The 576,716-nt window shown below is 42.9% G+C and overlaps 22 protein-coding genes, 7 long non-coding RNA genes and 1 other non-coding gene across 80 annotated transcripts; 19 read left to right on the top strand and 11 right to left on the bottom strand.

Moving 5' to 3' along the window:
- The first annotated feature begins 23,425 nt into the window (after positions 1 to 23,425).
- PCDHB1 (protocadherin beta 1) lies at positions 23,426 to 28,716 on the top strand. The gene has a single exon (XM_001502250.3). It carries the CDS (start codon positions 23,671 to 23,673, stop codon positions 26,125 to 26,127), a length of 2,457 nt encoding a protein of 818 aa, XP_001502300.3. The 5' UTR covers positions 23,426 to 23,670; the 3' UTR covers positions 26,128 to 28,716.
- Positions 28,717 to 53,965: 25,249 nt separating this feature from the next.
- On the top strand, positions 53,966 to 58,651 carry PCDHB2 (protocadherin beta 2). Its single transcript, XM_001502242.6, has one exon. The coding sequence runs from the start codon at positions 56,069 to 56,071 to the stop codon at positions 58,463 to 58,465; it is 2,397 nt and encodes a 798-aa protein (XP_001502292.4). The 5' UTR covers positions 53,966 to 56,068; the 3' UTR covers positions 58,466 to 58,651.
- A 6,203-nt stretch (positions 58,652 to 64,854) lies between these two features.
- On the top strand, positions 64,855 to 68,617 carry PCDHB3 (protocadherin beta 3). 2 transcript variants are annotated; one of them, XM_023617532.2, is made up of 2 exons: positions 64,892 to 67,305; positions 68,362 to 68,617. In XM_023617532.2, exons 1-2 carry the CDS (start codon positions 65,035 to 65,037, stop codon positions 68,389 to 68,391), a joined length of 2,301 nt encoding a protein of 766 aa, XP_023473300.1. In that variant the 5' UTR covers positions 64,892 to 65,034; the 3' UTR covers positions 68,392 to 68,617. The 2 variants fall into 2 exon arrangements, with proteins under 2 accessions (XP_014586101.2, XP_023473300.1); XM_014730615.3 differs by lacking the exon at positions 68,362 to 68,617 and having other exon boundaries at positions 64,855 to 68,350.
- A 6,384-nt stretch (positions 68,618 to 75,001) lies between these two features.
- PCDHB4 (protocadherin beta 4) lies at positions 75,002 to 81,734 on the top strand. Its single transcript, XM_014730614.3, has one exon. It carries the CDS (start codon positions 77,524 to 77,526, stop codon positions 79,909 to 79,911), a length of 2,388 nt encoding a protein of 795 aa, XP_014586100.1. The 5' UTR covers positions 75,002 to 77,523; the 3' UTR covers positions 79,912 to 81,734.
- Positions 81,735 to 88,854: 7,120 nt separating this feature from the next.
- Positions 88,855 to 97,365, top strand: PCDHB5 (protocadherin beta 5). The gene has a single exon (XM_070234076.1). The coding sequence runs from the start codon at positions 89,093 to 89,095 to the stop codon at positions 91,478 to 91,480; it is 2,388 nt and encodes a 795-aa protein (XP_070090177.1). The 5' UTR covers positions 88,855 to 89,092; the 3' UTR covers positions 91,481 to 97,365.
- Positions 97,366 to 102,509: 5,144 nt separating this feature from the next.
- On the top strand, positions 102,510 to 110,003 carry LOC100147438 (protocadherin beta-17). Its single transcript, XM_023617531.2, has 2 exons — positions 102,510 to 103,013; positions 107,848 to 110,003. The coding sequence occupies exons 1-2, from the start codon at positions 102,651 to 102,653 to the stop codon at positions 109,870 to 109,872; spliced, it is 2,388 nt and encodes a 795-aa protein (XP_023473299.2). The 5' UTR covers positions 102,510 to 102,650; the 3' UTR covers positions 109,873 to 110,003.
- A 16,157-nt stretch (positions 110,004 to 126,160) lies between these two features.
- Positions 126,161 to 128,871, top strand: PCDHB7 (protocadherin beta 7). Its single transcript, XM_001504078.5, has one exon. The coding sequence runs from the start codon at positions 126,445 to 126,447 to the stop codon at positions 128,830 to 128,832; it is 2,388 nt and encodes a 795-aa protein (XP_001504128.2). The 5' UTR covers positions 126,161 to 126,444; the 3' UTR covers positions 128,833 to 128,871.
- A 153-nt stretch (positions 128,872 to 129,024) lies between these two features.
- LOC100072307 (protocadherin beta-8) lies at positions 129,025 to 139,680 on the top strand. Its single transcript, XM_023617530.2, has one exon. The coding sequence runs from the start codon at positions 131,866 to 131,868 to the stop codon at positions 134,260 to 134,262; it is 2,397 nt and encodes a 798-aa protein (XP_023473298.2). The 5' UTR covers positions 129,025 to 131,865; the 3' UTR covers positions 134,263 to 139,680.
- LOC106780905 (protocadherin beta-16) lies at positions 137,250 to 144,312 on the top strand. The gene has a single exon (XM_014730612.3). It carries the CDS (start codon positions 137,250 to 137,252, stop codon positions 139,635 to 139,637), a length of 2,388 nt encoding a protein of 795 aa, XP_014586098.3. The 3' UTR covers positions 139,638 to 144,312.
- LOC138915009 (protocadherin beta-10) lies at positions 141,817 to 144,312 on the top strand. Its single transcript, XM_070234074.1, has one exon. The coding sequence runs from the start codon at positions 141,817 to 141,819 to the stop codon at positions 144,211 to 144,213; it is 2,397 nt and encodes a 798-aa protein (XP_070090175.1). The 3' UTR covers positions 144,214 to 144,312.
- Positions 144,313 to 144,463: 151 nt separating this feature from the next.
- LOC100061584 (protocadherin beta-11) lies at positions 144,464 to 152,770 on the top strand. Its single transcript, XM_001918039.5, has one exon. It carries the CDS (start codon positions 149,220 to 149,222, stop codon positions 151,500 to 151,502), a length of 2,283 nt encoding a protein of 760 aa, XP_001918074.3. The 5' UTR covers positions 144,464 to 149,219; the 3' UTR covers positions 151,503 to 152,770.
- Positions 152,771 to 155,063: 2,293 nt separating this feature from the next.
- On the top strand, positions 155,064 to 161,818 carry LOC100061546 (protocadherin beta-14). Its single transcript, XM_014730610.3, has one exon. It carries the CDS (start codon positions 158,875 to 158,877, stop codon positions 161,269 to 161,271), a length of 2,397 nt encoding a protein of 798 aa, XP_014586096.2. The 5' UTR covers positions 155,064 to 158,874; the 3' UTR covers positions 161,272 to 161,818.
- Positions 161,819 to 168,527: 6,709 nt separating this feature from the next.
- LOC100072297 (protocadherin beta-18) lies at positions 168,528 to 171,433 on the top strand. Its single transcript, XM_001918033.5, has one exon. The coding sequence runs from the start codon at positions 168,528 to 168,530 to the stop codon at positions 170,913 to 170,915; it is 2,388 nt and encodes a 795-aa protein (XP_001918068.2). The 3' UTR covers positions 170,916 to 171,433.
- A 152-nt stretch (positions 171,434 to 171,585) lies between these two features.
- Positions 171,586 to 198,691, top strand: LOC100072292 (protocadherin beta-15). 6 transcript variants are annotated; one of them, XR_011425539.1, is made up of 3 exons: positions 171,586 to 175,829; positions 180,482 to 180,659; positions 181,893 to 185,770. XR_011425539.1 is itself a non-coding variant. In XM_070234071.1 (2 exons), the coding sequence occupies exons 1-2, from the start codon at positions 173,574 to 173,576 to the stop codon at positions 198,465 to 198,467; spliced, it is 2,457 nt and encodes an 818-aa protein (XP_070090172.1). In that variant the 5' UTR covers positions 171,661 to 173,573; the 3' UTR covers positions 198,468 to 198,691. The 6 variants fall into 6 exon arrangements, 4 of the variants coding, with proteins under 4 accessions (XP_014586097.3, XP_070090172.1, XP_070090173.1 ...); XR_011425538.1 differs by having other exon boundaries at positions 173,412 to 175,829; positions 180,568 to 180,659; positions 181,893 to 183,303; XM_070234071.1 differs by lacking the exons at positions 180,482 to 180,659; positions 181,893 to 185,770 and adding an exon at positions 198,267 to 198,691 and having other exon boundaries at positions 171,661 to 175,829.
- A 10,893-nt stretch (positions 198,692 to 209,584) lies between these two features.
- LOC138917467 (mitochondrial ornithine transporter 2) lies at positions 209,585 to 213,022 on the bottom strand. The gene has a single exon (XM_070234084.1). It carries the CDS (start codon positions 212,791 to 212,793, stop codon positions 211,888 to 211,890), a length of 906 nt encoding a protein of 301 aa, XP_070090185.1. The 5' UTR covers positions 212,794 to 213,022; the 3' UTR covers positions 209,585 to 211,887.
- Positions 213,023 to 223,186: 10,164 nt separating this feature from the next.
- TAF7 (TATA-box binding protein associated factor 7) lies at positions 223,187 to 225,539 on the bottom strand. Its single transcript, XM_070234083.1, has 2 exons — positions 225,228 to 225,539; positions 223,187 to 224,855 (listed from the first exon to the last, which is right to left on the bottom strand). Exon 2 carries the CDS (start codon positions 224,766 to 224,768, stop codon positions 223,719 to 223,721), a length of 1,050 nt encoding a protein of 349 aa, XP_070090184.1. The 5' UTR covers positions 224,769 to 224,855; positions 225,228 to 225,539; the 3' UTR covers positions 223,187 to 223,718.
- Positions 225,540 to 225,549: 10 nt separating this feature from the next.
- On the top strand, positions 225,550 to 397,831 carry LOC100072198 (protocadherin gamma-C4). Of its 25 annotated transcripts, none has more exons than XM_070234070.1 (5): positions 225,550 to 225,872; positions 229,524 to 229,612; positions 382,150 to 382,208; positions 390,764 to 390,852; positions 395,812 to 397,831. In XM_070234070.1, the coding sequence occupies exons 2-5, from the start codon at positions 229,610 to 229,612 to the stop codon at positions 396,036 to 396,038; spliced, it is 378 nt and encodes a 125-aa protein (XP_070090171.1). In that variant the 5' UTR covers positions 225,550 to 225,872; positions 229,524 to 229,609; the 3' UTR covers positions 396,039 to 397,831. The 25 variants fall into 25 exon arrangements, with proteins under 25 accessions (XP_070090171.1, XP_070090169.1, XP_070090168.1 ...); XM_070234068.1 differs by having other exon boundaries at positions 225,631 to 226,066; XM_070234067.1 differs by having other exon boundaries at positions 225,760 to 225,975.
- On the bottom strand, positions 234,737 to 237,973 carry LOC138917473 (uncharacterized). Its single transcript, XR_011425546.1, has 2 exons — positions 237,860 to 237,973; positions 234,737 to 236,229 (listed from the first exon to the last, which is right to left on the bottom strand). It is a non-coding gene; the product is annotated as an uncharacterized lncRNA (long non-coding RNA).
- Positions 273,275 to 275,213, bottom strand: LOC111767781 (uncharacterized). Its single transcript, XR_002799622.2, has 2 exons — positions 274,933 to 275,213; positions 273,275 to 273,624 (listed from the first exon to the last, which is right to left on the bottom strand). It is a non-coding gene; the product is annotated as an uncharacterized lncRNA (long non-coding RNA).
- Positions 308,616 to 314,436, bottom strand: LOC138917470 (uncharacterized). The gene is made up of 5 exons (XR_011425543.1): positions 314,300 to 314,436; positions 313,923 to 314,194; positions 313,308 to 313,395; positions 312,857 to 313,196; positions 308,616 to 312,346 (listed from the first exon to the last, which is right to left on the bottom strand). It is a non-coding gene; the product is annotated as an uncharacterized lncRNA (long non-coding RNA).
- On the bottom strand, positions 328,205 to 332,618 carry LOC138917472 (uncharacterized). The gene is made up of 2 exons (XR_011425545.1): positions 332,480 to 332,618; positions 328,205 to 332,272 (listed from the first exon to the last, which is right to left on the bottom strand). It is a non-coding gene; the product is annotated as an uncharacterized lncRNA (long non-coding RNA).
- LOC138917469 (uncharacterized) lies at positions 385,078 to 387,013 on the bottom strand. The gene is made up of 3 exons (XR_011425542.1): positions 386,876 to 387,013; positions 385,804 to 385,910; positions 385,078 to 385,213 (listed from the first exon to the last, which is right to left on the bottom strand). It is a non-coding gene; the product is annotated as an uncharacterized lncRNA (long non-coding RNA).
- Positions 397,832 to 399,964: 2,133 nt separating the features above from the next.
- DIAPH1 (diaphanous related formin 1) lies at positions 399,965 to 502,208 on the bottom strand. 2 transcript variants are annotated; one of them, XM_070234045.1, is made up of 27 exons: positions 501,978 to 502,207; positions 478,017 to 478,043; positions 476,834 to 476,989; positions 474,438 to 474,539; positions 473,955 to 474,085; positions 473,671 to 473,757; positions 472,750 to 472,813; positions 471,490 to 471,629; positions 469,877 to 469,985; positions 469,303 to 469,413; positions 468,756 to 468,874; positions 467,475 to 467,591; positions 466,651 to 466,766; positions 465,820 to 465,884; positions 464,940 to 465,119; positions 463,371 to 464,162; positions 462,373 to 462,487; positions 418,334 to 418,432; positions 413,920 to 414,014; positions 413,489 to 413,590; positions 413,022 to 413,261; positions 412,759 to 412,888; positions 411,820 to 411,944; positions 411,051 to 411,215; positions 410,781 to 410,916; positions 408,784 to 408,870; positions 399,965 to 401,935 (listed from the first exon to the last, which is right to left on the bottom strand). In XM_070234045.1, the coding sequence occupies exons 1-27, from the start codon at positions 502,092 to 502,094 to the stop codon at positions 401,778 to 401,780; spliced, it is 3,885 nt and encodes a 1,294-aa protein (XP_070090146.1). In that variant the 5' UTR covers positions 502,095 to 502,207; the 3' UTR covers positions 399,965 to 401,777. The 2 variants fall into 2 exon arrangements, with proteins under 2 accessions (XP_070090146.1, XP_070090147.1); XM_070234046.1 differs by lacking the exon at positions 478,017 to 478,043 and having other exon boundaries at positions 501,978 to 502,208.
- LOC138917471 (uncharacterized) lies at positions 500,617 to 509,199 on the top strand. Its single transcript, XR_011425544.1, has 4 exons — positions 500,617 to 501,058; positions 501,219 to 501,419; positions 505,568 to 505,643; positions 508,293 to 509,199. It is a non-coding gene; the product is annotated as an uncharacterized lncRNA (long non-coding RNA).
- HDAC3 (histone deacetylase 3) lies at positions 504,046 to 518,630 on the bottom strand. Of its 2 annotated transcripts, XM_001503978.6 has the most exons (15): positions 518,342 to 518,630; positions 518,153 to 518,235; positions 516,707 to 516,849; positions 512,372 to 512,453; positions 512,185 to 512,241; positions 512,008 to 512,063; positions 511,478 to 511,611; positions 510,862 to 510,942; positions 510,419 to 510,492; positions 510,193 to 510,257; positions 508,901 to 508,990; positions 508,714 to 508,772; positions 508,360 to 508,439; positions 507,890 to 508,047; positions 504,046 to 504,700 (listed from the first exon to the last, which is right to left on the bottom strand). In XM_001503978.6, exons 1-15 carry the CDS (start codon positions 518,628 to 518,630, stop codon positions 504,631 to 504,633), a joined length of 1,521 nt encoding a protein of 506 aa, XP_001504028.2. In that variant the 3' UTR covers positions 504,046 to 504,630. The 2 variants fall into 2 exon arrangements, 1 of the variants encoding a protein (XP_001504028.2); XR_011425540.1 differs by lacking the exon at positions 508,360 to 508,439.
- Positions 518,631 to 519,084: 454 nt separating this feature from the next.
- Positions 519,085 to 522,765, top strand: RELL2 (RELT like 2). 2 transcript variants are annotated; one of them, XM_023617527.2, is made up of 8 exons: positions 519,085 to 519,391; positions 519,811 to 520,050; positions 520,449 to 520,514; positions 520,609 to 520,675; positions 521,124 to 521,309; positions 521,582 to 521,954; positions 522,082 to 522,115; positions 522,363 to 522,765. In XM_023617527.2, exons 2-7 carry the CDS (start codon positions 519,867 to 519,869, stop codon positions 522,112 to 522,114), a joined length of 909 nt encoding a protein of 302 aa, XP_023473295.1. In that variant the 5' UTR covers positions 519,085 to 519,391; positions 519,811 to 519,866; the 3' UTR covers position 522,115; positions 522,363 to 522,765. The 2 variants fall into 2 exon arrangements, with proteins under 2 accessions (XP_023473295.1, XP_023473294.1); XM_023617526.2 differs by having other exon boundaries at positions 519,246 to 519,384.
- FCHSD1 (FCH and double SH3 domains 1) lies at positions 520,955 to 532,452 on the bottom strand. 10 transcript variants are annotated; one of them, XM_070234082.1, is made up of 21 exons: positions 532,328 to 532,434; positions 531,974 to 532,071; positions 531,542 to 531,656; positions 531,309 to 531,354; positions 530,849 to 530,916; positions 530,367 to 530,502; positions 530,144 to 530,280; positions 529,982 to 530,045; positions 529,014 to 529,142; positions 528,449 to 528,571; positions 528,183 to 528,278; positions 527,624 to 527,749; positions 527,116 to 527,220; positions 526,762 to 526,923; positions 526,022 to 526,150; positions 525,860 to 525,943; positions 525,571 to 525,688; positions 525,215 to 525,435; positions 524,347 to 524,434; positions 523,407 to 523,462; positions 520,955 to 523,271 (listed from the first exon to the last, which is right to left on the bottom strand). In XM_070234082.1, the coding sequence occupies exons 3-21, from the start codon at positions 531,544 to 531,546 to the stop codon at positions 523,206 to 523,208; spliced, it is 1,959 nt and encodes a 652-aa protein (XP_070090183.1). In that variant the 5' UTR covers positions 531,547 to 531,656; positions 531,974 to 532,071; positions 532,328 to 532,434; the 3' UTR covers positions 520,955 to 523,205. The 10 variants fall into 10 exon arrangements, with proteins under 10 accessions (XP_070090183.1, XP_023473291.1, XP_070090181.1 ...); XM_023617523.2 differs by having other exon boundaries at positions 523,407 to 523,534; positions 530,367 to 530,523; positions 532,328 to 532,398; XM_070234080.1 differs by having other exon boundaries at positions 530,367 to 530,523; positions 532,328 to 532,398.
- A 10-nt stretch (positions 532,453 to 532,462) lies between these two features.
- On the top strand, positions 532,463 to 534,652 carry LOC138917468 (uncharacterized). Its single transcript, XR_011425541.1, has 3 exons — positions 532,463 to 532,599; positions 532,689 to 532,890; positions 534,007 to 534,652. It is a non-coding gene; the product is annotated as an uncharacterized lncRNA (long non-coding RNA).
- ARAP3 (ArfGAP with RhoGAP domain, ankyrin repeat and PH domain 3) lies at positions 534,653 to 569,350 on the bottom strand. 9 transcript variants are annotated; one of them, XM_023617513.2, is made up of 34 exons: positions 568,108 to 569,350; positions 558,154 to 558,243; positions 555,731 to 556,239; positions 555,555 to 555,616; positions 555,338 to 555,449; positions 551,280 to 551,483; positions 551,068 to 551,137; positions 550,721 to 550,841; positions 550,447 to 550,631; positions 550,261 to 550,367; positions 549,805 to 550,004; positions 549,624 to 549,709; positions 549,299 to 549,481; positions 549,028 to 549,154; positions 548,294 to 548,410; positions 547,472 to 547,619; positions 547,262 to 547,364; positions 545,221 to 545,440; positions 544,448 to 544,511; positions 544,064 to 544,227; positions 541,991 to 542,203; positions 541,610 to 541,715; positions 540,491 to 540,638; positions 540,145 to 540,213; positions 539,366 to 539,440; positions 539,156 to 539,270; positions 537,539 to 537,667; positions 537,322 to 537,455; positions 537,018 to 537,100; positions 536,886 to 536,921; positions 536,689 to 536,752; positions 536,452 to 536,589; positions 536,213 to 536,251; positions 534,653 to 535,661 (listed from the first exon to the last, which is right to left on the bottom strand). In XM_023617513.2, the coding sequence occupies exons 1-34, from the start codon at positions 568,225 to 568,227 to the stop codon at positions 535,176 to 535,178; spliced, it is 4,827 nt and encodes a 1,608-aa protein (XP_023473281.2). In that variant the 5' UTR covers positions 568,228 to 569,350; the 3' UTR covers positions 534,653 to 535,175. The 9 variants fall into 9 exon arrangements, with proteins under 9 accessions (XP_023473281.2, XP_070090145.1, XP_070090141.1 ...); XM_070234044.1 differs by lacking the exon at positions 568,108 to 569,350 and adding an exon at positions 558,826 to 558,920; XM_070234040.1 differs by lacking the exon at positions 568,108 to 569,350 and adding an exon at positions 558,826 to 558,893 and having other exon boundaries at positions 555,731 to 556,271.
- Positions 537,395 to 537,539, top strand: MIR9157 (microRNA mir-9157). The gene has a single exon (NR_128231.1). It is a non-coding gene; the product is annotated as a microRNA mir-9157 (primary transcript).
- Positions 569,351 to 576,716: the final 7,366 nt, after the last annotated feature.

Genomic DNA, 576,716 nt, shown 5'->3' with positions numbered 1-576,716 from the left:
ACTTGTTTGGATCTTGGTGCAACATGAATGAAGTTTGGCATATGGATAGAAAGTATATTTTGCTAATGCTTATGTACAGATAGAATGCTACAGAAACAGGTGTGCAACACAACACTAACAAAATACAATTTATCTGTAAGATTAATCCTGAAACTGTGAACCAAATCATGCTTTCTGAAAGTGTTGATCTATCCTCTTAAGACACCTTACTCTTGTCCTCCCCACAACCAACCTGGAGTATCATACTCTCTCATGAATTGAATTTATTAATAAAATGGTGTCCTTTAAACACAACCTTTAGAGAAATTTAATGATTGGAGAAAAAATGCAATGTTGCATAAAACTTAATTTAATGGCCTCCAGAAAAAATTAAATTTACTAGTTTGAAACCGAGTTAGATGAAGTCTAAACATAAAAACATGGAGGAGAAAGGGCATGCCCAATTAATGGGATTTCTGGCTGCCTGCCCAAGGAGATTCTGCAAAATCTTACAATACAAGGTAAAACCCTCCTCTGGAGCAAATGGTAAGCCTGTGGAGAATGCGGAGGGCTCCACCCAACGATAAATTAACTTTGTACAGCAGGTTTTATTGCTCTCCCCTGCATTCTGGAAGGCTTTGTCTCATTGTCTCTCCCTCTGAGTTGCTTGCTTTGCTTGTTCTGTTTTAAAGATAACTCAGCCAGACTCTTAGTCTTTCCTCTCATCTTCTCCTTTCCCTACCCTACGCTCCCATTTTTGTTCCTGGAGTAGCAGAACCAGAGCAGAGCCTTTTTTGTTGATGTTCCAGCATACTGAGCTATTGGTCCTGAGAAGTAAACTGCTTCTTTTCTCCTTTGAACCTTCAGAAGTTAAATTCGTCGTTTAACTACACTACCTCTGGCCCTCTCAATTCTCTGGAGCGAGTGATCCCAAATATCCATGGTTCCTTGGGGGTGGGGCTGCTTTTCATCCCTCCCTACTCCCGCCCGCCCCCCACCCCGAACAACCACTGCAATCCCCTCCGCAGCCCCAAGCAAGGAGACACAGAGCAGCTACAGATGTAAAGCTGACAGAGCGGGCATTCTGTCAAGTTCTGCGTGCTGCTTTCCTTCCGCCACACCTTCCTCGGCTGGTCTATATTTGAAAAGCCTAATAAATTAGTTTCCCCAGGGCAAGGGACGGGGTGGGGGGGGGGGGGGGTGGGGGGGTGGGGGGGAGTGGGGAGGAGAAGGGAGTGTCTTAGGGGCGAAAAATGCAGTTGACTCGCCCTCTGCTGGTTAAAGATCTGAATTATCGCCGCCAAAACAAAGCAGGAGAGAGAAAGCAATCCGTGTAACACGGATAAATTACAGCTTAAACTCGGTTTATTTAGCTTAATTGTCCATCATAAATAGGCACTTGTTCCCTTTTAGTCCTACCTGCTGCCCCAGCACTGAGATTTGATTAGACTCCGATTCTAAGCCCCAGCTGTTCTGAGCCCATTTTCATTTGCCCTTGGGATTTTGCCTTTCTAAAAGGCGAATTAAAACTCACAAACGTGTTCTTTTTGTCTAATTTGTTGCTAGGTAACTGGAAAAATAACACCTAAACCATCATTTCTAGAGAACACTTTAGCTTCAGTCCAATCAGTCTCTTAGCCTAAAATAGTAATTTCATGTTAACAAAGATAGCTGCTGTTTATGTTTTTGAGACTAATTAATTGGAAAACAATGCAGAAAAAGCATGTCTCCATGCTGGTTTCTTGGGAAAGCTGACAGGCAGCTTTGTGCAAGACGAGATATTGGCCGCCATAACTCACGCAGACTTTTGTACCGCCTTTACTGTCTTACGCACTTGGTCGGAATAAACCAATATACCAAAGTTGGATAATCTAACGTCTCTCGCACGGCAAGACAGCGTTTACCAGAATGCACTTAGAACCCAGCGGATAGCGAGAGAGAAAAAAATCGGAATTTTGGAATATGGGACATTATTTAATATCAGTTGGTTCCCCTGCCGGTATAAATGTCCCAAATCAAGGGATCTTACCCCCCTCCATATCTGGTATTGTAAATTAGTCAGTCACGCGGCCCTTGGAACCAGCTGGGATTGGCGGGTTCCTTTGTCAGGTGAAAATCTCTGCAGCGAGTCATGGGACTAAACTGGGCGGTGTCGCTGTCCGCGTCCAGGGTGCTGAACTCTAGGCGTGGCCAGAGAGGTTTCCATTACATGACAACTTCCGGTAGGGCGGGGTCGGGGTAGTGTTCCAAAAAGTAGATCCATCTGCCACCTGGTGGTAGAGAAGGAAAATACTTTTGATAAAGTTCAAAAGGGACTGTGAATTGAGACCCTAAACGCTAAAGAAACAAATTGCAGGGGTTTGGGATCTTGGACCTCAGGAAGTGGTTTTTGAGAGATCTGCCTATTTTTAAAAGCCATAGAGAGGTATAGGAGAATTGAGAATTTCCAGAGTGATCTTTCACTTCTACCTAAGAAAAAATTTACAAATATGTTTGAATTTCCCAAACATTTCTCCCAACACATCTTGTTATCAGATAGGTATTTTAAAAGTATTTGTATATATAGGCATTTAGAAATATTTAGTAAAATATTCACAGGGTACATTTTACTAAAGGAAATGCTCTGTTGAAGCTCTATCTTGTTAGCCAAATACCTTAAGGAAGCTTAGCTGAGAGTACTGCTCTGATTTCAGCTTCTGGAAGGAAACAAATGTAATTATATTTAGATGTGGTAAGAGGTAATAGGAATTCTAGGAGGAAAACTGTGGTTTCTTTTCATTTTCTTCCAGGCCTAGTATATAAGCTATCAGAGAGCTGAAAATATAGGAAGTTTATGGTATGCTTATTATTTTTACTTTGTGTATTTTTACAGTGTTTTACACTGCATACTTTTACACAATGACGATTCAGCTACTAAGAAATGTTTACATTCAACTTCATATGGGGAGCCCCTTAGGTCACTGAGTGTGTAGCGATTCTTTGATAGATAATGAGAAAAAATAAGAGAAAGAGATAATGAAATGCCTCATTCAAATGTTATTTTTATAAAAATACTATGAAAAGGTGGGTACATTTTTTTTAGAAGCTATGAAGTCAAAATTCCAACTGATCATCAAATTTCTGTGTCCAACTGACCATGTAACCCCTTCTTCCTAATTAGTTTAATATCACTCTTCCCATCTTTTGAAGCAAACGACTGCTATATAGCTAGTCTTATTTGCCATACAGATATATGGTTACAGTGTAAAATCAATTCTAACAAATTTAGAGTAAAATAAATTTCTTTCACAAACAAATAAGCTAGTAAATCTCAAAAAAATAGACCTATCCAGGAAGCACACTTGGTTTTGTCAGCCAACCCAGCTAATATTGAGTACTTTCATAGACATTTCTCATCTACCCTTCTATGAATCTTAACTCCAAAAATATGGTTTTCATTTCTGTTTTAAGGTATAAAACATTGTTTTCAAAATGTTAATGTCAATAAAAATTTGGGTAGTGAATTTGGGGTTGTTACTTGAATTGTCTTCAATAACAAAAGGGAGGAATAAGTCAGAATTTAATGAGGAGAAGAATGACCTCTCTAACCTATGCTCCATTTGATTAAATTAGAAAGTTTCCCAAACACTTGCCAGATTTTATGGAAAGACACCTATAACCTATGCTACTAAGATCAATGTAGAAAACAAATAATCATGAATAAGAGCACGCATGCCATCTGTCTAAAATAAGAGTGTAATATAAATCTCACCTATTAATGGTATGGGTTTATACTATGGCTCCTTATGTTACTGTGGAAGACAGAAACATTATATGCATGAGCACATGGTGAACAATAGGCGGCATTGTCATTTAAAGCAACAGATGGTGGATCAAAAGCAGCTGCCATAAATTCAGCTAAGAAAGACTTCTAGACCCCAAAGCCTCCTGTTGCTGCCAAAACAAATAAGAAACCTCAAATGCATAAAAAGACTCAATGGAAGAATAGAATTCTAAAATAGTAGTAAAGTCTAAAACTGCAGATGTGACCTCAATGTTTTAAAAGACATCTGCTCCTAAAAAGACAGCTTTTATCAGAATTAAGGAGTATATATGAAAGAAAATTAGAGGGAAGTCTAGATATTAATCTGCTTATAAATATGACTATAACAATAAATATCACAAACATTAAACTGTAAGACTACTTGAAGTTTGGATATAATAATAAAAACAGCAAATGGGGAGATTCTTCAATATTCTAGTTAGGGTATTTTTTCTGAAAAAAGTTGAAAATAGTGAAAAAATTCTCAGCAGAACAATTTTAGAAACGTTTAAACTTTTGATGTAAAGGTAAATAAACATAAATGACACGTTTTACATAAACATTAGAATATATTCTAATCTAAACTAATTTTTTAAACAGGAAATATAGAGTTTTATAGGACAGAACATGGGGTAAAAAATTTTATTATCCAATATGAAATTAATTATATTTCTTTGGATGGCCTGAGTAGGTTTTCAAACAAACAAAAAAACTGGTACTCAGGTAATAGTGTAATAATTACAAAATTATTTTGTTCATATATTTTTAAATATACTTCATTTTTTAGAGGAGTTTATATTTACAGCAAAATTGAGCCAAAAGTACAGAGAGTTCCCATATTTTCCCTGCCCCTACACATGCACAGCCTCCCTCACCATGAGCGTCTTGAACCAGAGTAGTGCACTTGTTACAAGAGATGAACCAACAGAGACACATCATTATCTCCCAAACTCCATAGTTTATATTAGGATTAACTCTTGGTGTTGTACGTTCTATGGATTTTGACAAATGTATGATGACGTGTATCCACTATTATAGTGTCATACAGAATAGTTTCCTACCCTAAATATCCTCTGTGGCTTTCCCAATAAGATTGAGAACAAAGCAAAGATGTTCCTTCTCACCACTGCTTCTAAACATTGTACTGGAAGTCCTAATTATGCAATAAGATGAGAAAAGGAAATAAGAGGTATACTGATTGAGAAGGAAGAAATAAAACTGTCGTTTGCAGGTGACATGATCATCTATGTAGAAAATTCAAAAGAATTGACAAAAAACTCCTGAATAAGTGATTATAGCAAGGTTGCAGGATACAAGATTGAAATACAAATTCCAATCACTTTCTTATGTACCAGCAGTGAATACGTGGAATTTAAAATTAAAAACACAAAGCCACTTACACTAGCACCCTCCAAAAATAAAATACTTAAGTATAAGTCAAAGAAAAATATGCACAAAATCTATATAAGGAAAAGTATAAAACTCTAATGAAAGAAATTAAAAAACTAAATAAATGGAAAGATATTCCATGTTCATAGATAAGAAGACTCAGTACTGTCAGGATGTCAGTTCTTCCCAACTTGATCTATGGATTCAATGCAATCCCAGACAAAATTCAGGAGGTTGTTTTGTGGATGTTTCTAAGTTTATGCGGAGAGGCATACAACCCAGAATAGTTAACACAACATTGAAGGAGAAGAACAAAGTCGGAGGACTGACACTGCCTGACTTCAATATTTAACATAAAGCTACAGTAATCAAGACAGTGTGGTATTGACAAAAGACTAGACAAATAGATCAGTGGAACAGAATAGAGAACCCAAAAATAGACCCACATAAATATAATCAACTGACGTTTGACAAAGGAGCAAAGGCATCACAATAGGAAAAACAGTCTTTTCAACAAATGGAACAACTGGACATTCACATGAAAAAAATATTAATCTAGATATAAACCTTACACCTTTCACAAAAACTAACTCAAAATGGATCACAGACCTAAACGTAAGTACAAAATTATAAAACTCCTAGAAGATAACATAGAATAAAATGTAGATGACCATGAGTGTGGAGATGATTTTTTAGATACAACACCAAAGGCACACTCCATGAAAGAAGTAATTGATAAGCTGGAATTCGTTAAATTAAATTAAATTAAAATGAATTAAACAAATAAATTAAAAATTTCTCTTTCACAAAAGACACTGTCAAGAGAATAAAAACACAAGCCACAGACTGGGAGAAAATATTTGTAAAAGACATATCCTATAAAGGACCATTATCCAAAATGTACAAAGAACTCTTAAAACTCAACAACAGAAAAACAAATAACTCAATTAAAAAATGAGCCAAAGACTTTAACAAACACTTCACCAAAGAATATATACAGATGGCAAGCAAGCATATGAAAAAATGCTCCACATCATATGCTATCAGGGAAGTGCAAATTAAAACAATGACATACACACCTATTAGAACGGCCAAAATCCAGAACACTGACAACACCAAAAGCTGGTGAGGAGGTAGAAAAACAGGAACTCTCATTCATTGCTGGTGGAATGTAAAATGGTACAGCCACTTCGGAAAGTGGTTTGGCAGTTTCTCACAAAACTAAACATACTCTTACCACATGATCCAGCAATCATGTTCCTTAGTATTTACCCAAAGGAGCTGAAAATATGTCCACACAAAAACCTGCATATGGATGTTTCTAGCAGCTTTATTCATTATTGCCAAAACTTGGAATACAACCAAGATGTCCTTTAGTATGTAGATGGATAAAATAAACTGTGGTATATCCAGATAATGGAATATTATCTAGCACTAAAAAGAAATGAGCTGGGGCCGGCCCAGTGGCACAGCAGTTAAGAGTGCACGTTCCGCTTCAGGGGACCAGGGTTCGCTGGTTCGGATCCCGGGTCCAGACATGGCACTGCTTGGCAAGCCATGCTGTGGTAGGCATCCCACATACAAAACAGAGGAAGATGGGCATGGATATTAGCTCAGGGCCAGTCTTCCTCAGCAAAAAGAGGAGTATTGGCAGCAGATGTTAGCTCAGGGCTAATCTTCCTCAAAAAAAAAAAAAAAAAAACAAGAATCAAATAGAACTTACAGTAATAAAAAATACAAACCAACATCAAAGAAAAACTTAAAAAAAAAAAAAGAAATGAGCTGTCGAGCCATAAAAAGACATGGAGGAAACTTAAATGCATATTACTAAGTGAAAGAAGCCAATCTAAAAAAGCTACATACTGTGTGATTCCAACTATATAACATTCTAGAAAAGGCAAAACTATGGAAACAGTAGAAAGATCAGCAGCTGCGGGAGGTTGGGAGTAGGGTGGAGGGATGACGAGGTGGAGCGCAGAGGATTTTTGGGGAAGTGAAACTATTCTATATGATGCTATAATGGTGAATACATGTCATTACAAATTTGCCAAACCCATTGAACCCTAATGTAAACCGTGGACTTTGGGTGACAATGATATGTCAACGTGGGTTAATCAATTGTAACAAAAGTACCACTCTAGTGGGGAATATTGATAATGGGGGAGGCTATGCATGTGTAGGGGCAGAGGATATATGGGAAATCTTTGTACTTTCTGCTCAATATTGCTGTGAATCTAAAACTGCTCTAAAAAATCAAATCTATTTTAAAAAATCCTCTGTGGTCTACTTATTCATCTTCTCTCCCCTAAGACCCTGGAAACCACTGGTCTTTTCACTGTCTCCATAGTTTTGCCGTTTCTAAAATCTCATATGGTTGGAATCATACAGTATATAGCCTTTCAGACTGGCTTCTTTCACTTAGCAGTATTCTCTTAAGTTTCCTCCATGTCTTTTTATGGCTTGATAGCTCATTTCTTTTTCATGGTGAATAATAAATAAAATAATGAATAATAATGAATAATCCATTGTCTGGATGTACCACAGTTTATTTATCCATTCACCTACTGAAGGACGTCTTGTTGCCTACAAGTTTTGGCAGTTATGAATAAAGCTGCTATAAACATCAGAATAAAGGGTTTTGTGTGGATATAAGCTTTAAATTTCTTTGGGTAAATACCAATAAACATGGTTACTGGGTCTTATAGTAAAAGTATCATATATATTTAAGATTTAGATAATCAGTAAGTATATTGATGGTGTTGGGAGCTAAAGATTATCACTTTGGTACAGGCTAGTACAAATGTAAATTGGGGGAGGCAAAGGAAGAAACCTATGTAAATAAATTCAAAGTATAAGTTCCGTGATTACATGTATATATACACACACAACGCATACTCATAAGATATAAGTACAAGTATGCATTAATTCAGGCAAGCGTTATTCATGGATGTTGGAAAATACTGAGTAATAAAACTGTTTTGGAAACAGCATATTCAATACTTTTGAAGCATCTCCCCACAGGTAACTAATTAATTATGAAATCCAATTGAGCAATTTGATGCACATTATTTTATAACCAAATAATCAAACTTAATATCACCAATAATGGGATAAAATTACATTATATGCCTCCTGATGTAATGCATTCAAAAGGATACAACATCAGCTCTGTGGTATTGGTGTCAAAATATTTCATCTGAATCTAATCAGGACACAATGAAAATTCCAAGAGAATACTATGAAAAACTGTATGCCAACAAAATGGACAATCTAGAGGAAATGGATAAATTCTTAGACTCTTACAACCTCCCAAAACTGAGTCAAGAAGAAAGAGACAATCTGAATAGACCAATCACAAGTAAAGAGATTGAAACAGTAATCAAAAGCATCCCAAAGAATAAAACTCCAGGACCAGACAGCTTACCTAGGGAATTTAACCAAACTTTCAGAGAGGGTTTACTACCTATCCTTCTCAAGCTATTCCAAAAAATTAGGGAAGATGGAACACTTCCTAACACATTCTATGAGGCCAAAATCACTCTGATACCAAAGCCTGAGAGGACAACACAAAAAAAGGAAAATTACAAGCCAATATCGCTAATGAACACAGATGCAAAGATCCTCAACAAAATGTTGGCAACCTGAATTCAGCAATACATCAAAAGGATCATACATCATGATCAAGTGGAATTTATACCAGGGACACAGGCAGGGTTCAACATCCGCAAATCAATCAACATGATACACCACATCAACAAATTGAGAAATAAAAACCACATGATCATTTCAATAGATGCAGAGAAAGCATTTGACAAGATCCAACAGCCATTTATGATAAAACCTCTTAACAAAATGGGGGTAGAAGGAAATTACCTCAATGTAATAAAGGCCATATATGACAAACCCACAGCCAACATCATACTCAATGAGCAAAAACTGAACACCAACCCCTGAGAACAGGAACAAGACAAGGATGCCCACTATTATGACTCTTACTCAACATAGTACTAGAGGTTTTGGCCAGAGCAATTATGCAAGAGATAGGAATAAAAGGAATCCAAATAGGGATTGAAGAAGTGAAACTCTTGCTGTTTGCAGACGATATGATCTTATATAAAGAAAACCCCCAAAAATCCATCAGAAAACTAACAGAAATAATTAACAACTACAGTAAAGTTACAGGGTACAGAATCAACTTACAAAAATCAGTTGCCTTTCTACACTCCAATAACGAACTTACAGAAAGAGAACTCAAGAATACCATCCCATTTGCAATACAACTAAAAGAATAAAGTATCTAGGAAAAAATTTAACCAAGAAAGTGAAGGACTTATACAATGAAAACTATAAGACATTACTGAAAGAAATAGATGATGACATAAAGAGATGGAAAGAGATTCCTTGCTCGTGGATTGTAAGAATCAACATAGTTAAAATGTCCATACTACCCAAAGCAATCTACAGATTCAATGCAATCCCAATCAGAATCCCAAAGACATTCTTCACGGAAACAGAGTAAAGAATCCTAAAATTCATATGGGACAACCAAAGACCCTGAATTGCTAAGGCAATCCTGAGAAAAGAGAACAAAGCTGGAGGTATCACAATCCCTGACTCCAAAATGTCCTAAAAGCCATAGTGATCAAAACAGCATGGTACTGGTAGAAAAAGAGACACACAGATCAATGGAACAAAACTGAAATCCAAGAAATAAAACCACACATTTATGGACAGCTAATCTTCAACAAAGGTGCCAAGAACATACAATGGAGAAAAGATAGTCTCTTCAATAAACGGTGTTGGAAAAACTGGATAACCACTTGCAAAAGAATGAAAGTAGACCATTCTCTCATGCCATACACAAAAAGAAACTCAAAATGGATCAGACTTGAAGATAAGTCTTGAAACCATAAAACTCATGGAAAATAATATTGGTGGTATACTCTTTGACATCAAAATTAAAAGGATCTTTTTGAATACCGTGTCTTCTCAGACAAGAGAAACAAAAGAAAAAATAAACAAATGGGACTTCATCAGATTAAAGAGCTTCTGCAAGGCAAAAGAAACTAGAATCAAAACAAAGACACAGCCCACCAACTGGGAGAAAATATTTGCAAATCATATATTTGACAAGGGGTTAATCTCCATAATATATAAAGAACTCACACAATTGAACAATAAAAAAATTAACAACCTGATCAAAAAATGGACAGAGGATATGAACAGACATTTTTCCAAAGAAGCTATACAGATGGCCAATAAACACATGAAAAGATGTTCAACATCACTAATCATCAGGGAAATGCAAATCAAAACTACACTAAGATACCACTTTACGCCTGTTAAAATAGCTATAATCACTAAGACTAAAAATAACAAATGTTGGAGAGGGTGTAGAGAGAAGAGAACCCTCATACACTGCTGGTGGGAATGCAAACTGGCACAGCCACTATGGAAAACAGTGTGGAGATTCCTCAAAAAACTAAAAATAGAACTACCATACAATCCAGCTATCCCACTACTGGGTATCTACCTAAACAATTTGAAATCAACAGTCCAAAGTAGCATATGCACCCCTATGTTCATTGCAGCACTATTCACAATAGCTAAGACATGGAAACAATCCAAGTGCCCATCGACTGATAATTGGATAAAGATGTGGTATATATATACAATGGAATACTACTCAGCCATAAAAAAAGACAAATTCATCCCTTTTGCAATAACATGGAAGGACCTGGAGGGAATTATGCTAAGTGAAATAAGCCAGTCTGAGAGAGACAAACACCAGATTATTTCACTCATATGTGGAATATAAACAAACACATGGACAAAGAAAACAATTCAGCTGTTACCAGGGCAAGGAAGTTGTGGGGTGGGCACAGGGGGTGAAGGGGTGCACTTATGTGGTGACAGTCAAGAAATAATGTACAACTGAAATCTCACATTGATGTAAATTATTATGAACTCAATTAAAAAAAAATTCCAAATTGAGGGATATGCTGTAAAATGACTCGTTAAAAATGTCAGTGTTATGAAAAAAATCAGTCATTAATAAATGTTTTCTTTAAACTGTTCTAATTTAAATGAAACCAGAAAAACATGACAATTAAAGGCAATTTACAATCTTTGATTGTATCCTGGATTTTAAAAAATACCCACAAAGGACATTATTGGAACAACTGGGGAAATTAAAATATGGAATACATATTAGGTAATAGTATTGTATTCATGTTAAATTTTCTGAGTGTAATAACTGTATTTGAAGTTATGTGGGAGAATACTCCTGTTCATAAGAGGTACATATTGAGATATTTAGGGATGATATCTCATAATGTCTGCAACTAACTCAAAACAAAGTAAAATGTTTACATATTGTATCTTCCAGCTATTGTCACATAATGCAGTGCAACAAAACACCTCAAAACTTAGTAGCTCAAAACAACATTAATTCTCACTGACATATCTGGGAGTCAGCAGATTTAGGCTGAGATCAGGTATTCTTGGTTTCAGTACACAGGTTGTATCCAGTGCTGTTCCATCTTCATCCTTGGATGAGTGGGCTATCCAGAAAATATTCTTATGAAGGTGGCAGAAGAGCGAGAGGGGAAGCCCATTTATTGAAGCACATTTCAAGCCACAACTTGCTTTACTCTGTGTTTTAGTTTCCCAGGGCTGCTGTAACAAATTACCATAACTGGGTGGCTTTAGAAAACAGAAATTTATTCTCTCACAGTTCTAAAGGCTAGAAGTCCAAAATCAAGGTGTCAGCAGGGCCCTGTTCCCTCTGAAGGCTCTAGAGGGGATCCTTCTTTGTCTCTTCCTAGCTTCTGGTGGTTGCCAGCAGTCCTTGGCATTCTTTGGCTTGTAGCAGCATCATTTCAGTCTCTACCTCTGTTGTAATATGGCCTTCTTCCCTGTGTGTGTTTGTGTGTCTCCAAATCCCTCTCTCCTTATAAGGACACCAGTCATTGGATTTAGTGTTCACTTTAATTTAGTATGACCTCATTTTAACTTGATTACATCTAAAAGATCTTATTTTCAAATAATGTCATATTCACAGGTACTAGAGGTTAGGACTCCAAGATATCTTTCCAGGGGACACAATTCAAACCACTCTGCTAATATACCACTGGCCAAAGCAACTCACATGGCCAAGCCCAAAGTCAAGGGGTGGGGAAGTATACTAAATCCAATGTGAAGTCAAAGTATATCACATGGCCAAACTCAACATTGAGAGGACAGAGTGGTATACTCCTCCCATAGAAGTTGAGGAGGAGAGTGGCTATTTTTGAATAGTAAATGTGTATGTATATGTATAATATAATGTGTTACATATTTTATAGTAACATAATAATTATATATATAAGAGAAAGAGAAAGTACACAATGTAGCAAAATTGGTGGATCTAGGTGAAGAGTATATGGTCATTTATTATTGTTTATTATGTCAAATACAAACAAATCCAGACTTGGGTAAGGAGCTCTATTCAAAAAGACTATTACATAGAAGAAATGGATGAATTCTTAGAATCATAAAACCTCCCAAAACTGAATCGAGCCAAAATAGAGAATCTGAATAGATCAATCACAAGTAAAGAGATTGAAACAGTAATCAAAAACCTCCCAAAATACAGAAGTCCAGAACCAGACAGCTTCTCTGATAAATTATACTAAACATTCAAAGAAGATTTAATACCCATCCTTTTCAAACTCTTCCCAAAAATGAAAGAGTATGGGACACTTCCTTACTCATTTTCTCACCCCGCCGTTTTGCTCTGCCTCCCTTCCTTACTCATTTTCTGAGGCCAACATTACCTTGATACCAAAACCAGATAAGGACAGCACAATAAAGGAAAATTACAGGCCATATTGCTGATTAACATAGATGCAAAAATCCTTAACAAAATACTCACAAATCTAATACAATAATACATTAAAAAGATCATACACCAAGATCAAGTGGGATTTATTCCAGGGGTGCAGGGATGGTTCAATATCTGCAAATCAATCAATGTGATACACCACATTAACAAAATGAAGAATAAAAATCACATGATCATCTCAATGGATGCAGAGAAAGCATTTCACAAGATTCAATATCTATTTATGATAAAAACTCTCAGTATAATGAGTATAGAAGGAAAGTACCTCAACATAATAAAAGCTATATATGACAGACCAACAGCCAACATCATACTCAATGGTGAAAAACTGAAAGCCATTCCTCTAAGAGTGGGAACAAGACCAGAATGCCCACTCTCACTGCTCTTATTCAGCATAGTATTGGAAGCCCTAGCCAGAGCAATTAGGCAAAAAAAGAAGTAAAAGGGATCCAAATTGGAAAGGAAGGAGTAAACTATTACTATTTGTGGATGATGTGATTTTATATATTGAAAACCCTAAAGAATCCACCAGAAAGCTATTAGAAATAATTAACGAGTAAAGTTGAAGATTACAAAATCAGCATAGAAGAATCAATTGCATTTCTATACACTAAAAATGAACTAGCAGAAAGATAAATCAAGAATACAATCCCATTTGTGATTGCAACAAAAAGAATAAAATACTTAGGAATAAATTTAACCAAGGAAGTGAAAGACCTATACTATGTCTATGAGACATTATTGAAAGAAATCAAAGAAAACATAAAGAAATGGAAAGATATTCTGTGCTCACAGATTGGAAGAATAAGCATAGTTAAAATGTCCATATTACCTAAAGCAATCTACAGATTCAATGCAATCCCAATCAGAATACCAAGGACATTTTTCATGGAAATAAAACAAAGAATCCTAAACTTATATGAAACAACAAAAGACCTTGAATAGCCAAAGCAATCCTGAGAAAAAACGACAAAGTTGGAGGTATCACACTCCCTGATTTCAAAACATACCACAAAGCTGTAGTAATCAAAACAGCATGGTACAAAAACAGACACACAGATCAATGGAACAAAACTGAAAGCCCAGAAACAAAACCACACATCTATGGACAGCTAATCTTTAACAAAGGAGCCAAACACATACAATGGAGAAAGGAAAGTCTCTTCCATAAATGGTGTTCGTTGAAGAAATTAAAGGAGAAATCAAAAAATATCTGGAGACAAATGAAAATGAAAACATACCATGCCAACTCATATGGGATGCAGCAAAAGTAGTACTAAGAGGGAAATTCATTGCAATACACGCTCACCCTAACAAACAAGAAAAACCCCAAATAAGCAGTCTCATACTACACCTAACTGAATTAGAAAAAGACGAACAAACAAAGCTCAAAGTCAGCAGAAGGAGAGAAATATTAAAAATCAGAGCAGAAATAAATGCTATTGAAACAAAAAAGGTAGTAGAAAGGATCAATGAAACAAAGAGCTGTTTCTTTGAGAAGATAAACAAAACCGACAAACCCCTAGCCAGACTTACAAAGAAAAAAGAGAGAAAGCTCAGACAAATAAAATTTGAAACAAAAGAGGAGAAATAACAACAGATACCACAGAAATACAAAAGATTATAAGAGAATACTACAAAAAGCTGTATGCCAACAAAACGGACAATCTAGAGGAAATGGATAAATTCTTAGACTCTTACAACCTCCCAAAGCTGAATCAATAAGAAATAGATAATCTGAATAGACCAATCACAAGTAAAGAGATTGAAACAGTAAACAAAAGAATCCCAAAAAATAAAACTCCAGGACCAGACAGCTTCCCTGGAGAACTCTACCAAATTTTCAGAAGGATTTAATACCTATCCTTCTAAAGCTATTCCAAAAAATTAGGGAAGATGGAACACTTCCTAACACATTCTATGAGGCCAACATCACTCTGATACCAAAGCCTGAGAGGACAACACAAAAAAAGGAAAATTACAAGCCAATATCGCTGATGAATATAGATGAAAAAATCCTCAACAAAATATTGGCAACTTGAATTCAGCAATACATCAAAAAGATCATACATCATGATCAAGTGGGATTTATATTAGGGACACAGGGATGGTTCAACATCTGCAAATCAATCAATGTGACATACCACATTAACAAAATGAGGAATAAAAACCACATGATCATTTCAATAGATGCAGAGAAAGCATTTGACAAGATCCAACAGCCATTTATGACAAAAACTCTTAATAAAACATAGATAGAAGGAAATTACCTCAACATAATAAAGGCCATATATGACAAACCCACAGCCAACATCATACTCAATGGGGAAAAACTGAGCACCATCCCTCTAAGAACAGGAACAAGACAAGGATGCCCACTATCACCACTCTTAATTGACATAGTACTGCATGTTTTGATCAGAGCAATTAGGCAAGAGAAAGGAATAAAAGGAATCCAAACAGAGAGTGAAGAAGTGAAACTCTTGCTGTTTGCAGATGACATGATCTTATATATAGAAAACCCTAAAGAATCCATCAGAAAACTATTGGAATAATTAACAACTGCAGTAAAGTTGCAGGGTACAAAATCAGCATAGAAAAATCAGTTGCATTTCTATACTCTAATAATGAACAATCGCAAACAAAAAAAATATCTAGGAATAAATTTAACCAAGGAGGTGAAGGACTTATACAATGAAAACTATAAGACATTACTGAAAGAAACTGATAATGACATAAAGAGATGGAAAGAGATTCCATGCACATGGATTGGAAGAATAAACATAGTTAAATGTCCATACTACCCAAAGCAATCTACAGATTCAGTGCATCCCAATGACATTCTTTACGGAAATAGAACAAAGAGTCCTAAAATTCATATGGGGCAACTGAAGACCCTGAATTGCTAAAGCAATCCTGAGAAAAGAGCACAGAGCTGGAGGCCTCACAGTCCCTGCCTTCAAAATGCACTACAGAGCTACACTAATCAAAACAGCGTGATACTGGTACAGAAGCAGGCACACAGATCAATGGGACAAAACTGAAAGCCCAGAAATAAAACCACACATCTATGGACAACTAATCTTCGACAAAGGTGCCAAGAACATACAATGGAGAAAAGATAGTCTCTTCAATAAATAGTGTTGGGAAAACTGGTAACCACCTGCAAAAGAATGAAAGTAGACCACTATCTCATGCCATACACAAAAAGAAATTCAAAATGGATCAAAGACTTGAAGATAAGTCCTGAAACCATAAAACTCCTGGAAGATAATATAGGTAGTACACTCTTTGACATCAAACTTAAAAGGATCTTTTTGAATACCATGTCTTCTCAGACAAGGGAAACAAAAGAAAAAATAAACAAGTGGGAGTTCATTAGACTAAAGAGCTTCTGCAAGGCAAAAGAAACTAGAATCAAAACAAAGAGCCCACCAATTGGGAGAAAATATTTGCAAATCATATATCTGACAAGAGGTTAATCTCCATAATATATAAAGAACTCACAGAACTTAACAACAAAAAACAAACATTCCAATAAAAAATGGGCAGAGGATATGAACAGACATTTTTCCAAAGAAGCTATACAGATGGCCAATAAACACATGAAAAGATGTTCAACATCACTAGTCATCAGGGAAATGCAAATCAAAACTACACCAAGATAACACCTTACACCTATTAAAATGGCTATAATCACTAAGACTAAAAATAACAAATGTTGGAGAGGGTGTAGAGAAAAGGGAACTCTCATACACTGCTGGTGGGAATGCAAACTGGCACAGCCACTATGGAAAACAGTGTGGAGAATCCTCAAAAAACTAAAAATAGAAATACCATATGACCCAGCTATCCCACTGCTGGGTATCAACCCAAACAACGTGAAATCAACAATCCAAAGTAAGATATGTACCCCATGATCATTGCAGCACTATCCACAGCAGTCAAGACCTGGAAATAATCCAAGTGCCTATTGACTGATGAATGGATAAAGAAGATGCGGTATACATATACAATGAAATACTACTCAGCCACAAAAAAAGACAAAATCATTCCATTCGCAACAAAGTGGGTGGACCTGGAGGGTATTATGCTAAGCGAAATAAGCCAGATCAAGAAAGACAAACACCATATGGTTTCATTCATATGTGGAATATAAACAAACACATGGACTAAGAAAACAGTTCAGTGTTTAGCAGGGGAAGGGGAGTGGAGGATGGGCACAGCGGGTGAAGGAGAACCCTTATGTGGTGATGGACAAGAAATCATGTACAACTGAAATCTCACAATGATGTAAACTATTATGAACTCAAAAATAAATAAATAAATAAATAAATAAATGGTGTTGGGAAAACTGGATAGCCACATGCAAAAGAACGAAAGCAGACCATTGTTACACCATACACAAAATGGATTAAAAACTTGAATGTAAGACCTGAAACAATAAAACTCCTACAAGAAAACATAGGCAGTACACTCTTTGACATCAGTCTTAACAGCATCTTTTTGAATACCATGTCTCCTCAGGCAAGGGAAACAAAAGAAAAAATAAACAAATGGTACTACATCAAACTAAAAAGCTTCTGCACAGCAAGGAAACCACCAACAAAACAGACAACCCACTAATAGGGAGAAAATATTTGAAAATCATATATCTGATAAGGCGTTAATTTCCAAAATACATAAAGAACTAATGCAACTCAACAACAACAAAAAGAACATCTGATCAAAAAATGGGCGGAGGATCTAAGCAAACGTTTTTCCAAAAAAGATATACAGATGGCCAACAGGCACATGAAAAGATGTTCAACATCACTAATTACTAGGGAAATGCAAATCAAAACTACAATGAGATATCACCTCACACCCATCAGAATGGCTATTATTAAAAAGACAAGAAATAACAAGTGTTGGAGAAGATGTGGAGAAAAGGGAACCCTCATATAGTGCTGGAGGGAGTGCAAACTGGCGCAGCCACTATGGAAAACAGCATGGAGTATCCTCAGAAAATTAAGAATAGAACTACCATATGATCCAGCTATTCCGCTTCTGGATATTTATCCAAAGAACATGAAAACACTAATTTTGAAAGATATATGCACCCTTATGTTCATTGCAGCATTATTCACAATAGCCAAGACCTGGAAGCAATGCAAGTGTCCATCAACAGACGAATGGATAAAGAAGATGTGGTGTATATATATATATACACACAATATATACAACGTATATATATATATATATATATATATATATATATATATACACAAATATATATACAATGAATACTACTCAGCCATAAAAAAGAAGAAATTGTGCCATTTGCGACAACATGGATGGACCTTGAGGGTATTATGCTAAGCAAAATAAGTCAGACGGAGAAAGACACCATATTATTTCACTCATACGTGGAAGATAAATAAACACATAAATAAGGAAAATAGACTGATGGTTACCAGAGGGGAAGGAGGTGGGGGGATGGCAAAAGGGGTAAAGGGGCACATATGTATGGTGATGGATGGAAACTAGACTTTTGGTGGTGAACATGATGCATTCTCTACAGAGGCCAAAATATAATGATATACACTGAAATTTACACAATGTTATAAAGCAATGTGTCCTCAATTTAAAAAAATACTATTGCAATAGCATAACTCTCCGACCACAAACTCTGCAAATGTCTCAAAATCAAACAGGAAAAAAAGTTGTTTGGGTTTTTTTTAATAGAGAGGGGTAAGCAGGTTTAGCAGGACTTTGCGTGAGAGTAGAGAAGGGGATGGGCTGAGCAGATGGCATTATCAGGGTGCTTTAACAGGAAATGTTTTTTCTCTGTGGTTGGCCAAGTCTCAGAATGAGCCATTAGGTGGGCATGGTCTGCATTTTAGGGCTTAAGTTTTGGGGCAAATTAAAGTTCAGGAGCCTATGGGGAGAAGAGAAGCCTGACGAACGTTTGGTCAAGCTAAATCAATGGGTAAATAATGGGCAATTGTAAGCACTCTTGTAACTTCTGAAGGTTTAAATTATTTCAAAATAAGATTGTTTTCTTTTTCTTTATTTTTTTTTTCTGGTGATGGAGATTAGCCCTGAGCTAACATCTGTTGCCAGTCTTCCTCTTTTTGCTGAGGAAGATGGGCCCTGAGCTAACGTCTGTGCCCATCTTCCTCTATTTTGTATGTGGGATGCAGCCCACAGCATGGCCTGATGAGTGGTGTGTAGGTCTGCGCCCAGGATCCAAACCTGTGAATTCCAGGCCACCGAAGCGAAGTGTGTGAACTCAACCACTACACCACTGGGCTGGCCCCCAAAATAAGATTTTTAAGAACTTAAAAGTTAGTACTTAGATCTAGTTTTAAAGTGGATTTCTCATTCTCCCAAAACTTCACGATATTCTTCTAGCTGTGGTTGGCCCCTCTTCCCAATATCTAGATTTTGGGTAAGGACCCTGACACTACAACCTAAAGGCATATGTATTCTGTGGGCCCCTATTATCTTCATCTTCACTGGAAAGAATGAAGACTTTTTAAAATTACCACCTCATTTAAAGGTTTCAACGTTTTAGAGGAAAAAGAAAATATTTTGGAATTTAATCCCATCAAGCAGATACTAATACATACCCTGGGGACTAACCAAACAGATTATGATTGAAAGGAATCCAATTGAAGAGGAGCATTTCTTCTATTTCAACTCACAAGAATGTATTTTTTTTTTAAATTATGAGTTTTGGATGAATTATTTGGAAATTGTATTAAGACTTCCTAGGTGGTGACTATAGTTAATAATACTGTATTGTATATTTGAAAATTGCTAAGAGAGTAGATCTTGAAAGTTCTCATCACAAGAAAAAAAAATTAGGGGCCGACCCCATGGCCAAGTGGTTAAGTTTGCGCATTCTGCTTTGGCGGCCCAGGGTTTCGCGAGTTCGAATCCTGGGCGCGGACATGGCACCACTCATCAAGCCATGCTGAGGCGGTGTCCCACATGCCACAACTAGAAGGACCCACAACTAAAAATACACAACTATGTACTGGGGGGCTTTGGGGAGAAAAAGGGAAAAAATAATAATAATAAAAGAAAAGAAAAGAAATTGTAATTACGTGTGGTGAGGTATGTGAACTAGACTTACCATGGTGATAACTTTGCAAAATATACAAATATTGAATCATTATGCTGTACCCCAGAAACTAATGTAATGTTATATGTCAATTATATCTCAATTTAAAAAAAGACTTCCTAGGATGCCATAAGCTTCTGCATAACGTATGAATCGCTGGGAGAAATACCTCCTTTCTTTAACAAAACACTGTAGATATATGTTGACTAAGGATAAATATGTCTCTTTTTCTTACATATAAAGAGATACTCAGAACTCGTATTACGAATATATGAAGAACTACTACAAATCAATAGGACAAAGACAATCCAATGCGAAAAATGGACAAGAGAACTGAACAGCCCTTCCCCCATGCAAAGGATATCAACATGGCTAAAGATATATTAAATAGTGCCCTTCCTTATCAATAATTAATAACCAGAGAAATGCAAATTACACCCACAATGAGATGGCAAGAATGGTTGAAATTTTAAAATGTTAGTAATGCTAGGTGTTGGTAAGAATTTGAACAAGTGGAAGTTACACTGCTAATGACAGTGTAAATTGGTACAACCTCTTAGAAAGCAGTTTGGCAATATCAGATAAAGCTGAAAAGAACATACCCTATAACAACAATGCCACTTCTAGGAATATGCCCCCTCCCCCAAAATGTTACACGTGCACAAAGTGACAAATACAATGACGTACTGCTGTGAACAGTAGAATGAGTAAATGAATTTTGCTGTATTCACACTGAAAAAGACAAAAGCTGTACCTGACAACTAGGAGCTGGCCAGATACTTAGAACTAGGCTATGGTGTTCTCCTGTTAAACAAAACCGATCTTACAGCACAACAGCATTAGACAGGTCCACTCTGTGAGTGTGATGGATCAAGAGAAAAACAAGAGCATGCTATCATTATGTCTGAACTCAGACAAAAAAGAACATTGTCCAATCCGCAAAGTGATCGATTATCTCTCTATCCTGGCTAATATGAATTACCAATCTCAGCTTGGTTACCAATCACAGCTTTACCCTCTTTCCATTCTTCTCACCTTCTACATAAGAACTATTAATATACCCAATCACAGAATTAACTCTGTTTCTGACAGCATTCCATCCAAAGTCCTGTTTCAAACTACCCCCAAACGACCTTGACTATATGCCATAAGTCCTTTCTAACATCCTCTTACTGAGATGCCCCATGAGTCTCTGTTCTGTGCAGTCTCCCTTGCTGCAATGTCAGAAAATATAACTTTGTTCAACTACAAGTGTGTTCCTGATGGTCTGTGGCTGAAGGGCATTGACAATACACTGGGATTCTATATAGCAATGGAAATGAATGAACCAGAGCTAAATACAACAACATCAATCTCACATTGAACTAAATAATGAAGGAAAGAAACTAGACTCAAAGATTACCTACCATAAATGTTGTGTGTTTTTTGACCATAACAACAAAAAAAGATTACCTTTTGTGTACTTTATACACAGTTTTTTAAAAGAGGCAAATGTAAACTGTTTAGGGGTGCAAACTTAATGCAGATTTAAAATATCTAATGGAGACTGAGGGACCAGTTAACTTCTTCATGTGAGGATGTCATCATTATGTATGCTATTTTCATTCACTTTTTTCTCACTTGGAAAATATGGTGTAGACTCCTCTTAAGAGGCAATAACTTTCTATAGCATCTAGTATACAAAATACTGAGCACAAATGGGAAATCAACATTTCTTTTGATAAGGAGCCTTTTTTATTTTTGGTGAGGAAGATTGGCCCTGAGCTAACATCTGTTGTCAATATCCTCTTTTTTTGCTTGAGGAAGATGGTCCCTGTGCCAATCTTCCTCTATTTTGTATGTGAGACACTGCCATAGCATGGCTTGATGAGTGGCATGTAGGTCTGCACCTGGATCCAAATCCCAGAACCCCAGACCTCTGAAGTAGAGCTCGAGAACTTAACCACTACGCCACTGGGCTTGATAATGCTTTTGATAACAAGCATGAGACAGGGTGTCAGCACACAGGTTCTAGTTCTTATACTGCCACGAGTATCTGTATGAACTGGGTAAGCAATTTCATCATTCGGACCTTAGTTTCTTCATCTATAAAAAAAGCGAGGGGGAAATTGGACCTCATCTTTCTGAGGTGCCTTATCATTCTCAAACATTCTATGATCTTACGATTGTAAAAAAAACTCTTGACAAATAGCTCCCACATTTCTATCAGGCCATTTTCAATATATGTAAGTAGTCTATTATTTTATTTCCTTTAAAATCCAAAGCCAAACATTTTCTCCATTTCATTTATCTACTATGTCATCTGGGAAGCAGAGTAATGTACTGATAAGAGCATAGACTTGGGAGTCAGACAAAATTAAATTGAGTTCGACAGAGAAAGGCAAACACCATATGATTTTACTCATATGTGGAATATAAACAAACTTACGGACAAAAAGAATAAATAAGTGGTTACTGGGGGAAGGGAGGTGGAGGGTGGGCACAAGGGGTGAAGGGGTGCACTTATAAGGTGTATGACAAGCAATAATGTACAACTGCAATCTCACTATGTTATAAACTATTATGACCACAATAAAAAACTAAATTGAGTTCCTTCTCTAACGTTTACCAGGGATGGGACCTTGGGGGAGCGACATAAGCTCTCCAGTCTCAGCTTCTTTGCCTATAAAAAAGAAATAATAATAGTACTGTGCAATTCACAGAGTTGTTGCAAGGATTAAATTAGATAATACATGTAAATAACTTCACACGGTACCAGTATACAGAAATCATACCCCATAAGTATTACTGCCATCCTAATCATAAGTGACAAGCCAGCTGCTGCTTAGGCGTTCGGGGGTTCTGGGGGAAAAGAATGGATTTGTGCAAATCAAGAGGCTGGTTGGCCAGTTCTCCCTATCAGTGTACCTACTGGACCCCAGCTTCCTAAAAGATGTCTACCTGTCCCCTTTACTTTTCTTACTGAGCACTTCCTCCAAGGCCCCCTCATTAACCCCCCGTCCCTTTGGTTCGGACTCCAGAAGACACGGCAGGATCTTTTTTCCTCTCCCTTGGTCTCTGAGCGGACTAGTGCGGAGCGCGCGGAGTAGCTTACTCCTCTCTGTTTGCGAGCTGCTGCAGCGGCCCCAGCCGGCTCACATACACGGTGACTTCAGCTTGAGCGAGTATTCTCATTGGTTTCTCAATTCCCAAGGACTTTTTTTCTAAACGGGAATTACAAGGCGAGTCTGCCGTTGCTTTGGCAACAAACTTTCAACCTCTCCCCAACTCGCCCGAATGAGAACATATCTATTAATACATTCGATAGACTGGGGAGTTGAGTTGCTCAATGCAAATTTTCTTCCAAGTGCAAAACAGCTTACCCGGCTTGGCTCGCCATTGGCGGCGCTACCATTAGAGGCCAGCAAAGCCGAGAGCGGAGGTCTCCTGAATCTGCTGTCGGAAAAGTGAAAGTATTTCCGCAACAGGTGGCGGCTGCTGCAGAACCTGCGCTTGTGAGAAGGGATGGCAGTTGTGCGCAGAAAACTCTTGCAAAGCAGGCAAGTGAGGTGTCTTCTCCTTCTTCTGTGTGTGTCGGTGGGGGGTGCGGCAACCATCCGCTATTCGGTGGCGGAGGAGATGGAGAGCGGTTCGTTTGTGGCTAATGTGGCTAAAGACCTGGGGCTGGAGGTAGGGAAGCTGGCTGCCCGCGGGGCGCGGCTTGTCTCCGAGGGCAGCAAACTGCATTTCCGGCTCCACCGCAAGACGGGGGATCTGTTCGTGAAGGAGAAACTGGATCGGGAGTCACTTTGTGGCAAAGCCGACCCGTGTGTTCTGCACTTTGAAATAGTCCTGGTGGAGCCCCTGCAGTCCTTTCGCGCCGAGGTCAGGGTATTTGATATCAATGACAATGCCCCGATTTTCCTAAACAAGGAGCCTCTTTTAAAGATTCCAGAGAGCACTCCCCTGGGTTCACGTTTTCCTCTACAGAGCGCCCAGGATCTGGACGTGGGCCTCAACGGTCTCCAAAACTACACCTTGAGCGCCAATGCGTATTTCCACCTGCACACCCGCTTCCGAAGCCACGGGCCCAAATACGCCGAGCTGGTGCTGGATAAACCCCTGGACAGAGAGGAACAGGCTGAGGTCAACTTGACAATCACTGCTGTGGACGGCGGGTCCCCGCCCAAGTCTGGCACCGCCCACATCCGGGTGGAGGTTCTAGACGTCAATGACCACGTGCCTCAGTTCTCGCGACTGGTGTACCGCGCTCAGGTACCAGAGAATAGCGCCAATGGTTCTTTGGTGGCCGTGGTGACTGCCACGGACCTAGACGAGGGCTCCAACAAAGAGATAACTTACTCTTTAGCTCAGAACACAGAAGCAATTCTCCAGACGTTCCAGATTGACCCTCAAACTGGAGAGGTTCGACTACGAGGGCCCCTAGATTTTGAAGCTATTGAAACATACGACATTGACATTCAAGCCACAGACGGAGGAGGCCTCTCTGCCCACAGCAAAGTCCTGGTGGAAGTAGTGGATGTGAATGACAATCCTCCTGAAGTGACGGTTTCCTCTGTGTCCAGCCCTCTCCCTGAGGACTCCCCACTACAGACTGTAGTGGCCCTTTTCTCTATCCGAGACCGGGACATTCGAGTGGGAGGAAAACTCACTTGCTTCCTAAGAGAAGACCTTCCTTTTGCAGTCAAACCTACATTCCGGAATTCTTACTCGCTGGTTACTGACAGAGGCTTGGATCGAGAGGAGGTCTCAGGCTATAATATCACCCTTGTTGCCGTGGATACTGGACCACCCAGTCTGTCCACGGAGACTGTGATAGAGGTGCTAATATCTGACATTAATGATAATCCCCCAGTATTTCAGGAAGACTCCTACATCTTGACTGTTCGAGAAAACAACAGCCCTGCGGTTTTTATTGGCAAAGTTCATGCTGAGGATTTAGATTTGGGGGAGAATGCCCAAGTAACATATTCTTTGCTGCCTCCAAAGAGTGGAGATCTATCAGTCTTCGCTTACATCTCCATAAATTCAGACAATGGGAAGCTCTATGCGCTGAGAACCATGGATTATGAGGCCATTCAAGATTTTCAGTTTGTGGTAAAGGCAACTGATGGGGGCTTCCTGTCACTGAGTAGCCAGGTGACTGTCAGAGTGATTGTCCTGGATGACAATGACAACTGCCCAATGATCTTGTACCCTCTGCAGAATGGCTCCTTGCCTTGCAATGACCTGGTGCCCAGGTCTGCAGAGGCAGGCTACCTGGTGACCAAGGTGGTGGCTGTGGATGGTGACTCGGGTCAGAATTCTTGGCTTTCATATCATCTACTTAAGGCCACTGACCCTGGGTTATTCTCTGTTCAACAACAAAATGGGGAAATCCGTACATTGCGGCAGGTATCTGAGAGAGACCCCATGATGCAGAAACTGGTCATTCTTGTTCAGGATCACGGCCAACCAGCTCTTTCCACTACTGCCTCACTCAACATCTTGCTGGTAGATGGCTTTTCTGAGCCCTATCTGCAGTTCTGGGATTCATCCAAGCAGTCTGCAAGGGTAAATCCATCCACTAAATATTTGGTCATTTCTCTGGCTGTGCTTTCCTTTCTCTTTCTGCTCTCTGTCACAGTGATCTTTGTTATACACATCTACCAGAAGATTAAATGCAGGGAAAAGTTCACAATTCAAGAGCATTTCTATGATGACTGTAATTTCCCTAACAACCTGATGCAAGGAGGAGCCAATGGATCCTTATCCCGGCCTTGTCCCTATGAAATGTGCTCGGCCACTGGCACTGGCAATAGTGAGTTCCGGTTTCTTAAGCGCCTTATGCCCAACTTCCCCTTCCCTCATGGGACTGGTGAGGTAAAAACAGAGGCTGGCTCCAGTTTACCACCAGATTCTGATAGCAATAGGTCTCGCGGGTCAGAAGGCCATGGTCGAGTATCTGGTGACTATATGTAGCTCATATTTATGTTTCCCCTGGAAGTTCATTAGTCCTGGCCCTGAAAATGCTTAGTTCCATAGAGATATCCTGTTATTTTGCTTTTAAATTATTTTCTAGTAGAAAGTTATGCATGCACGAGGAAGAGAACTAGCTTCTAGTTTTGTTATATCAGGAAGCAATTAGGTTTGAGAAGCAGAAATATAGTTTATCATTACTCAGAAATTTCTAGTTTTTTGTCCCTTGATGAGTGGCAATTGTCTTTTAATCAACATCTTGCGTGCCATCATTCATAATCACACAAATGCCTGGTAAATGGTGGTCTTCATCGATAATTAGGTAGGAGGAAAGGAAAAGAAAGGTTTTGACCTGTTTGCAAATGAGTAAGAACAGATATAAGGCTAAAGAGATTTACTTCAAGAATGTTCTCTAAAATTAAGTTAGATGTAGATTTCTTAAAGGTTCTTTGGGGCCTTATGGAAGTTTCAAATATCTCTTTATACACAGAAGTCTATCCCATTCCTTATCAGAGAGCAGTTATTTGAATGTGGGGAATAAAAGGTGGATGAGGAAAACATAAATTAAGCCTGTTGTAGTTGACAAGTGCTATTGAACAACAACAAAATAATAAATATATTAAAGGAAAAAGAGTTCATTAATACCAATTAAGTGGCCTTAGGAAAAAATACATTTTTGAATATTACCAGATTTGATTTAAGCCATTTTCCCCTCTGAGCATTCTGAAGTGATGACATGGAAACTGAGAAAAAAGAGGTATTTCCTAGAAAATCATTCATAAAATGCAGTGGAGTAGGAAATCAAGTTGGGCTTCTTTTTGATCATCCTTGTTTTACCTTCATAAGCTATTTTAAGTTCTCTCATTCTAAAATTAAAGAAGTCAATATTAAAACAATGACATATTTCAGTAATATATCAATAATACTAACTGTGCCTTAAAAGTTAAAAAATGTTTGCTTCAATCAGGCTTTATGTGCTTTAAGGTTATAAAAATGTGTGTAAATTCAGACCCACAAGGATATGTCCCACACAGAAGGGCACAGTATTGGTCCTGGAGTTCCAAGGGTAGAGCAGTACCTGTTGAAATACTTCTCAAATATAACAAATCATATTTACTGATCTGAGCCTCATTCTTGGAATTATGGCTGATACCTAGTGGTACCATCTGACTGTCTATGTGGTGGCCAGGATATACTAAAATTTAGTGCTAAGTTACTTATTAAATGTGGGAGATGCGCTTAGGATAGAATTGGTGTAACCTATTGCCGACTTCAATATTCTCCTTAATATTTTGAGAATAGATGAAGCAAATGCAGAATATCAATTAATTGTCTTTCTGATTAATATTAAATATTTTCCATAAATTGAGTTATAATCTTGCTCATTTGGAATAAAGATCTTTCTTGCACAAAACATAGAATAATGTTCTAATGTATTTGGGTTAGGATTGGTTGTCATGCTGAAATCAGAGGTTTTAAGAGAAAAAGGACATAGAATTAACTTTTATGGGTAAATATTAGTTAACATGTTATTAACTAAAAGTCACTTAGGATTAACTGCATTTGATTATATAGTTGTCATTGATTAACTATATTTGATTATATTTAGTGATGTGAGCATAATCAGTGGAGTCTGGCTTGGAAATAAAATGTTGTAGATTAGTGATTTTAAGACTGAATTTCAAACAGCAATAAAGTTCACATGACACATACACAAAATGGACAGGAGATGTAGATTTGTCAACTTTTTATTTTTCCCATGTATATATATCAAATTTAAATGAAACAAAACCTGTCATTTCATGCCATTATTTCATAAAGCAAATGACATTTTAATATAAAAAAGATAATCTCATAGAGGAAACTATGCTTTAAATTTAAAATACATATAGTTTTATGAAAAATGTATTTTGCCATCATCTTTATCATTTTTGCCTTAGACCAGTGAAAATTTTGCCACTGACTTCAGATTGAGAACTGCTGAATTAATCAATGATCAAACCTCGTTTTTATACAGACTTCAAGTTCCCAAGAAAATTCTCATTGTACCTGATGATTAAAAACAAAGAACATCTTTGTATCAACTTGCTGAATACAATGTGACTTATTTGTATTTGGAGTGAACTCTATATACCAGCTGAAATTAAGTCCAGGTTTCCATCAGCAAATTAACATAAAGAATGGAAATAATTAGGACAATTATTCAAGTTCAATGTCAAATGACATTAGAACTATTTGCATTTATTTAAAGCTATAACCCAAGTGCCTTGATGTGTTCTTGAATAAAAAGACCCTGATAGGGCCAGCCCCGTGGCCAAGTGGTTAAGTTTGCGCGCTCTGCTACAGCGGCCCAGGGTTCGGATCCTGGGTGCGGACATGGCACCACTCATCAGGCCACATTGAGGCGGCATCTCACGTACTACATCTAGAAGGACCCACAACTAAAATATACAACTATATACTGGGGGGATTTGGGGAGAAAAAGCAGAAAGAAAAAAAAAAGATTGGCAACAGTTGTTAGCTCAGGTGCCAATCTTAAAAAAAACCCAACCTGATAAATATTTAATTTACAATATCTAACTAGTTTGGGCAAATTCCTTCAATTACCTATTTAACTTTGAAATGAATATAGATCTACATTTCTAATGAAAGTTTTAAATTATAAGGAATTTAAATCCTTTAAAAAACTTTTTATGTGATAATTTTAGACTTATAAAACTGCAAGAATAGTATAGAGTTCCCATATACCCTTCACCTAGCTTCCCTTAATATTAACATCTTACATAACCATAGCACAGCTATAAAAATTAAGGAATTAATCTTGGTACAATTCTATTAACTAAACTACAGACTTTATTCAGATTTTACCGTTTTTTCCCTAATGCCCTTTTTCTTTTCAAGGATCCAATCCAGGATTCCACAATGCATTTCGTTATGTCTCCCTAGTTCCTACCACCCATGATAGTTCCTTAACTTTTCCTTGTCTTTCATGACCTTAAGACTTTTGAAGAGTACTGGTCAGTTATTTGTAAAATATCCCTCAATTTTTTTTTCAGTTTTATTGAGAGAGAATTGACATATAGCACCGTATGAGTTTAAGGCATACGACATAATGACTTGATTTGCATGTATGGTGAAATGATTACCACAATAAGTTTAGTTATCAAAATTGTCCCTCAAACTGAGATTGTTTTCGTTTTCTCATGATTAGATTAATTTCATGCATTATTGGGAAGAATACCACAGAAATGATATTGTGTCCTTCTCAGTGCATCATATCAAGTGGCACATGTTGTCAATATGTTGTATTAACTGGTGATATTAATCTTTTTTTATTATGGTAAAAAACATAACAAAATTTACCATGGTAACCATTTTTAAGCATACAATTCAGTAGTATTAAGGTGATGTTAATTTTGAGCACTTGGTTAAGATAATATCTGCCAAGTTTCTCCACTGTAAAGTTACTGTTTTTCTATTTGTAATTAATACAGACTTCAGGAGAGACTCTTTGAAACTACGCAGGTATCATGTTTCTGCTTAAACATTTGCCCACTAATTTTAGTATCCCTTGCTGGACATTTCCTGAGGCAATTAATACTATGGAGATTCAAATGGTGATTTTCTATTTCCCTAATTCCTTTTACACTAATTAGTTGAAATTCTTCTGTAAGGAACACTTGCCACTTCTCTTCCATTTATTATTTATTTAGTTATTTCTTTATATCTGGACTTGTGGCTATTTACTTTATTATTTAGGTTATCATCCAAAGCTATCATTATTTATTTTGTTGCTCAGCAAACCTGTTTAGCTGGGATGAAGAGCAGATCTTTAAGACTGGAATTATCCACATAGATCACCTTTTGATTAAAATTAGTATTTCTTTTATGTTAGTATTAGTATTTAGTTAGTTAGTATTAGTAAATTAGTATTTCTATATGTTAGCTTTTCTTAAACAAGCATAAGTTTCTTTAATCTTAAGGTTTATTCATAATGCTGTCTTAACTTTAAATGAAAATTAATTTAACTTGATTTTAAATTTCCATTAGTTATAAAACTATTAGATAAGATATTAAACCATGGAAATTTTAAATTTTATTAGTAGACATGTTTATATTTATAAGCGGTGTATAATAGAGATGTCTTTTGAAAATAGACTTATATGCTGAAATTAGACATACAGATATATAAGAAATTGAATTAGCCTGTCTGGTTTCATTTAATTCTCCTGAAAATAAATAAATATATTGGTTTTTCTGTCATGTCTGTGTATTTTGTTATGCTTGTTTTCTATTTAATGATGAATTTGTCTCATTTCTGGAAGCAGAATTTATATAACTCCCTCATATAAAAGTCTATTTTCCATAGAGTTGAGCATCATAAAAATTTGTGACTAATCAGACACTCGTTCTTCAACCAAAAATTTGACTTCATTTCCAAATCTATGTAACATTTTTTATAATATTATTAAAGTATTAGTTGTGTTTATATAACACTTATATGTGATATTAAAAAGTAAAAATAACAAGAGTTTTCTGGTTAAAACCCTTTTTTCTGGTGAAGCAAGCTTATGCTTCTGTGCACCATGCTCTGCTCTAAACAAAGCACAAAAATTAAAAACACAAAAATAGAAATGGAGCAATCATAAAACTGAGCAGAGATGAAATTCTTGCATTTCCAAGCTACAGGATGGGAAGCTGGCATTGGTTGCCATTAGTTTGGCTCTTCTGGGCTATCAGGAACAAAATGTGCTCTGTGAAAGATGGAGAATAAAAGCCAGGGTCACTGACTACAGCCAGGAGCTAGGATGGTTCTATCTTGTTCACGAAAAAAAGTTTGAAAAGCCACTGCCAAAAGATTCCTGAAGTTGTACATTATAGTATGTTTCAGATCTATGGAGGCTGGAGGATACAGACTAAGTACTGAACCTTGTAGCCAAAAGGCTCAGTGAAGTCAATTGTACTATTTTGAGTATCATGTTGGGACATAAGCCTAAATCATTATCATAAGATCTGGTTCTAGACCACGTCTTGGTGGTTTAGGAGATGCACATATGTAGGGAGAGGAAAGAAAGAGAAGACAAAATTTTTTTAAATGTACTATTCAAAATAAAACTTTTCAAGATGTCAGTAGAGATTAATTCAGCAGTTACACCCAGAAAATGGACAATAAATTCTGAAAGAAACAAAAAAAAAAACCCAAAGAGACTGAAATAAAACAAAAATAGATGATATAAATATAACTTATTAGAAATTTTAGAAATGAAACATAATCATGTAATAAAACCTCAGTAAGTGGGATAAAATTTAGTCTGGGAGCTATTGAAAAACAAATTAGTAAATTGGTATATAACTAAGAAGTTCATCAATAGCACAGAACAAAAAGATAAAAATTATGAAAGAGTAGTAAAAGATGTTACAGTTATGCACTGTTATGTGACAAACCACCCCAAAACCTAGTAGCATGAAACAGACATTTTATTATGCTTATGGACTTTGTGGGTCAAGGATTCAGTGGGAGCATAGTGGGGATGAATTGTCTCTGTTTTGGGGTGCCCAAGGCCTCAGGTTTAAAGGTTCAAAGACTGGGGGTGACATAGTGGCTATGGGCTAGTATCATCTGGAGATGACTTCCCTTACATGATTGATGCTGGCAGACAACTGGAATACTTGTATGTGGCCTCTCTATATTGCCTGGGATTCTTTACAACATGGTGGCTGGGGTCCAAGAGCAAATATAACTTTCACCATACTTTCTTGACTTTGGTCAAGCAGTCAGAGACCAGATTCAAGGCAAGGGGACAGGTCCTACTTCTTGAATAGAGATGTGTCAAAAACTCTTTGGACCAGGTTTTAAAACAGCCACATAAGACATGGAAGATAGATTGAAAAACCCTAATGCAGGACCAATAGAAGTTCCAAAAGAAGAGCATGGAGGAAAAGAGAGTAGAGAGAATATTAATTCTGGTTCCTGCCAAAATGGCAAGTTAGCATGGGCTGCAGATACCCTTTTCCAAGATCAGTCCTGGAAGAATCATAGATCAAAACATTATGGACCTTCCAACAAAGAAAAGCCCAGGACCAGATGGTTTCATGTGTGAATTCTACCAAGCACTTAAAGAAGAACTAATACCATTCCTTTTTAACCTCTTCTAAAAAATGAAAGAAGAGAGAAAACTTCCAAACTCGTTTTATGAGTCCAGCATCACCCTGATACCAAATCAGACAAAGACACCACAAGAAAAGAAAACTACAAGCCAATATCCCTGATGGACTTAGATGCAAAAATCCTCAAAAAAAGACCAGCAAACTGAATTCAATAGTACATTAAAAGAATCATACACCATGACCAAATGGGATTCATCTCTGGGATGCAAGGACAGTTCAACATATGAAAATATATGTGATATACTACATTAACAGAATGAAGAATAAAAATCAAATGATCATCCTAACAGATGCAGAAAAAGCATTTGACAATTCAACACCATTTCATGACAAAAATTCTCAACAAATTAAGTATATAAGGAACTCACCTCAACACAATAAAGGCCACATATGAAAAGCCCATAACTAACACCATAGAAAATGATGAAAAACTGAAAGCTTTTACTCTAAGATCTGGAACAAGGCAAGGATGCCCACTCTTGTCACTTCTATTCAACATAGTACTAAAAGTCTTAGCTAGGGCAGTTAGGCAAGAAAAAGAAATAAAAGGCATCCAAATTGGAGATAAAGGAGAAAAATTTTCTCTGTTTGCAGATGACAGAATTTCATATGTAGAAAGCCCCAAATACTCCACAAAAAAACCCTGCCAGAACTAATAAATGAAATCAGTAAAGTTGCAGGATACAAAATCAATGCATAAAAATCAGTTGCATTTCTATGCACTAGCAACAAACTATTCAAAAAGGAAATCAAGAAAACAATACCATTTACCTTAGCATCAAAAATAATAAAATACTTAGGAGTATTCTTAACCAAGGAGGTGAAAGACTTCTACATGGAAAACTATAGATCATTGCTGAAAGAAATTTAAAATGACACAAGTAAATGGAAAGACACATTGTGTTCATGTATGGGAAGAATTAGTATTGTTAAAATGTTCATACTACCCAAAACAGTTTGGTCTCCAAAACATTGAATCTACAGATTCAATGTATGTCTATCAAAATCCTAATGGCATTTTTTACAGAAATAAACAATCCTAATATTCATGTGGAATCACAAAAGACCCCAAATAGCCAAAACAACTCTGAGCAAGAACAACAAAGCTAGAGGCATCACACTTGCTAATTTCAAAATATATTTCAAAGTTGCAGTAATAAAAATAGTATGGTACAGGGGCTGGCCCCATGGCCGAGTGGTTAAGTTCACGCGCTCCGCTGCAGGCGGCCCAGTGTTTCGTTGGTTCGAATCCTGGGCGTGGACATGGCACTGCTCATCAAACCACGCTGAGGCAGCATCCCACATGCCACAACTAGAAGGACCCACAACGAAGAATATACAACTATGTACTGGGGGGCTTTGGGGATAAAAAGGAAAAAAATAAAATCTTTAAAAAAAAATAGTATGGTACAGGCATAAAAACAGACATGTTAGCCAATGGAACAGAATAGAGAGCCCAGAAATAAATATACACATATATGGTCAATTGATCTTCAACGAGAGTGGTAAGAATACACAATGGGGAAAAGATAGATTCTTCAATAAATGGTCTTGGGAACACTGGGTATCAACATGAAAAAGAATGAAATTGGACCCTTATGTTACACTATAAATGAAAATCAACTCAAAATGGATTAAAGACTTATATGTAAGACCTGAAACCATAAAACTCCTGGAAGAAAACATAGGGAGAGTCTTCTAGACGTTGGCTTTAGCAATGATTTCTTAGATATAACACCAAAAGCACAGGCAATGTGGGAACCTGAATCATAAACTTTCATCATACTGATGTAAAACTTTCCCTAAATGATAAGAGTGGCTCACTGTGGTTTATGCTGAACACCTTTTCTTTTTGGAGTCTGGAATTTTGGTACACGCAAGGCAGAGGGTAGCTAAATGAGCAGCCTCCAATAAAAACCTTGGGCTCTGAGCCTCTAACGAGCTTCTTTGGTAGACAGCATTTCCCACATGTTGTCATAATTCATTGGTGGAAGAATTAAGTGTGTCCTCTGTAACTCCACAGGAAGAGGACTTTGGGAAGCTTGAGCTTTAGTTTCCTCCAGATTTCATCCATGACCCTTTACTCTTTGCTGATTTAGCTTTGTACCTTTTTGTTCTAATATCTCTTAGTTGTGAGTAAAACTATATGCTGAATATTATGTGTGCTTCTAGCAAATCATCAAAACTGGAAGTGGTCTTGGGGATACCTGATGCACCTCTCAAGTCATTTTATGATACTAAAACTGGTCAAGAGAAATAAAAGAAAGAAAATTTATTGCTCAATATTAGTATCAACAGTTGCAAAAGCTCTAAATAAAATATTGGCAAAACGATCCCAATTTATTGGTCACTTTACCTCCTCCTGTTGACTCTTACCCTCCACCATTCCCAACCATCTCTCTATATAGATTGATGTAATGACAAAATTGAGAAAATAGTAATGATTAAACATTACAATATAAGACTTCCACTTCCAGGAAGATGGAATAAACATACTTTCCCCTATACTTCTTGCTAAGCATAGCTAAAACCCTGGAAATTATATATAAAACAAACAGAAGATAAATTTGAAAGGTAGAGAGAAAAAGACAGACTAGCTAGGGACCTAGGGACTGAAACAACACCACAATGGTGTATTTCCTGCATTTTCTTTTTTCTTTGTACTCACACTTGGAGCTGAAGAAGATAGCAATCCAGAAATGCTGATGGTCATAGACCAAAAAAGCCCCAAATAAACCTGGTCTCTCTAGTCAAAGGATCAGGAAAAGGGAAGCCTAGAAGACAGAAAAGTTTTAGATAAAAATTTCTTTATTTTGGTTAAACATCACCAGAAAAAATAGCCCCCTCCCCCTCCTCCCAAGCCAGAAAGGCTGAGTAGGAAGCCTTGACTTTCACACTGTGAGACAGTAACAAGCCTTCCCACTCCCATCTCCTGCCTGTCATGGTCTCAGTGGAGAACACATGGGGAGCTGGAATGCCCACCTACCCAGCAGTAATGAGTAGCCCACCTCTTCAGGTGTCAACAGAGGCCAAGTGGGGAACCAAGACTTCTACCCTTACCTGGCAGTAATGAGGCAGCTTCCTCCCTTCCTCTGTCAGAGCAGTGTTAGAGAAGACCAGCTAATGTGGAAGGTTTAAATAAGATCCAGAGTCTCAGACATAATATGAAAATGTCCAGGTTTCAAAAAAATAATCACTTGCAATACTAATAATCAGGAAGATCTCAAATTGAATGAAAAAAGACAATCAAAGACTGCTAACACCAAGATGAAAGAGATGTTAGAGTCATCTGACAAACATGTTAAAGTGGCCATCATAAAAATGTTTCACTAAGCAATTATGAACATGCTTGAAGCAAATGAAAAAATAGAAAGAATATGAAGTCTCAGCAAAGAAGTAAAATATATAGAGAAGAACCAAATGGAAATTTTAGAACTAAAATATATAATAACAAAAATAAAAAGCTTAGTGGATGGGCTCAACAGTAGAATGGAGGGAAGAGAGGAAAGAATCAGTTACCTGGAAGATAGAACAATAGAAATTACCCAATCTAAACAAGAAAGAGAATAGACTAAAAAAATAAATGAACATAGCTTCAGAGATCTGTGGGAAAATAACAAAAAAATAATCTAATATTTGTGTCATTGGAGTCTTAGAAGGAAAGGATAAAAAAGGTAGGACTGAAAAAATACTCAAAGAAATGATGACTGAAAACTGCTCAAGTTTGGCATAAGACATAAACCTGGATATTCAAGAAGCCTAGTAAAATCCAAAATAGGATAAATCCAAAGAAATCCACACCAAGACACATCATAGGCAAATTTCTGAAAAATCTCAAAAGCACCCAGAGAAAAATGTTAACTTACCTGTAGGGGAAAAACAATTCAAATGACAGGGGATTTCTCATAAGAAACTATGGAGGCCAAAAGGAAGTGGCACAATACTTTCAGTGACTGAAGGAAAATAATTGTCAACCCTGAATCCCATACGCAGTGAAAATATCCTTCAGGAATGAAGGGGACATCAAGACATTCTCATGTGAAGGAAAATGAATGGACTTTGTCATAAGGAGACCTACCCTAAAAGAATAGGTAAAGGAAGTTCTCTAAACAGAAAAGAAATATTTAAAAAGGAACCATGGATCATCAGGAAGGAAGAAATAACATAGTAAGCCAAAAAAAAAAAAAAAACCCAAAATAATGAATACAATAGGCTTTCTTCTCCTCTTGAGTTTTATAAATTATCTTGAAACAAAAATCATAACACTGCTTGACATCATTCTGAATGTATGTAGAGGGAATAATTAAGGCAATGATATCATAAATGAGAGAGAGTAAAGAGACATAAAGGGAGGCATAAAGGGAGGTACGGTTTCTATACTTCATTCAAGTGGGTGAAATGATAACACCAGTAGACTGTGAAAAGTTATCTATATATAATATGATACCTAGAGCAACCCCTAAATAAGCTATACAAAGAAATATACTAAAATACATTATAGACAGCCAAAAATAGAATTTTAAAAAAATGTTCAAGTAACCTAAAGGGAGGTAGAGAAATAGAAAACAGAAACAAAAACAGAACAGACAGAAAACCATAAGTAAAATGGTAGATTTAAGCTCTAACATATGAATAATTACATTATATGTAAATGGTCAAAATACACCAGTTAAAAGACAGAAATTCGTAGGATGGATTAAAAAAAATGACTCAAAAATATACTGTCTATAATAAACTCACTTCACACATAATAATACAGGCAAGTTGAAAGTAAAAGGATGGGAAAAGATATATTATGCAAACGTTAATGAAAAGAAAGCAGGAGTGGCCATCTTAACATCAGATAATATAAACTTCAGAGAAAGAAAATTACCAGAGACAGAGAGAAACATTATATAATGATAAAAGAGTCAATTCACCAAGAAGCCATAGAAATCCTAAATGTATATGCACAAAACAACAAGGCTGAAAAATATGTGAAGCAAAAACTGATAGAACTGAAAGGAGAAATTGACAAATCCACAACTACAGTTTGGAGATTCACATTCCTCTCTCAACAATTGACAGAACAACTAGACAGAAACTCAGCCAGAACTCAACAATATCATCAACCAACAGGATCTGACCTTTATAGAACACTCCACCCAATAAGAGCAGAATTATACTCTTTTCAAGTGCTCACAGAACATAGAACAGATGGGTTATATCCTGGGCCATAAAACAAACCTTGACAAATTTAAAAGAATTAAAGTGATACAGAAGGTGCTCTGCAACCACAATGGAAGCAAACTAGAAATCAATAATAGAAAGATAAGATGAAAATCTCCAAAACACTTGAAAACTAAATAACATACATCTAAATAATCTATAGGTCACGGAGGAAGTCTCAAGGGAAATTTAAAAATGCATTGACTTCAATGAAAATGAAAATACAACATATCAAAATTTGTGGGACACGGCTAAAAGAGTGCCAGGAGGCAAATTTGTAGTACTAAAAGCATACATTATGATAGAGGAAAAATCTCAAATCAATAATCTAAGCTTACACTCAAGAACCTAAACAAAGAACAAAATGAACCCAAAGCAAGAAGAAGATAATAAAGATAAAAGCAGAAATCAATGGAATTCAAAACAGAAAAATAATAGAGATAATCAACAAAACAAAGAGCTTGTTCTTAGAGAAGCTCAAAGAAAAGGAGAAAACAAAGTATTAATATCAGGAATGAAAAGGATGTTACTATAGACCCTGCAGATATCAAAAGGATTTTAGGGGAATACTATAAACAATTCTGCACACATGAATTTGACAACTTAGTTAAAATGGACTAATTTCTCAAAAAACACAAACTACCACAGCTCAACCAATATTCAAATAGGTAATTTGAATAGCCCTATAACTATTAAGGAAATTGAAAATTTTTAAATGCCAAAAAAAGTAATCTACAAGCACAGATGCTTTCACTGAAGAATTTTATCAAATACTTAAATTTACACCAATTCTTAAACATGTTTTTTTAACGTTGGCACCTGAGCTAATAACTGTTGCCAATGGTTTTTTTTCCTGCTTTTTCTCCCCAAATCCCCCCAGTAAATAGTTATATGTTTTTAGTTGTGGGTCCTTCTAGTTGTGGCATGTAGGACTCCGCCTCAACATGGCCCAATGAGCGGTGCCATGTTGGCGCCCAGGATCCTAACTGGCGAACCCCTGGGCCGCCGAAGCAGAGCGTGGGAACTTAACCATGTGGCCACAGGGCCAGCCTCCTACACCAATTCCATACAATCTTTCCCAGAAAATAGAAAAGGAAGTAACACTTCCCAATTGATTTTATAACGCTAGTTTTGTTCTGATACCAAAACCAGACAAAGAGATCACAGAAAAAGAAAACAACAGACCAATATCTCTCATGAATACAGACACAAAATTCTTTAACAAAATATTAGTATACAGAATTCAGCAATATATAAAAAGAAGTATACATTAAGTGGGGCCTATTCCTAGTATGCAATTCTGCTTCAGTAATTAGAAAATTAATCAGTGTAAACTACCATATTAACAGGTTAAAGAAAAAAATCATATGATCACATAAGTTGATACAGAAAAAGCATTTGACAAAATTCAACACCTATTCATGATAAAAACTCTCATAAAAATAGGAATAAAGGGGAAATTCCTCATCTTGATAAAGAACGCATAAATATCCTAAAGCCACATTATACTTAATCATGTAAGACTGAATGCTTTCCTCAATATTGGAAACAAGGCAAGAATGTCTGCTCTGACCACTGGAAGTGTTCTAGAAGTTATAGGCAGTGCAATAAGGCAAGAAAAAGAAATAAAAGGCATACAGATCAGAAAGGGGGTGGTAAAACTGTCCCTCTTTATAGATGACATGATTATGTACATAGGAAATCCCAATAAATCTAAAATAATACTCCTAGAACTAAAAAATGAGTTCAGCAAAGTTGCAGGATACAAGATAAATACACAAAAATCAATTGTATTTCCATATAGTAGTAATGAACACATGGGCATTGAAATAAAAAAGATAATTTCATTTACAATCACCCAAAAGAAAACAAAATACTTTGGTGTAAACTAACAAAACATGTACAAGACTTGTATGATGAAAAATATACAACACTGTTGGAAGAAATCAAAGAAGATCTAAATAAATGGAGAGACAGGCTGCATTCACAAACTGGAAAACTCAACATGTCACTTCTCCCCAAATTGATATAAAGGTTATTTCTATTAAAATCCTAGCAAAATTTTTGTAGATTTAGACAAGATTAATCTAAAATGTATACACAAATACAAAGGAACTAGATAGGTTAAATTGTTTTGAAAAAGAATAAAATGGGAGTAACCAGTCTGCCCATTTCAAGACTTATCATATAGCTATAGTGGTCAAGAATGTGTGGTATTAGTAGAGGGATAGACACATAGATCATTGGAACAGAATAAAGAACCCAGAAATAGACCCACACAAACAATAGCCAACTGATTTTTTGACAAAGGTACGAAAGCAATTCAAAGGAGGAAAGATGCCCTTTTAACAACTGGTACTAGAGCAACTGGATATCCACAGGCAAAAAACTGACCCTCAACCAATGCCTCATATCTTACACAAAAATAAAATGGATCATAGACTTAAACGTAAATGTAAAACTATCATCATGCTTTTAGAAAAATTATTAAAGAGTTCTTAGCCATGACAGCAAAGCAGCATCCAAAAAAGGGAAAACTGATAAATCAGACCATTAAAATTCTTTGCTGTGCAGAAGACTCTGTTAAGAGGATGAAAAGACAAGTTATAGAGTAAGGGAAAGTATTTGTAAACCACATATCTGACAAAGAACTAGTATCTAGAATATATACTTTATTATACATATATATGCACACATATATAACATTGAGTATACGTAGTCATATAACATATAATATATAGTAATATATACATACAATCTAAAAATATCAAACTCACAGAAACGGAGAGTAGAATGGTGTTGGCCAAGGTCTGGGTATGGGGGAAATGGGAAGATGTTGGTCAAAGGGTACAAACTTGCAGTTATCAGATAATAAGTTCCAAGGATCTGATGTACAGCATGGCAACTAGAGTTAACAATATCATATTGTATACTTGAAAGCTGCTATGAGAGTAGAGCTTTAATGTTGTCACCAAACAACAGCAGCAACGACAAAACGGTGATTATGTCAGGTAAAGGATGTTAGCTAACCTTATTGTGGTAAACATTTTGCAATATATACATGTATCAAACCATCACACTGTGTAGCTTAAATTTACACAATATTATACATCAATTATATCAATAAAGCTGGGGGGGGAGTGAAAGTAGTCGTAATGCTCTTAGAATGCTGCTGAATTTGAATGTACACAAGGGAGAATTATACTCTAATGAAAGGCAAGAAGTCATTTTTAAAAATTGAACCTAGAAAAGTAGACAGGAGCTAGGTCATGCCAAATCTTTAAGTCAATACAGAAGATTTTGAATTTTATTATTAAAGCAATGAAAAGTCACTGCAAGGATTTCAGCAGGGGAGTAAATGAATTTTACTCTAATTTTTACAAGATCACCCTTACTGCTTTGTGGAGGAGGGAGGAGGATGTGAAAAAGAGTCACTGAGGAGGAAGCAGATGTGAAAAAGACAAGAGACTATTATAATAATCCAGTGAGCAAATGAATATGTCCCGGATGAAGGTGTTGTGAACAGAAATGGAATAATTTTACATAATAGTTTGGAGATAGAATAGACCAAACTTGATGATGGATTGGATAGGATAGTGAGAGCAATGGAGATGTCAAAGATAATTCTGCTTCTGGTCTTCAGAAGTTTAAAGATCTTCCTTTTTAGGCTTTGGAGATTGAATCCTCCCTCCTCAGACCCCTCCCCCGAAAGTGGTAAATCACATGAAGTTCATTGTGATAGCACAGCATGGATGGTGCATACTGGACCTTGAAAGAATCTACCACAGCATTGCTTTGAGAAACCATTCTACTGTCAGCAGTGGAAAAGTGGACAAGTTTTGAAATTTCCCAGTGTATCTACAACATGAATATGACATTCAAGATAAGCTTCTTGCTGTAAAAGAATTAGGTAGACTCATGGCAGTACTACCAAACTAGGCGGACAGGATAAAAAAGTTTATCTTTTGAGCCAGCCCTGACGGCCTAGCAGTTAAAGTTCAGCGTGCTCCACTTTGGTGGCCCCAGTTCAGTTCCCAGGCACAGAACCACATTGCTCGTCTGTCAGTAGCCATGCTGTGGAGGCAGTTCAGATAGAAGAACCCAGCCTGCCAAAGTGGAGCACGCTGAACTTAACCACTAGGCACAAGGCGGTGCCTGAAAAGATTTTTTTTGCACCTTACATAATTACCATTTGTGTGTGATGAGAACATTTAAGATATACCCTGGGGCCTGGCCCCTGGACGAGTAAAGTTCTGCACATTCTGCTTCAGCAGCCCAGGTTCGCCCATTTGGATCCTGGGTGCAGACCTACTCCATTCACTGGGTGTGCTGTGGAGGTGTCCCACATACAAAAAAAAACAGAGGAAGATTGGCACCAATGTTAACTCAGGGCTAATCTTCCTCAAGCAAAAAAAGAGGAGGATTGGCAGTGGATGTTAACTGAGGGTGAATCTTTCTCAGGAAAAAAAAAAAAGATCTACTCTCATGGCAACTTTCAAGTATACAATACAGTATTGTTAACTATGGTGACCATGCCATACGTTAGCTCCCCAGGACTTACTGATTTTATAACTGGAAGTTTATACCCCTTGACCAATATCTCCCTATTCCCCCATCCCTATACCCTGACAACCATCAGTCTACTCTCTGTTTCTATGAGTTTGATGTTTTCAGATTCCACAAATAGGAGAGAACATACACTATTTGTCTTTCTCTGTCTGACTTATTTCACTTACCATAATGCCCTCCATCCATTTTGTCACAAATGGCAGGACTCCTTTCTTTTTTATGGCTGAGTAATATTCCATTGTATATGTATACCACATTTTCTTTATTCATTCATTTGTCGATGGACACAGTTTTTTTCCATGTCTTGGCTACTATGAATAATGCTGCAATGAACACAGAGGTGTAGAGCTCTCTTTGAGATAGTGATCTCATTTCCTTCAGATAAATACCCAGAAGTGGGATTGCTGGATCATATGGTAGTTCTATTTTTAATTTTTAAAGAAACTTCCATACTATTTTCCATGGAGGCTGTAATAATTTACATTCCCACCAATAGTGCACAAGGGTGCCCTATTAGAAATCATTTAGACTTACATTTGTTACATTTGTAGGCGTAAACAAGACTATAGATAAGTTCCTGTTCTCATAGCATAACCACTAAGAGTAATTAGTACTTACGAAACACTAGGATGTTCCAGGCACCAGGCTGAACATTTCATAAGCACTGTATCACTTAATTATCACAACTTCACGAAGAAGATAACATCATTATATCCATTTTTTTTCAGATGAAACTCAAGTTTGGAGAGCTCAAGTAATTTTCTTAATATAACATATATTAAGTAGCAGAGCCAGAACTTGAAGATGAGTCCTCCTGACATAAAAGCCTATGCTCTTAATTACCACTTTAAAATATCTCCTAAAGTTATCGTTAACAGAACAAACCACTCACACATGCACGTACTCCAGCTGCAGGGCTCTCTTTTAAACTGAGTATTAGATATACGTGCCAAATTCAAACTGGATAAAAGGGCCCAGCCCAAGCCTTTTAGTTGTCACCCCACAACACCTCGTAGGGGGCTGTGTGCTGTTGACTGACTGCAAGACTGCATCTCACATAGACCATGATAGTCCCATCTTTCGAGAAAATCTTATTTTCTGAAAACTCAGAAACACTTCATCTGCAGTAGAAAATCTGTTCAATGGGTTTGTGTTTAAGTTGGTACTATACAATTCAATGTAGCTCAAATCTCACCTCCTCTGGAAATCTTTCCTGATACTCTATTTCTGTTCTTACTGAAAGATCCCTTTTGAGTACCTCGTAGTGCCTGTGTAAATCTCTTTTTAGCACTTACCACTCACTACAGAACTTGTCGCTTTTCTTGTGTCACCTTTCAGCACTGTAGGCACCAGGCTTTGTTCAATTTTACATCCCCAATGCCTTTCACAGTGCCTGAGTGTAATCTCAAATAAACACCTGCCAATGAATTAGTAAATTCAATGAATGAGTGGCCAAATGACTGGCCTGTCTGAAATGGAAGAGAGCCAATTCAAATTACCCTCAAAAGAAATTGTACAGTTTGACTGATAATAAAACTGTTTACTAATTAACAATTGTAATTAGCTAAACCAAAAATCGGAGAGATAATTTAAACTATCAGGAGGTAAGAATTGTGCCACTAGACGACATGACACAAACAGATTTTGACAGTTTCTGAGAGAAAGCGCTGTATCCGCCAGGTTTTCAGTTCGGACGCCTGGTGGTGCTACAGGCTAAAAAGTAGGAGGAGTCGCCCTGCATCTGCCGCAGACTCCATTTTAGAAAAGACAAAATCTGAAAGATGGTAGGGGTGGACGCGACTTGGAAAACGTCGGCGGTGAGCTAAGATTTTAGACTTGCTTCAAGTGAATGGCGACTAGACCTAAGTTGATGTTCTCTCTCTTACAGGACCTCCGAAGGCTTCTTTTATTAAAGACAAAGCACTCAGAAGATATGCAGGAAATTGTGCAAGAGAAAATCTGGCAGAAAAGGCAAGTGAAGAGTTTTCCTTTTCTTCCTGGGCGTAGAGCAGGCGGCCCAAGAAAAGGACTGCTGTATTTATGTCCACAGTTTCCGGAGATGTGGCGCTGGCGGTAGAAAGGGGAGCGTCTGTGTAGCGGCGGGAGGACAGAAGAGAGCAGGGTGGTTTCCAAAGAGACCAAAGAATATTTTAGATTACCCACCCAGAAGAGCCTTTGCTCCCATTAGGAAACCAGATCTCTAGGAGCTCTACATTTGCAAGTATTACCTGTAAACTTTTTTGTTTTCTGGGAAAAATCTATGAGTCTGAGATGTTCCCCCTTTGAAAAATTCTTCTAAACCTTCCAGAATGTGCACTGGGGACATGCATGAGATTTGGGTGAATTTTCCACCATTGGAAGCTACGCAATCAGTTCAATTTCCATTTTCACAATAATATGTGATGCAATAGTGGGGTAAGTAATTTGCCCATTATTGGGGAAAAATCGCTGGATGAAGAATAACCCAAGGTAAGTTTACCTCTCAGGAAAGAATGGTAGGTATCAACACTATTCTGGAACTTCCGAAGGTTCAAATCGTGACAATCAGTGACAGCCCTTGAGATGCATGCCCCTCAGCAACCTGGTTGTGGAAGTCTCTGTTGAAGTTAGTCTCAGGAAACAATTAAGAAACGGCTCGCTGAATTCTCCAGGCTCGCTGAATTCTCCAGCCTCTGGAGAGAAGTCACCAAACATTTTACATACCACTGGGATCTGTGCATTCTGAACATTCACTGCAAGAAAATTGCCAGGCAATTTCATGGGTATGTGGCAAATACTCAGACAATTCACAGTGGAAATAGTTTCAGAAATTTCTTTCTTCATGTAAAGAATGTTGGATGACAAACCCTTTGGATGACAGTTCCATAGAATTGGTCATGTTGACACATATCTGCTCATCCTAGAGTACTTTCAGAAACAGACTTTACCTCTTTAAGGATCATAATCTCAGCACTCTGGAATAAAAAGAAAATGCCTCGATCCTTCCTTCCAGAATTTACTTTCTATTATACTAAAAATGTTCCACATTCTGCCAGCCTAATGCAGAACAGAGAGAAGAGAGAAACATGAACATCACTTTATCTCCAGTGAAATTAGTTCTTAGAAGCTGAAAACAATATGTAGAGACAGCTATCATCCTTGGCATTCTTGCTTTTTGGGTTCTGGATGAAAAGTAGAGGAAACATCCTGTTTCTGAATAACATTACATATGTTGTTTTATGGCTATCCTTTAGTAGTGTTTTCTTTTCTTCTGAAGTGAAGTTGTTAATTTACAGACAGTAAGTACTGATGGCTTAGCTATTTTTTCTTTTTATTTACCTCACAGAGGTCTTTGTTTAGAAGCCGGTAGCCTTTTTATTGTTAAGTACAGAGAAGAAATGCATTTTTTTCTGCTCATGCCTAATTTCCTTTGATCTTCCTCAAAGGTAAGTTACCCCTAAAACTTTGTGTAGACCATCCTAGCAGATATCCTGAAGTTTGACAAGGAAATTCATCCCAGGTCTATCCATGAAATGATGGTCTTCATAAATTCCCAGGGAAGTTCAGGCTATTTATTTTAAAGTCATCTTTTGCTTTTCTTGATATTTCTTAAATGATGACTGATAAATTATGATAATCTACTTTTCAGCAGGATTTGACTCCGCCTACTCAATTCAAGTAACTATCCAATTAATATTAAGTAGTTTTTACTTTTTATGTGAAATAGTCATTTGATGATTTTTGATAACACTGGTGATGCAAAATCAAATACAGATACAAAATTACAGGGGAAAAAATCGATAGAAATGTGTGTCTTTATTTAAGGCATAATCCACTAATTGCTGTGTAGTTTATTTATTGCAATGCAAAATTTGGATTTGTTAATTTTTACTGTTTTCTTATTTATTAAACATAAAAAATAATTCATTCTTTAGAAATTAATATCCCAGCATCTCCTATACATAGAAAAGAAATGTCATATAATATGGACGAGCAAAACAATCTCATCATTCTTCTCTTTGCATCAATGTTTAATACTCTCCAATATGGTTTAGAATAATCAAAGGAAGAGTATACAAAAGTGTAATATGCCTCAAATGTGACATATTTGTTGATTTTTAATGTATTTATAACAATTGCTGAGGAAATGAAAGTACACATTTAATACACTTGGATAATACATATATTACATAAATATGAAATATTTGATATTTCCAATTTGCCTTTCTAAAATATTTTTCTTCTCTCTGGAGAAATGGAAAAACTAAGAGAAGACTTATGATGGCACTGGAGGCTCATGGTAGTTAAACCAGATTGCAAATACAGTACTGTATGCCCCATATTACTCTTCCCTGACCGTGAGAGTTGTGTTGGAGCCTGAGAGTCTGATGGCAAAAGTAACAGAAAGAAAGATTAGTGTGATCAGACTTTGATTGTGTAGGGCCGTATTTGCTGGAAGGTGTCTGAAGAAGGAATAATGGAATACCAAAATCCCAGTCTAAGGCAAAGTCTGATTCTTTCTATTTTACTTAGCATATACCATCGAGGGTACTGAACTCCTGCAGAATTCTGTTCCAGAGGCACTGGAGAGTAGTTCCTTAATTGCTAATTTAGCAGATATTTTGGGTCTAAGGATGGGGAAGCTATGGGTGGTGGAGGAGGGAATGAGCGGGTAATTAATACTTCTAAAGATAAAAGACAGCATTTTCAAATTAACAGACAGTATTTGCTAATAAATAGAAATTGGATCCAGAGTTGGTATGCAGAACAAGTAAGATATAGATACTTAATTTTCAGTTGCTAAAGGAAAATTCTTTGCGTTTTTCCAGGTTGAGTTGAGAGTCACAGATATAAATGACCCATTCACCAGTGCGTTCTTTGACTTGGGAATGCTGCAAAAAATCCAGTAGAAAATTCCTATAGGAACTAAAGTTCATATAGACGGCAGGACTTGGATATAGACAGAGCAGTATTCATAAGGGTACCTTGAATTCTGATTCCTGTGTCTAGTCTTGACAACTGACAGGACAATGGTAACAGGAAATATCTTGAACCGTAATGGGCAAATTTCTCAATGGAAAGAAATAGATTGAGGTTAATTTAACCGTAACGATATTGGATGGCAGGGTACCACACAGATCCAGATCTGCACTGATCTTTACCAAAGTTGTGGGTTGTCAGTGATTTTGCTCAGCTGTATTATAAAGTGCTAATCCCAGAAAAAGTCATTCTTCCATCGCTATCACTTTTTCTGTCAGAAATTTGGATATAAGATATAACAGAGAAATATCTTTAAAGTTTTTCTAGGCTACTGAAGACAATGAAAACTTTTGCTAAAACATATATGTTGGCTAAAAAAACCCACTACTAAAACGCATAGATTCCAGGGCTATACTAATGTACATTGTGAATTCTGAGATCATCAAGGATAAAAGACTTTCTGGAAAACATACCGTCCTGATGTAAAAGACAGTCCACCCCTATTAATCATGTTGTCAGGTCTGACTACATCCCAGGGAATTAGTTTGAGACCATAGTTGCTGTTTTCTGCTTCAGATTCATGCCAGAGAAAAAACAGAAAGATGTTTCATCTTCATAATACCACCTTCCCTACACCTTAAAACTTCCAATAGAGGTAGACAGAGAAAAGATAAGTACAATTCTAATATCACTGCCGGAGATCTGGGGTTTCCCTAAGCTGAAAATGAAACATAATATAACCATGTCTTCATTTTCACCAGACTGCCTCTACACTTACCAAGCATGAGAACACAGCCTCAGAAAGCATGCACTCTAGCAGTACAGTGCTGTAGAAAAATGCCCAAGTAACTACTGCCTGCTGGTGCCCCAGTATATGCACCGCTCCCTCCAAATGAACATAAAGAACCTGTTTGATCTGACATCCTTGAATTGGATGGCCCTAAGTGTCAAGTTCTGCATAAGAGAAACAGCAGCTCCCTGGAGCTGAGAAGCACAGTGTTGGTGTGAGTGATAGTGTTTAATGAAAATGGCAATTTACACTTCATGTTACACCTGAGGCAGAAAAGAATATGTGATGTTCAAGATGGTGGCAGTTAACAGAGACTAGGTCTGGAAGGCCTTCATGGAGTATCAGTTACTCAAGCACTTGAGTCTTAGTCTGTTTATCATGGAAGCCCAAAACAGGGAAATGTGTACCACAAGGTTGCTGAGTGATAGTCATCTAGTCAATCATAGACTTAAGTTTATGGTCAAGGACACTGAAATGCCACCCATGTCCTCCATGTTCAGACTACACCTGTTGCTGGTCAGTTGTTTCTTTCACCTCTAGTGGCCACATCCTGACAGGCCCAGGAAAAGGTTTAGACTCCTCGCTTAGCATCTACTTGGTCATTACTATGGTCTCAGTATTCTTTTGCTGTCCTGTCTGCCTGCACCCTTTCATAGTATGTGTTCAAATAAGTACCCCAATGTGACAATATATATTAATCATTTTATTTCCTCATTTTTCAAACTTTATTTCCTTATGTATATTTAGCACATCTAAACTGATTATGTTTTGTATTTTGTATTCAGGTTGTCAGGCTTTTCCCTCGGACATATTCTTTGTCCTCCCTACGTCTTTGGATTTCTTCATTATTTATCAATTTTCTATGTTGTATTTAGTAGTTGACAAACACTTAGGTGTATTTTCTTTTTAAAATGAAATTTCAATTGTGGTCTTAGTAAAAATGCAGTCATCTAGCAGATTATCTAAACCTGATAGAAGTTTTAACCTATTTTAATGATGGGAGAGATGTCTGAGATTCTTGGGGAAAATCATATATATTATGAAAACATATACATGTATGTATATCTACATATCTCTAGGAGAGAGAGTCCACTATAACCCATGGCAATGCCTGGTCAACATCTTTATTTTCAAGGCAACAGGTTGTACTAATAGACTATGATGATTCTCCGTAAGCAAAAAATGCCAAGATTCTTATGCAAGTGTCTTTCAAAACCAGTTGTACTGGGGAAAGAGAACAAACAACACCTTCATTTTCTCTGCTTGAATCACCTTTATTTTGAAATCCTGCTTACGTGAGTTTTGTGAAATGTGTATCTTGATAGATTACAGGAAAACTTACTTGTTTGTATCTTTAATAAGCAAAAGCAAATTGTTTGTTACCACAGGCTCACAATTCCCACCCTAAGATAATGAAAGGTGCCAGAACACTCCCTTCCCATGCTAGAATATTCTTTTTTTTTTTATTGAGTTAATGATAGGTTACAATCTTGTGAAATTTCAGTTGTACCTTAATGTTTGTCATTCGTGTTGTAGGTGTACCACTTCACCCTTTGTGCCCACCCCCCACCCCACCTGTCCCCTGGTATCCACTAAACTGTTCTTAGTCCATATTTTTAAATTCCTTATATGAGTGGAGTCATACACAGATTATCCTTCTCTAGCTGGCTTATTTCACTTAACATAATTCCCTCAAGGTCCATCCATGTTATTGCAAATGGAATGATTTTGTTCTGTTTTGCAGCTGAGTAGTATTCCATTGTATATATGTACCACATCTTCTTTATCCATTCGTCTGTTGATGGGCACTTAGGTTGCTTCCATGTCTTGGCTATTGTAAATAATGCTGCAATGAACATTGGGGTGCATAGGACTTTTGGGATTGCTGACTTCAAGCTCTTTGGATAAATACCCAGTAGTGGGATGGCTGGATCGTATGGTAGTTCTATTTTTAATTTTTTGAGGAATCTCCATACTGTTTTCCATAATGGCTGCACCAGTTTGCATTTCCACCAGCAGTGTATGAGGGTTCCTTTTTCTCCACAACCTCTCCAACATTTGTTACTATTAGTTTTAGATATTTTTGTCATTCTAATGGGTGTAAGGTGATATCTTAGTGTAGTTTTGATTTGCATTTCCCTGATGATCAGCGATGATGAGCATCTTTTCATGTGCCTATTGGCCATCCGTGTATCTTCTTTGGAGAAATGTCTGTTCATGTCTCCAGCCCATTTTTTGATTGGGTTGTTTGATGTTTTGTTGTTGAGTTGTGAGAGTTCTTTGTATATTATGGATATTAAGCCTTTGTCAGATATATGACTTGCAAATATTTTTTCCCAGTTAGTGGGTTGCTTTTTTGTTTCAATCCTGTTTTCATTTGCCTTGAAGAAGCTCTTTAGTCTGATGAAGTCCCATTTGTTTATTCTTTCTATTGTTTCCCTTCTCTGAGAAGGCATGGTGTCCGAAAAGATCCTTTTAATACTGATGTCAAAGAGTGTACTGCCTACGTTTTCTTCCAGAAGCCTTATGGTTTCAGGTCTCACCTTTAGGTCTTTGATCCATTTTGAGTTTATTTTGGTGAATGGTGAAAAAGAATGGTCAATTTTCATTATTTTCCATGTGGCTTTCCAGTTTTCCCAGCACCATTTGTTGAAAAGACTTTCTTTTCTCCATTGTATACCCTCAGCTCCTTTGTCAAAGATAAGCTGTCCATAGATGTGTGGTTTTATTTCTGGGCTTTCAATTCTGTTCCATTGATCTGTGTGCCTGTTTTTGTACCAGTACCATGCTGTTTTGATTACTGTAGCTTTGTAGTATGTTTTGAAGTCAGGGATTGTGATGCCTCCCGTTTTGTTCTTTTTTCTCAGGATTGCTTTAGAAATTCGGAGTCTTTTGTTGCCCCATATGAATTTTAGGATTCTTTGTTCTAATTCTGTAAAGAATGTCATTGGGATTCTGATTGGGATGCATTGAATCTGTAGATTGCTTTAGGTAGAACGGACATTTTAACTATGTTTATTCTTCCAATCCATGTACATGGAATGTCTTTCCATCTTCTTATGTCGTCATCCAATTCTCTCAGAAAGGCCTTGTAATTTTCATTATATAGGTCCTTCACTTCCTTAGTTAAATTTACCCCAAGGTATTTTATTCTTTTTGTTGTGATTGTGAATGGTATTGTGTTCTTGAGTTCTTTTTCTGTTAGTTCGTTACTGGAGTATAGTATAGAAATGCTACTGATTTATGCAAATTGATTTTGTACCCTGCAACTTTGCTGTAGTTGTTGATTACTTCTAAGAGTTTTCCAATGGATTCTTTGGGGCTTTCTATATATAAGATCATGTCGTCTGCAAACAGCGAGAGTTTCACTTCTTCCCTCCCTATTTGGATTCCTTTTATTCCTTTTTCTTGCCTGATTGCTCTGGCCAGGACCTCCAGTACTATGATAAATAAGAGTGGTGATAGAGGGCATCCTTGTCTCGTTCCTCTTTTCAGGGGGATGGCGTTCAGTTTTTGCCCATTGAGTATGATGTTGGCTGTGGGTTTGTCATATATGGCCTTTATTATGTTGAGGTAGTTTCCTTCTATGCCCATTTTGTTCAGAGTTTTTATCATAAATGGCTGTTGGATCTTGTTAAATGCCTTCTCTGCATCTATTGAGATGATCACGTGGTTTTTATTCCTCAGTTTGTTGATGTGGTGTATCACGTTGATTGATTTGCGGATGTTGAACCATCCCTGTGTCCCTGGTATGAATCCCACCTGATCCTGATGTATGATCCTTTTGATGAATTGCTGAATTCTGGTTGCCAAAATTTTGTTCAGAATTTTTGTATCTATGTTCATCAGTGATATTGGCCTGTAGTTCTCTTTTTTCGTGGTGTCCTTGTCAGGTTTTGGTATCAGCGTGATGTTGGCCTCATAGAATGTGTTAGGAAGTGTTCCATCTTCCCTAATTCTTTGGAATAGCTTGAAAAGTATAAGTATTAAGTCCTCTCTGAAAGTTTAGTAGAATTCCCCAGGAAAGCCATCTGGTCCTGGGGTTTTATTCTTTGGGATGTTTTTGATTCATGCTAGAATATTCTCATGTATTTCCTGCAGCGTCTCAGTGGTAGGTCACTGAAAAAACTCTCTTTCTTCCGCCATCTTATTGCTGAGTGTGTAAAGCCAGTTTGTGGGCTGAAGGCCATTGAAGGTCTGAAGATTACTCTCTCTCTCTCTTTTTTTAAATGTGTGCTTTTTTGTTTTGGTGGGGAAGATTGGCCCTGAGTTAACATCTGTTGCTAATCTTCCTCTGTTTTTTTCCTCCTCAAAGCCCCAGTACATAGCAGTATATCCTAGTTGTAAGTCATTCTAGTTCTTCTATGTGGGATGCCACTACCTCATGGCTTGAGGAGTAATGTGTAGGTCTGCGCCCATGATCCTAACTGGCAAACCCCAGGCCACCGAAGCTGAGCCCGCAAACTTAACCACTTGGCCATGGGGCTAGCCCCTGAAGATTTCTCTTTTGAAAAAGGGCTAGTAGTATGGATAATATCTCTATATTGTTTGGCACTATCTTTCATAGGGAAAAATGGTCCTGTAAATCTCTTTGACTACTTTTTCTCAAAGTACTGGTAATGTATAATTATAGATTGTGTAATTTTCTTCATATTTCCTACTTTCCTCTCCTTTATATTATCCCCAAATTCACCATAACTGCTTTAGTTCACAGAACCTATCAAATAGTCAAAATAGAGAGGCAAGCCGAATTATGATAGATCCTCGAGCAATGTGTTATTTTCTTTTTAAATGGCTGATTCTTTTGTCTTCTAGTAAGATTATGATGACTTGCTTTCATTTTCTTTTATATATTTTGAAAATATTTTTCTGTTCCAATATATAAAATCCTTCATTTGTATGATATTTTACTATGTTGGATTTTATTGAAAATAATCTTCAAAATTATACAAGTGACTCCTAGAATAACATCTCTGACTGGGCAGTATTTAAAAAGGGAAGTCAAACATAAAAAATTAAACCTAATGTAATGACATAATTCTTCCTTATATAATAGATTCCTTCCTTATAATATAGTTATTTATAAATTTATAATATATTTTCTTTAGATTTTTTTAATACAGTATATTCTAATTCTAACTTACATTACTTATGGATTACCTAATGGAGATTTAGAAAATAAAAGCATTTGTAAAGAGTACTTGAGGGGGAATGTGAACTCTCCTCAAGTTTTAAGAATTTAAATTTAAATGATTTAAAATAACAGTGGATATAATGCATTGAAATCTGGAAACCATCTACAAATATCGTCTCTGAAATAGAGAAACTTCTGTTTACTTTTAGATGTATGAATAGCATTAAAGCTGAAAGAAGGGTGAAACCTCATGAATTGTGAGAACACATATGACTCATCATGGGAGGTTTTAAAATTTTTTTGCACAACAAAACCGAATGTGTTCTGGGGCGTTTTTTCCTCTGAGATATCTCAGATATGAAGTTTTTAATTCTTCAACTTTTAAGAGATGCTAGATTCTTGTAATTTTCTTCATATTTCTTACTTTCCTCTCCTTTATGTTATCCCAAAATTCACTGTAGCTGCTTTAGTTATGCTTTAGAGAATCAAAACTAAATAATCATATGCTTGGTTTAAATGTAAAATTTCAGGTGATCCACCTGACATCATTTACTTTTATGATGTAAGTGATCTTCACTACATCTATTTCTGACCTTCATCAAATTTTACAGCCTGTACAAAGAACTGTTTTTAAAGATTTGAGTCTTGGGTTGTATTCACCTGGATGAATTGTGTTAAATGCTCGATGTCAATGAATTAAAATATTTTGAATTATTATAATATTAATATAAAAGCAATAATCATGAAAAGCAAAAACTAATCTCAACAGAATACAAGTAGGCATTCATTTTCTAAACGTTAAAAAAGAATACCTGTAATTGCCCTTTTTTTTTTACCCAATTACAGAAAATAAAAGAGAGCTTTAAAAAATGTTATGCTATTTTTACATTTAATAAGTTATCCATTCCAGTTTTCTGGAAATACAGGAGAACAAAGGAACAGGTTAAATGACACCATGAGGAAACAATCAGACAAATTCAGAATGTAGGACATCCTACAGGACAACTGGTCTGGACACTTCAAAAAATTCAGTATCATAAGGAGGTCTTCTCTAGAGGAAATAGATGTAACGCCTGATACAATCATAAAACTTGGCTAAAAAACAAATTTTATAAGCCATTCCTTATAACAAGTGGTTAAGAAAGTAAGTGCATTTGTAAAAGGAACTCAAGAGTGAATATTAACCCTTATTAAAGTTGAAGGAAATTGAGGAAGGATAATGGAAGGATAATTAATGAGATTTAATAGGAACTGGACTTTAGATAATATTATGGAATTATTAATTTTGTTAAGTGTGATAGTAGCATTATAATTATGTGAGATAATGTCCTTACTCAGGAGATATTTAGAGGCAAAGTGTCATGATGTCTTCAAGTTACTTTCAAATGTGTCAGCCAATAAAAGGGATATGTGTGTGTAGAATAAAACATATAGATAGATAGAAGAAATATGGCAAAATACAAACAATTTTTAAATTTGGATGGAGAGTAGAATTATATTTGTACAGTTCCTTTTAATTTTTCTATATATTTGAAACATTTAATACAAATATTTGAGACTTTATTTTTTAGAGCTGTTGTAGGTTTAACAGAAAATTGAGCAGATAGTACAGAGAGTTCTCATATGCCCACTTTCTCCCATTCACAGTTTCCCCTCGTATTAACATCTTGCATTAGTGTGATATATTTGTTATAATTGATGAACCAATATTGATCCATTATTATTAACTAAAGTCCGTAGTTTACATTAGAGCTCACTCTTTATGTTGTACAGTTCTATGGGCTTTTACAAATGCATAGTGTCATGTATCCACCATTAGAGTATCATAAAGAAAAGGTTCAGTGCCCTCAAATCCACTGCATTTTACCTCTCGATTCCTCTTCCCCTGCCCCCAGGAACCACTGACCTTCTTAATGTGTCTATCCTTTTGCCTTTTCCAGAATGTCATGTAGTTGCAATAATAGAGTATGTAGGTAGCCTTTTCAGACTGGCTTCTTTCACTAAGCAATATGCATTTAAGTTTCCTCCATGTCTTTTTTGGCTTGATAACTCATTTCTTTTTATCAAATATTATTTTAAAACACAAAAAGACAGAAACTTTAAAAACCTAACAACAAACATCCAGCATATATATACCTTATTTGACACCTGATTTAACAAATTATCTCTATAAAGACATTTTTAAAAGATAGGAAAATTTTCAGTGTTTACTGGGTACTTTATATTATGAAATTATTAATGTTGCTAGATGTGATAATTGAATTGAAGTTATGTTTAAAAATGCTCTTATCTATTAGAAAGGAAAATAAAAATATTGACATTCACAAGAAGAAATTATCCAGCTATTTTCGGAGATTTTCATGTGACTCAAACACATCAAATTTCATGGAATTGTGAAATGGGACTAGTGCAAGAGAGAAATATGTGTCAGGAGAATATTTCAGTGTCCAGGAGAATGTTCTCATTTGAATTCTGTGCTTTCCCTGGGTCTCTATACTTTTTGGTTGGGCCTGAGCATGAGGATGGTAGCCTAACCACCATCCAGATGCTCACATGCCTGAGCTCTGGAAAAAAACTGGGAACTTCCTAGTCAAAGCCTTCTTTCATCCTAGGACTGAAGTTACTCTCTTCCAGTTTCTAAAATTGATTTTTGTCCAGTTTAAAAAGAGCTGATTGGATGGTGAGAAAACTGGAATGGAAATTCGTCTTTGATTGCCATGTTGTAATGAATGCAACGGAAAAAGCCGGTCCAAACACAGATAAGACTTCGGTACATTGAGAGAGACTACTTGGAAATATTCCATTTAGATTGCCATCGGACTGAAAGAAACCTGTGGGGTTTTCTTAATGTTTTGGATAAAATAAACACTTGGAAAGGACGCAGGGTGGCGCTGCAGCATTAGAAGTAGAAGGAGGAAAGCTACCAGCCGGCGCTCCTTTAGCCAGATGCGCTGCTAAAGAAGCAAGCAGGAAGGGGAGGCTTTCTAAGGCGGTCGCTCCGGGAAATCAGGGCCCTAGGCGTCTCCACTTACCCCCAGTATCTTCGAGATACTGGGAGATAGAGACGGCGACAACGCAAGCCCGAGCTGGGTCAGATTTGCTGAGACCAGAAGGCGATGGAGGCCAAAGAGGGAAAGGAACGCTCTCTGAAACAAAGGCAAGTCTTGATGTTCTTTGTTTTGCTGGGCGTAGCTCAGGCTGGTTCCGAGCCTAGGCACTATTCAGTGGCTGAGGAAACGGAGAGTGGCTCTTTTGTGGCCAATTTGGTCAAAGACCTGGGACTAGAGGTAGACGAACTAGCTGCGCGGGGGCCTCGGGTCATTTCCAAAGGGAGAAAAATGCGTTTGCAGTTGGATAGACAGACCGGGGATTTGTTGTTAAATGAAAAACTGGACCGGGAGGAGCTGTGCGGCCCTACCGAGCCCTGTGTACTGCCTTTCCAGGTGTTATTGGAAAATCCCTTGCAGTTTTTTCAGGCCGAGCTACGAATTAGGGACATAAATGATCACTCCCCGGTTTTCCTAGACAAAGAAATAATTTTGAAAATTTCAGAAAGTATCACTCCCGGAACTACTTTTCTAATAGAAAGTGCCCAGGACTTAGATGTAGGAAGCAACGGTCTCCAAAGTTACACAGTCAGCCCCAATTCACACTTCCATCTTAAATTACAAGACAGTGCCGATGGCATGATATTACCACAGCTGGTGCTGGACAAAGCGTTGGATCGCGAGGAACAGCCTGAGTTCAGGTTAACCCTCACCGCAGTAGATGGCGGGACTCCACCCAGGTCTGGCACCGCCCTGGTCCGCATTGAAGTCTTGGACATCAATGATAACGCCCCAGAGTTTGCAAATCTGCTCTATGAGGTGCAGGTCCCGGAAAACAGCCCGATTGGATCCCAGGTTGCCGTCGTCTCTGCTAGCGATTTAGACATCGGAGCCTATGGAGAAATATCTTACGTATTTTCCCAAGCCTCTGAAGATATTCGCAAAACTTTTCGAATAAATGCAAAATCGGGAGAACTCCTTTTAACACAGAAACTGGATTTCGAATCCATTCAGACTTATACCTTAAATGTTCAGGCGACAGATGGTGGAGGCCTTTCTGGAAGTTGTGTGGTGTTCGTCCAGGTGATGGATTTGAATGACAACCCTCCTGAACTGACCATGTCAACACTCATCAGTGAGATCGCAGAAAACTTGCAGGAGACCATAATTGCTGTATTCAGTGTTTCAGATCCTGACTCGGGAGACAATGGAAGAATGGTATGTTCCATCCAAGATGATCTTCCTTTCTTCCTTAAACCCTCTGTTGACAATTTTTACACTCTAGTGACAAACACAGCCCTAGACCGAGAAAGCAGAGCCGAGTACAACATCACCATCACGGTCACTGATTTGGGGACACCCAGGCTGAAAACCCAGCACAACATAACCGTGCTGGTCTCCGACGTCAACGACAACGCCCCGGCCTTCACCCAAACCTCCTACACCCTCTGGGTCCGCGAGAACAACAGTCCCGCCCTGCACATCGGCAGCGTCAGCGCCACAGACACAGACGCAGGCGCCAACGCCCAGCTCACCTACTCGCTGCTGCCGCCCCAAGACCCGCACCTGCCCCTGGCCTCCCTCGTGTCCATCAACGCCGACAACGGCCACCTGTTCGCCCTCAGGTCCCTGGACTACGAGGCCCTGCAGGCCTTCGAGTTCGGCGTGGGCGCCACGGACCGCGGCTCGCCGGCGCTGAGCAGCCAGGCGCGGGTGCGCGTGCTGGTGCTGGACGCCAACGACAACTCGCCCTTCGTGCTGTACCCGCTGCAGAACGGCTCTGCGCCCTGCACCGAGCTGGTGCCCCGGGCGGCCGAGGCGGGCTACCTGGTGACCAAGGTGGTGGCGGTGGACGGCGACTCGGGCCAGAACGCCTGGCTGTCGTACCAGCTGCTCAAGGCCACGGAGCCCGGGCTGTTCGGCGTGTGGCCGCACAACGGCGAGGTGCGCACGGCCAGGCTGCTGAGCGAGCGCGACGCGCCCAAGCACAGGCTGCTGGTGCAGGTCAGGGACAATGGCGAGCCGCCGCGCTCGGCCAGCGTCACGCTGCACGTGCTGCTGGTGGACGGCTTCTCCCAGCCCTACCTGCCGCTGCCCGAGGCGGCGGCCGAGCAGGCGCGGGCCGACCCGCTCACCGTCTACCTGGTCGTCGCGCTGGCGTCGGTGTCGTCGCTCTTCCTCCTGTCGGTGCTGCTGTTCGTCGCGGTGCGGCTGTGCAGGAGAAGCAGGGCCGCGTCGCTGGGTGGCTGCTCGGTGCCCGAGGGCCCCTTTCCGGGCCACCTGGTGGACGTGAGTGGCACCGGGACCCTGTCCCAGAGCTACCAGTATGAGGTGTGTCTGAGGGGAGGCTCGGGTACCAGCGAGTTCAAGTTCCTCAAGCCGATTCTCCCCAACTTCCTTGCTCAGGGTGAGGAGAGGGTTAATGAGGCAAACCCCAGTTTCAGGGATACCTTTGAATCCAGTTAACTATTAATTACAAGGATTACTGAGCCAACTCTCAGTTAATTTGTGGAAAGTCCTTTTTTACTGCCTTGCACATTGGGGTTGTTTCTTTTCATTTGAAATGTAACTGTCTTATTCCTTTTCAGTGCATGTTCCTGGTGTTTCTAAATGTGTTGCTTTGTGGTATAATGAATGCAAATTTTCTTCATATTCTTATTGTTGATAAGGCTCACTAACTTAATTCGATTTAAAGTGTGAAAGTAAATTTTGCATTTTCAGAAGTCTTTAACTTTTGGTTTAGAGCTTCTTTTTCCGAACTCACGTCCAGAGTTCCTAGGTAATTTTGCAGTCCTGCGTTTTTAAAGATTTGCTATGGCTGCATGGGGTTATTCTTTTTCCGACCCAGAATATTTGTGTTTGTACATTGTCTTTGGCTAGTTTAACTTTTAACTATGAACTCACTTTGGCTAAAACCATTAGCATAGGTATAGTCATGAATAACAGAGCACTCTCTCACATTTTTCTAAATGTATATTTCCTTAAAGTGTCTATAATGAAAATTATGATTCTTTAGAGAGCATGAGAACCTTGACTGTTGGATTCCCCAACCATTCACATTAGAAGTGCTCAATAAATCAACCACTAATATTCTAAACTGTAGTTAAATAAATAGCATATGGCCAGTCATTTTCAAAGACATGCTAATTCTTCATGCTTTCTGTTTCCAAAAAAAAATTTGAACCTGTTTATTACAATCCCTTCTTTTAAAAAATATATTTTAATTATTAGAAACTATTAACTTTGAACACTTGATTAAAATCCAAAAGATTTGAGGGCATATTTGTTTTTGTCCTTGAACAAATTTTAGAAACTTTAAATGTAGTTTAGCATTACATTTCTCAAAATTTTCTGGAGCATTTATGATTCGATTGGAAATAAACCCAATATTTTTGGGGAAAATATTTATCCAGCTCTGCCCATTCTTTTTTCTTTTTTGCACTGACTACTACTTTTCCCATTTCAGTTTCCTAGACTTTTCAATGCTTTTTCGGTGCTTGAGTTATGTTTCTCAATAGCTCCCCATTTATTGCATGATTACCACTATGACTGAAAGATTGTAGGTTCTTAATAAAATTTTTGAATGACCATTGAAAGAAGAAGGGTCTTTATTTCACCTGTGATAGATTGCTATTTAAATATACTAAAATACAGGACAAAATTTTGCTGGAACTAAATGTTCTCTGATGTATAAAGAATTATATATATAATTTTTGGTTACTAATTGAATTGATCACTGTTATTCAACCATTATCCAGTCACAGTCGCTGGGGTCTCTTTCCTTCAATATGTTTTTCCTTTTCTCTCCTTGCTTAATTTGAGTCTCCTCTCCTGCCCATTAGCTTAAGGAATACATATGGGGAAATTGTGTTTTCAATTTTATAATTTAAATTTCCTTCTAGAATTCTCTAAATGATTCATCCAGCTATATTCCTTGCAGTTCAATGATTAATATGTACATTAAAACACAATTATAATTCATAATGTTTTTCAGTCTATCTTTAGATTTTTCCATAATTTTATGTTTATTTGAATGAGCTATGCTATTAAAATTGTGAATTGAATTTTATGAATTGTAAATGTCTCATTTTGAGAGTGGCATTGGCATAGCGCACTATCTTGGTATCAAAAGTCCTTCCTCTGGGGCTGGCCCCATGGCCGAGTGGTTAAGTTTGCATGCTCTGCTTTAGTGGCCCAGGGTTTCACCAGTTCAGATCCTGGGCACAGACTTAGCACTGCTTATGAAGGCATGCTGAGGTGGTGTCCCACATAGCAGAGCCAGAAGGACCTACAACTAGAATATACAACTAGGTACTTGGGGACTTTGGGGAGAAGAAGGAAAAGAAAAGGCAAAGAAGATTGGCAGCAGATGTTAGCTCAGGTGCCAATCTTTGGAAGAAAGAAACAAAAAGTCTTTGATCAACCAACTTATTACCTGTAAGGATCTTGGATGTGTCACATAATTTCTCTCCCTCCAAAATGATAACAACAGCTATTTGAATAGCTTGCAGTTATGATCAAATAAGATAATATAAATATAGTTTCAGGTCTTACATTCAAGTCTTTAATCCATTTTGAGTTGATTTTTGTGCATGGTATAAGATAATAGTCTACTTTCATTCTTTTGCAGGTGTCTGTCCAGTTTTCCTAACACCATTTATTGTAGAGACTCTCCTTTTTCCAGTGTATGTTCTTGGCTCCCTTGTTGAAAATTAGCTGTCCGTAGGTGTGTGGGTTTATTTCTGGGCTCTCAATTCTGTTCCATTGATCTGTGTGTCTGTTTTTGTGCCAGTACAATGCTGTTTCTGTTACTATAGCTTTGTAGTATATTTTGAAATCAGGGAGTGTGATGCTTCCAGTTTTGATCTTTTTCCTCAGGATTCCTTTGGCTATTTGGTGTCTTTTCTTGTTTCATGTAAATTTTAGGATTCTTTGTTCTATTTCTGTGAAAAATGTCATTGGAACTTTGATAGGGATTGCATTGAATCTATAGATTGCTTTAGGAAGTATGGACATTTTCACTATTTTAATTCTTCCAATCCAAGAGCATGGAATATCTTTCCATTTCTTTGTGTCGTCTTCAATTTCTTTCAACAAGGTTTTATAGTTTTTGGCATACAGATAGATCTTTCACCTCTTTGGTTAAGTTTATTCTTAGGTATTTTATTCTTTTTGTTGCAATTGTAAATGGGGTGTATTATTAATTTCTCTTTCTGCTATTTCATTGTTAGTGTATAGAAATGCAACTGATTTTTGTATGTTGCTTTTGTGTCCTGCAACTTGACTGTATTCATTTATTATTTCTAAAAGTTTTTTAGTGGAGTCTTTAGGATTTTCTATATATAAAATCATGTCTTCTGCAAATAGTGACAATTTCACTTCTTCTTTTCCAATTTGGATCCCTTTTCTTTCTTTTTCTTGCCTAAGTCCTCTGGCTAGGACTTCCAATACTATGTTAAATAAGAGTGGTGACAGTGGGCTTCCTTGTCTGGTTCCTGTTCTTAGAGGGATAGATTTCAGTGTTTCTCTATTGAAAATGATATTAGCTGTGGGTTTGTCATATATGGCCTTTATTATGTTGAGGTAGTTTCCTTCTATACCCATTTTATTTACAGTTTTTATCATAAACTGATGCTGTTTCTTGTCAAATGCTTTCTCTGCATCTATTGAGACGATCATTGATTTTCCTTCTTCATTTTGTTAATGTAGTGTATCACATTGATTTGTGGATGTTGAACCATCCCTGCATCCCTGGAATAAATCCCACTTGATCTTTTTAATGTATTCTTGTATTTGATTTGCTAGTATTTTGTTGAGGATTTTTGCATCGATGTTCATCAGTGATATTGGTCTGTAATTTTCTTTTTTTGTGTTGTCCTTGTGTGGTTTTGGAATCAGGATAATGTTGGCTTCGTAGAATGAGTTAGGAAGCTTCCCCAGCTCTTAAATTTTTTGGAAGAGTTTGAGAAGGATAGGTATTAAGTCTTGTTTGAATGTTTGGTAGAATTCACCAGGGAAGCTGTCTGCTCCTGGACTTTAATTTTTGGGGAGATTTTTTATTACTGTTTTGATCTCCTTACTGGTGATTGGTCTATTCAGATTCTCTACTTCTTCTTGATTCGGTTTTGGAAGTTTGTATGATTCTAATAATTTATCTTGAAGGTAAGATCTGAAACCTTGAAACTTCTAGAAGAAAATATAGGCAGTACGTTCTTTGACATCAGTCTTAGCAGCATTTCTTCACTCTTTTTTTTTTTTTTTTGAGGAAGCTTAGCCCTGAGCTAACATCCACCAATCCTCCTCTTTTTGCTGAGGAAGACTGCCCCCGAGCTAACATCGTGCCCATCTTCCTCCACTTTATATTGGGATACGTACCACAGCATGGCTTGATGAGTGGTGCCATGTCCCCACCCGGGATCCAAACCAGCGAACTGTGGGCCGCCAAAGCAGAACATGCACACTTAACCACTGCACCACCAGGCTGGCCCCAGCAGCAGTTTTTTAAATATGGTGTCTGACCAGGCAAGGGAAACAATAGAAAAAGTAAACAAATGGGACTACATCAAACTAAAAAGCTTCTGCACAGCAAAGGAAACCATAAACAAAACAAAAAGACAACCTAACAATTGGGAGAAGATATTTGCAAACCATCTATCAGTTAAGGGGTTAATATTCAAAATATACAAAGAACTCATATGTCTCAACAACAAAAAAACCAACAACCCAATTGAATAATGGTCAAAAGATCTGAACAGAGATTTCTCCAAAGAAAATATACAGATGACCAACAGGCACATGAAAAGATGTTCAACATCATTAACTATCAGGGAATTGCAAATCAAAACTACAATGAGATATCACCTCACTCTGGTCAGAATGGCAATAATTAACAAGACAGGAAACCATAAGCGTTGGAGAGGATGTGGAGAGAAGGGAACCCGCAGACACTGCTGGTGGGAGTGCAAACTGGTGCAGCCACTATGGAAAACAGTACGGAGTTTCTTCAGAAAATTAAGGATAGATCTACCATATGATCCAGCTATTCCACTGCTGGGTATTTACTCAAAGAACTTGAAAACCCAAATGCATTAAGATACACGCAGCCCTACGTTCATTGCAGCATTATACACAATAGCAAAGACTTGGAAGCAACCTAGGTGCCCATCAAGGTACGAATGGAGAAAGAAGATGTGTATATATACACAATGGAATACTACTCAGCCATAAGAAATGATGAAATCCAGCCATTTGTGACAACGTGGATGGAACTTGAGGGTATTATGCTAAGTGAAATAAGTCAGAGAAAGAAAGACAAATACCGTATGATCTCACTCATAAGTAGAAGATAAAAACAATGACAAACAAACACATAACAATGGAGGTTGGATTAGTGGTTACCAGAGGGGAAGGGGGAGGGAGGAGGGCAGAAGGGGTGATTAGGCACATGTGTGTGGTGATGGATTGTAATTAGCCTTTGGGAGGTGAACATGATGTACCTACACAGAATTCGAAATATATTATGATGTACACCTGAAAAGAAAATCTTGAAGATAACATAAAGATATAGAGGTGTAATTGTTGTTATTTTTAGTATCACTGATGTTAAGAGTAAACTTAATAGATGACCCTTCGGGTAACACTACTGCTAATTGTGAAGAAGCTGTATTGAATGCCTGCTATTTGTGTTGTTTCATTTCTCTGCCTAAAACCTTGCAATAGCCTCCTTCTTCTTAGAATAAAATCCAACCACCCATTATTTGGCCCCGGTTTTCCTCTTTAGCCTTCTCTTCCCACTTACTCTTGAGACACTAAGTTTGGGGTACACCGCCCTTCCTTCACTATCTAGAATAGCCATGCTCTACTGCCCCATGGCCTTGCTTATCAGTTTCTGATATATGGAATCTTCCCATCTTAGTCTCAGTCTGGCAAGCTTCGCATTCTTCATGTTCCAGATTAAATGGGGCATCTCTGAGGGAACTGCTCAAGCCCCTCCCATTAAGTTGGTCCCCCGTCTTGTATCCTTTCAGTGCACTCAGCACACATTTCCTGTATAGCACTTTTCACAGTTTGTTTGAATACCTGTTTAAAGTCTGTTCACCCCATTGGAGGGAAAATTGTATAAGATATATAGACGTGGTCTATCTTGTTACTACTACACCTAACGTCTACAAACTCGATAGTCTGTTTCCACAGATGAAGTGCAGTTATGCAGGTGAAACAGTTAATACTGGTTGCGTGAATGATCGGAAAATTACTGTGAACTAAGAAGAGGGGAAAGCTCTGTGTCCCTTGAGTGAGTGTAAAAATATGGCAGCAGTTAGGCATTTGTGCTCCTCTGGATCTCCCCTCCAACTCCATCTATTATAATTCATCACCTTGAGAGAAATGTTGCAAGATGATAAAATGAAAAGATGTTTTCATAGCGTTTTTCTGACTAGAAATGTAACTCGTGCACACTTTACAAAATCTGGAAAATAAAGAAAATCACCAATAGGATAGTGAAGCATGTCATCATTTAGAGAAAAATCTTTTTAAAACTATGAGTAATAACCATAGGTTGAGGGAAAGCCCTAGCAAGTGTCCCCTTCCACAAAATCACATAAATAAGGACTCTGCCAGGGACAGTCACTTCTTTTCGATAATAATTACACATTTCATTTTCCAGCCTGTGCTTATTTAACTTATACAACTTATAGTAGCATTATCTGAGCCGGGTAAGCGATTAAAAAATCAAACCAACAACAACAAAACCCCAAGATTCAAAACCCCTTCTGCAAGATTTTGAAACTACGATCGAACGCATGGTGGCGCTGTTGACTAAGAAGGCGAATTAAAGCACAGCACCCTGCGTGCTCTGTACCGCCCGGATCCAGTGAGGTCAACTAGGCGTTGTGAGCCTGAGCAGATTTTTCAGCAAGCCGATCTGAGCTTCTGGAAAAGATTGTTCGCTAGGCCTTCTGCAAAGATTGGGAGGCAAAAGACTGCGTTTTCCAGCGCCGTCACAGGCTCAGCTTGGCGGTATTTCCTTGAAGAACATGGCAGGCAGTGCACAGGAGGCCGGAGGGGAGCGCTTTCTTAGACAAAGGCAAGTTCTGTTTCTCTTTGCTTTTCTGGGTGGGTCTCTGGCTGGGTCTGAGTCGAGACGCTACTCTGTGGCTGAGGAAAAAGAGAGGGGCTTTCTGATAACCAACCTAGCAAAGGATCTGGGGCTGAGTGTAGGGGAACTGGCTGCGAGGGGAGCCCAAGTTATGTCTAAAGGGAACAGACAGCATTTTCAGCTCAGCCATCAGACCGGTGATTTGCTCCTGCTGGAGAAATTGGACCGGGAGGAGCTATGCGGCTCCACAGAGCCATGTATACTGCATTTTCAGATATTACTGCAAAACCCTTTGCAATTTATTACAAATGAGCTCCAGGTCATAGACGAGAATGACCATTCTCCGGTGTTCTTTGAAAATGAGATACAGCTGAAAATCCTAGAAAGCACTCCACCAGGAACAGTAATTCCTTTGGGAAATGCCGAAGACTTGGATGTGGGAAGAAACAGTCTCCAAAACTACACGATCAGTCCCAATTTTCATTTCCACGTTCTCACACGCGGTGGTAGGGATGGAAGGAAGTACGCAGAACTAGTGCTGGACAAAGCGCTGGACCGTGAGGAGCAGCCTGAGCTCAGTTTAACGCTCACGGCGCTGGATGGCGGGACTCCACCCAGGTATGGGACAGTCCGGGTTCACATCCAGGTCTTAGACATAAACGACAATGCCCCAGAATTTACGCAGTCCCTCTATGAGGTTCAAATTCTAGAGAACAGCCCCGTTAACTCTCTTATTGTCACTGTCTCAGCGTCTGATTTAGATACAGGAAATTTTGGGACAATATCATATGCATTTTTTCATGCTTCGGAAGAAATTCGCAAAACTTTTCGACTGGATCCAATTACTGGTGATATCCAACTAGTCAAATATTTGAATTTTGAGGCGATTAATACTTATGAAGTCAACGTAGAAGCCAAGGATGGTGGAGGCCTTTCGGGAAAATCAACAGTGATCATTCAGGTAGTTGATGTGAACGACAACGCACCAGAACTGACCGTGTCATCAATTACTAGTCCTATCCCAGAGAACTCGCCGGAGACTGTGGTGGCTGTTTTCAGTGTTTCGGATCTAGACTCTGGAGACAATGGGAAAATGGTGTGTTCCATCGAGAACGATCTCCCGTTCGTCCTGAAACCATCTGCAGAGAATTTTTACACCCTTCTGTCAGAAGGAGCTCTGGACAGAGAGAAAAGAGCCGAGTACAACATCACCATCACGGTCACTGATTTGGGGACACCCAGGCTGAAAACCCAGCACAACATAACCGTGCTGGTCTCCGACGTCAACGACAACGCCCCGGCCTTCACCCAAACCTCCTACACCCTCTGGGTCCGCGAGAACAACAGCCCCGCCCTGCACATCGGCAGCGTCAGCGCCACAGACACAGACGCAGGCGCCAACGCCCAGCTCACCTACTCGCTGCTGCCGCCCCAAGACCCGCACCTGCCCCTGGCCTCCCTCGTGTCCATCAACGCCGACAACGGCCACCTGTTCGCCCTCAGGTCGCTGGACTACGAGGCCCTGCAGGCCTTCGAGTTCGGCGTGGGCGCCACGGACCGCGGCTCGCCCGCGCTGAGCAGCCAGGCGCGGGTGCGCGTGCTGGTGCTGGACGCCAACGACAACTCGCCCTTCGTGCTGTACCCGCTGCAGAACGGCTCTGCGCCCTGCACCGAGCTGGTGCCCCGGGCGGCCGAGGCGGGCTACCTGGTGACCAAGGTGGTGGCGGTGGACGGCGACTCGGGCCAGAACGCCTGGCTGTCGTACCAGCTGCTCAAGGCCACGGAGCCCGGGCTGTTCGGCGTGTGGCCGCACAACGGCGAGGTGCGCACGGCCAGGCTGCTGAGCGAGCGCGACGCGCCCAAGCACAGGCTGCTGGTGCAGGTCAGGGACAATGGCGAGCCGCCGCGCTCGGCCAGCGTCACGCTGCACGTGCTGCTGGTGGACGGCTTCTCCCAGCCCTACCTGCCGCTGCCCGAGGCGGCGGCCGAGCAGGCGCGGGCCGACCCGCTCACCGTCTACCTGGTCGTCGCGCTGGCGTCGGTGTCGTCGCTCTTCCTCCTGTCGGTGCTGCTGTTCGTCGCGGTGCGGCTGTGCAGGAGGAGCAGGGCCGCGTCGCTGGGTCGCTGCACGGTGCCCGAGGGCCCCTTTCCAGGCCACCTGGTGGACGTGAGCGGCACCGGGACCCTGTCCCAGAGCTACCAGTATGAGGTGTGTCTGAGGGCCGGTTCGGGTACCAGCGAGTTTAGTTTCCTCAAGCCGTCTGTTCCCAGTGCTCTGGTTCACGACACTGAGCAATATTAGCGCAAAACTCCAAATCTGAGAATAGCTTAGGTTTCATTAACAGAAGCATTTAAAAGTAACTGTTTGGTTATGAATATTTTCTTTTTAATTCGAGAATCTTTAGTTAGTATAACAGTTTGTTTATATATTGATTTTACTTTCTTTCTGGCTAATTAATCCTTGCATATTGTCCTTTTTTCATCTGCTTCCTGTCTTACCAATGCAGTCTTAATGCCTCCTTTTCTTTTTCTTATAGGTGAATAAAAGTAAATTTATCTTTTAATGATAATATCAAATAAGTTCATTTTGAGGAATTCACTTCAAAGTTTATATCCAAAGCAATGTCTAGAAAGTTCCAAACCACCAACCTGATAATTTACCCGGTTGAATGTAGTCAGATAATGTTGTTTATAATACTCCTAACACAGCTTTGTCTGTGGTTAATGAAATTTGTGGCTAGTTAAGAATGTGTTTTCTTTAAGATGAACCATTTTTAAGGTGTACTGTCTTTTTTAGGGGTATAGTACTGACATGAAAGTAATACATTTAATTCCTTTCCGTTTTGACATTTGCAACAAATATTTCAATATTGTATTGTTTATATGGGCGAAAAATGAATAAAAAATATAGGTTAACAGGGCAAATTACTCTTATATTTGCCTAAAGTGTGTTAATGGTGGTGAAGAAAAAAATTAAACCTAAGGTATTTTGAAGAACTGATTGTGTTTTTCCATTTGGCATGAAAACAGAGTTTAGTAAAGGCATCTGGTGTGATGACAATTTGGTTTGTAAATTCTGACATGTAAATGTTATCAACATGAGGGCCATTTAAAAAAAAGAAAATTCAAGAAAGTACATGTATATAGGACCTCAAAATGCTTTATGGTAAAAGTAGTGTTTATCCAATCCTATTTTTTAATTAATATCTACTTGGTATTTATATGGTGATATATGAGTAAATATTTTCTTTGTTTCCTGTCTTAGTTCCCTCCTTCAGATTTCAACCTGACATGACTTAGGATTATGTATTGTCCTTCTGGGATAAACACTGTCCATCCACTGTCCCTATAGTTTAGTTAAAAGAAAATATACAAGATGAGGAAGTTCTGAAGAGCAGGAGAGAGCAATATCACTGTGAAAGTCTAAAGCAGCTACAACTAGGAACAAAACCTGGAAGCAAGAAAAACATCAAATTTTATGGCTATTTTGAGTGAAATAAAGAAACATTTTTTTTTTAAGATTTTATTTTTTCCTTTTTCTCCCCAAAGCCCCCCGGTACATAGTTGTGTATTCTTCGTTGTGGGTTCTTCTAGTTGTGGCATGTGGGACGCTGCCTCAGCGTGGTCTGATGAGCAGTGCCATGTCCGCGCCCAGGATTCGAACCAACGAAACACTGGGCCGCCTGCAGCGGAGCGCGCGAACTTAACCACTCGGCCACAGGGTCACCCCCAAGAAACATTTTTAAGTAACAAAATATTTAGTCCCAAGTTAGGGAGTTGATTAGGAAGAAATAAATTTTCTTCTCGTAGGTATTTTCTCATCCAGAGGGATATAACTTTCCAGAAATTGAATACTCATGACTAGAAGAAAGAGAGCTGAAGTTTCTCAAAGATTTTGAAAATTCCCCAAAGAGGAAAGGAACGTTAACTAGATGTTAACTAGACTTATTGTGATCACTTTGCAATATATACATTTTGTGGAAGTTATTGGGATCATGTTTACTACTAAATTCTAACAATTGAATTTCAAAATGTTGATCTATTCTACACCAAAGTCTGGTGGTGATCCCTAAGCGGGTAAGGAATGATCCATGCTTTATGAATACACACAGTATATCATAAAGTAATACATGAAGTCATGTGGAAAATGTAGGGGCCAGTTCTTTTTGGAACAATATGGTATCTGATCTGTTTCAAAAAGTAAGAGAAATTAAAGAAAACTTGAACCTCCCACACCAGAATACACTAAATAACCTTGCTAGACTCTAAGGAACTTGAAGGTAGAGTCTTCTTCTGTTTTATTCAGAATTGCATCTTCAGCACATAGCCCAATGCCTCACACCTAGTAGATACTTGAGTAATATTTGTCGAATAAATAATTTTTAAAATATTTGGGAAATCAGTGAATTTTTCAAGGACTTGTTTACGTTGAACTTATCTTCACATTGAAATTCAAAAGAACTATCTATGTTCAGAAAGGAATGGGCTGTAAGAGAATAACTCCAATTTCCATAGAGCCAGTGTATTAATTAATTGTCCCCCTTCACTTTTTGAGATTTCTGGAAACTCAGAGAACTGTAAAATAATGTATCAATATCCAATTATGTTCCACATTGAGCTTGCTCACATCTTTGATTTCAAGGACAACGAAGAAGTGCAGTATAAGTAATTTATAGAAACAATGTCAACTTCCAAGACTTTCTGCTCATCAAATTAACTTCCTGAAATCTGTATGTAAATTCCCTGGCCTCTAATTGGTTATTCTATTGAACTTTGATTAGTCTTCATGGTATCAAAATTAAGTGAAATTTTTAAGATCCCAAAATCTTTGAATAAACTTCAATATAGCCAATTGTTCATTTATTTCCAAAACATAATTGTAGATAGTGTGCACTCTCCCTTTTTCCTCTCTGAAAACACATCAGTTCATAAATAATTTAAATACTTCCTTGATATTCATAATCTAATTTTTTTTAAAAGATTTTACTTTTTCCTTTTTCTCCCCAAAGCCCCCTGGTACATAGTTGTATATTCTTCGTTGTGGGTCCTTCTAGTTGTGGTATGTGGGACGCTGCCTCAGCGTGGTTTGATGAGCGGTGCCATGTCTGCGCCCAGGATTTGAACCAACGAAACACTGGGCCGCCTGCAGCGGAGCGTGTGAACTTAACCACTCAGCCACGGGGCCAGCCCACATAATCTAATTTTTAATATTAAAAAGCAAAGAGGTGAAAATGAATTTTAAACTTTTATGTAGCATTTTTAAAAGGCTAAACTATATTCAAACATCACTCATTAAAACTAGTAAAGTAACTTACCATACTGTTTATAAATCTTCCTTAATCCTTAAATATGGCTTCCTTACAAATGAGGTCTTTATTTTTAAATGTGAGTTTTTCTACATATCCCACTACCTTATTCTGGGAGTCTTTTCCTTCTTAGATTAGATTGTTACATGTTTTAAAGCTGGAAATCTATTAATCATAATTCAGAGTTACTTTTTATGTCTAATGCTAGTGTTCTTGGCCGATAGTTTGGTCAAGCATAGATTTTTAAATTTTCCTTCTGTTATTTTGGTATTCAACACTGCTGATGAAAAATATGCTATCAGCCTAGTTATCGTTCTTTTGTCTGTAAACTTCTTTACTGTCTTTTAGGATTCTTCTTTATTCTTGATGTTCTGATATTTGCTAGGTCCCAACCAGAGATTCACCCAATATACTGATTTTTTTGTTTGTTTGAGTGACTACAGTTTTCTTCTTCAGAATTTCCATTTGGCAGGTTTTCACAACTTATTCTTTTTTCACAATTGCTATTTTCCTCTTTTTTTTGAGAAAATTAAATATCTTTTACTTTTAAGTTCTTTGCACATTGTTCTGAATCTCTATTTCTTATATATACATTATTTGTTGAGTCCATTTTTCATGCTGTTGGTCTTCCTCATATGCCTGGTGATATTTTGTTGAGAACTCGTCTCCTATTAGAGGTTTCTCTTCCTCCAGCACTGGTTTTGGTGGTCTTGCGGAAGGGCGGCAGGAGGAGTCTCAAGGTAGTTCCAGCACTAGGCGCTACAAATCCAACCCTTATTAAGAAGCTTTGTTCAACTTTGTGACAAACAAGTAGAAGTTCTGGACCAACACCTAACGATGTATCTGAGCTGGGCCCCAGTCAGGGAATGTCACCTTCTGTTTCTTGGTTGTCGTGGTGTCTGTTAAGACTGTAGGCATAGGAGCTAATGGAGACATTTTTACTTTTCAATCTTCAGAGTAGACAAGCAGATTTTGAGGAAAATTAGGTTGTAACTGAAGTAATTGATACATGGGGATTACCTATGGAGAAAAGTCATGGTCTTAATTAATATGCATGATAGTGCTGCACATGGTGGTCCTGGATGACACAAACAACTCGCTGGATGACAAAGAAAAGCCATTGCAAAGCAGTTCTATATTGTGCACTGAGCTGGTCCTGGGTAGAACAAGGTGATAACCTGGACGATGACTTGAGCTAGAACTCATGACTATTTCATCAATGGTTCAAGGCCTCAGAGTACTTGATGTTTAGCATGTGGGCCTATAGCCTGGAAGTGTGGAGCACTGAAGCATATCTAGGCTCCTAAGTGATAGCCACTGCCAGGCACGAGCTAGTGCTGTTATTAAGGACAACTAGAAGCCACCTCTATTTGGCATGGTCATGCTACACCTGGTCTAGACCTATCCCCGCCTTACTTTCCATTTCTTGGACCACCAGCAGAAGTTTACTCAAGCCGACAGGTTCTCTATCCTCTTGATCACTGGTTTGACTTAGCCATCTTCCTTTTTCAATTCTCTCTGCTCCTGTTCATTGATGCTCAGATATGGAGGATGAACAGGAAACCTTCAGTGGACTGCTGCTCAATACGGCCATTTTCTGAGCATTTTGGGGACATCTACATTACTGGGACTTAGTTCCCGAACTATTAATGTGAGAGGTTTCTGACTAGAATATCAGAGACAAATGGGTTCAGATTTCTGAAGATTCTGAATTGTCTCTAACTAATATGGGCTGTCCATAAGGAAAGTCTTTGGTAAGAAACTCAACTTCTAGAACAATTTGGGATTTATAAAAAATTAAAATTGTATTCTCTAAATATTGTCATTTTGAAGGGTTTTTTTTTTTTTTTTTTTTGCTTAAATTTCTGTCTTGCTGGGGAAATGGATTTCTTTCTTTTATTTTTTTTTTCTTCTTGAGGAAGATCCTGAGCTAACATCCATTGCCAATCCTCCTCTTTTTTCTGAGGAAGATGGGTCCTGAGCTAACAGCTGTGCCCATCTTGCTCTATTTTATAAGTGGGATGCCTGCCACAGCATGGCTTGGTAAGCGCTGCATAGGTCCACCCCTGGGATCCAGGCCAGGGAACCTGGGTCTGCCAAAGCGAGCATGTGAACTTAACCACTATGCCACTGAGCCAACCCCAGGAAATAGATTTCTTCATCCTGAATGTCTCATCCTATTCAACAAGATTTAATCAGTAATCAAAAAACCTTCCACAAAGAAAAGCCCAGGACCAGATGGTTTCACTGGTGAATTCTACTGAATGTTTAAAGAATTAACACCAATCCTTCAAAAACTCATTTTAAAAAAAAGAGCAGTATCACTTCCCAATTCCTTATGAGGCCAGTATTACCCTGGTGCCAAAACCAGACAAATATAACACAAGAAAAGAAAACTAAATACCAATATCCCTAATGAATATAGATACAAAAATCCTCAACAAAATATTAGCAAACTGACTCCAGCAACATATGAAAAGAATTATACACCATCCCTAAGTGGCATTTGTCCCAGAAATGAAAAGTTGACTTAACATGAAAATCGATCTATGCAATATGCCATATTAACAGGAAAGGACAAGACCATACATCCATCCCAATAATATGGAAAAAGCATTCTACAAAATGCAACACCTTTTCATGATAAAAACACTCAACAAACTAGGAATAATAGGGAGTGTCCTCAACCTGATAAAGGGCAACTATAAAAACCCACAGCTTACTTCAGATTTAATAATGAAAGACTGAACCCTTTCCCCCTAAGATTAGGAACAAAACAAGGATGTCCCCCCTCCCTACTTCTATATGACATCATACTAGAAATTCTAGCCAGGGCAATTAGGCAAGAAAAAGAAATAAAATAATCCAGAATGAAAATGAAGAAATAAAAGTATATTTGCAGATGACATGATCATGCATAAAGAAAATCCTAAGGAATCCACACAAAAAAGAACTACTAAAATTAATAAAGGAGTTCAGCAAGGTTGGAGTATGCAAGATCAGTATTACAAAAATCAACTGTATGTCTACACACTAGCTTTGGACAATCTAAAAATAAGGTGAAGAAAGCAATTCCACTTATGATAGCATCAGAAAGAATAAAATGTGAATAAATTTAACAAGATAAGTGCAGGACTTCTCCACTGAACACTGCAAAACATCACCAAAAGAAATTAAAGAAGACCTAAGTAAATGGAAAGTGTCCATGTACTGGAAGACTTATCATCGTGAGGTGGTGATACACCCCACATCGGTCTACAATTTCAATAGAATCCCTATCGAAAGCCCAACTGTCTTTTTTTTGCAGAAATTGCCAAATTGACCCTAAAATTCACATGGGAATGCAAGGGACGAAGAATAGCCAAAACAATCTTGAAAAAGAACAACAAAGTTGGAGGAGTCGCACCTCCTGATTTTAAGGATGTATTATAAGTTAGACATTAGATATTTGAATATTTTGATACATGAAACATATAAATACTATCTTTTTATTTAACATGCACTACAAGAAATTATTAGAAATTGTCTTAGATTCCATCACAAATTTCTCAAGCCACACTCTGTAATTATTCAAATATCTCCTTTCTAAATTTGCATTTCAAAGAGTATGTTTTTAAAAAACATCTTGTAAGTTTAGTTTGGAAGGTTACCTGATACTAAATCTTAGTTTGCTTTCACCAGTGAGCAGTATTATTTGCTTTACAGTTATTTTATTCAAATGGTCAGCTCATGTATCTAATTTATCTAGTAGAAAAATTCCAAAAGATAATTCCATTTATAAGAATTTCTAATAAAATCTGCAAACCATTGATATTAACCAATTATTAATGTTAGCTTAATACTTTGAAATAATACTATTTTGATTCTGAACTAAAAATACTAGTTAAAATCTAATTACCTATTTCACCAATTTATCTCTTTCTCTCAATAATTAATGTTTAATCTCCTTCTACTTTCTCCCTTCAAGTTAGGAACAAAACTGCCCTTGAGTCACCATGAAGTTTAAAAAACATTCTCTCACTTCTGTTAAAGCAAGTGAGACTATTCAAAACTTGAAAGTATCGATTTAGCATTTTGAACCTTAGGACTACTCGTATTCAAATTCCTTTAAAATGATTTTTTTTTCTTTCCTTCAATGGTATTTAAAGTTCTCACCTATATTTTACCAGGGGGGAATTAAAGCTGTTATTTAATTTCCAGACTACTCCTCTAATTAATCTGTCTCTCTTTGTATATTCAAAATGGAAAGAAAATATTAAATATCATGCTTCAGGTCTGGCAACCAATGGTGTTACCTTGCATGAATCCTTCAGAATGGATACTGCACCTTTCCTGACTGGAATGGAATGGTTTTTCAAGTGATCAGTCTTTATATCATTAACTCCTCTTCCATGCAGGTATAATATAGTAGATTTTTTTTTTCTGATAAGTTTGGCAGTTTGGGGGAATAATCCATGACATAATATATTAGGCTATCCTTTTGGCCACTCTTCCTGATTTTAACATTATATCCTGATAACATTTTAAAAAATCTACACATAGGTTTTTTTCTCTAACATTTGAGGAAATTCATTATGTCACTCAAATTTTTTTATTTACCTAATTAATGATCTCAACAAAACACTATTAGTTTTCCTTCCAATTTCTAAGTTTTGTAAGCACCTCTCTCTGCTGGTACCTATCTCTACAGGCAGGCAAACCATTTTAAGCGTTCTTATATTAATTGAAAATTTGAATACAAATATAATTCACCTATGATATCTATGTACTCAAGGCAAGGCTGAAGTTTGGATCTAAATAAACTAAAAAGTTTTTCACCTCTCCAGTTCCACTCAGAAAGAGAAGAGAATGGATTCTGGAGCCACTGTAACAGTTTGAATCCTAGCTCTGCCATTTCACATGCTGTGTGACTATGGGCAGGTTATTTAAATTCTCCACGCCTCAATTTCTTCATCTATAAAATGTGGCTAATAAGACTGCCCACCTCATAGGGTTGTTTGGAGGATAAAATAAGTTAATAAATGTAAAATGCTTAGAATAGTATCTGACATATAATAAGACATATATGTTAATACCATCTAGATTTCATTTGCTTTGGATTGACAAAAGGGACTGAAAGAGCTGGTTTGCAACACTATTGCTCTGTCAACATATAGAAATAAGTAAACAAAATATAGTTTGAATTTTGTTCTGAACTCTAAGTTGAATCTAACTAGAACTTACTTATATTATGAACAATTTGCTCTTTGTTTTGCTCAGGAGATTTGTTTTCCATTTATATCTAAAATGATATTCTTTCTTTTTATTCTTTTCAGTATATGTTATTTCTTATTTTTTATTGTACCTAATGTTGATACATATTGTATCTCCTCTTATTTGCCTTAAATGTGAAAGAAATTCTAAAGTGTATTAATATCATTATTGTTGTCATCGCTAAATCTATTGCAGGAATTAACAGAACTAGAATCAAAGTAAATTTAATTGAGTAGTGCTTAGCGTGCATTGTGCTCGCATCTCTCAGAATCTATATTCAAATTCAGACATGTTAATGGCTGAAGATATAACCTGACAATAATCTTCTTACATATGTAGAAATAGAATCATTACAGTGGATTAATTAACTTATTTATTCAACTGATATTTATTGAATGACCACTATATCCAGGCTTCTTTTAAAATAATTTTCCTAACACTTTCTATCACTATCAGAATCTAAGATTATTGACATGCTTTTAAAATAATTCATTCAACATGAATTATAAATGCTAAATTATTAGTTTAATTAAGTAATTAAATTAAATTACAAGATTTTTAAGGGGAGGAAATATCATATGTGTCAAGATATGTGGTACTCCATTAATAAACTAATTGTACCCCCCAAAATGGCTGTGTCTCAGTTGACTTTCTATATCAGGGCAATCTCAATAGCTGCACAGTGTGCTGGAAGCCATTTTATAAACAAGTCTCTCGTCTCCACCGAATATGAGTAAACAAGGTCTGAGGCACTGTTTGCTCGCAGATTAAAATGTTTTAAATCAGGGCTTCTTATTTTTCCCCAAATCAGCTAGTGGAGGAATATGCTATCTGGGATAGAAAGGATCAATGTGGTAAGCAGCAAACTCATTATAAAATATAGATATCTATCTAGCTAAGTAAGATTAAGCTTAAAGTCTTTTATCTTAGCAAAATTCTATGATTTTTACTCACTTGAATTTGCCTTGACATTATCCTGATAATAGTCAAGTAGAATAATCAAGTGCTATCACCCTCTGAGCTTCATTTTCTGATCTAGAAAAGCCCTTTCATTTCTTCTCCAGGTCTAAGAATCTGAATCTAATACTATTTGACTTCCTTCTAAATTTAATGTAGGCTCATGCTGTAAAAGAACTTATAACCAAGCAAGATGCCTCTTTATTCAACTGTATTACAATTTGCACACCAGCGTAGGGAAATAGAACCTTTCCTTTGAAAACTAGTCTCCCTGAGACCATGTGGTACAGAACTCCTTGACAAACTTTCACATCATCATAAATTCCTCGTGTAGTTGAAAATAAACAGCTATCACTATTTTGAATTGTAATTTTATAAGAGTTTACCTCCCCTAGTTAGATTATGCAAAGGGGAGATAGAAGTTCTTTGCAGTCCCACTGATAAGGGTGTGGGGAGACGGAGATATCCTCTTACTTTGTGCTCACAATTATTCTAGCTTATGCAATGTAATAGAATAAGCTTATAAATTATGCAATTTAATGGGATACCAAAGTTTTTTAAAGTTCTATACACCTTAAAAAGTGGCTTGCATTTGGACGCTTTCAAAATTCGCTGCAACTTCAGAAGATTAATTTCTCAATCAAGACGCAGGGTGGCGCTGCAGGCTAAGATTGTGAATAAGGAGCCCTAAAAAGCTCGCGTATTCCTTTGTTGCAAGACGGAATCAAAAACACTCGAAAGAAGCTTTGCCAGCAGCACTGGTTTACCAGAGTTTGAGCAGAGATATACTCAACAAATTTAGAATTAAAAGCAGCTCTGTGATAATTCCACGAGGCAAGAAATCAGAATTGACTATCTCTAGTCTTTTTGTGGTTGCTGAAGGGATTGAACGTAACAACCCGAGTTCCAACATGGAGACGCTAGAGAGAATTCAACCAAACAGGCAAGTGATGGCCTTTATTTTGATGGTGTTTTTGTCTCAGTCTCGCTCCGAGCCTATTCGTTATTCTGTGCTGGAAGAAACAGAGAGCGGCTCCTTTGTAGCCCATCTGACCAGGGATCTGGGCCTGGGAATAGGGGAACTGGCCGCCCGGTCGGCCCGGGTGGTGTGTGACGATGACAAGCAGCGCTTGCAGCTGGATCGTCAGACTGGAGATTTGCTTTTGAGGGAGAAACTAGACCGGGAAGAGCTATGTGGCCCCATTGAACCCTGTGTACTGCATTTCCAAGTGTTCCTGGAAACGCCAATGCAATTTTTTGAGGGAGAATTATCAATCCAGGACATTAATGACCACTCTCCAGTATTCCCGAATGGGGAGATTCTCTTGAAAATACTGGAAAATAGCCAGCCAGGGACCATATTTCCGTTAAAATTAGCTCAGGATTTGGATGTGGGCAGTAACGGTCTTCAAAAATACACTATCAGCTCCAATTCTCACTTTCACGTTCTCACTCGAAATCATAGTGAGGGCAAGAAATACCCAGATTTGGTGCAGGACAAAGCGCTGGATCGAGAGGAGCAGCCTGAGTTCAGCTTGACCCTCATGGCGCTGGACGGTGGGACTCCACCCAGGTCTGGCACCGCCATGGTGCGAATCCTGATCATGGACGTCAATGACAATGCTCCTGAGTTTGTGCACACCACATATGAGGTGCAGGTCCTGGAAAACAGCCCCGTGGACTCCCCAATACTTACAGTTTTAGCTAGGGATGTCGATGCTGGAAATTTCGGGAGCGTTTCCTATGGCTTGTTCCAAGCATCAGATGAAATTAAACAAACTTTCTCAATAGATGAAGTCACAGGAGAAATCCGACTGACAAAGATATTGGATTTTGAACAAATTAAATCTTACCACGTGGAAATTGAGGCTACAGATGGAGGAGGCCTTTCTGGAAAAGGCACTGTAGTCATAGAGGTGGTGGATGTGAATGACAACGCCCCTGAACTGACCATGTCTTCACTTACCAGCTCCATCCCAGAAAATGCTCCTGAGACCGTAGTTTCTATCTTTAGAATTCGAGATAGAGACTCCGGAGACAATGGAAAGATGATTTGCTCTATTCCAGATAATCTGCCGTTCATTCTAAAACCGACTTTCAAGAATTTCTACACCCTGGTAACAGAGAGCCCGCTGGACAGAGAAAGCCAGGCCGAGTACAACATCACCATCACGGTCACTGACATGGGATCCCCCAGGCTGAAAACCCAGCACAACATAACCGTGCTGGTCTCCGACGTCAACGACAACGCCCCGGCCTTCACCCAAACCTCCTACACCCTCTGGGTCCGCGAGAACAACAGCCCCGCCCTGCACATCGGCAGCGTCAGCGCCACAGACACAGACGCAGGCGCCAACGCCCAGCTCACCTACTCGCTGCTGCCGCCCCAAGACCCGCACCTGCCCCTGGCCTCCCTCGTGTCCATCAACGCCGACAACGGCCACCTGTTCGCCCTCAGGTCGCTGGACTACGAGGCCCTGCAGGCCTTCGAGTTCGGGGTGGGCGCCACGGACCGCGGCTCGCCCGCGCTGAGCAGCCAGGCGCGGGTGCGCGTGCTGGTGCTGGACGCCAACGACAACTCGCCCTTCGTGCTGTACCCGCTGCAGAACGGCTCTGCGCCCTGCACCGAGCTGGTGCCCCGGGCGGCCGAGGCGGGCTACCTGGTGACCAAGGTGGTGGCGGTGGACGGCGACTCGGGCCAGAACGCCTGGCTGTCGTACCAGCTGCTCAAGGCCACGGAGCCCGGGCTGTTCGGCGTGTGGCCGCACAACGGCGAGGTGCGCACGGCCAGGCTGCTGAGCGAGCGCGACGCGCCCAAGCACAGGCTGCTGGTGCAGGTCAGGGACAATGGCGAGCCGCCGCGCTCGGCCAGCGTCACGCTGCACGTGCTGCTGGTGGACGGCTTCTCCCAGCCCTACCTGCCGCTGCCCGAGGCGGCGGCCGAGCAGGCGCGGGCCGACCCGCTCACCGTCTACCTGGTCGTCGCGCTGGCGTCGGTGTCATCGCTCTTCCTCCTGTCGGTGCTGCTGTTCGTCGCGGTGCGGCTGTGCAGGAGGAGCAGGGCCGCGTCGCTGGGTCGCTGTTCGGTGCCCGAGGGCCCCTTTCCGGGCCACCTGGTGGACGTGAGTGGCACCGGGACTCTGTCCCAGAACTACCAGTATGAGGTGTGTCTGACAGGAGACCCTGGGACTGGTGAGTTCAAATTCCTGAAGCCAATATTCCCCAACCTCTTGGTTCAGGACGCTGAGAGAGAGATTAAAGAAAACTCCAACTGCAGGAATAGCTTTGTATTCAGTTAAGTATTGTATTTGGTTAAGTGAACCTCCCCTTAGTTTTGGCAAACCTAACCCCCACTTGAATGCCTTTCTTTTAAGAAATTGTATTGTCGTCTAAATATGGATACCTCTATTCCAAAGCTATGCATGTCCCTGACCATGCTAAATCTCTTCCTTTTATTAATATTCATTGCACTTAGCAGTTTTAGTTATGCTGGATATTGAATATGTATTTTCTTTGTATTTTACCTTCTCTTGGCGATTAATCTTTCCATAACTATACATTATTCAAGTGGCATAAGAAGAAATTTTACTTAAATCAACTTCTTAATTAGTGAATGTCTTTTTAATGAAAAATTTTAAAGCTTTTTGTAATCGTGTATTTCCATATATTTATGGTACTTGTCTTTACCATGTAACTTTATCTTTACAAGGCCAGATTATTTGAAATTCTTTATAGCTATCTAGGCCTTTTTTGTAGACTATTCTACTGGAGTATCCCCCTAAATAGCCGTGAGCACGTAACTTGTTTCTCCCAACTTGTACGTAAACATACACTTCATTAAAATATTAATACACTAAAATCACGACTTTCTCCTATTGTGAGCACAACATATGCTAGAGAGTATCTTATTTATTTGGTTGCTACTTACCTAGCATGTTGTAAGTGCTCCATACTAATACCAAAATTAAAAAATTATTCTCATTTATAAATAATAATGAATGAAAAATCTTAATATAATTCAACTTCTCTTTCACTAAATAAAACTAAGTCACTGCTTGGTAAAATCTTTTTAAATTAATCTCAGAATCTTAAATAAACCCTAAGTCCTTTCAAAGGATTTAAGAGTCTGGAGGGCATTATACACTTCCTTGTCCTTCCTTTTGCCCTATAAGTAGAAGTTCTAGTGTAGTTTAATGTATGTTTCTCTTGGTTTTCCTATAGCTTCTCCGCACCTTTCAAAAGAGCCAGAGAATTTCTTCTGAGTTTTGGTTATTCTGTTCAAGTCTGATTATCAGGTGATATCAGATTTTTACTTTAAGTTACTTTGCAGACATGGACAGCTTTTATCAACAAAATAATGATTTATTTTTGATGTCCAAGTTATCTTCTGTTTTGTTCTTCAATGTAGCTTTCAGACATTTTGTGTAAATTTACTTTTTAATTATACGGAACTTTCATTTGTAAGAAATAAGCATTATTTTGTCCTTTAGGACAATAAGAATAGAAACAGAAATTAAATAAGATAAAAAATGAACTTATCTGAATTATAATTGTTTTATGTTGTGTTCAATAAGCCATGTAAGCCGATTACATGGTTTCCAACTAAATTTGTATGGATATAAGACCACTTAGTTAAACTTTAGGCACAATGTGAGCAGTTTAAGAGCTTGCTTTATAATCTAATATTTATTTTTAAATCTCAAATGTCATCCTACTGGAATTTAATTACTTGCACTTTTTCCTGAATTACCTTTTTTCCTAAGGATATAGTAAAATAAAAAGGGAAAATTACTGACTGTTTAAGTTATTCTTGAAACATAGGTTTTAGCCTTCATCTAATCTAAAAATTGAAATTAGAGGGTGATAAAAAATGAGAACAAAATTAAATACAAACAGATATATAAGACATAAATATGGTAGTCACCTTTAATGATTTCTCTACTTATTATTAGCTATTTAAATAAAATAGATTTTCTATATAATGGCAAGAAATCTGATGGAAGTTTTTACCAATATATTTCAACATTATGAAAATCTAAGTTCACTTTTTTTGTTTATGCCAGGAAAGTCCAGTTAGTATAATCACCCAAATGAGATTGGCCAAATAAACAGCCAAAACCCACCTTTATTTATTTATGTGAGTAAATTTGTGAATTACTTCATGTATTACTTTATGAATTACTGTGTGTATTCATAAAGCATGGACCATTCCTTACCCGCTTAGGGATCACCACCAGACTTTGGTGTAGAATAGATCCACATTTTGAAATTCAATTGTTAGAAGTTAGTAGTAAACATGATTCAAATAACTTCCACAAAATGTACACCTTCTGAAAAATAGGCTAATTCCATTGTTGCAAAACAAAAATAGAGAATGGAGGTCAAATACCTGGATAATAACACAGTTTTCAATCATATAGTTTCTCAAATGCTTCTATAATACATGCAATTTTTACAATTCCTTTGTTATTATTTTAGGCACAGCATATAGTGAGTTTGACACAGGCCGTTTGGGGGACAGAAATTCTACTGATGGCAATGGAGCCTCCATCACTTTAAGACTCCCTCTTTCTTTACTACGAAAAGTTGTAAAAATATAGATTTTAAATAGTCTGAAGTTAAAAATTATGCACATATTTAGTGGAATTACGCTTCCGGGTTAGATGGATTATCTAAGAGCAAAAAATGACCACTAAAAGTAGTTAAAATTCAGACATTATCCACTTGAAGCAACAGACAGCAGATGATATAATAAGAACTGAAGAGGCTCAGATTCCTGAAAGGGAAAATCCTTGGAGCTGTGAACTGACTCCTACAATCAGTTTGCCCTGAGGAAATTTGCTAAGCCTGAGAACAGACAAAAGGCTCCTGCCAGGGATAGAGTAACTTCAATAGCCTTTGGTAAACTGGAGGATTCAAGCTCAAGGCCAGTTTTCCCCCTCAGGATACTTGTAAACTCAGGGACATCCCAGGGATGAAGACTGAAAACTTAAGTGGAAATTTTCTGAAAAGCAGAGTGAAGTTTTAATAGTCCTTCTGCACAAAGATTTCAGTTTGGGAGCTGCCATGGTAAGGGACTATGGAGAATACACTAAGGTCTTGAGTGAAATTCCTGGAGGGCCAGGTGCTTATCAGGACCGAAAAGAGCCTGACTAAACACTGTGCCTGTTTGGATTCAGACAATCTGAACAGACATGACTCTATCGAACTACCCAAGGAAAAGTTGAACTCTTTCTGGAGGAAGATACTATCATCTGGATCCTGGACAGCTTTTTACATAAACATTCAGCATTCAATAAAATAACTAGGCATGCACATAAAAAAAGTGGTTGACATGAATAAAACCTAGAAATAAAACAGACAATACAAATGACCCACAGATGAAACAGACACTACAATTCACTGACAATGATGTTAAAATAAGTATGACTAATATGTTAAAAATAAGAAATAGAGAAAATAGATAGAGGAGAATTTCTCCAGAGAAGTGAAATTTTAAAATGTAAATTAATTCTGGAACTGAGAAATATAATATTTGAAATTAAAAATTATTTAGGTGGTTTAATGTCCTGGTAAATGTAAAGGACTACAGAATTAGTGAATGCGAGACAGGCCAATACAAAATATCCAAATAGAAGCAGAGAGGAATAAAATGATTAAAAATACAGACAAGAACATTACTGACATGTGGGGCATAATGAAAAACTCTAACATACATACGATTGTAATCCTAGAAGGAGAACAGAGACAAGGAATGGGGAATAAGCAGTTTGAAGAGATAATAATCAAGAATTTTCCAGAATTGGTGAAAAGCCTTCACCCCTCAAGATGCTCAATGAAACCCAATTAGGAGAATAAAGAACAAAGCACACGTAGGCGTATCATAGGAGAGCTGCTGAAGACCAAAGTCAAAGAGAAAATCTTAAGAGCAACCACATAAAAATGATACATTACTATTCCAGGAGCAGCAATAACATGGAGAACTGACTTTTCAACATAAATCATGAAACCAAAAGACAAAAGAATGATGTCTTTAAATTTCTGAAAAAAAAAAAAAAAAAACCTACCAGACTAGAATTCTATTACCAGAAAATATATCCTTCAGAAATGAAGTTTTCAAACAAAGAAAAACTGAGAGAATTAATTACAGGCACATCTGCACTAAAAGAAATCCTTTTAGTGGAATTTATTATGCAGAAGGAAAACAGTCCTGCAGGAATCACAGATTGGCAGGAAGAACTAGAGCAAGAGTCGGGGTAAAGATAAAGTGATATTGATCATACGAGGCAAAAGTTGCAGTTTATTAGAGGATTTAAAAAATATATAAAATTTAAATTCATGACACTAATAATGTAAAAGGCAGATGGTATAAATAGTTAAGTTCTAAGGTTCTAAGCATTATCATGGAAGCAGTAACATTAAATAATTTGTATTAGACTTGTGGATCAAAGATGCATGCTATAATCTCTAGGATAATTGCTAAAAGAACAACTAAAAGGGCCAACCCTATGGCCGAGTGGTTATTTTTGTGCATTCCACTTCACCGGCCTGGGGTTTCACCAGTTTGGATCCTGGGTGGGGAAGTGGCACCACTCATCAGGCCATGCTGAGGCAGCATCCCACATAGAACAACCAGAGGGACCTACAACTAGAATATACAACTATGTACTGGGGGGCTTTGGGGAGAAGAAGCAGCAGAAAAAAAAAGAATAACTAAAAAACTAATTGAAGAAAAAATGAAAAATAACAATTATCTGGATAATCCAAAAGAAGAAAGAAATTTTACTGACACATAGAAAAAAATTAGATGGTAAATATAAACAGAAATATATCAAATATTACATTGATTGCAATTAGATTAAATAATCCAATTAAAAAACCAAAATGGTCAGACTAGGTTTAAGAAAAATTCAATAATATGCTATCATCTAAAGGTATGTGTGTGTGCTATCACAGAAAGGTTGAAAGTTAAAAAATATGAAAAGATATATAATAAAAACACTAACCAAAATAAACCGAGTGTAGCTATACTCACATAAGACAAAGGAGACTTTAAGGAAAGATGCATTACTAGAGATAAAGACAGATGTTTCATAATGATAAAGAAGTAAATCTACCAGAAATATGTTGGTTCTAAGACTGAATATATCCCCATCAGATAATTACAAAATATATAAAGCTAAACTGAGAGAACTAAATGAGAAATAGATAAATCCAAATCATAGTAGGAGACAATACTCTCTCAATTCCTGATAGAATAAGAAGACACACACATACACACAAACAGATTAAGAATATTAAAGGGGCCAGCTGGTGGCCCAGCAGTTAAGTTCGCAGGTTCTGCTTTGGCGGCCTGGGGTTCGCCTGCCCGGATCACAGGTGTGGACATGGCACCACTTGGCGAGCCATGCTGTGGTAGGCGTCCCACATATAAAGTAGAGGAAGATGGGGCACAGATGTTAGCTCAGGGCCAGTCTTCCTCAGCAAAAAGAGGAGGATTGGCAGCAGATGTTAGCTCAGGTCTAATCGTCCTCAAAAAGAAAAAGAATATTAAAGATCTGAACAGCAGAATAATTATATTTGAATAAACTGACATACATGGTACAGTGGAGAATACATATTCTTTTATGTGCATATGGAATATACAAAAATTATCCATATTGTGGGTCATAAAGCAAAATTCAAAAGATTTTTTTAAAGAATTGAAGTAACTCAGAGTATGCTCTTTGACTGTGGACTTAAAACAGAAATAAAAATATAACAAGAAATACCAAAATATTTCAAAATTAAATAATGTAATCCAAGGGTCAAAGTAGAAATCACAGTAGAAATTTCCTTATATTTTGAACTGGTTAAAAATTAAGGTCTGATATATCAAAACAGTACTTAGAGGGAAATTTAAAAACTTTAAATACCTATGTTAGAAAAGAAAAATTAAAAATCAATAATCTAAGCTTTAATTTGAACAGCTTGAAGAAACAAATCAAACAAAAATAAAGAAGGATGAAAGTAACATATATATTATACACATAAACATAAGTAAATGCAATTGATGACAAATATACAACAGAGAAAAATCAATAAAACTGAAAGTTGATTCTTCATAATGATTATTAAAATTAAAAACTCTTAGTAAAACTAATCAAGAAAAAAAGGAAACATCAACTCCTAATATCAAGAAGGAAAAAGGAACATCACTACCAATCCTACAGACATGAAAAAATTAAAATGGATATTGTGAACAACTTTATGCCAATAAATTTGACAACTTATATAAAATGGAAAACATCTTTTAAAAACGCAATTTACCAAAACTGAAACAAGAATAGGAAATCTCATTAGTCATATCTATTAAATAAATTAAACTTGTTATTAAAAACCATGCCACTTGAATTCACACTAGTGAATTCTTCCAAATACTTATGGAAGAAATAACACCAATTTATACAAACTCTTTCAGAGAACAGAAAAATAGAATATTTCCCAAATCATTTGGGTGCCATCATAACTTCAATGGGTTATGACATCTAAACCTGAATAGGCCATTATGAGAAAGGAAAATTACAGACCAATCTCTTTTATAAACATAGATAGAAAAATTCTAAAAAATATATCAGCAAATAAAATTCAGAAACATATAAAAGGGAAATAATAAATTATGAGAAAATTGTGTTATTTTAGGAATACAAATGCAATTGAATATTTGAAAACTGATCACTATAATTTATCACATTAACAGATAAAGGAGAAAAATCATATGATTATCTCAATGGATTCAGAAGAAGTCATTTGATAAAATTCAGCATATGTTCATGGTAAAATTGTTAGCAAACTAAAAATGGAAGGGAACTTTCAGAGTGTATTTTAAAACCTACAGTAAACATTATCCTTAATGGTAAATTATTGGAAATTTTCCCTCAGTGATCAAGAATGAGACAATAATGCCTGCCTTTACTATTTCACTTCAGTGTTTTACCAGAGGTCCTAACCAGTGGAATAAGCAAAGGAAAAAAAAAGACACAATGATTGGAAGGGAAGAAATAAGAATGTCTTTTTAAAAAATGACATGATTGTATACACAAAAAGTCATAAAGAATCCACAGACTATTAGAATTAATAAATGAAGTTAGCAATGCCTCTGGATATAAGGTCAGTATACAAATATAAATTGTATTTCTATATAGCCACAAAACCAGGAAATTTAAAATTTCAGGTATCATTTACAGTAGTTTCAAAAATACCAATATCTAGAAAAAAATCTAACAATATGCCTAAGACTTCTACACTGAAAAATATAAAATATTACTGAGACAAGTTAAAGAGAAAGATATATAATGTTAAATAGTTGGGAGACTCAATGTTGGGAATATGTCAATTCTCTCCAATTGCATCTATAAATGCAGTAAAATCTTAAAATTTCAGCAGATTTCTGTATGAAAATTGACAAGCTGAATCTAAAGCTTACATAGAAATACAAAGGAACAATAATAACCAAAGCAATTTTGAAGAAAAAGAATAAAACTGGAGGACTTATCTATCGGATAATAAAACCCATCATAAAGCTATAGAAATTAAGACACTATGGTATTGCAGGATAAATGAAGAGAAAAATTGAAAATAAGAGTCTTGAGCAGACCTATGGTCATCTGATTTATGACAAAATGACATTTCAGAAACAAAGGCAAATGGATCTTTTCAATAGATGGTGCAAAGTCATTTGGATGTTTACATGAAAAAAATAATTTTGACCCTAACCTCATTCATATAAAAAATTAATTTCAGGAAGATTATAGTTCTAAATGTGTCAAGTAATTTTTCAAAAATACCATACAAGAATATTTTCGTTACCTTGGAGTATGCAAAGATTTAAAGAGAACACAAAAATCCTAACCACAAATTAAAAGTATTGACAAATTAGGCTAAATCAATGTTAAGAAGTTTGTTCATCAACGATACCATGAGAGAGTTAAAATCCAAACCACAGAGTGGAAGAAGATATTTGCAATACATACTTCTAAAAAAGTACTTATACCCAGAACATATAAGGGACTTCTAAAGGTTGTTAAAAAAAAAGGCAAATGCCCTAAATAGAAAAATAGACAAAAGACTTGAAAAGCACTTCACAAGAATGCACCCTAATGAGCAATAAACATGCAAAAAGTATGCTCAATTTAATTAATCTTCAGAGAAGTGTCAATCAAAGTCACAATATGATATCACCACAGTGGTTAAAATTAAAAGACAATATCAAATGTTGACAAGAATATGGAGAAACTGGAACTCTCATTCTTTGCTGGTTTGGATAAAACTTCATTTGATAACTGTTTTGCAATATCTGCTAAAGCTAAATATAGGTGCACATCTTAACATACAGCAATCTAACTCCTAGGAATATATTCAACATAAATGCACAGATACACATCGAAAGACATGTCCAAGAATGTTCATAGCAGCACTACTAAAATATCCCCCAACTGGAAAACCCAATGTCCATCAACTGGAGAATGGATAAACAAGTCGTAGTATAGTCATACAATAGAATTCAAAGCCAGGAGAATAAAATAAATTAGGACAATGTGCAACAGATGAATTTTACAAACGTAATCTTGAGTGAAAGAAGCCAGTCATGAAGGAGTAATATTCTATAACTCCATTTGTACAAAAGTTCAGAAAAAAGACCAAAAAACCCTTTATGATAGAATTCAGAAGGGTGCTTACCTTTAGCGGGGAAGCTAGCGACCAGACAATGACGGGAAAAGGCTTCTAGGGTTTTGGTAACATTTTAGTTTTAATTTGTGTTCTGCTCATAGGAACGTGTTCACTTGGTGAAAATTCATTGAATTTTACACCTTTGATTTGTGCCTTTTTCTGATATATATTTCAAAATAAAAATCATTTTCATAAAATTGTAAACTTTTTAAAACATCCATTATCATTTATTTCTTGAATATAATCAAGTAAGAGACCCACAAGAGAAAGTTTCTTTGCGTACTCAAAGATACTTTTATGAGGAATACTAATATATCATTTTAGTTTGTTCTGAAAAGTATTTTTTCACTGAAATCTAACTCAGCAAATGTTTATTTAGAACTTCCAGTAACTAAGAATTGGAGTTAAGATGGGGAACACTTCTGTGACTTAAAAGGATATTGATATACATCAGAGTTCAAGTTTGGAAGGAAACGGCAAATACTGTATGCAATAGTAAATACGGACGCCTGGTGGCGCTGCAGGCTAGGATTCTGAATGAAGGGCGCTGTGGATGCCCGGGACGCCATTAAGCTGGGAGTCAGAACTCTGAATGCTTCCTAGAAGAAGGAAGCATTTTAGGTGAGATCTAGGGGCAGAGATCTTCAGAGAGGGCATCATTCTAGTGCAAGTGTTTCAGAAAGATCTAATTTGAGGTTATTTAACAAATCATCTGGGTTGATTGTATACCGGAGTTGAAGAAACTGCACCTCCTTGGGTCGGATCTGAACAATGGGGACTGCGCTAACAAAAACGCCATGGAAAAGGCAAGTTCTCTTTCTTGCTATATTGTTGCTTTTGTGGGAGGCTGGCTCTGAAGTAATTAGGTATTCCATGCCAGAAGAAACAGAAAGTGGCTCCTTTGTGGCCAACCTGGCAAAAGACCTGGGGCTCAGGGTGGGGGAACTGGCCACTCGGGGCGCGCGAATCCATTACAAAGGAAACAAACAGCTCTTGCAGCTGGATATAAGGACCGGGAATTTGCTTCTCTATAAAAAACTAGACCGGGAGGTGCTGTGCGGGGCGACAGATCCTTGTATACTGCATTTCCAACTATTACTGGAAAAGCCAGTGCAGTTTTTTGAAGCTGATCTGCAGCTCACAGATATAAATGACCATTCTCCAGAGTTCCTAGAAAGGGAAATGCTCCTAAAAATTCCAGAAATCGTCCGGCCAGGGACTGTGTTTCCTTTGAAAATAGCTCAGGACTTTGACATAGGTAGCAACACTGTTCAGAACTACACAATCAGCCCCAACTCCCATTTTCACGTCGTCACTCATAATCGCGGAGATGGCAGAAAATACCCAGAGCTGGTGCTGAACAAAGCGCTGGATCGTGAGGAGCTGCCCCAGCTCAGTTTAATCCTCACAGCTCTGGATGGTGGGGCTCCGCCCAGGTCCGGCACCACTGCAGTCCGCATTGAAGTCGTGGACATCAATGATAACGCCCCTGAGTTTTTACAGTCGCTGTATGAGGTACAGGTCCCGGAGAACAGCCCCCTAAACTCCTTAGTTGTCGCTGTCTCCGCCAGAGATTTAGATGCAGGAACGAATGGGAAGGTAGCCTACTCTCTATTCCAAGGCAAAGAAATTACTCAACCATTTGTAATAGACGAAATAACAGGAGAAATTCGTCTGAAAAGGGCATTGGATTTTGAGGCAATTCAATCTTACAACGTGGAGATTGCAGCCACAGACGGCGGGGGCCTCTCCGGGAAATGCACCGTAGCGATAGAGGTGGTGGATGTGAACGACAACGCCCCTGAACTGACCATGTCGACGCTGGCCAGCTCTACCCCAGAAAACTCCCCAGAGACTGTAGTTGCTGTTTTCAGTGTTTCTGATCCAGACTCCGGGGACAACGGAAGGATGCTTTGCTCCATCCAGAACGACCTCCCCTTTCTCTTGAAACCCACATTCAAGAACTTTTACACCCTAGTGACAGAGAGGCCACTGGACAGAGAGAGCCGGGCGGAGTACAACATCACTATCACGGTCACCGACTTGGGGACACCCAGGCTAAAAACCGAGCACAACATAACCGTGCTGGTCTCCGACGTCAACGACAACGCCCCGGCCTTCACCCAAACCTCCTACACCCTCTGGGTCCGCGAGAACAACAGCCCCGCCCTGCACATCGGCAGCGTCAGCGCCACGGACACAGACGCAGGCGCCAACGCCCAGCTCACCTACTCGCTGCTGCCGCCCCAGGACCCGCACCTGCCCCTGGCCTCCCTCGTGTCCATCAACGCCGACAACGGCCACCTGTTCGCCCTCAGGTCGCTGGACTACGAGGCCCTGCAGGCCTTCGAGTTCGGGGTGGGCGCCACGGACCGCGGCTCGCCCGCGCTGAGCAGCCAGGCGCGGGTGCGCGTGCTGGTGCTGGACGCCAACGACAACTCGCCCTTCGTGCTGTACCCGCTGCAGAACGGCTCTGCGCCCTGCACCGAGCTGGTGCCCCGGGCGGCCGAGGCGGGCTACCTGGTGACCAAGGTGGTGGCGGTGGACGGCGACTCGGGCCAGAACGCCTGGCTGTCGTACCAGCTGCTCAAGGCCACGGAGCCCGGGCTGTTCGGCGTGTGGCCGCACAACGGCGAGGTGCGCACGGCCAGGCTGCTGAGCGAGCGCGACGCGCCCAAGCACAGGCTGCTGGTGCAGGTCAGGGACAATGGCGAGCCGCCGCGCTCGGCCAGCGTCACGCTGCACGTGCTGCTGGTGGACGGCTTCTCCCAGCCCTACCTGCCGCTGCCCGAGGCGGCGGCCGAGCAGGCGCGGGCCGACCCGCTCACCGTCTACCTGGTCGTCGCGCTGGCGTCGGTGTCGTCGCTCTTCCTCCTGTCGGTGCTGCTGTTCGTCGCGGTGCGGCTGTGCAGGAGGAGCAGGGCCGCGTCGCTGGGTGGCTGCTCGGTGCCCGAGGGCCCCTTTCCGGGCCACCTGGTGGACGTTACCGGTACTGGGACCTTGTCCCACAGTTACCAGTATGAGATATGTCTGACAGGAGGCTCTGAGTCAAATGAGTTCAAATTCTTGAAGCCCATTCTCCCCAACCTCCCACCCCAGAGCGCTGGCCAAGAAATAGAGGAAAACTCCACGTTTCGGAATAGCTTTGGATTCACCTAAGGATTTGATTATGATGCACCATGTTATGTCATTTATCTCTAATTTCCCCAGATACAGAATTTGAGAGCATAATGGAGAAAAATCTCACCTTAAGGTATAGCCTTGATTTCCCTTTCATGATGAACATGTCCATTGAACTTTATCCTGTCGAATTTTAGAAAACTCAATTCTACATCGTGTTTATTTGCAGAGTGCCATTCCAAATCCATGCATGCTGCTCATTTTCCTGAAATTTTTGCTCCTCTTGTGCATTTTCGTTGCCAGGAACTCTCTTAGTAAAATCAAAGGTTAATTGTTTTTCTCTGTATTCTATCCCTTCTGTTTTATCGCACTCTAAGTATATTTGATGCTAAATAGCAAAAATAAAAAGTTTTTACATAGTTTTCTTTAATTTTGTTTTCAAAGCATTACATGCATATGATAAATGTAATATGTGAGAAAATATGATGAAAAGCAATACTCTATCTACTCTTCTTTCTTAGCTCTCATCTGCACTAGCAAACATTTTTTTCTCTTTAAGAGTTTTTAATTTTTTTCCTTTTTCTCCCCAAAGCCCCCCGGTACGTAATTGTGTATTCTTAGTTGTGGGTCCTTCTAGTTGTGGCATGTGGGATGCTGCCTCAGCATGGCCTGACAAGCAGTGCCATGTCTGTGCCCAGGATTCGAACTGGTGAAACCCCTGGCTGCAGAAGCAGAGCTCGCGAACTTAACTGCTCCACCACGGGGCGGGCCCCAAACTTTTTTTTTTTAAAACCAGTTTTATTGAATTATAACATATATACAGAAAAGTGAACAAATCTTTAATGTTCAGTCAATGTATTTTCAGAAAGTGAACATACCAGCATCTTAATAAAGAAATGAAACATTACCATCATTCTAGGGGCCATAAAAATTACCCCTTAAAAATCACTACCAGCCCAAGTGTAACAAATGCCCTGACTTCCAATACTACAGTTTTGCCCGTTTTGAATTTATATAGGTGTAATGGTAGAGTATGAATTGTTTTGTGTCTGACTTCTTTCACTCAACATTATGTTTATGACATTTATCCATGACACTGCTTTTAATTTTAGTTTTTCATTCTCATTGCTGTGTGGTGTTCCACTATATGAATATTTCACAATTTCTTACCCTTGTAGATGGATATTTGGGTTGGTGCAAGGTTTGGCTGTTTGAATACTACTACTATGAACATTCTTGTACGCGTCTTTGGCAAACATTTCTGTTGAGTATATACCTAGGGGTGGAATTGTTGCTCATTTAGTAAGTACATGTTCACTTTTAGTAGATATTTCCAAGTATTTTCCAAAGTGGTTGTATCCACATACACTGCTATCAGTAGTGTCTGGAGGTACCAGTTCCTCCATATTCTTGCCAACATCTGTACGTCTGTTTTTCATTGTATCTCATTGGAAAGCACTTTTAAACCTTTTATTTTCTAGCTCTTTTTGTATTTACTTTCTTATAACTAAAGAATATGTTTGTAACTTTTTTCATAAACTTTAAGCAATTAATCTCCTGCTATTATTGTTTAGTAACTACTACACTTAAAACCTCTCTTATCCATCCTTCACATATAGCAAGCTCACTGTTTTCTGGTACTTCTCTCCTCAAACTGAAACCTCCATTTATTGTTCCACTAACAACAGTTTCTTTTGATCTTTTTTGTATGAAAGAAAAGAATAGAATTCTTATTTTTCCTACTACTTGTTTCTTCCTTACACTTTCAAACCTCTCTCAAATGAACTTTTACTTCTATATAGTCAAGGTTGATCACATTTTTGGCTCTACAACTATAGCTAAGAATTCCTTGTTTTGTCTATAGATCTGTTTTAGAACTTGAAAATCAATATTAAAAATTCACTTTTAATGACCACATGTATTATCTTTGGCCTTGCAGCCAAAGATCACCAGGAACACACTATGTCAGAACAAAGTTGGGTTTAGACTTGTACTGAGGGAAACTGCACACCATGGGGAACCTTAGGTCACCTTAGTAACAGAGTCTTACATAGGAGTTGTAGGATTTGGGCTTGTGTTAAGTGATTTGGGGTAGGGTTCAAGGAAGTGGGGGTAGCTCTGGATTGAATGCTTTCAGAGAGTGGGGGTAATTCTATGGTTGGATATCTTAATGAATTTTATTTAGGAGGTGAGAAGAACAAAGTGAAGTTAAAGCTGTAATTGGCTTTTTACAAACCAGCACTTACTCATAATAGCCAGGAAAGGGGACTCTGGTGTTTTGGTTATTGTTTGTACAATGTCCTTGTTTTTGTCTCTGCTCAAGCATGATCATGAAATCATCTTATTTTGGTTTTGTTCCTTCAGGGTCACAATGGCCTTTAATGATGTTGTTGTTCTGTGAAGTTGTTTATGTTCAACAGGAGAAGATCATGGCCTACTTGTGAGGGTCAGGTCAGTTCCGAGCTGTAAGGGGCTGCATTTCTCTTTCTCAAAATATTGTTCATTGAACAATAAATTTCTAGAAGAAAACATAAGGGGAAACCTTCATGACATTGAATTTTGCAATGATTTCTTGGATGTGACACCAAAAGCATAGGCAACAAAACCAAACATAGACAAATGAGACTACCTCAAACTTAAAAACTTTTGTGCATCAAAGAACACAATCAACAGAGTGAAAAGGCAACTTCTGGAATGGGAGAAAATATTTCAGAATCCTATATCTGATACGAGGCTAATATCCAGAATATATATGAACTCCTACAACTTAATAACAAAAAATGAAGTAATCCAGGGGCCATCCTGGTGGCGCAGTGGTTAAGTTCGCACATTCCACTTTTGCCGCCCGGGGTTTGCTGGTTCGGATCTGGGTGCGGACCTATGCACCACTTGTCAAGCCATGCTGTGGGAGGCGTCCCACATATAAAGTAGAGGAAGATGGGCACAGATGTTAGCTCAGAGTCAGTCTTCCTTAGCAAAAAGAAAAGAGGAGGATTGGCGGCAGATGTTAGCTCAGGGCTAATCTTCCTCAAAAAAAAAAAAAATCAAGTAATCTGATTAAAAAATGGACAGATATTTTTGAATAGACATTTCTCCAAAGATGAAATAACAAAAATATGAGAAGATGCTCAGTATCATTAATCATCAGAGAAATGCAAATCAAAACCATAATGAGATATCACTTGACAAACATTAGGATTATTACTATCAAAAAACAGAAAATAACAAGTGTTGGTCAGGATGTGGAGAAATTGACACCTTTGTGCACTGTTGGCGAGATTGTAAAATGGTGTGACTGCTACGGAAAACAGTATGGAGGTTCCTCAAAATTTTTTAAATACAACCTCTGTATGATCCAGCAAAATCCCACTTCTGGGCATAGATCCAAAGGAATTGAAGGCAGGGTCTCAAAGAGATATTTTCCACTCATGTTCATAGCAGCTCTGTTCACAATAGGCAAGAGGTAGAAGCAACTCAAATGTCCATCTATGGATGAATGAATAAACAGAAGGAGGCATATACAGAGACTGGAATATTATTCCGCCTGAAAAGGAGTGAAAGCTTATCACATGCTACAGCATGGATGAACCTTGAGGACCTCATGCTAAGTGAAATAAGCCAGTAGAGAAAAGGCAAACACTGCATGATTCCGCTTACATAAAGTATCTAACGTGGTCAAATTCAGAGAAACAGAAAGCAGAATGGTGGTTACCAGGAACTACTAGGAGGAGGAAAATGGAAGTTTTTGCTTAATGAGTATAGAATTTCCAATTTGCAAGATGAAAATGTTTTGGAGATCTGTTTCACAATTATGTGAATATACTTAATACTACTGAACTGTACCCCTAAAAATGGTTAAGGAGGCATATTTTTTCTTTTTTATCACAATAAAATATATTGTTCATTGCAGAGCCATATTACTTAGTGATAAGGACTATATTTCCTGCTCTTTTGATTTACAGTTTTTCTCTCATGCCATTGAAAATAGAATGTTCCTAGAATCAAGATCAAATAGATTCACCATTTTAGACTCCATCAATTCGCTTTACCATATCTTCAAATATTTTTAAATCAAGAATTCACATATTTCCTACCTGAAGTGCTTTACTTTTCTGCTTCCGTCTGGACTAAATGATCTCTAATCGTGCATAAAACTGTCACCTTGTCATCATTCTTCTCTTAGTTGAGTCCATTGTTTGATAGATCCCTTATCTCCTCCTTTCTTTTATTTTATTCCCTCTCCCTGCTATAGAATGTTTACTAAGAGAGTATGTATGTGTAGGAGAGTAAGTATGGCTTCCTAAGAGAGGGTGCCCAAAAAATAAACTTTCTGAATCTCTGCACATGAGAAAATGCATTTAGTTTTCTCTTTCACTTCACTGATGTTTTATGTATTATATATGCCATTCGATGTCTTATATATTCTAACAACTCATGCTTTTTTATATCTGGGATTATTTCATCTCTACTATTATTTCCTTGATAATTGTGTTCCTAACTTTATCTTGCTATTTTTTTCTGAGACATGTGCTTGTTGGATATTGAGCATTGTCAATTGTTTCTTATATTTCTCTTTTATTTTATATCTTTGGTTTTCCTTCTACAGCCTCACTTAAAGTGAGTCCCTCACTTTATTTTGAGTATTTCTATTGAATTTTTAATTTTACTATCATATTTAAATCCCTAAGAGTTTTTTTTTATTATCTGATTGTGTCTTTTCCACAGGATCACTTGAGATTCTCAAAGTTCACTTTATTTCCTGAAGGATCTGTTTCCTGCAGGTTCCATTTCTCTTTTTGTTTTTCTTTGTTGTGGTGGTTTCCCTGTCTCTGGTGAGCCATTATTATCTGTTCATCTGTAAGAAAGAAGAACTGAGTAGCTGTTGTGAAAGAGTTGCTGTTTTATAAGTCTTCTCTGCTTTTGTACAATAGGGTGGTCTGCACCCAAGTTCCTGTCCTGAGTGGAAATTCTGACAGAGTCCTCTGTGTGAGACAGTGCAGGGCCAGGTCTGTAAAACACCAGACCTTACTTTAGGATGTATTGTGATGAATGGGCAGAGAACTCTTTTTAGGATGTGGCTCTTCAAATGCCAGGATACAAAAGCTTTTATTCTGGGATTCCAAAATCTCCACCAAAAGTCCTAGTGTTCTCCAGAAAAATTCCTTTTATTTCTTTAGAAATGAGCCTTAATGTTTTTGAAGGGAGATCTTGGGGGAAATAATAATTATTAAACTTATTATATGTTATATATAATGTATTATTATTATTACACACTTTCTATGCACTTAGCCATTTTCTAAATTCTTTACACATATCTCATTTAATCCTCAAAAAATAGTACAATTGGTGTCCTCATTTTAGAGATCAACAAATTGGGGCATACAGAATTGAAGTAACTTGCCAAGGCCACTTAGCTACTAAGTGGTGGGATCAGGATTTGAATCCAGGGAGCCTGATCCCAGAGACATTGCTTTTTTGGTTTTACTTTTTTCTATTTTGAAGTCTATTAAACATCAAAGAAAGTGTATACAATATATATGTGCAATTTAAAATAAAAATAATGAAGAGTTCACCCATGTACCTATTATCCAGCCTAAGAATTAGAACAATGCCAAGACTTTGGAATCCCTGTGTGCTTCCACCATAACATCTCCCATCCTCATGAAAATCAACCACTATCCTGAATTTTTTATTATTTTTCTTCTTTATAGTTGCAACAGATATGCATATAGCTCTAAATAATATATTGTTCAGTGTTGTCTGCTTTTGAAATTTATATAAATGGATTCATGTAGTATGGATCATCTATGGGCTTGCTTTTTTCAATCATTGTGGTATTGAATTCACCCATGTTAATGCAGTTCCTTCCTTTATACTGCTCTGTAATATTCCTTTGTAGAAATACACCTTTACCTTTAAATTCACTTTACTGTTCATTGGTTTTTGCTCTAAGAGTTTTGTTACTATGAACAATGCTACTATAAGCATTCTTGAATATATCTCCTCATGCTCTTGGGCAAGAGTTCCTTTTGGTCACATGCACATCTAGGAAGGTAATATCTGGGTCATACCAAGAACCACAAAGATATCAAAGTGAATGAAATAGACAATTAAATGATGCCAACACCCACATGGCAGAGATGTTAGCATTATCTGACAAAGATTTTTAAAAGGACTTCAAAAAATGTTCCCATGAGAAATTACAAAAATGCTTGAAACAAATGAAAAAGTAGAGTCTCAGCAAAGAAATGTAAAGTTGAGCCAAAAATAAAAAGATATAAAGAAATATCAATGGGAATTTTATAAATTACAAATACAATCATTGAAATGAAAAACACAATGGAGGAGCTTAACAGAACAGAGGGGACAAAGAAAGAATCATTGAATTAGAAGACAGAACAATAGATATTACCCAATCTGAATGACAGGGAGAAAATAGACTGTAAAAAAAAGTAATAGAGCCTCAGGGATCTCTGAGACAATACAAAAAGATTTAACATTTGTCTCACTGGAATCCTAGAAAGAGAAGAGAAAACTTCCCAAATTTGGCAAAAGACACATACCCAGAGATTCAAGACACCAAACAAATCCAAAACAAGATAAATCAAAAAAATCCAAACCAAAAGATATCATAGTCCAATTTCTGAAAACTAAATAAAAGGAAAAAATGTTGAAAGCAGTGAGAGAAATGACACATTATCCATAGGTCAATAACAATGAATGAGAGTAGATTTCTCATCAGAAACCACAGAGGTCAGAAGGAAGTGGCACAATAGTTTCCAAATGCTAAAACAAAAGAACTGCCAACCCAGGGTCCTATATCCAGATACAATATCCTTCAGGAAGAGAATTTGTTGCTAGTAGATCTGCCCTAAAAGAAAGGCTAAAGGAAGTTCTCCAAACATAAAAGAATCAATTTAAAAAAAAAGAATCTTGGAACATCAAGAAAGAAGAAAGTAAATAAAAATATGGTGAATAAAATTTCATTCTCCTTTGTGTTTTTTAAATTATGTTTGATGGACAAAGAAACAACAGAGTGAGACATTATATAATGATGATGGAAGAAGACATAGCAATCCTAAATATGTATACACCAAACAACAGAGTTAAAAAATATGTGAAGCAGAAACTGATAGAACTGAAGGGAGAAATAGATTCACAATTAAAGTTGGAGACTTCAACACTCTCTTTCAACAACTGATAGAACAACTAGACAGAAAATCAGCAAGGATACAGAAGAATTCACCACCATCAACCAACAGGATCTAATCAATATTTCTAGAACACCCACTCAAGAATACCAGAATACGTATTCTTTTCAAATGCTCACAGAACATATACCACACAAACAAGGCCATAACATAAACTTAAACCAATGTAAAGGAATTGAAATCACGCAACATGGGTTCTCCAACCACAATGGAATCAAATTAAAAGTCAATAACAGGAAAATCTTCAAACACTTGGAAACAAAACAACATACTTCTATCCATGAGTGAAGACAAAGTCCCAAGGGAAATTAAAAAAATACATCCAGGGGCCAGCCCTGTGGTGTAGTGGTTAAGTTCAATACACTCCACTTCAGCAGCCTGGGTTCACAGGCCCAGATCCCTGGCATGGACCTACACCTCTCCTCAGCCATGCTGTGGTGGTGACCCACAGCTAAAGTGGAGGGAGACTGGCACAGATGTTAGCTCAGGGCTAATCTTACTCAGAAAAAAAAAACAGAAAAAAATACATCAAGCTGAACTGGAAATTAAAAGACAACATATCAATATTTATAAGACACAGCTAAAGCAGTGCAGAGAGGGAAATTTATGTTACTAAATGCATACATTAGAAAAGAGGGATCCCACAACTGGAAGGACCTGCAACTAAGATATACAACTGTGTACAGGGGGCTTTGGGGAGATAAAGCAGGAGAAAAAAAAGTGAGTTTGGATATTTAAAAAAAAGAAAAGAGGGAAAGTCTCAAATCAATCATTTGAGCTCCCACCTCAAGAATCTAGCAAAAGAAGAGGAAAATAACCCACAGCAAGAAGGAGAAGCAGGAGGAAGTAAATAATAAAAATAATAGAAGAAATCAATGAAATTCAAAATAAAAATAATAGAGAAAAAGCAATGAAATAAAAAACTAGTTCTTTGGAAAATATCGGTAACATTGACAAGCATCTAGCAAGACTGGCAGTCTTCTTCCTCAACCATTTGAGGTTTCAAATGTATTTAGCATCTAATCCTTTATTTTTCAAACTTCGCTGCAGCATCTCTCTCATCAATTGAGAGTTTGCTTTAAGGATTGCTCACATATCATGCTATCTTTTCCCTGAATTGTGTTTTTCCTTGCATTTAACTAAATTAAAAAAAAGATTTGTAAGAGGTTCAATTCATCCTTGAAGGTTAGTCTTTATCTTTCATTTTTAATAAACTTGAAGAATTTTTAAATATAATGGAGTGAAAGGAAAATAAACATGCGTAGCATAAAAATGGAAATCAGTTTGATCAGCTACGCAGTAATTATAAACTAAATAAATAAAATTAAGTTTAATATGCTTTACAATGTTTCATCATTTAAAGTACTATTTCAGCTCACCGGCAATAATCTAGCTAAATTAATCTTAAAACTATCTGTCATTCACATTAGCATACATGAGCATAAAGAGCGTTGGGTATAGTGCTTTTTTATATTGTTTACCCTGCATATTGTATCAAGAGGAGACCAAGATTTTACCACCTAATTATTAAAATTAAGCTGGAAAATACAATTAAGAAGATTCCCAGTGAAAGATGGAAATGTCCTATATCTTGAAAGAGGGGTGGGTTACATGGATGGATCCATTTGTTAAAATGGTACAGTTAAGATTGATGCATTTCAATTTATGTAAACATTATCTTAAGAATTATACAAAAGCAAACCTTGAGTGGGAAGCCAAGAGTGGAGGGAAAGGTATAGATGAAAGGAGACAGAATAATGATGTGAACATGGAAGTTCATGCTGTTTACTTTGTATATGTTAAACTCTACCCATAATAAAATTTTTAATGAATTATTCATTGTGAGATGTTTATAAAAGCAAAATCAATTCAAATATACTTTAGCAAATCAAATCAAAGCAAAAGAGAATAAAACAGAGAAGCATTCTTCTGAAGGAATCTAATGTAAATCACTTTCCATAAAAAGGCAGTTTCTTCACATACCCAACTGCTATCTTTTTGGGATACATTGAGATATTATCTTCTTTCTCTCTGTTGCAACCATCAGCCTTCTGAAAGTCATTTCAATGATCTAAATTGAGCTGTACACATACCGTACTGCACAACGATCTAAATTGAGTTGTACACATACTATAGTGGTAATAAAACTTGCTTTAAAATGAAGACTAATTCAGTAAGCTGTATTTGAGGATGGCTGGTGGTGCTGCAGGCAAAGAGGGTGAATAAAGGACTCTGCAGATGCCAGGATGCCATTTAGCTGGAATCAGGATGCCCTCTGAAAGAAGGAAGGATTTAAGACTGAGATGAAAATAATCTTCTATTGGAGAAGAAATTAAACCCATCTAAGGTGGTTGTGATTGTTGGTTTTGCTTCTTCAGTTTATTTTGTTATTCGTATCCTCAAGGAAGTCTATTCTTAGTAACATTTATCAAGTGAACCATGGAGACTGGTCACAGGGATCTGATTTTTATTCTTCTGAGTAGATAGGGGTGCTTTGCAATTACAAAATAATTTAATCTGTTCAGAGTTTAGATTTTACTTAGCTTATTTATCTTACCTAGAATTGAAGTATTTTTTTAAAATCCTCATTTTTAATCTTCCATCATTTTGGCTCTTACCTGAAGTGAATTTTGCTTGAACTTGATTTCACCTCTCAATAAAAATCAATCTGAAATGACTCGTTTGGTGGTTTTTTTGTGTGTGTTCTTATATGTGCACCGACCCATTTCAAGTATTTTCAGGATATTTAGAGATATATTTTCCTATTTGAGCAGAAACTGGTGAGACAAGAATGGATATAGCCATTTTGAACCATCACTGAATTTTATGGTATCCACTCACATGCAATTCCCCTTTCACACTACCTCATTTGGTCTATATTTACAGGACCTAGTGTCATCCTTGTTGTGAGAAGATGGTAGAGGTGCTTCTTGAATGGTTGTTTTCTGCATTGCATTATGTTCTTACAACAGGGTAATATATTTGGACCTTGATTAATTAATATAGGAGGGGAATTTGATTAAAAAATTACAATAAAATGAACAAGCCTAATAAAATCATGACCAATTCTATCCATACAAAAATGAAGTGGAATCCTAAAGTGCCTACTTATGACACATACTTGATTATTCCTAGTTCCTCTTTTAAGTAATTTAATTTGATTAGATACTTTGCTAATAAGTATTTCTTGGCCTCAATTTTCCTTTAATAGCCTAATTGTTGCCTTTACTGTAGAGGTGTAACCACAAAACAAAGTTAGTTTATTGTTTATGCCATCTATGAGTGACATAATTTAGAGAAATGATTGTTTACTTTACCATCAGTGTTGCTAACCAAATTTTATATTATATATAGTTTGTTGATGTATTTTTTGGGATAATTAATTCGTGTACTTCTTGGATTCACAAATTACACTGCTCATCAGAGATAAATTGCGCTGCTAGAGGACAAAAGTTGATTATAGGAAGTCTACCCGAGGTAGAGATTCTTCAACATTAGTATGCATGAGAATCATTTAAGGAGAAAGATTGAAGTGCAGATTTCCTTAGCAGCACCGGAAAATTTGATTCAAGATGTGGAGAGGAGCCCAGGAACTGGCTTTGAAAAAACCGCAAGACTCCCAGGTAATTATTTATGCATGCGGTTCACACATTACAGTTTGAGAAACACTGACTCGACCTAAAACACTCAGATTTTTGGAAACGGTATTGACCTGCATGCACCTCATGAAGTTACTGATTTGAACGCGTGGTGGCAGTGCAGGCTAAGAGAGTGAAGAAAAGCGCTGCAGATTCGGTGGACTCCATCTGACGGAGAAAAAGTACAGAACACATTTACAGCTAAAGCGAAGGTAGAAGTGTTCAGGAAGGCAGTCGTCTCCAGACAAGGTATAAGAACGAATTCGAAATTCTATAGCAAAGACATTTCGGAGGGTCGACGGTGGACCTGGTGATTGGGTGTGGAAAAGGATTCTTCTTCTGGAATCAGACATAACAGAGATGGCGCAAACAAAAGTACATCGCAAAAAAAGGCAAGTGGCCATCTTCATTATGTTGATGCTTTTGTGGGAGGCGGGTTCAGAATCGATTCAGTATTCTGTACTGGAGGAGTCAGAAACTGGCACGTTTGTGGCAAACTTGACAAAGGACCTAGGACTCAGGATGGGAGAGCTGGCTGCACGGGGCGCCCGAGTTGTTTTCAAGGGGAACAGACAGCATTTGCAGCTTGATCCACAGACCTATGATTTGCTGCTAAATGAGAAACTGGACCGGGAGGAGCTGTGCGGCTTCACTGAGCCATGTGTGTTACCTTTCCAAGTGTTACTGGAAAATCCCTTGCAGTTTTTTCAGGCTGCCTTGCAGGTCAGAGATATAAACGACCACGCCCCAGAGTTCCCGGCCAGAGAAATGCTATTAAAAATATCAGAAATTACTATGCCAGGAAAGATATTTCCTTTGAAAATGGCACAAGATTTAGACGCTGGTAGCAACAGCCTTCAGAGCTACATAATCAGCTCTAATCCTCACTTCCACGTTCTCACCCGCAATCGCAGCGATGGCAGGAAGTTCCCCGAGCTGGTGTTGGACAAAGCCTTGGACCGCGAGGAGCAGCCTGAGCTCAGGCTAACGCTCACAGCGCTGGATGGCGGGTCTCCACCCCGGTCAGGGACCACAAAGATTCAGATCCTGGTCTTGGATATCAATGACAACACTCCTGAGTTTGCTCAGGAGCTCTATGAGGCGCAAATCCCTGAAAACAACCCGCTGGGCTCACTGGTTATCACCGTCTCTGCGAGAGATTTAGATGCAGGAGCCTTTGGGGAGGTATCTTATGCCCTATTTCAAGTCGATGACATTAACCAACCCTTTGAAATAAACGCAATTACAGGAGAAATTAGACTGCGAGAAACATTGGATTTTGAGGAATTTCAATCTTATCACGTGGATGTTGAGGCGACAGATGGGGGGGGACTGTCAGGAAAATGCTCTTTAGTCATCAAGGTCCTGGATGTGAATGACAATGCCCCTGAATTGACCATGTCGTCACTCATCAGCCCCATCCCTGAAAACCTGCCAGACATCATAGTGGCAGTTTTCAGTGTTTCAGATGCAGATTCTGGACAGAACCAGGAGGTTATTTGTTCTATAGATGACAATCTCCCCTTTCTCCTAAGACCATCGGTCGAGAATTTTTACACCCTGATAACAGAAGGAGCGCTTGACAGAGAGAGCAGAGCCGAGTACAACATCACCATCACCGTCACAGACATGGGAACACCCAGGCTGAAAACCCAGCACAACATAACCGTGCTGGTCTCCGACGTCAACGACAACGCCCCGGCCTTCACCCAAACCTCCTACACCCTCTGGGTCCGCGAGAACAACAGCCCCGCCCTGCACATCGGCAGCGTCAGCGCCACAGACACAGACGCAGGCGCCAACGCCCAGCTCACCTACTCGCTGCTGCCGCCCCAAGACCCGCACCTGCCCCTGGCCTCCCTCGTGTCCATCAACGCCGACAACGGCCACCTGTTCGCCCTCAGGTCGCTGGACTACGAGGCCCTGCAGGCCTTCGAGTTCGGCGTGGGCGCCACGGACCGCGGCTCGCCCGCGCTGAGCAGCCAGGCGCGGGTGCGCGTGCTGGTGCTGGACGCCAACGACAACTCGCCCTTCGTGCTGTACCCGCTGCAGAACGGCTCTGCGCCCTGCACCGAGCTGGTGCCCCGGGCGGCCGAGGCGGGCTACCTGGTGACCAAGGTGGTGGCGGTGGACGGCGACTCGGGCCAGAACGCCTGGCTGTCGTACCAGCTGCTCAAGGCCACGGAGCCCGGGCTGTTCGGCGTGTGGCCGCACAACGGCGAGGTGCGCACGGCCAGGCTGCTGAGCGAGCGCGACGCGCCCAAGCACAGGCTGCTGGTGCAGGTCAGGGACAATGGCGAGCCGCCGCGCTCGGCCAGCGTCACGCTGCACGTGCTGCTGGTGGACGGCTTCTCCCAGCCCTACCTGCCGCTGCCCGAGGCGGCGGCCGAGCAGGCGCGGGCCGACCCGCTCACCGTCTACCTGGTCGTCGCGCTGGCGTCGGTGTCGTCGCTCTTCCTCCTGTCGGTGCTGCTGTTCGTCGCGGTGCGGCTGTGCAGGAGGAGCAGGGCCGCGTCGCTGGGTCGCTGCTCGGTGCCCGAGGGCCCCTTTCCGGGCCACCTGGTGGACGTGAGTGGCACCGGGACCCTGTCCCAGAGCTACCAGTATGAGGTGTGTCTGAGGGCAGGTTCAGGGACCAGTGAGTTCAAGTTCCTCAAGCCGATTCTCCCCAACTTCCCTCCCCAGGACACTGGGAGGGAAATGGAGGAAAACTCGACAGTTCGGAATAGTTTCCCATTCAGTTAAGTATTGAATTATTCTATTAAACCCTACTTAATAAGTTTGGAAGTCTCTTTTAACTTAAAGTTACATGTTATTGATGCATATTATCTATGGTCTGTTTCTTATTTTATTACTGTTCCTTAGGGTGAAATTTTTTTTAAAAAATCAGATACTGGCTATACACAGTATTTTCCCTATATTACACTTAATAGTTTTTTTTATTACTCTCACTCAACTACATTCGACAATCTGAATAAAAAGTAAATTTTTATTTTCATAGTTTTAAATTTTTCAGTCATCTATCCTTTTCACAAAAATGACATTCCAAACTCCTTAAGTAAAATTGTATTTCTAACTAGTGGTGACAATTGTCATCACTATTGCTACGTAGGAAAATTTTTAAATGCGAGTGTTTGATATTATTTAATATGCCAACATAACTCTCATTTGAGGGTAACTCCTAGAGTGTGAAAAACTAAAGATAAACACTAAAGATGGCTAAATGCTAAGATACCCATTCATATTTACATGCATTTCAGTATACCATAATAGTCAATACATATTTTCTATGAATATAGACTTAATGAAAGTGTCAACACATTAAATTACAGTTTGTGAGCTTCATGTAAGAATATGATGGTCTTTTTAATAATACCAAGACAATTATAAATGCTTAATAAATATTTGCTGAATGTTATTAACATTCTAGTAGTGAATTTTTTTAAACTTTTCAAGGAATACAGAAATACTGATAGTCTCTCTACAATACAGTACTCTGGCCCATATGTGGAATTACTAATATCACTTTTACTTTCCTTCTAAACAGAAAACACCCTTTACTCACCCTAACCTCTATTTCAAATATAAAATGCTTGAGAGTATATTTTATCTCCTTGTCTTTGTCTTAACAATATGAAAGTTCAGTGGTATTGTTTAGTAATCTCCAAATTATATTTTCAAACTCTTCCTCCTGGTTTCTCAAGCTTCTATATGGGTGATACCTGCCAAGACCCAAGGAAGTTATTAGAGGCAGATTATAAGGTAATGTCAGATTTTCCCTTCTAGTGCTGTGTATGCATCATTTGTCTCTATTAACCATAAAATCATTTACTTTCACAATTTAACCCATATTTGGTCTTATTTCTGTTGGTTACATTTATAGTAGTTTCTGAAAAATCTCTCTCTTCAACTGACCATCAAAGTCAGGCAATTTATAGTAAAGTGACAATTAAGTGAATATTTTATTTTTATCCTTAATTAAAATGGAACTGGGCTTAACTAAACTATATTTGGCTGTGTTTTGTGTCCAAATAAGTGAAGTGTCATGACTCTTCTGTCATGGATGATTACCAATTGGTTCAATGAGTACGGGGAATACTTACTGTTTTGCATTCTCAGATATTTACCCTCTCCTCCCTAGAATAGCATTCTTCTTTGGGGAAACTGCTGCTTCTGCTCCAGCCACATGGCTTTGGTTGGTGCACTGGTGTTTTGCAATAAGCATAGTTCCAGAGGATGTACACTGGGATGGGCCTCTGTCCAAGGCTGACAGATGAAAACCATTCCCTTGGAAGTACATCTTTGACTTCACTGGCTTCATTGCATTCTTCATGCCTGTGAAAAACATTTTCTGATTTCTGACTTATATTGATTCCTAATAAAACAAACAGCTGTTTTGTCTCTACTGGGCATTGCACATAGTGAATTTACGAAGGAAAAAAAATTACCAAAGGCTATGTAGCCCAGAGACTGACAAGAAACCACATTTTAATTTTTTTCAGAAGTTACAGGCACATTGCAATTTGGGAGTAGAAACTGGATTTAAAAATTCATAACTTCTTCCAACACAATAGGCAAATTAGTATTTTTGTAATTGAATATAAGCTCCCAAGAGCAAGAACTTTTGTGTTTAATTTACTGTTTTATCTCCAGAAGATAGAAAAATGCCCTGCACAGAGAAATACTGGCTAAGCGAATAAATGAATTTGTCTTGAGCAGAGTTTTGTGTGCTAAACTTGTACCTTTATAAGGAAGATGACTACAGATATAGATATACAGATAATACTTCTGCTCCCGCAACTGTTGTTAGCTACCTGAACAAGACTGCATAACAAGAGAGGAAAAGTTTATAACACTCTTAGGACCCAGAAGGCTTCCAATGCATTTTAGCTATTACATTACGCTTTGAAATGAAAAATATCTGATGTTATAAAGCAGGACGCTTGGTGGCGCTGCAGGCTAAGAGAGTGAAAATCTGTCTCTGCAGCCTCCATAAAAGCTGAGCGGTTTCTGGCAACTCGAAAAGGAAACGTTTTACACTACTGGGGATAAAGGGTTTCAGATAGGCAGCTATCCCCATGTCAGTCAATGTTAAGAAGAATTAACAAGATTATTGAAGCAAGATAGCAGAGTTGGCTGCAAAGCAATTATTTTGGGATTAAATACTGCATCTTTTGGACCCTGAGGAATGATGGAGACGCCGCTGCCCAAAGCGCCGCAGAAAAGGCAAGTGACCGCCATTATTATCCTATTGCTATTGTGGGAGGCGGGCGGCGCGACCATTAAGTATTCTGTTCTAGAAGAGAGGGACAGCGGTTCTTTTGTGGCTGACCTAGCAAAAGATCTGGGGTTGGGCATAGGGGAGCTGGCCTCGCGGGGCGCCCGGATTCTTTCCAAAGGGAATAAACAGCATTTGCGGCTCGAGCAGAAGAGTGGAAGTTTGCTCCTAAAAGAAAAATTGGACAGGGAAGAGTTGTGCGGTGACACAGATCCATGTATACTGCATTTCCAGGTGTTACTGAAAAACCCGGTGCAGTTTATTCAAGGTGAACTGCAGCTCCTAGACGTAAATGACCATGCCCCAAAATTCTTGGAAAATGAAATCCTCCTGAAAATCCCGGAAAGCAGTCATCCGGGGACTGCATTTCCTTTGAAAATAGCGGAAGATTTAGACGTGGGCAGCAACACAGTTCAGAACTACACAATTAGCACAAACTCCCATTTCCACCTTTTCACTCGCAATCACAGCGACGGCAGGAAATACCCGGAGCTGGTATTGGACAAAGCGCTGGACCGTGAGGATCAGCCGGAGCTCAGGTTAACCCTCACGGCGCGGGATGGCGGGTCACCGCCCAGGACTGGGACTTCCCAGGTTCTCATCTTGGTCCTGGACATAAACGACAACGCCCCGGAATTTGCTCAGCCACTCTACGAGGTGCAGGTCTCAGAGAACAGCCCCATAGGCTCCCTTGTCATCACTGTCTCCGCTAGAGATTTAGATGCTGGGACCCACGGAGAACTTTCCTACTCATTTTTCCAATCCTCAAATCAAGTCGTTCAGGCCTTTGAAATAAACACAGTCACGGGAGAAATTCGATTAAGAAAAATGTTGGATTTTGAGGAAATTCAATCTTACCGTATGGAAATTGAGGCCTCAGACGGCGGAGGTCTCACAGGAAAATGCACAGTAGCAATAGAAGTGATGGATGTAAACGACAACGCCCCCGAACTGACCATGTCGTTACTCATCAGTGACGTCCCAGAAAACACCCCTGACACTGTGGTCGCTATTTTCGGAATTTCAGATGCAGACTCCGGAGACAACGGCAAAATGATGTGCTCCATCCAAGCTGATCTCCCCTTCCTTCTGAAACTTACTGTAGAAAATTTCTACACTCTGGTAACAGAAGGAGCGCTTGACAGAGAGAGCAGAGCCGAGTACAACATCACCATCACCGTCACAGACATGGGAACACCCAGGCTGAAAACCCAGCACAACATAACCGTGCTGGTCTCCGACGTCAACGACAACGCCCCGGCCTTCACCCAAACCTCCTACACCCTCTGGGTCCGCGAGAACAACAGCCCCGCCCTGCACATCGGCAGCGTCAGCGCCACGGACACAGACGCAGGCGCCAACGCCCAGCTCACCTACTCGCTGCTGCCGCCCCAGGACCCGCACCTGCCCCTGGCCTCCCTCGTGTCCATCAACGCCGACAACGGCCACCTGTTCGCCCTCAGGTCCCTGGACTACGAGGCCCTGCAGGCCTTCGAGTTCGGCGTGGGCGCCACGGACCGCGGCTCGCCGGCGCTGAGCAGCCAGGCGCGGGTGCGCGTGCTGGTGCTGGACGCCAACGACAACTCGCCCTTCGTGCTGTACCCGCTGCAGAACGGCTCTGCGCCCTGCACCGAGCTGGTGCCCCGGGCGGCCGAGGCGGGCTACCTGGTGACCAAGGTGGTGGCGGTGGACGGCGACTCGGGCCAGAACGCCTGGCTGTCGTACCAGCTGCTCAAGGCCACGGAGCCCGGGCTGTTCGGCGTGTGGCCGCACAACGGCGAGGTGCGCACGGCCAGGCTGCTGAGCGAGCGCGACGCGCCCAAGCACAGGCTGCTGGTGCAGGTCAGGGACAATGGCGAGCCGCCGCGCTCGGCCAGCGTCACGCTGCACGTGCTGCTGGTGGACGGCTTCTCCCAGCCCTACCTGCCGCTGCCCGAGGCGGCGGCCGAGCAGGCGCGGGCCGACCCGCTCACCGTCTACCTGGTCGTCGCGCTGGCGTCGGTGTCGTCGCTCTTCCTCCTGTCGGTGCTGCTGTTCGTCGCGGTGCGGCTGTGCAGGAGGAGCAGGGCCACGTCGCTGGGTGGCTGCTCGGTGCCCGAGGGCCCCTTTCCGGGCCACCTGGTGGACGTGAGTGGCACCGGGACCCTGTCCCAGAGCTACCAGTATGAGGTGTGTCTCAGGGGAGGTTCAGGGACCAGGGAGTTCAAATTTCTCAAACCGATAGTCCCCATCTTCGCGGGTGAAGGAGCTGATGGAGACACTGAGGAAAACTCTAACTTCAGAAATCATTTTGAGTTCAATTAGGAATCTCACCTTGACAAGAGTTATAAATGATAATAGTCATTTTAGTACTAGTTCCCAATCCTTTCATTCACATAAAGAGCTTACATATTCACAGTTATTGTCATATTTATAGTTATTTCTACCTGTTGAAGCATTTTACATTCTGAATCTCTGGGTGTTTTGTTGTTATTTTTGTTCTTTTTAGCCATCTCACATTTTGCATGTCCATACAATAGCTGAGAAATCGTGTTCCTCAGGTTTTTGGGTGTTAGGTTTGTGGAAGTCAGAAATGTTTTCAGGTTTCTGATCTTTGAGCTTGTTCATTAATATCTTGTTATGATTAAGAGAATTGTGTTTTATGATTATTATCAGCATGAGTCTAACTATTGTAAATGACAGCTTTCAGTTTTAAAAATAATTTTCATTAATGCAAAAACTTTTGTGAACTCAAATTGTTGGATTTCTGTAGTGTTGTTTTGAAAATACTATTGTCTTTCCTCAAATGAACTAATATTTTATCTGTTTTCTAACTTGCGTACTTTCTTTCAAAATTGATATCATTTAATTCGATCATCTGCTATAATTTTAAACGATTCTAGTCCTTTTAAATAGAAAAAATATTGGTAGTCTTAAGATTACTTTTTCATAATAAATGGATTTGGGTACGTAAATAATGATTCTCACTCTTTTAAAATAATATATAGTCACATGCTTAAACATATTTAATAAGAAAAAAGAAAGCAAATTAACATCATTATTCCACCATTCAGAAATAATTATCATTAACATTAAGTCTCTATCAGTCTAAAATATTTCTACAAATGCATTTAAGAATAAGTTAATAGATGGAAATAATTTTATAAAATGCATCTATAATAAATTGCTAACTTTATGATTAAAACTATCAGATTTTACTTGAATATGATAAAACAAAATAATATGAAGCTACAGAACTTGCTTAAGCTTACATAAATAATCCCTACAACGTTAAAAAACAAGGGTATGATGCATATTAAGATATTAGCATCACAACTGTCTGCTTGAAAATGAGCAAATAAACATTTTCCTCCCTCCTCTCCTCATCTTATTTTATACTTTTTGTTATAGTTACTTTATTAATGTTTATAACATTTACAATGTATTTCAAAAGGATAATCCCCACAATTGTTCAGACATTTTACGTTTTAAAAATTTGTCATATAATGCTACACTTTTTTTCAGTTTTATTCAAGATTGACTGTCTGGAGTTAACTTCTGAAGCTCTTGTTTGTTTCATGATATTTTCATATTTCTAAACAATATGCTTCTAAAATACTTTTTATCAAATTTCAGGTTTAGATACTATTTGCTTTTTTTTTTTTTTTTAGATTTAAAATTTTTTTCCTTCTTCTCCCCAAAGCCCCCCAGTACATAGTTGTATATTCTTCATTGTGGGTCCTTCTAGTTGTGGCATGTGGAACACTGCCTCAGCATGGCTTGATGAGCAGTGCCATGTCCGCACCCAGGATTCAAACCAACGAAACACTGGGCCGCCTGCAGCAGAGCGCGAGAACTTAACCACTGGGCCACCGGGCCAGCCCCTGTTTACTTCTTTTTTTTAAGGGGCACACACAAATTTCCCCTGCCCCATCCCCTCTCATACCAGTATCATAATTCTGTTTAAATAGTGTTTATATAATTATAAATATCACTTACACCTGAACCTCATGGTGCACTGAAATTTTCTTTTCTTTACACTTGTTAATAATTTTTCACTTTACTTACTTTTCTACGCACATATTTCTAAGTTATCCTTATGCTTTCTAAAGTCTAAAGGTCCTCATTGTATTATTAAACCCATCGAGAAATCTCTCAGCTCCATTATTTTTCTTGGAGCCATTCTGGAGCTATCCAGACTCCTGCTCAATTGTATACTGGCTGCTTTCTAGACGTACTTCACAGCTGGCTGTTTGGGACTTGCTTTATCCATCATCCTGGGAATTTCTTTTCTCTCTCTTCTGTATTTGATTTCATTTTCTGGGCTTTATGTCTTCCTCTTTTTTGGTTTACTCACTTGATTTCCTGAAGAATATTTGTTGATAAATTTATTGAGAATTTGAACATCTGAAATTTTCAGATGTCATAAAGTTAAATGTTGATTTGATGATTGTGCTGGGTGTAGAATTATAGTTTAGGAATGACATGTTGCTCATATTTTGAAGGCATTCCTTCATTGTCTTCTAATCTTCAATGTTGAGATGTTCAACATTCTAATTACCCATTCTTTTCTGAGACCACTTTTTTCCTCTAGATCCCTGGGTCTCAACCAGAGGCAATTTTGCCACCCAGCAACATTTAGCAATGTCTGGAAACATTTTTGATCATCAGAACTGGAGGACATGGTGCTACTGGCATCTCATGGGCAGAAGTCAGGGATGCTGCTAAACATTCTACAATGCACAAGATAGCCTCCCACAAACAATCAGGTGGCCCCAAATGCCAATAGTGTTGAGGCTGAAAAACCTTCCTCTAGATTAAATTAGGTTGTTATATATTATCTCCAGTGTGCTAGAATGTCTTGATAATGTGTCATGGTGTAAGAATTTTGTCATTCATTGTGCTAGGTACTCAATGAGATTTGTTAACTCTGTGGCATATATTTCTCAGATTAGGACAGGATTTGGAGGTTTTTGTGTGTGTGTAATTTAGAAAATTATTTCCTTTACTCAAGGTTCTTTGTTTTCTTATTCTGTAACTCCTGTTAGTAGTATAGTGACTCCTGGGCTGATTTTTTTTCTTAACCTCTCCTTATTTACCATCTCTTGTCTTTATTTTCCTGGATTCTATAGATTTTCTCAACTTAATTTTTTTAACCTTCCGATTGAGTTTTAAACTTTTGTGATCATAGTTTTCCTTTCAAAAAGCTCTTTCTTGTTCTCTGAAAGTTTCTAGCCTCTTAGTTTTTAATTTTTTATTGAGATGTAATTCACATACCCTAACATTAACCTTTTAAAGCATACAGTTTAGTGGTTTTTTTGTATAGCCAAAAGGTTGTACAATTATTACCACTATCTAATTCCAGAACATTTTCACATTTTCATCACCCTAAGGAGAAACCTAGTACCCATTAGCAGTCACTTTCCATTCCTTCCTCCCTCCAGCCCTTGCCAACCACTAATTAACTTTCTGTTTCTATGGATTTGCCTGTTCTAGATATCTCATATAAATGGAATCACACAATATGTAGCCTTTTGTGTCTGTCTTCTTTTATGTACTATGTTTTCAAGGTTCATCCATGGTGTGGCATATATCAGTACTTCATTCCTTTGATATACTTCATTCCTATTGATATACCACATCTGTTTATTAATTGGGCAATTGGGTTTATTTCCACTTTTTGGCTATTATGAACAATGCTGCTATGAACATTCACATACAGCTTTTTATGTGGATATATGTTTTCAATTCTCTTGGGTATATACCTAGAATTACAATTGCTGAGTCATACAGTGACCCTGTGTAACTTTTTGAGGAATTGTCAAGCTGTTTTCCAAAGTAACTGTACCATTTCACATTCCCATCGACAGTGTATAAGGGTTTCAATTTCTCCACATCTTCACCAACACTTATTATTTTCTCTTTAATTATAGCCATCCTGGAAGGTGTGAAGTAGTATCTTTTTGTGGTTTGATTTGCATGTCCCAAATGACTAATGATATGGAGCATCTTTTCATTTGCTTATTGATCATCTGAATGTCTTCTTTGGAGAAATATCTACTCAAATTCTTTACACATTTTTAAATTGGATTTTTATCTTTTTATTGTTGAGTTCTAGTAGTTCTTTATTTATTCAGGATACAAGACCCTTATCAGATACATGACTTACAAATATTTTATCCCATTCTTTGGGTTGTCTTTTCACTTTATTGATGGTATCCTTTGCAGCACAAAGGTTGTTTGGTTTTTTTATGAAAACAAATTTATCTATTTTTTCTTTGGTTGCTCGTGCTTTAGGTGTCATACCTAAGAAATCATTGACTAATCTAAAGTCATGAAGATTTACACTTATGTTTTCTTCTAAGAGTTTTATAGTTTCAGCCCTTACAGTTAAGTCTTTGATCCATATATAGTAGCCTTTTATTATATCACAGAGGCAATATCACAGAATCTTTTCTTAAATATCTGAAGATATTAATTTTAGGTTTTTAACATTCTTCTTCTGATCTTAGCATTTCATTTTTCTTCTGAATTACTTTTATGTTCTGGGTTTTCCTTTGGTCTCTGCCTTCATGTTAGAGACTTTCCCTATATGTATCATGCAGCTTGGCTGTCTATTTTTATTTTTCATGAGGCTGATTAGACACTGTATGTTTGGTGATGGATCTCACCTTAGGATAATGAAACAGGAAACAACATTTTGTCTGGGAACCAAAAGTCAATAACTATAAGACTTTTCTCTTGGGCCTATGTTGTTTTCCAGAGAGGAATTCAAGAAGAATGGGGGTGGCAGTGGGAGGTGTTGTAAAGCTGGCACCCAGCATTCTGAGAGCTCCTTGGTTGGAGGGGGGATCCTAATCAGTAGGTAGGATTTCTTTAATCCTGTTCTCACTAAGGTCTCAGTCCTGCCCTCAGTGGTTCTGGTGTCCCTCAGGCCCGAGCCCTGTCCATGCAACCTCTATAGATAATATGCTTCCCATTTTCTGCTGCTATGAGAAAAGGGAAGGCACGTTTCTCCACTGACTGGGCAAGGAATTCTCAGATATAAGTGTTCCTCATATAGATTTTCAGCCTCTCCCTGGACCCTCAGTATCAATCATTGCTTTGACTGGATTTGACTTTTCTTTCTCTTCCTTCCTTCTCTTCCTTTTCTTCCTTCCTTCCTTCCTGAGCTAACATCTGTGCCAATCTTCCCCCACTTTATATGTGGGTTTCTACCACAGCATGGCTGATGAGTGGTGTAGGTCCACACCCACGATCTGAACTGACAAACCCTGGCCACCAACACAGAGAGTGCTGAACTTAACCACTACACCACAGGGCTGGCGGATTTTCTTCCTATCAACTTCTCCCCTGACCCTTCTACTCTCATTTGACAACAGAAAAAAAAATGAAATCTTTCCATAACCAATTGTTACAATTGGAAATGTACACTTTGCATCTTCCAAAAATTTTAGTGACTTTTCTCCCCTGCTGTTTACTCTTCTCCCATTCTTTTTCTCTTTATAGGTCCATTTATTTTAAACCTGTGCTCTCTATTCTTTAAATGAGGTTTCAGGAGGGAATTGAGATAAACTGGTTTGCTCAAACTGGAATGAAATGCAGTCTTTACTGTCAGTCATTTTATCCTAGCTTCTCCATACATGAATCTTTTGTATTGTTTCATCTCTTGGTTTGCTGGATTTTATCAGATGTAGTTCTTTAAATAAGAGTTTATAAGTGCTATACTTCTTGAATTATCACATGCTTGAGAAGTATAATTTAGCTGGGTATAAAATTCTTCAGTCAACTTTCTTTTTTCAGAGATTTGTTGACATCAAACATTACCTCAGTTTCTTCTTCATAGTTTCTCAGTTCATCTATAAGTTGGCTGAATTTCATCAAGTAGTTTTTTTCAAAAAGCACTCATGAGTGCTAATGCAATGTTCCATGAATTCTTTCCTGTTTGCTACATTGTTATCTTTGTACTTGAACAACATCTTGGCTAGGTATAAAATTATTGAGCCATAATTTATTCCTCTCAGAACCTTGTAGACACTTCCTTTGTGTTTTGGTATTAAACGTTGATGAAGAGAAGTCTGAAGACTGTTTGCTTGAGCTGTAGGTGACTTGCTTTCTATCCTTGAAATTCATTATCTTTATCAGGTTATGTCTTGATTTTGATAATTTTTGTATCATTTTTTCCTGGAACTCAGTGTACCCTTCAATCCATTCCATGCAGATATTTTCACGTATGCCATTTATTTACTTAGATATGGTAAAGTATAATTGGTTTTTAAATCTGTCTGATACTTCCAATATGGACCTATTGCTGCTATATTCTTTCTGATTCTTCTAATTCTTGTTGTCTTTATTTCTTTGTGTGACTCATGGTTGATTGCCCTTGAAAATTTATTTGTAGGTTGTCCTAAAAGCCTTGGTTTCATGTTATATCTTCAAAATGTATCTTCATTTGTTTCAGCCAGGATCCTGGAAACATTATCAGTAGGGGACCACCACAAACCAAATTTACACTTGAGGTTTCTTGAAACTCAACCTATGCATCTTCAAAATACAAAACACATGAGGACCAATCTGTAGCTAGAATTTCCCACCCATGTTTTCTTTTCTTTTCTTTTTCTTCTGCTCTACTTAATATCAGGGAGCTTTCTATATAATTTCCTGGAGTTGGGGGGAGGGAGGAGGTTTAGATTTGTTGGGGTTTACACTGTTGTTATATTGCAGATGTAGCCTTGTGGGGTCCCTCAAAACAAGGAGGACCTCTGTATAATATGCAGCACAGTCAGTTGGCTGTGAGCCTTGATTTATACTTCTTTAATCTCACATAGCTTCAAATCAAAGCCCAAGGGCAAATATTTTCAAATGCTTTGAGGGAATAATAAGTTTTCTTGTTCCAGTATACTGTTTACCCTTCTATTACAGGCTTCCATCAAAAATTGGGCTTTTTTCACTATATTTACTACTTTGATTTTAGCTCTTTGATATTTTTAAGTGATTTTTTTTTAAAAGTCTTGTCTATTATTTTGTATTGTTTTCCACAGGAGGGTCATCTGAATTATCTATACCATCAGTTTCAAAAATGAGAAGCTCTGCCTAATGTCTTTTCAATTTGAAGATTCAATTTTGCCATCAGTTCAGTGATATATTAGGCTTTTTCTTCTTCGAATCCGTTGAATCTAATGTTCCATTCACTGGGTTCTCTGCCAAGCCAAATCAATGATCTCCCTTCCCCACTAAACTATAAGCTCCTGATGGAAAGGGCTCTTTTCTACTCTGCTTAGAAAAATACATATTGAAGTAAATATAGATGAATAGTGTTGAATAAATTAATGAATTTCAGTCTCTTATTTTATCATCTGGCTTTATAAACAAACACTATAACAAAATATTTTATTTCTTTATTTTTATAAAATGCTCATGTATTCTTTACATTTGATACTTACTTCATTTACCTAACAATGTATCATTTAGAATATGTGAGCCAGCTAGCATCTTTAAAATGTATGATGTGATGTTGAGTGCTTTCCTTATTTATTCACAGATAATAAAATTTTTAAACTAATTTTTATTTATTGTGTTACATATGAGGAAAGAAAGTGTCTATGATTCAGTTTCAATATCCTGTTTCTTTAAAAAATATACATTAAATTTACTAAACATTTTCATCCTTAGTCTCTCAGGACTGCACCTGTAATTTTTATTCTTCCCTATTCTTAAACTAAGATGTGTTAGCTTAAGGGAACAGTGCCTTAACTGCTTGATGGTTCCATATTTTACATCTTTTCCTTTACACACTCTAATTGAGAAGCTCCTATTCCTTATAATCTGAGTGAACATATAAAACTTTGAGTTTGGGTGAATTATTCAGAGTTCAGAACAACAACAAGAAAAGAAACCACTGTATGTATATCTAGCAAAAAGAAAACACATTCGATAGAGGGAATTAGATGCTTACAATATTGGAAGAACTGGACAAGCAGAAGTGAGAGAGTCAGCACTGACCTCCTGGTTTCAAAGGCATACTACCATTGCTGCAGTGCAGAAACCAGGAAGCTGCTGCTACTGCTACTGCCAAAACTACTGCTCCCACAATGTCCTCTCCCACCTCCAAAACTGGTAACTACACACTGGAACACAGTGTCTGGCTTCCACAATAAAACTGATGGCCAGACACAGAAATGCTGACTTGGCTGCAAGTACTCACATCTTTTTTACCTTCTTTGGTCAACAGTAACAATGGTGGGAAGATGACCTTTCCCTGTCTTCTAAGGCTCATGAGACAGCATCTTGCCGGCAAAACCTAATTTACATCCAGAATAATAATTCAACGAAGTCTGTAAAATGGAGTTTTAAGCTTTCCACAACCTGAATTTTTTTAAAGTTCATAAAAGGAAGAAGGAATGCATGACAGGTGCCACTAGCACACTGGGTAAGTCATTATTGGTTCAAAGGATCTTGACCAGCTACTGAATTTATTACGTTATTGCTTTGGGGGCTAAGCTTTCACTGCAACAAAAATTCTTTTGGCTACAAACAAAACTGATAAACCTTTAGCTAGACTGACCAAGAAAAAAAGAGAGAAGGCTCAAATAAACAAAATCAGAAATGAAAGAAGAGAAATTACAACAGACACTACAGAAATACAAAGGATTATAAGAGAATACTATGAAAAAATACACACCAACAAATTGGAAAATCTAAAGGAAATGGACAAATTCTTAGAATTAGAAAAACCTTCCAAAACTGAATTAAGAAGAAACAGAGAATCTGAATGGACCAATCACTAGTAAGAAGATTGAAAGAGCAATCAAAAAGCTCCCAAAAATCAAAAGTCCAAGACCAGAGAGCTTCCCCACTGAATTCTACCAAACATTCAAAGACTTAATACCTGTCCTCCTCAAACCCTCCCCAAAAACTGAAGAGGAGGGGGTGCTTCTTAACTTATTCTATGAAGCCAACATTTCCAGGATACCCAAACCAGACAAGGACAACAGAAAAATAGAAAATTACAAGCCAATATCACTGATGAACATAGATGCAAAAATTCTCAACAAGCTACTAGCAAATCAAATACAATACATTAAAAAGATCATACACCATGATCAAGTGAGATTTATTCCAGAGACCCAAGAATGGTTCAACATCTGAAAATCTATCAATGTGATACACCACATTAACAAAATGAAGAATAAAAATCACACGATCATATCAATAGACACAGAGAAAGCATTTGACAAGATTCAACATCCATTTTATGATTAAAAATCCTGAGTAAAACGGGTATAGAAGGAAAGTCATCAACATAATAAAGGCCATACATGACAAACCCACAGCCAACATTATACTCAACAGTGAAAAACTGAAAGCTATTCCCCTAAGAACAGGAACAAGACACCGATACCCACTGTTACCACTCTTATTCAACACAGTATTGGAAGTCCTAGCCAGAACAATCCAGCAAGAAAAAGAAAGAAAAGGGATCCAAATTGGAAAGGAAGAAGTGAAACAGTCACTATTTGCAGATGACATGATTCTATATAAAGAAAAGCCTAAAGAATCCACAGAAAAAATATTGGAAATAATAAATGAATACAGTAAACTTGCAGGGTAGAAAATCAACATACAAAAGCTAGTTGCATTTCTATACACTAACAATGAAATAGCAGAAAGAGAAATTAAGAATACAATCCCAACAAAAAGAATAAAATACCTAGGCATAAATTTAACCAAAGAGGTGAAAGACCTGTACACTGAAAACTATTGTTGAGAGAAATCGAAGAAGACACAAAGAAATGGAAAGATATTCCGTACTCATGGGTTGGAAGAATCAACATAGTTAAAATGTCCATACTTCCTAAAGCAATCTACAGATTCAATGAAATCTCTATCAAAGTCCCAGTGACATTTTTCATGGAAATAGAACAAAGAATCCTAAAATTTATATTAAACAAAAGACCCTGAGGAGCCAAAGGAATCCTGAGAAAAGAGAGCAAAGCTAGAGGCATCACACTCCCTGATCTCAAAATATGCTACGATCTATAGTAACCAAAACAGCATGGTACTGGAATGAAACAGACACACAGATGAATGGAACAGAATTGAGAACCCAGAAATAAACTCACACATCTACAGACAGCTAATTTTTGACAAGGGGGCTGAGAACATACAATGGAGAAAGGAAAGTCTCTTCAATAAATGGTGCTGGGAAAACTGGACAGCCACATGCAAAACAAGAAAAGTAGACCATTATCTTACACCATACACAAAGATTAACTTGAAAGGGATTAAAGACTTGAATGGAAGACCTGAAACCACAAAACTTCTAGAAGAAAACACAGGCAGTATGCTCTTCAAATTCGGGCTTAGCATTATCTTTTTGAATTCAGGTCTTACCAGGGAAGGGAAACAAAAGAAAAAATTTAAAAGTGGGACTACATCAAACTAAAAAGCTTCTCCAAGGAAAAACAAAAAGACAACCTAACATTTGGGAGAAGATATTTGCAAATCATATTTCCAATAAGGGGTTAATTTCCAAAATATTTAAAGAACTCATACAACTCAACAACACAAAAACAAACAGCCCAATTAAAAAATGGGCAAAAGATCTGAACAAACATTTTTCCAAAGAAAGATATACAGATGGCTAACAGGCACATGAAAAGATGCTCAACATCACTAATTATTAGGGAAATGCAAATCAAAACTACAATGAGATGTCACCTCATGCCTGTCAGAATGGCTATAATTAACAAGATAACAAATAAGTGCTGGAGAGGTTATGGAGAAAAGGAAATTCTTATATACTACTGGTGGGAATGTAAACTGGTGCAGCCACTATGGAAAACAGTAAGGAGATTCTTCAAAAAATAAGACTAAATTACCATATGCTCCAGCAATTCCACTTCCGTGTATCTATCCAAGGAACACAAAAACACTAATTTGAATAGATATATGTACCCTATGTTCACTGCAGCATTATGCACAATAGCTAAGACTTGGGAACAATGGATAAAGGAGGTGTGGTGTATATATGTACAAAGGAATACTACTCAGCCATAAGAAAGATGAAATCTTGCCATTTGCAACAACATGGACGGACCTTGAGGGTATTATGCTAAGTGAAGTAAGTCAGATGGAGAAAGTCAAATACCATATGATTTCACTCATAAGTGGAAGATAAAAACAACAAGAACAACAAACAAAAACATAGACATAGAGATTAGATTGGTGGTTACCAGGGGGGAATACGGGAGGAAAGAGGACATAAGGAGTAATAGGCACTGTGGTGACGCACAGTAATTAGTCTTTGGGTGGTGAGCATGATGTAATCTACATAGAAATTGAAATATAATTATGTAAACCTGAAATTTATATAATGTTATAAACCAATGTTATCTCAATAAAAAAAATTTTTAATCAATAAGAATTCCTTTGGCTACAAAACACACCACCAATATGGAGAAATACTATCATATGCTCCTCTAATAACCAATCAAGTCAGGCAGTTTATTTGACCCTATCTGCTTCTAGTGGGCAGTGGGAGCTATAGGTGTGCTCTGAGTGAGTATGACATAGACTACTAATGTTACCCAAATATATGTTTTCCCCTTATTTATTACTAATAGAGCTCCAATTTTTTTAGTTGCCCATGTGGATATGTTGATTAGAGATTTTATTTTCCAACCTCTGTTGTGACTGGGAGTGGTCTTATAACTAAATTATGGCCAGTGAGATATGAGCACAGTGCAATGGAATACTTCACAGAAGTAGTCTTTAACAAAAGAAGGCACAGCCTTCCCTTTCTCCTTTTTGCTGGTCTGAATGGAGATGTAATGGCTGGATATTAGGCATCTATCTTGGACTATGAGGTAAAGGCCATGTCCTGAAGATAGTAAAGCAAGAAGATGGAACAAAGACTGGGTCCCAGATATCATGGAGCACATTTCAGCTACTGGCCTTCGTTTATGAGAGAAAAATAAAATTCAATTTTGTGTAAGCCATTGTTGTTATGGGTTTTTCTACAATTTCAGGCTGAAATTATATAGAATATACTTATATACAGAAATTATGTATAGAACATAACTCTAGCTGATATAGTAAGCTTCTTTAATAAACTGATATTTAAGGTAAGAACCAAAGAATGAACAGAGAAAATTGTAGGCTTACATGCATATCTTAGAAATCAAAGTTTTTTGAGGAAAAAAGCAAACAACTCAATATCCAAGAAAAATAATTTAAAAAAATAAGTAAAATAAAAGGAATGGATTATAAATATAAAAATATAAATTAATTAAATAGAATAAAAACCACAGAAGATTTGAACAATTAAACATAAATCTATGTCTTTGAAAATATCAGGGTATTTTGAGTTAAATTGGTGGACTGGACACACAACTTTAATTTGGCTCGCTCTAAAAATGCACTAACACAGAAGTGAAAAGATTATTTTCAAAAACATAACCTACAAGGATGGAGAGAATAAAGTAGAAGACAACCAAGAAAAATCCTAATCGCTGGAAAGCAGATGGATGTCTTAGTAGACCTGACAAACCAACTACCAATCCTCAAGTGGGAAAAGCTGAGAACCAATCCTGCTTAGACAGCAGGATTTTCAGAAGCATCAGGAATGTCAGCCCTAGATACTCTAAAATGATGATAGGGTGCCAACTAAGGAGGATTGTGTTAAAATTTCCGGAGAAGCAGTTAAATCTCTAGTAGTCAGATCACTTTTCCCCCTCTAGTCACTGAGTAACCCACTTCGCTGACCCTAGCAGAAGTGTGGAGTTTTGTTTTCTGATGACTGAAAAAGGAAGAGTCATTCTAGGAGAGGTTCTACTGGCAAAATTGAGGGCGGGGTAATATGAGTAGTGGAAATAAGTGATCATCTAAATATTGAATGCTGATTGTTAAAATACTATGATAGTCACTGGGAGCAATTACAAATATTTCAGTTCTCTTCATCTCAGACATATGGCAGAATTTCAATTCTATTTCCTCTCTAAATTATGTGCGGCTATGTAATTTCCTTTGGCCAATAAAATGTGAGAAGAAGTGATATATATTACCTCTCAGCTGAAGCTTTGGGAGACAGAGCATAGTTTAACACATTAATTTCCCTACTGTGGTGATCATGAAAGCATATGTGGAGATGGAATCTCCAGAAGCCTGGGTCCCTGACTGACAACTGAGGAAGGGATCATGCTGAACTGTACAGGATATGTAGTGCAGAAAGAAATCAGCCTTCATTGTGTTAAGCCATTGAGATCTGGAGTTGTCTGGTAGTGAAGCCTAACCTAGCCTATCCTGAATGACGCAGACCTCCACTCCTCTTCCACCATTCAGTCCTTTACCTTTTCAATCCACACCTTTTCTTCTGGGTAGGAGATTTTAAAGAGTTGGGGAATCTGACCAGCCCAAGTGGAAAAAGACCTAATCACACTGATGCTGATATTTCCCCAACCAAAACTGCTCCCAGTTCACCTTAGGGTAAGGACCAAACTGGACAAGCCCTGTCAACATGCTCAGAGCTATCACTCAGCTCGTTAGTCTCCCAAACTAAGAACAGACACCTGACTGAGACATCTGGAGAAAGTTTCTAAAAAGAAATACAGAAATAAAAACAAGGCAAAGGGAAAAAAAGTAAACTGGAGACAATCAAAAGTTTGCAGAAAGAAGAAAACTTGAATAAACAACCTATTATTAATATCATCAGATGAGAAAAGAAGTTATTGCATCTAAGAAATAAGCACAAAAAGAGGGCTCTTGGAAAGCATGAACATAATAAAGAAACAAAAATCTCAATAGAAGGGCTTGATGATAAAGTTAAGAAAATATCCCAGGAAATACTGCAAAAATATTTTTAAATGGGAAACAGGAGAGAAAAAAATAAGGAAATTAGAGACCATACCAGAGGTCTAACATCTGAATTGCAGGAATTCAAAAAAAAACAAAAAACAAAAAACAAAGAGAGAGCAGGAAAAAAATTTATCAATGAATTGAAGAAAATTTCTAAGAGCTGGAGGAAATTAGTTTCCTAATTGAAAGGGCTTACCAACTGTCCTATACAATGGATGAAAATAAGCTCAAATCAAGACACATCACTGTTTAATTTTAAAAGTCTTGGGACAATGACAAAATACTACAACAAGAAATAAAAATATAGATCACATACAGAAGATGTAAAATAAGATTAGCTTTATACTTCTTAACAAGCACACTGGTTTAGGGAGCTCATTGACAAAATATTCCAACATTCTGAAGAAAAATTATTTCCAACCTAAAACTCTATAATCAGTCAAATTTCCAATCAAGTCTGAGGGCAGAATAAAGATAATTTAATACACTCAAGGTCACGACAAAATTTAACTCTCATACACTCTTCTCTGGAAACTACTGGAAGATATCTATCAAAATGAGAGAGTAATCTAAGAAAGAGGAAGTCAGAAGAAACAGAAAAGAGAAAATCCAAAACAGAACAGAAGTGAAATGAATCTCCAGATGATGTTGAAGGATGATCTGAGGGTGACAACTGGGATCTGAGTGTCTGAGTATAGTGAACAACTAGTCCAGGTTGGAGCTGGATGACTCAAGAGACAAGCATTTTGAAGGATATCATCAGCAAGTCCCCTGACATCTTTTCAATCAGATGAAAACTATTGGAGGATGTGATCTATTATAGCCACAGCATAAACCAAAAAGAGGAAGAAATAAAATCCTAGAAATAGGAAATCCAACCAGAATAAAGGCAAAGAGAATTCCAAGAAGGATAGGAAATCAAAGTAGCAGGATGAAAGCTGTGCAGCAGATGTAGAGAGCAACCACCCAATTTAAAGGAAAATTGATAGCTCAGGAGATATGGGAATGACCATGGGGAAAACCGTACCGAGAAGAAATTGGAAGTGTGGGAAGAACAAATGACAGATATAAAGAAAACCAAGTAAATGAAAAAGCAAGGCAATTATTAACTGCAAGGAAAAAAGAAAGAAAATATAATTAGTACACAACAATGCTCCTAATGACACAGCAAGTGAAAGAAGGCATGAAGGGACCTTGGAAGAGTACAAGAGCTAAAACCTAATCCAACATAATAGGAGTCAACTGATAATGTCTAAAATTAATTAATCAGAATACAGATTAATGTCAAAAGAGATAACTAAAAGAGTTTAAAATGGCTGCTTCTTGAGAAGGGAGCTAGAAAAGTGAGGAGGGAAAGGGCAGAAAACTTGTATTTTATTTTGTGTTTGATTTTGAACCAAGGTCATATATTATTTTGAAAAAAATGCATTTTAAAAGATCAGTGAGATAGAAACCTTGTAAGTCTCCCTAAGAATAAAAAGGTGATAAAATACTAAACATTACTCATAAGACTAGGGATGTAATTAAAGATAAATACAAAGAACACATAATACCAAGAAATTTACAAATCCAGATAATGAATGGTTTTTAAAATAAAGTACAAATTACTTTAAAAGGAAACAAAATCTGGACAGATTAATAACCAAAAGTAAAGTGGAAAAGACAGCTATAGATTTACCACCAGCAAAGTCACCAAACCCGACCCATTTAAATGGCAAGTTGTAATTAAGCATGTAGAAACATGATGATATAATTATAAAAACTATTCTGTTGCATAAAAATGGATGGAACGCTTCCTAACCCATTTTATGAGGCCAGAATAGTTTAATACTAAAACCATAGAAATTAAATACACACACGCACACACACACACACAGAGCAACATGGGCCAGAAAAATCCTAAGACAACGTTGGCACATCAAATCCATCTGTGCATTAAAACAATAATACATCATGGTTAAATGTCCTTTATATCAAGAACTTGAGAATTAAGAAGCTAAAGAATAAAACTACAATTTTAACAGATATCAAAAATTACTCTTAAAATACGAAATAAAGAAGAAAACCTTCTTGATCCAAAAAAGGAGCATTTACCCCAAATTGAGATCAACCTTCATAGTTAAAGACGAATGCACTTCCACAAAGGCAAGAATGACCTACTTGCTACTATTAATTTTAAGAGTATTCATTGCATATTCTTGGAGATACTAGCCATTGAAATTATATGTGAATACTAATTTATATATAATACTTCAGGTGACGGGTGGAGTTTGGGAGGGCAGAAAGTGTTCCAGAAAATATCACGGGTAAAGAGTGAAAACTGTGAAACTGGAAGAATTACTAATTAATTCACAAGACACTGAAAAAAAGTCCAGTTACTCTGCAGTATGAACAGCATTATCGTTAAGCGGTTTACAAATCAATAAAAGGTCACCAACCAATATTTGTTGATTGTTTGACGGAGATTCCATTTTCTTATATATTCTTTACTATCAATTTTAAAAGCAGGAGAAGGGTGTCTGAGAATTTACTCCTGGTGGGGAGCCAGAGCTTAATCTCATGCCCCTAGATTAAGGAAAACAGATATATTTTCCTACGAATTTAGACTAACAGAGGGGAAAACGATGTAAGCACTTACTTACTAGTATTACCGTGACCATTTGAGGAAAAAGATGAAATAAAACAGCAAATACCTTTGGGGGAAAAAAATCTCTCCTGTCGCAGTTGCTTTAATCCGCCATCTTTTTATTCTATTCTTGAAAACGGGAATAACATCCACAAAACGCAAGGTGGCGCTGCTGGCTAAAAAGAAAAAAATATTCGCACAAAGGAGGTTGCAGATTCCAGTATTAAGAGGAAAGCTGGCCAGACAAGAAAAGTAAAAGAAAGGAAACGGTGGGAAAAGGAGTTTGGGAAAAGTGGGGACCTCTCCCCACAAGCATTGCTATTATCCAGCTCATTTCTAAGGATTAGGTCGCTGTCATTTCTGAGAGCTGCTTGAGGCCAAGCGAAAGTGTTTTTGAAAGACCGATTAAACGAAGAATGGAGGCCAGAATGGAGCCTGCGGTGCAGAAAAGGCAAGTTCTCTTTCTCTGTATATTTCTGGGAGTGTCTTGGGCTGGCGCGGAACCGCTTCGGTATTTTGTGACGGAGGAAACCGAGAGAGGCACCTTTCTGGCCAACCTAGCAAATGACCTGGGGTTGGGGGTGGGGGAGCTCTCAGCCCGGGGATCTAGAATCGTTTCAGATGAGAACATACGATTTTTACTACTCAATCCGCTTACGGGTGATTTACTTCTAAATGAGAAGTTAGACCGAGAGGAACTGTGCGGCCCCACAGAGCCCTGTGTGCTGCCTTTCCAGTTGTTACTGGAAAAGCCTTTTCAGATTTTCCGTGCTGAACTGTGGGTCAGAGACATCAACGATCATTCTCCAGGATTTCTAGATAGAGAGATTCTCTTGGAAATACTAGAAAGTACCACTCCAGGGGCGGCCTTTCTCCTAGAAAGTGCACAGGATTCAGATGTTGGGATCAACAACCTGAGAAACTACACCATCAGCCCCAATGCCTATTTCCATATTAACGTCCATGATGGTGGGGAGGGGAATATCTATCCCGAATTGGTACTGGATCGAGTGCTGGATCGCGAAGAGGTGCCTGAGCTCAGCTTAACCCTCACGGCCTTGGATGGCGGCTCTCCGCCCAGATCCGGGACCGCCCTCGTACGAATCCTGGTTTTGGACATAAACGACAACGTCCCTGAATTTGTACAGTCGCTCTACAAGGTGCAGGTGCCCGAGAACAGCCCTGTTGGCTCCCTGGTTGTCGCCGTGTCAGCTAGAGATTTAGATACCGGAAGTAATGGGGAAATAAATTATGCATTTTTTTATGCCACTGAAAGAATTCTCAAAACATTTGAAATCAATTCAACATCTGGCGGTCTTCATCTTAAAGCCGAACTGAACTATGAGGCGATGCAAACTTATACATTAACTATTCAGGCCAAAGATGGCGGAGGGCTTTCGGGAAAGTGTACTGTGGTGGTTCACGTAACAGATATAAATGATAATCCACCGGAACTGATCATGTCATCGCTTACTAGCCCAATTGCAGAAAATTCACCCGAGACAGTCGTAGCTGTTTTTAGGATTAGAGACAGAGATTCAGGGAACAATGCAAAGATGGTGTGCTCCATCCAAGATGATCTCCCCTTTGTCCTGAAGCCATCTGTAGAGAATTTCTACACCCTGGTAACAGAGGGCCCGCTGGACAGAGAAAGCCAGGCCGAGTACAACATCACCATCACGGTCACTGACATGGGATCCCCCAGGCTGAAAACCCAGCACAACATAACCGTGCTGGTCTCCGACGTCAACGACAACGCCCCGGCCTTCACCCAAACCTCCTACACCCTCTGGGTCCGCGAGAACAACAGCCCCGCCCTGCACATCGGCAGCGTCAGCGCCACGGACACAGACGCAGGCGCCAACGCCCAGCTCACCTACTCGCTGCTGCCGCCCCAAGACCCGCACCTGCCCCTGGCCTCCCTCGTGTCCATCAACGCCGACAACGGCCACCTGTTCGCCCTCAGGTCGCTGGACTACGAGGCCCTGCAGGCCTTCGAGTTCGGCGTGGGCGCCACGGACCGCGGCTCGCCGGCGCTGAGCAGCCAGGCGCGGGTGCGCGTGCTGGTGCTGGACGCCAACGACAACTCGCCCTTCGTGCTGTACCCGCTGCAGAACGGCTCTGCGCCCTGCACCGAGCTGGTGCCCAGGGCGGCCGAGGCGGGCTACCTGGTGACCAAGGTGGTGGCGGTGGACGGCGACTCGGGCCAGAACGCCTGGCTGTCGTACCGGCTGCTCAAGGCCACGGAGCCCGGGCTGTTCGGCGTGTGGCCGCACAACGGCGAGGTGCGCACGGCCAGGCTGCTGAGCGAGCGCGACGCGCCCAAGCACAGGCTGCTGGTGCAGGTCAGGGACAATGGCGAGCCGCCGCGCTCGGCCAGCGTCACGCTGCACGTGCTGCTGGTGGACGGCTTCTCCCAGCCCTACCTGCCGCTGCCCGAGGCGGCGGCCGAGCAGGCGCGGGCCGACCCGCTCACCGTCTACCTGGTCGTCGCGCTGGCGTCGGTGTCATCGCTCTTCCTCCTGTCGGTGCTGCTGTTCGTCGCGGTGCGGCTGTGCAGGAGGAGCAGGGCCGCGTCGCTGGGTCGCTGCTCGGTGCCCGAGGGCCCCTTTCCGGGCCACCTGGTGGACGTGAGCGGCACCGGGACCCTGTCCCAGAGCTACCAGTATGAGGTGTGTCTGAGGGCAGGTTCAGGGACCAGCGAGTTCAAGTTCCTGAAGCCCATCATCCCTAGTCTGCAGTCACAGAACACAGGGAGGGAAGTGGAAGAAAATCCTTCATTTGGGAATGATTTGGGTTTCTGATAAAGAATGAAAAATAAATGCCTATATTGTGTCTGAATATATTCCTAGTAAGAAATTTATCCTGAGTTAACCTGTAGAGGAGTGCTTCCACATTATTTCAAGTATTCTTAAAGTCACAGAATAAATTTCTTTACACCGAAAAGGATCCAGCTTTAGCCCTAATAACCCTCCACAAAGCATGGAATGTATATATGTCATATTTTAATCTCAGTTATACATTTTGTGCAGTCTATTACATGGTAAATCTTGTTTAAGATATTTTAAATTGGTTTTCATTGTCTTAAAATTTTATTGCTACTTTTCTGAGTTGATTAGAGTGCTGTACAAGTATACCGACCCTAAGTTTTAGGGGCACAGATTGTGGAGTATCTTTTAAAGCCTTTTAAAAAGCACTTACTATGCATCATACATTATTCTGACTTTTAATCTTGGAAGTAAACCTATAGGGGAGGTATTTTAGAAATGAGGAAGTAGATGTTTATAGAGGTTCAGTGACCTCACTAAGGTCACCAACGAATAAATGGCAGAGCTGAGCATCTCTCTTAGAGCTGTCTGATTCTGGGACCTTGCTATGATGCTATACTGTTTCTTTTTGTTTGTCATTGGATATCTCCTGACAAGTTTCTCCCTAATTAGGGAGAAGAAATCTTTTTTCATATTCATATTCTTGTTCAGTCTTTTCTGTATTTGAAAATAATGTATGTATTGGTCTGTGCTTTTACTTTCTTACAAACCAATAATCTAGCTTTTCTGGATCAGTTAACTTTTTTTTTAAAGATCGTCACTTGAGCGATCATCTGTTGCCAACCTTTTTTTCTTCTTCTTCTCCCCAAAGCCCGCCCCCACCCCCCATATAGTTGTATATTCTAGTTTGTGAGTGCCTCTGGTTGTGCTATGTGGAACGCTGCCTCAGCGTGGCCTGATGAGCAATGCCGTGTCGGCGCCTGGGATCCCAACCAGGGAAACCCTGGGCCCCGGAAACAGAGCGCGCGAAATTAACCACTCGGCCAGGGCCGGCCCCTCAGCTATTATTATTAAAGCTCTGATCTAACCAAATCTCAAGTAAAAAAAAATTGAAAGATCAATCTGTGCTTTCTCCTTGTTATCTAAATATATGACCTTTATTTCACAGAAAAGATTAATGGCCCTGAGTAGAAATATTACATAATTTTGATTGCTTCGTTAGTTTATTATTTTTTCACACTACAGTTTTTCTGCAGTAGTCCCTACCTACTTTTTAACACGTTTTTCTCCTTTAATTTGAAGCTTTTTAAAAGTGTCTATCAATATACTGCAGTGCTGAATTGAGAAAGTATAAGAAAAAGAATCGTTTTAAACATGTAATATAAAGAGAAACAAATTATAGTTAAATTACTTAGAGATTCTGGGGAGTTAAGGAGAAGCTTTGTTTCTTAAAATAATCTGGAACTGCTTTTTCTTTAACAATTACCCAGATAATTTTTATAGCTGTATTCTGAATATAAGCTAGTGACGGTAACTCTTAAAATAGTATTATTACTGTGCATTACTAATGGAATATAGTCTAAAGACAAAAAAAAATTCACAGCAGTAAAATCTTGTTGTTCTCATAGTGTCAAGGTAAAATCATCCAGTTTTTCCAACAAATCAATGAGATGGAAAAGCAGAGGAAGGAATTTTATACAATGAAAGAAATGAAGAGACATACCAACCAAATATAATGTGTGGTGGATCTTGATTCAAACAACCATAACAACTTTGAGAGAATTGGAGAAATCTGAATGTAGATGGACATTAAATAATATTAACCTAATTTCTTAGATGTGGTAATGGCATTGTAGGGGTTTTTTTTTAAGTCATTAAAGTTAGAGATGTATAATGAAGTATTTATGGGTGAAATTTGGGAAGTGAAAATGTTGGGGAGATAAACAGTTATGGCAAAATATTGATAATTGTTGAAGCTAGTTATGAGTAGCGAGGTGTTCTTTATACTATTCTCTTTCTTTGTGGGGTTTGACATTTTTAAGAATAAAAGGTTTTTTAAAATTTGTGCTGTAAGAAGAGAAGTGGAATTAACAAAAATAGGACATCCTTCTGAGATACTGAATCACCACTCCTGTCACAGGTTATACCTCTATCAGACAAACTCTCCAGCCTGTCCTGTTTCATCACCTGACAGGATAACTTCTATCTGAGATAATCCTGCTCATGCATTCTTCTACCACCTGAATCTTGGGTGTTTTTCTAGTCATGGCAATGGACTCATGGAAACTCAGCTACCTGATGACATCAAATTACATGCCTGGTTTGTGTGTGTGTGTTTATAAGGTTAATCTCTTTTTGCCTCAATTTCCTCATCTGTAAGCTGGGAAACTTACAGCAGTCCTATGTGGCGCATACTATCATTATCTCCACTTTACAGATGAGGAAACTGAGGCAAAGTTTAAATAATTTGTCCAAGGTTCATAGCTACTAATTATTCCCGTAGTTCATGGCAATAAAAGTATATAATTCTGAAAGTTTTCTATGTTAGTCCAATCATATATTTTTAAAATTTCCTGCATATATTCTTTCTTCTCAGCCAGGCTTTTACATATTTTCTTTTTGCTCCAAACTCAGCATTATTGAAAGTAGAAAGTCCCTATTAATGTCATTTCTCTTGTGTGACCCTCAGACAATTGTCTGCGTCATAAGGTCCGGCGATAGTAAAAGTCTTGTAACGTTGCATAGCTTGGTGGTACATATAGAAAAGGGGGATATTGCATCCATTTTCATCCCAGAAAATGTAATATCCTGTGAGGACGCGTGGTGGCGCTGCAGGATAAGAAGGTATACCCGGAACCGCAGCTGCGGCTCCGTTGACACGCAAAATTTACCAGCAGAGCCTGGAAGCCCACGGGGAGGGTGGATGCTACAGAAGAACTGAGTCCTCTGAAAAGGGCTATTCATCGGAATACTTCTGAGGTATCTTGCGGATTGACCACAGTCTCCGATACTGAGGTCTTTACAGCTCTGCGGAACCACCCTCGCCGGAGGCTGTACCAAGCAAGAACAATGGAGGCCAGCAGGAAGCTCATTTGCAGACAAAGGCAAGTCCTTTTCTTCTTTCTCTTCTTGGGCTTATCTCTGGCGGGCACTGAACCTAGGCGCTATTCTGTGGTGGAGGAAACGGAAGGGAATTCTTTTGTAACCAATTTAGCAAAGGACCTGGATCTGGGGCAAAGGGAACTCTCCAGGCGGGGACCTAGGGTGATTTCCAAAAGGAACAAACTGCATTTGCAGCTCGATCAGGAGACCGGGGATTTGTTGCTAAATGACAAACTGGACCGCGAGGAACTGTGCGGTCACACGGAGCCCTGTGTGCTGCGTTTCCAGGTGTTGCTAGAGAATCCCTTAGAATTTTTTCAAGCTGAGCTACAAGTAATAGACATAAATGACCATGCTCCGGTGTTCGTGGACAGAGATATGTTGCTAAAGATATCAGAGAGCAGTCCTCCTGGGACTACGTTTCCTCTGAAGAATGCTCAGGATGTGGACGTAGGCCGAAATAATATTGAGAACTATATAATCAGTCCCAACTCCTATTTTCGGGTCCTCACCCGCAAACGCAGCGATGGTAGGAAATATCCTGAGCTGGTGCTGGACAAAGCGCTGGATCGCGAGGAGGAACCTGAGCTCAGGTTAACCCTCACCGCTCAGGATGGTGGCTCTCCACCCCGGTCTGGCACCGCTCAGGTGTACATCGAAGTCGTGGACATAAACGATAACGCCCCTGAATTTGAGCAGCCTTTCTATAGGGTGCAGATCCCTGAGGATAGTCCCATAGGTTTCCTGATTGTCACAGTCTCTGCTACGGATGCAGACATAGGAGCCAACGGAGAGATTTCTTATTCACTTTTCCAGGCTCCAGAAGAGATTAGCAAAACCTTTGAGATCAACCCCAAGACAGGGGAAATTCGACTGAAAAAACAACTTGATTTCGAAACTGTTCAGTCCTATGAGGTCAATATCGAGGCCAGAGATGCTGGAAGCTTTTCTGGAAAATGCACCGTTCTTACTCAGGTCATGGATGTGAACGACAATGCCCCAGAAGTCACTATGTCTGCATTTACCGCACAGATCCCCGAGAACTCCCCTGAGAGTGTAGTTGCAGTTTTTAGTGTTTCAGATCTTGATTCGGAAGAAAACGGGAAAATAAGTTGCTCCATTAAGGACGATCTACCCTTTTTCCTGAAATCGTCCCTGGAAAACTTTTACACCCTAGTAACAGAGAAACCGCTGGACAGAGAGGACAAAGACGAATACAATGTCACCATCACAGTCACTGATTTGGGGACACCCAGGCTGAAAACAGAGCTCAACATAACCGTGCTGGTCTCCGACGTCAACGACAACGCCCCGGCCTTCACCCAAACCTCCTACACCCTCTGGGTCCGCGAGAACAACAGCCCCGCCCTGCACATCGGCAGCGTCAGCGCCACAGACACAGACGCAGGCGCCAACGCCCAGCTCACCTACTCGCTGCTGCCGCCCCAAGACCCTCACCTGCCCCTGGCCTCCCTCGTGTCCATCAACGCCGACAACGGCCACCTGTTCGCCCTCAGGTCCCTAGACTACGAGGCCCTGCAAGCCTTCGAGTTCGGCGTGGGCGCCACGGACCGCGGCTCGCCGGCGCTGAGCAGCCAGGCGCGGGTGCGCGTGCTGGTGCTGGACGCCAACGACAACTCGCCCTTCGTGCTGTACCCGCTGCAGAACGGCTCTGCGCCCTGCACCGAGCTGGTGCCCCGGGCGGCCGAGGCGGGCTACCTGGTGACGAAGGTGGTGGCGGTAGACGGCGACTCGGGCCAGAACGCCTGGCTGTCGTACCAGCTGCTCAAGGCCACGGAGCCCGGGCTGTTCGGCGTGTGGCCGCACAACGGCGAGGTGCGCACGGCCAGGCTGCTGAGCGAGCGCGACGCGCCCAAGCACAGGCTGCTGGTGCAGGTCAGGGACAATGGCGAGCCGCCGCGCTCGGCCAGCGTCACGCTGCACGTGCTGCTGGTGGACGGCTTCTCCCAGCCCTACCTGCCGCTGCCCGAGGCGGCGGCCGAGCAGGCGCGGGCCGACCCGCTCACCGTCTACCTGGTCGTCGCGCTGGCGTCGGTGTCGTCGCTCTTCCTCCTGTCGGTGCTGCTGTTCGTCGCGGTGCGGCTGTGCAGGAGGAGCAGGGCCGCGTCGCTGGGTCGCTGCTCGGTGCCTGAGCGCCACTTTCCGGGCCACCTGGTGGACGTGAGCGGCACCGGGACCCTGTCCCAGAGCTACCAGTATGAGGTGTGTCTGAGGGCAGGTTCAGGGACCAGCGAGTTCAAGTTTCTGAAGCCAGTTGTGCCCAATTTCCAGGGCCATTCCCCTAGACCGGAAATAGAAGAAACCTCCAACTTTAAGAATGACTTTGGTTTCAGTATTCAGTGACAATAATTGTTTTTTCAAATATTTAGAATTGGTAAGTTTAAGGTGATAGTTTTTCTGGCAACCTATTATAAATTTTTTAATTACACTAAACTTGCTTGCAAAATATCTTATATTATCTCTTTGTTTTAAAGAATAGGATCTTTTTTCTTCATTACCATTTCAAGGTGAATGGTCCTAAATCTTGTCTCTCAAAACATGATGAAGTCAATAGTTGTATGAATCCTTGTTCTGGAATAACTTAAGAATGTATTAGGGGGAAAAAAAACCAGTGGGAAATTCGTTCTATATAATCGATGGCATTTTCTTGAATTTTTCTTATTCGTTTTTAAACTATTAGGTGTATAAGGCAGTCATGCACTAACAGACTTACACTGAAGTGTCCCTGGTGGGGAAGGAAAGAGAACTGGTACAGTGAGAATTTGGCTCTAGCTTTATTCTGCCCTCGTAGAATCTTTAATATTGTTTTCTCTTAATGTTGTACTAATTGTGCTTCCTTTCATTAATATACCAGTGTTAGTTTTAATATAATTATTTTAACTGCTTCCCACTTAGTTTCATTGATGTTAAAAGGGGGAAAATGTATTGCCTTGTAGTTCTGTAGGTCAGATTTCCCATACGGGTCTTACTGGGCTAAAATCAAGGTGTCCGCAGGAGTGCATTCCTTTCTGGTGGCTCTAGAGGAGAATCCATTTCTTCATTTTTTCCAGCTTCTGGATGTTGCATACATGACTTGTCTCATGGCCTCCTTCATCCATCTTCAAAGCCAGCAGCATTGCAGTGTATTTCTTTGACCATTCTCCTGTAGTCACATCTTCCTCTGACCATAGTCAGGAAAGGTTCTGTCCCACCCAGGTAACCCAGGATAATCTTCCTTTCGTGAGGTCCTCAATTTAATTATATTTATGAATTCTCTTTTGCCACATATTTACAGATTTGGGGAATTAGGGCCTGTACGTCTTTGGGTGGGTGGCCATTATTCTGCCTGCCACTTGGAATAATGGCTGCTTGGAAGAAAATTATCTGGTCTAGTAGTACCACTTGTGGCCAACGGAAGGCACATAAAGGTCTTTATACCAGGAATTTAGGCCTCATTGATTAGATGCTTTGACCTCAGACAAGGTAATTAACAAACTTCTTAAAATCTTTAACAAAAATACTGAACTGATAAAGATATCATGAATCTTTACTGCAATTCACTTCAAATTACAGAAATGGAAAACCTGAACAAAAGAATACAAATCTGATAAGGGACTTATCAGAATATATAAAGAACTCTTACAACTCAACTACAAAAAGATAAATAACCCAATTTAAAAATGAGTGAAGATCTAAATAGACATTTCTCCAAGGAAGATATACAAATGGACAATAAGCACATCAGAAGATGTTCAGCATCGTTAGTCATCAGAGAAATGCAAGTTAAAATTAATGAGATACCACTTCACACCCACTAGAATGGCTAGAATCAAAAAATCAGAAAAGTATTGGGAAGATGTGGAAAACTCGGAATGCTGATAAACTGCTAGTGGGAATGTAAAATGGTGCAGCTGCTTTGGAAAACAGTCTCGCAGTTCCTCAGTTAAACAGAGAGATACCGTATGACTCAGCAGTTCCACTCCCAGAGAAATGAAAACATACATCCACACAAACACTTGTACATGAGTATTTATGCAGCATTATTCATAATAGCCAAAAGGTGGAAACAACCCAAACGTCCATCAACAGAAGAACGGATAATCAAAATGTAATATATCTATACAGTGGAATATTATTTGGCCATAAAAAGGAATGAAATATTGATATGTTACAACTTGGATGAACCTTGAAAACATGCTAAGTGAAAGAAGCCAGTCCCAAAAGTCCACATATTGTACTATTCCCTCCGTACAAGAGTCCAGAATAGGAAAGTCTATAGAGACAGAAAATAAATTAGTGGTTGATTAGGACTTGGGGGCACAAGGGATGAGGGAATAGGAGGGTGATGGCTCAAGGGTACAAGGTTTATGAAGTGATGAAAATGTCCTAAAATTGACTGTGGTGGTGGGTGAACTGCTCTGTGAATATGCTGAAAGCCGCTGAACTATACACTTTAAATGGATGAATTGCATGGTATGTGAGTTATATCTCATTAAAGCTGTTTTTAAAAAAGAATAAAACAGAAATTGTGTCATGATAATAATAATTATAAAAGGAATCCAAAAGTATGGCAGGCCTACCCTTGAGATCTGCCTGTTTGGGAAATAATTTTCAAATAATTGAAAACTCCAAAACCTAAGTTGTCAGCCTTAGGTATTGGAAAGAAAAGGAAATGATCCACTCGTTAACAAGGCATTGGTTATACACTCTTTAGAACCACCACTGATTGTAATTTTGCAGTGTCCTCTCATTTGTAATTCTGTAATATCTACCATGAAAAGATGTACTTGTGAAACGGTTCCCATGTTACTTGGAAAACATTTTGCTTCTAAATGTATATTCTTTTTGGCTTACATGTTAATTAAATTATCTTATTTAATCACTAGTCCTCAACAGCTTTAAACAGTCAATAATATAAATGACAGTGTGCTATTTATACTCTTCATGTGCAACAACACAGAGCTTTATCCGAACACACAAATACCACACAAAAATAGAGCTCAGTATTTTATATTACAGAACACAATTTATACAACCTATTTGGTACATTTAGGAGGATTTTGTATTCAACGTTAAGCCAGAAAATATAAGATGCAGTGAGGACACGTGGTGGCGCTGCAGGTTAAATGATGGAAAACAGAATTGCCTACGCAGCTCCAGTATCCAGCCAAACAGTTTCACACTGCCTGGAAGCTAAAGAATAGCTTTCACAGCCGGAGAAAAAGTGAGTGTGAAACTTCTTTAAAATTCTATTTAGCGGCATAGTTCTGACATTCTGGGTTGCAGGACTGGGCTACTGGGATCCTGGACATACGTGAAGCTCCTGTGAACCCAGTTTTCAGGAAAGAGCAATGGAGATTGGATGGACCTGCAATCGGAGACAAAGGCAAGTCCTAGTTTTCTTTGTTTTGCTGAGCATGTCTAGGGCGCGCGCCGAGTTGGGGCCCTATTCAGTAGTGGAAGAAACGGAGAGAGGCTCCTTTGTGGCAAATCTAGGAAAAGACCTGGGGTTGGGGTTGACAGAGATGTCCACTCGGGGGGCCCGGATCATTTCCCAGGGAAACAAAGAGCATTTGCAGCTCAAGGTACAGACTGGGGATTTGCTCATAAATGAGAAACTAGATCGAGAGGAGCTATGTGGTCCCACTGAGCCTTGCGTACTACATTTCCAAGTGTTAATGGAAAAACCCTTAGAGATATTTCAGGCTGAACTGAGGGTGAAAGACATAAATGACCATTCTCCCATGTTCACTGAGAGAGAAATGATTCTAAAAATACCGGAAAACAGTCCTCTAGGAATTGCATTCCCTCTGAGTAATGCTCTGGACTTGGACGTAGGAAGCAACAATGTTGAGAACTATAAAATCAGCCCCAACTCCCATTTCCAAGTCCTAACCCGCAATCGCAGTGACGGCAGAAAATACCCTGAACTGGTGTTGGACAAAGAACTGGATCGGGAGGAGGAGCCTGAAATCTTATTAACCCTGACAGCGATGGATGGCGGCTCTCCGCCTCGATATGGGACCGCCCAGGTGCGCATTGAAGTGGTGGACAGCAATGATAATGCCCCAGAGTTTGGGCAGCCCTTCTACAGGGTGCATATTCCTGAGAACAGCCCTGTAGGCTCCCTGGTTGTCACCGTCTCTGCCAGCGATTTAGACAGTGGAGTCTACGGAAAAATATCATACACACTCTTTCAGCCTTCAGAAGATATTAGCAAAACTTTGGAGGTAAATTCTGTGACAGGAGAAATTCGACTGAGAAAACAAGTAGATTTTGAAACAGTTCAGTCTTATGAAGTGGATATCAAGGCCACTGATGGGGGAGGTCTTTCGGGAAAATGCACTCTTCTCCTGCAGGTGGTGGACATGAATGATAATCCCCCAGAAGTGACCATATCCGCACTCACCAGCCCCATCCCAGAGAACACGCCTGAGATTGTAGTTGCCGTTTTCAGTGTTTCAGATCCTGACTCCGGGGACAACGGGAAGACTATTTCCTCCATCCAGGATGACCTTCCTTTTCTTCTAAAACCTTCAGTCAAGAACTTTTACACCCTGGTAACAGAAGGATCGCTTGACAGAGAAAGCAGAGCTGAGTACAACATCACCATCACCGTCACGGACATGGGATCCCCCAGGCTGAAAACCCAGCACAGCATAACCGTCCTGGTCTCCGACGTCAACGACAACGCCCCGGCCTTCACCCAAACCTCCTACACCCTCTGGGTCCGCGAGAACAACAGCCCCGCCCTGCACATCGGCAGCGTCAGCGCCACAGACACAGACGCAGGCGCCAACGCCCAGCTCACCTACTCGCTGCTGCCGCCCCAAGACCCGCACCTGCCCCTGGCCTCCCTCGTGTCCATCAACGCCGACAACGGCCACCTGTTCGCCCTCAGGTCGCTGGACTACGAGGCCCTGCAGGCCTTCGAGTTCGGCGTGGGCGCCACGGACCGCGGCTCGCCCGCGCTGAGCAGCCAGGCGCGGGTGCGCGTGCTGGTGCTGGACGCCAACGACAACTCGCCCTTCGTGCTGTACCCGCTGCAGAACGGCTCTGCGCCCTGCACCGAGCTGGTGCCCCGGGCGGCCGAGGCGGGCTACCTGGTGACCAAGGTGGTGGCGGTGGACGGCGACTCGGGCCAGAACGCCTGGCTGTCGTACCGGCTGCTCAAGGCCACGGAGCCGGGGCTGTTCGGCGTGTGGCCGCACAACGGCGAGGTGCGCACGGCCAGGCTGCTGAGCGAGCGCGACGCGCCCAAGCACAGGCTGCTGGTGCAGGTCAGGGACAATGGCGAGCCGCCGCGCTCGGCCAGCGTCACGCTGCACGTGCTGCTGGTGGACGGCTTCTCCCAGCCCTACCTGCCGCTGCCCGAGGCGGCGGCCGAGCAGGCGCGGGCCGACCCGCTCACCGTCTACCTGGTCGTCGCGCTGGCGTCGGTGTCGTCGCTCTTCCTCCTGTCGGTGCTGCTGTTCGTCGCGGTGCGGCTGTGCAGGAGGAGCAGGGCCGCGTCGCTGGGTGGCTGCTCGGTGCCCGAGGGCCCCTTTCCGGGCCACCTGGTGGACGTGAGTGGCACCGGGACCCTGTCCCAGAGCTACCAGTATGAGGTGTGTCTGAGGGCAGGTTCAGGGACCAGCGAGTTCAAGTTTCTAAAACCAATTATCCCCAATCTCTCATCCCAGAGCAGAGGAAAGGAAGTGGAAGAAAATCCCTCGTTTAGGAATAGCTTTGGGATTTAATTATTGACAGGAACCTATATAATAAAGACATTTCCTTCTAATATTTTTTTGTTGACTAATTAATTTTTGGTCCACCACCACCCATAAGGTAATATTTAATTTTCTCTATTTGATTCATCCTCAGTTTCCAATTTTATGCTTAACTTCACAAGTTTCCTTTTCTTCCTATTTTAGCCCAAGAAAGTATTACTCACTGGAATCCCAATGAGTTAAATAGGCTTTATCTTCAAAGTTGATATACTTTAAGGTTTTTTTTCCTATTTATTAATGTCTTTATTGGCTTTGTATTTACATTTTTAATTTTAGTTCTTTGTTGTAGAACTTCAATTATTAAGATAATCTGCATGTTATCTGTATATTCACTATTTGATATTTCTTCCATTTTCCTTTAAAAACTGGTATTTTTGTTGTTTTATCAACCTTCATTTTTGTTATGGCAGTTTTCTTTATGCTATTTTTTTAAAAGTTCTCTTTCCCTGTAATGGTATCTGCTTGTTTAAAATATAATATCTCTGTTGTATGATATGATAAATAAACCTCTAATCAGCCTTATCTGAAAATAAGAAGAAACATTATTGTAAGATATGAGCGTATGTATATGAGTTAAAGTTTGGAGACAAGAAAAGCAAAGTTTAGACATTCTATAGTATCATGTAGAAATATTTAATAATTTGTTGCTTTTAATTCCATATGAAAAATCAGAAGTCTCTATTAAGTTTTTACTGGCTAACAACATAATCCCATTCAGTTGAAAAAGTGATAGAAGCCATCAAGCAGAGGTTTATATGGTATGGCTTTTATATTCAACAATTGAGTGTTTTGGCAGTATCTAGGCCTTTCCCTGTATAATATCTCTCAATTTAATCTGTATCCTTTCCTTATTATGGGGAAAATAGAGCTTCTTTCTAGATATTAGGACTTTGAAGAAAATTCTGGATGAGGCACATGTTACAATGCTGTTCTTACTCTCAGCAGTGTTAGGATAGGCGTTAGTGTGGTCTATTCTTTCTCTCCCTTTATTTGGTGCACAGAAATTAGATCCCATTAGAATTAATTAAGAGGGACCCTAAATAAAGGTCAGTCCCTTCTTTAATTCTGCAAGCAATTTTAAAGCTAATATAAGGAAAACAAAGACATGTGAAAGAAAGGGAACAAATTGCAAAGAACGAGTAAGTGAAAGAATACAATTTTCAAACGTTAAGGACTTAAGGGCACTGAACAGTTTTCATACTCTATTCACTAGAGTTTATTTATGCATACCTTAATAAGCAAGCGTTTAGTGAGTGAGTGATTTGCCAACCAAAGATAACTAAGACATAGTTTCAATCCTCAAGTAAGTCACATTGAAGAGGGGACAGATTGTCATGAAACATGGAACAATAATGTTTACAGGGCAATTATACAAGTTTTTAAGGGAACCCAGAGGAAGGACAGGCTAAATGCTTCTTTCTGGATTATACAGTGGTGATTCTATTTAGGCAAAGTAATTAGGTTTTGAAGAAATTTGTTGAAGGAGGTGTGAAACAAGTTTCTTTTGTCAGTTTTTGGTGTTCCTATGCCCAACGTTTCTGGAAAAGTAAAATCTATTATTTTGGTGGTCCCAGAGGCCACCACGTTTTACCTTGGGTTCCTGACATTGTGTGGGAGTAGTCTCAGGTGTGAAAGGCCTAGTACAGAACTAAATCTAGCACAATGATGTGGACAGAGTTAACTGCTGGAAACATTCTTTTCCCAACTGTTGATTTTTAACCTTCTCCATGAAATTGAAAAATTTCAACAACGTGAACAGTTCTCTATCTCAACATTGTTTTTTACAAAACAAACAAAAGAAAAGAAAAGTTAAATACTTAAATGGGCCACTAAAGAACAAATTTATAAATATATCCATGTGCACAAATGGGATACAGCCATTTGAGTCTGTCGGAGGCCACGCGGTGGCGCTGCAGGCTAAAGAGACTGGGGGAAAAATTGAACTGAGAATGCTTTGGATGTCACTAACGAAAAAGATCCTGCAGGCAGCTAGGCTGGGAGAAAAGCTGTAGCTGCCCAAGATTGGGAAGGAAAAAAATCCAGACGCCTGCTACTACGTGTCGTAGGTCTGGGGTTTTCTTCTGTTGTTTCTTTACACTGGGATCTGTGATTGTGACCAGTATTGAGGAAAGATCGTTCAGAGGACGCTATGGAGGCTGACGGGTGGCGCTGCTCAAGACAAAGGCAAGTCCTCTTTCTCTTTATGTTTTGGGGAGTATCCTTGGCAGGTACTGAGTTTGGATGGTATTCCGTGATGGAGGAAACAGAGAGAGGATCATTTGTGGTCAATCTGGCAAAGGATCTGGGGCTGGGGGATGGGGAACTGGTTGCAAGGAGAGCCCGGGTGCTCTTTGACGATAACAAACAACACTTGCTCCTGGATTCTCAAACTGGGGATTTGCTCACAAATGAGAAATTGGACCGAGAGAAGCTGTGTGGCCCTACAGAGCCCTGTATGCTGTATTTCCAAATTTTAATGGATAATCCCTTTCAGATGTACCGGGCTGAGCTGAGGGTGAGGGACATGAATGATCATTCCCCAGTGTTTCAGGACAAAGAGATGGTCTTAAAAATACTAGAAAATACAGCTGAAGGGACAGCATTTCAACTAGAAAGAGCACAGGATTCAGATGGAGGACTTAATGGAATCCAAAACTACACCATCAACCCCAACTCTTTTTTCCATATTAAAATTACTGGCAATGATGAAGGCATGATATATCCAGAGCTAGTGTTGGACAAGGTGCTGGATCGGGAGGAGCAACAAGAGCTAAGTTTAACACTCACGGCACTGGATGGTGGGTCGCCACCCAGGTCTGGGATTGCCACTATACGCATTATGATCCTAGACATCAATGACAATGCCCCGCAGTTTTCTCAGGCAACCTATGTGACCCAGGCCCTGGAGAACAGCCCAGTGGGGTCTCTTATTGCTAAAGTCTCTGCAAGAGATGAAGATTTTGGAGTCAATGCAGATATATCCTATTCATTTTTTGATGCTTCTGCAGATATTCGAGCCACCTTTCAAATAAATCCATTTTCTGGGGAAATCATTCTCAGAGTGTTGCTTGATTATGAGCTAGTAAAGTCTTACAAAATAAACATACAGGCAACTGATGGTGGGGGCCTTTCTGCAAGATGTAAGGTTTTGGTGGAGGTATTGGACACCAATGACAACCCCCCTGAACTGATCATGTCATCACTTTCCAACTCTGTTGCTGAGAACTCTCCTGAGACCACAGTGGCTGTTTTTAGGATTAAAGATAGAGACTCCGGAGAAAATGGAAAGATGGTTTGCTACATTCAAGATAATCTGCCGTTTCTTCTGAGACCCTCTATGGAGAATTTTTACATCCTAATGACAGAAGGAGCCCTAGACAGGGAAAGCCAAGCCGAGTACAACATCACCATCACCGTCACTGACTTGGGGACACCCAGGCTGAAAACCCAGCACAACATAACCGTGCTGGTCTCCGACGTCAACGACAACGCCCCGGCCTTCACCCAAACCTCCTACACCCTCTGGGTCCGCGAGAACAACAGCCCCGCCCTGCACATCGGCAGCGTCAGCGCCACAGACACAGACGCAGGCGCCAACGCCCAGCTCACCTACTCGCTGCTGCCGCCCCAAGACCCGCACCTGCCCCTGGCCTCCCTCGTGTCCATCAACGCCGACAACGGCCACCTGTTCGCCCTCAGGTCGCTGGACTACGAGGCCCTGCAGGCCTTCGAGTTCGGCGTGGGCGCCACGGACCGCGGCTCGCCGGCGCTGAGCAGCCAGGCGCGGGTGCGCGTGCTGGTGCTGGACGCCAACGACAACTCGCCCTTCGTGCTGTACCCGCTGCAGAACGGCTCTGCGCCCTGCACCGAGCTGGTGCCCAGGGCGGCCGAGGCGGGCTACCTGGTGACCAAGGTGGTGGCGGTGGACGGCGACTCGGGCCAGAACGCCTGGCTGTCGTACCAGCTGCTCAAGGCCACGGAGCCCGGGCTGTTCGGCGTGTGGCCGCACAACGGCGAGGTGCGCACGGCCAGGCTGCTGAGCGAGCGCGACGCGCCCAAGCACAGGCTGCTGGTGCAGGTCAGGGACAATGGCGAGCCGCCGCGCTCGGCCAGCGTCACGCTGCACGTGCTGCTGGTGGACGGCTTCTCCCAGCCCTACCTGCCGCTGCCCGAGGCGGCGGCCGAGCAGGCGCGGGCCGACCCGCTCACCGTCTACCTGGTCGTCGCGCTGGCGTCGGTGTCGTCGCTCTTCCTCCTGTCGGTGCTGCTGTTCGTCGCGGTGCGGCTGTGCAGGAGGAGCAGGGCCGCGTCGCTGGGTGGCTGCTCGGTGCCTGAGCGCCCCTTTCCGGGCCACCTGGTGGACGTGAGCGGCACCGGGACCCTGTCCCAGAGCTACCAGTATGAGGTGTGTCTGATGGGAGACCCTGGGACCAGCGATTTCAAGTTCCTGAAGCCGATTCTCCCTAATATCCAGGCAGAGGGCCCTGGGAGTAATAGTGAAGAAAATCCCGCCTTTCGGAATAGCTTTGGACTTAATCTTCAGTAAAAATTCCCTTTGTATTTTCATGTACTTTTGAAGTGTTGTACAACCATATCAATATTAGTTTGGCTTTGAAACTCCAAATTAAATTATTTGCAACTTCAAGCCTAATCTTAAAGTTTCATATATCTATGTTTTTACAATGTTATTTCATCCTTTTTCACAATAATCAACAGTTAGGTTTAATTAGTACCCATTTCTAAATAATAGTTTTAAGGTATAACTTTCAGTATATACAAGGAGTTAATTATTATTTCTCATTCTAGAAAACTAAGGTTTTTATTTTTCTCCTAGTGTATTTCATAGACTACCTCTCACGATCGTATCCACCTGTCTGTTGCACTTCCTTCATGTGAGAACACATACCTGCACTTCTGACCTGATTCTAACATTCTGTTTAATCATGTTATAAAACGATATCATCTAGTTCTAAATCATAGCATTTAAAAAGAAATATTTCTCTGATACTCTGCTCTTGATAAAATGAGACATCATTTTGTGAGTGACATTGGACTCCAATAATATCCTTGTTTTCATACTATTTCATTTCCTTTAAAGACACTCCTCTTACTCAGTTATTTTCTAATGTCCACTTTTGCTGACATATAAAACAGATCATGTCTTATAATTCAAACAAAATGTAATAACCTGCATGAAAATGAATATAAATAAAAATGCTTTGAAAATTTTTGAGAATATTGGTGGACCATTGGAAAGATATTCACTTTTCATTTTATTTTGTAAATTTATTTTAATCCCTACCAATTAAAATTAAGAAGAACTAAAAGTTATAAAGAAAAACAAAGATTCTTCAATCTCCAACCTCCTGCTAGTGCTTTCTCTAGAATTGCTCTCAATATTTCTAAGTAACATGTTTATACTGCTATACCTTGACATTTGGTTTTATATTTTAATCACTTCTTCCTATGGTAAAAAAGGATTCAACATTTTTACTTTCCAACTAACAAACACATATACAAACGTTGCACATTTCTTGTCTCCTATTTTCCAAATAGAGTTGTTGCAGGTTTGCTTTTTTGTTGTTGTTGTTAAACTAGTAGTTTTGTCCATATTGCTAAGGTTACTTCACAATATACATTAGTGTTGTATGATTACATTTCATTCTTGAAAAAAATATTTCCTAAAGCTGATAATTGTTGTTTTTACTTGCCTCATTGTCTATTTATTTTCTATAATATTCCTATTGATTTTTCACATTATCTCTTATTTGAATATTAATCTTTCTCCTTAAATATTAAAAAATGTCAGATACCTGTCAATTATATTTATTTCCTGGAGCTCTTTCAACCACATCCCTCCATATCTCTGCTTCATTTTTACTGGTTGTTCTGTAGGCCGTCACTCTAGGACTTTTATTCCTTTAATACTTTCCTGTGTTGGTCCTCTTTTACAAGATCTAGTATGTTTCTTGGTTTACTCCCTTATTTAACTGACACACATATCTCAATACCTTCATAAAAATGGATGCACAGGAGGTAACATCTTTTGAGACCTTGCCTTGTGAAGGTATCTTCATTTTCTTTGCGTTTAATTGACAGTTTGACTGGGTATAAAAGTCTAGGTTGAATTTTTTTCAAGCTAGATTTCCCTCCGATTTTGGAAGGAGTGTTCCTTTTACTGATTGCATACACAGCTGCTATTCAGAAGACTGATTCCGTTCTGATTCCTACGTCTGTTAATGTCAACACCTTTTTTCATCATGGAAACACTGGAAACTTTTCCTAGTATTCTGAAAATACTTTCATGTCAGCTATTTATTTATTTATTAATCTGGCCATATGGGTGTACCCTGTTAGTGTTTAGACTCTTACTTTCAGTTCTGAGAAATTTTCTTGTTATGTTTTCATCATAATTTCTCCCTTGAATTTTCTACATTTTCACTTGAACCAGAATCTCATTAGGGAAATGATGACTCTCCTGGACTGATTCTCAAAGACTCTAATTTTTTTCCTTTCTTATTTTCTCTTTGTTTCTTGTTCTAATTTTTTGGACAATTTAGTTTATCATCCAATCTTTATATTTAAGTTATTCTTTTTGGCTGACAAATACTTATTTTTAAGAGCCCTTTTGGTTGTCTGAGTGTTTTTCACAGCATCCTGTTATAGATTTGTAAATGTAGTATCTTCTCTCATCTATAATTCATCTCTTTATTTTTTTGAAATGCATTATGCAAAAAATGCATTATGCAGTAAAAACTACTATTATACCTATTTTAAAAGTGAGAGTGAATCACAGAGAAGTTAAGAACTTGTCCAAGGTTATACAGCTAGTAAGGGGCACATAAGCCTTAATCCATTCTTTATCTTACAATAAGAATACATACTTCAAACAGTTACTGTTAAGATTAAATGGGTAAACACTTAAATGTGGCGCTTAGAACAGTGGGTAGCACAGAGTAAATACTCAATAAGTATTAGCTCTTATCAGATTTTACTACTCTAAGGATATTAATCAGACATTTTTGAAGACTTTCTTCAGTTTTCTCTATTATATGTGTTTCATCCTGTTCCTTTTGTTTTGTTTTCTGGTGATAGTGGTTTTGGCCTTTCTATGTCGTGTTGTAGGCATTTCTTCAAACGTCTTGTGATCCTCAGCTGTCTTCTCATATTTAAGAATGGTGAGATATCATAATGTCTATAGTCAGCTTTTTGTGAGTACACGAGGCCTGTTGATGGCAGGGCTTCACTTTAATGTAACCATGCTAGGATAGGACTGTTTCCTTGGGAGACCCCCGAAAACAAGTATGTGTAAGTCTTTATCTGATCCTTTCATATTTTCTAGGTTAGAATTCTACAATATCTTCTGTGTGGGGGCGAGTGAGAGAGGAAGTCAGGCATATACCTTGTGCCCTTCAATCGGAGAGTATTGCATGGGAAGGGGCTAGATTCCTCACCGTTCAGGATGCAAATTTTTTGCTTAATCTCAATATTTTTAGTTTCACACCTCACACTTGCTTTCAGCTGTGCATAGGGTCTCCAAAACTAGAGATAGTCCCATTTAATTTCTACATAGAATAAACTTTTCATTCTGTGGAACTGAGTTACTGTTCTATCTATGTAGGATGATGAGAGGATCAGAGAATTCAACTCTCCTATATCCATATTGTCAACTAATTATTTCTTTTTCAGTCCTTAACTGACTTCAATCTTGTTATGCACTTGGTTCCTCCAAATCTTGACCTAAATGGGATTATGTGGGATAAACCCACCAGTTTCTTGTGAATATCTGCAATGCAGGAAATTTACTTTAGACACTTCTTGGAACTGATAACTTAATTGCTCTTCCATCTGCTTTCTGTTATCAAAAGCATGTGTGTTCATTTGAGAATTCTTAGTCTTTATTACTTCATACCATTTTTATCATTTTTCTGTCATTTTAGTGGGTATGTTAATGGGAGGGAAGATAAGTGTGTAGTCAATCCATCTACTTTTCATTTTCTACCATTTTGTAGTGATTTATTTTTCAACCATGTACCTAGCTTACATTTTTACAAATGTAATTTGAACTTACTTTAAAAATGCAAACTTGTTAGATTCCTCCTCCATCCATTCTTGAGAGCACTTTTGAGATCTCACATCATTGTGAGCTCCTAGCATCTATTCCAAACAATCTCCCCCATTATGTAGTAACCATGCACTTTGGTTAGAGCTGAAACCACTCAAAGCTTAAGAGGTGGTTCCAGACAGGATTAAAACTAAGCAAAAGGCCAAAAATGAGTCTTTAGATTCTGGGACTAAAATCTCTACCTACAATTCTATACCTTTTGAAACAATGCTTGCTTCAGTAGCAGGCATATGATCTTAGTTGCTCTAATCAGAGTAAACTAAGTTTTTCTCCTGTGATTGGAAAAGAGACTCTCTCTCACTCTCTCCTTCTGGGCTGAAAGAGAAAGTAGATAGTGAAAGCTATAGCTGGAATAAATCTTGGGACCCTGCGGGAAGCCGGCTTTAGGAGTAAGCCTGCTTTAAATGAAACTAACATGTTTGGGTACTTATTAAATATTTTTTGGTAAATTATGAGAAACTAGAACTAAATTTTGGATTTAGATAGTATGTTCCACCCAGCATTTTACTTCATTTTTTTTCCCAAGTCATAGTTCATTGTTGTCAAGACAATCTACAGAAATGCCTTCTTGTGCTATAACAACTATCTATATATGTTCCATCTCATGGTTAATCCAGTTTCATATCCTCTGAGAGGACTCTGAAATGACTCGTGCACACTTCCTCTTTCCCTTACCACCTAAAGAAGGTCAAGTAGTGATAGAATTTTGTTCAGTTTAACAGTCATTTCTACTCTCCTTGTTTCAGGCTTTCAATCTTCTCAGAAAGATTCCAAGCTACTGAGGGCCAGGAATCACTTCTTGTGTTTCTGTATTCGCCACAACCGGGCACTTTGGATTGTGGAGAGAGTGGGGAGGGATATTTAAATGCTTTAAAACAAATACTAACAGCATCAGAAACTATAAAGAGTATAAAACAATTCTTATGGAAGATAGGATGTATTTGTAACTACGTAAACACAATGAATAAAACAGTATTTGTTTCTGAAGGACATTTATGTGAATGGAATTTAGGCAGCTTTAATCAAACTCTGAAAATCTGTGGAGACGCATGGTGGCGCTGCAGGATAATATCGTGGGGAAAAAGAGAAAAAAAACACATTACGCTGGATGATGGTCCGGAAACTGTTATCCAGTGAACACAGGGCGTTGGGAAGACAGAAAGAACAAGCCTTCAAGGGGCAAACTAGAAGCTATTCAACGGGGTCAAAATCCTTAGGCTTCCGAAGATTTGGTGGACATAACCGAGGCACATTTGCCAGAACTGCGAAGTGGAGCTCAAACGATTCTACAGGAAGCCTTTGGGAAAGGAGCTGTGGAGAACGGAGGGACAAGCACTCTGCGGATAAGGCAAGTCCTGCTTCTCTTTGTTTTGCTGGGAATTTCTCAGGCGCGCTCCCAGTCTGGGCGCTTTTCAGTGGCAGAGGAGATGCAGAGCGGGAGCTTTGTAGGCAATTTGGCAAAGGAGCTGGGACTGGAAATGGGTGAGCTGTTTTCTAGGGGGGCTCGGGTGGTCGCTAATGATGACAAACAGCGTTTGCAGCTGGACGTAAACACGGGGGATTTGCTCTTAAGCGAAGTGCTAGACCGGGAGGAGCTCTGTGGCTCCACGGAGCCCTGTGTGCTGCATTTCCAGGTATTAATGAAAAACCCCGTGCAGTTTTTACAGATTGAGCTCCAGGTCAGGGATATAAATGACCACTCTCCTGTCTTCTTAGAAAAAGAAATGCTGCTAGAAATCCCAGAGAATAGTCCTGTCGGTGCCGTATTCTTACTAGAAAGTGCGAAGGATTTAGATGTAGGAATCAATGCTCTAAAAAACTACACAATAAGCCCCAACTCTCATTTCCACGTTAAAATGAGAGTCAATCCAGACGATAGGAAATACCCAGAGTTAGTTCTGGACAAGGCACTGGATTATGAAGAGCAATCTGAGCTCAGCTTCATCCTCACTGCTCTGGATGGCGGATCTCCGCCCAGGTCTGGGACTGCCTCTGTTCGGGTGGTGGTCGTGGACATTAATGACAACTCCCCTGAGTTTCAGCAGCCCTTTTATGAGGTGAAGATTCCAGAGAATAGTATGCTAGGCTCAGTGGTTGTCACTGTCTCAGCTTGGGATTTAGACTCGGAAAAAAATGGGGAAATATCCTATACTTTTTCCCATGCCTCAGAAGAGATTCGCAAGACATTTGAAATTAATCAAAAGTCTGGAGAAATTAGTTTAATGGCACCCTTGGATTTTGAAACAATTGACTCATACTCAGTAATCATTCAAGCCACAGATGGTGGAGGCCTTTTTGGAAAATCAACAGTCAGAATTCAGGTGATAGATGTGAATGACAACGCTCCTGAAATTGCTGTGTCATCAATTACCAGTCCAATCCCAGAAAATTTGCCTGAGACCGTGGTTATGGTTTTTAGCATCCGAGACAGAGACTCTGGGGACAATGGGAGGATGATTTGCTCCATTCCAGAAGACCTCCCGTTCACCCTAAAATCTTCAGTGGAGAATTATTACACATTGGAAACAGAGAGTCCTCTGGACAGAGAAAGCAAGGCCGAGTATGACATCACCATCACTGTCACAGACATGGGATCCCCCAGACTGAAAACCCAGCACACCATAACCGTGCTGGTCTCCGACGTCAACGACAACGCCCCGGCCTTCACCCAAACCTCCTACACCCTCTGGGTCCGCGAGAACAACAGCCCCGCCCTGCACATCGGCAGCGTCAGCGCCAAGGACAGAGACGCAGGCGCCAACGCCCAGCTCACCTACTCGCTGCTGCCGCCCCAAGACCCGCACCTGCCCCTGGCCTCCCTCGTGTCCATCAACGCCGACAACGGCCACCTGTTCGCCCTCAGGTCGCTGGACTACGAGGCCCTGCAGGCCTTCGAGTTCGGCGTGGGCGCCACGGACCGCGGCTCGCCGGCGCTGAGCAGCCAGGCGCGGGTGCGCGTGCTGGTGCTGGACGCCAACGACAACTCGCCCTTCGTGCTGTACCCGCTGCAGAACGGCTCTGCGCCCTGCACCGAGCTGGTGCCCCGGGCGGCCGAGGCGGGCTACCTGGTGACCAAGGTGGTGGCGGTGGACGGCGACTCGGGCCAGAACGCCTGGCTGTCGTACCAGCTGCTCAAGGCCACGGAGCCCGGGCTGTTCGGCGTGTGGCCGCACAACGGCGAGGTGCGCACGGCCAGGCTGCTGAGCGAGCGCGACGCGCCCAAGCACAGGCTGCTGGTGCAGGTCAGGGACAATGGCGAGCCGCCGCGCTCGGCCAGCGTCACGCTGCACGTGCTGCTGGTGGACGGCTTCTCCCAGCCCTACCTGCCGCTGCCCGAGGCGGCGGCCGAGCAGGCGCGGGCCGACCCGCTCACCGTCTACCTGGTCGTCGCGCTGGCGTCGGTGTCGTCGCTCTTCCTCCTGTCGGTGCTGCTGTTCGTCGCGGTGCGGCTGTGCAGGAGGAGCAGGGCCGCGTCGCTGGGTGGCTGCTCGGTGCCCGAGGGCCCCTTTCCGGGCCACCTGGTGGACGTGAGTGGCACCGGGACCCTGTCCCAGAGCTACCAGTATGAGGTGTGTCTCAGGGGAGATACCAGGACGAATGAGTTCAAATTTTTGAAGCCCGTTATCCCCAACCTCCCACCCCAGTGCCCTGGGAAAGAAATAGAGGAAAATCCTACCTTCCACAATACCTTTGGTTTCAATATTCAGTGACCATAGTTAACTTCTATATCCCGTATGTGTTTTGTTTTGTGCTGCTTCCAAACCCATGTTATTTCCCCCAGATTATGTGTACTTTAAGTTGTACTGTTACTTTAATATTTTTGCATGTTCTACCCACTTTTACTTTTAAGTGAATGTTTATTTGTAGTTGTAATGAAATGGTGATTTATTCTCCAACCTAGGAGGTCTTAATTTGTAATGAATTTGCCTCCTTAAATAACACCACCAAGTCACTTTTTTCCATGGCCCTCTCTCCAATTGAACTTTCACCCACAGTTATGTTTATGGTAAGATAAAACAGACCACTTTCAAAGTATTTCAAGCGTTCAAGTATTTCTTCATTTCATTCTATTTTGCTTTTTTTCTTGTGGTTTATTAATGGTTGCTATTCAGAAATGTCATTTTTATTTCTTTAAATTCACTGCATTTTTAAGTTAACATTTAAAAGTATTTATTACTGTTGAAAATACACCTGAAGAATCATGTCCTATGATACAACCATAAGTGTAATCACCTTGTTAGAAAGAACCAGAAGGCAATTTTCTTAGCATCTCTTCCTGTTCATCCCAGAGAGGGGTTGTGAAGGCACATTAGTGTTGCGGCCACCCACAGAATCCTGGAATATGAAATTATAATTCTCCAGATGTCTCATTAGTGTTACAAAGCTGTAATGCAATCCATTTGAATGCAGGCACCTGAATAATAATTCATATAGAATAAATTAGTGGATTTGTGTGCTAATGTGTATAATTTTTTGCCTCCTGTGTTATCTTAGAATTTACTATATACACACAGGGCACTAGTTTTCAAACTTTTAAAAGAATTCATAGCCAATAGAAAAATTATGTTGTATATATTACATAACATATGAACATCATAGAAAGAAATGTTTTGTGAGCAATGCTTAGCTTTCTTTGTGATGCAATCTAAAATTTCTTATGTTACTGCATTCCATTTAATTTTCAAATGTGGTCATGGTCCACTAAATTCACTTCATGACCTACTAATGGGTAGCAATCCAAAGTTTGAAAATCACTTTTCTCGGAGATATATGTAGAGCATTGAGAAGTATTAAAAGATAGACTTTTAAGGTTCTAATTTTTAAAAAATTTTCAAACCATTGTACAAGGAAGTTTTGTTTCATGTTGCACAGGCACCAGCCAAACACATCCCGCTCTAGTAATTTGACTATGTTACAGAAGAGAGAGCCTTCATTGTTGGGGGAGGAGTTTTCCAATAAACTTCATCAAAAAGTCTAACCTCTGTATGTTATGGAAGGAAAGCGTAGATTAACAAAGTGAGTAAGGGTATAGAGGGAAGGGAAGTGTGTGTGAAAGAGAGCAGACATGGGAAAGAGGAAACGTGTCAGGATGAGTAAAATAATTCCTTCTATTGTTTCTAGTGCCCAGACTAGAGTCAGTGCAGAGACTGCCTCTTGAAGATATTTTAAAGTTTTGTCTTAATATTGTAGAGGCTGGCTATTAGTCAGTTAACAACACCAGGAAGTACAATCTCTTGCCCTATCATATCCAAAACAATGTAATGTTCACACTTCTTGAAAACTAAGCTCTCACTACCAGTTCTTTTGAACTGTGTGGACTAATGAATTATTCTTTGAATTTAAGAAAAATGGAGAGACTAGAAGTCTCTCTATGCAAGCTAATTAAATTTGAATCTATTATCAGAAGTGGAACTAGGAGCATATCTTTCCTCCCTAAATGAAAGCTTCTTTACACAGAGAACAAAAATTCATAAGATATTAATAAATCAAAGTTAAGTATTAAGATTACCTCCTGTCTTTCCTGCACTTAGTGGGGAAAAGATGGGGGACCACTAGCTTAAAGAGATATAAAGCATTCCAGCTTTTTAGCACGTGGTACCAGGTACACAGACTACTGAAGGTGAAAAACGAAAGTGGCCGCTTCAGGGGCCAGCCTGGTGGTGTAGTGGTTAAATTTATGTGCTCCACTTTGGTGGCCCGGGTTCAGGGGTTTGGATCTGGAGTACAGACTTACCCACCGCTCATCAAGTCATGCTGTGGAGGCTTGATGTCACATATACAAAGTAGAGGAAGACTGGCACAGATGTTAGTTCAGGGACAATCTTCCTCAAGCAAAAAGAGGAAGATTGGCAATGGATGTTAGCTCAGGGCTGATCTTCCTTACCAAAAAAAAAAGAAGACGAAGGAGAACTGGACACTTTACACACACTAGAGTGGCTACAGTAAAAAAGACAGACAATGACAAATGTTGGCAAGGATGTGGAGAAATTGGAACCCTCATGCATTGCCAGAAGGAATGTAAAGTGGTACAGCCACTTTCGAAAACAAATTTGACAGTTCCTCAAAATGTTAAACATATAGTTACCTTATGACCCAGAAATTCAACTCTTAAGTATCTATTCAAAAGAAATAAAAGCATATATTCACACACAAAAAAACTTACACATAGATCTTCATAGTAACATTATTCATAACAACTGCAAGTGGAAACAGCCCAAATGTCCATCGACTGATAAATGGAAAAACAAAACATGATATCTCCATACAATGGAATTGTTATTATTCAGCAATAAAGTGGAATGAAGTACTGGCACATGCTACAACATGGATGAACCTTAAAAAACATTGTGCTAAGTGCAAGAAGCTAGTCACAAAATGTTACAGATTGTATGGTCCCATTTTATGAAATTTTCAGAATAGGCAAATTTATAGAGACAGAAAGCTGATTAGTGGTTGCCTAGGGCTGGAGGGAGGGTAAGGGGTGGGGAGTGACTGCTCATGGATACAAGGTTTCTTTTTGGTGTAATGAAAGTGTTCTAAAATTAGACTATAGTGATAATTGTCCAACTCTGTAAATATACTAAAAACCATTGAACTGTACAATGGGCAAACTCTATGGTATGTAAGTGATATCTCAATAACGCTGTTAAAAATGAAACTGGAAGTGGTTCTGGCAGCCTGTGGTCCCAGGTAAGCTGGGCCTTTTCTCATCTATTATAGAAGGGGAAGAGCAGTTCAAACAACTCAGGCAGAAAGTCTAACAGGCATACAGCAGCAGAGACAAGGACCAAGTACTTATCCTATTGCTTCAAGTTTTTCCAGATACCTGAACAGGAGGACTTGTCTATTTATGGAGAGAACTATGTGCTTCCTGACTCTAATGGAGAGTGGCCAGGCCCAGGAACGTAGATGCCCAAATACAAGTAACCAACCCATAGTCCTAAAACGTATTGCTAAAAACAAATTTTGCTCTTATGTTCAAATGCCTCATTCATGGCTAAATTTAAATTAGTGTGTAGGAGTCAAAGTGCATCAGTCAATTTTATATTCAGGGATCATAGGTTGTCCAGTGGGAAAAGGTCACTTACAAAATGGAGATGGAAGAGATAGCCCAGCCTCCCAGAGTGCTTTTTCTTGAAAACCCTTACCAATAAAAATTAAATAGCAGTTTAGGTTAGATTAGCCAAGAGTAAGGGGAATAAAGGACATAAGGACATTTTAGCTTACAAACACATTGTTCTCCTCATCTCCTTTCTAGCTCAAGTCTTGCTCTCACTCCTGGCCCCTGATTAATCTAACAACATGGCCTCTCGGTCCTCAGGGTTCTCCTCTCCTCTGGTTCAGTCATTAGTGTCTTGGCTACATGCTGCACCTTTCACCACCCAGAACTGTTCTTTCTATGAAATAATAATTTCAGATCTCTCCCTCTGAGAACACAATCTTTTGTGCCTTTACCCTCCCATTCTGCTATTACTATCACATCTTGTCTTTGACCTTATCAGAACCTCCATTCCACGATGCTGCTACCACCTACCACCCCTTCCTGCTTTAATTTCCTTCCTATGCAGATGATTCCCTGGTTTAGCACTCCCAATCACTCTCAAACCCATATCTTCAATCCCCTTGTTCAATTTTCCTTCACTAAAACCACCTGATAAAACTCCACATGAGATGAATATAATCGTCTCCCTCCTCTTCTGTTACGCCTGGGATGTTACACTCTATAAGACAAAACTTAGAAATTACCAATCCTATTGCTACTAAGTTTACCATGTTCAAACTTAATTGGGTTTTCAAAGCCAAGAAATCCTTGTAGATTTTCCTAATCAGCTTTCTCTTCTATTCTCCATAACAACTACTTCAAACCTATTTATCTTACTTTAAACTTCTCACCTTACTAAGTACATACCCCCTTACAGTGGACAAACTTGCCTAATTTCTTACATAGAATCCATCAGATAGGAATTCTCTCAATTTCCTGTCCCCAAACGTATACCCTTGATAGCATCTGTACTTACAGTTTCCTCTGCTGAGGTCCCTTGCACCTAAGTCCAATCCTGGACCCTATATTTAACCACCTTCTAGGGGCTTCACATTGCTTATATCCTCTCTTGGGTATCTTAATTTTCTCTCTCTACTGAATACTACAAATTAGCCTTTTAAATGAGTTCAACTTTCTCTAGACTTAAAAAACAACCCTCTTGAGTCTAAATTCTCCTCCAGATACCAATCTATTTCTTTCTTTTGCAGCCAACTTTCTTGAAAGGATTGTCGTTTTTACTTCCTCACCCTCCTTATTTTTAAACCAAGAGTAATCTAATTTTCATCATAACCACTCTACTGAAACTGCTATTGTAAAGGTGATCATAGATTTTTGTATATGTTAGCTAAGGTTATATGACTGAAACAAAGCGGTGCAACTACCCAGTGGCTTGTAAGTCTGTATCTCTTTCCTGTGACGGTTCTGATGTAAATGATTGGGTAGAATGGGGCAGGTTTGCTCTTTTCAGTCCTTCTGGAACCAAATTTTGTTCCAAGTAATTGCTCCTACATTCCCTGTTGCAATGTCATAATCTGCATGACTGTAGCTGTCACTGCCTCAGCTGGGTTCTAGCTGGCTTGTGGGGGGTGGAGGGAGACACATCCAGATGTCTTCCATTCCAGACCCGGGAGTGGCAAACAAAAATTCTGTGCAACATCCATCTGTGAGAACTTAATTCAATCAGTCACACTAAACTACGGGGGAGGCTGGGACAAGCTATCTGTCTGAGGAGCCATGTGCCTGGCTACAGTTCTATTATGTAAAGGAAGGGAACAGATTTTGGCAGACATCTATCAGAATCCTCCCCAATGATCATCTTCTTGAATCCCATGGATCACTTTAATATTTCTTTTTCTTGAGTTTTCTGAAGCATTTGTTACATTTGATCTTCATCCTGTCCTTGAAATGCTTTTTGCCTTTGGTTTCATGATTCTGCCCTCTGGGACTTCCTCGTCTTTTAAAAGATACTTCTTTTCCCCTCACCTCTAACGACAGTGTTTCTCAGAGTTCTGTGCTAAGCCTCTTCTATTCTTACTTGACACACTTTAGCTTGGTTATCTTAGAGCTCTCATGGTGTCAATCACCATATACATGCTGATGAATCCCAAAGTCCGTATCTCCAGCCCAGATTTATGTCCTGTGCTTTGGTTTTATTTGGACACACTCACAAATATACATAGGCATGTGTGCACGCATCACACATACACACATACATAGCCCACAGGTACTTACCTCAGTATCAGCATGTCCAAAACTGACTTCATCTTTTTCCACTTCAGTTCAGTTTTGTTTCTTTTCTGTGTTCCCTGTCTTAACGAATGACACCACTAGCCATCCAATTACCCATCCAGAGGCATGTTAATCATCCATGAGTCTTTCCTCTTTTTATCCCATGCAACCTATCGAACACTGGGTCTTAAACACTATCTCCTAAATGTCTTTCTAATCATCTCTCTTCTCCCCATCTACACTAGCATTACCCTCATCCAGGCTACCATCATCTCCTAACTGGCCTCTCTAATTCTAGTCAGTCCCCCTGAAATCGATTCTCCATACATCAGCCAAACTGATTTTCCGAAAATGCAAATATGATCATGTTAATTGATTGTTTAAAATCCTACATTGTATTTTAATTGCCCTTAGGATAAATTTTGAAATGCATGATGTAACATATATAATCATTTATGTTCTTACCCTGATTTTTCCCCCAATCTTATTTTTAAATTCTCCTCTTCCCTGGTTTAAAGTTCAAGGCATACTGAACTTCTCTCTGTTCCTCAAAATATCTGTCTGAAACACTCCTCCTTCTCCTGGTTAGCTCCTTCAGATCACAACTTATAGTTTACTACCTCAGGAAAGCTTTCACTGATGTCCAAAAATTCGGATTAGATTTTATTTATTTTTAACAGGCATTTAACTAGCACTTACTAGCCACTCTGTTGATACTAACTCATTAGATTCCTATGATTGTAATCCTAGGAGGTAAATACTGTTATTACGCCTATTTTACAGGTAAGGAAACAAAGGTACATAATTTGGCTAAGACTGAAGATGGTCAGTGGCAGAACTAGGATTCAAATGTAGATCTTTTGGTTCCACAATCCATGTCCATAATCACTACAGTATGCTACCTTCTAGGTACAAGATGTCCCTTCTAGATATTTCTATATTACTCTTTACCTATACATACATTGTGGCATATTTTAATTAGTTGTTTGCCAAATTTTCTAGCCTGTGAGCCTCAGAAACACAAGGATTATCTCTATCTATTTATGCCATGTCCTTACATGTGTATTTAAAAAATACATTAGTGAAAAAAGTAAAGACGTTACTAACTATAATTGACTGAATTCAACAAGTATTTACAAGAGCGGAGGAGAGAATATATTTGCAATTACTCAAGAAATGGCCTACATAAAATATTATTTCTTTGGTTCAGGACATTTTAATGGAGTCTTCTTGTCAGGCATTCAAAACAACAGTAATTAAATGCATTATATGGACCTTGTTTGGATCCTGATTCACACAAACCAACAGTAAAAACATTTTGGAGAAAACTGGGGAAACCCAAGCACAGACTGTGTATAAATTATATGAAGGAATTATTGCTAAATTTGTTGATTATGATAGTGGTATCATAGTTATATTTGAAAAGTCTTTATCTATGAGAGATATTTAGTGAAATATTTAGAGGTAAAAATATATGATGTCTTGGATTTGCTTTAAAATACTACAGATGTATTCACAAGTTACTTGTTCAAAGAGAAAAAAATTTTACTGAAAAAGAATTCATGGAAACACATGGTGGCGCTGCAGGATAAGATGAGAACGATGCATGGACAACACTGTGGGCTCCATTATTCAGGGGAACAGAGAACATCCAACCCAACGAAAAGAGAGCTATTCAAGAGGCTTCACCTACAGAGCTGCTGGAGGGCTATTTACCCTCCAGCGCTTTCCTGTTAAAAAATCAGGGCTTCAGCTTCCAAAATTAGGGCTGGACTTAACATTTTTCACAGAAGACGTTGCCTGAAGGAACCATGGCGATCAGAGGGGCGCTGGCTCTGCGGAAGAGGCAAGTCCTGATTCTCTTTGTTTTGCTGGGATTGTCTCAGGCGGGTCCTGAATCTGTGCGCTATTCTGTGGCAGAGGAAACAGAAATTGGCTCTTTTGTGGGCAATCTGGCAAGGGATCTGGGGCTTGGGGTGGAGGAGCTGTCCTCACGGGAGGCCCGGGTAGTGTCTGATGACAATAAAAAGCATTTGCACCTCGATTTGCCCACCGGGGATTTGCTCTTAAATGAGAAACTAGACCGAGAAGAGCTGTGCAGCTCCACCGAGCCCTGTGTGCTGCATTTTCAGGTGGTACTGGAAAACCCTTTACAGTTTTTTCGGGCTGAGCTACATGTCAAAGATATAAATGATCACTCCCCTACATTCCTGGATAAGGAAATACTTATTCAAATATCAGAAAGTACCACTATTGGAACCACATTCCTAATGGAGAGTGCCCAAGATTTGGACATAGGAAGGAACAGTCTCCAAAACTACACAGTTAGCCCCAATTCTCACTTCTACATTAAAATTCGAGACAGCAGTGATGGAAAGATATACCCAGAACTGGTTCTGGACAGAGAGTTAGATCACGAGCATGAGCCTGAGCTCAGACTAACACTCACAGCACTGGATGGTGGCTCCCCACCCAGGTCTGGGAAAACTTTGGTTCTCATCAAGGTCTTGGACGTCAATGACAATGCCCCTGAGTTTCCTCAGAGGCTCTATGAGGTGCAGGTCCTGGAGGACACGCCCATTGGCTCCTGGATTATCACCATCTCTGCTAAGGATTTGGATGCAGGAAATTATGGGAAAATATCGTACACATTTTTGCACGCATCAGAAGATATTCGTAAAACATTTGAAATCAATCCAGCATCGGGTGACGTACATTTGAGATCAAGCCTGGATTTTGAAGTAACACAGTCATACACTATAAATATTCAGGCAACAGATGGTGGCGGTCTTTCAGAAGAATGCACTCTTCTGATTAAAGTAATAGATATAAATGACAATCCACCAGAAGTGACCATGTCGTCAATTACAAAGATAATTCCAGAGAACGCCTCAGAGACCCTGGTTGCTCTTTTTAGTGTCCGAGACAAAGACTCTGGGGACAACGGGAGGATGGTTTGCTCTATTCAAGATGACCTCCCCTTTTCTCTGAAACCGACCTTCAAGAATTTTTTTACTCTAGTTTCGGAAAAAGCACTGGACAGAGAGATGAGAGCTGAGTACAACATCACCATCACCGTCGCAGACATGGGATCCCCCAGGCTGAAAACCCAGCACACCATAACCGTGCTGGTCTCCGACGTCAACGACAACGCCCCGGCCTTCACCCAAACCTCCTACACCCTCTGGGTCCGCGAGAACAACAGCCCCGCCCTGCACATCGGCAGCGTCAGCGCCACGGACAGAGACGCAGGCGCCAACGCCCAGCTCACCTACTCGCTGCTGCCGCCCCAAGACCCGCACCTGCCCCTGGCCTCCCTCGTGTCCATCAACGCCGACAACGGCCACCTGTTCGCCCTCAGGTCGCTGGACTACGAGGCCCTGCAGGCCTTCGAGTTCGGCGTGGGCGCCACGGACCGCGGCTCGCCGGCGCTGAGCAGCCAGGCGCGGGTGCGCGTGCTGGTGCTGGACGCCAACGACAACTCGCCCTTCGTGCTGTACCCGCTGCAGAACGGCTCTGCGCCCTGCACCGAGCTGGTGCCCCGGGCGGCCGAGGCGGGCTACCTGGTGACCAAGGTGGTGGCGGTGGACGGCGACTCGGGCCAGAACGCCTGGCTGTCGTACCAGCTGCTCAAGGCCACGGAGGCCGGGCTGTTCGGCGTGTGGCCGCACAACGGCGAGGTGCGCACGGCCAGGCTGCTGAGCGAGCGCGACGCGCCCAAGCACAGGCTGCTGGTGCAGGTCAGGGACAATGGCGAGCCGCCGCGCTCGGCCAGCGTCACGCTGCACGTGCTGCTGGTGGACGGCTTCTCCCAGCCCTACCTGCCGCTGCCCGAGGCGGCGGCCGAGCAGGCGCGGGCCGACCCGCTCACCGTCTACCTGGTCGTCGCGCTGGCGTCGGTGTCGTCGCTCTTCCTCCTGTCGGTGCTGCTGTTCGTCGCGGTGCGGCTGTGCAGGAGGAGCAGGGCCGCGTCGCTGGGTGGCTGCTCGGTGCCCGAGGGCCCCTTTCCGGGCCACCTGGTGGACGTGAGTGGCACCGGGACCCTGTCCCAGAGCTACCAGTATGAGGTGTGTCTCAGGGGAGGTACCGGGACAAATGAGTTTAAATTTCTGAAGCCGATTATCCCCAATCTTCCAGTCCATGACACTGGTGGGAATACGGGGGAAAATGAGAACTTTAGGAATAGCTTTGGATTCAACATTCAATAAAATAATTTATTTTAAACTTCTAACCTTTTATTATTCTTTGGAGAAAGTATCTACTTTTTGCCTATGTGTACTGGATTTTAGGTTGCACTGTAGTTGCATGCAGTATCATTTCTTACACTCTCCTCACAGTTGCTTTAAAAATCTTTTTTAGTGGCCATAATGACGTGGAAATACAATCTATGTGCTTTTTTCCCATTTATTTGGTCAAAAATATTATATTAGCAGTTATTGCTAATTTTTTTGTGACAAGTGAGTTGCTATGCAGACAATGTTATTATTTGGAGGTGCAAACTGAAGTATTAAGAGTGAGTGCCACAATATATGTAATTTACTTCCAGACATTTCATTAAAGCATAAAGGAAAAATAAAAAATGCTGTTGGATCTGGGTGGAAAGCATAATGGCTTTTATTGAAAATGTTCATCATAATGGGTAAAAAATGCGATCTCTCCATATTCAGTACTAGGGTACCTTATTTCTTTGCTTTTTGTTGTGTAGTGTTTTTCAAGAATTCACTTTATGACAAAATAAAAGTGATCATATTCGAATTATCGATTTCTTAAGTGATTTTCCTTTGTTGTTGATGCTGTTGTCTTACAATGTTCTGGGCTTTGATAATGCTATTTTGTTTTCTTTAAATATGCCGTGTCCGCTAGTTTAAATTTGTATTATTTTATATTTATCATTACTTAGCGAAAATGTAATTCATGGTATCATCTTGAGCAAAATAACCCTCCCTCAGAATATTACAGATAAAAACTTCTTAAATTAAAATGAAAATTTAAACTGTTAAAGAAATGTATTAGGTTCACTTTCTTATTGATTTTTAAGAGCAAATATAAAAAGTCCTTAATATTTGTGGCCTCTCTCGGTTATCCACAAAGAAGGAATGGGCCTGTATTTATGGTTTTAAATGCCTAATGGTATTATGAATTATAAAGTCTCCAATCTATAGGTGGACAGTTCAATGGATGATTATGGGTAGAGATTTTGATAGCTAGAATGTGGTGTGGATTTAAAGCTAATGTGCATATACATTTCTGTAATTTCATAAAATTAAATATTATAGACTAAATGATGTAGTAAAATGGAATTTTACTTCACATTGTGAAATAAGTGAAGCAAATTCCAATTTCATTAGGAATCTTTTTTTCTTTGCTTCATGCAATTTTTATTGGTTTTATTTTGTGTTGCAACAGATATTTAATAGTTGTGAGAATTTCATTTAAATAGGCATTTAAGCAATAAAATCCTGAAAAAGAATCTTTGGGCCCTCTTTGTCCCTCAGAGTCATAAGAAGCAAATCGTATGTTTCTTATGCATGAGAATAAGAATAGATAAGAACAGGGGCCAGCCAGGTGGTGCATAGTGGTTAAGTTTGGGTGCTCCACTTTGGCGGCTTGGGGTTCACAGGTTCTTATCCAGGCACGGACCTAGCACTGCTCCTCAAGCCATGCTGTGGTGGCATCCCACATACAAAATAGAGGAAGATTGATTAGCTCAGCGACAATCTTCCTCAAGCAAAAAGAGGAAGACTGGCAACAGATGTTAGCTCAGGGCCAGTCTTCCTCACACACACACACACACACACACACACACACAGAAAAAAACCCAAGAATAGATAAGAACAGAATATCCTATTTGAATGATTCAGGAACAAACTTGCAGACTACCAGATAGAATAGAATCCACGGTCAGATCCTTTTACAGAACAGAACTTGGTCACAATAGAGGAGGTGTCAAAAATCACTGAGGGTAGGGGCAATACTGATTACTTAGCAAAAGTTATTGGGAAAATTGGCTCATTCCAGAAAGAAACAAAATTCTTATCTCATGCCATCTAAAAATAAACTTCATATGGATCTAAGAGCTGAATTTGAAATACTTTAATTGGAAAAAATGTAATAAATCTAGGTAAAAATATCTTTATGACCTTACTATCAGTTTGAATTTCTTAAACAAGTCTTTAAAAGTCCAAAAAATAAAGAGAAAAATTGACAAATTTTACTACCTGAAAACTAGAGGCTAGCACAGATAAGCTAGCAGATGACAGACAGGGAGAAGCTGCTTGCAGCATTTTAACTGAGAAGGATTAATATTTAGATTATTCATATCACTCTTGCAGATCAGCAAAAGTCAAAAAGTCAAGACAGCCAATAAGATTTTTTAAAAGGATAAAACGGAAAGGAAATTCAAAATAGAATACAGAAAGTCTGAAAAGAACATGAAGTGATGCTCAACCTCATTAGTTGGTGAAATGCATAAAATAAGACACCAGTTTACACCCATAACACTAGTAAAGATGAGAAATTTTGGTAATATTAAGTGAAACAATAGGAAATCACATGTACAGCCATTTTGAGAGATTTTCAATATTATTTAGTAAAATGTAGTATGTACATAACCTATGATCCAGCAATTCTATTTTGGAGTATATAAACTGGAAAACTCTTCACAGCTTCACAAATGATGTGCATAGGCATGTCCATCTTGAGAGAGCAAAGAATAGGAGCCTAACTACATATCCATCAGTAAACCAATTGATAAACAAAATGTGGAACATGTTTATGAAGAAGTATTACGCAGCAATCAAAAGGAGTGAACTAGGTGTACATAAAACCACATGGATAAATCCCAAATGTTTTAAAAGGAAAGAGACTGAGGCTTATAGTACAGTGCCATATAATACATAATATCCTATATTTGTTGAAACATACAAATATGTAAGTAAACATATCAGAAGGAGAGAAGAAGGAACAGCTGTACGAAACAGATATGTGTTTACATATAGAAGAAGGAGGGGTGCAGAGAGAAGTGGGAGCTACACCAATGTCGATGATAGCAATCATCTTTTCCAAGAGATTGTTTAAATTGATTGCAGCATTATAGAGCTCATTTAGTATTGATCAGTTGAAGTTGGTAAAAAATATATATTATTTCTTTATCCCTTCAGGTAGATCAATTGCCTATACCCTATGAAAGCTAAGAGTTTACTTGTAATTTTGAGACATAACAATATCCTTGAGACTTTACATTTTTAATGAGGATGGTATAGATTATGTAGACCAACTCTTCCACTGAAAGCAATTAGCTAATAAGACACTAATATATTGTCAGGCCACAGTTAATGTTTAAAGATAACCCAGAATATAAATGAGCTCCAAATCCACTTTTTCCCTGGGAACACTTGGAATCTTGGGAAATGTGAGCGTCTATTTTGATGGTTTTTATAATGAGGGAAGAAATCAAAGCCTAACAAAGTGAGAAGTTTATAAAAGACCCTCGCACTAATAAATATGGATCCTTAAGAACTACACCTTTATGGTGAAAGCAAACTGGAAACGGATGAGCCCTTGTGTGGACTTTCAGCTTTGAACTTGATTGTTAGCACTGAACTTGCTTTAAGGTGGTCTTTGACAGATAGTGCGCCCAGATCCTCATAGAACCAAATGCAGACCTTCGGTCAAAACGGGTTTATTCATGCTAAGCCTAGGATTATTCATATAAATAATTTTTATGTTAACTTGAATACAAAGATAACTTCATACACAAGGAAACATGACACCATGAGTGAAAGCCAGCAGAAAAAAACCAGAACATAGAAATAATCTTGCAAACGCTTCAAATATTTTAATTATCAGACACAGTCTATAAGATGCTAACCATTTGAGTTGGAATAAAAGTTATACTTGAAGATGTACAGGGAATGAGAAACTATAAAATGTGATAGATTAGAAAAGAACCAAATAGAACTTCTACAACTGAAAAATATGATAAACAAAATTTAAAACTAAATAAAAGGTTTAACAGAAAATTAGATACAACCAAATAAAGAACTTGTGGAGTGAAAGGTCAGAAAATAATTTATCCAGCATGCACCTCAGAGAGTTCATAAGATGAAAAATACAGAGGAGATGGTTGGAAACATAAGACAAAATAAAAAGATTTAACATATATTTAACCAGAATTCCAGAAAAACAGATGAGAAAGATTGGATCAGAAGCAATATTTGAAAAAATAATGGCTGAGATTTTTCTAGAATTGATGAAAATATCAATGTACAGATCCAAGAGACCCAAGTAAACCTACCAGCATAAATAAAAGATAAGCATGCCTAGAAACATCATTGTGAAATTTCAGAAAGACAAAGACGAAGAGACATCTTTTGAAAAAAGAAAAGGCACAGGAAAAAGATATTTAGTCTTTAAACACATGACAGTTAGATGGACAGCTATGGTCCATGTTGACAATTTCTCAACAGTAGCAATGAACACTACAAAAAGAAAGTAAAATATCTTTGAGGTGCTGAAAGGAATTAGCAAGCCCTCCTGCCTAAATAGTCATTGCACATGAGAGTCATCAAATGAGAGAATCAGGGGCCAGCCCAGTGGCACAGCGGTTAAGTTTGCACGTTCTGCTTCGGCGGCCCGGGGTTTGCCTATTGGGATCCCGGGTGCAGACCTATGCACCACTTGTCAAGCCATGCAGCAGGCATCTCACATATAATGTTGAGGAAGACAGGCATGGATGTTAGCTCGGGGCCAGTCTTCCTCAGAAAAAGAGGAGGATTGGTGGCAGATGTTAGCTCAGGGCTAATCTTCCTCAAAAAAAAATTTTTTTAATAAGAGAATCAAATCACCTGGATATCAGTTTTGTTTTAAAATTAATCAAGATCATGGGAGTGAAGTGGTGCAGAGACATTTAATCAAATGTAGAGACATTTGAATCAAATTCAAATGTAACTTATTACAGTTTTCCTCTGTCCATCCCTTGTCACAATTCTGAGTCCAGGAGTTTGACCTATCTCTGTTTCTTCTTATTCATCTTTCTTCACCTCTAGTGACATTCACTTCTACTCTACTCTAGTCACCTATGGCCGTGGCCATTTTCTGGTGGTAACATCCTAGAGCTGCATCATCTCTGAAATCACAAATTCAAACATACTTCTCTTAATCTACAACACACATTCTTTCTTGAAGGGCTTCAATCACCATTTATACCAATAAATACCAAATTTGTCTCTACAGCCCAAACCTCTTTTGTCAACTTTATTTATGTAATGGAAGATCATTTATATAACTGTTTACATACATGTTTTATGGCCATCTCAAACCCAGCATATTTTAAATTAAAATTTTCTCTTCCTCAAAACTAAACATCTTCTCCAGCCTTGTACCTGTTCCTCTCTTCTCTCTTCTTGTGTTTTCTCTATCAATTAATAGCACCAACACTCACTTAGTTCCCTAAGCCAGGAAAAAAGCACATTTACTTTCACTCCTTATCCCACTTGCTCTATGTCCAATCTATCACCACATCCTGTATATTTTATCTTTATCATTCTAATACAGCTCTATTACTGCATTTCTAGCTGAGGCCAATATCGTCTCTTACCTGTTACTGAAACTTCTAATCAGTCTCTTGTCTCTAGTCCTATTCCTCTCTAATTTATTCTCAACTCTGAAACGGGATGATGTTTTGAAAGATAAAAACATGGTCATGTCACTTGTCTGTTTAAAACCTTTTTTTTTTTTTAAAGATTTTATTATTTCCTTTTTCTCCCCAAAGCCCCCCGGTACATAGTTGTATATTCTTTGTTGTGGATTCTTCTAGTTGTGGCATGTGGGACGCTGCCTCAGTGTGGTTTGATGAGCAGTGCCATGTCCGTGCCCAGGATTCAAACCAACGAAACACTGGGCCGCCTGCAGCACAGCGCTCGAACTTAACCACTTGGCCACAGGGCCAGCCCCTGTTTAAAACCTTTTAATAATCTTGCATTTCCATGGATGCAGAGTCCAAATGCCTTGGCATGGCTTACAAAATATTTGCTTATCTTTCCAATCTCAACTCTCACCATTTCTATCCTCTTGCAGCTCAGCTATATTGATCCTATTGCAGTTCTTTCAAAACATTTCTCTTACTTTGGATTTCCACTATCATGTCTTTAGTTTGCCTGGAAATTTTACCCGACACCCAGTTTTTGTGTGGATTACTCATACTCATTTTTTTTGTATCCATTTGGAACACACTTTTTCCAGAAAAGTCTTTCCTATACTTCCAAATTCCGATTAGATGACCCTCACCTATGCTCTTATAGTGGCATGAACTTTTGCTATCATGGCATTCATTATGCTCTACTCTAAATGTGTGATCACTTTTCTGCCTCCATCTTTCAGGACAGAAACTGTGTTTGTCTGTTTACCAATCTATTCCTAACACTTATTACCATTCCTAGCATGAACAATATGCTCAAAAAATATTTTATGAATAAATGAATGAATGAATGAATAAAATATTTAGAATTGTACCTCTGGAAGACCTGAGTCTGCAAAATGGAATTCAGTTCCACAACTAAACTGGGGTCTAGTTGGTTCAACCTTTTTTAATGTTGTCAGAGACTGGACGTATCTGACTTTATTCACTACTTTTGAGCATTTACTTTCTATTGCTGCCAGGCAAGTCTCCTACGGAGTATCCCTGAATAAATGGTACCATTTACCCAGTCTTAGATGTCCAGCCTCCTCAAAACAACTATTTGCACTTACCAGGTTCAGTTTCAAGTTCATGACTTTATTCTGATTGTCTTTTCTAAGAGTATTTGCTGACAGCTAGAGAAGACTAAGACCTCCGGTTCCCGTTTCCAGCTTTCCTAGGAACCTTTTGCTCACTTAGTCAATCACATAAGAGAGTCCTTTTAGCTATTTTTAGTTGTTTTACATATTGTCTGCACAGAGAGATCATAACTCATTTGAGGCTAGGGCTATATCTTAAATATGCTTTTTATATCCACCACAGCTCTAGCAGATTGTGGTTTATTGTGTTAAAGACTGAACAATAATAGCATCACATATGACAAAGAATGCAACTCAGAAAAGAAAATACGAATATCAGAGAAAATACAATTTAAATTTTTCAACAAACACAGAAGATAGATTAATATTTTGTCTCAAACTTATTTGACTTTGCTTAAAAGCTGAGACTCTGCAGAGTCGCATGGTGGCGCTGCAGGATAAGATGGGGAAATTTTTGCAACCTCAGATGCTCTGGTTTCCATTAACCAGTGGAACTGAAAGCGCTGGAAAAGCAGGGGGCGGAAAGAGGCTTTCAAGAGAAAGCTAGGGAGACAACAACACCTTTGAGACGGGATTACAAGTCTATAGATTCTCAAAGTTCCAGGCTGATAGATGAGAAGAGCAACTCGCAGGGCTGTTTGAGACCGAGTTGAAACATTTCTGCAGAAAGACGTTTGGCTAAGGAGCAATGGAGCCTGGAGGGGGGAGCCGTCAGCAGATAAGGCAAGTGCTGCTTTTCTTTGTTTTCTTGGGAGAGTATTTGGTGTGTTCAGAAACCTGGCGCTATTCTGTGGCAGAGGAAACAGAGATTGGCTCCTTTATAGCCAACCTAGTGAAAGACACAGGTTTGCGTGTGGATGATCTTGCTGTGCGGGGAGCCAGAGTCATCTTTGACGACTATAAACCATATTTGTGGTTGGATCAGCAGACTGGCAACTTACTCTTAAATGAGCAACTGGACCGGGAGGCACTTTGCGATCTCACTGAGCCATGTATATTGCATTTCCAGGTCTTATTTGAAAATCCCTTGCAATTTTTTCAGGCTGAGCTTTGGGTCAAAGACATAAATGATCACACTCCTACGTTCCTAGAAAAACATATACTTCTGAAAATCTCAGAAGGTACTGCTCCAGGAGCCTCATTCCATATAGATAGTGCTCAGGACTTGGATGTAGGAAAGAATGGTGTTCAAAACTACACATTAAGCCCTAATCCTCATTTCCACCTTAAATTACAAGACAATGATGGGGGCAGAAAATACCCAGAGCTGTTACTGGACCAATCTCTGGATCGAGAAAAGGAGTCTGAGTTTAGATTAACGCTAACAGCCTTGGATGGTGGGTCTCCGCCCAGGTCCGGAACTGCACTGGTTCGCGTTTTGGTCTTAGATATCAATGACAATGCTCCAGAGTTTGAGAGACCCATCTATGAGGTTCAGGTACCAGAGAACAGCCCTCTGGACTCCTTGGTCGTCCAGGTGTCTGCTACAGATTTAGATGCAGGAATAAATGGAGAAATATCTTATTCATTTTCTCACAATTCCAGAGACATATGGAAAACATTTGAAATCCATCCAATTTCTGGCGAAGTCCATTTAAAAGCGCTTCTGGATTTTGAGTTAACTCAGTCTTATACAATTAATATTCAGGCCATTGATGGTGGGAGCCTTTTAGGAAAATCAACAATTTTAGTTCGAGTTGTAGATGTGAATGACAACCCACCAGAAATAGTCATGACATCTCTTACCAGCCCCATACCAGAAAATTCGTCGCCTGAGATGGTCGTCGCTGTTTTTAGCGTTCGAGACCAAGACTCTGGGGACAACGGGAGGATGATTTGTTCAATTCAGGACAATCTCCCCTTTGTCTTGAAGCCTACCTTCAAGAATTTCTACACCCTGGTAACAGAGCGCCCATTGGACAGAGAAAGCCGAGCCGAGTACAACATCACCATCACCATCACAGACATGGGAACACCCAGACTGAAAACCGAGCACAACATAACCGTGCTGGTCTCCGACGTCAACGACAACGCCCCGGCCTTCACCCAAACCTCCTACACCCTCTGGGTCCGCGAGAACAACAGCCCCGCCCTGCACATCGGCAGCGTCAGCGCCACGGACAGAGACGCAGGCGCCAACGCCCAGCTCACCTACTCGCTGCTGCCGCCCCAAGACCCGCACCTGCCCCTGGCCTCCCTCGTGTCCATCAACGCCGACAACGGCCACCTGTTCGCCCTCAGGTCGCTGGACTACGAGGCCCTGCAGGCCTTCGAGTTCGGCGTGGGCGCCACGGACCGCGGCTCGCCGGCGCTGAGCAGCCAGGCGCGGGTGCGCGTGCTGGTGCTGGACGCCAACGACAACTCGCCCTTCGTGCTGTACCCGCTGCAGAACGGCTCTGCGCCCTGCACCGAGCTGGTGCCCCGGGCGGCCGAGGCGGGCTACCTGGTGACCAAGGTGGTGGCGGTGGACGGCGACTCGGGCCAGAACGCCTGGCTGTCGTACCAGCTGCTCAAGGCCACGGAGCCCGGGCTGTTCGGCGTGTGGCCGCACAACGGCGAGGTGCGCACGGCCAGGCTGCTGAGCGAGCGCGACGCGCCCAAGCACAGGCTGCTGGTGCAGGTCAGGGACAATGGCGAGCCGCCGCGCTCGGCCAGCGTCACGCTGCACGTGCTGCTGGTGGACGGCTTCTCCCAGCCCTACCTGCCGCTGCCCGAGGCGGCGGCCGAGCAGGCGCGGGCCGACCCGCTCACCGTCTACCTGGTCGTCGCGCTGGCGTCGGTGTCGTCGCTCTTCCTCCTGTCGGTGCTGCTGTTCGTCGCGGTGCGGCTGTGCAGGAGGAGCAGGGCCGCGTCGCTGGGTGGCTGCTCGGTGCCCGAGGGCCCCTTTCCGGGCCACCTGGTGGACGTGAGTGGCACCGGGACTCTGTCCCAGAGCTACCAGTATGAGGTGTGTCTGAGGGCAGGTTCAGGGACCAGCGAGTTCAAGTTTCTGAAATCTCTTGCCTGCGACCATCAGGGGTCTGTGAATGATGTGGAGGAAAACTCAAACTTTGTAAATGGTTTTGGATTCAATTAGGAATTCGTTGATTTTTCAGAGTGTTCAGGATGAAGGTTAGTTCTTTCTAAATGTACTAGGTCTCCATTACCCTTTTTGGCCCATAGAGAATTTCTTGGTCTTTTGTTGATTTCGTTTTCCTAATTAAGGAGATTACTAATTTTCTTTGAGTATATACTCATATATCCTCTCTTTTTGTCATTTCTATTTTGATGGAGACAAAGAACTTTCAACTCTACTTCATTACTGAAAAGTTATATTTGTTCAATTTATCAATTTTTCATCATCAAAGGCCATTGATTAGAAGATGACCTCAGTACTATTTTCTGTTTAATTGTTGTCTAGAAACTTTCTAAATTTTTGATGTGGTTACTCAGGAGACAAGTATGATACAAATATAATGAATTATTAGTATATATTCTGTTCACTCTGATATTTTGCGTACCTGTCAAATTGTTAAATGGAGAAATGTCTGCAAAAATTGCATGTTTTTGTTTCACAGTAGTATTAAATGGAAAAGACTACAATTTCTCCCATAATTAGGGGCTTTTCTTCTCTTTATATCACCCTTCAGTATATAATATATATGAGTATTATTGAAAGGTTATTAGAATATTTCTAGATATTTAAATAATAGATCCCTTTGTGGTGTCTGTCTAGCCCATCCACTCTTCTTCTGGAAACTTCTCTCGTCAGAAGTGTACTCTTCCAGCCACGTCTATTTTATATGACTCACCTCTCTCTGTGATTTCAGACAACCAGACAAGGTGGTAGACATTGCTGATCCAAGCTGGGACAATTTGATTCTCTCTGTTTAAAAAAATGGCTTTAGAAACAAGACATAAAATAGTCTCTCTATTAGGAACTTAACAAGAAAGCAATATCATGTTGGCTAAATACATGGAAAGAAGCACAGAAAGGCCACACAGAGACAAAAAGGCAGGAGATGCCTAAAGAGTAACTTCCTGTAGATTTTCCAGTCCCTCCCAAGTCTGCTTTCTCCCTCGGGTTTTTGGAAACAAATATGTGCTCTTTTAATAAATTTCCCCCTCATTAAGATAGCTAAGTGGGTTTTTTCCCTTGTTGAAAGCATGTTTAGATATTCTTGCGTGGATTGAACCTCAGTATTAACCTGTGATTTTAAAAATTGTGGTTTTCATGTTAATATAATAATATTTGTGATCAAAAGGTTGTGGACTATTGGTAGTCAGTAAGGAACACGCACAAGCTTTTGTTAGAATATGTGATTTTGAGAAGAACTGATGGATATTTCTAAGTTGTACAGTTTTGGGAGTGTTTAACAGAAATTCTTAGAAAACTCTACTGCTTAAAAAAGAGTTTTAATATCATTACTGTCATAATAGCACTAGCAAGAAATAACACTGACAATGTAAATGCGTTCTAAAAGGGACGCACAGCTTATCTGTAGAATCATTATAGCCTGATGTCATGTTCTTCCCTTTTTATAGTGTATCTCTCTGCTTAAGGGGAGCCAGAGTATTTTGCCATTTAATGAAAAAACACTTTAGATCATTCTGAATCATTTCAAATTTCTATTCAAAGGAGCATAGAAAGTAGCTACTTGGGAACATGTGTTTTGTTTATCCGGCTCATATAATGAACTAGGGTCCAAGCAAAAAAGGGGACTTCTACATTAGGAGGAGAATCTGCTGGTCAGAATTTTTAAATTAATTGTTATTTATTCATTGATCTCTTCCACAAATATTTGTTGAATATCTACCATGTGCCGGGAACTATTCTCGATGTTGGGGGATGTAAAAGTGAACAAAACAAAGTTCTAAAACTCAATGGTGACATAATTAAATATGTAAATATATGCTGTATCAGATGGTGATCAATGCTAAGGTGAAAAAGCAGGGTAAGAGATATAGGAAGTGCCCTCATATGCATTTTCCCATAGTTTGAAAGTTTCATAAAATCGTAACTCTCTGACCTTACGTCGAAAGGGGATTAGAAACTGGAATTAACTGGTAGCTTTTTCCTTGATGTGATTCAACCAATGAGAACCACAATTCTGGCACACAGACTACCTGAAATTTGAAAAAAAAAATCGAATGAAATTCATCCTTTTTGCTGAGAAAATTTAACGAAATCACTCAGATAGATATATGTTATTACTTTTACAAGATGGCTGATCACTATTGTCTTCTTTCACTTCTCAGTTCTCCTTAGGGCAGCTCACCCAGACGACAGGTTCTAGAAGGTAGGAACCGTGTCTGAGTGTTCACTGATGTATTTCAGAACCTAGTACATAGATATCAATAATATTTATTTGAATGAAGGAATGAATAATTATAATTGCGTGATTTTCTGATTACATGGTCTACCCCAAACTATTTCCAAACTTCTAATAACCCACCAGATTATTACATGGAGAGAATACAATTGTAGCAATTCTTTTCGAAGACAACGCATGGTGGCGCTGCAGGCTAAGGCGTCAAAAATAAAGCCCAGGAAACGCTACGAACTGTACCTCAGATCTCCGGCGGAAGAGAAAAGCCAGTAAGCAGAGCTCAGAACTTGTACTGTCTCCAGAGAATGCTACCCACTGACATTGCCGGACAGGTTACCAACTGAGAGATCCATCACATCTCAGTCCCATCGCTCCCTAAGGTAGAGCTGGGCCCTGTTCCTGGAAAGGCGTTTGTGGAAGTAAAGATGGAGGCTGGAGGGGATCGCTTTCCTAAACAAAGGCAAGTCCTGATTCTCTTTCTCTTGCTGGGAGTGGCTCTGGCAGGCTGGGAATCCCGTCGCTATTCCGTGACGGAGGAAACAGAGAGGGGTTACTTTGTGGCCAACCTGGCCAAGGACATGGGGCTAGGAGTGAGGGAGCTAGCTGCGCGGGGAGCCCGCGTGGTCTCTGAGGATAACGAACCCCGCTTGCAGCTTGATCTGCAGACAGGGGAGTTGATATTAAATGAGAAACTGGATCGGGAGGAGATGTGCGGCCCCACCGATCCATGTGTGATGCATTTCCAAGTGTTACTCAAAAACCCGTTGGGAGTATTTCGAGCTGAGTTACTGGTGAAAGACATAAATGATCATTCTCCTGAGTTTCCTGAAAGAGAAATGACGCTGAAAATCCCAGAAAGTAGCCCTCCTGGGACTGTGTTTCCCCTGAAAAAAGCCCAAGACTTGGACGTGGGCAACAACAACATTCAAAACTACGATATCAATCCCAACTCTCATTTTCATGTTTCCACCCGAGACCGGGGGGACGGCAGGAAATACCCGGAGCTGGTGCTGGACAAAGAGCTAGATCGCGAGGAGCAGGCGGAGCTCAGATTAACCCTCACGGCGCTGGACGGCGGCTCTCCACCCCGGTCCGGCACCGCCCAGGTCCGCATCCTGGTCCTGGACGTCAATGACAACGCCCCTGAGTTTGCGCAGACGCTCTATCAGGTGCAGGTCCCAGAGAACAGCCCGGTAGGCGCCCTAGTCGTCAAGGTCTCTGCTAGAGATTCAGACAGTGGGACAAATGGAGAGATATCATACTTCCTTTTTTATACTTCTCAGGAGATAAGCACAACTTTTGAGCTAAACACACTTTCAGGAGAAGTTCGACTAATTAAAAAACTAGATTTTGAGACAATATCTTCATATGAGCTGGATATAGAAGCGTCAGATGGTGGGGGACTTTCTGGAAAATGCTCTGTCGCCATTGAGGTAGTGGATGTTAACGATAACTCTCCAGAACTAACTATTTCCTCACTTACCAGCCCCATTCCTGAAAATTCCCCCGAGACAGAGGTGGCCCTGTTTAGGATTCGAGACCGAGACTCAGGAGACAACGGAAGGATGACTTGCTCCATCCAAGATGATCTGCCCTTCCTCCTGAAACCATCTGAAGAGAATTTCTATACTCTGGTTACAAGTGGGGCGCTGGACAGAGAGAGCAGAGCCGAGTACAACATCACCATCACCGTCACAGACATGGGTACCCCCAGACTGAAAACCGAGCACAGCATAACCGTGCTGGTCTCCGACGTCAACGACAACGCCCCGGCCTTCACCCAAACCTCCTACACCCTCTGGGTCCGCGAGAACAACAGCCCCGCCCTGCACATCGGCAGCGTCAGCGCCACAGACACAGACGCAGGCGCCAACGCCCAGCTCACCTACTCGCTGCTGCCGCCCCAGGACCCGCACCTGCCCCTGGCCTCCCTCGTGTCCATCAACGCCGACAACGGCCACCTGTTCGCCCTCAGGTCGCTGGACTACGAGGCCCTGCAGGCCTTCGAGTTCGGCGTGGGCGCCACGGACCGCGGCTCGCCGGCGCTGAGCAGCCAGGCGCGGGTGCGCGTGCTGGTGCTGGACGCCAACGACAACTCGCCCTTCGTGCTGTACCCGCTGCAGAACGGCTCTGCGCCCTGCACCGAGCTGGTGCCCAGGGCGGCCGAGGCGGGCTACCTGGTGACCAAGGTGGTGGCGGTGGACGGCGACTCGGGCCAGAACGCCTGGCTGTCGTACCAGCTGCTCAAGGCCACGGAGCCCGGGCTGTTCGGCGTGTGGCCGCACAACGGCGAGGTGCGCACGGCCAGGCTGCTGAGCGAGCGCGACGCGCCCAAGCACAGGCTGCTGGTGCAGGTCAGGGACAATGGCGAGCCGCCGCGCTCGGCCAGCGTCACGCTGCACGTGCTGCTGGTGGACGGCTTCTCCCAGCCCTACCTGCCGCTGCCCGAGGCGGCGGCCGAGCAGGCGCGGGCCGACCCGCTCACCGTCTACCTGGTCGTCGCGCTGGCGTCGGTGTCGTCGCTCTTCCTCCTGTCGGTGCTGCTGTTCGTCGCGGTGCGGCTGTGCAGGAGGAGCAGGGCCGCGTCGCTGGGTGGCTGCTCGGTGCCCGAGGGCCCCTTTCCGGGCCACCTGGTGGACGTGAGTGGCACCGGGACCCTGTCCCAGAGCTACCAGTATGAGGTGTGTTTGATGGGAGACGCTGGGAGTAACGAGTTCAAGTTCTTGAAGCCAATGTTCCCCAATAATCTAAGCCAGGACCTTGGGAGGAAGTCAGAGGGAAGTTCAGTCTTCCAGAACAGTTTAGGGATCTGAAACTTCCCCGCTGCCGTCTGTTCGTTTTGTCTCCTCTACCTTTCCTTTTTTCTTTTTAATCCGGTAGTAATCTCTAGTTCTCCTTGTTCTTGTTCTTTCTTCTACTGTTTTCCTTAGTAAGGTTACTGTTTATTTTGTTGGCCTGGTTGACCTATAATTATTTTTTCAATTATTGTGTTAGTAAAAATTTTATGTGAGGAAATTTCACATTTCTGATTAAATTTTTAGTACTCATTCCTAACGGATAATATGAAAATTAACCTCTCAGACTAAACATAATTCTAATTTTAAAATACTTTCTCACTGTATGACACTACATAAAAATGTCTGGTTCCTTTTTATCATACTTCATTTTTAAATTATTGGAAATCATTTAGTTTTTATTATTACACAGCTATGACCTTTCTATAACTTCTTTTCTGTTTGAAATGGAATCAATTTGTATTTACCCATGTCCAGTTTCTTTCAAGCTCTGTGTGGATTTTTGTTTTACCAATAGGCAGCAACACACATAATTTCATGCTATTTATTTCAAAATCACACTTGTAATCATTAGACTCTCACTCTAATACATGTCATCTCATGAAACTTACTAACCTAAATAAAGAGGTAAACTGAGGCAAGTTCAAAAAAATGAGTTTATTCAGAAATGGCTGAGGGAATTGCAATTCAGGACAAGCAAACTATAGCAAACTACAGGCTAGTCTGTTGAGGATTTGGGGTAGGTTGTATTTATGGGCAGGGAATGTAAAAAGCAGAGAGTTCAGTTAGTCAGTTAAAATAAAAAACAAATGGAAACCAGTCTTGAAAATTTCCTGAGCTGACAAAATCAGTCCAGTCACAAAAACAAAGCTCAATTCAACCCACTTGGTGAGATCAACTGGATCTGGGTCATCTCGCATTCATGCTCCTGGCAAAAGTGCCCAAGGTTGATATGAGACAACCTCTAATCAACCCCATCATCCAAGAAAATTTCAATACTATCAGTTTTCTGTAAGTCAGGCATTTACAGGAAATCAGTCGTTAGTCCTTAAATTTTGTCTTCTTGATGGTACATGCATGAGATTCCCCATTTTATATCCTCGGGTTCTATTTTAGATTGAAATTCTTTCACAAACTGTATCTTTATCACCTATTCTTTTTCATCTAAATTAATATTGAAAAGACTTATGGATTTTTCCTTATATCTAATTGCAGTTAGGATCCTGATTAGAGTCCTGAACAGATTTATGATACCCAAATTAACTGTGTTTATGGTATTCCTATATACTCTAAAGGTCAATAGGCTCTAGGACCAAGTAATGCAATGCTTGCAATTGTCCCTTGCCAAGAAATTCTCAAGTGAGCTCCAAATTCTGAGCCTAGAGGAGCCTTTGATGGCACAGCATGCCAATATCTACTTGCCTTTGGATGATGACATTGTTCTGGTTGATAAGGAATTTGAAAGAAAATACATTGTAAAATTAATGTTAGTTAACCAAAGAAAACTCATTAAAGGATATGTTGGTGAAGGGGTTGAATGATTTGATGCAATAATCAGCTCTGTTGTCAGGACTCTTCTATCTCCAGGAGCCTCCTAACTTTGCAGATACTATAGAATGGTGTGGGAGGCAGAATAATGGCCCCCTAAAGACATCCACATCCTCATCCCTGGAACCTCTGAATACATTATGTTATATTGAAAGCAGGAGTTAAGTTTCAAATGGAATTAGGGTTGCTAATCAACTAACCTTAAAATAGGAAGACTATCCTAGGTCATCTGGGTGGGCCTGATTCAATCCGTTGAAAAACCTTAAAAGCAGAGCTGAATCTTCCCTGAGATGAAGATGCCTGTGGGCAGCAGCTTCAGCTTATGCCCCAGAGTTCCAGCCGGCCCTTTCCTATGGTCTGCTGTACAGATTTTGGACTTGCTTAGCCAGCCCCCACAACTGAGTAAATCACTTCCTTGCAATAAATCTCTTAATATATATCTCCTGCTGGTTCTGTTTCTCTGGTTGAACCCTGACTGATAGAGATTTTGGTACCTGGAAGTGGAGTGCTGCTGTAACAAATAACTAAAAATGTAGAAGTTGCTTTGGAATTGGGCAGTAGGCAGAGGCTGGAAGAATTTTGAAGAGCATGATGGGAAAAGCCTAGATTGTTTTGGACAGACTGTTAGTTGAAATATGGATATTAACAACTCTGCTAGTGAAGAATCAGAAGGAAATAAGGAGCATGGTGGAGAAAACATATATTGCCTTATAGAATACCTAAATCATTGTAAAGAGACTGCTGGTAGAAATATGGATGTTAAAGTCGCTACTGGTGAGGGATCAGAGAGAAATGAGGAAAATATTATTGGAAACTGGAGGAAAGAGAATCCTTGTTATATAGTGGCAGAAAACTTAGCTGAATTGTGTCCTGCAGTGGAAATGTGGAAAGAAGGACCTCTAAGCAATGAACTTGGATATTTAGCTGAGATTTCCAGGCAAAAGGCTGAAGTTGCAGTTTCTTCTTGCCGTTTATAGTAAAATGTGAGAGGAATGAGCTAGATTGAGGGAAGGACTGTTAAGCAAAAAGAGACCAGAATTTGATGACTTGGGAAATTCTCAGCCTATTCAGATTGTAAAAGACACTAAAATTAGGAGATTCACTATCAGGAAAGCATGTTCTGGAGACAAAGCCAAGGGTATCATATGCAGGACAACCTTCTGCTAGTGTCTTGAAAGGATTAAAAGGTCAGAGTAGTCACAAAGTCACAAAGAAGGTTCTTTGAAGAGATTAGGCATGTGATTCATGGATGTCCTCAGCCATCTCAGCAGAAGTCAGAAATAGAGATGATACTATCCAGGAAAGAACTGTGAAGGAGTCTATTGTGTAAGGGAGGAATCCCTGTGACACACACAAGGGACTCGTAAGGTTCTTGAGAAAGGTATACCAGCAGAAATATTACCAGCTTCAACTGAAAGGGACAGAGAGTATGCAATAAAAGAAGGTCATTGTAACCAAAATTCTATAAGCAAGAAACAGAGTGACAAAACTACTTAGCTATAAAAATGTACTACCTCTCATGATAAAGGAAGGATGGCTCAGAGGACAGAGCCTGGAGCCCAGAGAGTGGAGCTTCAAATCTGGGCCTTGAACGCAAATAATTTTTCTGGATGGATTTCTACATTTCTTGAGACAAATGACTCCTTTTTACTTGCCATTTTCTCTCTTTTTGAACTGGAATGTTGGTAACTGTTAACCTGTGCCTGTTCTACCATTGTATGGTATGGAGGGCAGATAATTTGTTTAGTTTTTACTACAGATGGAGATGAATTATGCCCAGGATGGATAATACTTGAAGTCATACCTGTACCCAGTTTAGATGATTTAGGTGATGAAGTTTGGGATTTTTGAGTTGATGAGATTTAGATGAAATTATGGACTGAGTTGATACTGTAATGAAATGAGATCTTTGGGGACCTTGAATATATTTCTGATGTGGGATACATGTGAATCTTTGGAGGCCAGAGGGTGGGCTGCAGTAGGGAAAATAATGGCCCCACAGCGTATCCGTGTCCTAATGTCTGGAACCTGTGAATATCTTATGTTATATGTCAGAAGGGAATTACAGTTGCAAATAGAATGAAGGTTGATAATCAGCTGAGCTGAAAATAAGGATATTACCCTAGATTATCCGGGGGAGGGGGTGGTCCAGTGTAATCACAAGAGCCCTTAATAAGTGGAAGTGGGAAGTAGAAGAAAAGTCAATATCAGAGTGATGTTACATGAAAAAGACTGAACCAGTCATTAATGACTTTGAAGATGGAAGAAAGCCACAAGTGAAGGAATGCGGGCAGCCTCTGGAAGCTAGAAAAGGCAGGAAAATGTGTTCTTCCTTAGAGCCTCCAGAAAGGAGTGCAGCCCTGCCTTAACTTTAGCCCAGTTTAACTTTTGACCTCCAGAACTGTAAGATAATGTTTGTGTTTTTAAGCCGCTAAATTTGTGGTAATTTGCCACAGCAGCAGTAGAAAATAAATACAAATGGCTACTAAAAAAGCCGTTTCCCAGCCCACTTTTCTTTGCCTTCCCCTACTCTAGGCCAAAATATTCATATTCTCATAATCCCTTGCAGATAGGGGTGTCATATGACTGTTATTGCTAATGATTTAGAAGTGCATTTGGGAGATTGGGCTTAAGGGAAATATTTTTGAAAGGGCTAATCTGAGGGGGCATGTTCCTTAGGTCTTTAGCCAATTTCCCTTTTTCTTAACCAGCATGGGTATTGGGGAAGAAGCCTTGAGTTGAAGCAGCCAACTTGCTATCATGAGATGAATAGCATAAAACAAAGGTCTATATACTAAGTATGGTAAGACGGAAAGCCCTTGATTTTTTTATAGCATTGTTAAGCTGCTGCAACAGCTCTATACTACCTTCTCCCAGACTTTATGCTGCATTTGTAAATAAACCCCTGTGTGATTAAGCAACTGTAGTTGAGTTTTCTGTTGATTGCAGACAAAATGCATTCCAAATTAACATATCTCTCCTTCTCACAGGTAAGGTTGATTTACACGGTCTTCTGACTAGATCCCAGGTTGTCAATTTAAGATGCTTGTTGGAGAAGTGGTTTGCTTTCCCTTAGGTGTTATCAAGGGACAGTCCTCTGAGCTACTATGGCTGACTTTTCATCGTCATTCAATCATCTCTCAGTTTGGCTAATGCAAACATATGCAGGTAACTGAACTTTCAAAGAAATATTCCAACCCCAAAAGTTGAGTTTTGGAGAATAGAATGAGAAGGTAAGCTGATAAATGCCAGCTATATTTTTAAACCTGCATTAGTGGTATCCTGACAAGATGACTAGGATGTTTATGCAGCAATCCAGAACGCTGGTTTCCATCTCAGCCAGGGAAGTAGCAGGGCCAAAATTTTTACTTAGTAAAACAAATTGACTAAATATAAGTCCTGAAAAATCTTCATAAGCAGATCAGCAATCTACATATTTTGGTAGAATATGCCTGGTGGAAGTATCAGAAATTTCTAACAACCTTTTCGATATATGGAGATGCATGTTTTGAAACAGGCCTGGAGACCCTAATGTGTCAGTATCCACTATTCCATTCCTATCTTACTTTACAAATACTTTATTGGTAAAGTGTAGAATTTAAAGGGCTCTCCAAGGGATTAATACTTACGTCTTTCTTGGATTTATCTGGAACACCTTGAAAAGAGCATTACTTTCAGATTATCAGCGCAGTCGTGAAAAAATCAATAAAAATCTATCACACCACATGAATGGTAATGCCTCAAACAATTTCAGAACTCCACAGCTGCACTCAGAGTGTTTCTGTATTTGTGTGTTTGTATATGTGCATTTGAACATGTGTGTGTGTGTCTGGGAGAATAGCTTTAGTTGATGATGGAGATGCACTGCATTCACAGATATATAGTACAGTAATATTGCTTTTCCATAGCTTTTCCACATTGTAAAGATATCTTTTCCTTTAATGCATAATTATATATTAAAAAATTGGCACTAGGAACATATTCTAGAAGAAATCGTATTTGCAAACTAAAAGAGTTTTCTCTTTGTTAATTCAGCCATGCCAGCATTATTGGGTGTAGAAGTTTGGTGGCCCTGTTGGCCTTGAAGGAGTAGCCCAGGAGAGGGAACTGTAAAGTAGATATGGTCATTTTTCCCCCCAGTGAGATCAGGAAACAATAAAGTTGACATCAGGATGTGACAGGGGGCTGGGATTAGGGTGACGCCAAGTTGTGCAAGTGTAAGGTTGGATCCTGTCTTTATTTAAAATTTTGATATTTTGTTCATCATGGATTTTTTCATTAAGTTTGACTTTTTAGAATACTGCATTAAATAGTATCTATCTTTATTAATAAGTTTTTGAGTGACCCACCAATTTTGCTTCTGAGACACTTGCCTTACTCTTGTCCTGGTCCTGTTGATAGTTTCCAACTTGCAAGTTCCAAAGGCCATCACAGCAGTAGTGATGGTGGTCACAGCTGGAATCTGAGCAGTGAAATCTGAATCAAGTCCCTCTCCATTTGGAATATGGGATAGTGGCAGCAACAGTAGAAGAATACAAAGATATCCAAGGAGATCTGACGAACTGGAGTCCTGCAGACTGGGAACAGAAGAGCACCTTTATGGCTGTGATGGACCAGGCAAACTGTTTATATGTTTTTCTTCCAGGTGGCATGCAGCAGTGTGAAAAATATTGTCTGTTAGGTAGATTCAATTTGCTATTACATTGTTGAGAACTTTTGCATCTACGTTCAGGGGAATATTGTTTTATATATTTTTTTTTCATGTTATGCCTTTGTCAGGTTTTAGTTCCAGGGTTATACTGGTCTCATAAAATGAGTTGGCAATTGTTTTTTCCTCCTCTCTTTTATGAAAGAGTTCCTGTAACATATTTATTATTTTTTCTTTATGTTTCTGATAGAATTTACCACAGAAGCAATCTGTAGCTGACATTTTATTTGTGGAAAGATTTTGAAATGCAAACTCAGTTTTTAAAATAGATATATTTCAATTCCAATTTTCTATTTCCTCTTGTGTCAGTTGGTAACATGTATTTTAAACAATTTGTCTATATTTTATCTAAGATGTTAAATTTATTGGCACACAGTTATTGATAATACTCCTTTACCATCTTTTCAGTATATTTAGGATCTGTCATGATGCCCTTTTCACTCCAGATATTGATGAAATATGTTTTCTCTCTTTTTTGTCTTTATCAGTATTGTTGTGAATGTATCAATTTTATTAATCTTTTTTTAAACCAACTTTTATCTTTGTTATTTTCCTATTACTTTGCTTTCTGTTTTATTGATTTCCATCCTTAGGTTTTTATTTCTTTCATATACCTACTTTGGGTTTAGTTTTATCTTCTTTTTCCAGTTTCTCTGAAAGTTTTGATCATTGACTGTAAGCATTTCTGTTCTAATGTAGATTGAAATATGTAAAAATATAAATTAAAGCTATAAATTTCTTTCTATGCATTACTTAAGCTCCATTACCTTAATTTTGATACATTGTGGTTTTACTACCATCAGTTTGAATTTGTCTATAATTTCCCTGTTGATTTCTTCTTTGACCCATTGGTTAACTGGAAGTATGTTGCTTAATTTCCAAATATCCAGGGATATCATTTTTGATATCCAAAATAATTCTGTTTTAGTCTGAGAACATACTCTGTATGATTTCAATCCTTTGAAATTCATTGACTTTTCTTGTTGTTATGCAACATAAGGGTTATCTTGGTGAGTTTCCCATGTATAGTTGAAATAAATGTGTGTTCCACAGTTCTTGTGTGTAGTGTTCTATACATACCAATTAAACCAAGTTGCTTGATAATATTGTTTATCTTCTTTATTCTTATCACTTTTTCTCACATGTCTATCAATCACTGAGAGAAAAATGTTGAATTTGTTAATTATGATTGTGAATTTGTCTATTTCTCCTTTCAGTTCTAGCATTTTTTTAAACCTCTTACATTTTGAAGCTCTGTTATTCAATGTGCAGGTAGGTAGAATTATTTCATCTTCTCAATGAATTGACACTAATCATTATGAAACATCCCTTTTAGTCTCTGGTAATACTTTTAATCCAGTATTAATAGAGTCATACCATATTTCTTATGCTTAGGATTTGTATGATATATTTTTTCATTCTTTTACTTTCATCTTGTCTTTATATTTTAAGTCCATCTTTTGTAAACTACATAGAATTGAATCTTTTTTATTCCATCTTATCATTTCTGCCTTTTAATTGGAGAGGTCATTCATTTATATTTAATATAATTTTTATATGTTTGTGTGTATTGCATTTTGTATTCATACCCTCTGTTTCATTTCTTTGTTTCTCATTTTCTGTTTTCTTTTGGCTTAATTGTATATTTTTTGGTGTTCCATTTTATATCTGAAATTGACTTTTTACCTATAACATTTTTGGGAGTATATCCTCTAGGGATAATAAAACACAGCCTTTACTTATTACAGTATACCTTGAATTAGCATTATACAACTTCATCTGTAGTGTGAAAAACTTCCTATTATGTAATCCTTATCCTTTTCACCATGGCACAGGTGATCAGCACAAGACAAAAGAGAGATATTTAAGAATTCATATGGTAGAGAATCTCTATGAATATAATTCAAATTGTAAAATATTTCAAAAGACCTTAATAACTGCTGTGTGGAAGATACTCCATATTGGAGAGAAATATAATGAAGGTAATCAGTGTGGCAAAGACTTCAACCAGAGTCAAAATTTAAATGTGCATGTGAGAACTCATACTGAAGAGAAATCCTATTAATTCAATGGATGTGAGAAAACTGTCACTAATCATTCACTTGTTAAGACACACATGAGATCACACACTGGACACAAACCCCATCAATGAGAGGAAGGTAGAGAAGGCTTTAACTGTTCTTTGTATCTTAGGACTCGTGAAAATTCACATTGGAAAAGACTGCTCTGAATATATAAAATGTAGGAAAGCCTTTATTAATTCTTCATCAGTTGCTGTACATATAAGAACTCATAGTGGAGGTAAGCCTTATATTCATATAATGTGAAAAAACCTTCCATTTCCTTTCATCTTTTAGAAAATGTGGAAACTCTCACTAGAGAGAAATGCTATGAATGAAAAAAATATGGAAAAGTCTTCCAATTATCACTCATCCTATAGGGTACCTGTGAGAAGTCATACTGAAAATATACCCCAGGAATGTAACAGAGTGTGAGAAAGCTTTTATTTCTTCCACATCCCTTACTGTACGTGTAAGAATTCAGATTGGAGAGAAGCCTTATATAAGGCATGTGGGGAAACCTTCTCTTATTCTTCAAAGCTTGCTCTACAAGTGATAAAACATATCAGAAGGGAGCTCTATACATGTAATCAGTGTAGGAAAGTCTACAGTTTCTCCTCTTCCTTTAATAACCACATGACTGCAAAAGCTGGAGAGAGGCCCTATGATTGTAAACAATGTGACAAATCCTTATTTTATTCTTCCACATTTGACTGTACATATGATATTACACATTGGAGAGAAATACTGTGAATATATGAAATGCAAGTATGCCTTCAGCTGTTCATCATCCCTTAGGAAACATGAGAACTCACACTGGAGAGAAGTCCTATTAATTTTTGGAGTGTAAGAAAGTCTTAACTTGTATCTGATTCTTTCAAAGCCATGTGACAATTCACAATAGAGAAAATCCACGTAAGTGTACAAAATAGGAGAAAGTATAATTCCCAACCCTTTAGTGCATATGTGAGAACACACACTGAAGAGAAACCATATAAATATAAAGAATGTGGGAAAGTCTTCTTCAAGTCATTCTTATTCCTTAGTCAGCAAGTGAGAACTCATACTGGAAGATAGGAATGTAAAGAATGTGGAAAATCCTTTAGTTTTCCCTCATACTTTGAAGACATGTGAAAACTTACATTGGAGAAAATCCCAATGAAGGTAATCAATGTGGGAAAGCCTTCAGGTGCATCTCCTCTTTTATTATGAATAAGGAATTTTATACCAGAGGATAAATCTTTAAAATGTTGTAACTATGGAATTGCTTTATCAGTGTCTCATGTTTGAAGAGATCCTTACCTCATAATTTATAGTTTTCATTTTCTAATATAAACCTCTGTGGTGATAATTATTGCTCCCAGTACCCTTTCAGCTGTATCATACAACTTTCAATATGTATTATTTCCGTTATGGTTTACTTATATATTTTGTCTCATTTCCATTGTGAAGTCTCCTTGGACTGAAGTAAAGTGTATTTCTTAATGTGCAAGTAAATGTATTTGAAATTAGTTTTATTATTGTTTCTAATTAATTTCCACTGTACACAATGCATGTGGTCATTGTGATAGTGACTTTGGTAATTGTTGGGATTTTCTTTCTGGTTTCTGTGGCAGACCTTGGGATTTGCCTACCTGGTGTCTATTCTTCCCTTCTTCCTCACTAAGAGAACTTAGAAATTTTCAGATTATTGATTTTTTTTAGGAAGATTAGCCCTGAGCTAACATCTGCCACCAATCCTCCCAATCCTCCTCTTTTTGCTGAGGAAGACTGGCTCTGAGCTAACATCTGTGCCCATCTTCCTCTACTTTATATGTGGGATGCCTGCCACAGCACGGCTTAACAAGCGGTGTGTAGGTCTGCACCTGGGATCCAAACTGGCGAATCCCATGCCACCAAAGCAGAACATGTGAACTTAACCACCACACCACCAGGCCAGCCCCAGGATTATTGATCTTTACTGTTGAGAGATATATCTTCAAGCATTTTTGTAGCTAGTGTAGTATACAACTAATTGTCTTGGTCAATAAGTAGTTGACATAAATTTTTAAATGTGCAAAGTTATCAAAAAAGGACGGTTTCATCTGAATTGATCATTTTAGCTTTTTTACTTTGCTGCTCCTTCAAGTTGGACACAACACTTCAAGTTGAAAAGAGAGACTTTACAAACATGAGGATGAAAGCTAGGGGTAATAATGGTTATGTAGGATTGTGTTATATTAGCCTTAGGACTACATTTTCCAGAATCCTCTTTACTCTATGCTTATAAGTTAGAATTGGATAAAAGAGGAACCTGAATGAGATTTGGAAGGCATAAATGAAGAAGAAGCCATTAATCTCAAGAGGATGTGAAAGTAGCAGATTAACAAAAAGATCCAGAAATGTTCAGAAGTTCCAAACTTCAAGCTTGTCTTGACTACTGGCTTTATTGAACAACATCAGCACTGAGCCAATCACCAAGCACTTAACTTCAGTTGCCTCAGAGGTAGCAGCTTCCACAAACATCTCCATGAGCTCACCCTTCACGATCCCACTTTGGTGGCTAGACATGCACAACTGTTGCATTTCCTTGCAAACTCAAACCTGCCCATCCATACTGCTATTTCAAGATCTAGTGATTAGAGACTTTCTCCAATTCTCTGCCTCCCTTTTCTCTATATTTGTGCTCTATAGTGAGCACAAAGTTCTCATAATACTTATAGTGGCTCTGATTTCCCAAGTCATAAAATTTTGCAGCCAAAATAAACAAACAAATGGGTAATTTTGTTTCCCTATTGCACCGTTGAGTGGCTATACTATCCTTGTACTGCCTATATACCATGTTCATGGATTGAACTCTCCCAGGAGAGAAATAAGCACCTTGCTAATTTGTGAGGCATATTGTGGGAATTTTATGTTACTCAGAACTGAATAAAATCCCTAAATGATATACATAGCGTGTGTTAAATTAAAACTATCAATCAATGTATTTAACCATATTAACAAAATAGAGGAGAAATTTTATATGATCATCTCAATAAGTGCATAGAAAGTCTTTGAAAAATTCAAAATGCATTTTGTAAAAATTTTCAACATGATAGAGGATGGGAATGTTTTTATTGTGGTAAAGGACATCTACAAAAATCCTACAACTAACATCATACTTAATGGTAAAATATTGAATGCTTCCCCATAATATCAGGGACAAGCCCAGAAAGTTCTCATTGCTCTGTTCAACAATATAATGGAGGATCTGGTCAATGTAAAACAGCAGGAAAAATAAATAAAAGACACAGATATTTAAAATATTTGTCTTTATTTACAGATGACATAATTTTATATGTTGAAAATCCTAAAGAACTTACAAGAAAACTGCTGAGACTAATGAGTAGATTTAGCAACATTGCAGAGCATAAGGTCAATATATAAAAATCAATTATAATTCTATATAATTGTAACAAACAAATGGAAAATAAAGGTTAAAAACTAACATTTACAATAGCATCAAAGAGATAAATAATTAGGAATAGATTTAACCAAAGATTTACAAAACTTCTACACTGAAAATCATAAAACATTACAAAGAGAAGTTGAGAAGATTTAAATAATGGGGAAATATACCATATTCATGGATCAGAAGACTCAAAATTGTTAAGGTGTCCATTAATACCACATTGATCTCTGTAGAGATGCAATCCAAATCAAAATCCAAGCAGGCTGTTTTGTAGAAATTGGCAAGACATCTTGTACAGTTGCAGTAATCAAGACAGTGAAGTTTGGCAAAAAGATCAATAAATAAAAATAAAACTGTGTAATAGTATTTGAAGAGAAAATACATTTTTTTCTTTTTAGTTTTAATATATAATCTTGGCACTTACGGACTTAAGTTATTTTAATCAAGTATAAATTTTTGGTCCATATTACTAATTAAATTATCACAACTTGGCCAGCAGGAGACTCCTTAAACTGGCTCCTGTGGGCTTTTGACCCAACCTATAACTTTGATAGCATCCTTGCTTTCTGGCAATAGCAAGAGGTCACAAAATTACTCTATTTTTTCCTGATCCAGACATGTATTAAACAATCCTTACAAAGATCCCTGGTTCCTTTTCATTGAATAAAGGTGTTGGAGAGCAAAATGTTGGGGTCCTGAAAAGTTGGAAGATTAGGTATAAAGAGATTTGGGTAAGGAGGATGTTGATGGACATATGGGAGTAAACACAGTGTGAAAACCTATATGTGATAAGTTAATGGCCACCAGAGGGAATCCTACCAAGGAAGAATCACTAAACATTGAAATAGACAAAATAATCTACCAATTTGACATAAGACAGCCTCCTTCATTAGCCTGGCTTGATGAGCACATGAACAAAAAGGCCAGAGTGGCAAAGATGATATCTATGCACGTGCTTCACTTACCAAAGCTGCTCTGGCTGCTTCCACAGCCAAATGGCCAAACTGCCTGCAATAGAGACTAACACTAAACCATTTGTATGGTAAGAATAGTTACCATTACTCCCAATAACCCACCTGGGGGAATTTGTGCTTTGCATTTCTGAAACTCTGGGCTCTTCAGAGTCAGAAGCCCTTGTCCCCAAAGGGAAATATTTCCACCAAGAAACACAACAAGATTCCCAATATACTGTAAGCTAAAGAGGTAGCCTCAATCCTTTGGGTTCCATCTGACCTGGATCGAGCAGACAAAAAAAGGAGCAACCAACTTGACAAGGTAAACTAACCCTGATCATCAAGAGGAATTAGGGCTGCCATTACACACTAGGGGCAAGGAAAAATATGTTTGGCACCTAGTTGACCCACTTGGGTGCCTACACACTTTCCCAATTACTTTGGTAATTGGATATATACAACAATCCGGGATTGAGAAGGGCATGATAACCAAGGCTCGGATCTCTCAGGGATGAAGGTCTGGATTACACCACCAGATAAACCACTAAGACCAGCAGACATACTAGTGGAGGGAAAGAAGAAACCTAGAATGGATAGTAGAGAAGGGAGATAATGATCATCGTTGTAACCCTGAAACCAGTTTCAGTGGCAAGGACTATAGGTCATCCCATTATACTTTCTCTTCTAAGTCTCCCCCATGAAGAGAGGCCCACTAAAACTGTGAAGGAGCTGCTCCCTGAATGTATATGAAGAAGAGGATCTGAGCATCATGAAGTGTAGACTGTAAGGACATGGAGATGCACCACTCAGATTCTGCTTCAATGAAGGACTTGTTTGTGGGAGTGCTGCTGGGAGTGCTAGGAGTACTATCAGTGGGCACTTTTCAGCTGTCACACCTTTCCCAGGGCAGGCTACATCCAATGACTGATCAAGTAAAAATATAAAGACTTGGCCATTTCAGCCTTAACAGAGCACAATGCTAAAGGGGCATTTTAGCTCCAGAGCTCCCCACTTCTCTCTCTACTGAATCCCACTTCCATCACCTCCATTGCGCAGATGTTATTCCCAAGGAACTCACTAGAAAACACCTACACTCTATCTCAGAATCTGCTTCCTAGAGAGCCCAACTTGGTAACATACCTCTCGGCTTGCTATGGGACCATGGTAGAGCGTGAACCACTGCCTATGGGACATTAAGTGAACATGTGATCTGAGATGTCTATAATTTACTAAATGTTACCTGATTGACCAAACCATAAAATTGGTTTCACTTGTAGCAGCACTCCATCCTCAAGTGGAAGTGATAATACAAGATCATACATGAGCAGGTCTGGAGATCATAAATATGCTTCATGAGTGGTTAGTTTACACTGGCACCTACTGCTCCTGCTTTACCACCTCTCTTTTCACCTACATCCATGGCCTCACTGGGAGTTCCCTGTGATCAGATGACTAAAGAGGGAAAATCTGAACCTAATTTGGAAATCTGGCACAAACCATTAGGGATCACTAGAGTATTACATCCCACAGGACTGACTCAAAAGTGCAGAAGGGAACTTCTTCCTAATGGAAGAGAACTTTGAGTGGTACATCTGGTTGTTCACTTTTCCTGGAAAGAAAGATGACCAGAGGTGTGGATTTGCATTTGTATTAGTTTTCTAGGACTGTAATACCAAAATACCACAAACTGGGTGAAACAAATAATAGAAATTTATTTTCGCATAGTTTTGGAGGCTAGAAGTCTGAAATCAAGTTATCCACAGGTTCCTTGTGAAGTCTAGGAGGAAGAATCTGTTCCTGGCCTCTTTCCTTGGCTTGTAGGTAGCCATCTTTTTCTTTTTCTTTTTTTCTTTTTAGGAAGATTAGCCCTGAGCTAACATCTGCTGCCAATCCTCCTCTTTTTGCTGAGTAAGATTGGCCCTGAGCTAACATCCATGCCCATCTTCCTCTACTTTATATGTGGGATGCCTACCACAGCATGGCTTGCCAAGCGGTGCCGTGTCTGCGCTGGGGATCTGAACCAGTGAACTCCGGGCCACTGAAGCAGAATGTGTGCACTTAACTGCTGCAGCCACCGGGACGGCCCCTTAGGTGGCCATCTTCTATCTGTCTCTTCACATAATCTTCCCTCTATGAGTCTCTACCTGTGTCCAAATTTCTCCTTTTTCTAAGGATGGCAGCCATATTGGATTAGAGCTCATACTAATGACTTCATTTTAACTTAATTACCTCTAAGACTCTATCTCCAAATAAAGTTATGTGCTGAAGTAGGGGGTTAGGACACCAAAATATCTTTTTCTGGGAGGACACAATTCAACCCATAACAGCATCTATTCATGAGCAGTGACTAATGGTTTGGCTTATATGTCTCGGAATAAAATGGAGTAAGATTAGAGGGTTGGTAACAGGAAAGTCTGGATATCATCTCTTGTTCTGAGCCTCTTTCAAGGTGTTAATGTAATATGGGATTTCCCTCATTACATAACCCATTTATTCATTTCTTTACCCATAGCAACTATTTTTCCTTCTCTCTGTTTAATCTCAAACTTTTCCACCTTTAGAAGGTGATACCAACCCTGATATCAGTTTCCCTACATTAAACCCAGCATATATGGCGTTAAAACCAAAATACTCATTCTCTGCTTACTCCCTGGCTTCCTGGCTCCAGAATCCATTATCATCCTTGGAGACAGACACCGCCAAGGACAAGCACCTGGATTCATTATCCCCTCCCAGCAAAGAGATACAGGCTGGTGGGAAAGCTGCTGACCAGCAGGGTCACAGGCTCCCTCCTCTCTGCAAGTAGTCTCAAGGCCAAAGATAGGCTGGTGGGAGAGCTCTGACTAGCAAAGCCATATGCTCCCCCTCCCCTACCTAAAACTCCAAATAAAAACCCTTCTTTTTAGCTTTTCGAGGAGTTTGGGATTTCAGCTTTAGCTGCCCTCTCTCCTTGCTCAGCACTGTGCAATAATAAAATTCCTACTTTCTTCCACTACCCCCAGTGTCAGAGATTGACTTGCTGTGCAACAGGTGAGCAAACTCACTTCAGGTTCAGGATCAAAGGGAAATTAGGTTTGGCCACCCTGCGGGTCTAGATTGTTGTCAGCAATACTAGTCTAGCAAGTACTTCCTCCTCAGTCCACTCTTGTTCACAAAGAGTAAGGTTACATAGGTGCAGAACTAGTAGGTTATCTTTACCACCAGGCAATATAGCTGCATTCACTGTTAACCCCAATTTTGCTAGATGGAGTGAAGGCGCATCTGCACCATCAGGCCCTTGGGTATTCTGACATAAAGATTAAAAACATAGTTACAGGGGGCCAGCCCAGTGGTGTAGTAATTAAGCTCATGTGCTCTGCTTCAGCATCCCAGGATTCTCAGGCTCAGATCCCGGGCATGGACCTACATACTACTCATCAACCCATGCTGTGGCAGCAGCGTCCCACATACAAAATAGAGGAAGATTGGCACAGATGTTAGCTCAGGGCCAATCTTCCTCACCAAAACAAAACATAGTTACAGTTTCTTGCTTAGGAATCATCCCTGCTTCCAACCCTTGTAGTTGCAGCCCTGGTCCTATGACCACTGCGTCAAGTAGGAAATAAAAAAAGTTGAGGTGATGTGGGGAAGAAAGTATACCAGCACCTTCCCCACGCCCTCTTCCCCAGACCCATCAGAAAAATAAGAGAAATCTGTCCAGTGGGAACATTCCTTTAGCCCACTCCTCATGTTGAGTGTTAGCACACACTTATGAAGACATGTAAGCCAGCCCTTCATGCTTTTATCTCCCCCTGTCTTAGACAACCAATGTTTTAACTGCCTGTTCCAATTCTCTGTCAAACTATTACTCTGAGGAGGATATCTCTGTGCCCATTGTTGGACATTATAGGCTATAAAGTGAGTTCCTTGGTCCGAAGAAATGATGGTCAGCCATCCAAATCAGGACAATATCTTCTGTTGCGGTACTTCATAATACTCTGAGTGCTTGCATCTACCACCAGGTAAGCCAAGCCCAGTCCAGAGTCAGTGTCTATTCCTGTCAGGACCCATTTGTAGCCCCCCATGGTTACCAGCATCAGCTGACTTGCCAACTATGTTCAGGGCCTTCCCACCAGGAAATCTGCCACATAGCCATTTGCAGTCTCTATCTCTTTTGTTGGCAGACAGAATAGTTCTTACCAGTATCTTGTGCCTCAGAGGATGCAAGAAGAATATGTCTAGATTTAGTCCATCTCTACGTTGCTAAAGGCCCCCAATGTCCACTTATTTCAGGGCCCAAGGTAGCCACCTTAAGTGAGCACACAGGGATACCTGCTTGTTGATTCCAATCACCTCCCTAACCTAGAAGGAGTTCTGATGGGCATTGATATGTCCTACTTTAATGCACCTCTCAAATGTCCATAGGGCTGTGCCCCATATGGGCATCCCTTTAAGAGGCCAAGTTTCCATTGCCCTCTTGCCTCACCGTATGGCCAGGCCATTGGCCATTGGCCATTGCTTATGAGTCATAAAAAGCCAAACATAGAGGCTTTTTCCACTGTTCAATTTCGTAATCCTATTGACCATTACATTTTTTAGGTAATCTCAATCTAATTGTAGCCCTAGTCACGGCTTCACCAGTGGGTTTTGGTACCACAGTTTGTGGGACTCCCATATCAAGGAGTCCTGGAAACCTCTCTTCTCCTCCTCCTGACCATTTTACCCACTCTTGTGCAAAAGGTTTTGGGTCCTCAGCAAGGGGTCCAGCCAAGGAACCCTGGCCCTTTGGTCAATCTTTATCTTGATGAATCTGCCTATCCACTGCCCCAAGCAATTGCTGGTTAGGTTTCTCACTGTAATCTCTACCTTCTGACTTTTAAAATTTCTCCAAACCGGGGTAAATAGAGCGAACTTCTTTGGGGCCCTTTAATGTTGGCAGACCAATGGGGGGTCCCTTTTGCCCACCCAACTTTAGGTAGTGCTATATTAAAACAGCATTACCTAAAGTTTTAGGTAATAATTTGTTTTAACCCCATCAATGTCTGTTTTATTCATCCCATTTTTAAATAACCATCTAAAGATTTCCACCCTGCCGGAACAAGTCCTATGACTCCCTGCTTTCTGTTTCCTCTTTGTTTTGCTCCTATCAATATTCACTTTATTCACCTTATTCCTTAATAATCACTTAAAAATTTCTACCTTTTTGGGTGGGAAGAGACACTTATCTCTCCCGGGCCTCTCCCCATTCTTCTGTTAATTAATCTATCATTTTTATTAGCATCTGTAAGACCCATAAGAGGAAGGTGAGATGGCAAATTCGATAAGGTTTCCCAAACTGATTTTTGGTTTTGCAACATTAAGTTATATGGGATGCCCATGTGGAAGGGGCCCCCTTTATCACAGAATTTACCTTGACCTGGATAACAGGCATATTCAGTGGGTGAATATGCTGGTCACCATAAAGCCAGTCTTACATGGCTTGCAGACAAAGCATATCCAGCTGCTTCATCTGAGGTGTTCCACTTGGCATTCATAGGGAGAGATGGACAGTCCCCCTTCTCAGGGTAAATAGACCTTACAGTGGCTTTTATCCAGTCCACCAGGCTGGCTGTTCCCTCAGGACTACCCTCCTGTATGTGTGGATCACATATTGCAGTCTGTGAATTTTCCACAGTGAGCTGTAGAGCCTATATCAACCTGACAAGAGATTTTCACATACTGAGGTATATGAGGTAACTATTCAGGTTCAAAACTGATTTGGCTTGAACTAAAAAGCCTGACTTATGGCCTATTGAACATACATTGTACATCTGCTTTAACCATTAAAGCAAAGAATGGAGTCTCTTAAGATAAGAATGCATACTTTCCCTCCTACACCCTATTGGTAACGCCCTATTGGTAATGACCATATTAGTCTCCTCCCTGACATCGAGGTCATGTTGACATGCTAATTTGCAACTAAATACTTCTTTAAAACTTTAATGAAAATTTATCCTGGCCGTGTTTAATGTATGTTCTTTGCTCTAAGATGATATAAGACTGTACTGAAAACCATGCTTCTCTGGAACACTTTCTAAAGCCTTCCCAAGTTATAATCCTCACTCTGGCTCAAGTAAAATTCACCTTATTTCTCTCTCTCTTTCTCTTGCACGGGAAGATTCACCCTATGCTAACATCTGTTGCCAATCTTCCTCCTTTTTTCTTCCTCCCCTCCCCCCACCCCAAAGCTCCAGTACATAATTGTTTATAGTTGTAAGTTCTTCTGGTTCTTCTATGTGAGCTGCCATCACAGCATGGCTACTGACAGAAAAGTAGTGTGGTTCCATGCCCAGAAACTGGGCCCAGGCAGCCTAAACAGAGCATGACAAACTTTAACCTCTAGGCCATCAGAGATGGCTCCTTGTTTCTCTTATCTATAGAACGATTATTGGTTATTTTGCGTCAACCCAAACATGCTCTTCCACTCTGCAGCATTCAAAACCCAAAGACACAGCCCCCAAATTATTTACTCTCACAACCAATTTCACTAAAGGTTCTTCAGGAAGTTGATGATCCTGATCTAAAATGAAATAATCCCTTCATGCTGTAGCCCCTGGTTTCAGTATTTTCTTGGTTTTGTCCTTCCACCATGTTGACTACATTTTTGGTGACCAGAGGTCTTAGAGGTACTTTCTGTTGTCTCTGCATAAGTTTTACTTTGAGGCTAGTGGCCCAAGCTCAGATTCACTGAAATCTGAGATTGGTCTAGCATCAAGGTCTGACCCAGTACTCTCTTTTACTTTCAGTTTAGCTATTACAGATAACATAACCAGGGATTGAATATTTTGCCTTTTTCTTATTAGTTTGCATTTCCTTATGCATCCAGTGAACCAATGCCCTGGGAGTTGGATCCATCTCTAAATTCCAACGGTAACTTTCACCTTTAGTAACTGATTGCAGCACAGCTGATACTCCATATCATGGGTAACCATCAGGCCACCCAGAAATCAAAGTTCTTCATCCCTGCCTTTTCATCTTTTCTCTTCCCAAATCATATGTTTCCATGAGCCAGGGTTGATCTAGCAAATCCCACTTCAATGATACCAGCTCTTTTGCATTCTGAGCACCCAGTTTCAATGTGGGGAGGGAGGATTCTCCACATCTCTGATACCAGTTTAACACAAGGTTGACATAACGGAAGACATACTGTAGAAAAGAAACCATATAGTAACTTTGAATGACCTTGATTAACTAACCTCGATGTTCTCTGTAGGTTTTATGGCCCCTCCCAGCTGCTATAAGTTGATAACTTTATTCTTTTGAGTTCCTTAGGAATGTGATGACTCCCAGGCAGAGAGTCTATGTTGATAGCCATCATCAATGACAAGTGAAAGATCAGGGTATAGGGCGTTGTTCCAGTCTCTGATGCATATCTAGTAAAACAAAAGACTATCAGGAACTAAGACCAGATGTCTGCCCCCACCTGGAGATCAGATGGAGGCCCCACTGGGATTAGGTCTATTTTTCAGGGACTGTTAATCTTGGGTTGTCTATACTTCTTATCCTTCTAGTCAGATACTTGATTTAAAAAGGTACCTTTAGATGTTCCAAAACTGTTGAAAATTAGATCCAGGGTCTAATAAAAAGAGAGCACCAAATCCTAACCACTAGACCACCAGGAAGCACCATCAGGGTCTAATAGAAAATGTGGCAGAACAGCAAAGGAGACTAAATGCACAGCCTCTACAGGTGTCCTATGTCAATGTCAAGGTCCAACTGGGAATACTTAAATAAGTGAACATGGGAATCTTAAACCCTTTGATTCTCCTGAATCTTCCAGGCCAACATAAGCAGACTCTTACTACTTGCCAGAGGAAAGCAGTGTCCCTTTTCCTGGAAATCATACAACAACCTCATGAGGCAGGTGCTTCACAAAATGATACTTGTTCTCCTCAACATCTGCCCTTCCGATCCTCATTCCTTCCAGGATATAACCTGTGGAAAAGCACACTTTCCGTTCTGGGGGAGATAACTTACACAGAAAGGACTGCAAGACCTGACTAACATGTACTTGCAGGAACCAGCAAAACATGAGTGAGAGTGGATTTTGACAGTATTGGACGAGGGTATAGAATAACAGGCTGGATATGGTAGAATTAAATGACAGAAAACTTGCCCGTGACTTGGGATTTAAGCTTCTAGAAAGGATACCAGGACCAGATCCTAAAACTTTGTCCAGTAAGGTCAATGACTCTTCAAAGATTAGACAGAATTAATGGCTAATAAATGTGGCAAAGATAATGAACTATCCTTGGGCATATTATGGCGGAGAATATCAGAAGGCTCAGAGAGGTGGGAATGTTAGAATGGGTTTACTGTATAAAACCTGAGAACCCAACAATTATGTTCCCTGAGAGGGCCCAAAAGACACTCTCCTCACTAGTGAGGAATGCACTAGTGAAGGGAATATTGACATCTTTGTGAAGCTCAGTGGGAAGCTATCCCTACAGGCAAAGGTTTTTGGTATGTGATGCTGGCAAAGAACTAGCCTCTCTGATATGAATGAGGATAAAGAGATTTTAGAATAGAAGAGACCAAGTGGCTTTACAAAACTATTAGTGGCAAAGTAGATTTAACTACTGTAGTAGCAAAAAGACCACCACGGCAATCAAGATATTTTGACTCATAGGAATTTGTGGCTATGCCTAATAAATCATAGTGTTCTTAGGTGTGAGAAGGATAGACAGACAAATAAAATGTTGCTTGACTTGTTTAATAAAAATATTTGGGAGCTGTTATATAGCTATTACAATGGACCATTGAATCCCTCACCCTCTTTTTAGATATAAATCAGGTCACAGCACCAAAGCCCACTGTTAGAAGGGGAAGATGACTCTCTTTAAGGAAGAGCAATGCCACTGCAACTAAAGACTCTAAGTGCTCCTTCTACACATTCCCAAAGAAATCTGCAGCCATTTGCCTGGGTAACTGCACTCGGGCAAGTGAATTATCCAGAATTCTCGAAGAAGGGGCCATCTGAAATTGAGATACTGCTTGGCTCTATATTTCTGATATAGAGAGATATACAGAGACTGGTTGCATTGCTAACTTGTGATTACTGTGGAAAGCTGCAAGTTGGGGGAAGGTACATCACAGTGACTGTGGCCCTCCACCCAATCCTCAGAGATCAGACTCTGGACCCCCAATGCTGCTGTTGACTTGTTGCGTTCAGATTTCTAGATTGGTTGCAATTTGCATCAATGGACTGATAGCCTGACTCTATTTCCCTCACTTTTTTCCTGGTACACACATCTTGTTAAGGCAATTTGATTGTTAAATGCAACCATCCCCAGAAAGAGATTGATCTGTATAAATACATTTGGAAATCTTTGAAAATTCAGATATCATCATGACCATCCCTTAATACGCAATGACTTTCTGGTTAAATTGTATAAAAATGTTTCTCTGTGAAAATGCTTTTGTCCCTCTTGCGTTCAACCCTTCCAGACAAAGGATCTGAGTAAGAGAAGGGGAATAATTGGAAAAATATAAAGTTATAATTTCTGAATGAGACACAATGATTTTATAATGATGGAGAAAACACATCGGGTACCCAGGAAGGCACAGGAATTTGGGAGGACATTAATGATCTTTGTTTTTCAGAACTGTTTCTGGAAACTTCCCTCTCTTCTTGAAGGAAAACTCCCCATGCTGTCTTCCCAAGCTGCTGTGAGCACTCTGAATTCAAGTGGACTGCTGAGTGTACAATCACACCTGACAGTGCTGACTATGAGACAGCAGAGGATGGCCCAAACTCCCGCAATTTCCATGCAGAACACTTCCAGATGTCATCCACACACCTGAAGTGTATGAACTGATATCAGGGACAAGAAAAACTGCTTGGAACTGACTGCCTCAGGCAGCCCCTCGGGAACTAAGGACTGAACTAAATTATTTGAACTGAACTGAGAATCCTGGAGCAGGAGGCCCATAGTTGGAGGGTGTCTTAGAATCCTAGTTAACCTGTACTGCCTGCTAATGTATAACCTGTTTGGGGTGCCCTTGTAAACTCTTTGTTTCCAGACGTACTGCATTTTTTCTGTGTGTTCCCTGCCTATCATGACACTGCCTCAGCCCTACAAGGCATTTGTGTCACCTTCACCTTATTGGCCAGAGTTGTGCTGTTGCCTGAGTTGGTGCCTAGGACCAGGTAAGAGGGTTAATAGAAAAACTTAAGCAAGAAGTCACCTAGCTTTCTATGATAGATCTTTATGGTAAGATGTTTTAGTTGGCCAGATCTAGGACCTATGAAGGGCATAACCAAAGCCAGTATTGCAAGTTGGTCACCCTGCTATGTGGTGTCCTACTGATAATAATCTTGTTGTAAAGACACTTTGGCCAAAGGCCAAGTGGATGGACTGTGTAGAAAAGAATTACCAGAGCGGGCCTGAGACTGCTATCCTTAGAAAGGCCTTCTTGCAAGGTTGGCCCTTCGTTGGCATCTGGGACTTGGATTTGTGGAGTGTTCCCATCATTTCATAACTGATAAGGGTGGTGTACTGTGCCTAAACTGTATATACAAACAATGTGGTTCATGCTGAATACCTGCTTTCCTTCTGGGAGTCTGGAAGTTTGCTAAATGCTAGGCAGAAGATGCCCAAGTGACCAGCACCCAACAAGAACCCTAGATTCTCAGGTTTGGGCAAGCTTCCCTGTAGACAACACTTCACACATGTTGTTACAACTTGATGCTGGAGGAATTAAGCACAGTCTGTGTGACTCCAGTGGGAGAGGACTTTTGGAAACTTATATCTAGTTTCCTCCAGACTTCGTCCAATGCACCTTTTCCCCTTGCTGATTTTGCTTTGTATCATTTTATTGCAAGAAATCATAGCCATGAGTATGACTATATGCTGAGTGCTGTGAGTCTTTCTAGTGAATCACCAAACCTGAGGATGGTCTTAGGGACCTCCGATGTCAAACCCTTTCATTTGTTCCTTGACTGGTAGAGTAAGAGACAATATAGTGGAAACCCTGAAATTTCCCTTTCCCTTGCTGAGATAGTGAATCATAAATAATACAGCATCCTGAGAGGAATTTTAGTGCTTAACACTACCTCCTAAAACTTAAAGTATGCAGAAGTGATAGTCCCCATCATATCCTCATTTATCTGTTCATTCCCTGCAAAAACTAGATGGATCATAGCGATGTCAATGGACTGCAATATACTTAACCACGTGGTAACCCTAATAGCAGCTGCCATGCCAGATGTGGTATCTTTATGGGAGTAGATCAATATAACTTTTGGCTCTTGGTAGGTGGCTATTTTTCTGGTGAATGCATTTGTCTTAAACTCCATCAGTGAACAAAATCAAAAGGAGCTCATCTTCTCATAACAAGGCAGCAGAACACATTCACTGTCTTGCCCCAGAGCTATGTTAAATCTTTTGCTTTCTTTCATAACATATTCCACAAAGAACTCAACATTGAACATTCTGCAGAACATAATGCTAGACCACTACATTGATGACATCATGTTAATTGGACCTAGTGAGCAGATGTTGGCCGCAGCCGCAAAGGTCAAGGAATGACAGGTACCGCCAAGGCTACTTGTTGTTTAAGCAATCAGAGTTTATTGATACAGGGGAACAGAAGGAGGAGCAGGGATAAAGGAGTTCAGAATGAGGAGCGGGGTAGCAAACAACAAATCGGCACTTACAACACCCACACCACAATCAGCCGTGGAAGTCCTAATAGTTTGTACGGCAGGCGGAAGTGCCGATTGTCTGGGTCTGAGGCAAAGCGTCCTCTCCTCAGTGAGACTCCCAATTGTTCTATGCTTGTGACTCCCTTTTACTCTAAGGTTATTTGGGTTCTGACTCAGGGTTTCAGACACTTGGATACTTTGAGTTATTTCTTCTTGTTCCCATGGATGGGATGTTTCTATCTTTTTGTTCCCACGGAAGGGATGCTTCTATAGTCCAGTCAGGTGCCCGTCGGGGTGGCCAGCCCAGACAGGGAACATGATGCAGGACATTTTCTTATTAACTTGTGCCTTGGGGTCAGGGCCAGAGTGGCCATCTCCGGCTCCGAGCCCAGACACATTCTTTCACGTAGGCTCCAGATCCCAGTGTCCCCGGAAAGTGGGGAGGTCAGTGAACTCTGTACAGCAGTAAATGGCAAGAATTCTCAATGGCCTATTAGGACACATACATGTCAAAGTGCAAAAGATTATCCCCATAAAAATTCAGGGGCCTGCCTAGTAATGATTCTAGGGATCTGAAGCATGCCAGGAAATCCCCTCTGAGGTAAAATACAAGTTATCTCTTGCATCTCTTGACTCTAAGACAGAGACACTGTCTTTGGGGACCTCTTTGGATTTTAGAGGCAGCATATACCATATTTGGAACTCCAAATCATGCCAGGTTTGAGCAGGGCCTGGAGTAAGAGAAAGGTATGCAGCAGGTCCAAGCTATGATACTAGCCAATCTAATGTGATCCAACCAATGTGATGTTGCTAGAAACACCCATTGTGGATAAGGATGCCGTGTGGAATTTCTGGCAAGCTGCAATAGGAGAATTACAGTGCAAATCTTACAGTGCAGACCCATGCCTTCTACAGCAGATAACTTCTCTGTGTTTATAAATAAATCCTATCATGCTCTCAAGCCCTAGTAAAGACTGAGTGGCTGACTATGGGACACCAAATGATTATACCATCATCCTACAGCTAGGTAGGTATAGGAGCAACCCTTCATACAATAGAAATAGTAAATTCAGAACTGGCTCCTAGCAGGTCCAGAAAGAATTTCATGAATAGGTGACCTGGAGTCCCATTTCACTTACCTGTATTACACAAAATTCTCTCTCAATTCACGGGAAGATTCTCTATGACCAACTGCAGAGAAGAAAAGATCTTGGCCCAAGTTCACAGGTGGTTGGTACAAGCCAAAAATGTTTAACTGCTGAATTACAGGCCTAATCAAGGGTGGCCCTAAAGGACAGTGGTGAAGGGAAATCTTCCAAGTAAGCAGAGCTGTAAGCAGTACACTTGCCATCCATTTTTAATGGAAAGAGAAGTGACCTGAAGGATGGATGTGCATAGATAGCTGAGCAGTGGCAAATGAATTGGCTTGTTGGACCAGTATCTGGAAGGAACACAATTACTATATTATAGACACGAAAACTAACTTACCAGACATATATAAAACATCAAATTCAGCAAGTATAGAATTCATATTATTTTCTTCATAATTTATAAAAACTGACCATATTGTGCGTGTAAAAAAACACTTTCAACAAATAGCTAAAGACGGAAATTATATGAGCATATTATCTGACTACAATGAAATTAAGCTAGAAATCAGTAACAAAAAGATGACTAGAATATCCCATGTGTTTGGAAACATAAAAATTCAGTTCTAAATAACCAGTGGATCCAACAAACCATCACACTAAAATTAAAAGCTATTTTAAACTGAACTATTTTGGTATATCATCACAAATCATGTAGGATGCAATTAAGCAGTATTTAGAGAAAAGTTAATATCCTTGAATAAATATATTAGAAAAAGAGAAAGGCTAAAGATTAATGAGTTAACTATCCTTCTCAAGAATGAGAAAAACATGAGATAATAAACCGAAAACAGGACAAGGAAGAAAATAACTAAGAGAAGAAATTAGTGAAATAGTCAACAAGTATCCGAGAGAGAATCAAAATACCCAAAAGTTGATTCTTGGAAGTGTTAATAAAATTGACAAATCTCTAGCAATGTACAAGAAAACTAGAGGGAAAGCACAAATAACCATCAGAAGTTAAAAGGAGAATGGCGACTCAAATATTGTAGACAGAGACAATAAAAAGTTAATAATAAAATATTATGTACAAGTCTATGCCAAGAAGCTAAAAATTTAATTGGAATAAACAATTTCCTAGAAATATAAATTAATCAAACTGATTCATCAAGATCAGAAAAAAATGAAGAGTATGATAACTGTTAAATAAGGTGATGTTCAGGACCTGTTATCCATGAGTACTACCAAGAATTCAAGGAAGAAATAATTCCAATCTTATACAAACACTTCTATAGAACAGGGAGGAAAAAAAGGGAGAACACTCGGTGCTGGCCCAGTGGTGTAGTGGTTAAATTCATACACTTGGCTTCGGTGACCTGGGTTCTCAGGTTCGGATCCCAGGCACAGACATAGTGCCATTCATCAAGCCATGCTGTTGCGGCATCCCACATAAAATAGAGGAAGACTGGCACAGATATTAGCTCAGGGCTAATTGTCCCCCCACACACAAAAAAGAATGTTCTTAGAACTCCCCAAAAATGTTAGTTGTTTAGCATAACCCTGATGTCAAGAAAGGAAAATTAAAAGCCAATATCATTCACTGACACAAATTAAAGGGGAAAAATCAGGTAATTATCTTTACAGACACACAAAAAGCACTTGTTAAAATTCTGTTTATGATAGGGGAAAAAGGTCTCCAACTAGGAATAGAAGAAAACTTCCTTAATCTTTAAATGATATGAAAACATTTACAGCAAAACATGTTAACTGTGAAATGCTAAAAGTAGTCCTTTGAGATCAGAAACAAGACACAAATGCCCACAATTACATCTATTTGATATTGTACTGGAGGTTTTGGCCATCATGATAAGGCAAAGAAATACAAGTTCTATAGACTGCAGAGGAAGAAACAAAGTTGTTATTATTTGCAGGTGATATTAAGGACTACACAGAAAATCCAAACTACCTACAGATAAAATATTATAATTAAAAAGAGAGTTAATGTTTGCAGAATTTGAAAAAATCAATATAAAATCAATTTATTTTGTAAACGAGCAATAAACAGATATTGACGTTTGACATAAAGATATAGTTCACAGTCATAAAAACATCAAATAGCTAAGAATAAGTCCAACTAATAAAATGTAAGGCCTCTATGGGGAAATTATATGACTTTATAAAGAGACATTAAGATGACTTATAAATGGAGAAATATATGATTCACATGAATTGGAAGATTCAATATTTTAAAGTTATAAATTCTGTTCTGCTCCAAGACAACATTACTTTAAAATTCATATGAAAGAATAAATCATCAATGATAGCTAGTGAACTTCTTAGGAAAAAAGAGCAGGAAGCAAAACTTGCCCTACTAATTATTAAGACTTGTTACAAAGCTATATTAATCAAGATAATCTGGTATTGGTGCACAGACAGAAAATTTGACAGATGTAGATTAGAGAGCTCAAAACCAGACTTAAATATATATGGAATGTTTGAATATTAGAGAGATGGCAAGTCAAACTGTCTTATTCTGCTCAGGCTACTCTAACAAAATACCATAGACTGCTGGCTTAAACAACACACATTTACTTCTCACAATTCTAGAGGCCAAGTCCAAGGTCAAGGTGCCAGCAGAGCGGGTTCTTGGTGAGGGCCTTCTTCCTGGCTTGCAGATTTCAGGGTTCTTGCTGTCTCCTCTTCCTCTTTTTATAAAGGCACTAATCTCATCATGGGAGCTCCACCCTCAAGACTTCATCTAAATCTAATTACCTTCCAAAGGCCCCACCTCTTAACACCATCACACTGAGGGTTAGGGCTTCAATATACGAATATGGTGGGAGGCACAAACATTCAGTCCATAACACAGATCAATGGACAAAAGATGAAATACTCAATTAAAAATGGTTATCCATACAGAAAAAGATTACGTTGGGTCTTAATTTAAAAATCAATTCCAACTGGATCTAAGACTTAAATGTTCAAAAAAAACACCTTTAAAACTCTTGGTGGGAAATAAAGATAAATATACTTTAGACCTTGGAGATAGCAATAATTTCTTCAAAAAGACACTAATAAATTTGACTGTATTAAAGTCAAGGACTTTGATTCATCAATAGACATCTTAAAGGCTTGAAAAGGATAAGTCCTGGGGATGTAATGTACTGCATAGTGACTATAGTTAATAATAGATCTTTTATTACACAACATATTATATATATTTATTATATAATAATAGAGTAGATCTTTTTGTGTGTGTGGTGAAGACTTTTAAGATTTACTCTCTTAGCAACTTTCAAATATGCAATACAATATTATTTTTTTCAGATTTACAAGATTTATTTCCACAAGAAAAAGCAGATCTCCTTTTAACATGAAATTCACTGAAAGAAGGTGTTTCAAAGCAATTTTACTTCTAGAGAATAAGTTACTGCACACATTTTCAGGATACTTCTTAGATACAGTTGGGCCTACTTTAGTGCCTTACGGGGTCTAACTTTCTTTCTGTTATCTTAGCCCGGCAATTGTGACTCAGACAATTAATGTCATATTCACTGTCTTAGTCAACAAAAACCATATAGATCCTAAAACAGTTTATGATTGGCATTGCATATATAATCCAAATGATTTCTGAACAATGATCTCTCATAGCCGCTGGATAACAAAGATCAACGATTTCATAGCATAGAAATTTCAGGCTCAATGAGGTAAATTGATACATGTGAGGGCTGATACACTATTCTTGGTGCCTGCAATACAGTATTATTAACTATAGTCATCACACTGTACTTTACATTCCCATGACTTATTTATTTTACAACTGGAAATTTGTACCTTTTGACCCCCTTCACGCATTTCACCCAAACTCAATACCCCCTGCCCCCACCAGCAACCACCAATCTGTTTTCTATATCTATGAGCTTGGTTTTGTTTGTTTATACTTTTTTTTAGATTCCACATATAATAAGATCATATGATATTTGTTTGACTTATTTCACTTAGCATAACGCCCTCTACGTCCATCTATATTGCCACAAATGGCAAGATTCCATTCTTTTTTATGACTGAACAGTATTCCACTGTATATATATACCACATCTTCTTTATCCATTCATCCATCGATGGACACTTAGGTTGTTTCCATGTCTTGGCTGTTGTAAATAAGACTGCAATGAACACAGGGGTGCAGATATGTTTTCGAATTAGTGTTTTTGTTATCTTCAGATAAATATCCAGAAGTGGAATTGCTGGATTACATGGTAGTTCTATTTTTCACTTTTTGAGGAACCTCCAAACTGTTTTCCACAGTGGCTGCACCAATTTACGTTCCCACCAACAGTGCACAAGGGTTGCCCTTTCTCCACATCCTCCCTAATACTTGTTTCTTCTTGTCTTTTCGATAATAGCCATTTTAACAGATGAGAGGTGATATCTTATTGTGCTTTTGATTTGCATTTCCCTGATGACTAGGGATGTTGAGCATCTTTTCTAAGAGAGTAGATCTTAAAAAGTTCTCATCATAAGAAAAAAATCATAACTATGTGTGGTGATGGATGTGAACTAGATTTATTGTGGTTATCATTTCACAACATATACAAATATCAAATCACTATGTTGTACATCTGAAACTAACATATTATATGTCAATTATATCTCAATTAAAAAAATGTGAAAAGGTACAAACCAGGAGAAGATACTCACAATATACACACTGACAAAGAATTAATATAGAATATACAAATAACTCCTAAAAACCAATGTAAACAAAAATAACAATAGAAAAATGGTAAAAGACATGAACGCACATTTCACAGAAGAAACACACATAACCAGCAGACACATGAAGAGATGTTCTTTTGCTGTAGTCACAGAAATACAGATTAAAACCAGGATAAGGTGGTTTTTCTACAAAGTTTTTTGACAAAAATTTAAAAGCCTGACAATACCAAATGTTGGGAAGGATGGGGATACAAGAGCTCCAAGTCTTATATACTGCAAGTAAGTGTGTAACTACTTTGGAAAATAGTTGGGCATACTGTATTAAATTTAACAATTACTCCTGAATAAATACTTGAGAGTTTCAGAATTTCTATTCCTAGTTATATACTCAAGAGAAATTCTAGCACATTTTCATCAGGAAGTATATATAAGAACATTTACAGACTGTGCACAAGAGCAAAAATCAGGAAACAATCATATGCCCACCAACTGAATGAATAAACTGTGGTATACTCACAAAATGGAATATTTTACAAAAGTCAAAAACAAATGAACTCAGTAACACAAGATTATTGGACTATAACAATAAATATTAAGTGGAAAAATAAGTACCAAAGTATTACATACAATATTTTACCCTTATGATAAAATTTAAAACAACTCAATGAAAAATACATGGGGGGAAGTAATATATAATATAATAAAAGCATATTCAAAAAAGCAAAGAATGATGCACATAGGATTCAGGATGATGATTATCTTCACCTGGTGGAGGTGGGGAGGATTATGAGGGACCATATATACGGTTTGACAGAGACTATTACCAAGGCCCTAGCATTTGGGGGAGATGCTGTATTCATGGATTCTTACTACTATTGAGATAGATAAATACACATACAGATATACAGGCAGATGATATCGGATAGGGAAATAAAGTAGGTCAAGTATGGTTTATCATAATTCAATTCTGTGAACCTGAGGTCCAACGGGATTTTTTTAAAAAAACAAAACAAACTGGTCGTCCCCCCCCCCCCCAGCTATGTGATAGAATAAAAACCCACAGAATCACCAATGCGATATTCTTGCCAAAAATGTTTAACCTCGACCAAGCCTTTAGACCTTCTCTCCAAGAGCCAAAGCCCTGAAACCCAGGAGACTTACCGCCTAGTTCGGCTGCAGCCGTAGAACAGAATCAACGCGCAGGAACAACGCTTGGAGGTAGAGCAAGGCTCTCATCGACACGCATCAGCCATGACTCCAGACGGCAAAGCAAAGTGGAGAGGCAGAGAACGGAAACATAAACAACAGTGTGCTAGAATCTCGTGATCCTTTACGGAAGACCGTAATGGCGCCGCGGCAGCCTCCAGACTCGGAACCGAAGACCACCCTTGCTCTGCTGCCTCTTCGTGACCCAACGGGCGCTGGAGTCCGAGAAGATTCTCCTGTCTAGTGCCGAGGGGACGGGAAAGGCTTTTTGAGAACAATATCTCCAGGGACCTAGATCTGGAACCCTGAGCGCTGGCCAGAGGAGTCCGTCCGCCACTTCTCCAAAGGCAGAACAGAGCCTTTCCTCCGAAAGCACAAAAGAGCCGTTTGTATGTAAATAAACGAGCAAAGAACCTAAGTGGAAAGATGCCCTAATGTCTGCTAAGCGTCCAGGTTGCTGAGGAAGACCCAGTGAAACTTCTTTAGGCTAGAGTAGAAATACTCACTATATAGACAATTATCTGCAGGAAATAATACCCTTTCTAGGGAATTTTTTTTCACCCACAGAATGTGCAGGATTGTTGAGACGTAAATTTTCTGCAAAACTACTTACCTACCAGGGAAATTTTTCGTCTCAAGGTGCAGACTAAAGCCAGTAGTACCGAATGTTCTGAACTGGGTTTTTTTTTGTTTTTGTTTTTAGGGTTTTTTTTTTGAGGAAGATTAGCCCTGAGCTAACTACTGCCAGTCCTCCTCTTTTTTGCTGAGGAAGGCTGGCCCTGAGCTAACATCCGTGCCCATCTTCCTCTACTTTATATGTGGGATGCCTGCCACAGCATGGCGGGCAAAGCGGTGCCATGTCCGCAGCCCGGATGCAGGTCACAAACCGCGGGGCCGCTGAGAAGCAGAACATGGGAATTTAACCGCTGGGCCACAGGGCCGGCCCCTGAACTGATTTTGAAAAAGCCATTAAGCCCGGTGCAGTGAACAAAGCATCAGTACTGATGGCCACCACCAATCCTGATGAGGTCAGCAAATCGGAAGATCCTAGTCTGCCTTTTAAACATTATTGACAAGGAACCAGTATTTAAGCGCTGGCATTAGAAAGGAGCTGAGAACACTGTGGAGGTGCAGTTCACAAGGCTGGTCAGACTTGGACGATAGTTCCAAAACTGAAATAATTTACCTTCCAAAAAGGCTCTCAGAGAAGACTTCTGGGCCATTCCACGTGAATCCGGAGAGATCAGAGAACTAGAGAATTCAAGACTTTGAAAACAGGGAACTCAAAGCTCAGATTGTGCTCAAATTGGAAATGTAGGCTCTAGACAGAGGGGCATTTTCTGACCTTGAGCAAAAATCTCCTGTGACTCTTTTATGTACATAACAACTTCCTGGAAATAATTATCACCTCTCCTTAGAGCTCTGGGCCAGAAGAAAAAGAACCTACTTTTCTTCCACCTTCAGCAACATGGGGACATTTTCTTTGTTCAATTCAAGAAAATGGGCAGGTTTGATACTCCAGTGCCGGATATGATCCTTCTGAGATGTCACGTGTACCCAGCAACTGCAACAGCTTGGTATCCCCGTGAAAGCTAGGACTAAGAATGAATTTCTAGCTACAGTATCACTGTAGCATGCAGAACATCTGGCCCTGACCATAGGCCAAAGGAGGTAATAAATATTAGAAAAGATTTTTCAAAGTTGAGGGATAAATTATGTTATGTGGAAGTGAAGTTTAAAATAAGACTAAGAATCAGAAAAATGGACTTGACCAATTTAAATCATAGATATAAATACTATCTCACAAGCAAAATAAATAAATGGTAACTCTGTGAGGGGATGGATATGTTAACTCACCTTATTGTGGTAATCATTTCACAATATATACGTACATCAAATTATCACACTGTACACCTTACATTTACACAATGTTATTTGTCAATTATATCTCAGTAAACTGGGGGGAGAAAAAATAAAAATACCATGGCATTAATTTAAAGAATACAAAGAAACCACAATACAAAGACAAAAACATAATTAAGGGAGAGAGCTTCTTAAATTCAAAGATCCCATCACTGATTTTATATACACACACACGCACATACATAATTTGGATTCTACTTTTTTGTTCTAAATTTTATTCTAGAATACCACCCTTCCAACTGTAAAACAAACATCTAGACCATCAGATCCTTGAGAACAGAAATCAAGTATCATTAATGTGTGAATACCCAGAGCTCAATACAGCACATTGTAAATGGTGTGAGTTAAATCAATATTTTTATTTAGGTAAATAATTTAATGATACAACACTCAAATTTCTTTAAACACAATATTTCAAGTTATTGTATTTTTGTCTAGAGTACAGATCTGAAATGGTACAAATTGTACCCAAATATTGAACCATGAAGTAAGCAAACAGAGTGGAAAAAATTCTCCTGAGTTAGGTTGCCATTTCTCATGTCTGCTCACTCTTACCTGCCTCAAACTATTTCTATTACAGATATTTAGTTAAACCTTTAATGGACAACTTGTGAAAATGTCTGCTGACAACAGGACTATATGAGATGAGCTCATAGGGGCTGGGCAGGGGGCCCATGGACTCTGAAGTGGTCCTCTTCCTGCTGGAAGCCAGTCCTCATCTCTCTTCTGCTGTAATCCAGGCCTGCTGGGATGAAGCCCCACTAAGTAGCTACAGACCATTTAAGTATGGGATATATAACTTAAATGTATAAATAACTGAAAAGTAGGAAAATGGTTTTCTTTTAAAGAAAAAGCAAATGGAAGACCAGCCATTGCTCTGGAACACACTGGTCAGGGGACACTGAACATCCCCTGCCCAAATGTCTGCTGCCCCCACTTGTCAACATCTTGTTTCCCTGACCTATGTTTCTGGTGCGATGGCTAGAGTTACCACAGAGGCTTCACAGATAGCAGAAAACTAGAGATTCCACGCTAGATTTACGTTCTGCGGACAGCAATAGACACATGCGGTGTGGACTGTTCTTAAGCCTGGTACCCTGCTTGCTTTCAGCTTTACAGGCTGCTTAAGAACACTTCTTATTGAGAGAGACTCTGCTGGTCTTGGAGCAGCAAGAAATAGTGAGGCTTACTTTAGTAGTGACAAGAATGACCCTCTTATACCATAGGCCATATGGTGCTCATCACCAAGTCTGTGGGGATCAGATGTACTTTGGTTTTGGGGTTTGTTTTTTTTTTTGGCAGTTCATATATACATACATATGGTATAATTTAATAAAATTGCTTTTCTTATGTTTCATTGCTTTATAAAGTCACACCCCATATACAGTCATCATTGAAATTCACTGATGGCCAGTACAAAATTTAGAAAGTTCCAATACTGTAAAAGCATGGCAAGGGGTTATGGACCCCAAGGTAAACTTCAAGATGGGTCGGCCCTAACATTACTCACTGTGGAGTGCAAGCACTAAGTTCTGTCTAGTTCTGCCTGAGAGGAAAGGACTTCATCCATGAGTACTGTCACAGTTTGATCACCAAACAGGAAACAAAAGCTTTCTTGGCTTTGGCACTTTCTGTTCCCTGGAAAGGTTTCTGACTGGTGGAGGCAGAGAGGACAGTGAATGATCCAAAGTGGATCAACAACCCCTAATTGGGCCAACAGAACACCTTGGAAGACTGGAAGCTAAGAACTGTTGTCAGTGACATGGGTCTGCATCAAAGCATAGCAGCACAGCTCCCTCCCCTCAGCCGCTTCCTCCACCCAAAGCCCGGCGGAGGGAAGCTCTTTGGGAGAGGAGAAGAAGGGAAGTTGGTACAGATGAAGGCCCTGCTGCTTCCCAAAGGTCTGATGCTCTAGGCCATACCTAATGAAGACTGCGGAATATGATCCCATTTTGAAAATGAATGGCACCATTTTAACAGCAGAGCATGCTGGGAAAATCCAGGATGCCTACTTTGAAACTTAGACTCAAGAATGTGAAAGCCACAACCAGTATGCAGGTAAATTCTCCTCTTAAAAATCTAGATGAGTATTTTGGTTTTCAAGCACCATACAAAAACTTTTAAAAAACTTTAATTGCCTAGTGCATTGCACACGTTAGGCAGAGTTTTAGAGACCCTACATCTTGAATGGGTTAAGCAATCATTTGTAAGCCTCTTCATGAAACATGGTTAACTCAGTTTTTCTGGTGATCTGAGATTAAACATGGAACCAAACTGTGTTTCACTCACAACACATAACCAACCAAACTGCATGTATAAGTACAGGTTTATGCAAAAGCCATGATATAACTATATTTAGCCTTTCAGATTAGGTACATTGAGCTACCTGCTCACTCTGTATGTCCCACCAAACACAAGAGCAGCAACTTGTCTATGTCACTACAATTATGGGCAGAAATTCTAGAATATGAAACAGAGGTTCTTCTATAAAGTTTAAGATTTAGGGTAGAAGAAGGGAAGACAAAAACAAAATTCCCATGAAGTAAAAGATAATTCCACTTTGGTCCAGTACTCCATGAAACCCTGAGATAAACTATAGTCCTCAAAGACACATACTTGAATCTAGCTTCATGAAGACACTTCAGTATGCTTCAAACTGGCCCATCATCATCTTCCTGCTGTATTCATAAGCCAAAAATAGTGCCCCATTGGCAGGGAACGCTCGAATCATAGTAGCTTGCAGTCCAGAATATAAGGCTGCTATTCCTTCATTTTTCACAACACTTAGAAGAGTTCCGATAAATCCTGCCTGTTTTCCAGATATGGAAAGAACCTGAATTCTGGATTTGATACAATCCACTGGGTATATGACACCCCAAAGGCAAATTCCAGCAATTCCACCACTTAACATCAAAGGGACAGGGCCTAGTTCATCTTTCGATCTCCCTGAGGCAAAAAACGATCGGCTCAGTTCATAGCCACCGAAGAAGAAGAAATAGCCCGGTATTTCTTGAATTAGAGTGCTCGAGAGTCCGTGGTAGAAGCCCAAGGGGCCATCCTTTCTAAGGATGCTCTTCACGACGGACCAAACTGTATTATGGCTTTTTGCTATCTTCCCTGACATCTCCATTTCGTGCATGGTCTGTAGCCGGCACTTCACAAGCTCAGTGGGGCACAGGGCGAGCGCAGCAAACGCAGAGGCGAAGGAACCGGCGGTTGCAGTCTGCAGATCACTCAGTTTTGCCTGCTTGTCCAGTCCAACCACTTTCCTCACAAACTGTTGGCAGAAGCCGTAGCACATGAAGAGGACCGAGTTCTGGGCGACATAGGCAATGAGCGCTGGACCAGTCCCCTTGTAGAAGCCCCGCAAGCCCACTTGGGAGTAGGTCTTGAGGCAGCAGTCGGTGAGGCCCTTGTACAGGGCGGGAAACGTCTGCATCTTCACTTTCAGGGTGTCGAAGGGCTGCCCGGTCAGGACACACGCTGTGCCCCCTATGGCCCCCGCTGTGAGGTCGATGGCGGCTTGGATGGCAGGACTGGACTTCATGTTCGGCCGCTCGTCGGCTCGTCTCGGTGGAAGGCAACTTTCTGGAGCTGAGGGCGGGCGTCTCACGTCCCGCCGCCTGCTCTCGGCTCTCTCTCCCCGGAGGGAGAAGCCGCTTAACCCCACGCCGGGCCGCGGGCGGCCCTCCTCGCACGCTGAAATAACCCCCGGCCCCGGCCTCGCGCCTGCTCCGCAGCGCCCCGCGGCCGCCGCCCGCCCGGCCCGGCCCGGCCCCGCGATCCTAGCGCCCGCGGACTATGTAAACACTTTTAATGAATTATAATACAGCCATTGAAAGCTATTCGATAAATTCTTGCAATTATGGCCAGAGACTCTAGGCGCCGCTATTCACCCGGCGGGGAAAGAAATACTTTCTTACTCGGCCCGACCCCCGACCTGCGCCGTTTCTTACTAGGCAAAAACAAAACGGGAGATGCTCCCACTTGAAAGACCCTGGAGTCAAAGGTCAATCTACAGAAACAGAGGTTTAAAATAGGGAAGACAAACAAACTACTTGGGGGCTTTTGCATGACAATGGTGGCTGCTTTTGATCCAAAAACTCTTAACCGACTCTGGGACAGGAATGGCGGCTCTGCAAAGGTGCGGGCCCCGCAGCGCCGCCCTTGGTCCTGCTCTCCTCTCGCCTGGGGACTCGCGGGAGGCCCGAGCGAGGCGGGCAGATCCACTGCTCCGGGCCTGAGGAGCTGGAGAAAGGCTATTACGTGACAACATGAGCAAGAAGCCGAGGCTGGAGCCCTGGGAGGTGGTGGGACACAGAGTCATCATTTCTAGAAGTAGGTACACGGCATTTTACAACAGGCTCGGAAAACGGATATTTATATATCGCTAAGAAACGATAGCAAAAGCCGTGTGGCTCCCGCGCTGTACACATGCTCAGTTTGGAAGTTCTTGTTGAGGAGCCATAGAGCTTTATGCAGGAGCAGCAGTTGGGGAAAGAATTGACAACAAACCTAGCTTTCAAGGCAAGATGCGGTCTTGGACATTAGTGACGGAACTGCTGTCAGGGCACGTTTCCCTCCAGATGCTCATAATCCCAGCCTCGGAACGAATTCTCTTAAGGGGTACATACATTCTAAGGCCTACTTGGTATTTCACTTTGGGGGTAAAAAAACAAAATGCGGGAGGGGCAGAAAGTATGCTGAAATGATTCTCTCCTTCGTTTAGAAAGCTTTCCTTGTCTGATTATCTTTGGCTGTCAATTAATATTTAAAAGTGAGGCTCTGAAAAGCAGATGGTGAATAGGTGGAGCCTGTCAACAGGTAGACGTCACTGTAGTAGAGTGACCTAGCCATTTCTGTGGAGAATGCCCAGGTGTCAGTTTTTGGATTTCTTTTCTCTGGAACCACATGGTTTCTCAGAGAATAATCTTCCAATTTTGGCTGTGTGTGTGGATGTCTGTGAGGGGAGATGTATGCCTTCGATACTGATGATGGGGGAAGGGGGTGACATTCCTGCAGTAAAGGATACAGACTGTCACATAATTCCCTTGTTTGATGCTGTACAACCCAACCTTCATCTGCGTCTGCTTTCTCTGAGTTTGAGCCTTCTTTGGTTCACTTTACCCAGAAAATAAACTTTCCGTCTGTGGGATAAGGAAGAAGAGTCATCTGGCTTCCCATGGTAGGATAGGGATCCTGGACATCCAACAGCTCGGAACACAGACTTTAATGAATCCCATGTTTCCAGCCCCACACCTTCCCCCCTTCCTTGGAAACTTCTGCAAACATTGAGCCTCTCACAGGTTCTTTATCAAGTGAGTTCATCTCTCTTTGGTGTACTCCATTGCAGACAGTTAGCATGTAACTTTCTCTGATCTGTGAAGTATCATTTCTTCATCTGCTTTGGCCTTCTCAAAGTGGGTTGACATCTCTCATTCACTGTTATCTTATCTCCTATTTGCTTTATCCTTGGGAGTTACTGTTATCTTGGCAGGATTTTTGATAGAGAAAAGAGATATGTGAGCACAATCTGCCATTTTAAACTAGAAAGGGATTTTTAAATCCTTCATGTCATATTTTAGGGATTTTTTTTTAATGTTTTGATATAACTCTCAGTAAAGTCAGAGAAAAAAAGCATATTTTAATACTTATGGTGGAGGCCCTATCAAAGTTATCTAGAGTGCATTCAGTATTTTAATAACCACTGATTGTCAATTGATGTATATCTGGTTCATTGTTTACTTTTTAAAAACACAAACTGAGTTTTTACAAACACACCAAGATGCAGGATAGTGTAATATATTATCAACTGCTTTTTCATTAAGTTCACTTCTATGTTTTGGAGAAACCAAATTAGTAATCATCTCAGGAATTGGACTTGGAGATTTTAGTTTTCCTATCAAAATATTTCAAAAATTTGTACGGTGTAGTAGTAACTACACTTGTATTAGCCACTTTAAAGAGTGATAGAGATAATCTTATTTTTGGTTGAACATGCATTTAAACCATGAAAAACATACATAGAACAAATAGTTATTGAGTGCTGGCTATGTTCACGGGATTGGGTTAGCACTGTATTGCTGCACTAAGTACTAAATGGTAGCAGAAATTATTTAAATAATATATTAAGTAGACTTTACACAGACATCTAACACAAATTAGAAATCCACCTTTGTAGCCTCCTAAAGAATCAAAGTAAGTCTACAAATAAACATTGAATACCAAATGAAATGGACAACTATACATTCATCCCAGTGACTTAGAAGTGGTTTTGGCCATTAGGTGTACTCCTTAAGGGAGCCCATTATCATAGCTGTAATAAATAGAAGAAAGTCCAAGACATTCCAAGTCCAGTGACATACCATGTACTCTGTTTGCACTACCATCTCACTATGGAGAGCTAAAACTGTAACTAAAGTTAGTTACTGTAAAGGTGTTAGTTGCCTCAGTAGCATTTAAAAAGTATTTTACATCTTTTCTGCAAAACAGAACAAAATCATTCCACTTGCAATAACATGGATGGAACTTGAGGGAATTATGTTAAGTGAAATAAGCCAGTTAGAGAAGGATAATCTCTGTATGACTCCACTCATATGAGGAATTTAAAAATATGGACTAAGAACAGTTTAGTGGATACCAGGGGAAAGGTGGGGTGGGGGGTGGGCACAAAGGGTGAAGTGGTGCACCTACAACACGACTGACAGACATTAACGTACAAGTGAAATTTCACAAGATTGTAACCTATCATTAACTCACTTAAAAAAAAAAAGTATTTTACATCTTTTATCTTCCATGTAAATAAATGAGTAAGCGCTACATTGCTGTTTTTTCTACTTTGGCTGTATGAACAGCCATATTAGGCTATCTCTACACTGGATCTCTTTGGGGTACAGTTCCTGATACACACATATTGCCAGTCTTTAAGCACGGTTTTCTCTACTTTGTCTCTCTGATCAAGAACACATAGCACCCCCACGTTCATTGCAGCAACCTAAGTGTCCACTGATGTTATGTCAATTATATCTCAATTTTTAAAAAGACACATAGATGCTTCCAATGGATACCAACATCAAATATCAGACCTTGAACTTAAGAGTTGAAGGCTCTCCATCTATCTACTCTTCCACTTTAACTCTGCTTATTTTTATCATACGGTTTCTGTGGGTCCAGAATTCCAAAGTAGTTTCTCTCAATCTGAAGACCTGATTTCTAAGCCAGATTTTAGATTTTTATAGCAGTACCCCACTTCTAGGTACCAAAAATCTGTATTGGTTACCTATTGCTGCACAAAAAATTACCCCAAAATGAAGTGATGTAAAATAACAACAAGCATTTATATGTCACACAGTTTCTGTGGGTCAGGAATTCAGGGGTGGCTTAGGTAGATATTTCTGGCTTGGAGGTCTCTTGTGAGGTTGCAGTCAAGATGTCAGTTGGGCTTGAGCAGGGCTGGAGGATGAATTCCAAGATGGCTCACATACAAGACTGGCAAGTTCTACTGGCTGTAGGCAGGAGGCCTCAATTCGTCACCACTTGGACCTCTCCGTACGGCTGCCGGAGTGTCCCCATGATATTGTGATTGATTTCCCCCAGAGTGAGTGATCCAAGATATAGCAAGGCAGAAGCCACATGCCTTTTATGACCTAGCCTTGAAAGTCACTCATTATTATTTCTGCAACATCTTATTGGTTACTCAGGAGATTCCTATTCAGTGCAGGAGGGGTCTACACAAGGACATTGACACCAGGAGGCAAGAATCAATGGGAGCCATCTTGGAGGCTAGCTACCACAGTACCTGTGAGAATTAAAGGGAAACAAAGATCTTAGAGAAGACTGGAGAGAATGTGGGAGAGAAGAATTTCCATGGGAATGTCACTCTCAGGCTTCAGGTGAATAGGAAGGATGGACATTGAGGACATGCAGGAAACTGAAGTAAATCCAGGAAATGTAGCAAAAAAAGTATCCCAGTTGTATGGACACCCATGAAAAGTTATTTTTTCTGGTTAGAAATATGTTTTCCTAGATGCATTTTAAAAAGTACAGTAAAATAGTATGAAAAGGTAGTGTAAATACAGATAGGAAGGGGATATGAGTTTCCTCAATGGATGAAAAAAGGATGGGGCCAGGTGAATAAATTTTGTGAGAACAGAGAATAGGAAGTATGCAAGGAGCATTTACCCAGTAAAACAATAATATATTGTAGAAGTCCACATCTTCCAAATCAATACTGAACTGCATTGTTTTCAGTTTTCTCTCAAATTAGTGCCATAATTTACTTTGTACTCTGAATTTAGCTGTTCATCCAGCAAGGAGATAAAAGAGAGACATCTAACCTTTCCCCTTTGGCTGTTCCAAAAGGAGATGCACAATATAGATACTGCTAACATCCTGGGCAAGGGAAGAACAGAATTTTTTGAAATATGCTACATTGACCATACACCTGCTAGTAATAGAAGTCAAGATACAGGCTGTTATAGGAAAAAGAACTTGAAGCAGAGATAGTAGAGAAATTTGAGGAAGCTTCAAAAAGATCTGAAAATGGCTGAGTTGTGACACTACCCTTGCAAGGGGTTGCTTGTTCTGCTGAGCATTCTTTCTGGGACCTTGTGTGCACCTGAAATGAGACAAGTCATTCTCATGAGAAACAGCGAAGAACTTCAGAATAGAGCTGTCTCAGGACAGAGTCTGCATTGTCTCTGAAGGTAGAATGCATTTCATGTAAAGGTTAGACAATGGGATCATACACTTCAGTGGTATCACAAATTATGAAAAGATATATGGTGAAATAACCCAAGGCCTTTTAAATTTCGAATAATTGTTCAAAATCCACTGCAATTTTACCAAGCAGATACTGAAATTCTAGATATCAGTGACAGTTCACAGGTTTTCTCAGACATCCCTTAAAATCAGCAAAAGACTATTACCTGGCATGAGTTCCTAATTCAAGAAAACTTCAGTATGGAAATACATCTTCTGCAAACTATAATCTGGAAAGCAATGCTTATTTCTATGAAAATTAGAATAAAAAGAGAGAACATCATAGAACTGATCTTACAGAACAATTAAGAAAAGGAAGAACAATCCTTTCATCATCTGTGACCACCAGAGATCAAACAATGAAACTTTCAGATCTGGAGGAGCCCACGTATCCAAACTAAAGATAATGTAAACAACAATGGCCCAGTATGTCCCAGTTCCATTAAATAAAAGTATTTTGAAAGAAAATATCACATTGGAAACCATGCTCCTTAACACCAGGGCCAGGGACCAAGAAGGCATTAATAGGGAAATGGTGTATACCTTCATTGAATTGTCAGGCATAGTGGCACAAATAGTAGAGATAGAGATCAAGTTCCATGAAATATATTTAACTAAACAGCTGGACTCGGAGAGAAGAGATCTCAGCATATAGTATAACACTGCCCAAGACAATAGGCAGTCTTAAGCAACTGAAACCACTTTTTCTCGATTCTAACTAACCAAAATGATGCTTCTGTTTTAAATTTAAGCACATGTCCTCCCAAGCATACATACCAGAAAATAACAGCAAAAGAACTTCCAACTTCTCAATGAAGACCATAACTCTTGACAAGACGAGAACACCCAAATCACATGCTCCCTTAGCAATTAGACTGAGTGGCCAGACAGGATTACCAGAGGAAGTGAGGTGGGAGCTAAGGCCTGAATGGAAAAAGCTAGCCATGAGAATATCTGGAGACCGTTTCAGGAAAAAGGAACCCTAAGTGCTAAATAAAGGTCTGTGGTGGGAAAGAGCTTGGCATTTGAAGCACAGAAAGACCACCAGTGTGGCTGCTGTGTGGTGAGCAGCCTTCTTAGTCTGTTTTCACAAAGGATTCTTACTGGGAAATAAACAGATAAAAACCAGAGCTCAAAACAGTCTTTCAGAGACATGTATTGTCATGGTTTGCCCAAATTTTCCATCTCAAATAAACATTTCATCTCCAAATTCAAAATGTCAGGCTTTATGACATCTAAAACTGAATATAAAGATCCCATTGGCCTCATCTATAGATATAATGCAAAATGGAGGCCATAGGACATGAATGTTTATTGCAGCATCCTGTGTAATAGCAAATTTAAAATGGAGTGACCTAAGGGACTGGCAATAGGGGAATGGATAAAATTAAGAAGGAATCTGTATCATAAAAAAAGCAATAAATCTACATATGCTGATAAGGAAGGATACTCATAATACATTTTCCAGTGATAAAGGTTTAGAATAGTGTCTATAACAAAATCATATTTTTTGCTTTACAAAACTACATATATGTATACAATTAATGGTACCCCAAATAAAGGTCTGGAATGATACATGTCAAAATGTTAACAGTTGTTTACCCTAGAAAGTTGGTGTGAAACTAACTTTTTTTTTGGTAAAATCTCTGCATTATTTGAATTTTTTCAGTGAGTCTTTTTTTATTTCTATAACATTTTAAAACACTAATTAAAAAAGATTCTTGGGCCGGCTCCGTGGCCTAGTGGTTAAGTTCGCGCACTCTGCTGCAGCGGCCCAGGGTTCGGATCCTGGGCGCAGACATGGCACCGCTCGTCAGGACACACTGAGGCGGCGTCCCACAACCCACAACTAGAAGAATCTGCAGCTAAGATATACAACTATGTACAGGGGGCTTTGGGGAGATAAAGCAGGAAAAAAAAATTCTTGGGGCTGGCCCCATGGCCAAGTGGTTAAGTTTGCAAGCTCTGCTTCAGTGGCCCAGGGTTTCACTGGTTCAGATCCTGGGTGTGGACATGGTGCCGCTTGGCAGGCCACAATGAGGTGGCATCCTACATGCCACAACTAGAAGAACCCACAACTAAAATACACAACTATGTACTGGGGGGACTTGGGGAGAAAAAAAAAAAAGAATAGCAACAGTTGTTAGCTGAGGAGTCAATCTTGAAAAAAAAAATTCTTCAAAACTTCTGTTTATGAACTCAGAAATACTGAAAACTGTAGCCTAACTACACACCACACTCATTAGGCCAGGGAGCTGTGAGAAGTGACTTTTTTGGTAATTGGATTTACTTGAAGGGAAATGGATCCAAATCTTCTTCAGTTAAGTCTTTCTCTTTTGAAGTTTATATAACAGATAATTACTCTTCATTCTGAAGTTTTTAATATTAATGCAAGGCTAAGTAATAAATAAATCAAGCAAAAAACAGTAAAGCTACAGTAGTAAGCTGTCAATTTGTTCATGCTGAAGATATATTGGAAGCAAACTTTGTTTCTGCTGTAACTTATAACTTTGATTTAGAAAGATTCTTTAATTTGAAATCAGTCAACACTTAAAACAGCTGTTTCTTTACATACTTTTCTATCATTTCCATCACTCTTTAATTCAAATGATTATTTAATCCCTGTTCAGACCCTACTAAATAGGCAATAATAGTTTGCTTTTATTGTTAATTTACTATATTCCAGGCATTGTTCTAAGTCCTTTATATGTATCAACTCAACAGCCCTATGAGGTAGGTAATACTATCACCTCCATTTTAGAAATGAGGAAATTGATGCAAACAGATTAAATTACTTGCCTAAGATCACATAACTAATGGGTCACTGAACTAGGATACAAACTCAGGCACTACATCTCAATCTTGGTATTTTAATCTCTTTACAATTCTTTAGTAAGTTTACAGTGACTAACAAACCAAAGTGCTTACTCTCAGCGAATTTACAGCCTAGGGAATATATGAGCAACGGGTAATTTACAATAAATGCGTAACAGTATCCCAGTAGACTATTAGAGAATGCATAAGATTATAGACACTCACCGTTTAGTTCAGTATTTCAGGTCCAGTGTCTGCTGTTTGGCAGAATAAGTATTTGTTGAATGCGAGGGAAACAGAGTACAAGCAAAGTCATGACAGAGTTGCTTAACCTAGATGGAGATCAAGGAAGCATTGCTGGAGTTAGTGCTATTTAGGTTGAGAACTAGAGGTTAAGGAGCACTTGGCCAAATAAAGGAGAGTAGGTGGAGTGAACAGCTTGTTAAAAGGTTCCAAGGCCCAGGAGAGGAAGAGGAGTAATTAAATTCCTTGAAAAATGGAAATAAGTGCAGCGTGGATTGAAAATAGCGAGAGGACATGGTGAGATGAGGCCGAAAAGGTAACTGGAGCACTTACAATATGCGCGTCTTTTTAAGGAATATAAACTTAATCCTGAAAGCAATGATGTACCACTGAAGGGTTTTAAGCATGGGAGTGACATGGTCAAATCTATCTTAGATCACTTTGGTGACTAGATCAAAAAACTCATCTGGATGGTAAAGAAAATGTTTGTACACACACCCCCCCCCCGCCAATTACAAAGCTATTGCCATTTGCTAGGCAAGAGATAATGGCTTGAACTAGGACAGTGCAGATGAAGTAGTGCGATTGAAAAGCTTTTTAGGAAGCAGAATCAGTAGTAAGGGGGTGCATTCCAAGGTTATGGGTTAAGTTTCTAGTTTCAACAACTGGGATGGGTGGTAGTACCACTTATTTTCACTGAGTCATGAAACACAGGATGAAGAGCAGGTTTCCAAGGAAAGGAAGAAATAATGAGTCCCACTTTGAACATTCAGAGTTGAGTTGCCTGAAGGATGCTTACCACTGAGTACACTACACAGCTGAACATACTAAATCTGAAGCTCAGAAGAGATCGGGCTTACAAATACGGATTTCAGAATCAGCATAGAGCTAAAAACAGAAATGGGAGTAATGCTAGCACTAGACCATTTTGTGACTGTAGGCAGCACCTCTCCTTCCCGTTATTGATGGAACCCAGCCATCACTAGTGTTGAGATCTTCATAAGAATAATTATTTTCATAAATGACCCACTGTAAACCTAAATATGGTGGGCGTTTTTCAGGTGTCAATCTGGTAAGTGCAGCAAAATACCAAATGTATTGAAACAGGAGAATTTGTTATCTAACACTCTAATGTACTAAGAAAATTTGCCTCTTACTTGCAAACCTCAAGAAATAATCCAAAGCCTAGATATTGAGATAAACCTTGCTGAAGCCTCCACATTCTGTGTCAAAATCTTAAAATTATGAAAACGTTTTGTGAAAAGAAAAATGATGATCAGATAATGTGAGAGTAATTCATTTTGTGAGGTCTCCAAACATCGGCATGTATAGTTGTAAACTTGAGAGGTGTAGAAAATCGATTTTAACATTTCACCACTGATGTTTCTTGTCAAATACATTAAAATGGGCTTTAAATATTTGCTTCACGAGGCTAATATTTTCAAACCAAAGCTTTTCTTTATAAACCAATCTGTCAGAAATGAAGTGAATGCAACTCTGCATTTTGTAAATTTTAATACTAGTTTTTCAAAAACAGCTGAAGTGTGAGGCATCAGAATAGAATCTTTAGAAAACGCTAAGTTTAAGAACATAAAAATTGTGTTTAAGAAATTTTGAAATATCAGACTATAGTACTGACTTCCTTTATGAGCAATTTTGATGAACTGATATGGACAAATCACTTCAGTTCTCAGAATATTATTAAATAATTGCCAAAATCAAGTTAAAAATATTTAGAAATACCACCTTAATCCAAACCAATAGAATGACTAAACAGTACTGGGTAGGCTTGTTTCTATTAAGATGAGTGTAGTGCTTTAAAAAAAAAAAAAAAAAGATAAAAATAGACCTTCAGGTACAAAAATTAGGGTAGTTTAGAAAGATTCTGTACCTAGAGTTCCCTAACTTCCAAATAGAGCAGGTGGATTGAAAACTCCATATAATGCAAAGATGACATTTCCCAATTTCTTTGTCCCTGCTGTTTGGTTTTTCTTAAAACCCAACATAATTGCTTCTTTCCCTACAAAGTAGGATCAAATTGCTCAGTCATTTAACCCCAACATGAAACCACCTGACAAGAGGATCTGATACCCACTACCCCTAAAATAGAGGAAGACACATTATGAGGTGAAAATTAGTTGCTTTTATTTATTGTGTTAAAACAACTTTAAGAAACAGTTTGTAACTCTACACGTAGAAAATTGCTTTGTATAACTGGGAAAATAGCTACTGCACGGGAAAACATATGCAAACTAGCTTCACTGCTTCCAGACTAGACTCTCCTTATTGATCTCATACAGCATCACAAAGCAGCAACAGTAGCTCCTGGCAAATGCAGAAACAGCAGCAAAGTCCTGCAGTGAAGCTGTGATCACCAAGGTTGAACTGTTCACTCCACTAATCCTACAGCTTTCCTACAATCACTTATCTGTCTATACATTCCCACTTCCTACAGGATAAACACTTAACAAAGCAGTTCTGAGAAACAAATGAAACAGCAATTCACATTTATATTTGTTAGTAAGACAAACTCAACAGAAGGCAGTAGAGGAAACTGGAACTGCTGCAAAATTGTAACATCTAGTCCAGGTGATAAAGCCAAGATTTCTCTTCTAATATTGACCAAAGGAATGAAACTCAATACCAAAGCTCTTCTCACTTCTCTAGCAGTGATTCTAGCTCTTCTTGCAAAGAGCTAAGCTGCTCCTTTTCTCGGTCTTCCTTTTGTTTGAGTTCATCCAGCACAGCCTGAAATCTGTTCTTGAGAGCCAGGTTTTCTACTTTCATGATGAGATCCTCCTGTCGCTTTGCCCTGTCCTGTGTCTCTTGGAGCTTGCCTTTCATGTTATCGATCTGTTTCTGAATTCCCATAACCAGCTGATTGGTTCCTTCATTTTCTTGGTGCTGTTCATCTGATTCATTTAGCTTGTCCTGTAGCTGTCTTTCCAGATCTTCCTCAGTGTCAATGATGTTTATATCTTCTTCATCCTGATGCTGTGTCTCATCTTCATCTTCACTGCTGCTGCTGAGGTCATTGAATATCTCCCGAAGCTCGTCATGTTCTAGTGAGTCATGGCCCTGCCTGTGGCCAGACATTCCTGGAGAAGCGATATCAAGGCCTTGATTTTCTGTTTCTTTTGTTTCATCTTCAGCAATTATTTCCCAACGAGTACTGACAGCTTCAGCATCTGTACTCAGCAACCGCTTCACTTCTTTCTCCACATCTGGAGATTCAATATACTTCTTCTTTGCTGTCTTCCGGAACCTCCTCTTTCTGACATTTTTTAGAGGCAGAGTAATTCCATGGTTCCATATAAACTTTTTCTCTTTGTCCTTATCCTTTTTCTTGCTTGCTTTGGGATCAGCAGCAGCAACTGGTTCCTCCACAGGAGGACAGAGATCACCATCAACTGTGGAGACAAGCATCTGGCAGATATCAGCTGTCTTGTAAAAGGTTTTTTTATCAATGGTTTTCAGACTTTCCATAACACATGGAAGATCTACCAATTTTGAGGCCAGTGGGACCCGGTCCACTCTGACGATTCCATGACGTCCATCAGGGTGTAATTCAATTGTCAGTCTGTCCTTCAGGTTGACATGACCAGACTGTACGGCTCGCCTCACAGTTGAGGCATATTCCGGAGGTAGCCGTAAGATAAACTGGCTCTCCAGTTCGTGAGGAGCATCATCTTTGCTCTTACTCATCTTTATATCTTTGAGACTCACTTCTCCAACAACCACTTTTTGCACTAGAAAGTTCCAGCTATTGCAGCAGTTACAAAGACCTGTTTGCTATGAAGTGAAATCTTTAATCACAAAGAGTTCTAAGTAGAACAGCAGCTAAGCATCTATTTTGTCTTAATTTTTAGTTAAGCCCCAAGTCTTTCTAAATATGCGGTGCCCGAATACCAGGTGCTACCAACAACGGCTCATTCAGTTAAGTCCATTTAGATCTATTAGCTGCAATGCCAAGTTCCAACCTCTAGATGCCGCTGCCGGACAATGCAGAGAGCAAGCTAGCAGGAAAGCAAATGGCGGCTCCTACGGAATGACTTTCGGCACAGAAACTAAGGCCCAGGAGACACTCCCAATCCACAAAATGTCCCGGAACAAAGATATTCAAAAAGCAGGGCGCAGCGAGCTCTCTTCGCCTCGGGTACTTACAATCCAGTGACGAGTATAAACGCAGCTTCTCCGGACACGAGCGAGCGGATGAGGAAGCCACCCGGAGCAAAGCGGCCGGGGCCGAGCGTCTCCTTCCTGATTCTTTTGTTCTTCTCGGCTCTTGGCAAAGCGATCCGCTACTGCTTATCAATGAAATGGCCCAGGACGGGCAGCAAGAAAGCTCACCGAGATCCCGAGCTCCGAGCGCCAAACTCAGCAGTCCCGCAGCTCCGCACGCCTCCGTCCGCAGTTGCAAACGTAGCAGACAAAGACTCTCTACGTCACGGCGCGAGGCGGGAGACGGCTGTGAGTGACAGCCCGACTCTGGCGGAAGTACGGGCTGTCCTAGCGCGCGCAGGCGCAGTGGCGCAATTACGCTATCCGGCGTGATTTGTCTTCTCGCGAGAACTGGGTTCTACACGTTAAAAGTGACAGTGTTTCATAAACAGCTGTTGGTTTGAGAATGTTTAGAGAAACCGGTTGTAAGAAAGACCTAGGTCCTGCCGCTACCCCCGTGGCTAAGCCAGAACTTTTACCGATCGCCGTGGGGCGGGATAGCTCCTAGGCTTCCGGGTGATTTCCGGAAATAAGGCGTCCGTGCGGAAAGCGTCTTTGCTTCTGGAAACAGCTCGGATGCTTCCCAGGGTATATCCAATATGGAGCCGATACATAACTAAGCATACAGTGGATTTTAAAGTACCCAGATCAGCGGAGTGGGGAGGACATGCTGCCTACTATTTAATTCTAAGTCTGTGTTTTTTTGTTGATTATGAAAATACCCGGAGGGGACCCATGCCTCAGGGTCTGTTTCCGTTTTGAAGGACCCCGAGGGAACAAGGGTGATTTCTCTTTTTAATATGTTTAACTTAGATAGAAATGTAAACAGAGAAGTAAGTGTTCTTCCGGAGGCACATGTTCGCTTAGGACAGAGTTGTCTGATAGACAAAAGGTCTGATTGAACTAGAATTTAACTGAAGTATTACTACCTGCCACTCGCTTGCCAGTAATTTTTAAATTGGGAATTGTTTTCATTCCACTCCTGCTGTTTTAATAACTGTTTTCTGCTTGTCTCTTCTATGGGTAATCAGATATTCTTCGACACGTATTTATAGTAGTTTGGCCTAACTATGTAACAGTTTCCACTTATTCCTGTTTATATCCATTTATTTTCAGTACATCAGTTTGGTAGAGCATCATAGTCATTAAAAATTTAATTCCTGGGGCCAGCCCAGTGTTGCAGCAGCTAAGTTTGCACGTTCCCCTTCGGCTGCCCAGGGTTGGCTGGTTCGGATCCCAGGGTGCACACCTATGCAGCCCTTGGCAAGCCACGTTGTGGCAGGCATCTCACATATAAAGTAGAGGAAGCTGGGCACAGATGTTAGCTCAGGGCCAAGCTTCCTCAGCAAAAAAGAGGAGGACTGACAGTAGTTAGCTCAGGACTAATCTTCCTAAAAAAAAAAAATTTAATTTCTCTCCTCTAAAATATTAACAACTGCCATCTAAATTAGAGAGAACCCTCTTAAAACGTGACTAACATTTTCAAAATTTGCTGTATTTCTTAGTATACTTATTGTCTCCCTCACCCCAGATTGGATGCTCCATGATAATCAGGAGTTTTCTGTCTTGTTCATCATGGCCCAGTGCCTAGTACTAAAACATGAGAGATACACACAAAATATTTTCTAATCGAATGAAACAATTGACCCATCTAGAAAGATCGTATAGTCTAACTTCTACAGTAATTTGCAAGAGAAAATACATTCTGTGTCACCTTAAAACAAGATAGAGCCACTTTATAAACACTCTCTAGTCAAAGACAGGGCCAATTGTTATGAGCAGAGAGGTTTGCCAATAGTGTGTGTGAATGTGTGCTCTCTGATTTAGGCAAACTGTGATACTGTGTATCATTGGAGGAAATTAAAATGGCTTGACAGCAGTTTGGTTTTTTTATATTAAGTTTGAGGGAGAAATTATGCTCTTCAGATAACCGTATATTAGTTCTCTCTGTTCTATAATGTGTTGAAAAATGTTCACCAATTTATCTCTAATTTCCAGGATGATCTATTTCCTCTTTTTGAAGATGAAATTTTTTCAATGTGCTTGTCCCTTAGTTATACCTGATTTACTTATTTTATAGATGTGAGTTTAACATGCTAGCCTCTGCATAATGCTTTATTTGACTATATAAAATGTGAGACCATGCTTATTCATGAAAATAATCCAAATATTGCTTTGCATTTTAATTGCCTGTGAGTTTTATGATGCTCAAATAATCCTTGTCACAGAAGTAACTGGAGATAAATTTTATGCAATTCTGATTTGCCAAAATTATGATGTATTTTAGTTAGTAAGCCTTTAAATAGAAAATTGTCAGAGGTAATTAAAAGGATTAACTGAAGTTTCCCTTAAAGTATCTACCTCTTTCAATCCTGAAACATATTTTCTGCTTTTGAGATTAACACATTTTCTACATGCTGTGTTTTGTTTTTGCAGGGGAAGATTCACCCTAAGCTAACATCTGTTGCCAGTCTTCCTCCTTTTTTCTTCTTTCCCTGCCAAAAGCCCCAGTACAAAGTTGTGTACAGTTGTAAGTTCTTCTGGTTCTTCTAAGTGAGCCACCACCATAGCACAGCTACTGACAGATGCGTGGTGTGGTTCTGCACCCAGAAAACAAACCTAGGCCACTGAAGTGGAGCACACTGAACTTTAACCACTAGGCCATCAGGGCTGGCTCTAAATGCTCTTTTTTGAGGGGAAATTGCATGGAACCAAGACCTAAGGGCTCTACCACATCACCATTACCTGAATGTCTATTAATAAATCCAGTTGTTTTTATTTATCAAAATCATTAGACATAAACACTCTGAATTGAGGAAAGAACTACACTCCTGTAGTTGCTCCATGGAATATCTGTGATACAAGTGAACCAAAGATTTGGGGAGATCAGTAAATTCCCCAGTGTGGTAATAAGTCCTCCAAAGACTTCCTACCTATGATAAAGGAGTGTCACATTAAGCTGATGTTGTATGTTTTAAAATTCTCTCTAATAAACTTTTGATAAACTTTTAAGTTCATTATACTATGGAAGTTAAAAAAATTATAGGTGATGAGAGAAGCCCTGCTTATATATATATTTTTTTCTTTGAGGAAGATTAGCCCTGAGCTAACTACTTCCAATCCTCCTCTTTTTGCTGAGGAAGACTGGCCCTGAGCTAACATCCGTGCCCATCTTCCTCTGCTTTATACGTGGGACGCCTACTACAGCATGGCTTTTGCCAAGCAGTGCCATGTCCGCACCCGGGATCCGAACTGGCAAACCCAGGGCCACTGAGAAGCGGAATGTGCGAACTTAACTCCTGCACCACAGCCGGCCCCAATATATTTTTGAGATGGAAAATTATGTGGGTGAGGAAATAGCAAAAACCCCAAAAAAGTACATTTACATACTGTTGTATTAGTATATAAACAGTAAAAAGTAGGTTAACTAAAATGTAGCAGTCTCCTGTATCAAATAGGATGCTTTCCATAGAAAAGAAGGCCAACTTAATTTGCACTGGTTTAAACAATACGAAAATCTATTATCTGAAAAACCAGGTAGCCTAGGTCAGCTCTGTACAATAGAAATATAAGAGCCACAGATGAGGGGCCGGCTCCACGGCTGAGTGGTTAAGTTTACGTGCTCTGCTGCAGTGGCCCAGGGTTCGGATCCTGGGCACGGACATGGCACCGCTCGTCAGGCCACATTGAGGCGGCGTCCCACATCCCACAACTAGAAGAACCTGCAACTAAGATATACAACTGTGTACGGGGGGTTTGGGAAGATAAAGCAGAAAAAAAATAAATGATTGGCAACAGTTGTTAGCTCAGGTGCCAATCTTTAAAAAAAAAAAAAAAGCCAAATATGTGATATTAAGTTGTCTAGTAGCCACATTAAAATGGCAAAAAGAAACAAGTGTAATTAATTTCAGTAACATTTTAACATAATAATCCAAAATATTATCATTTTAACATATAATCAATGTAGAAATTATTAATGATGTATTTTATGTTCTTATTTTGTACTATATCTTCAAAATCTTGTGTGTGTTTTACACTTACAGTACATCTCAGTTTGGACTAGCCACATTTCAAGTGCTCAGTGGCCACATGTGGCTGGTGGTTACTGTGTTGGACAGTGTAGTTCTAGAAGTATGGCTGCCTCTAGGCATGATAGAATCATAGGCTTCATAAATTGTTTTTCTCTTCCAAATTTTAGAGAAGGAGCATTTATTTTTACTTTTTCTATTATTATTTCAGCTTTGCCCTCATCTCCTTGTAAACTTCCAAAGTCTGTGGTCACAAGAAACCTGCCAACAGTAACTGGAGAACTTCCTTACTTGTCTATGGTAAGTTCACAGTGTGGCTCCTCCTAATCAAAGTCTGTCTTTCAATCCAATTGGACCAACTTAAGCCATGTACCTATCCCTGGCTCAATAATAGTCACTGAGCCTGTGATTTTTCAAAATGGTGGGGAGGGGACTGGCTCAGTGGTGTGGTGGTTAAGTTCACCTGCTCCACTTCAGCGGCCCAGGGTTCGCAGGTTCAGATCCCAGGCCCAGACCTAGCACTGCTGGTCAATCCATGCTGTGGTGGTGTCCCACCTAAAATAGAGGAAGATTGGCACAGACATTAGCTCAGGGCCAAGCTTCCTCACATACGCATGCACACAAAAGGTGGGGAAGAGGTGACATTTGGTAATGTGTGGAGACATTTTTGATTATCACAACTGTAGAGGTAGGGCCTACTGGCATCTAGTAGGTAGAGGCCAGGGATGCTGCTGAATAGCCTACAATACCCAGAACAGCTCCCCCACAGCAAAGAGTCATCTGGCTCAAAAGAGTACCAAGGTTGAGAAACCCTGCTGTAAGCTTATTATTTTAAGCCTATATTCCTAATGAAACACTGACAAGAGGACTCAGATTCCAATTATTGATTTAGATCTATCAGAACCTACTACAGCTCTGAATATGTTCAACTTCCCCTCAGGTACAGGGAGGGTGGACACCTAAACTAAAATGGAAGTGTTAGAAGCGAGGAAAGGGCCTGGGCAACTGTCTCAGTCCCTTCAGGCTGCTATAACAAAATACCATAAAGTGAGTGGCTTGTAAACAACAGAAATTTATTTCTCAGTCCTGGAGGCTGAGAAGTCTGAGATAGAGATGCTGGCAGGTTTGGTGTCTGGTGAGGGCAGGCTTCCTGGTTCATAGATGGCAGTCTTTTCACTGTAACCTCACAAGGTGGAAGGGATGAGGGCACTCTCCACAACCTTTTTTACAAGGGCACTAATGCCATTCATAAGGATTCCACCCTCATGAGCTAATCACCTCCCAAAAGCTCTCCCTCCAAATATCATCACATTGGAGATTAGGTTTCAACATATTAATTTTGAGGGGTACACAAATATTCAGTCTATAGAGGCAACCAGTAGTATCCATGAAAGAGCTGATTATTTGGGGGGTTATAATAATATATATGTAATTCCAAGAAAGATACAAATGGCTAATAAGCACATGAAAAGATGCTCAACATCACTAATTGTTAAGGAAATGCACATAAAAACAAAAATGAAATAGCATGTTACACCCGTTAGGATGGCTACTATCAAAAGAACAAGAAAATAACAGGTGTTGGCAAGGATGTGGAGTAACCCTTGTGCTCTGTTGTTGGGAATGAAAAATTGTACAACCACTGTGGAATACAGTGCAGTGGTTCCTCAAAATATTAAAAATAGAATTACTCTATGATCCAGCAATTCCGTTTCTGGGTATATACCCAAAAGAATTGAAAGCCAGGTCTGGAAGAGATATTCGTACACCCATGTTCATAGCATATTGACAATAGCTAAAAGTTAGAAGTAACCCAAGTGTCCACTAGCAGATGAATGGATAAGCAAAATGTGGTGTATATATATACAATGGAATATTATTCAGCCTTAAAAAGGAAGGAAATTCTGACATATGCTACAGCATGGATGAACCTTAAGGGTGTTATGCATGTAAAATAAGCCCGTTACAAAAAGACAAATACTGTATGATTCCACTTATATGAGGTATTTAGGGTAGTCAAAATCATAGAGACAGAAAGTAGAATGGTGTTTGCCAGGGGCTAGAGAGAGGAGAGAATGAAAAGTTATCACTTAATGAGTAAAGGTTTCAGTTTTACAAGATGGAAAGAGTTCTGAGGATGGATGGTAGTGATGGTTGCACAACATCATGAATGTATTTAATACCTCTGAACTGTACACTTAAAAATGGTTAAGATGGTAAATTTTATGTGTATTTTACCACAATAAAAAAAGAAAAACACATCTCTGTACTTCAAAAGTATGGATAAGCATCAAATATAAATTCTCTGAATCAGTAATTATATAATGCCATTACTGGTGACTTTAAATTTTTATCATTATTTTCTACCTTTTCATAGTGAACATTTTTTGTGTAGAATTTACAGTGAGAATTTAATTTCTTTTTGTAATGTAAAATTCTTTTTACAATGGATAATTTCTTGAGTAAAAAATTTTCAAGAAAAAGAAGCTTCAATAGTATGTCATCTCCAAAAGGAAATGTCAAGAGGGAAAATTCTGTAAGAATTCTTAAGTCAATGTGCATTTTAATAAGTTAAGACGTTTGATTTAAATTTTGTGGAAAGATCATTTTATTAACATTTTGTCAAAATGAAATAATGACTTGCAGCCTTTGTACTAAACTAGCTGGTATTCTAAGATGAGTCCCGGAAATAAAGCAAATACATACATAGAGTCTCCTGTGAAGACCTTCAGAAATAACATGCGGTAGATACATACTAGGCCTCTGGGTGCCGCTGTCGGCCAATCCGTGGCTAGAGTGAAGCAAGGCAATCCTCTGACGATTGTGACGCAGCGATCTCCGCAGACTTTGGAGAAACACATCAGGAGCCGACTCTGCACTCTCTCTCTCCCGGAATCTGGTCCAAATATCTGGGTCAGGAACGTCAGGATGTTTAATGACTGCAAATGAGGCGCTGCCTTCCCAGCTCACCTTTGTAGTCTCGGAGCCACCGTAGTGAGGTGTATTCGGATCTGAGGAGCAGCATCGAGAAGAAATAGGGAGAAGTCTTCCACAGGGAAGGTGCGCAGAGCGCAGGGATTACTGTTTCCCCTCTTGCTGTCTTTGTTCAACCTAGTGAACTACGTAGCAGATGCGATACTTCCGGAAGAGACAGTCAGGAATTTAAAAGTGGGGAATCTCGCCAAAGATCTGCATCTCCGTGGCAAGAACCGTGAGTGAGTGCTGAGAAGCCTCTCTTTATCGCCAGCGAAGAGAGCAGGGACGAACTGAGAATGACAGGATAGATCTAGCGGATATGCCAAAGGAAGACCCTGGGCCCCTTGACTCTGAAATCTTCACTGGAAATCCTATAAATGCTTTTCGTATAAAGGTATTCATCCTGGATATAAATAACATATGGCTTTTAGTACAGACATTTTGTTTTGAAAATTCTGGAAAACATCTTAATAGGAGCAAAGTTTACTTCTAAACCACAACAGATTTGGACCGTACAAGTAATTCTGTACAAATTTATCAGAGTAGTTTCAGTAACCATCTCCCTTGCGCCCAGAAGTAAAAGAGAGCACTAGGCCAGTAAATACTCTGGTTGCAATTGGAGAAATCTGGACCAGAGGAGCGGTGCTGCTCCATGGTGGGGAAGGGACAGAACGGCTCAGGGCAAGATTCTGGTCTTGGATGCCAAAGCCAGTCCTCCCAAACTGAGCCACAGGAGTACAGCAGAGTCTGCCTGCAGGAGAACCTGCCCTCTACCTCCTCATCTGCTTTCTTCAGGTGATCCCCACTGACCTAGATGACACCCTTTAAGGGAGAGTTCTGCACTTTCCACACAATCTCACAGGGCATGCAGAATATATCTACCATTCAATAATGACAGCACCATCTTTGATTTTGAAGAGTGAGGTACATCATGGGGTAGAAGAGAAGACTGGAGACAGTTTAACAGCCCATTTCAGAATCCTGGTTGAAATGGAGGTTGAGAACTATAATGCAGTGTGGGTGACTTTCAGCTGGGTGTCTAGTCTGACCCCAACTTGGGGCCCTGTGTGCCTCCTGTTTCTTCCTGACCAGTGACCCAGCACTGTGGGCACTGTTGTCGCATGTATCAGTGAGCGCAGAGCACAGTTGTGTTCACTGCAGCCTACCTTTGAGCTGACTTTATGGGCCTGTGACCAGGGTTTGACTGGGCTCAGTGTCATCCTGAACCTGCCTGTAACAGTGGACTACCACCATGAAAATGCACAGAGGATGCTATGCCAGGAACTGCAGCGGGAAGTGGCATCCCTCTTTGATGCAGCACCACGCATTGCACAGCCCTGCTTACCTGGTCACCAAAGTGGATGCCGACTAGAATGCAATGCCTGCCTGTCCTATCACATGCTTCAGACCACCTAATCCAACTCTTCAACCTGGGGATGAACAAGAGTGAGATGCGTGCTGCGGTGCTGCAAGTAACAGAGACACTGCTCTCCAGGGCTTGCTGGTCACTGTGCGCAGTGGTGACAGTCATGATGATGTACCTGGTCTTTGCCTACAGTTTGCAGGAGTTGCTGTTGGACCTCAACGACTGCCTGGTACCTGCCACCAGGCAGGCAGAGCTAGTTTTAGCTGGTCGTGGCCTTGGCCTTGATCTCCGTGCTCTTCCTCCTCACAGTGACTCCGCCCATCACCCTGCACCTTTGATGTTTCCCCAGCCCAGCTTTCAGCCTAGTCTCTGGTCCAAGCCTGGATTTGTAGTTGCTCCCACTTCAGGGAGAGAGATTTGCCCTATTCCTGCAACCCTTGTTTGACTTCAGATATTGCAAAATCTTAATTTCTTCAAGTTAACTCAGGAAACATCTTTCAACTGGATATTCTCTATAGTGCCAGCAATGAAGCCTTAAATATTACATTGGATTCAAATGTATACGTGTGAGTTTTAACACTTTTATTTCATAAATATCATCCTGTTGTAAATCAATCCTGCTTGGTTTTTGTTGTTGGCGGTGGGGGTTGGGGGTACGAACTCTACAAGTTTACTTGCTGGTTTCTGTGTATATTTTCATTTGTCTCGTTAACCTGGACAATTCCTTTGGGGAGAGTTTTGTGCCTATTAATTTATGTTATGTTTCCTGCTAAAGAGTTCTTTCCTTGCAATATTGAACTTTCTAAGTTTCTGCCCTTGGTTTCTATATACTTGTCTTTGAGAAGCTGAGAAACTATAGATTTGATTATACAGGAACAGAAATTCTCTTTCCAAGAACTATTCTTGTGGTCTTTGATTGTTTCCTTTCTTTCCTCATTTTCCAGACCCTTCTCATGTTGTCCATAGGGTGGCTGCCAATATTTGGCCCAGTTTGTCCTGAAAAATGTCAACCTCTGGAATGCAGAGAACATTTTCCCCTAACTTTTTGGTAAAGATAAATAAATCACTCTAAGCCTGAGACATTTTAGTTAGGAATCTTTTACTAGTTTTGCAATGAGTAAAAGAAGGAAGGCAATCTAGTTTTAAAATCCTGCTTTTTAAGAAAAGCAACTTCTTTTAGAGAAAATATTGTGTGATTGTAGGAGAATACATATTATCCTAATAAGCCTGTCTAAAAATAAAGATGTGGCCTTTTTCTTTTCAATTTTGAAAAATAATGTCACTACCTCGTTTGTCTCTTAAATTTGAAGTCTGTAAGATGTTCGTGTGACATTTTTCCAGTAAAATTCCAAGAGTTTGGTATAATTTTTTTCAAAATATATTACCTTTGGGTGAATTAAAGTTCTTTAAAAAACTCGTATTAAAGGTCTTTTAAAATCCACATAATACATAGACACTTCAGAAAAAGAGGAAAAGTAAGGATAGGGATAAAACATGTCCTTCAAAATCCCAAGGTTTCTGATAAATGTTCAAAGCACAATGGAAAGGAAAGGAGCAGTTCAATTTTTTAAAGTCTAGCGTACATTCTAAAAGTATATTTTTCCCTCCGATTTTTATCTTCCAGTCAAAGGGAAGTTGCTCTCCTCTGTGGCTTGGGAAATTATCAGGTGGTCAAGATATACTACAGAAGACGTAGAAGGATGATTTTGTCCTTTTTGTGATATTCCCTGAATAGCAAACAGGGAAAGCAGATAGCTTGGGAATACTGGAATTCTACTGTATATTGAAATTTAGCAACATTTAGATATGGTTAATTAAATGAACATAGTAGCTTCTCCTTTTCATACATATATAGTAGAATGCTTAACTATTTCCTTGTCAATAAACTAAAACTTAAGGAAAGATAAATCACGTTCATGAGTATTATCTAGGAGTGCAGTAACTGGTGAGGACTCTGGGTGCCGCTGTTCACCAGTCTGGGAGATACAGGCAGCACAGACGCATGCAGACAAGCCCTGAAAAGAAAAAAGAAAAAATATGAGCTGCTTAGAACCTCCGTCACCGCCAGTTTGAAAACGGTCTCCCTGAGGCTGCCCAGACCCTCCTTCTGGACCACTTTCTGCTCTGAATTCTCCTGGAAATTGGGTTAATTTAGGTTCAGAAGAGCAGAGAAACAGTACTGTTGGTACCGGAACTAGGAGAAAACTACGAAGCCAGAGAGAAATGGCGATTCCCGTGAAGCTGCTTGGCTGCGGCAGGCTGGTCCTGCTGTTCATTTTTCTGGGGCTGTTGCTGGAAGCCAAGGCCGGGAAGATCCGCTACTCGGTGCCAGAAGAGACAGATGAAGGTTTCTTCGTGGGCAACATCACCAAAGACCTGGGGCTACAACCCCAGGAGCTGGATGAGCCGAGAGTCCGCATCGTCTCCAGAGGTAGGACGCAGCTTTTTGCTCTGAATGCACGAAGTGGCAGCTTGACCACCGCGGGCAGGCTAGATCGGGAGGAGCTCTGTGCTCAGAGCGCACGGTGTCTGGTGAGTTTCAGCATCTTAGTAGAGGATAAAATGAAGCTTTTCCCTGTTGAAGTGGAAATAATTGATATTAATGACAACACTCCCCAATTCCAGTTAGAGGAAGTGGAATTTAAAATGAATGAAATAACCACTCCAGGCACCAGGATCCCTCTTCCTTTTGGGCAAGACCTTGATGTGGGTATGAATTCGCTCCAGAGCTACCAGCTCAGCTCCAACCCTCATTTCTTTCTGGATGTGCAACAGGGAGCTGATGGGTCCCAACACCCAGAGATGGTGCTACAGAGTCCCCTGGATAGGGAAGAAGAAGCTGTCCACTACCTCCTTCTCACCGCCTCTGATGGGGGCAACCCAGTCCGTTCAGGAACTCTCCGCATTCGTGTTCAGGTGGTGGATGCCAATGACAACCCTCCGGCGTTTACTCAAGAACAGTACCACGTGAGTGTACCAGAGAATGTGCCACTGGGCACTTGTCTGCTCATAGTAAAAGCCACCGACCCAGATGAAGGAACCAATGGGGAAGTAACATACTCCTTTCATAACATAGACCACAAAGTGGCCCAGATATTTCAGTTGGATTCTTACACAGGAGAAATATCAAATAAAGAACCCCTGGATTTTGAAGAATACAAAATATATCCAATGGAAATTCAAGCTCAGGATGGTGCAGGCCTCATGGCCAGAGCTAAGGTGTTGGTCAAAGTTCTGGACATAAATGACAATGCCCCAGAGGTGACCATCACCTCTGTCACCACTGCAGTCCCAGAAAACTTTCCTCCTGGGGCTGTAATTGCTCTTATCAGTGTGCAAGACCAGGACTCTGGAGACAATGGTCACACTATATGTTCCATTCCTAAAAATCTACCCTTTAAATTAGAAAAGTTATTTGATAATTATTACCGTTTAGTGACAGAAAGAACACTGGACAGAGAACTTACTGCCAGGTACAACATCACAATAACAGCAACAGATCAGGGAACTCCGACTCTATCTACTGAAATGCACATTTCATTGCAAGTGATGGATATCAACGACAACCCCCCTACCTTCCCCCAAGACTCCTACTCTGCATACATTCTGGAAAACAACCCCAGAGGAGCCTCCATCTTCTCTATGACAGCCCACGACGCCGACAGCAATGACAATGCACGAGTCACTTACTCCCTGGCACAAGACACCATCCAGGCGGCGCCTCTATCCTCCTATGTCTCCATCAACTCAGACACAGGCGTTGTGTATGCGCTGCGATCCTTTGACTACGAGCAGTTCCGGGAACTGCAACTGAGGGTGATGGCACATGACAGCGGGGACCTGCCACTTAGCAGCAACGTCTCGCTGAGCGTATTTGTGCTGGACCAGAATGACAATGCCCCTGAGATCCTGTACCCCACCCTCCCCACTGATGGCTCCACAGGCGTGGAACTGGCGCCCCGCTCTGCAGAGCCTGGCTACCTGGTGACCAAGGTGGTGGCAGTGGACCGAGACTCAGGCCAGAACGCCTGGCTGTCCTACCGCCTGCTCAAGGCCAGTGAGCCAGGGCTCTTCACAGTGGGGTTGCACACCGGCGAGGTGCGCACTTCGCGGGCCCTGCTGGACAGAGACACGCTCAAGCAGAGCCTGGTGGTGGCCGTCCAGGACCATGGCCAGCCCCCACTCTCAGCCACTGTCACGCTCACCGTGGCCGTGGCTGATAGCATCCCAGACGTCCTTGCCGACCTGGGCAGCCTCGAACCCTCTGCCAGACCTAACGACTCCAGCCTCACTCTATACTTAGTGGTAGCGGTGACCGCGGTCTCCTGCGTCTTTCTCGCCTTTGTGATGGTGCTGCTGGTGCTCAGACTGCGGCGCTGGCGTACATCGCGCCTGCTCCAGGCTTCCGGAGGTGTATTGGCGGGCGTGTCAGCCTCACACTTTGTGGGCGTGGACGGAGTGCGCGCTTTCCTGCAGACCTATTCCCACGAGGTCTCCCTCACCGCGGACTCGCGGAAGAGTCACCTGATCTTCCCCCAGCCCAACTACGCCGACACGCTTCTCAGCCAGGAGAGCGGTGAGAAAAAGGATTTTGTATCGGCACCTCAGTCTTTACTTGAAGACAAAAAGGAAACATTTTCTCAGGTAAACTTTTTGTAGTAAATTTATCTAGATAAAAATAATTTCTGAGTTTGCTTACTTGCTTTCACTCTTTATTACTCACGGTTCTTCTATTTCCCATGTATCTTTGTAGATTTCTATTTACAAATCCTGAGAAATCATTCTTAAGTGTTTATATCCAGGTATATTTATAATCGTTCTTTCATTGAAAAGGAGACTGTAACTAATCATAATGCAGGTGGCTGGGATGAAGAGTGTGTGTGAGGTGCCATCCCGGTTGTGGAAAGAGCACTGCATCAGAAACAAGGAGGTCTGGCTTCTAATATCGTCTTGCTTGCCTCTGACTGAATAATTTTATTTTTCTGGGCTTACAGTTTCTTATCTGGCAAGGATAGGGTTTGATTAGAAAAAGTCCAGCAATATTTACATGACTAATTCTGTTCTCAAATTTCCTTAAGTTATAAATACTTCCTAATTTATCCCTAAGTTTAATGTAGATGCCATCTGTCAAGGTGTTATTTGGGGACATTTGAAAAGGTAAAGATTGTCTAAAGTAGTATTTTTAGTTGTGATAATATAAAATTATGGAAATCCATGTAAGCTGCAAATTTCAATTATTGTTAAATATCTTAGCCCTTTATTTTGAGATATTTTGTGCATGCTGAAGAACATCAAATGTTTAAGTAACATATGAAATGGAGAAATAAAATGAATGACAGAAAATTTACTATGCAACTTGAGAAATAGTTTTGAAGCCTCCTGACTTGTATATTATGCCATAATGGATGACTAACAAAAATCAAGAAATGCATCGTAGGGGAGTAAGTCCATGCTTTGACATAGTTACTCTGCTCCAATAATTAAAGAGATAAATAAAATATAAAAAGAGGAAAGCAAAAGCATAGTAAGGCACAAATAAAAGATAAATATATAAATGGACCAAAGGTGGAGCAGAAAGTGGTGAGCCAGGCTAAAGCTGGGGAGTTCTAGTCTTGGCTAGATGCAGGCATTGAAAGTCATGAGAGTGTTCCAGTAGTGTAATCGGAACAAAAGTGCTTCAGGCTAAACAAGGGACCTGAGCCAGGTTTACTGCTTGAATCTGAAACAAGCAGCTAGGCCTCTCAGCTAGTTAAAAGGGGAAATTGCATAAAAGTGCTGCCTACCAGTTCCTATGGTCATAACTTGTTGCAAGCTGCAGACTAAAGGAGAGAAGTGGGTACAGATGCTGGCTTCAGAAAATGAGGACCAGGTCTCAGATGTGAGCTGTGATATTCAGAATTCCACTGCTGCACACCATGAAAGAACCATTAAAAGACCTAGTTATGGCCTGGGACCTGGGCTCAGATAGAAACTATTTCAAAGCCATTAGAGACAGAGTGCTGAATCCAGGCGGGAGGAAGAGAGGGAGAGAAAGTAGAAGAGACAGAGAAAAAAGCTCTTCCACTTAAAATAAATGTACAAACCAAAATGTTGAAATACATTGTCTTTGGGATTTATTGTTGCTAATGGGAAATTTTCAGTCAACAAATCATCGTTATTTTTTAGATAATGTCTGTTATCTCTGATGGCTTTTTAAAAATTTCTCTCATTCTTGCTGTATGTCTACATGTAGACTTTTATTTTTATTTCCTGTTTGGTACCAAGAGTATACTCTCAATTAATAACATGTTATTTTAATTCTCAATTTTCTTAGCTCTTATAATTTAAAATTTTGCTTCTGTGTATATATAAATGAGCTAAGTTTGCCTATTAAAACACATAGATTACCAAGTTGGATGATTTTTAAAGTCCGTCTATATTCTACTGACAAGACACAAGTTTAAAACAAAATTACACTGAAATAGTGAAAATAAAGATATATATCTATATACACACACACACAAAAGAAAGCAGTCATGTGAATATTATACCAGTAAAGTAGTGTTTAAGGGAACAAACATTAATAGTGATTTTTAAAAATGAACTGATCATAATCATAAAAAGATAATCAAAAGATATAAAAATTATGAGCTCCCATCACCAAACATTGGACCTTTGAGAATAATAGCAGGATATTTTAACACAATTCCATAAGAAATAATATACCATACAGGCAGAAAATAACTAAGCATACAGAAGATTTGAACAACAATCTATAAGCTTGATCTAATAGATCTGTATAGAATCCTGTACACAACAAATATAGAATAACCATTCTTTACATGAGCATATGGAAAATCTGCAACAATTTACCACATAGTCATCAGAAAAAGGCAGAGCAAATTTCAAAGTACCAAAATTTCAATAATATACATGCCTTGTAGGATGTACTTAAATCACAAAGCTGGGGGGTGGGGAAATGGGTACAAGGGTACAAACTTTCAGTTCTAAGATGAATAAAGTCTGAGGATCTGATGTATAACATGGAGACTAAAATTGATAACACTGTATTGTATAATTGAAATTTTCTAAGAAAGTAAAATTAAATGTTCTCACAAACAAAAAAGGTAAATATGTGAGGTGATGCATCTTTTAATTAACTCGGGGTAATCCTTTCACAATGTATACATATATTCGATCATCATATTATACCCTTTAAATACCTTACAATTTTATTTGTCAATTACCACTTCATTAAAGCTGGAAAAAAAATCACAAAACAAACATTTAAAAATAGTAAAAGGAAAAAAAATGTTTGGATGTTTAACTCTACACCCCTAAGTTACTCTTGGATTTAAAAAATCACAATGGAAATAAAAACTATTTACAAATTAACAAAAATTAAAATATTTTTTATTAAAAATTGTGGAATGCAGCTAAAAGAGTAGGGGTAAATTTATAAACAAATACAATAAATAAGTGATTTAAAATAAGTGAATTTATCTCACCACTCAAACAAGGCAAAAAACATATCAGCATAAACTTAAAGAAAATAATAGGAAAAATAACAGAGTATAAATTACTGAAATTCAAACAGGGAGGAATTCTGATGATAAAGCAATAGAAGCAGATGGTAAAAGTCATACTGAAACCAGTGGGGAGAAAATGAAAATTTTATCAAATACAGTGCTGGCACTTGGCATGACTAAAATTCTTTGTGTAAAGATCCTAAAAGAAAACCCAAAATTCTGATCAAAAACAACCTGGAAAAGGAGAAAGAGAAGGAAAAGCAAGAGAGACTGAGAAAAAATAGAACAACTTGATACGAAGCAAGAAACATAAGAGGGAAATAATATACAGCGTGAAACCAGATATTGTCAGACAAAGAAGTGGAGATAAATCTTTAGAGGACCGCAGTAAGGGATGTTGAACAGTTATTTAATGAGACTTGAAAGCATCAAAACAGAGCCAGCCCTGATGGCCTGGCGGTTAAAGTTCAGCGTGCTCTGCTTTGGTGGCCTGGGTCCAGTTCCTGGGCACGGAACCACACGACTCCTCTGTCAGTTGCCATGCTATTGCAGCGGCTCACAAAGAAGAACCAGAAGAACTTACAGCTATACACAACTATGTACTGGGGCTTTAGGGGGAAAGAAAAGGAAGAAAAAGGAGGAAGATTGGCCACAGATGTTAGCTTAGGGTGAATCTTCCCCTGCAAAAAAAGAAAAGAGAGAGAGACAGCAAAAGCATCAAAACACTGTTGATGAAAAAGTTTTAAAAAACAAACTAGAAGCTCTACTAGAAAATATGAGTTTCTATCAATTGTTTCCAGTAAGTATTTCATCAGTATTCTTCTAGAAGAATAGATAAGAGTAAAAATGAAAAAAGTTCGACAGGGAAGAAGCCAAAAGGCAAACAGACTGAAGTGAGACCAGAAGTGGGCAATTTCACTTAAGAATATTGATTCAAAGTCTTAATTAAGATATCACCAAATCCTATTTGCTATATATTTTAAAATAATATTTATAGCTTATGACTAAGTAGGGCTTATTTCAGGGATGCAAGAATATTTCAATATAAGAAAATCTAATAATGTAAAACTCCATATTAAGAGATTAAAAATAAAAGCCATATGTTCATTTCAAAAGAGGCATAATAGAGCCTTGAGAATATTCAACACGTGATTAAAATTTCTTAGCAAACTGAGAATTGAAGGAAACTTCCTTAACTTGATAAAGAGTATCCATCAGACATTTATAGAACTACCCAAAGCAATCTACAGGTTCAATGCAATCCCTATTGAAATCCCAATGACATTTTATTTTTGCAAAAATAGAAAAAGTCCATCCTAAAATTCATGTGGTATATCAAAGGACCTCTGATAGCCAAAACAAAAGAGGACAAAGAAGAAACCACCTTTAGTCTCTTTAGTGTTCCATCCTGCCTCCCCCCTCCAAGCACAGGTATTGAGGTTCTAGAACACTACTCTAGCCTCTTTCCTGATCCAATCCCATCCTTTAGGATTCGAGTTCAATCATGTCCTGGAAAAGTCTTTCCTGACCCCCACATCTAGGCTGGAGACCCTTCCTGTGCATTCCTCAATTGCCCAATGGTTCCCACCAGCATAGCAGTTTTCATATTGTATTAAAATACTCTGTTTACTTTCCTCTGTCCTCCCCTATCCTGTAAGCTTCCTGAGAGCTGGGACTGTGATCATCGGATCCACCATTTCTATCTCCAGCATGGGTTAGGCAAAGTGTCAGGCACATGATAGTCACCTAGTTAAGTGTCTGATAATTCAATAATTTACATAGAGGTTTTGAAGTTAAATATGAAGCCATCAAGCACAGAAATTCAAAATATATAACCTTAGAAAATAATGTAGCTAATGCTTTTAAATTGACCTTACTCTCTGTGAATATAAAATAGATTAAATATGTTTGGAGCAAGGATAAATGGCAGCCTTGATTAATGCCTTGAGCATTCAATAATACTTTCCTAGCAACTATTATCAGTCACATTCGTGTGTACCATTCTTATTAATTCTGAGAAAAAGGCTCTGGACTTGAAGGTTACTTCTGAGGTATCTTAGAACTGTAAGATTCTTCAAAGCAAACTTGAAAGTCGCAAGGCTAACAAACAAGAAACAACTTGGTTTAACCTGAGTGGGTGCAGAAATTGCTTAGGCCTCTGAGCGTCGCTGTTGACCACCTAAGAAGTAAAAGCCTGCGAGACACTGTCAACGTTACGGCTCCCACAACACAAAGGACGGGGCATTTGGCCCGCAAGCTTCAGGGCGGCAAAGAAATTCAGTCCAGCAGCCCACTAGTTCTCTCCACAGTGACCTGGGTCCTGTGAATGCTGATCGCCTCAGACCCTGAGGAATAAAGATTGGGAATCCTGCACTGGATGCTGGAAAGTGCCTCGGGAGAAAAGACTGCAGGAGAAGAAATGGCGGCTCTGCAAAAGTTGCCACACCGCGGAAAACTGGTCCTGCTGTTCATTCTTTTGGCGGCTCTGTGGGAGGCCGGAGCTGGACAAATGCGCTATTCTGTGCCAGAAGAGATGGAAAAAGGCTCCTTCGTGGGCAACATCGCCAAGGATTTGGGTTTGGAGCCCGTAGCGCTGGCAGGGCGTGGGGTCCGCATCGTCTCCAGAGGTAGGACGCAACTCTTTGCTCTGAACTCTCGAAGTGGGAGCTTGATCACCGCGGGCAGAGTAGACCGGGAGGAGCTCTGCGCTCAGAGCATGCGGTGCCTGGTGAATTTTAACATACTCCTGGAAGATAAATTGAATATTTATTCAGTAGAGGTAGAAATAAGAGATATTAATGATAATGCCCCTCGCTTTGGAGTAGAGGAACTGGAGCTAAAAATCAGTGAAATGACTACGCCAGGGTTCCGGATTCCTCTTAAGAGTGCGCATGATGCAGACATAGGAGAAAACACCCTCCAGAAGTACGAACTCAACCCAAATGACCACTTCTCCCTGGATGTGCGAAGCGGAGTGGATGGTAACAAGTACCCGGAGCTGGTGCTGGAGCGCGCCCTGGACCGCGAGGAAGAGGCAGTTCACCACCTCGTTCTCCTGGCTTTCGATGGGGGCGACCCGATCCGATCTGGCACCTCCCGCATCCGCGTGGTGGTCCAGGATGTAAACGACAATGCGCCTGTTTTTACACAGTCCGAGTACCGTGTAAGTGTTCTGGAAAATATCCCCCTAGACACGCGGATACTCACAGTGACCGCCACTGACGCAGATGAGGGATACAACGCTCAAGTGGCATATTTTCAAGAGAAAACCCCTGGAGAATCCTCAGAGGTATTTGAGCTTAAGTCGACATCTGGAGACATAACAATCATAAAAAGTCTAGATTATGAGGAAGCCAAATTCCATGAAATTGATATTGAAGCTCAGGATGGTCCGGGCCTTCTGACCAGAACGAAGGTTATTGTCACAGTTCTAGATGTGAATGACAATGCCCCAGAATTTTACATGACCTCTGCTACTAGCTCAGTTCCTGAAGATTCTCCTCCAGGAACCGTAATTGCACTTTTCAATGTACATGACAGAGACTCTGGACAGAATGCATTTATCACATGTTCACTCTCGGAGAATCTTCCTTTCAAGTTAGAAAGGTCAGTGGACAATTACCACCGACTGGTTACAACCAGCGCCCTTGATAGGGAACAGTTTTCCTCTTACAACATCACTGTGACCGCTAAAGATGGAGGGAACCCGTCTCTGTCCACGGATGCTCACGTTTTGGTGCAGGTGGCAGACATCAATGACAACCCACCCACCTTCCCCCACATGTCCTACTCGGCCTACATTCCCGAAAACAACCCCAGAGGGACCTCCATCATTTCCATGAAGGCCCATGACCCCGACAGTGATGACAGTGCCCATGTAACTTATTCCTTGACTCAGGACACCCTTCAGGGGGCACCTCTATCCTCTTACATCTCCATTAACTCCGACACTGGTGTCCTCTATGCGCTGCACTCCTTTGACTACGAGCAGTTCCGTCACCTGCAGCTGTGGGTTACAGCTCGGGACAGTGGGAAGCCACCGCTCAGCAGCAACGTGTCGCTGAGCCTGTTTGTACTGGACCAGAACGATAACACACCCGAGATCCTGTACCCCACCCTCCCCACCGACGGTTCCACTGGCGTGGAGCTGGCACCCCGCTCCGCAGAGCCAGGCTACCTAGTGACCAAGGTGGTGGCAGTGGACCAAGACTCAGGCCAGAACGCCTGGCTGTCCTACCGCCTGCTCAAGGCCAGTGAGCCAGGGCTCTTCACGGTGGGGCTGCACACGGGTGAGCTGCGCACGGCACGGGCCCTTCTGGACAGAGATGCACTCAAGCAGAGCCTGGTGGTGTCCGTCCAGGACCATGGCCAGCCCCCTCTCTCAGCCACTGTGACTCTCACCGTGGCCGTGGCTGACAGCATCCCAGACGTCTTGGCTGACCTGGGCAGCCTCAATCCTTCTGCCAACCCGGGCGATTCAGACCTCACACTGTACCTGGTGGTGGCAGTGGCCGCAGTCTCCTGCGTCTTCCTCGCCTTTGTCATCGTGCTGCTGGCGCTCAGACTGCGGCGCTGGCACATGTCGCGCCTGCTCCAGGCTTCAGGAGGCCGGTTGGCGGGTGTGCCTACCTCTCACTTCGTGGGCGTGGACGGGGTGCGCGCTTTCCTGCAGACCTATTCCCACGAGGTCTCCCTCACCGCGGACTCGCGGAAGAGTCACCTGATCTTCCCCCAGCCCAACTACGCCGACACGCTTCTCAGCCAGGAGAGCTGCGAGAAAAAGGATTTTCTATCAGCACCTCAGTCTTTACTTGAAGATAAAGGAGAAGAAACATTTTCTCAGGTAAACTCTCTTCACAATATATTTATCAGCTATTGCTAAAATAAGTAAAATTACCTCTTAGCTGCCTCCACTGTTTACCATCTCTCTTCTATTTCACATATTTCCTTGTGAATATATTAAATTTTTAGGAAGTGAGTCATGGTGACTTATTTTTCGGTACTTCTAAGTGTTCACACTCTGTAAGGGAGAAGAGGAGCTAGAATCCTTGTGTCATGAGTCTAAATCAGGAGTTACTAGGTGAAGATGATGTTGAGGTTATCAAAAGAGCACTGCATTAGGACCTGAGGTATCTGGTTTCTCATGCCTGCTTTCCCATCCCTGGGCGAATCATCTCATCTGCGTGGGTCAACAATCCCTTCTTCAAAATATGAAGGTTGAATTTTATGTTTATTCAAGTGCTTTAAAATTTAAAGGTATTATGTTTTATATTTGAGTTGTTTATGAATATTGAAACACTTTAGGTGCTTGATTCCTTCTCACTCAATCTTAGTATTTTCTCTTCAGTTTGGCAGTGACGTTCTTTTTACTTGATTTGCATGACCTTCCCTATTCAAAAGATGGAAATTTAGAAATATATATGCCTTACCATGTTTTTGGAAGGTATGTCACAGTGTCTCTGCTTAGTTAAAAATCTCATTTGCCTCTAAAGTAGCTGTGTTCCTTGAAGAAATGATTGAGTTATAATTTGCTCTATAATAAATGGGCAGTATTATAATAAACACATTTCTCTTTGATGTTTTGTTTTTCTCATATCTGGAAACAATATTGTCTTTTTATCCTTAAAACAATATATATCCTCAAGGGCTTCAGAGACCATATCAAATAATTGCCCCTAAAGATCCTCCTTATGCATCTCTCTTCTCAAAGTTTTTTCTCAGCAGCTGTTAAAAACATTTCCAACACCTCACCCAACCTCAGTGCCCCCCACAACCGGTTTTCCTTCCCCATTCCTCTTCCCATGTTGGCTTTTGGTATGTTAGTTATATATTTAATAACAGAGAACAAAGAATACGCTAATGTTCTGTGCAACTGGGATCATTTTTTAATTTTGATTTGGAAGTAATCGTGTACTTAGTGAATCTTGTATTTAATGGTATCATCTTTCAAGCTGCTGTGATTCTTTATTATATTCAAGGGCATCTGAGGGGAAATTTACCTGAGACAATGTGTTCCATTGTGTTTATTACTAACACATAATTCGCTGTGAGATAAATTGGAACTCACTGTAGAATAATACTTTATAACATCTTTACAAGTAAGTAAACAAAAGTATGAACTGAGGAAAATTAAACACAGAGTTCCTTTTAGTGTGCACAGTAACTCTTCACAAGAATAAATGCCTTATGCATAGGTATACAATGCAGCATGATTGAAATGACAAATATATTTCTCTTTCTGTGCTTAAAGAAGAAAACAAATACAGGAAAAGGGTTTCTGGAACCTAAAAGTTTATCTCTACTAGTTTCACTTTTGGTCTTTAAAAAACATCCTCACGCTCTAGGGGCTGGCCCCATGGCTGAGCGGTTAGGTTCGCGCGCTCCGCTGCAGGCGGCCCAGTGTTTCGTTGGTTCGAATCCTGGGCGCGGACATGGCACTGCTCATCGGACCACGCTGAGGCAGCATCCCACATGCCACAACTAGAAGGACCCACAACAAAGAATATACAACTATGTACCGGGGGGCTTTGGGGAGAAAAAATAAAATCTTTAAAAACAAAAAAACATCCTCACGCTCTAGATTTAAGCAAAGTGAACTACTTGTAGTACCCTGAAGTTCCGTGATTTTCTCTCACATCTAGGCATTGCCATGCTGTTCTGTCTCACATCCAGGCTTTTTCCCTGATCCACTCCTGTCGTGTTTCCTGGGAAAGCCTTTGCTAACCTCTGAGGCCAGGTTGGAGGCCCTCCCGTTGCTCTTGGCTTCTCTCATTATCATAGTTATCTCAGTGCACTGTAACTCCTTGTTTGCTTTTATATCTTCATCAGCTCAGTGAAGGAAGTGGCTATGTCTGTATTGTACACTTAAATCCCCAGATATTGTCTTAATACCCAATTATATCTTTGTTTAATGAATGAGTTAAATAACAAATATTGAAATTAAGATGTCAGGTTATCAAGAGCAAACTTCAAGAGGTATAACCTGTAAATATGACTGATATTTCTGTGTGGTTCTTAAACTTTTGTCTGAACGTTTCAAAACAGCAACTCCAGTGTGTTTAAAGCAATATCGGTGGCATTAAGGTTAGTGCATGGCTTCCCGAGGAAGGTAACTTGACGTCATAACTTTAACATACAGCAATTCAATTATGTGAACTAAACACCAGTCCCATTACCTCTGATAAAAAGGATTTCAGGTGTTTGTAAACTTTTAAAATGGTAATTTGGGTTTGTCTGAGAGGGTGCAGTAAACGGTTAGGCCTCTGGGCGTCGCTGTTGACCACTCAAGGAGGAAAACGCAGCAGGAGAGCTAGTCGATTTCGTTGTTCCCAAAAAGCGAAGAACCAGCAAATCAGACTCAGAAGATCCGGGGCTGCTACAAAGCTCAGCCTCTCAGTCAACCTGCTCTGTGACCTATAAATTAGGCCCATGAAATGTTAGTTCCTTGAGAAAAGAAGATTGGAGTCCGTCGTGGTAAATTGGAACCGAATGCAGAGAAAATAATTCACCAAAAAGGATATGACCAATTACCTGAGATTCAGAACCGGCGGTGGACTGGCCCTGCTGTGCGCGCTTCTGGGGACGTTGTGCAAGACCGGGTCTGGGCAGATCCGCTACTCGGTCCCGGAGGAGCTGGACAAAGGCTCCTTCGTAGGCAACATCGCCAAGGACCTGGGGCTGGAGCCCTGGGAGCTGGCGGAGCGCGGAGTCCGCATCGTCTCCAGAGGTAGGACGCAACTCTTTGCTCTGAACCAGAGAAGCGGCAGCTTGATCACCGCCGGCAGGGTAGACCGAGAGGAGCTCTGCGCTCAGAGCACACAGTGTCTAGTAAAATTTAACATCCTGGTTGAAGACAAATTGAAAATTTTTGATGTAGAAATAGAAATTAAAGATATTAATGATAATGCCCCTGATTTTGTAACAGAGGAATTGGAAATAAAAATTGGTGAATTAACAGCTCCTGGAACTCGGTTTCCACTTAAGACTGCATTTGACCCAGATGTGGGCGTCAACTCTCTGCAGAACTACGAGCTCAGCACCAATGACTACTTCTCCCTGGCTGTGAATAGCCTCTCTGATGGTGCCAAGTACCCAGAGCTGGTGCTGGAGCGTGCTTTGGACCGTGAGGAAAAGAAAGTTCACCAGCTTATCCTCATTGCTTCTGATGGTGGCGACCCTGCCCACTCTGGCAGCTTGTGCATCCAAGTGGTAGTTCTGGATGCAAATGACAACCCACCAGTATTTACTCAGCCCGAGTATCGAGTAAGCGTTCAAGAGAACTTGCCGGTGGGCACCTGGCTGCTCACGGTGAATGCCACTGACCCTGATGAGGGATTCAATTCTCAAGTGTCCTATATACTAGATAAAATGCCTGGGAAAATTGCTCAGATTTTTCATCTCAACTCAGTCACTGGAGATATATCAATATTAAAAAGTCTAGATTATGAGGATGCTATGTTCTATGAAATTAAAATTGAAGCACAAGATGGACCAGGTCTCCTTTCAAGAGCTAAGATTCTAGTCACAGTTCTGGATATGAATGACAACGCCCCAGAAGTTACAATCACTTCTCTCATAAGATCAGTCCCTGAAGAGGCTACTGCTGGAAGAGAAATTGCCCTTATCAATGTGCATGACCGGGATTCTGGGCAAAATGGGCAAGTCACAGTTTTCATCCTTGGAAATATGCCCTTTAATTTAGAAAAATCAATAGACCAATATTACCGCTTAGTGACAGCCAGATCCCTGGACCGTGAAAAAGTGTCTGAGTATAACATCACTCTGAGGGCAACAGATGGAGGAAGTCCACCGCTGTCCACCGACACTCACATCACCCTGTATGTGGCAGATATCAATGACAACCCACCTACTTTCACTCATGACTCCTATTTGGCCTACATTCCTGAAAACAACCCCAGGGGAGCTGTCATCTTCTCTGTTACAGCCCAGGACCCTGACAGCATCGAGAATGCCCACATCACTTATGCACTGATTGAGGACACCATCCAGGGGGCACCTCTCTCCACCTACGTCTCCATCAACTCCGACACTGGCGTCCTGTATGCGCTGTGCTCCTTTGACTTTGAGCAGGTTAGAGACCTGCGGCTACTAGTGACAGCCAGTGATAGCGGGAACCCTCAGCTCAGCAGCAACGTGTCCATGAGCCTGTTTGTACTGGACCAGAATGATAACATGCCTGAAATCCTGTACCCTGCTCTCCCTACTGATGGTTCCACTGGTGTGGAACTGGCGCCCCGCTCCGCAGAGCCTGGCTACCTGGTGACCAAGGTGGTGGCAGTGGACAGAGACTCAGGCCAGAACGCCTGGCTGTCCTACCACCTGCTCAAGGCCAGTGAGCCAGGGCTCTTCACCGTGGGGCTGCACACGGGCGAAGTGCGCACGGCGCGGGCCCTTCTGGACAGAGACGCACTCAAGCAGAACCTGGTGGTGGCAGTCCAGGACCATGGCCAGCCCCCTCTCTCAGCCACTATCACGCTCACCGTGGCCGTGGCTGACAGCATCCCAGATGTTCTGGCCGACCTGGACAGTTTTAGCCCCTCTGCCAACCCAGAGGATTCAGACCTCACACTGTACCTGGTGGTAGCTGTGGCAGTGGTCTCCTGTGTCTTCCTCGCCTTTGTCATCATACTGTTGGCACTGAGACTTCGGCACTGGCATAGGTCCCGCCTGCTCCAGGCTTCGAGAGGTGTGTTGCCGGGCATGCCGGTCTCTCACTTTGTGGGCATGGACGGGGTGCAGGCTTTCCTGCAGACCTATTCCCACAAGGTCTCCCTCACCTCGGACTCGAGGGAGACTCATCTGATCTTCCCCCAGCCCAACTACGCGGACACGCTCATCAGCCAGGAGAGCTGTGAGAAAAGCGAGTCTCTCCTGGTATCTGAAGATTTACTTGAAACAACAGGAGACCCCAAGCTACTTCAGGTGAGTTTACTTCTTTCTTTGAATATTATAAAGAAAAATTATTCCAGTATGGTTATTATAAAGCTTTAATATACCGTATTTATTTGAAAATAAAGCAATACGGCAGTCATTAGTCCTGTTGTTTAAGTATTTGTCCCCCTCTTCTCTGGGCCTATGGTAGAGCTGCACTTCCTGGCCTAGTATGGCTGAGTGGGCTTAGGTAACTAGTTCTGGCCAACGCATTGTAAATGGAAGTAGGTGTGTCTCTTCCTGGAGGAAACTCTAGTTGCCATTGTGAGAATGTCCAGATCTCTAAGTTACTCTTTGGAATCATGACTGCTTTTTATACCTGAGTCCTTGAATAACTATGATGAGAGAAGAGCCCTGTGGTTGACTCAACACTGATCTGTATACCTGTGATAAATAGACCTTTTTCATTTTAAATCCCCGTGATTTGAAGTTTGTTTCTCCAGCCTACCTAGTCTATCCTGACTGATACAAATAAAAAATACATATAAATACTAGGTATATTAGGCTCCCGTAAAATGATGCTTAACTCCTTCCAAGCCAGGCTACGCTCTTTTCATGTCAATGACATAAAAATTGTAGGGTAAAAAATAGAGAGATTGGTCAAATTTACCTGGCCTGTAGTCCCTATTATGGATACCTAAAGTGTGTGTGTGTGTGTCTGTGTATGTGTGTTCATATTGATTTCAGGCTTTTGACTGAAGGTAAGTAGTTCAATTGCCTAAACTGTTATGAGCCTTGGAGTGCCATTTCTTGTGTTTTGAGAAGGATAAAAAATAAATGTAAGGAGATATGTCTCAGCCTCTGTGGGAGATTTCTAGATCATCCATTCCAACAATGGAATAGGAGTCCTACAACTTTCTTGGGCTAGAAATTGTTGGGCCATTTTGAAATTTATGAAATTGTTTTCACCCATGAAAACACATCAGAGAGTCATCCAAAATTAAACCAAATGTTTTTCATTATATCTTAAGCAAAGGAACAGATCTCTCCCTCAATATCTTAGGAAAGGGTACTTTCAAAAGTGTGAGACAACAGAGCCTGAACAAAATAACTGAAAGCAGAAAGGGTGTAGTCTCACTCAAAAATGCAAATACATCACAGAAAAAAAGAGCACATAAACTTTGGAATATCATTGTTAGGAAAAATATTTATAATATTAGTATCACTTTCCTTGTAAGGAGAAAAAAATACTAATTGACTAGTGCCAGGGGAATTTTAGATTCTCAAAGAGAATTTTCTAAGAATCCCATATAAAACAGCCCACATATATGTTGTGAAAATGCACAGAGAGCACAAATGTACTACAATTTACATCTACTTGTATAGATAATGAAAGGTCTCAGACATCCCATTTTCACAAAAAGTATTTTCTTTAAGGATGAACGAGAGTTCATTACAATAGAAAGGGAGGAAGGTTTATAATAAAAGGAACAGAAACTTTAAAGGCATGAAGTAGAGAAAAAAAGAGAAAGGATGTCTTAGGAAGACAGATAATAGTCTGTTTTGACTGGAGTGTAAGATGAGTATGGGTTACCACTGTAAAATAGTAGAATAAATTGTTGAGTTGGCATCTAATTGGGTAATGCATTTGACATAAAGGTGTTTGTTTCAGTTATGAAGACCAGTTCAAGGATTACAGAGTAAGTTCCAAAATGTGGTGTCTAAGAACTCTCAGTGCCTCTCCAAGATTTACCAGTGATCAAGTCAAATTCATTTTACTTATTAGTGGTATAAATTGACTGGAGCTGAGAACTGGCATTATGGAGTAGTGTATATATATTCATATAGTAAAGAAGTGCTCATTTCACAAAATAAATATGGTGTAGACTTGGTTCAGCTTTATAAAGGCATATAGTGTGCTCAAATACTAAACTGATCCCTTTAACAAAATATCAGGGTCTGCTGTACTTAATGGGGTTATCTATGTTTTAATAAGATGAGCAATACATTAAAATAAGTCTAGGACCTTGACTCTTTTTTGCAGAGACTATATCTTTGAAAAGTATTACTGAATTGATAAAATGGGGAGAGTTGAAATACTAAATAAGGGAAGTTATGGATTTACAGAAATGTAAGGATCATAGTCCACTAAAATGTGGATAAAAAGCCAGTAACCTATTTGGTTACAACCATACTAGTCATGCCAGTGTTTATAAATACAGTGATATCGTTGAAGATATTTTTGACCCCAAAATGGAAAAAATGGCTGTATGCCTTGTGAAAAAATTTTAATGAAACAAGAAGAATGTAAAATTAGGACAACGCTGATGAGATGATGAAAAACTAGAAAACATCAAATTTAAAGGGAAAATTTGAATACTTGGTTCTTTTCAACCAATAAAAAGACAAGGTACATAGACTCAAGAGCTTACATTTTGAAGATAAACAGCTGGGCAATATGCAGTTTTCCCAGACAACCTCCGGGCGCCGCTGTTGACCAAAGGGAAGAAAAGCACTCTCGGTTCTGCAGGAGCCTGGAGCAGGGTGCTCGCCTGCTTTGTCCTGCGCACCTCCGAACGCCAGCACCGCTCCTGTGCACCCTCAGGTGCCGAACAAACAAGTCTTACCTCCAAATCACAAAAGTCCAGGGTGCTGTCACCCTGGATTTTTTAAATATCCCAGAGACATCTTGAAAAGAAATTTCTCAGAGGGCTCAAGAAATGCAAAGGAGCTCCAGAAAAGCTGAAACGATGAAAAATCAGGTACTGTTTCTCTTCCTGTTGTCTTTGTTGGGCAGAGCCATCTCCCAGCAGATCCAGTACGCGGTTCCCGAGGAGCTGGCCAAGGGCTCGCGGGTGGGGAACCTCGCCAAGGATCTGAGGCTCAGTGTTCAGGAATTGCCAGCTCGAAAATTGCGGATTAGTGCAGAGGATTTTTTCAGCGTGAGTGCGGAGAGTGGGGATTTGTTAGTGAGCGGTAGAATAGATCGAGAGAAGATTTGCGGGAGGAAATCTGAGTGTGCGCTTGAATTTGAAATGGTCGCTGAAAACCCAATGAATGTTTTCCACCTGATTGTTGCAATCCAAGATATTAACGACAATGCACCACATTTCATTGCAAAAGCCATTGACTTGGAAATCTGTGAGTCAGCCTTACCAGGGGTAAAATTCCCCCTGGATTCTGCGCAAGATGCAGACGTAGAAAGTAACTCACTGAAGATATACACTATCAACCCCAATGAACACTTCTCTCTGTCAACGAAGGAAAGTCCTGATGGAACTAAATACCCCGAATTACTGCTGGAAAAACCTCTGGACAGAGAACAGCAGAGCTCCCACCGCTTAATCCTGACTGCCATGGACGGCGGGGACCCTCCTCTAAGTGGCACCACGCAGATCCGGATCCAGGTCACTGATGCCAATGATAATGCTCCGTTGTTCAGCCAGGAGTCTTACAGAGTTAGCCTCCAAGAAAACGTGCCTCCGGGAACCTCCGTGCTGCGGGTGATGGCTACTGACCAGGACGAGGGCGTTAATGCAGAGGTCACCTATGCCTTCCTCAATGCCCCAACAAGTACCAGCCTCCTGTTCAATCTCAATCCAAATACTGGCGACATCACAACCAATGGTACATTGGACTTTGAAGAGACAAGCAGATATATATTGGGTGTAGAAGCCAAGGATGGAGGAGTGCACACGGCGCACTGTAATGTTCAGATTGATATTGTTGATCAGAATGACAATGCCCCGGAGGTGACGTTCATGTCCTATTCTAACCATATTCCCGAGGACTCAGACCTTGGAAGTGTAATAGCCCTCATTAAAGTGCAAGACCAGGATTCTGGGCAAAATGGTCTGGTGATGTGCTATATTCAGGAAGAAGTTCCCTTCAAATTAGAATCCACCTCCAAGAATTATTACAAACTGGTGATTGACAGTGCCCTAGACCGGGAGCAGATGGCAGAGTACAATGTCACCATCACAGCCACAGACAAAGGTAAGCCGCCCCTCTCCTCCAGTACAAGCGTCACCCTACACATCGGCGACGTCAACGACAATGCTCCGGTTTTCCACCAGGCCTCCTACGTGGTCTACGTGGCCGAGAACAACCCGCCCGGCGCCTCCATCGCCCAAGTCAGCGCCTCAGATCCCGACCTGGGACCCAACGGCCGCGTCTCCTACTCCATCGTGGCCAGCGACCTGGAGCCGCGGGCGCTGTCGTCCTACGTGTCGGTGAGCGCGCAGAGCGGGGTGGTGTTCGCGCAGCGCGCCTTCGACCACGAGCAGCTGCGCGCCTTCGAGCTGACGCTGCAGGCCCGCGACCAGGGCTCGCCCGCGCTCAGCGCCAACGCGAGCCTGCGCGTGCTGGTGGGCGACCGCAACGACAACGCGCCAAGGGTGCTGTACCCGGCGCTGGGGCCCGACGGCTCGGCGCTCTTCGACACGGTGCCGCGCGCCGCGCAGCCCGGCTACCTGGTCACCAAGGTGGTGGCGGTGGACGCCGACTCGGGACACAACGCCTGGCTGTCCTACCACGTGCTGCAGGCCAGCGAGCCCGGACTCTTCAGCCTGGGGCTGCGCACGGGCGAGGTGCGCACGGCGCGTGCTTTGGGCGACAGGGACGCGGCCCGCCAGCGCCTGCTGGTCGCCGTGCGGGACGGGGGACAGCCGCCCCTCTCGGCCACCGCCACGCTGCTCCTGGTCTTCGCAGACAGCCTACAAGAGGCACTGCCGGACCTCGGCGACCATCCTGCACCCTCTGAGCCCCAGGCTGAGCTGCAGTTTTACCTGGTGGTGGCCTTGGCCTTGATCTCCGTGCTCTTCCTGCTCGCGGTGATTCTGGCCATTGCCCTGCGCCTGCGACGCTCCTCCAGCCCCGCCGCCTGGGGCTGCTTTCAGCCTGGTCTCTGTTCTAAGTCTGGACCAATGGTTCCCACAAACTACAATGAGGGAACACTGCCGTATTCCTACAGTCTCTGTGTTGCCTCGCATTCAGCAAAGACCAAATTTAATTTTCCTAACCTGACCCCGGAAATGGCTCCCCCTCGGGATCTCCTGTGTGAAGATCCTTCTATGGATGTATGTGCCAGCGGTGAAGATCCCCAAATCGCTAATGACTTCTCCTTTTCCTCTCACGTGAGTTTCTGGAAAGCTCCTTAAATTTTATATATTGTATTTTATTCTCAGTTGTGCTTTGTTTTTGGTCGTTGTTCGTTGTTTATAGTTCTAATGATGGTAGTGGGAGAGGAGGTCTATTGGAAGGGTGGAGATTGGTTGCGTGATTGCTCGGTAGTCTTGGCAGTTACCTAATTACCACTTCTCAATCTGTACTGTTGGCATTTCTGTATAGTCAACAAATCTTGCTAAAGAGAGCTTTTTCTTGAACGTCATCACCTTTAGTAATAGGACTGCCTTTTCTCAGCTGATGTGTGATACTATTTTTTTCCAGCTTTGCTCTTTATAAATATATTGACTGTTCTTTCTGCCTAAGTCGAAGTTAATGTTCCTCTTCATCAAATGCATTCTAGTTATCTTATGTATCTTTCTGTTTATCTTATCTGTTTATCTTATTGCTGCAACATGTATTTTTAATATAGCCTTCCGATAATTAGGTCTCAGTACTTCTTTGCCTTATCACATGTAGCAGACTGTCAGATTTTACATTTGAATCACTAGTTAGTTTGGGGTCAATTTTATTCCCACTTCATAATCTCATTCAAGAATAGTTTTCTTGGGGCTGGCCCAGTGGCCAAGTGATGAAGTTTGCATGCTCGACTTCGCCAGCCCAGGGTTTCACCAGTTGGGATCCTGGGCACGGACCTAGCATGGCTTATCAAACCATGCTGAGCAGTGTCCCACGCAGTAGTACTAGAAGGACCTACAGCTAGAATATACAACTATGTACTGGGGGGCCTTTTGGGAGGAGGAGGAGGAGGAAGAGAAGGAGGAGGAGAAGAAAGAAGAAGAAGAAGAAAGATTGACAATAGATGTTAGCTCAGGGCCAATCTTTTAAAAAAATTTTCTTAACTGTTTTTTAATAATTTATTTTTATGCCATTTATACCTTTTTACTATTATAATAAGGAATGTAATGAACATTTTTGTATATAAAGCCTTTTCCATATTTCTTTTTCTTAAGGTTTCTGAGAAATGAGTTAAATTTTCTGAAAACATTTCATTTTACTTCCCAATCCCCAGAAACTTGTGAGTCCTTTGAGGATTGTGAAAAACACCTTTAGGGCTGGACCCATGGCTGAGTGGTTAAGTTGGAGCACTCCCCTTCTGTGGCCCAGGTTTTCACCAGTTCAGATCCTGGGTGCAGACATGGCACCGCTCATCAGCCCACGCTGAGGTGGGGTCCCACATGCCACAACTAGAAGGACCCACAACTAAAATATGCAACTATGTACTGGGGGGATTTGGGAAGAAAAAGCAGAGAAAAAAAAGAAGATTGGCAACAGTTGTTCACTCAGGTGCCAATCTTTAAAAAAAAAAAAAAAAAAAAAGCACTAATCTACTCTCCAAAGTCTGAAGATTTAAGAACTCTAAATAGTTAATGGACTTTTGTGTCTAGTTAAAATTTATGAGTAATTTCTAGAAGCTAATTATTATGTGAGGAATAATATAAAGAATTGGCTATGTCCTGCTTTATCTTAAGTTTTCTCAGATTAGTAAATTACTCTATTGGTGAATAAGAAAACTAAGAAACATGTAATGCTATACACACCCAACTACTAAAATATTCCCTCTTACTGATCATTTCTAAAATCAAAGCTAAAGTAAACTTATAAATAATAGTAAAATAATGCCTTCTATATGTGTCCTTATGTGAAAAAAGATCACTGAAATATTGCCTTCTCTTTAGAGTGCCTCAGTTTAACTTTTCTGTCTTCTTATCTTTATTACTTATTTTAAGATTAGAGTGAGTTACCCATTGTTTTAGGCTTTGCAATTGCATTAGTGACTCATTCATTAAACATTGCAAAACGATTAGACTGTATACTCTATGAAAGATGCTGTTCTAAAGTTGGAGGACTCGCTGTGAACATGACAGTCACAGACATAGCTTGTGGCCTAGAATCTTCTATATGCAAAAATAATGAACAAATTCTCTTCCCAAACCTATTAACATTTCGCCAAGCCCATTTGCACAGGATGGGAGGTTAAAACTAGCTCTTGAACAGTAGATATTGTCTTACAAGGGAATTGAAAAGTTGTCCCAGATTCTCAAGGGTCAGCTCATGTAAGGAAGCTTGTTTCTGCACAGGTTGGGACTGGAGCCCAGACCTCCAACTCCCGGGACACTGTCTTCTCACCTACCTATTCTTCCATTTTTCAAGTCCATCCTTGTTCCTGGAAGGGATAAATGTGTCCCTCACACAATACACTACTGGAAATGGGCTTTGAGAATAAATATGCAAAAAGTTAAAAGAGAAAAAATTCTTAGAAAAAATCAGATTTTCTCCGAAAAAAATATATTACTTTATAAGCCTTATTGTACAGAAAGCTTTGGGTCGCTCCTAGATTTTCATTGCAAGTCAAACAACAGGAGTTTGACTTGCATTCTTTTGGGAGAAATAGGACGCGGAAAAGAAATGGTGCACACAAGAGATACTTTATTTACCAAGACTAGATTGCAGTAACAGGTTAGGACTCTGAGTGTCGCTGTTCACCAATCGGGGGGAAAAAAAAGACAACCAGGAATTCAATCCGAACCACAAGATTTCTGCATCATAAAGCACTGGCCCTGGTGCTTTACCAAAGCTTCAAACTGGACCCGCGAGAGCTTCAACATCCAACGGTGAAAGCCTATTATCTTGGACCTGGAAGATCCTGGGGCTCCTCAAGCCCCCACCGAGGGAACACCCCCGGCGCAAGCTATTCCGCAGCGGGGCTGTAATGGCGGCTCCTCCTTACCGCCCCGACTGCAGCTGGCTGGTCCGGATCTGCTTTCTCCTGGGGGCTCTGTGGGAAATGGGGGCCGAACAGATCCGCTACTCGGTGCCTGAGGAGCTGGAGAAAGGCTCTTTCGTGGGCAACATCGCCAAGGACCTGGGGCTGGAGCCCCGGGAGCTGGCGGAGCGCGGAGTCCGCATCGTCTCCAGAGGTAGGACGCAGCTATTCGCTCTGAACTCGCGAAGCGGCAGCTTGGTCACCGCGGGCAGGATAGACCGGGAAGAGCTCTGTGACAGATCTCCAAAATGTGTAGTAAGCCTGGAGATTCTCCTAGAGGACAAAGTGAAGATTTTTGGAGTAGAAGTGGAAATAATCGATGTTAATGATAATGCGCCCAACTTTGGGATAGAGCAAAGGGAAATAAAAGTCGCTGAAAATGAAAATCCTGGGACCAGATTTCCTCTTCCGGAAGCTTTTGATCCGGATGTAGGGGTAAACTCCCTGCAGGGTTACCAGCTCAGCTCGAATGTTCACTTCTCCCTAGACGTGCAAAGCGGAGCCGATGGAATTAAGTCCCCTGAGCTGGTGCTGGAGCGCGCCTTGGACCGCGAGGAAGAGGCGGTTCACCACCTCGTTCTCACCGCCTTCGACGGAGGCGACCGAGTTCACTCTGGCTCTGCTAGAATTCACATAACACTTGTGGATACCAATGACAATGCCCCTGTATTCACTCAGCCCGAGTACCACGTGAGTGTTCGGGAGAACGTGCCAGTCGGTTCCCGGGTACTCACCATAAAAGCCACTGATCCAGATGAAGGAGCCAATGGAGAAGTGACATATTCTTTCCGGAAAGTAAGAGATAAGATATCCCAGCTATTCCAATTGAATTCTCTGACTGGAGACATAACAATACTGGGAGAACTAGATTATGAGGACTCTGGATTCTATGATATAGACGTAGAAGCCCATGACGGACCTGGTCTCCGAGCCAGAAGTAAGGTACTGGTGACAGTTCTGGATGTAAATGACAATGCTCCAGAAGTCACAGTTACATCTCTCACCAGCTCTATTCAAGAAACTTCTTCCCCAGGCGCAGTAATTGCACTTTTCAATGTGCATGACAGTGATTCAGGAGAGAATGGCCTTGTCACATGTTCTATTCCGGGTAATCTGCCATTCACACTTGAAAAGACCTACGGAAATTATCATCAGTTGTTAACACACAGAACTCTAGATAGGGAAGAAGTCTCAGAGTATAACATCACGGTAACTGCCACTGACCACGGAACTCCACCACTGTCTACAGAAACTCACATCTCATTGCAGGTGGCAGACATCAATGACAACCCACCTGCCTTCCCTCATGACTCCTACTCTGCTTACATTCCTGAAAACAACCCCAGAGGTGCCTCCATTTTATCCATGACTGCTCAGGACCCTGACAGCATTGAGAATTCCAGAGTCACTTATTCCCTGGCTGAGGACACACTCCAGGGGGCGCCGCTGTCCACCTTCGTCTCCATCAACTCTGATACCGGGGTCCTGTATGCCCTGCGCTCCTTTGACTATGAGCAAATTAGAGACCTGCAGCTACTGGTGACAGCCAGTGACAGTGGAGACCCTCCACTCAGCAGCAACGTGTCTCTGAGTTTGTTCATTTTGGACCAGAACGACAACACACCCGAAATCCTGTACCCTGGCCTCCCCAACGACGGTTCCACTGGCGTCGAGTTGGCACCACGCTCTGCAGAGCCTGGCTACCTGGTGACCAAGGTGGTGGCAGTGGACAGAGACTCAGGCCAGAATGCCTGGCTGTCCTACCGCCTGCTCAAGGCCAGTGAACCAGGGCTCTTCACGGTGGGGCTGCACACCGGTGAGGTACGCACAGCGCGGGCCCTTCTGGACAGAGATGCACTCAAGCAGAGCCTGGTTGTCTCAGTCCAGGACCACGGCCAGCCCCCTCTCTCGGCCACCGTCACGCTCACCGTGGCCGTGGCTGACAGCATCCCAGACATCCTGACCGATCTGGGCAGCCTCAAGCCCTCAGCTGATCCTGACGACTCGGGCCTCACGCTGTCCCTGGTGGTGGCAGTGGCTGCAGTCTCCTGCGTCTTCCTCGCCTTTGTCATCGTGCTGCTGGCGCTCAGACTGCGGCGCTGGCACATGTCGCGCCTGCTCCAGGCTACTGGAGGCGAGTTGGCTGGCGTGCCAGCCTCGCACTTCGTGGGTGTGGACGACGTGCGCGCTTTCCTGCAGACCTATTCCCATGAGGTCTCCTATACCGCGGACTCGCGGAAGAGTCACCTGATCTTCCCCCAGCCCAACTACGCGGACACGCTCATCAGCCAAGAGAGCTGCGAGAAAAGCGAGCCTCTTCTGATAGCTCAGGATTTACTTGAAACAAAAGGAGACCCCAATCTTCATCAGGTGAGTCAACCTTGCCACACTGAAACGTAGGGAGAAAGCTGTATAAATGTCTTTAATTGTATAAGATAGTAATATATCAAATAAACGCACTTCGTTTTTAGTGTTCTTATTGTGTTAAAGGGGAGGGGCTGATGATCCTTTAATAATGATCAATAACAGTTACTGCACCTGAAAGTTATTTATTATTTATCCTTTGTACTCTTTATTTGGTTTTAGTTTCAGCAGCAATTTCTTAATTTTTATACCTCTAATCACCTTTCTTCTTTAAATGCAATTTTCTTTCAGGTATTACTGAAAAGATAGATTAAAACTGTGAAATAGAAGGGAATTGTATAAATTCGTCTTAAAGCATTCTGTCTTATGAAGCTATTCTTGAATCTGGACTGAGTGTTTTTCAATTTCTTCTTTTTACACCATAACATACTTTGCTTGAAGTTTACTTTTCTTTCATCGAAAGCGTATTTTCCATTATAATTAAACAATAGCAATTTATAAATACTGGGGAAAATCTTCTGTTAGATATAACTTTAACAGGGATAACTTCTCAACTGGACTGGTATGTTTCAAATATTTTGTTGTCACAGTTTGTGAGATGTACCAGTGGTGACTTTGTGTGATTTCTTTGGTGCACTTCTGTGATTGCCAAAAGTATTTCCCATTTTATTTCACTCATATTTAAGTAGTTGGATTAGTAATTTTAATAATTTTTAAAATAACCTACTGTAGCCTTGTTATGAGAACCTTCTCAACTGCTCAGGAAAATAAACTTAAAGTCTTTCTTTTTTCATCATGGGAGCCGCTTATAAAGGTTGGGTAACTTGGATTCTGAACTGATAGGATTTATGCTGCTTAGTAAGCAGGCCTCATCCTTGTTCCTGCAAATTACTCTCAGGTTGCTCTGTCACGATGTGGCTCTGAGGTGATCTGATAAGGGGGAAATATTCTGTGTGCCAGGGATATGCAACACTTTTGTTCCTTGTGCTTTCATTCTGCTCTGTGAGTTAATTCAGAATTCATGAATGTCTAGGGCTATACAAATTAGTGACCTTTAGACACCTGAAAATTGTAGCAAGAGATTGTGGACTATGCCTCAATTCAACTTAAGAAGGAGAGTTTTCGTTTTTAAATGTTTTTGTCATTGTGGGAAACTGTGGTGCAATACACAGAGTAAACAAGAATGTGATCTGACACACTTAGTGGGCACGGAGAGAGCAAAGAGGAAATAACAAATGAATACTGAGAGAAAAATCATATCTGAAGAGAGATTATTTAAAATACTGAAGCATTAAAATATAATTTGAAAATATCAGTTGGCCTGAAACTGTCAAATATATTTGGATGCTGGCATTTGGAATACATTCCAGGATCAGAGTGATACATATTTTAAATGCGTAGGAGAGCAGTAGATAATTTATAAGCTAATATTACATGGAAAATATATTTTTGTTTGAGCACTGGGTTTCTTTTAGAAAGTATTATTTCTGGTTAAATAAGTTATTATATAACCATATGATGGACTACTACATGGCTATGAGAAATAAATGGGAAACCTCTTTATGTACTGATATGAAATGATTTTCTAAATATAATAAGTAAAACAAGCAAGATGCAGAACATGGCATATTGTATACTTCCATCTGTGTCTAAAAAGGGGGAGAACATTTATAAAAACCTGTTGCACCATACAAAACATATCTCCAGAATGATACACAAAAAATGTAACACTCACTTCTCCTGGGAGAAATATGTTGTTGAAAGCAGAGAGGAAGACTCTATAGAATATGCCGTATCTACCTTTTGATTTTGGAACTGAATGAATGTATACCTATTTAAAAACAAATAAATACCCTTTACAAACGCAAAAAAGAAAAGATAAAAAATAGTTCTTTACAAAACATTTACAAGCCGTTGGTGCAGTTTCACGGGAAAACCTCTGGGCGTCGCTGTAGGTCAAAAGAAGAAAGAGATCAGCGACGCATTTGGGAGCCTCTTGGAGTAACTTCCTGCTCAAACCGACCACACAGAGGAGGCCAGTACAGATTCGGATACAGAAAACAAAAGCAAGAAAAGGGACCCTACCCCGGACTTAGCCATACACGGAGAACTTATTCCTCCTCCCGGCCCAGGAACAGAGCATCAGTGGAGGGAGGCAGAGGATGAGGCTGAGCGTAGAGAGGAGCGGCCCGGCGCGGTGGCGGCAGGTATTGTTGCCCTTCCTACTGTCTTTGTTCCGCGGGGTTCTCCCAGACCAAATTCGCTATTCAATTCCTGAGGAACTGGCCAAGAACTCGGTGGTAGGAAACCTCGCTAAGGATCTGGGGCTCAATGTCCGGGACTTGCCAGCCCGGAAGCTGCGGGTTAGCGCGGAGAAGGAATATTTCACTGTAAACCCTGAGAGCGGGGACTTACTTGTGAGTGACAGAATAGACCGAGAGCAGATTTGCGGGAAGAAGCCTCTGTGTATTCTGGATTTCGATACTGTCGCTGAAAACCCACTAAATATTTTCCATATAGCAGTAATAGTGCAGGATATAAATGACAACACCCCGATATTCAAACAGAGGAAGATTGATTTAAAAATTGGAGAATCCACTAAGCCAGGTAAAACGTTTCCATTAGACCCAGCCCTGGATTCGGATGCTGGTCCTAATTCACTACAAAGTTACTACCTTAATGACAATGAGCACTTTGATCTCACAGAGAAACAGACTCCAGATGGATATAAATATCCTGAGTTGATTCTGAAACATTCTCTGGACAGAGAAGAGCAGAATTTCCATCAACTGGTCCTAACAGCTGTGGACGGTGGGGACCCACCCCAAAGCGGCAGCACCGAGATCCAAATCCAAGTCACCGATGCCAACGATAATCCCCCGGTGTTCAGCCAGGACATGTACAGGGTCAGCCTGCAGGAGGGCGTGCCCCCAGGCTTCTCGGTGCTTCGAGTGACAGCCACTGACCAGGATGAGGGCATCAATGCAGAGATCACCTACTCCTTTCATAATGTGGACGAACAAGTGAAACAACTTTTTAACTTAGATAAAAGAACAGGCAAAATCACGACAAAGAATGATTTTGATTTCGAAATTGCTAGTAGTTACACTCTCAGTATAGAAGCAAAAGATCCTGGAGATCTAGCAGCCCACTGCAGTATCCAAGTCGAAATTCTCGATGAGAACGATTGTGCACCTGAAGTGATTGTGACTTCAGTGTTTACTCCGTTACCAGAGGATTCACCACCAGGAACAGTGATCGCCTTGATAAAAACAAGAGACAGAGACTCTGGAGAAAATGGAGAAGTTTACTGCCGCATCTTAGGAAAGGCTGAGTTTTTACTGAAATCTTACTCGAAGAACTATTACAAGCTAGTGACAGAGGGGGCCCTGGACCGGGAGGAGATCCCAGAATACAACGTCACTATAATGGCCACTGACAGAGGTAAGCCGCCCCTCTCCTCTAGTGTAAGCATCACTCTGCACATCGCAGATGTCAACGACAATGCTCCAGTTTTCCACCAGGCCTCCTACGTGGTCCACGTGGCCGAGAACAACCCGCCCGGCGCCTCCATCGCCCAAGTCAGCGCCTCAGATCCCGACCTGGGACCCAACGGCCGCGTCTCCTACTCCATCGTGGCCAGCGACCTGGAGCCGCGGGCGCTGTCGTCCTACGTGTCGGTGAGCGCGCAGAGCGGGGTGGTGTTCGCGCAGCGCGCCTTCGACCACGAGCAGCTGCGCGCCTTCGAGCTGACGCTGCAGGCCCGCGACCAGGGCTCGCCCGCGCTCAGCGCCAACGCGAGCCTGCGCGTGCTGGTGGGCGACCGCAACGACAACGCGCCAAGGGTGCTGTACCCGGCGCTGGGGCCCGACGGCTCGGCGCTCTTCGACACGGTGCCGCGCGCCGCGCAGCCCGGCTACCTGGTCACCAAGGTGGTGGCGGTGGACGCCGACTCGGGACACAACGCCTGGCTGTCCTACCACGTGCTGCAGGCCAGCGAGCCCGGACTCTTCAGCCTGGGGCTGCGCACGGGCGAGGTGCGCACGGCGCGTGCTTTGGGCGACAGGGACGCGGCCCGCCAGCGCCTGCTGGTCGTCGTGCGGGACGGGGGACAGCCGCCCCTCTCGGCCACCGCCACGCTGCTCCTGGTCTTCGCAGACAGCCTACAAGAGGCACTGCCGGACCTCGGCGACCATCCTGCACCCTCTGAGCCCCAGGCTGAGCTGCAGTTTTACCTGGTGGTGGCCTTGGCCTTGATCTCCGTGCTCTTCCTGCTCGCGGTGATTCTGGCCATTGCCCTGCGCCTGCGACGCTCCTCCAGCCCCGACGCCTGGGGCTGCTTTCAGCCTGGTCTCAGTTCCAAGTCTGGACCTGGGGTTCTCTCCAATTACAGTGAGGGAACACTGCCCTACTCCTACAATCTGTGTGTTGCCTCACAGTCAGCTAAGACAGAGTTTAATTTTCTCCATGTGACCCCGGAAATGGCTCCCCCTCGGGATCTCCTCTGCGAAGATGCCCTTGGGGTACCAAGTACAAATCATGGAGATGCTGCGGTCCCACTTGCTTCAGATACTATTTTAAAGGTGAGCTTTAATTTAATTCACTTATTTTCACTTTGGGTTTTAATGTTTCTTAAGAAATCATCTGACTGGGGTAGGAGTCCCCGTTTCTTTTTTATTGTCTTGTGGTTTGAACTAGGAAGTTTTCTGCTGTAATTACCTTAATCTTATCTAACTGAATTTTTTATGTAGATTTCCTATCTGATGTGTGAGATTTATTTGTTCATAATTACAAGCCTTTCTTACATAAGATACTTCTCTTCCTTCCTCATCTTTACATTCCTTCCCTGTGAAAGTTTATTACTGTTGGGACCTTAAGCTATTCCTTTCACCTTCAGGGTCTTTATTACTCAAATTTTAGTTTACTTCCTCTTAGAATTATAGTACTTCGGAGTAAAGAGAGCTCTTCTATTATCAATTTGGGGAAATGAGGAACCAAAGAAAGGAAGAATTTTACTCAATGTCGTGGCTTGTCAACAGCAGAGCATGGGTAGGATTCACTTGAACACCAGCACTCTAGATGTCTGTACAAGTTAAGTCTCTTGGGATCCCAGATCTATTTTTAAAAGATGGCAAGGGGCTGGCCTCAGTGCGCTGCACTTTGGTGGCCCAGGTTCACGAGCCCGGATCCTGGGCTTGGGCCTACACCACTTGCCAGCCATGCTGTGGAAGTGACCCACATACAAAGTAGAGGAAGATTAGCACAGATGTTAGCTCAGGGCAAATCTTCCTCATCAAAAAAAAAAAAAAAAAAGATAGGCAAAGTTTGAGATCTGCGGTGTCTGCTCTTAAGAATGCGTTTAATAAGTGTGTGAAGTCTTTCTCTCATGATACATAGTAACAAATTGCTCTTGTGCGAAACTGTACATGGAGAAAAATTTTGCAACCTATATTCACATCGTTTACTTAAAATTTTATTTTTTGAATTTCCTAGTTATTGATCTAGCAAGTCTTCATTTTTTTCATTTTTCTATGAAGGTGTCATTAAGTAAAAATTGTTTCCCTCATTTAATGGACTATCTGAAATGTCCTTTTTTTTCAGTCATAAGGTTTTTCTTTCTCTGCTTCCATATAAAGGGGATGACAGTAAATATCTGTCTCAATGTCGAAAGCACTCTCTGCCTGCTTGCTGACAAGTATCTGGATGTGTTTTCTGCATGAGTGATGAACCTAAGCCCTTCCCTGCACAGTCACTATACTTATTTTACCCCAAGAATCTGTCACTGTAAAACGTTTAACTCCAACTTAGATATGGTAATAGGAGAATATAAATAATACATAGTTAACCCCACTTCAACTCTGTCTGATATAATTTAGCCGCCATATTCTTAGTGTGAAAATCTGGAAACTTTCTCAAAGACCTCACAAGTAACAAAATGGCCCCCTTGTCTTTTATGCATGTGACAGCTAATATAATTTGCATGAATCACTAGGCCTTATTGAAAAGATGTATTGAGAGCTGTTTGTTTCCTTGGCATTCTTATGTACAAATAAGCATGTTTTCATAAATATCCTATTAAAAAGATGAAATCTCAAAACCTAGAAAAGTAAGAACTCCAATGTTCTAAATTAAAGGACTCAATATAGCTAAGAGGCAAATAAAGGACATAGGCTCAATGGCACACTGAATAAAACTTTTCTAAAGAAGTAAAAAGGAATCTAATATATTGATCTCAGGGGTTTGTGGAAGCCCTTTGCTATTTCAGAATTAAATCTTAATTAAATATAAACAATGTCGCACGGTAATACATTAAGGATACAGAAAAATTATTAGAAATAAAATATAATTAAACATTTAGGAATAAAAACAGAATTGGTGTAGTAACTGGTTAGGACTCTGAGCGTCGCTGTTCACCAAAGTGGGAAAGAAGCTGCTGCTGATGCGACCGGACTCTGCTCCTCCCGCGCTAAACACACACAGATCAGACAAGCTGCTGAGAAAATTAGCCCATCCGCGCCCCTCTTCCATTTCAACCAGGAAATGTGTGCCCCTTCGCTTTAAAGAAATAAGGAAACAGCAGGCTGGAACCAGAACTAAGAGAATACTGGTCGGAGAGAAGGCAATGGCGGAACCACTGAGGGGTTGGGTCTGCAGAGAGCTGCTCCCGCTCTTCGTGCTCCTGGGGACACTGTGGGGAGCTGGGGCCGGGCAGATCCGCTATTCAGTGCCAGAGGAGCTGGACAAAGGCTCTTTCGTGGGCAACATCGCCAAGGATCTGGGGCTGGAGCCCCGGCAGTTGGCGGAGCACGGAGTCCGCATCGTCTCCAGAGGAAGGACAAAGCTTTTCGCTCTAAACCCCGGAAGCGGCAGCTTGGTCACCGCGGACAGGATAGACCGGGAGGAGCTCTGCGCTCAGAGCGCGCGGTGCCTGGTGAGTTTTAACATCTTGGTTGAGAATAAAATGAAAATTTATGAAGTGCAAGTAGAAATAATCGATATTAATGATAACTTCCCGCGTTTCCGGGATGAGGAAGTAAAAGTAAAAGTTAATGAAAATGCGGCTAGGGGAACTCGGTTAGTGCTTCCCTTCGCTCGAGATGCGGATGTGGGTGTGAATTCCCTCCAGAGTTACCAGCTCAGCTCCAATATGCACTTCTCTCTGGATGAGAAAAACGGAACCGATGGACAAAAATACCCGGAGCTGGTACTGGAACGGCCCTTAGACCGCGAGAAAGTTGCTGTTCACGACCTCCTCCTCACAGCTTTAGACGGCGGAGACCCCATACTCTCTGGTACTACACACATCCGCATCATGGTCCTTGACGCAAACGATAACGCGCCCCTGTTCACGCAATCGGAGTACAGAGTGAGTGTTCCAGAGAACATACCTGTGGGCACTCGGCTGCTCACACTAACCGCCACGGATCCAGATGAGGGAATAAACGGGAAACTGACCTACTCTTTTCGCAATGAAGAAGACAAAATTTCAGAGACTTTCCAACTTGATTCCAACCTGGGTGAAATCTCAACTGTGCAATCACTGGATTATGAAGAATTCAGATTCTATGTCATGGAAGTGGTAGCTCAGGATGGAGGTGCTCTTCTTGCCAGCGCTAAGGTGCTGGTCACAGTACAGGACGTGAATGACAATGTCCCGGAAGTGATCCTCACTTCTCTCACCAGTTCCGTCCCTGAAGACTGTCTTCCTGGAACCGTAATTGCGCTGTTTAGTGTACATGATGGCGATTCCGGAGAGAATGGAGAGATTGCATGTTCTATTCCCAGGAACTTACCCTTTAAATTGGAAAAGTCAGTTGGTAATTACTATCATTTATTGACAACGAGAGCCCTGGACAGAGAAGGGATCTCAGATTATAACATCACAGTAACTGTCATTGACCGTGGAAACCCACCACTGTCTACAGAAAACCACATCTCCCTGAAAGTGGCAGACATCAATGACAACCCTCCTATCTTCCCTCAAACCCGCTACTCCACCTACATCCCAGAAAACAACCCCAGAGGCATCTCCATCTTCTCTGTAACTGCCCATGATCCCGACAGTGGCAGCAATGCCCAGGTCACCTACTCTCTGGCCAAGGACACATTTCAGGAAATGCCTTTGTCCTCCTATGTTTCCATCAACTCTGACACTGGTGTCCTCTATGCACTGGGCTCTTTCGACTATGAGCAGGTTGGAGACCTCCAGCTGTGGGTGATTGCCAGTGACAGCGGAGACCCTCCACTTAGCAGCAATGTGTCACTGAGCATATTTGTGCTAGACCAGAATGACAACGTGCCGGAGATCCTGTACCCCTCGCTCCCCACTGATGGTTCCACAGGCGTGGAGCTGGCACCTCGCTCTGCAGAGCCTGGCTACCTAGTGACCAAGGTGGTAGCAGTGGACAGAGACTCAGGCCAGAATGCCTGGCTGTCCTACCGCCTGCTCAAGGCCAGTGAGCCAGGGCTCTTCACGGTGGGGCTGCACACCGGTGAGGTACGCACAGCGCGGGCCCTTCTGGACAGAGATGCACTCAAGCAGAGCCTGGTGGTAGCAGTCCAGGACCATGGCCAGCCCCCTCTCTCAGCCACCGTCACGCTTACTGTCGCCATTGCTGACAACATCCCAGATGTCCTCGCGGACCTGGGAAGCCTGGAGCCCTCAGCCAATCCTGACAACTCCAGCCTCACCCTGTACTTGGTGGTGGCGGTGGCTGCTGTCTCCTGCGTCTTCCTCGCCTTTGTCATCGTGCTGCTGGCGCTCAGACTGCGGCGCTGGCACAGGTCCCGCTTGCTCCAGGCTTCAGGAGGCGGGTTGGTGGGCGTGCCCGCCTCGCACTTTTTGGGCGTGGACGGGGTGCGCGCTTTCCTGCAGACCTATTCCCACGAGGTCTCCCTCACTGCGGACTCGCGGAAGAGTCACCTGATCTTCCCCCAGCCCAACTACGCGGACATGCTCATTAGCGAAGAGAGTTGTGAGAAAAGTGAGCCTCTTCTGATACCTGAGAAGATAAATGCAAATGAAGAAGAACTAGGCATTGTTCAGGTGAGTTTTCTTTTTCAATAAGGATGCTTGAAGCATTTTCTTCCTTTGTTTCCTCAATCATTTTTCTGCCACATTCAAAATCTGTTAATTATATAAATAGTGAATCATTGTTTGCTTCATTTAGAGATTAACTTGCTTTAATATGATAATTGATGGTTTCTCCGTCTGCTTTCAAATTATATTTTGGGTTTAATGTCTTCTTTTTTAACACGTGGATATTTTAGAAAATCTAGCTGATATCCATAGACTTAAGTGAAACAACTACTTTAAAAGAAAATGGTTAGGGGCCAGTCCCGTGGCCGAGTGGTTAAGTTCATGTGCTCCGCTTTGGCGGCCCAGGGTTTCACCGGTTTGGGTCTTGGGTGCTGACATGGCACCGCTCATCAGGCCATGCTGAGGTGGCATCCCACATGCCACAACCAGATGACCTACAACTGGAACATACAACTATGTACTGGGGGGCTTTGGGGAGAAGAAGAAGGGAAAAAAAAGTGGTTAAACATAATCACCTTACCCAAAGACTTTCTTATGCTCGAAATGTTGCTATGTTAATAGGAGAGTTGTTTGATTAGTCCAAATTGTTAGATGTAATGTTCTCTTTTGAATATTTGCCTAAACACTAATACTGAATATGTTTTGGAGAGAATATTGTGCAGCATTGATATTTTAGTATACCTACTGTTTGCATAAGGAAATAATTTATTGTATTTGCATAAATCAGTGGAAGAATACGAAAAACTTCTACATGATAACTATCAGAAAAGTCAATTAAACTTATAGTGATGATATCTGTGACATTCTGAAATCTGGAAAGTTTGGATTGAACCATGTCATTATTGGACGTGTGTATTTGTTGAGAGAAGAATCAGTGAGGAGCCTTAGAATTGTGGTTTATTCTGTGATGCAGTTAAAAATCTCCAAAGAATAAAATACTGCTACATTCATTAAATACAAATATGCCATACACCTGGCATCTTCTTGTTACAGGTAGCCCCTTCACTTTTCAGAATCAATATCTACCTGAATGCTTGCATTTTTGCAGGTGTAGGTACAATTCTGCTTTATTACAAGAGTCTAAGATTTGTAATTTGAAAATCAACTCCACTTAAAAATGACTTGAAATTTAAAAATTCATTTCTCAGGGATGTGCTCATCTTAAATTTTTCTTAATGAAGTTCTGGTCTATGGGTCTCAAATTTCATGAGTATGTGTTGTGTAATGGAAGAACTACCCTATTCATCTTTCGCATCTGGTTTAAATGAAGATAATTTTGAGATGCTTCTTTTTAAAAGATTTTCCAATTTTTCAAATTTTGTACTTTCAACAACTTGCACATCAGCTGCAAAGTATGAATAAGTCGGGGAAATGGCAATAAAGTATTATTAATGAGATAGTAGGCTACATTGTTCAACCACATGAAAGGCTTATTCATACATTTGAAAACCTAGAACCTTGATTTTAATTTTTTAAACATTTATTTAAAGGGGATCCAATTATATTTACATATGGACAATTCTGATTTCAGTGTAAAATGTGCAAACTCACTGAATAGTGAATGCATCCAAAGAGTAACAAGAGAATCTGTATATAGATACTGACATCATTCACTCCTACATGAAAACTCATTTTTCCTTTTTTTTTTTTAAAGAAAAGGTTATAGATTTGGGTATGCATCCAGAGTTAGTTTTTCATACAATGGAAAAATATCTTTTAAACTTCTATAAACTTCTATAGAAGTTTGAACTTTACAAGATAAAGTGCTTGGTCTACACACTCTGACAGTATATACTATATGCTACTGTATATGCTTTTAAATATTTGAATCTTTTGTTCCATATGTGCTCTGAAAAGATAAATTTCCTGTACTGACTGAACTGTTCACACAGTGGTGGAAAAGCACTTGCTCAGTCCTGTTTTGGAGCAAAGACTTGAGTCAGTAGTGTTTTTAACATTTGCATAAAGTAGAGATGCCACTGAGTTTCTGTCTAGAATCTGGATACAATGAGCAGTTTAAGATGCTCTAATTCTATTGCACTATGAGTTCAGCATTGCTACACACCTGCCAAGTTTTAGCATGGCAATGTATTATGTAGGTTAAAAAACAATTTCTTTATGGAGATTTCTAGTTTGGAAATAGATTAAAACTGTAAGACATCTATCAGAAACATGGAAATTGACATGCTTATTGACAGGGGAAGAGTGTCAGTGACAGAGTTGAGATGATCAGAAAATAACTTGGAGACCAAGGAAAAGTGGATACAGAGATTGCTTTCTTTGGAATATATAATTATAAGGACTCATACTGCACCCCCCCAAATCCAAATAACTCACCACTGTTAAGCTACTTGAGAAAAAAACAGTACAATTAAAGACAATGGTAATGTAGTGTGTAAAATAAAACTAGTGGAATGATTTTCTAATCATAGTCATTTAATCAAAAGTAGACATTTGGAAACTAAGGAGAAGAGTGTCTTGCTTCTTACCATACCTTTATTTTATGAGGACAACCAATCTCCTTGCTACCTATCAATTATTTTGGGGAGAAGATAATAAAAATAAGAGAAGAAAGTGAAACAGATGGTAAAACTAAAAGCTATGAGATTTATAACTTTTATAAGTTTGAAGAAAAGGAAATAGAGTGGAATAACAATATATATCAAGCTGATATTTGAAGAATTTTCATATCACACTTTCTGCCACGACGAACACTGTCATTCATTTGTATCATTTTCTACGTATTATTTTATTTGGTCCTCAGTTCTACGAAGATATGCAGGAAAGATGTCATTATGACCATTTTATGAAAATGGAAACTAAAAGGACAACGATGTCAATAAAGATCTTCAGTGAGGTACTTCTGCTCTTTGATGAGTAAAAATCACTTTATTTGGATGAATAAAGTTCAAGTTCAAAGAAATGAAAGCCAGAGCGAAGATATAGTATTTAAAATGTTAAAATCCTTGTAAAATGAGAAGAATGAGTCTATCAGGACACAGTAGAGTTGTCTTCTAGCCACCTGTGTGTTTAAAGCTATTTAGTACCGGCTACTGCAGTTCTGCAGCCGAGGCGCGGGGTGCCGCTGTTGGCTAGTACTGAGCGAAGCATCGGCTCCTCCCGACGCAAAGGAATTCCCAGCGGACCACGGAATCCGGAGAACTGTGCACTCTCTCTCCGGCTCCCTGCCGCGGAGATGTCTATCGGAGAATCTGCCTGCAAGACAAATCAAGGAGTCGCTCCTGCTCAGAGAATTCTTAGGATCATTTAGCGATCGCACCTCTTCGGAATCATAAGGGCAAAGGCGCAGACGGGGGGATGGGAAACCGCTTGGGACTGAAAGGCCCGGCTGGGTGGAGGCGAATGCCATTTCTCCTTCTCCTGTCTTTGTTCAGCCGGGCGCTGTCGGAGCAAATCCGCTACACTATACTCGAGGAGCTGGCTAGGGGCTCGCTGGTGGGGAACCTCGCCAAGGATCTGGGGCTTGGTGTGCGAGATTTGCCTGCTTGGAACTTGCCGGTTAGTGCAGAGAAGAAATTCTTTACAATGAGCACGGAGAATGGGGACTTACTTGTGAGCGATCGTATAGACCGAGAACAGATTTGTGGCAAGAAGTCGACGTGTGTTCTGGAATTGGAAATGGTCTCTGAAAAGCCTTTGAACTTTTTTCATATAAATGTGGAGATTCAGGATGTAAACGACAACCCACCGACCTTTAGCCAAAATATCACCGAGCTGGAAATCAGTGAACTGGCCCCAACTGGAGCCACGTTTGCCCTGGAATCCGCGCAAGATTCAGATGTAGGTGTCAATTCCCTGCAGCAGTACTACCTCAGCCCTGACCCACACTTCTCTTTGATCCAGAAGGAGAACCCAGATGGCAGTAGGTACCCAGAACTGGTAGTGAAGGCTCTCCTGGACAGGGAAGAGCAGTCCTGCCACGACCTGGTCCTCACCGCTGTGGATGGGGGCCAGCCGGCCAGAAGCTGTACTACCCAGATCAGGGTAATTGTGGCAGATGCAAATGATAACCCCCCAGTGTTCACCCAGGATATGTACAGGGTCAGTGTGCCAGAGAACCTGCCAGTGGGCTCCTCTGTGCTAAGAGTGATCGCCACTGACTCTGATGAGGGCGTCAATGCTGAGATCACCTATGCTTTCATCAACATCGGTAAGGCAGTGAGACAACTGTTCAAGCTGGACAGTAAGACTGGTGAACTCACCACTGGCAAACGACTGGACTTTGAGGAGAGCGAGAGCTACACAATTGGGGTGGAAGCAAAGGACGGTGGACGTCACACTGCCCATTGTAAAGTACAAATAGATATTTTGGATGAAAATGACAATGCTCCTGAAATAACCCTGGATTCTGAATCTAAACATATACAAGAAGATGCTGAGCCAGGGACTGTTGTTGCTCTGATCAAAACACGTGATCTAGATTCTGGATTTAATGGGGAAATCCAATGCCGACTAAATGGAAAGTTCCCATTTAAAATAGTTCAAGACACAAAAAATACATACAAGTTGGTGACAGATGGAGCCCTAGATCGAGAGCAGACTCCAGAGTACAATGTCACCATCACAGCCACCGACAGGGGCAAGCCGCCCCTCTCCTCCAACAGAAGTGTCATCTTGAACATCGCTGACGTCAACGACAACGCTCCAGTTTTCCAACAGGCCTCTTACGTGGTCCACGTGGCTGAGAACAACCCTCCCGGCGCCTCCATCGCCCAAGTCAGGGCCTCGGATCCCGACCTGGGACCCAACGGCCGCGTCTCCTACTCCATCGTGGCCAGCGACCTAGAGCCGCGGGCGCTGTCGTCCTACGTGTCGGTGAGCGCGCAGAGCGGGGTGGTGTTCGCGCAGCGCGCCTTCGACCACGAGCAGCTGCGCGCCTTCGAGCTGACGCTGCAGGCCCGCGACCAGGGCTCGCCGGCGCTCAGCGCCAACGCGAGCCTGCGCGTGCTGGTGGGCGACCGCAACGACAACGCGCCAAGGGTGCTGTACCCGGCGCTGGGGCCCGACGGCTCGGCGCTCTTCGACACGGTGCCGCGCGCCGCGCAGCCCGGCTACCTGGTCACCAAGGTGGTGGCGGTGGACGCCGACTCGGGACACAACGCCTGGCTGTCCTACCACGTGCTGCAGGCCAGCGAGCCCGGACTCTTCAGCCTGGGGCTGCGCACGGGCGAGGTGCGCACGGCGCGTGCTTTGGGCGACAGGGACGCGGCCCGCCAGCGCCTGCTGGTCGCCGTGCGGGACGGGGGACAGCCGCCCCTCTCGGCCACCGCCACGCTGCTCCTGGTCTTCGCAGACAGCCTACAAGAGGCACTGCCGGACCTCGGCGACCATCCTGCACCCTCTGAGCCCCAGGCTGAGCTGCAGTTTTACCTGGTGGTGGCCTTGGCCTTGATCTCCGTGCTCTTCCTGCTCGCGGTGATTCTGGCCATTGCCCTGCGCCTGCGACGCTCCTCCAGCCCCGCCGCCTGGGGCTGCTTTCAGCCTGGTGTCTGCTCCAAGACGGAACCTGAAGTTCTCCCCAACTTTAGCCAAGGGACTTTGCCCTATTCCTACAATCTATGTGCTGCCTCTCATTCCTCAAAGACTGAGTTTAAATTTCGCAATATAAAGCCTGAAAATGCTCCAGCACAAGATCTTCTGTGTAATGAAACCTCCTGGTTTGAAAGTACCATTAATGACAATCCCCAAATGACTTCTAATTCAGTCAATTTGCAACAGGTGAGTTACTTCAAAACTCTTTCCTCCCTTGAGTATGAATAGGTTTCAATTCATTATCTTAGAGGGAAAAAGTATACAGGCCAAAAATGCCCTGATTTTATTGGTTTTTATTGACTTTTTCTGGGTATAGAATGGAGGGGTGTTAAAAATTCTTTGATCGCTTACCTATGTTGCAGTTGTTCTTTTATAGAAAGTCATGTTGTGATGGTCTTGAAATTTTTTAATCCTAAAGGAAATATACCCTGAAACGTTTTTAATACATTAGTATGTCACACTCTCATTGTGAGACATATTATCTATATATAATTAAGCGCAAATCTAGACAATTAAGTGATTTACTTGCTTTCAATGCAGTCAATCCTAAACTATTACATATAATATAAATATAAAAATGTTTTCATTGTAGCCTATATATTTTCACTTCTTTTGCATGTTTTTAAAAGTATACACAAATACTTACCAAATTAGGGCAGTTCTTTATATGTTAATAAAAATAATCACATCTAACTATGGTGACACTTGTAACTGGCACTAGTGGATTGGTTCCAAATATATGGGTGATTGGTGCCCTTGTTGAAAATAGGACAAATATAAATGATGATGAAGTGTGATAATTCAAGATTCACAGAAAAGTGTAATATTATTTCTGTTATCCAAGGCCCTAAAAGATATTGTCACAAAAATGAATGGTAAATCCCAGGGGACATATAAAATTATTCAAAACACCTCTTTTATTCTTCCAAATGCTTCTCATTCTTGGGGAGAGAAATATTATGTGTGTTATCTATGCAGATTTAGCAGAAATAAGATCCTACGTATGATGGTTTCACAAAACAGTGCAATATTAAGTTAGGACTCTAAGCGTCGCTGTTCACTAACCCGGGTAAGGAAAGCAATGAGAACTCGAGTTTGATCCTCCAAGCACAAAGCAGACTAGACACGAAAGCTCTCCAGCTGCGCAGAAATTCTGACCTAAAATGCTTCGCATCTTATCTCTGCTTGTTTATGGACCTTGACTTCTAATTCTGAGAAGCCCCAAAGTGATGCGAACTTGTTCCCCCTATTCACAATCCAGGTAAGTCCATAACAAGCGAATAATGGCGGCGCTGCAAAGGCGCCAGCACCGCCGCGGGTTAGTCGTGCTCTTCATGCTCCTGGAGACGTTGTCGGGGGCCGGGGCTGGACCGATCCGTTACTCCATTCCTGAGGAGCTGAACAAAGGCTCCTTCGTAGGCAACATTGCCAAGGATCTCGGGCTGGAGCCCCGGGAGCTGGCGGAGCGCGGACTCCGCATTGTCTCCAGAGATAGGACGCAGCTTTTCGCTCTGAATCCGCGAAGCGGCAGCTTGATCACCGCTGACAGGATAGACCGGGAGGAGCTTTGCTCTCAGAGCGCGCGGTGCCTGGTGAGTTTTAACATCCTCCTTGAGGATAAACTGAATCTTTATCCCATAGAAGTGGAAATAATGGACATTAATGACAATACACCCCGATTCTTAAGGGAAGAATTGGAAGTGAAAATTTCCGAAAACGCAGCCCCATCCTCTCGTTTTCCACTAATGGAGGTCTATGACCCAGATGTGGGAATGAACTCTCTTCAGGGCTTCGAGCTCAGCGGGAATAGTCACTTCTCAGTGAATGTGCTGAGCAAAGCCGATGGGCCCAAATATCCGGAGCTGGTGCTGGAACATGCCCTGGACCGGGAAAGAGAGGCCATTCACCACCTGGTCCTTACTGCCATGGATGGCGGTGACCCTGTCCGCTCAAGCATGGCACGAATTCTGGTGACTGTCCTAGATGCGAATGACAATCCTCCAGTGTTTACTCAGCCTATTTACCGTGTGAGTGTTCCTGAAAATCTGCCAGTAGGTACGCCAGTGTTGTCGGTAAATGCCACCGACCAGGATGAAGGAATCTACGCAGAAATAACATATTCCTTCGTGAGGATAACAGAAAAGATCTCCAAGATTTTCTGCTTGAATGCTTTGACTGGAGAAATATCAACTTCCGCAAATCTAGACTATGAGGACTCGAGCTTTTATGAGCTGGATGTTGAAGCCCGGGATGGGCCAGGTCTACAAGACAGAGCAAAAGTCTTAGTAACTATCTTGGATGTGAACGATAATGTACCAGAAGTGGTAGTAACATCTGGAAGCAGATCAGTTGCTGAAAGTGTGCCTCCAGGAACAGTAATCGCTCTTTTTCAAGTATATGATCGAGATTCAGGGCTGAATGGCCTGGTAACATGTTCCATCTCGGGAAATCTGCCATTTGAATTGGAAAAATCAGTAGACAATTATTATCGACTAGTGACCAATATAGAACTAGATCGAGAACAAGTATCCTTGTACAACATCACTGTGACAGCCACAGACAAAGGAATGCCACCTCTGTCTACAGAAATGCTCATCTCCCTAGATGTGGCAGATACCAACGACAACCCACCGGCCTTTCCCCACTCCTCCTACTCTGTCTATGTCCCTGAGAACAACCCCAGAGGTGCCTCCATCTTCTCTCTGACTGCACACGACCCCGACAGTGATGAGAATGCACGGGTCACCTACTCACTGCCTGAAGACACCATCCAGGGTGTACCTCTATCCTCCTATGTTTCCATCAACTCTGACACAGGCATCCTGTATGCACTGCACTCCTTCGACTATGAACAGTTCCGTGATCTGCAACTGAGAGTGATTGCACATGACGGTGGGGACCCACCACTCAGCAGCAACGTGTCACTGAGCATATTCGTGCTTGACCAGAATGACAACCCACCAGAGATCCTGTACCCCTCACTCCCCACTGACGGTTCCACAGGCGTGGAGCTGGCACCTCGCTCTGCAGAGCCTGGCTACCTGGTGACGAAAGTGGTGGCAGTGGACAGAGACTCAGGCCAGAACGCCTGGCTGTCCTACCGCCTGCTCAAGGCCAGTGAGCCAGGGCTTTTCACCGTGGGGCTGCACACGGGTGAGGTGCGCACGGCACGGGCCCTTCTGGACAGAGACGCACTCAAGCAGAGCCTGGTGGTGGCCGTCCAGGACCATGGCCAGCCCCCCCTCTCAGCCACTGTGACTCTCACCGTGGCTGTGGCTGACAGCATCCCAGATGTCCTGGCTGATCTGGGCAGCCTAGAGGTCCAGAACAACTCTGATGCCTCAGGCCTCACGCTGTACTTGGTGGTGGCAGTGGCTGTGGTCTCCTGCGTCTTCCTTGCCTTTGTCATTGTGTTGCTGGCCCTCAGACTGCGGCGCTGGCACACGTTACGCCTGCTCCAGGCTTCAGGAGGCGCGTTGGTGGGCGTGCCCGCCTCGCACTTCGTGGGCGTGGACGGGGTGCGCGCTTTCCTGCAGACCTATTCCCACGAGGTCTCCCTCACCGCGGACTCGCGGAAGAGTCACCTGATCTTCCCCCAGCCCAACTACGCGGACACGCTTCTCAGCCAGGAGAGCTGTGAGAAAAGCGAGCCTCTTCTGACTCAGGAAGATTCAGGTTTTTGTAAAGAGGGAGACTCCCTTGTTCAGGTGAGGTTTGATTCTTTTATTGGTTTTAAAGTTCTCTTTGATCAGTGCTTAGTTTTCTCAGTCTTTTCAGTGAATAGTAATTTTAAGAAGGTTTTTCTTTTATATCAATAGAATTCTATTAAAGCTTAGTTTTCTTGAATTTTACAAAATGAATCTTGATCACATATGCCCTAGATTTTCTTTACTTTTCTCCTCTTGGCAAGCTCTTTGTCCCTTAGGTTGCGTACATCTCATTTCTTAGGTTTCTTATTTTTTCTATTATGTGACATTTCTGAAACTCTTTTTCTAATGTGAAAAAAACTGAATTGCAGCCTCTGTTAGAAAATATCAAGATCTTATTTTTTTCCCCAATGTTAATTACTAGCAAGTGTTTTCTAAAATGGTGGAGATCTGCGAGAGAGATTTCCCCCCTTTCTTACTTAGGAATCAAAAATTACTTTTATAAAAGACGAGAGTAATTGTTGATGTCTGTACCAGGGAAGACATGATATTTGGTATTACAAGACCTGAATAATATTCCTGGAATTATCTGGTATTCGTCTCGAACCAGTCACAATATCTATAGTCTTCAAATTTAAATTGAAGGCTGGCCCTGGTGGTCTAGTGGTTAAGTTCAATGCACTCCACTTCAGTGGCCTGGGTTTGGTTCCCTGATACAGACCTACACCACTTGTCTGTCAGTGGCCTTCTGTGGTGCCAGCTCACATACAAAAAGAGGAAGATGATCAGTGGATGTTAGCTCAGGGTGAATCTTCCTCAGCAAAAGAAAAAAACAGACTTGTCTTATCTATCTCACACAAATTCTGGAAAACAAAAATAATTTTATAAAAATTTTTTCAGGGGCCCGCCCAATGGCCAAGTAGTTAAGTTCACATGCTCCGCTTTGGTGGCCCAGGGTTTCACTGGTTTGGATCCTGGGCACAGACATGGCGCCTCTCATCAGGCCACACTGAGGTGGCATCCCACATAGCACAGCCAGAAGGAGCTACAGCTAGAATATACATCTATGTACCAGGGGACTTTGGGGAGAAGAAGGAGAAGGAGAAAAAGAAGACTGGCAACAGATGTTAGCTCAGGTGCCAATCTTCAAAAAAAAAATGTTTTTTCAAACTATAAAGCACTATAGTGAAGAAATATTTGTTGACATAACCATTATTATAATTATTGGATTGTTAACAAATAAATATAAGCACCTGATGCTGTATCCCTACTACGATGTCTTCTGCAATGTTTGCCTAATAGTATTTAAAAATGAAAATGAATTTTAAAGTATGCTCCTTAGTGTCTGTGCCTACAGGATATGTCTCTAAAGATAGACGACTGCCTAGTGAATGGGAAAATGAAGGTTAATAGTGTTCAAATAAGAATTTTTGAAATTTAGCATATTTAACCCAGATTAAATAAGGTTTCTGTGATGTAGGAACTCTATTCAAATATTTATGAAAAGAGGGTTGTAATTTAGAAGAATGATTAGCCGAATTCATCCTGGCCCAAAGGTGTGAATGAAACTATGGTTTGTTAGTTGAAAAAAAGCAAAGTTTTGATTTGCCAAAGTTGTTCCAACAGAAAATGGATTCCTAAGGAGGTAGGAGATTCTATTATTGGCACTCTTCAAAAGTAACTTGATGGCCCTGGAATTAATGGAATACAGAGAATAATATAATTTGATGAGTTGTTGAACTACATGATACCCAAGATCTTTCCCAGTCCTGAGCTGGAGGATTCTATGACCTCATAAGACAGTGGATTGACTACTTTTGCATCTAAATTTAGTATGCATGTGTAAAATAAATAATTGAGAAGGTATCTTGAAAATGAATGAGAACCTCCTCTGTAACCTCAAATGGTCAGTCTTCATTAAGATAATATTGAGTCGACATCTTTAGCTACTAAGGGTAATACGTGTTTTTCTAAATCAATATTGTGGTATTTACATTTCAGCAATTATTACAGAATTATTTCTTTTAAGATTCCAAGTGTAAATGACTAAGAGATTCTAATCATACACATTTTCAAATCTTATTTGTTTTGACATTTTCATATAATTCTTTCATGGTTTTAATCAGAATTTAATAGTAAATAACAATTCTAAAGAACTTGAATCTTTGGTATTGGTCCTGGGAGTCAGATGGCCTCTTATACAAATATTATTTGTTTCCTACACTCTGAGAGTCTGAGTGCTATTTTATTATATCACCAATTCTGGATGATTTAAACTACATCTTGAACTTCCATTGTTATAAGCAAACCTCATGGATAGTAGACTGGTTTATTTTATTCTCTTATCTGGTTACCTGTGACCATTTCATTTAGACAAATAAAATATTTCACTGGCAGAAAATCTATCAGATACTACTCCCACAATAGTCATTCATTTATGTGGGCTGACCAAGTGTTCAATCCTGGCAATCATGGACATTGGCTAAATTCTGACTAAATGAGGCTCTTTACATAACATACAGATCATCATTAATAAGATAGGCAGTTAATAAGATTGTTAATAAGTTAATAAGATAGGAGATTTTGAGCATATAGTGAATTTTGGAGCATTAGGGAAAAATCTACCAAATTATTAGGCTATTTTATCATCTGTGAAAAACCGCCCATTTCTGATCAAACGTCTGTTAAGGTGGTAGTTGTCAAAGGGGAAGGAGTAAAATCCCAGGGAGAATCATTGTTAAATACCTACATCTTTGCCTGGGAAGGAAAACCTAAACAGAACTCCAAACAAATGTTCTTCAATAGAAAAAAGTTCCATAAAGAAAGGTGAGAGGATAATAACTTAATGCCTGGGAAGTCAATTGGACTTTACGTAGAATTTTTTTTATGCAAGTAAACGAAAGAAGGTCAAGATTCTTCCCAATAACTCAATCAATAATGACATACTCCCTTTAAAGCTATAAAATTATTCCAATTTTCTATAGTACTCTTATGTTATATTTAAACATATCTTGGTGGCCTAGTAGAGTTCTTTAATATTTAATTTTGTGTTGTAGAATAACTTAGAAAACTTGATTACTAGAGATAATGCAGCCATTTACTCCTGAAAGTATGCTTTATGTTCAGAGTATGTCTATAATCTCATTTATCTAGATCTTATTTATTTAGCTCCAAAGAAGATACTCAGAAGTAATAAGTTAATTCACACATTTTAATAGTAGAATAAGAAACAAACATGAGGGCCGGCCCTTGGCCAAGAGGTTAAAGTTTTGCACCTTCTGATTTGATGGCCCAGGTTCATGGGTTCGGATCCAGGTGTGGACCTACTCCACTCATCAGCCATGCTGTGGAGCATCCCACATACAAAATGGAGGAAGACTGGCACAGATATAGCTCAGAACTAATCTTCCTCAAGCAAAAAAATAAATAGAGGAAGACTGGCAATGGATGTTAGCTCAAGGCAAATCTTCCTCACCAAAAAAAAAAAAGAGAAACAAATGTGAGATGACTCTATGAATTTTGAAGTATCAGACAGGAAAAGATCACAACATTGGGAGCCGTAATACCAAGACATGAAAATTTTGTTTGAAATGTCTCCAAGTACTCATGATCTTTAATGACCATACATTTTGCTTACATCAACAAGAAGTTCAAAATTACTGGTAAACAAATAGTATTTAACTCATGTTTATGGAATTAACCTGTGATACACGTATTGGTTCATTTGAACAAAAAATTCTTTTATCTATTTGGTGAAAGCAAACATGGCTATGAATTATTTTGATAGATTGAAATAGCATTTCGTTCAAAGTATTCCTTATATTTTGGAGCAAGACCATCAGAAAGCAGAAATAGATTAGTTAGGAACTTCTAACCAACTAAGCTGTTTTTCAGTGTTCCTTCTGGTTCCTTTTCTGCTAGCTACTCCCTCAGGACTTAAAATAATTTATGAAGCAAGGCTATTTCTTGCCAAGTCTTCATTTCCGAATAGGTCACTCTCTTTTCTCCTGCAACTATGTGGAAGGAACTTTTTGTTTTATTTCTGCTGGCTGAGGGTAACCCCAGATCCATCAACAATTGAGTTTTACTTCATTAACGTCAACAGAGAAATGAGTACCTCTGAGAACCCTTTCAGGACAGTCCTGCTCAAAGGCAGTCTAGAGACTCACCTTTTCTCCATTATTCTGGAATAGGGTAGGATGATTATTTTAATTGCATAATGAAAAGAAGCAGTCAAGCCAACATCCATTTTCTTATGAATCCACAGCCAGTAGAATCTCAGCAAATTTCTGCCTTCTGTACAAAATGAGTTGCTTCTGTAGCTGATTGTTGCTGTGTGGCTTGTCACCTCATCTCTACTGGCACGTAAAACATCAACAAAGGCCAATAATGATTCCCTTTTGTCTTCTCAGAAGACTGGGAGTGAGGATATTTGTATTCCGGCATTGGTTCTACTGCAATTTGGTCAAGGACAAGGCAATTCCTTCTCATTTTTTAAATCATTAAAATGAAGTTATTGGACAAATCATCTCTAAGGTTTCATCCAATCAAAAACTTTATTGAATTACCTCTACACATTTTAAAGAAAATTTTGACTCTCTAAGTCTTACATGGTGGTGTCTAGAACATAGTACGTGTTCATTATTATTGAATTAATTTAAATTTATTATACTTTGATGTAAACAATTTCTATATAACATCTTTCTCATGTATACACACATCTTTTTAAAACAAATCATACTTTTTAACCTGCAACGGCTGATTTTTCTCTATGTGCGATAAAATGTGAGGCAATGCCCAAGAGTCATTTCAAAGTTGCGATGCAAAGCAGAGAATTTAAAAACAATTATCTGGGATTAATAAACACCCATCCATGAACATTGTTGCATTAATTCATAGTTTTCTAAAATGGGTTTTTAAATTATATCAGAGGTATATGGATTGAAGAAATATAAACGGAAGAATTTTGAAAAATAAAACTTTCTGAAAAATCAGTTATTTTGCTTCAGTATGGTGCAGTAACTTAGTAAGGACTCTGAGCGCCGCTGTTCACCAACCAGGGAAGAAATTGTGCAAAAGATCCGCCAGAACCACCGAGCTTTTACAGCACAAAGAAACGCCAAACTCTCTCCCAAGCTGCATCAAACTCAGGCCTCTATTCTGCTGGATTTGGGACTCCTTTTCCGAATACAGAGGGCTTGACGTGGACACGCTGGCCTCCAGAAGCACAGCGGGAGATAGCCCAGCGTCTAAACAAGATCGGCAGGACAACAATGGCGGCTCGGCAGAGGGACGGGGACTACAGAGGATTCTTTCTGCTCTCCATCCTCCTGGGGACCTGGAAAGAAGCTTGGACGGGACATATTCTCTACTCCGTGCTGGAGGAGACAGACAAAGGGTCTTTTGTGGGTAATATCGCCACGGATCTGGGGCTGCAGCCCCAGGAACTGGCGGGGCGTGGAGTCCGCATCGTCTCCAGAGGTAGGACGCAGCTCTTTGCTCTGAACCCCCGAAGCGGCAGCTTGGTCACCACGGGCAGAATAGACCGGGAGGAGCTCTGCGCTCAGAGCGCGCGGTGTTTGGTGAACTTGAACATTCTGATGGAAGATAAAATGAATCTTTACCCTATACAGGTGGAAATAATGGATGTTAATGACAACGCTCCTAGATTCTTGACAGAAGAAATGAATGTAAAAATAGTGGAGAATACAGCTCCTGGCGTGCGGTTTCCGTTAAATGAAGCTAGGGATCCGGATGTGGGCACGAACTCCCTCCAGAGCTACCAGCTCAACCCCAATCGCCACTTCTCCCTGGTTGTGCAAACTGGAGACGATGGAACTAAATATCCCGAATTAGTGCTGGACCGGGTGCTGGACCGGGAGGAAGAGGCGGTTCACCACCTCCTCCTCACAGCCTCTGACGGCGGCAGCCCTCCCCGATCAGGCACCGCCCGCATCCGAGTGACAGTGGTGGACGTTAATGATCATGCACCAGTCTTCTTTTTGCCTCAGTACCAAGTAACTGTCCCTGAAAATGTGCCGGTGGGCACAAGACTGCTAGCTGTAAACGCCACCGACCTGGACGAGGGAGTGAATGGGGAAGTGACATATTCTTTTCGGAAAATAACTCAGAAAATTCTACAGATATTCCAACTGAATTCCCATACAGGAGAATTATCAACTTTAGAAGGTCTAGATTATGAAGACTCCGGCTACTATGAAATGGAAGTTCAGGCTCAGGACGGTCCTGGTAGTATGACAAGGGCTAAAGTACTGATCACAATTTTAGATGTGAATGACAATGCTCCAGAAGTAACTGTCACATCTGTAAGCAGCTCAATCCCTGAAGACACTCCTCCTGGAACTGTAATTGCTCTTTTCTACCTTCAAGACCGAGATTCCGGAAAGAATGGTGAGGTGACCTGCACTATTTCAGAAAATCTGCCTTTTAAATTAGAAAGATCAATAGACAATTATTATAGATTGGTGACAGCTGAAAACCTAGACCGGGAAAAACTCTCTGTGTATAACATCACGCTGAAAGCCACAGATGGAGGGACCCCACCCTTGTCCACGGAAACTCACATCTTGGTGAATGTGGCAGACACCAATGACAACCCACCTGCCTTCCCCCACTCTTCCTACTCTGTCTTCATCCCTGAGAACAACCCCAGAGGTGCCTCCATCTTCTCCGTGACTGCGCACGACCCCGATAGCGATGAGAATGCCCATGTCACTTACTCCCTGTCAGAAGACACTCTCCAGGATGTGTCCATTTCCTCCTACGTCTCCATCAATTCTGACACTGGCGTCCTGTATGCGTTGCATTCCTTTGACTATGAGCAGTTCCGTGACCTGCAATTGAGAGTGACTGCCCATGACAGTGGGGACCCACCACTCAGCAGCAATATGTCACTGAGCATATTCGTGCTTGACCAGAATGACAACCCACCAGAGATCCTGTACCCCTCACTTCCCACAGACGGTTCCACTGGTGTCGAGCTGGCACCCCGCTCTGCAGAGCCTGGCTACCTGGTGACAAAAGTGGTGGCAGTGGACAGAGACTCAGGCCAGAACGCTTGGCTGTCCTACCGCGTGCTCAAGGCCAGCGAGCCAGGGCTCTTCACGGTGGGGTTGCACACGGGAGAGGTGCGCACAGCGCGGGCCCTTCTGGACAGAGATGCACTCAAGCAGAGCCTGGTGGTAGTGGTCCAGGACCACGGTCAGCCCCCACTCTCAGCCACTGTCACTCTCACCGTGGCCGTGGCTGACAGCATCCCTGATGTGCTGGCTGACCTGGGCAGCATCAGGACCCCTGCCAACTCTGATGATTCAGATCTCACACTGTACCTGGTGGTGGCAGTGGCAGCAGTCTCCTGCATCTTCCTCGCCTTTGTCATAGTCCTGCTGGTGCTCAGAGTGCGGCGCTGGCACAAGTCTCGCCTGCTTCAGGCTTCAGGAAGCGGGTTGGGGGGAGTGCCCGCCTCACACTTTGTGGGTGTGGATGGGGTGCGCGCTTTCCTGCAGACCTATTCCCATGAGGTCTCCCTCACCGCGGACTCGCGGAAGAGTCACCTGATCTTCCCCCAGCCCAACTACGCGGACACGCTCCTCAGCCAGGAGAGCTGTGAGAAAAAGGATCCCTTGTTAACATCCATAGATTTTCAGCAATGTACGGATGAAGCCCAAAGTATTCAGGTGCGTTCAGTCTTTCATTTATCTTTATATTGTTGAGGATTTATATTTTGTGTAAATTTCTTTATCGTTTTGTGAAACAGGTGTTTTGAAGATAGGGTGAAAAAACTTTAAAGAGGTAAAGCAAGTTTAATGTTTCTTTCAGTGGCAATACTTTAACATGGAACACTTATTGACATAGGTTCTGGTATCACTTCCATAGTGAAAGCCTAGGGACAGGATTGTGAATAAGTGGACTATCACATTTAATACCTCTCACCTATTTTCCACTTGGTGTTCTTAATTTGTGTATTTTATAAATGAGAATGAATTGTTATGTCTTTCTCATTGCACTAGGCTAAAAAGAAGAAAATATACCTCACCCTACTTCTCAGGATTCTCTTTAGATCAGATTTATAAAAGGTGCTTCAAGATTTTGTTTGTGTGAAGACTTTTTCCGTGTCCTGCTTCTGCCTCTATGTACCTCAGCTTGGTAGCCTTGAAAATCTCAGTGGCTTCCCAACCTACTTAAAGCATAATAATATATTAAAGTCAGATCCTAGTGGAAGGTCATGCTGATGCCTAAAGAATGAAATGGGTGACTCAAGCCTTACTAAGATCTATGTCAATGACAGTCATGGAGTCTAAAGCCACACTATAGGTCATTGTCCAAAACCAATAAAATATGACATCTAATAAAATGTCATTTCAAGTGTTATAAGTGGCATTTTTGAAATAGGCAATTAAATGTTTTGACACAAAATTCCTATCTGCTGTTTTAGTGGTACAGCCATGTGAAGTGTGTCTGTGGGCTCTTCAAGTGGGATACTGAGGATGCTGGCTTTATGAAACAATCATTTCATATACTCAAGTCCTAGACCAGTAGTCTACTTAACTCATTGGATCTGCTGAAAAATTCGGTTAGAAATAACCAAACTATTATTAACTACTTCTCTACCCTTTGTGTGACATTTCAGTAAAGCCCAACACCTCAATTGATTAGCATCTGGAAGAAGTTGATGACAAGGTAATCTTGTTTACTGGGACCATTGACAGTTAATTAAAACAGCGTTTTTCCTAGCATAGTGTTGTGTTTGGTGGTATTTTGGATATAAAGGGCTGTGCAACAGTGCGGGAGTATATTTCATATATTCTGCAGTGTTCAGATGTGCAATCACTGGGGGAGGAGACAATGTTACTGACACTTTGTGAGACAGAAATGTGGTTGTCAGGTATTTCAAAAAAGAAAATCTCCTGACCAAATTTATTAGATGCTTTAAAATATTTTTAAACAAAGGGGAGAAATCATTACTAAACTCAATGAGATGTTGCAGGTAAGCTTTGTAGGGACTGTTTCCTTCAGTTGAGGTTGTTATGGGATATTACATAAGTGCAGAAGAGCCAGTGCCTCAGCGCAGTGGGTGGCAGTGAGTGACTCTGTAGTGCAAAGCAAAATATTATCCCCCTGGTAACTTTGAAGACTGGTGCTACATTTTGTAACGAAAATAATTGTGCAATGAGAAGGAGAGGGATAGGCTTACTTTTTTCTGGCTACGTCATTTCATTAACTGAGCTATTGGAAGTGAAAATCAGGTAACGTTACCATAAAGAAATCACTGAAACTATTTTGGAAGAAAGACTAAAGTTTGGAAGTATTAATTGTACCCTTTTAAAGACATAATTTCAGCATTACTGGTGCTTTCTGAAAAAATAGAAATGAATCAGCATAAAGTTATCCAAAAAATAAAAACAAGAAAAAAAGGAACAAAGAAAGAGGGATAAACTTTATCCAATATGTTGCTAATTAATAAGTATTCAAAATTACTATACTCTGAGATAGTTTAGGCCACGTTTGTGTTATAGTCATCTTTCTATTACAAGTGCAGATTTGAAGATTGGGAAATGATTATGTCAACAGAGAGATGTGTATGTATTAAATATACGTGATTTCTCTAAAAACATGGGAAGTTGGGATAAGGACGCTTCTAATAGTACAAATTAAATGTTACTAAGTATATAGACGTATAAAAATGGCTCGTTCAGTTAGGCACGCTATTGTGACTATCCTAGCTGGTAAAACTGAAGCAGCAGAGGCTGCAGTTTCCCAGTGCGGACTCTGGGCGCCGCTGTTGGCCAAAGTGGAGAGCTTGGAGCCAGTGATCTCGCGCAGCCGCAGCGCATTTTCCCCATCTCAGACTCCTTAGCGCCAGCCTTTACACCGCTTCCTCTTCTGGAAAAGGAGAAACCCTGACCACCACGCAGGAAATAAAGCCTATTCGGAGCTCCGGACATCTGCAGCACTGAGCTTATTTGTAATCCTGCGTCTCCAGGTCTGGTGAGCCAGCTGAGGGGAGCAAGAGGGATGGGGAGCGGCGCTGGGGAGAACAGCTGGGCTGAGAGGCGGCCAGTGCTCTTTCCCTTCCTGCTGTCTTTGTTCTGGCCCGCGCTGTCGGAGCAGATCCGCTACAGGATTCGCGAGGAAATGCCCGGGGGCTCGGTGGTGGGGAACCTCGCCAAGGACCTGGGACTGAGCGTCCTGGAGTTACCAACTCGAAAACTGCGCGTCAGTTCCGAGAAGCCTTACTTCACTGTGAGCGCAGAGAGCGGGGAGTTACTTGTGAGCAGCAGGCTAGACCGGGAGCAGATATGTGGGAAGAACCCAGCCTGTGCTCTTGAATTTGAGGCTGTTGCTGAAAACCCATTGAACTTTTATCACGTGAATGTGGAGATCGAGGATATTAATGACCACATGCCAAAATTCACACAAAATTCCTTTGAGCTACAAATAAGTGAGTCCACAAAGCCTGGGGCACGATTTATCTTAGGATCTGCCTATGATGCAGATATTGGTACCAACTCACTACAGAATTATCAGCTCAGTCCCAGTGATCATTTCTTACTCGTGAATAAAGAGAAATTAGATGGTAGTAAATACCCCGAGCTGGTACTGAAGATGCCCTTAGACCGGGAAGAGCAGAAGTCCTACCACTTAATCTTGACTGCCTTGGACTGCGGGGATCCACCACTCAGCAGCACTGCGCAGATACAGGTCCTAGTGACTGATGCCAATGATAACCCTCCAGTGTTCAGCCAGGAACTATACAGGGTGGACCTTCCAGAAAATGTGTTCCCAGGCACCACTGTGCTTCGAGTGATGGCCACGGACCAGGATGAGGGTGTCAATGCCGAGATCACCTTCTCTTTCACTGACGCAGGCCATATCACCCAGTTCGACCTGAATTCTAATACTGGGGAAATTACTATTCTAAATAAGTTAGATTTTGAGGAAGTCAAAGAATATTCCATAGTTCTGGAAGCAAGGGATGGTGGAGGAATGATTGCCCAATGTACGGTAGAGATAGAAGTCCTAGACGTAAATGATAACGTCCCAGAAGTGATATTCCAATCTCTGCCGGATCTTATTATGGAAGACGCCAACCTGGGAACACACATTGCTTTGCTCAAAATCCGTGACAAGGATTCCGGAGACAACAGAGAAGTTATTTGTAAATTAGAAGGTGAAGTTCCGTTTAAATTACTCACTTCTTCAAGAAACACGTATAAATTAGTGACAGATGGAGTTCTAGATCGGGAGCTGACTCCGGAGTACAATGTGACCATCACAGCCACTGACAGGGGCAAGCCGCCCCTCTCCGCCAGCACTACCATCACCGTGCGCATCGGAGATGTAAACGACAACGCTCCGGTTTTCCACCAGGCCTCCTACGTGGTCCACGTGGCCGAGAACAACCCGCCCGGCGCCTCCATCGCCCAAGTCAGCGCCTCAGATCCCGACCTGGGACCCAACGGCCGCGTCTCCTACTCCATCGTGGCCAGCGACCTGGAGCCGCGGGCGCTGTCGTCCTACGTGTCGGTGAGCGCGCAGAGCGGGGTGGTGTTCGCGCAGCGCGCCTTCGACCACGAGCAGCTGCGCGCCTTCGAGCTGACGCTGCAGGCCCGCGACCAGGGCTCGCCCGCGCTCAGCGCCAACGCGAGCCTGCGCGTGCTGGTGGGCGACCGCAACGACAACGCGCCAAGGGTGCTGTACCCGGCGCTGGGGCCCGACGGCTCGGCGCTCTTCGACACGGTGCCGCGCGCCGCGCAGCCCGGCTACCTGGTCACCAAGGTGGTGGCGGTGGACGCCGACTCGGGACACAACGCCTGGCTGTCCTACCACGTGCTGCAGGCCAGCGAGCCCGGACTCTTCAGCCTGGGGCTGCGCACGGGCGAGGTGCGCACGGCGCGTGCTTTGGGCGACAGGGACGCGGCCCGCCAGCGCCTGCTGGTCGCCGTGCGGGACGGGGGACAGCCGCCCCTCTCGGCCACCGCCACGCTGCTCCTGGTCTTCGCAGACAGCCTACAAGAGGCGCTGCCGGACCTCGGCGACCATCCTGCACCCTCTGAGCCCCAGGCTGAGCTGCAGTTTTACCTGGTGGTGGCCTTGGCCTTGATCTCCGTGCTCTTCCTGCTCGCAGTGATTCTGGCCATTGCCCTGCGCCTGCGACGCTCCTCCAGCCCCGCCGCCTGGGGCTGCTTTCGGCCTGATCTCTGCGTCAAGTCTGGACCTGGGGTTCCCCCCAACTACAGCGAAGGGACTTTACCTTATGCCTACAATTTGTGCGTTGCCCGTACTGGAAAGACAGAGTTTAATTTTCTAAAATGTACTGAGCAGTTGGGTTCAGGACAAGACATGCTTTGTGGTGATTCGTCTGGGCCGTTATTTCCGATTTGTAATTCCAGTGAGTCAGCCTTCCAGCCGGTGAGTTTCCTTTAAGCATAACCTGCTTCTTATGGTCTACCCAGTTCTCCATATTCACAGGAAAACAAACAATTTTCAGATCTAAAATTGTCTTTAAGAAAGTTGTAGCCAGTCAAAAATCTGTTACCCATTCTTCAAGGGAGGTTGAAGTAGGAGCAATTATGTGTCTTTTAGGGTTGTCTTACCAGACTCAGATTTTCAAAGCAGTGAGGGTATGGTTTTATCTACAAAGGCAAACATTGGACAATGTTCGAGGCTTTCTCATAAAAACCAATGAATTTTTCCCTGAGATTTTCTTCCTGTCGCTTAATGTACAATGATTTCTTCTTCTGGTTTGGACATACTGTAAATGTAAAAGTAGGCAGTAATTTAGATAAACCTTTAAAGCAAAACATTTTAAGCTAAAATTAGTTATTTTTCTTAACTGATTTAACTGTTATGGTTTCCATACTAATTTGATGTTTTATTTCTTATATTTACCTCCCTTTTGTTTCCAAAGCTCCTAGAATAAGGTATTTTAACCTGTATTTGTAGGTAGATGGACTCACTGTAATCGTATGCAATGTACCGTGTGTGCACGCGTGTGTGAGTGTAAAATCGCTTGAGTGAACAGTAGATCCATTATGCTCATCAGAAGGCAAAAGTCTGTTCTCCTTACTTGCTGCATAGGATTTCAGGATTAATCTGTGTCGAAGCTCATTCCATAGGCTCCTCCATCAAAGAAAAGATGTTTTCACCTCTGTTGCTTCTCTCACACACACTCCTATATAATTTTTGAACTGTCGTTTTTGGAGCCCTAAACTAATGTAGCTAGAGGTCTTCTGGTCATTCTACTATCTCAAGGAGGAAAACAGAGTCTTGAATTCTTCAAATTTTAGACAAAATTATCAGTCTGATGTGCATACAAATATATACACAAGATGATAATATGTTGTGTTAGCCTTTGCTAGATTTCCCCTTAGTAACTGCTTCCTTACATGTTCCTTACTGTGTTTGTAATTCTTTTGATCAAAGTACTAATTAAGGTAAAAATAACTTTAGAATATGTCTACTTAAGAAGTTGAGTAAGTCTACTCTAAAATGTAAATCATCTGTCATTGGGGGAAGAAGAGTATGGAGATTTGCTTTTCAATGTATATTCATTTGTACCTTTCAAGTATTTTCTATTCAAATAGAAAAAATATAAATAATTTAAATAAAACTAGCAAAATAGTATAATCTCTGATAAACCTTGAAAAGACCTTAACCTGTTAAAATTTCACCATATTAGTTTGAAAATATTGTCAATGTGTAATTATGACATTTTATAAAGAAAATGAAAAAGCAACAACTCTACAGAAAGCTTACTATAATGATTAATTGCTCTAAACCAAATAAAACAACGTTTTGAGTCAAACATCTCCAATAGGTCTATTTTAGTCTAAAAATGAATTAATTTCCAGTGACCACTGGTGTTCTTACTTATTTGACAATAGATATTGAAGACATTTATAATAAAGCTCAGAGCATAATAAATAAAATTTTAATAATTTATTTTTTAAAAGAGTAAATGTATTCCAGAAATTTTAGTAGTAATGCTAAACCATAAATCTGATTATTTAATAATACTTTGTAAGACTTTAACCCTACTTCATCCCACATTTCTTGGTAATTACTTTTAAAATATTAATTTAGGGACAAATTAAATTCAAAACAAACTATAAAAAGCAAGTAGTACTTTTTCCTCAGTAACCTAGCATACAATGTTACATATCTAAATGGGTGCAGTAACTGCTTGGGACTCTAAGCGCCGCTGTTCACCTACTTGGAGATAAATGTAAGCAAACTCCGCGGTCCGGATATTCAGGGCTGCACCTCGCAAAGACCTACAGATCCCACAAAACAACTGCAGGGGCTGCAGCGAAACTCCGTCTCTAAATTTGGGACGCTCCAGCTTTCGATAAGATCATCTCCATAGCTGCAGCAAAAAGGTAAACAAGACACAAATGCCCAATGAAGATTCTGAGTGGATTCCTTAGCGAAAGAACAATGGCTGCCCCAAGGGATTACCGAGGACGCGGAGAGCTGGTCCTGCTGTGCGCGCTCCTGGGCACGCTGTGGGAGATTGGGGGAGGACAGATCCACTATTCGGTGCCAGAAGAGAGCGACAAAGGATCTTTCGTGGGTAACGTCTCCAAGGACCTGGGGCTGGAACCCCGGGAGCTGGCGGAGCGCGGAGTCCGCATCGTCTCCAGAGGTAGGATACAGCTCTTTGCTCTGAACCGGAGAACCGGCAGCTTAATCACTGCAGGCAGGGTAGACCGGGAGGAGCTCTGTGCTCAGAGCGCGCGGTGTCTTGTAAATATCAACATCCTGGTAGAGGATGGAGGGAAACTTTTTGGGATAGAAATAGAAATCACTGATATCAATGATAACAACCCGAAATTCCAAGTCGAAAATCTGGAAGTAAAAATTAACGAAATCGCTGCACCTGGAACACGTTATCCACTCCCAAAGGCTGTTGACCCGGATGTGGGCTTGAATTCCCTGCAGAGCTACCAGCTCAGCCCCAGTCACCACTTCTCCCTGGACGTGCAAACTGGAGACGACGGAACTATAAACCCAGAGCTGGTGCTGGAGCGGGCCCTGGACCGTGAGGAAGAGGCTGCTCACCACCTGGTCCTCACCGCCTCCGACAGCGGCGATCCGCGTCGTTCCAGCACAGTGCACATCCAGGTGACAGTGTTGGATACAAACGACAATGCCCCTGTTTTTGCTCAACCGATTTACCGAGTGAAAGTCCCAGAGGACGTGCCCCAGGGCACCCGTCTGCTTACTGTAAGAGCTAGCGACCCGGATGAGGGAGCCAACGGAAGAGTGGCGTATAAATTCTGGAAAATGAGTGAAACACAATCTCCATTATTCGAGCTTAATGAAAATACTGGGGAAATATCAACAGCAAAGAATCTAGATTATGAAGAATGTGCATTTTATGAAATAGAAATACAAGCTGAAGATGTGGGGGCACTTCTGGGGAGGACCAAAGTGCTCATTTCAGTGGAAGATGTAAATGACAATAGACCCGAAGTGGTCGTTACATCTCTGTTTAGCCCGGTCTTGGAAAATACTCTTCCTGGGACGGTAATTGCCTTCTTGAATGTGCATGACCGAGACTCTGGGAAGAATGGTCAAGTTGTCTGTTACACACGTGATAATTTGCCTTTTCAATTAGAAAAATCAATAGATAATTATTATAGATTGGTGACATGGAAATATTTGGACAGAGAAAATATCTCTATGTACAATATCACAGTGATAGCCTCAGATCGAGGAACCCCGCCTCTGTCTACTGAAACTCACATTGCCTTGCATGTGGCAGACACAAATGACAATGCTCCCACTTTCTCTCATGCCTCCTACTCAACCTATATCCCAGAGAACAACCCCAGAGGAGCCTCCATCTTCTCTGTGACCGCCCATGATCCCGACAATGATGAAAACGCCCGAGTCACTTACTTTCTGATGGAGGACACCATCATGGGGGCACCTCTCTCCTCCTATGTCTCCATCAACTCTGACAGCGGTGTCTTGTATGCACTGCGCTCCTTTGATTATGAGCAAATCCGAGACTTGCAGCTACTGGTGATTGCCAGTGATGGTGGGGACCCTCCACTCAGTAGCAACGTGTCACTGAGTCTGAGTGTGTTGGACCAGAACGACAACGTGCCAGAGATCTTGTACCCTGTGCTCCCCAACGATGGTTCCACTGGCGTAGAGCTGGCACCCCGCTCTGCAGAACCTGGCTACCTAGTGACGAAAGTGGTGGCAGTGGACAGAGACTCAGGCCAGAACGCCTGGCTGTCCTACCGCCTGCTCAAGGCCAGTGAGCCAGGGCTCTTCGCAGTGGGGTTGCACACGGGAGAGGTGCGGACGGCACGGGCCCTTCTGGACAGAGACGTTCTCAAGCAGAGCCTGGTGGTGGCCGTCCAGGACCACGGCCAGCCCCCACTCTCAGCCACTGTCACTCTCACCGTGGCCATGGCTGACAGCATCCCAGACGTCCTGGCTGACCTGGGCAGCATCAGGACCCCTGTCAACTCTGATGATTCAGATCTCACATTGTACCTGGTGGTGGCCGTGGCGGCAGTCTCCTGCATCTTCCTCGCCTTTGTCATAGTGCTGCTGGCACTCAGACTGCGGCGCTGGCACAGGTCTCGTCTGCTCCAGGCTTCAGGAAGCGGGTTGGGGGGCGTGGCCACCTCGCACTTTGTGGGTGTGGACGGGGTGCGCGCTTTCCTGCAGACCTATTCCCACGAGGTCTCCCTCACCGCGGACTCGCGGAAGAGTCACCTGATCTTCCCCCAGCCCAACTACGCGGACACGCTCCTCAGCCAGGAGAGCTGTGAGAAAAAGGATCCCTTGTTAACATCCATAGATTTTCAGCAATGTACGGATGAAGCTGCGTCTGTTCAGGTGAGTTCAGTTCTCTGTTTACGTTTCTCAGAGGAATTATATTGGGTATAAATTTAATTTACGTCATCTGAAACACGTATTGTGAAGAAGTTTGAAATATTGTTTAAGGTGTACTACAAAGTTTTGGGTTATTTTAATTGTGATACTAAAAAGTTGAGCTCTAATTATAGTTTGTGGTGTCATTTGCTTTTCAAAGGCTTGGACAAGATTGTTTAAATGTGAACTCTCAATGTTTTAAACCTTCCGTATTTTACTATAATTGTCACTTATCACTTATTCACTTAAGAAGTAGTTACCCCACCACACATAGTAAGTTATATATTATAACTTACCATATATATACATATGGTGGAGTACAGAGAATGCCATTATGTGTATATATTTATATTTACTCCTATATATTACAGCTGAGGAAAAATTATTTTTTTAAAAGATTGGCACCTGAGCTAACATTTGTTGCCAATCTTCTTTTTTTTCTTCTTCTTCTTCTTCCCAAAGCCTCCCAGTACATAGTTATATATTCTAGTTGTGAGTGCCTCTGGTTGTACTATGTGGGATGCAGCCTGAGCATGGCCTGATGAGCGATGCCCTGTCTATGCCCAGGATCTGAACCAGGGAAACTCTGGGCCCCCTAAGGGAAGCACGGGGGAACTTAACCACTTGGCTATGGGCCGGCCCCAGGAAAAATTATTGAGACTTTTAATTCCTGTATTAGCTTAATAAAAGTAAAATACATCTCAGGATTTTTAGGATTTATGTTTAGGGTTTGGATCTAAAACTAGGCTCTTGAAGATTTCTTCACTTTAAACCTCTTTTCTTAGCCCTATGTCTTCTGCTTCAGTATCCTTCAAAGCTTTAATATGTCTTGTCATATTTCAAAGCATAAACACATTTTAGAGGGTGGATCCTGGTAGGTGAGATTGTCCCTAAATGTTCAGTTTCTGTATCAGTGGTGACCAAGGGTTTTGTACCAATGGAGACGTGGAACCTAAAGTCTAAAATGGCCATTGCCCCCCCCCAAAAAACCAAAAGCAATAAAGTCAGATTTGAAATGAAATGTTATTTTAAACTGTTGAAAGTGACTTTTGTAAAATACAGAAGAACATGTTTCAATACAGTTCCACTGAGCTGTTTTGATTGTGCAGTCATGTGAAACGTGCTGTGTTCTTATGGTGAGAGGGTTTGCACATGTTGACTTTAAGAACAGAAGTTTCATGCACTCATATTCTAAACAAGCTGATTAATTCAAATTAAAATGATTCTATCTGGACCATATGTCTTTGATATTCCTTCTTATAGCATTTTAATAAAAGTAATCCCTGATTTGTCATCAGATAAGAGTTGAAAACACAAGAAATCATTAGTTAGTAATAAAAAGGACACTTCTGAAAGATCTTGAAGTGTTCCCTCCTCTTTTGCATATACAGTGGGTGGGAGTTAACGTCATATTTTCTGTAGTGTTTTGGCACACAGTCATTTGAGGGGATAACTATATTATTGACACTTTGCAATTTTTTTTTTAGTTTTTTTTAATTAAGGTTATGAAAGTTAACATCCTTGTGAAATTACGGTTGTACATCATTATTAGTCATGTTGTAGGTATACCACTTCACCCCTAGTGCCCTCCCCCCACCCCCCTTTCCCCTGGCAACCACCGATCAGTTCTCTTTGTCCATATGTTAACTACCACCTATGAGTGGAGTCATACAGAGTTCGTCTTTCTCTGTCTGGCTTATTTCACTCAACATAATACTCTCAAGGTCTATCCATGTTGTTGTGACTGGGACGACTTTGTCCTTTTTATGAGTAGTATTCCATTGTATATATATACGACATCTCCTTTATCCAATCATCAGTTGCTGGGCACTTAGGTTGGTTCCATGACTTGGCTATTGTGAATAATGCTGCGATGAACATAGGGGTGTGTGGAACTTTTGGAATTGCTGATTGCAGGTTCTTGGGATAGATACCCAGTAGTGGGATGGCTGGGTCATAAGGTATTTCTATTCTTAACTTTTTGAGGAATCTCCATACTGTTTTTCATAGTGGCTGCACCAGTTTGCATTCCCACCAACAGTGTATGAGGGTTCCCTTTTCTTCACAGCCTCTCCAACATTTGTCACTCTTGGTTTTGGATATTTTTGCCATTCTAACAGGTGTAACATGATATCTTAGTGTAGATTTGATTTGCATTTCCCTGATGATTAGTGATGATGAGCATCTTTTCATGTGTCTATTGGCCATCTGTATATCTTCTTTGGAGAAATGTCTGTTCATGTCCCCTGCCCATTTTGTAACTGGGTTGTTTGATTTTTTATTGTTGAGTTGTGTGAGTTCTTTGTATATTATGGAGATTAACCCTTTGTCAGATAAATAACTTGTGAATATTTTTTCCCAATTAGTGGGCTGGTTTTTTTTGTTTCAATCCTGTTTTCCCTTGCCTTTAAGAAGCTCTTTAGTCTGATGAAGTCCCATTTGTTTATTCTTTCTATTGTTTCCCTCATGTGAGGGGTTATGGTGTCTGAAAAGATTCTTTTGAAGCTGATGTCAAAGAGTGTACTACCGATATTCTCTTCTAGAAGACTTATTGTTTCAGGCCTAATGTTTAGGTCTTTGATCCATTTTGAGTTTATTTTAGTAAATGGTGAAAAAGAATGGTTGATTTTCATTCTTTTACATGTGGCTGTCCAGTTTTCCCAGCACCATTTGTTGAAGAGACTTTCTTTCCTCCATTGTAGGCCCTCAGCTCCTTTGTCAAAGATTAGCTGTCCATAGATGTGTGGTTTTATTGCTGGGCTTTCAATTCTGTTCCAGACACTTTGCAATTTTTAAAAGTGTGTGGAATGCTCCCCCCAAAAGAAAATCCTTACTCTTGCTCAAACTATTCATTAATTGTCAAAAAAATTGTAATAAATGGAGTAAAATAATTAGAATAATGTCACTGTAGTCAGTAGATTTGTGTAAATACTTACCATGAGCTTAATTCCTCCAATTCCAAAGTCATTGCTTCAGTATAACCTAGGGACATAGATGAGGAATATCCCTTTGTGACTTTGTATTGAAGAATAGATAAGCATTTCCCCCAGTGACTTTTAAGAATGAATTTATGTACTATATTGCGTGTTACGTAACCCAAGTAATGTGGAGATGTGGAGAAGAGGGTAGAGCAAATCATCTCTTGGCTACATGACAGGAGCAGTTTTTTTGAATGAATACTTCTTGAGGTAGTCAGAAGAATAAAATTAAGGTATTTTTATAAAGAGACTGTTGATATTATCAGTAGGAGGAGATGTTTGAGGATTAGTACAAAACTGCACAACTTTACAAAATAGCTTTCAACAGTACTGATGTTCTCTAATACGTGTGCTATGAAACAGCATTACTTAGAAATGGGGGAAACAGGGATCAATCAAAGCAGGTTAAAAATTATTTCACATGTCATAGCTAATAAAGAGAAATGAATTTGTGAAATCAGTAGAGGACAAACTCTCCGATGGCAAGACCTGTGTCTTGTTCATTGTTATATCGCCACTGACGAGGGCAGTACTTAGCACAAGACAAGAGTTCAACGTAGGTTTGTGGATTGGTGAAATGAATGAACCAATATACATGTAGGTTTGTATAAAAATCCAACGTGATATTTCTAATTATTTTGGGAAAAAAGAAAAGATACCTTAGAGAATGCTTTATAGTTTAAGATATTAAATATATTAACATAAAAACATAGCTCGTTCAGTTAGGCGCACTGTCATGATTATCCTAGCTGGTAAAACTGAAGCAGCAGAGGCTGCAGTTTCCCAGTGCGGACTCTGGGCGCCGCTGTTGGCCAAAGTGGAGAGCTTGGAGCCAGTGATCTCGCGCAGCCGCAGCGCACTTTCCCCATCTCAGACTCCCTAGCGCCAGCCTTTACACCGCTTCCTCTTCTGGAAAAGGAGAAACCCTGACCACCACGCAGGAAATAAAGCCTATTCGGAGCTCCGGACATCTGCAGCACTGAGCTTATTTGTAATCCTGCGTCTCCAGGTCTGGTGAGCCAGCTGAGGGGAGCAAGAGGGATGGGGAGCGGCGCTGGGGAGAACGGCTGGGCTGAGAGGCGGCCAGTGCTCTTTCCCTTCCTGCTGTCTTTGTTCTGGCCCGCGCTGTCGGAGCAGATCCGCTACAGGATTCGCGAGGAAATGCCCGGGGGCTCGGTGGTGGGGAACCTCGCCAAGGACCTGGGACTGAGCGTCCTGGAGTTACCAACTCGAAAACTGCGCGTCAGTTCCGAGAAGCCTTACTTCACTGTGAGCGCAGAGAGCGGGGAGTTACTTGTGAGCAGCAGGCTAGACCGGGAGCAGATATGTGGGAAGAACCCAGCCTGTGCTCTTGAATTTGAGGCTGTTGCTGAAAACCCATTGAACTTTTATCACGTGAATGTGGAGATCGAGGATATTAATGACCACATGCCAAAATTCACACAAAATTCCTTTGACCTGCAAATAAGTGAGTCTACACTGCCAGGCACCCGATTTATATTAGAAGTAGCGGAAGATGCAGATATTGGCTTAAACTCTCTGCGAAATTATAAACTCTCTCTTAGTCCTAGTTTCTCATTGATAAATAAGGAGAAACAAGATGGTAGTAAATACCCGGAACTGACATTGGAGAAACCCTTAGACAGGGAACAACAGGGTTATCATCGTTTAGTCCTCACTGCGTTGGACGGCGGAGACCCACCCCTAAGCGGCACAACTGAGCTGCGCATCCAGGTCACTGATGCCAATGATAACCCCCCAGTATTCCACCAGGACGTGTACAGGGTCAGCCTTCGAGAAAACGTGCCCCCAGGCACTGCTGTGCTGCAGGTGTCAGCCACTGACCAGGATGAGGGTGTTAACTCCCAAATCACTTATTCCTTCTACAGGACCGGGCAAGTCTTTCATCTGAATTCAAAGAGTGGGGAAATTACAACTCTAAGGACACTGGATTTTGAAGAAATCAAGAAATATTCCATAGTGGTGGAAGGGAGGGATGGCGGAGGACTGGTTGCACAATGTACGGTTGAAATTAACATTCAAGATGAAAATGACAACAGCCCAGAAGTTACATTCCATACTCTAGTCGAAAACATTCTGGAAAACGCAGTGCCTGGAACGCTAATTGCTTTGATCAAAATACATGACCAAGATTCTGGGGAGAATGGGGAGGTTAATTGTCGATTAGAGGGTGAAGTCCCTTTTCAGATAATCTCTTCCTCCAAAAATTCTTATAAATTGGTAACAGACGGGACCCTGGACCGAGAGCAGACTCCAGAGTACAATGTCACCATCACAGCCACTGACAGGGGCAAGCCGCCCCTCTCCGCCAGCATAAGTGTCACCTTGCACATCACTGACGTCAACGACAATGCTCCGGTTTTCCACCAGGCCTCCTACGTGGTCCACGTGGCCGAGAACAACCCGCCCGGCGCCTCCATCGCCCAAGTCAGCGCCTCAGATCCCGACCTGGGACCCAACGGCCGCGTCTCCTACTCCATCGTGGCCAGCGACCTGGAGCCGCGGGCGCTGTCGTCCTACGTGTCGGTGAGCGCGCAGAGCGGGGTGGTGTTCGCGCAGCGCGCCTTCGACCACGAGCAGCTGCGCGCCTTCGAGCTGACGCTGCAGGCCCGCGACCAGGGCTCGCCCGCGCTCAGCGCCAACGCGAGCCTGCGCGTGCTGGTGGGCGACCGCAACGACAACGCGCCAAGGGTGCTGTACCCGGCGCTGGGGCCCGACGGCTCGGCGCTCTTCGACACGGTGCCGCGCGCCGCGCAGCCCGGCTACCTGGTCACCAAGGTGGTGGCGGTGGACGCCGACTCGGGACACAACGCCTGGCTGTCCTACCACGTGCTGCAGGCCAGCGAGCCCGGACTCTTCAGCCTGGGGCTGCGCACGGGCGAGGTGCGCACGGCGCGTGCTTTGGGCGACAGGGACGCGGCCCGCCAGCGCCTGCTGGTCGCCGTGCGGGACGGGGGACAGCCGCCCCTCTCGGCCACCGCCACGCTGCTCCTGGTCTTCGCAGACAGCCTACAAGAGGCGCTGCCGGACCTCGGCGACCATCCTGCACCCTCTGAGCCCCAGGCTGAGCTGCAGTTTTACCTGGTGGTGGCCTTGGCCTTGATCTCCGTGCTCTTCCTGCTCGCAGTGATTCTGGCCATTGCCCTGCGCCTGCGACGCTCCTCCAGCCCCGCCGCCTGGGGCTGCTTTCAGCCTGGTCTCTGTGTCAAGTCTGGACCTGGGGTTCCCCCCAACTACAGCGAAGGGACTTTACCTTATTCCTACAATTTGTGCGTTGCCCGTACTGGAAAGAAAGAGTTTAATTTTCTAAAATGTAATGAACAATTGAGTTCAGGACAGGACATGCTTTGTGGTGATTCGTCTGGGCCGTTATTTCCGGTTTGTAATTCCAGTGAGTTGACTTCCCATCCCGAAACTCTAACAGCGGTGAGTTCCATTTAAGTGTCTATTCCTTTTCATCATCTACCTAATTTTCACATTTATATCAAAATTATTACATTTCCAAGTCTACTAAGTTCTCTTAGAGACATTATAGTCCGACAGAAAGCTACATTTCCATTCTTTGAGAGGAGCGGTGAATGGGAGTAGTTATGTGACATAAAATAGAGTTATCTTACCAAGTTCAGATCTGGAAATTAGTGAGAGTACTCTTTGCTTCTGAGCACAAGTATTGTACCAATTTCTTATCTCTTTTTTCAAAGCTAATGAAATTTACCCATTGATTATCTCGTTCTTTATTAACATTTTTAAAATTTTGTGTGTAAGTAGACATTAAATTTAAAGCAGGCAATCACTTAATTCATCCTTTAAAACAAAGAAACTACTACTAGGTATCTTCCTGCACTGGTTTCCTGGTACAGTCTCCATCCCTTCCTCATGTTTATTTATCATGTCTAGTTCTTTACATCCACCTATTTGTGATTTTGTGAATCCATTAAAATTATAAGAAAAATACTGTGTGTGTAGGAGCGAGACTCAGTGAACTTATCAGAAGGTCCAAATCATTAAGTTCTTCAAGTTTTTGTGAATGCCAAATCCTCCTCTTCCTCTTTACACTCACCTCTTCATAGTTACTTGAGAAAAGAAAAGGCAGTGCTATGGCGTCTCTCACCTGCTCTCATTCCTGACCTATATTTTTTGAAGAGGGAAGGGGGGAAAAAAGTCACGGGATTTGTCTTATTTGGAGCCCTAAACATTAGTGACTAGAGATTTTCTCATCATCCTTTTATCTGTAGGATGGAATGGAGAATCCTAAGTTTTAAATTTTTAAGGCAAAAACTAATTTCATGCACATACAAAATTTCCATTACATAACTATCAGTCTTTTGCCCAGTTTCCTTAGAAACTTCTTCAGTAAATTGCTTCTTTACAAACTGCTGAAAGAAATTTCTCATAATGACATGTCCTTTTTACTTTTGTGGTAATAATTGGTTCTACTCTTGTGTTCTTTTCCCCAAATTACTACATAAGTTTAAGTGACCCTTAGAATAAGAAGTTTAAGACTTTGAAGTTGTGTAATTTCCTAAGGGGAGGATTGACATGGAAACTTGTTTTTCACTGTATATTGATTTGAATCTTCCAAATGCCATAGACTGAGCATGCATTATGTACTCACATAGAAAATTAAAAAGAAAAGTTTTAAATAGCATAAAAGTTTAAGAATCACAAATGTGTAAATTTTAAAAACCAATCCTTTGAAAATTCAGTAATATTTTTGAGATAAATCTATTATGATTGCCTAATTAAAATCATTTTTGTAAACAAAATCTTGAGGAAACCTCACTCCAGGAATTTTACTATCAAACTAAATTAACCTTATAAAACAACTTCAAAGGGAATAATCTATCCATATATATTCATTCAATATAGTTATGTAATATGCACATGTAAGTATAAATGTATAAAATTAACAAAATATGAATGTATTTCCAAAGAGGATTGAACTTTGTAATTACTCCAAAAAACAGATAACGGCATATAGAAAAATGTGAAACACTAAAAAAAGGAAATCAGAATAATTTACATATGTAGAGAGAGCAAAATTCTACCAAGAATAAGAGTAAGTTAATTTGTTATTAAGAAAAGATGGCGATTTAATAATACACTTAATAGAAATTTTATTCCACTTCATTTCCAACTAAGATATCCACAAATGGTAATTGCTTTTGAAATAGGAGTGCAAGAAACAATTAGAGAAATCTAAAATCATAATTAGAAGACCGTAGTGGTGTTCCTTTTACAGTCATCTATAATCAAGTACATTTTGCTAATCTCACTGGGTGTAGTAAAGGCTTAGGACTCTGAGCGCCGCTGTTCACCAACTCTGAGAAAAGCTCAGTCAGAGCTCGTCAGATATTAGGATCTGCAACTACACAAAGCCCCGCAGATACCACAGACCAACTCCGGGGGGCTGAAACAAAACTCAGCCTCCTAACCTGGGGCACTACGGGTTTCTCGAGAAAATAGATCACCATAATTTGCAGGAGGAAAAAAGAACCTAAGGAGTCAGCGTGCAGAGAAAGCATTCCGAAAAAAATCCGTAGTGAAAAAACAATGGCCGCTCCAAGGAATCGCCCGCACCACACAGGACTGGTCCTGCTGTGCCTTTTCCTGGGGAGACTGTGGGAGATCAGGGCCAGTCAGATCCACTACTCAGTGCCTGAAGAGACAGAAAAAGGCTATATCGTGGGGAATATCTCTAAGGAGCTGGGGCTGGAGCCCCGGGAGCTGGCGGAGCGCGGAGTCCGCATCGTCTCCAGAGGTAGGACGCAGCTCTTTGCTCTGAACCCGCGAAGCGGCAGCTTGGTCACCGCGGGCAGAATAGACCGGGAGGAGCTCTGCGCTCAGAGCACGCGGTGTCTGGTGAACTTTAAAGTCCTGGTTGAAGACAGAGTGCAACTTTATGGAATAGAAATAGAAGTAACTGATATAAACGACAATGCCCCAAAATTCCAGACCGAAAATCTGGAAGTAAAAATTAACGAAATCGCTGCACCTGGAACGCGTTATCCACTCCCAGAGGCTGTTGACCGGGATGTGGGCTTGAATTCCCTGCAGAGCTACCAGCTCAGCCCCAGTCACCACTTCTCCCTGGACGTGCAAACTGGAGACGACGGAACTATAAACCCAGAGCTGGTGCTGGAGCGGGCCCTGGACCGTGAGGAAGAGGCTGCTCACCACCTGGTCCTCACCGCCTCCGACAGCGGCGATCCGCGTCGTTCCAGCACAGTGCACATCCAGGTGACAGTGTTGGATACAAACGACAATGCCCCTGTTTTTGCTCAACCGATTTACCGAGTGAAAGTCCCAGAGGACGTGCCCCAGGGCACCCGTCTGCTTACTGTAAGAGCTAGCGACCCGGATGAGGGAGCCAACGGAAGAGTGGCGTATACATTCTGGAAAATTAGTGAAAAACAATCTCCATTATTCGAGCTTAATGAAAACACTGGGGAAATATCAACAGCAAAGAATCTAGATTATGAAGAATGTGCATTTTATGAAATGGAAATACAAGCTGAAGATGGTGGGGGATTGAAGGGGCGGACTAAAGTGCTCATTTCGCTGGAAGATGTAAATGACAATAGACCGGAAGTGATCATGACATCTCTGTTTAGCCCAGTGAGGGAAGATGCTCCTCCAGGAACAGTAATCCTTCTTTTCAATGCTCACGACAGAGACTCCGGGAAGAACGGCCAAGTTGTCTGTTCCATCCAGGAGAGCCTACCTTTTCAATTAGAAAAGTCGATAGAAGATTATTACAGATTGTTGACAGCTCAAATTCTTGACCGAGAAAAAAACTCTGAATATAACATCACAGTGACTGCAACTGACAGAGGAACGCCGCCCCTGTCCTCAGAAATTCACTTCACCCTGCACGTGGTCGACATCAACGACAATCCACCCTCCTTCTCTCAAACCTCCTACTCAGTCTACCTCCCTGAGAACAACCTTAGAGGCACCGCCATCTTCTCGGTGACAGCTCGTGATCCTGATAGCAACGAGAACGCCCGAATTATTTACTCCTTGGCCGAGGACACCATCCATGGGGCGCTTCTCTCATCCTACGTCTCCATCAACTCCGACACCGGCGAGTTATACGCGCTGCGCTCCTTCGACTATGAGCAGTTTCGAAATCTTCAAATGCAGGTGAGGGCAAGTGACAGCGGAGACCCTCCACTCAGCAGCAACGTGTCACTGAGCTTGTTTGTACTCGACCAGAACGACAACACGCCCGAGATTCTGTACCCCACCCTCCCCACCGACGGTTCCACGGGCGTGGAGCTGGCGCCCCGCTCCGCAGAGCCCGGCTATCTAGTGACGAAAGTGGTAGCGGTGGACCGAGACTCAGGCCAGAATGCCTGGCTGTCCTACCGCCTGCTCAAGGCCAGTGAGCCAGGGCTCTTCACGGTGGGGCTGCACACGGGAGAGGTGCGCACGGCGCGGGCCCTGCTGGACAGAGATGCACTCAAGCAGAGCCTGGTGGTGTCCGTCCAGGACCATGGCCAGCCCCCTCTCTCAGCCACCGTCACGCTCACCATAGCCGTGGCTGACAGCATCCCAGACGTCTTGGCTGACCTGGGCAGCTTCGAACCCTCGGCCAACCCGGATGATTCAGACCTCACACTGTACCTGGTTGTGGCTGTGGCCGCGGTCTCCTGCATCTTCCTCGCCTTTGTCATAGTGTTGCTGGCACTGAGGCTGCGGCGCTGGCGCACCTCAAGTCAGTTTCAGGCTGAGAGGATCGGATTGGCTGGCATGCCTGCTTCTCACTTTGTGGGCGTGGACGGGGTGCGGGCTTTCCTTCAGACCTATTCCGGGGAAATCTCCCTCACTGCGGACTCGCGGAAGAGTCACGTGATCTTCCCCCATCCCAACTATGCCGACACGCTCGTTAGCCAGGAGAGCTGTGAGAAAAATGAGGCTTTATGCGTTTCAGATGATTCCAAGTTTCCTATAGAAGACACTCCTTTGGTTCCAGTGAGTTCAGTTTTTCCTTTGCTTTCTATTACCATTGGTTTTCTCTTTGAGTGTTTGCACTTAAGGTAGGATAAGTTCATATTAACATATTTCTCACCATTTAAGTTTTCACTGGGCCTAATTTTTGCTCTAACATCTATTGGAGGCGTTTATGGGTTACATGGCTGATGTAATTTTCACTTTCAAATAATAATTAACCTGTGGTCAATGTAAACCTTCCCCTGGGGCCACTCTCATTCTCCTGCATTGACAGGGGCTTTTGGGGTGGGTTGCTTGATTGGTTACCATGGTTCACTACTAATCCTTAGGGCTGGTTTTCCATTCCTGAAATTTATTATTATTGTTACCTCTAATGGCCCCATTGTGAAAATCTTACCCTAAAAACATTCCTACAGCCAATACTATTTTTGTAGGGGTAAATTAATGAGACAGCAAATGCATTCTTCTTGGAGAAACAGCTGAAAGCCTGGATCTACTGATTCTGCTCTTCTGTTTCTATGACAGGACAATACCCCTTTGAGGTGATGTTTTTCAGATCACATGCTTGTAGAAATTGTTTGCTTTTAGCGATTATTTCTAAGAAAGATTCAAACTTCGATTATCGTGTATTTCCAAACCCTAGTAAGGAACTTTTTATTCTTTTAATAGTAAGAATTTTAACATCCCCTGTTACCATATCCTCCAAGATTTTAATTTCCTAATGCTATAATGTCAAGTTATTGATAGTTTAAAACTCTTCTTTCCTATAGTTTATGATTGCTAAAGAGGGGTTTCTGAGACTGAACGCTGTGAGACGACAAAACAAGGGAAATTAAAATTATTCTTCAACTGTATATTTTTTATGGCTCAGTTCTCCAACTTTGAGGCTAGAAATAAATGTGGATATGGGAGACAACTTAGGAAAATATTCTTGGAGACTGCTGTGGAGTTTCTAAGAATATTTCACTGGTTTTTAGCTATAAGGAAAAGAATAATGTGTTATTTAATTTGATTTTAAATGTAGCATTGTTTTAAGTAATAAATGACATTCCAGAAGACTGAAAATAAGCTTGAAGTTGACTCAAAAGTCAATGCTAAGAATGGGATCCATGATCATTGATGACTGCTGGCATTTCTATGGAAATAGAGAATTATTTTATTTTACTTGTCTTTACAATTATTTTTGGAATTTATGTTGTTTTACTTATAAGAATATAAATGTTAACATGTGTGAAAATCCATTGTGATATGCATACAGTATAATTATTTCAAATGCTCTTTCTTCCTTAAGCTGGTAGGAAAAAAGTAAAGCATCCTTCAGGGTCATATTTTTAGCCATGTAATAGGAAAACTCTCATTTAAAATTTCTGTCCTGGTAAGTAACCTCTAGTACTTAGTATTCGTAAATATTAAAATATGTGCTAATTTGAAAAACACCTAATATATATATTGATGAAGGCCTGTATGTCATGGTAGGTAACTACTATTCTCTACAATAAAAATGTCACTTGCCTTTAAAAATAGAACACAAGGCTCACCGGATGGATGACTGGGAAGAGTGTGGAAAATGCTCTATTCTAGTTTTCTTAAGCTACGTAGAACTTGTACATTGGTAACAGATTACATAACAGGCTTAAAGATAAAATTCTTGCTCATCTTGATGTCTCATCTTAGAGTTAATTAAAATATCTCAGATTTGCTTCAAAATAATGAGGGAGTGCAGTATATAAACAAAGATGACCTGTGTTGATCACTTTTTCAGTTGGGTGATGGGTATATAAAGATTGAATAATAATGCTCCCTACTTTTGTATAAGTTTGAAATTTTCCATAATAAATTTCTTGAAAACACTAAGTATATAGGCATCCGCTGTAATACTATGGCAAAGCTAAAATTTAGGGATATTATATAACTGCATTTTCGAAGAGCAATATATATATTCTGTATAAATATTCTGGAGATAAACTGGATTCAAGACGAAAATGTCAGACTGCGGTTCCACGTAGGGCCTCTGGGCGCCGCTGTCGGCCAGTGCAGGGCAAGCGCTGACGCCCGGGATACCTAAGCCTCTAGCCTGGGATTTCCTGCGCAGCCAACACAGAAAGAAGGAAACATTCACACGCTGAGGCTCTCGGCTGCGCACACTGACCAGCATACAAGGATTCCCAATTCCGCCTGTCCTGGGCCGAATGCTCTTCCAGTGAGGCCGTAAATTGCAGTTTCTTCGGCTTTCCAGAAAGACTGGGACCGAGCGAGAACTGGAGCGCGCAATGGGAGGGAGCTGCGCGCGGAGGCGCCCGGCCGGCCCGCGGCAGGTACTGTTTCCCTTCCTGCTGCCTTTGTTCTACCCCGCGCTCTCCGAACCGATCCGCTACTCGATTCCTGAGGAGCTGGCCAAGGGCTCGGTAGTCGGGAACCTCGCCAAGGATCTAGGGCTCAGTGTCCTGGATGTGTCGGCTCGGAAGCTGCGAGTTAGCGCAGAGAAGCTGCTTTTCAGCGTAGACGCGGAGAGCGGGGAGCTACTTGTGAAGGACCGAATAGACCGTGAGCAGATGTGCAAAGAGAGAAGAAGATGTGAATTGCAGTTGGAAGCTGTGGTGGAAAATCCTTTAAATATCTTTCATATCGTTGTGGTTGTTGAGGATATTAATGACCATGCCCCTCAATTTGATAAAAAGGAAATACATTTAGAAATTTTTGAGTCTGCATCCCTAGGTGCACGACTATCCCTTGACCCTGCCACTGACCCTGATATAAACATGAACTCGATTAAAGATTATCAGATAAATTCTAACCCTTATTTCTCATTAATGGTTAGAGTTAATTCCGATGGTGGCAAATATCCAGAGTTATCTTTGGAGAAACCTCTAGACCGGGAAGAGAAGCGGTTTCATCACTTGATATTGACTGCCTTGGACGGAGGGGACCCGCCACGAAGTGCCACTGCTCAAATAGAAATCTTTGTCAAGGACACCAATGATAACTCGCCAGTGTTCAGCAAAGACGAATATAGAATCAGTGTTAGTGAAAATCTGCTCCCTGGGTCCTCCGTGTTGCAGGTGACAGCCACTGACCAGGACGAGGGTGTCAATGCCGAAATAAACTACTACTTCAGGAGCACCGCTCAGAGTACAAGACACATGTTCTCATTGGATGAGAAAACAGGTATGATTAAGAATAACCAGTCATTGGATTTTGAGGATATAGAAAGATACACTATGGAAGTGGAAGCAAAGGATGGAGGTGGTCTCTCGACCCAATGTAAAGTAATCATAGAAATCCTAGACGAAAACGACAACAGCCCAGAAATAATCATCACTTCTCTCTCTGATGAGATTTTGGAGGATTCTCTTCCAGGAATGGTTGTTGCCATCTTCAAAACACGGGATCGGGATTTTGGAGAAAATGGAGAAGTCAAGTGTAATGTAGGAAGAGGGGTTCCTTTCAAGATTTCTTCTTCTAATAATAATTACTACAAGCTGGTAACAGATGGATTCTTGGACCGAGAGCAGACTCCAGAGTACAACATCACCATCACAGCCACTGACAGGGGCAAGCCGCCCCTCTCCTCCAGCACTACCATCACTCTGCACATCGCCGACATAAACGACAACGCGCCAATTTTCCACCAAGCCAACTACGTGGTCCACGTGGCTGAGAACAACCCGCCCGGCGCCTCCATCGCCCAAGTCAGCGCCTCAGATCCCGACCTGGGACCCAACGGCCGCGTCTCCTACTCCATCGTGGCCAGCGACCTGGAGCCGCGGGCGCTGTCGTCCTACGTGTCGGTGAGCGCGCAGAGCGGGGTGGTGTTCGCGCAGCGCTCCTTCGACCACGAGCAGCTGCGCGCCTTCGAGCTGACGCTGCAGGCCCGCGACCAGGGCTCGCCCGCGCTCAGCGCCAACGCGAGCCTGCGCGTGCTGGTGGGCGACCGCAACGACAACGCGCCAAGGGTGCTGTACCCGGCGCTGGGGCCCGACGGCTCGGCGCTCTTCGACACGGTGCCGCGCGCCGCGCAGCCCGGCTACCTGGTCACCAAGGTGGTGGCGGTGGACGCCGACTCGGGACACAACGCCTGGCTGTCCTACCACGTGCTGCAGGCCAGCGAGCCCGGACTCTTCAGCCTGGGGCTGCGCACGGGCGAGGTGCGCACGGCGCGTGCTTTGGGCGACAGGGACGCGGCCCGCCAGCGCCTGCTGGTCGCCGTGCGGGACGGGGGACAGCCGCCCCTCTCGGCCACCGCCACGCTGCTCCTGGTCTTCGCAGACAGCCTACAAGAGGCGCTGCCGGACCTCGGCGACCATCCTGCACCCTCTGAGCCCCAGGCTGAGCTGCAGTTTTACCTGGTGGTGGCCTTGGCCTTGATCTCTGTGCTCTTCCTGCTCGCGGTGATTCTGGCCATTGCCCTGCGCCTGCGACGCTCCTCCAGCCCCGCCACCTGGGGCTGCTTTCAGCCTGGTCTCTGTGTCAAGTCTGGACCTGTGGTTCCCCCCAACTACAGCGAAGGGACTTTACCTTATTCCTACAATTTGTGCGTTGCCCATACTGGAAAGACAGAGTTTAATTTCCTGAAATGCAGTGAGCCCTTGAATTCCACTCAAGACATAGTTTGCGGTGATTCTCCAGGGGCCTTAATTCCACTTCAGAGTGGGAATGCTTTAACTCCACATCCTGAGACTATACCACCGGTGAGTTTCATTTTTTGTGTCTTCTGTAATACTCTACTAGTTTCTCATATTTCAGGCATACTTCATTTTTATATTTAGAATCATATTTAGAAAATCCATAACTACCGTCTTTTCTTCTCAATGTTCGTTTTTCACTGATTATATTTTTCAAGATTTACGTGGTTCATAGGTTGCTCTATAATTCAGAAAAAAAATGTCACTAAATTAGAGGTATCTTTTCAAGCTCAGATTAGCAACACAGAGGCAGGGATCTTGGCTTCTTACCAAATACATAAATAAATAATTTCCTATCTACTCAAATGTGCTAAGATTTAAGATGAATTTTCCATATCCTAGTTATATATATATATTTAATACTATTCAGGCACTCATTAAATATCAAAGCAGGTGCTCCTTTCAAAGAAATGTTTAGTGCAAATAACCTTTTAGGTGCATTTAGGTATATGTCTTCGTTTATTTTAATAATTTTTTAAACTGTAAGCATTTGAGGGGGAATAAGGAGCAGATCCCTGAAATTATATGCAAAGTTATAGATGTTTGCATTTTTCTTGGGAGAGGAGTCAAAACTTTGTTTCCATTGCCAAGTTTTCTGTGGTCTCCAAAACTTAAAACTAACTACCGTAGACGAATTGTTTTCCTCCAACTTTTGGTCCTTCTGGTTCTCTTTTATATTTACAGTACTTACCTTTTCTTGATGCTCAAATGTACTCTTTCCCAATCGTTTTTCCTCTACACTGCAAGATAAAGAATTTCCAAGAAAGTACATGAAGTGCTATTGCCTTTTGCTCTCTGATTCTCTTATATAAAATCTTTGAAGACAAAAAGGTAAAATCTTTGAAGAATTCCATACTTGGGGGCATAGTGACATAAACACTTCTGAACAACCTGCTTTCTGTATGAAAGTGAACCTCTCAGGGCGGGCCTGTGGCATAGTGGTTAAGCTTGGTGCATTTCCATTTCGGTCTCCTGGGTTTGCGCCTTTGATCCCAGATCCTGGGCGGGGACTTACACCACTGTCAGCCACTCTGTGGTGGTGACCCACATATAAAGAAGAGGAAAATTTGCATCAGATGTTAGCTCAGGCCTAATCTTCCTCAGGGAAAAAGAAAAAGAAGTGAACCTCTTAAACCCCTCACCTTTGAGGAGAGAACTGATGCTGGGTTGATGGGCACATGCCATTGAAGATGTGTGAACCATTTTACCTTGGGCTTCCATACAAAATGCCTAAGAGGAGAGATTATCTTTATTGGAATCAATGTCCTGATGAAAACACGTCATCTGACATAAACACTTATTTTTTTAAAAAACTACATGATTATATCTGTCTTTGTTTTTTAAAATTGTAGCACTTGAAATTCTTGTACATATTTCTCTTCTGATTACAACACAGACAAGTTTCTTTTAGTTTGTGGTTACCTGTTCAATTCACTTAAATTGGTCAAATTAACTTCAAATAATATGCCTCTAATAATAAATATTTTCAAGGAAACATTCATTGAGGTTCAATAAAATTATTTTAGAAAAGAATATTTTGAAACCTTTTACACAATTTTATTCCTAAACAAATTTAATTAATTTGTTAATTAAATCTAAAAAGAGATTTTAAGTGAATTATAAGGGGTATAACTCAGTCTCTATATGAATGTCTACTAAACATAATGGGCCATTTAAATCACAATTGCACATAAAGTTGTAAGACTTTTATGCGTTATACCTAGAAGCTCATAGGAAATAAAATAAGCGTCACTTACCTTTTAAAGTGGGTACATTTCTATTGAGAAAACAAATGTTGCAAATATATATTTAAGCGACTATTTCCATTTAATATTTTATAGTACTTTCATTCCACTTTATCCCATCCAGTAAGAAACCTACAAATAGTAGTTTATTTAAGGATATCAGCCGAGAAAACAAAGAAATAATGTAAAATAAAATAAAATATCCAACGAAGAGTAGCGTTTGATTTCTATTGCACACGTACTGGATGCAGTAACTTCTTAGGACTCTGAGCGCCGCTGTTCACCTACGAGGAAAAAGGAGACCCCGCTCAATTCGGATTCTCAGGGCTCCAACTACACAAAGCGCCACAGTTCCCACAAACCAGCAACGAGGCTGCAGCGAAACTCACTCCAGAATTTAAGGAGCGCAGTTTACAGAGACTCCCTGCAGCCAGAGAAAGAAAAGGGAACCGGTCAAAACACAGAAGGTGTCAGTGAGGACTTTGCCAGAATTCCGTAACCAGACAACAATGGCCGCTCAAAGGAATCGCTCCGACCGCAGCGCGCTGGTCCTGCTCTGCCTTTTCCTCGGTATGCCACGGGAGGTTGAAGCCCGGCAGATCCGCTACTCGGTGCCTGAGGAGCTAGAGAAGGGCTCTTTCGTGGGCAACATCTCCAAGGACCTGGGTCTGGAGCCCCGGGAGCTGGCGGAGCGCGGAGTCCGCATCGTCTCCAGAGGTAGGACGCAGCTATTCGCTCTGAACTCGCGAAGCGGCAGCTTGGTCACTGCGGGCAGGATAGACCGGGAGGAGCTCTGCGCTCAGAGCTCGCGGTGCCTGGTGAATTTTAACATTCTTGTGGAAGATAGGGTGAAACTTTTCGGGATAGAAGTAGAAGTAACTGATATCAACGATAATGCTCCAAAATTCCAAGCAGAAAATCTAGACGTAAAAATTAATGAAAATGTCGCCCCAGGAATGCGTTTTCCTCTCCCGGAAGCTGTTGATCCGGATGTGGGCGTGAACTCTTTACAGAGCTACCAGCTCAGCCCCAATAAGCACTTCACCCTAGCAATTCAGAGCCGTGCCAATGGCGTCAAGTACCCGGAGTTGGTGCTGGAGCGCGCCCTGGATCGCGAGGAAGAGGCGCTGCACCACCTGGTCCTCACTGCCTCCGACGGGGGTGACCCTCTCCGATCTGGCACTGTTCTCATCATTGTGACTGTCTTCGATACAAATGACAATGCACCGGTCTTCACCTTGCCCGAATACCGAGTGAGTGTTCCGGAGAACTTGCCTGTGGGCACACAGCTGCTGACAGTCACTGCCACCGACAGAGATGAAGGAGCCAATGGAGAAGTAACATATTCATTCCGAAAATTACCTGATACACAATTGTTGAAATTCCAACTAAACAAAAATACTGGGGAAATAAAAATATCAGAAAATCTAGATTATGAAGAAACAGGTTTCTATGAAATAGAAATACAAGCGGAAGATGGAGGAGCGTATCTTGCAACTGCTAAAGTGTTGATTACAGTAGAAGATGTAAATGACAACAGTCCAGAGGTGACCATCACGTCTCTGTTTAGTCCCCTGATGGAAGATTCACCTTTGGGAACTGTTATAGCCCTTTTAAACGTGCATGATTTAGACTCTGGGCAGAATGGACAGGTCACCTGTTCCATATCGGGGAATCTACCATTTAAGTTAGAAAAGTCCATTGATAGTTATTATAGGTTGGTGACATACAGAGCCCTTGACAGGGAACAGGTATCCTCTTACAACATCACAGTAACAGCCACAGATGGAGGGAGTCCACCTCTATCAACAGGAATTCACTTCACCCTGCAAGTGGCAGATATCAATGACAACCCACCCACATTCTCTGACATCTCCTACTTTACCTATATCCCAGAGAACAACCCCCGAGGTGCCTCTGTCTTCTCAGTGACTGCACTAGACCCAGACAGCAAAGAAAATGCTCGCGTTATTTACTCTCTAGCTGAAGACACTATCCAGGGGGCACCTCTATCTTCCTACATCTCCATCAACTCTGAAACAGGAGTCCTGTATGCGCTGCAGTCCTTCGACTACGAGCAATTTCGTGATCTGCAGATGCAGGTGACTGCCACCGACAGTGGGGATCCACCACTCAGCAGCAACGTGTCACTAAGCCTGTTCATACTGGACCAAAATGACAACGCACCTGAGATCCTGTACCCCTCCCTCCCCACTGATGGTTCCACTGGCATTGAGCTGGCACCCCGCTCTGCAGAGCCCGGATATCTAGTGACCAAAGTGGTGGCAGTGGACAGAGACTCAGGCCAGAACGCCTGGCTGTCCTACCGCCTGCTCAAGGCCAGTGAGCCAGGGCTCTTCACCGTGGGGCTGCACACGGGCGAGGTGCGCACGGCGCGGGCACTGCTGGACAGAGACGCACTCAAGCAGAGCCTGGTGGTGGCCGTCCAGGACCATGGCCAGCCCCCTCTCTCGGCCACCGTCACGCTCACCGTGGCTGTGGCCGACAGCATCCCAGACATCCTGGCTGATCTGGGCAGTCTAGAGGTCCGGCACGACTCGGACGCTTCAGAACTCACCTTGTACTTGGTGGTGGCGATAGCTGCGGTCTCCTGCGTCTTCCTCGCTTTTGTCATTGTGCTGCTGGCGCTCAGACTGCGGCGCTGGCACAGGTCCCGCCTCCTCCAGGCTTCAGGAGGCGGGTTGGTGGGCGTGTCCGCCTCGCACTTCGTGGGCGTGGATGGGGTGCGCGCTTTCCTGCAGACCTATTCCCACGAGGTCTCCCTCACCGCGGACTCGCGGAAGAGTCACCTGATCTTCCCCCAGCCCAACTACGCGGACACGCTTCTCAGCCAGGAGAGCTGTGAGAAAAAGGATCCTTTGTCTTTGTTAGATGATTCGAAGTTTCCTATAGAAGATACCCCTTTGGTTCCAGTGAGTTCTATTTTTACTCTTTTACTTTCCTTTAAAAAATTATCATTGGTTTTACTTTTAGGTTTCCAGCATGATGATGGAAAATTTCTATATTTTTTTCACTTTTCTCTGTTTCAACGACCTTTGCTTCTTGCTAAAACATTCAAGAGTAGAACTTGATGGTTATTAAGGCTGATATGGTTACTTTCTCGTAAATAGTCACCTAATCCCAGTGAAGGCCTGTTGTCATAAGGCTGTTATGATTAGCTTTGCAGAGCCTTATATTTTATAGTTGTTGAATACACTGCTGACAATTCCTAAGAGAGGACTTCCGTACAGAAGTGTCTGTCAATATGTGCGCTTGCCCTATTGGCCACATACTGAAACCCTAGTCCCTCAGACAACCCTACCTCCTGTTTTGAAGGCAGGTCTGTTAAGAACAGGTAAACGTCAGAAACAAATGCATTAGCTTCACTGGAAACACAACCCAAGCGCAAAGCCAGTGTTCAGTGTTGTTCTTCCCAAGGAGAAGGACAATACACTCTGTGGCTATATTTTTCAAACTAGACCTTGGAGTGACAGTTACAGTTGAATACTTCCTAGAGAGATTTAAATTTTTCATTAATATTCTATCAACAATTCATAACAATGTGTGCTTAATTTTTTGTAAGTGTAATCATACCTGGTAACACTGTAGCATCCTTTCTGCCTGTGATTCTAGTTTCATACTGTTATGTGGGAGACAAAGCATTTTAATTTGACTTTCTTTGCTCAATAGGGATTCCACAGAGCCTATAGAAGGTTATATTAAGCGAATTTTGGGTTCTGCTCTCTCTGTATTTTTTGTTAAGTTATCCAGTCTTTAAGGCTTAAAAACATATAGACTGAGGAGACAGATTTGAACATGTTTCCAAGAACAGGAGCAAGGGATGTGGCCAAGGGTATTTTCAGTGGCTCCTTAATGTAGAGAAAGGAAGACCCACCTGAAATTCTGCAATTAAGAGTCAAAATAAACTTAAAGTCAGGAAAGAAATGTCATTTCTGCAGGGGATCTGAATATAAGCAGAGAAATACACAAAATTATTCTAAACGATGATCTGTGGAGTTACTGATGAGCCCATTTAGTGAGGATAGTGATTTATTTGGTTTGATTTATTACTTTTAATTTACTACTAATATTCTTCTAAACTACTATGGTAGTTTAAAGTCAAAGAGTGACCTAATGTGTCTCAAAAATACTTATGAGACCATGACTATTTTCATGTCATTCAACATTTGTTCAATGATAGGTCTGTGGAAGGAGAGCACACCCTTTAGGGTCATAGTTATTAACTTTTAGATCATTGAAACTGTCATTTTAAATTCCTGTGCATGAGCATCAAAATTACTATGCATCCATCTTAAGTCTAGTATTTTGAAAAATACGGGTTTTTAAAAAAAACTACTCTTTTGACACAGTAGCTATTGTAAGCAAATGTTTTTAAATATAATTATTTAAAAGCAGTAAAGGACACCCTGGATGATTGTAATGAATATGGCAATGGTTGCATTCCAGTTCCTAAAAATGGGGGGGATGGATTAATACCGTCTAGCCAAATATAAGCTAGGATTGAAGACAAAAAGGTTTTTTGCTTACCTCCAATACTTCCCTTCGTGGACAACTACTCTTAAAAGGAACAACAGCGACTGCTACTGAATGGAAGAACTGGGTAGCAGTGTGCCATGGGATAGCAGACATACTTTTCACTGTAAATTCCTAGGTGCCTTTTTCAATTTAAAGAAATAATTTTATCTACTCAAAACCTACATAAATTTTTAACATATAAAAACATATGATCTTTTTGACCATTTGAAAAATACGTTTCATGATGAAAACAGAATCGCTGACGAATAAGATTCAAATATTTTAGCTGTTTCTTGCATTTAAAGAAAAAGATTTCTGAAATAGAAAAACCAGGTTGCGGTTCCACACGGGGCCTCTGGGCGCCGCTGTCGGCCAGTGCAGGGCAAGCGCTGACGCCCAGGATTGCTGAGCCTCTAGCCTGGGATTTCCTGCGCAGCCAACACAGAGAAGGAAACCCGCTTACACACTGAGGCTCCTGGCGCCCCAGACTCTCCCCAGCACACACAGATTCCCAGCCCCAAGACTGGGAGCTCCGCCTGTCCTGGGCCGAATGCTTCCAGTGCAATAGTGTGCACTTTCTCCAACTGGAAAGACTGGGACCCAGCGAGAACTGGAGCGCGCAATGGGAGGGAGCTGCGCGCGGAGGCGCCCGGCCGGCCCGCGGCAGGTACTGTTTCCCTTCCTGCTGCCTTTGTTCTACCCCGCGCTCTCCGAACCGATCCGCTACTCGATTCCTGAGGAGCTGGCCAAGGGCTCGGTGGTCGGGAACCTCGCCAAGGATCTAGGACTCAGTGTCCTGGATGTGTCGGCTCGGAAGCTGCGAGTTAGCGCAGAGAAGCTGCTTTTCAGCGTAGACCCGGAGAGCGGGGAGCTACTTGTGAAGGACCGAATAGACCGTGAGCAGATATGCAAAGAGAGAAGAAGATGTGAATTGCAGTTGGAAGCTGTGGTGGAAAATCCTTTAAATATCTTTCATATCGTTGTGGTTGTTGAGGATATTAATGACCACGCCCCTCAATTCCATAAAGATGAAATAAACTTAGAAATCAGTGAGTCTGTCAGCCCGGGGATGGGAACAATTCTTGAGTGTGCAAAAGATCCCGATATTAGTATGAATTCACTGAGCAAGTACCAACTAAGTCCTAACGAGTATTTCTCGTTGGTGGTGAAAGACAATCCCGATGGTGGCAAATATCCAGAACTGGTATTGAAGAAGACCCTGGACCGAGAAACGCAGAGCACTCATCACTTGGTGCTGACAGCCTTAGACAGCGGGGAACCGCCGCGAAGCGGCACCACTCAAATCCGAATCCTGGTGGTGGATGCCAACGATAACCCCCCAGTGTTCAGCCAAGACGTGTACAGGGTCAGCCTTCCGGAAGACGTGCCCCCAGGCAGCTCGGTGTTGAAGGTGAGTGCCACAGACCAAGACGAAGGCTTCAACGCGGAGATCACCTACTCATTCCTTGGTGTGACTGATAACGCCCAGCACGTGTTCTCTCTGGATCCCGCTACAGGAAACATTATAACTCACCAACCCTTGGATTTTGAAGAAGTAGAAAGATATACCATGGGTGTAGAAGCAAAGGACCGAGGATCCCTCTCTACACAGTGTAAAGTAATTATAGAAGTTCTAGACGAAAATGACAACCTCCCAGAAATAATCATCACTTCCCTCTCTGATCAGATTTTGGAGGATTCTCGTCCCGGAATGGTTGTGGCTCTCTTCAAAACACGGGACCGGGATTCCAGGGAAAATGGAGAAGTCACATGCAATTTAAGTAGAGATGTTCCATTTAAGATTCATTCTTCTTCTAATAATTACTACAAGCTTGTAACAGATGGGGCCCTGGACAGGGAGCAGACCCCAGAGTATAATGTGACAATCACAGCCACCGACAGGGGCAAGCCGCCCCTCTCCTCCAGCACTACCATCACCCTGCACGTCACCGACGTCAACGACAACGCGCCGGTTTTCCGACAGTCAGCCTACTTGGTCCACGTGCCAGAAAACAACCCGCCCGGCGCCTCCATCGCCCAAGTCAGCGCCTCAGATCCCGACCTGGGACCCAACGGCCGCGTCTCCTACTCCATCGTGGCCAGCGACCTGGAGCCGCGGGCGCTGTCGTCCTACGTGTCGGTGAGCGCGCAGAGCGGGGTGGTGTTCGCGCAGCGCTCCTTCGACCACGAGCAGCTGCGCGCCTTCGAGCTGACGCTGCAGGCCCGCGACCAGGGCTCGCCCGCGCTCAGCGCCAACGCGAGCCTGCGCGTGCTGGTGGGCGACCGCAACGACAACGCGCCAAGGGTGCTGTACCCGGCGCTGGGGCCCGACGGCTCGGCGCTCTTCGACACGGTGCCGCGCGCCGCGCAGCCCGGCTACCTGGTCACCAAGGTGGTGGCGGTGGACGCCGACTCGGGACACAACGCCTGGCTGTCCTACCACGTGCTGCAGGCCAGCGAGCCCGGACTCTTCAGCCTGGGGCTGCGCACGGGCGAGGTGCGCACGGCGCGTGCTTTGGGCGACAGGGACGCGGCCCGCCAGCGCCTGCTGGTCGCCGTGCGGGACGGGGGACAGCCGCCCCTCTCGGCCACCGCCACGCTGCTCCTGGTCTTCGCAGACAGCCTACAAGAGGCACTGCCGGACCTCGGCGACCATCCTGCACCCTCTGAGCCCCAGGCTGAGCTGCAGTTTTACCTGGTGGTGGCCTTGGCCTTGATCTCTGTGCTCTTCCTGCTCGCGGTGATTCTGGCCATTGCCCTGCGCCTGCGACGCTCCTCCAGCCCCGCCACTGGGGGCTGCTTTGGGTCTGTTCTCTGCTCCAAATCTGGACCCGAGATTCCCCCCAACTACAGTGAGGGAACGTTGCCCTATGCCTATAACTTGTGTGTGCCTGGGGATCAGACTAACCCAGAATTTAATTTTCTCACATCTGTCGATCATTGTCCAGCCACACAAGATATTCTCAACAAAGATAGCTCTTCAGTGCTGTTGGCTAGCATTTTAACTCCAAGTATCGAAGCAGATAAGAAGACTTTTAAACAAGTAAGTATCTAAAATAATGTTTTTTATATTCCAATATGCCAATACATCTCAATATAGAGGTTATCTCTAGAATCTAAAATATCTAGATTCAATCTCTTGATAAAGTTCCTAAAAATATATCTAGGTCAAATCTATGGGTATCACTAAGAGTAAAGTTCACAATGCTGCACTCCTACTATTCAAATGTATTTGAACCTAAAATACATAGAGAAATCTCAGGTGAAATTTTCATGAAATAGAATGCCTTCTAATTAAGGATATGGAATACAGTTAGATTTTCATATCGTGGGGTTTTAAATGACAAACCTAATGCCATCCAAATTTTCTCAAACATTTCATCTTTATTTTACTCAATAAAGAAACATTGGTAAGAATTATAGTCATGCATCCTATCTGATTATTTTGTTGGGACCATGCTAGTTCCCTATCCACAAATGCTGTTCCCCTCAGTCGGTAAAAATCAATAGGAACCAAATCTAACCTGTAAGTTTTTAGTGCCAGTAGTATGTGAAAGCTTTTTAAAAAATTAAGCAAGCTCTTTTAATAATTACTTTCATATGTGCTCTTGGTGAACCTTTAACATAGCATCGTATAACTCTTTATTATATGCAATTTTAAGCTTTACCAATACGTAAAGGTGTATTACACCATTCTTGAAGAGGTGAGTGTAATAATTTCTAAAATCAGCACATTAGTTGGATTTTTCTTACTCGGTGCAATAATAAGATTGGACTCCAGGCGCCGCTGTTCACCAATCAGGGAATGGGAAGCTGCGAGCTACAGAGTCCCTCCCTCCCCCGCCTCAACAACACAAAGAGTGAGATGGATACTCACAGATCCTCCTGATGCTGGAAACTTAAAGTACTTCCCTTCGCTCTGTAATATATTTTGGACGCAGTCGGCCCCGTACTTCGTAGATACACAAGCTGATTAAGAACAAAACGGCTCAAGAAATCACAGAATATAGGCTCAGCCACTGCCATGGCGAATCGGCTACTGCGCCTGGACCGCCGGGGGCTGGTCCTAGTGTACATTTTTCTGGGGACGCTGCGGGAGTCTGGGGCCAGGAAGATCCGATATTCGGTGCCCGAAGAGACAGACAAAGGCTTCTTCGTGGGCAATATTTCCAAGGATCTGGGGCTGGAGCCCTGGGAGCTGACGGAACGCCGAGTCCGCATTGTCTCCAGAGGAAAGACGCAGCTTTTCGCTCTGAGTCCGCGAAGTGGCAGCTTGATCACTGCGGGTAGGATAGACCGAGAGGAGCTCTGTGAGACACTATCCTCCTGCTTATTAAATATGGAGATACTTGTGGAAGATACTCTGAGGATTTACGGAGTGGAGGTGGAAATAATGGATATTAATGATAACGCCCCCAGCTTCCGGGAGGAGGAAGTAGAGATAAAAGTCAGTGAGCACGCAACTCCAGGATCACGATTTCCCCTTCCTAACGCTAGGGATCCGGATGTGGGAGTAAACTCCCTCCAGCGCTACCAGCTCAACTCTAATAGTTACTTTTCCTTGCAAGTGCGAGGCGGAACGGATGGGGCCAAGAATCCCGAGCTAGTGCTGGAGGGGAGCCTGGACCGGGAGAAACAGGCTGCTCATCACCTCCTCCTCACAGCCTTAGATGGAGGAGATCCCATTCGCCAGGGCGCTGTTCCCATTCGTGTGGTGGTCCTCGATGTAAATGACCATATCCCAAAGTTTACACAGTCTGTTTATCGAGTGAGTGTTCCCGAGAACCTCAGCTCTGGAACTCGGGTGCTCATGGTAAACGCAACTGATCCAGATGAAGGAATCAACGGGGAAGTGGTGTATTCATTCCGGAATATGGAAAGCAAAGCTTCTGAAATTTTCCAGTTGGATCCTCGAACTGGAGAAGTCTTAATACAGGGGTCTCTGGATTTTGAGAAATATAGGTTCTATGAGATGGAAATTCAAGGCCAAGATGGTGGAGGTCTCTCCACCAGTGCTAAGATGTTGATCACAATTGTGGACGTTAACGATAATGCTCCAGAAATAACTATCACATCTTCTACTAATTCAGTGCTGGAGAATTCTCCTCCAGGTACAGTAATTTCTCTTCTAAATGTGCAAGATCAAGACTCCGGAGAAAATGGTCAAGTCTCCTGTTTCATTCCTAACAATCTGCCTTTTAAATTAGAAAAGACCTATGAAAATTATTACAAGTTGATAACAAACAGCGAGCTGGACAGGGAGCAGGTCCAGAGCTACAATATAACGTTGACAGCCACAGATCATGGAAGTCCGCCCTTGTCTACAGAAACTCACATTTCACTGAATGTAGCGGATGACAATGATAACCCGCCCACTTTTGCTTACTCCTCTTACTCTGCCTACGTTCCTGAAAACAACCCCAGAGGAGCCTCCTTCTTCTCAGTGACTGCTGTGGACCGGGACAGTAGAGAGAACGCCCAGATCACTTACTCTCTGGTTGAGGATACCCTCCAGGGAGCACCTCTATCTTCCTATGTCTCCATCAACTCTGACACCGGAGTCCTGTATGCACTGAGCTCCTTTGACTATGAACAGTTCCGTGACCTGAAGCTGTGGGTGACAGCACTGGACAGCGGGAACCCACCACTCAGTAGCAACGTGTCACTGAGCATATTTGTGCTAGACCAGAATGACAATGCACCAGAGATCCTGTACCCCACCCTCCCCACCGATGGCTCCACAGGCGTGGAGCTGGCACCCCGTTCTGCAGAGCCCGGCTACCTGGTGACCAAAGTGGTGGCAGTGGACCAAGATTCTGGCCAGAATGCCTGGCTGTCCTACCTCCTGCTCAAGGCCAGTGAGCCAGGGCTTTTCACCGTGGGGCTGCACACGGGCGAGGTGCGCACGGCAAGGGCCCTTCTGGACAGAGATGCACTCAAGCAGAGCTTGGTGGTGGCCGTCCAGGACCACGGCCAGCCTCCACTCTCAGCCACTGTCACACTTACGGTAGCTGTGGCTGACAGCATCCCAGACATCCTGGCTGACCTGGACAGCCTCGAGTCTCCCGCCAATCCTGATGAATCTAGCCTCACACTCTACCTGGTGGTGGCAGTAGCCGCTGTCTCCTGCGTCTTCCTCGCCTTTGTCATTGTGCTGCTGGCGCTCAGACTGCGGCGCTGGCACACGTCTCGCCTGCTCCAGGCTTCAGGAGGCGGGTTGGTGGGCGTTCCCGCCTCGCACTTCGTGGGCGTGGATGGGGTGCGCGCTTTCCTGCAGACCTATTCCCACGAGGTCTCCCTCACTGCGGACTCGCGGAAGAGTCACCTGATCTTCCCCCAGCCCAACTACGCGGACACGCTCATCAGCCAGGAGAGCTGTGAGAAAAGCGAGCCACTCTTAATTGCTGAAGATTCAGCTACTGGTTTTGGCAAATGTGACCCTACGAGTAATCAGGTGAGATTTATTTCCTGCTTCCCAATTGCTGGTGTCTCTGCACAAGTCTTAAGTGGCTTTTTTCCCCTAAGCCTATTATAAAAACTGTTTCCGGGGGAGGGACATGTTCAGTTCATACAGAGCAATACATGTGAGTATCTGTACTTTACCTTTCGTGAAATTACCATCCTTTTTCAGAAAGCTTTTGTGAAAGTCATTTTTTCTTAGTCCTGGAATATTTCCTTTTGATTCCAAAGATCCAGTTCGGTTATCATGGCATGCTTTATAGTAAGTTGAATTTTAGTAATATTTTTCCATCATCAGTGTCTGTGGCTTTCCATGTCAACTGGTTATGATTCGAATTAATGATTCACAAACACTTTTTATTTATTTCCGTGCTTCAACTTCACATTGCCTCTGCTGATTTATAATTTTATGCTACCATTATTTGCTTTATTTCTAATATTCAAATTTGACCCTGTTGATTCAATAGCACCCTCTCTCTAGCTCTTTTCCTTGTCTATCTATATACATATACACACACGCACACACATACACATTTACACTTGTAGGCTTTTCTCTGAGCAGGAAACAATTCTATTTTGATTTTTGATGACTGGTAATATGTTTAGATCCTGTTGATTATTTCAACTTTGTCTCATTTATTTATTCCACCAAAATGGACATACTGACTGCCTTTTAATTACTAGACTCTCTTGGGAGAGGAAATGTAGAACACATTTTTTCCCTTAAGTTCTAGATATCTTTCTTATTTCTATAGCAATCCTATCTTCAAAATAATTGTTCTGAAGAAATCATTGAGTTGTCGAACTGGTATTATTACCTTTTATTCGTTTACTTGTACTTTAGTGTCTGTGTGTATATGTGTTGAAGTGTTTATTGTTTTGTTTTTGGGGTTTTTTGGTGAGGAAGGTTGGCCCTGGGCTAACATTTGTTGCCCATCCTCCTCATTTTGCTTGAGGAAGATTGTCCCTGAGCTAACATCTGTGCCAGTCCCCCTCTGTTTTGTTTTTGCAATGCTGCCACAGCATGGATTGATGAGCAGTATGTAGGTCCATGCCTGGGATCCAGGCCCGCAAACCCCAGGCCACCAAAGCGAGCACACGAACTTAACCACTATGCCCCCAAGCTGGCCCCTGTGTTGAAGGTTTCTTTTCATGCAGTAAATTCACTTACAGAAATCATTTTGATCTGGAATTTCTTAAAAAGTTATTTTCAAATCTGCTAAACATGCTTACTTTTTCCAGATTTATTCATATAGGTTAGTTTGTGTATATAAGAGATGGAGTAGATATGTAGACTTTATGAGACTGATTTAGCTGGTATTCTACTGGATATTTTTTCTTTGTCTTCAATATGCCTATGAGTCATGCATTCCTTCTTTATTTCCTTCAAACCTCATTTTATTACATAGAAGTATATTTAATTCTTATATTCAGAACCAACTTGTTACTGAAGCCCTGAGAGTTACCTGATAACATGTGTGTTATCTGAAGCAATGTCTAGGAAAGTCACGTGAGGAAAGGAGACTTATCTAGGCTATCTGATCCATAATCAGTTCAGCTCAGCACTCTCAAACCACTTCTAGATATTTAGCCCAAATTACTTGCATATTCATATTACCTTTCAAGTTTTCCTTCCCAATTTAGGAATTGACCTTAATATAATTAACTATAAATTGAGTGACTAATGTTTGAGTGAAAAGAATTTCACCTGTAGGAGAGGGAAGTCCTGCAACAGATGCCTACATTTGTCTTGAAGTCAAGAAAAATGTTAGAGTGTGTGAGCATGTAGTGATAGAATTTATGTTTATGGAATTCCAAACTGAGAAAAAAGATTTAGGGTATTTTACTTGAACAGAATTAGATGAATAAAAAGGATATGAAGTATTTGCTGGTAAAGGGAAGTTGTTCCATAATCTTTTAACATAGCCTGAACTAGTTCTTGGAGAATAAAAAGGAAAGGTTGGCATTGAAACTTGAGATTAAGAAGGTTATTTTGACTCAGAGGTAGTGATAAAGTTCTGTTAATGTGCAACATACAGTCCAGTTAAAGAAAAGAATAAAAATAAAACTCTCTCACATTTCATGTCGTTAAATTTCTATGGTAATCTACTAGCATATGCTTTTATATTCTGTTTATGATGAAAGTGTAAAACACTTAACAATCCTCTGCATAAATCTCTTTTATAAGTAAGAAGGAAGGCTTTATGGCATTGGCCATCCTTATCCTGTGTATATCTTACATAGCTTTGAGCTCTCCTCTAGTTTCCTCTGATAAACAGAGGAGGAAAATTATCTGCACATCCGACTGAAGATAATACTGGGTGTTATTTCATGGCTGTCGAAATTTCCCCATACCACTTGGTAGGGCTGTTTTCCCACGTGGTCTTGTTCTAAGTCTTGTTCTTCCAATATATGTATTGCCTCTGATTAAGAAAAGACAAACTTTTCTCATTACTGGATTGATAGCTTTTCTATAGGATGCCATCTCTAAGGAACCTTCTTTGGTAGTAAACGCTGGAAAATAGACACATCCAAAACTCGTAAACTGCCTCCTTCCCTATACATCAGTCCAACATACCTGTCGGAGTACCGAATCTCATTCCGTAGTTTCGTCTTCTGACTGCAGTTTTCTAAATAGACTCTGAGCGCCGCTGTTGGCCGATACGCTGCAGGAGTTGGAGTCCGGGATCCACCCGGGTGGTTTTCTGCGCAGTCACAGAAGCAAGTCGGAAAGAGAGGAGCCCGGTCTCGGGCTCTCCGCTTGGCAAATCTGATTCCGGAATACGGACTGGGATGCCTTTAAACTGGGAGCGTTGAGTTTTCTACGCGGTGGAATAGATATTTTAGACGCAATTTGTAAAGCATCTTCTCTTAACATCCGAGACTGCAGCAACGCGGAGAAGGATGGGAAATAGGGCGAAGCTGAGGAGCAGTACCTGGCGGCGGCAAGTACTCTTTCCCTTCCTGCTGCCTTTGTTCTCCGGGGCGCTCTCCGAGCAGATTCTCTATTCTATTCCAGAAGAAATGGCCAGGGGCTCTGTGGTGGGGAACCTCGCTGAGGACCTGGGGCTGCATGTACAGGATTTATTGACCCGCAACCTCAGAATTAGTGCAGAGAAACAATACTTTACCATAGACAAGGAGACCGGGAACTTACTTGTGAGTGACAGAATAGATCGGGAGTCGCTCTGCTCCCAAAACCCTCTGTGTGTCTTACCCTTAGAGATTGTAGCAGAGAATCCTCTAAATGTTTTTCACATAAATGTGATGATAGATGATATAAATGACAATCCACCTCATTTCCCGCAAAACAACATTGTTTTACAAATTAATGAATTTGTAATTCCAGGGACTCAGTTTGGGCTGGAATCCGCTATAGATGCAGATGTAGGGCCTAACTCTCTCCAGAGTTACCAACTCAGCTACAGTGAGCATTTCTCTCTGATAGTGAAGGATAAGACTGAAGGCAAGAATGCCCCGGAATTAGTGTTGGAGAAGTCCCTGGACCGGGAACAACAGAGCTCCCATCTTCTGGTCCTGACAGCAATGGATGGGGGTGACCCGGTCCGAACTAGCACCACTCAAATCAGGATCAAGGTTACTGACGCCAATGATAACCCCCCAGTGTTCAGTCAGAATGTGTACAAAGTTAGCCTGCGGGAGAACTTGCCCCCAGGCACCTCTGTGCTAAAGGTGACAGCCACCGACCAGGATGAGGGCATCAATGCAGAGATCACCTACTCCTTCAAAACACTACGAGATATTGGAAACAAGTTTATGCTAGACCATCAAAGTGGAGAAATTAAATCCAAAGACCCCATAGACTTTGAAATCAGTAGCAGTTATACCATGAGCATAGAGGCCGAGGACGGTGGAGGCATGGCTGCTGAATGTAAAATTATACTAGAAATTGTAGATGAGAACGACAACACCCCAGAGGTGGTTTTCACTTCAGTGTCCAGTTCCATAACCGAGGACGCAGAACCAGGGACGGTGATAGCTCTGTTCAAAACATATGATCAAGATTCGGGAGAAAATGGAGAAGTCACATGCCTCATAGAAGAAAAAGTTCCTTTCAGAATTGTACCTTCCTCCAATAATTACTACAAGCTTGTAACAGATGGGGCCCTGGACAGGGAGCAGACTCCAGAGTACAATGTCACCATCACAGCCACCGATAGGGGCAAGCCGCCCCTCTCCTCCAGCAGAAGTGTCACACTACACATTGGCGACATCAACGACAATGCTCCGGTTTTCCACCAGGCCTCCTACGTGGTCCACGTGGCTGAGAACAACCCGCCCGGCGCCTCCATCGCCCAAGTCAGCGCCTCAGATCCCGACCTGGGACCCAACGGCCGCGTCTCCTACTCCATCGTGGCCAGCGACCTGGAGCCGCGGGCGCTGTCGTCCTACGTGTCGGTGAGCGCGCAGAGCGGGATGGTGTTCGCGCAGCGCGCCTTCGACCACGAGCAGCTGCGCGCCTTCGAGCTGACGCTGCAGGCCCGCGACCAAGGCTCGCCCGCGCTCAGCGCCAACGCGAGCCTGCGCGTGCTGGTGGGCGACCGCAACGACAACGCGCCAAGGGTGCTGTACCCGGCGCTGGGGCCCGACGGCTCGGCGCTCTTCGACACGGTGCCGCGCGCCGCGCAGCCCGGCTACCTGGTCACCAAGGTGGTGGCGGTGGACGCCGACTCGGGACACAACGCCTGGCTGTCCTACCACGTGCTGCAGGCCAGCGAGCCCGGACTCTTCAGCCTGGGGCTGCGCACGGGCGAGGTGCGCACGGCGCGTGCTTTGGGCGACAGGGACGCGGCCCGCCAGCGCCTGCTGGTCGCCGTGCGGGACGGGGGACAGCCGCCCCTCTCGGCCACCGCCACGCTGCTCCTGGTCTTCGCAGACAGCCTACAAGAGGCGCTGCCGGACCTCAGCGACCATCCTGCACCCTCTGAGCCCCAGGCTGAGCTGCAGTTTTACCTGGTGGTGGCCTTGGCCTTGATCTCCGTGCTCTTCCTGCTCGCGGTGATTCTGGCCATTGCCCTGCGCCTGCGACGCTCCTCCAGCCCCGCCGCCTGGGGCTGCTTTCAGCCTGGTCTCTGTTCTAAGACTGGGACAGGGGTTTCTCCCAACTACAGTGAAGGAACTTTGCCTTATTCCTACAATCTGTACGTTGCCTCCGATTCTCAGAAAACAAGATGTAATTTTCTCACTATGACGCCAGAAATGGTCCCCCCACAAGATCTTTCCAAGGAAGCTTCTTTGGTAGTAAGTGTCACTGACGAGAACAACAAGTTAAGCTCTAAGTGTGTTGCTTCTACTCGCGTGACTTTCAGTGAATGCCTTTCATCTACAAATGGGTTTTCAATATAATTTCAATTTTGAAATAATTTTCAAATATTTCAAAATATTTTCACAATAATTTCAAAGTATTAATTTTCAAATCAATATTTTGGCAAGAAAATCTTAAACAGATTATATCTACTATCACTTCAAGTTTGTTTGCCCATTCTCAATATTTTCCTTTCCTTTTTGTGTGAGCCAGTAACTTCATTATGAGCCCTCAAGTATTTTGAAATATTCTGACCCTTTCACCTGATATATTCTTTATCCACACACACACAATCTCCTTTACTGTCAGAAGTGGGTTTTGTGTGGTACTGCCATTCAAATATTTTTAATTGAAGCATAAATGTTTTCTTTCTATAGATGTTTCTCTTTCCTATAACATCAATATCTGGATTATATAAGGCTTTATTAACTACAAAGTGAGGGGAAAATGCATGAGAAAAGGCTTTAAAAAATAAGGACATAGTAATGATTTGATAATATTCAGGTGCATTTGCTAGAGATTCTTTGAGTCCCACTGAATAGGTCAATTTTATGCCTAATCTTTTCTCAGAGCTAACTGTAGATTTCCTCCCAACTTTAAAGATGTTATATATAGTATACCTGCCACACAAGCTTATCCTCAGAATCTAAATATTTACATTTATGAAAGCACAATAACAAAATTTTTTTCCTGTATTTTGATGGGCTTCCAAATGTATTACCAGTAATACTCGGTAATTGGAATTAGGTTTGTTACCCAAAAAAAGGTAAGTTTATAATATTCTTTGGGTTACTAGTTTTCCTAGACATTCTTTTCAAATATATTTGTAAGTTGTGGAGTACTACCCTTATTTCCAGTAAATGTGAGTTGGAATGCTTCCACTTTCTTCTAAAAATGTTAATGTGCCTTCTTCACTTGACTTCCTGCCAGGTGTGATTCTGATAACATGTACAATCACGTTTCTTATTTTTAGGTTTCCATATTATCATGAACATTTTATTTTTAAATGTTAAATGTCAACACCCTGTTAAATTAGTTCTTCCATTTGGGGAAATTTAAGAATCTATCAAAAAATTTTGCCCTAAGTTATAGCTGAGTGAGAAAGTTTAAATGATTTCTCAAAATGGGAAACTGCCAAGGAGATGGCCCATAATAGGTGTGTTGGGGGGGAGGGTGATATCAAGGCCCGTGCACTAAAATTATAAGGTGAAAATTACTGTGTATGGAAACTTCGAATTCATTTAAAAGCTCATTGGAAAAATCAGAATATGCCTACGGCTACAGAAAATCTCAAGAAAATGGCTCTGTGTGAAAAATTTTAGAGAAATAAAAAGACGCTCACTGAAATTTCCATTAAAATGAATGCTGTAGTTTTAGTCAGCTCCCCTTCCATCCCTATTTGAAGAACAGTAGGTGGAGCTATTTAAGGTCTAAAAACCAAAAATCCTTTCCCGGAGTTCAAGATTGTGCAGTAATTGGTTAGGACTCTGAGCGCCGCTGTTCACCAATCAGGGAGAGAAAAGCAGCGAGATCCTGCTTGCCGTGCACGCGCCTGAAGCACAAAGCACAGATAGTTCGCAACGAACCGTCTCCGAGACTGTGAGGAAACTCGGCAGAGGAGCTCTGATCCCCAACTGTCAGATTCCAGGACGGAAGATCTGATCCTGACTTCGGTGGTCAAAGGAAGAATTGGAAGTAATCTTCGAGGAAGGTGACAATGAAACCTGCGCGACTGCCCCAGGACTGCAAAGGGCTGGTCCTGCTGGGAGTTCTTCTGGGGATTCTGTGGGAAACTGGATGCACCCAAATCCACTATTCAGTTCTTGAGGAGCTGGAGAAAGGCTCCAGGGTGGGCGACATCGCCAAGGATCTGGGGCTGGAGCCCCGGGAACTGGAGGAGCGAGGAGTCCGCATCGTCTCCAGAGGTAGGACTCAACTTTTCGCTCTGAACCCGCGCAGCGGCAGCTTGATATCCGCGGGCAGGATAGACCGCGAGGAGCTCTGTATGGGGGCCATCAAGTGTCAACTAAATCTGGAGATTCTGATGGAGGATAAAGTGAAAATATACGGGGTGGTGGTAGAAGTGAGGGACATTAATGATAATGCTCCCTACTTCCCAGAAAGCGAATTAGAAATAAAAATGAGTGAAAACGCAGCCCCAGGGATGCGGTTCCCCCTTCCCCACGCTTGGGATCCGGATATCGGGAAGAACTCTCTCCAGAGCTACGAGCTCAGTAGCAATACTCACTTCTCCCTGGACGTGCAAAGCGGAGCGGATGGTAACAAGTACCCGGAATTGGTGCTGGAGCGCGCCCTGGACCGCGAGAAAAAGGCCGTTCACCACCTGGTCCTCACGGCCTCCGACGGGGGCGACCCGGTCCGCACTGGCACCGCGCGCATCCGCGTGATGGTTGTTGATGTGAACGACAACGCGCCGGCGTTTGCTCAGTCCGAGTACCGCGTGAGCGTTCCGGAGAACGTGGCCGTGGGCACTGAGCTGCTTCTGGTAAACGCCACGGACCCTGACGAAGGAGCCAATGCGGAAGTGACGTATTCCTTCCGGTACGTGGACAACAAGGCGGCCCAAATTTTCAAGCTAGATTGTAATTTAGGGACAATTTCAACAATAGGGGAGCTGAACCACGAGGAATCGGGATTCTACGAGATGGAAGTGCAAGCAATGGATAACGCAGGATATTCTGCACGAGCCAAAGTCCTGATCACAGTTTTGGACGTGAATGACAACGCCCCTGAAGTAGTTGTCACCTCTCTCTCCAGCTCCATTCTGGAAAACTCTCCCAGTGGGACGTTAATTGCCCTTTTAAATGTAAATGATCAGGACTCTGGGGAAAACGGACAAGTAATCTGTTTCATCCAAGGGAATCTGCCCTTTAAATTAGAAAAATCTTATGGAAATTACTATAGTTTAGTGACAGACACACTCCTAGACAGAGAACTGGTTCCTAGCTACAACATCACAGTGACTGCTACTGACCGAGGAAGTCCGCCCCTGGCCACGGACACTCACATTTCACTGACTGTGGCAGACACTAACGACAACCCGCCCACCTTCTCTCGTGCCTCCTATTCTGCCTATATCCCAGAGAACAACCCTAGAGGAGCCTCCATAGTCTCCGTGACTGCCCGAGACCCTGACTATGGAGAGAACGCCCAAGTCACTTACTCCCTGGCTGAGGACACCCTCCAGGGAGCACCCCTGTCCTCCTACATCTCCATTAACTCTGACACTGGAGTCCTGTATGCGCTGTGCTCGTTTGATTATGAGCAGTTTAGAGACCTGCAACTGCAAGTGATGGCGCATGACAGTGGGGACCCTCCTCTCAGCAGCAATGTGTCGCTGAGCCTGTTTGTACTGGACCAGAATGACAATGTGCCCGAGATCCTGTACCCCACCCTCCCCACCGATGGCTCCACAGGCGTGGAACTGGCACCCCGCTCTGCAGAGCCTGGCTACCTGGTGACCAAGGTGGTGGCGGTGGACAGAGACTCAGGCCAGAATGCCTGGCTGTCCTACCTCCTGCTCAAGGCCAGTGAGCCAGGGCTCTTCACAGTGGGGCTGCACACCGGTGAGCTGCGCACTGCGCGGGCCCTGCTGGACAGAGATGCTCTCAAGCAGAGCTTGGTGGTGGCCGTCCAGGACCACGGCCAGCCCCCACTCTCAGCCACTGTCACTCTCACCGTGGCCGTGGCCAACAGCATCCCAGACGTCCTGGCCGACCTAAGCAGCCTCGAATCTCCCATCAACCCTGACGACTCTGGCCTCACGCTGTACCTCGTGGTAGCGGTGGCTGCGGTCTCCTGCGTCTTCCTCGCCTTTGTCATAGTCCTGCTGGCGCTCAGACTGAGGCGCTGGCACACGTCACGCCTGCTCCAGGCTTCAGGAGGCGGGTTGGTAGGCGTGCCCACCTCGCACTTCGTGGGCGTGGACGGGGTGCGCGCTTTCCTGCAGACCTATTCCCACGAGGTCTCCCTCACCGCGGACTCGCGGAAGAGTCACCTGATCTTCCCCCAGCCCAACTACGCGGACACGCTTCTCAGCCAGGAGAGCTGTGAGAAAAGCGAGCCTCTTTTGCTGTCAGGTGACTCGGTATTTTCTAAAGATAATCATGCCTTAGTTCAGGTGAGTCCACATCAAATATTCTTCTCTGAGCTTTAAAGAAAATATCTCTTATATAGGTAATTATTATATATTTGGAATTTATAAAGCAGACAACAATAAATTTATACATACATGGCAGATACCAATGACAACCTGGTCGCCTTCCCTCATGACTTATTTATAACAATTTTTATATGTTATATATAAAAATTTACATCCTCTTTATAAAGTACTTTTTTTTTTGTTAAGCATTGCTTCAAAATTGCAGTAATTGTTTCTGGTCATTAGGAATGCATACATTTATGCTTTCTCAGTGGACTGAGTCATTTCATGGTTTCAAGTCATTCATGAACTTCCAAATAGGGTGAGTTTATTTCTTACCCATTTAAATTTTTCTCACTGAAATATGCAAACTGTGTCATCATGAGGAAAGACTGAAGAGATTGTTTCTTTTTCATTTTTTTTTTATTGAGGTAACATTAGTTTATAATATTATGTACATTTCAGGTGTACATGATTATATTTTGATTTCTGTGTAGACTACTTCGTGTTCACCACCCAGAGACTAATTACCATCCATCACCGCACACGTATGCTCTTTTGCTCCTGTCGCCCTCCCCCTCTGGTAACCACCAATCTAATCTTTATATCTATGTGTTTGTTGTTGTTGTTGTTGTTTTCTTCCACTTATGAGTGAAATCATATGGTATTTTACTTTCTCTGTTTGATTTATTTCACTTACCATAATACTCTTAAGGTCCATCCATGTTGTTGCAAATGGCAAGATTTCATCTTTTTTATGGCTGAGTAGTATTGCATTGTGTATGTATACCACATCTTCTTTATCCATTCATCTAATGATAAGCACTTAGGTTGCTTCCAAGTCATGGCTATTGTAAATAATGCTGCAATGAATATAGGGGTGCACATATCTTTTCGAATTAGGTTTTCCTGCTCTTTGGATAAACACCCAGAAGTGGAGTGGCTGGGTTGTACGGTAGTTCTATTGTTAATATTTTGAGAAATCTCCATACTGTTTTCCATGGTGGCTGTACCAGCTTGCATTCCCTCCAGCACTGTATGTGTTCCTTTTTCTCAATATCCTCTCCAATACTTGTTATTTCTTGTCTTGTTAATTATAGCCATTCTGACGGGGCATGAGGTGATATCTCATTGTAGTTTTGATTTGCATTTCCCTGATAATTAGTGAATTGAACGTGTTTTCATGTGCCTTTTGGCCATCTGTATATCTTCTTTGGAAAAATGTCTGTTCAGATTCTTTGCCCATTTTTTAATTGGGTTTTTTGGTTTTTTGTTGTTGAGATTGTTTCTTTTTCAACCCCATTATAGATTTTGGGACTATAATATCTGTATACGTTTCCAGATTAGATATTTCTTTTGCCCATTTTACCCATACTGATGATCTTAATGATGACTTTGCAAAACATTCAGAGTTAACAAATTGTGTTTTGAGTGTATTTTGGGTACTGTGGTGAATTTGCAGTAATTCTCTCTTCTTCTTATATTAAATTTCCCATAACTTTCGCATACATGGAAAGTTTTCTGGAAAGTGCACAGATTCTAAGTGTTTCCTGAGAACTTTATGCTTATTGTAGAATGTTGAACAGAAATTGAATTCTATAGTATATTATTCTTGGGAAGGTATTGCTGGAACCTGTGAGAAGCCTAGTTTCTTTTGGTGAATTCTGTAAAGGTGTAGGGAATCATAACATCCTAATTATTTTCTCTTTACCTATTTGTTGCATATCTACTTTCAAAAGTACAACAGTTAATTAAAATCTAGACTTATATAAGAGATTGGAAACCATTTAGAGAATGAAAGATAATCAAATGGTCCTAAAATGAGACAGTTACTGCTACTGAGATTCACATGTCACTTTATGCTTCTTGACAACCAAGACAAAAAAAAGAATGATTCCAGTTATCTGGTTTTTTTAAAGGGAAGTTTTTGTGTTTATCTAAAAATGCAAACTTTGTGTTGACATTAAGTTACAAATGGAATTTAATTTCTACGTAATATTGAGAGGAATAGAGGGCAATATACCTCCTGTTGTTTTGTAAAAGTTATCAAAATGTTTATCACAGGGCCATTTCTCATATGGTGGTCAATTCAAAGTGAAAGACATAACACACAACAGAAATTATTTGAGAAGCCAACCTAGTATAGTTCCAATTATGCTGACTTCTGTCCACTGAACCTGAGTTAGGGACAACTCATTAAGAGGTAGGGCAAGAATAGTCATGACTCTTCAGCTGTATCTCAAATATAAGTGATCTCAACTATGCTTCAGGTTTGAGCTAAATAGGCTTCATTAAATAGCTGTTGAGTGAATGAATAAACAAATGTATGTGCTCTGGGGATTACCTGATATCAGTATTCTAAGGTGTAGTATGATAGAAAAATAGCAGCTTTGCAGTGAAGTAACTCATAACTGTGTGACCTTTAACAAGTTATTTAATCTCTTTCAGCTTCAACAAAGTAGGGATAATACTACCATATAATTTGAAATATTGTGGTGAGGACTGGTGGTAATATATAAAGCATCTGGTTCATAATATGTACTTAATTAACAGTAGCCATATTTTTTACTGTTGATAGAAAAAGGAGTTGTGCTTCCAGTGTTAGCACACTTAACATTCTGTTGGGAAAAGTAATAATGATTTGTGCGCTTCTCCACGTGGTACAATGGGATGACCTGTGGGTGATAGCAAAACTGTTCTAAAATTTTTATGAAAGCTAATTTTAAAATCTTAAGTGCCTAGTCACCTTCTTGATTGGGAAGCTCCTGTTTGGGGTCATAAAAGATGGGGGAAAGTTTGTTTTGGATGAAACAATTTTATGAGTGTTAATTTTTCTCTTTCTGAATCTAATGTAACCTAAACAAGGGTCGTATGAAACTTCTTATTTAAAGGACCAATTTACCCCAGTAGGATTGCTAGGATGATTTAACTGGAAAATGGATCACCAAAACCTGAAAGTTGGAGTTACTTGGTTTTGGCCACATGAGAGCTTAAGATAACGGCTGCAAAAAATATCAATCTTAGCTTTAGGATATTTGCTATAATTTAAGATTGATAATTAGGATATTTGTTGATTGTTTTTTTTAGCGTAACTGGGCAATGGGTTTGGATGTTTACATTTCTTCTGGTTCCAGTAATGAAATTATGTCAGGGACTTTGCTTATCTTCCTATCTGTTGTGGAACATGGGTATGCATTCACTTAATCTAATGAGTTAATCAAAGTGTTCAGCTATAACTTAAAAGTTGTAGCTCCACTATTTTATAGCACCTAAAATTGGAATGTAATCTATCAGCAGACATTCTTCTCGCCTCTTCCAACCTAGAAGAAATATTATGCTCCTTGAAGCAGCAGTAGCCTAGGATCCTTGCGGAGACTGTACAACTTGTTGAGACTATGCAATTCATAGATCATTTTAAACTGAATTAGAAGGCTAATGATAAATGAGTGGACTGTGTCACAATTTTCTCAGTTACATGTAAGAGAGTATAGCTGTCCTCATTAACTGAATAGTTCTGGTGAAAGATCTGCTTTTTCCTCATGCAAGACATCAAGTTCAAAAAAGTAAGAACCTCCATATTAAGTACGTGCAGTTTTCTGTATATCAATTATACCTCAATAGAGCTATTTTTAACATTTTTTGAAGCAAACACATAGTTGTGAAGGGATGTTGATCAAACTAATGAGTGTATATATTAGGAAAGAGACAGATTTACTCTCTACTATTACCCTTAGAGTTCATTTTTAGGAAACCATACCTAATGAAAAGTTACCAATAACAGAGCACACTGTTTAGGACACATTCTTAAAATGCTGATCAGAAAAGATAACCTATGGCAAAGAAAATTGAAAAGAATCTTTGAGAGAGGAGGAGTTTTCTGGATATCAAATGAGAAGAGCTCTGGTTCAGGAAAATGTGAAGAAATTGTCATCAGATGGAGCATAGAGTCAAATAAAATAATTTATCTATATGCAAAAGAAATCAGCACCTCTACAATTTCTCTTAGAGAAGCCATGAAAAGATCTACTACGTATAATATTGAGGACAAGTATAATCTCTTAGTTTATCTTTAAGTCTCTGAAGCATTTCACACAGTGGTGTGTATACATTCTAAATTCTCAGTAAAAGGCTTGAGTTCAATGATTAGAAAGTGGTCTTTTGGGAAAAAAAATCCTTTGCAAACCCAATTATGTTACATGTGCTTTCCCTCTATATCAAACTCCTAATAATAGCCAACTCTCTGACCTATCTGTATAAACTAAGGAACTGGAGATTTGTCAAATTTTTAAAATAGATGCCTTAATCCTTAAGATTTCCATAATGTAAAACTTCTTAGAAGCTTTCTGTATATTTACAGCTGGAGATTCAGCAATAGTTCATCCTGAGACTGTGTTATAGGAAAAAAGTAAATCCTTCTCCTCCAAAAAAAGTAAAAATAAAAAGAAAGATTCAGCCTAAAAATACTCTTAAACGTCAAGAAGAAATAAAAAGAAGTCATCATTTTCATATCATATGCTGGAGTCACTGAGGATATAAATTCCCATGAATATTTAATTGCGTGAAAAAGACCGCACTGCTGCCTTTCAACTTGCGAATTCCAGACACATCTTTCTCTTTGCTCTCAACTCTTCAGAACCTTGACCTCTGATTGCGTCAGGCTGCAGTTCTAGAGTAGGGATTCGGAGCACTGCTATCAGAGATAAACGAGGAAATCTCCTAAGTTTCCGCTGAGTAACTTTCCTAATCCGACCTTGCCAAAGATCTGGGGCTAGTTGTCCAGGGTTTACCCGCTCTGAAGCTTCCAGTCAATGCAGAAAAAGAATGAGAAAGTGGAGACTTACTTGTGAGTGACAGGATGGACGAGAGCAGATATGCCCACATACTATAGTTTGTGTCATACGTTTAGAAACGTAGTTGAAAATCCCTTTAAGTGTTTTTCACATTAACATAGATATTCGAGATGTAAATGATAATACCCCCAGTTTAGCAGGAATGTTATTGAGTTAAGTCTCTGAGTTGTCCCAGCCTGGAGCAAAATTTGCAATAGGACCTACGGAAGATCGTGATGTTGGAAGCAATTCCTTTACAAAATTACCACCTTAGCAGCAACTCTATATTTGTCTTCAAAGTAAAAGAGACCAGTGGAAACAAACACATTGAACTTGTGTTAGAGAAGCCACTAGGCTGGGAAAAGCAAAGCTTGCACCACTTAGTCCTGACAGGCTTAGATGGTAAGGACCACCGGGAGGCAGCACTGCTCAGATTCTGACCCTGGTGAGCGAGGCAGCTACAACCCTCCCCACCTGATTTTAGCCAGAATGTATACAGGGTCAGCCTTCAAGAAGACATTCCCCCAGGCACCGTCACAGTGAGGGTGAGGGCCACCGACCCAGATGAGGGCATTCAAGCAGAGATCAAGCATGCCTTTGCAGTCCAGAATACTCATATCCAGTTTGGCTTTGATCACAGTAGTGGAGAAACGAAAACCTTAAGCACATTGGACAACAAAGAGATCTAGAAATATTATAGTTTTGGACGCAAGGAATGGGGGTACTGCTTGCCCAGTGTAGTTGAGAGTAAAATCCTAGATGATAATGACAAAGTCCCAGAGGTGATTTTTACTTCTATTTCCACAATGATTCCCAGAGATTCTGCACCTCAGACAGTAATCACTGTTTAAAACACAGGATACAGATTTAGGAGAAAATGGGAGGTCATGTGTCTTGTACAAGAAAATATATCTTTCGGAATTGAATCTTCTGCCAATGATTACTACAGGCTTGTAACAGATGGGGCCCGTGACCGGGAGCAAACCCTGGAGTACAGTGTCACCATCATGGCCACTGACAGAAGCAAGCCACCCTTCTCCTCCAGCAGAAGCTTTACCCTACTCATTGGTGACATCAACAATAATGCACCAGTTTTCCACCGGACCTCCTACATGGTCCACGTGGCAGAGAACAGTCACCATGCCCCACCCCCACACCTCCACTGCCCAAGTCTGTGCCTCAGATCCTGACCTGGGACCCAGTGGCCATATCTCCTACTCCACTGTGGCCAATTCAAATGCTTTAAGAGAATTTGAGTTAGCACAGAATGCTGGATAAGGACTGTTCCTCATAATCAGGTGATTGTACAAGTGGATCCAAATAATGTTAGCATAGCATTTCACTGAACTTGCAGTTTACAAACACCTCAAAAATTATAGAATAACATTTGCATATAAAACTCCATTATATATCACTGTCACTGATTTGGAAGCTTGCAGTCTATAATATAACAAAAAAGGAAAAGGAAACAGATACCTTTGGAAAGTGAAATCAGGTAAGTGGGTAGCATGGAAATTCTGAAAAGAGTGAAGGAGAATACTGGTAAGTCAAAAGAAAGAAAATATTAGTAGGAAGATGCAAAAAAGTATGTCTGATTGATTAGTCACAGTAGGGTTCCTTATTGGTGTGGGTTCTGTTGTCTATCTAAGCTATCTTAATTTTATTAGAAATGCTACTTGGCTGTTGGTCTCTGAAAAGAATTCAGCAAATCAGATAATTTGGCATCTTTAGCCTGGATTCTGATGCTCACCTGAAGAATTCGCTAAAGCTTGGAAACCAAGAAAAGGCAAGCATCTTAATATGTGTCACTTGCATATACTGGCTTTACCTTGTGTAATGCTTGCTCTGTCAATATATTAGGGGAGGCGGTGAATATTCCTTGTGAGCAAAGGGCACTTATGTGACACCTATTGACTCTTCTATTTACCTTATTTAAAATTGATTTTTGCATGGGTTATGAGGTAGCAATTCAATGAGGTAGGGGTCAAGGTTATTTTTCCCCATATGGATGCCCAGTTTTCTAGCATCATTTGTCAAAAAGATTTTTCTTTCCCTGTTGAGTTGCTTTGGCACCCTTGTTGAAAATCATTTGACTGATATATGTGGGTCTATTTGTAGACTCTCTATCATGTGCCATTGATCTGTCTATCCTTTTTCCAGTACCATACTGTCTTGATTATTGTAGCTTTATAGCAAGTCTTGAAGTTAGGTAGATAAGTCTTCCAACTTTTTTCTTCTTTTCCAACATTGTTTTGACAATTCTTGGTCCTTTGTCTTTCCAAATAATCTTGTTACCTTCCCAAGGGGAAAAGCCTGTTTTGAATGGGATTGCATTGAGTCTATAAATCTATTGGGAGAAGGGTCATCTTAACAATATTGAGACTTGCAATCCATGAGAATGGTATCTACTTCCCTTTACTTAGGTCTTATTTAACTTCTCTCAGCAATTTTTTTATGGTTTTCAGTGTAGAGGTCTTGTATATCTTTCATTAAATTATCCCTACATATTTGATGGTTTTGGATGTTGTAAATTGTACTTTTTAAATTTCATTTTCTGATTGCTCATTGCTAGTTTGCAGAAAAACTATTGATCTTTATATATTCCATATGCTTTGAAAAACAAGAGGTGCAGGGTGCTCTATCCTCATATTGTGTGAGAATATAATGTAATAGAATATAATATAAGCTTAAACCACCTCTGCATAGGTTCAGGCTTCCATTCTCTGCAGGGTATTGGTTGGAAGAACCCACCCAAAAACAGAGTAAACACTAGCATCTGCCCCAAGTCTAGTAGTGTGTGGATCATTCATTTATTTATATAACAAATTTGTATTAACTGCCTACTATATGCAAGGCACTGTCCTAGGTGCCAAGGATGTAGCAATAAACAAGGCAGATATGATTCCTGCCTTAATGGCCCCCATTCAAAGATAAGGTCTTTTATAAGTCAATAAATGCCACCAAGGAGAAAAACAAGGGTGCCAAGAGAGCTTGCAATAGGGAGGCCAACCCAGTCTGAAGGGGTAGGGAAGGCTTCTTTCAGGAAATTATATTTAGCATGAGATCTGAAGGATGAGTAAAAGTTAGCTAAGTAGGAAAGAGATTAAAGAAGAAATTGTCAGGTAGAAGGAATAGCATATGTAAAGGTTATAAAAACAGAAAAGGGCTAAGGAAGGCTAGAAATGGAAAATAAGTAGATAAGGTACATCTATTACAAGGCTTGTCAACCATATTAAAGGTTCTGGATTTTACTTTAGGTACCCTTGTGCTGAGTTGTGTTTGAAAGGTTTTAAACAATGCAGTGACAGGATATGACTTTAATTTTAAAAGATTATTCTGGCTGTTCTGTGGTGAATTGATTTATGAGGGTTATAAATGAAAGTAGAGATAAATGAAAGATGGGAGACTATGGCAATGTTCCTGGTAAGAAATGGCACTGGATTGGATTAAAGGGAAGGCAGTAGATATAGAAATAAGTGGATAGATTGGAGATATATTTAGGAAGTAGATTCAATAAGACAATAATGGAATGGGTGGAATGCAAACTCCTGAGGGCAGGGACTATTTTATTATTATATGCTTCAGTGTCTGGCAAGATCGTTGCCTGGCGAGTGGTAGATCCTCAATAAAATATTACTGACTGAATAAATACAATAGATGAAAGAGAGAAGGGATTAAGAGTCATTTCCAGGTGTCTGAATTAAGGAACTGGATGGACAAAGGTACCACTGAGTGAGATGTGGAAGACTAGAGAAGGGTCGATTTCAGAGGAATCAAGAGTTGAGTTGTAAACATGCTAACTTTGAGGTTCTGAGAAACATGCAAGTGCATTTATTGAGTGTGGTTGGACATATGGTCAACATTCTTTTACTCTGCTTTCTTCCATTGTGATAATCCATTCAGATGGGTAGAGCCTTACCAGGCTGATGATGATAAGATTCCTGATAGCTCTATGCTGGTATGTTTCTGGGTTCATGGCAAAGCTACTCCTGTGTTTTATTTTTCTTCATCTCTCTTTTTCACCATTAGAAACATCCAGCACCCAGAGAACCTTACCGTGTCTAATTCATGCTCACCCAACTCTTCAGACTAGGCCTGGGGCCCAGTTCTTTTCTGCCTCTGGAATTTTGTTTGGATTATAATTTATCAGGCTGTTTTAATTTGTTGTTATTTAATTTTCTTTGACTTGATTGTTTGCTTTGCATGGGAATGTTTAAGCTCAGTTTTTCTTCACCATCTGTTTTGGTTTACAAACAGTAAAATTTCAGATAAGGAATGTGTAGAATAAAATATGCATAGCAACAATAATAAAATTGTTGGATTTTATTATTATGAATACACTTGGAAGATTGTATGCCCACACATACTTTAAACATCCTATAGAGTCCTCAGTAACCATGTTAAAAATACACTACTTTTTGTTCTGTGACTTTCAGCTGATATATATTTGCTTCTTCATCAATGTGTTAGCTCTCTCTCCTCAACAAGAATATAAGCTCTTTGATGGCAAGGATTTACTTACTTTTCTCATGCTACGTTTTTAAGGCCTGGAACAGTGCTCGACACTGTTAAGCTCTAAATTAATATTTCTTGGATGAATTAACAGTAATTAAGCATTTTAAGTTGCAACTAACAAGATTAATGATGGTAGAACTTCCTTTCCTCCTATGGGGATGGAACTTTTCCACATTTTTAGAGGGGTGGATTATATGGGTGTATACATTTGCCAAACTCACTGAACTTAAGATCCTTGTGTTTCACTGTATAGAAACAATACTTCAATTTAAAAAGAAAATAGAACATCAGATTCCCCCTTCCACCCTTACCTTGTGTGCAGACTTATCCTCAAGAAGTCTCTGCTGTTAATACCTGATTATGTACACCTCCAAGCTTTTTTTGTATATGTAAATATGTGTGTGCTTTTTTTTTGCACAACAGAGATCATTTTATGGTATATATACTGTTCCGCAACTTGCTTTTCCTAGTTAATAATATCTCAGGGGTACCTTTCCGTTTGAGTTCTTACAGTTCTGCCATCTACCTCAGTCTTAGTAACTTCCTTTCATTTATTTTATTGTGGGCTAGGAAACACATTCACATGGTTCAAAAGTCAAAAGGATATCATAGGTATATATTATCTCAGTCTCATTGCTGTCCTACTCCTGTTCCACCCCTGTTTCCTGCTGCCCCCATAGGTAAGCATTTTATTAGTTTCTTAAGTATCCTTTCAGCATTTCTTTATGCAAATATGGACAAATACGAATATATGTTTTTATTTCCCCACTTTTCCTACAAAAAAGATAGCATGCTATACACTGTTCTATATCTTGCTTTCTTCACTCCACAATGTATCCTTTAAAAGTCTTTCCATATTAACACATAAGAAAGCGGTTTTTAAAAACAGTTACTTAGTATTCCATTGTGCTATTAGTCAGTCTCCTGGTTAATAAGTTTATAATTGAGTTGTTTCCAATCTTTGACTATTACAAACAACTGCATCGGATAGCCTTGTACCTACATTATTTTGTACATATGAAGTATATCTGTGGGATGAATTCCCAGAAGGGGAATTGCTGGGTCAAAGAATAAATAGGTTTGTAATTTTGATAGGTACCTTCAGAGTCTTCTTTTTAACTTTCTATTTTGAAATGACTTCAAGTTTACAGAAGGCTTGCAAGAACTGTACAAAGAATTATATATCCTTCACCAAGATTCACCTATTGTTACTATTTCGTATTTTGCTACATTTCCTTTATCAATTCTCCCTTTCATTCTCTCTTTATCATTCTCATATATATGTGTGTACACATGTGTTTATGTATATGTATTTGTGTGTGTGTGTACAACGTTATTATTTTCTATGACCCATTTGAGAGTAAGTTGTAGACATGTCTCTTTATTCCCCAGCACTTCATTGTGTATTTCCTAAGAACAAGGACATTCTTTTATATAACCCAATTTCAATAAGGAAAATCAGAAAGTTTAACATTGATACAATATGATTATCTATAGTCTATACTCAAACTTTACCAATACTTGATAGTAATTTATTCAAGTCCAGGACCACACATTGCATTTAGTTGTCATGTCTCTTTAGCTTACTTTAATCTGCAACAGTTCCTCAGCCTTGCTTTGTCTTTTATAACACTGATATTTTTAAAAGACTGTAAGCCATTTATTTTATAGAATGCCCTTAATTTTGGTTTGTTTTATGCTTCCTCATGATTATATTTAAACTAGGCATTTTTTGGCAGTATATTAGTTATCCATTGCTGTGTAACAAATTACCCCAAAACTTAGTGGCTTACAACAGCTAACATTTATTATCTCTTACATTTTGTGGTTCAAGAATCTGGGTATAGCTTGCTGGTTGCCTCTGCCTCAGAGTTTCTCACAAGGCTGCAAACAAGGTGTCAGCTAGGCTGTTGTCTTATCTAAAGGCTCGACTGAGGGAGGATCCACTTCTAATCTCTCTCACATAGTTATTGGCGAGATTAATTTCCTCATGGGTTGTTGGAATGAGGGCCCCAGTTTCTTGCTGGCTTTTAGTTAGAGGCCTGCCTCAGTTCCTTGCCATGTGGACCTCTCCACAGGGCAGCTCAAAATGTAACATCTGGCTTCCATCAAAGCAAGTAAAGAAGAGAGCCAGAGAGGGCAAACAAGATGGATGAAGGCCACAGTCTTTTTGTAAACATAATTTTGAGAGTGACATACCATCACTTTTGCTGTATTCAGTTCATTAGAAGCAAGTCACTTGGTCTAGCCCTCACTCAAGGAGAGAGAATTTTCTAACTCCATTTGTAATCATTCCTTCTACCTTTATTAGTTGGCATTATACTGTAAGGAAGAGCTTTCCCTTTTTTATTTATTCATTTATGGCTCATGGGTTTTTTTTTAATGAATTATATTCCATTATTGCCATCATTTCTTTTGATACCAAATTATTTCAGATTTATTTTATTTAGATTTAGATTTATTTTGATCCCAAATTGTTTTGCCAGTGAGACTCTCTTCAAGCTGGTTCCTGTGTCCTTTTGCCATACCCCTATCATTTTCTTGAGCACTTTCTTACTTTTTGATGCAAGATGTTACAGAATTAGCTTATACTTTCTGTGTTTCAGTCATGAGATTAGACATGTATCCAAAAAGCCTTCTTGTTTTTAGTAGGGAGTAGTGTTTAGAAACTAAGATCTGGGTGTTAGGAGTACTCATTGCTAATGGGCTGTTACTGTTTGTAGGCCTTTTCAGCAAACAGAGCTAGGAACACACGCACACAAACATACACATATCTGTATCTATACACATACACCTTCCAAGTCATGAGTTCATATTAATACCTCCAATTCAGGCTATTCCTAGCCTTCCCTCTTTCCATCTTTGTATTCTCCAAAAGTGAGAACTCTGGCTCCCAACATTATAAATATATTTATTCAGTCCTTAAATACACAGAGAGTAGTTTCAGAATTGCTATACCCATACCAAAGAGAAAAACAAACCTACAGAGTTCAAGATTTGCTTGCAATTGCTTTCCTTTATGCTGAGGGTATATAGTCAAAGTACTGTGTTCAAAGTTACTTGTAGTATGATTATGTTATTCATTTGAAATGAAGTTAAGTTTATTCATTTCTATTGTAATCCATTTTAGAGTTTTTTCACAGTCTAAAATTGATTATAAAGGGTTTATTAGTATTCTTTTTTGAATATGTAAAACATTAACACAATTAAAGTCAAAACAATTTTTTTAAAAAGCGTACTCAGAAGATTATCACTCCTGCCTATCTCTTCTGCCTTGTTCATATCACCCACTGTAGATCATCAATTTCATTTGTTTCTGGTTTATTCTCCCTGTGTTTCTTTTTGTAAAAAATGACCACATATATTTATATTTTCTTATTTCTTTTTTTTTGCACAAAAGATAACATACTATGCAGGCAGTCTTGGCTTTGAACAGTTACAATATACACAAATTTCAGTTACCATACTTTAAGTAATCTCCATCTCCTAAAAACAGTTCAAACTTAATGAGTAATTGCATAAAGTACAAATTTCACTGTTAGTCCTTCAGTCCACAAATTACTTTGCAAACAGCAGATGTGCACCCTGATCAGTGACCAGTCACAGGGCTTCTTTCAGTCTGTTAGTGATTGGTTACTACGCATGTTATTTAATTCTTGCACAGACAGCAGAGCATGTAGTTGTGTTGTTTTCTTCTCTCCCAGTGATAAATCCACATGACATTTTACAAAAATGTACGGAGGGAATTGGCCAACAAAGATGAAAGTGAAGCCAAGAAACAAGAGTAAATACCTAGAAGCAAAGTTTCTGGGTCATATAATATGGGAAGTGTATATTTAGCTTCATAAGAAGCTGCAAAACTATTTTTCAAAGTGGTAATATCACTTTACATTCCCATCAGCAGTGTATGAGAGTTCCACTTGCTCCACATCTTCACCAATGCATCCTATTGCCAAACCCTTTAATTTTAGCCATTCTATTGGGTGTGTAGCACTATCTCATTGTGGTTTTAATTTGTGTTTTCCTGTTGACTAAAGATATTGAACATCTTTTCATGTGCTTATTGGCTATTTGTATACCTCTTCTTGAAGGCTGTTCAAATCTTTTGTTCATCTTTAACAGAGTTATTTGTCTTCTTAAAATTGAGTTATGAGAATCTTAAAAAATATATTCTGGATGTGAGTTCTTTGTCACAAACATGTTTTGTGGCTATTGTGACTTGTCTTAAAGACTGACTTGACTTTTCTTAGTAGTGTCTTTTGAGACATAGAAATTGTAATTTTGATAAAACCCAATTTATTCATTTTTTCTTTTATAGGTTGTATTTCTTATGTCCTATTTAAGAAGTCTTTGTCTATTGCAAAGTTCTGATGATTTTCTTCTATGTTTTCTTCTAGAAGTTTCATAGTTTTACCATTTACAATCTGTTATATGATTCATTTTTATTTGATGCTGTGTATGGTGTGATGTAAGGGTGAAAGTTCATATTATTCCAAAGGGATATCCAGTTCACCCTTTGGAAAACTTTGCTGAGACGACTATCCTTTCCCTATTAAACTATCTTGGCACCTTCCTCAAAATTCATTTGACTATATATATAAGTGTTTTTCTGGGATCTCTGTTCTAATACATATATATCTGTAGCACTGTAACGAAGTCTTGAAATCAGATAGTGTTAGTTCTCCAACTTTGGTTTCCTTTTCCAAAATTGTTTTTGCTGTTCTAGATCCTTTAATTTTCATATAAATTTTGGAATCATCCTGTCACTTTCTTTAAAAACAAAAAGACTTCTGAATATTTATTAGGGTGCATTGAAGCTATAGCTTCATTTTCGGAAAAATTAACAACATTATTGAAGTTTTCAATCCATGAACATGGTATATCTCTTCATTTATTTAAATATTCTTTAATTTCTCTAAGCAAATTTTGTGTTTTTCAGTGTGCAGACCTTCTGTATATTTTAATAAATTCATTGCTTAGTATTTAATGTTTTCTACTATTCTAAGTGGCATTTTAAAAACTTCATTTTCTAATTGATCATTGCCAGCATATAGAAACACAATTAATTTTCATATATTGACCTTTTATCCTGTGCCCTTAATAAATTGACTTATTTGTTCTAGTGGGTTTTGGGTTTTTTTCTAGATTCTTTAGGATTCTCTACATACACAAACATGTTTTTTGCAAGTAAAGACAGTTTTATTTTTTCCTTTCCAATCTGTATGCCTTTTCTTTCTTTTACTTGCCCTATTGCATTGGTTAGACAGGGCAAAACTGAATAGAAATGACAAGAGTGGACATCCTTGCCTTGTTTCTGATCTTTTCTGAGGGAAAGCATTTAGTCTTACACCATTAAGTTTCCACAGATACATTTTAGCAGATTGAGGAAGTTCCTCTATTTCTAGTTTGTTGAGAGTTTTCATTATGAATTAGTGTTAAGTTTTGTCAAATGCTTTTTTGCATCTATTGAAATGATCATATAACTTTTCTATTTTACTCTGTTAATATGGTAAGTTACACAGATTGAGTTTTGAATGTTTAATCAACTTTGCATTTTTATAATATACTCAACTTGGTCATCATATTCTTTTCTATATTGCTTTTCTATTTTCTATACAGTCTTTTCTATTTTGCTGGATTCAACATGTTAATTCAACATGCTAGGTAAAGAATTGTTGGGATGTATGTTGTGAAGGATATTGGTCTGTAGTTTACTCTTCTTATAATTTCTTTGTCTTGTTTTGTTATTAGGGTAACAGCTTTTGGTTTCATTGATTTTTCTCTATTATTTGTCTGTTTCATTAATTTCCACTCTTATCTTTATTATTTCTTTCCTTCTACCTATTTTGGTTTAATGTACTCTTCTTTTTCTAACTTCTTAAGGTTGTAGCCTGGATAATTGTCTTCACACCTTTTTTTTCTAATATAGGTATTTACTGAGCTTTAGCTGCATCCAACTAATTTGGGGTGTTATGTTTCCAGTAAAGTTAGGTTCAAAATGTTTTCTAATACATCTTGCAATTTCCTCTTTGACCCATGGATTATTTAAAAGTATGTTAATTTCCAAATATTTGAGGATTACTCAAATATCTTTCTGTCATCGATTTCTAACTTAATTTTATATGACCCAAGAACATAGTTTGTATGCTTTCTTTTTTTAATTTGTTAAATTTTTTTTGTAGCACAGGATATAGTCTATCTTGGTGACTCTTCCTTGCACACCTGAAAACAATGTGTATTCTGCTATTAGTGTTTGTTGTGTCTTATAATTGTCACCTAGATCAAGTTAGTTGATAGTGTTGTTCAGGCCTTCTGTATCCTTACTGATTCTTTGTCTACTCATTCTATCAATCACTGACAGAGGAGAGTTGACATTTCTAACTATAAATATGGATTTTTCTTTCTCCTTTCAGATATATCAGTTTTGTATCATATATTGTTTCATATATTAAGCTGTATTATTAACTACATACAGTTTTTAAAAAGTTTTTATTTTAAAATCCTTATTGATTCACAGGAAGTTGCAAAAATAGTGCAGAGAGGTCCTATGTATCCACCACCCAGCTTCTCCCAATAGTAATGTCTTACATTACCATAATATATAATATCAAAACCAGGAAGTTAACATTGCTTCAATCTACAGTTATTCAAACTTCAATCTACAATTATTCAAATTTCAACAGTTTTTACATGCACTCATTGTGTGTGTGTGTGTGAATAGTTCTATGTAACTTTATCATCTGCATCGATTTGTGTAAACGCCATCACAATCAAATACAGAACTGTTCCATCACCATAAAGAATTCCCTCATATTGCCTTAACCCCTGGCAGCCATTAATCTGTTCAACACTCCTATAAATTTGTCATTTGGAAAATGTTATATAAATGGTACCATACAGTATGTAACATTTTGAGATTAGCTTTTTTTTTTCAACTCAGAATAATGCCCTTGAGATCCATCAAGGTTGTTGCTGGTATCAAGAGTTTGCTTCTTTTTATGACTGAGTAGTATTCCATTATACAGATATACTACAGTTAGTTTATCCATTCACTTCTTGGAAGACATTTGGGTTGTTTCCATTTTGAGTCTATTACAACTAAAGCTGCTGTGAACATTGTATAAAAGTTTTTATGACACAAGTTTACATTTCTCTGCTCAGAGAATATGCTCAGGAGTGCAATTGCTATATCAGATGGTAAGTATGTTTAGTTTTATAAGAAACTATGAAAGTATTTTCCAGAAGACTGTACCATTTTTGCATTCTTAGTTGCAATTTATGAGAGATCCAGTTTTTCCATATTCTCACCAGCATTTGGTATTGTCACTATTTTTTATTTTAGCTGTTCTAATAGGTTTATGATATCTCGTTGTGGTTTTAATTTGCATTTGTATAATAGCTAGTGATATTGAACATCTTTTCATATGCTTGTTTGCCATTACTTCTTCAGTAAGAAGTCTGTTTTTCTGTTTTGCCCATTTTCTAATTGGATTTTTAAATTGCTGTTAAATTTTGAGAGTTCTTTATATAGTCTAGATATAAGTCCTTTGTCAGATATGTAGTTTGGAAATATTGTCTCCTCCTCTATAGCTTGTCTGTTCATCCTCTTAACAGGATCTTCCTAAAACAAAAGTTTTAAATTTCAATGGAGTATAATTTATTAATTTCTTTTATGGATCATGCTTTTGGTATCATATCTAAGAACTGTTAACATGTTCTAAGTCCTGAAGATTTTTCCATGTTTTCTTCTAAAAGTTTTTTAGTTTTATGTTGGCACCTATGATCCATTTTGAGTTAATTTTTGTAGAAGGTATGAGGTTTGGCTCAAGAGTCAATTTTTTATCCATGGATGACCAATGGCTTCATTACCACTTGTTGAAAAGACTTTTCTTCCTCCACTGAATCACTTCTACACTTTGTCAAAAATAAGTTGGCTAAACAAAGCTAGTGGGAGGGGTATTCTGCTGATCTGAGGAAGATGCTTTTTTATTCCTCAGGAAATGGAAGTATGTGGGGACTGGTGGCAGCCATGTTAAGTCCATGAGAGGAGGCAGGCAGCCTTAGCATGAAGCTGTACCATGAAGAATACCACTGTATGTTAAGTAGAGAGAAGGAAGGAAATCAGGTCCTTGGTGACATACTTATGCCCCTGGGTCAAAGTAATCATGACACCTACTTACTTCTGGACCTCAGTTGTGTGAGCCAACACATCTTTATGGCTTAAAAAAAGCCCAGTTGGCCATACTTGTGTGGGTCTATTTCTGGGTTCTCTATTCTGTTTTATTGAGCTATGTGTGTATCTCTCTTCCAATACCACACTGTCCTGATTACTGTAACTATATTGTAAGTCTTAAAATTGGTTACAATAATTCCTCCCACTTTATTTTTCTTTTTCAAGATTGTTTTAGCTATTCTAGGGCCTGTTCCTTTACATATAAATTTTAGAATAAGCTTGTATATATTACAAAAAAAATCTTGCTCATATTTTGATAGGAAACATGTTAAACCTAGAGATCAAAATATGGGGAATCGACATCTTTACTATGTTGAACCTTCCAATCCACGAATATTGTATGTCTCCCTCTCCATTCATTTAGATATTATTTGATTTCTTTTTTCTTTTAATTTTTCTTTGCTTTTTGTTTTTGTTTTTGAATTTTTTTGAGGAAGATTAGACCTGAGCTAATATCTGATGCCAATCCTCCTCTTATTGCTGAGGAAGACTGGCCATGAGCTAACATCCGTGCCCATCTTCCTCTACTTTCTATGTGGGACGCCTGCCACAGCATGGCTTGCCAAGTGGTCCCATGTCCGCACCCAGGATCTGAACTGGCAAACCCTGGGCCGCCGAAGCAGAACGTGTGCACTTAACCTCTGCACCACCGGGCCAGCCCCTATTTGATTTCTTTCACCAGCATTTTGTAAGTTTCAGCCTAGAAGTTTTGTGCAAATTTTGTTAGAGTTATACCCAAGAATTTCATTTTTTGAGCAATTGTAAATGACATTGGGTTTTTAATTTCAATTTCCATATGTTCATTGATAGTATATAGAAATACAATTGATTTTTATGTGCTGATTTTGTATCCTGTGACCTTGCTAAATTCACTTATTAGTTCTAGGAGTTTTCTTGTAGATTCCTTGGGATTTTCTATGTAGACAATCATGTCTTCTGCAAATACAGTTTCACTTCTTCCTTTCATTCTGCACATGAAATACTATTCTTTTATGAAATACATATCTTCTTTCTTTTTCTAGCCTTAATACATTGGCTAGAGCTTCTAGCATTATGTTGAATAAGAAGAGTGAGAGTGGACATCTGCTTTGTTCTTGATCTTAGGTGGGAAATTTAGTCTTTCACTATTAAGTATAATGTTTACTGTTGGTTTGTGTGGATACTCTTTATTAAGTAGAGGAAGATCTCCTCTATTTCTAGTTTTCTAAGAGGTTTTTTATGTTGAACCAGCCTTGCATCCCTGAAATAAACTCCACTTGGTCATGGTGTATAATTCTTTTTAAATGTTGCTGAATTCTACTTGCTAATATTTTGTTAAGGATTTTTGTATCCATATTCATGAAAGATATTGATTTGTAGTTTTCTTTTTTTGTGTTTTCTTTGTCTGGCTTTGATATCAGGGTAATACTTGTTTCATAAAAGTCAGTTGGAAAGTATCTTCTCTTCTATTTTCTGGAAGAGATTGTATAGAATTGGTGCTAATACTTCTTTAAAAATTTGGTAGAATTCTCCATTGCAAGCATCTGGGCCTCAAGATTTCTTTTTGGTAATTTTTAAACTATGAATTCAATTTCTCCATTAGCTATAGGACTATTTAAATTATCCAGTTTATATTGTATAAGTTGTAATAGTTTTGTTTTTTAGTAATTGGTTCATTTCATCTAAATTGTTGAGTTTATGTGCATAAAGTTGTTCATAATATTCCTTTATATTCTTCTTCATGTCTGTGAGGTCTGTAGTAATATCCTGTTTCATTGTGGATATTGGTTTGTCACTCTTGCTAGTTTGTCAATTTATTGTTTTACCAATTTTATTGGTTTTCAAAGAACCAGTTTTTTGTGCCATTGATTTTTCTCTATTGTTTTCCTGTTTTCAATTTTATTGATTTCCATTTTTCTTTTTAAATAGCTTTATTGAAGTATAATTTACATATCATAAATTTCACCTATTTCAATGGTATAGTTATGCAAGTTTTAGTAAATTTCTACAGTTGTACAACCATCCCCACTATCCCATTTTAGAACATTTCCTTCACCCCAAAGTTTCCTTTGTGCCTGATTTCAGTCAGTTCCCACTACCATCCCCAGCCCAGGAAACCACTCATCTGCTTTTAGGCTCTACAGTTTTTCCTTTTCTAGAAATTTCATATAAATATAATCATACAATATTTAGGTATTTTGTGTGTTGGTTTCTTTCACTTGGCATGTTTTTGAGGTTCATCCATATTTAGCTGGTATCAGCACTTCGTTTTATCGTTGAATAGTATGTCATTGTATGGATATAACACATTTTGTTTCTATTCATTTATTGATGGGCGTTTGAGTTGATTCCAGTTTTTGGCTATTATGAAAAATGTTGCTATGAATATTTGCTACAAGTCTTGGTATGAACATGTGTTTTAATTCCTCTTGGGTGTATACCTAGGAGGTCAGTTTCATTGATTTCTGCTCTTATATTTATTATTTCTTTGCTTCTGCTCACTTTGTGTTTATTTTTCTCTTTTTTTTTCTAGTTTCTTGAGGTAGAATCATAGTTTATTAATTTGAGACCCTTTATCTTTAGTGCTATACATTTCCCTCTCAGGACTACTTTAGTTGCATCCCATAAATTTTTATATGTTGTAATTCATTTCCATTCAGTTTAATGTATTTTTAAATTTCCTTTGAGACTTACTCTTTGACCCATGGATTATTTAGAACTGTGTTGTTTTATTTCCAAGTATTTGGAGATTTTCCTGCTATCTTTCAGTTACTGATTTTTGGTTTAACTCCAGGATGGTCAAAGTATATATTCTATGTGATTTCCATTCTTTAAATTCGTTGAGCTTTGTTTTCTGACCCTGGATATGATCAGAATGTTCCATGGGTAATTGAAAATAATATATATTCTGTCATTGGGTGGTATGTTCTCTAAGTGTCAGTTAGGTCCTGTTCGTTAATGATGCTGTTCTTCTATATCCTTGTTAGTAATTCTATGAATTCTTTTTTTGTTTTTTTGAAGATTGGCATCTGAGCTAACAACTATCGCCAATATTCTTTTTTTTCTGCTTTTTCTCTCCAAATCCCCCTAGTACATAGTTGCATATTTTAGTTGTGGGTCCTTCTAGTTGTGGCATATGGGACACTGCCTCAGCGTGCTCTAACGAGTGGTGCCATGTCCGCGCCTAGGATCTGAACCAGTGAAACCCTGGGCTGCCGAAGCAGAGTGCATGAACTTAACCACTCAGCCACAGGGCTGGCCCCTATCAATTCTTGAAAAAGAGTTTTATCAATTATTCTTCACTTCTTCCATATCCTTGTTAGTAGTTCTGTCAATTGTTGTCACATTTTTGAAGTCTCTAACTGTAATGATGGACTTGTCTATTTTACCTTTCAATTATATCAGTTTTTACTTCATGTGTTTGGAAGTTTTGTTATTGGTACATACACATTTAAGATGGCTATGTCTTCCTGGTAGATCGACCCTTTTCTCATTATATAATGTCTTTCTTTGTCCCTGCCAATTTTCTCTGGATAAAGAGACATTTAAGATTGTTAAATCTTCTTGATACTTGATAAATTGACCCTTTTGTCGTTTTGAAATGTCTCTCTCTCTCTCTCTGCTAATATGTCTGTCTTAAGGCCTACTGTTTTCTGATATTAATATAGCCACTCCAGCTTTCTTATAATTAGTGTTTGCATGGTATATCTTTTTCCATTCTTTATATATAAAATGCGTTTTCTGTAGACAGGATAGATATAGTTGGGTCTTGCTTTTTTACCTATCTCTCACTTTTAATTGGAATGTTCAGACCACTTACATTTAATATAATACTGATATGATTATGTCTACCATCTTGCTCTTTGTTTTTTTTTCTTATCCCATCAGTTATTTATTTCTTTTTAATCTTTTCTTTCCTTCTTTTAGATTGAGTATTGTTCAGCATTCCATTTTGTCTCGGATATTAGTTTATTTACAATATGCACCTTTAACTTACCATAAATATAATTTAAATAATATTATACCACTTCACATATAATGTCCTTACCCTTTAACAATATACTTCTATTTCCCTCCTGTGGTTTTTTGAGCTGTTGTTGTCACACATTTTACTTCTGCATATATTTTAAGCCACAATATGTTGTTATTTTTGCTTTAAATAATTTGCTTTAATTAATTTGTTTTTTTAAAGAAATTAAAAAGTGAGAAGAAAAGCCTTTAATATGTAACGTACATTTTTATCATTTGTGTCACTAATTTCTTTACATAAATCCAAGTTTCCACCTGGTGTCATTTTCCTTCAGACTAAAGAACTTCCTTTGATGTTTCTTGCACTACAGATCTGTTGGTTGCAAATTTTCTTGATTTTTGTTTGTCTAAAAAAAATCTTTATTCCACCTTTGTTTTTGAGAGATATTTTTGCTGGATATAGAATCCTAGGCTGAAATTTTTTGTCTTTCAGCACTTTAAAGACATTGTTCCTCTTTCTTCCGCTTTGCATTGTTTCTGGTGAGAAGTCTACAATCTTTCTAATCTTTGTTCCCCTGTATTTAATGTTTCTTTTCCTTTTACTGCTTCTAAATTTTTCTCTTTATCGATGGTTTTCAGAAATTTGATTATGATGCTTTGGTGTGTTTTTCTTTATGTTTATCCTACTTGTGGTTCATTGAAATTCTTGATTCTGTGGGTCTATAATTTTCTTTAAATTTAGGAAGTTTTAGATTATATTCAGTCAAATATTATTTATCACACACACACAATTATGGAACTCCAATTGCACTTATGTTAGACTACTTTATATTTTCCACTTTATATATTTCTGGTTGCTGAAACTCTATTCATTTTGTTTTTCAATCTGATTCTGTGTGTTTCAGTTTGGATAGTTTCTATTGCTATGTCTTCAGGTTAGGTGATCTTTTCTTCTTCAGTGTCTGGTCTGCTGCTACTCCCGTCTAGTTAAGTTTTCATTTCATTTATTGTATTTTTCACCTCTGGAAGTTCCATCTCATTCTTTCATCTCTCTTATTATCTTCATGTTTTCCTTTAAATCCTTGAGAAAATTTACAATAGCTGCTGTAGAGTCCTTGTCTGCTAATTTTATCACCTCTCTCATTTCTAGTGATGATTTTCTTCCTGGTTTTAGATCACAATTTGCTGCTTATTTGCATGTCTCGTAATGTTTTTATTGGATGGTAGACATTGTAAATACCACATTGTTGAGTGTTTGGGTTTTGTTTCTTTCTTTAAGAAGTACAGATGGTCTCTAACTTACAATAGTTTGAATTACAATTTTTCAACTTTACAATGGTGTGAAAGTGATACACATTGACTAGAAACTGTACTTTGAGTTTTGAATTTTGATCTTTTCCTGGGCTAGCAATATGTGGTACAATACTCTCTTAAGATGCTGGGCAGTAGCAGCAAGCCACACTCCCAGTCAGCCACTGCATACTGAGGGTAAACAACCAATACACTTACAACCATTCTATACCCATATAACCATTCTGTTTTTCACTTTCAGTACAGTATTCAATAAATTACATGCGCTATTCAACACTTTATCATAAAATAGGTTTGTGTTAGATGATTTTGCCCAACTGTAGGCCAATGTAGTGTTCTGAGCACATTTAAGGTAGGCTAGGCTAAAGCTATGATGGTCAGTAGGTTAGGTGTATTAAGTGCATTTTTGACTTAATGATATTTTCAACTTACGATGGGTTTATTGAGACATAACTTCATCATAAGTCAAGGAAGATCTGGTTGATCTTTTCAAGGCTTATTTTTAAGCTTTGTTAGGGCAGGTTTATAGCAGCCTTGGCTTTGGGCGAGTGTAGTCCTACTATTCAGTTGTGACTCTTTTTTTCTGCTTTGAGTGTTCAGCAGAGACTCTGATTCTGGCTGAATGGAATTCAAATATTTCCCATTGCTGTGCGAGCTCTGGGACCTCTGCAGCTAATAGCTCCCTTGACATTTGCTCTTTGCCCAGCTTCAGAAGAGTGTCAGTCTGTGCACATTCAGTTTATTATTCAGCCAAAGACTCAGTGAGATCTTTATCCCGATTTCTGGAGAACTTTGTGTGGCTCCATTCTCTCTGATATTCTGTCCCACAAATTCTAGCTACCTTAGTCTCCTCAAATTCTAATTTCTACCCTCAACTCAGCAAGGCCATTTTGTTATTCTTGGATTTCCCCTTTCCTGCCCCATGGTTTAAAAGTTGCCTCTAGGCAAAATACCAGAGATCCTAGAACTCACTTCATTTGCTTTCCTTCTCTCAGTCTTGCACTCTTTTTGAGCCAATGTCTAAAAGCATTTTCCACATATTTTCATCAATTTTCTAGTTGTTTATAGTGGTATAGCTAGTTCCACATGGTCAAAAGCAAAGTTTTCACTTTCATAATATATCCTGGAAATCTTTTGTATCAATTTCTAGAGATCTTTGTGGATTTTTTTTTATATATAGCTTCATAAAACTCCACTGTATGTGTACATATTATAGTCTACTCAACCAATCTATAGTTTGTCATTTAGGTAGTTTCCAGTCTTTTTTGCAATTACAAATAATGCTATAATAAATAACCTGGCACATATGTATTTTAATAATTTTTGATGTGTATATTCAGGGTAAATTCCTAAAAGTGTGATTGCTAGGTCATAGGGTATGCATATGTAGTTTTGCTAGATATAATTATTTTCCTCCATATAAACCATTTTGCATTCCTATCAATAGATGAGAATGCTTATTTTCCCACAGCCTCATCTACAGAGTACATTGTCAAGCTTTTCAAGTTTACCAATATGATCAGTAAAAAAATCTCAAAATAGTTTTGATTAGAATTTTCTCTTATTATGATTGAAGTTAAATATCTCTTCATAATTAAAGAGCTAGTTTATCTCTTTTTTAAAATTGTCTGTTCATATCTTGTGTTCATTTTTCTATTAGAGTTTCTGAGTGTTTTGTCCTAAAATTTTAAAAACTTAATTTATATATTTAGAGATATTAGCCCTTTGTCCAAGAAATAAGTTGCAAATATTTTCTTCCAGTATGTCATTTGCCTTTCACCTTTGTTTATATTATTTTTTTGCAATGCGACCTTTTTCCCCCTTTATTTTTATGTAATCAAATGAATCAGTCTTATATTGCATTTAGGTTTTGAGTCACACTTAGAAAGCCGTGCCCCACATTCAAGTTATAGAAAAAATCATCAGTTTTCTTCCAGTGCTTGTATGTTTTTTTGGTTTTTACATTTAGATCTCTGATCTGTATGGACTTTATTCTTGTGTTTGCTGAGGTATGGAACTAATTTTATCTTTTTCCTAAGTGGCTATCCAGTTGTACCAATACCATTTATTAAAAACTTCATCTTTGTCCTAGTGATTTGAGATAGCATCTTTATCGTGTACTAAACTTCTGTATTGCCAAAAGGTTCTAATGATCAGAAAGCCACACTTCTTTCCCACTCAATGTTACTATTATATGTTGAAGTGAATTACTTTATTTCAAAAAAATAAAGAAACAACTAAGCCATACAAGGCTAACCCCTTGGTGAGAACTGATAATAATTTAGATAAAATAATAACAGCATGCTGGGGAGAAATTGAACAAATACTGTTTCTCTAAGGAGAATTTAGATCTTTGAGGAGATTTTCATGTGGACAAATTTAGTAATTTTTTGCAGGTAGTTTCCTGGTGTATTTAAGCTTTGAAATATAATAAACAGTAAGAGAGTACTAATGTGATCAAGACTAGAAGAGAATAGTGCTTAAATGGACGAAGAGGTAAACATCTTTTTTTCCCTTAAACTTTTTTTTTTTTTAAAGATTTTATTTTTTCCTTTTTCTCCCCAAAGTCCCCCCCCCCCCCCCGGTACATAGTTGTATATTCTTCGTTGTGGGTCCTTCTAGTTGTGGCATGTGGGACGCTGCCTCAGTGTGGTTTGATGAGCAGTGCCATGTCCGCGCCCAGGATTCGAACCAACGAAACACTGGGCCGCCTGCAGCGGAGCGCGTGAACTTAACCACTCGGCCACGGGGCCAGCCCCTTTCCCTTAAACTTTTCATCCCTAAAATCACTGATTATAGTTCCAAAATATTTTGATGAGATAATTCCTTCTTGTTCTAAGGTTAGATAGACTAGAGGTCTTATAAAACTTACTCTTAAGATTCTTAGATTATTTTATTAAACCGAAGTATGCAAAACATTTTTTCATATAAATAAATTTCAGGTAAACTTCAGATAAAAATTAAGGCTAAACCATCCAGCTTCTTCACCAAATGCTTGAATCTCCCACTTGTCTAAATTGTGATACATGTTTGATTGATTTATTGGTTATCTGTTTTTATACCATTTATCCTTAAATGATCCCTTAAGTTGACTTTAGGATATTTCTCAAATAGGCAAATCATATTGAATTGAAAGATTACTAGATGATATTTAGAATTTTAAGGGAATAACACATATATGTTTTCACTTGAATGCTGTAATTTAATAGTATCATTAATAGGCTTTTCTGATATTACTGACTCTCAGGGAATAAATAATATTAGGTAACTACCTAACATTAAAAAATAATATTAGGTAGGGGCCAGCCCAGTGCAGAGCGGTTAAGCGCACCTTCTGCTTCGGTGGCCTGGGGTTCACCGGTTCGGATCCCAGGTGTGGGCCTATGCACAGCTTGTCAAGCCATGCTGTGGCAGGCATCCCACATGTAAAGTAGAGGAAAATGGGCACAGATGTTAGCTTAGGGCCAGTTTTCCTCAGCAAAAAAGAGCAGGATTGGCAGCAGATGTTAGCTAAGGGCTAATCTTCCTCAAAAATAATAATAACAATAATAATAATATTAGGTAATATTTATGGAGAGCTTCCTCTGTTCTAGGCAAGGCCAGTGTCATGGGCAGGTGACCTGTGCTGTCACATGGACCCCATTCTTAGAAGGGTCCTGCATTTGGATTAATGCCCTGCTGTCACCATCTTGAAATCCTTAATAATTTTGAAACAAAGAGCCCCCTATTTTCATTTTGCATTGTCCCCACAAATTATGTAGCCAATCCTGGTACCAAGCACTATATTTATCAAGGAGAGTATATAATTTAATTTATATTTTTGAAAGATCCCTCAGGTTTGTGTATGTGAAATGGAGTTTAAGGAAAGCGCAAGAGGATATAAGAAGACCAGAGAGGAAGCTATGGCAGTGTTTAAGGTGGCTTTGACTCAGGTGGTGGCAGTAAAGAGGGAAAGTAATTGAAAGATTCAAAATATATTTTGGGGGCTGGCCCCGTGGCCGAGTGGTTAAATTCGTGTGCTCAGCTTCAGCGGCCCGGGGTTCCGCTGGTTAGGATCCTGGGTACAGACATGGCACTGCTCATCAGGTCACACTGAGGTGGCGTCCCACATGCTACAACTAGAAGGACCCACAAATAAAATATACAACTATGTACTGGGGGGGGGGGGGGTTGGGAGAAAAAGCAGAAAATATATATATATATATATATATATATTTTTTTTTTTTTTTTGGAGGTAGCAAGTATTGGCATGAACTGGTGAAGAATTGAATGTGGGGATGTTGAAAAAGATGTTGAAAATAACTTGGAAGTTTTTGACTGGACTAGAAATGCCCCTTGTTAGATGAAGAAGGTTGGACAATGTACAGATTTGAGAGTGTAGTTAAGAGTTGGGTTTGATATTATGCTAAGTGAAAGAAGCCAGATACAAAAGGCTATGTATTTTGTAATTCCCTTTTTATGAAATTTCAAAAAGGCAAAAGAACATAGAAAGTAGATCAGTGGTTGCCTGAGGCTTGGGGTAGGAGCAAGGATTGAGTACAGACAGGCATGGGGGAACTTTTAGGGGGTGATGAAAGTATTCTAAAATTAGATTGTGGTGTTGGTTGCATAACTGTATAAATTTACTAAAAATCATTGATTGTCTAGGAGAACTCTATGGCAAGTATAAACTGTTAAGGATTGAAATAAGAGATTGAGGTGCCTGTAGTTATGTCAAGGAGTGCTATTATTATTCCCATTTTACAGATAAAGAAAATAAAAGCGAAGTTAAAAATGAAAGCTTCATGGTTACATAGCTACTAAGTGTAATATCCACTATTGGAACTTGAGTCTTTTAGACACTAAGGCCCCACTCTTGACCACTATAATATATTCACTTTCTATTTTAAAATTATATTGCTGCATCTCATTGATCAGAGGATCTCTTGAAATTATAAAACAGAGAGAAAAGAAGATAGAGACTAGAAAATTGTATTGATCCTGTACACTGGTGCTTCCATTTCCCCTGGATAGAGGTAACAGGGGAAGTTACACCATCTCTCTGTTTTTTTCCAGTGTGAGTTGTGTTACCACACCTTACTTGGCTCTTTGGCAAACTATGTTTTCTCTTTGAAATCATTACGTTAAGAAATAGTTTCATTAGGCCCACTGGCAGCTTGAAAGAGTGACTGTATCTTTGACAAATGCTTACCCCTTGGGAAAATGGATGCACACAAATGAATATATATAGTTCTTAGTGTATTTTATGATTACTATGCCATCAGCATGAAGATTGCTATATTAAGAAGCGTTAAATATAGGGAGAAGTTGGTCAAAGGGTACAAACTTTCAGTTATAAGATGAATAAGTTCTGGGAATCTGATGACTATAGTTAACAGTACTGTAGTGTGTACTTGAAATTTGCTAGGACAGTAGATCTTAAATCTTCTTACCACACACACACACAAGGCAAGATGATGGATGTGTTAACTATATTCTGGTAATCATTTCACAATATATACATATAGCAAATCATGTTGTACACTTTAAATTTATACAATTTTATTTGTCAAGTATACTTCAATAAAGCTGGGAGGAAAAACCATTAAGTGCCTACTGTGCTAGATACTGGGAATATAAGCGATCATCAAAACAGGCATGGTCTGTGCCCTCCTGCAGCTTTTATTTTAGTGGAAGATACAGATATTATGCTTAAACAAAAATATAATTATAAAATTTTAACTTGTGCTGGGTTCAACACAGGAAAATATAAAGTGCCCTAAGAGAGCATAACAAGGATCATAGTTTAAACTGATCCCTAATGGAAGATGCCTATTAGGAAGTAACATTTAAAGTGAGACCAGAAAGATTTGTAGAAATTAGCAAGGCAAAGAGAGGGAAGGGAAAGAAGCCTTCCTGGGAGAGGAGCGGGCTGCATGAAGGCCCTGAGGCAGAAAAGAGCTTGGCTAACGACCATACTGTGAAAGCAGTGTAAATGGAGTATCAAGAGAAGGAGAAGCATGAGAACTTGGATACTACGCAAAGGATTTGGTATTTTATTTCAAAAGCAGTAAGATGCTACTGAGGAGTTTTGAGCTGGAGAATCGTATGATCCAATTAAAATTTTAAGGTCACTCTGGCTACTGTGGACAATGGATCCAAGAGAGTTCTGCTGGCTAATGAAGAGGTCTTAGGGAAACTATGGGCCTTATTACTAATGGGAATACTACTTCAACTTTTAAAAGCTAGTTTTTAAAAATCAGACTGTCAATGAAGTGATGGTGAATGGGAAAAAATGATTGATAAACCAGTATATCTTTGAATAACCCACTAGATCAGTGCTTCTGAAACTTTAATGTACATTCAGATCACCCAGGTATTTTGTTAAAATGCAGATTCTGGTTTGGTAGGTCTGTAGTGGGGCATTTCTGCATTTCTAACAAGCTCCCAGGTGATGCCTATGCCATTGGTCCTTGGCTCACACTCTGAGTAACAAGTGACTGGGCTGTATCCTATATTCTAAATTCGACATATATTCTGTAGTATATAGTCTTTCTTCTAATACCTATCAGCCTTCTTGGTGGTCTGGCCAATTGTCAAACTTGAGTATTTAAAACTGGAGGTTTTAAGAGATGAATTAAGGTATTGAGGATGTGGAGAGACAAGTCAAATATGGCTTTTCATCCCTCCAATAAATATCCTATATATACTTCCTATCTACCTAACTAACCTGTCTGCCTACCTCCCTGCCTTAAGGTTCAGGTACATGCAGACAGGACTATATGCAGTCAAAGTGATGTCCAAGACAAGTATACAGAAATAGTATGAAGCTCTAAAACTTTACATCTAGTATCTAATGGGGTGATTTGCATAATTTATTGAGGCTTATTCTGTACCAGGTATTTGACTTGCCTTACTCCTTTAGTAGGAGAGGAACCCAGGGGCCCTCAGAGGGTAGTTTCTTGTCTAAGGATGTACAACTCAGCCCTGACATTTCATAGCAGACTATCTTACTTATTATCCTAATCATTGCTATTTTCTTTGGTGACTACAATCCTAAATGCAGAAAACTCAAGGCTCTTTATTCTATGGCTACAGGCTTTGTATTTCTGCCATGTTTCAATCATTTTATAAAGGTCCAAGGTGGTAAAGAGGCCTGTTTCTTTCTTTTTTTGGGGGTGGGGAGGAAGGAGGATGTTATCCTTTGTTAGCAATGCAACATCTCTCTGTGGCATATGAACCCAAGACCTTGGGAAATGATTGATTAAGTAAAAGGAAGTGTTTGAGATTATGCTTTATGATTGAGATCATGCTCACTGGGAAAGACAGGGTGGGAAAATTTCACACTGCCCCTGGTGATTAAGCAATGAGAGCTAAAAAATCCAGTTGTAAAAGAAACCTGAATTGTATTTTTAATTTCATAAAACAGAGTTAAACCAAACAGCTCCTGTTAATTTTCTCTACTGAGGAAGTGACAGGGAATTAATTCTACAGTCTCATTTGCTAAGAGAGAAAACTGAAATTATTAACATCTCCACAGAAATGCTAAAAGCCTCCTTACAAGTAGAGCCCAGCTAGATAGATTTTACCCAGTCCTCCAACAAACCCAAGATGTTAGTGTTTCTCCAGATAACGTTGTGTCGTTTTCGGTTTGGTTTGGTCCCCCTTCTTGCGATTGAAGAAAACGATTAAAGTGTTTAATAGGCCTTGGTTTGGCTTGAAGACTTGCAGCACCGCCAGCTTCATCGCCCTGCTTTCCAGGCTAAGGTAGGCTTCCGACGGAGGGATACTGCCAAGGCGCTTCGGCCGGCCGTAAACTCTGGGAGGAAGCCAGAAGAAAGTGAAGTTCCTGGCGCTAGCGCTTGTCCCGCTCAGAGCCCGGCGCTAGCGCATTCTTCGTGCAGTTATTGGCTGGGACTCTGCGTGCCGCTGTCGGCCAATGAAGACGCTGGAGATCTGGCCCCGGCCCGTCCCCTCTCGGCGCCCCGGGATGAGGCAGAGACCGAACAGCCGGCGAGCAAATCAACGGCATCCAGAAAGCCATGTCCGACTCGGCGCCCAGCGCCCAAGCGCTAACCCGCTGAAAGTTTCTCAGCGAAAAAGCCGGGACGATCTGGACCCCGCTAAGAGAAACTGCCTTTGAGTGAGATGGTCCCAGAAGCCTGGAGGAGCGGACTGGTAAGCAGTGGGAGAGTGGTGGGAGTTTTGCTTCTGCTTGGTGCCTTGCACAAGGCTTCTGCCGTCATTCGCTATGAGATCCTGGAGGAAAGAGAGAAAGGTTTCGCGGTGGGCAACGTGGTCACAGACCTTGGCTTGGATCTCGGCAGCCTGTCAACCCGCAGGCTCCGGGTGGTGTCTGGAGCTAGCCGAAGATTCTTTGAGGTGAACCGGGAGACCGGAGAGATGTTCGTGAACGACCGTCTGGATCGAGAGGAGCTTTGTGGGACCCTGCCTTCCTGCACCGTAACTCTGGAGTTGGTAGTGGAGAGCCCACTAGAGCTGTTCAGCGCGGAAGTGGTGATCCAGGATATCAACGACAACAATCCCGCTTTCCCTACCCGGGAAATGAAATTGGAGATTAGCGAGGCCGTGGTGCCAGGCACGCGCTTTCCGCTCGAGAGCGCGCACGATCCGGATGTGGGAAGCAACTCTTTACAAACCTACGAGCTCAGCCGAAACGAGTACTTTGCGCTTCGCGTGCAGACGCGGGAGGACAGCACCAAGTACGCGGAGCTGGTGCTGGAGCGCGCCCTGGACCGGGAAAGAGAGCCAAGTCTCCAGTTGGTGCTGACGGCGTTGGACGGAGGAACCCCGGCTCGCTCCGCCAGCCTTCCTATTCTCATCGCCGTGCTAGACGCGAATGACAATGCGCCTGCCTTCAACCAGTCCTTGTACCGGGCTCGCGTCCTGGAGGATGCACCCCCCGGCACCCGCGTGGTACAAGTCCGCGCAACGGACCTGGATGAAGGCCTCAATGGTGAAATCGTTTACTCCTTTGGTAGCCACAACCGCGCCGGGGTGCGGGAACTATTCTCCTTAGACCTTGTAACCGGAGTGCTGACAATCAAGGGTCGACTGGATTTCGAAGACACGAAACTCCACGAGATTTACATACAGGCCAAAGACAAGGGCGCCAATCCCGAAGGAGCACATTGCAAAGTTTTGGTAGAGGTTTTGGACGTAAATGACAATGCCCCGGAGATCACAGTCACCTCCGTGTACAGCCCAGTCCCTGAGGATGCCCCTCTAGGAACTGTCATCGCTTTGCTCAGTGTGACCGATCTGGATGCTGGAGAGAACGGGCTGGTGACTTGTGAAGTTCCACCAGGTCTTCCCTTCAGCCTTACTTCTTCTCTCAAGAATTACTTTACTTTGAAAACCAGCGCAGCCCTGGATCGGGAGACTGTGCCAGAATACAACCTCAGCATCACAGCTCGAGACTCGGGAGCCCCGTCCCTCTCAGCCCTTACAACACTGCGGGTGCAAGTGTCCGACATCAACGACAACCCTCCACAATCTTCCCAGTCTTCCTACGACGTTTACGTGGAGGAAAATAATCTCCCCGGGGTTCCCATACTAAATCTAAGTGTCTGGGACCCCGACGCCCCGCAGAATGCTCGCCTTTCCTTCTTTCTTTTGGAGCAAGGAGCTGAAACTGGGCTAGTGGGTCGCTATTTCACGATAAATCGTGACAGTGGCGTCGTGTCATCCTTAGTGCCCCTGGACTATGAGGATCAGCGGGAGTTCGAATTAACAGCTCATATCAGCGACGGGGGCACTCCGGTCTTGACCACCAACATCAGTGTAAACATATTTGTCACTGATCGCAACGACAACGCCCCCCAGGTCCTATACCCCCGACCTGGCGGGAGCTCGGTGGAGATGCTGCCTCGAGGTACCGCCGCTGGCCACGTGGTCACGCGGGTGGTAGGCTGGGACCCAGATGCAGGGCACAATGCCTGGCTCTCCTACAGCCTCTTGGGAGCCCCCAACCAGAGCCTTTTTGCCGTGGGGCTTCACACGGGTCAAGTCAGCACTGCCCGTCCAGTCCAGGACACAGATTCGCCCAGGCAGACTCTCACGGTCTTAATCATGGACAATGGGGAGCCGTCGCTGTCCACCACCGCGACCCTGACTGTGTCAGTAACCGAGGAATCTCCTGAAGCCCGGGCCGAGTTCCCCTCTGGCTCTGCCCCTCGTGAGCAAAATAAAAATCTCACCTTTTATCTACTCCTCTCTCTAATCCTGGTCTCGGTGGGGTTCGCAGTCACAGTATTGGGAGTGATCATATTCAAAGTTTACAAGTGGAAACAGTCCAGGGACCTATACCGAGCTCCCGTGAGCTCCTTGTACCGAACACCAGGGCCTTCTCTGCACGCAGACGCCGTGCGGGGAGGCCTGATGCCGCCGCACCTCTACCATCAGGTGTACCTCACCACCGACTCGCGCCGCAGCGACCCGCTGCTGAAGAAGCCTGGCGCCGCCAGCCCCCTGGCCAGCCGCCAGAACACGCTGCGCAGCTGCGATCCGGTGTTCTATAGGCAAGTGTTGGGTGCAGAGAGCTCCCCTCCCGGACAGGTAAGAGTTAGCAAGTCATCCCATAATGATAGTAATGCTTTTTGATTCCTGCACCATGTTGTGGAAGGTATGAGGTGTTTTTTAGTGATGAAGATATTTACCTAATTATGCATCTACATTTTCACCTGGCCCTTCCTAGAGCAAACGTTGTACCTTTGTGAGGGGGATGGCCTGGCTAGAGTGTGGTTTGTAGTCTCACACAGTGTGGAGTTAATTGACTCATCTGTAGACGCAATCCACACACACCCTCAGCATTCACTTGCCATCACAACTAACCAATCTTGGTAAGGGATCTTTAAGCTATAACCCAAGATCCCAGCACTCAGAGCGTAGCTTGGTGTCATTGGGAACAAGCTGCTGGATACCTCTAACCAGTGGCAGCCGCTAGGAATATAAAAACTACCTCATTCGTCCATCTTGCAAATGATTGTGAGATCTGCATTAAAACTCATGGTTTGCTTCTAATTTTCCTTTGCCGACACAGATCCTGTACCTCATTCTCAGACGATTTTCTATGAAAGAAATAAAATTTTACACATCCTTTAAATTTTATTTCAAGCACACTACTGGAAATGATGTGTATGTTATTTACAAAATATTTTTATGTTATAGTAATAATGCATGTGCATTATAGAAAATTTGGAAAATGCATAAAATTATAAAGAAAAAGTTAAAACTAACTATAATCCCCAAATCCAAAGATAACCACCATTAATTATAAAAGTAATCATTTATTTTGAAAATAAATTCAGACAATCTAAAAAAAGATAAAGTACAAAATGAAAGTTCTTTTGTACCCGCAGTGTTATTCCCTATCCTTCCAGCATTATTCTTCTTAGGTATACACACAGTGTGAAAGGTAGGTAAACTCCTATCTTGAGAAAGGTAAAGCTTTCATTCATTCAGGATGGTGTGCAAGTGACTGCAAGGCCTTTGTCTTGGAGTGATACTTACACACACTTCCAATTGTGGGAAAATCATTGTTATTTTGTTACTAATAAGTGTATTATTGCTACCAACCCTTAGATTTGACAGTTAGACAAATGAGGCTTCACCACTTACCAACCATGAGTCCTTGGCCAAGTTAGTCTCCTTTCTAAGCCCAGTTCTCAGATGCAAAAAGGGAATAAAAAGGACTTCATAAGATTACTGCATGACACATGCACAGTGCCTGGTGTATCATACATGTTAAAAAATTCTTACTATTACCATTATTTTTTTGTTAGTTCTTTACCCACCCCAAATCTTAAACACATCTTGGAAATGAGCAAATCTGGAGACACCAAAGATGACAAAGTAGAGGCATATATGGAATGGCCAAGGAGGGATGAAAGCCAGAGAGAAACAGCTGCTGCTCTTCCGATCAGACTAGAAATCAACTGGCATTTTCCCTAGAACAATGTTCTCAAACTTGGTTACACACTAGAATCACCTAGGGATCTTGTAGAAATTCTGAAGCCCAGACCACACCCCAGACCAATTAGAGCACAATCTCTGGGGGTGGGACACAAGCATCAGTATTTTTTGAAGGTCCTCCAGTGATTCCAGTGTGCAGACAAGTTTGAAAACCACTGCCCTAGAACCTGCCAGTCTATCAGTTGGCATATTTATGAAGTAAAGTATTATTCTGGTGTTCACGGAACCAGGAGCCAGCCCTATTGGGCCAGGCTGAACTTGAAAAAATTCTGTCATGTTATTTCCTAACCTTATAACTTTACATAGATTAGATCTAGAAGAGTATTGTAGGGGAGATATAAGAAGATATGTCAATCATTTAAAGAGAAAACCTTCCTAAACTACTTGCACTTGGGCAACTGTTCTTTAAAAATCTAGAGCTGGGCAATGGGTATGGAATTTCTTTTGGGAGTGACAAAAACTTTCTACAATTAGATTGTGGTGATGGTTGCATCATTTTAGTGTAAATGAATATACTAAAAACTATTGAATTGTACACTTTAAATGAATGAATTGTATGGTATGTGATGTACATCTTGATAAAGCTGTTTAAAAAATCTAGAGGTGGGAGAATCACCTTCCTGAAATAAAAAGGTCAAATCAAGGATATGTAAGATTAAGGCTTCATGATGCTCCAGTTCTAGAAATACAGACTGTGTGCCTGTTGGTTTTGGTGCGAACTTGCAAATATAAGGAATTGAGACCTATAGGAGGTATAATTCTTGGCATTAGTAAAGGGCCAGTTTATGGTTATAGGGATGACAAACTGGTGGGAAAATCATTTAAGATGTTATAGAAAGAGGCTTTGTTTCTTACCAGATGGACCAGGGGTACAGTAGGGGATATGAGTACTGCACAGACTAGTTGTTTAGCTTAGGCAAGTCTCTTAACCTTTCTGAATTCTGGTTTCCTCATCTATAAAATAAAGATAATACCTCCTTTCAAAATTGTCATGAGAGTGAAAAGTAATGCATATAAAGTGTTTGTACTCAATGTAAAGTACTCATATAAAGTACAAGTATTCAATAAATATTTGTTGAACTAACAAATGATAATATCAATAATTCACCATTTACTGAGCATCCCTATTTGCCAGACATTGTAAAAGATGAAAAGACACAGTCCCTGCCATTATGGTACATGGAGTTCCACAGGAGACAGATATGCAAAAAAAAAAAAAAAAAAAAAAAAGGATAATGGAGATTTGCATAATACAAGAAGCAATGGGAGCAAAGGGAAAGAAACACCTAAGCTAGCCTGGGGAAATCAGGAAGGCTTCATAGAGGTGGTGATGCCTGAGCTAAAGGTTGAGTAGTAGTTTATCAAATAGTAAAGGGGGAAGGGGGGCAGGGAGGGGCCCTTGCAGGAAATTCCATGCAGAGGGATAATGATATTTCATTACTGCTGAAGCTTAAAGTATGTTTGTAAAACAGACAGTCTTTGCAAGAAAGTGAAGCCAGTAGGCAGGAGTTAGATCTTGAGGTTAGGTCAGGCCAAGGAGTTTTTATTTTATTATATATAGATGATAGTCATTGCAGAATTTTGAACTGACATAGATATGATATTATCAGGGATTTTTTGTTTGTTTTACAGACATTATTCTGGTAGCCATAAGTGAAATGGATTGGGGATATTGGGACTGAGGCAAACAGAACAGTTGAAGGCTATTATAATATATGAGGAGAAGACTGACAAATGCTTGAAGCACCACAGTGGCAGTATAGATGGAGAGAGATGACTGTGTAAAATCGTCAGGACTTGTTGATTACATGCCATAGGGAGTCAGGGAGAGGAATGAGTCAAGGATGACCCTCCCCATCCCTCCCTCATTCTGAATGAGGCAGCTGGGTGGACAATGGTGTCATTCACTGAGGTAGTAAATCCTGGTGTAAGAACACAGAAACCCAGATCCCTCTCTTTGAGACCAGAATATTGGTTCCTGGCCTTACCAGTCAAAAGGATATTCCTAAGGATGAAGGGTGTGGAAAACATCTGGGGACAATAAGAACCCCAGGTTTTACCACTGGTTTTGGCAGCCAGTGGTAGTCTAGGTGAGGATTCAGATGAGCTAAGAAATCTCATGTCCAGATCAGGCTGGATTTTCCTTTTTTGTCCTCTGGTATGTTTGCCACTCGGATTACAGTTTGCTGTGTTTCTGCATTTGTGCAAGGTGGTAGCCTGGCTCCTGGGACGGTCTGGATCAGGGTGAGGGTGGAGTGAGATCAAGTCTCCAGCTCCAAGAGGCTTCCTGGGGCTAAGTGAAAAGCTGGCTCTTTTGAAACAGTCTATGTTGCTAGTTAACAACATATCAAGCATACCGTGGTGTCAAATAAAGGGGATTTGTAGGCACAATGCTGTTGGTAGCTGATCTCAATCATTCAAGGAAGCTATTAAATCTGTGAACGTTAGCATTCTGCCAGGTAATGAGATCTAGTCCTTAGCGCCTCCCAGACACTGATTCTTTACTGATTTGGATCATCTCCCTCTCCTGGCTTCCTCCACCTTGCTTCACCTCCTTCCATACTGTCCTTGAAATCAATGAATGATAATTTAGTATATCACTAGCAAGTGTCTGAATAAAAAGGGTTTGGTTTCCACTGCGCCTCCTGTTACAACAAAAACGTGTACTGCATAAATGTAATTGGCTACATTAATGTGTGAGCCTTTTCTGCAAAGAGATGGATACATTTCGGAACAATCTGCAGAGAGTTTTGACTATATGGCAATGCTTCTAATTAGCTGTAGCTCTAATACAATCAGACTGAGGCAGAAGCTACTCATTTAGAATATTGGTGGATGACAACACTGGCTTGAACAAAGTGACCAGTCTCAAATGGCTACTCACTCTCTGGGCTGCAGGTTGCTAGGGCTCTGGCTGTCGCTGTTTTCCCCGCTGAAAAGGGGCGGGGGAAGTTGGTGTGTTAAGGGAAAAAAAAAAAAGCCCTACATGTATGTTGTCTGCCTCTCTATAGAGGTAACAACCCGTGGAAAGAAATGCTGTTGAGCGGGAGGAAGGTGAAAAAATAGGTGGGTTTTTTGTTTTTTGTATGTGTATGTTTTTTTTTTCCTCCAATGCTGCGACGCATTAACCCTGCTGCTATTGGGATGTTCTCTGCTCAGCCTATTGGCTGAGCCCAGGAGCCGCTGCCTGCCAATCGGGTGGTGGAAGGCAGACAAATCTACCCCGCCACCAGCAAAAAACGGCGCGTAACCCTTGCGGCGCCGGCCCAGCCGCGCCAGAGCTGGCGCGGGGAAAGGGAGATAGGTGTCTCCAGCTGCTGTGGCCATTTGGGGTGGGTTGGCTTCTTCCGCTTCTCAGGACCGGGTAGAGAACTAGCAGGCGGCAGCAATGCTCCGCAAGGTGAGAAGCTGGATAGAAATCTGCAGGGGGGCTACCCTTTTGTTCCTCTGTTGCCACCTGGGTTACGTTTTTGGGCAGATCCGATACCCGGTCCCAGAGGAGTCACAGGAAGGGACTTTTGTAGGGAATGTCGCCCAAGATTTCCTGCTGGATACAGAGAGTCTGTCAGCTCGCAGGCTGCAGGTCGCTGGAGAGGTGAACCAAAGACACTTCCGTGTGGATTTGGACAGCGGAGCCCTGCTCATCAAGAATCCAATCGATCGAGAGGCACTGTGTGGGCTCAGTGCCAGCTGCATCGTGCCCCTGGAGTTTGTAACCGAAGGGCCTTTGGAAATGTACCGAGCAGAGGTAGAAATCGTGGATGTGAATGATCACGCCCCCCGATTTCCTCGGCAGCAGCTGGACTTGGAAATTGGAGAGGCAGCTCCTCCAGGACAGCGTTTCCCCTTGGAAAAGGCTCAGGATGCAGATGTGGGGAGCAACTCCATCAGCAGCTATAGACTAAGCTCCAATGAACACTTTGCACTGGATGTCAAGAAGCGCAGCGACGGCAGCCTGGTCCCAGAGCTGCTCCTGGAGAAACCTTTGGATCGGGAGAAGCAATCAGACTACCGCCTGGTGCTGACTGCTGTGGATGGAGGGAACCCCCCAAGATCTGGCACCGCAGAACTCCGGGTATCAGTGCTGGACGTGAACGACAACGCCCCAGCCTTCCAGCAATCCAGCTACAGGATAAGTGTGTTGGAGAGTGCACCGGCCGGCATGCTGCTCATCCAGCTCAATGCCTCTGACCCGGACCTGGGTCCCAGTGGTAACGTCACTTTTTCTTTCAGTGGTCACACCCCTGATCGTGTAAGAAACCTCTTTAGCCTGCACCCCACTACTGGAAAGCTTACCCTTCAGGGGCCCCTAGACTTTGAGAGTGAGAATTATTATGAATTTGATGTTCGCGCTCGTGACGGGGGTTCTCCAGCCATGGAGCAACATTGCAGCCTTCGGGTGGATCTCCTGGATGTAAATGACAATGCCCCCCACATCACGGTGACCTCAGAGCTTGGGACTCTCCCAGAGAGTGCAGAACCTGGCACTGTGGTGGCGCTCATCAGTGTGCAGGACCCTGACTCAGGGTCAAATGGAGATGTGAGCCTCCGTATTCCTGACCACCTGCCATTTGCCCTCAAGTCTGCCTTCAGGAACCAGTTCTCCCTGGTGACTGCTGGGCCCTTGGACCGAGAGGCCAGATCCAGCTATGACATCATGGTCACTGCTTCTGATGCTGGGAACCCTCCTCTGAGTACCCAGAGGACTATTTTCCTCAATATTTCAGATGTGAATGATAACCCACCTTCTTTCTTCCAGAGATCACATGAGGTGTTTGTTCCTGAGAACAATCGCCCAGGGGACCTGCTTTGCTCCCTTGCAGCCTCTGATCCAGACTCTGGCTTGAATGCGCTTATCTCCTACTCTCTCCTAGAGCCCAGAAATCGAGATGTGTCAGCTTCCTCCTTCATCTCTCTGAACCCCCAGACAGGAGCTGTTCATGCTACTCGATCCTTTGACTATGAACAAACACAGACACTGCAGTTTGAGGTGCAGGCCCGGGATCGGGGCAACCCACCCCTTAGTAGCACTGTGACAGTTCGTCTATTTGTGCTGGACCTCAATGACAATGCCCCAGCTGTGCTCCGTCCTAGGGCCCGGCCTGGTTCCTTATGTCCCCAAGCACTGCCTCCATCAGTTGGTGCTGGCCACCTAGTCACAAAGGTGACTGCTGTGGACTTGGATTCAGGTTACAACGCTTGGGTTTCATATCAGCTCCTGGAGGCCCCAGATCCCAGCCTGTTTGCAGTCTCTCGCTATGCTGGGGAGGTACGGACGGCTGTTCCCATCCCAGCTGATCTCCCACCACAGAAGTTGGTCATTGTGGTAAAGGATAGTGGTAGCCCACCACTCTCTACCTCCGTTACTCTCCTAGTGTCCTTGGAGGAAGACACTCATCCAGTTGTTCCTGATCTTCGAGAATCTTCAGCTCCAAGGGAAGGAGAATCCCGCCTGACCCTCTACTTGGCTGTATCACTAGTGGCAATTTGCTTTGTCTCCTTTGGCTCATTCGTGGCACTGCTCTCTAAGTGTCTGCGTGGGGCTGCCTGTGGAGTGACCTGCCTTCCTGCTGGCACCTGTGCCTGTCTCACCCGATCTCGAAGGAGGGAGGGGCTTCCTCCTTCCAATGGGATCCTCCGAATCCAGCTAGGGTCAGATGATCCTATCAAGTTTGTTGATGTGGGTGGCCACTCTCATGGCTGTACACCCTTGGCTTCTGCACCCACTCGGAGCGATAGCTTCATGATGGTGAAGTCACCCAGTGCACCTATGGCAGGGGAGCCTGTTCGCCCAAGCTGCCCACCCTCTGATCTTCTCTATGGGCTAGAGGTGAGACCTTTACAGGCTCAGCCAATGCCTGAGGGTTATTCTGATCCAGGCATATGGCTGGGCCATGTCCCAGAGAGTACTAGCCTCTCTGTAAGAGCCTGTAGTGATGTCACCATTTTTGTGAGTGGTAACTATGTGGTAGATGCTGTGCTTTAGAAGTGTTTTGTGAATTAACCAGGGAGTTGTCACAGATTAGTACTTGGGGGTGGGTTATGCCCTTATCTGAGAGTAAGAAATGAAAGTAAGTGATCAAGAGCCAGAGTATTGTGGAAGCATGCTACCAGAATGTGGGAGCATACAAGGCTATAGTGCATAAGGGTAGGATGCACCAGGCAGTCACCTAAACCCAGGTGACTCTTTCTCTACTCTTCCTGAATGAGGGGGCCAGGTTCTGGACTACCTTAACTCTAAGTTACCATTTCCCAATGGATTGAGGAGAGCTAGTGTCTTTGCCCCACAGTATCAAGTACACCCTAGTCCATTGTAAAGGGAACTCTGCTTGAAACACAGCAGAGAGCACAAAGAGGAAAGAGCCAAGGGAGTGGAGAGGCATCAAAGTAGAAGCAGAGATCTTTAGTCCAGGTCTTTCGGAGGCCCAATCAAGTCCCCACTGTGGGATTTGAGCTAGATGCAGTCGATTGAGGGCAGGGGAGTATTACCTTTTTGGGAAAAAAACAGTAAGTGAAATCACTTAATGTCAGAAAACTGGTTTACAGCATGCTGCTGTAATTCATAGAGACAGCCACTCTCGGAGTCTTTAAGTAGAGTTCTTCTGAATTGGTGAAACCATAAATCCTAGAGGCCATGCCTAGACTCTAGTCACTCTCCTGGTGACCTGAATCAGTCCCATAAATGTTCCCCCTACCACAAACTGTGATGGTCATTCCATAGCTGAAGTCTGGGATCTCAGGAGAGCTGAGTCCTATAGCCATCAGCTGACATGGAGGTTCCTCAAAGCACTGCTGGAGAGTCAGAGCAAGACTCTGCAGGGTCCTAACGAAATTTTTCTCTCACCTTAGCAGCATTTAGTAGGATGACGGAGGGTGGGGGGAAGCGTGGGTTTTGCTTCTCTCTCCCAGAAGGACAAAGTTTTGGTGGTTCAAGCAAAGTAGTGGAAGCTTCCGAAGTCATGCAGGAAGTTGCTGGGACAGGACACTGAGAAGTTCTGTACCACTTTGTCTTCCTGTTGAGTGCCATCTGAGCTGTCAAACTTTGCTGCCAAGGGGGCTGAATCAACCTGCAGCACGAAATGAGTGGGGAGGTAGAAGGCTTCTGTGACACAGATTTGCAGCGCCTGTTCCTAAGGTTTCCAGGACTGAGGAGACTTTATAATTGGTTGAGAGCAGACAGACTTTTTAGCCAATCAGACTCAGAGCTGAGGTGGGAGATCTGCTCTTCCTGCCCACCTCTCCTCCCCCAGCTCCCCAGCTCCACTCAGATTAATTCCCCTCCCCCCCCACCCCCGCCATTTGGTGACTAAGAAGAACTGCTGCAGGCAGACAGACCTCGGAGCAGTTTTTAAGAGGCTGGAAGGAGACATAGGAGATTTCAGCTGCTACATTCCAAGCTCTGGGTCTACCTTGGAGACAGGACAGCACAGAGTCAGTGTCCAGGAAGGGACTTCTGGGTCATGGGGCCCAAGACACCCCCACAGCTCGCTGGGAAATGGCAAGTGCTGTGCATGTTGTCCTTGTGCTGCTGGGGCTGGGTGTCTGGGCAGCTTCGTTACTCAGTGGTGGAGGAGTCTGAGCCGGGGACGCTGGTGGGGAATGTTGCCCAGGATCTAGGCTTAAAGGTGACAGATCTGTTGAGCCGCCGACTGCGGTTGGGCTCTGAGGAGAATGGACACTATTTTTCCCTGAGCTTGATGAGTGGTGCTCTGGCAGTGAATCAAAAGATTGACCGAGAAAGCCTGTGTGGAGCCAGCACCAGCTGTCTGCTGCCAGTGCAGGTGGTGACTGAACACCCCCTGGAACTAATCCGTGTAGAGGTAGAGATCCTGGATCTCAATGACAACTCTCCTAGGTTTGCCACCCCTGAGCGAGAGATACGCATCTCGGAATCAGCTGCCCTTGGGGCACGATTTCCACTGGATAGTGCCCAGGATCCAGATGTGGGGACCAATACTGTGAGCTTCTACACTCTAAGCCCCAGCATCCACTTCTCTCTGAATGTGAAGACCCTAAAAGATGGGAAGCTGTTCCCAGAGCTGGTGCTAGAGCAGCAACTCGACCGTGAAGCCCAGGCAAGACATCAGCTGGTACTCACTGCTGTGGATGGGGGTATCCCAGCCCACTCAGGGACCACCCTCATCTCTGTCACTGTGCTGGACATCAATGATAATGCTCCAACCTTCCAGTCCTCAGTTCTACGTGTGGGACTCCCTGAGAATGCACCCATGGGTACACTGCTGCTCCGCCTTAATGCCACTGATCCAGATGAGGGCACCAATGGCCAACTAGACTATTCTTTTGGAGATCATACATCTGAAGCAGTGCGGAATCTCTTTGACCTAGACCCTAGCAGTGGAGCAATCCATGTATTGGGTCCCATAGACTTTGAGGAGTCAAGTTTCTATGAAATTCATGCAAGAGCCCGTGACCAGGGACAGCCAGCCATGGAAGGCCACTGTGTGATTCAAGTGGATGTGGGAGATGACAATGACAATGCCCCAGAGGTACTACTGGCCTCTTTAGTCAACCCTGTCCTGGAGAACACACCAGTGGGCACAGTAGTGGGATTGTTTAACGTGCGGGACCGAGACTCAGGGAAAAATAGTGAAGTGAGCCTTGATATCTCTCCAGACCTGCCATTTCAGATTAAGCCTTCTGGGAACCACTACTCACTGCTAACCAGCCAGCCCTTGGACCGTGAGGCCACATCCCACTATATCATTGAGCTGCTGGCCAGTGATGCAGGCTCACCTCCCCTGCATGCACATCTCACCATCAGGCTCAACATTTCAGATGTTAATGACAATGCACCCTTCTTCACCCAGCAGCTCTACACTGCTTACATCCCAGAAAACCAGCCTCCAGGCTCCCTTCTCTGCACTGTGGCTGCCTCTGATCCAGACACTGGGGATAATGCCCGCCTCACCTACTCCATTGTTGGGAATCAGATTCAGGGAGCCCCAGCCTCCTCCTTTGTGTATGTCAACCCTGAAGATGGGCGGGTCTTTGCCCAGCGTACCTTTGACTATGAATTGCTGCAGATGCTGCAGATCGTGGTAGGGGTTCAAGACTCTGGCTCTCCTCCATTGCATGCCAACACATCTCTGCATCTGTTTGTCCTAGACCAGAATGATAATGCCCCAGCTGTGCTGCACCCAAGACCAGGCCAGGAACTCTCAGTCCCCCAGCGTCTCCCTCGCTCTGCTCCTCCTGGCTCCTTGGTCACCAAGGTGACAGCAGTGGATGCTGATGCAGGCCACAATGCATGGCTCTCCTATTCACTGTTGCCACAGTCCACAGCCCCAGGACTGTTCCTGGTGTCTGCACATACTGGTGAGGTGCGCACAGCCCGGGCCTTACTGGAGGATGACTCTGACACCCAGCAGGTGGTGGTCCTGGTGAGGGACAATGGTGACCCTTCACTTTCCTCTACAGCCACAGTGCTGCTGGTTCTGGAGGACAAGGACCCTGAAGAAATGCCCAAATCCAGCGACTTCCTCACACACCCTCCTGAGCGTTCAGACCTTACCCTTTACCTCATTGTGGCTCTTGCAGCCATCAGTCTCTTATCCTTAGTCACCTTCACCTTTCTGTCGGCTAAGTGCCTTCGGGGGCATGCAGACGAGGATGGGGGTGGGGGCTGGTGCTGCAGGCACCAGGACTCACCCTCCCGGGACTTCTATAAACAGTCCAGCCCCAGCCTACACGTGAGCTCAGATGGCACGCTCAAGTACATGGAGGTGACGCTGCGGCCCACAGACTCGCAGAGCCATTGCTACAGGACGTGCTTTTCACCAGCCTCGGACGGCAGTGACTTCACTTTTCTAAGGCCTCTCAGCGTCCAGCAGCCTTCAGCCCTGGCGCTGGAGCCTGACACCTTCCGGTCCCGCTCTAACACGCTGCGGGAGCGGAGCCAGGTGAGGGGCTGGGCGCGACCCCTGAGGGCGGCAATGGAGAAGCCGCCTCATAAGGGACCTTGAACTTGCATCCACAACTCTCCGGCGGGCGGGCTCGTCCGCTAGCTGCGCTCCACCCGATTGTCGGGACCCTTTGGACTGATTGCGTGGAACCAGAGATGTAGCCGAGGCAGGCATGGGGCTCTGAGCCCTGGGAGATGGTGGTGATTGTGGGCGAGGGGGGTAGGACCGATCCCCGCCCCCACACTCAGAAACGGCTGGGGCCTGGCGATGTTTCTGGCGATTTCCGCCTGGGTCGGGGGTCCCGGGTGGAGGCAGATCACGCCCGCAGCAGCCTCCTAGGCTGGGCGCCGGCCTGCTCCCCCGGTCTCTAGGTTTCTTCCTACGTTTATCTCCTGTCCCTCGATCTGTGACTTCGCTGTTCTTCTCACCCTCCTTATTCCCACATCAAACAAACGCATCTGTGGACAGGACACAGGTGCACACGCAGGGCTCACGCGTGTCCTCCCTGCGGAACACACCCACGGGCCACACCCAGCGCCCGGGCTCGCCGCGCCTCACCTGCACACACGCGCGCCTCTCGCGCTTGGCTTTACACGCACGCCGCCTTTCACGGCCAGCCGCTGGTTGCCAGGTTCACACGCTCGGGCTGTCCCCGGCCCACCCGGCCTCCCTCCCCCGCTGCCGGCTTCAGAGGTGCTCAGTACTCACCGCTGACCGAGCGCGCTGGCGAGGATCCCGGGTCGTGGCCTCCTCTCCGCTCCGCCCGGGCTGGGCCGGGTCGCCTCCGGGCTGGCCTGGGCCAGGTGGCGGCGCCTGGAGCGCGGGAGCCACTCTGGGCGCTCTAGACGCGGGGCGGGCAGGACTCTATGACCCGCGGGCCGGCCAGTCCCGCTGGGCCTGGGGCTCCCGGCGGAGGGCGGCGGCGCCTCCAGCCCAGAACCCGCGGGTGGGCAGGAGGGCCAAGCTGCTTGTGGCCCTAGGGGCGGCAGGGCCCGGCCTTAGGCGAATAAGCAGGCCTACAGGACAGGCAGCCTGGGACCTCAGTGGCACCGGAGGCCACGTCCTCTCGCAGGAAGTGGGAGCCTGGTGCACCCCGGCTCTGGAGCTCAGAGACAGGCTTTTAGCTCTGTCGTGACCACAGTGTGCCCAGCGATCTAGGATCAGGGCTTTGGGGGTGACCAAAGTATCTGAGACTCTGGCAAGTCCTTCCTTCCCTGGTGGATGGAAAGCCACAGCCTCTGCCAGATGCCAGGGTGCCCTCATATATGGGGCAACTATAATAGTGAAAAGCACAGGTTTCCAGGACCCTGGGAGCTTTGATTCAAAATATATCTATGCCCCACTGTGCCCCTACTGAATCAGAATTGTATTTTGAAACAACACCCCTAAGTGATTTTGACAGCCGACTGAGAGAGCCTTACTACACACCTCCTCTGAGAACCACAGCATTTCAGTTGCTCTTCCCAACACTTTTGTTGGATAGGTACTGGCATCCCCACTTTGTAACTGAGTTTCACACAGGTCAAGTGACTTGCTCAAGTTCATAGGGTAAGTGATAAAGATCTAGGCCTGTCTAACTCCAGAATTTGTGCTTTCAATCACTGGGTGCCTATAAAGCTGGAGGACAGGAGGGACGGTATGCATCTGCCGGAATGGGGCAGAAGTGGGGATCTTTCCCGCTTAGGGCCTTCCGTGTGGAGAAGGCTTCTGAGGCTCCTTATCCTTGAGCAGCACTAACTGAACTTGGACCCGCCGTCCTCATGTAGGTTGTGAGTTTTGCCCAGCACCACTCCGCCAATCTGTCAGAGTTCCTGCATGTCTGTGTAGATTCTGCCGTGCCTAAGAATACAGTGGCTGAGGGCTGGACATCCCTGTGCCCTTCCCCACAGCAGTCCTGGAATGGTGTGGTGACTCCTGTTGCACCTTGAATGCCAATTTTCTGGGTTCTGCTCACAGCACTGCCACTTGTGAGCCTCAGAGTATGTCACTTGGCTGCCCTGGGTCTTCCTTCTCCCCAGTGTAATCGGAGATGCTCACACCTTCTCTGCTCCTGGGAGTGAGTGTGAGAATTAATTACCAGCACACCCCAGAAACGGGGAGGAAATGGCTCTAGGAGTGCTCCATGTGAGGGTGCAATGGGATACACACCCTCTGGAGAGGCTGGGAGGGAATCAGGAGTGAATTGCTGGCCAGAGTCCCACACCTTCATTCAGGTGGGAGATGGCTACAAATGAGCCCCTTGGGAACCCTGGAGTCTTAGCTGGCTTTGCTTGGAGGCTGTGGGAGCTTGATCTCTGCTGGGCTCCATCCCAACCGTTTTCTGTATCCCAGACAGAGTGGCCTTGTTCTCTCCTTCTTAGTCACAGCCATTGTCTGGCATGAGCTCTGGGGTGAGAGGTGTCCTGGGGCTTGGATGCCCTGCAAAGGCCCAGTCTGGCATGACTCCTAAATTAATAATGTATTTAGCTGTGGGAAGGGATCCTTGAGAGCCAAGGGCCTAGAGGAGGTGTCCCTCTGAATGTGTTAGAGCATAACCTGGCACAAAAAGGGTTACCCGGAGCAGCAGCCATCTTGCTGCAGAGGATGCTTTGTCCCCAGCTGAGGAGCTGAATAAATTCTTTCTAGGGCTGACAGAATTCTCATCTAAAAGCCTCCTCTGGCGCTTTTGGGGGCCTTCTCTGCACCCCTCCCTCCTGGTTCCGCAGAAGACACGTTCAGCCCTTGAATCTCAGCTCAGAAGCTTTGAGTCTGGGGGCAGGGAGGAGGGGCCATTTCTTTAGCAAAGGAATCTGGGTTTGCTCTCTGTGGTCAGATAAATGTTATTTTCTCTCTTTGTCGCTGGTACCTCAGACCTGTGAGACCTGAGTTGTATTTTGTCTTTGAAGATGTCTACCCCTTGCTGATCTCACCCCATTTTCATCTCTGTGTCCACTCCCCTCTTTCCCCCCAGTCCATCCCCAGGGGCTCGGGTGATGTTCTGACTTCTCTGGGTACTCAGTCCCTTTCCCTCTGTTTTCTCTACAGCAAGCCCCGCCCAACACGGACTGGCGTTTCTCTCAGGCCCAGAGACCTGGCACCAGCAGGTAGGTGACTGCCTCTCCAGCCCACCCTCTTCTCTGCGGCATTTTCTCAGCGATGACGTGGGAGGAGGTGGGGGGAGGGCTCAGCATTTGCTACAAATGGCTTCTCCCCTCTGTTCCAGATTTCAGGGAGATTTTTGTATATTGGGAACCAGAAGGAAGAGGCGCCTACTCTGGCTATTTTGGAAGCTCAATTCACACACTCATCCTCTCCCTTCTCCCCACCATATGAAACTTTTCCTATCTTCTTGGGGCTCTGTGGGACCAAAGGATAGTCTTAAGGTGGTCTCTGGGTGGAGAGGAAGCTTTTTATACCCATCTACTGCTTTCATCCTTCTGCCAAAAGTTGGGCTGGGCTCCATCCTGACCTGGGGGTTCAGGTAGAAAAATTCTGGGACAGGAGGAGGAGTGGAGAAGCTGTCTTAAGTCAGAGCCTCCTCGAGAGCCCGCAGGAGAGAGCAGAGGCAGAGGGGAAGGAGGTCAGGCAGCTGTGGGGAGAGCAGAGACAGCACAGCTGGAGGTGGGGCTGAGGAGGAGAGCCCAGGCTGGGAGCTCTGGGGGCAGGTCTCCCTCTTCCAGGCTGCCCTCTGGTCCCTGCCCTCTCTGTCTGCAGGCTTTTTGTCTCTGCCACTCTCTCTTATCTCTGCATCCTTACCTCAGTCTCTATCTCAGTTTGCAATCTCTCCCTCTCTTTCCAGGTCTCTATCTCAGTTTCTGTCTTTATTACTGCATCTCAGTCCCTACCATTTGTGTCTACTTGCATTGATCTGTGCCTTACACTGCGCCTGCCACGGCTAGGTGCTCGATAGCTGTGGAATCAATGAATAAATGTGACTCTTCCTTAGTCTCAGTCTCTGTTTCTCCTTTTCTCTCTGTGTCTGCCTTCCTGTCTCTGACCTTGACCTCTATTCTGTCTCTCCTTCCTTCATCATTTCCTGGTGTCCTTGTGTTCCTCTATCTCCAGACTTGCTTCTCAGTCCCTCACTGCTTCTGCTCTCCTCTCTGTTCTCAGCCTCTCTGTGTCTCTTTCCTTGTCTCTGTCTCTCTTTGTATATCTTTCTAAGTCTTTAGCTTGTCTCTTTGTGCCTCGCTGAGTCTCTTTCTACGTTACTCTTTCTTTATCTCTGTTTCTCTTTTATCCTATCTTTTACTTTGTATCCCTGTCTCTCTCTCTCTCATTTCTCTGTACTTATGGGCAAGCCAGCACATGCATGCCCCCCTACACGCACTCGACCCCCCCTGCCCCTCACACACAGAGCCTTTGATCACCACTCTACACCACACGCCCTCCCCTCCAGGCTGGCCCAGCTGCTCATTTCATGCGGGTTTGAATCCCTGCTGAGCTAGGAACCCCCTGTGAGGAGGGGAAGGGAAACTTCAGTGGAAAGACCTTCACTTGGTCTGAGGGGTGTGGGGTGGGTGCTGGGCCAGGCCTCCCTGGTAGAAGTCAGGAGCCTGGAGGAGTCCAAGGAGCTCAGGAGAGAGAAGGAGAGAGTAACTCCTCACTTGTTGGGCACTTGCTGCCCACACTTCCCAGGATGCTACCGTGCTGTCACAAGAACCCAGGAGACCTTGGTGTATGGTGGAGACTCCAGCTCCTGGGCATGTGCAGTTCTGCCACTGGTATTAGGATATCAAGACACTTCCTGGAAGGCCCTTAGAAGGCAGCAAACCAGATGGCTTGGACTGCCCTTGCTCCTCCCTTGACCCCAGCTGTCTCGTTTCTCCCTACTAGCCTTCCCAGCCTTCCCATAGGTTATCCATTAGGTCATTCATGTATTCAGGTATTCATTCAAGTAGTCATTCATTCAGCAAATATTTATTGAGCATCTACTATGAGCCAGGTCCTGTGCTAACCACTGGCCTATAAGAGTAAATAAGCAGACATGATCCTTGAACTCACAGATTTCCAGGCTAGCAAGTGAAACAGAAAATTGACAACAAATCTGGTTACAAATCACAAGTTCTGAGAAGAAGAAGATAATGTGAGTGTAATGGGGGAGGGGGATAGAGGAGGCCTCCAGGAGGAGGTGACATTGAGCTGAGGCGATGAGAAGTACTGGGCAGGTTTTGTTCCCTTTACCCACTCCCACCCCAGGCCAGATACTGGCCCTGAAACAGAATCCACCACTGAAGCTGGAAGCCCCTCCAGTTCCTCTGAGGTGTCCTCTGGGTTGAGGACCTTACTTCTGCCTCAAGTCCCCCCTCATCATGTGAGAGACCTGGTGGCCTGAAATGCACGCAGGAGCTCTTGGCAGCTGGAGAAGGCTCAGGAACACTCCCTTCCTTAGTTAACTTGAGGGGTGTGAGACAAACATTTCTGATTTAGCTCCAAAGGCCCAGATGAAATAAGTATTCAGGGCCCAGTCCAGCCACTGGCACCCCCCCTCCTTCATTCATTCAATAAACAGTTAGTAAGCCTCTACTGTAGGCCAGGTAGTACTCTAGGTGTAGGAGATGTAAAAGAGACATAGTTCCTGCCCTCGAGAAGTTTACAGTGTGTTGAGGGAAACAAATATTAATCAAATAATCACAAAAGATAGATGTAAGGTGGCAGGTATCATAAGTGCTATGAAGAGCAGTGCCTGGAGGTGAGAGCGTAAAGTAGGGATTTGACCTGGTCAGGGAGCAGGAGGACATCCAGGAGGAAATGAGTTATGCTGAGATCTGAAAGATGAATATGAATTAACCAGCTGAAGGAAAGAGGGAAGAGCATTCCAGGTGGTGGGAAGGGCATATGCAAAGGCCCTGTGGTGAGGTCCCTTAGGATCAACAGAACGACAGGGAGTTTTTTCTTTGCTGCCATTTTGATGAGTAAATTGGAGTGAGAAGATGAAGAGGGGAGATTTCTTTTATTCAGTCTAACCCTGGTTCCAGCCCTCCACTGCTTCTCTGCCCCACTCCCTCCCCACCATCTTGGCTAGTGGCACACCAGGTTCAGAGCAGGGCTAGTGTTGAGTTCTTCAGTAAACCTGATTCAAGTTCAAGTCAGCACTGGGTCACATTTCCTAGACAAAAGGGAAAAAGACTCACGTTCTTAAGTCCCTGCCTGCCAGGTGCTCTACCTCCCCACCAATATCCCTTCTCAGGTCATCCTTTTGGCTTCTTATCCCAACAGCTGTTATCTCAAGCTCTGAATCCAGCAAGCCAGTTCTCCCTTCTCAGGCTGTAACCCAGGCTCCACCCTGCAGCTGTTTCCCACCTCTGCACAGAGAAGAGAGTCTCCACTTGGCTTCCTCTGGTCTCTACTCTGTTCTCCTTTGATGGCTCAACACTACCCTTCCCCAACTCTGGATTCCCTTCTATTCCCCCTCCTCTGAGAGACCTCTCCTTGCTCTTCCTCAGTTTGATTAGTCATTCAACAAACAAATAAATAGAAACTTGTTTTTTTTTCAGCTTTTAAAAGAATACATGCTCACTATAGAAACATGAGAAATAGAGAAAAAAATTAAAAGAAAAAGAACTCTAATTTCACAACCCAGGGAAACCACCACTAACATTGTTTTTAATATGGAACATTTCAAATCTGTATAAAAGCAGTAAGAATGGTATAATGAACCTCTACGATCCCACTATCCAGCTTCGACCAATGCCTTACCTCGTTCCGCTTCTATCTCCACTCCCGTCCTCCCTTGAGTTATTTTGAAGCAAGTCTCAGCCATCATATAATTTCATCTGAGTCTTCACTATCTTTAACAGGTGATTCTTTTTTTAAACACATATGTACCAAAAATAGCATTAACAAACTAATAATTAGTATATTAATAATAAATAATATAATATTAATAAACAAATGTTTTCAAATAGCCAGTCAGTATTCACATTTCCCCAATTGTCTATCTCACTCTTTCTGTTCATTTTTTTGCATACTTATCCAAATGAAGGCCCACATTTTGTATTTTTTTGAGCACCTCAAATCTCTTAAGCTCTTTTAATATTTTCCTATTTATATTTCTAGACCTTTTCTTTGTGTAGTCAGCATGCACAGGCTTCTTCCTCTTCTTTTTCTTTTTTAAATTTGATTCACCTAAATAAATCGTTCACAAACTTTTTCACGGAATATCAAGAACTTTCATTCCTAGTCAAGGCTGGTATATTTCTCACCAGTTTGGGATTTTTTTTTAGTAATCGAGGTCATACTTTCCATCAGTGTTATAGCCTGTTCTTTTCTCTCTTTGCCATATATATCATGAGAATTTCCCCATGTCAGTAAAAAATTCTTCAGAAGTCATTTAATTGTTGCATAACAGCCCCTCATATGGACACATGCATATATTTTAAAATGCTGATAGGCTTTTACGATGTTAAAAAAATACAGAGGCATTTATATTTTAAGCCAGTTAAATTCAGGCTGTTGTCCAGGGTGCCTTCCTAGAGTTCTCCTTTTTTTGAGCATGATGCAGGGGGCATCTGACCACAGTCCAGCCTCTGAGGTGCTCCCTCACCCTCACACCTTGCACGCCAGAACCCACACTCCTTAGGGCCAGAACTGTATCTCTGTCCCTAAACCCTAGGGCCTGTCACAGACACTGGTACCCAGGGGGCACTTGGAAAGTGGTCAAATGGATATAGGCCATCCCCTCCACTGTTATTTTTCACTGTTCCTCAAACCCTAGGAGAGTCCCTGATCCCTGCTGAAGCCCCGTATGTTGTCGCCTATAGGATCGTACGTAGGCTTTGGAGTCCCGTTAGGCCTCTTTCAGGTTGCAGCTCTGCCCGTTACCAGCTTGTGACTTTGGGAAAGTCTCTCAACTTCTCTGAGCCCCGAGTTCATCTGCTGGCAAATAAGAATAATCATAACACTTATCTGCGGCTGGTTCTGGCGCTGAAATAGACAGTCCATATAATTTATTCAGCGCAGAACCCAGAGAATAGGAAGCTCTCAGTAAATGGTTCAAAAAGAAGTTTCTCCCCCTACACTCTCTCTTGCCCAACTTCAAAGAGCTGGCAGGCTGCCCATGTGCTTGATCTCCAGCCTTCAACAGTTCCCAAGAATCCTCCTGACAGCCCAGCCCATGGTTCCAGGCCCTCCCTCCCACTCACCTTTATTCCCTCAACACCACTACCCACCCCCCACAGGGCGTCCTCCTAACCTGGATTCTGACCCTGTTGTCTACCCCACAGCCCCAAAGCTCTTCTCCGGCTGCCGCCCCCCTCCGCCTCCTCTCCCCACTCTATCCCCACCTGGGCCTGAGCCCACCTGCCTCATCCCTGAGCCCTCAGGCAGGCCCAGGGAGAGCTCAGCAGGGCTGCAAGGAACGACCTCTGGATTTTCATGGAGACAGAGGCGGCTGAGGCCCCATCACTGGGCTCCTGTCCTCCCAGATGTCTGTATCCTCAACCCCGAGTCCTCTCCCAGGAGCAAGGGTGACTTTTGAATATTTAACTCCTATCATGACAACCCCACCCCCACCCCGTCCCCTTTAAACACCTCAGTGGCTTCCCAGAGCTCTTAGGATGAGACCAAAATCTTTGGCGTCCACTCTGCAGCCCCAGCCCCTGACCTGACCTCCCTTTGTGACAGCCACGCTGGCTTTCCCTTAGTCCTTTGAATTGGCCAGGCTCCTCCCAGCCTCAGAAGCTCAGGGCCTGTTGCTCCCCCTGCCTGGAGCTCTCTCCCACAACACTGCACCTTCTCCAAGATAATTTAATTTTACCCTTCAATTTTTTACTTTGAAATGTTTCAAACCTATCGAAAAGTTGAAAGAATAGTATGATGAATATCCAAATATTCTTTTTACCTGGATTCATCAAGTATTAATATTTTGCCCATTTGTTTTCTCTCTCTCTACACACATACACCGTTTTTTTCCTGAACCATTTGAGAGTTGCAAACATCATAACATTTGAAATACTTCAGTATATATATCCTAATAACAATAATACCCTCATACATAACCACAAAAGAATGATCACATTTGAGGAATTTAACACTAATGCAATAATATGCAGTCCACTAGTAGATTTTCATAAATGATCCCCAAATGTCCTTTTAACCTGTTTTTTTTTTTTTTAACTCCAGGATTCAGTCAAGGAGCATGAATTGCATTTGCCATGTCGCTTTCATCTCCTTTAATCTAAAACAGCCTCCTTACCTTTTTTTGTTTCCTTTTTATGACATAGACATTTTTTAAAGAGTCCAGGCCAGTTGTCTTTTAAAATGTCCCACAGTCTGGGTTACCCGATCATTTTCGCGTGGCGAGATTCAGGGGAAACAGGCTTGGAGAGAATACTGCGTGGGTGGCATCGTGTACTCCCACTGCATCACATCGGGAATCACTTCACGTCAGTCTGTCCTATCATCAGTGATGTTCAGTTTGTTCACGCGGTTAGAGTGGTCCCCAGATCTCTCTATTACAAAGCTATTTTAAAATATTTGTGATTACGAAGTAATCTGTAGGTGATATTTGAGACTGGGAAGCCTGAATCTGTTTTTATATATCGGTGGTTACCAAGCGGTGATTTTCTATTGTTCCTCCTACATTTGTTTAGCTGGGATTCTTTTCCAAATCACCTGGATAATTTCCTCAGATTTAAATTCCCTGTCTTTTCGGTAGGGAAGCCTGGACTGGCTGAGCTCCTAACCCCGACTAAGTCAGGACTCCCCTGGACCTCCTGCTCTTTGCCACCATGGCACTTGTCACAATTGCAATTAAATAATTGTATGATTATCTATCTTATTTTATTTTATTTTATTTTTTTTGAGGAAGATTAGCCCTGAGCTAACTACTGCCAATCCTCCTCTTTTTGCTGAGAAAGACTGGCCCTGAGCTAACATCCATGCCCATCTTCCTCTACTTTATACATGGGACGCCTACCACAGCATGGCATGCCTAGCGGTGCCGTGTCCACACCTGGGATCCAAACTGGTGGACCCCGGGACGCCGAGAAGCAGAACGTGCTAACTTAACCGCTGAGCCACCGGGCAGGCCCTGATTATTTAATATCAGCCTCTCAATATAGATTGTGAGCACTGTAGAGACCGACTATTTCAGTCATGTTCACAGCCTTAACCCCAGCACCTAGCCCAGTGTCTGGTGCCCAGTAATTGCTCAATAAATATTGATTGAGTAAATGGACACAGAATTCCACCTCTGCGGAGGAAGAAATGAGACTCCTGCTTCCCCCTCCAACCTAACTCTGCATTTGCTGTGACGGCACAGAGGGCGCACACAGCAGCTGTGGGCTCTGATCTGAGCCTTGGACTGAGCCCGCCTACCTGGGGGTGGGGAGTCCCAGGTTGAAGGAAACCATAAGCGGGGACAGACCTGGGGAAAATTGTAAAGCAGTTCTTGGCTGTGCCCACCCACCATGACAAAACATGCACATGCGCTCGCGAACACATGCTTGCATGCCTTCCAGGCCTGCCCTGCAGCCCCTTCCCTGGTGCCAAATCCTTCTTACCGCATAGTGACCTGACTCTCCGGGCCTTTCCCGCTACGTTCAACCACGAGCATTTATTGAGGAACTTCGGTGTGCCAGATGGTGCCACGGGTCACCTAAGAGACTGCGTGCCTGTCAGGGTGCTTCCCTCTCTCCTCAAAAATGGAAATGATTTGATCCTTGAAAATTCCAAAAGAACATGGAAATAGTCGCTATGGGAAAAATCTCAGTTGGGTTGGAATTCCTTAGGGTTCTTTCACAGGTTTGCATTTTTAACAGTTGGGAATCACTTCATGTTTTTCTCAAAGCTTAGAGCGTCTAAAGGTCTTAATTAGGTGCTTCTATAGGAAGCAGGCAGACACAGTCCTGGTGGAGCAGACAGGGACAACAGCAGTACCCAGTAACGGGGGGTGGGGGTGGGGGGGGGTGGAGGGGACCAGAACTGCCACGGAGGGGTACCTGACTCAGCCTGGGGGCGCTTAGGGATGGCTCTGACAAATTTTATTCTTGTTACCAAGGCAGAGGGTGGGAACTGGCGTTCCAGAGACCAGTACCTGCCTGGGAGTCGCTGTAAGAGAGAGCTTGAGGAACTAGGGAAGTGCCTCAGAAAAGAGGTGATGATAGAATGTTTGGGAACAGAGCTGGAGGTGTTCCTGTAAAATAGGAGGGGCGGGTCCTTCTGTGCCCTGAGGATTTAGCAAGCCGTGGAAGTGATCAGATTTCAGTTTTAGACCTCTCCCTGCTCCAGGGTCCCTGCAGGCTCCCTCCCTCTCCCCCTGCTTCTCTCTAGTCCTCACCCCTTTCTGGGCTCTGATTCATTTTCTCCCACTTCCCACCTTCACTGCCCTCAGGGGAGGGCCTGACCTCCCTTGCTGTGTGTGAGGCTGTGACATTGAGCCACTGCCCTCTCATGGGGAGCAAGCTGCAGTTTCTCCTGCTCTATCCCTCCAAGGGCCCTGGTGTCTGAGACAGGACAGAGCTGGTTTGGGGACTGACACATGGGGGTCTGGCTTCTGAAGGATTGTATAAGCTACCTCCTATCTTGTTGAAAGGGAGCAGGTCTTGGGCATGGGGTGGGGATAGGGTACTAGATCTGGAAGCCCTGGAACAGGACAGGAGGGGCATGAGCTGGGCTAGCCTGGGACATCATGCTCACCATCCCACTCTCTCCCCAGCTCCCAAAATGGCGATGAAACCGGTACCTGGCCCAACAACCAGTTTGACACAGAGATGCTACAAGCCATGATCTTGGCCTCTGCCAGTGGTAAGTTGTGCCAATATGTGTGTTGGGATGGAAGACCTGGGGTTCTGGGACATCCCACAGCCACCATGCCCTGAAAGTGGCTATCAACCTGCATGGTTTCTCTGGATCTTTCAGCTGCTCTGAGAGGACCCATAATTCCAGGTCATAAAGCCAGGTCAGGGAACAGATGATGGACTGGGGGTCCTGGGATGCCCAGAGGGGAGTGAACAAGGAAAGATCCATCAAGAAGATGTGGGGAGTAGTTGTTATGAGTCTAACTATGGAAGGGGGAGAGCATAGGTTGGGTCCAAGCTTTGCCACTTACTATCTTTGTGAATTTGATCAATTTGCTTAATCTCACTAAACCTCAGTTTCCTCAGCCCAGAAAAAGGGTTGTTGTGAGGATGAAATGAGATGATCCCATCAAACACGGAGTACTGGGCCAGACACATACAAGCCCTCCATCCATGGAAGTGGTTGTGGATTCTCCCAGCAGAGAGAACACTCTGGATGTGTGAGACCCCCTTTCTTTTTGGTAGCCCCCACCTCCAGAGCAGGATTTTGGTTTCCCCACAAGGCTAAGAGAGAACTTTACACGCAATAGAGATTCAGCTGTTGGTGGTTGTCCCTGAAGAGTCACAAGGGTCCTCAGCAGGGGAAGCAGAATAATATCATGTACTTAAGAGGACAGGCTTTGGAGGAAGGGCAACCTGGACTCAAATCCTGGTGTCCCCACTTAGCTGTGAGTCCTCAGGCAAGTCACTAAGCCCCTCTGGGCCTTAGTTTCACTGACTGTGAAATAGGTACAATGACAATAGATCTCACTGTGGCGTCATGAGGGCCAAATGTAAGGCCTCAGCACAGGATCAGCAGAAAGTAAGGGCACGATACACAGTGGCTAAAATTGATTAATTAGTATCTTTTCTGACCTACAGAAAGCAGAATTAGAATAATGCCTATTAATAAGGACTGGCTTCTGGAGCAGCAAATCCTGGGGCTTATATGGCGGCTGGCAGCGGATTAAGGCACTGGCCTTACAGAGTGACCTACCCTCCAGCACATCTGGAGGGCTGGTGGGCAGAGAATCAGGTAGAATCAGAACCCCACTCACTATAATCATGCCTGTGCCTCATCCTGGGCGTGTGCTAGACAAACTGTAGGGGCCTCCCGTGAGTGACTCCTCTCCCTCGCTCTGCCAGGCGAGTCTGACTCCTTACACTTGACCGATGAGAAAACTGAGAGATTGCTTGCTCCAAGGCCCCATTTTGAGCTGCACGTTGGTGATTCTAGCCCAGCCCAACCCCCTTTTCTACTACAGTGATCACGTCTGCCTTTAGATCCAGCCTCAGTTTCCCTTTTAGTGGAATAGGTCTGGAGGCTGAACTCCTCTGACTGCCCTGCATTATTCTCCCAGCTTAGGGTTGCCGGATAAAATACAGGATGTCCAGTTAAATTTTCATTTCAAACAAACAACAAATAATGTTTTAGCAGAAGTAGGTCCCAAAGGTGCGTGCTGGGACATACTATACTAAAAAATGGCTCTTGTTTACCTGAAATTCAACTTTAACTGAGTGCCCTGCATTTTTATTTGTTAAATCTGGCAAGCCTCTCCCAGAAGGCTGTGAGGCTGAGTGGGGCCATTCCTGTGGTTGGTGAAGGGGCAGAGGGAGGGAGAAGTGGCAGGGGTGGCCAGCCTGCTGGGACACAGCTGGCCCAGGTCTGGGGGGCTCAAACTCTGGAGAGGCCAGATGCTGAATCTGAAAGAGGCAGGCGGCCAGGCCTGGGGAGATGCTAAGTTGGGTTCTTGAGGGAAATAAACAGACAGGCAGGTATGTTTAGCTGTTGTGGTCTCGAGCTCTAAGGCCAGGAAGCAGACTTCTCAGCCTAAATCCAGATTTGAAAAACAGAAATGGAATCAGTATTTATGGCCCAAAACCCTCCTGGGTCACTGCAATCTGGCTCTCCTGTCAGGGCCCCACCCTTCTGGCCCACACGGGGCCTTGGGGAATGGCCCCTGAGGGTTGAGGTGGCGGGGTCAGACCCTACTCTCACTTTCACACCCGCTTCCCGGCCCTGGAGCCAAGAGGTTCCTGGAGTCCAGCCCAGGCAGGCCTGTGGGGCTGCTGAGGGGGAGTAAGTAAGAGGGAGAGTGAGTACACTTGGGAGGCTTTTAAAATAAACTTCTGGGAGGAGGTGTGCTCTCAAGGAGGCTGTGGTTTGCAGTTCAGCTGGCTCTGGTCTGGCTTGACCAGGCCTCCCTGGGCTGCTCTGGAGTTGCTGCCTCAGCCCTGGGCTGTGGAGGGGAGGGAAAGGTGGGGGTGTGTGTGTGGTGGGGAGGACATGGTGCCCTGGGGCCCATTACCCTGAGGGGATGCTGGCACAGGAGAGGAGGCCCGCACCACTGCACCTCCTCCCGGCCAGAGGTTGCCCAGTTTCTTTCTTGCTGCTTTTCAAAGTCTGTTCTCCTTGGACTAAGGGAAGATCCTCGTCCCTGCAGATGTGGGTCTGGCAGGGGTGGAAGGAGGGGCCGCTGGAGAAATTGATTCTCCGTTCTACGGAAGGTCAGAGACTGCATTCCAACTTCTCCCTCTCAGTTATAGATAGGGAAACTGAGGCCTGAGTCACGCAGGGCCTCAGCCAGAGTCACACTGCTCCTTAGTGGCAGAGCTGGCCAGACGGAACTCAAGTGTCAGCCTCTTTCAGTTACACTCTGTATTTCCACATCTTCTCCCTCCTGGGCCAGCACAACTTCACACCAACATCAGGTCTGTGCTGCTGGGGAGGAGGTGGCAGGGGCTGGCTTTGTCATTTTCACCCATTCTGGGTGCTCCTCCGAGCCTGGCTTCCACTTACCCAGTTAAGCCCTCCCTATTTTTCTCTTTCTTCCTCTTCTCCCTGTTTCTCCCCATTTCCTCATCTTTGTCTTCTCTGTGTGTGTATAGGTCTCTCTTTCTCTCTCCCTGGCGCCTCTGAGGTCTCCCCTCTAGCTCCTAAATCACTCTGGAATCCCAGCTCTTTGAAGCTGGAGGGGGGGCCCTCCCCCCAACCCTCCATTCCCAGGCTGGAAGAGGGAACGCTGGAGGGGAGGGGTGGGCAGTGGAGGACCCAGCTCACTCCTGGAGTTAATTAGGGAAAACAGAAATGTCGGTGGAATGAAGGGGCTGGAGGAGGGGACCAGCCACGGGGAGGAGAGAAGGAAGTGGGCAGCTGCTCCCTCCCCTCCAACTCCTCTTTCCCGCCCCCTCCCCCCTCTCTCCTCCCCAAACCCTCAGATCCTGGGATTTGGGACTTGAAATGGTTTAGAAACCTGAGCTCTGGAGGGAGGAGGCGGAAGGATCGAGGCTCATCTCTCCTTTCCTTTTCTTATGTCCCTCCCCCTTCTTGTGCCATTCTTTGAAAATATTTCCTGTCTCTCTATTTCTCAATCCCTGGTTAAAGTCCCAGGATTACTCAGCCTCTCGGCTTTAGTCACCCTCTCTGTCCACTCCCAGGGTCTGGGGTGGGGGTAGAAGGAGGCCGGGAGGAGAGCTCTTCTGCTGGTTGGGCTGGGCATTCCTGGGGCTTTAACCCTCTCGCTGCCAGCAGGATCCCTTGTGATCTCAGCCAGAGAACTCTTGATCCAGCCCCCAGTGAGGGAGCACGCAGGGTAGAAGTAATGACACACTGTGTGGTGAGGATGATGATGAAGAGGATGATAATGGCTGCAGCTAACATTTCGTGGGCACTTACCAAGTGCCTGGGCACTGGGTGAAGCACCGTCTCAGTTAAGCCTCAGAAACCCACTGAGGTAGGGACTTCTGTGCTTCTCCACTTTTAATGTGCATACCAATCACCTGGAGATCTTGTTAAAATGCAGACTCTGAGAGTCTGCATTTCTAACGACTCCCAGGTGATGCTGAGCTAGGGCCAGAATTCGTACTTCTCTGGACCCCTGTTTCTTCACATGCACAGCGGGAAGGTGGGCTGGAGGTGCTGTCTGATGTCACCTCACTCTAGCACCGGAAGCCTATGTCTACGTTGTACCTAAGATATCTGGCCCCCCGGGATCGTTGTCTTCTCAGCCTCACAGAACATTGCTCATCAGCTCATCTCATCTTCTCCCACCTGCTTTACCCTCAGAGCAGTGAGGAGGCCCCAGCTGCCACGCGGTGGCAGGGGCAACACCCTACATCATCCGTTGCGATACACTTAGGCCTCACCCCTGCTCCAGCCTGCACGGGCTCATATGGCCTTGGGCTAGTCTTTTACCTCCTCTGAGCCTTGCTTTCCTCATTTGTAAAGTGGGGATAATACCACCTACCTCACTGGGTTATTGCATTGAGGTTGAAGGCCATCAAGCATGTGCAACATCTAGCAAAGTGCGTGACACAGAGTAGGCATCAACTGCTGTTATGAAAGGAAGGCCTGGGAGAGCACCCTTCCTAACTGACAGGACTACGAAATGCCTGCTCCGTGCCCAGCACTGGTTGAGAAGGGTAGGAGGGTGCACAAACCATGGTCGCGGCCCCCAGAGCCTGTGGGCTAGTGTGGGAACCACAGGCTCCCTTGAGAAGGACTGGGATTTGACAGCCACTGTCTCAGCCCTGAGAGAAATAACAGCCAGCGTGTGTTCAGCCCTTAACCACGCAGCAGGCACCATTCTAGGTGCTTAACATACATAATCTTGGTGAGCCTTCACCAAAACCAAAAGAGGTAGATACTATTATTATCCCCATTTCACAGATCAGAAAACTGAGGAGACAGAGCGGTGAGGTAGACTTGCCCCGGATCACAGTTAGTAGGTAAAAGAGCTAGGAATGAAACCTAGGCTGTCTCACCCTGGACCTCTTACCTCCACACTTTGTGGATGGAGCCCATATTTCCAGTGCTCGGCCTGGTCAGGGCAGGCTGCTTTGTAGGCATTCAGTAACTGCTTGTGCTATAAGAGAGTGACTGTTGGGGACCGGAAGTTTAGCCCCTGACCTTTCTCTGTCTCTGCAGAAGCCGCTGATGGGAGCTCCACCCTGGGAGGAGGTGCCGGCACCATGGGCTTGAGTGCCCGCTATGGGCCCCAGTTCACCCTGCAGCACGTGCCCGACTACCGCCAGAACGTCTACATCCCTGGCAGCAATGCCACACTGACCAACGCAGCTGGCAAGCGGGATGGCAAGGCACCGGCCGGTGGCAATGGCAACAAGAAGAAGTCGGGCAAGAAGGAGAAGAAATAATGTGGAGGCCAGGCCCGGAGCCACAGGGCAGCCTCCCTCCCCAACCAGCCCAGCCTCTCCCTACCTGTACCCAGGCCTCGGATTTTCAGGGCTCACCCCAGGATACTGGTAGGGGCCCAGGCCATGCTCCCCTTGGGAAACAGAAACAAGTGCCCAGTCAACACCCCCCTCTCTGCCCCCAGGGGATTGAATATGCAAAGGGAGTTCTGCTGGGAACCCCTATCCAATCAATTGCTGTGCCCATGGGGGTAGTGGGGTTAGTGTAGACACCATTTATCACACCCCCTTTAGTTATAGCTGAACTCCTCCATCTTCCAGATTCAATCAGGCCCATCCATCCCCTGCCTCATTCCTACGCATCCCAGCCCACCCCACTCCTTCAACAGCTCCTCTCTGTTGAGTAAAGTGGTTGGGGTGTTGAGGTTCCAGGTGACCTAAAAAGGCTCATAGTTCTGAAGAGTTGGAAGGGCATCATGACCTCCTGGCCTCTCCTTCAATTCTCAAATCCCCCCAAAGCATGGTTTGGTGCCAGTCCCTTCACCTCCTTCCAGAGCCTGAGACTAAGCTCAAGTTTTGGGAAATATGGTCACCATTTCCATGGTACTGATGCTTGCTGGATTTAGGGAGGGCATTTTGCTACCATGCCTCTTCCCAATGCCCTGGGGACCAGTCTTTTGTTTTGTTTTCCATTGTTTGACGTTCCCACTGCATGCTGTGACTTCCCTCTCCCCAAACAAGAGACTCCACTGCATGTTCCAAGACAGTATGAGATGGTAAGATAAAGAAGGGAAGGGTGTGTATGTGGATGGGGGAATGGATGAAGCTTGACCCATCAGTTACTGGGTCTTGCAGGAGGCTCTGCATGCCCCCAGGGTTCTGACCAGATCCCCAAATTCCAGCCATAAACCAAGCACCAGGCTGGATCCTCATCCACCACATGCAGGGCTCAGCCCAGACAGTCAGCTTTGTGCTGAGCTACCAGCACCAATGGATTTAAACTGGCATTACAGTCCAAGGAAGCTCTGAGCAGGTTTGGGACCAGGTCCCCTGGAGAGGTCAGAGGGGCCTCTGTGGGTGCTGGGTACTCCAGAGGTGCCGCTGGTGGAAGGAAGAATCAGTGTGGTCCCAGCAGGAAGGGAGGGCCCGCTAGGCCATTCTTGGTCCCTGGGTTGGGGAGGCAAGGAGCTAGAGCAGGGACCAAGTGGACAGAAAGTCTCAGTCCAGGATCAGGGCTTCTCCACGGGGCCCCTGCACTCCCCAAGCCTCGGTCCTTCACCTTGCCAGGTGCCATTTCTTCTCTGTGAAGGCCACTGCCCAGGCCCCCAGTCCGCCCCCTAGTGGCCAGAGCCTGGTTAAAGTCCCCCAGTGCCTCCTTGTGCATAGACCTTCCTTTGCTCACCCTCTTCTGCCCCGGAGTCCCGTTCATCCAGCGGGGCTGCGCGAGAACCCCACCCCAGCCCTTACAGTAGCGTAGAGCACCCCCCCCCTCTTTCGGCTGGTGTAGAATAGCCAATAGTGTAGTGTGGTGTGCTTTTCCGTGATGGCGAATGGGCAGCGGGCGGCGTCCGCGCAGCCGTCTGTCCCGGATTCCGCCTGCGGCGGCCTGTGCTGTGTTTTGTGCTGTGTCCACACGCTGCAGCGATCCCCTCCCGCGTACTGACTCTTATAAGCGCTTTTCTTCGCATAGTCACGTAGTTCCCCACCCCACTCCTTTCCTGTCTCACGCAAGTTTTATACTCTAATATTTATATGGCTTTTTTTCTTTGAAAAAAATTAAAAAGTTTCTTCTGAAAGGTTGAACGTTTCTGTTTAAGAGATGTAGGCTCCTGGCATGTGTGGATGAAGTGATGAGCTGAGAAGTGTATGCTGAAAGAGAAGCGGGATGGGGAGGGATGCTTGTGTTTGCGTCCTGGTTTTGTGTCATTGCTGAGGAGTCTGTGTATGACTGTCAAATGTGACTGTGCATGCTTGGAACACCGTTGTGCATAGGTAATAGCGTGCGATTGACTGTAACTGTGCTTGTGGATCTGTGTACCGTGGTGTGTAATCGACGAGCGGGTTCGTAGTGGGGGAGGGGATCCCTGAGCGCGGCGTATCAGTGTGTGCAATTGAGTGCGCAGTTGTATGCTTGCGGCTGTCTCCGTTCCGGTTCGAAGCGCCAGTCTCCAGGCAGAAGAGGAGGCGCGGGCGCGGGGGCGGGAGGGGGTTGGCGCGCAGCAAACAGGGCTGGAGAGGTTGGCGGATATTTCCTTAGTTCCCGCCCCTTCCCCGCTAAAATTACCACCCCGGAGCGCCCTCGCGGGCTTCGCGAGAGGAGGGTGGCCTCTCATTTGCCCGCCCCCCTCTGCCTCCGCTGCCTCGGGGGGTTTGGGAACACCGCAGGAGTAGGAGGAGGGAATGTTGGAGGCGATTCTCCGAAAGCCGAGTCTATAGCTTGGTCTCAGTTTCCCTTCCCGCTCGCCTCTCCGCAGCAAAGCCAAGGAAATTGTTGGTTTCATCGTCTTCTTGCGGGGCGTGTCAAAGGGACTGAAAAGGCGTGCAGGAAAAGAGATTGCCTGCAGACCCAGATCGCCCGCCCTCCTCCGTCTCTCCCCACTCCGTGCTTTTCCACTCACTCCTGGGCTAGCCCATCTCCCCGCCTCCTCCCGGCTGCCTCCTCGAGGCACAGTGGGATTCTGAGGTTGCTGCAGCCAGACGGGCTGCAGGAAACACAGAGGGGGAGGGAAGACCGAGAGGGGCGGAAGAAAGAGAGAAAAGAGAGACCCACTGGGGTTAACGGGAGGGTCAGTGAGGGTAAGCCCAACCGCAGGCGGGAGGAGGCTGTCTCTGGACTTCCTCTCTGCGGAGTCTCTGAGAGCCGGGTCCTGCATTCTGCCAGTTCCCCCGAAGTGTGTTGTCATGGAAACCAAACCTTCCAGCTAAGCATCTGGGGGCGACTTTCTTGGGTGGGAGAAAGAGTGGTGTATGCCTTTGCTGAGATGGAAGCAAGGTTTTGTTTCTGAGAGCCAGGCTGTAGAGGGCGGGGTGCTGGGCACCTGGGTTCTATTCCAGGCACGGCAGTAGACTGGCAGAGCGCGTGAGCAGCTGTGGTTGGTCCCCTAATTGGTATGTGTGCCCATAAAGCTCTGAGCCAGAAACGCGTGGCCTCGGGGGTAGGGAGGGAGGAGGCAGGCAGCCCACCCCCATATCCCCAGCCATACTGGGGAGGCAGCTGCCCAGGCTCCAGGGCTATTTAAAAGGCTTTTATTTTCAGTTCCAGAGCCTGGCCAAATGGGTTTGTGGTCCTCTCCAAGCCCCTCCCTGTCTATTCTGGGCCTGCTCATAGCTTGTAAGGTTTCTTTGTGCAGGTCACAACGTGCTCAAACAAGTATGGCTCGGAGTAGCAAGTCATCTGGAGCGTGACCTCTGGCTTTTGACCTCTGCTGGGCAGGTTCAGGTTTCCCCCCCAGTGCAAGCCCCTCTACTCTGGAATGTGGTCTGTAGCCACCAAACGGGGTGGGGTGGGGTGGGGTGGGGCGGGGCAAGAGAATGGGAGTCAGATGCTTCCCTCAGTAAAAGAGGCACAGGTACTGCCAGGAAACAGAGAGACATGGGGGGGGGGGGGGGGCATGGGGAGGCGGGGAGCTAGAACTGAGTTCAACAAAAGGGTTCTAAACCAAGAGGCAGCAACGCAGGAGGACAAGGAGGCTGAACTGGGGCCCTACTCCTTTATGAGGGGCCAATGGCAGCGCAGAAACCACGGTATATTAATCAATCATCTCTAGCCCTGCACCCAGCCAAAGCGTCTGGCACATAATGGGGACCTTAAACTTTGGGACAATGATTTGCCAAGTCAATCAGGGATTTGAAGCAAGACAAGAGTAGAGGAGCCTGGACAAGAGTGAAAGGAAAATAGCTCAGAAATTCACAAAGGAGGCTGTAAGGCGTTACTGTCTCAATGGTTTATTAACAGTTGGAAACAAACCCAACAAACTGGAGGTGATGACATCCCAGAAGGCCAAGAGGCGAGGGAAATAGGTTTGCATTTTGTCCCTTTTTAAAATTTTTTATTAAATGCATCTTAGCAAAAGTAGATTAAAAAAGGAAAGGGTCAAAGCCCCAGATGTCAGCAGGGAAAATGAGGGGAGCCAGGGGAGCAGCAGGCCCCCCAGAACCACAGTCTTCCCGGGAATAGTTCAAAGGAGCTGCTGTTGCCCCTTCACACACAGGCTCTGGCAACCAGAACCTCCCTCCTGGTCTCAAGGCCTCCCTGCAGGCGCCCTTAGGCCTCCTAAGCTCCCCCTTGCTCTAACAACTATAATCTGGGCCAAGCCCTAACAGTGCCATTCTCTCTTCCCACCCGAGGGGGAAGGGGGTAAGGGACTCAAAAGAGCATAAGGAGGGCAAACTGTCACCTTGAGCCAGAGAATCTCAGCTTCCTGTGGCTGGGGGCACCAAACAGTTTGGCTTGCCCCTGTTCAGAAGGGAGCAGGGTACAATGTGTGTGGGGGGGTACTCCCTATGCCCACTTCTCCAGAATGTCCAGTTAGCATTTGCACATTTGGCTTGATAAATATATTAAATTTATAAAAACTCTGTGGTCTCAAAGCTCCCACTACTCTTAGACCTGGTCCAGCTCAACCAGAGAAGAGCGTCCTCCTGCCCCAGAAGGCTTGAGGGCTGAGGTGGAGGTCCAGGTGCTCATTCAGGATTGGGGCCTGTGGGGAGGAATCCCAGGGACTCTGGAACCTGCCATCAAAGCCTCTTACATTATGGAGGGGAAGGGGGAAGGAAGAGTTATTTTTCTTTAAAAAAAAAATCTCATATAAAAATAGATCCATTTGCAAAACAATTTCTCAGCCAGGAGGCTCAACCTCCCATTTCCTTGGAGACAGAGGGTGAGGTGTTGGGATGGTCACAATACAGCCGTAGTCCAGATGAGATGCACCAAAGCTCCGGGGAGGTGTGAGGAGGGACCGTGGCTCAGTAGCCTGGGGCTGGTGCAGAGGGTCCAGAGAGGCTGGGGTGTAAAGCATGGCAGCAGGCTGGGGGTGGGTCCCACAATGTCTCTGTGCCCTGCCTGCCTGCCCACAGGCTCTGACCTAGGCCACTGCAGAAGAGATGAAGTGGGCCAGGTCCTTTTTGTTTGAGGAGGTCTTTCCTAGGAAGGTGGGGTGAGGGTGGGATTTGCTCCCCACTTCCTTAGAAGCAGCTCCCAGTGCCACGACAGTAGTAATAAATAACAACAGCCAGGAGAGAAAAGGGCAGAGCAGAGGTGGCAGCAATGAAAGGAGGGAGACAGCCCAGAGGTGCACAAGCCCCATGCTGTTCTCAGGGCCAGAGAAACCACAAAAGAAAAGCACAAATCCAGCAAGATTGACCTAGGGGAAAGCCCCCTGGAAAGGCAGGGGCTGAGAAAGCAGGCAGGGCCTTGTCTGAGACGAGGCCTGAGAGTAACAGAGAGGAGACACTTGGGGTTAAGGCAGCAAACACGGAGCCTGCTTTGGTAATACAGCAGCCAGGGCTGGCTGGGTTGGGCTCAGGCCTCCCCCCACACTGCCCTTTCCTTCTGGCCTCCAGGCAGCTGAAGCTGTGTGTGATGTACAGAGAGCAGCAGGCCAGAGAAAAAGACAGGGTCAGGGTGGTGGGAGCAGCCACCCCAGAGGAATACCTCTGTGATCCTTTTTTAGGCACATGCTGCAGGGCAGGACTGTCTGGGGCTCCACCGAGGAGCTGCCATGGCCACAGGACCCAGCTTATTTAGCTTGCACGGCCAACCAACTCCTTGGTTTCCTCAAGGATTGTGGGCACTCCCTCACTGTTTCTGGGCACCTTCGCAGGAGGAACAGCCATGGCATCGTCCTTGGTCAGCTCTGAGGCTAGCAGAGATGTGACTGCACACCCGGCCTTCCTGTTGGCTGCAAGAGAAGACAGGAGATCTTGTCCACAGAAGGCCCAGTTTCTAATCCCTTTCAAATTCTACTGAACCAGCAGACATTCAGCTAGAAGCCATGCAAACATGGCTGCCCTGTCCAGTTCACAGAGGCCCTTATTTTGAAGAAGTCAGTGCAGAGATCCAAGAATATGTGTAATATACCTTTCAGGGGAGGGCAGAGAATATGAGAGAGTTTGGTGCAGGCAGGAGAGCAAGCCTTGCTCTTGCTTTCCTGTGCAAAAATAGTACAAAGGTTTGAATACATCTAGACAGACAGAACGGGGTTCAAGTGTTAGCTATGTAACTTTAAGAAACAGGAAATATTCAAAATCTGTTTTCTCATCATAGAGTTGTTGGAATTAAATTGGCTCAAGCATAGCAAATAGTATTGTTTTTGTTTTCTTGGCATTTCCCAGGAAGCTCCTAGGTCAAAATCACTTTCAGTCAGCCCAGGGAGGGTTGTCCCAAGCAGAGGAAGGCCTTCAGCAGGCTGCCGGGGGGGACGCCTGCAAAGAGGAGCAGCAGCCATGCACTGACATCACGTGCATGTCACACTCCCACGTGTTCCACCACCAACCCTCCCACCCTCTCCCCAGATGCCCACACGCCCAGCTCTTTCCCACCTTTTAAAGGGTAGCAGCTGAGATACAAATGCCAAGAGCCCTAACAAGGTGTGTAATGTGTGCATGTGTGTGGGGGTGGGGCAATGAAAGGTATATCAGAGAAGGCAGAGCTGGGGTCAAGGATGGCCAGGAGAGCCCTCTAGAAAGAAACCTAGCACAATGGACTAAGGAACTGTGAAGCTCTAGTTGTCATCCTAAATTGGAAGAGGAACCAATCAATCCATGAGTTTCTGTTCTAACTGCCGGGAGCTGTCCCGACGACTCTCATAATCGTTTATGGAATCCAGATTTATGGCCCCAGCATCCTCAACAAGAAGGCAGTTCCTTGGGACCATGCCCATCTCATGCTGTCTGCCTCTGCCCATGCCCTAGAAGCAGCACAGAGAGACCACATGTACACAGAGAGCTGTCTGCCTGGCGTGAAGGAAGCCAGACACAAAAGGCCACATATGCTATAATTCCATTTCTATGAAATGTCTAGGATGGGCAAATCCATAGAGACAGAAAGTAGATTAGTGGTTGCCAGGGGCTGGGGGAGGGGAGAATGGGGAGTGACTGCTTATGGGCATGGAGTTTCTTTTTGGGAAGATTAAAATGTTCTGGAATTAGAGTGTGGTGATGGTTGCACAACCTTATGAATATACTAAAAAACAACAAATTGTATACTTTAAAAGGGTGAATTTTAGGCATGTGATTTATGTCTCAATTAAAAAAAAAAACAGGTTGCTGATTCATGGGAAAGCTGAGAGGAGAAAGCAGTGCCTCCGCCTTAATGAACAGGGAACGATGCAGGAAGCCCAGCACTCCTACGGGAGTAGGAGGCTACATGGCGGGGCAGCTGTGAGACCTGGCAGGAAGAGTCCAGAGGAACCAGTGAACAAAGCACCCAGAACACCTTTGCCTTCTTCAGACCAGCAAAAAGCATTAGGAAGAGCAGAAGCCAAACAGGGTCAGAGGGCCCAGGTCTTCACCAGGGCTGTCAGCCTCTCTGCAGAAGTGTGACCCAGAGCCACTTGTTCACACTGCAGGTGCTACCCACAGGTCAGCAGGGAGCACACACATGCCTACAGGTTACCAATGTATAGGACTCCTCCTCCTCCTCCTCCCAGGGGCACAAAGAGGAGAAAGAATAGTGAAGGCCCTGGCTGACAGGCACAGGGCTCTCATCTGGTTACAGGTGGAAGGTGTGTGACCTAGACTCCAGGGTTCCACACAAACCACTCCTTGGATTATGAACACATACTATTGTCTCAGTGACTGATGGGAGGAAAAGGAGCCCACAGGAGTGTGACTAGGATGGTCTACATGTACACGCTTCTCCTATCTTCCTTCTTAGTCTCTCTAGCAAAATCTTCCTGAGCCCCACTTAGTTTCTGCTCTTTTCTGAAATACTCCCTCCTCTAAGAGCCTACTTCTCATGTCTCAAAAGGCAGTGGCTTGATATCACTTTACTGCTCTTCTGAATTCAGTCTCCAGCAGTTCAGAAAATACTGCCCCACTATTTGTGTGTGTCCATATGTGCATGTGTGACTCAAGGGGTGTGTATGTGTTGAAATAATTTCTGACTCTAGAACCCAGGAAAGAACCCTGGGTCTTCAGGGACACTTGTCCTGGGCAACACAGGAAAAGTCAGAGTTCACATGTGGCTTAAGTTGCTTCTCTCTTTGGTTTCTTCCTCTAAACTAAGAAGATACCAGCTGTACCTAATCAAGCAGTGTTTCTAGATTTTTTTTAGATTCAAAAAGCTTCTCATGTATTACAGATTTCATAAAAACTAAGAGTGAATGGCAGGTGGGGAGAAGGCGAAAACTTCCTTCTTTAAGCCAAAAAGTAGGTACAGTAGACATGGACATGATTGTGGCCTAAGGTGAGAATCAGAAATGAGAGAGCTCGTATTGGAACTGGGAACAGAATCAACAGAATCGAAGAATCCCGGCTTTCACTCTGTCTTCAGGGCCACAATTACACTGAACAGTTTGAACAATCTGGACAAAGTCACCTCTCCTGTCCTTTCCCTGACATGGGGACTTGTTAAGACTATGGGAGGGGCCGGCCCAGTGGCACAGCAGTTAAGTGCGCACGTTCTGCTTCAGCGGCCCAGGATTCACCGGTTCGGATCCCAGGTGCGGACATGGCACCACTTGGGACACCATGCTGTGGTAGGCGCCCCACATATAAAGTGGAGGAGGATGGGCATGGATGTTAGCTCAGGGCCGGTCTTCCTCAGCAAAAAGAGGAGGAGTGGCAGATGTTAGCTCAGGGCTAGTCTTCCTCAAAAAAAAAAAAACAAAAAAAAAAGACACTATGGGAAAGTAGCTGCAGAAGCAGATATATATTTTGACTCTGTGGTATCAGGGAGGATTATGAACTCATAAGAGAACAGTCCCACAGACTGAGGGGAAAAGGGAACAATCTTGACACTCTGGTCAAAGCTCTCTGAGACCAGATTCCTGTAAGTTAGGGGTGGGCTAGGATAAAAACACCAGCCACATCAACCGTATAACACTAGTATAGGTGAATTGGAAAATGTTAGTGATTTGGAAAAAGCTATTTCTAAAACACAGCCTAGGAACTACTACTAAAGAGGAAGTGCTCTTGTTAATAAGCTTCCTTAGGGAAGAGGAAACTAGGACAGATGGGGCAATCATTACTATCCTAAAGAACTCATTATTGTCTGACCTCTCCTAATTATAATTCCTGTCCTATTTTTACAAAAGTAGGGGGAGAATAAGTGGTGGCATAGGAAATACTCTTAACCTTCTCTAGACAGGTGGTCACCAGAAAACCCCCTGAAGCAATTTCACATGTCCAGGGCTCTCCTTGCCAGAAGGTACGAAAGAATATTTCTGGCCCACACAGAGGGGTCACTGTCATCTCCTGCCCATCACATAGGCTTAGTGGAAAGAGCCCTGGACTTGGAGTCACAAAAGTGGGCTACAGCCCTGGCTCTGTCATTGGCCAGCTCTGCAGACCTGGGCAAGGCCTTATCTGGGTGTTCATTCCTGTTCCTGTGAGGAGGTTAGATGCTAATCACTAGAGGTCTGTAGAGTCTTTCCCAGCTCTGAGGTTCTATTAGTGGAGGGGGACCGTACAGGGAAGCTGGGAAGTGGCAGAGGGAGGGAAAGTGAGAAAGATGAATTTCTTTCTTCCCTTGACTTCTACTCGATTGATCAGATGGCCTGTATATAAGAGGCCACAATTCAGACATGGAGATAAAGTTGAGTCATTAACACCACAAGCTGACTCAATCATCAGCCTGAAACAGTAGCTGTAACACAATCACATGGATTCTTCCCCCGACACTCAAACCGCTGTTCTCCTGCACCCTGCAGATCACAGCGGTTTACACGTCACTGCTAATGAACCAGGCCTGACAGTAACTCTCCTCTTCCAACTCCTCAATGGGTCTTTGTATACTGGTCACTCCCTCAGGTCTCCAGAGACTGGGAGATTTTTTTTAACATTCCTTTAATTCCTAGGGAAAAGGCTAGTGTCTCTGAATGGGGACAGCTGCCTCTCTGGGACTGAGGAGGGCTGTGAGGCAGATCTACCTGATGGGGCTTTGGTTTTTTGGCTCAAAGCAATCGGCTAGGAGGAAGAGTCAGAGACAGCCAAGCACGGGGTGGACCAGCTAAGACACCGGCCACTGAGGGAAACCCACAGTCACCAGAGCCTTTGTAGTTTAAGAATGAGGCCTTCTGGGTCCACCCTCTTTCTCTTCTTCTCCTCTTAATCCTATTGTTGCTCTACAAAAAAAAAAACACATTAAAGCTGTAAAGGACCCTAGGTTCCATTCTAGCCCAACTCTCACTTTATACAAGAAGAAAGTGAGTCCCAGAAATTTGTCCACAGTAACCTAGACAGGATCAGAGTTCTACTTGACTTTGGGTCTTTTGATCTCTGCCTAGTCCTGTGCTCTTTGCACTCTCATGCTTAGCCTTTTGTTTACTTTTTTTTAATATTTCATTTTTTTTTTTAAAGATTGGCCCTGAACTAACAACTGCTGCTAATCTTTTTCTTTTTTCTTCTTTTTCCCAAAGCCCCCAGTACACAGTTGTATATTCTAGTTGTAGGTCCGCACCCAGGATCTGAACCAGGGAAACCCCAGGCTGCTGAGGCAGAGCGTACAAACCTAACCACTCAGCCACGGGGCCGGCCCCTCTGTTTACATTTAATGTAAGGCCACATGACTTTATAGGATGTGAATGCACCAAGTCTAAAGAGCTTACCAGAGTAACTAAAAATATCTCCCCTGAGAGATTCTCCCAGATATCTTCAGGCGTGTTTAGTGAACCCAGAGCTCAGAAAGATAAGGCTACAGGATGAATCCAATTTAAAAAGAAGGTAGTTCTCATTTTCACCTTCTTTTTGCTTCACTATCTCTGAGCATAAGCCCCTGCTATTCCTTCTTGCCCTGGGAAACAGTACTGTACTAATTCAGGTCCTCTGCTGAAAGGTTATTCTACCAGATCCCCGCTTCCTCTGCCTGTGAGTCCTGGCTTCCCATTTGGGAAGAAGTGGAGGATGGGGCCTCCCCAACAGGGGGAAGTCATTGATGTCTGGCTGCCTGTGTACAGGAAGCATCTGGGATTCTAGTATAGTTCCACAGGAAGAGGCTTGAAAGGGAATTCCCCACCAAAAGTCTGATGCAGGTTGGTACTTCACTGAGAGGACAGAGGAAAACAGGGAGATGCAACATACTTTTGTCTGGCTAGAAAGGCTTACTGAAGGCCACATTACCTTATATGGTGGGTAGGAAACAAAGAGGCAAAAACCTCTAAAGACTAAACACAAAACAAATACTACAAGCTGCACGCTCTACCCAAACACTGCTCTGTCTCAGGGAGTTTGAAGCCCATCATACTCACCGCTCCTCCCCTCTAGAGAGCCTGTACTCAGAGGATGCTAGAAAATGGGTAAGAGTTGTAACTAGGGATTCTTCTGTTTAGGGAAGGTTCTGAAGTCATACGGAAGAGCCCTCAGAAGGGAATTCCCCTCTGGATTTTCAGTGTTGGAAGAAACAGGCAGTCGGCCATTACAGATAAAACTCACAGTGACCTACAACATCTGGGCCAGGGCACTGGGTTTATGTGGGCTAGCATGCTCTATATCCTTGATCCTAAGGTTCCCTTTCCAAGCTGTGACAGGTACTATAGACCCTATAGATACCACTGTGTAAATAGCTAAGCACTGGCCAAAGCAAGGTGTACAACTCCTATTTGCCATAATCTTAAAGTGAAGCACATATCAAACAGGTCTAGAGAATGTACCAGCCAGGGAACAGGGAATACAGCTTTAACTCCCTCACAAGTAGAAACCCGAATGCCACCTTTTCTGTAATTGCCACCCTTCAACCTAGGAAAGAAGCCATCACTCCTAGCCCCAAAGGGCCTTCACCAGACACAATGGTGCAGGTCAACCCTACATGAGGGGTAGCTTTGGTTATACCTTCTTCTGGACTGCTCTCTTGGCCACTGTCTGCTTCTCTCAAAGAAAAATTATCCACTGATCCTTCCCCATACTGATGCCTGGATCATTTACCCTCCTATCCCCATAATTCTTCTTAGAGGCGCTGGCTCGGTGTAATCCCCACTTAAATCTTCTGAAGATCAGGAGAGGAGCTTGTGGGGGAGTAACTGGGGAAGGCAAGGGCAGCCAAGGCTACCCGCACCCAAGGAAAAGGCAGTAGTCAGCACAATCCTTCTGTTGAGATGCTCCTCTGTATTCTTACATCTGGGGATCTCTCTATAGGATTCGATACTTTCTAGTATTCTCTCTATATCTCTTCTGTTTGTGAAGTTGAGAGTAAGGACTCGACTTATTTTTTCTTTGTGTTTTCTACATCTAATGTACAATTTTGTATTTAGTTCAATTTTTTGTTCATACACTCAAAGGTCCCCCCAAATCTCTGCCCTGCACAATGGTTCCCTTGTTCCAGGTTTCTGCTTCAAGAATGGGGAAAAATGCAAGAATAACCAAACGTAACTGACCCATTGTCAGTCCCTCAAGTCCCAGTTCTCCAAGTCAGAACTTTCTACTGTGGGAAGAAGACAACTAGATAATCCACTCTAGGCGCAGGGACGACTGTGGGGAAGGCTCTAAACCCGCAGAACACAGCACCTGCTCTCCAGCCCAGGACAAGCAGGACCGGGAGCAGAGAGGCTTCACCCCCTTCCACACCCAGGCTGGGCTCCATCTTCTTACTTACCCTGACGGGGTCCTCTCTTCCGTCGGAAAGCTGCGCCTGACTGCAAGGCTTCTAGAAGACTGTCCATCACACCTGTCTCATCGCCCTCTGTCATGAACAAAAATGGAGATGTAAGCTTCAGCCCAAGCAGAATGCATATGTTGCGCCCCACACAAAATGCATGGCTACTGCTTGGGTTCCCCTCGCCCACAGTGGCTGGGGGCTCAGAGCAGACAGAGGGCTCAACCTCAAGCTTCACAGCCCATATTTACTTGTGTCTGTTTGAAAATGGTTAAAACAAAAAGGTTTCATTGCCTGCTAACCCCTGCAAACCTTGGCATATTTTCCTGCATTTCCCTCCTTCCTTCCCATTCCAATCAGGACTAGCACAGAGAATGGCAGAACTGCCCAACTCTAAGACCAGGATAAGTACAGAGACTGGGATTATGAAATTAATAAGGAACTATATCACTCTCTCTTTACCCTAAAGTGTTTCACTCCAATTTACATACACCTCTCATGGAGAGCCTGGTTCCGGTTTCAGAGAAGGGCTGAGGAAAGATGAGAGACCACTGATCAAGAGTGCATTTCACTTAAGTACTGCTGCCAGTGCCTGCATCTTCCTAAAGCCAGCTCTGCATCTAAGAGGAGCATCCTGACTGGAATACAAAGAGTTAATGCAGAATCCTTATTCCAGCCTGGCTCTGTTTCCACGGCAACAGCTCAGGGTGGTGAAATCTGAAACTGTGAAATCCCAAGGAGCCAGCAGGCTGCCAACTACAAGGCTGGGCTCACTGCTCCCAGCGCCATCTGCTGGCTGAACATCACCAGTGCAGCTGACCTACATTCCAACCTCATTTGCTTGCCCTGGGGACCCAGCAAGGGCAAGGTCGGCTGCGCCACCTGATGACTAGGTGCAGCCCTCATCCTGCATGTCAGCTGGAATGTACCTTTCCTCATTGCATCCCAGACAGTACCTGGGGACAAACCCTAGAGGCCTGGGGAGAATGGGGGGAGGTGAAGGATACTCGGTGTGGGCTTTAATAGAACAGTTCGTTTGTGGCTTATAGACAACTGGAATGAGGGCAGGGAATTGCTTCCCAGAAAAGTATAAAGAAAAATTGAAATGTAGGTTATTCCTGCTGCTTCAGGTCCCTGATCATACCACAACAGGAGCGGCCAAAGAAATGTCCCTGAGAGCAAGAGGTGGTCGAGCAGCCCTTGCCTCTTGAGCTCACTCAGCAAAGCACTCTGATTCTTGCCAGATCTGGCAGCCCTGAGAAGCCCCTCACATTCAAGAAAGGTGGCATCAGCTCAGTGCTGTGCGCAGCGTATGCTCTATTTCCGCTGCCCACGGAGAAAGCAGCCAGAGGGGGGCAGGGAATCGGCAGCAGGAAAGAAACAGAGACAGGAAACACAGGGCCAGTAATTGAGGCCATATGTTTCAACAAAGACATGCTTCTTGTAGTGAAAAAGAGATTCTGCTGAAGAAAGAAGAGGGTGGCCAGCTCCCCTGGCCGCTTTCCAGAAGTTCAATCCATTTACAATCTGATAGGTGTGTACAACTATGCTGAGGTACTGGGGACACAGTACTCCGTTAAATAAGCAGAAAGGGAGGGCAAGCCACCATTAAAAGATAATAAAATGCCATTAAAATATTTTGGGGAAAAGAACAAGAGATTAAGTAGGGGGTCAAAAAACAGGCCAGAGGAACTTTTGGACAAGCAGAAGAAAAGAGTAAGTGTTGCAGCAATGCTAAAATCACTGGGGAGATGAGACATAATACAGGAACCAGCAAAGAAGAGAAAAAGACTGAGTGTGGAGAACTGGAATTTGCATGTAACTGAGTCAGGGTTAAGGTCCAGTGTCAGGATCTTAGAGGTAGAAGGCTGCCAACAATCATTTGCCAGGAGTTGAGCTCAGACATGAGCTGTTCTCTCTGGCCTCTAGATTCCAGACAGAGAAGCCTTCCAAATGTTCCTGTCTCAGCGCATCAGCCCTTCTCCTTCACTGCTTACCTGCATTCATGTCTATGAGTTGCTCTCTTTTCTGCTGCTTCTCCAGCCGCTCCTTCTCTGCCTTCTCCTTGGCTAGCTTTGCTCGCCGCATCTTCTCCTCTGTCTCCCGCCGCTTCTGGTTCTCCTTGACTGCTTGCTGTGGGGACAAAAGATTAACCTGTGGGCATGTATGCACTCACATGTACGCACACCCACCACCAACCAACATGAGCCCGGTGGAAAATGAGAAACGTCCACAAAAGATTCAGTCAGCAGGTATGCCTTGCTCACCACAAACATATTCCTAAAGTTGTGTAGATCCATGAAGAATTCTTCCACAGGCACCTTCTTGGGGTCAAAGAGGAAGTACTCGCCCAGCTCCTTATAGAGTGTCTCCATGTTAGAGTGCATCATCCGCAGCTTGTTATATTGTTCCTGTGCATCTTTCACAAAGCTGTGCAGCCAAAGAATAAAGGAGCAACAGCAAGAAGCAGACCTTTTTCTAGCCCAAAGGAATACTCAAAGATGCATAGTGGCATCACACGGATGTTCAGTACAGCACTGTTTATAATAGCAAAGACCAGAAACAATCTAAATATTCAAAATAGGGGAATGGTAAAACATAAACTATGGAATAGGAGGTGGCAATTAAAAAAGAGGCTGTTCTGCATATACTGCTATGGAAACAGAGCTAAGAGATATTATGTGCAAAAAGCAACACAATGCTTTTTTGTTTAAAATAAATTCATGAGGGCGCAAATCAGAAAGAAGCCCAGTGGCAGTGATTATCTTGGGAAGTGGAGAGAAAAGGGAATAGGTACGTGGTGTATGTAGTAGAGACAGGGCAGAGAGCAAGGGATCAAGGGGGACTTTTAGTTTATCTCTGTGGTTTGCTTCCCTTTCTGCAACAATGAGAATGCTTTCAAGAACTATGTGTTTAATGAAAAAAAATTTTTTGAAGAGGGAAAAATTGTGTATCACCAGATCTATCTTACCGTCCACCCATGGGAAGTTCTTTCCTTTCCAAGGGAGCAATTACTCTCCTTTCAAGAAAGGATATAGTCATTTTTTCAACAAACTTGTCTTTCTCATCTGTGGCAGCTGGGAAATTCTGAACATCACGTTCCACATCAGAAATTTGTTTCTTCATCTGATCTAGGTTCTTTTGCATGTTTTCAGCAGAAACTAAAGAAGACACAACAACAGACAGCAAGAGCCTACTAAATGTATTCTCCAGACCCTCAGCTTCTGCCCTTCAGGGCACAGCACAGTCTATACATACAGCTGGTACTTAACTATTTGAGTTCTCTTATGGCCCCTCTAGTTGTTTCATACATCTTTCCAGGGAAACTATAAATTACGTGATGATTGAACCTCCAGCCTCCATAAGCTGTACAGTACTAAGAAAAGAAGAGAGGCTTCATTCAATTTAACAAGAATCTATGAAATCCCCTGGGATCTCGGTCTCATTTATTTTAGAGAACAGGGTTTGGGAGGAAGGAGATATACACAAAAATGCAAAGGTACGGCAGAAATCTGTTCCCATTTCGACCGAATGCTGCTTTTTCTTTGCCTAGTTCCTGGTTTTTGTTAATCCAGTCTATGCTTTCTGAACGAGAAAAATCATTGACCTAGAACAACCAGAAGGACCTACAACTAGATTATACAACTATGTACTGAGGGGCTTTGGGGAGAAGAAGAAGAAAAAAAAATCATTGACCTAGACTAAAAACACCCGCCTTTCTTCCAGTTGTTTTTTGGTGTTTGGTGTTTCCCTAGGAAGGGAAAGAGTGCTTCTCATTTCTATACATGGAGACCTCTTTTCTGCCTGATACTCCTCCCTTGTGCCTTAGACATCATGCCTGTACCCTCTCCCATTTCCACTTAAAATACTGTGAACTGCAAATGATCTACATCTAGACCATGTCTCATTTCCCTCCCCATGCAGAAATTTGGGGAGCTTGGAACCACCTTCTAGCTTCACTCCAACCTGCCCCACCTCGGCTGGCTTTCTCCACATGGGCAAGCTCATCTGGAAACTTGAGGACATCGGGATGGTCAGTCTCACACAACTCAGCCAAGAAGTGCAATAATGTCATCTTCTGATCTGTGGACTTGGTGTCTCGAAGCTGGAGGGAAGAGAAGAAACTGTTAGTCCTGACACGCCCGAGATCATCTCAGGCTGACGGCAGTTTGTCACACTGGGCTCACAGAGGCCAGCAGCCTTCCCTTCTGTTGTCCTGCTCTAAGCCCCCAGCTCACCTTACAGAGAAAGCTGATACTGAAGCCAAAGGCACCAGCATTCCTGGAGCCAGCATTCATATAATTTCCAACAAGCAAGGTAATCTCCAGGAGGCTAGAGAAGTTCTCGCTCTTTCGCAACTCCTCGCATGCAGCAGTCACGGAAACAATCTCTGGCTTGATATTCTCCACTTGCTCACTAAACTGGAGCTTGAAGAGGATAGCATTGAGGCGAGGCCGCAGGCGGGGCACAGTGCCCATCTGGTGGGGAAGAGAAGCAGTTCCGTTATACCCAACAGAGAGAGAAGTAAGAAAAAGATACAGGCTTGAGCCTCTTATGGGAGGATCTGAGTTCCAGAGTAGGGAGAAGAGAGAGATAAAGACAGGTTCAGAATAGATAAGAGGCAATGAGGAAGTGCCCCACTGCTCTCGGGGAGGAGGGGAGCAAAGGGGTCGGAGAAGGGCCTATTGCCACAGGCCTCACTCACCACCACACCAAACTGCTCTGACTCAGCCAGATCATCGTATTCATCCTTCAGTTCGGAAAGCATTTTTAACTGCTCTGGCTCTGGCATCTGCTTAATGAGGTTCTGAAAGAGAGAAGGGACTGTCTCAGTTTGAAGGGGACAAGCTGACAACTTGAGTCTAAATGGCTATTCTACTCTCCTATCAGTCCCTCACTCGGCCCAAGGACCACTAAGAAGAAAACATGGGCTGGGGAGGTATGTGAGGTGGCAGGACTTTTGAAAAATATACCAGAAACAAGCTGACCAGCAGAGAGATGGAAGCTTACCCAAAGCTAGCATTCTTTAAGCCAACAATGCTAGAGGAGCATCCTCATACTCGAAGCAGAGAGGCGATGAGGCCAGTGTACAGTGATGCAAAGAGCCAGCTCCAGCAGAACCACCTTGCTCCTTACCTGGATCATAGACTCAGTCAGAACAGCCTCATTCACCTCCAGGATGACATTCTTAATCTCTTGATAGGGCATGCGGAAGGAACCCAAAAAGATTGCTGCAAGAAAATGAGATATAAAGACATGTTCTTCTCAGACTCTTCCCTTTTCTAGTCCATCCTGCAAGCCTGTGGTGGACAATTTCCTAAGAGCGCTCTTTTGAAGTCACCGTCAGAAACCTCCACCAGCTCCTCACTGCCTATATAGTTAAAAGCCAAGTTCTTGAGTCCAGTGTTTAAGGTTCCCACCTGCCACCTTTCTCTCTCATTAATCTCCACATTTATGTCACATACCAGCCACATTGTTCCAAGCACCAAATTCTACCAAGTCTGTGACTCCTTGTCTTTGCTCACACAGGAAGTCTTTGATCTTCTCTATGTACATCAAAGATGTTCACCCTACTCTATTTTAGTTCCCCATTCCCATGACTCCATCCTCAAAGCTGCCACTGCTTCAAAATGCTCTGATTCTTAAACTGCCATATCCCATTCACTAACAAAGACTTCCTAGCTTTCCAGCTCTCTTGCTTACTAATCTCTAATTTGACCCTTCAGCCTCGTCAGAGTGCTCTCTCTCTCTGGCAAGAGAGCTGACCATTCCATTTTCTCTCAATGTATCAGTTCCACTTTGCCTTCCCTCTTTAACCTAGACCCTATAGTCTATCACTTCACTCACTCTCTGCTGTTACTTCCACTTCTATTACTACTATTCCTACTGTCTTTTTCCTTCTCCTCCAGGCCCTGGTTAATCCAGCTATCTCATTTCTCTACTCTTACTCCTGGGCTGATGAATACTGCAGATCAGAATCTATGAATCTGTAGTGGCACCAACGACAGCTGTGGCTTCGGCGCTGCCTAGCAATCCTTCTATGTGTCCCTAGCTCATGCTCTTCTGACCCTCTTGGCAGCTCCTTCAAAATATCCCCCTTTTCGCGGCTGGCCCCGTGGCCGAGTGGTTAAGTTCGCGCGCTCCGCTGCAGGTGGCCCAGTGTTTCGTTGGTTCGAATCCTGGGCGCGGACGTGGCACTGCTCATCAAAACACGCTGAGGCAGCATCACACATGCCACAACTAGAAGGACCCACAACGAAGAATATACAACTATGTACCGGGGGGCCTTGGGGAGAAAGAGGAAAAAATAAAATCTTAAAAAAAAAAAAAATCCCCCTTCTCCCAACTCTCCCACCACTTCCCCATTTGTTCTAAGATCTTGCTCACCTTCACTGAGAGAAACTGAAGCTATTGGTCAAATTAATTACTAAGCTTTCTCTTATGCCACTAACAAGCAGAGTATTGGGGACCCTCAGCTGGAGCCAGACTAGAAAAGGCTTGGTTAAGGACTACTTTGGAATTATCTAGAAGAAAACTTGTGCCAACACTTCTGCAAGCTTATCAGCAACTATACCCATACACTCATCCTTTCCTCATCTTTCAATAGAACAGGTGGCCCTAAGGACATTTTCCTTCAGCATATATACATAATCAAGTTTCTCATATCTGAAAAAAGAAAAACAAAAAACCCTCCTCAACCCATAGTCCTCTCTAACTACCAAATTACTTTTTTCCTTCACTTTAACAACATTCTAAAAATACAAGTCTATTCCTTCTCACTTCCACAGCTCGCATTTATTCGTCTGTCTCCACATAATCAATGAAAAGATGGCAACTATTTATTCAGTGTATAATTCATGTAAGACATAGCACCTTAAACACAATCTACAGACATGCTCTCATTTAACCCTATTCATAATATCCCTATAAGTTTGCCCCATTATTAGCCCCTATTATTAGCCCCATTTGATAGAAAAGGAAACTAATACTTAAAGAAGTTAAGCTACCCATCCAAAGTCACACTTCTAGTAGGGTTGGAGCCAGGATTTAAATACAAATGGATTCCAGGGCCTCTGTTCTTAACCTCTATGCTATACTGAAATTATTCTTGCTTAGGCTACTGACTTTCCTAATGCCAGATCCAAAGGAGACCTGCCTTGTCTTGATTTAACTTAACGCCTGTCTTCGTTTGACACTGCTGACTACTCCCACTTCTTAGGACTATGTCATAGTATTTTCCTTGCTGCTCCTTTCCAGCCTCCTTTTAGGTTTCTCCCCACCCTTCGTTTTTTTACTTGCACCTTAAATATCAATCGCCTTCAAAGCAAACTCATGGCTTCAACTATGACTCAAATGCTATCTCCTAAATTTTTATCTCCACCAAAATCTTCCTCCTGATTTCTACACTCAAATGCCTAATACACTCATCCTTTTGGAGGAGTGCCACAGGCATCTTAAATTCTATCCTAAAATTAATCATTTCTACCCACCACCTTGACACCTCTCATTCATGTCCACTACCCAATACTTCTCTCCCAAAAGACAGAGAATGTGCTCCTGCTGCATGTTCCTATTTCAGTAAATGGTATCGCTCTCTATAGAGTGATCTAAACCCAAGAAAACACCTCCTTCCTTATCCCCTCAGTCAATCACTAAGTTCTAGTAATTCTTATATCTTCTGCCTTTCTGTTCATTCTCACTACTTTAGTTTCAGACCCTGATTACCTCTCAGCCAGTTTAAAACAAAGACATAATTCACCTCTATACCTAGCCTTCCCCTACCCTAGCAATCCAGCCTCAAAATCACTGCTGAAGTAGCCTCCCCTCAAATTACATAGGGTTGTATCACTTATCTTCCTGAGTAAGATCACTTCAATAACTGCCATTGCCTAAGCCTACCAGAATTCTTTATGATGTAGCCTCTATTTCTAGGAAGCTTCTTCTCCCACCACTTCCTCACATATGGCCTTCACTCGGCTGTGCTCAACTACTTGCACAATGTTGACTCATGCCTCTGTGCCATCAGACATGCTGATCCCTCTGCCTGGAACAAGCCAGCCCTCACCCTTCACTTAATCCACTGTTAACAGTTCCCTCAATTCAGTTTAAGCAGCACCTCCTTTAGAATGACATCTCGGATGTGCTCCCTCCAACTTGATTTAGATGCCCACTTTCCTAGTGCTCTCATTAGCATCCCAGCACACTTCTATTACAGCATTTATTAATCCATGCTATTACCAGTATTTATTTTTCTGTCTCCACCAGACACATGTTTCATGAGGGCAGGACTTGGCTTTGTGTCTCCAGCACACAAGGGCACTTAGTAATGTTGGAATCACTAAATTACGTTGCCTAGACCAGCCCACCCTGCACTAACCTCAATTCTCTTTCTGAGTTCTGCTTTTCATATCGATATTACTCCACTGGAAATAACAATGTACTATCCCAGTCTTGGATCATTTTCCAAAATAACAGGTATTCATGTTTTATGTTCCTAGAGACAATCTTGAGAAGAGGAGACATTACTTTAGTCTCCATAAGAGGACTTACCCACAGACACTCTTTAGAATTATTTGCTGTCAGTGACCTAATATTATATCACCAAGAACAATGTAAAGGCCTACTGTTCTCATTGTATCACTGACTTCACTTATAGGTATATGTACTCACTACTTGTGTGACCTTGACCAAGTCACCACATCTGAACTTCAGTTTTCTCATTTAGAAAAATGAGGACAACAGCCACATCACAAGACTGTGAGTGGGTATTATGGAATACATACCCTTTCATCTCTGGAACACATGCCTGCTATGTGCCTAATAGAGCCTGCAACACGGCAGACCCTCAAGTATTTGGTGAACAAATATTTAAATCTGTTATTATTCAACATAAAGTAAGGAGATCAACAGTCAAAATGAACAAAAATAAACATTCATCCTAATTATCAAATAAGTACTACCTATATCAACTTTGCAGAGGAGTTTCTGATCTGAAATTTTGCCACCAATCAGAGTTATGAGCAGAGGTAGCAAGTTCAGAACAGAACTTTTCAGAGTTACTGAGCCTGCTCTGAGACGTACAGGATTTACATTATTTATTCTAAACCACAAAGTTATTTTACATTTAACTGAAGTCAGGCCAGTACCTGCATTTAAAGGAAATACTTAAAAGAAAGTGAGAAAGAAGGAAATGTATAGTGCCTAGAACATTTGTGGTAAATTTCCTGCAGATGCAATGGAAATAACAAGGGCTTTGAAATAAGGAAATCCAAGATTCAAATCCCAGACCTGTCTCTTACTAGCTACATGACTAGGCAAATTCCTAAAAGCCTTAGCCTCCCTTTCCTTGACATAAAGCCAGATACTAACAATCTTGCAGGGCTACTGGAGGGATTCAATGAGATATCGGAAATTCACTATGCAATGCCCGGCATACAGCAGGAACTCAACAAACAAAAGTTTCATAACAAGGGACCTTGGACCCACCAGAATTAAGTTCTTAGAAGAACTCCTTCACATTTCAAATAGTTGGCATCACAGAATTACTCACAGAGATTCTGGGCTGTCTTTGAATCCAACACCTTTAACTCTTTTACTTTTTTCTTCTGCACAGATTTCTTTTCTTCTCCACCTTCCTGATCCTTCTTGGCTGACGAGGGAAAAATTAGAAAGCAGGATTAAGGGCAAGCCACACTTGTGTCTTATTGAACTATTGTCCCAGCCTGGAATGGCCCCTCACTTCCTCTCTATTAATAATGGTCTCCTTACTGTATTCCTTCAAGGCTAACCTCCTCTTTAACCACTCACCCTTTTAGGACTGACCGCCCCCCCAACTATAATAAACATCTTATTTTCATTTCTTTAATAGTTACAATAATGCTTTCCCACCTATATCTTATCTACCTGCAGGGAGCAGCAAACTTTCTGTAAAGGGCCAGATAGTAAATATTTTCGGCTTTGCAGACCATATGGTCTGTCTCAACTGCTCAACTTTGCCATCACAGCATGAAAGCAGTCATAGATAGCACATAAAAGAATGAGTACAGCTGTATTCCAATAAAACTTTATTCACAAAAACAGGTAGTCTGCCTGAGAGCTGCAGTTTGCCAATCCCTGTACTAGAATCTTCCACTGTGTTATCCTTTCGTGCCTATTAAAAATCCTATTTATTTTACAAGCTCCATCTTAAACATAAGTTCCCTATAAAAATTTTCTTGATTTCCCCAAATGCCTATGATCTCTCTCTGACCCGACTGCACTGGAACCTTCTTCACAGCAAGTCCTCGCACTGACTTTGTTACAAGCGTATATAGTCTCTCCTTGACAAGATGAGGGCTTTGTTATTCCTCTTTGCTAGTCTCATGGCAGGAAAATATATTCCTAGTGGGATCTTACTGCTTAAATAGCACATTAGTGCACACAGGAGGTATAATATACTCCTTTCCTTCTACACTCTTTGCAGACTACCCAAAGCCAATGTATTTCTCCTTTTCTGTGAAGCTTTCCCTGATAAATATAATCACTTTCTGCTTTGATGAACTAGTTTTCATGGTATTTATTACTTATACCTCATTTGACGATTAGTTATTCAACATTTTGTGATATTTCGTATGCATCATCTTGATCTTTTAAAACCCTGTGTTACTTTGTTAGTGTGGATACTTTCCCATCCCACCCAGGTTTTGAACTTCAAGAGCGTGGGCAAAATAGTATTTCATTATCTCACTCCCTCAGCAGCTAGCATGATACTAACATTCACTAAAAAATGGTTGATACTGGCTATTGATGAGGATTGAGCAGTAGATAGAAAGTACAACAGGAACTGTTCTAGACAGACATAATTGTAAAGTATTGTCAACTTTCTAGAAAGCCATATGGGAATGTCTCTGTAAGAAGTGTCAAGAAACTGACAAAGCTAGTTGCTTCTAAGAGAGAAACAGGTGCTTGAATATGGAAGTGGGAGGAATACTTTTCAACACAAACCCTTTTGTACCGTTTGAACTTTAAACCATATGAAAAGTATTACCTGGCACAAATAAATAAGAAATAAAGCAAACAAAAAAGAAAGTTATATGACAAAAGGTATAAAGAACTACAAAAAAATTCACCTTTGGCCTGATAACCCTGACTTGAAGAAGGAAAATGCTAAATACAAGATTAGTTATTTAAATAAATACTTATTGAGTACCTATATGTGCCAGACTCTGTTCTGGGCAGTGGGAATAAAACAGTGAACAAAACAGAGAAAGATTCCTGCCTTCATGGAACTGATATTCTAATAGACAAATAGACAATAAACCAGCTAATAGATCAAACAGCACATTAGATGGCCGTAAGTGCTATGAGGAGAAAATCAAGTAAGGAAGAGAATAGGGCAATTTGATGGGGGATGAACTACAACCTTAGGAGGTAGTCAGGGAAGGTCATGGTGAGAATGTGACATTTGCGTAAAGACCTTTTAGAAGGGGAGAGAGCAAGCCATCTGAATATCTGGGGGCAAAGGGGAAACACTTCAGGCAGATAGAACATCAAATGCAAAGGCCTGAGACAGAAACACACCTCGTGTGCTAAAGGAGAAGCAAAAAGGTCATGATATCAGGCCAGTGGAGATGGAGTAAGGGAGAGAGCAGAGGATGAGGTCAGAGAGGTAGATAAAGCAGAGCACAGAAAAAAATGAAAATTAGGTATATTCAGATAAAAATGGAGACTTAAAACATCCAGACTGTATCACAAAAACTTAGAAGCAGGGAATGAGAAAAGTAAAAGCAAATCTCTCATTTTTATACAGGCAGAGGGAAAAGATACAGAGTCAATGCTGATGTTGAAAAACAGAAAAAACAGACAACATTTTTGCTTGGCAATAAGATAAAAATAAAAGGTATGGACACAAGAAAGAAAGGGGTGAAAACATCCTTTCTGTAGACGATACAACCATACACAGCAACTCAAGACAACTGCTGGAAGTAATAAAGAGCTACTAGGGCTAACAGTTCAGTAAGGATGACAGACAAAAGACAAGCACACGGACCCCCAGTCCTACCAAGATGGAACAACCGCATGCAGAGGAAACACAATCATATTTAAACACTGGGGAGGGTAAACGGACCTAAATGGAAATAGTTTCTACACTTCACTTGAGTTGATAAAATATCATTAGACTGGGCTAAGTTGTGTATGCATACTGTAATACCCAGAGCAACACTCAGCAAACTGTACAGAGCAATATACTCAGGCATTATAAAGAAATCAAAATAGAACCTTAAAATAACTTTCAAAGAAACCACAGGAAAGCAAGAAAAGAGAAACAGACGAAACAATTCACTGGCGGACTTGAGCCCTAACATATCAATAATTACCTTTAATCTAAATGGTCTAAATATACCAATTAACAGAGACTGGCTGTAGTGTAACTGCCTAACAATTAGCCTTTTTGATTGTAATGTAAGTGCCTGACATTAAGCTTTTGATTGCCAAAGCATCCATTTCAAAAACATCTACCTTGAATAAACATATTGCCAGCTACACAACCGGAGAGTCAGGCCACCTCACACAAGAAGTTCCCCTTTTAGAAAGCCCTGGGTGTCCTAGATAACTGTTAGAATGACCCTGCTTTTCCCTTCCTGTGCTTTACTTGCCGCTCTTATGTTTGAAATTCACCAACAAACAGTGAACCCTCAAAACCCTAAGCATCCCACGCTGGACTCCACTAAAGGCAGAACCTCAGGTCCATCCTCTCTCTACCTGTGACCACGCTGTGTGGCCCTAGGCGTGCCACATATCCTCTAGGACCTGTGAGTAATAAACCTTGTTTTTTCAAAGTTCCATGACGGTTGTTGCTAAGGTACCACTTGCAATCATAATAAGAATCACAAGGGCCAGTCCAGCCACAACATTGGTTCTGGAGGGGTAAATGTCTGTGGGGGCTTGCCAAAAGTATACAGGGACCAGGTGAGCACCCCTAGGCATTCCCAGACAATAAGAGCATCAGTACATATAGGCTGAGACTGGCACAAAACACTGGCAGAGGGGCCAGCCCCATGGCCTAGTGGTTGAGTTCAGCATGTTCTACTTCGGCAGCCCTGGTTCATGGGTTAGGATCTCTGGTGTGGACATACACCACTCGCCAGCCATGCTGTGGCAGCATCCCACACATAAAACAGAGGAAGACTGGCACAGACGTTAGCTCAGAGCTTATCTTCCTCAAGCAAAAAAAGAGGAAGACTGGCAACAGATGTTAGCTCAGGGCTAATCTGCCTTAGCAAAACAAACAAACAAACAAACAAAAAATGGCAGAGAGGACTAACAAAAGACCCAACAACATGCTGTCTATAAGAAACTTACTTCAAATACAAAGACATAGCTAGGTTGAAAGTAAAAGGCTGAAAAAAGATACATCATGCAGACATTACTTTAAAAAAAAAAGCAGAGTGGCTATATTACTATCAGGTAAGCAGACTTCAGAACAAAGAAAATAACTAGAGGCAAAGACAGACATTACATTAACAATTAAAAGATCAATCCACCAGGAAGACATAACAATTCTAAATGGATGTACCAAACAACAGAGCCTTGAATATAAGAAACAAAACTAATAGAGATGAAATGAGAAACTGACATAGGCAAGCCATAAGTTGGAGACACAATACCCTACTCTCAGTAATGAGTACAACTCCTAGACAGAAAATCAGCAAGGATATATAAGAAGTGAACAGTACAATCACTCAACAGAGTCCAACTGATAGATAAAGAACACTTCACCCAACAACCGCAGAACAAATATTTTTTTCAAGTGCTCATTGAACATTCCACCAAGAAAGACCATATCCTAGCCATAAAATAAATCTCAAAAAATTTAAAGGATTGAAATCATAGAGCATGTTCACTGCCCATAATGGAACCAAACTACAAATCAATAACAGAAAGATAAGGGGGAAATACCCAAACACTTGGAAACTAAAGAATCACTTCTAAATCATTTGTGGGTCAAAGCAGAAGTCTCAAGAGAATTTTAAAAATACACAGACCTGAAGGAAAATGAAATCTAATGTATGAAAATAGATAGGGCACAGCCAAAGCAATGCTAAGAGGGAAATTTACAGTAGTTTAAGTTTACATTAGAAAAGAAGAAAGATCTCAAATCAGTAATCTAATTTACTATATCAAAAAACTAGAAAAAGAAGAGCAAAATAAACCCAAAACAAGCAGAAGGAAGGAAATAAAAAAGATAGAAATCAATAACAATGAAAACAACTGAGAAAAATCAACGACTCAAAAAGCTGCTTTAAAAACAATCTATAAAACCTCTAGAACGATTGACAAAGATAAAAAGAGAGAAAACAGAGATCACTAGTATCAGGAATGAAACAGAATATCACTACAGGTCCTGCAGTGATTAAAAGGATAATAAAGAAATACTACAAACAACTTATACTCATAAATCCGACATTTCTAAGAAATGGATCAATTCCACGAAACCCACAAACTACCAAAACTCAACCAAGGTGAAATAAATAACTTGAATACTACCGAAACCAATTTAAGAACTGAATTCCTAATTAAAAGGCTCATTAGGGGCCAGCCCAGTGGTGCAGCGGCTAAGTTCACATGCTGCACTTTGGCGACCCAGGGTTCGCCAGTTTGAATCTCAGGTGCAGACCTACGCACGGCTTATCAAGCCATGCTGTGGCAGGCGTCCCACATATAAAATAGAGGAAGATGGGCTTAGATGTTATTAGCTCGGAGCCTATCTTCCTCAGCAAAAAGAGGAGGACTGGTGGTGGATGTTAGCTCAGGGTTAATCTTCCTAAAAAAAAAAAAGAAGGCTCATGAAAAGGAAATCTCCTGGCCCAGAAGGTTTCACTAGAGAATTCTACCTAACATGTAAAGAAAAATTAATGCCAATTTTACACAATCTCTTTTGGAAAATAGAAGAGGAGAGAACGCTTTCCACTTCATTTTGTGAATGCCACTGAATTGTTCACTTTAAAAGTGGTTAATTTTATGTTATGTGGATTTCCCCTCAATTAAAAAATTGCTAATTGTTTAGGATGTTTAAAATCACTATTTAAATCAGTAAAATTTGAATATGGAGTGTATATTACAGTATTATATCAATGATAAATTTCCTAAATGTGATAATTGCACTGTAGGTATGGAAAAGAATGTCCTTGTAGTTGGGAGAGGCATGCTGAAGAATTTAGGAGTAACGGGCCAGGATTTTGGTATTTTATCTCAGTTCAGCTAAATAAAAAGAGGAAAATGTTCATAGCAGCATTATAGCATTATTCAAAATAGCCAAAAAGTGGAAATGACCTAATGTCCATCAACTGATGAAGGGAAAAACAAAATGTGGTGTATCTGTAGGGAAGAATATTCAGCCATAAAAAGCTATTAAGCACTGATACATGCTCCAACATGGATGAACCTTTCAAACATCACGATTAGTGAAAAAGCAAGACACAAAAAGGCACATATTGTATGATGATATTGATACAAAATGTACAGGACAGGCAAATCCAGAGACAGAAAGTAGATTAGTGGTTGCCAAATTGGGGGAAGAGGAAATAGGGAGTCACTGCTAACAGATGCAGGGTTTCTTTCGTGTGTGATGAGAATCTTGTAGAATTAAATAGTGGCAGTGGTTGAACCACTTTGTGATATTAAAAAACCCATAGAATTGTACAGTTTAATAGTGAATTTCATGGTATGTGAATTCTATCTCAAAACAACAAATAAACAAACAAATGCATACATACATATACATATAAAATGGACCACAGATCTAAATGGAAAAGCTAAAACTAATAAACTTCCAGGAGAAATTAGAAAAATCTTTACAACTTTGAGGTAGGCAAGGATTTCTTAGAAACAAAAAAGTATAAACCATGTGGCAGGAAAAATTCTAAGTTGGTCACCAAGTTTCCTTCCTCCTAGTGTGCACACCCAGTATAACCTTTTTCCTTGAGTGTGTGAGTGGGCCTGACCTACTCTGGTAAGACCTTTTAAACAAGAGTTTAGAGGCCAGAGACATAAGAAGGCAAAGAGATTTGTAGTTGCAACAGATGCTCTCCTGCTGTCCTTGAAAAAACAAACTGCCACGCTGTGGAGATGGCCATGTGGCAGGAAATGGTGGGCAGCCTCTAGAAACTGAGAACAGTCCACAGCTGATGATCAGCAAGAAAACAGGAATCTATGCCCTACAATTACAAGGAACTGGATTCAGCCAAACACCACATGAGCTTGGAAGAGGACAACGAGCTCAAGAAAGTAATGTGGCCCAGCCAGAACCTTGAATTCAGTTTGGTGTGACCCTGAGCAGATGATCCAGCTAATTTGGATTCCAGACCTATGGAAACTGTGAGATAATAAGTTTATGTGGTTTCAAACCACTAAGTTTATGGTAATGTGTTATATAGCAATAGAAAATAATACAAAACATAAAGGAAAAATTGATAAAGTGGACTTCATCAAAATTAAAAACTTCTATTCTGTGAAAGACACTGTTAAGCAATGAAAAGACAGGCTATAGACTGGGAGAGACAATTATCTGATAAAGAACTAGTATCTAGAACAAATAAAAAATGACTCAATCATAAGAACAAACAACTCAATTTTTTAAATGGGCAAAACATTTGGACAGACACTTCACCAAAGAAGATATACCACTGTAAGAAAGCACAGAGGATGGTCAACATCATTAAGTCATTAGGGATATGTTCTAGGAATTAAAACTACAATGCTTAACCCATTAGAATGACTAAAATTAAAAAACAAAACTGATATCCCAATAACATTCTTCATAAAAACAGAACAAAGAACCCTAAAATTCACATGGAACAACAAAAGATTCTGAATAACCAAAGCAATCCTGAAACAAAAGAACAAAGCTAGAAGTATCACACTCCCTGAATTCAAAATATACTACATAGCTATAGTAATCAAAATAGCATGGTATTGACAGAAAAAACAGACATACGGATCAGTGGAATAGAACTGAGAGCCCAGAAATAAAACCACACATCTATGGACAGCTAATCTTTGACAGAGGAGCCAAGAATATACAATGGAAGAAAAGTCTCTTCAATAAATGGTGGTGAGAAAACTGGACAGCAAAGTGCAAAAGAATGAAAGTAGATCATTATATTACACCATACCCATAAATGAACTCAAAATGGATTAAAGACTTCAATGTAAGACATGAAACCATACGACTCCTAGAAGAAAACATAGGCAGTATGCTCTTTGACATGGGTCTTAGCAGTATGTTTCTGAATACCATGTCTCCTCAGGCAAGAGAAACAAAAGAAAAAGTAAACAAATGGGACTACATCAGACTAAAAAGCTTCTGCACGGCAGAGGAAACCATCAACAAAAGGAAAAGACAACCCACAAACTGGGTTTGCAAGTCATATATCTGACAAGGGGTTAATTTCCAAAATCTATAAAGAACTCATACAACTCAGCAACAACAAAATGAACAACCCAATCAAATAATGGACAGGGGGCCGGCCCGGTGGCCGAGTGGTTAAGTTCACATGCTCTGCTTTGGCATCCCAGGGTTTCTCCAGTTTGAATCCTGGGCATGGACATGGCACTGCTCATCAAGCCATGCTGAGGTGGCATCCCACATGCCAGAATTAGAAGGACCCACAACTAAAAAATACACAACTGTGTACCAGGGGCCTTTGGGAGAAAAAGGAAAAAAAAAAAAAAAAAAAAAAACGGGCAGAGGATATGAACAGATATTTTTCCAAAGAAGATATACAGATAGCCAACAGGCACATGAAAAGATGTCCAACATCACTAAGTATTAGGGAAATGCAAATCAAAACCACAATGAGATACCACCTTACACCCATCAGAATGGCTATAATTAACAAGACAAGAAATAACAAGTGTTGGAGAGGATGTAGAGAAAAGAGAACCCTCGTACATTGTCAGTGGGAATGCAAACTGGTACAGCCACTACGGAAAACAATTTGGAGATTTCTCAAAAAATTAAAAATAGAAATACCATTTGACCCAGCTATCCCACTACTGGTTATCTATCCAAAGAACATGAAAGCAACAATTCAAAGAGATTTTATGCATCCCCATGTTCATCGCAGCATTATTCACAATAGCTAGGACAGGAAAGCAATCCAAATTCCCATCAACAGATGAATGGATAAAAAAGATGTGGTATATCTGTGTGTGTGTATACATACACACCCACACCCACACACCCACAGAGGAATACTACTGAGCCATAAAAAAGACAAAATCAGGCCATTTGTGACAACATGGATAGACCCTGAGGGTATTATGCTAAGTGAAATAAGTCAGACAGAGAAAGACAAATACCATATGATTTCACTCATATGTGGAAGACAAACAAACAAACAAACACATACATAGATAAGGAGAACAGACTGGTAGTTACCAGAGGGGAAAGGAGTGGGAGGAGGGCAAAATGGGGTAAAGGGGTACATATGAATGGTGACAGATAAAAACTAGACTATTGGTGGTGAACATGAGGCAGTCTACACAGAAACTGAAATATAATAATGTGCATCTGCAATTTATACACTTTTCTAAACCAATATGACCTCAATAAAAAAAAAAAACCTAATGATACTAAATGCTGGTGAGGATGAAAACCTGGTGGAAATGAAAAAATGGAATACCCACCATAGAAAACAGTTCAGCAGTTTCCTATATAGTTAAATATACATTTACTGTAACATATGACCCAACGTTCCTATTCCTCAGTATTTGCCCAAGAAAAATGAAAACATATATGTCCAGATAAATCTTGTAGGCAAATGTTCCTATCAACTTTATTCATAATTGCCAAAAACTGGATTCAATCCAAAGGTCCCTTGACCGTAAATGGATATAAGAGAATACTTCTCAACAACAAAAGGGAAATAAACATGTTCACAACATAGACCAAACTCAAATACATTATCCTAGGTGGAAGAATCCAGACTGAAAAGGGTACTTAGGGGGCCAGCCTGGTGGCGTAGTGGTTAAGTTTGTGCACTTCATTTTGGTGGCCCAGGGTTCACAGGTTTGGATCCCAGGAACGGACCTAGCCCCACTCATCAAGCCATGCTCTGGCAGCACCCCACAGAAAGTAGAGGAAGACTGGCATAGATGTTAGCTCAGCAACAATCTTCCCCAAGCAAAAAGAGGAAGATTGGCAACAGATGTTAGCTCAGAGCCAATCTTTCTCACATCATACACACAAAAGGCTACTTAGTGTATGATTCCATTTATATGAGATTCTGGAAAAAAATAAAACTCTAGGGACAGGGGCCAGCCCAGTGGCTAAGTGGTTAAGTTTGCATGGTCTGCTTTGGCAGCCTAGGGTCTCACCAGTTTGTATCCTGGGCGAGAACCTAGCACTGCTCATCAAGCCATGCTGAGGTGGCATCCCACATAGCAGAACTAGCAGGACCTACAACTAGAATATGCAACTATGTACTGGGGGCTTTGGGGAGAGAAGAAAAAAGAAAAAGACTGGCAACAGATGTTAGCTCAGGGCCAATGTTTAAAAAAATACTATAGGGACAGAAAACAGATCAGTGGTTGCCAGGGCCTGGTGGTGAGGACAGGGAATGGACAAATGGACAGTAGGGAACTTTTTGGAGTGATAAAAATGTTCTCTGTCTTGACTGTGGTCGTTACATGGCTGTATACATTTGTTGAAACTCATAGAACTGTATGCATAAAAAGGGTAAATTTTACTGTATGCAAATTATACTTCAATAAACCTGACTAAACAAATTATATCTTCAAGGACAGTAAAATACAGTAGTATAAAGCTACAATAATTATAAAAGAGTATAATATTCTTATAAAAGAGGAATATATGACATGAATAAAGAAATAGAAGAAATTCCAGAAATCGGTACAAGACATTTAGTATATGCTAAAGTAGAAGCTCAGATCAATGAAAAAAAGATGGTCTAATCCAGGGCTTGGTAAACTTTTTCTTAAATGACCAGAAAGTAAATATTTTAGGCTTTGTGGACCACATAGTTTCTGTTGCAACTACTCAACTCTGCTAGTGTAATACGAAATAAGTCATAGAGAATATGTAATCAAATGGGCATGACTGTGTTCCGATAAAACTTTATTAACAAAAATGGGTTGGCCATCAACAAGACCAGAGTGACGTCAGCATCATGGCAGAGTGAGCTCTCCCAGTAATCTCTCCCCTCCACTACACAATGAAAAAGATATTCATACTCCAACAGATGATATCCACACAACACAAAAGATATCTGAGCCAGACATTGGAGGGCAGAGAGACTGGAGCCTCCCTCAGAGAAGGTGGAATGGGCTAAGAGAAAACTTTTCTCCTTCCCTGAAAGACTGTGATCAGACACTGTGTGGAGCCTTTGAGAGGGAAGGAACAGGGGAGGTGACATTCATTCATGGAAACATCAAAGATCCCTGAGGGCCCTTGCAGCCTAGGGGAAAGCCCCTACCGAGGTGAAAGCTAATGCAGGGCTGACTTCATCAAGCCAACACCCCAGGAGAGCAGATAGCAAGAGCAGAGTGAGAGCACACAGAAGAAAGCACCCCTCCTCCCCACCCACCCAGCACCAGCTCCAGTGCCTGGGATCCCAGCAGAGTGCAGAGGGCTCAGAATACACAGTTCTTGACCCCCACCCAGTGGCAAGAGGTGGTAACTATGACCAAATAATACCACAATGCGCAAAAACAGAGCCACACCCTCTAGCAGTATCAAAAATTATATTAAATCTCCACACCTGAAAGAAAATGACAAGTACCCAGAAATCAGTCTTGAGGACACAGAAATATGTAATCTAAATGACAGAGAATTCAAAACAGCTATCACCAAAAAACCCAACAAGTTAAAAGAGAATGTAGAGAAACAATTCAATGAGTTCAGGACCTACTTTACAAAAGAGATTGAAACTATAAAGAAGAACCAATCAGAAATACTGGAGATGAAAGACAATGGATGAGATAAAAGAAAATATGGATTCCCTGGATGTTTGAGTGGACATCATAGAGGAGTGATAGACATGTTGAAATGCTCCAGATAGAGGAATAGATAGATCTCCAGATAGAGAGAACTAAGACTAAAAAGAAATGAAGAAAGTCTCGGAGAAATAGCCAACTCAATTAGGAAATGCAACATAAGAATTACAGGTATTCAAGATGGAAAAAGAGAAGGAGAATGGAGCAGAAAGCTCATTCAAGGAAAAAACAGCAGAGAACTTCCCAAACCTGGGAAGGAGATGGAAAGCCATGTGGAAGAGGCTACCAGATCTCCTAAATATGTGAAGACCTATTGCAAGACCTACGGCAAGGCATATAGCAATGACACTGGCAAAAGTGAATGACATAGAAAAAATACTAAGCGCAGCAAGGCATAGGAAAATAACCTACAAAGGAACTCCTATCAGGCTTTCAGTGGATATCTCTGCAGAAACCTTACAACCTAGGATAGACTAGAATGACATATTCAAATCTTTGAAGGACAAAAACTTTCAGCCAAGAACACTCTATCCAGCAAAAATATCCTTCAGATATGATGGAGAAATAAACTTTCCCAGATAAACAAAAACTAAGGAAGTTCGTAGCCATGAGATCCCCCTACCCCCACACAAGAAATCCTGAAGAAGGCCCTCACATCTGGGAAAAAAAGGGAGAAAGGGGTTACAAAGCATGCAGTAAGGAGATAAATAGGTAGACAAAATTAGAAAATTGCAGCTATACATCAGAACAAGTTAGCAAATACTCAAGTATAGTATTAAAGATAAAGGTAAGGAAAACACCAAAAACAAAGATAATCTTGTCATTTTAACCACAAACTCACAACACAAGATGGAATAAGATGTGAGAAAAACAACTTAGGAGGGGAAGAGGAAAAGGACTGAATCAGTTTAGTCTAAGGAAATAAGAGGCCATCGGAAAATGGACTATCTTATCTACGAGATTTTGAATACCAACCTCATGGTAACCACTAAACAGAAAAGCAGAACAGAGACACAAATAATAAATAAGGAGAAAACAAAGAAACACAACATAAAACACTAAAAAACTCAATTGGTAGACCAAAACACACAGGAAGAGAAACAAAGGCAAAGCAGGAGAACCAGAAAACAAGTGATAAAATGGCAGCATTAAGCCTTCATGTATCAATAGTCAGCCTAAATGTAAATGGATTGAATTCTCCAATAAAAAAACAGAGTGGTGAGATGGATTAAAATACAAGACCCAAGAATATGCTGCCTCCAGGAAACACATCTCAGCTCCAAAGACAAACACAGGCTCAGAGTGAAGGGATGGAAGGTGATACTACAAGCTAATGGCAAACAAAAGAAAGCAGGCATTGCAATACTTATATCAGACAAAGTAGACTTCAAGATAAGACAGATAGAGAGAGACAAAGAGGGGCAGTATATAATGATCAAAGGGACACTCCACCAAGAAGACATAACACTTATAAATATCTATGCACCCAACACAGGAGCACCAAAGTACATAAAGAAACTATTATCAAACCTAAAAGGAGATATTAATAATAACACAATAATAGTAGGGGATCTGAACATTCCATTCACATCAATGGGTAGATCATCCAGGCAGAAAATCAACGAGGAAACAGTGGAATTAAATGAAACGCTAGACCAGTTGGACTTAATAGACATATATAGAACACTCCATCCAAAAACAGCAGAATACACATCCTTCTCAAGTGTGCATGGAACATTCTCAAGGATAGACCATACGTTGGGAAACAAGGCAAGCTTCAATAAATTTAAGAAGATTGAAATAATAACAAGCATCTTTTCCAATCACAATGCTATGAAGCTACAAATTAATTACAAGAAATAGCTGAGAAAAGGACAAAGATGTGGAGACTAAACAATATGCTATTGAACAACCAATGGATCATTGAAGAAATTAAAGGAGAAGTCAAAAAATATCTGAAGACAAATGAAAACATACCATACCAACTCACATGGGATGCAGCAAAAGCGGTACTAAGAGGGAAATTCATTGCAATACAGCCTCACCTTAACAAATGAGAAAAATCCCAAATAAGCAATCTCAAACTACGCCTAACTGAATTAGAAAAAGAAGACCAAAGCCCAAAATCAGCATAAGGAGAGAAATAATAAAAATCAGAGGAGAAATAAATGCAAGTGAAACAAAAAAGGCAGTAGAAAGGATCAATGAAACAAAGAGCTGGTTCTTTGAGAAGATAAACAAAATTGACAAACCCTTAGCCAGACTTACAAAGAAAAAAAGAGAGAAAGCTCAGATAAATAAAATTAGAAATGAAAGAGGAGAAATAACAACGGATACCACAGAAATACAAAGGATTATAAGAGAATACTATGAAAAGCTATACGCCAACAAATGGACAATCTAGAAGAAATGGATAAATTCTATCAACCTCCCAAAGTGGAGTAAAGAAGAAATAGAGAATTTGAATAGACCAATCACAAGTAGAGATTGAAATAGTAATCAAAAGCATCTGAAAAAATAAAAGCCCAGGACCAGATGACTTCCCTGGAGAATTCTACCAAACTTTCAGAGAGGATTTAATACCTATCCTTCTCAAGATATTCCAAAAAATTAGGGAAGATGGAATACTTCCTAACACATTCTATGAGGCAAACATCACTCTGATCCCAAAGCCTGACAAGGACAACACAAAAAAGGAAAACTAGAGGCCAGTATCACTGATGAACATAGATGCAAAAATCCTCAACAAAATTTTGGCAAACCGAATACAGCAATATATCAAAAAGATCACACATCATGATCAAGTGGGATTTATACCAAGGACACAGGGATGGCTCAACATCCACAAATCAATCAATGTGATACACCACATTAACAAAATGAGGAATAAAAACCACATGATCTCAAGAGATGCAGAGAAAGCATTTGACAAGATCCAACAGCAATTATGATAAAAACCCTTAAAAAAATGGGGACAGAAGTAAATCACCTCAACATAATAAAGGCTATGTATGACAAACCCGCAGCCAACATCCTACTCAATGGGGAAAAACTGAACGCCATCCCTCTCAGAACAGGAACAAGACAAGGATGCCCACTATCACCACTCTTATTCAATATAGTACTGGAGGTTTTGGCTAGAGCAATTAGGCAAGAGAAAGGAATAAAAGGAATCCAAATAGGGAGTGAAGAAGTGAAACTCTTGCTGTTTGCAGATGACATGATCTTATATATAAAAAATCCTAAAGTATCCATTGGAAAACTATTAGAAATAATTAACAACTACAGTAAAGTTGCAGGGTACAAAATCAACTCACAAAAATGAGTTGCATTCCTATACTCTTAATAACGAACTTATAGACAGAGACCTCAAGAATACAATTCCATGTACAATTGCAAGAAGAAAATATCTAGGAATAAATTTAACCAAGGAAGTGAAGGACTTACACAATGAAAACTATAAGACATTATTGAAAGAAATAGATGATGACATAAAGATATGGAAAGAGATTCCATGCACATGGATTGGAAGAATAAACATAGTTAAAATATCCATACTACCCAAAGCAGTCTACAGATTCAACGCAATCCCAATCAGAATCCCAATGACATTCTTCACGGAAAGAGAAAATTCATATGGAGCAACCAAAGACCCCAAATTGCTAAAGCAACACTGAGAAAAAAGAACAAAGCTGAAGGCATCACAATCCCTGATTTCAAAATGTACTATGAAGTCAAAGTAATCAAAACAGCATGGTACTGGTACAAAAACAGGCACATAGATCAATGGAACAGAACTGAAAGCTCAGAAATAAAACAGCACATTTACGGACAGGTAATCTTTGACAAAGGTGCCAAGAACATAAAATGGAGAAAAGATAGTCTCTTCAATAAATGGTGTTGGGAAATTCAGACAACCACTTGCAAAAGAATGAAAGTAGACCACTATCTCATGCCATACACAAAAATAAACTCAAAATGGATCAAAGATTTGAAGACAAGTCCTGAAACCATAAAACTCCTGGAAGATAATATAGGTAGTACGCTCTTTGACATGGAACTCCAAAGGATCTTTTCGAATACTGTGTCTTCTTAGACAAGGGTAACAAAAGAAAAAACAAACAAGTGGGGAGTTCATCAGACTAAAGAGCTTCTGCAAGGCAAAAGAAACTAGGATCAACACAAAAAGACAACCCATCAATTGGGAGAAAATATTTGCAAATCATATATCTGACAAGGGGTTAATCTCCATAATATATAAGGAACACACACAACCAAACAACAAAAAAACAAACAGCCCGATCCAAAAATGGGCAGATGCTATGAATGGATATTTTTCTAAAGAAGACATACAGATGGTCAATAAACACCTGAAAAGATGTTCAACATCACTAATCATCAGGGAAATGCAAATCAAAACTACACTAAGATAACACCTAACACTTATTAAAATGGCTATAATCACTAAGACTAAAAACAACAAATGTTGGAGAGGGTGTGGAGAAAAGGGAACCCTCACACGCTGCTGGTGGGAATGCAAACTGGTGCAGCCACAATGGAGATTCCTCAAAAAACTAAAAATAGAAATACCATATGACCCAGCTATCCCCTACTGGATATCTACCCAAACAACTTGAAATCAACAATCCAAAGTAACATATGTACCCCATGTTCATTGCAGCACTATTCGCAATAGCCAAGACATGGAAACAATCCAAGTGCCCCTCAACTGATGAGTAGATAAAGAAGATGTGGTATACATACACAACAGAATACTACTCAGCCATAAAAAGACAAAATCATTCCATTTGTAACAACATGGATAGACCTGGAGGGTATTATTCTAAGCAAAATAAGTAAGATTGAGAAAGACAAACACCATATGATTTCACTCATATGTGGAATATAAACACATGGACTAAGAAAACAGTTCACTGGTTACTAGGGGAAGGGATGCTGGGGGTGGGCTCAGGGGGTGAAGGGGAGCACTCATGTGGTGACAGACAAGAAATAATGTACAACTGAAATTTCACAATGATGTAAACTATTATGAACTCCATAAAAAAAGAGCAGATTTAAAAAAAAAAGGGTTGGCCATAGTTTGCTGACTTCTGGTCTAATCAATAGTGTTGGAAAAACTGGATTCCCATTTTGAAGGAGTAAGTCCTAAATTTTGCTTATTCACAAAAATAAATTCCAGATACATTAAACATCTAAATGTTAAAAAGAAATACAACATAAGTTTGAATAAATGAAAATTTTCCTAAGACTAACACAAAATCAAGATGATATAAAGTAAAAGAGACAGACTGACTTGATTACATAAAATTTTAATTTTTCAATATGGTGAAAATCATCATATAAAACATGAAAAGCAATGAGAACTTCCATTTCTAGTAATAGGGCCAAATCTCCCATGGAAAACATCTTAAAATGCTGGAATGAGGTTTACAAAATCGCCTTGAAAGCACGAAAGAGCTGACCAGATGCTGACGAACTGCTTCAGCGGTAAGCACAACGGTGAGGCACTGCTCCAGCGCCAGCTTGACGGCTCTGTGCAGGGGTGCACAGGGGCCAAGGTCCAGTTTCTGCCAAGTTTGGTGAGTCTCATACAAGACTCTTTTGTCATTAGCTGGGAACTCAAAATGCCACATCCTCAGAGTAAAGGTGAACACAACAGGCTCACAGTTGGAAGCCCTAGAAAGCCTATACTCTAGGAACAGGACGGACCAGAGGTAGATCAAGTCTTTCCAAAACCATGACCAAGCCTTGGCACAGCTCACTCCCTGAAGGGATTAAGGTGATCAGCCATATCTGTCTAGAAAGTAAAAAACAAATAGGAAAAGATCCATGCACGATCCAGACACTGGAGTTAACCAATAAGGAGTTGAAAGTAACTATGGTTAACATGTTCAAGAATACAGAGGGAAAAATAAAAATAGATGAAGACAGAGAAGTTCACCAGAGAACTAGAATTTATTTTTAAAAAAATCAACAAACATACTAGAACTAAAAAATATTATAAATGAAATTAAGAGCACACTAGATGGATGGATTTAGCAGGAGACACAGAAGACTAAGAAGTTAGGGAATTGGAAGAGAGGTCAATAAGAAAACAAACTAAAGCGCAGAAACAAAAGATGGGAAGCAACAAAAAAGAGTATAAGGAACATGTGAAAAAGTCCAACATATGTGTAATTGGAGGCTCAGAAAGAGAAGAAAAAGTTGGACAGAGCAGTTCACAACATGGTGTTGTGCATGTTAAAACTTAAGAGGGTAGATCTCATGTTGAGTGTTCTTACCACAAAAACAAAAACAAAGAGACATAAGAAATCTTTTGGAGGTGATTTGTTTTTACTTCCGTAATTTGTTTATTATTGGAGGTAATATGCTTATTACCTTGATTGTGGTGATGGTATCACAGGTGTGTGCATATGTCCAAACTCATCAAAATGTATACATTAAATATGTATAATTTTTTGTACATTAAATATACCTCAATAAAGCTTGAGGCAGGGGGAGGTACTGACTATTAAATGTGACTTGGAGCATGGAAGAAGTTCCAGGATTTCAGTTTCAAAGGGAAGCCTTAGGTGAGCAGAGAAAGTAAATGCAGAGAGTAAACTATTTTAAAAAAACAGCAAAAGCAAAAGAAAACAAACAACCCCCCCGACACATATATAAAATGGCATGCTAAATGTGATATTCACTGGCATTGAACTTGAAAGCAAAATGCCAATAATTTTTTTAAAAACTGGACAGAAGCAACATCTGGAGAAAACAGCTGTGAATTTTCTAAAAGTGATGAAAGACTTCTACACACAGAATTAAGATGCTCAGAGAATCCCAACAATAAATACAAAGAAAACCACACAATGGTACATCATCACCGTAAAACTGCTAAAAACCAAAGTAAAAAACATTCTCAAAGTATCAGGGGGTGGAACAAATTACTTTCAAACGAACACTAAGACTGAGAATGGAGTTGTTTCTTAAAAATGGGGGAAAACAAAAAATATCCTTCAAAAACATAGGTGAAATATAGATATATCCAGACAAAAACAGAGAATTCATTACCAGTAGACCTGAACTACAATAAATACTAAATGGAGTATTTACTCAGGCAGAAGAAGAAATATTATCCCAAAAGGAAATACAGAAACACAGGAAGGAAAAACATTAGAAAGGTATTTTAAAGTAAATATTGGTATTACAAAACAAGAGTAAAAACTTTTGAGGGGTTTAAAACATATGTAAAATTAAAATGCATGACATCAGTAACTCAAAAAGAAGGTATGTAGGAGCTGGTAGTGGTTAAGTGGCTTAGTGGTTAAGTTTGCACGCTCTGCTTCAGTGGCCCAGGGTTTGTGGGTTTGGATCCCAGACGTGGACCCACACACCACTCATCAAGCCATGCTGTGGTCGTGTCCCACATACAAAATAGAGGAAGATTGGCACAGATGTTAGCTCAGGGCCAATCTTCCTCTCACACACAGACACACACTCAAAAAGAAGGTGTGTAGTAAATAGTTAAAATATTGTAAAGTTCTAGCATTATCTAGAAGGTGGTAAAAGTTATCATTTGTAATAGATTGTATAAGTCAAGCATGAATGTTTGTAATTTCTAAGATACCCACTAACAGGACAGTAAAAAAATGTGTAATTGAGAATAGGGGAAAAGTAAAATAACAAAGTTTTAAACGAATCCATAAGAAGGTAAGAACAGAAAAAAAGATGTGAACTGGAAAAATCAAACAGAAAATAAAGAGCAACGTTACCTATATCAACTCAAATGGATTAAATACTGTGCAATCAAAAGACTAAGATCATCAAACTGATTTACAAAACACACACACTAAATATGTGCTGCTTACAAAGGGACACACCTTCAATAAAGACACAGAAATGTTAAGGGTAAAATAGTGGAAGAAGATATACTAAGCAAAAGAAAGTTAGTGTAGCTAGACTAAAATCAGATAAAGATTTCATCTCTATTAATGCTACTGCCTTGAATAGACACACTTCATAATGATAAAGGGTCAGTCAAAAGGAAGATATAATAATTCTAAATCTAAATCCAATAATTCAGTTTTAACTACATAAAGCAAAAATTGAACTAAAAGCGCAAACCCATAACAATAGTGGAAAAATTAACACCCTTTGTATAAGAAATAATAAAACAAGCAAAAACTTGAAAAGGATATAGAAAATCTGAACACATCTAACAAACTTGACCTAATTTACATATTAGAACAATGTACCCAACAATGACAAATTATACCTTTTTTTCATATGCACACAGCACATTTACCAAAATTTACCACATGCTGGGCAAAAGCAAGCCTCAACAAATTTTGAAGGATAGAAACCATCCAAACTATGTTCTCTGACCACAATAGTATTAAAGCTGGAAATCAGTAAAAAGATAACTAGAAAATTCTCAACTATTTGGATATTGAGTAAATATCCAAATAACTCTGGAGTCAGGTAAGAAATCAGAAAATATTTTGAATGGAATGAAATTAGCGTATGACACAGAACAGATGGGACAAATAGAAATCACAAAATAAGATGGTACATTTAAACCCAAATATTTCAATAATTATGTTAAATGTAAACAGACTATATGCTCCAGCCGAGAGCATATAGTTAAAAGAAAAAAGAAAAAGAGTCCAAGAATGTGCCATTTTTGTTAGAGAAACATCTAGAATAAGGATACAGAAAGAGTCAAAAGTATAAAGTTTTACCAGGCAAATTCTAACTAAAAGAAAGTTGATGAAGTTACATTAATATTAGACAAAACAGTCTTTCAGGTGGCATTACAGAAGATAAACAGTGACACTATAACAATAAAAGTTTTAGTTCAACAGTAAAATATAAGAATTTTGAATTTGTATGTACCTAATAACATTACATATTTATATAATAAAATATATAAAGCACTAAAAATGTATAATCTGAATCTAATCATGAGGACACATTAGACAAATCCAAACTGAAGGACATTCCACAGACTGGTCTGTACTCTTCAAAAATGTCAAGGTCATGAAAGATGAAGACCAAGGAACTGTACTGAGGAGTCCAACTCCATTTTTGAGATTTGCCTGCTGACAGCTGTTAAGTCCCACCTCTCCCATTTCCCCCTGTGCCCCATACCTGGGGAGCGAATATGAAAGCCTTGGTGCTCCTCCTTTGGTGCCGGCTGGAGATCAAACTATGCAAGGTCCTACCCTTGAGCAGGAACTCTCACCCTGGCCTCAACCCCGAACCATGATAAAAACTCAGGCCAGTCTCCTTTCCCTTTCACAGCCTCTTGGTGTCTGTGGGGTGTCATCAATCTCGACACCCAAACCAAATTTTGAGTAGGGGTCCAGCTGCCTTTGCAGATGACCATAAGAGCAAGTACTCCCAATTAAAGAAGACTATAGGACAACTGAATGCAACGCATGGTCCAGGATTTTTCGTGTAAAGAACATTATTGTGATAACTGATATAATCTGAAGGTCATTTTAAATAACAGCATTACATTTAATATTAACTTTCTAATTTTGATCATTGTACTGTGGTTATGGACCTGTTATCAGGAAATGCATATCAAAAGATAAAGAGGCATCATGTCTGTAATTTACACTCGAATGGTTCAGAAAAAAATGATTCACATACACACACACATACATACACATACAGAGTGTGGGGGATCAGAATTGCCCACCCTAAAATGTATCTCTTTGGCTTGATTATTTTTAAGAACAAAAGACTCAAAGAAACTTTGACCTTCCCCCTACCTGCCTAAAAAAACTTAAGGCCGAAGGCCTGTTCCCAGGCCTTCACCATGGATAACTCTGGGTATGACAGACTGAGAGGCTCCTTGCTAAGCCCATTTTTATCAAAGTTCTCTCTCTCTCTCTCTGGTCACATTGTCTATAGACAGCCCAGCAAACATTTATTTATCAAACATTTGCTTTCCCATCTTCATGTAAATTGCCTTTCTCCTTTTTGAAGTCCCAAACCACTACCCCCCACATCCTCCTTTGTCATTAGCTGAAGATGGTATTTAAGGTGGTGTCTTCAGCCATTTTGGCGAGTTACTCAGTTTTCCTGGGTTTCTCCCATGTATACATGTTATGAAACTTTGTTTGATTTTCTCCTGTTATTCTGTCTCATATCATTACTTCTTAGACCAGCCAGAAGAACCTAGAGGGGAGAGGAATAGTTCTTCCTCCCCTTCGAGAGAGAGAGAAGACTAAGGCAAATGTAGTAAGATGTTAAAATCTCAGGAATGTGGTGAAGTATGTGCAAGAAACTTTTTGCATTATTCCAGCAACTTTTCCATAAGTCTGAAATTACACTGATACAAAAAATTAAAAGAAAAAACAGAAAGTAAACACTGACAGAATTACAATGCTAAATCCACAAATGGCATGTTTTAATCACTTCTCTCAGTAACTGAGAAAATGAGCAAACGAAAAGTAAGGATATAGAAAATTTAAACAACACAATTAACAAACAGAAACTAATAAAGATATACAGAACACTGTGTGCAACTGAAAAACACATACATGCTTTTTAAGAACATTAGAATACTTATAATATTTAACAATATTCAGAGCCATAAGGAAAACTGTACAAATTTCTAAAGATTGAGGTCACAAGAGCATTGACCAAAATGCAATTAGCTAAAAATTAATAAGAAATAAAAAAAATCCTGAAAACTCATTGTGGTAGATAAAATAATGGTCCCCCAAACATATCCACATGTTAATTCCTAGAACCTGTGAATAACAACCTTACATACAAAAGGTACATTGCAAGTGTGATAAAGTTAAGGGTCTTGAGATGAGAGGATTATTCTGGATTACCTGGATGGGCCCAATGTAATCACAGGATCCTTATAAGAGGGAGGCAGGAACATCACAGGCAGAGAAGAGAAGTGATAACAGGCAAAGAAAAGATGTGATAACAGACATAGACAGAGAGAGAGATGAAGATGCTATGCTGATGACTTTGAAGATGGAGGAAGAGGCCAAAAGCCAAGGAATAAAAGCAGCCTCTAGAAGTTGGAAAAGGCAAGGATATGGATTCTTCCCTAAAGCCTCCAAAGGGGATAGAGCCCTGTTAACAGCTTGAGATTTTAAGACTGTGGCCTCCAAATAAATTTGTAATGCTTTAGATCACTAAATTTTTGGTAATCGGTTATAGCAGCAATAGGATATTAATTCACTCCATATATTTGGGAATTATGCACTTCTAAATAACTCATGAAAAGAGATCATAATAGAAATCAGAAGATTTACTGGACTGAATAATAAAAATGCTTCCTGTTATGAGCTGAATTGTGCCTCCCCTAAATTCATATATTGAAGCCCTAACTTCCAGTACCTCAGAATGTGACTATACTAGGAGACAGGGTCTTTAAAGGGGTGATTAAGTTAAAAGGAGGCCGTTAGGGTGGGCCCTGATCCAATCTGAGTGGCATCCTTATAAGAGGAAGTTTGGATATACAAGGAGACACAAGAATGTGAACACAGAGGTAAAAACCACATGAGGACAGAGTAAGAAGGCAGCCATGTGCAAGTCAAGGAAAACACCTCAGAAGAAACCAAGTCTGGTGACACCTTGATCCAGGACTTCCAGCCTCCAGAACTGTGAGAACTAAACTTCCGTTGTTTAAGCCGCCAGCCTGTGGTGCTCTGCTATGGCAGCCCTAACAAGCTAACACGCTGCACATCGAAACTTAAGAAATTCACCTAAAACAATAATTCAAACAGACACTTATGGTCTCAAACACACATATGAAAAAAAGACTGAAAACTAATGAGCTAAGCACCCATTTCAAGAAATTAGAATAAGAACAGGAAAATAAACCCTAAAAAATTTTCTTAAAAGAAAATATAGATAAGACCAGAAATTAATGAAATCTGTAACAGAAGAGGTTAATAAAGCCAATAGTTCTTCTTGGTTTTTTTAAAGACTAGCAAATTCAACAAACCTCTGGTGAGACTGATGAGTATTTAAAAACAAGAGAGAGAGATTAGGCATAAGTAACTGCTGGAACAAAAAACAGGACGAAACTAAATATGCTTTAGGCATTAAAATGAATAATTTCACACAAAATATATGTGTGAACTGAGATGAAATGGACAAATTTCTAGAAAAATATAACTTACCAAAACTGACTCAACAAGAGAAAACCTGAACATTCCTTATAACTATGAAAGATATTAAATTGGTAGTGAAAAATCTCCTAGGAAACCAAGATGACTTTGCCAGTCAATTATTTCAAACATTTAAGGAAGAAATAATTCCTCCAATCTCATGTAAAAATTCTTCCATATTATAGAAAAGGCAATATTCCTCAAATCACGTTATGAGGCTAGGATAATGTTAATACCAAAATTTGAAAGAAGAGCCTCCGAAAAGTCACAGGTTACTTTCACTCAGAAACACAGACACGAAATTCCCAAACAAAATACCAGCAAACTGAATTAAGCAATTTAAAATAAAAAAGATAACAGATCATGCCCAAGTTGCATTTATTTTAGGGATGCAAAATTAGAAGCCAATTAATATGCTTCACAACAATTACAGATGAAAGGAGAAAACTTATATGATAATCTTAACAGTACGAAAAGCATTTGTTCAAATTCAGTATCCATTCACAATAAATACTCTTAGCAAACTACAAAGAAAACAGAACTTCCTTAATTTGACAAAGGATATTTACCCAAACTAAGGGCAAAAACCATGCTTAATAGTAAAATGTTGAAAACTTTCCCTTTGAGATTAGGAACAAGAGGGGGATATTCATTATCACCACTTCATGCAACAACATTGGCTGGAGGGCTGGGCCAGTGCAGTAAGGCAGGAAAAAGAAATAAAAATTCTAAGGATTGGAAAGGAAGAAATAACACTCTCATTTGAAGATGATATTGTCAACATAAAAAATCCAAAAGAATCTATAGATAAATTACAAGCAAACAAAAAAATGAAATAAAAAATATCATATGAAAATCAGTAGTATCTAGGAATAATCTTAATAAAACTTGTGTTAGACCTCTACAGAGAAACAATATAACTTTACTGAAAAACATTAAAAACCTCTACAGAGAAACAATATAACTTTACTGAAAAACATTAAAAATGTAAGTGAATACAGATTCATAGATTAAAAGACTTGACGATGTTAAGATTGCAATTCTTCCCAGCCTGATTTATAGAGTCAGTAGAATAAAAGTCCCAAGAGGTCTCTCTTTTTTAATTTGACAAGCTGATGCTAAAATTCACAGGGAAATACAAAGGGCCAAGAAGAGCTAGGACATTCTTGAAAAAGTAGCAAAAGATCAGAGATATTAATACTTATTACAAAGCTGTAATAATCAAGATTGTGTGTTATTGGCATTGGAATAGACAAAATGATCAACAGAAGTGGGTATAGTCCAGAAAACAGACTCATGCATAAAAGAGAACTTGATATAACAGACCGCACATGTCAGATGATTGGGAAAAGGACAAACTTCCCAATAAATGGGACTGGAACTAAGTGTCCATAAGAAAAAAAAGGAAATTGTATCTGTAAGCAAATAAATCAATTACAGGTCAATAAAAAACCTTAATGTGAAAGGCAAAACCATAGGATAAGTCATCTTGATGACTAAAGGATTTCTTAAACAAGACACAATATGCATTAACCATAAAGGAAAACATTGATAAATCTAAACACTTTACATAGAGAACTTCTGTTCATTAAGACACTACAAAAAAAGCGAACAGACAAGCCACAGAGTTAGAAAAGATGTTTGTGATACACGTAAGCGACAAAGGATTAATGTCTAGAATATATAATGAATTCCTTTTATTTGGAATATCACCATTTTGCAACCCTAATGAACTAATAGATGTATGCACTGAAAATCGATAGCTGCTAACATCACAGAAGAACAACCACATATTATGTGCCTTCTGAAGTGAAACCTAATACCTATTATGAAAAAGTCTTGGCAAAAGACAAACAAATGGAGCCTGATTCCGATTAAGCCTCTAGATCCAATTACAAATTTACAGCAAATACAGGGGACAGAAACATCAAACTACACTATGGGAATACCATCACAAAATCCGTATTATTGGAAACTCCACAGGACAAACGATATAATTTTTATAACAAGTAAATTTCAAGGAAAAGAAAGAGAAAGAGGAAAAACCTACAATTAAGAGAGACAAAGAAGACATTTAAAAACACAGGTAAAACTAAACTATAGTGTTCAGGAATATAAACTTGGGTGACAAAACTTTAAAAAAATTAAAGAAGTGATCACCATACCAGCCAGGATAATGGTTTCTCTCAGAGAGGAAGAGGGGAGGTTCTTAGAGGCCTCCTGGAAAGCTTCCATCTGCTGACACATGGTGTTTCAAAGGGATTCATCTTATAATCACTCACTAAGTTGTAGATCTGGTTTTATGTAGCTTCCTGTATTTTTGTTATATTTAACAATAAAAAGTATAAATATTAGAAGATGACCTAAAAATTAGATAATGATAATTTGGAGGACAGGAAATGGAAGGGTAGTAATACGAGTATCAACATCCTCACTTTCATATCAGGGAGACAGTAAATAAAATCTTCAATTTATAAATCAAGAAAAATAGATCAAAGTGTAGTATTTAAGTTTTACTATACAATAAAGAACATCAATGACACTGATAAAAACTTGGAAAAAAAAGAAGGGTTTAGTATTCCAGGTAAGGGATGAAGGCATGGCCTAAGGTTATGGTAGGGCTGGAGACAGACAGAAGATGGATTTGAGAATCATCTAATAAAAACACTTAAACAGGCTTGGTATAAACAAATACTGAACTGTAGTTAGCAGATCTGTGTTTCAAAGTGGTATGAGTAAGCAACGAGGTAGAAGGTATTTAATGTGTGTTGTAGGAGTGAAAACAAGTAAATATGCTGTGGGTAACAGGAGCCAGGTAGAGGGAATCTGTGGTACTAAAAGTCAGGATAGTGGTTACTCTGGGTTAGAGCGGGAGGAATAAGGGATCAGCTGTAACTGGAAGTGGGTACAAGGAGTTCCAGGTCTTAGCAATATTCTGTTTCTTGCTCTGGGTGTTGATTACATGGATGTAAATTTCACTTTTAATTTTGTGAAAACTCATTGATCCATAGACTTACGATTTGTATACTTCAACCTGAAATAAAGAGATACACACACACACACCTCTGATTACAACACTATAAATGCTATATATACGGTAAGGCAAATATAAGAGAATATGGACAAATTCAAATAAGTTTGTTAATATAGTGAGATAATGTAACTATGTGTAAATTTTCAAAACTGTCACCAACCAGGGAATCATGAGAAAGGCACCACAGGCATGCATCTGGACACCATCTATAATATTTTCATATCCTCCAACAGCTGGCCCCAGTTCAGCTTTGACACTTGGTTGCGGGAGGGAGGGACACCACTGACAACCAGCAGTAAACAGTCAAAATGTAGAACCCATAGGATACTCCCCTTAGCAGCCTTCCCAGCTCTATTATAGGAATGGTACATTAATTCTGCATACTATTATTATAGCACTTAACATATTTTAAAAAAATGACAAGGGCTGAGTCATTTTAGTTTATAGAACTGTGTGAAACTCATAAGAGACAAAAACAGAAGTGGGTAAACACAGCATCTTAGCACTGAGGGAAGGAGGAGAATTTTATTTGCAAACGATTGTGACTCTCTGCTGACAACAGCAGAAAAGAGACCCTTATCACTCAGCTGACTCTTTGGCAAAAAAGCATGTCAGTGCCAGGGTCTATGTTTCTAGCTGCTGCAACCCTGACCTCTGCCGCAGATTCTAAGCCCTTCTGCTAATGGGAACTACAGCTTCCAAACTGGCACACAGCCAACCTAGTCTCCAAGGACCAGACTTTACCAGTGTCCTACCAGCTTTGCCAAGAAATCAGACCTTGCAACTTTCCCTCTGTAACCTGTGCTTTCCCCAGGAGCAATGGAAGAGACTGCCTGCTGCGGCTGCTGAAAGCCAGAGACATTGACCCATCTCAGAAGGGGGTGAAAGAGCATCAAGCAAGAGCTTTCATTTCATCATCTGCATCTAAGTTAGCCTCTGGGATAATCTCGAAAAACATCACAGGGAAGAGTGGGTATGTTACAATGCTGAAGCCATGAAAAAATTTTCAAACGTGCCCACCCCCAACATAGTATATTTCTTCTTTCTGTAAAACAGTCTATGAAGTGCTGCTAACTCATTGGGTCTGATCAGGGAGAAAGGCTGCCACTGAAGCAAAAAGACAGTGGTTGGGAGATAAAGCTGAGGATCTGGAATCCTAGGGATGCAGCTATTACACAGCACATAAACCTGGTGTCCAAAAGCTTAAAAGCTCTCCTTTAACTTTTGGGAAAGAGCAGGTGCACTTGGACCGCTGTCTTTATTGAGAGCAGTCTGCAAACTTTTCTAAAGGCTGGGTAACAGGCTATCATCAGGAGAAACATGCCACTCTCTGAGTAGGGGACTCCATCCAGCCCTTTCTCCCTCCAAAGCCTGCAGAATGCTGCCCCTTCATTTCCTCTCTGGGGAAATCCTCAAGATGGGTGGCTCTGCTTTAATGAAGAAAAATCCAGCTCTGTATTTTCTCATTCCAACCTGAGAGATCCCCCCTCTTTCCTTAAGAAATTAAGTCTATAAACAAATTGCAAGGCAAAAAAACTGAGAGATGCTGAAAGCTCAGGGAATCTATAGAGACATCAGCCAATTGCAATGTATAGACTTTATTAGGCTCTGATTCAGATGAATGAACCAGAAAAGCCCCCCCAAAAACTACTATAATTTCAGAAACTTCAATACTGACTGGATATCTGATGATATTAAAGAATTTTTTTAGATGGGATAATGATAATAGAATTGTTTTTTTAAAAGTCCTTATTTTTTGATACACATTCTGAACTACTTAAGGATTAAATGACACAACTAACTAAGATACACTTTTAAATAACTGGGCGGCAAGGAAGAGGTTGATGCAGGTAGATGAAACAAGAATGGCTATGAGTTGTTTTTATTTTCTAAGTCAGATTGTCTCCCTGGAGTCATTAGGGCATCTGATTCTTCTCATGACAACTGAGTGAAAAGGGTATCTTTTTTCTTAGCTGATCGTATACTTGAGAATACCACCCTAAACATGTCTGTGATAAAAACCACCTAAACTCAGGCTTAGATTCTCCACTGGGCAGAGGGGATGCCCTGCCTGCCTATCAAAGCCAGCACCCTGTCATTGTTAGTAGGTGTCCAGTAGCCAGACACCACTGTGTTCTTTGCTCAGCTGGCAGGGACTTGCTGCATCTAGTGCTGAGGATGCAGGCAGCCGGCAGCAAGGTAACTCCCTGATGAACAAATGCTGAGTAAAGGAGTCTGTGGCTGTGCCTCAGCCTGTCTCACTCCTCCCCCAGCCAGGCTCCTCCTTTGCGGAGCTCTTTTTTCCCTGCGTCACATACACAAAATGGAGCTAGCTGGGAGCAAAAACAATCTGTCTAAAATGGCTGAATGCAGTAGGGAGTGTCAGGCAACAAAGCAAAGGGAAAGGGCACCCCCTGCTGTCCAACAGAGGGACCCCAATTTTTCTTTCTTCACTATTTTTGCACACATCAAAAGAATCAATTCTGCAAAGTCCAAGCTAATTTTGCCATGAATCTTTATACATATGTTGAATTCTAAAATTCAGAGAACAGAAATTGAGGCACAAGAAGGGAAAATAATTTTCAGTCTCTAAATAAAGAGAAGAGTCAAGGCACAGAGTCAGCAGCCCCCATCTGTTATTGCTTGGTTCTCATTAGTAAAGGAGTTTCTAAGGGCCCCCGGAATGGAAGGGAGGTCCGCCCTAGCACAGTATTCCCCAACTTTGGTAATGAGCTCATGGCTGGGAGTCCCACAGCTATAGCCATCACTTCCCCAGGAATTCCTGCTGCAGGCTTCTCTCAATGAAGACCACAAACAGGAAATGGAGGAGTGGGGAGTTCCCTGACATCCTGGAAACTAAGTTCTTAAGAATATAGGTGGGAATGAGTAAGTGGGGTAGGAAAAAGGGCTTTGGGAAAATACTGTTGAGAACACAAGACTGGCTCTAAAGCCAGTTACATCTGCAGGGCTGAAAGATTCAGGCTGAGCTCTAATGCAACTCCACCTAACCTTAAATCTCACTCACTGACTCAGGATCACACACCACTTGCTCAGCCCAAGCTGAAGCCTGCGGCATTTGTCCCGGTTTTACAGGGAACACCCTCCATAATCCTATGCTACACCTCCCTTGAGTAAATCAAGCACTTTACAACTAAAAGAGAACACACGAGAAAGGTGGAAAAAAGTGGAAACGGTGAAAACTCTGTAGATCCAAGACACCAATGGTTTCCACTACTTAAATGAGGCAGCACAAAGATGCAAGTTTATCCAACGACCATAAAGTGAGATAATGGGGGTACATACAACTCATATGAGCATAGAATCATACAAGGAAGTTAAAAAAAAAAGTGGACTCTGGTACCGCTATGGTTCTCTCTGAAGAAACAGGAGAAGAGTCCTGGATCTCCCTAGCATATCTGAAAGCTCAGAATACTTAGTAAGATCCCTAGGAAATAAAACAAACTTTCTGTGAGAATAACATAGCTATGGAATCAGCAAGTCCATCCAGCATACAATAAACTGCGTCTATTAAGCTCTACACAAACTCCCTGATTCTGGAAAGAGGACGGAGCAAGAGGGTCCTATCATGTGCTAATGTAAGAAGCTGCCCATGTGGAGGAATTCTACTTTGTATTCCTCATTGCTGTAATATGTATGGGGGAAAAATTAAGCACCTCAAAGCCATTCATAGGTATACACTATAGGGGGGAAACAGATAAACAGCATGCCAGTTGAACACCTATTATTCCTGCTCAAAGGTGACCAGATTCCCATCACTTTCTCTTGGCCAAAACAAATACTCATCTGCTAAATCCCACAAATCTAGACTGTCATGGCTGTGCAAAGTGTAAGGAGGAATGGAGCAAACTGGCAGAAACAGATAAACGTGAAGGACAAGAACAAAGCCAGACAGAATTCCAAAGCTATGAAAACCTAGTGCTGAGAATTAGGAAGAAGGGGGCAAATGGGAGACTGAAAGGGTGGCAGAAAAGAAGTATTATAAATCTGGTACTTCACAAAGCATCTGATTATTCAGACAATATAGTCATTGAGTTTCTCACAGACACTTTCCCAGCACACCCAGGATGGTGACTCAATAAGGGAGTGCTGAGGAAGAGTCAGAATCAGAGATGTGCGTGGGTAGGGACTAGAAGGACAGGCACTGCCCCAAGCAAGTCAGCAAAAGGGTAGGGCAGGTTTATGCAAGGTAACAGTAAGGCTAGAGGGCAGGTGAAAAGGACAAAATCAGGTGCTACGAATAAAGCTTTTTCCTTTCTTAAAAAATGAATCTAGGGTCTGGCAAGGGGGCATGGTGGTTAAGTTCGTGGGCTCTGCTTCAGCGGCCTGGGGCGCACTGGTTCGGATCCTGGGCACAGACCTAGCACCGCTAGTCAAGCCATGCTGAGGTGGCGTCCCACACAGAAGAACTAGAAGGACCTACAACTAGGATATACAACTCCGTATTGGGGCTTTGGGGAGGAAAAAAAAAAGAATCTAAATAAGGTCCATACACTGCAACTCGTTGACATCCTTTTAAATTCTCTTTTAACCTATGTTCCCCTCCATCTCATTTTTTCCCTTAAGATTTATTTCTTGAAATCAGGATACTGGTCACTGGTGAAAAGCAAAGGGCACTGACACAGTGCCATGACAGTCCCTAGAAGCAGACAGCTTGGGTTTCTGTGAATATGCCTGCCTTCTTGCCACTCCCCTTCACTAAATGCTGGATTCTGAGCTCAGCAGCTCCGGGGTCAAATTCTGGCTTGGTATTTACTTGCTATGAGATCTTAATAAGCAAAGGACATACTAATTCTGTACTTCATATTTCTCAGTTACAAAATGAAGATAACATCTATCAAGCAGCATTGTTTTAATAATTAGAAATAATAGGTGATAAGCCCCCATCACAGTTTCTGACATTAAATAGGTATTCTTGAATAAAACGGAACGAGAAGGCAAAATACCTTCATCTTTTTTCTAGGTGCTTAACGCAGTTTTAATTTCTGCTGTCTCACCCACTGTTACCTAAACACTGAGTGAACTGCAGATTTCTAATTCACTCTCTGTAACAAAAGATCCTAGAAATACCCTCCATTTTATTCAGGGCACTGGGAGGGGGAGTAATGGGGTAAAAGCATAACAAAAAGAACAGATGGAATAAACACCCAGCCCCCAGACTGAGTCTGCAGAGGCAGCTGCTGGTTTTCGTCATACTGCTGTTTTTTTCCCTTCTTTGTTCCTAAGGTGGAAGCCAGGAAATGGTGGGGAGGGAGGGGGAGACGGGGTGGGGACCAGGGAAGGACCGTCATCACTGTTACTGAAAGTCACCTGATATTCTCCTCCAATCCCTGGTCTCTGACCTCACAATCTGGAACCTGAGCCAAAATGGCTCAACTGCGCTCACTCCGTGGCTGAAAAGAAAAATGCAAGCAGAATAGGAAAAGGGGAAAACTCTTGAAGGATTTTAGCAGTTTTTCACGCCAAGATGAGATTTAAACACACACACACACACACACACACACACACACACAGAGGAGAGTATCTTATCTGCTAATCTAAAAGATCCAAAAGAAAAAAATCACTGACTCTTAGAACAGAGGGGATTACTGTAGGATCAGGAGGGAAGAATGATTCCATCCCACCTTGCAGACATGGGGTTATCAATGCCCTTCTGTTGCATAACTGGGGTTTCCTTACCCAAGGGAGCTGAGAAAAGAACAAATAGCTTTTTAAATTGGAATCTGACTTTTCAAAGAGAAGCAGGCTAGGGTCATTGTGGAGAGTGAAGTAAAAGATGCTGTTACTTGCTCTGTAGAACTGGATATCAGCACTCTGCTTTGCAGAGATTACTTATTAGGGCCAGGTACTTCTAGAAATCCCTTTTCCAAGCATCCTGGACACTAGCAAATTTCTTTCTTAACCCTTTTGTCCTTCCCATTATAAAAATAAAATGACCACATTATAGAAAAATTGAAGGAAAAAAAAATCTAGCACCCTAATAAAATTTCTGTTATAGTATCCTGATATATTCCTTTTCAATCTTTTATTTCTGCATTTTCTCCATAAAACACAATTGCAGTAAGAGTTATACATAATTATTTCCTGCTTTTCCCACCTAACACTGTATCATGAGCATTCTTCCCTGTTGCTCCAAAGGCAATGGGCCCAGGGTTATAAAATAGGACAGTTAACAGCGTACTAAGTTCTAGAGCAATTATCTCCAAAACAAAAACTGAGAAAATAAAAATGGGGTAGGTCACCCTTTTCCTTTGAAGACCATACCCCTTTATGGAGAAGTGTCCCTATGCTAGTGATACAAGCTCTGCTCCTGCTCAAGAGTATAACGCTCCTGGGAAGTAGCTAGAGGTCTGGAAGGCCCCTTAGCAGAACTTTTCAAGTCTCTCTTCCCCATACCACAACAGTTTTAAGGCTCTCAAATGAATTGCTGTACATTGAGAGCTGGTGTGGATAAGTGTTCAGTCATCACATAAGAGAGGTTGCAAGGAAAACAGGGAGAACAAAAGGACAAATATGCATGGCAAGATGCAGTCAGATCAAATGGGTTATTGCAGCTACTATTTCAAAAAAAGGACATATTACTTCATTACTACATTCTTGTTTTATCCTAATGCTTATTATAAAAGTAATGTATGCTTACTGAAAATTTAGAATTTTTTTTTAAATGAGAAAGATCTCTGTGTACTGATATGAAAACTCTCCAGGATATAGAAGGAAGGTATAGAACAGTATAGATAGTATGTTACTTTTTGGCAAGGGGAGGGAGGATAAGCATCTATGTTAGTATTTGCTTTATAACTGCATTTTTAAAAAATACTGAAAGGATAATCAAGAAACTAATAAAAATGGTTCCCTCTAGAGAGTGCAGGAGGGAAGGATGGGATGGATGAACACGAGGGTGGGAATGAGACTTTTTTTATATCATCTTGACTTCCGAACTACATATAATACCGACGTAGAAAAACAGATAATCGAGAAGCAGAAAGAAAAGCCCCAGAGGAAACATTCTGTGGTGGAGATATCCTTCGTACTCCCTAAAAACTGATCTATGATCTCATGTTTGCAGGGAGATTGGTCCCAAAACAGCAGAAACGTAAGTTCAGATCCAACATTTCCCAAAGAATGTAAGGGATCCTCAGAACAGTGCTTTTTCCTTGAGGCAGCAGTTTTGGGCTCCAGTATGTGGCCAAAGAGCACTGGATCACTCTTCTGCTTTATCCCAAAGCCCAGCTCTGCTCTGACATTTCCTGGAGATCCTAGTCCTCCTCCTAAACACATCTCTGAGCCCTACCAACACCAGGTCTCCATGGCTAGAGAATAACCAGACGTGAACAAGAATTACATCTGCACAGCTCTAACACTCTTTGTTGTGATCTGGACTTCCTCCAGTCTCTCACAACTCCATCTCTGTCGTACTAGCCTCAGAAACCTCTAATCATCTGCCATCCATCCAGCCTCTCTAGCCCAGTTATTCTCTAAGTGGTTTCCAATTACTTCACTGACCCCAGAGAACTTCTTCAAAACATCCTTCTAAGACAGCTACTGAGACCTGGCTGGGAAGACGGCAAGAAAAGAATTTTGTAAAAACAAGTGTCCCTGAAGTAGAGCCTCCAAAATGTTAACCATCAACAGAAAACGTCAAGTTATTTCCTAATTGATCTCGTTTGACCTCCACAAAAAACATGGATAATTTTTATGTAAACTGTACAATGACCTACTCTGAGACATCAAAATGTTATCATGAGAAAAGGGAGAGAACAGCTTCTAGACGATGGCAGAGAGTGGGAAGACAGCAAGCAGAAAACGGAAAAAGAAACACTGAAGGTGTGGATCAAGACAGATTAGTACATCTATAACAAAATTACATGGGGTGCTTATTAAAAATGTACTCTTCTATAGTCCTTGTAACTTGGACGCTCTGGAGGTAAAGCCCAGGAATTTATACCTTAACAAGCTTCTCATGCACTCCTTATGCACAAGAAAGTTTGGGAATTATTGGCAGAAACAGACAATTAAGTACAAGGACTGACTGCACCAAGATGACAGAAGTTTGTAACACTGACTCCCCTACTAGATGGTCTAAGTCTTAGACAATGCCATTTAAAAAGACATTTTGTCAGGGGCCGGCCCGGTGGCGCAGCAGTTAAGTTAGCATGTTCCACTTCTCGGCGGCCCGGGGTTCGCTGGTTCGGATCCCGGGTGCGGACATGGCACTGCTTGGCAGCCATGCTGTGGTAGGCGTCCCACGTATAAACTAGAGGAAGATGGGCACGGATGTTAGCTCAGAGCCAGGCTTCCTCAGCAAAAAGAGGAGGACTGGCAGTAGTTAGCTGAGGGCTAATCTTCCTCCAAAAAAACAAAAACAAAAACAAAAACAAACAAAAAGACATTTTGTCAGAAACCAAATCTGGAATCTGCAGATAATGGCTGATGGTACCCTGGGTTTAAAAGATACAGTCTCAGTCTATGTATGTCCAGTATAGTAATACAGGCACACACTAAAGTCTGCATAGCTAGAAAGAGGCTCTAAAACTGGGATTATCCTGGGAGAATTAGGAGTTAACAAATGACACAGAAGGGTTGACTGTAAAAAAAACTTTCTGTACCAGCAAATTCTACCCAAGGTAGCCCAGGGGAATTCCCTGAAGGAAATGAATTCAGTATAGTATCTCTGGGAAGTTATCAGTATATAATCAGTGGGTAGTTTTATGATGTGCCTGACATAGCTATTTAGTAGAAACCGAGACAGAGATGGGATTATGAACGTGTATATGATGGGGTTACAAATGTGTATATAATGTATATAATTTTACCAAGCTGGTAAAACACACTCCTCTCTTTAAGCCCTCTGAAAGGAAGGCTATGCCTTCATGAAGCTATCATACGAAAACAAAACCAAAACATTCTCCAGCTTCTGGGCACCCCCCAAGAACACTGATACTGCTCCTATTAAAAATACCAGCAGCAACGGAATAAGATTGTTTTGTTAAAGGGCAAGCTATAGCTTCCTGTCTTAATTTTACTGATCAGTCCTCCAAATGAATTTCTTGGCCAGTAGAGGGCAGCATACCAAGCACTTTGTATCTCAAAACAACAGAGGTTGCCTCTCTCTAACGTGACTGCATCATTAGCAGACGTAACAATGACACATCTAAAATAGAAGAGATCCATGTGCCATCTGGTGGCAAAAAGGAGAAGAGCACACTGCAGATATGATATATCAAATTCCTCCACTTTAGAAGGAATTAAAGTTTAATTATCTTTATCTGATGACACCCTCCTTAAATCTCCACCAGTAAGCCTTCTATGGAAACTACATCAGTAGCCTTCATGCCAAAGTTTTAAAGCTTTGCACTGGTTTAGCTCTGTACCCCCAAACACTGGTTGTAAGCAAGCAGCAACTCCTAATGCCTCACATCAGAGCATGGAAAAAGGAGAATGAAACTCAGACCAAAACAAACAAAACAACATAAAAACTTAGAAAGCTGTCAAAATAAAATAAGAGTCTGAGATGATGACAGATAACACACAAGACAGCTTATGCAAGAAAAAAGAAGGAAAAAAGATAGTAAGAGAACTAGAAGTTTAGAACTGAAAAGTACCTTTAGGTTCATTCATCGCATTTTACAGATGAGGAAAGAGTCAAAGTATGAAGGAAAACCTCTGATGCAATCTCATTCGTAGTCAGATTAAAACAAGATATCACTTTTCCCCTATCAGACACTATGATAAATAATTTGGTGGAAATGTAAATTGGTATAATCCTATTACCTAGCAATTTGGGCACAGAAATTTTATTGTTAAGAATTTACTGTAAAGAAATACAAGTATACAGAGATAAATATAAAATGATGTTTCCTGCAGCACTGCTTGTAATATAAAAATTGGTAACAAATTCTCAGTAAGGGATGAGTTGTACATATTTGTATTATTCATCTGACAGAACTCAACTATCCATTAAAAATAATGAGGTAGATCCATATGTAATGACATCAGAGATGCTGAAACATGTTAAGCAAAATACAGAACAGTGTCTACCATATGGGATCACATAGATTACATTAAAAAATGCGTATACCCTCACATTTCTGTAATTTTACCTTTTAATTCCCCTGCTCCTTAATTTTCCAATAAGGTTCTATTTGAAAATTTCCCACAGGGCCGGCTCCGTGGCCGAGTGGTTAAGTTCACGTGCTCCACTGCGGCGGCCCAGGGTTCAGATCCTGGGCGCAGACATGGCACTGCTTGTCAGGCCACATTGAGGTGGCGTCCCACATCCCACAGCTAGAAGGACCTGCAACTAGGATGTACAACTATGTACCCGGGGGGGTTGGGACAGAAAGCAGGAAAAGAAAAAAAAAAAGATTGGCAACAGTTGTTAGCCCAGGTGCCAATCTTTAAAAAAAAAAAAAAAAGAAAATTTTCCACAATTTCTCAAGTGAACTAAAGGAGAAAGGATTTTGCCCATTCCTTTATTAGAATAATATACGCATACGAAAGGTATGATTAACCAGGGTCACTCTGAGGCAGGAGAGGGAGATTTTGTATTTTCAGAGTATTCTATACATTTGTTGAAATGAATATATCACATTAGTCAGCAATTGGCTTCCGAGAGGTCATGGTAACAGAGACACAGACAGTGGGTAAAATAATGGTGGAAGAAAATAACCACGCAAGCTCCTCTTCTGATTGCTTCAGTTTTCTCAGTGAAGTAGAAAGAGAACATCCTCAAGTGAGAATGAGGATGAGGGAGGTGTTGGGCCTTTTGAGGAGAGAAAAGGTGTGAAATAATCACTCAGGAGAGTAAGGAATTGAATGGACTAGAAATGTTTAATATCTGATTGCCTGGCAGCATCAAGGGCCAAGCAACATTGCAAACTGAGCAGAGAGCCAGAGAAAGACAGCCACTGAGGCAGGAGAAAGAGTAAGACCATCTGCTGTCCTGAAAGCAAGTGAAGAAAGTATACCAAGGAGGGCCAGCTGCATGTTTTTCTCCAGCCATGTTCACTTGCACAGCAACAGGTGCAGGATGGCTAGAGAGAGGGCATTAACCAGGACTGCAGTCTTGCCAATCGAATATGATGAAATGAGACAGAGGTAATGGAAGAAAAAAATAACAACAAGGGAGTCATTATTACAATGATTAACCATGGAATCTTAGCTGATGAGGAGAGTGAAGTCATCAAAAGGGCGAAGGACAGTGAAAAGGTGTTAAAATAAATGGACTGTAAGTCTCAGTGGGACTGGAGAATTATTGGGGTCAGGGTACTAAAGAGAGCGAGGTAAAAAGATAGAACTTGGGTGGTATGAAATTCAGACTGTGGAAGGGCTGCAGTTATTGCTGATGACCAGAGGCAAGAACAGGTGGGGTAGGGGAGAGGAGAAGATGACTGGAAAAGAATACAAGGATTTCTGAGGCTAGAATATTGGTAGGATCATGACCCTTTTGTACAGAAATTGCTAAGAAATAAGACAGAAGTAGCACTGGAGTACTGCAGAGAGGGGCCAGGAGCCAGGAGCTGGCTAAACTGCTGGAGAGATAGGAGGAGTAACTTGGGGTGTTGGTAGATGATAGCACAAAGAGAGGAACTGGGTGGTAAAATCTGATGTCACGAGATTCAGAATTATGGGTTTTTAGGAAAGGGAAAGGTGGAATGACCTGAAAGTGGCAATGAAGAACAAAGAGGACACCTACCCCATCTCCAGGTCCATCAGGGTGAGGTTTTTGGGAGGAAAAAAACCACCACATGAGAGGGCAAGAGGGAAAGCAGTGTTGCGGGAAAGCCAGGTTTCTGGTGAGGTTGATGACATACGAGATTTTGCTGGTAAGGGACCATGAATTCCAGAAGGCACAGTGGTGAGGTTTCAGGTAGGATGTGAAAAGGAGACAGAACAGGAGATACACAAAACCTTATGGGGATTCGAGTAAATTCGAGTAAGGAAGATGAGGATGACCTGGGAGTCTGGGGCTTCCTGTGGTGAGTGACATAAACCAAGATAAATGGCTAATATTAGATCCAGTGGATTCAAGACAAATAGTGATGGCAAGGTTGGGAGTATAGAGGAGTATGTGAAGGGGTAGTTTAGGTGTTTTTTTACACCATTGATGATGGGGAGATGACAATGCAGAGGAGGCGTGTACTTGTTAAATGTGCAGGACTCCTGGTAACCCAAGGTGATAGGGATAGACATATTTTAAATAACAAGGAAATATTATCTGATATTATGGAACTTCCAAACTGCTTTGTGCTAATAGTCTGACCCTACTCAAAACCCAAGAGAAGTTAGTAATTAAAAGACAACAATCCCAACAAATGTTCACTTGAGTAGCATCTAATCTTATACACTTGAGAGGAGTAAAGAACTGATAGAACAGACATCTTTCTGCCAAGAGACTCACTGAATAAGGTGGAGCATGTTGCACTCTTACAAAATCTTGTTTCTAGAGGTTAGAGTTGCAGAAGCTGTAAAGATTCACTAGGATGTTTCCTGATAAAGATCCAACTGGGTGGATGCCACCTAGCAGACAGAAGAGGATCACCGGGAAAGGAAAAAGACACTTAGATCCCTTTTGGCAAAGAGGGGATTCCTCCCCCACCAAAGGCTCCTGCTGAAGCCTGAACTAAGAAGGTTCTGGGAGAACAGTAGACAGGTAAACCTACAGTTTAGAAACAGTTCTCACTTGTGAGACAACAGCATAAACCTTGGGATCGGGACACACCCCGTCAAATCCTAACTAGAATAGTTATGTTTACGGTAATTCTCAGCTCTTGGTGAAAAATCTTACTTTTTAGCCAGAGTTCTTTCTAAATTACTGCCACTAACTACTTGGGGAACTGTTCTGATCCTCACAGTTCCCATAATGCACCTTACACTTTAACAGGGAGAGGGTCTAATGCTACATATTGTCCACTGCACACCTACTAAGGGGGATTAAGCCTATGTATCTTATGAGTCCAAAAGGTTTTGGAAGGAAGGAATAAACCCAAAAAGAAAAACACCACTCTACTTGGACATCAGTGATCACTTACCATGCTACATTTCAAGACATATTTTTAATGGGATCATGTCATCAACAAAAGACAGTAAGAATTAAAGGAAAGCAGAATGAAAAATGTTGTTATCCTGTACATACAAATAATGACCTGAGGCCACCACAGTGATGAAAATGTTCCCTAGGAGAAGATGAAAAAAAAATAATATTTAACTACTAAACATGTTCCCAAGGAATTCAAGAAGCAGAGTCAACAAAGAGACCATGATAAAACACTCCTTGCTGATCACAATAAGGAAAGTGAGAAAGTGAACAAGGACTAGAAGTTTTATGGCATTGCCTATCAAATCTGAATAGAAAATATTCCCTGGCAAGGAATAAATCAACTAAGTAAATTCCTGATTTACAGGAAATCAAGAGTTCAGAAACAAGAGACCAACCCTTAAAAGATAAAAATGTGTAAGAGAACCCGTACTGTAAATTTAAGGACCAGTTCCTTTCTCTTAGCTCTTCTCTTAGTAAAAAGGCACACATCTTCCTGAACCTTAATGACATAGTGGCTGGGGACCTTAGACTATAGGAGGCAGATGTAAAGAGCAAGGCGGATAGCAGCAGCCGGTAGGTATACAAGAGGTTTCAGGTATCAATAAAATATAAGAGGAATACAGGCATGTTTAACAAATGTCAGAGACTTGTGTTTAGCAAATGAGAGAGGAAATAATGTAATATTACGAAAACCTGGTGTCCAAATAACTTCCTTATCAAGACTGGCAACTACTGGGCTGAAATCATCTAAGCAGGACTTCTACTGTACTAGAGAAGCACATCTTGTATCTCCAACTGGATTAGTTTTGCGACAGTTGAATGTACTATAATCAGAACATGCCTGCTCTTCTTCAACCCTAAATATCCAGTATCTCACTTACTTTCCCTAATCCTATGTTCCTTTTTTGTACTCCTAAGAGTCACTGCCAACTCAAGGACATTTGTGCCTGAATGAATGAAGTGGTTGCAGAAGCCAGCATACCCCCTTCTTCCAGCTTTTGTCTGGATCCAAGCTTTCAGAAGCTCTTAGGGCAGGAACATACACTTCTGGGAGAGAGAGGGCTAGAGCACGGACTTTAGAGTCACACAGTCTGGAATCTGAACCTTGGCTCTGGCATTTACTATACAGCCTTGAGAAAGTTATCTAACCCATACCTCCACTTCTGATATTTACAGAGCAGTAATGAGTATTATCTATCATTTAACTATATCATCAATATTAAGACTATGAATGAAAGACTTGGTAACTGAAAACTGGTTGCCTACTTGAAAAAAGGATTAAGGAAGAAGATATTCTGAAATGTTACAATGGAGATGTTTAAAGCAAACCAGAAGCAACGTAAACCTTGCTTTCATACTGATGAGATCTGGGTCCTCTGAATCCTCACCTGTGAAGTTTCTAGAACTTGAAATTCCTTATCTGATAAAAACCTAAACTCTAAGAAGTCCAAAGTCTTTTTTATTAAAGTGTTCTTTTAGGGGCATGTGGTAAGGAAGGGGACCACTTGGGAACAGTCTGTATTGAGTATGCCAGCCTGAGCACCAAGACAGGGAGGCTCAAATTGCATCCGGAAAGACAGGGCAAGTTAGTTACCCCAATCACAGTGGACATTATACGTGGCCTTGGGTCCATACGCAGCACTTCCATCTGCAACTTGACGCCCTTGCACACGATATCAAAGCAATTACTTGTCCCCAAGAAACACACATTAAAACAAGCCCCAACTTCAAATACTGCTTGCTTCAGCATAGATTTACAGAGTAACTAAAGGGAAAGAAGACAAGAAAATGTAGAAGAAAAAATTTAATCAGACAACACTGAAGTCAGTAAAACACTGAAAATCCAAAGAAGAAATAATTTTTTAAAAGGCGATGTGTTTGTGTTTGCTCCTTGGGGGGAAATGATTGAAAACATGCAGATGTAGCACATGTGATGAGAAGCAGGAAGGTTTGGTTGCAACTGAGTGTTGCAGATAAATGTTAGAGTTGGGTAAACAATAAGTACTTATGACTATATTTGACAAGAAAAAAATCTCTTCCAGAAATTGCTTAAAATGATTGATTTACGATGTCTAAAAGATTGCTCATGATTTAATAATGTTTGAGAACACCTTCTCTAGTGCTTCCTAGTGAAAAGATTGGGAAATTAAGGCAGTGTGCCAATCTAACACTTGAAGGTCCTAACTAAAACTAAGGATATTTAAAGACTAGCTAGAAATTTCCTGCATCAAAATAGCAGCAATCTACTAGTGATGATTACTGCTACATGAAAATCAATACTGCCACTAAACTAAACTGACTAATTTATACATATTCCTTTTAGATTAAGATACAGAGATTTCTAATAATTTAAGGGAAAAAAAAGAAGCCAAAGCTGCTAGAAAGTTAGAGCCTTCAATGAATAGAAAGTAGTTTCCAAGGCAGAAATTGAGAGCTGAAGGAGCATTAAAAAGTTTAGTTACGTTGTTGAAAATAACAAAAGATGAGACAAGGTCTTGCTTGGGTATTTTTAAAACACTATATACCAGTTCACAGGGGGAATATAACGCCAAGGAAGACCACTAAACCGCAGAAGATCCCACTACAATCAATAGTAACACAAAGGTACAGGATAAAAGAAGGATCAGACAAAACAGGGGAGGAAAAGAGGCCCTGTACATTTGTGGTGGCACTCAGAGCACAGCCACAAGAAAGGGACCTATGCCAGAGGCCAACACAGGGATAGATTCTGTGAACTTACGAATTAGGAAATCATTTGATTTTGATTTTCATTGTCAACTAGTCTTTGGTGATATACTAGAGTAGTATAAGTGGTCATTATCACAGCATTTTTAAGTAAGAGGGTAGAAGTATTTCCCTGGGCTGGACTTCAGTCCAGAAAGTGACAGTTCTCTTAAGAGGAAAAGGCCACTTTGCCCTGAATCCTAGGGCAATAGGACAGGCCTGAGCACTGTGATCTTACACTCCTAGACACACTCACGTAACTAGGGGCCCCTAAAGGCACCTATCCATCTGTTAGGCTCCTTATTAGAACAAAGTGCAGCCTGGTTCCATGAGACCACTAGAGGAAAAAAATAATAATTGTCTTTAAAAATGCTTATTTACTTGGGTGAAGGTAGGGAGAGGAAGTGCTCCAAAGTTACAGTTAATTTTAATCACTAGGGTCATAATAAATCTCTAAATAAACAAAAAAGCTGTAAGGAAATGGAAATACAAAACTATTGGGCTATAATTGTCATTAAGTACATGACAAGATCATCCAAACACTGTATCCCTGAGGGGAAATACTACAACTGTCCCATCATAAGGCAGCACAAAACCACAAGAATTAGGAAGTGAAGAAAGAAGAGGGCAAAATAGATCAACTCTTCTAAAAAAAAGTGGGGGGGAAGATATGAATATGAAGAAGAAAAGAATTTATATTAAAAAACATGGAGCAAAAGTCAAGATCCCTGGATCTGGTCTTATAACCTTGGGCAAGCTACCTAACTAGTCAGTCTATATATGCTACACAATGGAGACGATACACATCCTATCTCATAAGGCTTCTTTGCAGGTCCAATAGGGCAACAGAAGTTAAAGCACTTTGAAAAGTATAAAACACAACACAAATGTGAGGTAATGGTTATGATTACTTGAGTTGTCCCTAATCTTCCAAAGAAAGAACAAGTATATGGTAGCTTCAACTTAGAATAATGTTCTTCCCTGTCAGTTCAGATCACAGCTACTGGTCCTATAGATTCTAAAAAAACTGGCAAAAGAGAAATCAACCTCAATCTCTGGTCTCAGTTTTCTAAAGAGAAATTCCTTTACTGTTTCATTTTTTTCTCTAATATTTGAAAGACCTAACTAAAAGGCTCTTCTGTGTTCTTACCTTTCGAAGCTGCAGGAGCAAAGGGCCAGGAAGGAGCAAGCATCAGATATTGGAAAGAAATGAAAGAAAGAAAAGGAATCACACATGGTTCTTTATTGTTGGAGACAGTTGCTCAACCACATGACCTATTAAACACTTAGCCCAACCCTTGTCAATTAAGTGTGTAGGTCTGGGGACAGAACCTTAAGGCAGTACCACTTAAAGAGTATCATCAAAATGGGCCCAGACTGAGCTTGTCACATTTATCTCATATCCCCGCAAGTTATATTGACATAAAATACCTACATGTAACACACAGTTGCCCTTCCCAACCCAAGCATCTCAAGAATACAAAAATATCTTATTTTCCTCTGAATAGGAAAACCCATCTCTCTTCACTCCTCACCCAGGGAAGGGAAAGGAATGAGAAACCCACTTAAAGGATATTCTAAGTCCTACACTGACCCTTTGCATGAAAGAGGAAGGGACTCACTCTTGGTCTGGGCAGAGAAGGTAAGGGTAAGTTTGGCGAAAAGTTCATTGTTCTCAAAGCGGTCCTCCTTCACCTTTGTCCAGAAGCAGTCCTGGGAAAGGTCCTCAGCAACAAACTGTGGATACAAGCAGGGTATCAAGAGTTAACTAAGTTGAACTCTGTACTTTCCATGCTAGAAAACTGATCATGATGCAAAAGAGGTGGCTGGCTGGTTATTAGCAATGTCATACTAGAATAAGACTAACCTGAGAACAGCTGTGTTCTTTGTGGTAGGATCCCGAGATGATGATTCCAGTTTATTTATTGGTGATTATTCAAGAACTAGATTCAGTTATGCTACTTATCCTCCTTCCAACCCCAAATCCTCTACTTTTAGAAGGTTTAGGGCTTCATTTTGCATCTTCCCTTGTCCTACATTTTTCCCATCAATTTGGCTGTGTACCAAATCTGTTCATTTTAGGAACAAATTCCTAGTTTAACTTGGTTTCTGGAAGCAAAAGGCTGGCATAGAATCACAGGGGTCTCAAACATATAGTGGGAGAGTGGAAGTAATTCCCTCTAACACATAGTGTGCTATGGAAACATATCCTGTGTAGCTCATTTACTGGGGGGGGTGGGGTAGGGAAGTGTATCCATAAATCCATGACTTTTGGATCAGCACAATTACCAGTAGCTTGCAGATTGGTGAAATGGCTATTATCAAACTGTGTTACCATGGTGCTCAGATCCTCAGAGAAAAGGCAAAAAACTAACTTAAAGATAAGTTTAAGTTTTATAGCAGAGTATAGTGATGTATGGCATAGGAGAACTTGCCAAGGTGATGTATGGCATAGGAGAAGCCTAATACCTGCTGAATAAACAAACATAAGCATGAGTAGAACTTGAAGACAGACAGATGTGAGCCATAAGAAAGGGAAGCCCACCCTGGCACAAAATACAAAGTAGGAGACTGAAGTGGTTTCTTAAGATCTACTGATGAAATGGACAGAAATTCTTACCTTGGACCAGTTTGGCCTCCGGAGCTGCACTTCTGGCTTATAAAGTTTCTTTGGGGTTAATCCAAATGGCAGAACTGGGGCAGCAGGAACTCCAAATCCAAAAGGGGGAGGTGGAGGCATACCCATTCCGGGTGGAGGTGGAGGAATGCCAGGGCCTCCAGGAAATGGAGGGGGTGGAGGGATTCCAGCACCACCAGGAAGAGGGGGAGGGGGAGGTGGCATTCCTGGTCCTCCAGGCAAGGGAGGAGGGGGTGGGGGGATGCAAGCACCCCCAGGCAAAGGAGGGGGTAGGGGGATGCAAGCACCCCCAGGCAAAGGAGGGGGTGGAGGGATGCTAGCACTCCCAGGCAAAGGAGGGGGTGGGGGGATGCTAGCACTCCCAGGCAAAGGAGGGGGTGGGGGGATGCTAGCACTCCCAGGCAAAGGAGGGGGTGGAGGGATGCTAGTACCCACAGGCAGAGGAGGGGGTGGAGGGATGGTACCCTCAGGCAGAGGAGGGGGTGTGGAGATGCAAACATCCCCAGGCAAAGGAGAGCCGCTTGAGGAGGTGTAACTGCCCCCAGGTAAGGGAGGGGGAGGTGGAGGAGGTGGTGGAGAGGGAACTGTATCACTCCCAGGGAGAGGTGGTGGGGGTGATATGCTAACCCCCACTTTAGCAGTGCCAGAGTCACCAGGCAAAGGAGGGGCAGAGGCAACAGAAGCACTGCTGGGAGGGGCTACAGCAGTAACTGCAGCGGAAATGGAAGCCATTTCTTTCTTGGCGTCTTCCAGTTCCTTGGACAGCTTGGCAACCTAGAGAAATAACATCGATGGGAGTATTTCTCACTCCACTTCAAGGAGTACTGGGGCTGGAAGGGACGTAAGAAATTCCTTAATCCAAACTTCTCGGTTTACAAATGAAGGGACTCAAAGGAGTCAGATGAAATGATTTGTCTAAAGTCACATGGCTCTTTAGTGGCAGACAAAACTAGAATTCAGGTCTTCATGTTCTTAGTTCACCATGCTTTGCATTAAAAAGGTAATTTCAACCTTTATGTTAAACTCTCCCTTTGAGAAGAAAATGGACTGGTCAAGTAAATCAAATATTCTAGTTATACAATTAACATATGTGCTATATAGGTGACTATTTAATCATATAAGTGATCAAGTTATCAGATATCACAAATCATTTAAATATTTACAAGTACAGAGAGAGTGTGTGGGGATAAATCTGTCCAGAGATGATTAAAATAACAGAAAAACAGCAGATATGAGAATGATTTATTTAGTTTTTACTCCTAAATTTATTAGAAGAGTATTATCTTCATTTTTGGGTAGTACTGTGACTGACTTTATTCTTTCTGTTGTTCTGTATTTTGCAAATTTTCAATCTTATATATTACTTAGCCCCAAAATAAAACAAAACAAAAACAGTAAATGATTTTAAAAATATGCACTATCTAACTATATTACCTATTTTTGCTGAATCCTCCGTAGGAGTAAGATGACTGACTCCTGTTCCAAGACAGGCTCATTCTGAGGCTGCTGACAGCAATTGCAGGTCACTCTGTCTTCCTGCTCAGATCTTACCTCTCCTGTGAGCTGAGACACCTCTGCTTCCAGGCCCTGTTTCTCTGTAGCAATCTGTTGCTTTTCAGAATCCAATGCATCCTTTTCTCCCTGAAGATCCTGAAGTTTCTGCTCAAAGTCACTTTCCATCTTTTTCATTTCCACCTGTAGCTCATGTCGGGCTGTTAACTCTGAGTCCAGCTAAAGGAGAAAGGAATCAGGCTCCCAGTAAGCTCTCCATCTCAGCAAGAAGCACAAGTGTTATTCCCCATAATTTACTGTTTTGTGCCAATCCTTGATCTTTGGAGCTCACAACCCAGGGAATGCCTGGGAAAAAGAGCACCTTAAAATTTTGACCTTAAATCAAGGTTAAAGGAGGGGGAAACCAGGGATCATTTCCATAGTCCACCTATTTTTGGAATTATAATAATAATAAAAAAAAACCCTAAGATTTTAAAGACATTTAGCAAGGACAGCTATCATGTACAATCCCAGTAGTCTCTAGGATCAAAAACCTATCACCTACAATAGGAGACCTTAATAATTGAAGGAAAAAAGATAATTCAGACATATTCCAGTTCCTATTGTTCTAGGGAGAAGAGGCCTGAGATATCAAGCAAATCTGAGTGCTGTCACTATTATATGAGTGCCGTCTGTCTTTCCTGTCCGGCCCAGGGGCCCAAGGACTGTGCAACTCACCACTAACTAGCTCCTCATGATTACATCCATACCACTTTCTCCACTGAGTAACCTATACCAGAAAGATTTCCCCTAGGAACTGCGATTGTGTGCTGAATGCTTTCAAAATATCACTGGTAACCGTTTCACATGTCAGAAAAATCATAATCTTTAGACAAAGAAAGAAAGATATATCCCAATTTTTTTGATCTCTCATACACACCTTCTTTTCCAGCTCTGTAGCTTTGGCTTCAGAGATCTCCACCTTTGTTTTATCAATCATTTGATCTGAAAAGAAGGAGAAGAGTCAGGAAGTAAAGTTCCCAATCTTCTTGACTTCCCCTCTCACAACCTAAGCCCTTCAATACAACCAAAGGGTAGTCTTTGGTCCTTTCGTTTATTTTTATTATCCTTCTTAAGGTTCTGCACTAGATAAAGAAGTGGAACTTCCAGTTAAATTGGAGATAAACCCTCTGAATGCCTGTTATGGAGTAAGGGCACCATGCTGCATGGCATGGAGAATGCCAACAAATGATACTTAATGAATCTCTGAGACCAGCAGGAGTCATAGATAACAGCTGAAGTCTCTTCAAAAGGTGGGGCGGTGTGTGAGAAGGGGTACATTTTTAGAATTGTGTAGAAATAAAGTCCTGTTTATTCCTAGCATAAATGTTGGTTATCACCTAAGAAAGGGCAAAAATGGAAATACTTGGGGGCCTGGCCCTGTGGCCAAGTGGTTAAGTTCTCACACTCTGCTGCAGGCGGCCCAGTGTTTCGTTGGTTCGAATCCTGGGCACGGACATGGCACTGCTCATCAAACCACGCTGAGGCAGCGTCCTACATGCCACAACTAGAAGGACCCACAACGAAGAATATACAACTATGTACCGGGGGGTTTTGGGGAGAAAAAGGAAAACAAATAAAATCTTTAAAAAAAAAAGGAAATACTTGGGGACTAGAAAGATATCCTCTCTGAAATTTTCACTGAAAGAAAGATGCAAAATGAAAGGCAGAAGCAATGTTTTTAAGGAAACAGATAGAAGAATATGCTTACCAATCAGTCCTTCAATATCAATCTGGAGGTGCCGGCACTTGAAGTCAGGATCAGCCCCATTCTTGTGCAGAACTATCTGAGAAATACATTCTTCAATCAACTTATAATACTGCGGTCTACAAAAAAAACAAAATAAGGTTATTAAAGGAAAACCAAAATATAATTTTCAGAAGTATTCAGGATCAAGAAAAGTTAACTGCTTTGCCAATAGAGGGACCTAAGGATAAAGGTTCTGGAAAAGACCTTTTAATAAAATTAACAGCAGTATCGCTGCCACGCTAAGAAATCCCGCTCTTCCACCTCAGCTACCCTATCTACTTCAGATAATCGAATCTTTTTTTTTTTTTTTGAGGAAGATTAGCCCTGAGCTAACTACTACCAGTCCTCCTCTTTTTGATGAGGAAGTCTGGCCCAGAGCTAACATCCGTGCTCACCTTCCTCTACTTTATATGTGGGACGCCTACCACAGCATGGCGTGCCAAGCGGTGCCATGTCCGCACCTGAGATTCAAACTGGCGAACCCCGGGCCGCCAAGAAGCAGAACGTGCGAACTTAACCGCTATGCCACCCGGCCAGCCCCTAATCGAAACTTCTTGCCACCTGCCTCCTAGTACCAATCCTTTCCCATCTAAGAAGTTGAGCTTGATCCTTCCTATGATGGATAGTACTATTGCTCAATCTACCATGCCTGGAATTATTGCCTCCAGGTGACCTGAAAGAACTTTAAATTTCTACTTCCCTTTACAGACAACCTTTGAATTGAAAAATTTTGCTCTCTCCACTTAGGCTAAACTTCAAAACTTCCCACAAGTATACCATCTTACCTGGCCTCATAGTCATTTCGGACCAAGAGAAGGTGCTGCAGAATGGACAGGAAGTGTGGTTCTGCCTTTGAATCCTTCACTGTGTTTAAGAGAATCTGGAAGACTTCACTGAAGTCAGTGGAAAAGGAGACGAGGCTAAGGAAACTACACATTTAAAAATTACGTTTGACAGGTGGCTTGCCCAACTATCAGGAAAAGTAGCAAGATGCCACTTGTAACAGCTGTTCCTCCTGTAAACACTGCCCAAAACTTTAACCTCTATAAACTTCCTCTGGCCCAGGGACCAGTGAGTTGGGTGGTACTATACAGAGAGACAGAGAATTCCTCGTACCTGGCTTGAAAATCAAGCAGTAGACAGAAATGAAAAGGTAACTGCCTCAAAGTCATTTGTGGCAACTATCAATAGGTAACCAAATTACTCCCTCTGTCAGTCTCAGGGACACAAAGAGGAAAGCAAATGACAACCCCAACCCTGACTTGCGTATGGTCTCCAAAGACGAGCTCTACATCACAGTAAGCTAAGCTATCACGTACTAGGAGGTCCATACCAATTCCGATGGCTGCTTCCACGCTATGCAACCCTCAGATCACCTTCCCTAACTTCCCTGGTCCATGCTGAGGTAAATAAATCCAACAGGGGCCAGCTTCACGGCTGAGTGGTTAAGTTTGCGCACTCCACTTCGGCCACCCAGGGTTTTACCAATTCGAATCCTGGACACGGACGTGGCAGCACTCATCAGGCCACGCTGAGGCGGTGTCCCACATGCCACAACTAGAAGGACCCACAACTAAAATATGCAACCATGTCCTGGGGGGATTTGGACAGAAAAGTCAGGAAAATAAATAAATCCAACAGCAATCAACAGACACCCGCTCTATCTACCAAGAAGACACGCAGGCTGACATCCTGTTCTGAGTCATCACCCCCACATCATTCTATACAGGGATCTACAACTGAATATCTCATCTGTCTTTTTTTTTTTTTTTTTTCTTAAGATTGGCACCTGAGCTAACAATTGTTGCCAATCTTCTTTTTTTTTTTCTTCTTCTTCTTCTCCCCAAAGCCCCCCATCACATAGTTGTATATTCTAGTTATGAGTACCTCTGGTTGTGCTATGTGGGACACAGCCTCAGCATGGCCTGACAAGTGATGCCATGTCTGCTACCAGGATCCGAACCAGCAAGACCCTGGGCGGCCAAAGCAGAACACGTGAACTTAATCACTCGGCCATGGGGCCAGTCCCCTCTCATCTGTCTTGAACCCAGTAAGTAAAAGGATATTCCATCTCCATTCGAATGTCATCCAGTCGTCCCTTCAGGTCATAGGAATCTTCTTCCCCTTGTTCATCAAACACATTTAGTTGTACTCTCATATCATCATTTTCAATCTCTCGAAGCTCCTGCCAATGGCAAAAGTATAGGTCAGGAAACCCAGAAGTGTCCTATGCTGACTAGAAACCCAAACCTTTCAACCTGGTTTTTATTTTTTTTTTTGAGGAAGATTAGCTCTGAACTAACTGCTGCCAATCCTCCTCTTTTTGCTGAGGAAGACTGGCCCTGAGCTAACATCCACGCCCATCTTCCTCTACTTTACATGTGGGACACCTACCACAGCATGGCGTGCCAAGCGGTGCCATGTCCACACCCAGGATCTGAACCGGCGAACCCCATGCCACCAAAGCAGAATGTGCGAACTTAATGGCTGTGCCACCAGGCCAGCCCCTAAACTTGGTTTTTAAGTTGAAAACCAAAGTTATCCCAAGGATGACTGGGCTATAGGAGCAGGAAGGAATCAACCCAGTCTTCCTAATGAAGTGTTGCATCTCACCTGCAACACTTGATGTAGCCCCAAGCGCATCAGTTCACTTCGGATATGAACTCGGAAGTCAAGTTCTTCAGCTGGTGTGATGAGAGCATTGATCAGCTGTAGGCACCCCACCTAAAATAAGAAAATTCAGCAGCTAAGTCAATGTTAAATCCTACAGATAAAGATTCCACTCTGTTAACATGCATTCTGAGGCCCCCAAATATAACCTAGAAGATGAAGTACAAAACTACAAGAATGATTTTCTGTTACAGCAATATGACCTGGTTTGAGCACAGGTTTGGAGAGCTCAGAGGTCTAAACAATTTCAAGGATTTGATGGCATAATTTATTCTAGGCCTAGGTTTTTCTAGCTTGTAAACAGATACTATGCCTTTTTTCCATCTCATAATAAGGAAAATGGTTCTTTCTCTGCCTTCTTGGAGAGCAGGATAATCATTTTCCCTTCAGAATGAATTCTGAAATATAAAATACATAGTTGGGAACCACTCCAGGTGTTCTATTAAAAGGTCAAATGAACTCAAGTCTTTTCATCTTGAATTCTATTCTTGGGCCCAGTCTCAGGGGATATACATGCCTTGAGCGCAATGGAGGTCCCACTTTTTAATCCATCCAGCAGTGGCTGGAAACGTTCCACTTCATCCATCTCAGCTCTTTCTGTCATCGCCTCCAAAACCCTTTCATTCCTGCCCAAGACAAAGGAAAAGGAGAGAACTGCCCAGGTGCTCTGACACAGACATGCACAACAGGTAGATAAATTATAGAGGGGCACACAGACCAGTTAGGAAACAGAACACTATCAATGTTTTGGATTTCTCACATTATTCTTCTCATCACCAAGAGCAGAGGCCAGATCTGCTGAAACCTAAGGACCATCTCCTCAGAACAATGCTCTCCCTAAAACCCATCCATAAACTCTTATCCACGGATACTAAATTAAGACCCCTGTTCTATGGAGTATAAATTGGTACAACTTTTTAACGGGTATTTAATAGTAATTTTATTTATTTATTTGGTGAGGAAGATTGGCCCTGAGCTAGCATCTGTTGCCAATCTTCTTTTTGTGTGAGGAAGATTGTCGCGGAGATAACATCTGTGCCAATCTTTCTTTACTTATGTCGGATGCTGCCACAGCGTGGCTTGACAAGCGATGCATAGGTCCGCGCCTGGGATCTGAACCCACAAACCCCAGGCGGTCAAAGCAGAGCATGTGAACTTAAGCACTATGCCACTGGGCCAGCCCCCAATAGTATCAATTTTTAATGCACATAACATTTGGCCTACTTCTAGAAATCTATCCAACATAAATGCATAAATGTGAAAGAACATATGTACAAAGATATTCTATTATCTTTGCATCATTTGTAACAGTAAAAATTCTTATCATCTAGAGTAGGGACAGAATCGCTTAAAAAAAAAGTCTACCTAAAAGTCTAGCAATGGAGGAATTTTTAAATAAATTATGGGGCATATATATTATGGAATGCTAAAGAGCCACTAAAGATAATAAGGTAGATCTAGACGTATCACCATAGAAGTATGTCCAAGATCTATTGCTAAACAAAACGAAACAAGTTGAAAAGAAAGAACGGCATGATTTAGCTTTTGCTAAATCAAACCCCTCCACAAAAATAAAAATCTATCCAATTATGTGATTGATTTTATAGGCAAAAGCCATCTTTCCTTCGCTTTAAGATACCATCTTTTGGAGTGGCAGAAGTATCAGAATCTACGAAATGCAATATATTTGTCTGTTCTGGAAAAATATCTATGAGACTGTGCCAAACGACTCACAGTGGTTACCTCTGCAGAAGAGGATTTGCCAAATGGATGAGGCTGGTAAATTTTACTTTATATACTTCTATATTGTTTAAATTTTAATAATAACATTGTGTTACTTCTGAATTAAAAAGAAAAGTAAAAGAAACGCTTGTCCTCAACAATAGAGACATTAACGGAGATCTAGGAGATATCCTGCGATACCTCTAATAACCAGTGCTACACTCAGACCAGCCCCCTTCATTTAACAATCTTTCCTAAATATTAAGATTCAGTGTTCACATCTGGGAAGAAATACAGTCTTACCTAGTAAGCAAGACCAAGTAGACACCTAAGCAACTCAATTTTCCTCTAGACTAGGAAAGATAGTAAAAAAGAGAATGGAGAAGGGAAATAATTCCAGTTACATACATGTCCTCTGGCTGTGGCAGGATACAAAGAGCAGAAAGAAGCTTAGCTGCATCAATCATCATGTTGGGAACAGCAGGATCCATGGCTCTGACCAGCAGCAGGATCCCTTCTTCTGTCTCCAGCATGGTCTTGATTCCAAACTGGAAGGACAAGAACAGAGGAGGGAGGCTTAGCGGTGACAGGACCTAACCAGGGACAAGTTTAGGAGTTGTTACGGGTTGAATGGTGTTCCCCCCACAAATTCATATGTCGAAGTCCTAACCCTCAGTATCTTAGACTGTGACCTTATTTGGAAATAGCGTCATTGGCAGATGTAATTAGTTAAGTTACAATGAGGTTATATTAGAGTAGGGTGGTCCCTTAATCCAATATGACTGTTATCCTTATAAAAAGGGGAAATGTGGACACAGACATGCAAACACATGCCATGTGAACACAAAGACAGAGATCGGGACGATGTGTCTACAAGCCAAGGAATGCCAAAGATTGCTAGCCACCAGAAGCTAGGAGAAAGGCATGGAACATACTCTCCCTCACAGCCTTCAGAAGGAACCAACCCCGCCAACACCTTAATCTTGGACTTACAGCCTCTAGAACTGTGAGACAATAAATTTCTATTGCTTAAGACACACAGTTTGTAGTGCCTTGTGATAGCAGCCCTAGCAAACTAATACAGTGGTAGAATACTTTTCTCAATATGGCTAAACAGACATGAGCATAGCAAAATAATTTTCTAATAGATACAACAGAATCCTGTGTCTTCCAAGAATAAAATCTTTGATTCTTATGGTTCTTTTTAATGCCCCCCCAAAGGAATAAGTTAGTTATAACAAAATCAAAAAATAAGGAAGACAGATTTGCACTTTTGAAAAAACAACTGTGGGCTCCCTGGGTTTATATTCTACACACAAAAAAGGCAAAAAGATTCTACAGTAGGAATGCTCTGGGGAAAAGAACACACAAGCAGGGAATAAAGTAAACCTTGCAAAAACAATAACTATAGGCTAGAAAACTCAAGAATTATCAAAAGAAAGTATAAAAAGAGGAAGAAAATCAAGCCTACCCTCTGAAACAGACATGAGAACTCGGAAAAAAGGTCCATAGAAACATGTATATAAGGCAATCAAAAAGTTATGATACTAAAAGGGAAAGCTACAAGTCTTGAACCTCATATTCTTAGGTCCTTTTTGGAGTTTGCCAAAAGAAGAGAAAGAATAGGGGTCCTGATGGGAATTGGAAGGAAAATGGGAAAAATCTCACCTTATTGTTCATAAAAGCTTTCAAGCAGCGAATGATCTCATGCTTGTTACGGCTATCGTAGCTTCTGCATATAGAAAACATTATCGATGAACTCACTTTATTCTATACCCCTCTCCCATTTGTCTTCAGTCTTGCAAACAAGTGTCTTAGGAATGTCCTCAACTAGTAGCTGAGTAAATTCTGGCACACAGTACTTTGCCCTGAAACACTGGCAAAAACAGGCAGCTGAAGAGGGATCCCCACCATCAAAGACCTTTGGTTAATCCTCTCTCAGTCCAATAATTTAGCATTACATTAAAATCCTCCCTTAACTCCCTCTAGACTCTTAAATGCTAAATTCTATCAGGATAACATCCCATCTATTACCATTTGCCTCACTACTTCAAAGGCTTCAAGTCTGTACATTGAAGAGGTATAGGCACTGTGTTTGTTTTGGAAAGATCCCAGGAAGTAGAGAAGTCACTTTGGGTCAGTCTGGCTTCAAGGTAGCCTAAGACACTCCAACGTATCCCCAGTATTATTCCAACCCTGAATACTGTCACAATGCTAGTCTCAAACTGATCAAGTGTATCATAAGACTTCCAAGTAAGATATGACGCAGACCAGATCACATGGGAACTCTGGACTAAATCAGACCCTATTTCCAGACTGGATAAAAACCTGTGCAGGGAGACTCATAGTCTAATGTAGTATATATATCCTGTGTTATTCACTATGAAACTTAAGTTCCTCTTCCCTTTCCCATATCTATAATTATCATTCATCCTCTAGTCACCCCTAGAATAAACCCCATTCTCAGCTAACAGCACATTCTCCTAGCCTATAAGGTTACATTTATATTGCTATGTTCTCCTTTAGAGCAAACAGCCAAGTCCCCTACTACCCTCCACCCAGAAGATGTCAAAACTTAGATGTCCTCACCCAGCAATCTCTTCTTTCTCATCATGAAGTCGTTTCAGGATATCTAATAAGGAGGCCAGGCCCTCAGCACCAAATGTCTGCACCCAACTGTAAGGAACAGATAGAGACAATGCAGTATCAAATCAAACCAATAAATACTTATTCACCAAAATCAAGTTTAACCTGGCAACTCTTTACTCCCAATCCAGAACATTCTCATACTTCCCTGACTCCTTTGATCTTCAAGGCCCACCAGTGAAGTCTAACTGTGGGCTCCACTCCTGTTATCTCCTTAGAATCCTCACCTGACAGGGTTGTTGTTAAGAGAGACACGAAGGGACTCCAGGCAGCTGAGCAGAGGCATATCCCTCAAGCCTGACCTCAACTCCTGAATGTACATCATGGCAGACCTGGAGCTCTCCTTTTGGCTCATACCCTAGACAGGAGCACATAGACAGATTAGTAAACACTCCACGCAGTCATAAATTGGACTAGTGTTAGTCAATATAGTTTAAAGAATATCAGGGCAGACACCCATCACACACACCACCAAACTATGTGAGACTCAGAATTTCCCATCCCATTCCACATACATACTTCGTGAAGATTAAATCACGCAAAAAGTATGTAAGAATGGTAACTCATATGAGTGTAAACAATGAGTAGGCTTATATAACGGAATGAAATAGGACCAACGTAGACATAAAATGTTCTATAAAAGTGGCAAAATGAACAGGTCCAAAATAAGGGCAGTCTCCCATGTCATGGGCACCTGCCCCAGGACTCACAGCCTTGGAGGTGTGCAAGTATTGGGACACCATCTCCCTCTTGATGATGATGTCCTTCTCCCTCAAAGGTTGCTGTTTCTCCTCATTCAGGTTCATATCCAGCTAGTAGAGGGAGAAAAAAAGGGAAAAAACAAAATTGCCTCAAATTTCTTACAAGTTTTCAGAGTTTAATATTTAGTATGCTTAGTGAAGAGTTGTACACATTACATTTTTATTGAATATATACATTTTCCTGATCTCTAGAGATTTAAGCTATTACGGATGATGAAAATTCCCCAGGGATAAATGTGGTTAACATTTTAGTATAAATCCCTATAGACATTTTTATACATACATACTTAATTTTTTTCCTAACAAAAATGGACTCAATATAGATGAAAAATTTATTTTGTATTATTGAAAGAAAAGCATACGTAATATTTTTTGCATTTAGGATGGACCTTAATAATCTTTTCAGACTGGAGCACTGCAACACTGGCATCATCCGAACACCAAAATTGACACCAGCAACACCACTCTACGGCCTAAACACCCACCACCCCTGGTCATCTCAGTCCCTGTACAGACTCCTTTCCCATGAAGAAAGAGCTGAAAACTCTGTGATAAAGCCCCTCAAGAGACATAACCTGGAGTGTGGTATTGGGGGAATGGCTCTGCTTGAGCCTATTACACGTAGAACCATGTGTCTGAGCCCAGTACCACTGTGAGCACAAGCTTAATCCTAACAAGTCCAGAATATTATTTAAAATGGGGAAAATATAGGTGGGAAAAAAGTGGATATATCCTATTTCCTCTTGGGGCATGTGTGTGCAAGTCTGTGTGTGAAGGAATCATTGCCTCCAAACAGCAATATTAATCTGACATTTTTCTGATTCAATTCCTGATGATTTTTCCCTCTTTTTACAGATAAATTGAATGCAGAAGCTGCAAAGGTGGCCATCAGGTTGAATCAGCCCCAAAGACAAAGTATGTTTTGTTTGGCTAGCTCAACATTTTAAATTTGGGAGACTTCATATATAAATATGAATTTCTGGCATGAAGGGATGCAATCATCAAATTTCAGATCGTGAGAAACTCTATAGGTCAAACAGTTTCTTCAACAAATTTTTAATAGCGATAGCAAGGATAAAACAGAGGGAGGAAAACCCATAGATTAAATGAAACAAGAGAATAATAGTACAATGGACCTTATTTGGAATTATGATTTGAACAAATGGTTTTTTAAAAAATGACCTAATTGGGGAAATTTGAACACTGGCTATGATTTTTGATGCTATTAAAGAATTATTGTTTTTAAAAAATTACAGATTTCTGGCTTCTTTCAAAAAACAGAAATATCTGGCACTACTGGGGTAGCATCCCCAACTGGAATGCTATAAAACCTGCCAGAATTGAATTGTGGCTGGCCTTTCTAAGAAAAATTCCAAAATCCTTCTTCATTTTCCCACAATCTCTTCTCCGTTTTATCTTCTCTCTAGCCTGTTTAACTTATTTATACTACCTCCCTGGTCCTAAAGACATTAAATTTGCAATCCACAGCCAAGAGATTGTCTTGATAGATCATATACTCTTAGACTCTTAATGCACTTGGATTATTAAGAAACAGACCGATAGTGTCAATGAAAAATAATAATAGTATTACTGATTGAGTGTTCACTATATACCAGGCCCTTTGTTAAGGATTTTAAGCCCCTGCTTTTATTTAAGTTAGGTCTGCCACTAGTCTCTATTTGAATCTGAGTCATATATCCAGGCAATATACAGGGTCTTATGAAACCTTATAAGCATGTACTCAAAACTTTCCCAGACTTATCCCTAGTGGACTTTACTGAGTGTCCTCCTCATTCAGTGTCCCTTACTGAGGGCAGCAAAGTAAGTCACATCCATGTATACTTCATTATTCAACTGACTTCAGCCACAATCTTTAAAGGTCTTCTAGTGATTATAGCATGAGAATTCTCTTTCCAGATTCACCACTAAATAGAAGACCTTGAGCAAATGATGCCTTTCCATTCCTCAGTTTCTTCTTTGTATAGAGTTCATTGTGAATGCTTCAAAATTTTATCTTCTCTGGCTAACCCAAAGGTGGTCTCCACAATACCACGAGTTGGTCCACTCACCCCGTCTTTGTGGCTAAAGTGTTGCTAGGCAGAGGACATTAACAAGGTGGTCAGTGATCAGATATTTCCAAGCCTAATTCATAGATTCCAACTTTATGGACTGGTGCTTGATATTTAGTCTCTTGATTAATGGGACTGCTATTAAGAAGTTCCTTGTTAAGCCTGGAATTCTTGGTAATTAACGGCTAGTTAAGGGGGACCGTGCACAAAAAAGGGCCCACCATGCCCATAAATGCATTTTCAGCAAGAAGCAACATCTTGGGGTGGGAAACTTACCAGCATCTGTTCAAAGAGTACTAGAACTTGCTCATCTGAAACATCTTGCAATGACTGTGCAGTGGGATCATCCCCATATGATGCAGAAGAATTTCTATGAGCAGAATTGGGCTTTTCCTTCTCCTTCTTAATTCTCATGCTGGTAAATCTCTCCAGCTAAGAAAGAGAAAAAAATATTAGCAGTGATCCATTTTCATTTACACAACAAACCACACACCAAACAGCCAACCCTCTAGCCTCTTATACATGCATGGTTCCTCTGGTTTGTGGGCAATTCAAAGCTCTTCTGACATGAAAAGAAGAAACCAGTCTTCCTTGTAGCTAATTTATTAGCATACTGACTCTGTACTCTCAATTTCATCCAAAGATAAGAGGACTGAAGTATTAAGATTTGGAACCTCGCTAAAAAGAGAAAACTTTGTTCTTGAGATCCCTTACCATTTCTAAGCCCTCTGGCAGCAGAGAACTGAAAGCATCTCATGTACAGAGCTATCTCCATAAAATGCCCTTTGTTTCCCTCTAGCTTTCCAATAATAAATGTGGTCAGGCTCTCAGAGGATCCCTCCCTTCGAGAGGTGAGTATGACCATAGATTTTAACATATATAAGTCATAGAGAATAAACAAATAAATGCCTTAAAACCAGGAACCATTCCTTTTTCTTTCTTCTGTACACTCCATAGCACTTGTGCTATGTAGGCAGAAAAAGTTCAATACATATTCTTCAAAATCCCCTTTGCAAAGAATATAGCGTACTTCAGGGGAATATATGCCATCTCTCTGCCAACCAAGTGCTCATGAACCATTCTTCAAACCTCAAGTACAGATGCTCAAATCAAAAAAAGCCACCAATAACCTGTAGCTTATCAGCTCCACCTGTTTGAAAATAACAGTAAACATGTGGAAGCATTGTGGGGCTTCAAGCGACATGAGTGGCAAGGAGACCGCAAGTCAGCTTGGAGTTTACAGAAAGTGCCTAACCTTGGAAGCCAGTGAATGTGCCAGGGAAATGCATGCAATGGGCCAAACCCGGAGCAAAGAGTTAGGAACAAGCTTTGGGGTGCTCTGAGAATAGAACTCATGTCACCATTACAAGTTATAGAAAGTCAAAGTTATGGTAACTGGTAAAAGTCATAGTGTAGGAAAGGAGCTAGAACATGCACATGCTGAACAAAATATCCTTACCTCATCTGCCATGAGCCGCTTCAGAGTCTAGGAAACAGGAAAAAGGAGAGAGAAGAAAGAGAAGAGAGATCAGTGAAATGCCAGGAAACCTCCCAAATACCAGATGGGTTGGGGGAAAAAAGAAGAGAAAATAAGTTGAAAGGATCTAAGCTACTTCCCATAGGCTAAGACTTTTGCCAAATTATTCCTTAGCACATTCCCTTAGGTGACAGGCAGGAAGAGTTTTAAGGTCACAAACAAATGACTCTGGAAAAAAAAGATGGAGAACCGAAAAGACTCTATATTTGATGAACAGTAAACCTACAAAATGTGCTCAACTTCATTAGTAAACAAGGAAATGCAACCTAAAAGCACACTAAGACATTTCGCACTCTCAAAATTGGCAAAAAATTTCATGTCTCTCTAGTCACAGAGCAGTAGGACCTCTCAGACATGTGGGTGGTAATGAAAACTGCTAAGGCCACTTTGGAAAACAGTATAGTATTATCTAGTAAAGTTAAATACACACATACACTACAACTCAACCCATCAATTTCCAATTATCTACCCTAAAGAAACTTGCACATATGTAGCAAGATGTATATAACAAGAATGTTCACAGCAACACCATAATATCTAAAACAGAGAACAATCCAAATAGCCATCAAGAGTAGAACAGATAAACTGGTATACTGGTACAGCAGACAACTATTATGCAAAGAAAGTAAATGAACTAACAGCTACTCACAAACATAAAATTGAATGTGTTATCTCATTTACATTGAGTTTAAAAACATGCAAAACTAAACTATCATTTAGGATATAAAATAATAAAGGGAATGATTACCACAAATGTCAAAAGAGTGGTTATTTGGAGTGGGTGGAAGAGTTGTGACTGCAGAAGGGGACAAGGGGGCTTCTGAGGTGCTTACAATAGTCTATTTCTCGATCTAGATGACGGTTGCATGGATGTTCAGTTTATAATTATTCTGTATGTTTTATGTTCTCTTCTGTACACATGCTATACTTTACCAGGGGAAAAAAAAAAAAGCCTGAACGCGCAGGTGTGGGAAAGCAGGAATTCTTCTTTGTCCTAATGCTTAATTTTAAACTATCTTTCTTTTTGGTAATGTCTTTAGAAGAGTATAGTACGCAACTTGACTAACCTTCCTCAACTAATGAAAAACTAGTTTTGACCCTACCACAAAGCCATTTTACTAACTTTTTTATGGACAAGAAAAATCTGTATCATTATGTTCATGATCCCTACGTCAGAGTTTAGTTAAATCGAGGGTAAACTATGAATCTTAACTTTGCCCTCCACGGTCCAGAGGAGGTCAAGCTTCTGCTGAGTGAGTGCTAATCACTCACCTGAAACCATAAGAACCTTGCTCAGCGTCAATGGAATTTAAAGCTACTTTGCATGTGCTCCTTACTGGGCAGCAAAAGCAGAAGGATGGTGAGGCAGAGCCAGCAACACTCAAAGAGACCAACAGTTCCTTTTGTCACCACCCTAAGTCACCTGGCACAAAGAAGTGAAACAAGCCACAAAAAGGATGAGTGTGTACAGTCTAGGTTGCCAGTGCCAAGGTTAAACTTATTTGCTCCTAGAGCCATTGCTTCCAGAACCCTGTCCTCCAAACTCAAAATGTTCCCTCAGAACCAAGCAGCAACCCAAACAACTCCAGGATGGATGTAAGGTAGGTACAGAACCTGGGTCTAACGAATCACTGCCAGCCGGATTGTTCACAGCTGCAGGTTAAGTTAAAGAAAGGGGAAACAAGCAGCCTGTTCTTTCTGCTTACAGATTCTTGATTTATTTCTCCTCTGTCCATCCCACTACCACTATCTAAGTTCACGCCATTATTATCTCCTGCTTGACTTACTGCAATAGCCTCCTAACTGACCTCTCTGCCTTCAGTGCTGTCTGCCCCACACCAAATCCATTCTCCATACCGCATCCAAGAGTAATCTGTCTAAAATGCCAACCTACCCCCATTATTTCCCCATTTAAAATCCTTCAAGAGCTCCCCAGTGCCCTCAGGTTAAAATCCAAATTCCTTAGCACGGCACATGACACTCCTGGCTTCTTTCCCTAGACTCATCTCTCAACAAACCCTCCACCTCAAACCCTGTCTTCTCAGCATCTTGAACTAGTTGCAGGTCCACAAACAGATCATGCTGTCTCCCTATCCCAGACTTTCCCCAGGCTGCTGCTTCCCTCAGCCTACATTGTGCTTTCCAGATTAACTCCAACAGCCCTGCAGGATGATACCTGTGTTTCCACTGTAATAGGTACTTGCCGGTCCCATAGTCCTACTAGTGTATTATAATTATCTTTTGATTGTCTGCCTCCTCTACCCCTTTCCAGACTAAGTTCCTTTAGGGAAGAGCCTGAGACTTAGTCATTATATCTCCTATGAACAAATACCATAATCTGGGGCTGCTTTTCTAAAATATGAATCCCTAGAGAGCCCTCAAATCTATTCCACCTCCTCATTGTATCAGTGAAGAAACTGACGCTCAGACAGGTGGAGTAAATCATCGTGGTCACATGACTAGGGGCAAGCAGGGTATGGAACTCAGGTCTCCAGATTCCAAAGCCCAAAATCGTTGAATTCCCCAAATTCTTCTGCCTTATTCCCATTTAATGCCCACTAACTCTTTCCTTTAGATACAAAAGTAAACATCTTTTCATAAGAACGAAGATACCAGTTTCTTTTGCTTTCCCTGGTGCATCATTAGAAACAGATTTAATTCTTTGAAAACATTATCCACGTTTTAGTGCTCAATTTGAGTAAAGACAGCAAAAATGATCCATGCAGGCTAAAAGCGGCATTTCCCTAACTAGTCCAACGGAGGGCAGCAACTACCAGCAAAGTGAATTTCAGCACAGTAGAGGCAAAACTGTTTCAGAACCCAACAGAACACCCAAAGAGCAAGCTCAATTCAGTTAGTGAAACGGAACCTCCTGCTGCAGCATATTGACAGTGTATTGTTTACTTATTTAATACTAAGTGTGTTTTCCTTACAGATCCTATGTATACTGTGTTTGCAAACAATAAGCTTTGCTCAGTTCTTTTTAAAGGTATCATTAGTTGTTTTGTGGATTCTCCGAGATATCGAACAAGAGGTTCCTAGCTCATGAGAAGTAATAAGAACCAAAAATAGTGCAGTCCAGGAAGATAAAATGCCACTGGAGCTATATTTATGCTTTACGCCTCAGACGTCCAAGTTTTTTTTATAAAGTCTCTAATCATCCTATCCACCTCTAATGCTTCTATTCTCACCATTCCCCTTGTTTGCTGTCAATTCTCTTCTGCCCCCAAACCAAACCCTTACTGTCCTAGCCTGGCTGCACTAAATACTTCATCCTCCTGTCCCTCCTATTGAGTCTTCCATTAAAACTATCACTAAAACCTTCAACAACAAATATAGATACTGAAGAAAGCATACATACCAAATGAATTTTTTTAAAATATCAAAGTCTGCTCATGAATAGAGATTAATAGGAACTTCTAGGTAAAAGATGGTAGACTGAATCAAAGCATCTAATTTCTCCCCTCTTGAAACCCTTGTAACTACGGAAAAGGAATTTTTATAAAGAAAAAAATGATGGAAGGAAGGAGCCTACAAGGTTGGAAAAACAAGAAAAGTGCAACTCCAACCAAATTTTGAGGCTGGGGAATAAATAGAAGAACTATTGGCAAACCAACAGACCTAAGAAAGCTGAGTCCTATCAGAAGTAGGAAAAGCCAGTAGCCGATCCAAATTATACTTAAGGATCCTCAAAAGGCTCAGGAATCAGTGTCACCAGGTACCCATGGAAAAGGGAGTTGGAGGAGATTGGTTGAAAGCTGTTCAAGAAGCTGTTACAGCTGCAGATCCTTCCATGTCACCTCCACCACCATGCGATTGGAAGACTGCCCTCCCTTCCTCCAGCAGAAGTCTGGAACTTTACTCTTAGAGGAGGGTAAAACAGAGGGTCTCTGGATTGTGGAATGCCAGGCAGTTGTGGACAGGGATCCTATACCAAAAAGAAAAGTAAACCTATGCACGCTATACACTGAGATACTCAGCACCTTCTCCCTTCTAGTTTCTCAGAATCCCAGCAGCCTGGCACTTACCCTTAAGGCAAAAGGTTGGAAGAGTCTTCTCTGGGGAATCGAAAAACAACCTAAAACTACCGACACAGCCTAAAGCTACTGACATAGCTACTGCCACAGTCCAGGGTGATCACACTAGAGCTGTGCAGTGCAGTGCGGGAGCCACAGCCACATGCAACTACTCAACACTTCTAACGCGGCTGCTGCGACTGAGGAAGGAATTTTTTATTTAATTTTAACAAAATTTAAATTTAAAAACTAACATTCTATTCTTATTGCAAAACTTAAGTATATTTGGAACACCCTGGGTATCTGAATCTACTTTTTCATTCGTAAATTATGGAATCTAAATACACACCAAGTATTTTTTACAAAAATTTATCATCCAAATTGAGATGTGCTATAAACGTAAAATATAGACTGGAGTTCAATAACTTAACATGAAAAACAGAATATAAAATATCTTAATAATTTTTATATTTATTACATATTGAAATATTTGAGATATTTGATTAAATAAATTATATTATTAAAATTAATTTCACATGTTTCTTTTTGCCTTTTTTAATGTGGCTAACAGAAAATCTAAAATTATGTATGTGACTCACATTGTATTTCTATTGGACAGGGCTGTCCTACAGTAAAGGGCATAGCTAACAAACCCTACTCATGCATCCAGACTTTCCCATCAGCCTTTTTCAGTCCCTCATTCTTAAACATGAGCAGACAACCCAGGATTATCAGACATCTAAGGAAACCTACTAATATGAGAGAGAGGGAAAAAAGGAAAAAGGCAACATCATATTGAGACTATGCAAGGAGGAGAAAGATTCAAAAAAAAAATCACTAATATCCACAAGACAGAACATAATGCCATTTTAAAAAGAAAGAAAGGGGGCTGCCTGGTGGTGCAGTGGTCAAGTTTGCATGCTCTGCTTCAGTGGCCCAGGGTTCGCCAGTTCAGATTCCCGGTGCGGACACAGCACCGCTTGGCAAGCCATGCTGTGGTAGTCATCCCACATATAAAGTAGAGGAAGATGGGCAAGGACGTTAGCTCAGGGCCTGTCTTCCTCAGCACAAAGAGGAGGATTGGCAGCATATGTTAGCTCAGGGCTAATCTTCCTGAAAAAATTAATTAATTAATAAAAAGAAAGAAAGAAACACTCAGAACAAAAAGAACCCTCAGAAGTTGAAAATATGAGAACAGAAATTAAAGCTCAATAGAAGGAATGGAAGATAAGAATTGAGGAAATCACCCTAACAGTGGAGCAAAAAGACAGAGATGGATAAATAAGAGAGAAAAGGTAAGAAAATTAATAGATCAGTTTGGGAGGTCCAATATCCAAATAACAGGAGAAAACAGTGGAGCAAGTTATCAAGGAAATAATTCAAGAAAATTTCCCAGTACTGAAAGGTTAAGTCTCCAGCACAAAGTACAAAAATCAGTCACACAAAGGCTATATTATGGTGAAATTTCAAAACACTGGGAGTACATGGGCCAGCCCGGTGGCGCAAGCAGTTAAGTGCGCACATTCTACTTTGGCGACTCGGGGTTCGCCAGTTCGGATCCCCAGTGCGGACATGGCACTGCTTGGCAAGCCATGCTGTGGTAGGCGTCCCACGTATAAAGTAGAGGAAGATGGGCACGGATGTTAGCTCAGGGCCAGCCTTCCTCAGCACAAAGAGGATTGGCAGCAGATGTTAGCTCAGGGCTAATCTTCCTAAAAAAAAAAAAAATACTGGGAGTACAGAGAAAATTCTATAAGATTCGACAGAAGGGAGGAAAATTGGTCATATACAAAGGAATCAGAGCAGCCTTGGATTTTTAAACAATAATACCACTAGCTAGATGACAAGAGAACAAAGTCTTTAAAAATCTTAAGAAAAACAATTTCCAACATAGGATTCTATACCCAACCAAACTATCAATGAAATGTGTGTTCAGAGGAGACATTTTCAGATATTTAGGCTTTCAAAAATTTTACCCTCATGCACCTCAGGAAGTTATTGTGGGATATGCTCCACCAAAATGGGAGAGCAAACCAAAAAAAAAGAGAAAGACTTGAAATACAGGAAACAGGAGACCTAACACGAGAGAGGTAAAGGAATCTCCAAAACAAAGATTCCAGGATGACTGCTCTGTGCCAGAGAGCACAATTAAAAGGGAATAATGACATTTGAGCCAGACCTTCAAAGACTGTCATCACCATTATCCACTTTTGTTCTGGCTTCCCCCCCCCCCTTTTTTCTCCCCAAAGCACCCTGGTACATAGTTCTGTATTTTTAGTTGTGGGTCCTTCCAGCTGTGGCAAGTGGGACACAGCCTCAGCATGGCTTGATGAGCAGTGCCATGTCCACACCCAGGATATGAACCAGCAAAACCCTGGGCCGCCGAAGCGGAGCTCGCGAACTTAACCACTTGGCCACGGGGCTGGCCCCTGTTCTGGCTTTTTAAATTGAGAATACCTGGTGAGCCTGACCAAGATTCTTGGCTTATCTGAACCATATATTAACAGTTTCTTCCTTTCTTTCTTTGCTCCACTGCTTGGACTGTCAAGGACGCTCATTCCACTCCACAGAAGTTTCTTTCTTTGAATTATTCAGGAGAGCTGAAGGTTGGCAATGGTGAGCTTAGAAGCAGAAAATATATGCAGTGCACTCCCTTGACCATATTCCTGCTGGATGTCTAGTACTTGGGCTTCATTGCAGCCTTGCCAGATGCTCAACTGTGGTGAGGCCTATGTTCCCAGGGTCTCACTCATAGCTTGGCCCACTGATATCCTCAGAAGGACCCCTTGTAAACAGTCAGAGAATCTAAAGTCGGACTATTACTCCAAAAGAGTATTCAGTTTATCTTCTCCTGGGAGCCTCCATCTAACAGTGGCAATACTGTCATTTACACAGTCTAGATTTTTGCTTGGTATTCAATCTTTATAATAATCTTTCATTTATATGCAAACAATTATTGATAGAAGAATAAAATATTTTCAAAAGGGGTAGAAAAACATTTGTTCTATAGAATTTTTGTTCTCAATAGAATTAGATGAGTAAATAAATCTCTAAAAGGGCATTAGCTGGTATGGGAAAAGAGCTTAACAAAATTGCACTTATTAAAATGACCTTCATCTTCTCCAAAAGATTCTCAGTATTATCAAATCTTACTTAAATCAACATAAATTGCTCAAAGGCGCACTGCAACAAAAGTAACAGCATCAAAAATAAATACTTGGCTGGGTACTGCTCTGCATTAAGACCATCAATCAACATAAAAATGAAAAGCTGTCCCCTCACTCCCCTTCCAGAGAGTAATTCAAAGCTCTGATTCAGTCACCACATCCTAATGTAATATGTGGTAAGATAAATCTTTTGGTTACCATCTAAAGGAAATAGGAAACTTCCTAGACACTTTACAGTTTCGTTTCTATAAGAAATCAAAAACAAAAAAGTCAGAAGATCCCAAAGTATGGCATGCGAAGCCAAACTAATTACAGTAAATGACTTAATGGGTTTGAAATATACCCTGATCAATTATCATCATAATTAATCATAATAAATCAAATCATAATAAACGCAAATAAACAGTAAAACTTCTTTTCCATAACTGGAATTGTGGTGGCAGTGGTGGTTGTATCTATTAATACTTCGGTTTTAGAAAGTGGGCCAATGGGACTAAACTTGGCAGTCTTTCAGACAGCGGTTCCCTCTGTTTGCCTAGTAACAGACAGAATCTGAACTATTATAAACTCAAGGATATGAGAAAATTCATCCAAGGACCTGATTCACCTCTACCCAATGCCCCGAATCTTTAACTTTTCCCTCTAGTCAGAAAAAGGGCATAGAATTCTCAAACAATTCAGGATGGTCTCTTGGCACAGGGTGCTCACGTAGCCAAACAAAAGGTAATCAGGTAGTATGCTTAGCAGCAGAGAGGTCAAAAGGGATCTAATAAGAGAATATGATTAAACATTACTCTGAACACAGAGTACATTACATAGCAAAAAGTGTTTCTAATTCCTATCATAGTGCTTCACAAGAACAGTTAAGCATGGACAATAATCCCATGAACCACGTGGCTAGCACACAGGTAATACAAACCTACAACTGCAAGCCTGTATCTCAGTACTTTATAAGATTTTGTTCAGGCTAACTTATACTGGACAACTACAACTACATCTGAACTCTTGGCGAATTGACTACCACCAGAACACAAGAGCTGAATGCCACTTGGCCCCATTCTGTGATGACTCTAGGAGGTCCAGGATCCCTGGGAACCATGAAAAATTGTGTAATATCTATAATCACAATGCAAGTCATTAATGCCTCAGTATACTCAGTTCCTACCTCTGCCTCTTCTGACATCCATCCTTGCTCATGGGCAGTCTAATTCAGTGTAAGGGAAATGTTTAGTGTGGGAGGTAGAATTCTAAGATGTCCCTTGAGAATCCTAGCCTGATGTACACATTCTGTATAATTGCCAGGTAATTACCAAGACTATAAATAAGATAGGATATCACTCCTGTCGTTAGGTTATGTTATTTGGCATGACTGACTTTTAAGAAAGGGAAGTTATCTGCGTGGGCCTGACCCAATCACATGAGCCCTTTAAATCTGGGGTGAGAGGTTAGAGACATAAGGATTCAGTATGCCATTTCTGGCTTGAGCATAAAGAGGGCCAAATGGCAAGGACTGCAGGCAGCTGCTATGATCTGAGAGCCAGCAAAGAAACAGGGACCTCAGTCCTACAAATGCAAGGAACTGAACTGTGCCAACAACTTGACTGAGCTCAGAAACAGATTCCGCCACTCCCCCTGACTACCCCGCACCTCCAGATCAGAACTGGCCCAGCTGACACCGATTTCAGCCCTGTGATACTCTGAGAACCCAGTCACACTGTCCATGCTGGACTTCTGACCAAGGCAATTATGAGCTGATAAGTAGGCTTTGCTTTAAGATCTTGAGTTTGTTACATGTTCTTAGCAGTGGAAACTAATACATTAAGCAAACTGACAAAATCTAGAATTTATCTAGAACTTCGGCTAAAGGAAAAAGACCATGAGTCATGACTTTTTTATTTGTGGCATCCTAAAAAACTGCAAGTATGATTTTAAGCAAATGATTTTAATTCTTCATGCTTCACTTGCCGTATTTATTAAAATACAAAATCAAACCAGACACATACTTCTTGGGACCAGTGAAATCATAAAACGGAGTGGTGAGAGATCATTCTGTAAAAGCTGGTATTGTTATTACTATAGCAAGACTTCTTGTAAGATACACACTTGAAGACTGGACTAGTTGACGCTGCACTCCAACAACATGGCATAAGGAAAAGGCTACTCCTCATCTATAAATTATACACTTAGCCACAGTTAATCATTTCACAAAAAGAACTAAAAGACATACCAAAGTCAGGCTATAAATATTTTATATCAGATCCTTTTTCAGACCTTTTATTGTATCTGTTTCTATGGACCAGATTGTAAGTTGCTTGGGGACAGGAACCCATGTCTTGTTCATTTGATATGCCCAATATCTAACAAATGTTTTTAAAATTAGCATCACTGTAAGTTTAGGAGCATCATCTTAAGCACAGTATATTTATTCCATTCATTACTTTACTTAAATTGAGCCAGCTGAGGAAAAATTTCAAGTCAAAGTCTACGTCAAGTACAGTATGATTTTTAAGGACAGCTCAGTAAACTATCAGACTAAACTTTCAAGAGTAATGTCTTTCCCTGTGAGTAAGACCAGGGGACCCTGATTGGTGCTTCAGCCCACATGACATATTTGTGAGTTGCTCTTGGCGAAAATATCCAATTATGAGACACATGTCACCTAGGGAATATTCCACCTCCTTTGAAAAGCAATAAGCCATCAGTAAAGACACAGGCTACCTACAGGTAAAACGGGAAATAAGGGTCACCACAGCAAATAACAATTTTCTTTCAAATCCTAATCTACCTACCCAGGAAGGACAAGGTAAGGTGTATGTCATTCAGAATCACAGAGAAGAGAGAGCAAGGTCCAGCTCTGATTCATTTCTTCATTCTATCGCAGGACTCACATTCAGTTCCTTAGGCAACAGAAGGTTATAACATGGACTTGAATTCAGTTACCAATGAATCCTCTTGCAGCTTTGCCACAAAATTCGCCAGATTTCCAGTAAAAGTAAGTAAAGGCAGGATAAGCTTTTCTTTTTATCTACCACAGTTTTAGTCCTCCCATCCTTAGGACTACATTGTCTCATAGGACTAACGTGAAGGATAAATAATAAAATGGATGTAAAGCACTTTGTTTTGCAAAGTGCTTTGTAAAAGTTAAATAATATATGATGATGGAACGAATGAAACTTGCTGGTTTCCTTCAATTCCCACTCCTTATACAGAAATCAATTAGAACTAGAGAGAAGGAAATAATGGATACCTTCAAATGTAAAGAAGCACTTTCCCTTTCATTTTCAAGGAATGGCCCAAGGATGAGTTAATATCTCATCTATTATTTACAGAGAAACAAACTAGATTCTGACATCACTACTCATTGGTGCCAAAAGCCTAAACAGGAGTTGTGAAGAATTGGAGCACTAACTTTAAAAAAGAAAATATAAGAAAAAGGGCACCTCAGAGGAAGAGAAGTCTAAAAGAGAAGCACAAAATAACCAGGAATTGAAAAATAGGAACTATCAAGCTAATTTAACATTATAAAGTTAAATGTGCTTAAGGAAAAGAAAACTGAAGATTATCTAGCAGTCCCCAGAAACGGAGATGGCACACACAAGTTCTCCATGATCACTAAAGAAAAAGAGCTAGATGAATAAGGAAGACTAGCAGCCCATCCATTTAGTTCCACACTGCCTCAGCAGCCCCACAGCTAAACTCAGTATTAGAACGGTAAACTTGTTAGAATTCATACAAGAGGCAGCAAAGGGAACGTAGCAGAGTCCAAGATGTTTTATTTCTAATTAAAAGAGTTCTTTCAATCTACCCCCGCCTTCCAGAATCAATATCTTTTTCTTGATACCACCCATGGAGCCCTGAAAGATCCCAGGCTGTGGCACATGTCAAGCACAAACTAGAAATGTCATATAAAGAGCAATCAGTAACTATAATTCATTCCCTGTCTCAATAATTTACTTATAAATTCAAAACAACAAACTCAATTTCTCTCACAACTGTCTAAAACTGCTGGTGAGAATCTGCTTTCCAATAAACCACATTTCCCAACTATAATTAAAATGAGGGGAAAACTATCTTAACATTAGGATTCAATCCTCTAACAGACAGGTCCAGAATATGTCCTAATAGTCCTCTAATAGTCCAAGAAGGTAAGTCTCTCAGGGAAAAGGAGAAGGTAACTTTTTGCCTACAGCTTAGGTGATCTTGAAACCCCGGGACTAGCAAATCCTGCATCTTAGACAGCTGACAGCCTAGAAGGAAGAAGGAAAGTCCACTTGGGTTTCAGTACTCCAGCTCAGCAGACAGGTGGAAACCAGGCTGGGAACACTGCATTCCTCCTACAAGTCCATCCAAGCAAACTGCCAGCCCCTTGCACCAAACTGCCAATCCACTCAAGCACTCAAGGGTTGGGAAAATAAACTGCCAATAGAGCAAGTGCTCAGATTCTGGAAGTCCTAGTTCCCTATCAAGTATCACAAGGTGCAGCAGACATGCCCATCTCCTTTGCTGTCCGGAAGGAACTGGACATATATTCTGTCATTTGGTGAGAGAACAGTAAACAAAGCTTCCTCTCTTCCAAACATCCAAAGGTTCTGATAAAACTTTTGAATATACACATAAAAAGCAATAAATGATGTTAACCTACTTTTCCAAAGTTTCAACATATTTCTCAAGCTCCAAATACTAGTACTTGCTGTTCACTTTCTTACTAGGCCTCTCTCTTTACTGCCTGAGTTTAGAGAAGATTGTGATTGCTCCTTTAAAAGAGGGGTGTTGTCCACACATTTGGAAACAGTCAGTGACTCAGGAATGCTGTTTCCCAATCTCCGTAGCAACTGTCTTCTCCTCCCATGTCGTGGTGTGAGTAGCAGGACATCTACTCTTCCTCAAGGGTGAGCACGTGTACGACACACCCAAGGCCTGGCAGACAGGAAGTTCCTGCAGCTGATACTGCTTCTGCATAAGAGGCCACCTTGTTTTAAATCCCATTCTCAAACCCTTCATTCCTAAATGATGGTTACACCTCTTTTTTTCTATCCTCACACATCATTCCTGAACACGCAGAAATAATTACAGCCTACTTACTGATAACAGCTTAACTGATCCAAAAGTTACACTACTACTCAAAAAGCTGGTCTTGATCCAAAGTAAACACTTTCTGGCCTTTTACAAATCTAGAATAAGGTTTTATTTCGAGAAAATCTTGAGGCGGGGGACAGCATGAGGGAAAATCTCATTACTCTTCTATCACCAAAAATATAAGCAAGAGTTAAAATAAGGTCCTTCTGATACTTCTAGCAACCGTACTTGTGTATAACTATGTTCTAACACAAACACACACAGAATTTCATACCAAAGTACTTAGGATCCAAAGAGACTTCCATGTATCATGTATTTTTCTCTTTGGTTCTAACTATTTAAAAATAACTATAATTTCTGGAAAACAAGGTACGAGACTTTTACTCTATTTTTATACACATCTATATTTTCTTAGAAAAATGCATATTATTTTCACAACAAAAAATACATTTCCATTTCAAATAAAAGTAGCAACTTTCAAAGATTAGAAAGCTGGAAAATGTTTCAGGTATTTTTTTAAAAGCAGAAAACGTGTAAACTATAATCGCCATGTTGTAAAAATATCTGTGCATAGAGATAATGACTAGAATATTAAAATACTAAGTGAAATAAAAATGAAAAATAGAAATTTGGAGTTCTCAGATTCTGAAAATGTATGTATATGTCTTTAAAAAAAAAGAACACAAAAAAATCAAGCACAACATTGTCCAATTCCTGTATTCAGAATGCCCACCAGTTTACTCTTCTCCAGTAGTACTTTGCTTAAGGAAACACTCTGGGAGGGCACAGTTACAAAATTTAGAGGTGACCATGCAATGTGACAAAGAATAACAAATAGTTAGTGGAGTCTAAAAGCTAGCTCACCTAATTACATGACCTTGAGCAACTTAACATGGCCTCCTCATGTTAAGATGAGGAGGCTGGGTGAGACCATTTCCAGGGTCTCTGCAGGGGCCCTTAAAGACTGTGCCTAGTCACCACTGCTCTTTGTAAGAGCAGCCCAATGCCTGCTGCTTGCCCGATAATACATATCCCTACAGTGGCTGCTCACCACTTCTTCTTGTGGTTTCAATCACAGGAAACAGACGTCACTCGTGGGCCTAGAAGTAAGTAACGAACAAGCCCTGGCGGATGCAAAGAGCTGCCAACTAAGGACAACTCCCATCTTTTTAAAATGTAAGAATCAAGAAATCACTAGAAACCTCTATGTCTGGAGAGCTTGACACACATCTTTCACAAAAACTAACAAAACTAAAAATATCTCTGTAGGCCCCATACAAGCATGATGAAACAATTGTAGAATAGTCCAAAACTACTCTGCTTCTACGGCCAAATGAAGGAATTGAAGGAACTCTTTACCTATGGGTAGGAGCATGGATTTTAAGGAAAAAATAGGGCACTCCTACTGTAGCCACTAGCATTTGTTGTGGAGACCCAGACATATTCTGAGGACTTGAAGACTCATGTCTTCTTTATTTCATATTCTATGTAAACCCTTTCTGTAGCCATGAAAGACTATGATACTAACAGATTCAAACAATATGGAGACTTGGCAATTATTCACTTTACATATATGTTAACAATCCGTAGAGCACTAGGTCAAGTACTGCTGTCATTTATAATGATAAAATTTGGCAGCCCTGTACCATGTGAAATAATGCTGAGATTTTTAATCCTATAGACATGTTCCTTCATTAAACATAAGACAACACTATAAGATACTATCTCTAGAGAAAAACGGTAGTCTTTTCTTAACAGAGTTCTTCTGGTGGTGTATAGTTACATTAGTGGTTCTCTCTGCCTCATAGTTACCTTGGTGAGAGAGGACTAATGTTTTCAAAACTGTCAATCTCCTACATTAGACCACAGAAACAGAGAGCCTTGAAAAGAATCTCAAGATTCTTAAGACTAATATTAAAACTAAAATACATAAAAGGAAATTTTTATGTGAGCTAAATACCACGACTGCTCTTAGGCATCTTACAAGCTAGATGGGAGATAAGATCCCCAAAGAAGATATCTCTGTCTCTCTCTCTCTCTATTTTTTCATTTTTTTTGCATCCAAGAAAGACTAAAGAACACTTCAAATAAGCCTGCAATCAAAACCCATATATACTATACTACAGAACGTTTAGAAGAAACAATAGGGCCCAAAGATAGGCTCAGAACATTCCCACAATGGCACTTCCCAGCTGAGCCCACAATTTGGCTATATAGGTTTGAGATCTAGCTGAAGAGAGCCACATTTTTAAAAATCTAGATTAACCCCTGAAAGTCTGAAAAGATGGATGTATTAAAATTGGAAATTAAAGGACGGGAAATCAAACAAATGTAACTACGTAAACTCCACCTAGGCAGCAGAAACAATTTGCTGGAACCTTAACACTAATCTATTAATATTCTTGGATATGCTGATTTAATAACTGTCAGCATCATACATTCACATGGCCAAAAACTGAATCAACATGCATTATGACATGTGACAAAATGCTTATTTTCAGTCCTGCTTTCTGCAAGTTTCTACGGAAAGAGAACCTAAAAGCCCTTCCTAGGGATAAAATCATCTCTACGAAGTGGCTTCATGTTTCTGAAATGATTTCTCTCCCATTAATCCTCTTGACTGCTATAACAGGCCATTTCTCTTTACTACAGCCACACATTCACACCTCTGAGCTTCGGTTCACACTGCTCCCCACCCCATAAAATCCCTCTTTCCTCTTCCCCAGCACTCCCTGGATTTCCTTCCAGGGCCTCTCATGTCCCTCATCTTATGTGAAGCTAATTAGCACTGCCTACAATTATATTCTGGATCATTGACAGAATTTGGGACATTAGTACAGACCTTTGAAATCATTCATTCCAACTCTCTAATTTTACAAGAACAGACCAGGAAAAGTGGAGTGATGTACCCAGAGGTCACACGATTGATTAGTAGCAATGTCAGAGTAAACAAAGTATACAGAAAGAACACTTCAGCGGAAGTGGGAGATGGGGCTCTAGTCCCAGGTCTAGTCGTAAATTTGGACAGATCCTTTCTCTAGGCCCACATTTCTGAATCTGTAAAATAAAGGCTTTGAATGAAATAATTTTTAGCATCCTTTTCACCTCCAGCATTCTAAGATACTAAAGCCTAGGTCTTCTGACTCTGAGTCCAGTAATCTTTTCACTTAATTCCTTCACTTCTCTGAATTTCTAGAGCTTTTACAGTCTTTGCTCATGGCCTTAGAGCTTTTCCTACCCATTCTTCTACAGACTTGGCTGAGATTACAATCTCTTAAAAAGCAGGGACTGAACTTGATAGGACAACCACATGACTTCTTGATCAGTCTTTTGGATCTAGGGTAGATCCATGTAGGTTCAGACAAACAAGAGAAACTATTCTCTACTCTTTGCCACCAGGCATACAGAAAATCCTAGTTCCAGGTACCTGGATCTCTGTGGCAATGTCTTAATTATTAACCACAGGCAAATAACTGCCAAGTCTCAAGAACAAACTTCAGCAGTCTCCAGACTCAGAAGAGACCCTGGAGTTATTAGCCATTTGCAATCCTTACATTCAAGTTTGAGGGCCACAAAGAGAGGTCTTTAAGAACACCATATGCCAATACTAAAATATAGAGAAGATAACCACAGAAATAGTCTAGCAACAGCTTCCTCCTCCCCTTTTGTCATCACTACCTGCTGCTCTCAGCAATTTAAACAACTAAAATTCCTAACAGGTGAGGCTGTTAGAACTGTTCTACTTTAAAAGGAGATAAGGTTACATTTTAAAAAATACTAATTGACAACTTCTTAATAACTCATGAGCCAGGGGAAAGATAGGTTTTGCATGCACTGTAACAGCTACTTTTTCGTGCCTAAGATAAGAAAGGTTAATTAAGATTCTTGCAATGGTTTCAGAGTCTAAATTACCAAATGCAAAAAGCAGTCAGGCATTTAGCCTCTGCACTTTGTACATCTAGACCCAATACCTCTTTCCCATCAACTGAACTAGAGGAGCGTCCAATTTTAATAGACGGTAGTTGTCAAAAGAGATACCATCAAAATTTTCTATGAAATTTCTAGCAGTGAATACTCTTTTATACTGCCAGCGCAAAAACTGGACACTTGTAAACTGTCAGCACAATGTGGTGAATAATAACATACTGTTTTTTTTTTAATCAGTTATACCTAGTTCTGACCTAAAGCAAGTTGCTTGATCTCACTGAGTTTAATTATCTATAAAATGGGAATAACAATAGTACCTATTTATAAGGTTGATGTGGAGATTAATGAGATAATGAATCTAAAGCCCTTTAGCACAGTGCTAGGGCTACAGTAAGTATGCAACCAACAACTGCTATTATTATTGTCACTGTTATTGCTATCAGTACTCCCTATCCTTCCAGTCTGGAGTGAATTAATCTTCTTATCTATAAAGATGTTGAACATTCATTAATATTTATAGATAGGAAGACTGGCATTATACAACCTGTAGCACACTGAGTATAGGAAAACAAAAGGTTTGTAACACCACATAAGAAGATGAAAATGCTTTCAGGATAAATGGAATCTCAAACGTTACCAATCCTAAGAGTATCAGAAACGTTCTGTCTTGTCTACAGGTGAAAATTTACACCCCAAAGAGAATGTGTGGAATGTGGCTCATATCCACAGTAGCAAAGAGAATTTAAGAGCTAAATCTATAAAACTTTTAGAAGAAAACAGAGGAGAAAATCTTAGTGACTGATTTTAGCAAAGATTTTTGAAATGAGACACAAAAAGCAAAAGGAAAAAAATTAATTAGACTTCATCAAAATTAAACACTTTTCTTCTTAAAAACACACTGTTAAGAAAACGAAAAGGCAAGTCACAGGAGGAAGAAAATATTTGCAAAACATATATCCAACAAAGGACTTATATTTAGACTATAATAAAAAAATTTAAATGGGCAAAAATTTTAAACAGACACTTCAAGGGAGATATGCAGACAGTGAGTAAGAACTTGAAAAGATGCTCAACATCATTACGGAAATGCAAATTAAAGCCACACTGAGATACCACCACACAGCCACTAGAATGGCTAACATTTAGGACTGATCATACCAAGAGTTGGGAAGGAACTAAAATTCATATATTGCTTGTGGGAATGTAAAATGGTACAAGCTCTTTGGAAAACAGTTGGGCAATTTCTTCAAAAGTTAAACAGCCCTTCCACTCCTAGGTTGTAGGAGTCATTCCACTCCTAGGCATTTACAAAAGAGAAATGAAGGCATATGTCCAGAAAAACATTTGTACGTGAATATAAACAGCAAAAAAAACCCCAAGCAAACAAAACAACCCCAAACTGGAAACACCCAAATGCCTATCAACAGGTAAATGAATAAACAAATTACGGTGAATCCATATAACATAAACTCAGCAATAAAAAATGAGCTATTAATATGTGTTAACATACATTATGCTGAAAGAAGCCAGAAAAAAGGGTTCATGTTGTATGATTCCATTTATGTAAACTTATAGAAAATAAAAACTAATCTATAGTTACAGAACGCAAATCAGTAGTTACCTGGGGATGGGGGCACAGAGAGGGGTGAGAAGGAGAGATTACAAAGGGGCAGGAGGAAACTTTTGAGGGCGACAGATATATTCATTATCTTGATTGTGGTAATGGTTTCACAAATTGTAACTAAATATGTGTAGTTTATTGTACGTTAATTATACATCAATAAAGCTGTGAAAAAAAAGGAGGTGATGGCCAAAGGGTCTGTGGCAAAAAAAAGGCGAAGACCCCTGAATAAAGTGTGGACTTACTCCACGAAAAAAAAAAAGCAAGTGAGGGTTATCTTTTTCACTTGACCCTAAAGTTCTAACATAAAAAAAAAAAACAGCAGCTATAGCTGAAATGTAAGCCCACTTACCAAGGTGTATTCCTTTGTTTTCCGTGAACTTTAGGATCAAATATGGCTTAGAAATCATCCTCTGTTGGGTCCTTAACGTATGTTAAATCTTAAAAGAAAATGCAAATCGTATGCCTTCACACACTATTCCTAAAACAGGGAATAAGTCACGGAATGAGAAATCCAGAAAAAAAATTCAGGACCCCATAAACTCTATCTGCTACCCTAACAAAATGATCAAGCAGCTACTGCCCAAGGAGCACTTAAAACCACCACTGTGGAAGGGACTTCCCGTCTTCCACATAAGAACGCTGCCACGGAAGGCTGCCATGTGTTTCTCTTCAATCAGTTCCGTTATGCTTATTCTCCTTCGTGTCCCCTTATCTGTTCTGTCCCCCTTCTTGGAGGAAAGAAATTTAAGCAAATATTTAAAGGACAAATTGACACTCCCTAACTGTCACAAAGCCAAGCAACAGAGAGCCCGTTTCTTCAATCTTTTCCCTCTCAATCTCATAGCTTCTGGCCTATCTGCTCCTCTCAAATCATCCCTTTTTACTACTCAAGCTACTCTAAGATCCTAAAATTTCCTAAAGGAAATGTAGAATCCAAAATTTCTGCTTCTCCTCCTCCATTCACTTATCCAATTTCCACCCCTTAGCCCCCTGATGTTTCCAACCTACAACTGTGAGAAGGCACTGCTGTACTGAGTGGGTGTTTGGGCTTGATGACATTTAAAGTTCCTTCCAACTCTAAAATTTTAAGGCTACCATTCATAACAAGCTTTAATAATGAATGGAAGTAAGAATCTCAGTCGAAAGAACAATGATTCACCCAGAGTTATCCTGTAATTGGTGGTAAAATTCATTAAAATACTGTTCTCATATTTTTCTTTTCCTTCAGCAATTCTTTTACTTTCTTACAAAGGGTTCCTTGATTCTAAAAACTGTATTTGCAAAAGAAAAAGGTAGAAAATAAGGTAAAATATGTTCAAAGGGATTAAAATATCCTTCGAGGTTTTAAGAAATTTTAGTATCAACAGCTTTTACTGCTCCTGATTCCCCAAAGGCCAGGGTGTCCAAGGGACTTGAACCGGCCCCTAGAGAAGCAGGGAGGGAATGAAAACAAAGAGGGAGGAGCCGCTAGGCAGCTTCGTCTGCATGGGGAGAGGGCTGACTATCTCATCTCACCCTAACTAGGGGCAAACACACAATGCCACTTTGCTAGTTAGCAAGAGGTGAAGTTTTTCCTACTATTTTCAAACAAAAGTGATTAGAATAGGAGGCTCAACATAATCAAGAAAAACACTTCAGTAATACAAAATTTGTTTCAAAATAGGGATGCTTTTGTAGTCATAAATCATTTCAGCTAACTGAGACATAAAATGGGAGAAAATACCACCCGCCTATACAAACTCTTTGTTTCTCTATAATATCTAGTATTTCTTATTAATAAACATGATTTTAACCTGTTCTTCTAAATCATATGTGGCATAACCTTATTTGTTAAGCCTCTATTATGTTTCACTGAAAATAGAACACTCTCCAAGAATAACTTGGCAATCCATTTATAAAACACACTGAGGGCCCCAGGGAATATCAAAAGGTTACTCCACCATACAAGAAATAAAATTTGGGGGCCAGCCCGGTGGCGCAGCGGTTAAGTTCGCACATTCTGCTTCGGTGGCCTGGGGTTCGTTAGTTTGGATCCCAGGTGCGGACATGGCACCGCTTGGCAAGCCATGCTGTGGTAGGTGTCCCACATACAAAGTGGAGGAAGATGGGCATGGATGTTAGCTCAGGGCCTGTCTTCCTCAACAAAAAGAGGAGGATTGGCAGCAGACGTTAGCTCAGGGCTAATCTTCTTCAAAAAATAAATAAATAAAATTTTAAAATAAACAATAGAAATTATAAAAAAGAAATAAAATTAGTCTATTCTGACCCATAAGCCCATCAACAAAGTTAAAGCACTTCCCACTTCACTTATTACTATTTACTTAGCTTTTATAGTAAACATAATTTACAGGTCATAAATTTACAGCTCTTTTTTATAAAAGGATCCCAACATTTACCAGCTCTCCCAGGGCAGAGATTTTAATTCAGAGGCATTCCCTCAGTTTCACCTCCTGTGAGGGAGGATGTCCTTTGAGACAAGCAAAAGTAAGACTATCAAGTGGATCTCTGGTCTGTTTCTTTAAACACAAGGCAGGAAGAAGGGCAGAAATTTTTAAGGTATCATTCTGTCATCTCAAACATCTAAATAACATTCCTGTAGGCTCCTCTCCCTCTTTCCAAACTAAGTAATCCTTGTGTTTATCATCTTTCAAAAAAACCCATGACTTGCATAAAGCTCTCTGTATACTCCTTGGTTTTCTGCGACCTTTTGGAGTAAAGTTAACATCTTCTTTAATAAAGGGGAGAGAAGCAGATACCGGCACGGACGACTCCACTTCCTTCATATTCTCTACCTTTCCTAATATCTGTTCAAACTTCTGCTTGGTATCCTTCACCTTTGACTGCTCTCATTTTGGAGAGACAGGGGTCTACAACTAAACATTTATACTTCCACTATCACTTTGCTTTTAGAAGGACATGAAACTACAACATGGTAATCATTCAACATAGGTATCCAAAATTAAACAAGATTTTAAAAACTATATATCTTCTATTCTCTCTAACCCCACACTAAAATTCATGTTTTATAAAATTATGCTCCTAGCTGAACTGGGAAACGACATTCTTTCTTAGAATGTATTTCTTGATTGTATGAGAAGGTATGCAGTCTATACAATGGAGAAATACCCCAGCCTCCTAACATCCTGGTTTTACTCACTCCCCTTGCACATATTTCAGAAATCAGTGTACTTGACGGCCACATTCATCACTGCTGAAAAGTCAGAAAACACTCAGTTCATTTAGAGTTTTTATTTTACTTCATCTTAAGGACTTCTGAAAGGACATGGAATAATGCTCAAGAAGGGATATATATGCTCATGGCCCAGGAGAAGATAGACTTATGAAGAACCAACGGGGAATACCAAGCAGCCTGGCTTCAGCCACACACGTGAGCATCTCTAACCACCACATGTTTTTAAAAGATAATTCCCAACACTTTTTAAACTCAGACTCCATGTCTTTTCTGCACAAGATGCCTCAGGGGATAAGAGGAAATCTCAGGCAATTTGTGAGCTCTGTTCTCATGAGCTGATCTGTATTTTGAACCTGCATAAGCCTGGAAAGGTATGTATCAGCTAAAAGGATCAGTAACCCCTCAGATGCAAATAAACAACCTTTGCACACACTAAGTTACAAACCAGTGCAGTTTTATAAAGTACATTCTTAACGGAGTTCCAGAGGACGCGCTCTAGAAAAGGTGGAGTAGGCGAAACATCTCTGAGTTCACTTTTAGCCTATAGTTCAACAAAACTAAGCCATGGGTAAGGAAAGTGCATGAGCAATCTCACCCACTCTACCTACCCCCAAATACATACACTGACACAAACAGAAGTGGACTGCAACGCTCTTCCTAATCTCTCATTTCCACAGAGTTCTCATAAAAAGAGCAATGAGAAAGAGAATATTTTGATGCCTTGAGGTACGTTATAGTCGGCAATAAAGGGGGTAAGAAGCACTACTTTCCTGGAAACTTTTCAATCCCCTAGCTACCAATGCAATTCTCTGCAATGCAATGGCACATAGTTTTTAAAATTCAGCAGGTTAAGAGTTAAGACCAACACCTCTGAAAGAAAAGGAGAACTTGGTTCAGCTCCACCTTCTCTAAAGTAAATACCAACAGCTCTAAGCCAAATCCACTCAGCATATACAAGACTCTGTGGACACTCCAAAAAACAGGTGAAAAGAAGTTGAGTCTCTTCAGCTATCTCACCTTTCAGCACCACACACTTAGTAGATTTCACAAATTTGTGAACAAATTTGTGATCTAACAAGTGTTAGATTAAAAAACACATATAAAATTCTATTAAGCACTTGAAAAACATTTACAAGTCACAGAGGTCGCTATAAATCAGCAGGAACAGTTGAAATTTGGGTGAGGAAGGTCAAACAGTACCCATGGAAACAAAAACAAAACAAAAAGATACAGAAATAGAAGAAATATGGGCCCTAGAACTTAAGTCTTAGAAGAAAAGCTCTCTAACTAGAGGGTTGATTCTTATCCTAAAGAAACAGGTAAATGTTGCTTTAGTCACCATACGGGGAGGGTCATCACTACTATTTACCCTGCATTTCTGGAAAGAAAGATGTTGGCCAGACAAAAACAGGGAGTTATTGACAGCCTGTAAGTCACTGGAAAGGACAGTCCAGAAGCACCTGCCTTGCTAGAAATAGGAAGAGATGAGTCACTATTTTAATTCTGTTTAATACTCTCCACATTTCAACCCTCTAGGTCCCAAAGCAACATGTTCTTCCTGTTTCTATCACTTTATCAGTTTTCTTCCCAAACTTGGGGAGTTGGGTCAGAATGCTAAGGAGTAGGGATAAGAGAAAGAAAGAGGAAAGAGGAAAGAGAAGCCATTTGTTTAGCAAAAAGAGACACTGGAGTAGGGGTGTAATTACCTGGACAGGAAAACTAAAAAACTACCAAATGATTATTAAGATACAAGCCTCTTTTTCTCTCTGGGATAGTGCCCCGTGTCTTTCAAAGCTTTCACGGTAAGCAGCAAAAAAATAGCTCCTTGGAGAGAGGAGTAAAAAAGAAGATTTAGTGCGGGCAAAGGTAAAGAAAAATGACAGTGTTATATGACTATCAGTATTCCTTCAGACTCGGATTGGAAGTAACTGGCACCTGAGGAAAGCAATACTCTTCTACAGGTAGGAAGAGGAATCTCAGTAGCCTTGGGGCACAGGAGGTGGCAGAAGAGTAGAGGATGGTTATCACAGGAAATGCATGAAAAGCAATTCAATTAAGCACAAACTTCTTGAAATTGCCGTCTAACTTCCTCCCCACGGGGGAGGTTTATCACCATCCTAGGTCAAGAAGGGCATAAGCATGAGAAGTCCTAACAACCTGAAAAGTGCTAAGCAACAGGGCAAAGAGACAGGTTCTCTGGATAGAGAAATACTGGGAAGCAAATTAACGTCATGGCCAATGACCATATCACCTGGGCAGCACCCCGCTCCTGCAATCACAAGGACACGTCCAAGGGAGGAGAGAGGGCAAGGCTCAAGCCAGGTAACATTCCTGTGGGGAAGAATTATCAGGTGACACCGGGCTGAGGGCCCAGAGGGGGGACTAGGCGGGAGGAAAGTTAGCAGGTGAAAGGGATCAATCTGAGACAAGGAAGTGACCTTTGGAGAAGCAAATAAGAGACGATCAAAAGAGGGGGGAAGGGTAATAAGAGAAAACGGACCCGGAAAAGCACAGAGGACCAAGATAGTGATACCTCGGGCAATAGAGGAAGAAGAAAGGAAGTGGGGCTGAGAGAGAGAGGAGATGAGGCTGAGACCGGCCGGGGCTACGGGGGCGGAGGGCAGAGCGTGCCGGCTGGGGGACGAAGGAAGCCCCGGGTGGCCGGGGCAAGAGCCGGGTGGGACTCCGGGGCTCCCTGAGGTCCCGGAGGGGTAGGATGTTGGGCTGCGGAGCCCAGGACCGAGGAAAAGGAGGAAGGGAGGCGCGGGGGCGGCTCCCTAGAGACGGGCGTGAACCCCTGGGGCCGACTGCTGGGGTCTCCGGGCTCCAGTGGGCGGTTACGGGGCCAGGCTGAGAGAGCCGGGTGGGAGGGACACTCACAAATTTCTTGGATTTGCCGCCGTCGCCTCCCGCCGAGGGCAGCTCGTCCGGGCTCCGGCCCTTCTTCTTGTCCCGGGTCCCGCGGCCGGGCCCCAGGCCCCCGCCGGGCGGCTCCATGTCCAGGTTCGCGCTGGAGAGCGACCCCGCGCCTACGCCGCTCCCGCCAGGCAGCTCCGAGCCCGCCGCCGCCGCCGCCGCCGCCCAGCAGCTCCTCTGCCCGCCGCCGCGCCCCGCCTCATTAGCATGCCGGCTGCGCACGCCTCATGAATATACAACGGCGACGCCTAGCTCCCGCCCGCCTGCCCCACTTCCGCCCGGACCCGCAGCCCCTACCAATGGGGGAAGGGACGGGGGTGGAGGGAAGCCGCGGAAACGCGCTACCTGCCCGGCGGGCCTAACCATTCGGACTCACGTCGGGGGGTGCTGAGCGGGCGGTGCAACTCTCCGCGGCCGCAACCCGGAACGGCGCCCCCTGGCGGGTGGAGCGGCGCAGGCCTCATCTCTCCCACGCAGTGCCCACGTGGCTGTAAAACCTGGACCCTCTCACACCCCAGCCCAGAATATTATCTGAACCAAAAATTGCATGAAACTGTCTTCTTGGCAGGTAATTTTGTGCTGGGCTTTCCAGGATAATACAGTTTTCATGTGGGCCATACCAAGGACGCACATGAAAAAGAAATGTCAGCCACCATATATTGAAAGCTACGGTGCCAAGAACAGAGCTTGGTCCAAGGCAAGTGCTAGACTGGAACTTGACTAGCTCTGGAGTTGGATTACCTCGTTTTGAATTGCAGATCTGCTATTTTCTAGTTGTGTTTCTTATCTAGAAAAACTACTTACTGCCAACGTGTGCCTAAATAGTAATAATAGTTACCATTTACAATGCACTTGCTCTCTGCCAGCAACTATACAAAACACTCTTATTTTCTCAGTGAATCCTCACAATGCCATGTGATAAATCCCACTAGTCTCACCATTTTACAGATAGTAAATTTGAACTTTGAGAGTTGAAGTGACTTGCCTAAGGACAAGTAATTAAGTGATAGAAAATTTAAACCCAGGTTAGTCTGACAGCGAAGCCCTATGCTTAACCAGGATTCCCTACTGACAGAAACCAAACCTGAGTGAAAAGAACAGGTGTTCTCCGAGAGTATGTTCTTTGCTCTTCTAGCTTGACTTCCTCCTCAGTAATGTCATCCATTCTCTCAGGTACATCTGTCTCATGTGTGAAAAGTATATGGCACCTAGTAGGCCCTCAAAGTATGGACCAAATTATTTTGCCCACAGCTAGCAAGATTTCAAATGTACATCCCTGGAGGGTAGAGTCAGTGCCTCATTCTAGAGCCCCTACTGCTGTCTAGGGCCTGCTATATTACAGGGACTCTGCCAAGCTGGCTGGACCCTAAATTTGGCCTTCACCTCGTGTTCCACTTTCTGTTTGCTTGATGGAAAGTTGCATAGAGCTGTCCAGCCCACACTTCGAACTCAATTTGTCCAAAAACGTTCAAAAGCTACTTACTTTCTAAGCTGGAGTGTTGAGGAAAGACAAGATCAAAGCACAGAAGCAGTGACCCAGCTATTACTCTTCTTTCTTGTACCACTTTCCACATCTCCTATAGCCTTTATCTCACTCCTTAGTGGATTGTAAACTCCTCCAGGGAAGGGTCCATGTTTTGGCTACTACAGTATCTAGCATCGTTCTTCACATAGACAGTTAAGATAATGAGCAACTACTTACGGCAGGCACTGTGCTAAGCACTTGACATGTTTTATCTCAGTGTATCTTCACCAACTAGCATCACCATTTCAAATGCCCAGGTTCAAAAACCTGAAGTTATCCTCTACTCCCTCTCTTAAGATACTGATCTGCCCAGGTCTGTCTAACTCGTAACCAGAAGGTTCTATTAAGTCCCTATATGAGTAAGATAATCCATGTTGAATACATATACCTAAGTGCTGAAGGAATGTTAACTATGATTTTTATTATATACATCATCAATTCCATTTCCTCTCCCTTCATATCTAGGCAGCTAGCAAAAATTAAGAATATTCTCAGAAAGGCAAAAGGTACAAAAAATACCAACTTGGTTTATTGGATAAAAACAGTGGTAAAATGGACATAAAGCCAAAAGTCAGAACAGGACATTTTGACATCCTCCCCCAACTCAAAATCGTACTTCCCATGATCTGGGGTTAAGGTGTTAGGGAGCCAGAGCCTCCTAAAATCCCTCAATCTTCACCTGCACTGGAAGCAAAGCCTGCAGTAGAATCCAGGAAAGGAGGAAGTCAGAGGCAACCTCAGTCCTATTACTCCTCAGCCCTCAAGGTCTCTGGATTGGAGGGAAGCAGGGAAGGAATAAGGGGGTCAGCGGGGCTGGGACTGGCTTCTAGGGCCCACTGCTCAGGATGTCCTAGAGACAGACAGCTATCCTTGTCCCCATCCAATCCCTAATAGGTACCATTGTTAGGCCTTGGGAAGGAGAGGAAAGGGGATATTTGGTTCAAGAACCAGATGTGGTCTTTAAACCCTCCCCTAGTGTTGGTAAAAGCCCTGAAGGTGACCAGTCCAGGGCTGGGGGAGCCACACCTTTTCCCTCCCACCCAACCAAGAGGTAAAAAGGAATTCCTTAGGACACAGCAAGCCTAGCCGCTCTTAAATCTCCACGTCGCTTTCCTTGTCGTTGTCATGGTCTCCATCATAGAATTCATTGGGTGCCTCTGGCCTGCAAAACAAGGGGAGAGAGGTCAGGGTCCCACTCTCCAACTTCCAATCTTCTCCCACATAGGCACGCTCACTGGAGCCATTTCTCAGGCCCCCTTTGTCAGAGAACCACTCTTCTCCTTCTGTTGGTAGAGACTAATCACTCGTCATTCGTCCATTCATGTAGTCAATAACCACTGAGACTACTCTGTGCCAGACACTGTTACAAGACCTAGCAATGCAGTAGAGAATAAGTCAGACAAAATATCTGCCTATCTCAAAAAACATACCTAATAAATGAGACTGACAATAACCAACAAAGTAAGCAAATAAATATGATTTCAGATGGTGGAAAATGTTATGAATAAAATGATATAAAGGGATGTGACTAAGAGTGATGGGAGGAAAAGGGTAAAATTTCAAACAGGATTATTAGAGAAAGCTGTTTTAAGAAGCTAAGACCCAAAGTCTGAGAAGGTGCTGGCCAGGCAAAGATCTCAGGAAGACCATTGCAAGCTGCAAGAAAACCAACAACAGACCTTGTAAGGCGGAAGGAGACTGATGTATTCCAGTAAGAGCAAGGAGGCCAGGATGGCTGGGAGTAGTGTGCATGGAGGAGAGTAGTCAGAGATGTAGCCCAGGGAGGTAGGTAAGGGCCAGCATGCAGGGCCTTTTAAACCCATGGTCAGAAATTAGGATTTTCTTCTCAGCGCAATGGAAAGGGAAGTTTCAAGCAGAGGAGTGACAGGATATTATAAACCTGTAGTGAGTGAAGGGATGTGAAAGCAACATAGGGCCCAATAAGTACTCAATACTGGTTCCTTTCTTTTTTGAAAACTATTCTCTTGGAGAATATGAATAACTGATAACTGAATTTTCTTGCCCACAGCTGACACTGAGAAAGAAGAGAGAAAGTCATCAAAGAGAAGCTGGGGAACTAAGTCAGGAAAGGCCTTATCTGCCTGGTAAGCAATGTCTCAGTTACCTCTAAGTGCACAAGGTTAAGGGTGTGGAGTCAGAGACTTGGGTTTGAATCTCAGCTCTGTTATTTAACTAGCTGTGGGACCTTCGGAAAGTTATTTAACCTCTCTGAGTCCTAGATTCTTCTTCTGGTAATTTAAGGATAACAGCCACCTCTTAGGGTTGCCTGACGGCAGCAGAATGATGACATGATGATATGTACGATTTAATATAAAACACTTAGTATTGAATCTGGTGCTTAGCAAACCCACAAAAAGTGGTAACTCATCATTACCACTCAGCAAATGATATGCAAGCTGGAGATATAGGCATCAAAGAACAGGAACTCAGTGGGTGGTCTGACAGTGAGTTAGGGCTTAGGACAGGAAGAGGACTGAGGCGTCTGCTGGCTGTTGAGAGGGGGCGGTATAATGCAGAGACTAGGCCCAGACACCAGCCTGGAACTATAGATGAAAAAGACAACCTTTACCAAAAGGAAGAGCTTAAAAGCAAGTTTTTACCTGTTTTTAAGTCAAAGAAAATCTATTTCCAAAAGTCAAGCCTCAGAGACCTAGAGAAGCTGAGAAGGAGATGATGGGTCAAAAAGGAATCCCTGAGGCAAGGTGTTCAGATACCTCCTTAAACAGAAGTGGGAATAACGGGCTGGCCCTGTGGCCGAGTGGTTAAGTTTGCGTGCTCTCAGTGGCCTGGGGTTTTCTGGGTTCGGATCCTGGGCGCGGACATGGCACCGCTCATCAGGCCATGCTGAGGTGGCGTCCCACACAGCACAACCAGAGGCACTCACAACTAGAATATACAGCTATGTACTGGGGGTGGCTTTGGGGAGAAGAAGAAAAAAGAAAGAAGACTGGCAAGAGATGTTAGCTCAGGTGCCAATCTTTAAAAAAAGAGAAGTAGGAATAAGGGGGTATTCATGGAGGAGGAGGGTTGGAGTAGTCCCAAGGGTCTGAGCAGTAAAGCCCAGGACCAGAGGAAAGATCTGGAAGCCTGAACTCCAAGACAGAAAAGCAGATTCTGAAAGAGACTGAGAAGTCCATCAGACTCTGCAGCAGAGCCAGCTCAAACCTCTAACACTGTGTGGGAGCAGGACCAAGCGTCCTGCAGGTGTCCAGCTGTGGTTATCCCTCAATCACATAAGGAAATCTGTTCTCCATTAAGTGCATCTGTTTCTGCACTTCTGGATTCGTTGTCTTTTCCCTTCATTTTTCAGAAAAGCCCGTTTGGGGATTTTAAAAAATTTCTATCCAAGTCTCTTTTTTCCCTAATTCATGGCATCTGTAAATACTTTAATATGTATCACAGAAAGATACAGACTTAAAAAAAATAACCACAACACAATTATCACACCTGAAAAAATTAACAGAGGAAAGAAATCAAAGGGCCTTAGAGAGCAGTATACAGGCAGTGACCTATCCAGCTCAGAACCTGGAAGGAGTGAGTAAAATACTGGCAAGAATATAAACTATTACAGACTTTTTGAAAGGCAAGTTGGCAGCAAATATAAGAAATTTTAGTGTACACAGCCTTTGACCTAGCAGCAACAACTCTAGGAATCTAACCCGCTCAAACAAGCATGCAAAGATATATATGTATGGGAGCTCACCCCCACATTCTTTTTAATAGGGAAAAAATGGGAAATAATGTAAATGTCCATCAGTGATACTTGATTAAATTATACTGCATCCACACAACAGAATATTATACAGTTGATAAAATAATGAAGTAGATCTATATATATTGACGTGGAAAGATACATTGTTTTGCTAAAAAAAAAGAACCAGCCATAAGTTGTAGAGCAATATGTATAGAATGACCCAACTTGCATTAAAAAAAAAAAACTACACAAATTCTGAGAATGAGTGTATATGTGTGTTTGTGTTTATATGTGCATGTTGAATAGTATACTTGTAATCTATAGAAAAAAGTCTGTCTGAAAAGATACAACTCAAACTATTAACAGTAGTTACTTTGTGGAATGGGTCTAGGATTATGTGAAAAGCAAACATCATATTTTGGTGCTGTTTAAAATTTTTACAATAAACATATGTTACTTACATCATTAAAAACAGGGCAAAAAAAGAGTGTGGAATTGCAGCAGACCAAAGAGTAGGCATACTGAAGGAGATAAGCCAGGGACAATTAAGCTAATGCCTTCCAATTTACTTTTTCCCTCCTAACCTTCCCAACAAGCCTGCCATTTTCCCCTGCTCTCCAGTCCCTGCCCCCAGACCTGCTGTAGTTCTCCTCTGGACCCCTCTCCTCTGCATCAGCCTCATCAGTCCTGTCATAGGTCAGGAGGTCTGCAGGCACATCATGAATCTGGACGCTAGGCGCATGGTTCAGCATCTTCAGGTTTTCAAAGATTGTCTGGCGGATCTGGTCCAGATACTGGTTGGGAATAAGGAATAGAGAGTGAGCAGCTCCCAGTGATTCCCAGGGCATCTACCCTTGTAGCTGCCTTTCACCCCTACTGTCCTAGTTTTAATTCTATTTCAAATCCTAGTTCGAGTCCCCTACCTGATAAGTGTCCCTCTTCCCAACTCCGTTTGCCTCTACTTTAAACTGGTTTGCCTCCTAGCTGATAATAGTGATAGTGATGGCTGAGAACTTTCTTCTCTTCTCTGGCTTCTCAGATTTCCCACATCCTGGACCTCTCCTGGGCTCCCCAACCCTTGTGTTCAGCTTCTTTGAGCTGCTGACCTGGCGTGAGTTCTGATTCTCGATGCGGGTGCTGACATCTGGATGGAGCGTGAAGTCCGGGGCAAAGTACTCGAAGTATTCTTAGTGGGGAAGGGAGATTAGGAGAAGGAGGTATGTCTCAGAGACAGACAGGCAGGTCCCCAGACTTCCCAATCTCTTCCCTTCCCATTCAAAACCCCTACACAATAGCTGCCCAATCTTTTCCCTGCTCTGAGCCCAGGGATTTAGTCTGCAGAGCTCTAAAAGTATCAAATTTCCCATCTGCCTTCAAACCAGGCCATTTTGGAGTCTTGTGAGAATAGCCTTCCTGTGTATACATACACAAACCTGTGTGTATCACGGGGTGGTCCTTACCACTATAGGGAAGCTCCTCACTAATGGCCTCTTCTACCAGCAACGATGTCTCATACGTCCTGAAACCAACCAGCAGAGGGGGAAAGGCTGAGCAAGTGGGCTGAAGTGCCCACCTGGCCATCTCTCAGGGAGCCCCTACCTCACACACTGGATGACAGGGAGGAGGAAAATCAGGGACTGTGCTCACCAGCAGCGGGCAACATTTCGGACAGTATAGCCACCACCACCTAGCACCAGTAGAGGAATATTGAAGCTCTTGACGTATTCGACACACTCCCTGTTAAAAAGAACCAGAGGAATGGGTGGAGGAAATTACCAAAAGCCAAAGTATACACCTCTAGGTATTGCCTGGGAAGGGGAACAAGGGAACTAAAAATGTTCTACGTCTTGATCGAGGTAGTGAAATTCATTGAGTCATACCCTTGAGATACATGCACTTAATTATATACATGTTGTGTCTCAATAAAAATTTTAAAATAAAGCGCACTCCCACCTCTGTCCTGCTCAACACCCACCCTGGCACCCCAACTGTTAATCAACTATTCTCATAGATGCACCAACAAATGCTGTCAGTTCTAGCCTCAAAATCTAACTCAAATCATCTACTTCTCTCCATTGCCTCCTCCTCCACCTTAGCCGAGCACCACATCTCCTGCCTAAACACCAAGAGCTTCCTAACTGGTCTTCCCACGTCCACTCCTGTTCCACTCCCACCCCAAGCCTTTCTCCATTCAGCAGTCAGAGCAGTCACTTTAAGACACGAGTTGGCACTTCCCTGCTTAAAATCTTTCAAAGGTTTCCCATCATATTTGAAATATAATCCAGATGCCTTACCAGGGTCTAAAGGCTCTGCACAACTTGCCACTGCCGACTTCTCAGACCCCCTTCACACCACCTCCAGCTTGCTCCCTGTGTTCTTGTCTCACTGGTTTTACTTCATCTCCCCTGCTATACCAGCTCTTCCTGCCTCAGGGCCTCTGTGTGGGCCCTGCTCACTGCTTGGGACAGACCTCTCTCCTCCTCTTATGGCTCGCTCCTTTTAGCCCCCACACCTCAGCTGAAATTTCACCCTCTCAGAAAATCCTTTCCAAATCATGCTATCTAAAGTAGGCTCCCCACTGTTATCCTGCATGCTACCTTTCTATCTCTTTCCTCCATAGACTTATAACAATCTACTTATTTTGTTGGCTTACTCATTTTTTGTCTGTTTCCTACACTAACCTGTAAACTCCATGGGAGTTTCCCCATTGCATCTCCATCTCCTAGTACAATGCCTGGAACATAACAGGTGCTTAGTAAAAACCTATTGTAAATGAATGACCAGCTGTGGAACCCTGTTCAAGGTGACATTTCTGGTTCAAGTAAAATTTGTAGCTATTTCTGATTCCCAAGAGGAGGTGAGGCCTATTCCCCAACTGCCATGTATTGAGGCCCAAGGCCACTTGAAACCCTGGGGGAGTGGAGGAGGGCAAGGCTCACCCATGTCCTCGAATACTGAGGTTGAAGCAGCCCAATCGATCACAGCCCAGTGAGTCAGCTCCACACTGCAAAAAGCAAAGGCCAGGCAGCTGCAGTGAGATAACTGAGCAGAATGCCCCAGATGTCCTTCATTTCCCTTCCACTACCAACCTTGGGGCTCTCCCCTTCCCTGCCCTCTTCTCCCTAGCCCAGGCAGAGCCCCCTGAGGAGGCACTGACAGTATTACCTGGAGCACAATGCACGTGGGTTGGTAGAATTCCACCACCTGGCTGATAACTGGCTGGAAAAGGTGCTTGTAACCTGGGAGAGGGCCAAAGATGGGCACCTGGCACCCCAAGGGGATGGGGAGACAGGGAACAAAAGGAAAAGGGGTTGAGAGAGCGTGCAGCTCAGGAAAGGGGCAACCCAAAGAACCAAACGATTGGTTCTGAACTTCTGGAAGGGGTCCCAGACCCCTCCAAGTGACTGATAAAAGCTAATGACTCTTCTCCCAGAAAAATGCACATACACATAATATGTTGCATATAATTCCTGGGGGGTTCATGGTCCCTCTGAAGGCCATTCATCCTTAAGGACACCTGGCTCAACAGCAGACAATACCAGGCAGAAGAGGTTAACTCAAGGAGAGAAAAAAGGACGAGTGAGCAGGGAGAAGACTTCAGTACTTACTCTGGTCATCAATGCCATCCCGCAGCGGCACATTGAGACAGTAGTAGCGGCCACTCTCTGCTCCAACTTCATACATGTCACCTATAGGGAAGTGGGAGGTAGGAAGTGGCAGCCATGGACAGGAGGCATCCACAACTCAGCTGCTCCAACCCCAACCCATGCACTGAGGGCCTCTCACTCCATCTACATTCCTCCACCACACACTCCCTAGAGCCACTAAGTCTCTTGCAGCTTGCATTCATTCAACTAATACTTTCTGAGGGCCTACTATGAGTCAAGCTGTGTACTGGACACTGGGGATACAGCAGTAAAGAGAACAATTGAAATGAATGAAATCCCACCAAGCTTAGCTTCTTGGGGGTGGGCACGAACAGGAGGGAGACAGTAAACAAAACAAAACACCACAGTAAATACAAATAGGAGTGAGTGCTCTGAGAGAAACAGGCAGAGTGACATGATAGAGTAATGGGGAATGAGGTGATTACGTTAACTGGGGCAGTCAGGAAAGGCTTCCCTGAGGAGGGGCCATCTGAGCTGAGACCTGAAGTCTGAGAAGGAGGCAGTCATGGTAAAGAGCTGAGGGGTGTGAAGGAGACGGCCGTCCCTATTCCCATACCTGTGCCAGGGAAGAAATAGTTTCCGTATTTGTGGAAGGACACGGTCATGACCCGGTCAGTGAGGTAGAAGGCTTCCTGAACCCCGTCACCATGGTGGATGTCAATATCAATGTAGAGCACCCGAGGGTGGTACCTGGGGTGAGGGCGAAGCCAGGGTCTGAGGCAGAGGTGAACCCCAGGAAGAAAAAACTCCCAACCCACTCCTACCAAACACAAGGTATGGAATTATGAAGAGTCTGCTCTGGCCCAAGTCACCTGAAACCTAATACCACCAGTTACCTAAGGGTTACCCTGAGGCTCCAGCCTGGAGTCAGGGACAGGAGAGGGATGTGCAGAGAAGACTGAAATGTGAGCAGGCGCAGGGAATCTGCAGCAGAGTAAAGGAAGAGGCAGCCTGAGGAAAGCATCAAGAACTTGGGAGAAGCTAGTGTGCGGCTGGAGGTCAGGGCCAGAGCCAGGGAAGTCTAAGAGACCTCCTCAGCCAAGAGTCTTTAAGTTCCCCCCACAGGTCTCCTCCTGGGCTACTTACTTGAGGAGCTCCAGGATGCCAATCACAATGTCATTGACATAGCAGAAGCCAGAGGCCTATGGTGAGATAGTGGTCTTACAAAGAAAGGAACAATTCTTCCACCGAGCTACCCCCTACTGTCATTCTGACCACCTTCCCTAGGGTAGCCAGTGTCTCCCCCATCACCTCCTCACTCACCTCAAACTTCTTGGCATGGTGCAGACCACCAGCCCAGTTGATGGCAATATCACAGATCTGAAAGACAAACACCCAATTCATAGTCCTCCTCCTGCCCACCCCCAAAACTGGGAGCTCAGGGTGAGGGCTGAGGCCTTGAGTCCAGGCACCCACAGGAAAGGGGGAACAGGACTTGGGCTATTGTCACCTTGTTGTTCAACTGGGTTGCTCCTTGCAGAGATGCGCCTGTATAACGAGAGCAGAACTCAAAGAGCCCGGGAAACACTGGACTGCAGGAAAGAGGAACAAGTTGGAGCCCCTTTACCTTTGTCCAGGCCCTTCCTACGCCTCTCTCTCCACCCCACACCCCTCCAATCTCCATTCTTCCATAACCCTCTCTCCCCCTCCTACACACCAGAGTTATCTGCAAATTTATTCAACAAATATTTTAGACCAAACCATGTACCAAGCTCTGTGCAAGGCACTAGATGGGAAGTAAAGAAGCACTGAATTCTGTTAGGGAGTTTATGACCTAGCTGGGGAGAGAAGTAGGCAGCTCCTAAGTACTTGAGCACACACATGAAAGGGAAATAAGTTGAGAGAGAACATGAACTTTGTTTTTCTTAAAAGATTCTTCTATGTGTACCACATTTTAACATAATGTTCAATAATATTCTTTATAGTCACACATTTTTAAGAGTTTTATTCCTATATATGTGAAATAGTAATAATGATGAGATAACCCACAGACAGCCTTTAACACAAGTGTGTGGTACCTAGTAAGCCTTTAATAAATGTTAGCTATAATTATTACCATCTTCATTCTTGATAAAAAGGTTATATACTATATGGCCCTATTTATATAACACTCTTGAAAAGGCAAAATATAGGGACAGACCTCAGATCAGTAGTTGCGTGGAGCTAAAGTGGAGAGAAAGAATTGACTACAAAAGGGTATGAGGGACCTTTGTGGGATCATGGAAATAATCTATATCTCAATACATTCTGTCAGAACTCTGAGAACTATATACCTAAAAAGGGTGAATTTTACTGTATGCAAATTATACCTTCAAAAACCTGACTTTTTTTTTCCCCTGAGGAAGATTCACCCGGAACTAACATTTGTTGCCAATCTTCCTCTTTTTGCTGAGGAAGATTCTCCCTGAGCTAACATCTATTGCCAATCTTCCTCTATTTTGTATGCGGGCTGCCATCACAGCATGGCCACTGACAGTGGTGTAGGGCCACACCCAGGAACCAAACCCAGGCAGCCAAAGCAGAGCGCACTGAACTTCACCACTAGGCCACCAGGGCTGGCCAAAACATCTGACTTTTAAAAAGGGAAAAGCTTAAAAATCCCTAGTCTTAGGTCTCTAAGGAAAACAGTGCAGCTGACACATTTGACCATGTGAAAAGAGAACTGTAAGGAGTTTTAGAGTTTCTCAAAGGGTTTGGGAAGAATTAGTGATTGACACCTAGAAAAATAAACAAATGAAAAAACAATGCAATTATCAGCTCCAGGAAAAACAGAAAGTTGTACAAGAAAAAAGATGAAATCATAGTATACTATTTGGCTCCATAATAAATGAATCTTTCAAAGCTATAATAATGTAAACACAGAATACTTATTTAATAAAAATTGTGATATAACTATATTGTGAAGCTGGGAGGGGAGGAGAAGCCAGGGTGATGGTATGAGAGACTAATGCTCATCTACCATACTAAGAGCTTGATAGACAATGCCTAAAATTGATAAATGAAGAAATAGCAACACAAGCAAGTTATAAGAGGCTGTAGAGTATGTTAGTATGATTAAAAGCCCAGATTCTGGAGCCAGACTACCTAGGTTCAAACCTTGACTCTTAAACGCCTACTAAGGATCATGAGGCTGGGCCAGCTGTCTAACCTTTTTGTGCCTAAGTGTCCTCGTCTGTAAGAAGGAGACCACAACACACCCTGCTTCATAGGGTTTCTTGAGATTAAATGAGCAAATGGCTGTAAAGCATTTAGAACAGTACCTGACACACAGTAGGCATTACCTAAGTATTACAAATCATTAGTAACAATAGTAGATGAGTATTATTATTTTGAAATCCAAAGAGTAACACCAGAAGAAACAGCTAAAGACACTGAAAGCGGCTGCCACTGGGGAGAGGGGTTCATAGCGGGGAGACAGGTCTAGGTCTGCTTCTTTTACTTTTTTTTTTTTCATTAAAAGCCTTGTAGTACAATTTGGCTTTTTATATTGGATTACTTTGCAAATAATCATAAACTCATTAAAAGGAGGGAAAAAAAGAGAATCCCTGATTCTCAACTGAAACACAGATGAGCATAACTGTAGCTTAAGTTTGATGGCACAACTGATGCAGTGCAAAAGGCCCAGTGGTAGTATTCCCTAACTGCACAGAGAGCGTTTACAGGGCCGCGGCTGTGACCTGAGGGCTGACTCTGCGTTCCCAGACCTATAAAGTGAACTCAGAAAGAGCAGCAACCACAATAACAAAAAACCAAGAACCTCTTAAGACAGCACGTGACTGAACACCAAATGAGCAGGGCAGCGTGTGCAGGACAGACCTCTGTGGCTGGCATGGTCAAGAGAGGCTTCATGATATCAAGCTTCATGGTGGTGTGAAGGCTGGGAAGGGCTTGGAGAGGCTGAATGAGGAACAAAGGGCATTCTAGGAAGGGAAGCTATGCAGCAGGGGTGTGGGGATAAGGTTAGGAAGGTGCTCAATGCCTTCTAACCTCCATCCCAGGCTTCGTCTATTGATAAGATCTTTCAAGGAACCAGATTAGCATCATGTTTAAAAACCTGGGCTCTGGATTTGAATCCTGCCACCTGCACTGACCAGTTATGTGATTCTGGCTAAGTTACCTAAATCTCCTCAACCTTCAATTTACTTATGCCTAACATCAAACGAAGGTCTATTACATCTAACAGCGTGAGACTTCAGTGGATGTACTAGCAATCCTCAGCACTGCAGTGTAAGCGCTCAATAAATGGTAGCTGGGGGCCGGCCCAGTGGTATAGTGGTGAAGTTTGCGCACTCTGCTTTGGCAGCCTGGGGTTCGCAGGTTCAGATCCCGGGTGCAGGCCTACACACCACTCACCAAGCTATGCTGTGGCAGGCGTCCCAAAATAGAGGAAGATGGGCACAGATGTTAGCTCAGGGCCAATCTTCCTCACCAATAAATAAAATAAATAAATAAATGGTAGCTGTTAGAGGAAACTCTACAGGATCTACAGCCTGGTTTCTTCAAGAAATAAATTCAAGGAAGAAAAGGAAACATAAAAGATTAAAAGTCTTACGAGACAAAATACATACAACCAAATGCAATGTGTGGACCTTGTTTAGATCCTAATTTAAATAAGTCAACTGCAAAAAAGAAAAATTATGAGACAATTGAAGAAATCTGAGTACTGATTGCAAATTCAGCGATATTAAGGAATTACCGTTAATGTCTTAGGTGTCATAATGATACTGTTTTTTTTTTAAAGAGTATCATTTGGAGATACACAATAAAGGATTTACAGATAAAAGGATGTGACATCTGGGATTTGCTTTAAAATAATCTCATGTGAGAGGATACAGATGAAATAAGATTGGCCATTTGCTCATAAGTGTTGTAGCTGGGTGATGGATCTATGGGGGTTCACTGTACTATTCTACTTTCAGAAACATTTGAAATTTTCCCTAATAAAAAGTTTAAAAATAAATTGAGTAAAGGTAGCTGTTATGGTCACTGTATTTTCACGGCTGTATACCAGAATGTGAGCAAGGATCATGGCTTATCTTCGTTGTCCACTCCCTTCCCCACGGGGCCTAACTCTGAGTCTTTTCCTATGATACAAGCTCAATGTAAACCTGATCGTGTCAAATCACTCTTTTGCTTTTTAAAATACTTTGATGACTTCCCTCTACTGTAGGGGTAAAAACCCCAATTCCTAATAGGGCTGTTTACTTTTTAAAGGCCCTGCCTATCTCTAGCCTCAATTCAGATTACTCTTCTCTTCAGATTCTGTGGTCAGCCTTTTTTCTGTTCCTCAAATGAGTCATATGCTATCCCACCCTTAGCACATGTTGTCCCTACTGCCCATGACATTCCTCTCCTTACTCTCTATCCTCCCAACCACCTTTCATCTAATTACCTCCTACTCTTTCTTCAGATCTCAGCTCAATCTTCATTATTTCCTCTAGGAAGCCTCCACTGACCAGATTACTCCCAAGCTAGATAATTCTTCCATATATACACTCTCATAGTCTGTCACATGCCTCTCCTTCACTGGACTTAGCAGAATTATAATATTAAAACATTGCTGTTATTATTTATTATTGCATTCCCCAGCACTTAGCACAGGGCCTGACCTACAGCATGACCCATAAATATTTGTTGAATAAACAAATGCGTAAATGATGATTCATTGACAAGTAGATCCCCCTTCATATCTTCCCACTGCTGCCACAAGACCTCACTCAAGTATGCTCCTTGAAATGCCTGGCATCAAAGTGCCTGGCATCAAAAGTCCCAGTCCTCCCCTCACCAGTCATCGCCCACATTGAAGGCATTAAGGCTCTTGGTGAAGCCTTGCATATTGGTGGGGCTGACTCTCTGCAGGAAGTCGATGTAGTCTTCAGAGTGGAAGCGGCACATGTCATGCTGGGATGCCTGGTATGGCTTGAAGACCTCAGGATGGAAACACAAGGTGAACCCAGGCAGAGTCAGCCCCACTCATGCGGCTAAGACCACCCACACTGAACACAGCCCTGAGGACTGTCCAAAACTACATACAGCAGTCCCGTTACCCCTCAATCCTTGACACTCTATGAGGCAAAAGTTGAAGAGAGGCTCCGATTAGCCAGGTGGTTTATTATGATCAAGCCCCCTAAAGACCACGGGCTTCCCTTCTCCTTCCCACCTCCAGTCCTGCCTTTCTTACCTTCTCAACCTTGAGCCCTGATCCACCTGCTCTGTTCCCTGGATCTCCCATTTCTGATTCTTTCCATAGTCATCTCCTCCCCTGGACTCTGATTCCTCTCTCCTCTGAGTTCTTCTTAATTTTGGAGTCAAATAATATCGGATATATGACAACCTTCTAATTAAAACCCAAAGTGCCAAAGTGCTAAGCCAGAGATTTATTATCTTTTGAGGATTCTACATACTTCTTTTGAAATTGGGCAAGAACAAAAAGCTTTTCTCTTCCCAGAAAATGCCACCGGTATACATACCAGCAAACGATTTCAAGGGATGCATAGATTCATGCATTAACATCACCTCAGTCTTCTCTACGATCAGTTCACTTCTCTGTGCCTCAGCACAAGCAGTGGACACTCATTCATTCTCTTGACTAATTCCCCTCGTAACGCATAAGGGCTTAGCTTAACTGCTATAATTGCATACCACAGCTATAAATTCCAAGCTGGCGACAGTTTATCTGAGAGTTGGGTAGTGATTACCCGTGTAGGGGTATTGTAGGTTGAAAAGGGCATACCGAGGACATCTCCTGCTCTCCTCCACACACACAATCACACTTACACACAGGGCCTCGGAGCCCTCCCTGGAGCTCCAGCTCCTTGGAGGTGAAGACAGGTCGCAGAAAAGGGGTGGGAACTGAGGGTAACCTCACATCCAGATACAGTGATCCAGCCTCTCTCCCTTCCCTGAGGCCACAGCACTGCCCACATCCTAAAATGCTAGGGAGGAAAATACTTTCTGTCTTCAAACAAGCCCCACTCCGCCCTAACCTAGGTCAAAGGTTGGTCCACCCGACGTCAAAGGGTGGTTGACCCAAGGTGAAAAAGTAACTCCTATTAAGTCAAAGGATGCACCCACCAACACTCTGCACATGGGAGTGCTCCTGGTTCCTTCCATCCAGCCTCCCCCGCAGCCTAGGGGTGGGTCGCACTTGGTGCATTCAGCGCAGCCTACCCATCCCTAGGGCCGCAGCTCGCCCCCACCCTCAATCCCCAGCAGAGGAGGCACGACTCACGATCATCTTCTTATAGAGACCGTAGTGCAGGACCAGACTATGGGTCAATGCCAAGCGATGGGGCTTCATAGGGTGCCCGGCCCCTGGGGTGGGAGAAGAGAGTTCGTCAGCTCCCATCCCTGGACTTGTAGCCCGCGCCTCGAAACCTCCGCGTCCCAAAACCCCTCACGTATAACCTTGATCCCTCACCGTAGTGGAAGTTGCCCACGTCGGGGTCGTAGAAATAGGCCACGGTCTTGGCCATGGTGCAGCGGGAGAAGGCCCCGCGCCTCCGCCACCCGCCCTGCCGCCTGCCCCACCCCCGTCGTGCGTGCTGCGTAAGCACGCAGCCTGCCTCTGCGGAACCGGGAGGCCCAGGCCCCGCCTCCCTAGACCACGCCCAGACCATGCCCCCTGCGGAGTTCCGCCCCTCGCCTTGCTTCGCCCTTCTAGGTTCTGAGGCGTGAGCGTCTGGGTTTGGGCACAGGACAGGTTGCATTGGTCCTAGGATGCGAGGGCCATTTCCTTCCGGGCGGGGGTCAAATCCTCGGGAAGCCGAGCCATCTCATCCAGCCATTTGCCCCAAACGGGGCGCAGGCCGTGGTCACCTCTCTAGGTGGCTCCGGAGAACCGGCCACGCTGTCCCTGTCGGGTGCACAAAGCGGCCTTCCTCCGGCCCGCTGGGAAGATTCCAGCCTATCCACCCGCTTGGGCCTCTGGGGGCGGAAGCCGCGCCAGGCGTGCCGGATAGATCAGTGGAGAGCATTCTTGCCTGACTGCCTGTCCTCCCCACCCGGACCCGGACCCGGACCCAGACTCGGCGCCGCACAGTCCCCCGGGGGGGCCCGGCGCAGTCACGCGCGCACCACATTTGCGCTCACAAGCGCGCAAGGCTCTAGCTCTCCGCCCCGCACACCTGCGCTCCGCCCCCTGGTCCCGGACCGGCGACGGGCGAGGGCATTTGGGAACCAGGGCGGCTGCGGCGCCCCCGATCTCCTCCCCTTCCCAGGGCCAGAGTTGTCCAGAGCCTGCCGTCGCTCCCAACCAGCCCGCATCCCTCTCCATCCTTCCCTCCCCCCGCCTGCCGCGGCACCGGTATCTGCAGCCGCAGTCCGGAGCCGGTGAGGCGGCGAAGGGGGGAGGGGGAGGAAGCAAGGGATGAACGCCGGGAGGGCGTCGGGGGCCCTGAGCCGGACTAGGACGCCCCTGGAGCCGGAACCCAAGCCGGAGCCGGAGCCACAACCAAACCACCGGTACCGGGTGGGCCAAGCGGTCAGGATGGGAGGAATCAAAGGGAGGGGTGTGCGCGGGAGTACAGGCAGGGGAGGGGGCTGCAGAGGCCTGACTCAGGCCGGCGCGGAGGAGGTGCGGACGCTGACTCAGGTGTGATTCTTGCGCCGGCCGCCTGAGAATTCCGTCCCATCTCGCTCTGCAGTGTCCTTGGGAGGGACGGAAGCGCAGGACAAGCTGGAAAGGGGAACCCCCTGGGCGTCGGGGAAGCGGGACCAGGGTCGTGGAAGAGGGCTTGCGCAGCCTCCGTCTGGCACCCCTGGCCCGGACCAGCACCCCTGGCACGGACAGCTCCTTGGTTGGGTAGGGGGTGGGGCCGGACCTGGGAGGCTTGCTCATTTCGGATCTTGAGGACGGCATTCCTGTCACCCCCATCCCCCCATCCCTAGCTGCAGCCCCCTAACCCCAGGAGGCGCCCTGGCCCGCGCTCGCCCCCCAGGGCCTCATGTCGGAACCACAGCCTGACCTGGAGCCGCCCCAACATGGGCTGTACATGCTCTTCCTGCTTGTGCTGGTCTTCTTCCTTATGGGCCTCGTAGGCTTCATGATCTGCCACGTGCTCAAGAAGAAGGGGTACCGATGCCGCACCTCGAGGGGCTCGGAGCCTGACGACGCCCAGCTCCAGCCCCGTGAGTGAGGAGCCTAGAACCTGGCTCAGTCACCTTTATCCCTTACCCATCTCCCCACACCCCCTTCTGCTTTCCTGGCCCACAGACCTAGGCCAAATCCCGACCAAGCCTTCAGTAGGCCTAGTGATGCCTTCTTGAGTCAGTAAGTGGGGGTGACACCACCCTGAAAGCAAGGCTAGAGAAGGCAGCATTGGTGGGAAGGGCCCACTGATGGCAGTCTTGGGCTCCCATTGATTTCCATATCTTTTCTGCCCTGGCCCCTGAAATGCTAACGTTCAGCATGATGGCACATAGGTAAAGAGGTATGTCTTGAGCAATAAGTCACAGAAGCCACCAGGTAATGTCCCTGCAAAGCTGACTCATTTCCTGCTTCCTTGCCAACCTCTTTCATCCTTCAGCTGAGGACGATGACATGAATGAGGACACAGTAGAGAGGATTGTTCGCTGCATCATCCAAAATGAAGGTGCGTGTAGGCTAGCCCCTTGCTCCCCTATCCTTGACTTTCTCTTGCCCTGACCTCCACCTCCACTGACTCCCTCTTTTCCTTCTCCCCTCAGCCAATGCTGAGGCCTTGAAGGAGATGCTGGGGGATAGTGAAGGAGAAGGGACAGTGCAGCTGTCCAGGTGAGCTGGAAACAAGGGCTTATGAGACTTAGCTTGCCTTGGAGAGTACCCTCTCCTCCAGCACAATCCTCACCAAGTCCCCTTGCATGTCTGGGGTCGGCAGAGGAGAGCAAGGCTGGCCAACCTATAGGAAAAAAGTTTTGTAGAAGTCCTGAGTCCTTAAAACCCTATCTCCCATCTGGATGTCATCAAGCCTAACATTCACCCCTTGTGCCACTCCTTTGGCTTAAGCACGGCCCTCTTTAGCAAACAGCCCTGCCAGGCAGAACACATGGTCAATAACATCTTAATATTGAGTTTATTAGAATAAGACAAGAAAAGAATGTTGGACCCTGGGGAAAGTGGAGCATCTGGGGGTTTAAGAAGCACACTGAAAGGACAGGAGAAAATGGAACAGGAGGGGAAATGGGAATATCACCCCTTCTCTCCCTTCCTCCCTATTGTCCAGCGTGGATGCCAGCTCCAGCCTGACGGATGGAGCCCCCTCCCATCATCACACAGTGCACCTGGGCTCTTCAGCCCCTTGCATCCATTGCAGCCGCAACAAGAGGCCTCCACTTGTCCGTCAGGGACGCTCCAAGGAAGGAAAGAGCCGCCCCCGGCCTGGGGAAACCACCGTGTTCTCTGTGGGCAGGTGGGGACAGAGTACCCCAGGGAAAGGGAGGTTGAGGTGCGGGCCCCAATGATCAGGCACCTGACTCCAAAGGTTGGCGCCGACTCTTTCTTCCTGGACTGTGAGCTACAGCAGGAGTCAGGCTGCACAATGTGCCCCACAATCTGATGAGGCCTCCCCTGCCCTAGGCCAGAGGGAAATGGCCATCAAACCCAGAATATTCCTGGTTGGAGGGAAGGGCCAAGCAGCCTCTGAGTTGTGGTCCTAAGCCCCAGTGTTCCCTCCCCTCCCAGGTTCCGGGTGACACACATTGAGAAGCGCTACGGGCTACATGAGCATCGTGATGGCTCCCCCACGGACAGGAGCTGGGGGTCTGGTGGGGGGCAGGACCCAGGGGGTGGTCAGGGGTCTGGGGGAGGGCATGCCAGGGCAGGGATGCCCGCCATTGAGAGCCTGCCTCCTGAGAGGCCACAGCCCCCAGCCATCACCAGTCCCCCAGTGCAGAATGGAGGATTCAGGGACAGCCTTGTCCCTCGTGCACTTGAGGGGGACCCTGGAGCCTCTGCAGAGCCAACACTGGGGGCTGGAGGGAGGGGCCCAAGCCCAGGGCTGGCCAGTCAAGAGTCAAATGGACAGCCAAGCAAACTGGACACCTCAGATCACCAGGTATGAAGACATGGCCAGGGCTATGGTGGGCTGTGGTGTGCTCAGCTCTTATTGTCCCCTACTCTTGGGGGCACTAATATAACCCATGTCCTGTTTTCCTACTGTTGACCCCTCCTCTCTCTCTCAGGTGTCCCCACCACGGGGAGCAGGGGGTGTGTGAGGTGAGTCTGCCCGGGCCCCAAGTCAGATAATTTCATCCTCCCACCCCCTACTTAAGCTACCTGAGCCCATTGGCTCCCTGTATACCCAGGGTAAACTACAGGCTTAGCCTTTGCTATAAGTTCCTTGGTTTGGTGGTGGGGAGTGGGCATGTGCTCCAGGGAATAGGGAAGGTCCTGCAACCCCTGGGAAAAAGCTGGGACACAGTTTGAATAGGAGGCAACACTGTTACCCTTCCTCTCCTCCAAGCCTCCTTCTCATTGCGCTGATGGACTACCAGCTGGCAGGGCCAGGGTGGGTGGGCATGAAGCCCCTCCTCTCCACTCGACAGCCCTGCCCCCCAGCTGAGGGACCAGCCTTACTTCCACCTGGAGTTGCACGGTCTCAGGCAGAGGGACCTCGGGAGAGGTTCCCCCCACGCCCGGCCCTCAGTCTCTTCCCATCCCCTGCCTGCCAACAGGCCACCTGACCCACCTTCCCCATCACCTAGCTCCATATGTTAGAGCATGGCGGCTGGGAGTAGGCCCCTGCCCTTGGTAGGCCACTAAAGCAATAGCACCTTAGTCCCCTGCCCTGTTGGCACAAGAGGCCTAGGCTCTGGCTTGGGCTTCGTGCCCTTTATTCACTGTCAATAAATCCGCTCAGACCATTACAGCTGCTTTGCATACTGGCTCCAGCTCCTTCTGACAGGCCCACCCCTGTCCCAGCACCCAACCCAGTGGCCCTGGCATCTGGAGTGGGGTGGGACACAGAGCCAGGGTGCATACACAGATGGGCCGGAGCCACTCAAGACTTTGAGGGATGGGTTCCAGCCCCAGAGATTTCAGGACATTTCACCACCTTAGAGATGGGTGGTGGCAGAAGAGAAAGGAGTAGTTCCAGCCCTAGAAATGGCAGGAGCACGATGGGGGAAAAGGAGTGGGTTCTAGCCCCAGAAATGGGGAGAGGGGAAGTTTCTACTCCTGGAAGTGAGAGTGGAAATGGGGAAGATTCCTGCTTTTGGCTGTGTCACTCTGGATCATTGAGGGGGTGTTCTCTGACAGCGTGGAGATAGGGGCGGCAGCATCACTGGGGGGCAGAGATCCCCTGGCTTCAGGTGAGGGGATCTGGGTGGCCAGGATCCGGGGCTTTGGCTGGTGGGGGAGGCGGTGGACGCATCTGTAGGGACACACAGTCAGTGCTCCACAGGTCTCCCTTGGAGATACCCAGTCCGTTCCTTCAGCCCCGCAGACAAAACAGGACCAGTTGGAATGACCCCTCTCCACACAATCTCCTTCAAGGAGGGGCCCTTACCGGCCTGAGTCGAGGCGCCATCATGTCCAGGGGTCCAGGGCAGTCCAGGTCTTGGTCTGGAAAAAAGTCAGTCTTCAGGCTGTTTTGTTCACTGCTGTTATCTCCAGCACTTAGGACAGTGGCACTCTCTAAATATTTGTTGAATTAAGAAATAGTCAGCAACCTGGCCCATCAATCCATCAGTCACTACTCAACACTTATTGGGCACCTGCTGTATAATCAGCCCTGTTCAAGGTACCAGAGAAAGGAAGGTCTGATCCACAGCACGCCCAACTGCCAGGGGCTGTCAGGAGCCCAATAACGAAACACCAACAAACATGATGAATGAATGAATGCTAAATCATGCAAAGTGAACTACGGGTGCTGGAGAGGGGGGTGCAGAAAATGCAAGGAGTCTCCAGGGTCAGGGAAGGAGGCTCAGTGAAGAAAGTCAAAGTACCCGAAGGTTTTAGATAAGGGGGACATTCCAAGAAGGAAAATGATGGCACATACTGAGGTGTTTGCAGGATTCAAGAACACTAAGAGTAGAGGAAGTATATTGGGAACCCTGTGGGAAAAGCTAATTTTTTAAATAATAATAATAATGAGAAAACAGCTATTACTTGCATGCTTGCTCTGTGCCAGGCACAATGCTGGACACTTTACAGACATCTTTTTAACTCTCACAACAACTCAATGAGGTAGGGTCCTTTCCCAATTTGTAAAGACCCAGACAGGTTAAACATCCCACCCCAAATCACACACTAGGAAGTCACAGAGTGGAGTCTGAACAGTGGGTCTGGCTCCAAAGCCCAAACTCTTCCCACCATCATGCTTCAGTGAGCCTAACGGAGGAGGTTCCCAAGGGCAGGCAGAAGAGCCAAGTGTAACCCAGGAGTCCCAAGCTTCCTCCTCCTTCCTGTCTCTTCCCCTCCCAGAGCCCCCAATTCCCTCTACTCACCCCCAGGTAGGACAGGTGCAGGGGGCCCCTCCAAGGCAGAGGTGGGTGCAGGAGGGGAGAAGCTGGGAGGAGAAGGGGATGGCAGCATCTGGGGATAAGGGGGACACAGAGTTATTCCTAGCATGTAGGAAGGTTTCACCAGCTTTTCCTCTCATCCCATCTTCAATTCCTGTCCCATCTCTCCCCAGTACAGACAGTGGCCAAATGCTTGTATCTGGGTGGGTTGTAGCTGATACACATTTTAACAGCCAATATGTATTGGCACTTGCTATGTCCCAGACATTCTGCTAGCATTTTAAATGCACTAATTCATTCATTCCTCACTACCACCCTGTGAGGTGGGGATTTTTATGATTCCTATGTTAGAGATGAGATTCAGGTTAAGCCATCTATTCGAAATCATGGAGCCAGTTAGTGGAGAGTCCTGGCCCAGGTCTCCTGGCTCTCACTCCTCTGTTCTTCCTGCTGCATTACAACAATAGGTACCCTATATGAAAGCACCTCCTGTGGGCCACTGTGCTCAGGGCTTGACCTCCATTACCTCTGATCAGAATAGGTAGCCTGAAGAAGTGAGTATTATTATCCCTGTTTTACACATGAAGAAATAAGCCCAGAGGTTAAATGCCTGCCCAACGTAATGCAATAGGAATCTGAACTCAGATCTACCCAGCTCTCTCCACCAAACTCTTAATGAAGACTGCCTTAGTTTCCCTTTTCTTTACCCAGCCAAAGGAGATGGGGAGGCTCAAGCCTCTATAGGAGGTAAACCTGGAGAGGGGAGGGGGGATTAAGATGAATCTGGGACCTCACTATGGTAGGAGGGTCAGCCCAGAGATGCCTGGCGGACCCAGAGAGAAGAAAGCCTCACCTGTTCAGGATCTGAGAGTTCAGATGGCCCTGGAGGGCCAAGCAGCTCCTCAACCAGCAGAGAGGGGAAGACCCCAACATGGCCCCCAAATTCTCCCCTCCAGAAGCCGTCATCCACTCCATCCTGGGCCCGGGGCAGCAGGCGGATGAGCGCCCCCTCAGGGAAGCTCAGCTCCTCTGCGCTCTGTCCTGCGTAGCTGTACAAGGCGCGGGCTAGGAACGCTGCCGAAGCCCAGGAGAGATGGGGAGGGGAGGTGGTGGGTGGTGGTGCTCAGGACCATGACACCCAGGGCAACAACTACTCAGTAACTCTTTTCCATACCTAGGGTCCCCTGACCCAGAATTTCCCTTTCCTACCTGTGGGCTCTGCCCCCGAGGGATTCTCGCTGTCATGGCCGCTCTCAGGGAAGGAGAAGTCCGGGAAGTTGAGATACCGCTCAGGGACAAAGCCTACCTCGCCATGCTGGTTCCGAGCCTGCTCACCCAGCAATGTGAAGAGACAGCAGACTTGCCTCAGCAGTCCACAGCCCTGGCCCTCCTCCACACAGGGTTCTAGCTTTGCCTGGCTGGGTCCTTGCAGGCCACAGAGAAGTCCCTCCTGCCTCCCTCTCCCCCGTCAAGGTCAAAGCCCCGGGTCCATACCCACCTTAACCCATTCGTCAGCATCTCCCTCCTCTATGACCTCCAGCCACTCGCCCTCTGTGATGGTCAGCTCGTCCTCACGCCCTGCCTGGGCCCCACAAGGAAGGATTCAGGACTTGGCTGTCCCCCATCCCTGCCCATCTGAGGTCCCCACCCCCATTCACACCTGATAGCCAAACACGACATGTGCCGGACAGGGGAGGGGCCTGGTGGCAAGGGCTGGGGGGGCGGGCTCCTCAAAGAGCTCCCCTGTCTCCTCACATTCCTCAAAGTCAGAGAGCTCAGCATCCTCAGCCTGAAGGGGGCAGAGAACAGACATCATTGCAGGGCCTGCTCTCAAGCATCCATTGTGTCTCCCACTCCTCCATCCCACCCTTAAAGAAGGCAGCAGATCCTCCTCCAAGGTAGTCCACCACGTATCACAAGCAAAATCACCACGGAGCAGGGTAACACTGCCAATAACGGCAGACTCACAGTGTTTGTGCTTACTGTGTGCCAGGCACAATGCTAAGTATCTTATGTATGTCACATATGATGTATAATAACCCAGGGTTATTTTGCATAACTATTAACCTCATTTTACTTATGAGGAAACTAAGGCTCAGAACGGTTAAGTCACTTTCCAAGATCACACAACTAGTAAGCGAGTGGCTGGTACTTGAACCCTTACAGTCTTGCTCCTAGAACCTCAGTTCATAACCAGCATCCTATTTTCATTATAAAAGTTTGTTGAGGACTCTATATGCTACAAACGATGCAAAGAATTACACTTAAATGATTTCATTTACGCCTCACAACCATCCTCTGAGTTAGGTACTGTTGGGATTCCCACTTTACAGGGTCTGCCTTCCACTGAGGAGTTTTACCCTCCAGGGTGTGTATGGGTAGGCAGTGGAGGGGGCTCACCGTGGGAGAGAGGTCCCTCTGGGACAGCCGAGCCTCACTGAGCCGTCGCTCCTGCTCCACCTCATCCTGAGCCTGGGTCATGGCTGGCTTCAGCCAATGCTGCACATCCAGGCCAGCCCCCTGCAGCAGGGCCAGCCGGGCAGCCCCCTTCACCTGGCTCACCTGGCATGGGGAAGAGGGCTCAATCAAGGCTATGGCTGGGCCTGCCTTTGGGAGGTGAGTGGAGCCTCCCCAAATACGTCCACTCTCTACTTCCTGCCTCCCCCCTCCTCGTCATGAGACAGAGGAGTGGAGGGGAGTGTTGCCTGAGGAGGTGGGATCTCAGTGGCCCTATCCCCCAGGGCTTTACCTCACCTGTGCCCGCCTGATGCTCTCCCTCACTTCCTGCAACCGCTGTTCTATGCCTGGAGCCTCTCGCTCCGTAGCCTGCTGCCGCCTCTGCTCCAGCCGCTGCAGCACCTGGTTGGGAAGGCAGAGGACAGGGGTGGGTGGAGATACTATGGGGACACTACTTACTGTGGACCTGCACTTTGCTAGTTGCTTCACACGAATTATGTCGTTTAATCTTCCCTATGAGGAGGGTGCTATCATTAGCCCCACTTTAATGATGAGGAAACTGAGGTCCAGAGAGGTTAAGTCACTCCCTTACTCACGGTTACATAACTGGAAGTAACAGAGCAGGATTTGTACCCAGGTGGGTCTAACTCCAAAAGCTGTGCTCTAAACCACTGTACCACACTGTTGGCTTAAAATGTCTTTCCCTCCCCTCCTGCCTGCAGTCCCAAGACATCCCCAGTGACTCCAGGATCCCCAGCTCTCAGCTCTTCTTGCCCACCCACGACCTCTGCACCCCCCACCTCACCCGATGCCCGTGGTTCTGGATCTTGTAGTCACGGGCAGCTCGGCTGGTCCAGCGCTGAACCTCTTTCTCCAGGCTGCTCTCCCCAGGCATGCTTCCTGCGCCCCCCTCCAGCTCCAAGACACACACCTGATGACCGGGGTAATGTGAGGAGGGCCTGATGCTGCTCCTTCTCTACCCCTCTTCCCTCCAGTTCCCTCTTTGTTTTCCTCTCTCTGTCCTGACCTCCAGGGACAGAGACAAAGAGGTGGGGCACACACTTATGTCCATGGACACAGGGGTGCGTCCATGTGGACACACAGACATAGAGAGTCCCAGGAATGGGATCTGGGTGGAGAGACAGAGGTGGAATGAAGAGGATAGTCACTGAAGGGACAGAAAGGTGGAATGAAGTGTGTTAATTTGTGTCCTGGTGGGAGGGCAGTGAACTGGAGTTCTGAAACCCCCTCTCCACAGTTTAACAGCTGCTAAGTCAATATCAGGACAAAGATAATGGGGGAGGAGGCCTAAACCACAGTCCCCTTTACATTTGGCCTGGTTCCAACGAGCAGGGAGGTCTCACCTGATCCGTCCCTGCTGGCTGAAACTGCTGAGGTGGTGTGGGGGAAAATACTCCAGGTTCCTGAAGAAAGAGCTTCAGATCCTCCTCCCAGCTTACCTGGGGATTGGAAAAAGTCAGTCAGTCACTGGCTTCCTCTCCAAGTCTGTCCCCAGCCTCTCGTGGAAGAAAGGTGAGAAGGAAAAGGGCAGACATGCAGTGGGTGGTCTGTGTTAGGGGAGAAAGGTAAAAAGGATCTCTGGGGAGCTCTTACAGGGCACAGCCCTCACCTGGGAGGTTGCCTGCCCCCCGCGGTGGGCATGCTCCAGGGCCGTCTCTGCAGCTTCCAGCTCAGTGCGGCTCAGTAAGGTGAGGGGGTCCCTCAAGTGTTCCAACAGCTCGCTGACCAGGGCCTGGAGAGAAACCTAAGACACTGACACCTGGCCACCCCCTAGGCCTCTACTGCAAAGCAGTGTCTCTGTCCAGGTTTGGATGGGTGATAGGCATGAAGTATGGGAAAGACGGAAGGAATAAGACATTATATTGCTTCTAATAAGAGGCCCTTGTGTACAAAGCACTTAGCAGTTTAAAAAGCACTTTCACATCCATTCTCTCCCTTGAGCCCCATTAGTCTTATAAAGTAGGTAGAGCAGAGGTTATCCCTGATGAGGAATCTGGAGTTCAGAGGGGTTAAGTGTCCTGCACAATGTCATGCAGCCAGCTTGAAGCAGAATCAGAACCAGAACCCAAGTATGCATCTTCTCCCCACCCTAAGCAGGCTCATAGTGGTGGGAAGCAGGGAGAAGCCCTCCCCCCTTGTTGTTGAGAAGCACAGGTATCTGGGCTGGGACTGGCCTTGAGCAGGGTCGGCAGTTCCTCCTGGTAGTAGTGGTCAAGGTGGGCATTTGTGGCTGCCAAGTTGAGCAGGTACTCATTGCGGGCCACTCGCAGCTGCTGGGAGTACTGGGCTGACTGAGCGGACAGCTAGGAGGGGAAAAGAGTGTCAAAAGGGAGCCCTGGACCCTTGGGGTCCTTCCAAGGTCAACCCAGATCCAGAATGGATTCTCACATTATTGAGATGCCTGGCACTACACTGAAAATTTTACATACAACTCCTGCTCAAAATCCTCTAGCGGTATCTGCATACATTTAAAATAAAATCCCAACTGCTCCTTACTGTGGTCTACCAGGTCCAACTTAAGGTGCCCCCTGCAACCTCTCTGACCTCTTTTCACAGTGCTCGGCGCTTTGCTCACAGTGCTCCAGCCACACTGGCCTTCTCTCAGTTCCCTGAGCCTACAAAGTTCCCACTCAGAGCCTCTGCACTCACCATTTCCTCTCCCTGGAACGTTCTTCCCCTAGATCTTTGGCTGGCTCCTTAACACTCAGGCCACCTGCTCAGAGTGGCTTTCTCTCTAAATTACACTCCTGTTACCCTTTATCATAGCACTTTGTTTTATTTTCATTTACTCTAATTATTTATTTGTTTATTTACTATCTGTCTCCCCTCATCAGGCTGTGAGAGCAGCAACTCCATTGGTAGTGTTCTCCACTGCATCCCAATGTTTAGAGCAGTGCCCATACACAGAAGTCCTCAATAAACGCATATTAAAGGAATGAAGAAGAAAAGTACTATTTCCATTTTATAGATGAAGAAAATGAGGCTCAGAGAGATCCAGTTAGTTAACCAAGGTTACACATTTAGGAAGCAGGGGAGCCTCGATTCAACCCAGTCTCTCAGACTTATGCCCCTGGGTTCCAAAGCACTAAACTACTCTGCCCACCTCTTTCCTGCCTCCTACTCATGCCTGCAACCCCCAAACCTTAGTGCTGAGTTTCTGGAGGCTGGTCCTGGTGTGGAAGAGCCCATGGTCACTTCGGTTCAGCCTGTGCAGGAGAGGAAGTGGAGTGGGGTCAGGACCAGCCTTGGTGCCTCGGCTCCACCCCGACCCTCACCCAGGCTTCCTAACTCCCCATGACCCCACCTGGCCTGGACATCAGCCGCCTTCTCCTGTGCCAAGGCCCACACGCGTTCCCGCTGCCCATACAGCTTCCGACTTCGGCTCAGCTCCCTGACAGACTGCAGCACCTCAGCCTGCGCTCTCTGGAGGTTCTCCGCTCCCTAGGGGTATAGACACACAATGTCCTAACACAGACCACCTCCAGCCCCAAGCCAGCCCTTGCTTCATCCCATCCACTGAGCCATACCTTCCTAAGCACCTGCTCCTTGGCACTCCGCCCTGTGCCCCCTGCCAGGTCACGGTATCGGTCGGACGCCTGGAGCCGGGCTTGGCCCCCAGCCACGGTGGCATCCAGCAGGCAGCGCCAGGCACCAAACACCATCCTGCCTCTCCCCAGAGAATGTCTATGTTGAGGAGGGGAGCACTCTAAAGCTTCATGAGACCCCCAGCCCTGCCCCAAACACCATGGGAGACAGAGTGCTTTCCCATCCCCCCTCGTCTAGGAGCCCATCAATCGATCAGCCCATTAGCTCAGCCACAAGGATCACTCATGCCCTCCACCCCCTACCCACAGTGTCCTTGCCGGGTCAGCTTCTCTCCCGCTGCTGTGTCAGCTCTACCTCGAGCTCACGTGCCCTCCCCCACCACTGGGCCCTCATCCCCATAGGTTCTGGGGTCGAGCTCCTCGTCCCTTCTTGGCCACTTGCCCCCCTCCTTCATGGGACTCGCCTGCTGTCCATCTCCCCACTCCGCTGCCCTTCTCTCTTCAGGAATGGCCCAGCCAGTTTCTGGAGTGCCTGGTGGGAAAGTCATCACAGACCCAGTTCCCTTTCAAACTTCCCAACTGGGAGAATATGGGATCAAAGTATAATAATGCCATTCACTGGATGCATATTATGTGCCACTCACTTTGCTAAGTGCTTTACATACATTAACTTATTCCATCTTTACAACAACCCTACATGAAGGTACAATTATTATTATTACCATTTCATAGAGAAAGAAACTGAGGCCAAGAATGGCTAAATAACTTCCCAAGGTCACAAAGCTAAAAAGTAGCACAGCAGAGATTTGACACAAATCTGCCTGACTCTACAAATTTGCACTTGACCAGAAGAGGGGTATGTGTGGAGGGACACTGCTGGTAGTGTAGAACAAAAGGGAAGGTCCAGAGAAAGGCATCCCATACCTGCCCATACTCTCGTTCAATGGCTGCCCTCTGCTTGCTGTAGGATCTGTGGAGATTAGGGGGTGGGGTGTTGTTACTGTTTGGTCCCCTTCTCCCACCCTCAATCCTCTCCTCAGCCTGGGCAGGAGGAAGAGGGAAGCCAGGCCTAAAGTGTGACTACACCATGAGGGAATGAGACTGAAGACAGAGTCCTTGAGATCACCTCGGGCAGCCGCAACAAAGGACAACCTCACCTCATTGCTCAGAGCCTCAGCGGGATCCTCCCCACCCATGGAGAACCATCTGTGGGCTTGGAGGTGAGGACTGATGGGGGGCCTGGGTACAGTGTCCGCCAGCCTTCCAACAGGTCTAGAAGAGGGAGGGGGGATTCTGCCCTAAGCTTGATTGTGGAGGTGGAAGCAGTGGTATGGAGTCAACGAGTTTGAAGGAGATACCCCGTGTGTTTGTGTGTGTTGGAGTGGGAGAGGTCATAATTCCTATTTGGTATCTGGGGAGGCAGGCCTAGGCTGAGGGCTGTGAACGGATGGGCTGGAAAGCTCTTCGTCTCTCGCCCCCCAGCCCCACCCCCTGCCGCCCCGCCCCGACGCTGTATGTCGGAGAAGAGATGCAGCGCGCGACCGCGAAGGTGGGGGTTTGTGGAGGGAGTCGGGGGGGTCAGGGGCTACCTGATGTCCTCCAGCAGATCCGCCTCCCTCTGCTGCCGGGTCTGAAGGATGTTCAGCTGCTCCAGGAAGCGAAGCTTCACTTCCTGGGCCGGCTTCACCTATAGGGATAAGAAGAGGATGAAGACCCCCCCCCCCACGCCGCTCCCGCGCGGAGACCCGAAAAACACTCCGCGCAGGGAGCCAGGGAGCCGTGAGGGGGCGGGGCCAGGGAGTGGCTGGGCTGTTTCCTCGGTTACTTCTGGGCTGGGCCCTGACTCTTTCCCACTCCTTGTCCCCCACTGCGGATCTGGTGCCCCCTTAGCCCCCTCCCCTGCCCTAGCCCGCCAGGAGTCCCCATTCCCAGATGAAGCTCACTTTTCGGGGCGGCGGCTGCATCTCCACTCTAGCCCAGGCAGCAACTCGACTCCGGAACTCGAAGAAGCCCCGCCCACGACTAGGCCCCGCCTCGGACCCGGCCCGGCTCCGCCCTCGCCCCGCCCACGTCTGGTCGCACTGCGCGCCCGGCGGCGAAGCGCCAGGGGGCCGCCGAGAAACTACGTAAACCTCTGTTATTGCTGCAAATACCCCGGAAAGGGTCGGGGCCGCCGGCTGGACGCCGCGTCCGCTGGGAGGTGGGGGAACCCCAGGTTTGTGAGTCAAGACGCCTGGGTTCTATTTCTAGTGGAGCCGCTGACTCAGCTCCTAATTATTTCTAATCATGTATTTACATATGCAGATCTTCTGTTCCGGCGCGAAGAGTGAAGAATGGCGAGGAACTCAATCTGTCACTGGATGCCTGAGCGAAGATGCGTCTGACCAAGGAGAGAAGGCTGGTCCCAGACCTTTCCCAATTCCCACTGAACTGGAAAAGCCAGCATGAGCCGGGATGAGAAAGACGCCCGGAGCCTGGAAGGAACCAATCTCAGAGGAAAACACAGGTACATCCCTGGCCAATGGAAACTAAACAGTACCAACGAGTGGGAGATAAGCATAGGACCTTTCGGCCCCAAAAGCCCCCATCACCTTTAGGATCTGCCCTTCAGGCTCTGCACATCAGGATTTATCAGCCCCAGCACTCCTTGCTGAGGACCCATGCACCCTTTCCTCATCCCCCTCACCTACCCTTGGCCCACGCCCCGTCACCACACCCCCGACTTGGAAAAGGCAGTGTTCTGTGGCCCCGAATGCCAGATTCACATATGTAACAGCCCATGACACTTCCATTTGTATATCTGATAGGTACCTCAAACTTCTAAAACTTCTCCTTTCAACCTCATGATCCCGCCCCAGTCACCTCCCCCAGGTAACATACTAGATGGCACCACTCTCCATCCAGTTAGTAAAGTCAGAAACCCAGAGTCAGTGTGCCCTTTCTCCTACCCCCACATTCTATCCACCAGCAAATCCTATAGGTTCCTATAGGTTTCTATTTCTAAAACAATATCTCCCATTGATCCACTTCCCTCAATTTCCAAAACCACCAACCTAGTCCAAGCCCCCATGAGCAGTCTCTTGGTCTAATATCTGGTCTCTTTGCTTCCACTCTTCCCCGCTGCAACCCATGGTTCACAAAACATCCAGAGTGATTGATCTTCTTTTTTTAAAAAAAATGGAAATAAGATCTCATCACTCTTTTCCTTAAACCTCCTCAACTGCTTCAGAATAAAACCCAAATGCCCTAGCATGGCCTAGAAAGCTACGCATGATCTGGCCCCTGCTGATGTTTCCTACTTCAGCTCGTTCTCTTCTGCTCCCCACTCACTGTGCTTTGGCCACTCCAGCCTCCTTGCTGTTCCCACAACAGGCTAAAGTCTCTTCCCACTGCAGAACCTTCATGCCTGCTGCTTTCCCTCTCCAGAAGCGCCTTCTCCCATCACACGCCACACGTCTAGCTTCTTACCCTTAAGTTTCAACTCTTCACAGAGGCCTCCCCTGTCCACACAGCCTAAAGGCCACCTCCACCATCACTCTCAAGAACATCACTTTGGTTTAGTTTCTTCACAGCACTGAATTCGTTTGTGGGTATTTTCTTTTTTTTCTTTTTTTTTTTGAAGATTTTATTTTTAGGGACCGGCCCAGTGGCACAGCCGTTAAGTTCGCACCTTCTGCTTCTCAGCGGCCCTTGGTTCGCCGGTTCACATCCTGGGTGCGGACATGGCACTGCTTGGCAAAAAGCCATGCTGTGGTAGGTGTCCCATGTATAAAGTAGAGGAAGATGGGCATGGATGTTAGCTCAAGGCCAGTCTTCCTCAGCAAAAAGAGGAGGATTGGCAGTAGTTAGCTCAGGGCTAATCTTCCTCAAAAAAAAAAAAAGATTTTATTTTTATTTTATTTTTTCCTTCTTCTCGCCAAAGTCCCCCAGTACATAGTTCTGTATTTTAGTTGTGAGTCCTTCTAGTTGTGGCACGTGGGATGCTGCCTGCCCCTGCACAGCCCGACGAGCGGCACTAGGTCCACGCCCAGGATCTGAACCTGGGAAACTCTGGGCCGCCAAAGTAGAGCATACGAGCCCAACCACTCAGCCACAGGGCCAGCCCGTGTTTTCTGTTCCCCCTCTACAGTGGAAGCTCCATAAAAGCAGAAGCCCCATCTGTTTTGTTCATACTAGATCCCCAGGACCTGGAACCAATTAGGTACTTAATACATATTTGTTGAATGAATGAATGGATGAACGTATGAGTGAATAAAAGAATGGTAGCCTTTTGGTTCCAAGATTTATTAACAATGACCCATCCTTTTGGCTCCTCTTTGCCTCAGCTCCCAACCCCAATCAACCTCCCCACTCCAGGACTCCACTGTAGTCCCTGAATATAGGGGTAGGATGGACTTAGAGATCATTCAGATCTTAGGCTTCCAAATCCTTTTTTTCTTTAATGCAGTAAAACCATTCTGTTAAAACCCCAACTCTCTCACAGAACCCCTACCTATCAAATATATAAAGCAGGAGTTGCCATTGTCGGGAAATATGTGGGGCTTACAGCTCTGAGAGACAGTCTGACTTCACTGCTCTCCTTATTTCAGTTACCTCATGGTACAGATAAGTGAGCGGAGGCTCACTCTCTGGGCAGGACACAGCCTCCAGAGCCCTCAGTCCTGTGCTCCTTCCACACTATCACTGGATTCTGGAGTCTTTTCAGCCAGAGCAGAGGAAGCTCCTAGCCATGTCTGCCATGTTGAGAACTCGGGTCTTTTGGTTCCCTACTCCCTCAGACTCGTCCCAGGGTCATGTGAGGGGCTGGCTGGAGGGTGGACTGGAAGGGCAGGGAGGTTGGGTGGGGAAGCCAGGCATCTGTGTTGCAAGGCCATTGGGGCTTGGGGCCTGGGGGCTGGAGGGCTGGGAGGGGCTGCCCGGGCCTGTGGTGGTTTCTCCCTTCCTCAGGATGAGGCTACTGAGCTCCTGGAGCAGCTGCTCCTCCAGGGACCCATGTGCCTGGGGGCTGCCTTTGGAAGGGGGGCCTGGAGGGGGCTCAGGTGGCCTCTCCTCCTGGCCCAGGGTGCCTGGCTTGGAGAGAAGGGGTTGATCAAAGGACCTCTGGCTGGCAAGGGAGGTCTCTGGCTTGGCTGTCCGCTCCCGAATGGTGGAAAAGGAGGTGGAGGTGTCCTTGGTAAGCTCGGGGAAGGCCCCCACTTCCTCGTACACTGGCTCTTCATACACAGGTTCCTCCAGTTCCTCTTGCTCCTCCACAGACCCCTGGGATGACTTCATTGGCTGGATGGGAATGGGGTGGCAGGAAGCAGGCACAGCATTAGAGTTATCAGATTACTAATCACTCACATTTATTGAGCTCGTCCTCTCAGCCAGATGCTGCAAAATACTTTGCATGTATGATATCAAAACAACACTGTACAGTGGGTTACCCTGCAGGTGAATGAACTGAGGCACAGAGGGGTTAAGTAGTTTGCCCAAGATCACACAGAGAGTAAATGGTAGAGCTGGGGCTTGAACCCAGGTCTGTCTGACTCCAAAATGCACTCACTTAACCACTTTGCTTCTATTTCTCAGATCCTGAGGTCACTTCCCCCTTTTCTCACCACATCCTACTATCCCTCATTTTCCTCATTCTTTCTGACCTGAACACTCACTCACTTGCTCTTTCTCTCTCTCGTCTCCCTCTCTCTCTCTCTCTCTCTCTCTCACACACACACACACACACACGCTGATCGCCTGCATCAGGACAAATTCAGAAAGCACACAGGTTCAGGCAGCACAGAGGAACACAGGGCTGACAGGCACACAGCTGGAGCAGGCACAGTACTCACAAAGAACATGGACAGGGTCCTCCGGTTGTGAAGTCGCCGCTAGGCAGAGGTGGGGTGGGGGTGAGGGGAGGAGAAACACAGAGACACAGTGAGGCCTGGCAACAGGAGCCGGGGTGGGGAGTGGGGGCACAGAGAAGGCAGAGGGGGGCACCAGGCTGGCAGGCACACCACTCCCTCCTACAGTGTGGCAAGGGCACTGGCAGGGACCAGGAGGGTTGGGGCAGGCAGGGGGACCTCACCAGCGTCTGATTGGCCGAGAGGAGGGTGGCCCCACTGTCATCCCCACGGATGGGCAGCAAAGGCATGGTGCCAAACTTCTGACGGGCGAGGTCAGAGGAGGATCGGCGTCGTAAGACCACTGGCTGCTGGTCGTCATGCTGGAGAGAGGGTGAGGATTGGCACAGGAGGGTTTGGGAGGTGCTGAGGGGTAGAGCTGGGACCACAGACCTAACCCTCAGCCCTCTCCTTCCACTCACCTGAGCTTTGAGGATGCTCGTGGTCCAGTCCCACATCTCATCCTCATCAGTGCAGGACAGGTAGCTGGGGGTGATCAGAGAGGAATTAGCAGGAGTGGAGGGGTCACAGCTAGAGGGATGGAGGATAGAAAAAGTGAAGAGATAGAGGATGGCAGCAGGGTTGGGTCAGAGGAAAAGCCAGGCTGGGAGGTACTCACAGGTGCATCTTCTCCAGTATCAACGTGAAGCCCCACCTAGAAGCACAGGAGAATAGTGATGGGGTGATCAGAAAGGCCAGAGGGGTGATGGCAGGAAGGCCCTAGAAGTGTGGGCTGGGGAAGAAAACTCACGGTGTCGGAGGCTTTAATTTCTTGCGGATTCCGAGGTAGACCTTAGCACCTTCCAAAGGCCACTCCCGTTCTGGTTTAGAGCTCTGAGAACATGAAGGGAGTCAGTGAGGTTGAGAGGTGAGAGAAGGATCACGTTTAATGAGGTCGTGAAGTCAGGGAAGCATTTGACTTCTCACTAAGGTCAAAGGGCCAGGAAAGCAATGAGATTGATGAGAGTATGGGCTGTGGAGCGAGAGGGTCTGTGCAGTCATGGCTCCTCCCACACAGCCCCCCAGCATCCCTCCCGCTGGCCACAGAGCCCCACCTTCTTCTCCTTGAGCAGCAGCAGGCAGCGGCCACGCACCAGAAAGAACCGCTCCTGGAAGCGGTTTCCCAGCAAACGGGGTGGCTCCTCCCGACACCGCAACAGCCCCACCCTCGGGCTCTCTCGCCGGATACCTGGCATAAATGGGCAGTGCTAGGTGGAGCGTCCTGGGGGAGAAGCTGGGGGTGTGGGTGCTGGGCTGAAGAAGGAAGCTCACCTGTGAAGAGGCACCCGGCCTGGGCCAGGGAGACTTTTCTCAGGAGCAGGGAGGCTGAGCAGGGCTCTGGGAGCTGGCACCATTGTAGGGCCTGCTCTAGGACCCTTTCCTTGGGGTGCAGAGGCCGCTCTAAGAAGCAAGGTGGGGGTGGGTATCAAATAGAAATCCACAGCCTGGAGCCCCCAATTGCTCTCCCACCAGCCATTCATTCATTCATCCATTCCACCATCTAGCCACAGACATTTACTTTAGCACTGACTCTCTGCCAGGTACTGTGCTGGCCCTTGGGGTACAGTGGTGAGCATCAAACACAGGGCCTGCCTTCACATAGCCCGCAGCCTAGTCAGGAAGCAGAGAGTAACAGAGAAGTCAACAAGATAATTAAAGACAAATAATTAAGAAACAATAAGAAGCTGAGAGAGAATAATGGCAGTTACTGAGATAGGGTGATCAGGGGAGGCCTTTCAGAGGAGGCATTTGGAGATGAGACTTAGAGGCCTGAAGGATTAGGAAGAACAAGCCATGCTAAGATCAGAAGGAAGAAGATTTCAGGTATGACAAGATGCAAGAACAAAGGCCCTAAGTTAGGTAAGATGTGGTTGAGGAACTAAACAGCCAGAGTGGCTGGAGCAAAGAGAATGAGTTATGCGAGATGAGGTCCAAGAAATCAGCAAGGGCCAGACATTCAGGGTCTTGTGGGCCATAACAAGGAATTTTATTTTAAGTCCAATGAGAAGCCATGAAAGGTTTTAACCATGGGAATGGCACGATCTGATTTCTGCTTGAAATGTTCATTTGGCTGCTGTGGGGAAAATGGACTGTCAGAAGGCAAGAATGGAACACTGGCCAACTATTCTCTTTCTGGGACCGAATATTTTAGTGGTTGACGTTGGGGATCAGAAAGATAATGGTGACTTTGACCAGGGTGGTGGCAATGGTGGAGATGGAGAGAAGTGATAGATTCCAATAGAATCTACAGGACTAGTTGGTTGGGTTGGGTATGAAGATGAAGGAAAGAGAGGAGTCCTAGAGGACTCGCAAGTTTCTGGCCTTGATAACTGGGTGAATGGTGGTGCCATTGACTGAGTTAGGAAAAACTAGGAAATGGCCTGGGCTTTTTGTTAGGGGAGGAGGTTGGGAATTGAGTTTGGTCTTAGACGTTTTAAATTTGAGATGCTCATGAGATGTACAAGTGGAGGTGTCAAGTAGGCACTTGGATATGTGAGCCTGGAATTCAGAGTAGAAGTCTGGGCCAGAGATAAAAATCTGGTGGCCAGCTTATTAATGACGTTTAAAGCCATGGGAATGGATGAGCTCATCCAAGGAGAAATGTAGACAGAGAAAAGAAAAGCATCCAGGATTTGAGCCCTGGGTCCCTCCAACATTTGGAATCTGGGCAAAAGAGGAAGAGAAGCCTCCTGTGAGGTGGAAGGGAAACCAAGGGTTTGTAGGGTCCATGAAAGCCAAGAGAAGAGAGAGTATTGAAAAAGAGGGAGTGGCCAACTGTGTGGAATGTCCACTCACATGCAACGTCCTCACATGAGGACAGTGTCTACTGTATTTGTCATTGGTGACTTTGACCCCCCACCACATGTACACACACACAGTCATACTTACCAAGCTCCCCATGCTCAAGAATCTCAAATGTCATCCACAAGTCTGTCCCAGCGGCTGTCCCCCGCATCTCCAGTACCTGGTTAGTCAGCTCCTCGGCAGTCAGTGTTGGGGACACCTGGGGTCAGGGCAAAAGCAGAGAACTCATGCCAATCAGGCCATTAACCCTGCCCTCCATCCTCCCATCTCTGCTCCTGTCCCCTCAGGACTGACCTTCAGGGTGACACAGTTGTCTGGGAGCTGTTGCTCTATGTAAACCTCCATGATGAGGTCTCCAGCCTGGGACAGCTGAGGGGAGGGGTAAAGAAGTCAGGAGGACACAGAGGATGCAAAGAGTCAAGGTCAGAGGACTCCTCATGTTGCCTCATAAATGCTTCCCCCACACAGAAGTCTCCTCCCAACCCTCACCCCCAAGGTCGCTCAGGCCCTTAAAAGGGAGAACTCCAGGACCGGTGGGACCCCAAGGCTGCACAGGTGCTTCCCAAGGCAGAGCAGCTTACTGCTTGGGGGTCAGGTTTGGAGTCAGACTGTCTGGGCTCCAACTCTGCCCTCACTACAGAATGACCTTGAATAAGTGACCCTCCAAGACTCAGTTTCTTTATTTGAAAAAACTGGGACTACCTCCTTCCTGGAGTTATGTGCTGCTAACGTGAGAAGACAGGTGCTCGGACTGTAATGAGTCCTCAGCCGTCTGCCACTGTATTTAGTATGATTACAGTAATCTCACCTCGCTGTCTGCCTTAGCTAACTCTTCCTTGGATGGCTTACATGTGGAACTGAGGTTGTCTGCCACCATTTGGTGATGACAAATCCTCATGGTGGAATAAATGGAGCAAATCTTAAACCAAAGCCCCCTCCCCCAAACATTCCCCTCCTTGGGTTTCTCCTGTGTCCCAGAAAGCTGAGGGCCAGTGTCCAGAAGCAGAAGGTCAGCTTCCTATCTTGATGTCCCCTGCTGGCCCACTCAGGAGTCTGGAGTCAGGACAAGTTACCTGCACATCCTTCCAGGTGGTGATAAGACTGACCTCCAAGTCAATCTGAGCTACCTGGTCAGAGTCGATCTGTGGAAGAGCCAAGAGGGCGTGTGTGGGTGCGCGTCGGGGGTGCGGGGTGGGAGTGCTAGGAAAGGAGGGAAGCAGGGAGAGATATGCAAGATCAGAGCACCCGTATGAGAGGGTTTGAGGCCAGAAGAGCTAAGAACCAGTGGGGCAAGGATGCTAGGAGCAAAGTTATGGGAGGGAGGGGCCCAGGGCTCTGGGAGATAGTTTCTGATGCAGAGGTGAGCAGGATCCAGAGTCCAGGAAGAGGGACTGTAGGTCCGTGGTCACGAGAGCTTACATCAAAGACAGAGATGTAGCCGTCGATGAGCTCCTGCAGCACCCGCACCTCGTGCTCCCCTCGCCCGTCTGTCTGGAACACGCTAGGTGCAAACAGCAAGGCCAGGTTCCTCGTGCACATCTGGTTTAGAGCCGCACACTTCTGCACCCTGCAGAGGGGTGTGAAGGGCATGAGGAATGCAGTTTGTGCTCACCCGTTCATCAACCCATCCATTCATTCAGTAAACACTTACCAAGCCCTACCGTATGCCAGGCCCTGGGCTAAGCCCTTGGGATACAGCAGTGAGTGAGACACAAGCCTCAAGGAGCTCCCAATCCAGGGGAGAGACAGATGAGCAGAGGGTGATTTTAAATAGAGTAGGGGTCAGCAAACTTTTTAGGTAAAGGGACAAATAGTAAACATTTTAGGCTTGCAGGCCATACAGTGTCTGTCATAACTCCTCAGCTCTGCTGTTATAGTATGAAAGGAGCCATAGAAAATATCTAAATGAATGGGCATGGCTTTACATTTTATGTATAACACTTCATTTGCAAAAACAAGCAAGGGCTGGATTTGGCCCACAGGCCATCATTGGCCAGCCCCTGTGACAGGGTATAATCAGTACAGCATAGCCGGGCTTCCCCCCAGAATCACTTGGAGACCCGTCTCCCCAGCAGACTGGTTAAGGAGGATGTGCATCTTATTCTTCTGTGTCTCCTACATCGAATCCTTTGCCTGGCATAGGATAATAAAATGAAATAATATTGATTGCTCGCTATTTCTGAATGCTGACTACATCCGTACCAGGTGCTGTAGTAAGAATTTCACAAGGATTATCTGATTTAACTTTCATGTAACCTATGAGGTGGGTACTATTCATTACACCATCTTCCTCTTTCAAATAAGGAAACTGAGGCTCAGAGAGAGCAAAGAACTTATCCAAAGTCACACGCTAGACTAGTGGAGCCAGATCAAGGCCTAGGTCTGTCTGACCCCAAAGCCCTCACTGTGAATCTTTATGCTGTGACACCTTCACTTAAAAACTGTCTGTGGGGTGAATGAATGAATGCAAGCACAGGAGTTGGACAGAGGTGATGAAGGGTCAGTGAGGGAGCCTGCAAGAGGCCTGGCTGTACTGACCGATAGAGATGCCCGATGAGGGTGGCCAATGTGCGGCGGTTGACCCTCGGCAGGCAGCCAATCACTTCTTTGTATTTCTCCAGCCTCTGATTCTTCTGGGGCAGCTCTGGGGTGGAATGGGGGAGGGTTGGAGAGGATTGGAGAAGGGAGGGTGGGGCGATTTTTAGAGGAAAAAACCCAGGATGGACGGGTCTCTGCCCCCTTCCCACCTTCCCTGAACTAAGTCCCTGGGGATCCTCGCAGGGAGAGTGGGGGGTGGGAATGCTGGGGAGAGGGGCTGCCCAATCCCACATGAGAGCTTCAGGGATTCTGTTGGGGTGGGTGGGGTTCCTGGGTGGGCCTTGGTTGCCTGTGAGGAGTTCTTAGGGATCTTGGGAGTACCGGCAGCCTCCCTCCAGCGAGGCAGCAACCGTGCAGAGGTCACAGGGTCATCGAGCTCTCGAAAGAAGCGTTTGAGGGTGTCAGTGACATCCTCCACAAAGTGCTCCCCTGGTCGGAGCTTCACTGACCGGGCATCCCGCCGGAAGTCCGCCAGGAGCCGCAGGCTGCGGGCACGGGCGCCCCCTTTCCGGTATACGCCCTCCAGCCGGAGCCCTGAGAACAGCCAGCATATCAGCTCACCACTACCCAAAGACTCCCACCACCTGCCCAGCATCCCACCCATGACCCCCCGACATGGTATGTGGCTATTGGGGGGTAGAGGGGTCACAGAGAAGGAAATCTTCCTCCATGGTCTTGCTTCTCAGGTCCCTGCTCAAGTCCTCATCTTCAGACTGTGCATCCCTCACAGCCCCGTCACTCACAGCAGCCCCCATCACTCTCTGTCTCCTCACCTCTTTTACTTTTAAATAGCACTCTCTGAAAACACCTTACAGGTCCTCCTTATTTGCAGATCATCATATTTGCAAATTCACCTACTTGCTAAAATCAATGTGTGTGGCACTTTTTCAGTCATGTGTGAACAGGCACAGAGCAGAGAAAAATTTGAATTGCCTGATGGACATGTTCCCAGCTAAGGCCTCATACGGTAAACAAATGTTCTTTTCAGATTTACAGCCACATTTTTTGTATTCTTGTGCTTTTTTTGGTGATTTCACTGTTTAAAATGGCCCACAAATGTAGCGCTGAAGTGCTGTCTAATGTTCCTAAGAACAAGAAGGCTGTGACGTGCCTTATGGGGAAAATACGTATGTCAAATAAGCGTCTTTCAGGCGTGAGTTACAGTGCTGCTGGCTGCGGGTTCAAAGTTAATGAATCAACAATATATATTAAATAAAGTGTCTTTAAACAGAAACACACATAAAATAAGATTATGTATTGATCAGTGGATGAAAATGCGATCAGAGGGTTCCAAGAACCTAACCCTGTATTTCCACAGGGGCAACGATTTAGTATGCATTGATTCAGTGATTGCAGTGGCCTTATAGAATAGAACTACCACGAATAATGAGGACCGAACTTGTTTTCTTATTTATTACCCATCTCTCCCACTAGTCTCTGAGCTTCATAGAACCTTCCTGTTCATTGCCATATCCCTCGAGTCTGGCACATGGGAGCAGCTCAGTAAATATCTGTTGAATGAAGGGTAGTGGTGCGAGGACTGTGGAGGAGCGGGTATGAACACCCATACTCTTCCTCCAGGGCTTTTCCCTGGGCCTCTGACTTCATTCCTCCTCTGAACACGAGGGAGGCTGAGAAAGGGCAGAGGTCTAGTGAGTGGGGAAGTCACTGCAGGAGGCTACTGCCAAGGCGTGGAGACTGTCATGAGCCCCTGACTACACAGTGTCCAGGTTGTAAGCACAGCTATTTGTAGGTTCGTGGATGTGCCTTTTCCCCCTTACTCCCCTCCTTAGTGTTGTGTGAATTTTCCTTCCCAAGAGTCCAGCCTTCTAATGGGGGTTTGCTGGGGAGATAGAATCCACTTGATCCTTACTGAGGCTGGAGAATAAAGCAGAGGTCAAAAACTCACAAAGAATTCTGAGAGCCACTTGCATAGCTGATCCTTTATGCCTTGAAAACCTCCCACACAGAATAATTGTGCTGAAACCTTCAAGGATGTGGCTGCACAGCTTGGCTCTGGCCTCGTGGCTGCCCCCTCTTTGTTCTCTACGGCTCGACATCTCCAGTCACATTGCAGTGCCATGCTCTCTCCATGCCCACGCCCCAGTAACTGCTACCCTGGAACACTTACTACCTGCCAGGTCCTGCGCTAAATGCTTTACATGTGTTATCTTATTATCACAACTATCCTGGAAGATGAGGACTGTTAATAGCCCCATCTTACAGATGAGGAACTGAGGCTCAGAATGGTAAAGCAGCTTGCCAAGGGTCATACAGCCAGTTGCCCTCAGGCTGCAGTCTCTGGAGGCAAAGGTCTTGCAGGGAGATCACCCCCTTGGCTGCATTCATGTTCCCCATCCCCCACTGGCTCAGTATTGGCCAGTACCCACTCACCATGCTGGGTGACAAAACTGATGCAGGCATCAACGATAATGGGGATGTCACCCCGGCTCATCTGCTGCTCCTGCAGCCCTGTGCCGCCCCCACCAGCTGCCCCTTCAATGGCCGCACTCCACGCTGAGAAGTCCAGCCGGCCCTCCCCCTGCAGATACAGGGTCCTGAGACCCAGGAAGCCTGAGTCAGAGCTGGCTCCCAGGATCACAAGAACCACACATCTCAGAGCCACCAGCAGAGGGCAGCAACACCCAACCCAGAGGGGCCCCTGAACTAGGGAAGTGACTTTGAGGAAGTGGGCAGTGGTCCAGCAGGCCAAGGTGGAGGATGTGGGCTGGGCTCTAGAAAGGCTGGCCTAGGGTCAAAGGCAGTGGCAGCACTTACCTTCCTGTCTCCACCAGGACCAAATGCTCCTTCTTGTCTGGGGTGTCAGCTGCCGAGACCACACCTGGGAGGAGAATCATCGGACATTATCATCATCATTGTCTTCATCATAGTAACGAATATTTATTAAGTATTTAAGGTATGTAGGTGCCAGGCTAGGAGCCTTACGAAAAATGCTGCATTAAATCCTATGAAGTACCTACTATTATCCCCATTTTACAGGTGACACATTAAAGCTCAGAAGGTTAAATAACTTGCCTCAGATTACTTGCTATAAAATGACAGAGCTGACCTTGAACTCAGGTCTCTTGTCTCCAAAGCCCTAGGAACATTATCCTACACTGTTCCTCTTTTAGGAGGAAGTGAGAATACCCAGGCCCCTCTCTCAGTCCCCAACCAGCAAGTGACTCCAAATAATGATAACAACAATAACATTTATAACATATAACATTTATTGAACACTTACAAGATGCCTCCTTCCAGGCTCTGTGATAAGTGTTTTACACGTATTGCCTTATTTGGAACTCACTACAACTCTATTATTGTGCCCATTGTAAAGATGAGGAAACTAAGGCACAGAGAGGTTAAGTAACTTGTCCAAATTTACAGCTAGGAAGTGATGGAACTGGAGATCTAAAACTGGGCAGTATGATTCCAGAGCTTGTGCCGGAATCCTCTGTGTTCTGCTGTTTCCCATAGGGACCCCCAAATAGATGAAGGTCCACGACCCCCTACCATGGCCACCCTTTGTCCAAGTCCCCACCCCTGCTCACTGATCTCCTGTAGCCGCCGCAGATGCACCATGTCCTCAGGGGCTGGGGGGCCAGGACCCGGTGCCGGACACAGGAAGAGGTGGTCACCACGAAGAAGTCCGAACCCTGACAGCCAGAGGCCAGGGGCCAGGGCTGTATGAGATGGGGACCGCAGCCACAGGCGGCCCAGCCGAAGCAGCCCGGGGCCCAACAGCTGGTGACAGCTCAGCGGGGAGAACCACTGTGAGGAGGATGAGGACATAGAGAGGAGGACGGGGAAAGAGACAAGAGGTGGGGGAGAGACATAAGAGTGAGAGGGACAGAGAAGGGCAGTGAAAGACATGAAGAGAAAGCAGAAGAAAGAGGAATGAAAAGGGATGGGGAGAGAGCAAAGGAAAGACCCAAGGAAAAGACAAGAGATGACGGAAAAAGACAGGAAGAAAATTAAATTCAATTTGCTCCAGCCAACACAGAGAAGACCCCTGTGTGGCAGCCTCATGCCCTTAGTTGGGATGTAGGGGTGGGAAAGAACGGGTAACCAAAATGCTATAACCGAAGCATCATGATGCCCTGGGAGGTCCCACCACCAGAGGGAGCCGAGGAGAGGCTTCACCGAGAATGGAGTGTTTGAGATGGACCTCCAAGAAATACTTCTCAAACCACCTGTGGTCATGGAACAGGGAGTTTTTTCTTTTCTTTTTTTTTAAAAAAAACTTCCAATCTGTCACTAACTAATATAAAAACCAATAAAAATGAATTACTAGAAAAATGAAATGAAAAAAAGAAAGACATACATAATATAAGCCCCCAATTTTTATAGTTAGATTCCACACGAGATCACTGTCAAATTGCTATGAAAGATTCTAAATGCTGACTGTCAACTTCTGTACTGATCCTGTCACCGGCCATGACAAAGAGTCCACGGGCCAGTATGGTGTCACAGTCAGCAGACCACACTTTGGGCAGCACTGCCTTAAAGGATGGGCTAGATGTTGGGGAAGGAATAAGAGGAGACTTGGACCCGGCTGGGGAGGCCACGATAGAGCCCTTAAAGGATATGGAGACAATTTCTTGGTGTGAGGAGTTATGGGAGAACCAGGAGAGTGAGGTCAGAAGCCAGAGGAGTTGAGCATTTCCTACAGAGGAGTGTCAGATGCTGCAGAGATGGGAAGTCACTGGCCACCCGCAGGGTAGCAGCTCAGAAGAGCACAGCAGAGGAGGGCAGCTGCAAGGGGGAAGGAGGAACTGCAGGCTGCCAGGGCACACGACTTTCTGAGAAGTTGTCGGGAGGGCGCCAGGGTGATGAGCTGAAGGTGGAGCAGGGCTGAGGGAAAAGCTGTTTAAGGATGAGAGTGACTGTCATCATCATCACAATTACTATTTCAACACCCACAGATGGAGGGCTTGCTGTGTGCCAGGCAGTGTGGGCCTCACATGTCACTTGATCCTCAGCCCTAGGGGGTGGGTCTTTTACACCCACTCTACCCATATGGAAAAGCTCACAAGGCAGAGAGTTGGAGGACTCAAATCCCAGGATATCTGACTCCAGGGCCTGAACTTTTAATTCCAGGGAGAGGGTGCAGGATGGAGAGAGACTGGCTTGCCTGGGAATGGAGAAGCTGGGACAGATGAAGGCAGCTTTGCCTCTGGACCTGGAGAACTGGGGGGTTGGGTAGTGGGAGTCAGAGGCAGCCTCTCTGTGGGAAGAGACCCAGCACAGTGAGGTTTGGGCCTTGAGCTTTGGCGAAAGAGGCCTGATTTTTGGTCCTGTGCTCTGCTGCCTCCTAGCTCTGTGACCTTGACCAAGTGACTTCATAACCTCCGAGACTCAGTTTCTTTATGTGTGAAATATTACTAATCCTTACCTCTGAGGGCTGTAAAAATGAAATGAGATATTGAGTGGGCAGTGCTCAACACAGGGCCTGGCATAAAATAAGTACTCAGTCAACCTTAGCTGTTAGTGGAAGGGGTGGGAGTGACTGTAGGAATAAGATAAGACAGGATGGGGGCTAGTGGGGACAGGGAACCCTGAGCTGTCAGGGAGGGGTCTCGGCTCTCTCACCTTGCCCAGGGCACTGATCCAGGCCTCCAGACTGTCAGCTCCATCTGTGCCAAAATGCTGGATCCTCCCTCCAGTGAGGATGAGCTCAAAGGAAAAGGGGAACCTGGAGAGAAGGTGAGGTCAGGGAGGACAATGAGGGCCAATGAGGGGGCTTCTGAGTTGAGATCAGGAAAGAAAAAGGGGGAGCTCAGTGAGCTTGGGGGCTGTTACCTGTCGAGGTCACCTGGGTCAGCAGGTGGAGGGCTCACACCCAAACATACAACATCCTGGGGCTGGATGAGGCTGAGGGGTTCAGGGCTGCTTTCTGACACAAACATTTCCAGAGCCGCTCCCAGCACACACCACATTCGGGGGGGAGCTAAGGGGGAAAGGGATGGTCAACAGGCAGAAGATCTCTGTCCCCACTGTCCAAATTCCCATTATCAGATATTTATCTATGCCAAGTCCTCTGCCTATGTATGATCTCATGTAATCTTCACAACAATTCTATGAGGTGAGTATTATATTCACTCCTGTCTTGCAGATGGGGAAAGCTCAGAGTTTGAGTAGCTTACCAAAGTCACATGGGTAGGAAGTAACAGAGCTGGGATTTGACCCCAACAGTCTGGCCTCAAAGCACAAGCTCTTTTTTTTTCTTTCTTTTTTTCTCCCCAAAGCCCCCCGGTACATAGTTGTATATTCTTCATTGTGGGTCCTTCTAGTTGTGGCACGTGGGACGCTGCCTCAGCGTGGTTTGATGAGCAGTGCCATGTCCGCGCCCAGGATTTGAACCAACGAAACACTGGGCCGCCTGCAGCGGAGCGCGAGAACTTAACCACTTGGCCACGGGGCCAGCCCCAAAGCACAGGGTCTTAACTATCATCCATAGCTGCCACCTGGCATGGTCCCTCTTTTACCCCCTGCATCCAGCCCACCCCAGGGCATGGCCCCACTTTTCCATGCCAGCCCTCTCCTCCCTGTCCCTCTGCGGTACATTCACTCCCATCCCAGTTTCTAACCCTGTCTTTTCCCATCCCTTGGCTCCCTCCTTACCATCCCGGCCCCTGCGAGGGGGTGGAGGTCCAGCTTTGTTGCTGATGGGACCACAGTACAGGAAGCTGCTATAAGTGGCAGGCACCACCACTTCATTGTACACACCAGGGGAGGGGTCTGCAAGGGGAAGGAGAAGTGGTCAGGACAGGCCAGTGCAATGCGATAGCCCAAACCCCTTGGGGAAGAGATCGAATCGAGGAAGACAGTGGGACTCAACTCCACTGGCAGCATGGCCAGGTAGAGCCAGTGGGGCTGGACCCCTCACTACCCATATTAGAAAAGAGGGTGAGATGAGGCCCCTAACCCAGCCCTTGCCCACTGCCTCTCCCTACCAGCTGGCCAATGGGCCAGTCAGCTTCTGGTGGGGGCCTCAGAGCATGGGCCTTCCTGTAAGTGTCTCAGGCCCTTTGGCCTGACTCCTGGAGACCACCCTCTTTAAGATGACCATCTCTATGATCAGACTGCCCCCAGGGAGATGCAACCTGGCCTAGAGGTTGACCCTGTCATGGGCAGATCAGCACCAACACCTCAAACATCCAGATCTACCCCAGGCAGTGATCGTCGTTAGTTATTTCATGACATCAGGAAATTGGCCCCAGAGGGTTGGGAAACCTCCCAGGCCGGGCCATTGAGATGGGCTGGGTGGGGGGTAATTTGCATCCCTGGAAGAACCAGGGCACAGGTTGGGGCTGAGAATTCTTGAGGAAGAGAGAGGAGGCATGTGCGGGGATTACCTGGGGGCAGGAGACCAGGGAAGCTGCCATCAAGGGCTGAGGGGGACCAGGACTCCTCACCATCAACACAGAGGAGCTGGGTCATGTTCTTCAGCAGGTTGGGTCCTGCCACAGCCGCACACAGTGCCTGCAGGGAGGGAAGAGTCTCCGTCAGCCCCGGGACTTTTGGAGACAGTCCTGTGGTCACCAAAATAGCCCCCTGCCCCAAGTCTAAGCACTTCAACTCAGAGACTGCTTCTCCCTACCATCAACCCCAACCTGTCCCTCCTACCTGGAGAAGCTGGCTATGATCTGGATACAGAGGATGGGGCTTCCGGAAGAGACCCAGCCGGTATTTCCGGGAGATGAACTCTCCCCGGGGGCCAGGGGTTGTATCTGGATGCAGCCCCTCACCTGGGGGTAGTGCCCCTGCCCAGAAGCGGTTGGCGCGATCATTTCCCAGGACAATGAACAACTGCAGCAAGAAGGGGCAGAGGCCAGTGACAGGAACTCAAGAGTTTCCAGACATTCCAATCCTGTCCCCAAGCTGGACCCAAGGCCTTCTTTTGGGTGCTCTCCTTCCATCCCCCCACTTTCTCCCTCTTCAGACTCCTTACCTGCACTATCTCATTACTCCAGACACTTGTGTCCAGCTTCAGGCTCTGCACCTTGGAGATACCAGAACCCAGAGCACGGTGCTGACCTGTTAGGGTGTGAGGCGCATATGGCATGGGTACCTCAGCCCCCCGCCCCAGTCCCTCTCCCGCTCCCCGTGTCACCTGAAGGTCTAGCCCTCACCTGCACACTGCTTGCAGATGACCACCCCCAGGTTGACAGCAGCCCAGTCTGGGCGGGAGGCCCCACAGTCCGCACAGTGCCGGTTTGCCCGATTGGACCAGATCTTCTCAGCCACCTCGTAGTCAGACAGGGTCTCGGTTACTGCTTCCTGCAGAGCAGCTGCCCAGCTCTGCCGAGCCCCCCCAGACTCGGCCGTGAAGCTGAGGGGTGGACAGCCAGGCCGTGGGCATGGACACACCCCCTACCTGTCCCATCCCACTAGCCATTCCTGCAGGAGTCACCAAGGCCACACCTGGGCCATCCCAGACCCTCCTGACATCCTTGACCCTGCTCAGTGGCGTCCCATCCATGCACACCCACTGACATCCTACTGAGGAGGCCTCTAGTCCTCTGCAGCCCTGTGCCTCCCTCAAGAGTCTCTCCCCAAGCCTTGCCTCCTGCCAGTCTGGGCCCCACCTGAAGCAGCGATGGGGTGTGAGCAGGTCAAAGCTGCGACTCTTGGTCTCCCGGACACTGCAGCCTTGCAGTTCAATGAAGCAGATCCCGATGCCCAGAGAGAAGGCCTGGCAGGGTCGGGGGTAGGCACAGTGAGGCCAGAATGGGCTAGGCCAGGCCCCTCGGCCCCAGCCCAGCCCTCCTCACCTGCTCACTCTTGTACAGTGCCAGCTCTCCAGGGCTCAAGGCAGCAAACACCTTGGCCTTGTGTCCGCGCAGCTCCAGCATGCCCGTGCGGAGGGGTCGGGGCGGCTGGGGGGGCCGGGGGTTGCCCAGGAGGCGCTGCTCCTTCAGGCAGGATTGTAGTGTAGAGCACCATGTGTCCCGCTGAGCTGGTGGGGAACAGGGAAGCAGGTCGGCAGGCTGTGTGCTCACACAACCTCCTTGCCCCCACCCTGACCCAGGGGACCCTAGCCCTCACCCTCGCTCTCTGTGCGGAACACAAACACCCTCTGGCCGGTGATGACCTGGAACTTGTTGTCCTTGCTGCCACGTGTCATCTCAATGGCAGTCAGAGGGATCACCCCCTTGGGGAAGGGGTCCTGGAGAGACAGCCCAATGACCCATGGGGACAGGAACTTGGGCCAGCACTAACTTTTAATGAGATCAGCACTCATTCCACGAGCAGTGGGGTACACTGCTAACCTCGCTACTTTAGTTGCGGACATCAGTCATGTGGTGCCCCCCCACCATCCTTCCAATCTTGAACCCTCTCAACCCTCCCTCTGCCTCTCCCCCCACCCTATGTGGCATGTCCTTGATCCCCACCTTATCGCTGCCGAAGTACATCAGACTCCTCCCGTTGAACTGCACAAAGCGCCTCTGAAAGACGTAGTTTCTGGGGAAGGGAGCGGCCAAGGTCAGTGCATGGTGGGGGCTGCATCTGGGGGGCTCCAAGGATCTGGGGGTACTTGAGACCTGAGCCCCCCCACTGCCCAGCCTCCCTGCCCTCCCTCCCTTTCCCTTCCCAGCAGCCCCACCCCTGAGGGGAGAGCTTGTCTAGCCAGCCACTGAGCAGAGGTGTGGGGCGGTCTGCCGTGGAGGAGAAGCTGGCATAGGGTGAAATGAGGTCATCGCTGTTCTCCGCTGTGTCCAGGGTGGGCAGCGAGAGGGTGGAGTCCCCGGGCAGCTCAAGGCTGGCATAGCCAGCATCCTCCCGTGCCTCTAGATCTTGCCTGCTGAGCCTTGTGGAGGCCAAGACAGAGAGGAGCACACATTAGACCCAGCTCCTTGGACATCCCCACCCACAGCTCCTAATAGAATGCCTGGCAGACACTGGATCTGCTTTCCAAACAGGGGAATAGGGAGGTTGGGAACCCAAAAGATTAGCCTGGAGCTTCTTCCCCCAGCACACTTGGACTCTTCATTTGGAAAATTTCAGTCCCTCTCCTCTGCCATTAGTATTACTTGGTAGAAAGGTTGGGGAGGGGTGTGTAGATGGTTCCCTGCCACAGGAGCCCACATCTAATCAATAATCAAAATTATTGGTTCTTTCTCCAAAAAGTTCTTGACTTTCTTTCCCTGTACCAAGTTCCCATCAGTTCTCACTGGGAGACTGAACTGCCTGTCACCTGTTTCCATGCTTGCCCTCCCTCCCTCATCCATTCTCCCACTGCCCCAGAGAGCTCTTTCAAAACTACAGATGAGGTCATTTCACTCCCCTGCATGAAACTCTGCAATAACTTCCCATTTGCACTTAGGATAAATCCAAATTCCTTACCATGGGCTGCAAGACCTTGTACAATTAGACCCATGGCTACTCCCTGACCTCATCTTTATCTGTCTCCCCCTTGCTCACCACAGTCTAGCCACATTCTCTTCCCCTTTTTAGAGCCGTTGCACATGCTCTTCCCTCTTCCTAGAACGTGCTTCCGTGAGCTGCTTTTTCTCATCCCTCAGGTCTTTGCTTATGCCATCTTCTCAGAAAGTCCTCTATTATTAGCTATCGCTTTCCAGTGGTTCTTAACCTCAGCAGCACAAAACCACTTGGGAAACTTAAAAATACCAGTATACGGGCCCCAGACCAGACACTTAAATTTGAACTTGCTGGGAGTGGGGCCCAGACATCTGTGGTTTTAAAAGTTCCCCAGCTTGTAGCGCAGCTAAGGTTGAGAATCACTACTCTACCTGATTTGTTTCCTACTTCACTGAGAAATTGAAACAATCAGACAAGAACCCCCACAGACTCCCAGCGCCTCACCTACTCAATTTCACACATACTCTGCCTTCCTCCTGTTACTATAATAAACACCCCTGTCTACAGCCAGTCCATCCTCGGTGCACTTGATCGTATTCCTCTCACCTACACAAGGACATCGCTCCAGACTTTCTCCCCTCTCTCTCCCCTACATCAGCTAATTTTCCCTCTCTACCAGATCATTCCTATTCACCTATAAACATACATAACATTCCATCCTATAAAAAACCCTTTCTGGACTCCACTTCCACTATCAACCACTCCAACTTTCTGTTCTTCTTTGCAGAAAAACTCCTCAAAAATGTTGTCTATATATTTCCAACTCCTTTCCTGTTCTCTCTTGAGCCCACTCTGATCAAGCTTTCATCTCCCCCACTTGCTAAGGTCCCCAGTGACCTCCACGTTGCCAATTCCAGAGGTCAACTCTCAGTCTTCATCTTACTTGACGTGTCAGCAGCATTGACACAGCTGACCTCTCCCTTCTCCTTACACACTGTCTTCACTTGGCTCCTATGACGTCACCTCCTCCTGATTTTCCTTCTCCTTCACTAGCCATTTCTTTTCAGCTTGTTCTGCTGATTCTTCCTCTTCTCCCAAACCTCCTGATATTGGAGTGTTCCAGGACACTGATCTTGGCCCTCTGCTCTATCAACACTCACTCACAGCGACATACACCCATCTAAATGCCAACAACTCACAAATCTAGAGCTGAAGCTCAGACCCGCTGAGGATGACCTGTTTGTCACCTCTTCTTGGGTATATAATATACACCTCAGATTCAACACATCCAAAACTGAACTCTTGTTCTAGCCCCACCTCCCTGCTCTACGCACAGCCTCCCCATCTCTGACCACGGCAACTCAGAACAGTACTGTGCAACAGAAGTCAATGTGAAAGCCACATATGTAATTTTAAATTTCCTAGTAGCCACATTAAAAAAGAAACAGGTGAAATTAATTTTAATAACATATTTTATTTAATGCAACACACCCCAAACATTAACATTTTAGTACGTAATCAATATAAAAAATTTTAAGATAATTTATATCTATGTCTTATATTCATCCCGTATTGCTTTTGTCATACTCAGTCTTTGAAATGTGGTATTTGTTTTATAGTTACAGCATATCTCACTCCAGACTAGCCACATTTCATGTGTTCAGTAGTCACATGTGGCTAGGGGCTACCACATTGGACAGTGCAGGCTCAGGCTGAAACCCTTGAAGTCATTCTTGACTCCTCTTTTCTCTCACACCCCAATTTTCTAGACCAGTTTACCTTCAAAATATACCAAAATCCAACCACTTCTCACCATCTCCACTACCATCCATCTAGTCTGAGATGTCTCACCTAGATTACTGGATTACTTCAAGAACCCCCTAACTGGTCTCCGCGTCTGCTTTTGCTGCCTATAGACCATTCCAAACAGCAACCAGAGGCATTCTTTTTTTTTTTTTGAGGAAGATTAGCCGTGCACTAACATCTGCTGCCAATACTCCTCTCTTTGCTAAGGAAGACTGACCCTGAGCTAACATCTGTGCCCATCTTCCTCCACTTTGTATGTGGGATGCCTGCCACAGCATGGCTTGCCAAGCGGTGCCATGACCGCACCCGGGATCCGAATCAGCAAACCCCGGGCCGCCAAAGCGGAATGTGGGAACTTAACCACTGCACTACCGGGCCGGCACCCAGAGGCATTCTTAAACCATAAGTCAAAACCTTCCATGGGCTTCCCATTTCACTCAGAGTAAAAGCAAAAGTCCCTACAAGGTCCTGCCCCATCTGGCCCCTTTTACCTTTGGCCTCTTTTACCTCCGATGTTGTCTCCTCCCACCTCTCCCACCCCTCCCTCCCTGGCCCACTCTGCTCCAGCTCCGCTGGCCTTGGGCTCGTCACCGTTCCTGGATCCCCCTGGACACACGGCCTCCTTGGAGCCTCTATTCTGGCCACTCCCCCTGCCTGGGACGCTCTTCTCCCAGACGTCATCATGGCTGCCTCCCTCCCTCCTTTCAGGTTTTTGCTCAAATGTCATCTTCTTCACACTCTGGCAACTCTTTTTTTCTTTTGTTTTTAAAGATAGGCACCTGAGTGAACATCTGTTGCCAATCTTCTTTTTTTTCTTTCTTCTTCTTCTCCCCAAAGCCCCCCCAGTACATAGTTGTATATTCTAGTTGTAGGTCCTTCTGGTTGTGCTATGTGGGACGCTACCTCAACATGGCCTGACGAGTGGTGCCATGTCTGCGCCCAGGATCCGAACCAGGGAAACCCTGTGCTGCTGAAGCACAGTGCACGAACTTAACCACTCAGCCACGGGACCGGCCCCCACTCTGGCAACTCTTAATGAAAACTTGCAGTCCACTCCCTGCCTCACTCCATCCCAGCCCTCTTACCCTACTCTATCTTTTTCCATGACACTTAACACCTTTTAACATAGGATGTAACTTTTTAGTATATCTCTTGTTAATTGACTACCTCCCCACGAGGGCAGGGATTTCTGATCTATCCCAAGTATCTACAACAATATCTGGCATGCAATAGGTGCTCAATAAAGATTTGTTAAATGAAAGAGTGAAAAGCACTTCTCCCTATTTTAAATTATATATTCATTTGTTTGTCTACTCTTTTATTTCCTGTCTGTCCCACTGAATCACGAGCTGCCTGAGGTGGGACTGGGTCTGTTATCTTTGTCCTGTATCTTGAGTACCTGGCTGGCACACGGTGGACACATTTGATGTGTGTGTGCACACACACACGTGATGAATAACTGAATACGTGGCCGCCACCAGCTCAACTGTTCCTCAAGCTTCCACTCTTCCTGCCATCACCATCCTGACTACTCACCTGTGTTCAGCCCTGTCCTGAGAGACACCTCTGCCTTCTCTTCTGTCAGGGGCCCCTGGGACCCCAACAGGCTGGACACCATAGTACAGGCAACCAGGATCCATGATGTGCACTGGCAGGGGGAGGGATGGGGGAGACAGGGAAGAAGACATCAGCTGGAAGTGTCTGAGGTCCTGAGGGTCAGTCCCTCTCCCTGAACCCATGATAATCCACCTACCTGTGCCCGTTGTGGGCCTGAGGGCAGGGGTAGGGGCAGCTGTCTGGGAGATATCCGGGGCCCTGAGGAGAAAGGTCTAGTGGTCATTAGGAAGAGAAGAGGAAGGACAAGCCCTCATGCTCTGCTCCCCCCTGCCCCTCCTCACCATTGAATTCCCAGGGACCCAACCCACTCACATGTCCTGAGCTGTCTGTGCCCCGCCTCTTAAGTCCAGGCCGAAGTAGATGGCATTGGGCATCATCTCCACAGTAGTCAAGGCTGAAGGCTGCTCAGAGGAGGATGTGGGAAGAGGAGGGGACCTCGGGCTGGACTCTGGGCTCCTGGACACTTCTGGTCTCCCAAGAGCAGGGCTCAACCCAGGCCTCTGGGTGGCGGTGGGCCCACTGAGCCCACCAAATACAGTCCTGGGCTTAGGCACAGGCTTGGGGAGCTGGGGTTGGGGGCCTGTGCTTGGGGATGGTTCCATGGCACTATCCAGTTGGGGGTCCGGGGAGCCCTCTGCCGCGCCCGCCTGCAGCAGGCGTAGAATGCGTTTCCGGTGCCCTGTGGCGCTGATGCCCAACTGCCTCAGCTCCTCGTGGCCCAGGCCCCGGGCTGCACCCGCTGTAGCCAGGCCGTGCCGCCGGAACGTGTCTGCATACTGCTCCAGGTGCACCGTGGCCAGCCACACAGCGATGTCCAGGTCCTGAGGGGCAGCCATGGGGGCTCAGGCCATTGCTGGGGGGAGGGGCAGGGTGAAGGGAGGGCTCAGGCTGAGATTCCCCCTCCCTGTCCCAAAGTCTGAGGCCTGGAAAGGGGGTACCAGACTCCAGTCTTCTTCCAAAGAAAAATGACTAGAGGCCTGCCATCTGGAGGCAGAGCCATCCCAGAACATTAGAAAGGGCTTTCTCATTATAGGAGAACCCCTTCATTTGCAGATGAGTAAACTGAGGCCCAGAGAGGGGAAGAGGCTTGCCCCAGGCTCACAGCAAGTCAGTGGTAGCGTTGGCCCCCAAGCTCCTGCCCACCCTGGGTCTGGGTCAAAGTTCTGCCTCTGCGTTACCACACACTCAGCTAAGTAAGCATGGGACAAGATGCTGGAACCCCACAGGGGCAGGGTGAAGGGGGGTGGTAGGGAGGAGGGGGCCCATGATGTGGCCTGATCCTGCTGTGGCATAAGGTGGGAACAGGGGCAGCTGTAGCACAGGAGGAGGGAGGGGGTACAGATCCCCCTTCCACTGGTTTCCAGAGCTGAGGTACAGGCGGGCCTTCCTAATCCTGGTTATTCCCAGTTCCTCCTCCCCTTCCACCTATTGTCTCTGCTCAGACTTCCTTCCTGTCCCTCCAGCCCTGGCCCCCCCACATCCTGCCTGCCTTGGTCAGGCTTCCAAGAAAGCCCTAACTAGTCCCAGCATGGGGGGGTCTAGGCCTTGGGCAGAGACCACTTGGGCAGTGGGGACGGGGTGGAGAACTGGGGGCCGGAGAGATGAGGGTCCAGAGGCCAGGGTATTCCAGGGTCTTCACTCTCCACCCACCTCAGCATCTTCACACACATCTGTGCACATGTGAGCACCCAGCCCCCCTACAGGGACTCAGCGGGGTGAAATGACATCCTCCTACCTCTGCTTCCTCCAAGCCTTCCTTTTATCTGCCAACACCCTTGGGCTCAGGTCTCTCATGCTCTGTCCCATTACGCCAGCCTGACCCTGACCTTGGTCTATTCCCTGGACCTATCTCTAATTCTGTCTCCCCTGAATTTTGTCTCTGCCCTGTCCCTGTCTCTACCTCACTCCATCTCTGTCTACACCTCTAAATCCATCTCTGTCTGTCTCCTTGTTTAGCTCTCTGTCATTAAGCCTCTCCTTGCCTCAGTCTCCAATTTTAACTAGTTTTTAGTTGTATCCATATCTCTGGCCAACTCTCACTCTACGTTTCTGTCTCTCCGCCTCTGCCTGTACGCTCTCTCCCTCTTTCAGCTCTCTCCGTTTCTCTCCTAAGGGGCCCTGACCAGCACTCCCCCGCACCCCAGCATCAGTTCTGGCCTCTCTGTCTCTCTGCGGCTGGGCCCCATCCCCATGCTAGGGCCCCGGTGCTGTGCCTCCGGCCCTGACTCAGAGACCAGTTTCCCGGTGACTCAGGCCTGGCCCGAGGGCACGGGACTAGGAACCAGGAGGTGCGTCGGGCAGGAGTGTTGGGGGCGGGCCGGGCAGTGCGGGGCAGCTCGGGCTGCGACGAGGGAGGGGGGATGGAGGGAGGGGGCAGAGGCCGGGCAACCAGAGGGAGGGGCGGGTCGTGGCAAGGAGGGGGAAGGGAAAGGGGAGAGGGAGGCCGCCGGCGCGGAGGGGGTCTGGGATCCCACGAAGGCCCACGAGGAGGTGATGGGGAGGAGTCTGGGAAGCCGGGGCCCGGGGCGCAGGGGTCCTCACCTCACTACGCGGCCGCCGTCCGCTCCGCGGTGCCCGCCTCGCCGGCCGAGTCTCCGGGTCCCGCCGCGCCAGCCCCGCCTCCTCTCAGCCCTCCCCCGACGGGACCAGCCCCGCCCCGCCCGGTCCGTTCCCTCCTTGGGGCCCCGGCCACTCCTTGTGCAAGCGCCGGCCTTCAAAATGTTTGGGCTCCTTACCCAACCACGGAGCTTATCTCGCGGCTTGGCGCGCTCTGCCCTCTTGGGGGCCGAGAAAGGGACCGGAACACGGCTGGAGGCCGAGACAGCCTTGGAGAGAGGGACAAAGAAGCAGAGACCAGAACAGAGATAGGGACGGGGGTAGAACGAGAGAGAAAAGGAGAGCGTTGCGGAGGACAGCTTTGCCTCCCCTCCGCTGGTCCCTTCCCGTCCTGCCAAAAGGGGAGACAAAGGGGTGGGGCCCTAAGCCTCCAGGGCACCTCTCCCACGCCCAGCAGGGTGGCTAGACCTTAACACCCTGGGTCTTGGGGGAATGGAAGCCGGCATCCAGAAGTCACGGATAGCCCCAGTCTTCCAAGCTGGGGAGCCCTTCAGGAGCCCAGCGATCCGACTTGGGGGAACAGGGCAGAGGCTCAGCAGAGGAGTCCCCATCTGCTTCTCCCTCCCCAAGGGCCCTGCCGAGGTTTCTTCCCCAGGGATGAAGGTCAGCAGGGCAACACCCCTACTCTCAAAGCAGGGTTTGGGGCTGCTTTTTGGGGGATAAGGCTGGCGCCCTACAAGCACAGTAACCCAGCAGCAGCCTGTTCATCCTTGAGAGAAGCCCCTTCTCCCCACCCTCCTACTGAAATTTTTCGCAGGGGGTGAGGGGGGCTCAAGAGAAATGGTCCTCACCCCTCCCTGGATCTTGCCGGCAGCCCCAGTCTTGGAGCCTGTCCCCCAGAGCCTGAGGTACTTCCCTCTCAGACCTGGGCTGGCCTTCAGCTGTATGTGGTGGGGGGGGGGGGGGGGGGGGGGTGTTGGGTAGCCTGGCCGGCTGTGTTTTCCTGTTTGTATGAGAGGAAGTTGGCTGTGAGTCAGCAGACACAGGAACTGTCAGTAGCTAGGGGAAGACCCCTGCCTCAGGGGAAGGCGAGGGGAATGTAGGGAAGTGGTCCCCATCTCTCCCAGCTGTCCAGCTTGGAGAGGGACTGCCTATTCAGCTCCTGGAGCCTTTCTCTCAGAGAAAGAGAATGATAATAATAATTAATAATTAAAATGGCCATAATAATAGCTACCAATTATTGAGAGCTGACTATGTCCCAGAACCTGTGCAAACATTGCTTTGCAAATTTCTATTAATTCTCACAACAACCCTCAAATAGGGAATTTTATTACCTCCACTTTACAGATAAAGAGACATTTTTTTGGATGGGAACTCTGGGGCCAGGAGAATGCTCCTCACAGACCTTCAATGATAAGGAATGAAAATTGACCAAGGGCCTCAGCTGCTTCTCTCTGACATCCATCGGCTCCTACTCTAAGGCCACCTTCCCACTGGGCTGCTCCCAGCTAATGACCAAGCTCAGCAGAGATCCTAAGGCAGGCCTTTTCCTGGAAGATAGGGGACTCCTCAGACAGCTGATGTTGGCTCAAGAATTCCCCCATGACCTTGCTGAAATTTTCTTCTATGGCATAGTGGTCTAGGATGCTTCCTCCCAACGCTCCTTCCTTCCCTCTCTCCTTCATAGCTCTCCCAGGCCCTGGTTCTCGTCTTCTCTCACAGGCATTTCCCTTAATCAAATCCTTGCACGTTTTATCCTGCCTTGGCAGGTTCTTCTTGGAAGACTCAGAATAACCCACCAAGAGAGGGGGGTAGGGTAAATTAGTACAGGGCACAGGGAGCTTGCAGGGATGGGTGCAGGGGGTGGGGGGGTCCTAGTCAGGGGCCAGATGCAAGAGTTTTGAACCTTTTTTATGTCATGTTCCCCTTCGGCAATCTGGTAAAGCCTATGGACCCAGTCTCAGAATAATGTTTTAAAATGCATAAAATGAAATATGTAGGATTACAAAGGAAACCAATTATATTGCAATGCACTTACAAAACTGTTTTAACGTGACATAGTAATTTGTGTGCTTCTTTATTAATGCTTTAAATAAGATCTAGCAGTAGGTTGATACCTCATGTAATTTTGAAGCAGTGATGAGCGTAAATGATATTTCAAAATATCTGCAATACTGTAATATGAGACAAAAATGTACGTGATTTCTATTGGTGACAAAGCCATAGTTATGGCTAATACTGGTTTGTTGCCACTGTCATAATTGAAGGAGATGCTAAATTTCAGCTAGAGATTAGTGAAAATAATGTAATTTTTTCCCATCCAAGTTCAGTGACTCCAAGTTGAGAACAGTTCAGCCAGAGGGTCAGGGCAGAGCCACAGACCCAGCTCCTTCCCTGAGACCCCACTTCCCTTCCCTGGCTCAACCCTTTTGGGCAAGTGGAGCCACTGGCCCTTGGGTTGTATCTTCCTTCTCTCTTTCTCCCTGGCTCTCATCCTCAGTTTGTCTTATCTCTGTCTCTGTCTCTGTCTCTCTCCACCCTCGCCCCCCACCTCTATTTCTCTGTTTCTCTTCCTATTTCTGTCTCTTTTCTTCTGTTTCTGTGGTCCTCTGAGTGTATTTCTATATTTCTTCACTCTGAATCTTTTGGTTTTTTTCTGTGTCTATCTCTCTTTCTGCCTCTGTGTGTCTCTGTCTCTCTGTACCTGTCTGTGTCCATGTCTCTCTCTGTGACCCTATAATCTGTCACCAAGGGGACAGAGCAGACTCAGGGGATTCCTGTAGCCCGAGCACAGTGGAGCAAAGAGAACTCTTTGATTCCAGGGTCATTGGGAGCTAGAAGAGGGAGTGTCCCTGGATCTTGGGGCCTCGCCAGGGAGGCACAGGTCTTTCCTTCCCCACCCCTTCTTCCAATCTCAGCCTTCCTAAGGGCAGAAACAGGTCAAGACAGAGATGAGAGAGAATGATGGCAGAAAGCGAAGACATCCCAGGCTTCGGAAGACAAGGGCTGAAGCCTCTGTGACCCTGACTTGGGGACGATGGAGCACTGACCAGGTCTGCTGTGAGGCCACAGGGACTGACGGAGTAAGCCTGCAGGTGTCAGCCCTGGCCCCTTATAGATGGGCAGAAGGGAGGGCAGTGGGCTCAAGGAAGGGGAGCATGGAGTTCTGGGGTTGATCTTTTCTCTGAATGCTTAAGAATGGGGTAGAGTAGCAAATCAACTGTTCCCTTGTGGGGGCATATGCGTCCCAGGATGATTTGGATGAGGGGAGGGCTGCTGGTCTGAGAAACAGGAAACAGAGAGTGGTCACGAAATGTCCTGAAAAGAGCTGGAGGCATCCTAGGAAAAGAGAGCAAGGAGAACGGTAGCGTAGAAGTGAAGCAGTTCGCAGGAAGGAGAGTGAGACTGTGTGGGTGGCTAGTGTCCCTCAGAGGGACTTCTTCCCTGGGAGGCTGTCCTGAGTCCCAGACCTCCTTCATCCTTACTGTCCAAGGAGCCCACCTGCAGCAAGGTCAGCGGTGCCAGGCTGAGCCAGGGAACTCACTTTACTCCAGGGACAGCCGTGGCTGGTAATCTGGGCTGAGCTGCCTTTTCCTTCTGGAGTATTGTCCGTGACTCCTTCAGGGCCTGGTGGGTGAAGGGTACTAGGAACGGACCCTCTCCAAACCTTACCCCGGACCCCCCAGTTCACCCTGGCAAGAGAGACTGCATGACTAACCATCACCATCTGATCTGCCTGCTCTGCAGCCACAGTTTAAAAATAAGGTACAGTCCAGAAACCAAGAAGAATGAACAGGGTCTCCAATGTTTCCTCTGTCAAAAGACCTTATAACCTACCGCAACACTGCTGTGTGGCTCACAAACCTCCGTTGTCTGGGACTTCTCCCTCCTCGATACCCTGTCTCCCCAAGTCCTTCCCACAGCCATCCAGTCTTTCTCTCTCCCATGCTCTTTATTGTGCAGTTTGATTCAGCCTCTTTGGCATTTTGCAGGGAGGGGAGATTAGAAAGAATGTGACATTAGTAAACCTTAACCCTAACACATGAGACAAAAGGGGCTTGAGTGAGCAGAGGAAGGGGCAGAACCAAGCAACAGGGGGTGCCGAAGGGAATTCTCCAGTACCCTCTCCCATGTCTCTCTTGGCTCCTCCACCTCCCCACGCAATTCAGGGGCTACTACAGTACAATCACTTAGGGGGCCATTTGCTCACCGAAAGGGGATGGTATGATGTACTAACTAAGAGCAAAGGCTCTAAAGTCAAATTCTGACCCCACCTCTACCAGCTGCATGACCTGAGCAAGTAACTTAATCTTTCTGTGCCTTCGTTTCCTTTTCTGCAAGATGGAGTTGATAATAGTGCCTATCCCAGGGCTGTTGTAAAGATTGATCTGTAGGGGCCGGCCCCGTGGCCAAGTGGTTAAGTTCGCATGCTCTGCTTTGGCCGCCCAGGGTTTCACCGGTTTGAATCCTGGGCACGGACCTAGCACCGCTCATCAGGCCATACTGAGGCGGCGTCCCACGTACCACAACTAGAAGGACCCACAACTGAAATGTATACAATTATGTACTGAAGGGCTTTAGGGAGAAGAAGGAAAAACAAAATCTTTTTTTTTAAAAAAAGATTGATCTATGGAAATATATGAATATGTGGAAAGGGCTTGATGCACGATAAGTGCTCAATAAATGTTTCCCATTCCTTGTTACTATGTTGACCAGTCAATTCTACCGTGACTCTGGATTAAACCCGCTGGCCTGCTATCCCATCACTCAGGTATATCCCATGATCTTGTTTTAACCAGTCATCCCATGGCATCCTATTGTCAAATGAGACCACATTGCACTCCTTGTATTTTTACCTAGTGGTCATCTTGTCAGTTCCATCACTTTTGTTACTCCTCATCCAATTTCCTGTCTCCTCATCCAGTTTCCTGCAAGTCCTGATCACCTCCATTGTCTCCAGGGGCCTCCAGGTCTCACTCCTCCCCCTGCCTCCCTCTCTGGGTGGTAGAGGGCACAGCCATCACCCACATTTGGTCCTGATAAGACGGGCCAGTCGGGGTTGGGGGTGGCTCTGAAGAGCATGCTTCTTTCAGGAAGGAACATTTCCATTCAATCATTTCATTTACTTCTCATATTTTTATTTAGCATCTCTTCTGGACCAACCACTGCTCAAGGGTTTAGAGATACAACAATGAACAGAAACAGACTGTGGAGAGCATAGTCTACTAGGGGAGTGAGACATTTATCAAAGAACCCCAAAAGAAATGTATACATGGGGCTGGCCCGGTTGCATAGTGGTTAAGTTTGCATGCTCCGCTTCGGTGGCCTGGGGTTGGAAGTTTCAGATCCCGGGCGTGAACCTACACACCACTCATCAAGCCATGCTGTGGCGGCATCCCACATACAAAATAGAAGGAGATGGGCATAGATGTTAGCTCAGGGACAATCTTCCTCAAACAAAAAGAGGAAGATTGGCAATAGATGTTAGCTCAGGGCCAATCTTCCTCACCAAAAAAAAAAAGAAAGAAAGAAGGAAGGAAGGAAGGAAAGAAGGAAAGAAGGAAAGAAAGAAAGGAAGAAAGACAGAGAACTGTACAGTTACAACCTAAGATGAGTGACCCAAAAGGAAGCACTGTAAGAGCATACAACAGAGGAAGCTGACCTGGCCTGAGGGTCTGGGAAGGCTTCTCCAAGAAGCTGTGCTTAAACTGAGATCAGAAAGATGGGCAGGAGTTAATTAGGGGTGGGAGAGAGAGTGTTCTGGGCCGAGGAACCACGGGTGTAAAGGTCCTGAGGTGGGAGCAAATCTGGTGAGTAATAGAGACAGAGCAAAGAGACAGGGCGTTTGGGACCAGCTGAGATTAAGGGACCACAGGGGTCAGGCCACGCAGACCCTGTAATTCTAGGGTGGGATTCGGTCTCCACCCCAAGAAGAGCTTAAGCCTGGGGTGATAGGTTCAGACTTGGATTTTAGGAAGATGGCTGCACCGACACTGGTTCTGATAAGCACAGCCCTCCCCGCTCCCAATTTCTCTGGCCTGAGGACTCTGCCATCTCTCCCACCCACACTATTCTGCCCCCTCCCCACTGCCCTTCCCGCATTTTTGTGAGGATGAGATCATCATGGGGGAGGGGAAGGAGTTCCAGGCCTCTAAGCCTCCTTTATCCTGGGGCTGGGGCAGCCCTGAGGAGGGGGGAGGGGAGGAACAAACACAGGACACTCCCCTTCCCCCAACCTCACCCCCACAACCAGAGCCCTGTCTCCCTCCACCCCAGACTGTTGATGTGAGCTGTATCTACAAGAAGATATATGCAGTTTTACTCCAAGACGTTTTATGAAGGGCATCTCATCCTCCGGCCACCACTGACGCCCCTTGGGAGCCTTCGGCAGGTTACTCCCTCTTTAGGTCTCAGTTTCCCTGATGCATGAAGTTAACGGGCAGGGATCTAATGTGTAGCATCTCGACCATAGTTAACACTGTATTATATACTTGAAATTTGCTAAGAGAGTAGATCTTAAACGTTCTCACCGCACACACACAAAAAAAGTAACTATGTGAGGTGATGGATGTGTTAACTAACGTCATTGTGGTAATCATTTCACAATATATATATATCAAATCATCAGGTTGGATAATTTAAATTCATACAGTTTTGTCAATTACACTTCAATAAAGCGGGACTTTTTTTATTTTCTATTTTTTTTTTCTTTTCTTTCTCCCCGAATCCCCCCAGTACCTAGTTGTATATTCTAGTCATAGGTCCTTCTAGTTGTGCTATGTGGGACGCTGCCTCAGCATGGCTTGATGAGTGGTGCCATGTCCGTGCCCAGGATTCGAACCAGCAAAACCCTGGGCTGCTGAAGCAGAACACGTGAACTTAAGCACTCGGCCACGGGGCCAGCCCCTGGAAAATTTTTTTTAAGCTAATGGGCAGCACTGTCCAATGGAACCTTCTGCAATGATGGACGTGTTCTATATCTTTGCTGTCCAACGCGGCAGCCGCTAGCCACATGTAGCCATTGAGACTTTGAAATGTGGCTGGTGAGCCAAGGGAGGTGAATTATTTTATTTTATTGTAATTAATTTAAACATGTGGCTAGTGGCTCCCATGCTGGACAGCACAGGCAGATCTTAAACTTTTATGAGCATCTGATGACAGTTATGGACTGCTCCTTAGAAAAATATCCATGCATTCTATCACAGATGGCCCCCTTCAACCCATTTATGCATCCCAGGCAGGCAGGCCAACTGCCTGGGGCTCAGGTCCCTCACACTCTGCCCCTCTTTCTGCTTTGAAAATATAGGAAAAGTGGGGCCTTGCCTAGGGGTAGAATGACTGGGATGACCCCATGAACAAGCAGACCACAGTTTTAAGCCGGGACTTCTGCCCCCAGCCTGGTGCACTCCACACATGTCTAGAGAAGGGCAGGGTGGGTGTAGGAGTGACCTTAGGGACATTTGATCTCTTTTCTCAGTCTCTGCCTGAACTTACTCCTGCCCTGCCTCCCTGCAAACCACCAAACTGTTCCTGGGCTGGTCCCTCTAGAGGCACACACCTCCACTGGAGTGTGAGGCTGTGCTCTGGACTGGGTTGTGCCATGGGCCTGCAGTGTATGACCTGGGGGATTTGGAGTAGCCAGAAGGTGAGAGACCTAGGCCCGGAGGAGGGTCCCTCAGCTGCAGTCTGGCCCCACTTGGCTCCCTGCCCTGGAAAAGGGAGGCGTCAGGCTTTGCTGCCCTGGACCTATTGCCTGCTGCTGCCTCCTCCTGCCCCCAGCACACCGCTCTCCCGCCCCCCCCCCCCCCACCTCCGGATGTTTTCACTGTCCAGATCATCTGAGAGTCAGGCACTGACCCCTCCCAGGAATATGGAGGTCTGAGGGAGCTCAGAGGCACTCACTCCTAGCCCTGCATGCAGGGGAGGTGTGCACTCAAATGGGGGGAAGGAATATTGCCCTCCCTTCTCACCTCCAGGATCCAGCCACTCCTTCCCAGAAAACTCCCCTCACAGACTCATTTACAGGGGACAACTTTCATTGGGATTAACTTTCTACCCTCTCCTCTCCTCTCTCTCCTACCTGCCCCTACCTCCATCTGGAAAGTAGTTGGTAGGTTCCTGTCCCCCTGAGGTCTCTATTTCTTTGGCTGCAGGAGCAGTGCTGGAGTGGTCAGGCTCAGGTCCTGGCGGTGACCACAGTGTGGCACACAGTGGGAGACAGCTCTCAGAAACCCCTTGTCTTAGGTCCTCTAGCAGCAGAGCTTGTACCCAGGATTTAGGGGAAAGCCCGGGGGCTGAGGGTGAGGCGAATGGAAATACGTGCAGGGAAGATGAAAGCAAGGTGGTTGCGACGCCTTATTGTCCCAACTATGCTTTGGACGGGCCACGGAGAGACACTGCAGACTGCTCAGCCAGTGTGCGCTTAGCACATGGTGGGACTTCTCCAGAAGGCTGCAAGGAGGAAACACACCTTGCAGTAGCCCACAGCTCCCACTCACAACCTATCCCCATGGATCAAGGTTCACCTCAAGCTTCTGTGTTCTGTCATCCAGCCCTTGGTGGCACTTGGAAACCAGATCCCACACTGCACAGTGTGGCCTTTTGTCTAAGCCTGAAAGTGGAGAGGCAACATCAGAGAGGGCAAGGAGGTACTCACGGCATTAGAGAAGAAAGGTGTGTGTTTCCATACTGTCCTCACCTACTGCCACTGAGACCCACTCACGCTCTCCCATTCTATCTGACCCATACCACACCACGGGGCCTCCTATTTGTTTCCATGAGAACAAAGTTGTCATTACTTTTTCCTCAAAAAGGGAGGTACAGTCCACTGTAAACAAGACCCCTTCAAGATAGTGCTAGATCTGATCTCAAGGAAGATAAAGTCAAAAGAATTAATGAAGCAGCCACAGTCCCCACTGCTGGAGCTGGTCCTGAGTCCATAACTGCCATTGCCTCCCTCCTTCCCTTTGGCTTAGCTCGCCCTTTGCAGATCTGGGCTACTTGCCTGATGAGATCATACAGACTTTCATCCCTGAAAGTTCTGATCCCTTGGTTGCCTGCCCTTTTGGGATTGTCATTGCTGAGGTTGTCCATTGTCAAAGACTACTGGGCGGGAGGTTCTAAGAGATGCCCACTGAATCCCCTGGCTTGGTCCAGGCATACCATTCCCTGCCTCCATTGTATCTACATGCATTCTATCTACAGCCCTGGTTCCTCCTGGCAATCAAGATCAATGACCTTGACCAGTACAGTACTGTCCTTTTTTGCTATTGGTCCACTGGCATGAGGAGCTTAAGGTGGCCAAGTGGCAGTCACAGCTTCCAATTTAGGGGAAACGTTGCCGTGCTCCCTGGCATAAGTTCTCCCTCCCTGGGAGCCAAGACCTCTAACTGGCAAAACCTAAAGTTTTGGGAACAGGAAGAAAAAGGTATAAATCTGAGAGTGACATGGGCCACTTCCACTTCCACATTGATTCTGGGACCTGTAATTTTCAGGTATAGGGGACACAGTGCTTTTCAAAACAAATACCAGGTCAAGGAGTTCAGGGCCCAACCCACAGGCATTGTGCTCCTGCCAGGATATTGAGCATTTAACAGGCTGCTCTGCCATTCTGCCAGGCTGACTGCTTCTGGGTGATGAGGTACAACTGAGTTAGACCAATGAATCCATTGATCACCATCCCATTATTGCCTTATATCGCAACAAAAATTAACTCAAAATGGATCAAAGACTCAAATGTCAGAGCTGAGAGAGTAAAAGTCTTAGAGGACCCTATCATTGTACCTTCTTCATGGAGGCACTGCAGACAAGGAAGAGAAGCCCAAATCCTAAGCACACACTGGCTCCAGTAAGGACAAATCACTGTCGCCTCCAGGGTGGAAGGAAGGGGTTAAGTGCAACCCACCTGCCACCAGGCTTGACTGGTCTTCCGAGGAACAGAGCCCTACTAAGCACTCGGCAGCGAGCCCTCGCCATAAGTGAGCTGAGCCCTCAGAGTGTAGAACTAGCTCGGCCTTGGGGAGGGGAGCCCATGCTGTTGGGTCCATGCCTTGCCCCCATCCCTGGCACCATGACCACTCTGTTCCAGGGCTCTTGTGCAGGCATTTGGGGTGGACAGGAAGAGGTTCACTCACCCGATGAGTCATTGTCTGCTTTGTTGAGAGCCTCCTGGCAATGGATGCTCTGCAGAGTGTTTTCTTGAGATCTGGAAGCTTGCACACTTGGTGCCCACTCTCAGAAGTCTGTCCATCCATCTTTCCCTAGTCCTCTTTGTCACATGTCTTGGTCTTGTTCTTTCCAGGCTCCTGAGCTGCCAGCCAAGCCACTCACTACTTCCCAGGAGTCAGGGAATATCCACACCTCAGTCACTTCTTCTTCTAGACAAAGCTGATGACCAAGTATACTGCTCAAAGCGTTGCACATTGGGTGGGACTTCCATTCACCACTGTCCTTGAGGGTCACCCTGAGAGGGCTGTAATGTGGCAACAGTTCACTTCCAACTCTCACCAACATACCACACTGATCATCTGGGAGCTGGGCCTGGGTCCCTTCCTTGTCTATCAGTTGGTCGCAGAGAATCTGAGAAGCCACACGAGGTCTGTGACCCAGTGGCCCCCTCCACTCCCATCTGCCTGTAACTTTCTCTTTCTCCTGACTCATTGGCAGGTGGCCCCTCACACTTCTGGCCTCCAATCTCACTTCACACCCTTACCAGACCAGGCCAGATGGGAGCTGGGGCGCTACTTCTTTCTGGGCTTTAGGGGTAGGGTGCTGCCTTCTCAAGGCCTTAGCATCCTCACAGCAGTAACAATACGATGATAACATCAGCAGTAGTTTCTGCTGATCAGGTGTGCCTCATGTGCCAGGCAGTGTGCCTATAACAAGCAAGGCCAGGGCCAGGGTGAAAAGAATGAGGAGTCTAGGACACAAATTTTAAGGAAGTCTCAGTGTCCTGCAAGCCCCAAGTCCTTAAATTTTGTGCCCCAGGCACCTCGCTTGCTTTTCCCTCCTCTTGACCCTACTAATAGGCTCTTAACACATATTATCTCCTTTCATTCTCACAAGTCAATATTATCACCCCCTTTTTACGGATGAGGAAACTGATTCAGAGGTTAATTTCCCAAAGTCACACTGTTAGTAACTGGCACAGCCATGTTTTTCTGATTTAAGGCCTAAGCTCTTCCCCACTTAGCTGTATTAGTCCATCTTAGCCTGGCCTGAGACCCGTCGGAAGCTCCCTGCTGGTGATCCTCCGGACAATCGCAATTACCAGGCCCACTCAGACCGCGGGCTGCAGAACCAGGTTTCCCCGCGTTCTCCCTCAGCCCTCCACCCTCGCACAGGCGGCGCAGGCACGCATTTTGGGAAGGCAGCAATGGGGAAGAGGCTGGGCCAGAGCAGGCAGGAAGGGGGGGGGGGGGGGCGCTTTTCCGCTTATGTCCACTAGATGGCGCCCGAACACTGAGCCACGGAGCTCCTGCGGCTGAGTGGGCGGCCTCCCAGCAGGGAGACTGAGTGCAAGGCCCTCCACTTTCCTTTGGCCAGCCTGTCCAGGACACTGGGTTGGCGGCTCCAAACCCAGGCGTGAAGCGCAGCTTTCCTCCCGAGCGCTGACCACTGACCCAGATCCTAAAGCCTCCTCCGCTCTCCCCGATGTCTGAATACCCCACCCACTTCCTGCGGCCCTCAGGGGATGGACTCTGGGCGAGGAGGCTTCCCAGGGCACAAGGGAGAGAATCTTCCTGCTTCCCCCTAGAAACGGTCTCTTAGCAGTGCCCAGCTCCTCCCAGTGCCTCCACAGCACTGCCTCTTCCCTCCATTCCCCTCCCAAATTCCCCAGGCCTTCCCTGTCACTCCCACCCTCTCGGCTTCTGCCAGTCTTCCGAGGCAGGGACCATTAAGGCCGATTCCACAGATTTGGTGATGCAAATACATGCAAATATATGCAAATAGCCATGTAAAGGAGGCTTGCCACTGTGGTTCTAAGTGGCTGTCACAGCTTCTCTGACACCTGTTCTGAGAGACAGCTGCCCTGCCCTCTCCTGCTCAGGCGTCTATCTGCTATTTGCCCTGCTTCTCCTCCAAGACTCTGGCTTCTGGCCCCCTTTCCTTCAGGGACCCTGGCCAGTTTCTGATTACAAAGGACCCTTGGGGTCTTCTCTCCAACCTTCCTAGAGGGGTCAAGAAGGGAAGTGCATCTTATTGGGCACAGACTTCGGCATCTGAAAATTACACCATTTCCTGGCTGTGTGTCCTTGGAAAAGCAGTTTACTTCTCTGAGCCTCGGTTTCATCATCAGTAGAATGGGAATAAAGATAGTACTCCACTCATTATGCTGTTGTGAAGATTCCACACGATGATACTACATGTGAAGTACTTAGCATCTAAAGTGCTTATGAACGTAGGAAGCGGGTCGGCTATTGGCGTAATGATTATCATTGACCCCACTGGTCATCATACCCTGAGGGCTTGGGCTTGGAGATAGGTAGGCAGATGCTCACAGCACATGTGAGCTCAGGCCTGTGCACATGTGGACTCATTCCTGTACATGCATATGCACACACATGTGCTCAGCTGACAGCCTCATGCACTGGTGGGGTGCATGCTCGGGTACACACACATTCAGAAACACACAGGAGGAGGCTGTGGGAGGTGGAATCTGAGTCATCGAGACCAGAGCTGTGGGTGGTGCTTTTGTCCTGATTTCCGGGGCTCCGTGCTCCATTTCGAACAAGGAAATGTATAGGGGATGGCACAACCAAGCTTCCACCTGAAGGGCCCCTTTCTTGCATCAGCCCCCTCCCCAGCCTGCTGTCATCCTGGTCCTGGCCCAGCCCTGTGTTATAAGGGCTTCTCCTTCCTCTGACCTTGTCCTCAGCTCCACTAAGTCCCCATCTGCGGGGCAGGGTAGGGCCACTGGGGCCTTGACATCATGGCACAGGCCCCTGATGACATCATAGAGCAAATGGTCCTGCTCCCTGGAGCACGCCCTGGGAGCTTGGTGAGTGTCATGGGGAAGGAGGTCTGAGTGAGGTGACACATGGAGGTAGTTAAGAGCCCTTAATTGGGAACGAGGTAGACCCAAGTTCGAGTAAGTCCTGGCTCTGTGTGACCTTTCGTAGTTTCCTTAACCTCTTTGGGTCTCAATTTCTTTACCAGTAAAACGAGGTCAGACATACCTAACTCAGAGGGTTTTGTGACTTTTCAACAAGATAATACAACATACACTTCTTTCAGTGCTGCAGGGGCTGGGTGTTCACGTGTGGCATCATTTGGAATGATGCTAATTGAAGGTGAGGGCAGATCCTCTGGGCAGCTCCACGCCCAGCAGTTTCATCTCATTCCCTGGAGCTGACCGCTCAGGCCGGGCGGGAAGAAGGGGGCAGCACTACCCGGTACATGGGATCTCAGAGGGCCACCTCCTAGGTCAGTGTGGGCTGGGAGATTAACAGGCACATGCGTGTGTCTCAGGAGACAGGTTCGAACAGCTTTTCTTCTCTGGGAGATGACTGGTCAAGATGGGACAGAGTCTTGAAAGTCCTTTCCTTGAAAAGAAAGACACTGCCATTTACTGTGCACTTACTGCGCACCAGGTGCCACGCTCGGTGCTGCTCCACGTCAGCTCTCTTCACCCTCAAAGCAGCCCTGGGAAATAGGTACTAGCACCCCCAGTGTACAAGACAAAAAGAAAATGAGTGACTTGCCCAAGGCACACAGTGGGTAAAGAGAAACTGGGATTCAGACCGACTCCCATTCCAGGCTCTCTACCCGACCACTTACGTCAGCAGTTTTGACTGCTTCGTGTCACCTCCATGGACGTGGCAGTAGGGAGTATCTCTTCCCTGGATGTGCAGGGGGAGGGGTCTCTATTTCTCGGGTCAGTCTCTTAAGAGCCTCATGGGCAACGAACGGCAGAGCTGGTGTGAGCTGGTTAATCTACTGGAAGTGTCCCCAGGTGTGGTGTACTTGGCTCCCAGCCAGCAGTTATATGACATCAGGGAAGGGACACAGGTGCATGGGACACAGGTGCATGGAAGTAGGGGGTGGGGTAGGGGGCAGCCTAGACACTTGCTGAAGGCTCAGTCCTGTGCCAGTGGGTGGGTGGGTGGAGAGGGGAAGCAGCAGATGGACAGGGTCGGGTGGGGGCAGAGATGCTGAGTTGGCTCTGAAGCCCAAGGTGACTCAAGAATCTGCGAGGAAGAGGAAAGAGTGAAGGAGAAGAAAGGAAAAGAGGGGAGGTGAGCTGTAGTGAAGGCGATGCTGAGGCAGCCTGGGGAAAGGACGGTGGGTCAGGATGATTGACAGAATGGTTAGGTGTGCAGGCACTGGGGTCAGATGACACAGGCTTTTAGCCTGACTCCAATGGCTTGACTTGTCCTTTAGTTTCCTCGGCTGCAAACCAGGGTATGAACAGTGTCTACCCCTAGAACCTCCAGTCCCCCACCACTAGAACCTGAACTTCATTTTGGTCTAGCTGCCAAGTAACCAGCCACAAGGCCCTTATCGCTACTGGGCCCAGGAAGGGCCAGCTTTGGAAGGCTCCTGGGCCAGCTTCCCACCCTAGTCTAATCACATACTCATTCTTTTCTCCAAGCAATGGTCATCTTTTCCTCTGCTTAGAGGTCTATAGGCCTGCGTAGTAGGGCCTCCAAGAATATTCACTGAAAAGACGAACAATACATGTCAGGTGGCTGGTGCATTGTTCAATAATTGCACTTTAGCTGATTTAACATCAACAAATATTTCTGGAGCATCCACCCTGTGCTTAGCAAATAAGACCCAGTCCCTACCCTTATGATCTCATGAATCAGTGGGTGAAGAGTTGAAGGTGGCAATGAGTATTACTGGGGTGACTTCAGAGGACGTCCCAAACAAAGGCCCAGAGGAAAAGGTGGCTAATGCTTGGAGGAAAAAAATGTGTGTGGTTAGGCTGGGTTGGGGAGCTGGCCCCTGGAGCCCTCTGAACCAGGCCCTTCCTGGCCCCAGCAGTGATTAAGGTCCTTGTGGCTGGTTACTCGGCAGCCAAGCCGGAAGAGAAGGCCCATAATTAACAAGCTGGCACTCACACAACCACATGTCAGCACGCCCAAGTGCTGGGATAGCTGTCTGTCAGTCGGAGCTGCTGGTGGAATTTTTCAGACAGCTGGGCTCAAGCCGGGAAATGAATATAAGTTACATTTCTATGCATCGTTGTTCGTAGTGGTAAAAAAAATTAATCGGTGACATAGCTGTGACACATCCTCATTTAAGAGTCTACAGAGAAATGTTCATTTGTCAGAGGCAGCAAAGAAGAGATTATGTGTCAGCCGGGGAGGGGTGAAATATTTATACAATGGCTAATAAACACCGGTGTGTAAGGGGGTCAATTGATTGTGTCAGTGCCCACATGACAAATACACCATTGAGCGGCCATGGGCACTACCCCTGTGCCCGGGGGGCTCCATTCTGATGATAAATACACAACGTGTTACTGTTAATGCTCTCCACCGACCACCCGCCCAGCCCTCTTTGCTGGCTGGGCGACCACAGATTGCTAGGAAGCAGAACTCCCATGGAAGCTGCCTATCCCCAACATCATTAAGCTGAACTTGAAGTTGGTAAATTACTCCCCAAATGCCAAAACAGCTGCAAAAAAAATTTCTTTGTGTGTGTGCTGTTCTTTTAAAACTTCATATTTCTGATTTCAGAAGGCCTGGAAAAGGATTGGCCTTGCTCCCTGCTTCCACCAAGACTGAGCCCCAGCACCCCAATGCAGACCTCACCCTGCCCCAAGCTCTGCACCCAGAATGTCGCTCAGGGGTCCTTGTCCAGCCAGCCCTGTGGCTGATGTGACCCCCTTCCCTGTTCTCACAGCTGAGGCCAAGGCCCAACTTGTTCCCCAACTGCAGGAAGAGGTTGCTATACCCTCACGGGCACAGGAGTCTTTCTGGGCCTGGACCCTCACCTGCCATTTCCTAAGGGGACAGTAGTCTGGTTGAGACATCCGTCATCCCCAGGCAGGAGGCCCCTGCCTCTTGCCTCCTCCATGGGCAGCCCACCTGGAGCTGTGAGATCGGTCTTCAAGCTTCCCAGAAGCAGCACATCGTATCAGCAGTGACCACTACTGGTTTTTGAGCCCTGATCACATGCCATGCCCTGTGTTAAGCACTCTACGTGCATCGTTTCACTGAAACTTAACACAACCCTGGGGCAGGTCTAATTATCAGTCCAGTTGTATAGGCGAGGAAACCAAAACCTAGAGAAGTAGCTTGTCCAAGGCCCACAGTTACATAGACCGAGATGGGATTCCAACGAGGCAGGACTGGAGCACAGCCATCTTGGTCCTGGTTTGCCTGTCTGACCACGTGGGAGCTGTGTCTCATGGTTAACACCTGAAAATCTCGATACCCACGCTTGAACAATTCCGATTCTAAGAGATTCATTTATAGCTCTAGAAGATTGCAAACTTCTGGAGGCAGGGGCTGTGTCCCAGACTCTTTGCTCACAGCATTCACTCCAGGAAAACGGGGCTGATTCTAACTCTCATCTTAACTGGGGCAGGTAGAGCCTCTCCCAACACCCAAAAGGCCCCCCACATCCCCACTCAGAGACACGGGGCTTGTCACCCATCAAAGGCGGCCCCGCCTCCCCTGCGCCCTCTCCCAGCCTCGAGCCTGCTGCCAGTTGCTGCAACGCCCCGATCATTCCTGTGAGGACATCCAACATCCAGCATCGGCACTTGATTTGGGACGGATGACACCCTGAGAAAACAGTTGCAGATGAAATTTCACACATTTCTGTGAATGTGGAGATTACAGATAAGCACACTTGCAACTTGTTTCTACTTTTTAAAATGAGATTCCTCCCTTACAAAATGGTACTCCACTTTAGCTTTCCCACTGTGAAACTATTAGTAATGATAATATTAACGATAGCAATAATAATATAGGTTGTTCACAACCACCCCCATTTTACAGATGGCAAAACTGAGAACCAGAGAAGTTAAGTAATTTGCCCGAGGACATACAGCTAGTAAGAGCTGGGATTTGAACCTATGTGTACCATCTGCAGAGCCCCTGGACTCTTACCCATTAAGGTTTGAGTTCACTCCTACTGCACACTCCTGGCTCCACCCAGCCCAGACCCTGGCTTCAGCCATATTGAATCACTCCAGCTGCACAGCTGGTCTTGCTCTCTTTCACCTCTGGGCCTTTGCAGGTGCTGTGCCCAATGTCTAGAATGCCCTTCCTTCTGCCTGCTTTAAAATGGATTCCTCACTGGGGACCACTGTGGGGAAGCTTTGGCTCTCACATCTTACCCCATCCAAAAACCACCCCCCCGGCACCCTGGCCTCCAAAGTCTCCCCCAAGCTCAGCCAAGAGTGTCCTGGAAGGCTGCCCTCCCCTATCCCCACAGCCTGCAGGGCTGGCTCCAAGGGTCTAGGACAAGAAGTGACTGCGAAACATCTTGCAGCAGAGAGTGCAGTGTCCCCAGTGCCAGCCCCACCCTCCACACAGCCTCCACAGCATCCTTAACACAGACCTGACCAGATCACTACCTTGCCACAGGCCCCTCTCCAACACTGCTCAAGCTTCACCTCTCCCCTCTCCGCCAGCCAAACTGTCTCACTTACGGGGGCCCTGAACAGGTGCTGATCTCTCTTGCCTCTGGCTTTCTGCTTGGAAGATTCTTCCTTCTTCTTTCTCTGTTGCCTGCCCCCTACTCATCTTTCAAGATTCATCTGGGGTGCCCCTTCCTTCAGGAAGCCTTCCAAGATTTCCCCAGCCTGGGCTAGCTCCTCCACAGCAGGAGATTGGGCCGCTATCCGCTGCAGCATTCCTAATGCCAGGCACAGAGGAAGGTGTCAGTGAACGTTTGCTAAATGAATGTGTGAATGAATGAGTGACTGGGGAGTGCAGAGACCCATAAAGAGAGATCTGTCATAATCCCAGACCCCAAGGAAGAGAGGGTTTGTGCCATATAGGCTACCCCAGGATCCTGGGCAAGGGGATAATTAAGAGCCGCGGACCATTAGGAATCTGTGTCCTGGGCACAGCTTTGGCCCCACGGGCTGTGTGACCTCAGACAAGATTCCTCCTTCTCTGAGTCTTGTTTTTCTCCTCTGCAAAATAAGGACATTAATTTCCTTCCCAGTAACTACCCAATAGGATTACTGTGGGAGATAATAGGAGATAATATATGTGAAAAAGCTTTGAAACCTGTTCAGGGCTGTATAAAGGCAAGGGATTATGCTTATCTCCAGGCAGTCTGCAGAGGCTTAATTATTAGTCAGCATTCACAGGCACCGAAGCTTTGGTGCAGCCCTGCAAATGTCCCCTTGGTGGCCGCTTAATGGGAAGGTCCTCGTGGAGAAACTGAGGCTGGGTTGTCAGCATGTGTCCAGAGGCCCTTGGCAGTGGAGAGTGGGTTAGGGAGGCGGCACTGGGATGGGACAGCTTTGGTGGTTCTGCCGGGCCTGATCCCGGTTTTAGGGCCTCCATCCACCCTTGCAGAGGTGGGAGTCTGCAGAAAGGACGCAGGAGCTCCCTGGCTTCAGGTGTGAAGTGCTTCAGACGCTGCCAGGGGCGGCTCTCCTGGGTTTGCTCCTGGCGGCTCCTCCGGCTGGAGGAGCTGGAGACAGGCAGCAGCTGGCAATGACTCGGCATTTGCTAGGCCTGGCTGGCTGGTGAGGGGAGAGGGGTGCCCAGCCTCACCATGTTTGCAGGCAGAGCTGTGTTCCTTGGAGGGTGGGAAGGAGGTGGGC

The sequence above is a fragment of the Equus caballus genome, chromosome 14 (assembly GCF_041296265.1).
Source record: "Equus caballus isolate H_3958 breed thoroughbred chromosome 14, TB-T2T, whole genome shotgun sequence".
NCBI classification, from domain to species: Eukaryota; Metazoa; Chordata; class Mammalia; order Perissodactyla; family Equidae; genus Equus; species Equus caballus.
The sequence above is the reverse complement of the archived record's forward strand: the minus strand, read 5'-3'. Positions and strand labels throughout refer to the sequence as shown.

Excerpts from the sequence above, each read along its gene's own strand:
- LOC106780905 (XM_014730612.3), top strand. The coding sequence starts at position 137,250 with ATGGAGATTGGATGGACCTGCAATCGGAGACAAAGGCAAGTCCTAGTT.
- HDAC3 (XM_001503978.6), bottom strand. The coding sequence starts at position 518,630 with ATGCAACCTGTCCTGTGCCCAAACCCAGACGCTCACGCCTCAGAACCT. Across the intron at positions 512,064-512,184 it reads ACCATGCCAAGAAGTTTGAG|GCCTCTGGCTTCTGCTATGT; the intron begins GTGAGTGAGGAG and ends ATCTCACCATAG. Across the intron at positions 508,773-508,900 it reads CGAAATGTTGCCCGCTGCTG|GACGTATGAGACATCGTTGC; the intron begins GTGAGCACAGTC and ends GGTTGGTTTCAG.
- LOC100147438 (XM_023617531.2), top strand. The coding sequence starts at position 102,651 with ATGGCGCAAACAAAAGTACATCGCAAAAAAAGGCAAGTGGCCATCTTC. Across the intron at positions 103,014-107,847 it reads TTTTTCAGGCTGCCTTGCAG|CTCCTAGACGTAAATGACCA; the intron begins GTCAGAGATATA and ends GGTGAACTGCAG.
- LOC100072297 (XM_001918033.5), top strand. The coding sequence starts at position 168,528 with ATGGAGCCTGGAGGGGGGAGCCGTCAGCAGATAAGGCAAGTGCTGCTT.
- PCDHB3 (XM_014730615.3), top strand. The coding sequence starts at position 65,035 with ATGGCAGGCAGTGCACAGGAGGCCGGAGGGGAGCGCTTTCTTAGACAA.
- DIAPH1 (XM_070234045.1), bottom strand. The coding sequence starts at position 502,094 with ATGGAGCCGCCCGGCGGGGGCCTGGGGCCCGGCCGCGGGACCCGGGAC. Across the intron at positions 468,875-469,302 it reads GGCTACATCAAGTGTTGCAG|GAGCTTCGAGAGATTGAAAA; the intron begins GTGAGATGCAAC and ends TGCCATTGGCAG. Across the intron at positions 418,433-462,372 it reads CTTCTCTGCCCAGACCAAGA|CCAAGAAGGATCAGGAAGGT; the intron begins GTGAGTCCCTTC and ends TTCCCTCGTCAG.
- LOC100072292 (XM_070234071.1), top strand. The coding sequence starts at position 173,574 with ATGGAGGCTGGAGGGGATCGCTTTCCTAAACAAAGGCAAGTCCTGATT. Across the intron at positions 175,830-198,266 it reads CCCAGAGCTACCAGTATGAG|AACTGTTTCTGGAAACTTCC; the intron begins GTGTGTTTGATG and ends TTTGTTTTTCAG.
- ARAP3 (XM_023617513.2), bottom strand. The coding sequence starts at position 568,227 with ATGGATGGACAGACTTCTGAGAGTGGGCACCAAGTGTGCAAGCTTCCA. Across the intron at positions 550,368-550,446 it reads CACTGTACAAGAGTGAGCAG|GCCTTCTCTCTGGGCATCGG; the intron begins GTGAGGAGGGCT and ends CGACCCTGCCAG. Across the intron at positions 550,005-550,260 it reads ACACCCCATCGCTGCTTCAG|CTTCACGGCCGAGTCTGGGG; the intron begins GTGGGGCCCAGA and ends TCCACCCCTCAG.
- FCHSD1 (XM_023617519.2), bottom strand. The coding sequence starts at position 532,348 with ATGCAGCCGCCGCCCCGAAAA. Across the intron at positions 529,143-529,981 it reads TCCAGAAACTCAGCACTAAG|CTGTCCGCTCAGTCAGCCCA; the intron begins GTTTGGGGGTTG and ends TTCCCCTCCTAG. Across the intron at positions 527,750-528,182 it reads AGCCAGCAGGGACGGATCAG|GTGTGTGTCTTGGAGCTGGA; the intron begins GTGAGACCTCCC and ends CCCGGTCATCAG.
- LOC138917467 (XM_070234084.1), bottom strand. The coding sequence starts at position 212,793 with ATGAAGTCCAGTCCTGCCATCCAAGCCGCCATCGACCTCACAGCGGGG.
- PCDHB2 (XM_001502242.6), top strand. The coding sequence starts at position 56,069 with ATGGAGGCCAAAGAGGGAAAGGAACGCTCTCTGAAACAAAGGCAAGTC.
- LOC100072198 (XM_070234048.1), top strand. The coding sequence starts at position 243,540 with ATGCTGGAAAGTGCCTCGGGAGAAAAGACTGCAGGAGAAGAAATGGCG. Across the intron at positions 246,006-382,149 it reads GAGAAGAAACATTTTCTCAG|CAAGCCCCGCCCAACACGGA; the intron begins GTAAACTCTCTT and ends TTTTCTCTACAG. Across the intron at positions 390,853-395,811 it reads GATCTTGGCCTCTGCCAGTG|AAGCCGCTGATGGGAGCTCC; the intron begins GTAAGTTGTGCC and ends CTGTCTCTGCAG.
- PCDHB5 (XM_070234076.1), top strand. The coding sequence starts at position 89,093 with ATGGGGACTGCGCTAACAAAAACGCCATGGAAAAGGCAAGTTCTCTTT.
- LOC100061584 (XM_001918039.5), top strand. The coding sequence starts at position 149,220 with ATGCAGAGCGGGAGCTTTGTAGGCAATTTGGCAAAGGAGCTGGGACTG.
- PCDHB7 (XM_001504078.5), top strand. The coding sequence starts at position 126,445 with ATGGAGGCCAGAATGGAGCCTGCGGTGCAGAAAAGGCAAGTTCTCTTT.
- LOC100072307 (XM_023617530.2), top strand. The coding sequence starts at position 131,866 with ATGGAGGCCAGCAGGAAGCTCATTTGCAGACAAAGGCAAGTCCTTTTC.
- LOC138915009 (XM_070234074.1), top strand. The coding sequence starts at position 141,817 with ATGGAGGCTGACGGGTGGCGCTGCTCAAGACAAAGGCAAGTCCTCTTT.
- RELL2 (XM_023617527.2), top strand. The coding sequence starts at position 519,867 with ATGTCGGAACCACAGCCTGACCTGGAGCCGCCCCAACATGGGCTGTAC. Across the intron at positions 520,676-521,123 it reads GGGACAGTGCAGCTGTCCAG|CGTGGATGCCAGCTCCAGCC; the intron begins GTGAGCTGGAAA and ends CCTATTGTCCAG. Across the intron at positions 521,955-522,081 it reads TGGACACCTCAGATCACCAG|GTGTCCCCACCACGGGGAGC; the intron begins GTATGAAGACAT and ends TCTCTCTCTCAG.
- TAF7 (XM_070234083.1), bottom strand. The coding sequence starts at position 224,768 with ATGAGTAAGAGCAAAGATGATGCTCCTCACGAACTGGAGAGCCAGTTT.
- PCDHB1 (XM_001502250.3), top strand. The coding sequence starts at position 23,671 with ATGGCAGTTGTGCGCAGAAAACTCTTGCAAAGCAGGCAAGTGAGGTGT.
- LOC100061546 (XM_014730610.3), top strand. The coding sequence starts at position 158,875 with ATGGCGATCAGAGGGGCGCTGGCTCTGCGGAAGAGGCAAGTCCTGATT.
- PCDHB4 (XM_014730614.3), top strand. The coding sequence starts at position 77,524 with ATGGAGACGCTAGAGAGAATTCAACCAAACAGGCAAGTGATGGCCTTT.